The sequence below is a fragment of the Echeneis naucrates genome, chromosome 1 (assembly GCF_900963305.1).
Source record: "Echeneis naucrates chromosome 1, fEcheNa1.1, whole genome shotgun sequence".
NCBI classification, from domain to species: domain Eukaryota; kingdom Metazoa; phylum Chordata; class Actinopteri; order Carangiformes; family Echeneidae; genus Echeneis; species Echeneis naucrates.
Window position 1 is genome coordinate 22,669,669 of NC_042511.1, and position 576,716 is coordinate 23,246,384.

General features: G+C 40.2%; 14 protein-coding genes, 1 long non-coding RNA gene and 2 other non-coding genes across 31 annotated transcripts; 6 read left to right on the forward strand and 11 right to left on the reverse strand.

The window, feature by feature from the left end:
- Nucleotides 1-25,267: 25,267 nt before the first annotated feature.
- dctpp1 (dCTP pyrophosphatase 1) lies at nt 25,268-26,417 on the reverse strand. The gene has a single exon (XM_029510135.1). It carries the CDS (start codon nt 26,319-26,321, stop codon nt 25,815-25,817), a length of 507 nt encoding a protein of 168 aa, XP_029365995.1. The 5' UTR covers nt 26,322-26,417; the 3' UTR covers nt 25,268-25,814.
- A 176-nt stretch (nt 26,418-26,593) lies between these two features.
- Nucleotides 26,594-42,139, forward strand: gatb (glutamyl-tRNA(Gln) amidotransferase, subunit B). Of its 2 annotated transcripts, XM_029505372.1 has the most exons (14): nt 26,594-26,736; nt 28,553-28,706; nt 28,805-28,918; nt 30,916-30,972; nt 33,482-33,680; nt 34,184-34,306; nt 34,437-34,550; nt 35,617-35,701; nt 36,322-36,366; nt 36,737-36,929; nt 37,161-37,294; nt 41,365-41,443; nt 41,573-41,707; nt 41,792-42,139. In XM_029505372.1, exons 1-14 carry the CDS (start codon nt 26,630-26,632, stop codon nt 41,915-41,917), a joined length of 1,665 nt encoding a protein of 554 aa, XP_029361232.1. In that variant the 5' UTR covers nt 26,594-26,629; the 3' UTR covers nt 41,918-42,139. The 2 variants fall into 2 exon arrangements, with proteins under 2 accessions (XP_029361232.1, XP_029361241.1); XM_029505381.1 differs by lacking the exons at nt 28,553-28,706; nt 28,805-28,918; nt 30,916-30,972.
- Nucleotides 42,140-43,107: 968 nt separating this feature from the next.
- Nucleotides 43,108-67,664, reverse strand: fhip1aa (FHF complex subunit HOOK interacting protein 1Aa). Its single transcript, XM_029505348.1, has 13 exons — nt 67,435-67,664; nt 57,951-58,011; nt 55,892-56,112; nt 51,994-52,674; nt 50,610-50,768; nt 50,389-50,475; nt 49,412-49,579; nt 48,885-48,964; nt 48,482-48,684; nt 46,620-47,624; nt 46,369-46,547; nt 45,914-46,034; nt 43,108-45,578 (listed from the first exon to the last, which is right to left on the reverse strand). Exons 3-13 carry the CDS (start codon nt 56,015-56,017, stop codon nt 45,388-45,390), a joined length of 3,000 nt encoding a protein of 999 aa, XP_029361208.1. The 5' UTR covers nt 56,018-56,112; nt 57,951-58,011; nt 67,435-67,664; the 3' UTR covers nt 43,108-45,387.
- A 4,212-nt stretch (nt 67,665-71,876) lies between these two features.
- sh3d19 (SH3 domain containing 19) lies at nt 71,877-82,036 on the forward strand. Its single transcript, XM_029501104.1, has 21 exons — nt 71,877-72,018; nt 73,666-73,705; nt 74,729-74,769; nt 75,039-75,078; nt 75,213-75,336; nt 75,563-75,740; nt 75,837-76,829; nt 77,279-77,392; nt 77,515-77,627; nt 77,859-77,899; nt 77,996-78,209; nt 78,297-78,365; nt 78,487-78,624; nt 78,731-78,785; nt 79,460-79,590; nt 79,704-79,753; nt 79,846-80,075; nt 80,689-80,738; nt 80,814-81,000; nt 81,441-81,526; nt 81,612-82,036. Exons 1-21 carry the CDS (start codon nt 71,877-71,879, stop codon nt 81,723-81,725), a joined length of 3,150 nt encoding a protein of 1,049 aa, XP_029356964.1. The 3' UTR covers nt 81,726-82,036.
- Nucleotides 82,037-82,053: 17 nt separating this feature from the next.
- Nucleotides 82,054-85,333, reverse strand: rps3a (ribosomal protein S3A). The gene is made up of 6 exons (XM_029505539.1): nt 85,235-85,333; nt 84,509-84,612; nt 83,997-84,184; nt 82,865-83,073; nt 82,531-82,640; nt 82,054-82,221 (listed from the first exon to the last, which is right to left on the reverse strand). The coding sequence occupies exons 1-6, from the start codon at nt 85,294-85,296 to the stop codon at nt 82,094-82,096; spliced, it is 801 nt and encodes a 266-aa protein (XP_029361399.1). The 5' UTR covers nt 85,297-85,333; the 3' UTR covers nt 82,054-82,093.
- On the reverse strand, nt 82,390-82,460 carry LOC115050306 (small nucleolar RNA SNORD73). The gene has a single exon (XR_003841192.1). It is a non-coding gene; the product is annotated as a small nucleolar RNA SNORD73 (small nucleolar RNA).
- LOC115050293 (small nucleolar RNA SNORD73) lies at nt 84,275-84,342 on the reverse strand. The gene has a single exon (XR_003841190.1). It is a non-coding gene; the product is annotated as a small nucleolar RNA SNORD73 (small nucleolar RNA).
- Nucleotides 85,334-87,922: 2,589 nt separating the features above from the next.
- Nucleotides 87,923-254,299, forward strand: lrba (LPS-responsive vesicle trafficking, beach and anchor containing). Its single transcript, XM_029509480.1, has 56 exons — nt 87,923-88,778; nt 110,372-110,603; nt 111,706-111,806; nt 112,738-112,833; nt 114,317-114,438; nt 115,021-115,147; nt 116,097-116,216; nt 117,046-117,192; nt 117,336-117,533; nt 118,710-118,843; nt 119,553-119,661; nt 120,072-120,224; nt 120,613-120,781; nt 121,063-121,142; nt 121,738-121,800; nt 122,369-122,466; nt 122,820-122,912; nt 123,947-124,055; nt 124,422-124,503; nt 126,612-126,735; nt 126,865-127,057; nt 132,692-134,074; nt 134,267-134,466; nt 134,799-134,952; nt 135,482-135,662; nt 137,280-137,413; nt 137,940-138,047; nt 138,140-138,281; nt 138,642-138,999; nt 143,835-144,007; nt 145,714-145,798; nt 146,064-146,197; nt 146,951-147,012; nt 156,797-156,861; nt 158,912-159,020; nt 167,763-167,929; nt 181,981-182,105; nt 186,710-186,853; nt 188,524-188,660; nt 207,386-207,503; nt 207,658-207,760; nt 209,490-209,605; nt 209,686-209,798; nt 215,019-215,159; nt 216,484-216,603; nt 219,279-219,431; nt 231,824-231,991; nt 237,245-237,334; nt 239,029-239,206; nt 240,506-240,571; nt 242,202-242,357; nt 244,298-244,465; nt 248,245-248,346; nt 248,482-248,678; nt 252,219-252,370; nt 252,896-254,299. The coding sequence occupies exons 1-56, from the start codon at nt 88,593-88,595 to the stop codon at nt 252,984-252,986; spliced, it is 8,829 nt and encodes a 2,942-aa protein (XP_029365340.1). The 5' UTR covers nt 87,923-88,592; the 3' UTR covers nt 252,987-254,299.
- mab21l2 (mab-21-like 2) lies at nt 189,490-191,814 on the reverse strand. The gene has a single exon (XM_029509469.1). It carries the CDS (start codon nt 191,334-191,336, stop codon nt 190,257-190,259), a length of 1,080 nt encoding a protein of 359 aa, XP_029365329.1. The 5' UTR covers nt 191,337-191,814; the 3' UTR covers nt 189,490-190,256.
- A 1,300-nt stretch (nt 254,300-255,599) lies between the features above and the next one.
- dclk2a (doublecortin-like kinase 2a) lies at nt 255,600-286,991 on the reverse strand. 4 transcript variants are annotated; one of them, XR_003840712.1, is made up of 18 exons: nt 286,165-286,991; nt 281,811-282,148; nt 269,396-269,498; nt 267,936-268,034; nt 267,403-267,453; nt 266,157-266,251; nt 264,966-265,053; nt 264,486-264,594; nt 263,392-263,449; nt 262,860-262,979; nt 262,622-262,768; nt 262,406-262,539; nt 262,014-262,091; nt 261,596-261,692; nt 260,602-260,682; nt 259,868-259,910; nt 259,066-259,332; nt 256,967-257,101 (listed from the first exon to the last, which is right to left on the reverse strand). XR_003840712.1 is itself a non-coding variant. In XM_029501167.1 (17 exons), the coding sequence occupies exons 1-17, from the start codon at nt 286,571-286,573 to the stop codon at nt 256,349-256,351; spliced, it is 2,874 nt and encodes a 957-aa protein (XP_029357027.1). In that variant the 5' UTR covers nt 286,574-286,991; the 3' UTR covers nt 255,600-256,348. The 4 variants fall into 4 exon arrangements, 3 of the variants coding, with proteins under 3 accessions (XP_029357027.1, XP_029357046.1, XP_029357037.1); XM_029501167.1 differs by lacking the exon at nt 259,066-259,332 and having other exon boundaries at nt 255,600-257,101; nt 259,797-259,910; XM_029501186.1 differs by lacking the exons at nt 259,066-259,332; nt 286,165-286,991 and adding an exon at nt 282,270-282,389 and having other exon boundaries at nt 255,600-257,101; nt 259,797-259,910.
- A 35,978-nt stretch (nt 286,992-322,969) lies between these two features.
- Nucleotides 322,970-389,531, forward strand: nr3c2 (nuclear receptor subfamily 3, group C, member 2). 5 transcript variants are annotated; one of them, XM_029498570.1, is made up of 10 exons: nt 322,970-323,309; nt 325,062-326,867; nt 361,753-361,880; nt 370,177-370,293; nt 375,553-375,633; nt 375,664-375,897; nt 378,473-378,617; nt 382,013-382,143; nt 388,046-388,203; nt 389,376-389,531. In XM_029498570.1, exons 2-10 carry the CDS (start codon nt 325,081-325,083, stop codon nt 389,529-389,531), a joined length of 2,937 nt encoding a protein of 978 aa, XP_029354430.1. In that variant the 5' UTR covers nt 322,970-323,309; nt 325,062-325,080. The 5 variants fall into 5 exon arrangements, 4 of the variants coding, with proteins under 4 accessions (XP_029354430.1, XP_029354413.1, XP_029354422.1 ...); XM_029498562.1 differs by lacking the exon at nt 322,970-323,309 and adding an exon at nt 363,964-363,972 and having other exon boundaries at nt 325,081-326,867; nt 375,553-375,897; XM_029498553.1 differs by lacking the exon at nt 389,376-389,531 and having other exon boundaries at nt 375,553-375,897; nt 388,046-389,330.
- On the forward strand, nt 337,480-340,170 carry LOC115041244 (uncharacterized). The gene is made up of 2 exons (XR_003840595.1): nt 337,480-337,732; nt 339,344-340,170. It is a non-coding gene; the product is annotated as an uncharacterized LOC115041244 (long non-coding RNA).
- A 7,062-nt stretch (nt 389,532-396,593) lies between the features above and the next one.
- On the reverse strand, nt 396,594-437,981 carry arhgap10 (Rho GTPase activating protein 10). 2 transcript variants are annotated; one of them, XM_029506793.1, is made up of 23 exons: nt 437,405-437,981; nt 425,945-426,040; nt 425,615-425,676; nt 424,294-424,365; nt 423,977-424,078; nt 422,366-422,476; nt 422,075-422,179; nt 421,499-421,628; nt 420,798-420,904; nt 420,543-420,637; nt 419,835-419,916; nt 419,596-419,638; nt 419,429-419,497; nt 418,762-418,836; nt 416,089-416,173; nt 414,957-415,015; nt 413,361-413,466; nt 411,699-411,858; nt 409,013-409,154; nt 406,698-406,863; nt 401,497-401,586; nt 400,077-400,168; nt 396,594-398,091 (listed from the first exon to the last, which is right to left on the reverse strand). In XM_029506793.1, the coding sequence occupies exons 1-23, from the start codon at nt 437,556-437,558 to the stop codon at nt 398,003-398,005; spliced, it is 2,292 nt and encodes a 763-aa protein (XP_029362653.1). In that variant the 5' UTR covers nt 437,559-437,981; the 3' UTR covers nt 396,594-398,002. The 2 variants fall into 2 exon arrangements, with proteins under 2 accessions (XP_029362653.1, XP_029362644.1); XM_029506784.1 differs by having other exon boundaries at nt 396,594-400,168.
- A 912-nt stretch (nt 437,982-438,893) lies between these two features.
- Nucleotides 438,894-451,660, forward strand: prmt9 (protein arginine methyltransferase 9). Of its 3 annotated transcripts, none has more exons than XM_029501748.1 (15): nt 438,894-439,057; nt 439,195-439,220; nt 439,859-440,058; nt 440,504-440,652; nt 440,760-440,996; nt 441,157-441,324; nt 441,447-441,549; nt 441,884-441,993; nt 442,101-442,293; nt 443,406-443,589; nt 444,976-445,020; nt 445,304-446,000; nt 446,119-446,272; nt 450,355-450,477; nt 450,854-451,660. In XM_029501748.1, exons 3-15 carry the CDS (start codon nt 439,861-439,863, stop codon nt 451,094-451,096), a joined length of 2,604 nt encoding a protein of 867 aa, XP_029357608.1. In that variant the 5' UTR covers nt 438,894-439,057; nt 439,195-439,220; nt 439,859-439,860; the 3' UTR covers nt 451,097-451,660. The 3 variants fall into 3 exon arrangements, with proteins under 3 accessions (XP_029357608.1, XP_029357599.1, XP_029357618.1); XM_029501739.1 differs by having other exon boundaries at nt 439,199-439,220; XM_029501758.1 differs by lacking the exon at nt 444,976-445,020 and having other exon boundaries at nt 439,199-439,220.
- tmem184c (transmembrane protein 184C) lies at nt 451,544-456,807 on the reverse strand. Its single transcript, XM_029501772.1, has 10 exons — nt 456,194-456,807; nt 455,750-455,880; nt 455,626-455,662; nt 455,289-455,494; nt 454,347-454,421; nt 454,148-454,241; nt 453,935-454,047; nt 453,736-453,835; nt 453,473-453,644; nt 451,544-453,387 (listed from the first exon to the last, which is right to left on the reverse strand). Exons 1-10 carry the CDS (start codon nt 456,308-456,310, stop codon nt 453,080-453,082), a joined length of 1,353 nt encoding a protein of 450 aa, XP_029357632.1. The 5' UTR covers nt 456,311-456,807; the 3' UTR covers nt 451,544-453,079.
- A 3,936-nt stretch (nt 456,808-460,743) lies between these two features.
- Nucleotides 460,744-475,522, reverse strand: ednraa (endothelin receptor type Aa). 2 transcript variants are annotated; one of them, XM_029500658.1, is made up of 8 exons: nt 475,389-475,522; nt 468,807-469,349; nt 467,115-467,242; nt 465,698-465,896; nt 464,270-464,422; nt 463,957-464,090; nt 463,580-463,688; nt 460,744-462,952 (listed from the first exon to the last, which is right to left on the reverse strand). In XM_029500658.1, exons 2-8 carry the CDS (start codon nt 469,290-469,292, stop codon nt 462,815-462,817), a joined length of 1,347 nt encoding a protein of 448 aa, XP_029356518.1. In that variant the 5' UTR covers nt 469,293-469,349; nt 475,389-475,522; the 3' UTR covers nt 460,744-462,814. The 2 variants fall into 2 exon arrangements, with proteins under 2 accessions (XP_029356518.1, XP_029356508.1); XM_029500648.1 differs by lacking the exon at nt 475,389-475,522 and adding an exon at nt 470,360-470,595.
- Nucleotides 475,523-552,174: 76,652 nt separating this feature from the next.
- On the reverse strand, nt 552,175-553,639 carry pou4f2 (POU class 4 homeobox 2). 3 transcript variants are annotated; one of them, XM_029509540.1, is made up of 3 exons: nt 553,563-553,633; nt 553,414-553,469; nt 552,175-553,130 (listed from the first exon to the last, which is right to left on the reverse strand). In XM_029509540.1, the coding sequence occupies exons 1-3, from the start codon at nt 553,631-553,633 to the stop codon at nt 552,175-552,177; spliced, it is 1,083 nt and encodes a 360-aa protein (XP_029365400.1). The 3 variants fall into 3 exon arrangements, with proteins under 3 accessions (XP_029365400.1, XP_029365407.1, XP_029365391.1); XM_029509547.1 differs by having other exon boundaries at nt 553,414-553,463; nt 553,560-553,633; XM_029509531.1 differs by having other exon boundaries at nt 552,175-553,101; nt 553,418-553,639.
- Nucleotides 553,640-576,716: the final 23,077 nt, after the last annotated feature.

The following is a 576,716-nucleotide window of genomic DNA, read 5'->3' on the forward strand; positions in this document are numbered from 1 at the left end:
TAATAATATAGAAAAGACAGACACAGGGAGTTGCACATAGGGATTCAGGCCCACACACGGCATATAAGCAAAGAGAGATGGCAATACAGCACGACTTGACAGTGGAGTTGTCCTCCTGGGGACACTCCCTGCTGCACTAGTTGAGCACAACAACACAGAACGCATAGCACACAATAGCTAACATGCAGCGAGGATTGCCAACAATCTAACAGAGGGAATGAGCTGAGGATAAAGACCCTCCGGGGTGCAACGGCACAGAGGAAAATCAAAAGGTAGATGCTGCAGAAGAAGGAGGCATTGAACAAAATGTGTCATTGTTCACCGTCTGTCTGAGGAGGAAAGCTGTTGAAGAGCAACGGTGAGTAAATCATTTCATTTACATCTTCAGTCAGGGTCACAACATTCATATATAATGTACACGATCAACATAAAAAGGTGGAGTTTGGCAAAACAGTACAGATATAATAGATATAATTAACACCAACTTGAGTCTGACCTGACCATATTTATGAAGCATTACAAGTTCAGAACCCAAAGTAAATGAATAAAGTACTTTTTTCATCAAATGGATTTTCCAATATAACTGAGACCTGAAGCCTAGCAGAGTAACAAACCAGCCAGTATGACAGTGACAGTCAATGAATACATGAAAACATGGAGACGCCCAAGAGGGTCTGTTGCTGTTTCGATCGAACATCACGTAATTTTGATTGATTGGACTGAGGAGAATGGTCAAACTGATGCGAACAGAGTGAAAGGTGACGCTAACTCAAGTAGCCACAAACAGCAGATCAAGCCTAGAAGCAAAGGGCGAATTATTCACGTTTAATTTGGTTGCAGAAATTTTCGAGCCTCTGGTGGTGGTGGTGGATAGGCTCAGAAAAGTCGAAGTAAGTCCAATGATTAACATATTAATCATCAAGTTACCCTTACATCTTTAAGTGTGGGAAGGGGAAAAGAAATGAGAACATTTTTATAAATTATATAGCATCAATGGGTCAACTCTACTTCATATTTGCTATATTGTCATAGTTTTCAGGAACTGGACACTCAGAAACGTCGCTCCGTCTTCTCCGGCTCTGTGTAACCCGTTACATCAGCAGTTCCCCCAGCTAACAGCAGTGGCTCCCCTAATGATCAGCTTTAGATTTAACTTGGGCTGATTGCATTAGCATTAGTCCGTGCTTTACTTCACTCCGTTTTCATTTGACTACACCGTAGATGCCGCTGTGAGCCCCACGAGCACTGATGAATGATGCCTACACACTGTGTCCCCTACCACTGCCTGTCAGCAGGACCTCCAAATCCTCACAAAAAAGAAACTAAAAATATAGATTTCTAATGCAGTTGTTTTTGCTCAGTGTGAGTCTCCATAGTGTTTTGTTGTCACTCACGGTTGTGTTTCTCTTTTCTCCTTTGACTTCTATTGCACTTTGTGTGTGCGTTTGTGTCTTCGCCTCTCTCCATACACACAGAGCAGAGACAGCTTGACAATTTATGTCATGTTATGTGGCTTGTGTATCATTCCAAGTCTTATAAATCCAGATAACACCAAAGATGGACAAACACTGACAGACAAACAGCTGAAAGTCAGACTAAACAGGCATTCGGCCTATCAACAGCGGTGAGGTGGTGGCAGGAAAGCTAGTCCTGACAGCACTAGCAGCTCAAATGAGCCATTAATATTGACCAAACATCTGGGAACTGAAGTTTATTTTTGTCTGCTCACCTCTTTAAACAGATGTCAGTCTCTGCCCCGAAGCTTTAGGGTGTCCCCATCTATAAACTTAGTTCTTGAGTTCGAGGTTTAATCAATCAGTCTTTATTTGCATACCACTTTTCATACAGCAGTGTAATGCAATGTGTTTTACAGATTACGGTGACAAAAAGCAACTCCACCCCCTCTCACTCACACGCACACACAGCCAGATCCAATTTACACAAAAAGCATGAAGTCACAAAAGGAACTGAGGATAACTTCCACAATAGTAGGCAATGTGTGATTATATTTTTTTAGGCCATCTAAGAATGTGTTTAAATGTTTAGACAAACATTTTTGCATTTTTTCAACAAAACTACAGAGTAATTATTCTAAATGAGATTAGTTTAGAAAATGAATTAAAAAAATGAAAAAAGTAAAGCAAATGCTATAGCTAAATTACAGTGGCAGCATGTGAACCCTTTAGAGTTTGGTTTTCTGAATTGATCATGAAATTTGATTTGGACTTGATCTTGATCAAAGTCAATAATATTTTAAAGAGGAAGGGAGTGATAATAATAATAATACCACCCAATCAGTGATAATCTTTCATGTCTTAATTAATAACACAAAGACATTCAAAAAGGTGGTGTAAAAAACAACCAACACCTCTGACTTAGTAACTGGTTGAACCTCCTTTGGCAGCAAAGCCAAGGGCATCAAGCATTTTTGCAATTACACCTGCACAATGTTCAGGGGGGATTTTTGACCATTCTCCTTCACAGGACCGCTTCAACTTGGCTATATTTCTTTGGGTTGGGTACAGCTCTCTGTTTCCACGGAGTTAAGGTCGGGCTCTGAATGAGCCATCCCCCAAAGGAATTTTATTTTTCTTTTTTTAAGCCATTCTCTTGTGGGTTTACTTGAATGTTTAGGTTCATTGTCCTGCTGCATCGCTCAGCTTCCGCTGAGTTTTAATTAGTCAACAGTCAACCTGATTTTATCCTGTTAGGTTAATTGATAAATTTGGGAAATTCATCGTTCCCTTAATGATGATGATCGTGATGAGCTGTCCAGGCCTGGAGGCTGGAATTCACCATTGGGATGATGTTTACATGCTTTGTATATATTGCCCTTTTTACACCATGCATTATGTAATTCTGCGTGTTCTTCCCGAATAATTCCAATTTAGCTTCGTTAGCCCACAAACCATTTTCCCAGTAGTGTTGTGTAGTCTCAAAGTACCCGTTGGTGCACTTGAATGTTTTTTTGAAGCAGCAGCAGCTTCCACCATTCTGTCCTGCCTGTTCACTGGCTTGGATTTAATAGAGTAACAGAGATGTTACTGAGGTGCACCTCCAGACTGATGCATATCAAAACTCCAGATTATTTTTCAATACTCTCTGGCTTTACATAAACAGTTCTGCATTTTACGTCTTCTGAGAGCTCTTTTTTGGTTCGCATCAGCAGATGCATCTTGTGAACAGCAACCTCCAAATGTTCATATGAAGGTAGCAAAGCAAATTTAGAACTTGACATGTAAAAAAAATAAATAAATCTTTGGAAACTTATGGAATATGGGGATGTTTGTGGATTAAAATAAGATTCTATATACAAAAGCAAGCTCTAAATAACCTTCAATGTGAAGAAATGACTAGTGTGAGGAATGAGCAAGGACATGTATACATAAAATTAAAGACCCCCCAAACCAAGAAAATACATTATAAATTGGAAAATATAAAAAACTCATTTGAAACATGCAACACAAAGCTATACACTTAACCCCTGAGTCGGCAGTTGTACAGTATCACATTTTTCAAACTTCTTTAAGTTTACCATCTGTCAGCACAAAGCAGAATAATGAGCAACCCCTGAGAAAACAGAAGAAGAAATAAACAATGATACATCAAGATTTAAATCAAAGCAATGTCAGCAGGAAATGGCTATACCTCAGTATGATATAAAACCAATAAAATAAATGTTTTTAAATTGTGACTTTTATTATTTGGTTTTGCAATCTGTTCCATGTTCTAGTTGCTAATTAGTACATTTGTTTTAAAACCTGACTGTGCCCTACTTATAACATATTATGTTTTGTCTGCCAACATAGACTTGAGAAATTTGGGATACATAAAAGCACGTATTTGCCACACACTGTATCTTTACACTGACTAAGATCTCAATGACACCAACACATTAAGGTTTGTAGATGTCATGCTGAGCGAGCGACACAAAGACTCGTGTGAAGAAGTGTTAGGAGTGCGTGAGTTTGGCCTGCCACCTGCCAGGCCTCTAAGTCTTTGAGAGAGAAACTGGGAAGGAGAAGAAAGGAAGGGTGTACTAGATACCCAACCACATACATAAAAATTTTTATATTCAGCTAGAAGAATAATTATTTAACCAGAACAATCCCCATGTACCAAGGAAAATACAGTATATTTTCTTTGTTTAATAAAACCAAAACTGCTGAATACTAACTGTTATTGAGGCAGGATGTTGCATCAAATTTATGACACAAAACCCAATTCACAGATATACAAAAGGAAGAAGTATTTAGCTCCTTTAATTTAGCAAAAGTGACTATACATCAAAGTAAAAATACTCCATCATGTTTAAAAGTCCAGCATGAGAAATACTAGATAAGTAAAATTACACAAAAATATTAAAAGCAAATAAAGCAAAAATGTGAAACTAAAAGTGTCATATTGCTATCTATGACACCATATTTGGCATATGTGTGTAAGCAGCATGTTACTGCTGGAGCTGCTGGAGTCAGAGCTACATTGAACCACAAAGTTCTCAGGTACAAAGCCTTCTAATCTTTGATTTCTGGTGAGACGTTGGATCTTTTGAACATTTGACATGAAACCTTATGAAAGGTTTAGAGGTAGAAGTAGAGCAGTAAACAACTGATCTGAAATGCCGGAAAACATCAAAAGTAAATGGGAACTAAATCGGTCAAAGTACAGCAGTAGGAGGTATATGGTCTTCCTTTGAAATGTGGCGAAGTGGAATCATCAAGTAGTGAAAGTAATGAAATGGTAACACTTCAACATCAAAACTATACTATACTATCAACCATAAGAATACTTAATACTAAAGAAACATATTCTATCCTCTAGTCCTGTAAACACTTTTCTGGCCATTGACTGTGGTTTCTTGCTGGGAGCAGGAGGTGGTGATGCTCGCTTGCCAAGAGTTTCAGCCATCAGTCATAGGAACATATCACGTAAAAGTTAGACTTTTTCTTTATATCTGTAAAATGGCAGGATAGCTGTCAGTAAGCTTGCATGTGTCTCTGATATAAATTAGGCAGTAGGATCAGTGCCACTTCTATGAAAGGTCCATATGGTGGAGAGCTCAGCTGAAAACCTGCCTCCACTCTTTAATGGCGTTCTAAAACCAGGGCCAAGGGGCATGCACATAGAGTAAGTGTGTGTGTGTGTGTGTGTGTGTGTGTGTGTTCACATTTTCTCTAAAATCCCACTATATAACAACTTTTGCAACATACATCAATGAAACTCTTAAAGCCAGCAGAAGGTGATTTCAGAATCTTTGGTCCTAATGTGAATCTGGGAAGAAAAGCCAGTAGTTATGGTGATGAATGCTAAAAGCAGAATGGGGGGGCAAGGGGGGCTGGGGGCGGGGTCGATCTCTGGATCAATGTGTTGCCAGCCCCCCCCAAAAAAAGGGAAGAAGAAGAAGCAGCGAAAGAGAAAAAGGTGTCTGCCATATGCAGCTTGTCAACACCACTGTGATATGGAGAAGAAAGTATTGGCTAAACTGTGAACTTCATGGTGATAGCACAAAAACACAAGGTCTTCTTCATAGACTAATGCTGTCTACTGGAAATTACATTCATTATGAATATGCAACAGCAATGTTTTTATTAAGTAATTAAAATGGAAGAAATGGCTGTATAGTTATTCATTTGTGTAACCAAATAGTGAATAACAAGTTGCCTCCTAGTCTCAGGAAACTTGGCAGAAGGAGTTTTCAACATGACAATGTCCCAAGGACACTGCAGAAACACTGAAAACAAACAGTTTTTAAGGATAGAAAGGTGAAAGCTATGACCTGGCCCAGTCTGGCCCCCAACTTCAATCCAATGGGTAAACCTTTGGAGTATTTTAAAGCAGAAGGTAGAAAAACAAACAACCCTCGAGCAAAGAGCGGCTGAAAAAAAAAGAACATCTTTTCACATATTTGGTGCAAGGCTAGTGACACCTCTCCCCGGGAGCATTGAATCTGTCATCCATATTAAATGAAAGCAATTATGGAATGAGTGGTGCACTGATTTTCTTGCTGTTTGTCCCTTAAACATAGATTCTTCATTGTTGTTAATCATTTGTGGTTTAAAGTTAAATAGCTTCATTCTACTTGGGCTTTGCCTAACAACAAGTAAAATGGATAAGATTTGTAATTACTCATCATATCAGTGATTCTGATTCTATGGTATTCTGAATGACAGTTCATTTTAAGTAAATATTGAGTCCATGTGAAAAAACGTAATGCATAATAGCTAAGTTGGATCACTTTGCAGAGAAAAATATAGATTTTACACAATGACTCATTATATGAATTATATTGAATGCTGTGTCAATGAATGTCATTGACATCATTTGGTTTAACCCCCCCCCCCAAAAAAAAAAAAAAAAAACAAACAAAGAAAACTAAACAAGCTGAAAAAAACTGACCCAAAAGTTATTGGGGACTTTTAAGGTCATTAGACAGATAACTTGAAAACTTAATAGGGGACAACACAATAAGGACACACACATTCAATGACTCATAAAAAAAAAAAAAATCTGTCTGGTAGCTCAATAACATCTTTAGAGCTGTTGTCCACTTCTCATCTCTCCCTGCTGCTGTCATCTATTCTTCCCATTTCAGTGAGTCCTGTCGGAAAACATGAGTCCCAGCATGAGATCTTAAACAATGACAGTCAGTATCAGAGCACAAGTCCAGTCCCTCATAACGGCTGACCTACAGCATGGAGGTCCACACCATCGCCTGCCTCTCATCATAAACCAGCCAAGGTCAAGCTCCTCCTACCTCTGCTAAATTGACATGTTACGGCTCATTTAGTAATGGCAGCTCTCAGGCAATCTCCAACAGCAGAAAGCATCCACTCATGCTTTAGCAATGCTGTAGTGTCATACTTAACCTAAGGGAGGAAAATTCTTTGGAGAGAGCGTAACATAGGACACCCCATCACACGGGCAAACACAGTCCCCCACACATTCAAAAACACTCGCAGAGCTAACGAGCTCAAGTGAAACGTAGCGCAAGTTCACATTTCACCTTAATCACAAACAAGATACTTTAAGATGACTGAAAGTTAACCTAAACAAGACACCTCATACATAAATATTTCTGCCAAACAGCCCCAATTAGTTTCATCTTTAATGTCAGAACAGAGCAAACATCGAAAGCCTGAGCAAACAGAGGTCAATGCACTGGACAAAAGGTTCACTTATTTGAGATGCCTTCATACTGCAAAGATTTTCTGCTGGTGTGCCAAAAGAGAAATTCTGACATCACCCAAAACAGTTTGCTTTGTTAACTTCCTTTGAAATGTGCACAGAAAAAGGCACATACATGTTTTCTTGTGTGCATTCATGGCAACACAGAAGATGAAAGCAGAGGAGAGTTGAGGTGAGAGAGACTTTCATTTTTATTTCATCATTCAGCAGATATGTTTCTCTGTGTAGAGGTCTGTACTGCCAAAGTGAGTCTGAAGCCTCTAAGGGACATTATTAAAGAAAAGTTTGATGAGGCATTTGGCATCCTTGAAGAGTAATGAATTTACCAATGTGGAAAAATATCTATAACAGAACAATTCCTTCCTTATTTCTATTCACCATCATTTAATTAGCGGACATTGTTCTAACACTTTCCATTTTGCTGTCAGTGAAATCTTCTAAATTTATTGGATAGAGAATTTCACTCACTGAAGGGGGAAGAGTACGCCTTTATTTCCCAGGTGCCAACACAAGCTGGGCACAGACTGGAACAGACTCAGACCAACACAGTCTCTCAACATTTTTCTTCATGTCTGTATTTCACTTCCACAAAGGCTAAAATAAAATCCCAACAGTTCACAGACAGTACGGTTTTCTACAGAACTCTCCTTTTACATTTGACATAAGAGCCCCTAAAGGACACGAATTTACAAGACAGAGGCTGAGTTTATCATTATGTAACAGAATAAGAATTATAATATGACAGGAAAAAAAAGTTATTTAGGGTGTGAGTGGGACAGAGGTCTGCTGCTTGCATTCTTCCTCATTGTATGATACAGGACATTTAAAGTTCATCTGTTCAGACAACATTTACCAAAAACTCAAGAAAAGTATGTGGAACTTTCAGAAATCACTCAAGTGTCCTGGGGAGTTTTTGAACAGTATGTAACTATTGGGGAAAAACATATTTGGCCCCATGGAGTTCAAAAATGATTTCTGTGAAATTGCAGCTTCACTTCAACATCACCTCACCACTTTGACAGACTGACAGGACAAACTAAACTCCACGCGACTCAGCGTTCCCTCACATTCCCAGCTCTCTCCTACTTATGTAGTTTCTTCTTTTCTTAAACAAGTCCTCTCTGTTCCTGCTTTCAACTGCTTTGTCCACTTCACTCAATTTCAGTTGTATATGAATTTGTTCATTCCTTAGTGAGTAACAGGAAATGAGAGGGCTAGATAGGTTAGACCTTTCTGTTTATCCAAGTATATGTATATTTATCCAGATATGTCAATGCCACAGAAAGGGCTTGTCAATGCTTCTCTTCATTAAAGACATGTTGAAATATGTTAATTTGACCAAGGGCCAGTAAATACACCCAAGTCTGGTACATCTCAAGAGAGCCACTTCTATATGTCTTTGCAATAACCACTATATGCATGACCCTTACTGGCCTGCAGGAATGAGCAGTCAAGAGAAAAATATCACTGAGTAAAGTGGGAAGGCCAATAAAATCAGCAGGGCCTATGTATCGAGCAGTATCAGCCTAATACAGATAGAGTGGCATGAGTGCACTGTAAATGGAACACGAAATGCCACTCCATGCAGTGAAATATCAACAAAATAAAATCTAAAGTTAGGTTTCAGGTCATTTAAAGTGTTGCTATTCCTAAAATACAGCAAAAGCATCTTTGGAAAACACAACTCAGATCAAGTTAAATCATTTTTGCTTTTTTCAGCATGACAGTAGTGACTCTCACTGTATTTGTTTTCTCTCTCTCTCTCTGTGAATAGAATAGAATTTCCTTTATTGTCATCATACTTGGTGCATGATGAAACTGTAGCAGCTCCCACAGCTCAGTGCATAATCAAGTAAAAAAGTAGGTAAAATCCATACAAAATTAAGTAGTATGAAAGAGTGTGTGTGTGTGTGTGTGTGTGTGTGTGTGTGTGTCCTCAAGTTAAGGCTACTATGGATGAAGCTGTTTTGCCATTCCCTATTCCTTTTGGATGATATACCACCCATCTGATACATCAGCGGAAAAGTCACATATTGGTATCAGCCTGAAAAATTGAAAACTCCTTGAGCAAACCAAAAATATGTACCAAAAGTGTGAACATCCACAGCAGAGGTTTGGTGGTAAATTATTGGAGAAATAACCATGTACAGTAGTTATCTGCCTACTGCTGTAAGAACGGCCTCTTGAAAACACTGTTTTCCAAAAGGTGTTGGACAAGCAGCCATGGTGACAATTCAAACAAGAGCCTGTAATAGAGGAAAGTGAACAGAGAGCAACGAGAGAGCGAACGAAGGAACGAAGGCACTCGTGTTCTGGAGGGCAGTTTCTTTTCAGGGAGAGAAAAGACCCCTCTCTTCTGCCTCAGTGGTGCCCCTGGCTGTGCCTGTGTTTAGCTGTGGGAACAGACCACTTGGTGGCACATCCTGAATAGGGGGCCTTCGCCCCTCGAGCTCTCTAAGTGGTCCTGCCAGCAAACAGGCTTTGGACCATCTCACTCTGCTTTTCACTCTCATCTCATCATTTTATTCATTCAGACACTTAACACAGCACTTCTATGACTACCTTCATACGCCTTTTTCTCCCCTAAATTTTCCTCTGTTTTCCTCTCAGTGAAGGGAAGAAGAATCATCAGACGACAACACAGAACACAAGACAGACCTCGATGTGTAGATGCCTGCGTAATAATTAGTCATCTCTTCAGAAGCTCTCCAGAGAGGCTGTCCCGGAGGCTGGGATCTCTACTTCGGATTTCTGGACTCGGCCATTTAAAGCTGGCCTGACAGGCTGGACCAGATTCCTCCGTCTATTTCTCAGTGGGCTGACTACTGACCCCAGTGGTCCAAAAGTCCATTAAACTATGGTGATTTAAAGGGTATAATGAGGGCTGATTTATCCCCACCTATAGAGATGTGGGGCCCTTTGCTTTCGCCAACATACCGCCCCCTCCCATAAGGACATTGAGTAGCGTTAAGATGGCAGGAGGAGGGCAGGGGGCGGGTCTTAAACAGCAGCCATCAATGGACAATAGACCTTGCCATACACATGGATTGGGCATAAACTTATTTATGTGTCTGTGACAGAAAAAGAGTCTACTGACGGGTAACAAAGGAAATATCTGAATAAATGAGTGGAGAAAGACAACAAATGCAGATTCCCAAACAGGTGCACTGCAAGGTCAATTACACAGTTTATGTTCAGCCATGAAAGTGATAAGCAGGCCAAATTGATTCTAATTTTGTTTCAAGGTGGCAAGAGGAAATGATATTAGTGACTTTGAAAGCATGCTCATTCATTGTTGCAGCAGGGACTTCCGTCACAGAGATGCTCAGCAGTGAGTAAAAGTGACACCTGCATTTAGATTCATGGGAAAGACGTCAGTTAACAGGCTGGGAAATTGTGGTGGACAGCTCATACTGATGATTAAGATGCTCATCCAGTATTGCACTGTGTCCTCTTCCTGCTCAATATGAAATGTGCTCACACTGTGTCAGGAAGAACACACTCTCAACAATTATAGAGCGGGATATTATGGTAGGATTGCAGTTACAAAACCCCTCATTACTAATGTGGGGTCAGATGAGTCATCCTTCACCATATTTTCCACAAGTGGGTGGTGCGTATGTGTGGTACACAAAGAGAACACCACAGGCCTGAAAACTTGATCGTTCCACTGGGGAGATGCTGGGGCTCTATTTGTGCTTTGAAGAAGCATTTTGCTTGTATGGTTTGTGTTCACATGTTCCTTCAGAAGAAAAAGTCACTGCACATCAACACAAAGTTGTTCTGGGTGGTCATGTTTGCCCTATGATGATACCATCCTATCCCAATGGGAGAGATCTCACAAAATCACAACGGCCCAATCCATCTCACTGAACCTTGTGTCCTGAATCATTCATCACACCTCAGTCCAACAGTCCCCTATGGAAGATTTTAGACAGCGATATAGTCAACATTATCATCAAAAGACAGTAGACTCAAGAGACGCGTAGAACCAATAATAAAAATTATTTTTTGCTTCAATAACTTAAAACTTCTTAGCGTTAAACAAGAACTCAACAATGAGCCATACAGTTCACAGAATAATTAGGAAGTGAACAAACAGTTTTGAAGGTGCAGGTAATCAATCAGAGTTCATAATCTGTTAAAAACAAGGGCAGCTAACCATTTATGTCAGACTAAAAAGCCAAAAGTTGAGTAAATCAGTGGTGATTTAGAGCGGAGATAATTACGATATCATTAAATCCTTGTGCCTTGTGTACATGTCGTGATTTGCTTTATAATCTCTTCAACATCATGATTTTGCTAAATATATCCTCCATCAGCTCCTGTAATTCATCCACTCTACACAGCAGGGGGCACGACATGCTGCAGATACCCACCGGTATCAGATATCCACAGGTTTAATCATAACATGTATGTCGCAGTTTCTCACTTGATGGGTTTGACTTTTGCCTCGCCATGATCAGTGAGAAGAGATGGACTAATACCTCATGAACCATGTTGCCATGTTTGAATAAGGACAAACGCTTTGACTTTCTCTGATGCGCTTCAAGACTCCAGTGCCATCACTTCAAAACAACCAAGTGACAAATCAGTTTAATATCTGGTTACTGAATGACTTACTGATCGCCTCATTTTGTAAAATAATACAAAATGATAAACAGCAAGAAGTTTGCATCTTTAAGGAATCCTTTCTGGTTATGGTCTCCAAGTTCCATTTGATCATTTACACACTCTGACACCAGTGGAGAATTTGTTTTCTTCACCATGCAAGTTATTTTCACTCATCCCCAAGACATTTTCTACTCAGTCTTGCAGCTGCTTTGCTTTGATATAAATCTGCTTTTTTACCCAACTGTTGATTTTGCCAAACTGATTTTGATATCTAATAGAATTTTCCTTTTTGTATCATCTTTTTCACTTGTATGGTCACATCTTCTCTCCTTACACTGACAGACAACTCCACCTCAATTTAAATGATCGCTCAACCCATGGTTTCATGTTTGAAAGACACAGCTGCTCAAAGACCATTTAACAGCCTATTTCTTTTGAACTTTCTCAGTTGAGTAAAATGTGTTGAAAGGGCTATATGCTCTAAAAGGGTATTTCAATATATACATAACGTGAGGCAAATTGAAGCTCTTCAATGTTTTTGATTCCATTTTTTTATCTGAATTTGTGGAAGTTCAAAGCTCAAAGACTAAAGAACAAAAAAAAAAAAATTCTAGCTCATGCTTGATAACACCAGCTAACCTTAGCCAGTAACTACACTTGGTCATTTTGTTGCAGTACAACTCAACGTCGAGCTATTGCTAATAAGTCTAATGTCACATATTGCATTAGATACTTTTTCATACATTTAAATGCACATTTGTTTTGCCGTTTATACAGAATGAAATTACTTATAAAGAGCCATCTTTAATCTGCTCGCTGTAAATCTTTGTCTTTTTCTGTAAACCTCTGCTTATGCACCACTTTTTTATGGAGGTGTTTAAAAAAAAAGTTACCACACAAAGGGAGTAACAATGCTAACTTCGTCCTGGAAGAGCTTATATACACTTGTGGGTGATAAGCGAGCTGGCACTCGACTCTGGAGTACGGTACAACTGAGCCAGTCATAACAGATTTTTATAGTCCCTCTCCAAGCACAATATTGTTTGGTAGCATTACCATGTTCCAGTCATCTCAAGTGAGCAGGCTCTATTTAAAGTTCATTGTTCCAATACAACCTCTAGTGGGATTTTTTGTGTGCATAGTGTGGGCTATTGTGTTTGCGGGAAGTATTAGTTGTCTTTTTTTCCTCCCGTGGTGGTGCTGAGTGATAGCCTGCCAGTAGAAACACCGGGGAAGAGCTGATGACCCCTGTTAAAGGCCAAAGCAAGGAAGCTCCTCGAGGGTTAGACAAGTAGGAGGGCAAGAGGAGAGGGAACTGGGGGACAACAGATAGAAGGGGGAGTAACTGGAGGAGTGTTCGGAGCAAAAGAGGCAACTGTGTAATGACCACGAAAGAAAACAAGAGAAAGCAGTCTGAAAGACAAATGGAGCCAGAGACTGAACACCCATAGCTGGGGTGGCTTTTACGACAGGGGAGCACACATTACTGCCAGGGAACTAATGGGAGGGGGGGGTCTACACAGGACTCATCTGTATTCTGACCCTGTTCAGTGAAACACACACGGGTGGTATTCATACAAAGCATCAGCCCACAGCTGCTGGTCCAAGAATAATCACGAATTCACACACCCTCACAGCAGGGGCTAACTGCAAACTCTACTACTGACTGAAACAAGGCGGAAAGGAAGGGGTAAAAAAAACAAAACATCTTCAAAGCAGAATATTCATATTAAATTTTCCAAACAAGCTCGGAAGTTTTGATCTCAATTTGGGACAAAGCAAGGGCAGCTGATGATGGGGAATTGCATCCATGAATGGTCGGAAATATTCTTATTGGCTGGTTTGTCAAGTCGACGGGCAGCAGGGTGTCAGGGAAATCAGGTTTGAACATTTTCTCTTAATCCCACATGGAGAGTGGAGGATTGCCTTGATGATACTGCTTTCATCTGGACGACTACAGCTTGCACAGCTGCACACTGGCCTCACTTTGGTCAAACTGCCTCAGGTAGGCACTCTGGGATGCTGAATGTGTCCTTGTATGCCTGATCTCTGAGTACAACAGAAGAGTCAAAGTGCAATGCCAGGCTGTTCTCAGCACGTTTGCAGATGAGGTCATTCTCTGGTCTCTATGGAGGGCTCAAAACACCTGCCTCATTATGTGATATGCACTTTCTTGTCCTTCTTATTCGTATTTTGAATGTGGTGAAGGTTGAGGCATCTAGGCATAGACGAACCAATGCATTTATTATTTGAGGTACAATAAGCAATTTTACAAGGCAAGCCACTCACTAATCTTTTCCCTTTCTGAAATTAATGTAAAATTTATTCCAATCCAAAATCTCCTTCTGGCTTCACAAAACTAGAATTGTATTCTAATTATGAGTGGCATATTCATTTTAAAGAGAAACACATTGTTGTAAAGTATGTTCCTTACAACATAAGTAATTTTATGAAGTATGTCTATATAAATTGCACTTGTATAAAATTAGCTGATCAATTTATTCCATTCCATGCTTGTATCACAGAAAGAATGCTTAAGAGCTAAAAGTAATTCTTTTTGGGCAATGATAGCAATGGTGTAGAAAGGTGTAGGAAAAAGTAGGAAAAGCACATAACCATAACTACTGAAGCAAGGTTCCTGCTAAGCAAGACAGATATACTTGCTATCACAGTGGTGTTCTACAGCCTGTGTCCATACAGAGAGGGTAAAATAAAGTGTTGCTCAAGATAAAGCACAGCGTAATACAAACATTTTTAAGGTAGTTGGATGATTAATTCCTGTACTGCGCATGCACTTCAGTGATTTCTACATATCCTTTACAAGCATTCATTTACTTATTACAGAAGCCATAAGATTGATATAATTATCACAATAAAACAGCAACAGAAAGAAAACTTAGAAACCATTATCTCTTACTGATTCCATCAGACATGACTTACAATCACTGTTACCAATACATCCCACCTCTCTGGTTTTAAAGAGAAATATTATTTCAATCATATTTCGCTTTAATGTGAAAAGACCATGTCGATCAAGCACATTACAGTAACTCTCCTGTTACATTTAACACTGTAAATCTTCTTAAACATTACACTCCCAGTAAATTTTAATATGGTGCAATGCTGCAACTGCACTGGATATGGAAACAGTTTGACAGCACAGGCTGTTAACCTGCCATCAAGCAGTTAGTTTAGAAAATGAAAAATAAATAACAATAATAAACAATTTGTGTTGTGAGCATTTCTGACACATCGCATGCAATATCTCAGTAACTACACAATGATCCACAGCAATAAGGTATAACATCAGTAGTTACTGGAGCACACTTCTATGAAGATCATGCATGCTTCGAGACTTTCCACAGCTCTATGATTTGATAAACTGTGGGATGTGAGCTGCTGCACTAATGAAAACTTCTATAGTTTGATCACTTAGTTTCCTGCTTTCTTAGTCTGAGTGACTCACTGTTTTATTTTTATCGTCGTGAACACTGAACAAGGGATCAACCCCCAGGTTGAACTCCTCAGGAAACATCACATAGGAAGCAGAGAGAAAGGGCTCCTCCCTGTGGCTAGGCTACATGTGTCCATCACACTGAGATGGTAAAAGACTTCTCCATAGCAACAGTCCTACATAGCAACAGTCTCTTTGAATAAAGATAGCCTTGGATGCCATTCAGAAAGAATCTTGTATCGCCAGTCCCTTGAAACAGAAGACATTGTTAGAGTGTATTTCATAATTTTGGGAGACTTGCCTAACATATATTCAGGGGCCTCTTTTGCTTCATATCTGGTTTATACAAATGACTGCATACCATTATATTCTCCAAGTATGAGACTCACTTCAACTAAACTCTTTGAAAAAGAAAAAGCCTGCTGCTGATTTCTAACTCATGCAAGGCAGGAAAAAAAGAAAAACCGAAGGACAAAAACTGGGAAATCTACTTAGAACAAAAACAGACAGCGTGAAGTGTACACAGACTTAAGATCTGCATTTGAACAACACCACCTCTGAGCCTCCACCAGTGGAAACATCTCAACCAAGAATTTTTCACTGTCTATTTGAACTTTTCTCTCATCATTTCCACACTCCATATTATGAATCATTCAAAACACTGAGCTCGAAATGAGACCAGACAGGACTGTAACTTGCCTTGTATTGAGCCTTGTATTGAGCTTGCCACAAGTTTGAACCCAAGTCCAATTTCAGTCCAACAATGTAGTGCTTTGATCAGTTTCCATGGCTGATTTAGGATGTCAGTACTATCTATCACTCCTACACAGCCCCTCCAGGAGCAGTAGAACTTAGCATGCAGGGGTTGGGATACGCCAGGGAATCAGAAATAGTGTGACACTGGATGTTGGTCGACTTCTAGGTCAAGAGATGCATGTCATGCTAAATCTGTCCTGTCCAGTACTATTGTCAAACATATAGTTGCACATGAAGTGATATTGTACATTTTCCTTATTGTTTAGATCAACTTTGTGTTGACCTTACAGAAAGTCAGAATGTCAACTGGTTAGAAAATAAATTGCCCCAAAGCTGAGAGAAGCATTTCAAAGTAATACAAAGAAGTTTCCGTTTTCTTTCAGGTGCAAAAGGCAGAAGGTGTTGGGGTTAACTTCAGCTCCCTTGTGTGATTAAATGAAAATCTCATAACGTGTCAATAAATATGTTTCTGCTTCAAAATAAGACCTTAAAAGTGTATATAACACTTTGCACACATGGCTGTACTGTTGATTTGGCCTACAAGCACGGGACACCACAACACCTTTGAAAAACTTATACTTCAAATATCCTTTATACTGAATATGACTATGTCCATTACTCAGCATGAAATACTGAACACCTTTATCTGTGTATCACTTCAGTGTGAATCATTTTAAGGCTGCACAGTTTAAAAGACAATCATCCTGCCTCTGTCACATATTAGCTTTGTTGCTCTTGGTTCCCTGTGGCCATTATGTGAATGGGGCCAGTGCCTGTTCTGTCACACTTTGATCATTCCTGCTATTAACCATTTGCCAAATACATCTGTCACATGTGTTTCACTGTTGTGGTCTCATACAACTCAGCTCCTGCTGCAAATCTAATGTCAAATATGCAGTACCAGCAACACCCCTGCAATCAAATGCAATGTACTGTTGTAGCTCTGCAATGCATTAAAATCTTTTTGAAGGTAAGATTTCCACTTCCGTAAAGGTTGTCAAAGAAGAGCTGAAGGACTGAAACAATAATTTCATTTAAATAAAATTACTCACAACATTGTTTAAGTATTTAATTTTTTTAATTCAATATTTTGAATGAATATATTTATATGACCTTTTTAGGTGATCTCTATCTTTCTGTTTCACTGGTATGTCTATATTTTGTATTTTCCCCTTTGGGATTTCTTGTTTTGGTGAACATTTATGTATCTTTATATAGTACATTTAACATGTGTTCCGAGTGCTTATTTTAAATACCCGTTTTGCTTACTTTTATCCATTTCAATTGTTTTTTGGTTTTTTTTATAACTCAGTGATATCTTTAAATATGCTATACAAATGAAGTTGGCTTGAAATGACTAGGGATTCATTCATTGGTAAAGGCAGCTTTCATTAAAAGATGACAATGTGCTGCTTTTCTTGAAGTGAAATAAGGGTTTTGTTCAGAATTTGATGACAACACCTCATGCTACAGGCGACTCCAAGAGACTGTTATTCAGCATTGTACTTTTTAACTACAGAGCAATTAATCAATTAACTGAGAAAATGCTATGCAGATTAATCAATGAAAAATAATGACTGAACATTTAATTAAAATGACCATTAGCTGCATCTCTGAAGTGTGTGGTTGTAGTTTAATGCAATCTTACTAATTCATCATCTTCTTTTAAATCATTTGTGTAATTTTCATGAAACATCCAATTAAAACTACACATTTCTGATTTTTTAAGTCTGCTTCCTCCTCCTGTTTTAATTTGTTGCATTTTAGTGTCATCAAAAAAAAAAAACTACTTTCTTACATTGTACAACCAAACTATTTTAGTACTGTTTACTATTGTTTGTGTATACATTATATCACACTTCTTTTCTGCTAGTGCAGTCTTACATCAGCTTCTTTTAATGTGGGCAATTGTGCTGCTGTTTGCAATATGCAGTAAGATGCCAAGCTGTGTTTTTTTGTCATAGAATTCACAGCTTCTACCTTGATGATAAGTAAAGTCTGTCTTTGTATCACATCAAGAACCCCAACGAAAAAAAAAAATCCACTCTGTCGAGAGCCTCAACCTCATACATTAGGCATGGTGTTGGTTTGTTTTGTTTCTTTTTTTTTTTTTTTCAAACAACTGTCAACTCCATGTCGAGAGCATTCAAATGAGCTTCTCCACTATCCTTCATTATACCAGGCCTTTTCACTATGTAACTATGGGAACATTTACTAGAAAACAGAGAAATGAGGAAGTGGGCTATAGGTAATATCAATCCTCTGCTGTTGAGAAATGTCAAACAACTTGTCAAACCGCACTTTTCCTGGTTCACAATGGCCCATTAGGCTGTTAAAGCAGCATGTTGGCAGCACTGCGTTTCACAATTTTCACATACAAGTTTGTATAATCACACGTTGAAATCATCAGCATTAGTCCTTGAGCTTCATGCTTCAGTAGCTGTCCCATTTTCCTAGTTTTGCTACACTCAAATCAAATAGCAGCAGTCTTTCAAAGACCCTCCCTAAACAAGTCCACCATCTCTGAAGGGGTTCGAACCTAATTTTCAGCTATTTCTCACTGCTAGAGGGAGCAATACAGTGCAGGATGTTCCCAATGTCATATTTAAAGAAAACACAATACCACAATATGGTGCAAAGGCAAAAAGAAAATATTAAGTCAATGATTGTTCAGAATGTACTTAACACTCATTTATTACATTTTTTCAGCTGACTTCAGTTCATTTTCAGTGTTATTTGTCCCAAGAAGGCCATTTGTTTGCATAAAAGTGGGCATGAAGTGGACAGAACAATAGATGTTAGAAAACAATAGGTAAGAGCATGAAAAAAAAGTGTATAAAAAAAACAATCAATCAATCCATTAAAGAGACTCATGTGAATTTAAATGGATGAAATGGAGTCGACTTGGAAAAAAAAAAAAAGCAACTTCTACTGCACTAATGCAGACTAATGTACTAGCAAATTGCAAACAAGCGAAATCAGCTAACTTCTCAATTGAAGGACAGCGTTGTTCTAATGGATACAGAGTAATACACAGCATGTGGAGTCTAGAGACTGACCTCTATCCCTCTCTGCAAGCAAACACAAAGCACAGTACGGACAATGATAAACGCCTCCCCACAAAAATCGCAGATGGATGCTGGGGTTGAGATGGTGCTCATGAAATACTGGGTCAACAGCAGCAGTGTTGAGAAAATACAGGCAGCAACTTATGGGCTTTCTCTAACAATGACCCCGGACCTCAATGTGACAAAGCCAACTAGTGATCCAAGACTATTGCACACAGCAACTGATCACTTGAAAAGGCCAGAGAGATCTCAGTATTAAGAGTTTGTAAGGCTGGGAGCTGTGTTAGGTGGCAGTAGTGTGAGCCACCAAATAGATATATTCAATTTGTATATAAATGTAAAAGAAAGCTCCACAATGCGTAATGCCTTTGAGCTCAAATATTCCTCTAAAGCTTTACATATGAAGAAAAAAAGTTAAAGTGACTGCAAATCCTATGGACAATAGTCATGTTGAGTTTACAGCCGTTATTGCATGAAAATGGGCCGTGCACTCATGTCAGCATTTCTAAAGCCATTATGCAATAAATTGTATCATATCAAGCCATTATAAAATAACACAATTCATTTGAGACGTAATTTGCAGTGAGCCAAAATGGCAACTTCACAAAAGCAGCAACAACAACTTGGGGGGGTACTCTAATATTGAAATATACTGCACATCATAGATGGCAGCAGCATGAGAGCATAAATTAGCAGCCATCAGAAGCATTAAACATAACATCTGTGAAATAGCCATAAATTGCCAGCTGTAACACAATCAATATTTTCAGGCATGCAACAGCTTTACATAGCCCGGTCCATGTTTATGCCTACCCCTACATTTGAGTCACAGTCCAAGCATCCAATTTTCTTGAAATAACTAAAATAAATAGCAGTTGAATTTTATTAAGCAGCAGCAAGTTGCTTTTCTCCGCAGGCAGAGATTAGATGAGTTTCTAGCTGCAAAGATTGGTCACTTATCAGCTAATCAATGAAAAACAAATCAGCATTATTTTCCAATAATCATTGTAGTTACTTTATATATCACTTTAGGAATCTCTTTCTTTCTTTATTTCTTTTTTTTTTTTGTCTCACATGGTCAGGAACTTTTGGAAATAATGGAATAAACCCAAGAGTGAGAGCAAACCTGGACAACATACACAACCAGGAACACTGGCAGGACATTAGAGGTCAGCTGTGTTTAATTGATGAAGCAGCAGGTGGCAGCAGAAATCAATTAGTGACGTCACATATTTCAGTTTTGGCTCAAATCAAGTGATCCGGTGTTCCGGTGTTCACGGGCGTTGGATAATAAGCACCTTCAATGGCTATGGCGAATTACTTACAACATACAACAACAAAAAATGAACAATAGTAATAATATTAATAATGCTAATCAACCTGTCCAGGGTGCTCCCCACCTTTGACCCCAGTGTCTCCTGGGATATACTCCACCACCCCATAATAATCCCAAAATGAGATGAGACTGAGTTTGGTTTTGGGGATCGTCGATGTCACGAGATAATGCTGTGTTTGAGGTGGTTTGTGATGTCATCCAAGGGGATTCCGCTTCCGGGTGTGTGGTGTGGTGTGCTGCTGGTACCACCTATATGCCACTTGGGTACTGCACATGCCTGTCTATCTGCGCAACATGGTCAAGTTGAGGATTATCACTCCATTGTCTGACATGTATGGAGGGTCAAAGAGACAGAATAAAATAAATAAATAAATCTTTAAATAATTACAGAGTTGAATGACGTATAATGTAGAATGAGCTGATGGTTATAGAGAAATAATCCCAGGTAGGATGAAATTATACATTGCGTCCGTATTATTACCTGGAACATGCACACGTCTTGCATTCAGTTGACCACACATTAGCTTGTAGCCAGTGTTTGGATCTCTTCTGTGGACATCACTTACAACACAGTCCAACTCCCGATCACTCACAGCAGAAAACAGGTCTGTCTGACAGGTCTGGCTCGGTACTTGGACCAATCCTCGTCACTCTATATCTGCTTCCTTTAGGCAACATCATCAGGAAGGAATTCCCACTGCTACGCAGATGACACTCAGCTGTACTTATCAATGAAGCCAAATGCAGTTAGTCAGATAGTCAGACTGCAGACATGTCTTGAAGACATAAAAGTCTGGATGACCCATAATTATTTACTTCTAAATGGCAAAACAACTGAAGCTGAAACTGAAGTTATTGTACTCGGCCCTAAGCAGAGCCCTCAGATAAACGCTATCTAAGCATCTAATCAGTCTGGACGCCACTGTAAGAAACCTTGGAGTAACTTTTGACCAGGACATGTGAGTAGGGTAGCTTTCTTCCACCTGAGGAACATCCTCACTCAAGAGGATACATTAAAACTAGTCCATGCATTCGTAACTTCTAGGCTGGACTACTGTAACTCATTACTATCTGGATGTCCAAACAAATCTCTGAAAGGCCTTCAGTTGATTCAGAACGCTGCTGCATAAATATTAACAGGAACTAGGAGAAGAGATCACATCTCTCCTGTGTTAGCTGCTCTTCATTGGCTGCCGGTAAAATACAGAATAGAATTTAAAATCCTTCTGTTAACATATAAAGAAGTGACATTCTTTATATGTGACGTTCAGCTTTCTAATTGATCTTTTGTGTGCTTTTCTTGTTGCAACATCTCAAAATACCTGTCATTGGTACTGAAAAAATCCACAGCTTGGTTTGGAATAAGGCACATAAAAGCTACAATGTCAAGCTTCAGTTAGAGGTGATCAAAAACTATAGGTGGCAAAGTTGTGAGGTGTATATTTATTTTTCATGTAAAGGTTTGGTTTATTTGGCCTATTCCATCAGTGTGTTGGTTGCAAACCATGGAGACATTCATATCAGTGTTAAAATTGTTGGCAGGGAAGTTGACTTGTTATCTGAGCTGTGGGGTTCATGAACATTGCCAAGTAGTTCATGTTAACAGTGGATCAGATTGAGGTATTCGAGATGTGACTGTCTGTGGCAGAACAACATAACTGGGATGAAATTGCGCCTTGCCATTAGGAGTGATCCTGAATAGGGGGAAAAGGAGCCTGTGATGTTGTGTGTGCTTCTGTGTGCATGTATACGTGTATGTGCGGGATGGGATGTGAAACCTGCTGCTTGGTAACCCCACTGTTTGAGATCTGACAGCTCCCACTGGTGCCTCAATGACAGCTATAAAAGAGTGTCTATGTGTAAGAGATTCAGATGGTACAAAGAAGGAAGTGGTCACAAAGAAAGTGAAAAAACCAAAGCTGTTTCACACAAAAATAAATACACTCACAAGTTATCCATGTGAATGAGAAAAAACTTGAATCCTTTTGAAATCCACATTAACAGCCCTGATCTGCATGGCATCCTCAGACAAATAAGGGTACCATGGGAACAGTGCGATGTGTTTCTGAAAACATAAGGAGAAACTTCCTCAGTCACTTTGGGCTAATACTGTTCATAAGTATAGGCCTGTGCTTCAAGATACATATCCATTCATTTCCCATCATTTTCCCATTCCCATTTCAAATGAACAAATGCAAAATATTTACAACCATAAGAGATGCACTTTGCAGTTCTAGGTGCTTCTTTTATTGTTTGGTTGGAAGCTGTCTAACGTAACAGCTCTACCAGCAAACTGACGATTTACCCTGAAATTTGTGAGATGGTTCCTGGTCTCAGAGAATGTTGTTGTATTTTGGTATTTTCGAGCCATCTGTCCCAGCCAGCTATAAAAAAGAATTGCAGTGAAAGTGCCAGGGGAGTTTTCATGAAAGTCACTTAGCAATGATTTGAAATTTCCATTACATATTCAGTTTTTCAGTGTTTTAAGTACAAGGCTCAAGGACTGCAATTTTTTCTGCAAATATCCCCATTATTGTTGCCTTGAAGAACATGAGGACAGGTTTTATCAATGAAAAATAATTTCCCCACATGAAACAATGCATGCTAAGTATTTATTTTACAGAATTAAATTATTGTTCATATACAAAACCCTGCTACATAAGATTCATCAGTGAAATGCACTGCTCAGACTCCATATGATAAGTGCCTGATCAAACCCAGATTAAACCCCTGAGTAAACATGAGCAGGTTCATTTTTTATTGTTAATTAATTTAACTTGGCATTTGTAAGAGATCTGTCCAGGGTGTACCCTGCCCTTACCCAATGTCAGTTGGAGTTGGCCTCAACCCCCTGGAACCAGCCATCCATCTTCTACCGCTTTTCTGTTTCTGGGTCGCAGGGGTGCTGGAGCCAATCCCAGCTCACTTTGGGCAAGGGCGGGGTGCACCCTGGACAGGTGGCCAGCCCCCTGGAACCCTGTCAGGTAAATGGCACAGATAATGAATGGGTGGATTTTTAAAGGGGGGAGTGTATCGCTTCTTTCCAAGTTTACTTTTACTTCGACTAATGTCACTTCAAGTGGGAAAATGGCAAATGTGAGAATCCCAGCACCATAAAACAACAAATGTGGAATGCAAGTTATACTAAGTCACTTAGTTTAGAGTTGGGTTCAGCAAAATCTTCAGTCTCACTTGTTTGAATATCCACTAACTATTGTCTAACCAATTAGCGTGCATTACTTCATGTCAGGAAGTAATTGTTCATTGATAGAACTGCTCAAGGGCAGCACGGTGGCATAGTGGTTAGTGCTGTCGCAGGTTCGGTTCTCCCTGTGCCTGCGTGGGTTTCCTCCCATCGTCCAAAGACTTCATGTTTGGGTTGATTGCTGACCCTAAATTTCAAGTGAGTGTGAGTGTTTGCTTGTCTCTGTCTGCCTCTGTGTGTTGGCCCTGTTGTTGTACCCTGCCCTCGCCCAGAGCAAGCTGGGATTGGCTGGAAACGAAAAGTGTAAGAAGATGAATGGATGGATGGAAAACCTCTCAATGTTTTTCAAGGTAGCATTTTGAGGCTAAATTGTAATATACAATATACATTATTTTATTTTCCAACCTTAAAAATTGCATGAAGGGTCTTCAGAATAAATACTTCTTACTAAATCTTTTATTTTCTCAGAGAAGAGTTGCAAAAAACTGCTAAATGAACTGCAGGCTGATGTCTGAAAGCTGGAATGGGAATCCGGTACCTGGCTGGCACACATCTACGCAGTGAACATTAAGGAAGCATCTAGAAAATCTCCCATTAAAAGTAACGTATAATGTTTTGTGATTATGTTTACTGTGCAGATTGTAGGAGAGGAAGGGCTGTTGATTTCAATGAATAGCCAGAATTACAAAGTATGTGGGGGGTGATGTTGGAGCTGAAGTTTTAGAATTCTGACAAACAATTTGAAGGAGCTGCTGTGTTTGTTCTACTTTATTTGATTAAGTTAGAAAAAAACTTGGCCTTTCTTTATGCTATAAATCTTCATTCCAAAGGGCTCAAAATTAAAATGATGGATATACACATTACAGAGCCAGAGGAGTAGGGGGAGATTGCACATTCAGGTTTTTGGATACGCATCAGGAAAAGTTGACAATTGCTCATTCTTAATGCGACATGCTATGTCACATCTGCTGAAGTAAAAAGCAGTTTACTTTGAGGTGCTTCTGAACTTGCACACAGAGCAACATTTCAGTGATACATGACTGTTTTCAGTTGGAGCCTTTGGCTGAAGGTTGATAGTTAAATGAATTCCAAGATGCAAACTGAAAACTGAGAAGTTTCTCTCAAAAGAACTTTAAAATTAAATTAAAAAAATAAATTTCAATTTCTAAATCTTACTGCTGCTGTCTCTCACCCTCCCATACACACCCATGTTTTAATTTCAAATATTTGTTGAAAGACTTGTCTAAAGGTAAGTAGGACATGAGAGACACATACACACTCAGGGTGCACTTAGGCTGCGACTGAAATTTTAGTTGAGATTGTTACATTTCATTTGCCCTAAAATATGGCTTACTTTAAATCTGCAGAACAGTCTTCAGGCTGGGATGCCACTGTAGCACAATGCTCATGGTTATATCAATACAGAACATTGCGACAAATTTGATCTTTCCCTACAAATTAGAGCTCTAGGCCATATTTGGATTTTGGTTGTATTTGAAATAATTGCACAGGGCTAACACACCCCTCTAATGAACTTGCAGGTGAATGGGGCATAAACAGCCCTCACCAGTACCAACGCCTCATACCAAGATGATAAATGAGTGAAAAATACACAGGTAAGATTTCAAGAAATGTTTACTTTACCCAGAAAAAAAAAACATGACAGTTGTGATGTGAATGAGCTAATAATAGCAAACTCTGATTGGACATTGCAATAAAACAATAAGTCAAACAATATTTTCTTTTTTTCTCCATGCCAGGGATAATCATGTACTTAAGTTTCCATTATCCAACTTTGTAATACAGGAGCCAGGGTAAAAATCCTCTAAAGTATCTTCTCTGTAGTAAGTGGCACTGCTCTGCACTGTAATATTTTCTCTACAGCTGGTATGGCATGCCGTTAAGGGGCAAGCTTACAACGGGATTTTAAAAGTTGAGTTCAATAAAAGCCAGCATTTCTCTAAAGTGCCTTGCCTGCTGAATGTGGCTTTGCATGTGCAGGCAACTAGGCCGACAAATGTGCATTTAAAAAAAAAAACCCTCTCACAAACGTTAAGAGCATGTACATAGAATTAAGTCAACCCAGAAAACAAAAACCAAGCGACAAAAAGGTTCAGTACTGGGCCATGGACACACTGCAGAAAGTTACTGGTGAAGATGACAGCACCAGTCACCATCTCCTCTCCTCGTCCACATTCAGTCCTTGTATTCGGTGTACTTTTTGGCCGATCCCTGCACCTTGCTGGCGGGGTACTTCAGTCTGTTCAGGGCCATTTTCCGGAGCACCGCCTGGGGAAGGTCGACGTGACACTTCTCTGCGAGCTCCACCAGGTAGATCAGCACGTCGCTGAGTTCGTGCGCCAGCTGCTCCCGCTCCGACTCGGTCCAGTCAGGCAGACCCTCGGCGACCTCGCCCCGCCACTGGAAGAGCTCGGCCACCTCGCCCACCTCCCCGACCATGGCCAGGAATAGGTTGCGGGGCTGGTGGAACTGGTTCCAGTCCCGCTCGTCCGTGAACTGGGCCTGCATCCTCCTGACATCCTCAAAGGAGGGCTCCGGGCTGAAGGTGAACCCGCCTCGGTGGACTGTCCCTCCGTTCTGCAGCTTCGGTCCGGCCGTTGCCTCCTCGGCTGGCCCGTCTGCAGACACTGACGACACGTCCCCGTACAGTCCACAGTCGTCTTTCCCGTTTGTCGCCATCATGTTGTCTTTCTTCACCCAGCGGCGCCGCGAAAAAACACGTTTTCAGAGTTAGAGTTAGTCAACAACCCGCTGCTCAGGAACCATGTGAATAATCCCGCCAGTTCTCCCACATGCAGGAAATGACACAGATTATATGGGAAACCGGAAACCCGGCGGTGCTGGGTGTTGTAGTTCTACCTTAGAGATGGCCACAGACGCGCCTAGTAAACGTCAAAAAACAAGACTACAGCTCCCGCTGCGTGTTTACGTGATACGTCACAGTCAACATGGCGCCCCCCTTTAACGTCGCGAGTGAGCTGCTACACAACATGAATAAACAAATATCGGTATTGTGTCCGAAGGCTTTGTGTGTCATCGGACGAATCTGTACAACAAGTTCACGATGGCACAGTCAACAACACTCCAGACTGAAAAGGTAAGCGGCTGCTGCCGAGCAAGAAGTTATGTCATTGATCTGACTTACTCACTTGTATGAAGCAGTTGTCAAAATGTTATCTTTTTTGCATAAGGTTTCTTTTTTGTCTTTTCCTGCCCTGTAATGTTGTATATAATCATGTTAAAGGTCTGCTAAGTTTCAAAACCAAAGAACAGTTAAAGGGAATTGTTAACAAATCTCCTGAAGTTCGTCTTTTTCACCCCATGTTTTTTTTTTTTTTTTGTCACTTACCTACGTCATCATGTAACACCTCAGAATAACGTCAGCCTACCGGAGAGTTTGACACCAAGTGGTAAACCTGGATTAAATGGAATTAAACACCAGGCCCTCCACTTCATTAAATGACCATTAAAAAGGGCTCTCCTTTGTTTAACGGAGCTGGGTAACAGCTTTTTGTCAGAGCCTCCATCCTTATTTCAACATGTGTTTGTTATGATAAGGGAGATGTCCTCAGGGATCTTTATCATGAACACTGAGCTATCCAGCTCCCTTTGGGCTCAGCTCAGAAGATGGTTGCTGTAGGATCAGATTAAAACCTATGAACAGCCAGTAAACGGACATAAGAAGAGCATCAGATATATTTATTGACAAGTAGAAATACTTCGCTGTTCCAGGCTTTCTTTTCTTTCTCTTCCTCACTCTGGTGTTCCCTTATAATAATTCTTATAGCTCCTTTTATTATAGCCATATCCTGTATTTTAATATTTGGATGTATACATTTTCTACAGCTTCTTATATTCTAGTAATGTGCTCGTTCAACTTACAATTTGCTAACTTAAACATTGTAGTTCCATTTCCTGCTATAATAAATGCTTTCATTGCTATGCACAGTATTCATGGGCCTGACAGTAACACTTAACACTGACAACACTGCGTCTCTTAAGGACATATAAGGACATGACAAGTCCTCCTGTAACTTTCTTTTCTATAACTTAGCTGTTGGCGTCTTTTTTCCTTGCAGTTATGACTTTCAGTTTTAAGTTTTCAGAATCTAAAGTCACAAAATCCCCAAATCCCCAGCAACACTGGCTGTAGTCTGATGGGAGGAAGTTACCCCAGTCTTATGAAAGTGTTCCTTGGGTTCAAAACCAACAGAGCGCTTTAAGTGTTTTTCCCAGAAACTCAAACCATGAAAACGAAATCAAGACCATTCAAAAGCTGTCTTCGCTTACATTTTTTTCATTTTCCCAAGCACATTAATGCCTCACTTAAGCAGGGTTTTGCAGCAAATACTCTACCATAGGGTCTTCCCACAAGTTTTATCTGCCTGCTTGAGATGACCATGACTCTGATATTGAAAGTGTTAGTTTGTCAGACAGTTCCCTCCAATTAATCTTCATGTGCAAATAAGTTGGTACCCGACTCTATTCTGAAGCCAGATATTATATATATATTGTATATTATTATAATATCAGCCTATATCCATATATCTATATATACAAACACATACATACACACACACACACACACACCATTGGAAAATGTTTCAAGAAAGTACTTATCTCCTATTTCCACTTTGTATGGCGTTCGCGATTAATTAAAAGCACAGTGTAAAGCCAAGGTTTTTTTTGGTCTGCATATCTTGTACAGTAGCATGAGCACACTACATGCTGTTGAGAATTGATTTTCATAGGAGATCAACACAAAGTTCATTTTAATATAGACCTGTCAGCCAGACAGAAGCAAAGAAATACATTTTTCTTGCCAGGTGCACAGCTGCTTTTCCAATTTGTTTTATTTTCCTCAGATTCCATGTATAGTACAAGGTTTTTTATGTTGCTCCTCTCTGCCTTAGTGCTCCCCAGCAGCTGGTTGGGGTGGTCGGCTTGGAGATCCATGCCCAGATTAACTCGAACACCAAACTGTTTTCTGGCTCACCAGTTAATTTCTCTGCGCCTCCAAACTCCCTGGTGTCCTTCTTTGATGGATCCTTACCTGGCACATTACCTGTAAGTGATGTTTAGTTAAATGCAGACACAGATAAACTTTTGCCTTTTTTGATCCCCTTTTTGGCAGGTGATCAGTTAATGTCCATCTGTGTCTCTAGGTCCTCAACAGACGATGTGTTGAGGCAGCAGTGATGACAGGACTGGCACTGAACTGCACTATAAACAGGAAGTCCTTTTTTGACAGGAAGCATTACTTCTACGCTGATCTCCCTGTGAGTTTTTTACTCCCTGACCTCTGTTGTTGCTTCCTCTGCATCATCAAGGGACCTTATTCGACAAGCAGCAGAGTACAGAGGCTAATGCCTTATGAATCCTACAGCATTATTCATTTTAGGTTGACATAAGTTATCCTCATATGCCTCCAGCTTCGACGCTCCCAGGCACAAGCTTTTATTTAAGTGGCAAGCAAGTTCTGTTGAATCAGCAAAAATGCTATTTCCCATACATCCAGAGTGATACTGAAAGCTATGAAAGAAAATTACCAGAGTTTTTTTTTTTTTAACTCACCAGCTCATTTCCTCATATCCCTGTCCATGCCTTTGCTGGTAATTTGGGGATAGCTTTCATTTATTCATAGTTCACATAATTTAATCATTATTGGAGTCCTGACAACTGTTAATTGGTGTTAACTCAACACACGATTGTTTATGTTTCTAGATTGATTGCTTTTTTAAAAATCTAATTAGGAAACATGAAAACTAATTAGTAAACTAGAATTAATCGTCAAGATGACTCTGGTCTTTAGTAGTTACCATTGATATTGTTTTAGCATTGATTTGAGTCTTGTTCGTGTCCACCTGATGAATGAAAGTCTAATGCTTTCTCTCCTTTAAGATTTGTTTTCATTTCCACCTTCTCCTGTGGGAAATTTCTGGCTCTTTAGCTGCTAATGCTTGATTACATCCCCCAGCTTGCTGCTGACTTTGTCCAGTGTCTAAAAACCCATTGTACACTAGCTGCTCAGCACCAAAGAGACGAGACAAAATTACAGACTATATGGTGAACGCAATGGAGCCTTAAGCTGCTATATTTCCTTCAGGAGTAGCAGGAGAGAAATTGAGTAAAAAGCAAACAAATATTGGACTTCAATTCATCGAATGGCTGAAAACTGCTCTAAATAAACAATAATCTTTCTGTGTAACTGCTGGACATGCAAGTAACCAACTTTTTACTAAGACATTTGTCATACTAACTTAAAAAACTAATTTGTTAACAACACTTCTCCCCAGTAAATTCCTCTCTGCTGTTAAAAAGTCATGGTTGTAGATCGGTCAATTTTGGATATTTGAGAGGTTACATAGCAATCCAGTGGTCACGACATGGGCATGTGGTGTTAAATGTCTGAAACACCATGGCACACCATATAAGCTGAAAAGCAGTCCAATGGGGTGGTGACAGAGATATCCAAAACCCCTCTCTTCAACTTTGATATTTCCATTTAACAGTCTTGAGCAAGTGATGTTCGTTTTTCTCTGTGTAATGAAGTTTTTGCATGGCAAGGTTCCACTAACCCTCAGAGCCCCAGGGTGATTTTACTGCCATTATTAGTGACATTTTAAGGGTTAGATGGAAAAGGCAAAATGTCATGGGAACTCTACAGTGACATGCCCTACAGAGACCTTTTGTAATGAATCCACAACTTCTCAGAACAAAGGTGTACGAGAATTTTACATTTAAAATTTTCAGTCTGTCTCGGCCTTGTGAAATATTACATTAACAGAGCTACATAGGCAAGGTAATCGGGATGCAATTATGGACTGAACAACTCAGGAGACATCTTTTCCTTCCCTTTGGTTTTATTTTATTGAGGCCTCACAAGTGTCAGTAACATATTGAATAAGAGCTTCAACTATTATTTTTATTACAGAATTTTCTCTTATTGTGTTAAAGTCAAATAAATTCTATCTTTGATATTTCTGCTTAATTTCTAAGATTACTTGAGCCCATTGTGAAAATGTTACTGATAAGGCTTGGCACACAGCCATTTTCTGTAGAACTTGATAAATATTAGATGACAGATACTTTCTTTTCCCATGTAATATTTCGCCAGCTTCCTGGTTATCACAAAGTGGCAGCAGCATAGAATCACCTTGGTAGGGATACATTATCTCCCTAGAAATTTCTTCGTATCATGAAAATTCACTAAAATCCCCTCCAGAAAGCACAAAGATTACCGTTCAGTTCGTCTTGCTCTCTTGTGTGTTTACAGAAGATTGCATCACCTCTTTTGGATTCATTCTCAACAGTAGACACACACAGTGGGACGGTAATACCCGATTACAGTCTTTGTTTTGATGTTAAATTTCACACACAACCCCTGTCAGCAGCTTGAGCCTGAAACCTTTACTTGTGTTTTAAATTCACTGTGCATAATACCTGCTGCCAGTTGTGCTCCTGGCTCATGAGCCGTCTCAAAAGAGTGATGTGTGAAATGGCTTGATAAGCTGAAGTCAAAGTTGCTTTAATTATGCAGATAATGGGATATTTTTCACATTCAATCTAAAGTTTGAGTGTAATCTATGCTCGTAAAACCAAACCAAGAGCAGGACTGGGGGAGAAATTATGCCGCACTTGAAAAATACTTTTATAAATTGCATTTTACATTATTGATATTTTCCAGTAGAAATCCCTGATTGCATTTTGTAAAACACCACAGTTGCTCATTAAATGATTAATGCTGCTGTCCAAACAGCATTCATTCTTTGAAATTAAATGACAGACAAGGCACATATATAACAGCCCTTTAATAACATGCCGCAGTAGCCCCACACTAATCTACCAACAAAAACAAATAATTAATTAATTAATAAATCATTCATTTCCTTGAGATATTAAGTTCGTAAATAAACAGAAATGGCTTCTTGACTGTTTAAGCCTTGACATGTTTTTAATGAGTGCAGTAAATGTGTGTGTGTGACGTGGTTAGCTCAGGAGAACTTCAGTGGGCAGACGCAAGGAGCAACACGACAGAGAGGCTTGTTTGTTTGGTGACTTTGAAATGAGTCAGGAAATGACTCAGCAGCTCACAGCACAGAAATGGATTTGTGCATATGAAGTGTGTGCATGTGTGTCTGCCATATGTGTAGTGGGAGAGTGGACATGCATCTGTTGCTGAATATAAAAAGGTGTTCTGCTCATTAGAGCTCATCCTGCAGTCAGGGTGTAAATGGGGAAACCTAATGTGTCTACAAGGATCTTATTAACAGCAGAGTAGCCTTTGCCATCCTTCATTATGTAGCTGATTTATTATGCAGGAAATGCAAGCCATCTTAACTTAAACATTCTGCTGAATATACACGATGAAATGTTCATGCTTCAGCTGGCTGAGAATCGAATTTTCAACGGCAGGCACAAAACTCTTGAAAAGATTAAGTAAGAAATAGGCGATTTCCAATAAGCTGCAGCAATGTTCACAAAATCCAGCAGATTTAAAGATTGAATCCACCAAGAAGAGCAGAAATTGAAAAAGAAAATCCCTGGCACTTTCATTTTTTTTTTTCTCCCATTTGTTTTAAAAGGAGGAGGTGTGGATGTGATTGATTATGTTGATCAAGCACCCCATACAGAAAGCCAGTGACTAAAAGCCCCCCAATCTCTGCTCTCACATCCTCACTCTCTTTAGCATAAGTATGATTAATGTTTAGTTCCTGTGATGTGGTTGCCATAGTAACGTGGGCAATTAATACTCTGGGCAGCAGATTCTTCTAGGAATAGAGAGGCAGATAAAATATTTATCCTTATGCTTTTGTGAGAAAAATCCGTGAGTGAAATGGCAGCACTCTCTCTGCATTATAATGACGGCTCAGCCAATTAGCCCGTGTGGGGTTTAATTGATGCTGCCTGCTTCACCTTCTTGTGGACCCGCGACACCAACAGCAGGCTCATCGTCAGCGTTATTTTGCTCCAATGCTGGGATTTAACAGAACAATTGCAGGAGATATAATTTGAAGCATTTCAATCTAAAAAGAATGTGTTGGTTGCACAAGATGAAGCATTATTCCATTCTGCCATGTCAAATAAGCAATTAAATCCGGGTAATAAACTGAATGAATGTAGTTTAAGATATTAACAATCTTACTGACCTATTAACTGGTGACATCAAAGAGAAGTTTAACTGAGAAATTAGACAACTGCGCTGTATGCCAACATTGTATTTAGCATGTTAATGTAGCAAGAGCCAATGTTTAAACGGAAATGCAGAAAACATTGCTGTGCACATCTGATGTACAATAAAGATCATGAAGCATATAACATATGATAGTGTTGATTTGCTTTAACAGTTATTGATGTACCAATCTAGAAAGAAATGTTGCAAGTTCAGCATCTAAACCTAATTTCTCTGCTCACTCAGACCAGTCCCCAGCAGTGGAAGCAATACCACTATTAGCTATCTATCTTAGTTCGAAGACATAGTGCCACTCAGCCAATATTGTCAAGTGACCATAACCACCACCCCCTGCTTGCCACTTTAATTCAGAATTGAAAATGTGTACTGGTTGGGACTTTCAGTTTCTACCACAGCATCATGTTACTGTTACTAAGTGATGGGTCTGTTTTCTTTCCTAGTTTGATGGGGAGTAAAATTAAGTAAACAGTGGCAAATTTGTGTTCCTATACCAACACAATCAGACAGTAAGGTGCACTCAGTAAAAGGTTCAATTTCTTACTGAGAAACAGTTAGAGAGACCAACCAGATGTTTTTCAGTTTTGGATCTTCTCTTTACTACACTGCCTTGCCGGACAGACTTTCATTGTGCTGTATTTTCTCCCATCAGGCTGGATACCAGATTACTCAGCACCGGCAGCCCATTGCTGTGGAGGGCATACTGACTTACAGCCTCCTTGGTGGAAAAAAGATGAGCCAAGTGATCAGAAAAAGTGTTCACATCAAACAAATTCAGTTGGAGCAAGACAGTGGCAAGAGTCTCCACGATGACACCCACAGCCAAACACTCATAGACCTCAACAGAGCAGGTAACATCAGCTACTGTGTCTGAAGATTAAACAATGCTGCTGCTGTTATTTTATGTTGGCAACAAATCCCATGAGAAGACTAAAAGCAATCATAAAATCATTGTTCTAGTGTGGATTGTCTCTGTTGCTAAAATCTGATGTAGCTCATTCCGTTGTGCCTTAGATAGCCACTATTCTCAGAAAATCACATAAATAAGTTTCAGCCTCGCACTGCATGACACACCGTTTCTATGAGCACAGCCACTGTTTTTTCATTGGTTTTCAGTCAACAATAAGTCATTCTGCAGCCAGAAATGCTCAATTCAAAGGAGAAAATAGTCCTTAACAAATGCAATATTTACTTTAGTTTGAGTAAATGGTCTAAAACCTTCTATGACATTGTTAAACCTCAAACTGTATATTTTTTCATTTTAAAATAAAAAAAAAAAGTCAGACAATGTCACAAAGCTTCATGGCATGGATACCCTAGAGTTGTAAAACACAGCTGTCTTCATATCTATCAGGTGTAGGTCTAATGGAGCTGGTGATGGAGCCAGACATGAGCTGTGGAGAGGAGGCTGCTGCTGCTGTGAGAGAGCTTCAGCTCATCCTGCAGGCCCTGGGCACCTGTCAAGGCAACATGTCTGGTATGGAAATCACTCTCTGTTCCCGTTTCTCTGTTTCTCTCTCGTTCTCTCTGTTTCTAAGCTCCTTCAACTCCAAACACACTGTCTTTCCATCCCAGAGTACATCTTCTTCTTACCTCTGTCTCCTCAGAGGGCCAGCTGAGAGTAGATGCTAACGTGTCTGTCCACAGACCAGGTGAGCCTTTCGGTGTCAGAACCGAGGTGAAGAACATCAACAGCATCCGCTATGTGGCCAGGGCTATAGGTAGGTAAAAAGTTAGTAGGGGTGGCATATAGTCGAGCTTAACTTGTTGCACGTTTTGCTCACACAGGTAGAGACTTGATGATTGATGTTTGATTGGATGTTTGCACTTTGTCACATGTAAAAAATGACCAAAGTTGATTGCGTGAGATTATTTGTTTCCTGCGTGTCAAGCTTGTAGTAAAAGGCAACAAACACTCTGTGCTTAAATAAACCTAACAATAATTAATGCCGCTGGGACCGGTAACTACATTGCTAGTCAGATAACTTAAAACAGCATGCTATTTTACTTTAGTTGATTATTTCCTTTTATTCAATGCCATAGATTTACACTTGTACTACAATTCAGAGGAAAATATTATTATTTTTATGCTATTACATTTATTTATTTAGTTTTGCAAAAAAGGCAATGTGGAAGATGTGCATAGGTTTTTCACACATTTTGAATGTAATGTGTCACAGAAATTAAATGTGAAGTTAAAATTCATATATTAAAATAAAATAAAAATTTTGTTGAAATGAAAAGAAGATAGCTGAATTTCTGAATAAAACGATGATAGGAAGCATAGTGAATACTGACAGTGGCATGTGAAGCATAAACTCGAGACTGACAACCATTCATAAACAATTAGCTGTGTGATAGCAGCATGTGATGGTGAATTGGCTTCCCGCAGCTGTTCACTTAAGAAAACATAGATTTTATGTCAACTCCAACTTCACTGGCTGTTGATTGATCTTCAGTTAAAAAGTCATCAAAAAGCCTCAGCCAGAATTTTTTTTTCACGTTGATATGCAGGTGTTTAAGCCATATTTAACAGACCAGTGTGCTCTGTTTGAGTAATTTATCAATAAAGTAAAATCATATTTACTTTGCTGCTGAATTGGTATTTAAAAGTCATGCAGAAAAACATAATTTATCACAGTTATAACGCGACAGCGCTCAGAGACCCGAGAACTGAGAGTATACAGGAGCAGATGTTTGGCTTTTTCTACAAAATTGTCTTTGTGTGTTCGATTGTTTTTGAATTAAGTTGTGTGTTTATGTCCATGTTGTCTCTTATATCATCAGACTATGAGATTCAGAGACAGATCAGTGTCCTGCAGAGAGGGGGGATGGTACAAAATGAGACCCGGGCATACGATTCCAAATCAGGGTAAGAGGATGAAAGCACAGGGCTGTGGTGCCAGATTTGAGCCATTCTAAAACCCTCTGACTGGGATCTCTGCCTGGTTCATTAGTCTCGATCTTTGCTAAGAAGCAACCATCATGGTAATGATGATAGATAGAGCCATTTGGATGCTGCCGTCGTCCTGCGTTATCCATGAGCAATGTGGTAGTTACAGGCTTATGAGTTCACAGAATGAGCTAGCTCCCCCACAGCTGAGGCCTTGATCATCCTCTGGTGCTGTGCCTCCCTCCCATGAGGCCTTGCATGTCCGAGATACATGGTGAAGCGTGCTAAATAGTGTGTGTTGGCTGATGGATTGGCTTTTTTTCCTAGCTCCTGTGAACCTGGCCTCAGATCTGAGTGCACTGAGTTTGCAGGCACCTGAGCAGACTGAAAGATATCAGTTTACAGATATGTTCCCCCTTTTATTGTCCTTTTCTTAATGGTGAAGGTTTCACACCCAATTATTTTCTCAGTTCATTTATGAAATATCCTGAAAAATGCCTTGTATTTCCTGTCGTGCCAGTTAGTAACTGTTTCAGTTTTATGCCCAAATATTGCCAATTTTAATTGATAATCTGGCATGTTGGCATGTCTTCTCCTAGGGAGACCATGCCCATGAGGGACAAAGAGGGTCTCCAGGACTACAGGTGAGTATGAGTTTGTGGTCTGTTTTACCAGCATTAATGTCCCAGGAGGTTGTTTTTATTGACTGACAAAGTTATGGTGTCAAAGGACAATCTTGTCCTCCATGGGGACTGAATGAAGATGAGTGACGGATATGGCTCAAGATTTGAAACGTGTTGGTGTGTGTGTTTGCTAGCTTGCTTGCATTCACAAGTGATTGATGAACAGGCTTGAGGCTGATGGAGTCAAATGATTAGAGGTACAAGGGAAATGTGACAAGTGTGGTATCAAAAGGCTATTAGTATCTAATCACAAGGGAACCTTTTCTTCTCTTGCCCTATCTGTGTTGCTGATAAAGCATTCTCCCCCCAATCCTTCCTTCCCTCCCTTCAGATTCATGCCAGAGCCCAACCTGCCCCCTCTGATTGTGTATGAGGACGATGCATCGCTGCCCACTGGCATTGATGCGTGCCAGGCCGTGGTGGTGCAGAAGATAAGAGAAGAGCTGCCAGAACTACCCAGTGTCAAAAGAGACAGGCTGGTTCAAACATACGGGATCCTGCCTGAGCACAGCTTCACTCTGGTGGTGAGTTTATAAGTGGCTGCGTGCAACCAGTGAGAGAGGAGCTGATTCCCTTACTGAATCTGTTTTTCCTCCACACTTCTTTTAATTTCCATCTGATCAAGCCTAAGCAGAGTCAGCGTGGATGCAGATCTGCTTAAATCCAGGAGGCAGCTGAACGCCGATAGCCTCTGTTGGGCTTATTTGATCCTAATTAGATAGTGTGCATGTGATATTCCTGGCGTGTTGTTTCAGAATGAAGAAGGGCTGGTGGAGTATTTTGAGGCGGTGATGAAGGCAACCAAGAAGGAGCCAAGAAAAGTGATTGGCTGGGTGACAAATGAGCTACTGGGTCAACTCAAACAACAAGACATGAGTGTGAGCCAAAGGTGAGGCAAATCCTTTCATGTTGCTTTTATAATGTCAATATCGTGTGTATTGTTTATCTAGCTTGTTAGATTTTTTTTGCCGATGCAGCTTATGAATGTAGTTCTATTCTGTTGCCAATGCTCAGGTCTTAGATGCCAGAGCCCCAGGCACATGACCCCTTCTCTTGGAGTTCCTTATGACTGACTCTCTCACTTTGTATGGTTGTGCTTAAAAGTCAGTGATTTTTGAGCTGTGAGGAGGAGTAGTAGAACAAGTAGAATTAATAGTACACATGGGAAGTGGGCTTTATTGTAGCTGCTTTCAACTTTATAGTCAAGAGGTCATCTGATATTTTCCTCTGAACTTACTCAAACATATGCTTTTTTGTCTCGTGAGATACTTAGAATAGTTTCCAGCCTTAACGCTTCTACTGTGATAAGTAATACAACTGTTCAAGGTTAAGATGGATATCATGAACTGCAATATAGCTGGTCCAGTTCTTGCTTGGGGACCTTATTGTTTGTCTTTCTCTCTCAATTCATTCATTTACCTCTTCACTGTCTGTAATGGAGGCCCGGAATAACTTTTCAAGGAAAACTGTTCACTCTACAGATGCAGTATGTCTCACCATCTATTGCTTCCAAGGGATTAATTCAAAGGAGAAATTTAGAGCTCACGTCAAAATTATCTGCCATCTACAAGCGATTATGTGCATCTGGTGTCAGTAGGTCAGTGCCATACCTTGTAGTTCATGGCTAAACTTAAATCTGAGACACTTTGGGCCCATTTATAGCAGATTGTTGTAGAGGTAGAGTTTGTGTAAGAAGAACGCTCTCTAGGGGAGTTCACCAAAAAATTCCAGCAGCAAGAAGGGTCAAATCAGTAAGTTTAATCACTAATATCAAACATTTAGTACGTACAGAGAAGACTGCAGTGGTGGGGGAAGCTCTGGCTGCAGCGTGGTGTATCAGCAGAGTGAAATTGTCAGACATTTAAATAAATAAAAATTCACTTATAATGGGGTGTGACTGTGTGGGTGTTACACTTGCAAACATGAACTGCAGGAGCAAAGCTAACTACAGCCACAATGCTGAAGTCCACGCAGATGTACGTGTAAATAAGTTCAGGTTTTACTGAACTCTATCACTGACCTTTCTCTCATCCTTCTTCTCTCCCGCTTGTATTTGCTCTGCATTTATGAAAAAAAAAAAGAGTACAAGATGTAACGACTTGGACATACACCCACATGAATGAGTGAGCTGGTTATTGTGAAGAAAGCAGCTGATGAGAGTTACTGTTAACATCTGTTTCAATATTATATCCATTGTAGCTGTTATTGTATTACATCACCAGGGGTTCTCCATTGCACTATGGAAGTAGGGGCAACAAGAGCCATAATAAGAAACTCACATAAAATGTAAAAAAAATAAAGAAATAAATTTAGTAGCATCTCCTACTGAGCCAAGAACAGTGTTAGTGAACCAATTCCCTTCTCTATTGCTCAAAAAGAAGGTTTACTTTGAATTACTGAGCATTTGCCTCAAAAGAAAAACTTTTGTGCTGCCTAGTGTTCATAATGATGTCGTTATATTTGGGGTACGGGTTCTGAATTAAAAATGATAGCACATCAACCTCCGTTAGATAAAATAATTCAATTTTTCTTCCATCGAGCATTCCACCGATTTGCCGTTGATTGACATTAAAGATTATTAGATTGTTAGTCTTCACAGATACTGCTTAGACCATCACATACCATGAAACAGCTATATAAATCATCTGATATTCCCTAATCCGTCATGTCTGTCAATGACAAAGCACCTGCGATGGTCCTGACAGCCCATCCAAGAAAAATCTGTGTGGACAAATCCAATTACATCAGTGCATTCACTATTTTTGGGAAAGTGTTATTTGAACCTCTCTTTGGCGAAGGCCTGTTAGCTGGAACATGTTGGATTTTGTAAATGTTCCAAAACATTTGAACAGTCTTCGTTCCTTTTCTTTTCTTTTTTGTCAGGCAAAGATAGCGCCGTGGTTAAAAATAGATTAAGATGCCTATCTTTCTATGAAAGCTATGAAAAAAATAAAACATGTTTCCTCGTAGTCTAATGCTAAATATCACACTCAATACTCATTCATGGTGGACAAAGTACACAGCTCCAGTACTTGAGTCAGAGATCTATGTCCAATAAAAGTGAAAGTAGCAAAGTTAAACGATAACTTGAGTAAAAGGGCAGGAGTACTTCATTGCAGCGCAGGGTGTCCATTCACTACATTCAAAGAATCTGACTCTAAGATAATGCAGTGAATGAATTGATTTGAAATGAATTGAAATTTTGAAAAAGAAGCAAATTCTATAGAAACAAACTTAAAATGACAAAAAGACCAACATTGCAATTATATTGTTTTTTATTAAAAGAAAACCACCCCTTCAAAATAAAAATGCCAGATAAAATAAGGTAGAATAAACTTCTTGGCTCAGTGATAAAATCTAAACTTAAACATTGCCTGCCGAAGACATGACTTGCAGTGCACAGCTGTAGCTGATCACTTTCACTTTCCCACTTGAATGTTACCTGCGAGTTCAACGGGGACAGCTACAGCAACACTGCTTGAACACAAGAGATGCGCATGAATGGAGTTTATGGAATTCTCTAATTCATAGATATACAGTGGCGTCAAAGTACGATATTTCCCTTTCCGATGGAGTGGAGTAAAAGTACAAAGTTTCCAAAATAAAGTGGGGGGAAAAAACAGTCACTCAAGTAAAATACAGATCCTCTAAAAGTGTACTTAAGTAAATTTACTTTGTTGACGTCTACCACTGATTTCAATGGAGGACATTAAAATTCATTTCATTTTAGCAATTTTCCTGAAATGGCAGCGAAAGAGAGACTGCAGTGTTAGTGGTCAGATACACCTGAGGTGATTCGTATCTGTACTCAAATCGAAAGTCATTCCAACTTTAGAAACTTCACATCGGTGAAGTCTTAAGTCTGACTTTGATTAGTAATGTAATTCTATTAAAAACTTCTTATTAATTAAACTTAATTAAAGGAGTAAGTCAATGCAAACTAAATGACACTGAAAAAATAATGGGCTGGCATCAGCACAGATGCTGGAAGCTTCACTTTATCTGCTGCTCACAGACAGATGTGAAACATTTGTGTTTGAGTGAACCGCAAAGAAGCTGGTGTTTATTTTTGCATAATGTTGCGTTTGCTGCAGTTTAAATGAGGAGAGTGAAAGAAAAACAAAGAGCGGCCAGCAGGGCTGTGAAAAGCTGCAGGCGGGGTAGACAACACAGGCGCAAACTCACTCACAGAAGTACTTAGAGAAACATTTGGAGCGATTGGAGCAGTAAGGAAGAACCTGGCAGTTTTGGTATCAAGAAAAAATACAAAAGACAAATATCACTTTTGAGCTTTTTTGGGCCTTTCTACTACCTGAGAATTGTCCTTACATATGTAGAAAAGTTTCTGGTAACAAGATGATGAAGAATGCAGTAGTTCTCTTGGTCTATATAAATACCACGCACATTTGAAAACACTAGTGCACTCTTTTTTTGTTTGTTTGTTTTATTTTGTTTTATCTAGCACAAGTCCACACCCAATCTAGTGTTCATACTTTCCATTTCATTTGTTTCATCATCAATAGTTTTAGCTACGTAGCTAGCTTTGACTATTTTTAATATTTTTACTAGTTCTTTTGAAGATTAGGATCAACCCCATATATAACCCTATAATTCATTGTTTACCCTGAAGAAATGACCATTTCTAGTAAAATTAATAGATCTTTCCACGTTCAACCTTTCCCCCGGAAACTGTAGGAGTATCCGCTGGAGTCATCTGTTTTACACAAACACGACCGGTCAAACTCAGTTGTGTTTGTAAAGATGGATAGTTCTCATCTTTTTTTCCACAGTGTCTCCGCCATGTCCAGAGATTTAGTGGAGATGGACTGTCTGTCCAGAAGTGTACTGAAAACACATTACAGTCAAATCACAAATGTTGATCGACTATTGCCTCCATTTATATCATTAATTCTCCTGTTCATTAGAATGTAAATAAATTGGCCCTTCATCTGATTTCAGCCCAATCTCTCCGCCTGCCTTGGCCGAGCTGCTGGACCTCCAGGAAGCAGGACACATTTCCTCCTCGGCTGCCAAGCAGGTCAGTCAACTGCACAGACCGTGCAATTATCCTCTTCTATCTGTCACTCACTACACACAACTCCGGCCAGCATTCATTTGTTTTCAAGATATCACCTGCGTCTAGTTCCTGGTTTCTCCCCACTCGCAGGTGTTCCAGGAGATGTGGAGGTCATCAAGCAAGACGGCCCTGCAGATCATCCAGGAGCAGGACTTGGGGCTTGTTAGTGACACTGCACAGCTGCACAGCATCTGCCAGAAGGTGGTGGACTCGCATCCTGATGAGGCGAGGGCTCACATGTGATTTCTCACTCACAATTATATTGTTTGTTTGTTTGAGATGCTCACTGTCTTCTGTGCCTCTCCATAGGTTCAAGCTATCAAAAATGGGAACAAGAAAGTTCTGAACAAACTCATGGGCATGGTTCAGAAGGAGACAAAAGGGAGAGCTGATCCTGTTCTGGTGAGGACAATTTTACAGGAGAAGACTTCATGAAGCCACATTATGCACTGAAGGTGTAGCTCTATATGGCAACACGCAGTACATGCAAATTATAAAAGTATCAACAGTCAAGCAGGAGATGAACCCCCAGTTCCTGTAAGGATGATATTATGTAAATATTGTACAATATTTTCACCAAGCAGCAGCCTGTATTTTCTGTATTTATGTGTCTGAAAATAATAAATCTTTTGAGACGAGACGTTCAACCGCTATTTGGTTGATTTAAAAAAAAAAAAACAGGATAAATTCATTCTAATATGGGGTATCTACATATGTTTTGATAAGATGACCAGAAGGATTTTATGAAACTATCACTCAACTTAATTAACAACAAACAAGACAATATGAAAATAAATGAAATTGTCCTGACCCAAAGAAAAGAAGGGTGACAATCCTGAATCATGCAAATCCATACAAACCTTTCAACACAGGACAATGTACCAAACGGAGGCTCACACAGGCATCAGATGAAACTGCTGACATATCAGATGGTCTCTTATCAAGAAGTAGCAGAGACCCTGCCCATCCCAAATATCCAGGCATGAGAATGATCAGGGAGCTCCCTCTTGTGGCCGAGCTCATGTTATTTTTCCTGTTATGCTTCCGGTACTTCTCCCTGACAGCAAGGTGCAGATCCTTTGTAGTTTATATTTGCCTCAGTGTTTAAAGATCCTTAAACCCCTCTAGCTCCTCTTCACTGGATTTCTTCTCCTCTGCAACTGTTATATATTTAACATTATCTAAAATAATTAATTAATAAAGTTTATCATCTGGCTGTTTGTAAAATCATCATACATCAACTGCAGTTTTCGTCATATGATTAGTTTCACAAGTGAAGCAGGCTCACACTGCGGGAGTCATATGGCGCCGGGAGCTGGTTGTGTTCCCTGGGTTTTAATGACTGTGCCCCCCTGCCCCTGTCCAAAATGAAGCTTTTTTTTTTTTTTGACCCACTTAAAAACATGTTTGTGTGCATAAAACGGTGCAATTTGGTGAGATGCTCTTCAAAAGGTTCTCCAGCACAGTTTACCTCGTCTCTGCAGTAATGCAGCCATTGCATGTAAATGGAGGCCGTAAGCTCCTCTGAGAACAAGAGCTCATTTTGAACGAAATCTCTCTGAAGGAAGGGCTGTTCATGAATTAAAGATCTTTAATCTGAATTAAAGAAGACATCGATAGCTACAGAATAAACTGACCCCCTCTGGCAAAAAGAAAATAATATATTGATGGGGATAGGCAAAACCTTTCAGGCAAAGCAGCTGGAGTTTTGCTTTGAAAACACTGCCTTTTTGTTGAAAGAGAGGGGGGAATGGTCAACACATGAGGTGCATTCAGTTTCATTGAGCAGAAGTTGCCTTTATTGAGAGATGCTTGTCTTTGTGTGTCAGCAACAAACAGCAACCTGATCACAACTGCTGACAGAACTAAGGCCAAACAGTATCAGAGAGGATGAATCTTTGGAACCTACTGAGAGAGATACTGGTCTATAACCTCGGTTATGATACCCGTTTTCATGCCACAATGCTGCCAAACACAGCGGCTGTACTGCAGCGCCACGTGTAACACAGCTGAACCTGTGCTGGTTGAAGGGCAGCGTGTCGGCAACGCAAAGTGACATCACATTGAAGGCTGATAAAGTGCTCTGCAACATTCATTTACCACAGAGAAAGACTTCTTCACCAGTTCAGAAAATGGTTTTGAAAGATTCAAATAGACATTTAAGTATGATTAAAAAAATAAAATCACACAGAGATCTGACTGCGTTGGTCGCTGCCTGCATAGCATGAAATCGAACCTGGATTTCAAAAGAACCAAAAATATACAATCCAGAGTTAAAACTTAACTAAAACTCTTTGGGGTGATGACATTGGTCAAATGAATGTAAATCACAACCCAACAATTAGTTTCTACAAATTATTTCCTCTGTTGTGTCAAATTTAATTGGATCTACACAGGGTCTGGATCCACGAGAAAAAATACCAGAATTAATCAATGTGAATTATCAGTCATATATTTCCGTCTTCATTATAGGATTTACTGTAGGCAGCTCCACAAGGCCAAAAGAGATGTCAGAAAAAATGTTTTTAAATGTCCACATTCAAAAACAGCTGCGCCTTCACATCAAGTTGTGTATGCACAGGGATGGTGTTTGATTTTTCGTTTGCTGACAGAAAATATTTATTCTCCAAACCATGTAAAAGCACTATATTGTATGAACACCATTAGTCCCTAAGGCTTTTCCTTGCAGCTTCAAGTTTCTCTATTTAAAAAAATGCATAATTTTAAATCAGGTAGTAATATGAACCAACATCACAATTTAAGTACCAATTTGAAATTATTCTAGTCCTGGTAAATTAATTTAATAGAGAAAGGCTTTGTAACAAAATACATCCCATTTTAATAACCATTTGAAACAGGTTCCTCTCAGGAGCTGTTATATCTGAGATGATTTTAAGTATATCAAAATTCTCCTCACAACTAAAAACAACAATCCCTACACAAAAAAAGTGGATACAAACCATAACTAAGAAGCCTCTTGTGCAATCTCGTTGAAAAAAATATGGCAATAGAAACCCGGAAAAACATCTTAAATACCCCATCCCATTGTGAAAATATCCCAAACTTAATTATACCCAAAATATCCTCAATTTGCATAGTGTTTTCTAACAATATGTACATTATAAAGCATCACTAAAGTAAGGCAAATTAAATATAACAAGAACAATCCTGGTTTTGGTGCTGTGGTGTGGAGAAGGTGGAACCCATTAATGTGAGAAATTAGTGCATCGTGGGAAAACAAAGACTTTTTAAGAACTGCGAAGAGACTCCTGAGGTACCATCACGACTCAACTGAAAAACAGCAAAGCAAACGTCCACCGAGGAAACAGTTGAAGCCATGTAACAGAGAAATCTGGATGCATTTCCTCGATGCCGCCAGTTACTTAAATTATAGTGTGACGCTGCTAATTCAGAGATGTGCAATGTTATAAATGAGTCACGCTCCACAGAGTAAGAAAACTGAGCAGCTGACATCAGGCACCTGCAGCTGGTCGAACAAGACATTCACAAGGAGTTCATATAAAGGCAGACGACTGATTGAACGAAAAAAATAAAGAGAGAAATGCTGGTTTTGTGTTTCTATGGTCTTTGGTTGGTGGACTTGGAGTTTGCCTTTATAAATATTATCAGCTGGTGCTGGTCAAATTTCCAGGCCACAGTTTGAACCTTCTCCTCCGCTGCTCAACACCTTACAGAACTAAAAAGAAGATATTAAAAAGCACGAGAGTGATTGTCTTTGCTCAGAAAATAAATACTCTACCATTTCTTAAAATAGTTGTATAAACTGAATCCAAGATTCTTTATCAAGTAGTGCCTGCAGAAAAATATATAGAAACCACCACAAAAGAGTCTTTTTAAATCGCTCAGTTATGTGAGACTTATCACGGAGACACACCGGGACACTGTTACTCTTCCATAGGAATGTAAGATAAGATGGAGTGCTCTTGTGCAATCGCAGCCAGTTCTTTGAGGAACTCTGTGAAGAGGACGGTAGCAAAGACTTCGGTCCGATCCAGAGAGATGGCTTTGGGTTTTGGTGGCGGTGAGCTCTTCAACATGCCCCCCCCCTCACCAGGCGTGGAGCTGCTGTTTTTGTCTGAGAGAAAAAGGATTAAATTAAGTTACAACGACAAAATGTCAGGTAGACTTTATTGCACATATCAGGTTAATTTGAGACTTGAAATAAACATAATGTTCCTGTTAATGAATTATTAATTCTTCAACCTAAAAAATCTGATTGTAAACAAAGTGAACATGGACAAGAAAGTCGATAAACTAAAGTCCCAGCAACAGGGTCCTACATTGCTTCCTGTTATTGCTTGTTTACAATGTATTAAATGTGATAATATAATAATCTGGGCAGAGCTGGCACAGAAATGGAAAAAAATAAATAAATAACACAAGGAAAAAAAATCCTGAATGTTTTGTCACCTGCTGCCATGAATAAAGTCTCTCGGGCCAGCAGCCAGTGCTGGGCAGCAGTTATCATCTCTGGAAAGTCCCTTCTGGTAGCAGCCAGCTCTTCGATCTGGTTCTTCACTGTGGCAAGTACCTGAGGAAGACCCAGAGAACTGCTTTCAGGTCTGTAGTATTTCCAGCTGTGTAATTAAAACAAAACCCAAACCCTTGCAAACAAACCTTGAAATCTCACTTCTAAAGCTGGATTGTCTAAATCACGGATCTCTTGTTTAGTCAGACGTGGAATAAAAACAGATGTTTTCAATTAATCTTAGTCGCAGGCTCAGACTATAAACCCTTCTTTATATTCCGATTTGATTCTTGTGGCGTTTAAACATCATTTAATGATGATAAAGAACCCAGCTCTGTAGCCTCGGGGGGGAAAAAGCACACACTGCCCACACACGCAAACACACATGCTTTTCTACCTGATAGAGAGAACGAACAGTCGGTTGAAAGACCAAGTTGGTGTTGAGCAGGAAAGAGCGCAGGAGAGGCTGAGGGTAGGCCGCCAGCTGAGCCAGGATCCCCGTCAACAACAGGTTGACATAAATGGAGTTGGAGAGCATGTTCTCCAAACGAGACAACAACACACTGACAAATGGACCTGCAGAGAGAATTGTTATTAATAATGCTGTCCAAATGTGACTCTTGTGAGCTTAACCGTCCCTCGGCTCACCTGTAAAAGGCACTGAATAGCTTCTGTTTGCACTTCTGCTAAGAAAGGTGCTCCCAAACGGTGAATTCATTTTCTCTGGTTCGGGTGTTTCAGCAGAAAAGGAAGTGAAATCTATCTCCTCCTCCTCCTCCTCCTCCTCCTCCAGAGGTGAAACAGGCTTCTTCAGCTCTCCATCAGCTTTAACTGGCTTCACACCTGCTTGTGTGTCCAGCGTACGAATGAGTTCCTCATACTGAGCCAAAAGGTCGTCACCCAGCTCAGCAGCAGTTCTGTTTTGGACGTTTGAATTACAATCTGTTTGGACTTTGGCTTTTGCGTCCAAGCTTTTATTAGTTTTATTGCCTTTATCAGCCGTCACAGTGGATGGAAGCGTCATACTTAGTCTATTTTTCAAGGGAACTGAGTCTGGGGACGTTTCTTCCGGTTTTGACCGGTTTGGTTTGTGCCTACAGCGCTCAACGTCCTGAGCGTCTTTCTTGGCAACAAGATCATACACCATGACGTCATCCTGGAACTCGTTTTCCTCAATGTATGAGCCTTTAGCCAGCATGATGGCCGTCCTTCTCATGTCATTGATATGGCGAGGAGGCTCGGCTGGAGGAAGCTGTGCAGGCTTACTCTCCACTGGGGTCTCTGCAGTCTGGACCGGGCATGCGTCGTAGCTATCGTCCCACTCCAGCTCCAGCTGGGTGACGGAGGGTGGCTCTGTGCTCGGCGGTGGGCGGGGTTGAGGGTGTGGTGCCAGAAGCTGGGGAACTCTCCTGATTCCCACCTGGGCTTGACGACTCTTTACACCATGCTCCTCCAGGACGCCAGGCTGGTATTTCTCAGGAGGGGGTTCCTCTCCGTCGTACGGGGCCGACCAAACCTGGCAGGCCTGAAGGCAGCTACGAATGCTCCGACGGGCTTCATCGAGGTAATGAAGGTAACTGACATCAAGGTAAATTTCTGACCCAATAGTGCAAGAATTATCATCAGCCATTTCTGCCAAGCTCCCTCTGTCCTCTGGGAAAAACAGAGAGGAAATGTTGATAAAAGCTGTCAGTCGATGCTTCACTGCAGCACTCTCACAGAGCAAAACTAATCACTTTGACAAGTAACTGCAGGGGGCAAAGTGATGTAATACAGCAAAACAACAGGAGATCTCAGGATCTGATGAATCATCAATCCTGTTAAAAGTTTGTCCCACTTATACACAGATCAACACTCCATTGTGCTTTGCATTCAAAACCATAAATCTCCATATATTTTGGAAACATTATGATAAAAAAATTTGACTTTTTATGATAATTATTTTGTTTATCCCTTATAACAGCCACAGTGAAATGGCTTTCCATTTTCCATTCCAAGTTTCTTTTGACTGCACACCATCATTACTGAGCTTCAAAGATCCACTCATTCATCTGAGTATTATGAAAAAGGAACATTTTCTGGATGATTTCACCTTTGAGTTGATTTGAAAGCAGCTAAAAAAAAAAAAAAAAACCCTAAAACAAAATCCATAAAAGCTGATTACAAGTATAGCTGAAATGCATCCATTTATTTTGACTAATTTGTGACAGATCGAGAACAAGAAATTTGAAAATAATTCAGGCTTCTCAAGAGGCATTACTAGAACTTCCATGCTCCAGCTGGGGGGCCTTTCAATGTGTGTGATAATTAGCTGTACCATTTACTCATGGGAGGGTAATTCTTGTTTATTCCAACTTGGACTGTGTTTGTGTTTCATGCCTGTCTGTAAAACATATCATCGTGCTAAATAATTAAGTGCTGAGATTAGTGAACGCAGCAGCATCACAAACATTTCAGATAGACCTCACTGGAATAAACTACGTGTGTTTTTCATGGCCTGTCCAGTTCACCTGTGGTGTCTGTGCTGTTGGCTGTCTCCCCACCCTTGGAAAACAGGATGGAGTCAAGTTGTCGGAGGGGCGGGGGGCTGTGATCAGGGGAGCAGCAGGATGGTGTTAAAGCCAGGATCTTGGCCGCTGAGACAGAGTAGTAGTCCCTCTCTCTCACCACCCACCTCTGACTCAACATCATGTGATTACAGGGGATCAGGTACCTGGGGAGACAGATGTGAGTGAATCCTGTTAGGAAAACCAACGGGGGGTCGTAGGAAGGAGAGGAAGCAGGGGGCGGTGAGGAGACAGATGGTAAAATAAACTCTGTGTGGTGGGAGGGAGGGACTAAAATCTCATCATATCATAAACCAATTCGACAAAGCAAGCTTTATAACTGCGATGAGGTGTGTGAGCCCCTCACCTCAGTACGAGCTGCAGCATCACATCTTCACAGTAAAGGCCAATCAGAGTGCGGAAGAGTGCGAGCGACACAGTGCCCAGCTGATGGAAGGACACAAAGAAACACATTACAACACAACTACTGACTTTTTGCATATGATTTGTGGAACTTCACTTGGCTTAATCTCCTAAATGTGAAAAGCAAACGTGCAGCTGTTGGAGAGAAGTCCTTGAGCCACTTACACAGTCAAACATCAATGTAAAGACATTTTTCATGTTAGTGATTCTGTTCTACCAAAACATTTGTAAAAGACATCCCGACTTATTGGACTATTTCAAAATGCAGATATCAGTGGCCTTTGCTGTGGGAACCTCTTGCAACTGAGCGTCACCGTGGAAACAATTTCTTAGCTTTGGACTGACATCTAACTTTTGCACATTCTCATTTCACAGTTGAAGAAAACCATCAAACATGATTCCTGCTCTAGCTAAGTGCAATAGGAGCATCTTCTAAAGAGAACTCATCAGTCTATTTTCCTGCGACGTCACCTGAAAAGGGGTGTTGATGCGGCTGACCAGAGTATCTAAGATGTGGACGCTCTCGTGTTGGTGGAGGAGGATGAAGGAGAGGAAAGTCTTAAGCAGTGCCGGCTCAGAAACACTCCTCAGAAAGAGGTCAAGGTACGCTGTTGTGGTCATCACCTCCTCCAGAGTGAGCTGCACAGAGACAAGGAATCATTAGTGAGGAATGAGTGTGAGCGTGTGTGTGGTGTTGACTTCCAGAGCAAATATAACCACCATAGAAGAATCTTCCAGTTTGTTTACAGTTTATTTCCTGATCTTGGCATGTTTGCGTACTCTACACTGTTTAACATGCCTTATTAATCTGTATTGTCCAATTCTTCAGCTCTGCACAGATAAAAGCAAACGGAGCAACGCTGAGTGTTGAACTACTGAGCTGACTTAAATGTTTTGACAGGATTTATTTCTCATCGGCCAGTGCTGATTTAAATTCTGCATGCTCTGGTTGGTGAGTTTAGATTTGCAGCAGTTGGACATTTTGCCCTCAAATGAGATTCTTTACATAGAATATGAAGAAGGCATCTATCTTAGCTCTGCAAAAAGACCAGAAACAACACACGGGGGATACCGGAAGCTTAGCTAATTACATTAGCGCGCTGTATCCCATTTGTTTACCAAGGTTTATTTCTACAGATTGTCAAATTATTTTCGTATTTGCAATCAGAGCTCATACATTTTTCTTTCCATAACAGAGTATGAATTATTTTCCAAATATATTGCTGCCCATTTGACATCTCTTCCATAACACACACTGTATTATGATATTTGTCATTTTCCATCAGTGCGGCCATCTCTTTTTACAAGGGTTAGGGTTAAGTAAGTTAAGTTGATCAAATTAAAATCGTATCACGATCTCCTCCCCTGAAATATCCTCTAGTACTCCAATACTGTATCTGTCCAGCATCAAAAGGAGCTCAAAGGGAAAACAAAGAATGAGTGCCAACCTTGTGGAGAGCTGGCGCAAGGACAGGCACGAGGAATCCATTGTAGATGTAACCAAGCAGCTGGTTTCTTATATCAGGGTGAGCCACCTGGGAACAGTCAGTTTTAAGCCAAATGTCAGTCAGGAATGCTCTGGAGCAGAGGGATGCACCCATGAACCATGTGTGAATGCATTTCAGACATGGAGGTGCCGCGTGCAGGAAATCTCTTCCAGTGTGTTCACCTGAATGACGGCATTGCAGAACTCCAGCGAATTAAGAAACTGGACGAGGGACGGCACCCGAAGCCAGTCGTCTCTGCGGAGGCAGTGCCACTCTTCATTGGGAACCTCCAGTTTGGTGGGAAGAGACGAGTACAGACCACTGAGCCCCGTGGCCAGAACCTGAGCGGAGAGAGGCATCAGTATCAAATGTTAGATTAATCAAGATTAGGTCACACACAGAGGTGTGCTACTTTTCATTACTATTGTTGATTGTAAATATTGTTGTATTGATACCTAAATGAGGTAATTTTACAGACAAGACATCAGAATTGTTTGTAATCGTTTTCATTTCTTTATAATACTATTGGATGTTCATCTGAACAACAAAACTGCACTGGCTTCCTGTAAAAGGTTTTGCCCATTTTTAGGAAGAGATTGTACTTTATATATGTGGTCTAAAGCAGAGTGAGCTACTGTAACGCAATTATATAAAGAACATTTTGTCTGTTGTCAGTTGTACCTTTGGCTTCACAGCAGGGTTTTATTACTCACTACGAAGAAACATACAATTGTAAATAATTCCTTCATTGCCATGTTTTGATAGCATTATGCCCTTGTAAGCACAGCGCTGCACCAGCCTCGCACAGCACAGCAGCACGCGCAAGGATTTATGCCTTTGTAAGGTCATCGCCAAGAGTGCTATAAATATTTGAACAGCAAAGTGTTTTACCGCCTATAATACTCCTAAAATATTAACTACGGTATGGTAATGAGGTCACTAATTAATGCATTAATGTCAACATCCTCTCCAGATTGCAAATATATAAGGAGGATTCTGCCTTTCCCTTCTGCAGATGGTGGGATTTCTAACAACAGCGGAGCCTATAGCAGCTCAGGCCAATTGAGCTGTAAAATGAGTGCATCATTAGTGTTGCACTGATGTATACCTCCTCTATAGGATTATCCTTGTGGCCTGCCAGTGGAACCAATTAAATATAGACTCCTGTTATTCAGCTGGCAGCACATCAAAAGCCAGTTTTAACTGCACCATACAGCTGTGGATAAGTGGCATTATTTTCCCAGGATTAGCTCACAACTGTGTTATAATCTTATGAATGCCAGACATTTGTAACAGCCATTGCCAGAGGTGTTCTTAACCTTGTTTTGAGTGGGTCTTTGAATTCATCTGCATATTTTGGCCAGTCTTTGATGCTCAGGGACGAGGAATAATAGCGGTGATACCGACTTGCTGACATGGATTATTAAAAGATAGAACAATTCCTCTTTTGAAAAGGGCTTGTTTTATATCAAAAAGGGAGTTAGTGAGTCTGGGGAGGGAGTTATTACCACCTAATGATTGAGAGCTAAAGAAAGAAGGGAACCTAATTAGTCACTCACGACTGACCGGGCAGAAGTAGGTGTTCTCTGCAATGTGTTTGGCCACTCGCTCGTTTTCAGCAGACAGTGACATAATGAGCAGCAGAGCATCTCTGGCCTGCTGCCCCACAGTGCCCTCCCTGTGGATGAAGGGGATGAGGAGGGAGAAGATGAGGAAGTTGGTGGCTCCCTGATCCTCGCTGGTGTGGAAAAAAAGCTCTAGAATTGAAGGGTCCTTCGCCAGAACGCAACACAGTTGGTTGAGCAGCAGCACCAGCTCAGTCTCGACCGCAGGCGCCGCCGTGCCTGAACAAGATGACAGCAGCATCATGAGCGGCCGCAGGATGGGCTTGTGATGCAGCAGAGGCTGGTGCGCCTGCCCCACCAGCATCTCATACATCTTCAGCTGCTCCAGTTTCATATCGTCCGTGAACTCCCTGCGTAGGCTCCATACAAAGAGTCGTTCCATCACATTCTCCATCACTACAAACTCCAGGATGGGGCCCATAGCGCCGGCCTGGCCAGTTTCTTCCTCCATCAGCAGGAAGAGCATGTGCTCCACATAGTTCTGCACGGCACTCGCCTCATCTCCGGGGATGGGGCCAAAACGAGTGCTGCCAGAAGCACCAGGACTGAGGTTGATCACACTCAGGGTGGGAAGGGCCGAATTGCTGCGCAGGGGATCATGCTTTTCTAGAATCTTCACCACCTGCAGCAGACACAATCACTACTTTAACAACAACCATACAATTTATTTTTACGCATGAACAGTTATCATGGTTTTTCCAAATCACAACTACATCCAAATATAAAGACTCAGAGCATTTTATTTAGACTTTCAAAGAAGTTTGGAGAAAAGTTTTCAGAGGATTCTTGGCCACACTTCCTTCAATGCATCAGATGCTGCAATGAGGATATTTTAAAAAGGAAAGTCATTTTTACAGTTCGTGTTGCTGCATTTGAATGTAATATCTGATTCTTTTTACTGCATTTCAAAGAAATGTACAAATTGATTGATCTTCATTAATAGGTCGCACAAAGCCTTGTATTTGAGAAACACTTATGCACATTCTTGATAGCACACTGACTGATATTAGCAAGAGCAGGTATAGCCGTCTCTTCAGAGACCCATTCTGTATCAAATATGAAAAGAAATTGTGAGTCCAGCCATATACCTGTTTAAATGGCCATTTTATATTTATATAATAATTCATATTTAAATTACTGATTGCTATTGAAATAGGTTCCTTGTTTCAGAGTGGTTAAGTATGAACAAATATGAAGAGTAAATAAACCAGCAGCACGGATAAAGTCAGTTTGGTTGGAGAGAGTGAAAAAGCCCTTTGTGTATCCAATCCCTCCCTTGTGTGTCTGCTGCATAGAAACCAGAGTCACAATAATGAAGCCAGTGTCCCCAACCTGCTGCTGCTGCCATGACAATAACTGGCTGTGCACAAGAGAACTGGGCATGGCTGATGGAAACATGAGAACAGGCTTTGTAATCCCGGCCCAAGCCCGATGGGGCCTGACCCAGAGACCTGAGCCGCAGGGATCCATCCACTTCAGAAACCTCCAGAAATGACTGAAGTGACAGGCAAGGGTCAGGTCTGACAACCAGTGAAGGATTTTACTATACGAACATATGGATTGAGGTCTTGGGCTGTGTACCGGCATAAAGCTGAAGGTCATCTGTACACACAGTTCAAGTTTATGAAGCTCTAATGCATACAGAGAATGTGTATCATTTGCACAGCAGCTGCTGCTGAGAGCGAATGTTTACTTTAGTTCAGTACAGATCTGGCAGTGCTGACAGGTCAGTCGATAGTCTGCATCATTACTCAGAATACGGGTCGTGGAGGAAATGTCAGCAGGCTTTAGCTTTGAAAAGTGTTCTGGGTTCAGGCTGGATAAACATCAAAAGGTCCAAGCTCAATTTTTTTTTTTTAAACCAGAACCAGCTATACAAAAGGCAGCAAGCAGGGTGAATAACGTGTGTGGACACAACAGTAAGGTGAGTTACAGGAGGCTGGTCAGATAGTAAATGTGACTCTGGACCAATTGAGAAGTTAGCTCCATAATGTTGCGCTGGTGCAGCACAGAGATAATATACTTCAGTAGCTATATATTGGATTATTTCATCCCTCAAGCTCAAGATTTATGGCAGCCATTGTGATTTAATTTTCTATTTTATTCTGTGCTTTTTAAATTGCTGTTTGAAGTTTGTTGGATTTCCTCTGATATGGTTCCCAGTTACAACGTTGTCAAACATCAGATCACTGAGTATTAAAGCTGACTAGATGGCAGCGTGTCTTGGACATTAGAAAGAGTAACCTGATCTTGCCTGCTGAAACATGGCACCACGAGGACAGCACGGACATCGGGGTTGATGGCTATACAGTCCTCAGGTCAGACCGCGATAAAATGGCACATCCATCAGTGGACTGAGTATCCTATTAGACACTACATGGGCCACTAAACTCAAAGTGCACCAAAAGGTGTGCAGGAGAGACTATGACCCGCTGTCGTTATCTTTCAGATCATTTCACTCAACTGAAACAAAATCAAGTGGATTCCTATCAGGCTACAGATTAACTAAGCATGGAAATAGACTCTGCAGGAGTGGAACTATGCTTCCAGTTTGCCTGAAAAAAAAAAAAAAAAGCTTTAATCGGCACCAGGGAGTTCTCATTTTTCTGCTCACAAACTGGAACTAGCCTGCCTCTTATTTTTTCATTACAACTGTCCTGATACATCACCCAGCCTGTTAAAATTCTTCGAGTTATAACTATTCCTTCGCCCTCTGAGAAAAATCCACAATCAATGAGTAGAAAATATTCACAACATCTGATTCATAAAATATTCAGTAATAATCAACCCCTTCAAATTTCAACATCAGACTTTGTTACTCACTGTTTAATAGACTGTGTTGCTGCCACAAATGCTTGTCGACTTCATGTTAAACTGATTTAAGGTGAGTGCAGAGAAACTTTCCCTCTTCAGCAGCTGAATGTGAAAACAGCTTTCCAGTGTCACACACATCAGTCTGGACAGTGAAGCTCAGACAGCCAAATAAAACACATGTTTTCTTGAGATTTCAGGGTAAAGCTCAACAAAGGCTTGTAGTTAAGTCTGCGCATGTGGATTAAACCTCACAGCTTCTGACCAAATAACACAGCTAATCTCAACAAACCTGTCATGTGTTGAATGTAATAACACTGTGGAATTCCTTTTAATTTAGCTGTTTTCACCACAAGGGGGTCAGACCTCACACTGACAGCCGACAGTTACCAACAAACATTTCTATCGCCTCATTGCCTGGACCGTGTCGCTCTTAAAGTATGTCAGAAAGCAGGACGTTTGTTCATCTCAGTGTGGGAGGAGTAAGACAAGCAGGCTGCCAGGTCCCACAGGGGCGTTAACAGGGACAAACGCTGCTGCAAAGAGCCAAGAATCCAAGACGAGCAGTTTGCGCTGCCAAGATTCCACCGGCCGTGACCACACTGAAGTTTATTCAGACTGCAGTTGGACAGTCGGCTCCTACTGTCAGAATTTGCAGTAGACATGAACAATCTTGCACTCAGTTTTTATAGCTGAATGTTTTTAAAACTCTGTTGTTCACAAGCTGAACTCCCTGAAGTGGTTGCAAGTATTAAAGTAAATATAATAAGTAAGTAATAATTTGAGGATCATCTGGATATAAAAAGATGAAATTAAGATACACAAGTGCTATTTTACAGGCTTTCCCTAATCATTGCTGAGTCATTGTTTATTACTATAGTTATAGCAGAAAGGTTTCGCTTATTAACGTGGTGCATCTCCTGTGCACCTTAAAATGTATGTAAAAATGACATTTGTACTTTTCTTATTTGCTCTTGATAAACGTTGTTCATCAGCGCTACAGGTTAAGTGCTGGTGCTCGGGTTTACCTGGGCCCAGTGGTTCTTGAATACGATCATGCAGGTCTCTGGATCCACCCCTTGCAAGGCCAGAGACTGTCCGTCTCGGTTTCCGTTGGCAACCATGGAGGCCATCTTGGTGACCGGATCATACATGAGATAAACCTTGTCATAGGCAGGAGAAGGAAGACATTCCCAACCACTTACTGAGTGCAACCACAATCACGGGAGGAGGAATAATCACAGATAACCTGGGGAGCCAGAAAAAGATATCATCATGCACAGAAACATACACAGCGTCTTCATAAAACAGCACATACGCAATGTTATGACTGGTGATTGCAGTGCACCCCCGCCCCCTTCCCTCTCTGGATGGCTAGACAGCAGCTATGACAGGCATGCAGGAAAGAGAACAATAACAGGCAAAGTCAGATGACTCAGTCGAGGAGAGACAGAGACATCTTGCCTGATTTCGGCTTGGAGGGTTGCCTGCTGCACTCTGGACTTCGGACAGAGCTGTCAAATTACTGCTGGAATACTTCAGACACCTGGAGAAGGCCTCCTGACATCGCCCTCATTACAGCTACATTTCAGAAGGCAAGCAGCAACTGGGTGTGAGCTTTATTGATAGTTGTGTTTATCACAAGTGATTTTGGTATGTGCTGCTCTCGTTTCTGGCTCAACCGTGTTACATTAAAAATGTATCCAAGAAAGCGAAGTCGGCAGCACACACCCTGTTTGGTTTAATGGGAAGTACATATATTATTTTGGGTGAAGATAACTTGCAGGCAGCTTTAGAGATCAGCTCCAAGATTTACACTGGCAGTATGGAAATTTGGAAAATGCCCACTTTTTCCCACAGAAAGGAACTAATTTGTTGTTTCCCTTGGAGAAGACTTCACTGGAGGACTGTTTGAACAAGACAAACTCTTTTTGTCAGAGCACTGGTGAGGGAGGCAGTGTAGTTCTTTTTAAACAGATAATATGAGATGACGTGGACCAAAAATAAATAAATCAAAAAGTCTGGCATAATCCAGTTCTCTGCCACAGCATGTTCAGGTACTCTGCTGCGCTTGGTGAGGAAGCATGTTGGGATGTGAAACCATGTTTCCTCTGCTCCCATAGTGATTATTGGTAACAAATATGGCAACAGTTTCAAAAAGCATTGTATATTAAAATAATCACGTTCATCTTATACTTTTGGTAACAGTTCATAGGAACAGTAGACAACAACACTACAGTCTCTGTTGGATTGTATGAACAATCAAATTAAAGAGAAAAACAGGCTGTAATTACTGTGAACTAATCAAACAAAGTACTTTGAATTGGAGAAACCATTTTCTTAAGTCACTAAAGCTGTAGAGTCCAACAGTCCGATCCTCTGAACACACAAATACCAGCATCAAAGTAAGCTTATTATTTTGAGTTGATATTTAACACGTTTACAATTTCTAATATTTTATTTGTGCATGTTAACACTGTTAGCATGCAAACATTTCCTAATTAGCACTAAACACAAAGCAGGCTAATTCTGAGGCTGATGTGAGAAGCACTCATTCGTGATGACGGTGCCTCAGAGAAAATCTGGATCACCCAAATCTTTTTAATTCCGGACCAACGGAAACCTCATGATGGTGCCAGAGGAAGAGCGTTGTCTGGATTCACTAAAGCCAGAAGGTTTCATCCTCTGGAGACAGTGAATGATGAGCTCACAGCCATAATCTTAGCATGGCCAGATGCAAACTTCCAAGCAACCCAACACAAAGTCAAACCATCAACTCATAACACAACGTCAAGAAGAAGTTTAACGCTCATACTACAGGATGGTATGGTCTCTCATCACAGGGGGGTTTAACTGTGGAACACACCGCAGCGTCTAACCCCAACCAATCACAGCAGCCCTCCCTTATTTTGAATAACTTTTCCCCAGCACCACAGAAACATCCACACCGACCACAGAGTTTAGGCAGAACAGTCAAACTTTCACCATCTGCTTTCAGTTAGCAGAGCACCGGCTGGTCGGATTCTTATGAAGAAATGTGAAAGCAGCATGGAGAGTGTCTCACACCGTGTGTGTGTGATATCTTACCTTCGCTGAACCATCTTTAACAGGGACGGGTTGCTAAGCAGACAAACACCTCATTCTTGTCCTGCCATCACAAAAAAAAAAAAAAAGAAAGATATATGACGAGACGTTGAGAGAGCAGCAGGAAGTGAGCGTCTGTGTGAGAGGCAAGGCATGGTGGGAAGTGACTGGACATGAGTAAGCTGCTCCAAACACCACTTGGAAGGAGATTTATGGGAGGAGGGAGTGAGGGACGGGAGAACAGTAGGGGGAGGGAATAAAAAAAAAAAGAAAAAGAAAAACAGGGTGAGAGAAAGTCAACGGAAAAGGACGTTCAGGAAAAGTGACAGCAAGACTGGCTGCATGTATAAAAAGTAAAGAATATTCCAAATCAGACACCAGCTCAATATTTTCAACATCAATATCACGTCCTCATGATGTCTCTCCCACAGCATAATAAAACTATTGTCTCTTCCAATTAGTGCTGCGATGGCGTCGGTATCCTTCTCAGCTTTGTGAGGCCCATTACTACCCAACATCACAACAGCCCCCCCGAATAAATCTGAACAATCGTGGGAATCATGTCACATGACAAAGCTGCCTCAAAACTCATAACTTAGCTTTTAATCACAAGCACAATGTTAAACACTGACCACATGCACAGCTGTTCAACCTGTGTGTAAAAAGTCAAACCTGCTGCTTTCTTCATCATCAGCGGATGATGAGGCGCAAAGTAGAAGGAGATTATGTGTGTGGGTGTGTGTGCTAAAGTCATCCAGTCATTCCTAGCTGGTTTCGTGCCCCGCGGAGAAAACTTCTCCCCGGCTGCACACAGGAAACACTGCATGGCTTTGGTGGACAACTTTGTTATCGTTTTGGTTTTTTTGGACATGCATTAGGACAATCATGAGTTCAGGACAAAACAGCACAGACAGCAGGAGCTCAGAATTTCCAGAACCAACTTTGTGATTAACAAACAACCTGCTCCACCAACTGAGTTACAGCTGCTGCTCAGCTTGGACTTACTTTCCTATTTAAAGGCCTACAGCGGGTTTTAAAAACGCAAACAGGCATCATCTGCTCAGCACTAAAGCTGACAGAACGGTTGACATGATGGATTCATTTATAGCTGGATTGATCATTTGTGATCAAACCCCGCCCCCGATGTCAGCAGCGAAAAACTGATATCAGGAACAATTCATTTAAAAGCATGCACCACTGTCTGCACCACTGTTTCCACCTCTCACGTAGAAATGACTTAATTATACCACTCAGCTTTAGTCAAAGGATCTGGGTTTCTTTAACCAACTCAACCCAACAGCAGCTGACAGTGTGGAAGGGCCAAACATGTTTTAGGTAATCATGCCATTTGATAGGATGCCCAGACAGCTGACATCTTTATTTTTCTGGTGTACAGTAAAGGTCTTTGCTCACTACATGTATCGATTCCCGTTTTGAAATATTAGTAAGCTTCATCAGAAAAAGCTAGTTTCTGTTTTGTCCTCATATTTTAAAGAGAGCCCTGTGTAAATGCTTTGCACTTTTTAGACATTTAGATTTTTATTGATCATGCATGAGTCATAAAGAACGACCTTCAGAAAGAAGTGGCGTAAGGAGTCCTGCAACAGACGGTCTGGGTTTCACAAAAACCTGAATTCAACATCGTGGAGTCAGTTTGGGAGCACACAAAGAGACGTAAAATACAGAAGACACGGGGGAACTTCTCTAAGACGCTTGGATCAACCTACTTGCAAAGCATTTTAGGGGCAAAGGGTCGTTACAACAAATGATTGACTGGATTCTCACTTGGAACGAGATTCAGATTTACTTTGAAAGCACCATACTTCTAACGTTTATACATTTTGGACAACAATCAGATAATTTCAAAAGTTCATTATTATTTGTTATGTTATTACTATTATATTAATAGTTAATAGTTAATTAAAAGATTACTAAATTAATATTCTTCTACCAAACAGGATTTTCCTCGAGGGCTAAATAAACTATTACCTCATTTACCTAAGACGTTACTTGGTGACATAATAGGAGGGAAAACATTTAACAGCTCCTTTTCTGACCTGGAGATACAGCAGACTATGAAATCCTGAACAGTTTTTTTTCATTTTAAAGAACCCATTAAATGCATGACCTTTTTCTGTCATTGACTGATTTACTGAATTGAAATTTCACAGCCCATCTGCCTTTATCTGTAATGCACTCACTTTTTTAATCTGCCACCATCCATTTTTTTATCATTGCTTTGATGCTTGCTTTAATTTTCTTTCACTTCAGAAGTTTCATGGTCACCCATTCTAATGTGGTATGGTCAAAAACTTTAAATTATTGGTTGTTATTATTTAGTTTGGTTTTCAGGTGGTTAGGATTAGGGTTAGTAGGATTAGGGTTATTATTATCCCTCTCAGACAGCAACACACTGTCAACAACTTTCCTCAAACATTCCTTCACTTTGTATATTTCTGTCTTGAATTACAGTCAAGACTTGGTTTGAGTGAATCAATATAACACAACTGAGACTGCCCACCAGCACCATTTAATACTCTTAACAATCTCAAGCAAAACAAAGAAAGCCACTTGTTTGTGTAGAATATAATGTTCTTCTCCAACTAATCTAGCAAAGACCTACTAATGAAAGTCATGACCTACATTGCGTTCTCATTTACAGTACCTGCTATCATGTTGTCAGCCAGCGGGAGAGCCAGCAGTTACCGAGAAGACTTTGCTCTACTTGCCCAAAATAACCTGACTTACAGTAGAGCTAAAGAGCAGAGCCAAAATAAAGGTTGTAGAAAATACATTGTTTGTGTGTGTGAATCAGAGTTGGTTCTGAAATAGTTTGTTTTAACGAGATAATATGAGAATGCAGTTCTGTGTTTACGTTTTGTTTGTTTACATTCTCAAACTGCAGGCATATGCAAGCCTGAATGGATTCCCCTGATGCAATCATTTCCAACTATCCAATTAAGGCACTTTGATAAGTATACGTATTCGGTGCCTCCTCGTCGCCATGGCCAGAAACACGATCAGCCAAAGTAGAGAAAAAGAGTCTGAAATGTTCCCTCAGTAAAGATATTGTTAGCTGCACCAATGGACCTGTCATTCACTTTATTTTTCAATAGTTCTTTCTTTACTCCGTGTTGCTCCAAAGGGATTCATTTCTATGTGTTTCTTCCAAATGTCCATAAACCTACAGAAACTGATGGGGAAATTGTTTACCAGGTTGAGTTTCGGCATTTTGTAAGTGCAGCTGATTGGCTGGGGGAAGAAGTATCAATACAGATCACGTCAGGGAGAAAGAAACTTGATTCCAGCGCACCATGAGCTAAGTTATATTACATGCTACAACGCACACTTTATTTAACGGACCAATAAGCTTTGATGTACTTTCATTCTTCTGTTCCACTCCTTGTTGCATTTTCTTTAACTCTTTCATTTATTCCTTGATATTGGGACAGGATTACAAGCAAAGTGCTCAGTCACACCAGCAACACTAATACCTGCAGGATTCTGCAACAGTCCAGCAATAAATCCTTCCATGACAAAGGTTACAGTGATCTGGTTCTTGTTCAGTTACTGTCTGAGGTGGTGACAGACGTTTATGTTTATCTCATTGAAACTGACATTCGTGCTCTGAGAGAGCTTCATTCTTGTGAGCTTTATGAAACTGACAGTTGACACAAGGACTGCAGATTAATCTTGCATCAGTGACGTTTGCCAGGTGTAAGACACCCTTTCCAGTCAGGACTGATCAGCTTGTGAGTTAATGATTGATCCACATTCATCTTGAATCTCACTGCACCTCTGATGGTTTCTTCCCTTGAGGTTTGTGGCTGAAGGAATGGCCTCGGCCAATTTGAATCACCAGCCGACCAAGCCGTGATAGCTGGAAAGATCTTGTGATTTTTCTCCTCTCTAGCATGACCATGACCTGACAGTCAGCTTAAGAAATTCTCCCCGCTGTCTGTTCAATGGTGTGGTTTTACTGGTGGCATTGAATGAAGAGGAACAGCCACTTGTCCCCTCCCTCCCAGGGTAAATTTGACAACAACATGAGAACATGGGGTTGTGTCTGTTTTTATCTAAAGTTTTTTAGCTTGTGTTTTTTATCTGATCTTGGTTCTGGTGACATCAGCTTTTTTTCATCCCGGAGTTTGTTAGACAGATGGGTGTGGTCTGGGCAAATAGCTCAGAGGTAAGACCCACCCTTCACCAAGAGTTAAGATCATCTTTCTTGCTAAACAGGAGTTTTAAATATCAGGTGCACATGCGGTTTTGAGCAACATTGAGCATCAAGGACACAATATTTCATTGTTTCTTTCTAAAATTACCTTGTATTTTCAAATATGAGGGGATTTTGGCTGCTAAAAGTTTCAGTTCTCTTAAAGCAGCTTCACAGCCTGTTTCACTCTGTCGAAGGCAACGCTCACAGGGGACAAATTTCCAGCGGCGTGGTGGCAGCCATGGTAACCCAGAGACAGATAGGCCCATTAAAGTCATAGCAGCTGCTGAAATATTCAGTGATGCAGGTAAGGCCATCGAAGAGCCAGATAACGCCAGGACTGAATATTTATAGCGGTCACCATCCCCATCCAATCAACAACACAGCAAGATGAAAAACCACTCATTTTCTAATCGCTGTCTATTATTCCCTTCAGCCTGCCGGGCGGTGACCACCGTGTTGGACCATAGAACTTCAGGAGTCAGACTCTACTTGTGTTCTCGGCTGATTATAAGGATGAAACAGACATGAAGATATTGGAAATGATTTGACAACCTCCAGCTCTCCACTTTTCACTGTTAAATGTTTACTGCAGAAATGTCACAGCAGCGTTAATTAAGAAGGAATGAAAATTAGCAGTGTAAAATATCTACCTGATATTTCACACGTTTCATTGATTGCTCACCAATATGTCAGTAATTTGGCAGCATTTCATTTGGGTTATTTGTACCTCTGGTCAGTGTAAAAGCTCTAAGTGACGGAGAGGTTCTCTGAACATTGACGTTACTTAGTTAAACCTGCTATAATCCCCAATCAAGGGAATTTAAACTGACATGGTGAACAAACAGCAGCCAATTTAGAAGAATTGAATCGATAAAATAATGAATTTTGTAGCTTGATCGTTAAAATAAGCCTGAAATAGACATCATAGTATCATAGATGGAGGAGGTGTTTCTATTTCTCCTTCCCACTTTTTCTATAAGACAGGAGAAAACGCACACACCAGGTGCTGGATAAAGATTGCACCCATCTTGTTAAATAATGCTGTGATTATGTAAGCAGATAGTGTTGCTCCATGCAGCACAACAGTGGATTTTCACATGCACACAAAAGCTACCAGGATGTTGGCAACCAGAAACTGGTTTCGGGGTTCGGGCTGTTTCAACCATCCTCCTCGGTGTGTACGAGATCACATTCATTAACATTGCCAAACAAACAGGTGCTCAGCTTAGCTCGGAGGGAGGAAGAGGAGTAAAGTCACAACTCAAAAAAGCTCAAAAAGCTTAGCAGCGGTACCATAGACCCTGAAAGGAAAAATACACCTTTCTGTATACTGGGCTCCAGATAAAGTAGATAAAAAGGCCAAACAGAGAACATGGGAGGCTCACACTGCGGTGAAGATCAAGGCTCGGTATAGTTTTCTACTTCACACAGGGACAGATGAGATATTGTCCAACTTCCTTCCACTGACATTGGTGAAAGGTGACGTCATCCTTCACCTCTGTATGAATGAGCCTCTGCAATTACAGTTCATACACTATCTGTATTGATTTTTCCACAATTCCTCCAACCTAAACAATCATATAGGATATTTGTTCCTACCAGACCCACATGAGCGTCTCCTGAAAAAGCCCTAATCCTTTACAGCAGCAGCCACGGTGGAACCTACTTGGCATTACATTAATAAATACACAGTTTTGTTTGTGGAACAATCACAGTGAAGGAAACAAACAGTGGTTTCTCATATCAAAGTTGTGTGCTTCGTCAACCCTCCATACATATGCCCTTTCAACAGACAACCTAGAGGGTTGTCTTTTAGCAACGACAGCCACGAATCAACTCCAAAAAACTTGGATATTTTGACAATCCAATGGCCCGCTAGGAAAACATATATACAGATGAAATCCAGAGACTGTCAATCTCATTGAAACACTTGAATTATGGTAATGACTTGAATCAAAACAGTTTCTGTACCACCTTTCATGTCAACACTCACAATAGCTGTGGGCCTCCTGACTGATCAGTTAATCAAACTGATAAACTCTTGAGCAACACCAATAACTATATTAGGATCAGCCTTAAAAAAAAAAAAGCTGTGTAGCTATGTCGTGCGAACTCTTCTTGGTATCATTACAATGGCATTTAAATTTCCAAACACCAAAAACCTCAGCATGATACTCCACCCTGAAACTTCAATCCACAGCTCAGCTACTCTTTTTCTCTCCCTCCTGTTTTCCACTGACCCTCGCAGGCTAAATTACCTCATTGTCAGTGCACAATGTAGCGCTAGTGACATCAGTCCCACTTTCATGTTGGTATGAGGAGCCTGTCCTCCTCTCCACAATAGGCTTCTGTCAGCGATAAGAACGTGTTTAGCGCAGCCATATCCTATCTCTGCTCCTGTCGCTTCCTCTTAAGCTCATTTGCATCACGTCTCAGTTGCTGATAAAAAAAAAGTCAAATTTGTATGTGGAGTGGGGGTGTTGGAAGAGCATAGAGCTCGTCTATGAAGTTCAGAGATCTTTATCAGAGAGATGAGAGCAAGCTGCAAAGCTGCACTGGTGCAGTTAGCCAGTTGGATGAAAAGAAAAGCTATGATATTCCGCTAACTAAAAACTTAAGACTTTGCTTTTTAAAGGGAAAACAGTTCTTACTAAAATGCCTTGTGGGCTCAACTTTATCAAATATTTGCCTGGGTGTGGATTAGCGTGTGCTTTCTCTCTCTCTCTGTCTCTACTATTCTGCTTTCACCCTTTTAAAACAAAATGTTCTTTGCATTTAAATTTTAGCTGAGGAAAAGAACATGTTTATTTCATATCAGCGATTTCTCCCTGCTGAGTTTTTCTCCTCATCATTTTTGAAATCAAACTCGTGTTCACACTGTTGTTGACCTGCAGTAAACACTGGCCTGTCCACCTGCACCATATTTCTCCACGTCAAAATTTCCAATGACAAACTGCAGGGTCCATAAAAACAGTTTACACCGTCATTCCAGGTCATTTAAAAGCTGCTTAACTATCTTTAGTTACAATCTTGCATCTTGTCACAGCACTTTAAGGCAAGTTTTCACGTTGGAATACAACCGAGTTAACAAATAGGCTTAAGATGCTCACAATGATAAACCGCCAGAAATTTGTACTTTTTAGGAAAGCACCGTTGGATGAGGATTTTAAAGCCGCTCTCCACAGAAGCTCAAGGTTGTTGTTTTCACTTTGCGACGAACCATCATTTTAATGCAAAGGTGTTATTTTAATTTGTGCTGAGCCTTTTAGAAACATGTTCAGGCTGCGTGTTATTCTCAGAGTTGGTGTCAGGGTGCACGAGGAGGGTGGGGCTAACCCCAAACACAGGACAAAACTGAGTGGGACTGTGGGAATAAGGCAAACATGTTAACATGCACAACCACCTGTCAACAAAGAGATCACAATGTTTTTGAGTGACACAGGAACTAATGGTTGTGTTTCCTTTTGTCATATCATCATGGACCTGCCACTTCAGATTTAAGGTCATCACATTTTCTGAATAAAAAACCTCTAATCTACATCTTAATCTAAATCGTATTTTATCCCATCAGTGTGTTAACATAGGTTTAACATAGGCCACCCCAATCACAAACTTGTGACCTGAACAAATACATCTAATCACATTAGTATGACGACTGATCACAGTCCAGGGACTGTGTGTGTGAATACTTCAGTTTTGGATCAGTTTACCAAACAGCCTTTTCAATGCACAAGATCTGAGTCTCATCGCTGGTACCTATAAATTTAACTGCAAAGCCACGCATTCCTCTCATTCCTCCTTAATGCATCATGAAGTTTTACATTCCTGCAGCATGTCAGCACTAACTCATTTATCTTCAGCCTACTTATATTTAGGGCACTGATATGAGAAGCTGCAAAAACAGCTGGGATTGCCATCTCTTCAAATCTATATGCAGAAAGGGATTATGAGGCAGAGCCCACGCTGCCTGTCACCAATTACATACAGCAGATAACTCTGTGTAAATTTAGATGACACAAGCTGAGATGTCGCTATAAAACTTTCCTGAATAAGTGAAAAACAAGTGCAACTGTGTTTAAAAAATGTAAAAATACAGAGAACTATTCTGTAATCCTCAAAACTTCATATGTGTTATTGATGTGTGTAGTAAAAACACTGCGGAGGATTTATGTGCCATCCTCTCAGAGCAGCCCATCTTTGAGCAGAGTGCAAGAGAGAGACAGCCACTGCTTGTGAGCTAATGAGCTTTAAGCAGAATCCGCATGAAGGAAACTTTTAGGAGCTGCTCAGTGACCGCAGCAGCCACATCTGATAATGGCATGTTTGTTTGATGCACTTGTGGAGGAGGAGACACTTGTTGTCAGCTTGATAGAGGAGGAGACGAGGCAATTTAGCAGCAGTCACATGTCCTTAGTATGAAACATTAGTCACGTGATAACACGTGGCTGTGAGGTGGTGTGTGTGTGTGTGTGTGTGAAAGCAATAGTGAGCAAAATGCAATACAGGCCACATGACAACAACTGGACCAAACTTCATTTGGAGGCCATGAGATCTGTTTAGGAGTGAGACTGACATGTATTCCAATCTTCCTTCTACTATCAGGCAAAAGATCCATCAAAACACACTAAGGAATCATGGGATACATGAGCCAGGTTTTTCTTTACCTGTTTCATTCATGTAAGGTCAAGAGTTCAAGAGGAAACTGCTGCTTAAAGACTTTTGTTAAATGATTGGAGTTAAAACACCTAGTCAGAGGTTTAGATGATGTGGCCACTGATTATCTACTCTATTACCATAAAATGAAGCTATTTTGATAATAATATAGCTCAAAAGTTAGATGTTTCACAATTTATATAAAGGTTAGCTTCTTCATTCACGTATTAGTTTAAAGAAATGTCTGTTGCAATGCTAAAATAAAAACAAACATCTGTTTAAAATATCCAGCTGACTCACAAACAAACAGGGTGGAGAACATAATCAGAGAGTGGCAGAACAAGTCATGAAAACTCAGGAGGATGAGCCAACTCCTCTGGCATTTTCCTCTGCAGAGAGGAGCTGAGCGGAAAGCCTCTCAGGCCAGACGACCGTGGGGGACATTGATTTAGCAGGTGGAAGGGGACAGGTAACTTTACACCACATCACGAAGGGGGAGGGGTCAGGACTGGACAGGTGGCTGGGTCCACCATGTGTCCACGGAGAAGACAGACAGAGACAGAGACCTCCTTAGCTGTAACTTTAGAAGCAGCGTTTCAGGTTGGAGACACCCACCTGTCAATCACCGAGCACAAACTGAAGAGGAATCCAGACACACCCGACGGTTCAACAGCGTATTTTCACTGACAAGCTCCGTGCTGAGTTTGGCTTCCTTCGCCTCTTACCGTCCGATCCGCCAACACACAGTAATCCAAAATAAAAAGTCTGAATAAAAGCCAGCAGGTCTCAGCTCGATCACCAACACCGTACCTGTGCTGCTGTGTGAAGCCTTCTCCTCATGTGGAGGCTCCTCCTTCTGAAGAGGAGTGTTTTCAGCTCTGACACAACCAAGAAGGCTGGCTGTAGTTCCCTCACAACTTCTTCTGTCTCATAAAAGTTTAATCCCGCTGCTTTCCTCCTGTCATTTCATCTGGCCTGATCCAGACTGTGGAGGAAAAAAGAATTAGATATGACATCTGCTGGACATGTCAGTTTGTGTTGGCGTTAAAGGGCAACTGCAACCCCTATAATTTACATGTTTCATATGTGGTTTATAGTTTTAGATTTCGTTTTCTCTGAATGTTTTCGTTCAACAAATCCACAGAAAGGTCGTGATCACCGAGGTGAGAGGTGGAAGAAAAACCTGCTGGACATCAGTTCATGAATGTCATGTTGTGTTTCAGGTCTGTGCTGACACCCAGAGGACACACTGATGAATGGCACCTGAGAAAGTGTCTGGTCAGTTGTCCTGTTGTCATCCCTTTAACAGTAGTGTGGATTTTGAGGATGAATTTAAAGCTTCAGATTGGGGAAATAAAATCACATCATCGGAGCACAACAGTTATACTGCCTGGTGTGTCAGCGCTGGGAAATGTCACGGTTTGTATATTTGTCTGCTGTGTGTTGTAGTGGAAAGTGTGTGGAGTCCACCCAGTGCAGCCAAAGAGAGAGAGAGAGAAAGAGAGAGAGAGACAGAGAGAAAGAGAGAGAGAGAGAGAAAGAGGGACAGAGAGAGAGAGAGAGAGAGAGAGAGAGAGAGAGAGAGAGAAAGAGGGACAGAGAGAGAGAGAGAGAGAGAGAGAAAGAGGGACAGAGAGAGAGAGAGAGAGAGAGAGAGAGAGAGAAAGAGAGAGCGAGAGAGAGAAAGAGGGACAGAGAGAGAGAGAGAGAGAGAGAGAGAGAGAGAAAGAGGCACAGAGAGAGAGAGAGAGAGAGAGAGAGAGAAAGAGGGACAGAGAGAGAGAGAGAGAAAGAGGCACAGAGAGAGAGAGAGAGAGAGAGAGAGAGAAAGAGGGACAGAGAGCGAGAGAGAGAAAGAGGGACAGAGAGAGAGAGAGAGAAAGAGGCACAGAGAGAGAGAGAGAGAGAGAGAGAGAGAAAGAGGGACAGAGAGAGAGAGAGAGAAAGAGGCACAGAAAGAGAGAGAGACAGAGAGAGAGAGAGAGAAAGAGGGACAGAGAGAGAGAGAGAGAGAGAGAGAGAGAGAGAGAGAGAAAGAGGCACAGAGAGAGAGAGAGAAAGGCACAGAGAGAGAGAGAGAGAGAAAGAGGGACAGAGAGAGAGACAGAGAGAGAAAGAGGCACAGAGAGAGAGAGAGACAGAGAGAGAGAGAGACAGAGAGAAACAGAGAGAGAGAGAGAAACAGAGAGAGCTGCTGGCAAAAAAACTGTGTTCAGTATTTCATGTCACTGACCGAGCAGACGGATGGAAGAGCGTTTTTAAAGGGTGTATCTGTATCTGTGCATTTCTTCTTATTTTCCACGCTGTTTGACTTCATGGAGGATGAGGCGGAGCTGCGCACCAGAAGCCGGCCAGCAGGACAGAGACCTAACGGTGTGTGATATGTGTGTGGAGTTCAGGTTAACAAAACTAAGTCTTGTTTTTGTGTTTTTTAAATGATAAAAAAAATAGACCACAGTTGAGATGAAATGTTGTCAGGAACATTATGAAGATGTTGAGATATGACTCATGTGCAGATTGAAGTGAGTGTGTTTCTGCATTCCTTTGGCTGACAATGTGAAGTCCCAGACATTGTAGTTAGTGAAGTAAAGCACCAGGAAAGGCCTGTCAACAACTTTCTTACAGTACAATCACAAGACGTGGAAGCCTGACATGAGTCTATTCAGCATCTTAAAACTCAGAAACTCTGAGTTGATCCTCTCACCCCGATCAGTGAGCTGACATCAGAATGAGCTAACTTCTGTTGACATGAAACACAAAACTGTTCACTTACTGTTTGCTACCAGACATGATGCTGACTCACAGTTTCCAGTCTCCTGGATGAAGGTGATGATTAATCCCAGAGAATTTTAATCATATTATAAGAGAGGAAAGGTAGATGATTACTGTTTTGAGTCAATTTCAATTGTGGGAAGAGTGCAGCGTGCACCTTCTATCATTGATACACAACAACCTGATCACTCTCTGCTGTTTTGACATTAATGTGCTGAAAAGTTCTCGGTGCCTCACGATGTGAACGTATCATTAACCAGTGGTCTGATTCTCATCATCACACACTGCTGATGAAACTCAGACAGTGTGAGTACTAACCATTTGATTTAATCAACAAATATTAGCGCTTGTTTTTGCTCATTTGCTTCACGTACAAGCATTAAGGTGCTCTTCCATTTTCCTCCGTGAAGGAACGAAGGGCTTCTCATCAGTGTAGCTCACTTTTCTTTGCTCCTTGTTTTTCTCAGCAACACCTGCTGTGAAAAAACTAATTCGTCAATCCCTCCTGTGCCCTGCCTTATTTTTTACCATTGGGCTAGATCTACTACCCAACCCACTCAGTATCCTCCACACCCCAGCTCCACCTGCTGTCTCAATCCAAATTCCTGTCAGTCTGTCTGTGTCGAGCGGCTGCTGTGTCATGAGCCAGCTGTTGTTTCTACTTGATGCAGTTTTTTCCCCACCCATTCAAAGATAATGTTATGATATGATGCATTCTGTTGTCATTGGTTTGTATCGGCCATATTTCGGGTAATTTCCACTGTGATTCTTTCATCTGCACTGACACCATCTAATTTTCCCCTGATAAAGGATCCACAACTGCTGATATTGTGTTAGAGACGTGACAGTACAGTCCATCAGCCTGGCTTGGTCTTGTTTTTCAAGCGAGGGCAAATCAATTCTAACTACTCATTTTTGAGCAACATTCACTTCTGGATACTAACTCCAGTGATGATTTGTAGATGACATTTTGGTTTTTCCCTCTGAAACCCCTAAATTCAAAATATCACTCTAAATACAAAGCACTATGATTAGCTTAGTCAGCAAACTTGTCTGTGCACGTTCCAGAAAAAAGCCAAAGTTGGAACCAGACCTAAGTTCAACCTTTGGTCAGACTTTATGTGACTGTGACCAGGATCTGCTCGCTCACTAGTGTCGGCTGGTGTAGTATGACACACAGAGGCAGATTGTTGTTTTTTCCCTGTCTTTTGTTGCCAGCCATTTCACCAGCTGCTCTGTGACTGCTGCTGCTGTGCTGAGTAATGTCAGCATGTGTTCGAGTGAGAGCACGGCTGTGAAGGGAAAGCAGTCCTGCTGCCTTCAGCAGCTTTATCGTGCATTTTCTGGGTGGTTTTAAGTGTCGGCGGCTAACAAACGCTGATTTGGAGTCTAATTCAGAACCAAAGTAGAGGGTTTGTCAAGTAACCTGAAAGTATTTTCCATCACCTCAAACATTCAACAAGAGTTTTAGTGTCAAATAATATATCATTGTAAGACCACCTAATTAGTGCCAGAGTATTATAAATATGTTTTCAGAAGCTGTCCGTCCACTGGACATCCACATGATAGGATAGCCAATGCTGGCATTAGCATTAAGCTATAAACTGCCAGCAGCAGAAGCTAAAAAATGTAAATCACTCTATAAAACAGTGACATTTCCTGATTTTTCTTCAGATGTGATGATCTCTGAATGCTTTTAATGGATGAAACACTCAACTAAGAGAAGTCTGTTTTAAGTGTCTAGCAATGTTTAAGCTGTTAAATTCATTCCAAGGATGACTCACATACTTTATTTCTTGTCCTTTCCTGGCTAATGTGAAACTTCCTTACATTGACTTTCAGTCATCTTGACAAATCTGACACAACCTGTCATCTCTGATTTTCCTACAGGTGATATTGTGACTGTGCATATTGCCCTTTAATCTGAAAACCATCGTACCTTCCACCATAACTTTTTCTTTTTTTCTTTTTTTTTTTGGGTTTACCAGATTTTATTTTCTTTGCTTACCTTTCTGATACCTTTTGTGAAATAAATATAAATTGATTTATACTTTTTCATCACCCACAAATAGACTTTGACTTCCTGGTATTAAAAACGTACAACATAATTGTAGAGATGACTTTTGGTATTGTGAAGGACTAGACTCACGTCAGTTACCAAAGGCACATAAAGCTGTCAGCACGTAGGAAAAATAAATAAGCCATGGCTCAGTGTCGTGTGGCACACATTTCCCTTCCTGATTGACCACATTCCAGCTCATCAGATTGGCCAAATAAACACAGACATGCTGGAATATTATAGGTCCCTCCTTCTCCTTCCTGTTGCCTGTGGGTGTGTGATTACAAGCTTCAAGATCACAAACACACACAGGCACTCGGTGAACCAGGAGGGAATATCCAAAGATCTTGTATTTAATTCATCAAAAGGTAGGAGTCTCACTGTATGGTAAAGAGAAAGAGGAGTCTTATTCAGGATTAAAAATCACATTTTCCTGACTAGCATACACAAATCTACAAGGAAGTGATGATCTTTTATTTAACAAACCTGAGGTTAAAACTTTGTCTGCTTTAGTAGTTTAAAAGATGTCTCTCTCATGAGGTGAAAGCACCAAAGCTCTTTTCTCACATACTGTGCAGCTGTAACCTTAAGCACAACAGATAACAAGTACCAGGTGTGACAGGTGTATCTCGACTCCTCGCGAGGTCATAGTTTCAGCCACAGCCAGTAGTATCCAACAATAACGCTGAAACCTGCCACTGCTGCCAATATTTCTTCCTTAGGACTCTTCAAACAAGCAGACTGACCTGTCGTCCATTTTCACCTATATGAAAATGACTTCTATGGTGATTAGATAATCTGCATTACTGATATTACCTCTTAGCTTACATGCTAGCTAATGTGCTGTTTCCCATTCACCACTTGTCATTTGTTAATGCATGAACTGTGGAGTGTGTTGAAAGCTCATTTTACCTGAGTATTTTGTTAGTGAGTTCCCTTTAAACCACTTACATTGCATGTTCTTGACAGCAGAACTTTCTCAGCCTGAAGCACATTGCTGTTCCAAAATCACATGGACAGTATCTCCTGTTCTTAGTCAGCTTTCAGTTTCAGGAATATTATTTTGTGTACATTATCTGTTGTTGTTGCTCTCCGTAGCTCTTCCAGCTACACATAACTTTATTTTATCTATTGACTGTTTATGGGACAAAAAAAAAATGTAAATAACATGCACTGTAATAATTGATATGAAAGGTTCGTCGGCATATTTCTTGTCCATAAATGTATTTGCTCATTTAGATTATAGACAAACTGGTCCTGCAGGTTAGGGTTTGGTTCTTGTATTTCTAGTTAATACAGTCTGGTTGGGAGGTACGAGCAATTAGTGTTAGGTGAAAATAAAATGATGGCGATGACTAAAAGTTAGATGGACCTTTTCAAAGAAGAACAAACACATTGTCTGGCTTACAAATGTAGGATGATTTGAACTCATAAGCAAAATGCACCCATCTGCTCCGTCTTGGTTATGGCTTGACTACCAGCTATCAGTAGATGTTGCTGTGTAGCTAATGTTGTTTGCTGTCTCTCTGCTGCTTCTCTCACGTGTCTCTGCAGTGTTTGTAAAAGTTTTGGTGTTTACAAATGATAAACATCTGAGTCTGCACAGGTGAAATAAATATTCGCCCACTTTTTGAAGCCCAAAATTTCTATGACTTAAGCTAATTTAGTTTTATGAAATATTTGGTTGCAGTTCCTTTTTGTAACAAACTTTTTTTTGTTTGCTTTAGAACCCAAACACAAAAGAAGTTTGATTTCATGCTACAATGACAACATCTACTCATTTACTCCTTTTCACATGGACAGGAGCCACAGAAAACGCCCTCAAAAAAATTACTGTTTGGCCTTCAGGACATTCCTGTTTGCTCAATCTTTTGGCTGAACAGATTTTCAGTTAGAGGTTCTATAAACTTCAAGCTCTGCGATTTATATTAATATCACAGGAAAATGTTTTTTATCTTGTTTTGCCACACATTATTTATGAAACAAGTTCTTCTCCTGTTTTTTTTCCCCTCCAGATCATCTTGAAAGAACCAAGCCAGAGCATTTACACTCCAGGTTAGTAGTTAATTCTATAAGTGAGGTTCTATAATATTTGGAGCTGCAGCAGGAAACGGGTCCCTTCCCCTTTAACAGCCAGAGTCAGATCTGCTGATGATGAGCCTTTGAATGAACCAAACAATGAACTGATCTGTCCCGTTGAATGCCATCCAACATGTTTTAGTTGTTCCCAGACATTATAAGCTGAGGTCAGGCAGTGCAGTTTAGAGAGGGCATTTCTGGCCTGAGATATGTATGTGTTTGTGCTTATAACTTCACTAATCAGTTTAATGAACCGTGTGGAACCAAGAGGAGGGTGAGGATTTTCAGTCTGCCCCCCAGATAGTTTATAGCACCCCCGTACACTCAATGGTTAATGAGCAGGATGTGTTTTAATGGTTAGCCGCCCTCCTGTGTTGACTGTTTTGGTGAGGAGGCTGCTGGCACAGATCAGAGCATCTGATCAGGGAAGCAGAGAAAAGACAGGACATCTTAATAAGATAATCATGCTGAAATGAACTGACAGTGTTGAGGGATTGTAGAAATTAATAAAGCTACACCTTTTGGAGGAAAACAGCTGAAGCATAACAAAGAAGAGATCAGTTACCGTGTGGAGGAAATGATGTGGTAGCATTTACTGACACCCTGGTTCTGGGAGTTTGGTTAAGTTTTCATGAATTCTCTTATGTACAGCTGTCACATTCGATTGACTAGTAAGTGAGCAAATATTTTCCTGACTTTGCGCTTAAAATCTCAATAATAAAGTCATTTCTGTTCTACTCTACCCATCTCTATACTCCTCTCACTGTTTTTACTGCCTTATGTTATGTGTGATTTTTAAACGTGCTTACATAAGCAAATTTAAAATGAAAATTTAGAGTAAAGCAGCTGCATGGAAAGAGTAGACTGTGTGAGAATTGTCTGGGGTCAGGAGAAAAAATTACTTTTTACTAGCTGAGTCATCACAAAGGTGTGAGCCACTCCAGACCGGCTCCCACACCTCAGTGATAAATGTGTTTCCTGTTTTGATCTGCTTTTCAGCCAAGGACCTCTGTCTTCAATACGAGCTGCCATCAAACGAAGTAAGTTTGCCAAAACGTACTTCATTTTAGTGCCACAAAATCGACAAAATAAAGGATGTTCCTAAAAGCGTCAGATTGAAAAGGGAGTCATATTGAATTAGCTTCAGGTGCTTCTCATTTTGGTCAATATTTTATTAAAATGAACATTCTCCTCTATAACTCTGGTGATAACACTATAGCATCACAGTGGTGTCTATATATTATCAAATGGGCATGCAGAAAAGCAATAAGGCAGTGTTTTATTGGGACCTTTTCCCCTTTTTATTCAGCAAGATCCAGCGTTCAGTGTGAACATACCAGAGAGAGAAGGTAATGTAAAGTTTGTTCATGCTTTCCTCTTCACTATATTATTATATACAATCACAATGATGAGAATAAGAAAAAAACAAGTGGATGTGAAGGTGGATTGTCTCTCAGGTCTTTATAGTGTCTCGATCTTTCAGGCGACCAGAGATCACCATTGTCTCAGCAGAACCTCTGGCCAGTAACAGCTGCTTCCCAGGATCCTCTGTGGTGTTCCCTCCTCCTCAGGCGGGCTGGCCTGCAGGCATCCAGGCCATCTCAGAGGTAGACTACATTTTACTCACCATGTTGATATTATTTTCATAACAGCTTAATTTAGATGTCAAGAGTATAAAGATCATGAAATAGGCCATAAAATGTGCTGACAATGTGCAAACTCCCTCCAGCTAAATAAACCCGATAAATAGTAAGGTGTTTCTAAAACATTCGTATAGTATCATCAGTGGATATATGTGAAAACAATGTGTGTCCGTGTGTGAACACCTTTCAGCCCCCACCCTCCTATGACCAGGTGATTCAAGAGAAGACCCAGGAGGAGAACATTTTCAAGCCCACTGCAGCTCCCCGGCGGATCAGCTGCTCTCCCTCGAGTGCAACACAGACTGACTCTGTGAGGGAAGATACTTCCACCAACACTGTCCCTTCCACGGCTGTGAAAAGATCTGCTGGTGAGGCATGAAGTGATTTTTATCAGCAGTGGTGTGACTTTGTCCAATTTCCCTGTTTCAAATCCAAAAATGATATTTCTTTACATTTGGTTCCAGGTAAAACACCACAAAAACCGCCAAGGCCAACCCCACCAAAGCCAGTGGACAGAAAGCTCACTGAAACTGTCACACCTAATAGGAACGTGGGAATAAACAATGTAGCAGCAAACCAAAGTGGCTCTAAATCTGATGTAGCAAAACAAAACCCAGCAGATCCCACTCATACATGCACCAGATCTGTTACTGTACACTGGGATATTCCTCCAAACCTCCCCTCTGTCCCTGCTGAAACTAGTCCCTCTTCTACAAACTCAGAACCCAGTCAACATCCTGTTCCACTTCCTCGTACAAAATCCAGAAAACAGTCAACTCCAGAGGAGGTCAAAGTTCAGTCCCTGGTCCATATCACTGACAACTGTGATAGTATCCATCTTGATGCAGCAGAGGTGTCCTCAAATAAGTATTTGAAAGAATTATTAGAGGTTTTCAGTCCAGAAGATCAGTGCGAAGAAAAAGGTGACATCACAACCAAATCACACGAAGCATCTCAAGGTGAAGATGCTGTTAGCGAGATGAGCAATAGTCATCGTGATATCCGGTCCAAGATCCAGGCCTTTGAGAACCAGGCCAAGGCCGAGGAGGGAAGTGTTACTGAACCAGGCAAACCAGAACCTCGACCAAGAAAGCCCACCATCAAACCTCCAGTGGCTGCGAAACCATCTGTGGCTGTTAAACCTCAGTCTAACCCCAGTGCAGAAGATCTGTATCAAAATGTCTCAACCTCCAACATGCCACCAAACCATACACCAGCCCAGAAACCTCAGCCCCCCGAAAAGCTTATGGGACTGTCTATCAAAGGGGAGTTGGAAATCTTACACAGCAAGGCAGCCAACCCAGACAGACCACGTCCCGTGCTGACCCGAGCTCAGAACATCAATGAGGAGGAATCTTTAACAGCTCCTGCTGTACCGCCAACAAAGCCTTTGAAGGAGCCTCTTAAACCTAACCTAAACTTAAACAACCACAACTCAGCCTCCATCATCAGTGAGAGTGAGTATGTGAACAGTCAGTCACATAAGTCTGTGGTCTAATTTAAAATGAATTAGTTTTATTTAAAGAGTGCATTTCAAAATAAACGAGTCGTTATCAATCAGAGAACTGAACAAAAAATTTTACTCTAACTAATATTCTGGATAAAATCCAGTCGGCTTTGTCTCGAAATCAGAAAAAAAAGAAGAAATAAATGAGTTGATTGGCTTATTATCTAAACCCAGTCTCTGTCTAACTAAGAGTAAAAGTAAAACCACTTGCAAATCAAATCTTTGAAACGATGATTTGATTTCTCCTCAGCAGACAGGATGGAGTGGTCGATGCCACTACAATGTTTGTGCAGTCAAGCATGAGGAAACGGAGACAGACTAGCTTTTACTCTGAGATGCCCAGATCGCTGTATTCAACTATTAAAGCACTGTTATGGAGTCAAGTGTGTCTTTTTACAGACCACTTCCCAGTCAAACCCCAGGGTAATGTGGACAGCAATGGAGGCTCCTTCCCAAAGCAAAGTGTAGCAAGGAGACCAACAACCATCAGAGTGCCCAGCAAGACTGGTTCATGTGAGTCCAGCAAAACTTTCCATTCATTGAAATTGTGTCTAATTTCTTGCTGTATGTTCATATGTTATTGATGACACACTTAATATTTCAGTACATTATGATAACGGCAGATCTCTTCTCAGCGGCAGATAATGTTCCAGACGGTCCTCCGCCTCTTCCAGTCCACAAGCCTGTTGGCTCCCTGAACACCTCAGTCTTCCGAAAACAAAACTCAACACCCGCCCTCCCCTTACAGGTAAGACCTCCATCACAGTCTCACAACTTCACAAACACAACCTCAACATTAACTTTGTATATAAATTATTTCAGCGTTTATACAAACATGCTTTTGTGTCCATGCGCGTCAACTGAGGACCTTAACCCCCCCGCCCCTCCTGCTACATTAATTTTTGTATCCCTTTCAACACACTGCCTTAATCTCTTTTACTGTTGAATCTATCTTGGTACTAATAAAAATCTTCTGCAGGACTCTCTCCAATCCTGGTCTGAGCCATCGCTGCCACCTCGGTGAGTGATTGGGGATTATAAAAATAAAATACTCAAGTTGTAAAATGTCTGTAAAGATGTTACTTTACTTATTTTGATGACGATGTTGCACTTCAGGAGGCAAAGTACCATGAAAGTCCTCCCACCTCGCCCACCTCCAGCCAAAGCAGGCCCAGGACGACCTCCTCCACCCAGCCTCAAGATCTCAGGCCGATCCCAGTCAGCACCATGGGACTCTTCACCCAAACCCCAAGCAAAGAGGCCCCCCCACAAAGGCCCTGTCTTACCTCCAAGGCCTAACCCAGGCCACCGTCTCTACAACAAATACATTGTAAGAAGAGTGATCCCACTTCACATCTGTGTGCAACAATTATGTGGCAGATGCAGAATATTACATTTCATTTATTTCTTCCACAAGCTGGAACTTCCCCATGGAATTGCAGCCTTGGACTATCATGGGAACGGTACAGGAGAGCTGTCATTTCAGGTGACTCAACTAATTTAATGACGACGTTGCCTCTACATGAACGTGGTTCCCATTGCTCTTAGAAGTACAACTTTGGTGTTACGGACTGGAATCTAAAACCTTTCTTGGGTTTTGATAATAGAAAAATGAAGTTCTTCTGCTGCTAAAGGAAATCGATAAGAACACTTTTGAGTGTCAAGTTGGAGACAGAAGAGGCCAAGTCCACAAGTCACGCATGAAGATTATAATGCCTCTCACCTCAGACAAGTCCGAACTACAGGTAACTCTTCCTTCTTTCATGAGTTATTTCACAAGACTTGAGCCTCACTTGTTCCTTCGTGTCCAGTGAGCTCCGAAGCCCCATCATTTTTATTCTCTTTCCACAGTTTTCTGAACCAAGTTATGGGCTGAAGGTGCAGACTGTACATGATTTCATCGCAGGTGACACCTCCATTTATTGTTCTCGCACTGACAGCAATTGTGCAATAACACTGAAATTAAAGGTTATATTAAAAGAACCATTTGGAATTAGGGGAAATGCCACTTTATTGCTTCTTGGATTGAATTAGATGAGAGGAAATATGCCACCGTCATGGCTGTACATCAAGTACAGAAATTGAGCCATGAGGCTTTTGGTGCAGAATACAGTCCAAGATATTATGAGCGCAATAGTAAACCTTAAAAGCGTTTTTCAGATATATTTTTGAACTAATAGAATCTTTCAATCAGCTTAGTTTTTCCAGACATGATGCTGAAAGGGTTAGAGTTTAGGGTTACACAACACATCAATGGAAACTGTGCTGTAATTTCAAAAGCACACATAGCTACTCCTCTAAGTATCACTTTGAATTCTAACACACAAAAGAATATTTGTTGAGTTTCATGTCTTTGGGAGAAGTCATGCTTTCCCTGCCTTCCCAACTTTGTGCTAGGCTAGGCTAACAACTTCCTCACTACATATGTCCCACCTCCCGTGTGACATTGAAGTTAATGCAGTCAATTTCTAAAAACAATCCAAATCAGCGTAGCAGTATCCAATGATTTGGAGGTTTTTATATATTTGTGGATAATTTTGATGCCAACAGAGAACTGATGTGTGTTTTTCTTTGAAAAAGAGGGCAGAGGAGAATTGAGTCTGAGAGCAGGAGATGTTGTGACAATGGTGGAGAAGGTGGACAGTGACTGGTACAGAGGCACTTGCAGAGGATCAACTGGTTTCTTTCCCATTAGTTATGTTAAAGTCCTGGTAAGTTTCAACAACTGACTCTCTGAGAAAGCACTCAGAAGGCAGTTTATTTGTAAAGGTATGTGATGAGTAAGGACCCCTTGAAATAAAGAAATTGTCAATTCTCTATATAGTCAGATTCTCCGAAAATCCTCCCCAAAAGGAAACCATCTCCAACAGTCAGGTAACTTTTCTATACCTTGAAATGTTGTAAATACTTTAACAGCCTAAACTTAACTCACCTGATGTTCTCAAATGTTGCTGTGTCCTGTGAAGTGGCCCGCACTGTGTGGCGAGATTTGACTTTGAGGGGGAGCACAGTGATGAGCTGTCATTCTCTGAGGGAGATGTGATCCTGCTGAAGGAGTATATTGGACAGGAATGGGCTCGGGGACAGCTCGGTGTCTCAGTCGGAATCTTCCCTCTTAACTTTGTGGAGGTGATAGAAGATCTACCTCCACCTGAGCAGCAGGTGCAGACCCAGCCCAGCAGAATTGCACTGCCTGGTACGACACTATTATTCTCTTCTTTTTGTGCCGATCTGGTCACAGAAAGCATGGGTGCTAAATTGTACTTGCATTTGTGTATGTCTTCAATGAGAATATTTACGTTATCCTTCTTGCTCTTCGAATGAACCAATAACCAACATGACCCAGTTGGCTGGGTGTTTCTTCTTTCTCTCAACAATGAAGTCAAGACCATGACACTCAAGTAACCACGTCTGTAGCCAGTTCAAAAATACAGCTTAGATTTCACGATTTGAAGGCCTCCTTGCTTCCTCTAAAATGATTCATTTCATTCATGTTGATAGGTGTTTACTTTAGAAATCAAGTGTTTATAAAATTAATTCGTCTTGTTTTCTCTATAAGGTCCCTCTAATTAGTGCCAGATTACAAATCTTATTTAAACTTGTCTAAAAATAGTCTAATTTCAATCTAATGAACTTCAGGATTGTTGATTGTAACTTTTTATACATTTATGTGTAGGGGACTTTTGCTTGCGTCATTAGCAGTGGCTATTACGCAGACTTTATAAACAACATTAAAGGTGAACCAAACACTCTTTTTCATTCTGCCTCTAATGGGATTTTGTATGCTGTCCATCTCCTCACCCACACAGGCATGGTGGCTTCTCCAAGTGCAAATGCTGAGGTGTCCAACCCCACTCAGGTAAACAATATTTTTATAAGTAGTGAAATTGACAGAAAAGCTTTCAGATATAACGTTCCCTTGCTCACTTTGCAGGGAACCCAGTCCAAAGAGGACTGGGCTGTGGCTCTCTACGACTATGCTGGAAATTCAGAAGGCGACCTGTCCTTTCAGCAGGGCGACTCCATCCTGATCACCCGGCATATTAATGATGAATGGAGCAGTGGCAGGCTCAATGGCAGAGAGGGCCTCTTCCCCAGTGTGTTTGTTGAGAGCACCACAGGTATCATTTTCTCCAAATGTCACTTTTTGGTATTATGAAGCAAGTGTCTCCTACAAAGACCAGGCTGCCACAGGACTGCCTGTTGGGTGGTGATGAAGACAAGTATTGTCAATGTGTAGCAGCTGTTTTTCACCTGTCATTAGTGTTACAGTAAACTACATAATCATTAATCCCTTTTATTGGCATTGTAGCAGCAACAGGCAGGTTTTATTCCGGATGCATCTGTGGACTTTTGATCATTTTGCCTGTAATATGGTATTTTATTCAATGGTCCTCCATTTTCATTGTTTCATAAGAAAAACATCTGAATTACTAACAGAACATGGGAATGAGTTTTGTCCAGCATCTGTGAACTAAACAATTGGTAGCTGTATTGTTCATGCTGCCTCATTATTGTTCTTGGTGTTCCTCTGTGACTTACTGTTTGGCTCCCTCAGCAGGTCAGCAGTCCCAGGCTGTTGGTGGTCACATAGCCAGAGCTCTATATAGTTTCACATCAGACTGTGATGAGGAGCTCTCGCTGCAGGTACTCATTGATTTGTTTGAAATAGTTCACATTTTCAGAGGGAAACACCACTATCCTCACAACCTGGTTTCTTCCTCTTCCACAGACTGGGGATACTATCACTAATCTGGAGTCCATTGATGAGGAGTGGTTCTTGGGTGATTTGAGGGGGAAACGGGGACTCGTCCCTAAAAGCTACGTACAAGTAGTGGCACAATAACATTCAGGACAAAAAGGGGAAACTACTGTATGGAAGTCCTACATAAACAGCCTTTAACTGGAATGTGGTATTGTCATCTCCAAGCAGTGCACAATTTTATAATCTACAGCAGTGTTAAAGCTGACTGACAACTAAGAACCAAACACCTTGTCTTTTGGTCTTCTCCTTACCATCGGCACCATCTAGTGGTTTGTCTTGTTTTTCTACATGCACAGCATCCCACTATATGTACAAAATGTCAATTTTGTCAATTAAATCTACTTATTAAATGGAAATGTAATTTCTTGATTTGATTCTTTTCTGTCTGCATTAAAAACAACACATTTAGTTGTCATTTACATTTTTTATTAAATCTGTCAGGGTGTTTTTTAGACTGTCTCCTGGATGGGGGGCTCATAGCCGTCAGCCCTCTCCACCTTGGCTCCAGTGTCGTCACCAGATGCCTTTGCTGCACTGCCGGCACCGCCCTCACCATGAAGCTCCATCAGCTTGCCCACTGCAATTGAAGACAAAAGGCTTTAAACTCAGACCAAGCATAAGAGCTAAGGTCACTGGGAACCAGGAAGCTAAATGAAAAAGCTAAAGGAAAAAAGCAATACTGAAGCCAACCTGAAAACCATTCATCTTAAGAGATAACTACAACTACAGTCTTATCACGAGAGGGAACTTCAGCTGATCTCAAATGATAGTAATCACGTGATCATATGGGACCGAAACAGTTTGTCATCATGTGTTCCCAAAGGTAGAAATAAAATAATAATAAAGGGCAGAAAACCCAAAATATTGCTATGAAAAAGCTACTTACACTCAAACTTGGGCTTCTTAAGCATCTTGACCTTGCGGACATAGACGTCGTGGAGAGGGTAGATGGACTGGCAGGCCTTCTCAATGTCCTTGCCAACGCTGTCAGGGATCCTGTAAAAGGAGAATACACAACACATCAATGGAAAAGCTTTTTTTCTTTCCCCCCCAAAGAGACAAGTTTCTAGGGCCTAGCGTTTTTTTTTTTTTATGCGCCAATCTCCACAGTACATTTATAGCCAACAACCAGAAGTAATGATTTGTAGCATTTGATGCTTTCCTCCAACATGCAATAAAAAATTACTCATTCAGGGACAAAAGAATTGTACATGACTTACAGCTTGTTGACAACTTCCTTCAGGTCATTGGTCTGAACCTCACGGGTCATGATCTCCATCATCTTCTTACGAATCTGACGGACCTGCTGGTGCTGGGCGTAGGAAGTCTTTCTGATCTGGTTGGTGCGCTTCTTTGTGAAACCCACGCAGAACAGACGCAGAAGGTATCCATCGGTGGTCTTCACGTCCACATGAGCTTCAATCATGGTCTGAACAGAAAGAAGACAGCCATTACAGTTAGGCTTCAAACTAAATCAAAAATATTTAAGCCTGCAATGATTTTCATTTGTAGTCACCATTTTAAACAACTATAGCAAACCATTGTTAGTAGTGCCCACTTTGTTCCAACCTGCTTTTTAATGTTCATAATTGGTAAAAACTATATTTTCGCCCTTTGGATGAAACCTTAGACATTATTTGAGCTAAAAAAGTATTTTCTATCCTTACTGTTCATCCATGTTCATTGACTATGCCAGGATTAGAAAAAGCCCAAACTCCAACAAATCCTTTGGCTATACATTTGATTAACCTGACCAGTTGATGCATGATGAAGAATGGAAATGCAGCACATCTATTCTACAGCATTGCTGAACACAGGGCCACAAAATGGGTTTTAACCAAAACACTTCAAATTTGGGTCTCAGGACCGTACATGAAACCTTGAAGTTTGTGTTTCCAAAAGATTGTTTTACTACAAGATAGAGCAATTCTACTCTAGTTCTTGAGACTCAAACAAGTCGTATTCTAAATTCCACTTCACACACTAGGAACAATGATTTATAATCCATGCTCTTTCCAAGCACTGTCCAAAAAGTTGCATTTAGAATTAAATTGGTCGCCATTGCACACTACAAGAAGGTACATTAGACCTTTAAACCAGATGTTCCCACACAGTGCAAAAATCCAAACCACTGAACTAGTCATAATACCACTATAATTGTGCAAACATTACTGTTGTCACATCGTGAATATTGCAACTGCCCCCCCGTGGATATTTCATGGTGGCTAAAGCAAACTGCAAGCAGTACTTGCTACCAAAAATGTTCAAACTAACATGATGATTTGGTAAACTCATTGAACAAAGTGACCACTGTAAAATATTCTCAGGGCTATCACTGATCACGATCATTACCTGCCACTTCTTGACCATTGAGCACATCTTGTCACGGGTCAGGTCCATGCCGTGGAAGTTGGTGAGGCAGTTCTTGCCCTGAACGTCCTCGGTGATGAGCTTGAATTTACGGAAGGCAACCTCATCGTTCTGCAGGTCAGCAAGGCTCACCTCAAACACACGTCCCTTAAGACCATCTGAGGCGATTCCTGGATGTTTGTAAAACAGAGTGGATAAGCACAAACAAAAGCAGACTGATGCTAATGGTAATCTGGCCCCAGTGGAAATGTGTTCATGGGAAAATCAGCTGATCTCATAAGTAATCAGTAACATCATTTGGGACCGAAACAGTTTGTCATCATTTATTCCCATGTAATCACTGCAAGTATACAGCAACACACAAAACATTAGATCATATAAAGTGTATCTGTTAATACAGATCGTCTTCACTTTGCTCAAAGACGGTCTGAATTACGTTAGACATCTGTTATCGTACACGGTCCAATATAAGCCTTTACACAATCGAAACTTACTTGTTCCCTGAGTCCTGGTGACCAAGGTCTTGCCAAGATTGCGGATATTGAACATAGCCGGTGCCTTGACATCATACCAGTCCTTCTTGGAGAAAGGGTCCACACTGCGGAACAGTGAAAAGCAAATCCAGTCAGCGGCCCGTCCGTAAGTGGGACGGTGGTGTGCAGGTCCGTCAGCTAAAATCTGAAGCAGCTACACGGTTCACCATGCTAACGATTTAGGCGAGCAGAGCATGGACGGTCTTTATTCTGCTACACCATAAAGCTTCATGCAGCCATTTCCTGAATGAATTTATCATGGGTTTTGGATAATTGTTTGTAGTATCACGTATCTCTTGCCCAAGTGGATAGTGACTTCCATGTTAATGGGCAAGATTAGCTAAATTCATGCTAACGCTAAGATAATAACGTTTCTTTTACTTTGCTGAGAGGCCAAAGTCTCACCGTTCTTGGAAACGTATTTGACCTCCCTCATAATATTTCAGACTAAACACACCAGTCTGCCCAAATCTGTATACTTCTGCCACATTTGAGACGGAGCGGTGGGTACACGGCATGGTACGGTCTGTCTGCCCGGCGCCACAGAGGCCGTCGGTGACGAGCCTAGCACCAGCCTGTAACATCCATCCATTATCAGCTTCATCCTTCACATTTCCTACACCAAAGTCACACAGGTGACAGACGCAAACCTTTTTTTGTGTAGCCACGTGTGAATTTTCTACTTACATCTTCTTTTTGGCACCTTTTTTGCCGCCTTTGGTCAGCCTCTTATTCTTGCCGACTGCCATGTTGGCTACAGGGAGTGAAAGAGGAGGAAATAGAAAATCGCGCGAGAATTAAAGAGACAGACCGAGTTCGTGAGATTTGTTTTATCTCGCGAGTCCTTGCTTTTTTTTTTTCTTTTTTTTTTTTTGCTGCCACCTGCTGGGAAAAAATACAATTATGATAATATCATATGCCTCTGTTTACTGTTTATATAGTAAATAAACAGTATTTGTTGTGTTGTGGAAACAAATAAATTCTATAATGGGTTTAATTATTTTATAAACAACTCAGTGCCCGTTTCTACATTTGTCCCAACTGAATGCATTGAATTTCGATAACACTGAATTATAAAGCACTTATTTATAAAAGTATGTGCAAATAGCACCGCTTGAACAGAGGAGATTCAAACACTAACATCCATAGCAGTAACAGTAATAATGTCAAATCTGACGTAGGAAAGGGAAAAAAATAACTTGTCATTCTATGAAAACAATAATTAAATGACATACTGGGAATTTCAAAGAGTTTAAATTTATAACATATATCATTCAATTGTGATTAAATCTGACAAGTACAGCAGGTACTCAGTTCAGCCTCATATTCAAATTGTTGCAGTTTTCTTTGGTCATGCTAACACACCCCACATATAGGCCTATGTTGTGATCAACTTGTTATTTACAATAAACTTTTTTAAATGTAAAATAACTGATATGTGTGCAATGTTATGCTTTGATTATAAGTGAAAACACACATTATCCTACCAAACACATCAGGACAAACCAGTCTGTAGGTGAGGTCAGTTGTCATATGGGTGTGGCTTTTATCATCCACCCATAGTGTTACTGTAACAAAAGGAGGAATTTTGTCTGTTGGTAGAATACAGGCAGATGGCAGTTTATTGCACTGATTGTACTGATGCAACAACAGTGCTTTCAATCCTCCTTCATCAAAGTTGTAATATTCAGATTTTGTTGGTTCAGGAGGATCCTGATGGAAAACATTATAAAAAGACCTGTTGATTGGACAGTTGCTAAAACAAACACATTCAATCTGCTCAAGAAACAAAAGTCTGATAGAGTCAATGTCTAACCCTAACCCTAACCCTATTTATATAAAACTCAAATAACATTTAAAAAATCTAGATTTAAAAGGTGAACTCTTAGTAGCTATTCAACAAACTCAGTGACATCTCATTTAAATCGCTGATGTGTTTGCAGCAAACAAACAAACAAAAAAAAAACAACCCAAACAAACAAACAAAAAAAAAAGACAAATTCTTCTGTTTTCAATTACAGACATTTTTTTTACTTTTTTTTTTTTGTCTTTTCAGTTCAGTGTCTCTTAAATTATTATTGGGGTTGGCAAGCTTCAGTCACCCCTTCTGAAAGTAAACATTCTGCAATTCCCAGTTTTTTCTGACAAAACTTATTCCCAAATACCCAAATTTTGCTTTGATGGTAAGACGTTTAAACAGATGACAGAAAGAGAACAAAAAATGATTGCAATGTGACTTTGACAGTGACTGGTGTCTCATTTTGTACGGCCTGTTTAGTAAAAAATTAAGGCAAGCTTTGTGTTCAGTTTAAATGTCAGTAAAAAAAGATGTATTTAAAGAAGCCTAGCTTTGGGGTGAGTGACCAATCTGCTCATTTCAAGTCATTACATCAGAGACACGACCTTCGTCTCATGAGTGATGCTGTTGGCTTCCATGACTCCCAAGGTCCCTACGGACTCAACTAAACTATATTGGGAGGTCACTGGTAATGGTGATGCCAGCTGCTTCGATGGCAACACTCATAGTTGCTGAGAAACCCTGCACAGCATGTATGAAGTCAGTAAAGGACGACAAAGGATAAGACAAATACGTTAAGATGTGGACATTATTTAATATATATCAGATGTAAATGACATTTCAGGTCTTATTTAATCTAGAATTTCCTCTGGTATTAGAAAAAATGGATGGCACTGCGGCCCATCATTCATTCAGCAAAGTGAATATCTCACTGGTTACTGGTGAATTGAAAAGGCAAGCAGTGCAGAGCTGTCACTTTGGTTTAATGTTTGGTTTCCAATGCTGCGGCAGGCAGAAATCTGTCAATGCCTGGGTGTGTTTCAGAAAACCAAGTTCTACATACATTTCAAACCCTTCCTTCTTGTTTTCACATAGCATGAAGTTGTTTGTTGTTTGACAGCTGTTCTTCACGCACATTACCTCAGGGAAAAGATACAACTTTCCCTTTGGGTGTTAATGATATGGTACAGTAATCAATTTGTATTTTGTTGTTTTTATGGTGTTTTCAAAATTTCTATTATCATTGTTGTATTCTGTTTGCATATAAGTAGTCATAGTGAAATTACACAAGGGTTATCTGTAAAAATTAAAGATATCACATAAAAAATTGTCATTGTGATCTGTGGGCTACTTGATGGGGACTTGGAGGTCACAGGGGCCCGCAGCGCATTTTGCCCCCGGGGCAGGGCGACGAGTCATTCCGGCTGTGCTGACTGACTGACTCAGTTGGTCGTCCATGTTTGTTGTCAGTGAATCCCGGAGTGTCGCGTTAGAGAGCCACCTGAGCGGCACACCTGCCCCCGAGCCGAATAAACACAGCCTCTCACTGCGCATGCGCCGCTCACTCCAGAGCTACACTGTCATGGCGGTGGAGAGCTGAGGCTGCCGGGGTGAATCAGGAAGAGAAAGCGGCGTAGCTCGGTCAACAGAGACGGTTGACTAAGTCTGCTGAGTTTGCTGGTGGGGGGGACCGAGCGGACCCGCGTCCTTGAACGACTTATCCGGGGCCTGCCGGCGGACTTGCCCCGCTGTTTTTTGTGAGTTTTTCTTTATTTTTTGCTCCTGCCAAGCGCGTTACCTGTCAAGTGTCAGTGACAATAGCAACTTCCCGGCTGTGCGGAGATATTAAAGTCCGTCTGAGGAGAAACCGGGGACGGAGAGCTCTGCTCCACCTGCCTGCCTTCCAGATACCTGCAGTTCACTTCCCGTCGGCTTTTCACGGCATTAATCCGTCCGTCTGATATCAAGTTACAGAGGAGCAGCTCGCAGTGACATTTCCAGGCGTTTGGACGACTGTTACATTTACAATTCGCGCTTTTTCGTTTGCACACTTTGGTGGCTTATTCGCCGAACATTTTTTTTGGATGGGGGAGGAAACGGATTGCTTGTTTGCCTGCAGACTGTCAACAACTCAACTGAAGGGGACATAGATTACTCTTTATCCGACATCGGCTGCCCTGTCGCCGTTGGAGGTGAACAGGTGCCTTACCTGTGAACGCCACCTGTCCCGTCCCCGCTTCCGTAGCCATGGCTAGCGAAGAGGCAGCGGGCGCCGCGCAGCCCGGTGATGGGAAGGGCGGGCGGCCGGGCGCCATGGCGTTAAACCCCGGAGTGCCTATCAGGGGGATAAGGATGAAATTCGCCGTCCTGGCCGGCCTGGTGGAAGTTGGAGAAGTTTCCAATCGAGACATTGTGGAGACTGTGTTCAACCTGGTAAGCTGATTACGGCAGCTCAGAATAGGCCTCGGATGGCACTGTCACGGTGTAGGACTGTCATGTAAAGGTTTGGACAAATCTGACATCATTCACATCTGCATGGAAAAGTGCTGGGGAAAAACACCAGTTTTAGGCCTGTTCTATATTAACTTAAAGGTGAAAGGCCCACATTGGAAACTGTGATGTCTATTAATCTCTGGTTCCCCTTATTATCCTCACAGGGCGCACTATTTTCTTTATTCATTGCTTACCCTGCAGAAATGTGCCACAGGATCTGTGCTGCTCAGATGAACCTGAAGTGCAGAAACTTTTTTTTCTCCACACAGTTTCTCATTTGGCACATTTCTTATTTCTGACTCACTACACCCAGGATAAGACACATTTTCTCAATTTTACATTGGATGAGCAGTAATGACCAATGTAAAGCTCATCATGGCAGCTACTGCTTTTTGGTCAGCAAAAGTGTCTGTGTTTCGGTCTGATTGCCTTCTCTGTCTACTACCTGTTGGCCTACCTATAACTTATCCAGCCTTGTATGTCACTGTAGCTGTTTGACTGTCACAGAAGTGAAATGATTGTGCTGCAAGTGAATGAATGAAAGTACTCGAACAAGGAAGTTTAGCCCGAAGAAGAGAGCATGCTCAGCTAGAGTTTGGCTGGTTGGGTGAGAGGGAGTCAGAGGAGGAGATGTAAGGGTGAAACCTGCAAAACTGCTTTGTCACACTGGCAACACAATGGTTTGTCCTTAGAGAGGGAGGCTCTCTCTCCATGTCAGTAGTTTAAATTAACTAGAACACAGCCCCCACAGTGGAGGGAGGTGAATACTGGTAGACACTTCACCTCTTGCTGTGAAATTGTAGCATTACTCTTAGATATAAAGCTGTTCTATTGTCCAATCAGTGTGATAGCTACTACACAAAGCTACAAAAAAGAAAACACAGGTGTAGATTTGAACTAGAGCTTCCACATCATATTCTTTTGTTTTAAAATCAAATATCTGTTTTTAATGTGGCAAACAGCAGATGTAGGTTTGCAACTAACAGTCCTATGTAATCATTTGGTTTATGAAATATTTAAAAATGTTAAATTATCAATCAAAATTTTGTTTCAGGGTTTCTTTTAAGTCCCACACGCTGAACCAAAGACATTGCGCTTATTAGCATTAGCATTTATTAGAAATTTTGTTTATTTTTACTTTTTTACAAAAATGTTTGACTGCTTTAATTTGATATCAGGATAGCTGTCTATTAATCTCCAGTCAAGTAACTATGTGATTATTAATTTCAGAGATGTTTCATAGTGACCTGGTTCCTCAGTAGTTTATTGCATAGTACTGAGCAAAATGGGTTTAATTAGAGAGTTTAATTATAGGTTTGTCCCTGGCTGCAGAGCAGTTTTATCTGTCTGTTGTTATAAATGAGCAAAACATGTGACTTACATAGCATAGGGTCAAATGATAAAAGAAATGTCACAGGGAAGTATTGTTTTCAGAGAGCTACCAGTCACTGCATGTTTCATTGCAGTTTTTTTACTCTTGAGAAAGTAATTAATATTTCACTGAAATGAGCTGGAGTGACAGGCAAGCACAGGTTTTGACAGAAATATCAAGAGTGCAGCTCTGCGTTTGTCCCTGGGATGCCCATGTTTAGCCTGGTCAGCGTCATTTTAGGCCTGTAAAAGATGGCACTGTGGCTTTCATTATGCTTAGCACGCAGAACATACATTCTGTCATGCCCTTCACATCTTCTGCTAGCCCTTCACTTGGGGGATAATCTCGTTTCTAGTGAAGGCCAGATTCTTCTCATTTACGGGCTCATAGCATGAGTCCCTTACTGTCCTGCAACATTGTTTTATCTGATTAATAAATTAATAAAAAATAGTAGGTGTGATGGCTTTTGACTCAGGCAGGGCTTATACATGCAAGATAAAATTTTTTGAATTCATTAATAAAGATATTTTCTTTTGTACCTGGAGTCAGGAAGTTATTCAAGAATGAAGAAAGGTGATCTCATATAGTCAAAGAAGTATTTTAGTTGACAATTGTTTTTTTTTTTAAGTTTGTAAACAGCAGTGAACAATACATTTTACATTCAATTGATGGACTGAAAATGCTGACAATGAGCACCCCACTACTCAGCCATAATTCACTTGCTATCACTCCTGCTATTCAGTTTGTGGCAGCAAAACAGAACAAACCCCAAAAACAACTCCAAAACCTATAGGTTCAGATAAAACACTTGGCAGCAGCTCCTAGCCCACAAACCTACGATGGGATATGCTTCTGGCTTGGCACATTAGGACTGGTGAAGAAAAGATACAGACCTATTTCTGGCTACTTGACAATTGCTAAGTCCAATGGTCGCTGGTCTTTTGGCCCTAGAGAGGTGTGCCAGCTAGTATTCAGTTATAGTTCTGGTAAATGTTTTACTTGATTCCCCAGTGGCTTGTTTACATCATCTTTTTAAGACAGGTTGCATACAGCTGGTATGTGCCAGTCTCTGTGCTCTAAGTGTTTGCCCACAGTGTTACAGGAAGCAGCATTGTTTTGGTTTTCTTGCTCTGCCTAACCTAAACAATATGCTTAAAACTGCAAGGAGCTAGAACGTGGGTTGTTATTTTTTAGTTGGCTTCTCTGCAACAAACGCGACTGACTGATGATACTCCACAGAACAGTAAGCAGGCATGACATGAAACCGCTTGTGTTTGCAAAGTTAATTTGCAGATTTCAAACACACAATTACATTTACATGCAATACAAATTGCTGAGATGGAAAAACACTACTTCTTCAGTTTATGATCCTTTTTTTTTTTTTTTAGGACTCCTTAGAGAGCAATATCACTGTTAAACATGGCCACTTGGTTAAGAAACAAACAGATATCACTATGTGACTTAAAGGTCACTTATGGGACCAGAAAAGTCTGACTTAATGGACCCTACAATATTATAGGCCCAGCTCAGATCTGTTTCTGTGTATTTGTGCAATATAGGCTTCAGAAACAATTAAGCCATCTTGTACTGATGTATCTAACAAACCAATATGGTCTCCATGAAATAGATTGTACAATTGAACCCCTCTTTCCATAGAGTGCAGCACAGGCTTTTCTTGAGCTTTGTAAATGAATGGAAAGGTCTATGAAGAAGTAGTGGTCTAAACCTGGTCAACAGTTAAGTGACAGAAGATGGATGTGATGTGGTTGTTAGCTTTGTGGACAGCAGTGGAAAACATTTGGTGCACAAGGTTGTTGATGTTATGCTTGATTTTTTTTGACATGTTTGAAATTATAGGTCAAGGTACTCTGACTTGGTTTCCTTATGATGTCAACTGTAAGGAGTACCAGAGACAGAGAATGTGGCTAAAGGCAACCATGACTTTAACTTAGTGATATGTATTTTGTTAGGATCTCTCTCCATTGTGGATAGTAACAATTCACTAGTCCTCCTCATAGTACACAGAACAAAGTGATTCTGCTCTTGTTCAAGTCTTTTGGATGAAGAAGTCATATAATTATTTTAAATGTAAATAATCATGGAAATTCAATCCCTGAAATAATTTAGTAAGAACATCATCATATTTTTAATTGTAAAACGCCTAAACTTGGAAAGCATCTCTTGGTATTCTATTTGTATTTATTTTTTTTCCGCTGATTTTTTTGGGCACTAATGCCCGCCTTAAGAAAATGTATTACTATATTAGCTTCCAGCTCTGATTTGAAGTACCACTTTTTCAACATTTCATGTTATGCCTATGTGGGTCAGAGTGCTTTACAAAGTTAACAAAGATTAAAATGTATTTAGTTTTCTTTGGATGACAAAGTTGCAGAAAAAGTTGACAACTTGTTTTCTTCTGTTTTTTCTTTCGCTTGCCATAGTTCTATTTTTGTCAATGAGAAAATTTATTTGAATTCTTTTTGTTCAGTTTTATTTTAAGATGTCATACTTTGTCTTTGTGTGTCTGAACATCCTCAGCATCTATTTGATGGCACGTTGTTGCCCACTTTATCATTTGTTGTACTGGATTTGACACACAGAATCCTCCTGTGAGAGCGGCTGTCATGAGTGAATTAATTGTTCTAAGCTGAATCTTCACCATCTTTAGAAAAAATAAATTTAATAAAAATAGTTTGTATTTTCACTTCCCTCGCTGCTGCAGGCAGGAGTCATTGCCTTGACTAAGATTTAAGGTTGGCTACAAATTATGAGCTCATTTATAAACCTGGAGCCATGGGATATGGGTTAATGCAGCCATGTTTTGGAAAATCATACAGGTCATATTTTCCACAAAAAATTTTGCATTAACCTTTAAATCTTTCATCAATGCTGTACATTTCCTGCATCCATTCTTCTACAAAAATAAAGCAGAAAAGAGAACCAGTTCAAATGTGGTGCATTTCCTGAGCGTGAAGCTCAACATGTCAGCTTTAATTCCTAGCTTTATTATTTTTGTTTTTATTTACTATAACGTAAGTAGGAATGCAGGAAACGTAAAACTCCCCTTTCAGTTGTACACGTTCTACCATGGATGCCGGGGGAGAGAGGGTCCGATCCTTGTCCTCACTCCAGGCATGCTTTACCCTCTCTGGCAGTAACAAAGAGCCCTCTAATCTGTCATATGAATGAAACTTTATCTGTTTTTCTGTGGTATCTGTCGCATCAGCCAATTCCATGGTCACACCTTTTTCTTCCTTCTCCACCGTGGTTAAAAGCAATTTGAAACACTTGAGGGCTGATGTCTATATAAGCGTGACTGGGCTCTGTTTATAGTCCTGGGTGAAGGTATTATTTACCTTTCTCCATCACCCTCGTGGCTTTATTTCCCTAAACAAAAGAGGGTTTTTGTGGATTATGCTCTATTCTGGCCGTGCCATGTTGTTCACGGTTGTAGCGGTGAAATTGACATAATGACCATCTTGAGGCTGAGCAAACATGTTTGACCAGCAAACATGTTTATGATTCTGAAATATCAACTGCGATGTCTGTTTTTTGTTCATCCATCTAGTCTCATTATTAGCCCCATAGCAATGCAGCAATCATACCTCATTTCCTGCTTCCTGCTGATCAACTGTCCTTTTAATTCAGTGGTGTTCAATGAGATACTTGCATTAAAATACCATGAGTGTTACTGTAATGTACTGTGATGTCGTTGAAAATTAAAATATCTCATGGACAGAGTTTTCCTTGTTCAATTAAAAATGTTGATGTGATTTCTTAGCCTAAGCTGCTGGGTAAACTTCTTCCATATGACAATTCAATGCACACATTGAATGCACACATATGGACAGCTCAGTTAATGTTGGTTTGAGGTTATTTTTTGCTGACTGTCAAATCAATTACTGACATTGTTTACACATGTTTCAGCTGAGTGAGCATGATTGTAATTGTAAATTCTCTAGAATTTTGAGAACTTATTTTTAGACTAATTAGTTTTTGTATCCAGTTATTAAATGTGAATAGAAAACATTTTCCATCAGAGGTGATGCTTATATGGGTCCTGTTAGTTGTTGGTAGATGCTGGAATAAATCCCGTTATTCTCAGAGCATTTACTTTGAGAGACATTATTTTCTCATTGTTTTGTAGCTGATGAGGAGTTTTTTAGAACTCTTCATAAGCTTTTGAATAAAGCGTTGAAAGCTTTAAGTCTTTGAGTGGAAACTACTCTCCATTCAAGCCAGTAAACTTCAAGTTTACTTTTAAACGTGGTTAAATAATGAGAGTTTAGTCACATATTAACCAACTTTTTCCCTATCCATCAACAATTGCTGCATACCACTTTTAGGAAGCAAAATCATTATGTAGTATGCTTTTGGCTCACTTCTCTACCGTTATTGAGTCTTCTATAAACAATTCCAGCTCTCAAAGGCATTTTAACAGAATGCTGCTGTTGGGAGGAAATTGGGAACAGGAACTGTTGGTTGGAGACCGTCAAAGACCAAAAGCCTGATAATTAAACTCTGCCCCCAATTCATGGCCGTAAAGAAAACCTGCATTTCCCTGTCTGTTCTGGATGAGAATCAGTGGCGTGCAAGGACTTACTGAGCTGCACGCTTCACTATGCTATCTAAATCTTTAACCTTGATTTATAGAAAGGAAAAGATATTCATATGAAAATTGAATTGAAAGGTTTGTGTTTTAAGTTACATGACTACCTGTATGTGGTAAATTTATGTAATCCAAAAAAAAAAACCCAAAAACATAATTCTTAATTTTTACTCATGGTGGCCAAAACGATTAATATGGCAACTTAGAATATGAGTTCTGATGATCACATTCTAATTTGGTCTTTTGGCCCTTAAAAGTAGTTGTGTAATGTTGAAGTACAGTCTCCAGGCATGTGTTCATGTACATGTGAACAATATCATAACTGATCTCAGAACAATGGAAGCTGATTCAATGGCAGCTGAATAAGCACACTTGAAAGATACCATGATTGTCGACAATGTTCCTGCGTCAATCTCCAAAAAATGCAGCTTAATTGGCTGCTTGACAAGCCGCAGACTTTGTCAAGCTTTAAAAATGAAAGGAAATGGTAAATGTAATGGCAGGGGTTGTCACCATGGCTCCTGCCGACAACAGCCTGGTTTGGCTACAAAAGGGCAGTACATTAACAGTCCTGTCCTAAGATACAAGGGGAGATGCGGGAACTATTGCTTCCAGTTCACTCTAGTTTTAATTGTCTGTTTTTAGCTTTAACTGATCCATCACTGTCGAGATTACTGTACCATTCAGGGAATACGGTCAGATCACCAAAGTAATTGAAAATATATCTCAGCAACCCATAACCTGGACACCTGGGAAAATACAATTAAAACATTGTGGGCAGTAATATACTATTATTACTCATTATAATGGTATTTTCTGCTTCCTGTTATCTTCCATGAAATACGTTTGGAAAAAAGTATGTATAGGTGGTCCTTGACACAAAATCAATTTTTGACTGCACTGAAAAGATGTCCATTGTTGGCATCACAATAGTCAGTAAGAGCTCCATTTCTTGCTCTTGCTGGCTGTTGGTAGACGGGCTGGGGGGGAGTCATTTGGGGCTCTTTTTTGTTTTTAGTGCTATCTTATTGAATACTGTTTTTACATTTGGATTTTTCACCTGCTTTGTACTGAGAAAAAACGAAATATTGTGTTAAGCTGGATGACCTTCATAGATTGAATGTTCTTTTCTGCAGCAGCTCTTTTTCTCTTTTAGCTTTGAATGAATCTTGTTCCGCTTTAGTTGTTACTTACACAAATTTGAGGAAAGTACACTTAAAAAAACAAAACAAAACAAAACAAAAAAAAAACAAAAAACTTTTAGGTGATCCCCGTAACCTTATCCGGAAGGTGATTGTTATTGCTGCAGTTGTCTGCATTGAGTTGATTTCAGATGCAACGTAAAACGCAGACTTGCTGGTTATACACGCGCACACACACGCACACGTAGTCATAGTGTTGACATTGAGACATTACAGCAGAGTGTGCGGCTAAAAAGGAAGTGGTATTAACCTCCTGCCCCACTGTATTTTCTTCACAGTAGGGGGTGTAATGATGTGCTAATACAGCTTACCTCTGAGCCAGGTTTCAGAGGTAGATGCTTAAAAATATGTGTGGTTATTAAAACACCATTAAATATGCTGCTTCTTTTGTGAAAGAAATATCATGTCGAAGCCTTTAAGCTGTTGCTCCACTTTCATCCCTGTCGTGGATATTTCTCAAGGGGAAAATACAAAGTGCCAACAATCCCAACACATGCTTTTTCTCTTCTGTGTTTTGTAGCACCATATGCTGCTTCTCTTTTGATTTTATGCTGATTTTTTTTTTTTTTATTAGTGTTTAAAGTTTATTAGTTTATTAATCTTGTTGTGTCACATAAGGGGGCAGCATGGTGGCGTAGTGGTTAGCACTGTTGCCCCACAATAAGAAGGTGGCAAGTCCAGGTCCAGGTCCAGGTCCAGGTCCAGATTCAGGTTCAGTTCCCGGCCTGGGTCCTTTCTGTGCGGAGTTTGCATGTTGTCCCCGTGTCTGTGTGGATTTCCTCCCACCACCAAAGACATGCATGTATAGATTAACATTAAATTGCCCAATCAATTGAGCGCAAGGGTGGGGTGGGGTACACCTAGAACAGGGCAGAGCCAACAAACAGAGAAAGACAGAGACCAACAACCACCAATGAACCTAAACATGATGTCTTTGGACCGTGGGAGGAAAACCACACAGGTACGGGGAGAACATGCAAACTCCACACAAAAAGGCCTGGGAACCAAATGTGCGACCTTCTTGTTGTGGGGCCACAGCACTAACCAACATGCTCCCTTTTTAGATGTCTTGTGAGGATTACATTTTTATTTTATAGCTTTTAGGTGACTTGCAAACAGCATTATCATTCATTGTTCCTGAATACTGACACAATGGTGACCATTGACACATTTTTTTTTTTTTCCCCCTCATCTTTCCGCTTGTAACCAAATGCTGTAGTTGCAACCCTGCCTGTAGCATATTCCTCTGGATTAGTCATGGGATAGACTGCATGATTTTGCACTTCTTAAGGAATCATCTGCTTTCCCCCAGCCTGAGTTCTTTGGCTATTCTGTTTGTCAGAAAATTTGGCTTTCATATTACTTGCCTATGTTTGTGCAGTAGAAGTAGCGTGGTCTTTTGAAGTGAACCCACTTTGGCAAAGAAACTGAACCTTTTTTAATTTTTTTGATGTTGGATGTCTTTAATAGGCAGTGTGTGCGTCTAAGACCATAAAGACATGAAGTTTTTTGCAGAAACTGGAATTTTAGAAATGTGACTGCCCGGGTTTCCAGGAGTGTCAATTTTAAGGACAATACTGAGCCCATTGAATGATCCCTTTAATTAGAGGTTTGCTGATAGAGGACCATGGGAAAAATCAGGCCCTTTAACCAAAGTGTTTGGCTTCTTTGTATCTGAAAAAACCTTTCAGATGTTTTTTCAGAAAACCATTGGGGTATTACTTTAATACAAACATGGTTTAATCTCTGAATTTTCAAAGATAGCATCTCTATATCACTATTACAAATAATGAAAACATTTTATTGTTTCATAACAACAATTTTACTTTGAAAGACACAAGTATTCTTCAGATGAAGAACTGTCCACACAATTTTTTATGGTTTGCCCTGATGTCTTTTATACGGAGCTGCTGGCAATCTAAACTGGTTGCTTAGCTTAACTGAAAACAGTAGACCTAACCTGAAATACTTCACGGACCCACTTTGGCACTGATACTCAGGCATGAAGAATTGTAATTTTTTAACACCTTTTCAAATGGAACATTATTGCCAAAAAATAAAGTTTTAAAATAATATTTAAACATAGAGGCCTGGATTCCCTTTGCATTTCCAAATCTGTGTTGGCTCTCCAGTGAGCAAAGCTGACAGAGCTGGCCCTTGGCCCAACCTGACTGCCGACCCCTAGATGGTTCATCTACCCTTGACCTGTTTTCACACTCTCTGCATTAGCAACTCATCTGTTGCCAAGGTCTGGCATGCATCCCCAATGGAATATAAGGAAACATACATAAGAAATGCAGCCCATAAACAACAGCTGCAAAATCAATTGTAACACAGAATTTACAATTCAAATTTTTAGTAAAAGTTACGTGGTAGTCTCCTGCTCCTCTTTGTTAAATTATGTAGTATTTTTATTTCTGTGGTCATAGCTGTTTGAGAGCTTTCATCTAAAACATCACTGCTTGAAGGCATTTAGGTTTTCATTGTTAAGATTGTTAAGATTACACATTTACATGTGTACAATGATCTGAGTATATTTCATATACAAATAGAAATATGGTTCAGTAATATTTTCTTCGAGTACAGCTCTACGTCATGAGCAGGGGGAAGATAAGAAAATGTTGTGGAGCACAAAGTAATTAACTTGTGCAACCCACACCCAGATATTGTACTAAACAGGCAGGGAATTGCAGACAGGAATGTTTCAAAATGTGTTTATCTAATATGTGTGGGATTTAAGGTATGCTCTTGAGTTAGAAAAAAGTATTATGTCAGTTTGTGGTATAAAAAAAAGTTGATTTACATTCAGTAAATATAGAGCTGAGGATAATTGGCTTTCTTCACGATTACTCTACTTTGTCTATTTCCTTTTTAACTTTATCTATGTCTAATAGGTTTTTTTGGGGGGAAATAATTGTTTATAGCACTATACAGTAGTACTGTGTCAGCTTGGTTTAATTGTATGATGTTATATTGATGTTAAGATCAAACATGAAATTGTTATCTTGGCACTTACCAGTATGGCAGATTATGTTGAAACCTTTTTTCAAAGTGTTAGTTTGTTCTGATCTTTCTCTTTAATGTTCTTGCTGAGTAATTTTTAGTCGTATGTTCTTGCATTGTGCAGTAGGCAGCGACGTAGCTTATCTTCGGTGCGCTGATCTGTGAGTAATTTGTAGGGTAAGGAACAGCTGTCTGTTTCTGATTAAAAGCACAATTTTCCCCACAGAGGTTTCCTCAAGGCCATTTGCATTTAACTCAACTTTTTTAATCACATCTAGCGATCAATGTCTAAGACACTAGAAACTGATATGGATCAGACAGTATTTAATATGACAAAAGAGATTTCCTTAAGTAATCAGTCATTAAAAATAAATGTATTAATTTTGTCATATTGCAGTTATTTTCTTTGAGTTGTCTCAATAAATTATGTATCATTTATGGATAAAATATTAAGAAGTATAACAAACATCCATTGCAATCCACAACCAGAAGCTTTTTATTTTAAAGACAGATTTACTCAACTATAGTCTGTATGAAATAGCCAACCACTAGCATCCTAATACACAAGGATTGGATGTGTGTATTTCTGCCATAATCTACGTCAAAAATATATCCAGGAGTGCTTTTGAGATGTCAAAATAATGATGCAGTAACCCATAAATGACAACTGTTGGAAAATCTGGCCATGCCATCAAACGTCTACAACACCATCAGACTGGCAGAACCTGGTCACAAGTCACTCAAAGTCAATGTTAAAAGGTCAGAGATGTTCATGTTGTTCATGGTGGTAAATCACTTAAGTTATTAAGTTGGCATCTCACATCATGAATGTTTCATTGAATTACACAGAAGTCACCGAGGCTCAACAGTTACTTTTGATGTCTCAGAGGACTCTTTCTCTCTATAGTAAACATCCTACATCACAGCCATGGCTTTGTTTCCTGCTTCTTTTTAAAATGATCTACAAAGCATACTATACAGTGTATACACTGTGTGGTACACTGCCGTGTAGCAGTGTATACTTGTGTACGTGTTCTCATTCAGAGCTGTGGCTATCAAGAACTGCCTTCGTTGACCTCTATTTTTGGATGGACTGAGAGGGCTGTGTTACAGTCAGCCAAAGGAAGCAGAGAGAAGTGGACCTACTGTGATGGGATATGATGCGTACAGTTTCCTGGTTCTCCACTCAGGGTTTCCCTCAGGAAATAGTTTTAGTTGGTGTACCAAACCAAAGACATCCTGAAAATGTTTGCAAAAACTGGCTTAGACAAGCTTCCCTTGGTATATGTGTGTTGTATGAAAAAGTCAAATTATCCCTGAAGTTCTAAATATTTCATGATCACACTGAAAGTAGTTCAGACTGTTAGAAACCATGTCACCTCTTCGGTGAACTCATGAGTTCATGAAAGTTTATTATCTTGCCTTGTTGCCTTTGTTATTTTCATACACCTCGACATATGAGCATCTTACATATCCTGTCCTGAACCTTCATTATCCTTGTCTTACTATCATCATAACATAGTGTACAGGTGTCTATATATATATATATATATATATATATATATATATATATATATATATATATATATATATATATATATATATATATATATATATATATATGTAACAACAGGTCACATTAAGGAACTTTTCCTGTTGACTATCAGCTTGATTTATCTTTTTTATCAATCAATATCAATCAATCAATCAATCAGTCGATCAGACTTTATTTGTATAGCACTTTTCATGCCAGTGGCAGCTCATGGTGCCTTACAAGATTAAAAAAAAAAAAAAAAGAACAAAGGATCCATAGTAGACAAATATACATTCACATACTCATTCACACAAGAATTTTAAAGCATTGGAAATCAGAGGCATTGGGGAAATGCTATCTTGCACTCAGTTGTTTGCAGTGGGGGAAAACACTAGAGCAAGTAGAAGTAAGTAAATTAAATAAGAAAGAGTTGGTTAAAAGTAGGTAAAATTGATAAATGCAGTAAAATAGAGCAAGGAGTAGTTAGTTAAAAGAGTTAAAATAAAATAAATAAAAAAAAAAAGCAAAATAGATTAAGAATAATAAGATTTTGCTAAAGAGATAGGTCTTCAGTTTGCATTTTCTTTTTAGCACTCTGATTTGGCTTACAATAAGGGTTTGCGGTTATCAGGATCATGTAGACTAACTAAAATGCCCTGACCACATCTGAAGCACTAGAGCTATGCTTTGATTAACTGGTTCCCCATGTTGCTTGATATATTTTGCATTCCGGTAGTATAAAGATGCATATGCATGTAGTGCAGGGACAAATGGTTTTGGGGTTTGAATGCTGAATTTTGTTACAAGTTACTGAATGTGCTCACAATTTGTTTTCATTGAAGGTTTCACAGGGTACCACTGTGTGTAAGAGGCAAAGGGAGGGTGGGTCCTTCATTTCAAAATAAGAATTTCACTCCCTCATTGATCAAGGAAGGATGAAATTCCTGACTGTTTATCTCCTTTCCTTTCACCTCCCTGATCTAGCCACTATTTTTAACATGTTGCAGCTGAGCCAACCTTCCCATTTACTGCATGCAGTAAATTGAACAATAAAGTTATTTGTTTGCCCCCACTATCACATCACTCCCTGTATTTCTATATTTCTCTGGAACCTCAAAGTAACAGAGAAAACATATTCTTCAAATAATTTTGTTAATGGTGAATAACTAATTCCACACAGATGGCCCATAAAGATTTTTTTCTCATGATGTCAATAGATCATATTGGAGTATTATGTTAATTTTGAACATTTCATTCTGAGAGCAAACCGCTTTAGCGACTCAAAAGTTCTGAAAAACTAAAATATTTCCCTAAAGACTGAGCTCTGAAGTCTAATGAGGATAATTTCCTGTCAAGCCTTTTCCTTCTGTTAAGAATAGCAGCCACTCTGCAGCCTTAGCAAGATTGGCAGATAGACGGTGCATGTCTTAGTGAGCTTTATGATGCTCCTCCATATGTACTGGGTTTGCAGCAGTTTATTTGCTCAGTGTGTTGTAGTTAGGCCCTTTTACCCCTTATTATGGTTCTATATGTCCACTCACGTCTGGTGAATATTTCACACTGTTGAAATTGTGGAAAACAATTTTATAAATGATATAAATTATTTCTCCCACATTCACAATAATTCAGGATAAATGATATTACCAGTGCATGAGAGAAGTCACCTGCTAGTTAAATCCACTTGTTTCATGTACGTTTTTTCCAAACCTGTCTCGTTCTTAGCCAACAAATGGACTAGCAAGGGAAATTATGTGCTGAGCAGACTGCTGCATAAGAGTCATTACGTTTAATGTAGTGTAAAAATGACTGCCAGCCAAAGTTAAAAAAAAAGCACCATAGCTGATCTTTCTGAAGATATTCTTAGAAATACAGCTATTTAAAGCTCTCTCCAACCACTGTACCTCTCTGTCATGGTCTCACATTGTCAACACGCCAACATTGTGACACTGCTGAGAGAATATCGACTCAGGAGTGTCAAATGATTAATGTTTGAATTTAAAACTTTGTAATTTAACAATGTGTAAAAAATCCAAGAACAATGAGACAAAGAGTTGAATAAACTTCAATCGTTCATTAATCCCCCTCACTGCCCCGCAAGAGTATGTGGTTGCACCATGAAACATTCGTAATTTGGATTTGCAATAGCAACTTGTTATATCTGAAGTGAGTGAGTTGAAAAGGTTCTTGTGAGCTGTGATCACTGACCCAGTGTTTTCCATGGCCACTTCATGCATAATTGTCACCACTTTACCTTCCACTCCCACTTAGATAAATGTGGAGTGGCAGGCTTGTCCAGGATATAGGTAGGCTGTTCTCGGAATATGATATACAATGGCTTATTTTACTGAAAAAATACAGCAAAATAAAATATAGTTGACCAAAAAAACAAACAAACAAGAAAAACCCATGAAAAACACATGATGTCAGGAATATGTATGTCCAATGTTTTATAGCTAACCTCTGATTGCAGACTTTCTTTAGTCTTTAAAAGAAAAAAAAAAAAAGGTACTTCTCGCATTTGTTTGAAGGCTCCTCTGATCTCATGAGGTATCACAAATTAAAATATTTCCCACTGTCACTGTAACATGTACTGTTGGTGGGAGATGGTTTTATTTCTTAGTTTGACTCTTCTTATTTAAAAGCTAACCCTAACCCACTTTCAGGTAATCTAGTTTAAATATGTTGAGAAAGATGTTATTCATGTTTGTGAAGTCTTCTGACAACCTGATCTTTTCACGGTTCAGAATTCTCCACCGAGTTAGATAAATTATCTTTCATTTGACAGAGATAAAAATAGAAAATGCCTTAAACCGTGGTGCTTTGAAATTAATTTGTACAAAACTGGTTGCACAATTGGTCCTTCATATCATTAAACAGAAATGATTTCTCTTGCTTATTAATTTTAACAACATATTAGTTGAACTCTCCACAGTGTGAATTGGCATTATATATTTTGCCAAACGAAGACATAGTTTCGATGATGTCTTTCCACCATTTGCTTTTCCGGTTTTACTCAGCTTGTCTTGTTGTACCCGTGTTGAATCAACTTACTGTTTATTTTGGTTTAAAGTTGCTGCTGCTGAGGTTTCTTCTTTGAGTTTTAGGCACTCTTCGTTAGAATGGATGAATGAATTAATATTTTTATTGTCATGCAAACAGTTGTAAACCCAGTCAATATGGGCTAACACCAAACAATCCAAAAATCCAGTATCAGTTCAATACATGACCATATTAAATGTGGTGATTAAATAAATTACAAATGGCCTAAATTACACAGCAGAATTCTTGAGACAAAATGGAAAATGATTTGTTAAAATGAATTTAAAACACTAAGCAAATCTAAGCACACTCATTGACCATCACTGCCAATACATTTAGACAGATATCCAATCATTTGATGTCTCTCTTGTTTTATACATGTATCAGAATCAAATATAAATCTGTAAAATGTATACATATTTTATAGCGCTAAAAATAAGCTCACTGTGAGCCCCTTCAACTGAAGTCCCTCATTTGCACTACAAAGTCTCGCCTCACCATTTCGCCTCATCTTCTCCATCAGAAGCTCATTCCTCCATGCTGCTAGCACTGGAGGGATTTGAGTGGGACTGACTATTTGGTTGACCGCCCTATGTGCTTGAGCCACTGCATCTCGCGTCAGCTGTTGAAAAAGTGAGTGTTCATCAGGAGTGAGAAGCGAAGGATTAAAAATGTTGTCATATCACGATTCATGTTTTGAGCTGCAGTGATGGATGTATCAGTTTGGATGTTGTGAGGAGAAAGGGGGAAAAATAAGCTAATCTGCTTTGGTTTAACAAGATAGCTTGTTAAAAGAGATCCAGTTGAAAGAGCTGTTGAAAAAGTAGGCCAGTGATGTGTGTTGAAAGCATGGTTACCCTGACAGCCTGTTTATGGAATATTTTGCTGCCTTGATTTATATTGGGTTGGATTGAAAAGCCGAGTCAAGCTGGGTTGTTATTACACACAAATTGGTATTTAGAGTCCTTTTGTAGGCAAATTGATCCAAGCCTTGCAAATGGCATTTATTTCAACCCTGAATTATAGCAGCGCACCATTTTATTCTCAAGCTGAAACTGAAGACAGTTTAGAGCTATCTGAACTGCCCCCATGTCTTCTACATCCAAACTGAGAGATTATATTCAATGATATATCTAATTTATCCCCACTGTTTAAAAAATTCAAGCTCTGATACAAGCCTTCTGACAAACTAGAGACATGCTAAAAATGGGCACAGATTTGTCTTTCGCTATTGTTGCTCTCTGCTCAAGTCTCATTCAGGCAAATGACTTTGTATTTAAATCGTTTCCCATTCAATTAATTGCAGCTTCATTAGGGTGAGAACTGATGAACTTCAATGTAGATATGTATGCTCACACAATGGACAGACAGGCACGCCACCTTGTAGCCATGGCTTGACAGCATCAGTGTTTCAGCCTATTAATTTTAGCAGAGTAATTTCCTCCCCCTTGGTACAAAATGACCATAATTTGTTGCTTTCACTCATCTCCAGAATCACATGGCTGGCTGTAATGCTTTAGAGGGCAGCTTACTCAGTCCTCAAATAGCTCTGCTCTTTTAGTAAATCTTTCTTTTGCTCTATTCTCTGTTTCACTTCCATGCTTACTGTCAGAAAATGTAATCTCTGCAGTTTGTAATAAGAGAAGAGATATTTTAAAATAAAAAAATAAAAATGTAGTTAGGACATCACAAAAGCAAAAATTCATATAGCAGTTGTCAAGATATTTCACTCAAATCCACAAATACCAACTTGCTTGTGGCAGTTTTCAGAAGTCAAGAGTTCCCCAAAGTCAAAAGGCTTTATCCTCCATGGACCAATGATTTGTGTTCAAAATTTTTTAGCAAGCTGTTTTAGAAAACATCTTTGTGCTGTCTTTTCAGCATACCAACTTTTCCTCAAGCATAAAACATTAATATTCCATTTTGTGTTTAATATTTTGAATCTCCTCTCCAAATCAGTTAAACATGTGCATAGCAATGGATTACATTGCTTGTGACGTGGCTCCATCATGCAGCCCATGCATGTTTGGCACTTTTGGTTCTTATTAGGGTGGATTTGGTAGAAATAGTAAAGTCATGTCAGTTGTTGTCATCGTTGACATTGTTGGGTTTCATGTCTCAGTTTTCCCAGAATCCATAAAGTAAACTGAAATACAAGCTTAACACAGGCAGCAGATTTGAATACTGTTTTTGGCATACTACGTAGCCCTGCTATCCCCACATGTTTTTCTCCATTGAGACCATAGAAGCCTTTTTGACTTTGTGTTATGGCCCAGTGGCTGCTCAGCTGCTTGGCCATGATTAATTCACGCAGCCCTCAGGGGAGAACGGCCAGGCTGGGTTTCCCCACCAGGGATCTGGTGTCTAGCTGCCATAAAGACCGATGCTGAGGCTGAGGCTGGAGCTGGCAGTCCTCTACGTCTGTTCCAAAAATCGAGCAATGTAAATAGTTGAATTGAACAATTTAAGAAAAATGAAATATTGTACATCTGTTTTCTGTGCACCGATAGACACATCAAACATTCTGACACGGTTATGAAAAACTGTGTTGGTTCATTCTTATTTTAAAGGTACAACTATCCCATATGATTAATTGCAGCATTAATCAATGCCATCAATTATTACCATATTTTGTACTTTCATACCAAATGTTGTGGTTTGCTTAAATTCAGTTGGCACAATTAGTGAACGTGACAGTCCTACATTGTTCCAGGCTCACAACAGTGTCTTGCCAAGAGATAAAGTGCATTTGAATATGACATTTCATTTTTAATGCCACCAAGTGTTTTCCTATTGTAAAATACACCACTGAAAAAACTAGCAGAAGAAATCATACTGTAGATCGGTGTCTTGGCTATCTGCATTCTACCTTTTTAAATATAGCTGTCAGTTGCAGCATTCACCTCTGGGGATGAATTTACAAAAAATCATTGTTAGCCATTACAAACGGACTCTTTTCGATGCAGAATGGTTAGAATGTTCTCCTTGTATAGGTCATAATACCTGATAAGACATTTGTATATCCTGTTAGACTTCATAGATGTCATAAACTTCAGAACAAGGAATATTGCCCATCAATATTTCCTGCAGGTTAAAATCAGTTTGACCAATCACGAAACTCAGCAAATCACCAAATTTTACTTTTTAAGATGTTGGAGCCATGTATGTCAGAGAAAAGTACAAAGTTGAAATCTTACACCTCTATTCACACATAATGTCTAAATTCATTCATTAATCTCCCGTCTACCACTCATCCGTTTCTGGATCGTGGGGGGCGCTGGAGCCAATCCCAGCTCACACTGGGCGAGGGTGGGGTACACCCTGGACAGGTCAGCAGTCCATCACAGGGCCAACACACAGAGACAGACAGGGACCAACAACCACTCACACTCAGACCTACAGACAATTTAGAGTCACCAATTAACCCAAACATGATGTCTTTGGACAGTGGGAGGAAACCGGGGTACCTGGGGGAAACCCACGCAGGCACAGAGAGAACACGCAAACTCCATCCAGAAAGGGCCCAGGCCCGGGAACTGAACCCACAACCTTCTTATTGTGGCGCAACAGCACTAACCTCTATGCTGCTGTGCTGCCTTTAATGTCAAAATTAAGAACTTTAATTTTCCATCTCACTGCCCTACATTTTTAATCATTAATGCTTGCAGCTAATCATTTGTTCCAAGAGCCATCTGTAATTTTCAAACTGCTGTATCTTATGTTTTTTATTTTATATTTTGATCAGTTCCAATAATAAGGTCCAATTTCAAGGACGCCAAGTGAAAAGCTTGAGATTATGTAATTACCTATTTTTATAACTAGATTTTAAAACTACCCTGTATTATTCGTGAATGCAAGTGACTCATAATTTGGCTTATAAACATGTGTATGTTTATTTTAGACCTCACAGGAGGACAAATCAGGTCCAGTATCAGCGCTTTTATCCTTGTATGTGTGTGTCGTCATGGTGTGGTACTCTGTCTCCATCCTCATCTTTGTTCTCGGCCCCCCTGTTCCACTCACTGATGGATGGATGGCTCCTGTACGATGTCAGCCTCATAAATCAGCTGTTACTTTTGTAAAATGACATCCAATATCCATTAATGGCAGACCCGGCCACAGTCCACAGCGTCCACTCCGAAGTTAGTCCTTCACTCTGTAAGCCGCTGTCTGATTTGTCACTGACACTGAAAGAGACAGAAAGCAAAGGAGACAGCTTGCCAGTGGGGGATTAACAACATGCATGTTATCACAGATATTTTAATTGAATACTGGCTTGTATCACCGCTTGATAGGTGACTACAGGTTATTGTAACTGAAACTATCTCCCTCATGGAAATCCTTTGCATTTGGTTGACCCATAATTCACTCTTTTTGCTGCATAAATCAGCTATCATGACCTCCCAATGACAATAATACCCCTATTGTTTTAACTTCCTGATCTCACAAATGCCAACAGTTTTATTTTAAATTCAAGGTTTGAGGTATCTGTATCACAGTTTTCTGTCCTCTCTCCCCCAGTACAACAACATGCTTTTTGTGCTAATCATAGCAGCAAAAGCACTCATTGGAACTACTTTCTGCTAAATAAATCCATTGTGTGGATTAGCCAGGAGATTGTTTTTGGTAACATAATGCTCTTGAATTTCTGTTGAAATGCAGTTTTGATGGGATATGAGCACCAGAGCACTACATTTAGAAATTCCCAACAACTCCATTGTTGAGGGATGGCCCCAGTAACAGCAGATAAGGATTTCTCAAAACATCCATGTGAAAGAAAAACTGTTTACATGGCAAGACAGCAGTGGGTTGAGAGAGGAAATATGTTTACTTAACTTAAGCCAACCCACTAAATCATTTCTAATCAAGTAAATAAGTTTATTTTTTCTAAATCTTTCTAAAACAAGAGAAGTGTTAACCAACTTGTTGTCGGTGCAAAAATGGTAAAATAATCATTTATTGAGTAAAAATAGCCAATCACGTTCCTTTGTCATGGCTTCTCTTCTCTGAGTAATTTTCTCTTTCCTTGTTAAAGAAATATCTTTTGGCACTGGAGTTATTGGGCTGTCATAGAGTTAAGTTTGGCTCTGGGCATTAATTTTTCCCATTGTTAAATGTGTAGACAAAACATTCATTGCATTTATTGAAATAATAAGAGAGTAATACATAAATTAAGTTCCTGAGTTAACAGCTGACACAGAGACGGAACAATAGGTGAATATGACAAATGAATAAATCGTGCCCTTTACAAGGACAATAGTGTAATCTATGAAATATTTTTCTATTGCAACTTAAATCATAAGCTTTACATTGATGAAGGATAAAGGAAATGAGACTTCTGTGTTTTGTGATTTTTACTTTTTTTTTTTTGTGGACATGATAAATAACATCATTACTCTAACGCTGATATTGGACATGAAAGAATAAATAGATACCTGTGAGATGAGGGTGAAGGGACAATAGATGAGGGATATGTCAGTGTTATTGTCACTTTATCCCCTGTCTTAAAGGATGTTGTGGCAGCAATGTGACTCCAGTGCCCCCCTCCTTTCCTATCTTGTACCCAGCATTCACACACCCAGTTAATCCCATCTCACTCATTTTAATGGGACAGTTTCCATTCCATGGACCAAATCGTATTGTTTTCACACGTAGCCTGTCTGTGGGCCAAGTATGGCTATCATGCTTTCATTTTTTCTTCTCTAGTCACACGTCCTTGATTCTAAACATGACAGTCTTACTCACAATATTAATTTGACATCAGCATTGTTATTTTCCTTATCTTTTTCTATTAGGCAGGGTTCAATAATAAAAATGTCATCACAACTATTAAGATGTGACAAATTATGACATTTATGGCTCGTACAATTTATTTTCACACACAAACAACATTCGTCCTCACTGCCCCCCCAACCCCCTCCCTGAACAAGCCTAAACTGAAGATCATTGCTAAGGCTCACTAACATAGTGGGATGCATTTCTTTCTTTTTGTTTGTGGCAATAAATAGAAATTTGTGGCTTAGATGCAAAATACAGGTTTGTGTCTGTGGCTGGAAAGGAAAAGTGTTGATTCCTCTCCCACAACATATAGTGACACACATCCATTAGTAAATATGATGCAAATAAAATGGAAAAACAGTACTTGGGTTTAAAACTGTGCCTGCTGGTAGCCGTAGATATTGAATAGGGATTTACGTCACTCTATCTGTATAACTGTATGCTCTGATAACTGAAAATTTATTTCAGCCTCTGACTATGGCTGCCAGGCTCACATGCTGTCAGTATTTCAGGGCGTCCTGCAGGAACAAAAGACCTCTGAATGCACTTGTCAGCGTTTGTGTTTGTCTCCATCTCTAGCTTGGTTTCACTGATGTGGCTACTTGTTTGATATTTTCTTTTGATTTTTTTTTTTTTAAACACAATGTCCTCAGGCTCACTGTAAAAAGCACAGTGAACTGACAGACATACAGATAGACTGACAGCGGCCCGCGTTTCTCCGCTGACCTTTAATCCACTTGGCCAGCAGTCAGTCTGATGCATGATTAATCATCTGGTGTACAAACAAAATAATGCACTGTGCATATATATATGGCCTTGGATATTTTTTGCTGGTGATAAGAGGCAAATTCATTGCTCTGCTGAGGGTTTTTAGTCTTTTATTGCTCAGATCTATCTACATGATGGGTTATGGCTGACTAACTGCTGAATATTTTCCATCCATTTATACCCCCCACTTCTCTCTTCTTTTTCCTCTTCTTTGTATCTCTTCTCCAGCTGGTTGGTGGCCAGTTTGACCTGGAGATGAACTTTATCATTCAGGAACCAGAGAGCATCGTGTGCATGGTTGAGCTGCTGGACAAGTGTGAGCCCACCTGTCAAGCTGAGGTCTGGAGCATCTTCACTGCTATACTCAAGAAAAGTGTCCGCAACCTGCAAGCATGCACTGATGTAGAGCTCATCAAGCTGGTGCTGCAGCGTATATCTACCACTGACAGCATGATTGCAGGTACTGACAAGCACACACTTATTTAAATGTCTTTTTTAAAACATTTAATTTTCATTTGTGCCGTGGAGTAAACTGCATTTTTTTTCACGACAGAAAGTACTACTTAATTTTGCTTGACAAAGACAAGCCATTGAATCCCTATCACCTTTTGATATTTCACGTGATTTGCTACTTCATGGATCAGTGTAGTTTAACAAGTAACATAAGTTTTCCTTTTGATGCTTCACTCTTCTTTTCATAGCAATAACATTATGGTTCATTCTCCAGTGTTGCATACACTGATGTATTGCACTGAGTGAGGACAGAATCATCCCATACAGTCTCCCCTGAGTCTCAGTCTAGTCCATCACCCATCTGCAAATTACTACAAATTAATTCAACAGTGTTTGGCTCAGTGAACTTTTGCCAGGCAGAACAGTGTTGGCCTAGGGGGTTTGAGCAGTCAAGCAAGGATGATATAGCCCAGCAGTAACGAGGCAGCTGAAAGTAATGGTTACATTAATGTTCACCATGTTTCCCCACAGTTTTAAGCCATGATCGAGTTGGTGCCCATTAACTTGTCTATATAGTCTTTTATAAGGACCTTCTTTTTATTGACGTAAACAGGCCAAGATACTTCATACATGACCATTTTCTACTAGTTAGGATGAATGATTTCCTGAGTTTTAATAAATCCAAAGGCTCCTGTTACATAGAACTGTCATGTATCCATATATTTGGAGGATTAAGTCAGGAGTAGTGCATGCACACTCAAGTTGCAGATCTGTCCTTCTAAGCCTTACCATTAGTTAGTAATAACTCATGAAAGAAAGTTCACAGTAGCTGGACTCCCAGGGTGTCCACTCTATAAGTCCTGTTTTGTTTTTTTTTTTTTTAAGCTTGGGCCCTGCTCACCCTACTTTTCTTTTAAATCCAGAGAAATGCTAACTAAGATCAGGCACCACCTAATCCCTAAAGTTTGGCTAGTTCCATCCTTTCTGAAGCTTTCACTTTCCTTCACTTCCTTTCACCACAGTAGAGATAATTGTAATCATCTCAGCCTGTTAAACCCTGTATCTGCCTGTGTTTAATCCATGCCCCCTGCTATGTGTCTATTTTACAGATCTCCTTGTGGACATGCTAGGTGTGCTTGCCAGCTACAGCATCACAGTAAAAGAGCTAAAGCTTTTCTTCAGCAAGCTGCAAGGGGAGGAAGGCCAGTGGGTGAGACAGAGTTAAGCCATTGTGATCTGTCTTTGTCATTTGGGACATGCATGAGGAATGTGCTAGCAACACTTCAACTGCTGCCATCCTGCAGGCCAATGCCCTTCATCGTAGACAAGAAAAATGACATGAAACCAGACTTTTACCCTCCAGTGGTTGTGCATCCTCCCAGGCAGCAGTACATTACTGATGTGAGGTGGTTTACGACATAACATATCAGTTCTAAATTTACATCAGTTTTTGACATTATATTAGTGTGAGCCAAAAGGCTTAGAATTTACACAATCATTAAAGCATTAAAGTATCCTTCCTAAGCTGAACGCTGCTATTGGAGGTTAGCCAACAGGAACTTAAGATGTATGATACCTTAACAGAAAATAAGTTACTATATCCAGGCCCAACCAGTGGCACAGAAGCAGAGATGGATGATGTGAGAAAGAGAAAGGAGAGTAGCCCATTGATCACTGACACTAATCAAGTTGTCAGGGAAGTAGGCCAAGTTGATTTTATGCTGCAGAAATTCACCTTACCCTCCCACTTTCAAGCAGCTCTTGCCACTATTATGCGTTTCGTGTTTGTGAAATATCAGGCAAGACGAGATGGATGTGATGGGTGAAAAACTTAAAAGATTTTTTTCAGTGATTCCCATAGTTTATCATTCACATGGATCTGACTTCAGTTATCTAAATTCTAGGTGTACTTTGCAGTACACAGTGCCTGCATGTGAACATAGACTATGAATAGTGCTTAAACGTCTTTGGATATCTGAGAGGTAAATTTAACACAAGCAGAAACAAATTACAGCTGCTTTTAATCATTTGTGGCTGCATGTTTGAACAGATTGTGTAACCATGGTTTGACTGTGAGTGTATATGTTTGGACATTAATACCTACCTAATATGATCGCTTCCTGTCTGTGTTTCCTCCTCAGCCTCATCATGCAGTGAAGCTTCTGTCAGTGTTGAAGTACATGGCTCACAGAAGTGGTCCTGACTCCTTTTTCAGCTTTCCTGGGAAAAACGCAGCCGTGAGTAGAGTACCACAATGAATGGCTCTTTTTTTTTTCAGTGTTTTCACAACGTGGCAAGAAAAATTTTTTCTTTCTTCCTATAACAGATATTTTGTTTAGAAATACCAGTTGGGGAGAATGACAGGACCTCTGTTCCTGCATGGTGATTTCTCCTGAATCCCTTTCATAATAGGTGCTTCTTAGCTGCTGTCCACTGAGCCAGCCATTCACTGACCCATATACTGTGTCATTGATAATCCTTACACATTCTCTTAGTTATTTTCTAGTATGCAATTCTAAATCAGACCCTCTTCACTCCTCAAAGGCTTTTGCCATCTTTGTGAAGTCTTGTGACGTATGTAGAAATGGAGCTGTTTCAAACTGCATGCTTTCTGATGGAACTATGTGCTCTTTACGTTTGCATAGTTAATGTGAGTTTGACTAAATGACTCCTGGTGGGCAGTTCAGCTATGGACTATTGAAATCATGCTTTGAATGACTTTGGCTGCACCTTCCCTTTTGATTAATTCATTCAAAACCACTGCCGCCTTCTTTTTTGCTTGTCATAAATATCATGATGAATTTGGCTGTACTTTTTGTTTTCTTTTCGTTTTATAGGTGCACAAAATATTCACCACATGACCTTTTTCTTTGTATTTTACTTTACACCTTACCAAAAACAGACTCATTACAGAATAAGAATTTATTTGAATAATTTTCAAAGCTCAAAAACAAGCTTGAATTACAATTTTATGCTTCTTTGGAACTAACTCTTATTTCTTAGTTTTAGTGTTTGGACTAAAACTTTTCAAAAGCATTTTGCTCATGCATGCATGATTTACCACATTTGTACTTGCTTTTCCCATTCCTGCCACAAAGCATGGTGTAGCATGCCATTATGTTAATATCTGGAACATTTATACGACAACTAGGATCAGTCGTTAATTCGACACAGTACCTTAATAAAAAACAAATTGCAATTGGACAATTTTTACATTAAGATGATGGAAATTTTTAATACATCAAGCGTGCATCTGACAGGAAGTTTCTCCCTCTAAATAAATATGCCACATTTCATGTTCCACTAGGTGTTTATGTTATTGTGTGCTAGTTTCTGTGTGTAGCCCTCTGTTGTTGTGATGACAGTGTTTTTGTGATTGCAGAAATATATTTTGTAGGTTTGGATCTAGTTCTGTACATATGAACTCTACTAGTACTTGCCTCTGTTTGTCAAGATAGTGTATATGCATCTTTCTCTTCCTGTGTTTTCCAGCTGATGAGATGGAAAGGACGTATATATACACATACAAACCCACATAAATGTTATTTACAGCGGTGGTTTTCTAACTTGTACTCAGTGGCTATGTTTGCTTCATAATTATTTGCTTAAAACCGTGTTATGAGCTGTGGCCTTACTGTGACTGACTTGTTACTAGTTAATTGGTGAAAGAGGCACATCTTTGTGATAGACTTTTTTCTTCTGTCACCTTTTTCTGAACAGGCAATAGCTCTTCCTCCTATAGCAAAATGGCCCTACCAGAATGGATTTACATTCCACACGTGGGTCCGCATGGATCCACTCAACAACATCAATGTAGACAAAGACAAGCCTTACCTGTACTGGTAGGTAAAATAACAGCACTTGTTTATGTTTTTTTTTTTTTTTTTTTTTTTAAATGTTACATTTATTTTAACATGCTTTATATGTAAGAAAATGCTCGAGGAGTGCACTTTATGTAAAAAAAACCCACAAAACCAAACTCTTGTCCTTCCCCCCTCTGTCTTTCCTGTCTCCTTATCCTCTGCCTCCTCTCTGAGGAGTAAGTAAATTGAGTCTTCTGTCTATTTTACTTTATTTTATTTTGTTTGGGTTTCTGTGAAGACAATAACCGAGACAAGTAGCCAACGGGCTGCTTGAAAGAATCTGGAATAAAAGCTCCTCTGCCTCTTTAAAAAGAGATTAATTCACTAAATCACATTCAGAGACCTCTCTAGGATACAGGGAATGATGGGAAGTGTCTGTGAAGTTGAGAAATTATTGTTTGCTACATTTATCCTTTTGAGACCCCTTTTAATGTGTTTACATGATATATTAAAGACTATAACCCATGTTGCCCTTCGCTGCAGTCTGCATGAAAGTGAGCAGTCTCAAGCAGATACTAAAGCTTTGTGTTTTGTTGTTTCCCTTCATTTCCTTCTTTCCAGTTTCCGCACCAGCAAAGGCCTAGGTTACTCTGCACACTTCGTGGGTGGGTGTTTGATAGTGACCTCATTAAAAACCAAGGGAAAAGGATTCCAGCACTGTGTAAAGTACGACTTCAAACCACAGAAGGTAAAAAGAACGAAAATGAAAATGAAGAAGAATGCAGCATATACTAACTGGTTTGGTAACCTGGGCAAACCAAAGATTCATGGTCATAAGGCAACGTCTCTAAATAGATCACTGAAATCATGGATCAGTACGCTCATAATCAGTCTGACACACATGCACACAAATGCATGTGCAGTAAATCTAGACCTTGTTCTGTGAAACAACCGTCATATCTCACATGACTCTCAGGAAAAGCAAAATAAGAAGATGCAGGAATGAGGGCACTGGTAGAGTGGGATTATCCAGCACTCTCAGCCCATTCACAGTACGCAGGGACAACCATTGCAGTCAGCAAGAGCCTTTGCCTGTGGACAATTTGGAACTTTCTCTTTCCCCCGGGCATAAAGGCACCATCTTACCTCAACAACCCTCATGAGGACCCAGAGAACTCCTTTCAGGAGATTTTTTTCACTCTATTTTTAAGGCTTATTCCGCCATGACCGGAGGTAACCATAATAACCCATTTCACTGTGGTGGCAGTAGTCTTATGTGATTAGAAAACTAGAAACCAAAGTGGGTGGGATTGTAGCTTGAGGGCACAGAATCTTAAAATGTGCTGGAATGTGGCTCATTGAACAGCCTATGACTGAATGATAATAATAACAATAACAATAATGTTACATTTTATTTATAAGCGCCTTTCAAGACACTCAAAGGCCACAACAATGAATAAAGGCAACAGTAAATACAATCAACATACATAAAATAAACAATGGAGAGCAATAGAAGTTAAAGTCATTGAACAATCTTAAACAGGTGAGTTTTGAGTTTGGAATTGAAGATGGGGAGAGAGTCAGATAACTTCCAGAGGTGCGACTTATTGACAAATTGATTTGTGTTTGTGATTGATACTCCATGATTACTGTTCCAGTTTCAAATGTAAGAGTTTTTTTTTTTTTGTTTGTTTCAGTGGCACATGGTGACTCTTGTCCATGTCTACAACCGCTGGAAAAACAGTGAAATTAGCTGTTATGTGAACGGAGAACTGGCTTCCTTTGGAGACATTGCCTGGTTTGTCAACACCAGCGACGTGAGTAACAGCAATGTGAACTGTTCCATAATTCTGCTGAAAACAATAAGTTGAGCCTCTACAAGTTAATGTTATTTTTTTATTGGTAAACAAAGTCTAATTGAAAAATTGTGACTCTACACTGGGGTTAGAGGTTGTCATGTATCAATTTCGAAATTACACATTGTTGCAGGAATGATAGCAAAACTTCAGTTTCATGCCCTTCTTATCTAATCTCAGCCTCTGCTGTTGGAGGGCTTGGGGGTGAATCCATTCTCTCCATCTTTGAATATGGAGGGCACAGTGGAAAATTACTATGTATACAGCCACACAGAAAATAAGTTACTATATTCATTTGAACTCTTTCACTGTCCTCAGGATTGCTTTCTGCCATGTTGTGATATGAGGGTTCTTAAATCACATTTTCTTCTGGAAGGAAAATCCTCCACAGTGTGCTATAATCCTCTAGAGGTGTCAGTATGTTAGAAAGCAAATTAGCCACTTCATCGAGATGTGGCCTCATCACTCTCAAAACATGTGCTGTGACCATGACATGGGGAAGATGGGATGTTATCATGTTAGCCACAGTAAGCTCATAGTTTGAGGCTGTTGCCATTTATAGCAAGTGTAAATATGAATGTTCCTTTTCCTTCTGTTCTTTCTTGCTATTTTTGTCCTTTTTCTTCCTACGTTCCTTTCTTACTCTTACTTACTCTTACTCTTATTTCTTTCCTTGCTTCTGCCCTCTCCTCTCCTTCCATCTTTTCATCTATATTTGTGCTGTTTTTTCCTTTTATTTCGTTCTTAAATCCTACCTCCGACCTCCGCCCCTCTGTTGTTTGTATTGCAGACATTTGACAAATGTTTCCTGGGATCGTCAGAGACAGCAGATGCCAATCGCGTGTTTTGTGGACAGATGGGGGCAGTTTACCTGTTTGGAGAAGCACTCAGTGCTGCTCAGATTCTGGCCATCTATCAGTTGGGTCCAGGCTACCAGGTGCTATGCAATAGCATAATTTAACAGATACATTAACTCTTCATATTAGCAGATTAAATAACGTCTGTGGTGGCTGATGAAGTATTAATTGTGTGCTCTCTTCCACTCATTATTTCTCTCCTCTTTCATGTCCTCCTACCCAGGGCACATTCAAGTACAAGGCTGAGAGTGACCTGCTGTTCGCGGAGCATCACAAGACCTTACTGTATGATGGCAAGTTGTCCTCCAGCATTGCTTTCACGTACAACCCTCGTGCCACAGATGCTCAGCTCTGCCTCGAATCCTCCCCCAAAGACAACGCATCCATATTTGTCCATTCACCCCATGCGCTAATGCTGCAGGTAAGACACCTTTAATGCAATATTCTGCTTGTACAGCAGATGACAGCCACTCTCACTGGAGTTGATATCCCTGGATTTGCCTTTAGCGAACTTTAAGATGAAATCACACTGCCACACCGACATTAAAGCAATGTCAGTGCAGATTCATTCACCACCTGCATGTCTCCTCCTTCCGTCCCACCGTGCCGTTTGAACAACTCTTCACTCTTTCTTTCTTCCTGCATGATAATGAAAGTGGCCCAGTTGGAATCTTTTCATTTTAATCGCCTCATGAGGGCAGAGGTGCAAATGTGTTGAGCGAGCGAGACTGCTGCAGCTGCTAAAACATACCATCTTGCTGCTCTAATTACTGGGATAGCTATTTAGTTTGAAATGGTGTACAACTAGTTGCACATTTTTCTTGTAATAAGTAGGTGGTGAACTTTATGGAAATTACATACACCCAATCTGCACAATAGTGTTCACTCACTTTCAGTGTTCTCAAGCACTAATTGAGTTTTCTCTCATGCCCTCACATCAAAGATGCTGCTTTGTTTCCTTTGTGAAAGGAGCTTTACTGCCACACAAACATATGTCCTCTCCACTACACCAACACACACATGCAATGTGAAATATGAATGACTGTGTGACCTATATTTTCGGCTTTGCTATGCCATGCTCTAACATTCCAGTCCTATAGAAAAAGAAAAGTTTTGCTAAGCCGCTTTTGGTGTTGGAATGCACAGCACTGACCCCAACTCAGTACCACTCATCAAAAGAAAATATTTTCCTCATCTTCAGTATTTTTCACATTTTTAAAATCATTGCACAATAAAAGAGACAAAAGTAAAGCAACACCAAAGCTTAGAGGCTTGGGTTTTAGACCCTGATTTTATAATGAAAGCTACAAACATATTTTTCCAATGGAGAACCTGGAATGTCAGAAAGGTTCAATTAGAAATGAACATTCATGGAGCCAAAGGGAAAGTTACAGTTTGTATCTGACAAAAGCACACTGTAAGGTCTCAATATTTTGTTTGCTTCTGACTATGTAGTAATGCACCTGCTTTACAAGTCTCTCTAGACTTACTACTAATTTAACATGCATCACTGTAGCTGTTAGAGCAAATAACTTTATGACCTACATACAAATGCTGAGCATGCACACATGAAATATGGCCACGTCTGTTTCTGTAGGATGTGAAAGCTGTGGTCACTCACTCAGTCCAGAGTGGAATACACTCTATTGGAGGTGTGCAGGTCCTCTTCCCTCTGTTTGCACAGCTAGATTATTGCCAGCCTTCCAGCCATGAACTGGACACATCTGTATGGTAACTATACACACACACACACACACACACACACACACACACACACACACACACACACACACGCGCATGCTCTTACACAAAATAATCTGCAATTCTGGATTGTGTCCCATTTTTTATTCTTTAGCCACTGTATTTAAAGGCAAGACAAATAGTCTCATGAATAGAAATGGCTATATGATGCAAGCCTTTTTAATAAAATGCAGAAATGCAGAAAATGTAACAATTTGATGCTGTTAATTAATTATTTTTGCTTCAAATTGTAAATAACACCGGGCCTAGCAGCACTGTATGTACAGGTAAGTTATTTGGCTGATCATAATGGTGAACTAACATGGTTGTGATATAAAGGAAGCTATGTACCATGAAGATAAACTAAAGATTCTTGACATGGGTCGTGCTCGAACAACCTTCACAATTTGTCATTGAAAAAAAAAATTCAGTTGACTGTTGGGGCTTCACAGATTTAATGATGCGGAGTGCTAACGCTGTGAGGCCATCTTACTTGTATCCTGCAATGTTGTTGTGTTTGTTCCCCTCAAGGTGATGCTAGAATCTGTTCTCCCAGCACAGTGAGGACATGACACCCTCATTCAATCACATTTCATGTAGGATATGCCCTTCACAGTCAGGGCATTGTCAGCATCTTACGTAGATTATTGTCACTGTCTAACTCTGTCTCATTTTCTCTTTGTCTCTGTCTATCTGTCAGCTGCACTTTGCTGTCCTTTGTGATGGAGCTCTTGAAGAACTCTGTGGCTATGCAAGAGCAGGTTCTGGCCTGCAAAGGCTTTCTTGTAATTGGCTACACTTTAGAGAAGGTAAGGTAAACACTAATTGGCTCAGCTGATAAAGAAATACACAAGAGAGCCATCCTCCCCTTGCCGGTAGCGGCATTCATAATGAACTGAGTGCAGCAATAAGGCTGATCTTGAATCCCTCAACTCAGCAGACACTAAGACAGGCACACACCAACACTTAATATGAGACAGACTTTGTTTTCCATCAGCTGTATTTGGAGGTCACAGCTGGCTTGTGTGCTTGTTAGGCAGAAGGAGAGCACCACCATGTCTCTCTCTGCATGTGTCCTTTTCCTCCCTGTTTTATGTGATACCACATTCACCACTTAGTTTTTTTTTCTGCACATTGACTTCTTTCTCTGGCACATTAGCACTGCACTTTTCTCACTTCATATTGTGGCTCTTTGTCTGTCTCCCTGCCTGTGCTCCAGTCTTCCAAGGTGCATGTGACACGACCCGTCCTGGACATTGTGCTGGCCTTTTCCAGATACCTTAGCAACCTGCAGAATGGCATTTTGCTGCTGAAGCAGCTTTGTGACCACATTCTGTTTAACCCTGCCATCTGGATCCACGCCCCAGCAAAGGTAAGAGTAAAATACACACACAAACAGTAGCATATTATTTTACATTTAGTTACATCTGTAAAAATTTAGGTAAACAACATATATACACGTAGATAGAGCACACAGGTCAGTTGGTTAATGAAAACATAAACACTCACATAGACCTGCACAGTTATAATTACAAATTTCTGTCTGTGTTTCTGCCCTAGTTTTTCTTTTCAGTGTTTAGAGTTCAAGGTTATCCCTTCATCTTTGACTAAGTGACTATTTAAATGAGAGTGGCTTGTCTATGTCTATGGGCCTCCACTTTTCCTCTCCAAGGAGTTAAAAGCTAGGGCACACTGAAACTGGAAAATTCCACTCAAACTATCACATTTGTGTGTTGATGGGCACTCTCTATCTTTTACAGGTGCAGCTGGCACTCTACACTTACCTGGCGACAGAGTTCATCAGCACAGTGACCATCTACAACGCTATTCGCAGGGTGGGCACTGTGCTTCAGATCATGCACACGCTGAAATTCTACTACTGGGTTGTAAACCCACTGGACCGCAGTGGGGTCAACCCCAAAGGCCTTGGTGAGATTGCACACACAATGCAAAAATAAAAATGAAATATAGTAATGACACTCCACTAATGCAGGGTATTACTACTCATCTTGCAATGTACTTCAATTTAAATGAATTCACACATAGAAACACAGACTACACTAATATTCAGTTTTCTCTGAACAAAGAATAGATTGACCCTGCATGGATTTTTTATTTTTATTTTTAACATAATTTATGAAATTAAAAGTAAGTTTTCTTTTACCTTTGGGTCATTGTAAACAGCTATTGTTTGCGGTTTTGTTTTTCAGATGGTCCAAGGCCAAACCAGAAGGAGATCTTGTCTTTACGAGCCTTTCTGCTGTTGTTTGTCAAACAGCTTATAATGAAAGTAAGTTAAGGTCCAACAAAGGCCAAACACCCCCTCTGATAATTTTAGAGGAACATTTTGATCACTTCTTGAGGCTGAACTGGATACCTATTAAACCTACTTTATTTTGTATCAAGTTTTATCAAAAAGTCAATTGCGACATATTTTTACAGTAAATCTTAAAACTTGTAATAGGTTAACCTCAAAATTCTAAAAATGCTCATTTTTTTCCCTTGAAAAATGTTTTTCCCTTATGAGGGCAATATAAGTTTAAAGGTTTAGGCTGGATATATTAATGGCATTTCTATGCTTTAAATTGATTTTTAACTGAAGGGCTGCTTGCGGATTGTTTGATACTGTCATGCCTCGATTCCTCATTTTAGAGAAAAATGTGCAGTTAATGTGTGTTCCTCTTCGATCATCATCATTGATGTTACTTGGGATTTTTTTGTTTGTCTAGATATCTGGGCATTACTTCATTAATTTCAATTTACTGTTAGTCTGTTGTTACTCTGTGTGTGTGTGACACACAAACACACTGTGGGCAGAGTATGTAGAAGGTTAAACATAGCTGTCACTGTGAAACAATTGTGAAACAACCTGTCATCTGTGCCAGGATCATGGAGTCAAAGAGGACGAGCTACAGAGCATCCTCAACTACCTCCTGACCATGCATGAGGTAGGCATGCACACAGTTCTTCATGTAGCAGGTGTCTTACCACCAGATGGCAACATGACGCCACAGTACTGATCTCCGTCTCTCCGCCATCTGATGTGCAGATCAAGAGCGAGCAGTTCCTCTTGCAAAAGGCAGCATTTCTGTTCCTTGTTATTTTTCCCTGCCTGCCAGTTAGATGTCCTGACAGAGGTGGTTTTGTTTTCAGTGGAGTGATGCATAACAAATGAATCAGTCAGATCAGTCAGTAACACAGTGAACCTTGTAAGAATAAAGGGTGATTACAACATGGCCTGAAAAAGCCAGCCACATGAAGCAGCTCTGGAGTTTACTGCGCACGCTGTAATTCTCATCCTGGTATTATGCTACGACAATATTCTAACTCAACTTCTACTGCCCTCTCATTACTGCTGCTATTTCCAAAATATACAAATATGTCAATTAGTAACTACACATATATTCACCTTTTTATCTTTTACTGACAAATTCAGCTGACTGGGTTCCTTATTTAAGCTGTCTGACTTCAGCAATGGTAGATGCAGTAATTGTCCCGTGGCTCTCCACCCCACAGGATGACAATCTCATGGATGTGCTGCAGTTGTTGGTGGCTGTGATGTCTGAACATCCTGGGTCACTGGTCCAAGCCTTTGACCAGCGCAATGGGATTCGGTAATGATCATTGTTTTAACTGTCTGCAAATGTGCTATGTCAGTATATTTTTGTTCAAATTAAAAAATGTGTCACAGATGGAACAAATTTTCTTTTTCGTTTTTCGAGTCTTTTGTCAAATGTTAGCTTTTGAATGTTGAATGGGCTCATTGTCCTTTGTTTAATTTAAAACGCAATTCTGTTTTTAACAAAAGAAATATGTTTGGCTGAAAATTATGGATTCAACATTACTATCTGGGAGGCATTGATGCATCCAATACTACTGTGTGTTAGATGTTTGTTATTTACTTCAAATGTCACATTTTAATGTGTTTTCAATGTATTTAATACAGTTATTTTTTTCTTTTTCACAGCGTGATTTACAAACTGTTGGCCTCTAAAAGTGAAGGAATAAGAGTGCAGGCTCTCAAAGTGATGGGCTACTTTCTGAAACACTTGTCACCAAAGTAAGTTAAATTTAAGCTAAAATGCTCAAAGGCTCCATGACTATATAGGTTGTAGGTAAGATGTCTGTTATTCAGTAATTGCCAGTTATGTAAAATATACATGAATGCATTTAAATGAAGAAATAACATGACCGAAAACTGAGTGAGACTGTAGATCCCGTAGTGTTCATTGATTTGGCGGCTTATTTTTATGTAGTTTGTGTAACCTTTATATGAAATTCCATTTCCAAATGATAATGATGTTGTTGTCATTACTTAGAGAAATATTCACATCATTGTATTATAATGAGGAATGTAATTATACAGCTAATTTTCAACAAAATTGTTCGTCTAAATTTTTTTTTTTTTTAGCTGCAGACATTAGTGCCAAAGTAATCCAACAAATGAAGGACAATGCAATTCAGTTTTTTTTTTTTTTTTTTTATGTTTTAATTTGAACATCCTTTTCAAACAGACATGCCAATTTGAACTATTTTCAGTGGAAATGGGAAATGCTTGATGAACTTCTGGCCATATTGCGAGTTGTTCCTTTTGATCCCACATTACTGTAAATTGTAGTGTTTGCAGGCTGTGCTGAAATAGGATCAGAAGCAGCTCTTGGCCAGTCTTGGTTATAGTTCTTAATGCTAGTGATCCAGATCCGAGATCTATTTTAAGGTTATCTGAAAAAAATCTTTTTTTTTTTTTTTTTTTTTTGTTTCAATGCCAAAAGTGGAAATAATCAGTGAGGAAAGATGAAAGCAACGAGGCACTTGTCTCATGTGTTCAGCAAGGGTTCTCTTTTTCATTTCCTCCATGTCCAATGGAGCTGGTGCTCAGCTGATAGATACTCCAGATCTCAACTGCTATAATTATTTGACTTATCAGAGCAGGACATTTGTAATATGACTAAAATCTACATTGTAAATAAAAATAGCAGTTTTTGTACAGGACATCATGCTACAGCCAAAATGAATCTGCATTATTTTCTGAAGAACAATTTGGAAAATAAAGTTGTTTTCTGACTGACATTGACCTCTTAATGTCTTAATCAGGAGGAAATCTGAGGTCATGATGAGTCATGGCCTCTTCTCCCTGCTCACCGAGCGCCTGATGCTCCATGAGCGCCAGTTCACCATGACAACCTACAATGTGCTCTTTGAGGTTAGTGCAGTTCACTCTCCAGGCCTGTTTGGTAGACAACAATAAAATACAGTTCTAAGCTCTGTGTTCAAGGATTTGCCAAAATTAATGTTTTCAACATATTTAGTTCAACAGTGCAACACTGTTAAATTTGTGCCCCACTTTCTAACCTTTTATTCAATTTTGCTGCTTATGAAGATAACTATATATAACTATATGAAACAATAAATAGTACAGCTAATCACATGCAATTATTCAGCAATATACTGCGTGACGGTGAAACATGTACTAGTAGCAATGTGTATCCAATGTAAGGTTTGTTTCTCTGTTATTGCTAGGACCATTGTAGATATTTATGACTTCAATCCGCTCTTTGTCCTGTGGTAGATCCTTACAGAGCAAATCTGTACTCAAGTGATCCATAAACAGCATCCGGACCCTGACTCCACTGTGAAGATTCTCAACCCACGTAAGTGCCTCCTCTGCGCCACACTACTCTCCTAAATCATCCTCTGCAGTGTACCCTCTACAAACCTATTGTTCCATACTGCACTGGAAGGATATTCCCCGTGGAGCTGTGCAATCTCTATATTCAGTCAAACAAATGAAAGATATAAATTTCACACCTGGAGATTGTTTTCATACAAGTGAATCCAGCATGAAGACTGTGCAAATGCTTTGTGTGACGAGTGTATACACATCTCTTGGTATTATTTGAAGCTGGTATAATGAATTATCAGCATTAATTTACACATAAAAGGAATAGTAAATGTGATGAAATTATGATGGAACTTCATTCAGTGTCTGAGAAATGTTATTTTGGTGAATACATCGAATTCAGTTTATTAAGTTTATAGCTTTGCTACATTTGCTTAACTCATAACCCTGATAAAGTATTTGCATCTACTTTTTGAAGAAAATATTTTGTTGCAAAATTAATATGTAGTTTTTTTTTTTATATACTTTACTGTCAAACGTAGTTTATCAGTTCATGTTTTATGTTGTATCTTAGAGAAGCTGATGTCAAGATTTAAATGAATTTAATTTGGTCATTTAAAATAGAACTGAAAGATTTTTTATAATAAAACTGAATCAAGTAAAATATGACTCATTGTAGAAAAACAGAATATTGAAATTGACCTATACTATGTGTGTGTATATATATTTCTGTATATCAATCCAAGAAAAGGAAAAAATGTTCATTGTATTTATTCATTTTTTGCCCGTGCATCACTTCTAGACACTGAGCTGGATGGAACTCCTTGTTTAGATCGTTGTTCCCATCCCATATTTTCAGGCCGTTACTCACCTCCACTTTCATGTCAGCTCACAAAATATTTTTCTATAGTGCGCTCGTGAGTATTCATTTCAGCTGAAAAAAGAAAACATCCCCCTGTCTCTTATAATGGTGCTCCTACACATACCACTGTACCTCCATGCACACGCTTGCAGAACAGCTTTAATCAGTTTGAAATCCAAGCACTTGGTGTAATCACAACCAAGGTTTACTTCCAACTAGCCTTAATCTGACAAGGTCCTGCTGCAGTCACACATTGATTATCTTAAGCCTTTATTGTGTTAAAAACTCTCCTACCCAACCGTCCTAGACAGGCGATATATATCATAGAAACCTTGTATGGGTTTGTACATGTGAGCACATTCTATGGAACGTAGAGCGGTGGTCTGTTTCTCCTTTGCCGTGCATTCTCTTGATTTAATCTGCGACAAACTCCCAAAATGGCCCCCTGATTGCAGTCTTTAGTAACGTCAGAGCCAATCAAACAAACCGAGGAAGTACCGTTTCCCTCAAATTAACTCAAGGGAAGGGAACCAAGAGCAAATGGAAAAAAGAAGGGAATACGCCATCCCTCCATCCTCATTCCCGGTACATGCTGGGGTAATTTTCTGGCGGTAAAGGTTCAGCGACTCATAATTTGAGTGACTAAGGCGTAGAAACAACACAACTGTCTGCTAGGGCAAAGGGGGCATAGGTTAGCGCCAAGGTCTGAAGAGACAAGTGAAATCCAAGCCCTGCCGTCTCTCCACTCAAAGCAAATGGACACTGACATTGTCTAGATAATTCATCTAAACAGTCAGTCTCTTTGGTTTAACTGAAGCCAAGTCTTCCAGAAGGGCCTATGCCTCTGTGGCTCTGTTTGAAATGATACCAAAACCATTACAGTATAATAAAGATCAATGGCCCTGACTTTTTTACTCTCCGCCCTGTTTTTCTTAGCCAAGGCTCAGATTTTTAGGTGTGTACAACTGAAATTTCAGATAGTTTGTGACACGATGATTTGCACATGCTGCCACCAATGTATGATTTAGTTGTTGATTTGCAGTGTTTTCTGTTCTGCCTTCAAACAGAAGGTGAAGGCTGAATGTTTCCAAATCCAAATATTTTTATCATTATCCTTGAAAGTAAAGCATGCCGTAATGTATTACATTACCAAATGCACAAAGCAGACGTGCATTATAACAGATAAAGATGTATCAGGATATTTTCAGGCTTTATTATTCAGCTCAATAAACATTTTTCATTCAACCAAAATTGTTTTCTGTCTGTTAATATTCTAGAGATTCTGAAGGTAATAGCTGCCCTGCTGAAGAACTCTCCAGTGACCCCTGAGAGCATGGAGGTGCGCAGGGTTTTTCTGTCAGACATGATCAAACTGTTCAATAACAGCCGAGAGAACCGCAGGTAAGAATTCAACCACCTCACGGGATAGAGAACTGCTACACACACACACACACAGACCACTCCACGCTGTGTTTATGTGTCAGTGGGATTCACATTCTGCTTTTCACAGCCGTGCATTGTTCGTTTCAGGAGCCTGCTGCAGTGCTCGGTGTGGCAGGAGTGGATGCTCTCTCTGTGCTTCATCAACCCGCAAAACAATGAGGAGCAGAAAGTCACGGAGATGGTGTACGCCATCTTTCGCATCTTGCTCTACCACGCTATCAAATATGAGTGGGGTGGCTGGCGTGTCTGGGTGGACACCCTGTCCATCACCCACTCCAAGGTCAGAGCCCTCATTAAATCTTTGCATAAGTCTCTCACACACACACACACACACACAGACAAACGTGGTTTAGACGCAGCTTTGTTTGTTTTCTCTTAATAGTTTTCTTTCTCTACACCCCCCCCTCCCTTTTTTTTTTTTGTCCGGTTAATGCTCATTTTAAATCACACACTTTTTATCTCTCTGTCATAAACACAAGAAATACACTCATGTGCACATACTTTAAAATGATCAGTCTAAATCTTCCCACCAGACAGCAGTACACAGTCAAAACCATCAACTCTGTTACCCATTTGTTTAGTTTGACCGTAATAACGCAATTGACCAAGTCAGAAATTAGAGAGCATTTTCGTCTTGCAGGGCAGACTGGCATAGTAATTGACCTTTGCCTCTCAGTGCCCATCAGATTAAACTTATGGAAGCTGTCCAGTGATTATAATTTTAAAAGCTAGTTACAGTGTAAACCAATGGGAATGAATCCACCGGTCCCTCCACTCTTTATTTATGTATGAGTCTCTTTCTTTCACATTGTACAGATAAAAATAAACTTCTGGCACTTCTTATTTCCAAAAGCTCAATTCAAAATACTGCTTTAGAAATTCAGTGTTGATATCACATTACGCTACTTGGTTCCAAAGCAGTGAAGTAATTGAGGTTGGTGTCAGATTGTGGTCTGGGGGGTTTTTAAGCCTGGCAGATTGAAGGTTGAGTTAAGGAAGTGCTTGTGATATGAGACGCTTCACTGTGCTGTTTCGTGCTGTGAGTGCTGGTGGCCAGTAGGGGGCACAGACAGACTGCATGGGGAGAGGATCAACATGAAGACAGTAGTTAGCTTGATGTATGTTGTTGTGTGCTGGATACCCTGAACTCCCAATGTCAAAAACTAACTTCCAGATATAAGAAAAAAAATGCACAGTTTATTTGTGTAAGTTGAAGGAAATTTCCTTACCCGGAGGTCAAGCTTAGTACTCGGTATAGAGGATGTTATGAAGATCAGGGCAAACAAGGTCTACATGCATCACTAGATTGTAGTAATTTTACATGAACTTTGATATAAATAAAATTAGGTTTTACTAAAAAAATTACTGTAGTAAAAATGATTACCTGATATCACGAAGGATGATATTTTGGCTGTTTATGAATACGTATTACTATGAATTCACCAGAGCATGAAACTGCTGTGTTTTATTTTGCTACACAGCATTGTGGTGTTGTGCAGAAAGTGTTTGTTCTTTTCTGCAAGTGGCAGCCAGTAATCGCCTCTATGCCCATAATTGCAGAAGATTAATGCTGTTGCTTCTTGACTCAAGTAACAATACTCATACTCAACACTCACAACAGAATTTCACATGTACACTGTGAAAAAAACATGCACTTGTAAGATGTGAGACAAACCAATACACACACACACACACAGTGCCTGTGAATCGGATAGTTGCAGTGGGTGCTAGCCACCAAGATACATGCATCTGCTATAAAAAAGCTAAAGAAACTCAATTGCAATTTTATTGTGCCGTTTGATAGATTTCCTGCCACCTTTGTAGCACCAAAGCTGTTTGTCACTGTTGCTCTCTCCTCCCACCGCTGCAGGGCTGTGTGTGCGTCTGTGTGTATGTGTATATACATGTGTGTCTGTATCTCTGTTTGTGTGAATGTGAGTTAGCAGGCACATATTCTCTTTGCCCTCCTTCTCTCCTGGGCTGTAGTAAGCCCTTCTCTCAGATCCCATTGAATATTCATCGGAACCATGCAAGAACAATCAGAGAAACAAGGCCTCATAAATACAACCAGCCCACTGGGAGCTGCTTGATAAGTGCATATATGCATTCACATATACACACACTTCACTTCATCTGCACATGGGCTGTATGGTTTGTTTTGCCTTCTGGCAGCCATGGTAACTGACTAATTGAAGGTTTTGGCAAGTACAGAGATAATATGTCTAATGCAGAATGACCATTTGAACTTCTTTGCTGGATTGGTGATTATTTATTTTAGTTTCTCATCTATTTTGGCTCTCTTGCTCCTTTTTGTGGGTTGGTTTATTTGAGAAATCACGCACCATTAAGGTTTAGTCCTAACCACAGCAGCCCAGGTTCAAGTCCAACAGCTCTTTGTTGCATATAATCCCCATATTTTCTGTCTTTTACTCACTGCAGCTATGATAAAGGCATAACAAGCACAAAAAAACAAAAACAAAAAAACCCCACAAAACACACATTTTAATATTTTTTTGGGCGTTCATGCCAATCTGTAGGTGTTGTGTGTGTTCAGTTATCCAGGGGAACTGTATAGAAGCTTTATTTATCTGGTGAAATCATGATGTATGATTGAGATGGTTTACTGATCACGCTGAGGTTCTTTTGTTTTATTGTGTTGTCATCTGGCAAAGCATGGGCAAGGTATTAACAACCTGGTTGTGATAAACTGGTTTTGTTTAATTTTAATTTTTTTTAAAGGCTCTATTGTGTTTGTTGGCATACAAAATATCCTTTCATGTCAGTCATCAGCAAGTAAACATATCTGCATATGCATCTCTCTGAATAGACAGATGTTCCTGCAGGTGGGCACGCTGACACAACAGCCCTCCCACTATCAACCCACACCCCCACCCAAGGTGCCCCTCGTCCATCTCTGCACACAAATCAGTTTGAGGACATGGAGATCTCCAAAAGAAAGAAATTGGGGCATGAAGGTCCCTCCGTCCTTCAGACTCCCACTGACAGCAAACTTCATTACACCTGTCAGACATTTTATCATAAAAATAAATATGAGGAGAAATTTGCAAACATGGCTCCACCAAAATATAATATACATTATTATAAGTATAAATACATTATTTTAAAAAGTGTGATGTTTGTCTGTTCAGCCTTTTTCAGTTCATGGTGACATTTAAAACATTGGACTTAAATAGTTTAGTTCACCTTTATTGAGACATTAGACGCTAAAGGCTCAAGCTATTGTTCTTTGTAAATAGTTTCAGATAGCCCCATTGACATGTGGACAAACAAAGGAAAAAGTGAATACACTGAAAAGCCAAGATGGGTTCGATAGATTCACAAGTACGAGTACTGCTAGTGCATTTCATCTGTCTTGTAATTAGTAAGTAAATATAAAAAATGTCATTGCATTACAACAAAATGATTTAGTTCTTGTGAATTTCTTTGTTTGCTTTAAACAACTTTAGAGTACACAATCTTTGCACAAGTGTTACTTCTAATAGACAGTACGGAAATGACAGATACAGTAAATACTACAGGCGTGTCACTGAACCGGCTCAGAAGGAGAAAACTAAGAAGACAAAATGTTTGAACAAGAAGTGAGAAAGGAAGATATTGTGAACAAGAGCAAAGCTGCACGGCAGCTACAGATGACATTGATTTTGGAGGAGGAATTACATTTAGCTAATCGGATTACAGCCACGCTGCCCTCCCCATTTCCCCTTTGTTTTGTGGTCGCTTGCTATCTATTGATCTAAATGTGGACTCCCATGCTCCCACTGTGGGGTCTCCCAAGAGTAGTGTTTTGCCACCCTGACCCTCACGTAACAGGTTGTGGTGTGGGGCCTCTGGATCAGCAATGATCTACGAAACTGCAAAAATTTCAGAATAGTTCTGTCTTGTTCGGATAGTATGAGTGCAGGTATTGTTTGACTGTGGGGGGCTTTTTGTGATTTGTTTGTGTTGTTTAAAATATGGTGTGATGTGAACCAACAGAGACTTGCCCTGTTGAAAGACTGTAGTGTCCTTTTTGTTTATGATCATGTATCTTGTTTCTAGAGCATTTGAAATCTTGAGTATGATCTGCCTCTGCTGTGCCTAGTTAATACCATGTTACCTGTCACATTAGAAAAGCCCACCATGTTTTTGTACATTACCATAACATTTTTCCATACCCCACTGAGGCCAGACCGAGTCATGGAGTAGAATGAAATTAGATTAGATCAGCGCTGATGTCTTAGCCACCCAGGGCAGTTTCTATATATTGTACCAAGGCTAAATGCTGTTTTAAAAACCACAGAGACATATTCTACCTCTGTCTAATGGTAACTGGATCTGTTGCAGAGCCGCATTTAAGGCCAACATACATCATCTTAATGTACAGACTGCATCCTGAATCTATGACGTTATATGCTGCACTGCTCTCCTGCATGATCTCCATAGCAGTGCACTCTGAATGCTGCCTTTTAATTGCTAAAAATGCTAAATGTCAAATTAAGCTCAAACTAATGGGGTACAAGGTCTTGCTGTGTGATCAGTGGGAAAGAGGGAAGAAGAGAGAAAGAGACAGACTACTGGTGCATTTAGAACAGGCTGTGCACTCTGAAAACAGCTATGGATTACCAATCACTGCTTCCCTCTACAGAAGATTAATGAGCACCCTTGTAGCAGGCTAATTTAGAACAATAACGCCTAATTAATTACAAATAATCAGCTTCTTTCTCTCCCTTCCCTTTCTTCCACTCTCAATGACTCACTTTCTTCCTCTTCCTCTTCTGCAATTTCTTTTCCCCTCTTTCTTTTGATCCCCTGCTTTCTCATTTTCTTTGTTTCTCTCTCTCCTTCTGTCCAAATAGCCTCAGGTGGAAAAGCTGCAAAGTGGGTCTAACCCCCCCACTCCACACACACACACACACACACACACACACACACACACACACACACACACACACACATACACACACCAACCCACCAACCCATCTTTGACTTTCTGTCCTCCAAGCTCAGTGATTAATGTAGGGTCTTAAATTAGGCGTGGGAGGATTTGCCAATGCTGGACACGCACTCAGCACAGCTTGCAGACACACACTAATAGTATCTACTGCTAATCTATGACTGCTTACATGGATGGGCTCTTCCTCAAATGCCACTGCAGACCATTGTTGTTATAGACTAGCAGTCTAGTCTACCCATATCAGATGGTAAGAAGACTGAAAGGGGTTAATAGGCCATGGGCAAGTGCACATGTGGGAGGGAACATCTTAAATGTGCCACAGTTTGGTTAGATTTGGTAATAAGCTACTTTTATTGACAGAGTGAACATGTAAAGCAATGGATATTTGTTAAAGAGGAAAGAGGTGCTGCCAACGAATTGCTTTTGGCACAAGAAGAAGCCCCAGCAAGTCTACTGATTAATACACTTATGACATGTATTATTATCAAGTTCATGTTTATTTTCGTTTCACTGTGATCCTTAAGTGTCCTATCAGAACATTTCAAGAAATAATTTCTACGCTATTATCAGTAGGATTTTGATGTTTTTTAAATACATTTTCAACAACCTTACAGGAACTATGCCTAAAAAATATTTCCAGTTTTATTACAATTTGTGTCTTCCTTTTATTGTTTTTTTTTTCGTAATTGTATTGGTTGTCATAAAAAATTTCCACTTACTCATCTAGTTTTCCTCTTACTTTCAGTTTTATTCTGATAAATAATGGGAGCTATTGCATTTTCTTGTCGTCAGACTTTTATTGTAGTAAAGACAATGTTTTCTAATCTTTCAGAGTGCCTTGGGAAATAAGTGATAACAATAAAACCTAAGTTAAAATTAAATTGAAATTTGTTTGAATAAAAGTTTGAAGCTAGCTGGTATTTTTAATCTATTTGTATATCTATTCTTTTGTGTTTGAAGGTCACCTTTGAGCAGCACAAGGAGAATCTGTCCCGCATGTTTCGTCAGTACCAGCAACAGGAGTCTGCAGCTCCTCTCAGCAAAATCCGAACCATCTCTGGTGTTAGCCGAAGCTCTGAAACCACAGAATGTGTTAATGGGCATCCTGCAGACGAGGCGGCCCCTTCCACTGTCATTGAGCTTTCAGTGGACGAACAGTCCCAGAAGCCCTCTGGCTCACTATCTAGTTCCACCATCACCCCCAGCCCGCTGGAGACTGTTGATGAAAGGGGACAAACATCCATCACTGTGGCCAACATCCTGGCACGGCCTGAGGAAGAAGAGCAGAGGTTGTTTCAGGGACCTTCCAAAGATGGCTCCAAAGATGGCTCCAGTAATGGAAAAGAGACTGAGGACACAGTTAAACAAAAAACACACACAGAGGGACAGACGGACAAGCAGGAAGCTTCCACTGACAATGATAATCTTCAAGTGAATGCAAGCAATCCAGCTGAAACAGCTGACACAAAGCCAGAGCAAGTGGTTACTGACTCTGCCACAACATTTGCCAGTGATGACACACAAACACCAACAGATGATGAAAACTGTGAGCGTGAATGCAACAAAGATGAATCATCAACCTGTATGACAAAAGACTCTTTAAATGAAGCAGACACAGAAGCGGCTTCAGAGCAAGAAGGTAAGACTGACCAAACATCCCCTGAGACTGCAGCCTATCTGGAGAACAGCGTGCTGGGTGGAGCGTCCGGCTTCAACGAGGACCTGGTTGACGTGTCGTCTGTTAGTGACCAGATTCACCCTAGCGATGCTGACGATAGCCAAGAGGAGTCCTCTTACGCCTCTGCTGCCGGAGAGGAAGGGGAAGTATTAAAGAAGGAGGAGGATAAACATGAAGATGATGAAGGCAATAAAAATGATCAGGAGGGGCAGGAAGAAGAAAGAGATGAGAAGCAGGAGGTTAGCAGGCATGAAAAAACCAGAGAGAGTGAAACTGAGGAGAAACAGGTGTCTAATTTGGAGGGTCAGACTGCTCCAACGGAAACACCTGAACAGAATGTGACAGAAGTGCCCAAAGAAAAAGTTAAAGATGAACAGCCCCCCACAGTCGAAACTACTACTTCAGAGCAGCAGTCCTCAGACTCCACACTACCCTCTACAGCCCAGGAGGATGCAGCAGCATCAGCCGCCACCTCATCCAGCCAGCCGTCAGAGGCCAGTGGCACCAGTGGAGAGGAAACCCTGCCCACCACTGCCTCCAGCTCTGACACGCAAAAAAGTGCAGACTCAGCCAGTAAGACCAAAGAGATTAAAATCGCCAGACTGGATGTTTCCAATGTGGCTCTAGACACAGAGAGACTTGAGCTGAAGGAGACTTCTGCAACAGTACGCATCTGTTTTTATCCCCGATAATTTCTCTTCTGTTTGACCTTTTTAGATGAACTGTAAAAAACTGAACTGTATATTTTGCACCAAATTAAAAGGCGAAATTTATTGTTGTATGCTCCAAACCCTGTCACTGTTTTCTGATCCAGCTCCTTTTAAGGCTTATTGTGTGTTGCTTATACCTCTCTGTAGGAAACAAACCAAGGCCAGCCAGCAGCGGCAACAGAAGCAGGAGGAGGAGGAAGTTCGTCAGGCCAGCCAAAAGAAAGTGGCACCTCGGCCCCTCGTTCCACCATGTTCCGCATCCCAGAGTTCCGCTGGTCCTACATGCACCAACGCCTCCTCACTGACCTGCTCTTTTCCATCGAGACAGACGTGCAGATGTGGAGAAGGTGGGGCAGCTCTGCCTTGCTAAAAATAACTTTGTCAGTTGATTATTGGAAAAAAGATTTATTGAGATCCCATGGCTCTGAGGACTCAAGAAGTACATTAGATTACATTAAACAAAAAATTAAATCTCCGGTGCAGTAAAATTTGTTGTTTATTGACAGATTGGAGATTACATTCTCCCATGGAGATGGAAACTGGGACATTTAAACATGCTCTCATTTTCTTATTTTGAGCTTGTCTTCATGCTGCAGTTATTGAATGTTTTTATATGACTTCTTATTCTACCTTGCATTGAATTAACAAAACCAACTTTTTTTCTCCTGCTGTATGTCAGTCATTCCACAAAGACAATTCTGGACTTTGTGAACAGCAGTGAGAACGTGGTGTTTGTCCACAACAGTATACACCTCATCTCCCAGGTGGTAGACAACCTCATCATGGCATGCGGTGGCATTTTGCCTCTCCTCTCTGCTGCTACCTCGTCCACTGTGAGTCTCCTAAAGTGTGGGTGTGTTTGTGTGTGTGCATGTGCTTGTCTTTGGTCTGAGGCTGTTCATGCAGCTGATGGACCAAGCACAGGAAGTTATCCATCCTCAGTGACCTTTCTCTATTGCATTAGTTAGCTGCCTCCTAACATTGTTAGTTAGTGTTATTGTTTTGTTGTCTGACCTCACTGACTGTGGCTCTTTTGTATGAGTCTTTGCCAGTGACCTAACCAGCTTGTCAATGAAACAGCTTGATGTTCAATTTTAATTCACTTGCATTCAGTTTAGTGTGGTCTGTAACTAAATTAAAAATGAACGTCCAAGATTACAACTAAAGAAGTCTGGATTTGTTTGTTTGACATAAAGCAACCCAAAATAAAAATGAAATGTCAGAGCAGTGCATTGAAATAACATATTTAACATAAATAAAGTTAATGTTGTTTGTATTATTTTTTGCTCATTCATCTGCTACTTATTGTAGCTATTTCTATGTTTAAATATCTATTATTTCTGTTATTTTCATCTCTGCAAGCATGAACTGGAGAACATTGAGCCCTCCCAAGGCCTTGCAGTGGAGGCTTCAGTCACCTTCTTACAACGTCTTGTCAACCTTGTGGATGTTCTCATCTTTGCCAGCTCCCTCAACTTTACAGAGATAGAAGCAGAGAAAAACATGTCCCCAGGAGGCATCCTTCGACAATGCCTTCGCCTTGGTATCATATCCGTTCCTCCTTTTGTTTGTCCCCCCCTCTTTTTTTTTAATTTTTTTTTTTTATAAACTGTCTTTTCTTCAAAGTTTCAGTTTCCAGATGTTTGGCTGTCTACTCATCTGTGTCCAGTCACCAAACTTTCTCCTTTTATCTCCTCCCCTCTGTCTTCCTCTGTTCATTGATCCAACCCGTATCAGCCAGCAGCAACCGCTGGTATAAGCACCAGTCATAGCTCCCTGTAGCCTTTTTGACCCTCCACTCTGTATTCTCCTTTTCCTCTCCACCGTCTTCCTCCTCCTCTCCTGCTGCAGTTCTCATTCCCTCGCCTTTTTCACTCCGCTCATATCAGCACTTTCTTATCTTGTTATTATAACCCCTCTGCATGGCAACACTCTAAAATGGTTGCTATCATGATGTAGTGAGTTCTCCATAATGGCCTTGGCTGTACTGTACTGCAGTGTAGCCCGAGGCCTTTCTCTGCCTCCTGTTCCAGGCTATTAAAGTTTCCTCTGACAGCATCAAAAGCTGAGCCTAGCTCGAGCTGAATAAAAGATATTGAAATTCGTACATTATTAATTTTCTATGGTGAACCTTTTCAGCAAACACAGATCAATGCAGGATACACGTACTTGCTTGGAAATATTGCAATTCTTTCTGCGCTGATTTAAATAATTTCTTCATGTTTTGCTACATGTATGTAATGGTACATATGCAGGTATCCATATTTGCTTTTAAATAATCATTAAAGGGAAGGTGTCTTACAAACAGGCTGTCAAAATGTAAATAGGGCACTTATTCTCTTTGACATTTTCCTACTTCTGGTGGGTTTTTGCATGAAAACGATGCCATCCAACCACAGGTCTAGTTTTAGAAAGCAGCCGTTATGAAATGAATATTTGATGAGGTATGCGCGCCCCATTGCTGGCACCTAATCTGATTTTGGAAGACTGTAACAAGGTTTTAGCGTCTCCACCCCTCCATCCTCCCTCTTTTTATAAATGGTCGTATGAAAGAGTAGTCTTAATGGAAAAAGCAAGCGCATTTCCAGACAGAATAATTCCCTCCTTCGTAATCTAAATGGCTCAGAGTTAACATTTGTCAGTTGTCAAGTATAACAACAGTGGGGGGTTGGGAGGGGCTAAAACAGGAGAGCAGTATATTAGATTAGTAAATGGTAAGTGTGCCAGTTTTGAACCTGCCTAAAAAAAAAAAAAAGTACACTATTTTTTGCGGTGAAGGACATATCTTGCTGCCTACTCAGCATGTGCACCTCAGTAGTGTCATTTGTTATGGGAGCTGCACAGTAGATGTGATTCAAGAGCACACCCTTGCACTATGACCTTGGGAGGAGAGGTGGAGCAGGGAAGAGTGAATGATGCTGCCAGAGTTGGCGGAGGACTGACCTTGTTGTGGCCCTACTTTTTCTCCTTTGTTTTTGCCTCTCTCAGCTGCTCCTCGTGCGGCTTTCTCAGTTTATCAGCTTAATTTTTATATTCCCATTCTTGTTTTTCTTTATGCATTTGCTTTGTTTGTCATGCATCTCTTTGTCAGCATAATTTTGCCAAATAATATATCTGAAAGTGACTTTATTTATGTTCCATCATATCTATCTCTCCCCAGTCTGTGCAATGGCAGTGAGAAACTGCCTGGAGTGTCAGCAAGCCCAGTTTAAGCATGGCACAGACAGCTCAGTCCCCAACTACACAGCCATGCCCAGCACTGTGCTTGGAACAGCCAAGTCTGCTTCTGCACAGGCGAGTAATCCTCCACAACCCCTCAAAATGAGAGATAACATTGTAAATATCAATAATCTGCACTCACTTTTGTGCTAATGTTTTGTTTATAATGGAAAAGGGTCACACTCTCCCTCACTAGTAAACCAGGAGGACCCTTGTCCTCCTCGACCACAGCAGCCTAGTCTTATTGCATTAGCTTATGTCTTATTGTATTACCACACTGGTTGCTATTTGTTACACTACACTAGGTTTTTGTCATTGCCCCCTTGATTTGATACATTGACTTCCAGTAAAGTCATGTTATTCTTCCCTGAACTGGGTGTTAAAGCACATTTATAATGCAGTGGCTCTATAGAAAAGCCATTATGTTAAGGACATGATCCCAGGAGGAAAGGCTTCCCTAAGCTGTGAAACCTTAACCTACTCCATGAAGTGTACATGAATTACTAAACATCTCGACAGATACAAAAGTGCATGAGCTTTTTGGTCTTCACTTGTACATAATGACGTGAGGCAATTCTTTGATTTTCATCCACACATGCAGAGTCCTGTTGATGCAGTGACAGGTGGATTGTCTCCAGTCAGAGACCTGGACCGTCTGCTTCAGGACATGGACATTAACCGCCTTAGGGCTGTCGTCTTTAGAGATATTGTGAGACTCCCATCAACCACATTTTATGCACAACACCTATGTAATAAGCTATCATTGCTTTCAGATTGTTTAGTGTATGTTGTTTGTTCCAGGAGGACAGTAAGCAGGCTCAGTTTTTGGCTCTTGCAGTAGTGTACTTCATCTCAGTCCTCATGGTGTCCAAGTACCGCGACATCCTGGAGCCCCACAATGACAAGAAAAACCCCCAACGATCCCAGTCTGCCAGGAGCACAGGTATGCAAATAAAAGGTTTCATCCGAAATAATAATCTATGTAGAAAAATTGCACTGGAAGCTCTAATGCAATGATTTCCAGCATTCGTTTTGATTGTGACCCCTTTTTCACTCTTTTTGTTTATGTTTTTATGTGGTGCATTTTAATTGTATAATCAAATAATACAGCATGAAGTTGCACACAAATTGTGCGAGATTTTTGGGGAAAAAAATAGACTTAATTTTAGACAGAAAATAGACTGTTGATTTTCTTGCAACACTTAATATCCTACTTCCCAAATTGGGAACCATTGTTGTCAGAGTCTCATATGATTTTTCCTTTATTGCTCACATTTCTTCATTATTCTTTGTGCCTTCTTAGATAGTGGTGCCATATCAGCTGGGTTGGAAGTAGAGAATGGTGTCTCTCTCCGGCGGTATGACTCTGGCATCGGTGATGACCACACCTCAGCTGCAGCAAGCGAGGCAGACTTGTCATCTTCTAGTGTGACCCATGGTCCAGATGCCATTTCTGAGGCCTTGTCCACACTTTCATCTGAGGTCAGACCTGCTCTACCTGCTGATTCAAAGGGCAAAAATGTGAAAGACATTTTGCGCAGCCTTGTGAGTGCGCCACATGATGATATCATGGTGGATCCCAGTCTGCTGCCGCCAGCGTTTCTAGGAGCTGTGGGTGACGCGGCTATAGAATCATCCCTGCAGATCAGCTCTTTTGATAGGTAAGGGCTCGGGTTTAAGCATGGCTTGACATACACTGCTACACCATTTCTACTGTGCATAGTGGTGATTGCAGGAAAAAAATTTGGGATGGAAATTCTCTTGTTGTTGACATTGATGTAATTCTGACAGTTTAATCGGTTTCTTAAGACCAAAAACGGAATGCTGGAGTTATTCAAGGTTCACAATTTACAGTTTCATGCCATTTATCAAAACATTACTGCAGGGTTCCTTTCAAAGTCAGACCTCGAAGATGTCTTAGGTTGATATCCTCCGAGGAAGCTTTGTTGCATCTTGAAAAACATTCAGTAACAAAAAATATTTTCAGTTGGGCAATCTTAGTCTCAGACTCTTTCCCTCTGTTCCCATTGTTCTTCGTCATTGTCCTTTAGCTGTAGGTGCAAGTCTCTATCCCAAGCAAATGGCCTCACAAAGAACCTGTCTTTGTAAACGGGAGTCATGTCTGGGATGGAGACATGAAGCTGCCAGGAAACTTTCTTTTCACCCTTGTCACTGATATTTAATGACTTTCTTTTTCATTTCCCACTGCTCATCTCTCCCTGTCTAACATTCAAAATGGATCCCCCTTTTTTTTTTTGGCATAAAAGCTGTATAATTTGCATTATCCCTGAAGGTGCGGGGGGTTCAAAAGCAGAGCAGGGTACTGAAGGCACAGACGGGCCCAGGTGAGAGAGGATGGTCACTGGTCTGGTTTGCATTTGGAGCGTTGATTCTGAGACAAATGGCAGAAGGAGGGGGAGGGTGGAGAGAGATGGGAGAGAAAGAATTCTCCATGGGGGTGATGTCAAGTCAAGGTTCTCATGTATTGTAGACAACATTTCTGTTTCTCTCGTACACACACTCGTATCCATTCACACACACACACACACGCACAAACAGTCAGTCTGCCTGCCCCCAACTGTGGGAATTCTACGGCATCTCTGTGATCGCGTGTCTTTATCTGAGGAATGCTTTGTCAGGTCTCAGGGCACTCCTCATATCAGGGGGATTAGACTGGCTCCTGTCCGCTGAGCACACTCAGTAGGAAGAGAGGACGTCAGGAGAGCTGGAGAACATAGACTAACAGCTTGCTTGCTGCCTGTAGGAGCTTTTTATGAAAGGAATACAGCCCAGGCACAGACAGCAAACCGCACCCCAGTAAACTTCATCAAAAGCTTCTGTCTGGGTGTTCACACGTGAATATCTTGCAGTGTGGCAAATATTATTTTTTTTTGTTAAAGGATATGGCTGGCAGTATTCCATGTTTTAGCTATTGTTAACAAATCCCTTGAAAAATGTGAAAACCAATAGATTTGGGGCAAGAATGGAGGAGCGCTGAATAAGAGAATAATAATGGTCTTGTCATGGGATTTGTTGAGAATAAGGAAATACAGAGCTTCACTGTTCTTATCCTTGAGCCATTTATTCAGTTAATCCTTGAGTCAGTAAAGTGTCCAAACATAGTGAAAAATTACTATCACAATGTCTCTTGGTCAAAATTATACAACTATCTATCTTGGTCACTGTCTTTAATAATTTCAATCTCCTCAGTTTGCAATTCTTTATCGGCCTTCAGCATCTAGTCAACACCCCTATCACTTCTACCACCACATTTATAGCTATGTTTGAACAGCTTTTTTTTTTTTTTCAGTCTTATTGTAATGACTCCATCACTGCGCAGCGTCTCCCACTAACCAGTAAGTTTCCCATTCATACCAATGCAGGCCAGAGCTGACATTGTAGACTGACATCTCTTGCCAAAACCTGGCAACTTTCTGTGTGCCCTGAGGACTGGATTTATGAGACGAAAGCACGTAAAAAGCAGGGATCTCCTAGATAAAAACTGGGGGTGGGTCATAGGGTGAAGTATCCGTCCTGATTTATTTACTAGTGGAGACCTGCTGGATTTCTCCCATCCATTTCTCAGCCATACCCCTGTTATGACAGCCAGTCTGCAAATATTTGCTGACACTAACCAGAACTAAACAGTGTCATTGTACAAGGCAGTGATTTAGACTGCATGGTTCAACAGAATATCTCCAGTTAGACACTGGGATATACATGGTGTAGTTGTTTGCATTCCTGGCAGCAGACTCTGTATGCATGTGAGAGTTGATGTACACATGAGTTATGTTGATGATGAAGTGTTGTTAATGTGCTGCTTCGGAAGAGTGCAAGCATGTCAGACACAAACACTACATAAACAGGGAAGATCTCTCTTTTATAAATGTATGAATAGTGAGCCTGTGTGAAATGAATAGTTCAACACTACGGACACAAACAGATTCACCTGCTGTGATTTACTGAGAGTGAACCCAGTAGTAATCCTATATCTACCTGCAGCTCTTCTGTAGATTAATGTCATTGACTGTAAAAATCCCTGGGCTGGAAGTTAAATTGTTATTGAACAATTACTCCACCATTAAAACCAAATACAGCTGAGATGTTGAAAACTCACATGATAAATTAGGTTGAAATTGATTAACAAAATTTTGTTTTGATCGTTTTCTACCTTATCCTGAATAAATAACATCCACTTTGTTTTTGACACACAAGTATACCTTGAATAGTTCCCCACGCACTGTAATATCCTTGCACATACACACACAAACACACATAGGAGCTTTTAAGTTTGGACTTTTCTCATCATCATTTTCTCATTTTCTGACACCTCAGGTTGCAGTTGCTTTACTCATAAAATGCAGGTAATGTCCTTCCCACAGCAGCCATCATCATCCAATCAAAGCTTAACAGAATGTCAAACACAATGAACTTCATTAGGGTTAGGGTTAGTGAACAAGTGAACTTACAAATGTGTTTGTGTGGTCAATAAACAGCATTTTGAATATTTGGCACAAAGAGGGAAGAGATACAAGCTCTTCTGTAGTTAATACTCCCTGGCCTCACATAAGCTGCTTCTGAGTTTAATACTCCAGAGAAGGGTATTTTTACACACAGACCTATCCCTGACACTTCCTTACTCATGCTTACTCTTTTTTAAAAACCTGAAATAGTGGAGATTACTGGTATCACAGCGCTTACTGCACTTATCCATTGTAGGTTAAAGCCTTTAAATAATTCAACCTCAGCCTGGCGAACACGTATGCAAACACATCCACTGCCCTGAGCTCCTGTTTGTGGGTTGAGTGGGGCCGCTGACGGCTGATTAATCGACTGGGGCGTCCCACTCATGATAAGTGTGGCTAATGACCTGCTGAATAATTCACTGGGCCTTTGCTGGGGAACAGATGGAAGGCCAAACATATACTCATACATGTTCGCTGGTGTATGCTGTTGTGCACTCGTGCATTTATTTGTACATTCATATGCATATATTCAAATATTTGTGGAAATACACACACACACACACACACACTCACTCCAGGCTGTACACACCAGGGCTCCTCTCTGCGTCTCCTGCTGTTGACACCTGGGATGCCTCACGTCTGCACCGCCCTGCTTCCCTGATACCACCATCCAGCTTTCTCGCTATCTAAACAGTAGAAAAGTTTCCAGATAATTTTATCTCCAACCTTGCTGGCTATCAAAACAGGTTTCATTTGCTTCGGTCACTGCTTGAGTTTTTATGCATCACTCTGGACCTTCTCAGTATGTCTTTTTGTTTTAAACACAACTGTCAAACCACCAGGATCCGTATGCAACTCTGTTACTCTCAAATCATAGATCACTTGAAGCAAAGGTCAACTGTCAGGGTTTAACATTCACTGTAACTTTAATAGATCTGATCAGCTGCCTTAAATCAGCCAAGAACAGCCTTTGATACGGCAGCCAGTTACTTGTACTCACCACAGGGAGCCAGACTCAACTATTCCCCTTATGTACATAAAAGCATACACACTCTGGAATATGCAGGCATGCATGCTAGTCCTGTCATCTGTATGCTCCTAGTCTTTTCTTTCCATATTTAAATTGTGTGCATTTGATGCATGGTTGCATATCTTGATAAGCCTGGATTGGTTTGTGTTTCTGAGAGGGAGCAGTAGCCAGTGATTAGACCCTGCTTCCCCTATGTCAGCACTGATAAGCAGGACCAGGCTCTCTTTGATATGGCCAGTGGTCTGTCAGAGCCCTGGTTTACACTGACAGCTTATCTGCATGCTGCTCTCCTCCCATCTGCTGTTTGCCGGATGCGACTTGAACTCCACTCAGTTGTACCACATCATTCCGTGGAACATTTCCTGTTACTTTACACGAGGGGCAATGGAGCAGCATTACAACCCAGATAACTGTGTTTAAGAATGTAATGAACCTGCTGGCGATTTGTTATTATTTTTAATAAGGTTTGATCAGTACATTATATACATTATTTGAAATGTTTCACTAACTATCAAGATTAGTGACAATAATTTTACTGCACATGGAGCTTATTTTTAAGTTATCTGCATGTGCAGTAAATCTTTTAAGTTCTAAATACTTTTATGTACCAATGGGGATGTTTTTGTTACAATGATCTTGGTCAACAACTACTACTACTTATTTTTTCACTGTGCATGTAAAATTAATTTTGGATTCATTTTTAAGAGAACTGTCTGTTTTCGTTTAATTGTTAATTGTTTTGTCCCCAGAAGACAACAGCATATTGGTACAAATGAGAGACGACTGCATGTTGTCCTTTGGTTTGTTTCAAGATGACAAAATATTTAGTGTCAGAAAAGGGATTGTAATCACTCTTCCAGTTTAATGGAGAAATGACAGAGTTGGTGTTCGTCTGGTCTTGAGGACATGAAACTCCTATGAAAGTTGTGAACAGGCATCGTCAGCACAGAAAAAAGTTTTGTGAAGGTGATAACTAAATCAATAATTTGTCTCCTCACAGAAGTGTTGTCGTCGGCCCAAAGAGAACCGGCATGGTGCCACCATCTTCTGCCACGTCCACTCCTGTCCCAGCAGCCACTGCAGCCTCTGTGTCTGCCGGGACACCAATTGACAGTGTTGCTGTGGTATCTTCTGGTGACGCCTCCCAGAGTACCTCAGCAGACTCTACAGCTAGTGAGTGTAAACACAAGCACACACACACACGCACGTATTGAGGAGGCATGAGTACTTCGAGGGCAGCTAAGCCTTGATGAGGCTGCTCTGAAAAAGTCAGTATTTATTCAGACCTTCTGTTTGTGTATCTGACAGAAAAGCTGCTGTGTTTGCATAATGTAATCCAGTTACCAAAGGCTGGAGAGGATAACAGGAAACAAAGTTAAAATGAAATAATAAATAAATGAAAATGGGTGAATATTTTAAATAAGTTAAAAGTTTTCAATGTCTATATTTTGAGTAAAAAGAATTTTATGTAACAGTGATCTGGTTCAAGGAAGAATCCAGTTGAATGAATAAAATTATTATATATAAGTCTCCTTAAACTGTCCTATGTTTGAATATTCAGCAGTGGCAATACATAATGGTGGAAATTTTTGTTTATCAATTTTCTGGATGTGCGAATTTCTGCACTACCTTTTCCTGAGGAATGTGCGTTTTTAAGAAAGGAGGGAGTGACTTTAGAGAAGGGAGTGTGGCTTTTAACAATACTGCACTGACTGCAGAATCACAGAATGAGGCTTGTGTGTGTGTTTGCATCAGTTTCTTGGTGTCAGTGAGCAGTGTTTGAGCCATTATGGTCTATATATATGTGTGTGTGTGTGTGTCTATATGTTTTAGTGGAGGAGTGGGAGGACTAATGGAGACGTTCATGATCATTCACTTTTTTTTTTTTTTTTTTTTCTTTTGGTTTGAAGGAGCTATTTCAGCTTGAGAGGGACACACTTACCAGGCCCACATGGCGCTGTTTAACACCTTACACACACACACACACACACACACGTGCATTCCAGCACTCATTGCACTGTCTGTCATTCCTTAAGAGTTATCCCTGCTTGGAGACTGTCCTGGCTGGAAAAACAAGTCTGCTGAAACACCAGAGGAATCCCCCTCCTCCATATTCAGCTGGGCATTAGCTTATTTATGAGCCATAGGGAAGCAAATTTACTGCCAGATCAATCAAACATGGACTTTGTACCTTGTGTGCCTCTGTCTCCAGAATGAAGTCGTAAAGCACCTTTTAGTTGTACAATGAAACAGTCAAAAAGACAGTCCAGAGGGGTAAATTAGTATGTAATTACTTTATAAGAAAAAAAACAAAAAAGAAAACCCAATCAAAAAAAAATACATACAGTTTTTCTCCTCTCACATTCCAACACAGGTGTAACACTTGAATATTACTGTCACAGTATTTTATAAATACTTTCAACAGATATACATATTGCACATGTGTTTTATATAAGATTGAAATAAAAAAAACAAACAAACAAAAAAAAAACTGATATGATCACACTATTTAAAGGATGGCTACAGCTGACAGTGAAACCTTATCAGCCTTTCAGTACGCAGCGTAACGGTTTCCTTCAGGAAAACCTCATGGTGGACATATTGTGCTGGAAGTACATCATCCACTATCTGACCATAAAATTATACTTGTACCCCAACTGTCTCTGTTTGTCCATAAATCGACTTTTCCTATACTTTTGAATGGAGACCATTGTATTATTTCATAAGAGGCATGTTTCCTTACAGTTTTATGTGCTAGCCTGGTCGTATAATGAATTGCTCTGTGTGAGTGTGTGTTTGTGTGTGCGCACACATGCACAGCATCCTATTCTTGTCCAACATCCAGACTAATAACAGAGTTCTTTGGTTTCGCCCTGTAGCAGGCGGCCAGGTTCCAGCCAGTGCTAGCCTGCCATCTGTCCGACCACTCTCCCCTGTGACCCAGAACACAGCCCCCAATATGAGGTGATTCATCTTCTTTTCTCCTTCTCGTTTTCTCTCTCGTATGCACACACACACCATCTCCTATTTATCCATATGAGCACACACAATCAGTTATTTGTGCCCATTCATTGTCACTTTGTGTTAATTTCAGTTTTTTTCCTCATATGAAAAAGACATTTTGCAATTATTATTATTATTATTTTTTTTTTTTACATTTTGATGTATTCCAGGTTTAACTGTTCATGTTCTGTGTATGTTTATATGCTGTTCCTCCCCTCATTTTTAGCATCTCAGAGCGTCTAGAGCATGCTCTGGAAAAGGCGGCTCCTCTGCTGAGAGAGATCTTTGTGGACTTTGCCCCTTTTCTCTCTCGGACCCTGCTGGGCAGCCACGGACAGGAGCTCCTCATTGAGGGCACAAGTAAGTTGGACATCATAAAGACACAGTTGGGATACACGTGGGCTGGCTGCAAAGATTGGCACAACCTGTACATCTCTTAATTTAAATGCACTTGCATCTCCAGATTGTTGTTAATCCAATACTTTGAATGTACGTTGAGCCAAGAGCTGATGGCTGTGTTGAAGGTTTCTTGGGGGCCAGGTCAGAGGGCAGGCCACTAATAGCAGTGTTTGGGATGTCTGCTGCCACCAAACAAAATGGAAAGTTGATTGATAGCTGCAAGGGGGCCTGAAAAGAAGGTGGGGCGAGAGTGTGCATGTGTGTTTGCTCGTGCATACATTTGTGTTTGTCTGCATGCGTGATGGTTCATGTGCATCCATGTCATATGAAGAGCGACTGAAAGATCCAAAGGCCACTCTGCCTTTTTACCGTCTGTGTCTCTACGGCAGACTTTGGACACTCTAGTGGCCCCCTGCCCCCTAAAAGCCTAGAGATTGCCATTAGGGATCAATGGGACATATGCTGGCCAAGTCAGGCCTGTAATACAAGGCCCAAATATGTATTAGTTTACAGTAACATCATGTCAGCTCATTAGGCCCATCAATACTATTTGCTCCCTTGCAGATGGCACAATGTTAGGTCATCCCATTCTGCTTGTGCATTTGTATTATGTACATTTATGTTTCCATGATTAGCCAATAATATTTAAAATAATGTAAAAAAAAAAAGAAAAAAGTCGTTTATGACCTGACTTCCTTTGTTTGGTATTTCCAGGCCTGGTGTGCATGAAGTCCAGCAGCTCAGTCGTGGAGCTCGTCATGCTTCTGTGTTCACAGGCAAGTCTGGCATCTTTATCTTCTCTTATCTGCGTCTTCCACTTTCTCCTCAGTCCTGATGCATCAGGCTCACCTTGAGTGCAGTAAATCCACACCTTGCACTGGACAGTGAGTCATCCAGAGTCTTATCTTTCCCCCACACCACACCTTGTCTACCTTTCCACATTTATGCTATCACTGAGTGAGGGCAGAGAAACTGGAGAGAAGGCATCTTTGGCTACAAATATTGGTTTGAGGGTCAAGGGTGACCGACCTGTCCATGTCACCTTTGACCTGAGTATTGGCCCTTGTGGCCTCAGCCAAACTGATGAGGAGGGATAATGTAGATTTGATGGTGCTTTGCATTGATTATCCTTCTCTTCTCTGTTGTATTGTGGGTGTTTTGTTGCCAAGTTTATTTAGCTGCTGCTGGATTCATGAATACTAATTCAGGGATCATAAGCAGGCGTGGGCAGATCAATGATCACAGATGTCGATAGATCACTCCAGGATGGCTGATTAGCATTAAGATAGGTAAAGCTACTGATTGCTGTTTGGGTTAGGGTGGGTGTGGACCTAAATATAGCAGTGTAACTCACACAAACAATTGCCCTCATAGTGCGTATCATGACAAGGACAACAGATAATACACTTCTCTCTAGCCCTGTTTGGTTGTGCCATACCATTTAAAACAACTCACGAAAAACAAGATGCTCAATAACACAAAAACACACCTGATTAATCACACACCTCTCCTGGCAACACTCTGTTTTTTTTTATCAGCTTTATTTTCTAAAGAAATAGTGCCTGTCACCTGGCATTTTTTTGCCTCCTCTTAACCCCAATGCCCTGTTTGGTTCCCATTATTCACTTCATTTCTTTTCTAAAAAGGCAGTGCAGTCAGAATATACATCTGTTTCGATGTCATTGGCTGTGCATGGATTTGGGAAAATGGGACACATGAAGGGAATGGGAACCCCAAAATGCCCAGAGACGAAGGAATAGCAGGAGCGAGAGCTAGATAGAAAAGCAAAGAGAGAAGAATGACAGGCTCTAATGCACCTATTTGTCATATCTGTCAGTGTGTTGTTTAATGCTAATCTAATCAAAGGCAGAATCTTGGTGATTGCTCCGCTGCACAGCTCATGCCTCGCTTCCCCCTTTGGTCCCCAGCCCAAGCGATTTCTTCCTGTCTCTAAGCTCCAAGCTACCCCACCCAATCACTACAACACACACACACACACACACACACACACAGTCTCTCTGTGAGAGGACCAGGGATTGGCCAGTGTAGTGTTGATTGCTTCAATAAATCATCCAACCAAATTCTCTCACAGCTAATGCAAATGTAATTTTATTGTTGTGCAAAGGTTGAAAGTGGGTGGGGCAAGTGGGAGGGGGGGTATTTAGATTCTCACTGGGGAAAAGAGGAAAACAGGGACAGGCTTTCCTTTGGGCTAAATTACAAATGTATAATTATTTGTGTGCTGGTTCTCGTTGCGGGGCAGTGAGAGTGAGCCAGTGCTGTGATTGATGACATTATTTAGTGAAATTTGTTGGGCCCTCTGGCACCGGAAGTGCTCAATCTCTCACAGGAAGTGTCTCTATGGCTATCTTCTATCTCCTTCCTGCCTTCAAGACAACCAGTGGAGGGGCTTGATGGAGATGATTTTAATAGATTTTTTTTCTTTAACACCCCACCACCCCCACACCTTCATCTGAGATGTGATGAGATACTATCTCGGTGAAATTTTAATTAATTTCCAGAGCTTTGAGATGGAGTGGAGCCAGGGTGAGGGGTCAGGAGGCTAGGGACTCCAGAGCAGTTTTTAATCAGGGATCCTATGAAAGTTGCATCGGTTGCCACATCAGTATGGCATTGAGGGGGAGATTGTAAACCGCTGTTTGATAGTGCTCCATTTCTAAACAACTACAAGAGCGCTCCCAATTAAAGGATCATTTTGATCAGACATTAACTGTTGGAGTGGCATGCTGCCTTGTTCTCTGCTGTAATATTGATTCTGAATACACAAAGTGAGGATTAATGATCCTAAACTGTCACAGTGCTTCTCAAAAAAGGCAGTAAAAGAGCTTACTGTATTTGGAGTTAACATTGTTCGTTGTTTAAGCTGTAAAACATTTAGCATTTTCACCAAAATTTCATTTTTATTTTTATTTGTGATTATCTAGCCAATTAGTTTCTCAATTAATCACTTTGCCTATAAAATATCAGAAGAGATGCCCACTACAATTTTCCAGACCATAAGCTGACATATTAAAACTGTTTGCTGTTTTGGTTAACTTTCAAAGAGACAAAGCAAAAATATAAAATACTCACATATCGCAGAAGCCTAAACCAGCTCTGACTTTTTTTATTTATTTATTTAAGAACAGGAATAATTCATTTGCAACTAAAATTTATGAAAATAAATAAATACATTTTATTCTGCCGTTTTAGCTCTACTCAGTTTTTAAATTGCAACAGTGACTCTACAAGAGAGAATGTTATTTAGGTACATGTAGGATGTTATGTCATTATTTGCTTTAATTGTTAGCACACACACACACTTGAAGTGAACAATGGTTTATTTCTTCCCTTCTTAAACTCAATGTACCAACAAAACTTAGGTGCTACTTAGATGATTTCACGTAAATTGCCAAATAAAGAGATTTTTATGATGTAAGCATGAAGACAGCGTAATCCTTCTCAGTTATTGAATGTGATGCCTTCTTGAAAGGTCCTGCATATTGCATGAGTAGCATTACAGTTCTCAAGTGAACTACGTTTGCTTGAGGCTCTTGGATGTAAAGAGCAACTCTTTCCCCTCTTCCCATGCCCCTGATTCACTTTGACAGTTTCACTCTCCCTCTCACACTTGTTTTCTCCCGTCTTTGTCATATTTACAGCCAGCTTGTTGTTTCCTGGGTGCACTTCTTGAAGTGGCTTCCACCCAAAACACCTGATAAATAAATAATTTGCTGGGACAAGAGAGAGAGCATTCCCTTGTGCTACCTGCTGTCCGTTCAGGGCTTTGAGAAATCATCTCATCGGATACTGGACAGTCCACCGTGAGGAGAGGCCCATAAATCTCTTCAGTAGCTGCATTTGTGTCCTGTAGATCAGCCATTATTGTCCGGCCCCTCTGTCAGCCCATCCATCCTTCTGCCATTTATCAGAGATGCATCCTGTACATGGAGTGGAAGGAAGGAAATGAGTGAGAATTGCATAGTGGGGGAGCGCTGGTTTCATGGCGGTCAACCCCATATAAAAAGGACTGCGCTTCTCAACAAGCCAATAAAAACACAAAACCGGTGACCGGCACGTTTTTGGACTGGGTGGATATTGAGTGTAGTGTTATTGCACATGTTCCTAGATATCCAATTCTGTGTGATGCTTACAGTAAGCTCCCACTAAAATTTAAGTGAAATGATTTCCATCATACAACAGAAATAAGATTTTTTTTTTTTTTTTGGAGTGACAAGTATATTAAACATGGCTGTCTGGGATTTCACGTTTATTGTGAAATTCTCAACGATGAACTTATTATTTTGTCATTTATAAAACCCCTGTGGTTAACTCTTATACTGTTTTTTTTATCTATACAAATAGCAGTTTGTTGTGACTGTTGATGCAGAAAATCCTTTAATAGTAATTCAATAACATCGATGTTAACTTGCTAATCCAATGACTACACATTATTGTACATTCCCAGTCCATCTCACTAAAGGTAACCTGTTTAACAGATGGCCACCTCTCTCTCAGTCAGCAGGGAGAGAGACATTGACCTCCCCAAACACTTGGCTCCTTCTGACCCTTGATCCTCTGACCTGTAGGTTAGGAGTAGAGAGTGGTGGAGACCTGGAAGTTGAAACCCCTGCAGTCAGGCAACAGGGTGGGAGCAGCATGGCCACCATGCTACTAAGGGAACCCGTTGCAAACTTAATGTGTCTGAAAAAAAAAAAAATTGGAATATATGCACAGTTTCTTTTGTTTGTTATCTTAAGTATTCCCCCATTGATATCCCAGTTGCTTATTTTGAATGAAAGATAGGGTCTGATGTTTGAAATGCTAAATATTAATTTATATCTGTCAGTGGACATATTTCTTCTTCTCCCCACTAAGTGAGGCTTTGATGGATCAAGAGCAGACCATGTTGTATGAACCACTTGGGGAGCTGAGAGAAGTGAGAGAAGTGGAGAGGAATGTGATGAAGCCAAGGGACAAAAATACTTTCCCCATCATTTTCCTCACAGTCAGACCCACACCCCACAGTGCAGTTAAAGAGGCACACAAGGTTCAAGAGCAGTGCAAATCAAAGTGTTATTTCTCGATCCCTCCCTGCTCACACTCACCCTGTGATCTGCTCCAGTGCTCCTTTACAGGCTTGCCACGCGGCTCAGAGTTCCTGCCATCACTCTCCAGTTCAGAGGATAATATCATGCTGTATATTCTTTGAAAAGGTGCTCTCCTGCGAGATGTAGAGAAAACACAGTAACACCAACTGGCACTTAATTCTGTAGGCTCCCCATCATTGCCAACTATGCAGGCAACAAGGGGGGAAAGGGGGTGTGTTGTGTTGGAGGAGCTGGAGGTCAAGGGGGGCTTCCTGACAGGAAGTGAAGTCTAGCTGAGAGGGGAGAATCGGACGGGAGACTCCTAAAAAAATGAGTAGCTTTTAATTTGGCTCCCAGCCGGTTTCGCTGTGAGCTGGCTTCATGTGACTCAGGACCGGAGGGCCTCAAGTGGCACGAACGGTTCGTTATTTATCCACAACATGCAATCGTGCTTCAAATGAATACATTTTCCTGACAGACACTGTTAATGTAATGTTTTTGTTCGTGACGGGTCCCAAGTTATGAGACCTTGGAATGTATTCTTATGTTTCTCCCCCTGCTATCCTCTCTCGGCCATCCTGCTGATAAAATCATATCCTGACTTCTTAGCTCAGACCTGCACTTTTGATCTAGTCAAAGAAATATTCACATCTTGGACATGATTTACTTTTGAAGTAGGAAATTACGAACCTGTTATTCAGTTGTGCTTCCAAATCCAGGCTTGTTGCACAGAGTCATTTTGACATGCGTTGTACGGTTTTTCAGATGTTTTGATTTGGCTGTCGACGATGATCAGTTGGTGATGCACAGATTCGTACAGGTTTGTAGGCATTTCCCTGTGAAACACATTTGTAGGTTTGGTCTAAAACAAGTATGAATAAAAGGCTCAGTTGACTGAGGACTATTGAACAGATGGCTTCTTCTAGTGAATATACTTTGGGTTACACTGTTTATGTTAGATGAGCCCTGCTTCCAGCTGTATCTGTGTCATTAATAATGTGTTACTTGAGCAATCAATGACTTTCACAGTATTTTTTATCTTTGCGATAAGGGATTGTAAGATTTAAAATATTAGTCAAAGATGTGAGGGGAAATAACCTTTGGAAAAGACCCACAAAACATCTTGAACTTGTCACACCACACCGTGCTGTCTGTTTTAACCCTTTTGTGTCACAGCCACAATGAAGAGATGCAGATTTTAAACGATTTCTTGTCATCCACTGAGATTCTTCAATCTTGATTCTAATTATTGCCAACGAAATAAGCAAGTGAACAAGTAAAAACACATGTACTGTAGCTTGGGTTTTTTCACATACAGTGTGTGCTACAACAACTTTGAACCAAATTATTTGAGTCTTAAATTTACTATGATGACGCCAAATGTGATTGTGATATGGTCATTAGTATTTGTTTTCCAATGAGTTGACTGGAAATTGAGACTGCCAGCTAAAAGCTAAGGACTCGCTATATTTAGAAATTACTGTGCTGCTGCCTCAGTTTTTGTGTAGTAGATACTCCTTATAGTTATCTATAGTTCTAGTAAACATAAATGTAAATTTCAGCAAACAAATAAAAGAGAACCAAGAAAAATGTTGTTGGGTTAGGTGTTGGTTTCATGCCTCGTGTACAGCTGAACACCTGGTCCACTTGGAGCTGAAACATCTGAAGGGTGTTAAATTATTGGGATTTCTACATCATTAAGTCTATTGACATTGAACTGAATTAACCAAATAGCAGTGTCCAGCATTAGTTAAAAATATATATTTTTATACCGCATAGTCGTAACTCATAAAATGTACTGGTTATATTTAATATGAACAGCTAATTTTATGAGCCAGTATTCCATTCAAACATACTTTGTGTTCACAGCCAAGTGCTCGAATATGTCTTTGGTTTGTCTGTTTGAAGTGTTCAGAGGTTCGCTTCCTGTTTTTTTACTCTTTGTGTTAGTGTTGCCTTGAAAGTGTGAGTCCATGAAGCTCTTGGAGACCCTGCAACATAAATATTTGCTGCAGCATAAATATTTGGACATAAGTAAATATCCTCTCAGTTGTGAATTTGATCATGCAAACACCAATATGAGTGTCCCCAGAAACCACATGAACAAGCACACGTGGGCTGTTGAGGGCGAGCGTCGACACACCGGTGTTATTCAATGCTGCCTGTATCTCAGACTCTGCAACATGAATAAGCAACAAACTACTCCAGTCCTGCATGAATCACTAAGAAGGGCGATGAATAAGATATTTCATAGTTTATGTTAATGTTAATTTTATGTCTTACTCATCTGCACAGATGGATGTTTTTTTTTTTTCCCTTTTGTAATTCTTGATATCAGATCACTGGTCATAAACATCTGGCTCACACAGTTACAATAAACTATTTCCATGTCTGCTCCATTTTGTGGTCATCAGTGCAAGAAGGTTTAATCCAAAATGTCAAGATTTGTCGCCAGCTCTTACATTGCAGCAGTCACTGACAGATTTATTTGAAGATGAGCAGTTTGCTCTTATTTGTTAGGTGTACACTAACGTCCAGCTGTTAGCATCCACATTTTCTGGTCTTTGAAAAAGAAGAAAATCAGTAGCTTTCAGCCCTTCATTTTGCTTCTGCTGCACTGCCACATTTGACATGAGGATTTATGCTTTTGCTGTCTCATCTGAAGTTCTGTTCCCACAGCCTCTCAAACCAACAAATACTTGTGATTATGAGTGATGCCACTGAAAAATGCAACTGACTTATTTATTATTTCAGGAGAGCTGAGACGTTTCTTTCTTCTTTGTTGGAAAATGTTTTCCTTGTGTTGTAGCAAGCCTGATGTTTGGAAGGTGATTTTTTGCTCAGGAGGTCTGTGTTTTCTCACTAGTGGTAGTGGTATATTTAGATGTTGATTATGGATAATCAGCTGTAATGACGGAAGTGCATGGCATGTGTGTTTAGACTCAATGCCACCATCATGGAACACAGACCAAACTCAGCTGTCTTATTGACTTCAGATTGTGAAAAGCATTTCCACGAATAGTCAAACCTTCATTCATACGAACGCAAAAAAAAAAAGGGAGGGGGGGCAACAAAATGGAGTCCCTACCAGCTAGATTTAATATTGGCAAAATGTCTGTTGACTAGTTGGCAATCAGGATCAAGGGACGGCTCTCTTTCTCGTCCTATCATCTGTTAGGAGGTCAGGTTAAAGGTGAGAGGTCACAAATGGCTGCTTGTATCCTCTCATCAGGAGTGCTGTGGTCATGGCCCCTATCGCAGCCATAAAAGCTGTGACACCACTGACCAGGGCAGCTAAAATCCAATATTCTATCACTGACCTGTCTCTGTTTCCTTTTTGTCACTAAGAGATGTCCCACTGATCAGGGTCATTGCTTTTTTTAATTCAACTAGAAGAGCCATTTCTTAGCCCATAATGACACTATTAGTCTTGCTATCACCTTTGTCTGTGTTGACCAAATGCCAATGGCCTCCAGATTGTTCATCAAACCCAATTTAGAGCTGACGCCTCTCTGAATGATGATCTATTTCTGCCGGAGAAGCATTTAGTGTTTTTGGACTCTAACATTAGAGTCCCAACAATTTTGAAATAAAATTGAAATGAAAAGAAATTCTTTGTTACCTTTTTTTCTGTGTCCCCCAGAGAGTGCGGCTCTATTTTCAGCCCTACTTCATACGGTGTTTATTTGAAATGCAGCTAGCACACTCTGTCCTGGTCTGGACTAGCCCTGGCTAGGCACTCATGGTTAATGTCCTTCAACTATATGCTTATGCTTCATCTAGAATGCCCCAAGGCTACTCTTACACACTTCCTCAGAAGAAAGCCCGAGACACAAAGTTCTCTGCCAGTGCTTGAGTCCAAAACACTGCTTCCACTCCCAGGTCCAGACTTTTATTCCCTCTGTGCCTTCTTTATTTTGAATGTATTGTAAACATGGTCAATGCCAATATGGTCCTTGAGGACAAAAAGCAGTTTTGAATTGAGGTTAAGTAATAGGTTGTTTTCCGAATTACGTGCAGTTGGTGACTAAGCAACGTAAGAAGAACAGTTTCTTTTGACTTAGAGTGTGATTGGTTGTGATGGGTTCACATTTGTTGTGCTGAAAGGGCAGAACTGTATAGTTTTAAAGTCATCACATATATACAAATGTGTTTGCATCCGCATTTGAAATTGTTGTAAATTGATCTTTCCTTCCTCCTTGTAGTACTGATATCTTTGTCCCTGCAGGCTCTCCAGCTTTACTGAAAGGCCAGTCTCTACATAAACACACAGTTTCCTCTATCAGCTCAAGAGATGATGACAGCAGAGTTGAAAAAAATTTTACACTTCGATATACATACGCACGATGTTCTTCTCACTTTTTAAACTAATTTTAACTTTTAACTCATTAAAATGAGCTGTCGACATGAGAATCCAGTAGAATCTCTATCATGTTTTTTGCTGTCACTAATGTAATAACTGGTAGTCATATCAATAAAAATATACTTAATTAAAAATTACACAGTGAGTTCAAACTGTGATGAAGCGTTTTTTGTTTTTTTTAAGTGTAGTTTGGTAGTTTCGGTCTTTTGTGCATATTTCTTGGTCTCCCCGGAGAGGAAGAGGGGGGAAAAGCACTGTGAGGCTCAGACAGGCCCCATGACCTTGTTGCTTTATTATTCTTTTGACGGTTGTGTTGAAGGTGTTGAAATATTGAACAGAACATGAGAGACGATGACCGCTGCGTTTCCCTTCTCTCGTTGTCCGTTCCAAGTTGAGGATTTAAAGTCGCACACGGCTGTGGTTGGATTGTTTAGACTGACACCTCCAACCATAACGTTAGTCAAAGAGTGGAGGAAATTTGTGTATTCGCTTGTGATAAATGCACTCTCAACACAGCTCTCTCACTCCTTTGTACCAGTTTGCCAGCTGTTTATGTCGCCTGTGCTGACTCAAGCAACTCCCTCTTTAGATTTAGTTTTATTCGATATTAGTAGTATTGGTAGTGACAGAAAAGCATGTAGAGAAATAACATTAAGTCAACACGATGTTCCCAAGGGTCTACTACCAAGGGAATATGAATAAATAATTAAAAATTCCTAAAAGATTAAATATGAGCTGAAAAAGTTAACAGTTATCAACTTCTCTCTGTCTTATTTAATTGCAAAGAACATATGTTTGGACTTTAAACAAACATAAGCAATTGACAAAAAGATGGTCTGGCTGATGGAATTCATTCAGTTTTCAAACATTTTGTAGACAAAATGATTGATGGATGAATGGAAAATGGGGGGGAAAGGTAGACTTTAGACTTTTTCACTATGTTACCATCACCCATTAAGCCTAATCTGCTCCCACCTTTGAGGCTGGTGAGGTGTTAAGGTACATATTCTTATATCTGTGTGATAATAGACTAGACCATGAGTTAAATTGTATGTAACTTGATTTTTATTCAGTGCTGTTGTTTATATTATGTGTGTTTTCTTGCAGGAATGGCAGAACTCCATCCAGAAGAACGCAGGTCTCGCCTTTATTGAGCTGGTCAATGAAGGCAGGTGGGTAACTGTGACCTGCTAAGCACTACTCTTTCCAGAGCATGTCTTCATTGTCCGTCCAACCTCCAACCCAACGACTACTTTCCTATTCCACCTTCATCCCTGGATCGCATCCCAGCCCCTCAGGCCCTCAGGGTCCCCTAGGCCCTTGTGATGGGGTGGTTATTCAAGATTGTAGACAACAGTCAATGACTGGTGGTGTAGAGAGGTTTGGAGAGTGAGGATGGAGGACTCTTGAGTTCAAAGCTCTATTCAATACCTGCTCATCCCAGAGGGATTTGTGGAAAGTAGACGGGCGAGGTGGAAGGTGACAAGGGCTCTGATCACTGGTTTCTCTTTGGCACTTGGGAAATCTTTCGTGATTTCCCGCTGACTGTCAATTTAAGTCTTTCTGCTTGGGCTTTTATCTGGCTTTTTGTGTTTTGTTTTGTTTTTTTTATTCTTTCTCAGTTATGCAGGGCCATGAGCCTTCCCAATATGACTCTGATTTCTAAATCAGCTCCTCTTAGTCTTAAATATCTCATCCGTTTCAGATTTAGAGTGCCCTCTCTTCCAGTATTGATCCCTAGCTTTTAGAGATGGCAGAGGCTAATCCTCGGTAATGCTGATTACACTAACAATGTAGTTCTCTGACTCTGCGGCCGATCGGATCTGTAGTTCACTTTAATGAGGTTGCTGTTGTGTAACCAAAAGTAAAAGTGTTCTGATGTATCATGTACATCTGTAAGCACACATGTGCACACTGATGCATGTCTTTAGGGAATTAAATAGACCATTCAAATAGATAATGGTCTTGTCAAAAGCTAAAATCTGAAACAGAAACACAGCATTCATGATGATCAAGATATTAGCCATAAATTTTATTTGTTGATTATAAATCCAGATATTGGATATTGGAATGATATAAAAATAATACAAAAGAAAAATCTAATCAAAACCATTACCATTACTGTTAGTTTTTATGCATTTACTATATATGTCGTGCTTTTTGTTTTTAAAAAATACTTTCAAATTAGCTTTTTTTTTTTACAAATTTATAGAATAAGCGAAAATGTAATAACTCATCTGCAATCTCACCTGATACTATAGTATGTCCGATTTAAAAAAAAAAAAACAAAAAACAAAAAAAAAAACAACAATATTTTATAATATTTGTGATTAATTTCCTTCCTATTTCTGTGAGTGTAATGTGATCAGCTTCGTATATCATCATTTTACAGCCGTATTAGGATTTGAGTTCATGTAGAAAAATTCTTACATCAGAAATGCCATAAGTCAGTTTTGCTGCAGAGCTCCATAAAGAAGGGCAGTGGGTGGGTTATTGATAGCCTCGCCTGGACAGGGCCATAGAGGCTACAGAGGCCCCAGCACCTCCGCTCCCCTGCTACCATGGGCTGAAACAGAAGGTTTAGGTTACAGTCATCCCCTGACCCCTAAACCCCCACCCCTCAATCAGTCCCAACCTGGGCCTCCTCGTCCCTCCGCTCAGGCCCCCTTTCTGTTATTGTTCCACTTTGCACAGTTCTGACCTTTAGGGGTGTAGAGAGGTTTCTTCGACCTGTGCACACATGTGCACACACACACACACACACACACACACAAATAACATGGATGTTTCTTTAACGCTGATAAGAAGAAAGGGTGAGGCAGCCTACACATGTAGCAACATGAGCAAAGATCCCCCCTCCTGTCAGATGCATATCATTAACCAATCAATTAGCACCTGCACCTGAGTTTAAATATATATCTGGTTTGGTTTTGTTTCTGAATTAGATTTTCTGCTGATTTTTCACGGTTCCTTTTCAGCATTTTATGGCTGTTACATGGCTGTTCTTTCTCTGGGTCATCACAGTACTATACAGATGTTTTGAATACTCAGAAACTCAAGATTTTATGATATGTCTAAGCATTCATTTTGCATTTTTTGTCTTATACTGAATTAGGTACTTTATTATTCACGCACCATGTTTTAAAAGGTCACAACAACAACACATGCTATCAAGTGTAACAGTATTTCACTCCAGTGGGCTGATGTCTCTCTTCTCCTCAGACTGCTGAGTCACACCATGAAGGACCACCTGGTCCGTGTGGCTAATGAAGCTGAGTTTATCCTCAGCCGACAGAGGGCTGAAGACATCCACAAACATGCGGAGTTTGAGGTAAGATGCTGCACAGCTCAGACAACCCATTACCTCTTGGCGTAGGGAAATATTAAAATCAATACAAAATGTATACAGATTTTTACAATCTGGTGTTTCAAATGTTGAGGCGACTAGAAATAGTAACCTGAAACTTTTCAAACCATTAATTATAGGTTTTTCGCTTAATCTCATTGAGGTGATACACAAATGTGTCATCTGCTAACCAGGCAGTGAGAATGCATAAAAGTGGATTTGCTGAGGTGAATAAGTTGGACGGACAGACATGTGCAAAGATCAGCATTTCTCAGCAGAGGTGTGTTTTCGATGCTATTTACCCAAACTCTATATAAAGCAGGACATAAAGACATCTATCTGTCAGGTAAAGGTATTAATAAATGAAATTTGACAAATGTTGTCTATATTTAATTTCCTCAAAAGAATTATCTAATGAAGATTGACAGTATAGAAAACCAGGCTTAATAAATCTGTCATGTATCCTCTTTAATGAACTTTTAGAAACTTGTTATGACACTTTCCATGTTTGGACACTAAAGTCCATTTGTGGCTTCAGGGCAATTTGTTTAAGACTCCTCTAATAGAAATGTTTCATCCTTTTCATACCCCCATCTTCTGTCAGAAAAGTATATGATGAAGTAACACTCAGTGGGAGCACAGAGCTGCTCCAGTGACAACTTCAGACTAGTCCATCAAGTTTCAGGTTCTGTCACAACAAACTTTCAGGATAAATGTTTACTTTTCAAACACAGCCCTCTGCTAATCATGAACATACACAAAAACACACACACTGAAGTATTCTGAGGCTAGAGATCACGCTTGGCACATATCGCTAACCAAACACTGTAGTGTTAATGTATCCCTGTGCCTCTCAGTCTAACTGCAGGCTTACCCCTGAGACATAACTTCTCTCTCCTCTTCCAACCAGCTCCCAGCACAAATGTTGCTTTTCACGTGTAGCTGCTGCCCATGGGCACCCTTTCTTGCCCCTGTCCCAGTCCAGCCACAGCCCCCTCCTCGGCTTTCTAGATCTCACCAAAATCATTTCCTGACCTACTGAGATCCTGTCCATTATACTCCCGCTGGGGGTGTATTTTGCCAGTGACAGGAATATGGCATCCTCCCTTCCCTTCCATCCTTCCCGCCCTCATTTCTCAGGAACCTGCCATCACTAAAAGCTGCAGACAGTCCTGAGAGGTGCTGGCCTGAAGGGCTGACTGAGTATAAACCCACCGACTCCACCTCCACCTCCAACCCTCGGCCCCCACTGCAGTAAAATGTGCTGCTTTTTTAAAGGTTCAAGGAAGGGTCTCTCTTACATTTGGCTAAAATAAATTCCCTCAACAGTGTTGAAAGTCAGTCAGAGTGCTAGGGGCACACCTCTTGCACATCAAGGTTTTGTCTGTGATTTCTATGTTTTGCTCTCTTCCCAGTATGGACTGCTTTCTGTGTGATTGGCATCCTGCTCTGGCGAACCTTTTCTACCTTTTTCAACCTTCTCTTCTTCACTCTGCTTCAAGTGTCAGTGATTTGCTCAGTATTATCTGACGTGAGCTGACCTTATAATGATCAACAGAGTTAAAGAAAGATGTAGTTCTACTAAGTTGATACAGATTTTTTTTTCTTCATAAAAAAAAAACAAAAAAAACACACACATTGCGTTTGCGCTGCTGCTAAAGGGCATGTGTAGTATGTGAGGTTAGGTAGATGTCTTCATCTGACACAAGAACAGCACAAGTAGAAAAAAAATATATATTAAAGAGGCTTGGAGTATGAGACGGAGTTGGCAGCCAGTCAGCAGCACGACATGCCTCGTCCTCATGCTGTGGCTGCCGGCCACATGCTCTGTGTTACCTTGTCTGTATCACATCTCCATTCCACAAACACTGGCATCAGTCTGTGATTCCTAACCTCACTAATTGTAGTTTGGCTCAACATTGAAGGTTGCAGATACTGTTATGTTTTCTGTTTTTGTGTCTTTTGGGAGGAATTATGTTTGTTTTCTCTCACTACTCTGAACTGAATCTTCTGTACAAAGGTTAGTAGAAACCTTTGTGCTCTTAATATTTGCACTAAATAAAGAGTTGGACATAAAAATAAGCAATTTAAATGACGTAATTCACGTCCTACTCTTTCATAAACCTTTATGTGTCTCATTACTTGCATGCATGTAAACATGACATGAATAGTCTTTGATGGATATTGGGAACAGACAACCAAGGCCAAGGCACCTCCTGCTCTGTTATTTGGTTTTTGTACTTATGACTCTGCCAGATTTCCTTATCCACTCTGCTTTCACCAGTCATATTTATGCTGTATAAATATTAACATCTGTATTTTCAAGACATTGACATTAGAGCAGTAGTGTGTGTAGTCTAAAAGAGCGAGGGTTTGTTATGTTTCTCAATGAAGCAGCACTATCAGCTCCAGGAAATATGACTCAATTGAGAGCAAAAATGCAACTAATGGAAAGATATAACTTTCCATTAGTTGTATATTTTGTTGTCATTTGAAACTTGTTCTTTGTTTGCAATCTTCCAGGGGTCCTTAATCAAGATACCCATCATAACACGTCCCAAACTATGTTTCACAATTGAATTCCCCACTTAAATGCAGTTGTTCCTCAGTGACCTCTGAGAAGAAGTGACCCCCTGATAAGTCTTGCTCTGATATTGCTGTATTGATTTTTGCCTCCATACAAGCTCTGCTTGAGCCTGCTCTAGCCAACGGTTTCATTTTGCACTGCCACAATAAAACTAACAGGCCAATGAAACATCCCCCACGAGGGTGGGGGTGGAGGGTTTTGAAATAATTTTCAGCTATGTCCCAGTTTTTTAAGTGTTGTTCTTCTGTATTGTGCTGTGGTGACACTATAGGTTGGTTATTGTTATGTGAGAAATGGGCTAACGTAGGCCGGTGAAATGACTCATTTTGGCTGTCTTTGCATCCACTGGGAGTGAGCTGGTACGTCATCCAGCACCAATTGCCAGAACATGACCTGTATCCTCCTTGGCTACATTTTAATGCACTTGGGAAGTTTTGTTTTCACCGAATTTCAGCCATAGGACCAGAGAAGAAAATAATTCAATAGATGAAAACAAATTTACGTTTGCTCTTTGTCAGACCTCATATCCGAGAGGAGGCATCTTTTGATTTAGATGCCCATTTGCCTTAGAAACATAACATATGCTTTCTCTCTCTCTCTCACTGTCTCTCTCCCTGACTCGCTCACACTCTCTCTTGGTCTCTGTGGGACAGAATTGAGTTATCTTTGGGCCGGATAGTAAGTTATTACAGTGGGCTGAGGGTGAAACAGAGATGAAGATAACTAGGGGGAAATCCAATTACCTTTTAGGGTTCTCTATCTAATAGGATCCTTAATGTGAAGGAGATCTGCAGATCGGATGCTGCTACCCAGCACTGCAAATGATAGACTCTGATATCTTCCAAAGGAGCTGGAAGGGACTGGGAGCCCCAGAGATAGAAAGGAGGCGAGAGCAATCGAACTCCCTCTTTTTATGGGGCTGTTCATTATGAATGAAATGTGGTGGGCTCAGGGCACAAGGGCAGATAGATGGTCCAGATAGGGAAGAGTGAGCAAGACCCAAGTCGTTTCTATTCTTTCTTACCCTTCCCTTCTGCTCTGTTTTATACACCCCCTCAACTCATCCTCTGCTGTTATGTGGAGTAATTGAATTGACTGTCTGAGAGATTCTGTGAAAGCCAGACGATAGTAGCTAATTAGTGCTCGGCGTCATTGTCTTCTCTCTGCTGAGCTTGTAAAATGATCCGGCCTCTCTCCCCACGTTAATGACATTAACATTGAGTTGATGCTTATTATGTTCTATTATCATAGCACAGGTCTCTGGAAACTTGTGCATCACGGAGAGAGTCCCGGCAGGGAGGTTGGGCCAGCTTTGAAATTTAGACTTAACCAGCAGAGACATGTATTCCCTGATATCACCAAAAAGCTCCTTAAGACAAATTTGTTGTTAAAGTAAATATAACCCACTGAATAATACACGACTGTTCAGCCACATTGTTCCCAGCACTCACTCGGACTGATGGCTGCCACCAGCTATAGCTTGGTGCCACGTAGTTTTTGCAGCCGTAATACAGTTTTTCTGCGGGAATGGATGCTCAGGCATCTCATTATGGACAAATCCGATTTCAAGAGTGGGATTAAAAAGAATGTCTAAAAAAGATGTCTATGTTTGTGATGGCTTTGGGGCACAGGCACCAGGATAGGGCATATTGTCCACCTTTCACATGGTGATGGACAATACTAGGACTTTCTAGCCATTTTTAGTACGTTTCTTTCTTTTTTTTTCTTTTTTCTGTACATCATAGCTTGTTTCAAAAAAGACTCAGGAGAAAGAAATTGAGAGGTGGGGTACAAGGAGGGTTGGTAAGCAGGAAGCTCAGTCCTGCTGTCCTGTCAATGTAATGAAGTCCCCAGGTACCTCCTCTGCAGCTCCCATCATTATGTGTGACCAACTTACACTGAAATACGACTTTACTCCACAGTTTTCCTTTGTTTCAGTCTGCAAGTCTTTTTAGTCACCAGAAGGATGTTCTCCTTTTTTTTTTTTTTATCTTTTTATTCAGTATGTGCTGCTGAAGTTCAGCTTACGTTTCTGATTAAAAAAATTCTATATATTCTTGCTTAAAAAAAATCACAGATAACCCATTTAGTCGTATTACGTGGCCTCTTGTACTTTATTTTTAATGTCAAAATTTTACAGTTTTCTCCTCAAATTTCTCTGTGATTTGTCTGTGATTTCACATTCAGTCTGGGTCCTTGGCCACCTTCCCGCATTTATGATTTCAGGCAACAACCAATCCAGAGGACAAGTGTTTTTCATCTAGTCACGTCCTTGTTTCATTTGACTATTTTTCACCCGTAGACGACAGTTGAACACGTATGATTTTTCACATGGCATGACCTTGAAGCGCAGCCAGAGTCATTGTGCAAACATGGCAGCAACGCAGACTGATGTGGCAAGAAGAGGGTGCGGTTTTGCAGAGACAAGAGGTTTCTTGGTGGAAGAGATGAAGAGGCTGCCATTTGAACATGGTGACCAGTCCATTAAAGATCAGCCACAGACAGTATGAGGGGAGGAGCCGGGGGGAGTAGGAGGAGGAGGAGAGATACTTTGATAAGTGCTGCGCCTGCGTTAACCTTGATGGCCACAAGCAATGGGCTGATGCCAGCAGGAGGGATCTGTTTCAACTGAATTAGATTTTTTTTTTTTTTTTTTTTTTTTCCCCTCCGGCGCTCGAAGAGCAGAAAAAAAAAAAAATCAATACTTGGGAGCACAGCATGACAGGAGCATCATTTCAGAATTGAAGTGGCTGTCAGGCATTGTCATTTGGTGACTTTTGTTCGCCATTGTACTTTTAAGCCCTCATTTTTCTCCCCCTCCTCTTCCTTTCACTCTTTCCAAGCCCATTGTCTGAATTCCCCTGGTGACATTTTATGTTGCAATTTGAAAACTTGAGGGCAAGAGATCAAGTGCAAGAGAATCTCTTTGAAACCAATTGGTGGACTGGTTTGGCATCTACTTTTGTTTGGTGACCCCCATCCTCCTTTCTCATTTCATTCTCTTGTCTCCCTAGACCTCCAATGTGCTCCAGGAGGAATTTATTTGTAGTATATTTGCATTCTTTGATACCAGACAAGGACAAGTCTGATGTCTCGCCTTCCTCTGGACAGTTTTTCTGCCCGTTCGTAAATGAAAACCTCAGGGAGAGCTTTTCAACGGATGTGAGAAATTGCAGATTCTTTCAGAGCGATAGCCCAGCCTTGGAGAGGGTGCAGCCCTTGATGTGCCACCAGTGTCAAGAGATTGCAAATCAAGCACTTTAATAACATCTCTGCTGGTTTTGTTTTTGCCTCCCGTTCTCCGGCTGAACCATGAGAGCCCAGTTTTGTCAGTCAGCGCATTGAAGGCTCGCTGTGGTGCGGCAACACCGCCAGACCTTTCACTGTCACTCTAATTGATAAACACAGGGCTGATTTCTTGTAATGAGCCTCCATTTTCCAGCCTATTATACTGGTTAACCCTCTAAACCCACAGAGAGGGAGGAGAGGAGCCAAAGCGTCATTTGACAACTACGGCATTTAGATAAGAATGACATTGGTACAACACCACTATGAAGCCCCTCCTCCTTGTACCTATTCTCTGGTCCAAAGTAAGGTTTAGCACTGTGAGGAAAATACACATTTGAACACTGCAGTCCATGAGTGTGTGTTGCCATTTCTGTCATGGTGCGTGCGTGTGTGTGTGTTTTCAAAAGATGATTACTTTTCTTTGCACAGCCCATCTCCACCTGAAACTCCAACGCACATCTATATTTATTTATCTGAACTCTGGATGAATTGCTGGAGACACGACTCAGTGTAATTGACTCGATTAATGCCAGCCATTATCATTTCGTCTTCAGCGAGCTGTCTCCCCTGGCAGAGCAGGCACCCACGCTGGCCGACCCTGTCAGCCAGGCCATGTAATGGAAGGTGGTGCCCATGATTACAGTGTCGCAAGTCATAATGCTCCCACGGCCAGAGAGTTGGGCCCTGGTTGCTGTCTGGATAGGAAGCTCTGCCATATCTTTTTCTCAGCTGCACTTGTTTAACTTCGAAAGAGCTTAGATTTGAACATGTCTTTTTATGGTTGTTTTCTTGTCAAAATATGCACAACTGACTGTTTCAGTCTCTGCAAAGAGGCTTGTTCTTATTTGTGAAAAGGAACAGATACTTTTAATTGACTTCTTATGTTTCAGTATTTTAACAGTATTTTGAAATGAATGAAAGAGCAGTTTGTTTGAAAATAACCTAAATGCCCCTTTTTAGTTTCTATCCTTTATCCTGTCAATGAACGTGGATGGAAGAGAATGCAGCATTGTGCCAAGCAGGGAGATTTAGTTATTCGCTTTAACCTTCATACTAACATAGCATAATAAGTACTTCATAATACTGGAGCATAGTCTCTGACTTCACATCAGTGGAATGACCCCCAGAATTAACAGTGACTTGTCTTTTCCACTTACAAGCCAACCCACCTCTAGGTTTTAATGGCTCTACTTATGTGTTCAGCTTTTTTGGTTGTTATTTTAGGGGTGAGTCTGTGAATTTGGCCTTTTCTCCCAAAGTCAACTTTGGCACTGGATATGAGCAAAGCTCATTACAACATGGAGGGTTTGGGTGTTTGGGCAGGCTCAACACACAGGTGATGAAGTGTTTGTTTATGGTTATGAGTGTGAACCCAGCACTGTTGATTAGTCCTACAGACTTCACATGTCTTAATCAGGGAGAAATGGAAATTGACTCTTTATAGGCCTTTATCTGTTTAGAAGATAGAAATCCACATAAGCATTTATTTTGAGGAAATGGATAAATGTTATTATGATGTTAAATATTTCTGGAGGAAAGTGCTCTTTCTGCTAATATATCATATTTATATTTTCTTTCTTGTGCAATTTTTTAGTATTGAGTACAACTAGAATAGTTGTATGCTGTTCTCTGAGTCACTTCCTTTGGTTCAGCTTTCCTCTATGTCCCATTCCTACTTGCCTTTACCGTTGCTGATCAAGATTAATGGGCATGCAACACACACACACACACACACACACACACACACAGTGAAGCCAAGCCTTCTCTGGTTTAAAATCTGAAACACTTACCCAGCGATCCCTCTTCCATACTCCCTTTACTTGGCCATTTCCCAGGTCATTGTGCTGGAAGGTCAAGGCCCAATTTAATGCCACACAAAGAGACACAGATTGATAATTAAGGTCCAGCAGCCTGCAGAAAAAGCCCCTCTAATGTGATTTATACCTATAGATTTTCTGTCAGATATGAAATGTTGTCGTTCAAATTGAAGAGGAGGACCCATTATAAAGCGTTTTACTGCTAACTTTGGAAAAACAGGTTGCATTTGTTCAGACATGCATCTGGGTTAATACGGTGTGTGTGTGTGTGTTTGACTGTTATACCAAGAGCTTAGATTAAAGTTAATTTGATAAGGACAGAAATGTACCATTAATAATTGAATGTGTTTCATTCTTAATATTGCCATTTGCTTTAGTAGCTGTACTTGGAGAACACAGAGGAAAATATAAGTGCGTTGTTGCACATTTGAGGTGTATGTCTTGATGCTCTGTAGGTAGCCTGTGTTTTTTATCTCCTTTTTATCCTCTTTCCTTCTGCTCACTTTCAATACAAATATCACTTTCAACACTGTTATTTCAAAGGACGCCATAAATGCAACACAAGTTAGCAATTGAAATTATTTGTAAAATAAAGATTGGAAATCAGAACGCTTTTACAAATTATAGTTGCCATTTTCAGAAGGTGTTTTACTTTCGCCGTCGCTGCAGAGTTCAAAGGCTCATTCTGATAACAAATTCCGACAGAGAAAAATGTTCTCCCCGTGCATTGTGGGTATCGTGTTATTTGGTGTGCTGGAGGGCATTAGTAAATACATGTCCACTGTTATTAATCAACGTGACAAGAGGACAGAAATGACCCTATGCTTTTCATTTGGTTCTACTCAGAGTAGAGTTTCTATATATGAAAACACTGTATGCTAATGTCTCTACTTTTTTGGCCCTATATATCAGTTGCAAGATATTAATACATTTATACGCTATGTAATTCAGTTGCTTGACATGTTTGGATAATCTTTTGCAATGATATCTTCTGTTTGCAGGTTGTATAATGCATGCTTTCTCTCTTCTGTTTAGTCTAACTGTGCCCAGTATGCAGCAGAGAAGCGAGATGAGGAGAAAATGTGCGATCACCTCATTCGAGCAGCCAAGTACCGTGACCATGTGACGGCCACACAGCTCGTCCAGAAGATAGTCAACATCCTGACTGACAAACATGGAGCCTGGGGAAACTCTGCTATAAGGTAATGTCGAAACTGTATCGTCAAATATCTTTTGACATGTGGGAGGAAACGAAGTCTGTGTTACTGATGAGGGCTTTCTTTGCTCAGTCACACTGCCTCACACAAATACACATAATACATTTTGGATTATAGTATGCATGCAATCTATTTTAGAATTTTCCTGTATGTAAAGAAAACCCTTTTAATCAAGGAGTTACACCTGCTCTGTTTTTTTAGAAACAGTATAATTTTCTCTGCCTTGAAAATTATTCATATTAATTTAATGGTTCTAATCTCGTCATAATCTTTCTCATCCCCCAATACTCATGACTTTGATTAAATTAGATTTGCAAAGGTGAAAATGTCAGCTGTGGGTTGGATGATGCATTGACTTGGGAGCAAGATGAAAGCCATTTAAACAGCTCTGCTCCCATTAGGAAGAGAGGGAACCTTATCCTCTGTGTTTGTTTCACCAAATAGGCAGCAGAATTCAATGCAGCTATTCCCTAATGATGGCTGTTTGTGCAGGTAGTGTGTAATAGTGAGCCAGAGAGACGGCCGCTGGCTCACGCTTGTTAGACTGAGCCAACTCTCTGGAGACTCGTCTGGCAAGGGTTAGTTTGTTATTGGATCAGGAGTCTATCTCTGGTTGCTTTTGTTTTCTTTAGCTATTTTGTTCTCTTAATAGCAGGACGTGGTGCATTATTTGTCATATTTTTCTTTCCTTGATCTCATCTCCTCCGCCTTCTCCTACTTCCACCCCTTTCTTTCTATTAGTCTTCATGTGTATTCACACAAGGCTGTGCTGTTTACTATGGAGATTGTGTTCTATGAGCTCTGGCCAGAAAAGTCCCCCATTACTGGTGCTTTGCACTGTTGTGCTATTGATGGTTTTTCTAATGGCAGCCGATGGGCGCAGGGAGCTGTTGGCACTGGGCCTTGGAGTGCAGCGCTCTTTTAATAAATCACAATCAGTCCTGTGCCATTACATCAATATTTTTTGTCAATTACTGTGAAGGTCAGGTGGTGCAGCTTCACACCACCGCCCATGGTATGTGGGCATAAGAGAAACATCTGGTGCTGCAAATCCCAGAAAGAGAGCAATTAGAAGGAAAAGATGGACAAAAAAACACACACACACGAGCACACCTGCATACCTGCAGGCATACCACAATAAGAGCTGTTCTTTCCCAAATTCCGCTCATACACAACATGTGTGCTGAGCAACATCCCTGCCTGTAAATAAGGAGGGGAGGGGAAGAACAGATACACAATGAACCCCACAACCATTTTCCAGCTGTTAAAATGAAATCCAGGAGCACAAAGACAATACAAAGCTATGATTACGACCTTTTGTTGCAAGGGTATAAAATCCAAGCTTGCCTGCTCACACGCCATAAAAACGTATTCCCTGAAGTTTCCATTCAATAAAGAGTCTGAAAATGAAAATATTATTTTCTCACAAGCTGATGGGAATTGTTGTTTCCTCACGGCAGGCATCTAATATCTTCTGACATATTGTGACCTGCCTGAATGCAATTTGTGTCTTAATATCCAGCTTACAGCGGCCTTGGCCTCTGGAGGAAAGAGGTGTTAGGTGATTTTCTCTTTTCCATTCCTGGGCTTTGTCTTTTTTTGTTTCTCTCCCCTCACTCTCTCTCTCTCGCTCGCTTCATCACAACACAGTTTCTTTTCTCCTTCTCCCTCACTCTGCGTCCTTTGCTCTTTCTTGTTTTACTATCTGCTTCAGTTGTAACGCTGCGTGTCCAGGGGGGATTTCTTCCACCAGACAAAGGTAGCATTCATCTGTCATCTGATGTCAGGACATAGACAGATCCATAGACAGGACGACTACCTGTCCATTCATATTTTTTATTTTTTTTCACAATGCCTTGAGCCTCAGGTGTACAACATGCCCGCCTGCTGTCTTTTTAAGAGAAGGGGAAAAGGTAAATGAACAGGTAGCAAGATGGCCACAAATGAAACAACTGGCAGGTGTCATTTTTTTTTTCTCCCCCCACATCTCTTTGCTCCCCACCCCTTTCCTTTGAGCTTGGGTCCGCTGAGCATCCAGACTGCTGTGGTGTTTATTTGGGTCAGGAATCATCTCTCATGTATATGACACCTAGACAAAGTCGACGGACAGAGAGGGGAGATGAGGGCGGATGATGGAGAACGCCAGCTTGCCGTCTCTGGGGACATGCACTACTCTTCTCTTTTTCCCCTCTCATACCTTCTCTTTATTGCATTCTAATAGGCTGACTAATGTACCATGGAAATTCACTCTGAATGCAGGAAGCGGGGAAAGTAAAAGGAAGGTGACTGCAGCTGAAAGAGGTTGGAGTGTGATGTAGAAGCAGTGTGCACACTTTTTCACGGCCTTTTTTCACGGCTGTTGTTGACAATCTCCCAATGTAGCCAGTCTGTTTGAGGCAAACTGAGGCATTATTCAAAGTGCAGAGGTTTAGGTTTTTACGACCTGAAATTCGTTCCTCTCATACTTAGTCTTTTCTTTTCTTATAAAGCTGCATCAGTTTCCTTTTTATCCCCAGTTTACACTAACAAACCTCACCTACAGCTAGCCCCCCAAAACATTCACACTCCGGGCACTGACTCCTCTCCCACTGCTCCTCCTCCCTCATATAAGCAGCTCATTTTCTCCAGCACCACTGCTCTAATGGACGCCCTTAGGCTAGAGGCTTCCCAGCCAAGGGACATCCATCTTTTGGCATGTCAAACTCCTGCCCGGCAAAAAATCTTTGTGATGTGCACTCCAATTTTTCTTCAGTAAATCAAATCTTCCTTCCTTCAGAAAGACGAATGCTTCAGGGTTGGAGTGTTATAGAGAAAATCAATGCCAGCAAAATTGAAACAGTATGCCCCCGTATTGATCGGCCTTGTGAGATCGAAAACGAACAGCTTTGTAACTGTTCCTCTGGACAGTTAGCTGACCTGTAATGGACAAACTATTGATATTAGCATTACTATTTTATCCTGTGCTATGTCATTTCACCAGTGCGCTATTGAGGGAAAGAAGCCGAAGCAGAACAGGATTTTTCCTCTTATCCACAAATGATGTAGCAGAGGACATTTTGTGGCACAAAAAAATAAGCACAATTTGGTCTTCCAATGTGATTGGATATTTATTATTGTTGTTTTTTTTTTTTTTTTTTTTTTTTTTTCGAAACAATACATCTTCAGGCAACAGGAAAGTGTATAAAATGCTCAATTCATTTTGACAGAGCCAGACATACGTTCAGTTTACATTTCTAGAAAACAAAAAACTGTAAATCCCCATGTTTAAAAATATGTCATTATTTTTAAGGATGCAAACAATTTTCATCCACTCACCCACTCTTTACTCCTTGTCCTTTATTTTAAAGTGACATGAAAGAAGTTCACAAAACTTGGAAAGAGAAATAAGTCATCAATTTTCAGATTAGTTGTGTTTCAATTTTTTTTTCATTTACATACAGCAATTATACATTTGTGAATAAATAAAGCAGGGTTAATTAAAGCTTGGTTTGAAAACATTTTGGTATTACTTACTCCGAGTTTTAAACTCAAAATGTCAAGGGGTGTAATGGGATTTTCTTAGCATTAGCATATCGCTGGCAACACAAATAAGTATCCAAAACTGGCAGCAAATGCAAATATGGCTAAATACTGACTGATGCTCAGACATGACTTCATATTATGACAATATCTAGTTTCTTCAAAACTACTTAGAAGATCATGCAAATACAGGCCTATATCAATTGAAACCACCAATTCAGTTTTATTTCTGCTTCAGTATTCATGTTCATAGAAGACACCATTACATAAATTGAGAAATTGATTTGACAAAATAGGTTTTTCCATTAAAATGTCTCCTGTTGAATGGTCAAATGAAATTGCAGCATTGTGACCAGTTCTGTAGTCATCATAGGCCTTTTTAGCTTTATGTCTCTTATTGAGCCTCCTGTTCAATTAATAATTCTCTGAACGCTGAGCTAGGCCACACTGAGGACATTCGTGTACACATAGTACTTTCTTTCAGTAAGTGGTTGCATGAGAAGCTGCAGAAACCAGATTCTTTTCTACTTGTATACGTTCATTCCAGACCTAAATCACAATTATGATACATAATACTGAATGTAATGCATGTGTAAAAGCTGAGGTCTGCACAGTGTCTATGCTGCATTGCGTGCATGTTTTATGGACACACCGTACATTACAGCTGTGCCGGTGGTGTGCACCTAGAGCTGAAAAAGGAAATGGGACTCCAGCACGTCAGTGGAGAATATAACCATAGGAAACAAGGACATAACTGTTTAGAGTACACTGGCTCTCGGAAATGCATGACACGAAAGGGGCAGGAAGACACAGAAACAGTGAGGCCAATGGAAGGAACATGGAGATGAGAGAGATATTTGTTTCTGAAGCATCGAAAGCTCAGATGGAGACAAAGACAAGATGGGGACATTGTCCCCTCGACGCCCTCTCCTATAGCGATAGTATACACTGAGCCATACTGATGAGTGATTACGAAAATCTGTACGTCACGGGCTGAGAGTGTGTCTTGTTTGCTGCATGGAAAACTCCACAGCTGCAGACTTATCTGACCATCCGATTGACTTTGTTGTACTGTGGAATGAAGTAAACACAGTAGATCCCAGGTTGTTATTCTGATGTGCAATGAGGAACACAAGCACTTTTTCACTCCTCCTCTAAACATTTTTACAGAAGTGGAAAGTTTGAGTTAATCCTTTTGTTTCAGAAACAATTATTAGTAAGATTTTACAAAAAAAATTAAGTCAGGTTTGCAAAATCTACAGTAGATAATGTTTGGAAGAATTCCTTCTTTACATTGAAAAAGACCCATTACATTGTACAGTACTTAACTGGCCATTTTTAACTGGTAATGGCTTCTGGTTTGCTTATAAATACTTGCAGTCTAAACACAAACATGACCCGATGTGCTGAGCAGTGGCAGCTGCAGCAGTCTACAGCTCCTGTCTCATCTGAGGCACAGACAGTTGTTTCCTTTAGGTCTGTATCCTGACTACTTCAAAACCAATTAACCAGGAACTCCAGTTGTGGTCATCCATCTGCCTCGATACTGTCATAAACATATAGCATAAACATACTGTATGAAGAAATGCGAGCCTGCCTTCAGTTATGTTTATCTTTGTAAACGAGACTCTCCGTATCATGCCGGGATCTCCAGCAACAGAGTCCTTAAACGGGTTTAATGCGAAACCCTCCACCTCATTAATCATGCGCAGTGACATGTGTCTGGGACAGAAAAGTGGTGACAGGGACAAAAGGATGTTCCTTAAATCTCTGGGGAGACTGTTCGAGTTTGACCGACATGCGTTCCATCAATTCCATAAAATAACGTGCCACAAAGGCCCTACCGTGCAGTCTCGCTCATGGATATGAATAAGAATATAACCTTAATGATAACATTTACTTCAACTGTATATACAGTACAGTGGCTGGGGCTGTAAGGAATAGTAACAAAGTGTCATGGTGGAACATATTAACAGCTGATGATGTCCATATGTTAGCATGGTTAAGTGTTGCCGTATAGGCTGAGACTCAAAAAAATTACGATCAGTGGGGCTTTTAAAATGACAAAAAAGGAAAGTGGTGAAGTGAGAACTGTTATTGTGGTAATGTTTTGGTTTTTTTTTCTAAAGCGTTCAGTGCTTACCAGCCCTTATCATATGAACTCGCATATCCCTTTGTTGATGCAACGCCACATGTTCCAAATTAATTACTGAAGTTATTCATCGCAATTAATTATAAAATATATATGCAAATACAAGAAACTGATCTTTGATTTTTTTTTTAATTATTTATTTATGTTTTGCTAATTATTTTAATGAAAGTTCACGTCATATTTCTTGATATTTCTTTTTTTTTTTCTCTAAATAAATAATCACATTTTTTAAACAGGAAGAGCTACTTTGCAAACTTTCCATGAAGCAATAGCAGTACCCATTTTGAAATGCCTTTTAAGATGCAAATGATACTTTGCACCTTAGAGTCACGGCGTTAATGTACCAACTATATAACCTATACATGTTGCTATAGTGTGGCACTTTACGTGGGGAGGAAAATTGATAAGAGGTTTTCAGTTTTCCCAATTTATGTTACCCATTTATGCCTTTTCGTTACTTGTCTCAGTTTTTACTGCATCAGTATTGTCTGTTCTCTTCCCAGCAGCTCAGAAATGTAATGGAATCCTTGTTTTGAAGTATGAATGAAGGCGGCCATCCCAGAAAGACCAATTACACTATCCTGCCTCGCTGCTCACAGCTCTGTGTGAGTCTGTAGCAACTCTCAGATTTATGAGTTTCATATACCCTTAAGAAAGTATATGGCCTTGGTGGAGCAAGGTCATGATAAAAAAGGGTACTGATCAATATCTGAATGAAAAGCCATTTGGGAAGTTTTTAGGGCTTTTTTTCCTCCTTTCTCCCTGGATGCAATATCTGCAGAGTATCGATTGTCCAGGGCCAGTAGTTAGTCAAAGGCTATCTCCTTTGACTAACCCCTTTGCAGCGTGTCAGCCCCCCCTCCCGCTTCCTTGTGATAGATTGGTATGCTTCTAGCCACTGTAATTACACCATAGGACCAGCAGGCCATTTATTTTGCTATTTTTGCCATTTGCCAAAAAACGCTTTTATCTTTAGAATCCAGCACTTTCTTGTGCAACAAAAGCAAGAAAAAGAAAACATAAAACACTGATGATCCCCAGTAAAGAGTGGGGAACACTGGGCATCATCCTTTGCTCATAGATCTTCAGTTTTTTCTCTCCCTGTAGATTTCTTTTCACCCCCATTGTTGTGGCCGAGTTCAAGTTCAGCACCGCCCTTAGAGGGAAAAGACCCGGCAAGCTTGATCATCGAAGCTCCGTGTACTAAAACATTGCTATTGATCATAGACAGAGGGAAATTGTTAAATTCTGTTATAGAGACTCACAATTTCAGTCAAGGATGAGTGGTACCATTGATTCTATCTTTAAGAAGTTTGTCATATTTGTTTACATTATTGAAAATCTCTACAGGTATAGGCATGCTTCAAAGCCTCTGGCAGAATATTCAGCACCCCTCTGAACATAAGGAGTACGGTACAACTGTATTTACTATGACCTTGGTGCCAAAGTACATTATTGAGCTTATGCACCTGTGATACAAAAAATAAAAACCTTCAAATTTCTGTCATTGTAAAAGTAGAGTTCTGGCTAAACATTTGTGTTTGATAGCATTAGACTGTACAGATGTACCTAATAGTGTATATAGTATGGGCTATTTTTCCAAAAAGTCAAATTCTTCTACAAACGTTAGAAGATTCCCACATGGAGTCCAGAAGCATTAAAAATGGAATAATAATAGAATAGAATAAGGATCACAAAATAGAATAGAAATAACAATAGTAAAATAGAAGTTATGAAACAGTTATTAACAAAAGCAGTATTGAAACAGTATTAACAAGCTGCAATTTTAACAAGAAGACTCAGACCTTTATCTGTGTGGATGGTCTTGTTGTAATTGTTTTGCTATTGATTTAGGTATTTTTTTTGGTAATGATGCAAATGAAGCTATAATTACATGGCCATTATAGTTAGCCAGATTTCTGTTTACATGATGATCTCAATCACCTTGCAGTGGAATTGCCGCACTTGACACAGACACGCATGCATTGCGGTGTAAGTGTGGTATAATGGCCACAGCGGTATGATGGAGAGGGAGGAGGAGGTGCTCCTAAACAGCAGACAGCTTTGCTAGATGAGATTTCCGAGCCCTGCAGTCCTGAATCACACTGAGGCAGGACACACTAACAGACAAGCACAACTCATTTGTTTAATAAAGTAGTAGAACAAAAACAACAAAGACTTGTTTAATTTTCTGAATTTTGAGTGATTTCCGAAATCACAGTGAAATATATAATGGCCGGCTTTATTTATTTTTTTTTTAATTTCAAAATCTGTGCTCTCTTTCTCCTGTTTTTATTTCTTTTTTTTTTTCTTTAAAAAATCATTTCAACATTTTTTAGTATTTGAGGTGTAAGGCTTATTTATTAAATTTTTCATTAAAAATGAAAAAATGTAATAAATGTGGACTCTGACTGAAAAAAAATCCTAGACCTGACCTTGAGCTTAAGCATTGTGTTTTTCTTTTTGGGTTGTGTAGGAAATGTGGGAACAAGTTCAGATTTGTCATACCATTCAAGATCAGCTCTGAAAGCTAGAGGTCAGAAGATTATTACAATGGGCCAGTAATGGCAGAATTATGCAACTCTGGTCCAGTGGATGCCCTCATTACCTTGCAGTAGTGGTGATAAATGGCCTTAAATGCATGTTGTCAAAATCACAGGAAAAATGCGGCTCTTCATCAAAAATACAGATGGTACCACTTCAGTGCTGTAGCAGTGGAAGTCTGTATATACTATTTATTATGTCTTTGATGCTTAGATAATATTCATGAAGAAAACACTGAAGCTATTTTAACGTTAAAGAATGAAAACGTTTGTCTCGGACTGGGAATGGCTTTTCACAGTCTGTTAAACATTCCAGTCCTTTGGTCAATATTTACCACCTTACCAAGCAACACTTTTACCTCCCATCAAATCTGAGATAACCAGTGTGTAATGTTCTGTTTTTTTGTTGCTGAATTTACACTGAGTGTAATTGCTGCTAATTGGAAGCTTCACACTAAGCTGCCCGTAATTAGAGCTCGATTTGCATTATTTCATTTGGCTGCACTGCATTGTGGGGAGTCGGAAGCCTTTTGCCTCCCACCCATGGGAGCACTTTGATCCTCACAAGCCGGCGATGTTGCAGAGCTGCAGTATCACTCCCTCTATTTTTCAGATCGCTTTTTGAGAGCTCTTGGATAAATTGGAGTTAATTGGGAGGAGTGGTAGGTGCTTATTCTGTCTTGCTAATGAGAGAACAAGCAATTCTGCGTGTTAGCAGCAAACAGTCAAAGGAAGTTAGCAAGAGAAGGAAAAAACCCAAAGATCTAAATGTACATGGGCTTTGTGTGAGTGTGAGTGAGTGTTTTAGCAAGATTTAAAAATTTATTTCAAACATATACTCTTTGAATTAAGAATGTTCATAAACATTTTCACTGTACATCTGATTCATTGCACAACGTTTAAATTTATGTAAAAATAGACAAATTAAATAACCTTAAATTAAATGATCCTGAGATTAATAATCAGGGTGCTCGAAATTACACAAGGAATGTCATTTCAGAGCATGAGATGGAAATGTTGGTTGGTCTGTGACCCTAACGTTACCTTTGGTAAATCTTGTAAACAACATTAGCTGAGGTAAATTAACATACACACGTCCTCTGTATACCTCGTTGAAGAGCGGAGGATAAGCATTAATGCACATATAGAAAATCACTTCTGCACTTCTGACTTAATCATGCCAAACGCTTTCAGTGGGAATGTATTTGGTCCTGTTTCATTTTAATTTGAGTCTGGAGATGCCGGCGGAGCGATCGCTGCCACAGTTTGACAAAGAGCCCATGCTCCAGCAACCAGTCTACAACATGACAAATTCTCAATCTATTCCTGCTCTCCCGTTTCTTCTAAACACATGGTTTATGCAAATCAAAGCAAAATGATCCTGGGGATAGCAGCAATGTTTGAGCAATTTGAGGACTGCCAATAGGAACTGGTATTAATATAAAATAAGCAAGGGCTGAAATCTGTTCTGCATATGCAGGTCTCATTGACTGTACCCAAATTAATTTAGCAGAAGGTTATGAATGACTGTTTGTGCCAAAGTGCAGTCGCTTGTAGTGATATATGAACGCATATTCACTCCACATGTCCTGCTTTCAATGATAAAAGTCATCCTATCATCTACATAATATCAAATGCTTTGAGGATAAACCCATACAAAATGGTAGCATTTTCTTTACCTCTTCATGTGCACCAGAAGCCGTTTCTGGCTGTCCCAAAATGGAAGCATATAAAATAATCATAAAAGGAAAATTTGGCATTTTTAAAATAATATTTCTAATATCAAACACACTGCTGGTTTAAAATCATAAAGAAACTTTTAAAGACTGAAAACGGTGAGTAAGGTGTGATGCATTTGTCTGCGGACAACCCTGTCTGATTGGATTTTGATGGATCACAATCATTTGTCCTTGTCAGCAAATGAACAATCGTTACCATTCCAACAGCAGTGCTATCAAGCCTGCAGAGACAATCTATTAACATGTTTAAAGCAGCCGTTTGATAATGATGAGCAGCAATCATATCATACCCTGGTACTAAGAAAACTACTAATCTCATAATAATAATACTACTAATAATTACTAATAATAATAGTAATATGTAGTGATTAAAAGAGGTGACTTGGGCTGCCATTGTTTTCTTTAAGGGCGTTAGTGATATTTTTAGGACAGAATTAAACCTTAATGCACTGACGGCAAATGCAGTTGGTGTTGCATACAACTGTAATGTGGAACAAATGAAACAGAAACTAGTAAGCAAAGCAAATGACAAATAACCAATTCCTTTATGAAAAGAAAAGAAAATTTATTACATCTGTTTCAAATGTTTTGAATTGAATAGCATCTTAGTTAACAATCAGCACCACCAATGTATGTCAGCTGGTGATTTAATAAGAATACACTCACATGGACACATTCACGTAAATGGATGAGCTTCTTGCTTGTTTCTGGTAGCTTTAGATAAACAGCAGCAGTATGTCAGGAAGAGTGTATTCTGCAGGGCATGGTCGGTCAATGTGTCTCACTTGGCCTCCCTCTTTTCTAAATGCTGCTCACTCCAAATAAGCGTTTCATTAATCCTGAACATGCTCTCATACGGAACGCTCAGCAGAATTTGTTTTGCATGTTGCCAAAGATCTACTTGGACCCTGCTCTGTTTTGATGTAAATGGACAATTTGGTAACACAGTTGAAATCTTCAAGAACACACCAGTTAAAAATCTTCTCTCAGCGTGTTGATGGTTTATGTTCAGTTTATTAGATTGAACGCATAACTATTTTGTTAACTGATTAGGGAGTAAGAGTATAAAGGCCGCATAAAAGCAGAAACTTAAGCTCCCCCATTCAAACTCAGTGTTGGTAAACTTCCTCAAATTTACAACTCCAGAGTCCTGAAAAGCATCCAAAAGATGTTTAAAGAAAAGAAAGAAAGGAGGGAGGGGGCAAAAAGTAATTATTCTTTACTACCTCACATAAAACTCTTCTGGGCCGTGTTTCTTCAGTAGCCGGTATGGTCCACATTATAAAGGCTTGGTATGGCTCAACATTTTCTTCTCCACATCCAAACTCGGGGCCTCATGGAAAGCTCGCAGACAGTGATTCAAGCATCACGAACGTTTTTCAGGAGCACACACTCTTCCCTCTGGCAGTTTCTGGGTGTTTGTCTCTCCCTCGCTTTCATCATCAGACAGCAGTCACTTCAGGCTTAACGAGCAGGCCTTTCCAGACACCTTTTATGACCAAACTAATTACTAATTACACAAGTGGTTGGCGTGAGCCACAGCACAACGCTGGCCCTTTGTTATTTTAATTGTTGTTATTTTGAAGAATGGTGCTTCAGTAAATTCTGCCAAGGATGCCCGAGGAGGATGGATGAGCTCTGAATAATTTATCATCTTTGTGGAACACACTCAGCGTACGGTATGGGGGGTTGCATAGCGCTGTACATCTCCATTCTTGTTATGGCGGTGCTCCTCATCAGGGATTGATGACGAGGTATCTTTCATCATCCGACCACCTCTTCCAGCACCCCATCATTAGGATTTCCATTGTTGCTTGTTCAGGGTGTGCTGGATAAATATGACTGGCAGAGGTGGTCCCCCCGCCTCCTCCACCACAACCATGCTGTGACTAATTACTCCAGCCAATGGTTCCCCTCCTGATGGATTAATGTGTATTGTGTGAATGGGACAGAACCCTCCCCACACACACAACCACATCCTCTCCTGAGATGAGAGACGAGTGCATCCTGATTCGGAGCACTGCGCCATGCACAACCTTGATAATTATTTTCATAGATGAATACCATTGCAGGCAGGATGATGAAGTGGCCATTTGCGTTCAGAGCCTATCACATGCAAACATGGAGCGGGGTCTTTGTCAGTGGTGCGAAATCTAGTCCTGCACAGACCCGCGTCCCTTGTGTCTCTCCAACTTGCATTCTGCACAGATACAGACTCTTTATTTCTTGTTCTCAATATGCAAAATCTATATTCATCTTTCCAGTGTTTTTTTTTTTTTCCCCGCCGAGCTTTATTTTGTGAAACATTATTATAGTAGTTTATATTCTGGGGCTGTCCTCTATGCACCAAAGTAAATGCATTCACCAAACTGCTTTACATCCACATTTGAGATATGAGTAGCAACAGCCACTCTCCACTCATCATCTGGCCTTTAGAGACCGATCCCCCCCCACCCCACCCTTTTTTTGTGTCCAAATACATCATTTAATCAATGGTTTTCATTAGGCAGGACATACAAGGTTTTAAAGGGCCCACTTGGAAATTGTATTTGTTTTCTTGTGTAAAGCTCTTTTCCCTTTTAGGGGCCCCTGTGTGATCATTGGTCGTGGACTGAAGATTTGTGAGGAGCCCCCAGCCAGAGCAGCATTCAAGAGTAGAAGACATAAAATATGCTGGGGTTCGCCCGTCATAGCTTATGCCACTGAAACCATAAACTGTGTCTTCCTACACCTTCACAGGATACACTGTGCACTGCAACCACTTAGGAGCAACCTGGTCATGATTTTTAGATCTTGCTGCAGAAACACTGAAGCCCCTTCTTCTTTTTTTAAAAACTGTATTTGCTTTCAAAGCTCAGCATGCCCAGATGTTAGTCTAGTCTTGTTCAAACAAACAAACAACAACAATGGTTGACCAAGCTTTTTTTTAGGTAATACATTGATATAAAACTAGTTAATGCGTGCTTAATAAAGTCACAAAGCCTGCTGATCAATTGATTTTCATACTCATAATTACAGATATTTACTGTATTTCCCAAACCACTGTTAACTGTTGCAGAGGGCGTAAAACACATATATAAACACGACCACAGCACAACCTCAGGCGCAACCTCAGGAGAAGCATAGACTGGGATTTTTCCTCAAGAGAACATTTAGTTTAAGTGAAACCACCATTTGACTTGAGTCCAATTGTCAGGAGTTTGCCTCACAGAAGATCCGAGTGCATGATCTGATTTTAACATTCTGACAAACAGCTTTGTTGCAAAATACAGTTTAAGTAATAAGAATTTTAACTCTTAAAATTAAAGAGGAGAAATTTGTTTCATCTCAAAGTAATCATTTTGCTTTGCTATAGGTAATTAGGTGAATATTTTAGATTATATTAAAATTGATTCACTTTTGTAAAATGGTAGTGCTGTTCCATCATACACAGGTACACAGTACGCAGGCGCAATGGTATGTGCAGCGACTCCTCATTAAAACTTAACACTTTCTTTTCCTTGAGAACCAAATAATTTACCGACTGGGACCAGGAAAGGGAGATGGATTTTTTTATTTATTTATTTTTTTTTTTTTAAGGTATATTGATATGGACATAATTCTCGCTACCCCTCTTCTGTGTTTGTAATGGCCTTCTCTTTATCCTGCTAGCTATGAGTCTTGACAAGAGGTATCCTGCTGGGCTCGAAATGAGTGCAGAATAGAAGCACGTGCCACAGAAGTGTGTGGAAAATGATCATGCTGTCAAACACTCATTCCTCTGTGATGGTACCCAGTGTTTAGTTCACCTTCCTAAAAAGAGAAAGGGAGGAAAAAGAATGCAAATAAAGGGAAAAAATCTCAGCCCCTGAGAAGCACATACCGTCAGTGTCAAAGGCAGGGATAGAGTGATTTTGGGTCTAAGGTTCCATATATGTGAATGTTTTTAAAGAGTAATTTCAAGGGTTAAAAAAAAAAAAAAAAAAAGCACCAAACACAATGTCGGCTTTATGTATGCTTGCTCGGACTGAGTGCTAATGTTGGGCTGCTATACCATGCTGGCTGGTAATTGCTAACACATGTGCTACTTCTGTCTCGTTGCAGCCGGCCGAGGGAGTTCTGGCGCCTGGACTACTGGGAGGACGATTTAAGGCGGCGACGTCGCTTCATCAGGAACCCTTTTGGATCCACTCACTCAGAGGCTACGCTCAAAGCAGCAGCCGAACACGGTCAGTCCCATCCACCACGTGCCCCTCATCCCTGCCTGTTGTTCACACTCCCTGTTTTGCTAACTTGGAGGTAGCACCAAGTACAAGGCAATAAAAATTAGCCCTCCCATTGCAATAAAAGATTTACTGCACCACAAGACACAGTAAAATAGGACTCTCATTTGAATTTCACACAGGTGATTTCATACCATGCCTCCAATTATGCAAAGTTGGACTAATAACCAGTGTTAGCAAGCTTTACTAAGAAATTCAGTCCTGAAGTGAGTGGCTGTGAATAATAAGCTATATGAAATGTTGTCATTCTTTTTTCTACACTGCACCACAGTGGCTGATATCAGTGGTAAGTAACAATTGTATTCCCGCTTTCTTCTGTTTGTCCTCATTGAAATGTTTAAGTTCCAGTGAGGGGTCATTAAAGGATTTATGTAGTTTATTTGCAACATAAATGTCTATGTTGTATATGTTTGTGCTTTATTGCCTCAGACATATTAAATTTATTTTGAGTGGTATTGTGATGGTTCATTTATTGATAATAATGTTGGACAGTAAGAGTTATATTGGCCCTTCAGGTTAAATGATCTACTCGAGAAACGCAAATTGTCTACCAAACATTTTTGTTGAAGAAAGCACCCATGTTTTAGTTTCAACTTCTTAAAGATTAAATGCGGTTTGGAAAAACATGATCAATACTCTTACACAGAGTAAAGAGTTGTCATTAAAAGCAATAGGATTGATTTCTTTTTCCTTTGGACTAGGAAAAGATCCCATTAGTTCTTTCCTTTCTCCATTGTTTCTGTTAAGGTCTCCTTGAAGACAGGTGCAGATTTTCAATAAATGTTGTCAGAGAACAACTTGAAATTTCCCAGCTCATGGCCACAATGTATAAACGGCACATGCATTAACACTAGGAGTTGCTTTTCTCTTTGAGTGCATGTAATCCACTATTTCTGCAAAAAATCCAGCACACACCAGGGTTTGCAATCATCATCATGCTGGACCCACCTTTGCCAGTTAAATCAATTACTCCCTCCAACAAATGGCCTTTTCTGCAGCAAAATGTCCTCAATGTGTCACCCGCAAAAGTCCTGTTAAATGTGACGCTATTCCCAAAGACAAACGGCAGGTGTGACAGGAGTCAATATGAATGCGATCTAAAAGCAATAAGTGTTGAGGATCTCAGGACCCTGGGAGAGTTCTGGTCTGCAGTAATGGCTGCAGAGTGCAGGCAGCTGGAGGCTGAGGCCACAGCCCAGCTGGTCGCTGTTCCACTGCTGCAAGATTTTGAGTTTTACTTTCTTTCTTTAATAGTCCTTCTTTTCCCCTCAGTTACATCATGACAGATAGCAGATAAAGCACAAAATGTATAAGTCTTTTAGAAACACTATTGAAGGCATTCACTGAGTTGGTTTTATTTGGTCTGGTATTCAATTTTATTCAAAAATGTCGGCTTATATATAACATATATTCATCGGGGGGGCAGCAAACTCCTGCAAACAATGTTGGATTTCAAAGTCAAGTCTGTGTAAAAATAGCCAGCAGACAGTTGTGGCAAGGGGTATGCTACCTCCAGAGAATAGACCTCTTGGCTGAAATATGGGAATATATCATTAAAATAACTCTTTGACATTGAAGCCTGACGGCATCCATTTTCTGATGTAACCTTTCGTCTTGTTTTAGTCGACCCGACATTTGTTAAGGAAGTCCAGCTCAAGATGAGAATGCAGGACTGAGTTTTCAAACAGAGCACAAAGGTCATATCTGGCTGTAATTATATTCATCAGATGCAGAGGGGGAAAATGCAGTCTCACTCCCAAAGAAAATATTTAGCATAGATAAAGCTTGAATTTACCCAAATTTTTGTAGCTACTTGTGGCAGCACTGTTCAAATATCATCCATGATCAGATAATTACCCACATCGAAAAAAATTTACTTATTTACCTGTTGATCTATAATAGCAACTTTTTATTTCTTGTGTATATTTGTGTAAATGCATATTTTGCTCAATACATGAACAAAAATGTGCATTTCTGGATTAAGGGTATAGACAACTGTTATCATTCATACTGTGCCAAGATGATTTCCACAGGAGTGCGTGGCTGCCAGTAGGCCTGAGTAGGCTGTTATGTATTTATGGCTGGAAAGAACCATCTTTTCTGGGGATTGATTCGGTCTGGTCTGGGGCACGTGTACCAGAGGTGGCAGAGTAAATACCTGAAGACTAATGTCTCTGTTCTGGTAATCAATACTCGCCTCATGACCACACTCCTGGCTACGCTCCCGTTAAAAACAAATTTGTTAATTTTGACAATTTAATTGCTGCAACCATGCATGCCTGGAGTTGTATAAGCAGGTAGTTGAACCCCTCGGTCGGGAAATGGGGTCTTGGAAAAAACGTAACCTGTTGGGATGTATGCACATTTCTGTTCCTTGTGTGATGAGTGATGAAGCTGAAGTACCGTGCTAGATGCTTTTGTTAATGTGACATGAGTGTGCTTTGCACTGATTGTTCAACGTTTTGATGTTTTTAATTTGCACACTAACTTTAATGATTGATGCTGGATTTTAAAAAGAAAAGTTGATGTTTTTTTTTTTTTACACTTTCAAAATACATGGGATAAATACTATGAGAATTATTTTTAATAGTTTTCCACAACATTAGTTAATTTCTTATTTTATAGTGACACATTAAAATTAAATAGCCTAGTCAATGTACTCCAAGTTGAACAACAATTTCATGACTTTGCATATTCTGCATAAATCCTCAGCCACACATACATGTGCAAGCAAACACAACACCAGTAAAACCTCAAAGTTGTCAAATTAGAAGAAGGAGAAAAAATAAATAAACAGGATCTACATGAGGAACAGGATGATGGGGGAGTTAGCGCGTAGCCTGTCACTTATGTGCACATGGCTGGTGATAAGTGGCATAATTCTGGTTGAAATAGCTTCTCTTGCTGCTCCAGTAGACTCAGTGAAGCAATATGCTGACCGGTCATTGTTTTAGTTGCAGTCATTTCAGCATGTATTATGCTGAGGTGCTATTAATAACTTGCCTTTGGAGGTAGGCAGGCCAGTCTCGAGGTGTAGTTGCATCAGACAGTGTATTGGGGAGGCTGGATGTTGTACGTTAGCACAATCTGTGCACTGAGGTGAGAGTTTTTGAACGTAATTGTAGTTAAATACAAAGATGTATAACGACATATCTGTTTTTAAGCTCATCTGACAAGTCCCCTGTCCACTCGTTTGGTGTGAATGCAATGGCATGTGGTACATATTAGGGGAGCTGGTAGTAATTTCAGTGCTGCTAACTAAAGAATCCTCCAGGGAGGGTTAATTACAGGAAGACCATTCTAAATATCAGCGAGCTGCATATTTTCCATGACAAGAGATTTTTTTTTAGCTCAGTTCTGCTAGTAGTTTCAAAATGTATAGCCACATGACGCAGCTGCATTTTGAGGATGTGTAATGGATCTTGCCTCAGGTGATTAAAAAAAAAAAAAAAAATCCACTTACCTGCTGTGCTCACTCATTCACTGGATTAAAACTGTTCTTTTTACCTGGATGGTGGATAAGAAAACCAAACATGTACAGAATGAAGGGAAGCTCTCATTATAGTGCCAGCCCTGTTCACAGGCAGGGAAGACTCACCAGTCAGTTGTTGAATTGTAGACTTGTGTGTATGCAGATCTGCATCCTTCCACCACCTGGGGGAAACTCTGTAAATGTTTGTAGATTACCATTTCTCTTAAATAATCCATTTGGAACCTCAAGTCCTGATCAGTTCAAATCAAATGAGCTGTGTACATCTCTCATTTTGTTAAAATGGAATTTGTGTGCAGTCGTGTTTGTTTTAATGTATGATATAAAGTGCTAAATGCTTTTATGGGTGAGGATTATGTCAGTCTCTTGTCTCGTTTTGTTCAGTTTGTAATTGCATGGCTGAAAACACACTGCATGTAAGCATTCCTTTTAACTTCTGAATCAGATACAAACAGCTTGCCTTTATCAGTTATATTTTAGGGTAAAACTTTTTCTTTATAGCACCTATCTTTGGTTTTATGTCTGCTTTTTGAAGATGGCAGAAATTTATTAAAAATTAATTATCTCAAATGCGTGTATAGCAATTAATGAAAATAATTCTGGGATGTATTTGTATTATATATTATATATTTGTATATAGATTCTATTAGTTTATGTGAAGTTGCTTGGAGGACATTTTCACTCAAACTGTAGGTTAAACCAAAACTATATAAAAAAAACAAAACCTTCTGGTAGTTCTTATAACACATTTCAGTTTTTTAAAATCAAATCTGAAAAGTACGACATTTCACTTGCCATGTTTTCTCATTCTGGTTTTTCATAATTGCTGTTTGTTTAAAAGGAAAAAATATCTGGGCTGGCTGGCTGGTTTCAGTTCAAAGTAAAATTCACTCAAACATGTAATCATTAAATCTCTGATTGTCATCGTACTTTGCAGTGAAATCTAGCAGCCCAAGTTTTTTGTGTTAATTTAAAATAAAAAATATGAAACTAATTGATTGTGTGTATAATTGCTTAAATGTATTAAAGGTAGCCTAAAAAAGCCTGTTTTCTCTTGTAGTGTCTGAGGAGGATATTCTCAAAGGCAAGCAATCCATCAGGAGTCAGGCTCTGGGAAATCAGAACTCGGAGAGTGAGGCGTTACTGGACGGAGACGATGACACTCTGTCCAGCTTGGAAGAAAAGGATTTGGAGAACCTAACAGGTAAAGCTCGTTCTCATACTCTCCACCTCTCATATCTACTCCTGGGTAATGCTCCCCTACAGACACAAACATACACCTCTGCACTACGTTGTATTTGTCCTGCAGCCCAGACAGAATAAATAAGGTCACTGTAACTTTCATAGTTAAATCTTCCACTTATGTGAGTTTGTGGTTTTACTGTACTGAGCAATAGACTCTGGGTGAAATGGCATTGTCCATTTCACCCAGTTGTTGTTGGGTTGTGAAATTGTGGTGCTCTTCTTCTTTTTTTTTTTTTTTTTCCTCTTTTTTTTTACTTCTACTTCTTCTTCCTTTTTTTTCCCCAATATTTGCTGTTGGACTCCCTCTGAAGAAGGAAATTGTCCCTTTAATGAATGTGCATCTTTCCCAGTAAACAACATTATATGTCTGGACAACACCTTCAATATGGCAGCAGTGTCCTCTGAGAGCGCTGCTGAAAACACAGTATCTTCAGTTTTCTGTCTCAGCCACCGGAGGTCTGCTTCACAAACATACACACAGGCCTGGGTAGCAACTCTGTAAACATTTTTTTTATCCTGCAGTAGCAGAGTTTATCCCAGGGTGCTGCTCACTCTTCAGGAAAAGCAAGTCAACCCTCCAAACTCCAGTATTATCCTGATCAAACTACCACAAGACCCTCAAATTAAATGTTATCCTCCTCAGAATGTTGTGAAGCATTTTGTGTCTTTTGATGTGCCTATTATTTGAATAATCTTAATGAAATATCATATAGTGCGCTAATCGGATTGCAGTGTAATCCGCATTTTTCTGTGCAATGACAGCACTAAACTGCTTTAATGGGACTCAGAGTGCTGTTAAAATAACGCAAACGGATGACAATAGGATTAAAGGTTGAATCCTGTTTAATAAGGTGACGTGTCGGCGGAGGTCTTAAGCAGCTGTCTGCTTCAGGTGTAATTGAATGTCTGTGAGTGAATGGAAGCAAAAATGTTATTTCAGCTCGCGGATAACGTGTCAGGAGGCTACTCCCGGAGTGATCAACCTATATATGTATCTGTTTATTCCATCCCTCCGCAAGACTGTGAGGGTGCTCAGGGAAATCAAGCCGGCTCTCCTCAGAGCACATCTGCAAATACAATGGCTCATATGTGCAGAGCCGGGCAGAGCTTCCACCCACAGCTCCCCTGAGCCGGGCTCTCATTGTCATACTGGCATAAATTAAGATTGATGAAAGATTAAACAGAGCTTCCCCCCGCAGCCCGCAATCTACTGATTCTGAGGCACTGTCCACTTCTGACAGCAGCTCCTGAAGTTTTACGCTCTTTATTATCTACTGCACTGATAACTTTCCTTCAGGATCTGTCAGGATGTGCCACTGTTCAACTGCACATTACACATTAAAACAGCGTCTGAAGCAGCCGAAGCAAAACTAATGTCAACTGCAGGGACGACAGACTTAACTTTAAAAATAAACACAAACTGTAGTTGTGTTTGGCTCGTTTATCCTGCACCGACCGGCCCCCCGCTTTGTGAAGGCCCGCTGTGTGTTTGCAGACTAAAAGCCATCCGTTGATAGTTGATAGATAGCCTTACTTTTACAGTGGATGAGCTAGTTAAAAAGAATAAGTCAGCATATGAGCTCAGACACCCTGCTCGTGTTCTCACCGGCTCCTGTGTGTGTCCTCCAGGCCCAGTAAACCTGAGCGCCAGCGCTCAGCTGGTGGCTCCGGCCGTCGTGGTGAAAGGCACCCTGTCCATCACCGCGTCCGAGCTCTACTTCGAGGTGGACGAGGACGAGCCGGGCTTCAAGGCCATCGATCCAAAGGTAAGAGACCGGAGCTCCATTGATCCAGTCTCCCAGTGTCACTTATCGAAGCTTTGCTCCAGTTTCCCACAGTGCCGGCTGCACTTTTCAATACAACACTAACAGACACTCCTATCTCCGGAGGTCCGTCTGCCAAATAATCACTTAAAATTAGCAGGAATCGTACTGCTGGTGTGTTTCCAACTTTCCAACATGTAAAAATGTTGGTTTATTAATAAGAGATTCGGTGTCTTATCTGTCTGATGTTTAAAATTACAGTGCGACTACATTTGAATGTCACTTGGGCGTGATGTAAAAAATAAAAATAATATATATATATATATATATATATATATATATATATATATATATTAATCTATCCTATCAGCGCATTTTGATAAAATTTAAATGTATTCATTTTCTTAGTTAATATTTTATAAAGTAAATTTAACATCACGGAAAAGTCGCATATTGTTTACAAAAAAAATGTAATTTAAAAAAATATACATTTTCGTCTTTATGAGAAAGTCAAATCAGAAAGAGAATCAGGCGTGTAACTTTTTTTTTTAAACAGCAAGCAGATCTCAAAAATTTAAATTAGATCTGTCTAAAGTGTTCTGCTTAAAAGATTACACATTCTTGTACTTCACACTAACGACACTGCTGACTTACACTCGGTTGTGTTTGTTCAATATAATCATCTGTGAAGTCCTGTATTTAATTAGACATATTTGAGTTGCGCCAGAATTTATTTGAATGGGATTTAATCATCAGAATTCGTTACATTTAACTTGACAGTGGAGGTGTCCCATAGGCTTCGGTGCATTATCTGAATGTAACTGCATTAATCAGGTGGAGGCTTCAGTTCAGCTTCAGGCCCTGAGCTGCTCTTAGAGCAGAGATGCTCCCAGGCCTATATATTAACATGAGTCCGTTGATTTACATTCATTCAAAAATCCTTTTGAGCCTGTGACGCGCTGTAAAAATAACATATGGCCTGAAGTCGGCTGTGCACATTCCTTCTTTAAAATTAGGAAAATGTCTATTTTTTTTCCCTTTTTACAGTCGACAGCAAGTTCCGGTTTCTCTCATGAACAAAGAGACTAATTTAACGACTTTTCTCCTTCAGACAATGATAAAAAATAAAATCCAACAGGTTTGCCTGCCATCTGGGCTGTCAAAACACGTCAAGACACGAGGCCAAGTTGTAATTTAATTTGCAACATTTTTATTAGCATTTCTGTTTGAGTCACATAATGAAAAAATTTAACTTGGCACGCTACATTTTATTCTTTCACTTAACGATTTTGTGCATATATTTAAATAAAAGTTTCTTCACTTTGTGAAAACATTTAAAGAAGACAATTAAAAGTTCTTACACTTATCTGAAAATGTACCTTCATTTTCTCTCTGGCAGTGGCCCAATTGCTCCATTTAAAAAAAAAAAAAAAAAAAGATTTTTTTTTGTGTGTGTGGTTTCCTTGCTGCATTATTTAGTTTCTGGTTTATTTATTTTCTTTCACATTGCTTGGAGAATCAGTTGGACGAGAATCGTCTTTGTCCTTCTCTTTAAGTTTTATCCCAAAATGTCTCTCGGCTCTTGCCTCCACAGTCTCTTCATAATTTGTCCAAACTTTTAGCATTGGTGAGGATTTCCCTCGCTAGTCTCCATGTCTGCTTAGCAGCAGCCTCCAGGGCTGAGTGAGGCTTTCCCTGAAACAAGTCCAAGTTTGGCAAGAAGTAGTGGGGACATCTGCGGCACTGCAGGCAGGATATGAGCTGCAGCAGGATGCCGTTCAGTCGGTCTCCGAGGCAAGACTCGTCCCAGTCGGTCTCTCTCGGGTGTTTCTCACACTCGTACAGCAACAGGGTCTTCATGTGGTAGTTGTTGAGGGGCTGTCCCGGTAGCTCCAGGTGCCGGTCCCTCAGAGTCTTCAGGATGGACAGACACTTCTTCCTGCAGCCGGCCATCAGCAGCCTGTTCTCGGCCTCGCTGAACTGCAGGACCCAGGCGTCGCTCTCCGCGGAACTCTGCTTCCCCGTCAACGAGTAGCACTCTTTGGAGAGGAGGTTAAAGCCCTCAGCTTTGACTTCTGCCACCCGGTTTGGACCGGGCCAGGGGATGTGGGGCATGGGCCACTGAGCTGCGCTTCTAGGCCAAATCCCAGTGCATTTGAAGGCGGGGGTGATCTGGACCACGTACCTCTCCCTGATCCGTAGTTTGACCTCGCTGGTGTCCGCCACCATCTTCACCACGTCGCGGTAGCTGCATTTGTCCACGGCCTGCGCCACCAGAGTCTGAAACCTGGAGCGGATCTTTCTGGCTGACAGGTACCCCGAGGCGGTGATGAACTCGACCCACAGCGACATGCTCCTTTTACGGCCATCGCTCAGCTTCAGCACCGCGCAGCCAGGCAGGGAGCCGTCGTCCACGAAGTTGAACACCCCCATCTGGTTGAGGTAAAGCACCACCTCAAACTCATTGGGGGAGATGACCTCCATGCCCTCATAGCGTGCGTCTATTTCACTGAGGGAGCTGATAAACCGGGGCTCCTGCACCTCCACCTCCTTCAGCACGTCCGACACCACTTTACAAACCTCCCTTATAGTCTTCGCAATGGCCGCTTTGCGAGCTTGGCATCTCTCGTTGTAATATTTGTTGAGCTGGTAAACCAGCTTTGCCTGCGTCGCTATCATGTTTGGGCAGAGGTCCGGGCTGTACACCGGAGAGTCGCAGTAAGTTGACGGATCCAATGCTTACCGGTAAAGCCAGAGGCAAATGCTTCCCGTGCAGGAAAAATGTGTAATCAAAGTTTAGTTGTTTTTTTTTTCCTCTCTCTCTCTCTCTCTCTCTCTCTCTCTCTCTCTTTTTTTTTTTTTTTTTTTTTTGCTTTTGCAGCGGATGGACGTCAGTGTGAGGAGGAGGAAACGGATAGGGATGCAACGCAATAGCCTGCTAAATATCAGTCCAACTGGGCGCTCCCAGCACGGTTAGGCAGATTCATATTCAGGTATTCAGGTTGTGGGTCAGCATCCGAGTCCTGGGCTGCAGGCTGCTAAAGGCTAAAGCACCGCCTGTGAACACTCATCTCCTCGCTGTTATTGCTCTGCTCTGCGGCCCCGCTCACTTTTTCGTCCACACTCAGCTGGGAGCTGGACTTGTGTAGTTTATGAATGGTTCCTCTCGGAAGAGTGAAGGGGGTCGGGCTTCTCCTCCTGCAATCATGTGCGGAGCTGTCAGTGCGGCCAGCCAATCAGACCTCCAGTCCGCCTCAGCAGCATCTGGACTGAAACACAAACCTTTTTCAGGTTTCCACGGCCAAAATCACAGCGTACACGCTCCAGAGCCGGCAGTAAAGCACAACTTTTCCTCCCCACTGAGACAAAGTGCTGCAATTTGAGGACACGTTTTGAGTGACAGTCTGGTGTCATTCAGATAAGTCTCTTGCTCTCTGACTATCTCCTTAAAAAAACAAAAACAAAAAAAACCAAAAAGAATATTTTTCTACTTTTCCAAAATGCTCTAGTTATGTTGGATTTTTCTTTTCCATTTGACGGTATGTTTTGTTTATTCTTATCAGCATGTCCTCCTTTTCATGTAAAACTCCAGAGACCTTGATCGACTTCACGCTGCAGAATTTGTCTCTCTTACGTTTTAAAGTGTGCTCCCCCCCCTCTTTAATTCAACACTTAACACTAGTGACCAAACGATCCCGTTTATTTTGAAAGTAAATTTAAAGCGCGGGGAAAAATAAAGCCGTAGCTAATTTATGGCATTCGTTTTATTTCCTTTTTGCTTTTTAGATCGATCAGATTTCTCCTTTGTTCCCTCTTAGCAGAGTGCGTTTTACACGTTCAAAGGAAATAATATTTTTATGAGACATGAATATTTTATTCCGTTAAGAATTGTTATGAAGGTTGCATTTAAAACAGTAAATGCCCGGAGTACACCTGCAGCTGGGGCTCAGGAAAGCTCGCCGCAGACCGATCCCAACTACGAATTTACTTTTAATCCACCTGATACGCTTTTAAACCCATCGGCTGATTGGAAATTTATCGATAATTCCCGCAGTTTGTATTCCGTACTGACCCAAACAGCTGGCAGCAGATGTGCCCCCTCGGCTTCACACACACACACACACACACACACACGTTAACTTGCCGGTGGCTTGATTGCAGTGAACTGTCTGAATAATTAAAGCAGAGGTCTGAATGAGATCCGGATTCAGATCCGGTCTTGCAACAGGAGGGGTCCAGACCGGGTCCAGACCGGGTCCAGACCGGGTCCAGACCGGGTCCAGACCTGTACGGTGGTGGGGAAAAAACTAAGTAGTGCACTGAACTGGAGATGAAGTGTTTAGTCTGTCTGCTGTCTGCAGTCCCGTCACGTCTGTCCGCTGGTCCAGGTAATGAGGTCACGGTCATTAGTTTGGACATTTGACTTCATTATACGTTTTTCCCGTCTTTTGACTTTCACGTCTCACCACTTTAAAGGCGTTTTGGCCAAATCATCTCCCTGCTCCTATATCCGCCGTTACAGCCGTTCAATACCGAGACGACTGTTAACTGCACTTCAGTCATTCCCGCAAAAAGAGAATATAAATTATACTAATAATCCAACATCATCATCTGTCTCCTCTGTTGCACCTTGAAGGTTTTGTGTAAATGGAAATGTTGATCAGAGACAACGAGGCCTCGTGTAATCTGCTTAAACGTGAAGTGGAAAATGTCGGTCTTACGTTGTCTCTGCAGTCTGCCTTAAACTGTGCATTTCCCATGTTGCTGTATAACTTAGAGTATAAAATGTCGGCTATTCTTCAGTTTTGTGCAAAAATAATCTAAAGGCAAAGCTCAAAATATAAGTCTTTATGATATTGGCCATAAAAATAATTATCACGATGACAGTGCATAGAATCTGTAATGATTTCCAGAATCCTCTTTGCTGATATGAAGTAGCCAACTATGCAGTGGATTCTGAAATAAACTAAAAACATATCAGAAAAGGCAAAGATTAATGAGCAGCCTTCACAGTTGCATCATTCTGGACTTTATCATGTAGCTTTTTCCACTTCTGGATGAGTCTTTAGGGAGTGTAAAGCAACTTGTGATTAAAGCATTCAGGCCTTGGTATTTGAACTCATGTCACTGTAGCAACCAACACATCTGCATTCAAAAGCTAAATTGGATAAGTTTGCTTTAGTTGTTGTCAAGTCAGTTGTCCATAAACCAGATATTATTTCTTTCAGTTATATAATTCACGGTTCATTATGGTTTTCATTAATTACACTTTAGACGGAGCTGTTTGCTCACCTAGGCTGGTTAAATTAACTTTGGCCACCCTGGGGACGTTCAGTGCCAAATGAGTTCATCCCCACAAAGAACAAACACAGAGAGGAAAACATTCGAGCTGCATCTGCTGAGGTGTGATATTTGAATTAAATTTGATGCACATGCTGCTAAATGAACGCACAGTAGTCTTCTGAGACCCACCAGAGTGCTTTGAGAAACTATGGCATGAGCAGCAACAGTTGATATTGATTTAAAAGATATGTTTAAGTGTGATCGTACATGTAACGTGATAGTCCTCCTAATGGGGCTTTGGAATTTAGAGAAAGATACAAATGGAGAGAAGTAAATGGGGGGAAAAAAAAAAAAGTCTGGCTGATGATTTCAGTATGACTGTTTATTATCAAGCTCACAGCTTCAGAGAGATTAATCGACACTACTTGGAGAGCAAGTGTCCAAATATTATGAAGGACATTCTAACTGCAGCAGTCCAGCTTCTTATGAAGACATTATGAATTCATCCTGGCCCACTTATCAAACCACTTGGTTCTGAGCAACTGTGTTCATTTTTTACCACTGTGAAAAACAGTATATAGAATTTTATAAAATCGTTTTATTTTGGCAGTTGATGTGGTAAAGCTCAGCCATATCCCAGTATATGAGCATTTATATAACGTGTTTGTGCATTTTGTGCACATATAACTACATATCACTGTCCCATCGCAGAAAACGCACTGCTGGAGCAATAAGCAACAACTGTGGGAAGCTAGATTTTAGTATTTTAGTTTTGTCTCATAAACTTTTACTTCCATTTTCCCAGTGTTGTAAGTATAATGTATAATATTATTAATAGACACTTTGGGGCCTAAAAGTCTGAGAGCACCTCCTCGCTAAGCTGTCTTTGCCTTTAGCAGCCGACTGTATGTACCTCGTATAAATCTCATGACGATGGCCAAATGACTGTCACTCACTCGCTCATCTGTTCCTGCTACTTCTGTGAACCCCTCGTGTCCCGAGAACCTCTGAAACGATCTGAGGTTCCTAAAGAGTTCCCCCTGGTTTATATTGGCCGGAGAAAAGCTCAGGAGCCTGTCAGAAGGCTCTTTGATCTGAGCCTGTGTGACGACTTCACAGTGATCCCATCACAAGCACAAAACAGTGTCCATGCCTGTGCAAATCTCTGCCAGCTGATGAGTAATCGCACTGCTTCTCATCTTTTTCTCTTCTCAGCTCTCTTACTCTTCTTCCTTTGTGCTCTTCCCAGACGGCGGTGGCTATATTTCTGACAAAGTTTAGACTGATCCGACAGACCAACCTCTGCATAATACATAATTTATCTTTTAAATATATTTTCCCTTGTATAAGGAGATTTTAATTAATGTTTGTTCTAAAAGTGAATGTCAGTAATCAATTTAAACTTTTTTTTTTTTTTTTGGCAATCGGTTTTATCTACTTGAATATTCAACCTAAATTTACACTCTGCGTAAACAGTGCAGAGCAAAGTAAAAGTAATTTACAGAGGCACGCAGTCACACTTGCAATATATCTCTAAAGGTTGTTGCTACATTCTTTTTCATAGTGTGACATTAGGTATTTGAAGAAAATGTTCGAGAAAAAATTGCTTTGCAAGAAAATATGCAAAAGTTTCTTGCTCGCGTCTCTGAGTTATTGTGCTTTGTACTTGTAAGTGAGTGATAAGGGAGGGGGGATGTCGGGGCTTGGCATTTTTAGGTAGTGTGCTTTTCCCTTTCCTTTTTCTGGAAACATGATAGCTGCAGGAAAAGTGGCTCACTGCTTCACAACCCACACCAATATGCACATGTGCACAAGGACCAACAGCAGCACACGTGTAAGAGGCTACATTTTTCGTGCTCTTGTTCACACGTTTTCTTTCTGTCTTACAAACCCGGATGGACCCAGCTGCTCCCTCCATCGAGGGCTCAAAGAAAATCATCGCAGGCAACTAATTGCCTGGCAGGCCCCTGCATCTGCTCGGCAGATACCAGAACTGACAAAGTCGTGGAGCAGATGTGTGTGTGTGTGTGTGTGTGTTTTGGAGAACCCTTTCTGTTTAGGCACAAGTCATCAATATTGCATGTGGAGTTATTGTTGCAGAGCCTCTCCTGGAGACTACTAATATTGCATGAATGAGGAAGTAAAATTCTCTCTACCTTCTGCTGATTGGTTAAAGGGAATATCAGCAAAAACCTGATTGGATAGTATTGCTAACTGCCTTATATATCAAAGTCACATTCTGAGCTGAATTATTCCCATAGCATAATAGGAAACACTTCAATAGTTGTGGTTGCAGTTTGACTATGTTGTATTTTAACAGTGTAAAAATAACAAATATCCTGGCATTCACATTCAAATTTGGAATTTTGATGGAGCCAGTTCACTATTTGTGGGGAATGGGGATGAAAGCTACTGTCACCAGCAGTGGTGTGACAGCTGCAGGAAGAGTTGGGAAAACAGAAATTGTGCAGTACATCTAAAACACACAATTTTAAAATCTAATCTGTATTTCCCTCTCTCTCTACCTTCTATCTAGCTATCTGGCTATCTAGCCAGATAGCTAGAATTTCTCCTTCAAGCCATAGAAAATCTGCACACAGCTCAGAAAATAATTAGATTTTTCTACTACTCTTTTGAGTAGTAAAGCACACTAAAATGACTGCACTTCATGCCATATCCATGTGCTACAGTGATATACATTACAATTTACAAAATGAGTACATTCAACCTAAGTATAACACATTATGTGAAATCGAAGAACCTCACTTTAAATAGCATGTTAAATTTGCCTCCTCACTTCCCCTGTTTGCATGGAAACATTCATGATAACACAAAACACATGCCTGTTAAGCTTTTAGTTCACAAAGACAATGCCGGTTGAACTTTGCTGTTGTTGCTGAATCCTGTGGATATCCAAAGTATGCTTCCAAAAAAGACCAAAAAGAGACCAAAGAGAAACGTGTTTTGAAAAGAATACTAGTAAATTTCTGCTAAAGGTCAGTGTCCAGCCTCGGACTATGCAATGATAAAACCCCCACTGCGAAGACATTGGTAACTCTAATTAGTGGGGTGGCGACGGCTACCCGGGGTTAGCAGAAGTGGATGAATGGATGGTCACTCACTCAAAGAAACCCACCCTGGTGTTATGTAGGGACCAGTCTCATATTGTTAAGCTCTCCCTAAAGTGTCAAACTGCTGGGACTGCATCCCCTCCTTCCCCCTGCTCACTCGGCGAAACTCTCATGGTCGCCAGGGACGACCTTCAGCTGCACCTGCCAATCACAAAGAGCCATGGCAGCAAGAGGTCTCTGAGAGAGGAGCCTATTGATTTTCCAGTTAGAGCCTAAGTAGTGTGTGCTATAGGACTAACGGACAGCCCAAGCAGGTATGTCATTATCAATGAGCCCAAGGAAACAGATTCCCTCACTCTCACTCGTTCATATTGGCCTTCTTCTCCTCCCTAATCCCCTTCCTCCATCTCTCCTTCATACTGTTCCACTATCCGGTCCCTCCGCTCTGACAGAGTACATCCTGCGATGGTCAATAAATTGCTCAGCCACAGAACGACACAGACTGCCAGAGTGATGGGTTGGAATGACCTCCTTTCTTTCTCACCGTCCTCTTTCTTCACTGTCCGACCCCGTCTGCATCAACCACGTACAGTAATTATAGCACCTAGAGGACGTGTCTTCTTATGAGACGCAGTTCTTAGCATCGCAGCCGTTATGTTCTGTTAGATTTTCCTGCCGCAAAGTTAGTTTAATCTTAAACACCATTCCCTCAAGGCCCACTTTGGCTCATCCAGTCATCAGTAAGCCCAATTATTATATTGCTCTGCAAACCTTGCCTCACTGATCTCCTGGCTTGACATGAGGTAGCTTTGTAAGCCGCTGAACTTGAGAGCTAACTGTTTAATGGATTTCCATTTCAATCCACTTCACTCAGGATGAAAAGGAGAACTTTACAGATCCTTAACTTTTTATGTAGCACCATTATAAGGTCAAATTTGGAATTTGCACAATACTTAGGAGAAAAAAAATCTACCAAACTAACAACATACCTGATGATTAGCAAATGTATGTCCTGCATTTTGTTCTATTCATTTTGTTTGCAGTTCTAATTAGACAGTTTAAACCCAGTTCAATGTTTGTTTGTTTGTTTTTTTTAAACCCTTGAATAGATTTAAACCACTGAGACTTCTGCAAAGCAGTCTGATGAATGAGTTGTAACCAGGTAGGACATGTTGAGGAAAGACTATTGCCACATTGGTAACCACATAAAAAACCATTAGAGACAGTGTCATCTGATGCCTAATGATGACTAATGTCTCTCTTCCAATTGCTCTTCTTTCACACACACCCTTGTACACAAGCAGCTAAATCATCACAAATAAATATGCTCAGCCTTTCTCTAGCCCCCTGTTTGTGACCTGCCTTTGGACCTTAACACAACCACAGACCACTGTGGCCGAGACCTGGCTCACACTTAACCAAGCACCTCCAGACAAAGAGCTGCCACCCCCCTCTTTGCACCTGAGCCTAGCCCCTCCATCATGCTCCATCTCTGGGCTTGACTGGGCCAGTCAGGGGGCAGTAGCTTCCCCTCCCTCTCTTTGATTGATCCCCTCTCTCCATCATTTATTCCCTTCGTCTGCCTCTGACACACGTGTCAAAAGCAACACACCAGTCTGATGGATAGGCCTGTTTATGGATGCCAGTCTGCCTGGTAGGCTACTGATATTACAATCAGCACCTGTGTACCTGCTGTTCACACAAGCCTCTGTTTTTCAGCTGAGGTCAGAGAGACACTTGGCTCTGATTGAACGATCGATGCCCAGCACAGCTTATTGGAAATTGGAAATGTAAATGTGGCCTTGTTTTGTCAGATAGGTCTGTGCTGCATTTCAGATGATAAGACTAGTTCTGTGTCATAGAATATATATGTATATAAATACTTGAACTTTAATTTATCAAAAATAAAAGGTGCCAAATGTCTTCTCTGGAACATTTTATTCATTATAGCTACTATAAAATAAAGAGGAAGTCTCAACAACTGTATTTGTTTTTAAAAGGTAAGCTGAAAGCATTGATGTGTACTCTGTAAAGACATCTCATGTACTGGAGGCCAGAATGTTACATCGATGAATTCGGGTGCCTCCATTGCCATTATGGTTAATGACCCATCCAGTCTGGCTGAAATGGCACATCTATAGGGACAATCTGCAGATTACTTACCCATCCAAGACTAATATCTGGTAGACATCAGCACAACAAAGGTTTACTCCTGCTCTATAGTAGGAGTACTGTAGTGAGCCAGTAGCATAAACACAAAAATATTTTTATTTTATTTATTTATTTTTTTTTAAATGAAATTAGAGGATATCTAGTTGTTATGGCTTTGTTTCGTGTTGATGACCTTTCCCAGCGACTGGCTATCCATCCTCCATACTCTGCACATTCTTTTCTTGCATCATAGATTTTCATTTCCATCCATATAATGGGTCGAATAAAATTTCTTTCACTCCAGCAATTACACTCATATTCTTTCTGTGTAATGACGACGTGCTGAGGTCTAGTAAGATTAGATAGTAAAATGTCTGAACCTCGATTGATAATTATTACTCTAAAGTTACATTTAAGTTTTGAACAAATGGTCACTTGATCAGCCCAAATTTGTAATTAGTAAGCCTTAGTAAGGATTAGTAATTAGTAAGGATTTCAGCATCTTTCAGATCATTGTTTTGGTTTTGCAGCTCGCAGTATTCTGTTTGGGTTCAGCCTTCCCGCTGCGATTAGCAGCTTTTCCTGTCTCAGCATGCAGCTTTTACTTAAAAAAGCTTCTACTGTAGGCTACCTGCCCAGCAATAAAGTGCTGACGGAATTGGACATTAACTGGTAAACATAATGTAACATTTAACATCTTGAGAGCTAGGCATTTCCCTTTAGGATTTTAGAGCACGAAAAATAAGCTACAAGCAGAGTGAATATTGGACTCAGATTTGTTTATTGGCTGGAGCCCCAATCCAAATGGATGATAATGTCACTCTGTGTTAGCTGAATGTGCAAATAAACACAATATTTAACAAATATATGAGCTTATTAACATTGCTTTTACAGCCTTTACTTAGCGAGTCAATGAGTAAGTCCTTTACATTTATAAACCTCAATCTGCTTTTTAGTCTGCATATGACACCCTCTGTCCTTAGATCCCTAACTGGGTGAATTTCCAAAAGAAATCTGTCAACAAAAGTAAACATGCACAGTTTAGTTTGAAAATTCAAACACCTTTCACACACAAGTTTGAACAGTTTTCCATGAAGATAAGCATTTTACAAGTGGGATAGAAAAAAACGTGTCTGTTAAAATACTAAAATGAAATGAGATCTCAGATTCATAGTTTTCTACAGCTTATTACATTTTTGAGGAGCAACTCCTTAATAACCTGCAGTGCCTTTCCTTTTAGTTTGTCAAAGATGTGAATCTAATCATTTCTTACTCATCACTTAACTGCCTCAAAAGTATCTTGAATGTGTATTTTTTTCAACACACTCTTACAGTTGTAACTCTGAAAATGCCTCGTCACTGATAAACCTGTAGCTCCAATTGAGTCACCTTCAAAAATGTTAGTCTCCACAACCTTTCCTTTATAAGTGTGCTATTCTTTCCCTCTTCTTTCACTTCCAACAACCGACCACAAATTCCCCAAGAGGGGTGTACTTTTCACCCCACACCCACTTAAGCTGGTGACAATAGCTGGATTAGGAAAGAATTTACTTCAGCGAAGCCTCGCACCAACCCCAAAAAAGCCTATCCATCACTAAATAGCAAAATGGGAGAATGAAGGAGACCGGGGAGAATGCGATAGGAGCCGGTCAGCAATCTTAACCTGTCTGATGTTTGCCATGGCAGCTTACAGGGAGTGGAGGGCCAATCACATCGAGTCTTAAACGACTCCCGTGCCCCATTGGTAGTGCTGGGCTGTCTCTTTGATTTTCTAAATATTGGTGAAAAGCATACATGTTCTCTTTCACATTTTCATGATGTGCAAATGTTTACTGATAAATGAAGGAATATATTTAAAGTCTTTCTATCTAGTCTCAAAGGTCATTTAGAAAGATCATTTGAGTTCTTATATCAGGCTGCTGCTACCCGAGATGCTTGTGTACAACATATCCACATCCAAAACTGACCATTATGGCTTATATTTGTTGCTTGGCTATTGTAGTCCAGCTTATTAGCTCACTCTGTGACTTTATAGAATGGAGATCCTGTAAGATTCAAACTTAACGTTAGCGTTAAAATGAAGAAGATTTGAAATGTGCATTGTGATAATGCAAGGACAGCAGACAGGATCTTCTCAATTTGTGAATGTCTGCTGCTTTTCAGATCCTTCTTCCCCTTACTTGTGTAGTCTTATCCCTCCTTTGTTCCTCACCACCTTTGAGCTATCATCTCTGGCCTTTGTGGCTCCATCCTAAGCTGCGATGAGATAAAAAAATAAATCCCTGATCTTGAATATTTAAGAGGAAAAAAACTACTTTGTATTCCATGTTTATGTATTAGTGTTTCATTCGGCCACTTTGGCATCTTTTTATATCCCAAGGTCCTTCTAAGGCTATCGTCCTTGCAAGGTTATGCCTGAAGGCTGAATGTCTAATGAATTAATGCCCTGAAGTCTTCACTTCTCTACCAATTAACCCCAAGACCAGTGCTGCAGTTCCCTAAATCCACACAAGATATTTTTTTTGTTCCCACTTCAAAAAGGCTAAGCAGCAAATAAAAGGAAGGGAGAAAAGGCTAACCAGTTAGCAAACATTGAAAAGAGTCAGAAAGGAGTTTAATCCTTATTAGGCTAAATTCAGACTAAATGGCCCCAAAGATCCTTTCAAAGGAGACTTTCTTCAGGGAGTGCAAACTCTCACTGGGTGATGTTTAGGACTGAATGCTTTGAGCCTTTTAGCCTTCATAACCTTACACTCGCTGCAAGCTGGGCTTATTTATTTTGCTTTAATTCTCAGCTTCTTAGTTGTGTTTATTTCCCTTTTTTGACCTTGTAGTTTGTTTTACTTCCCCTGAGGTAAATACGGCTTTATGTGTAACCAGTGATTACATCTTGAATTAATTACATGATGGTAGAATAAGTGTGACCATCACTTATAGGGAATAACAAATGGTTTTGACTTCTGATTCTGAATTATATTCACAATGCATGACAGATGCTCTTTTTATAAAGCTCTATTTTACTCTATTCTGTTCCCTCTTTTGCATTGACTGTACATAAAACCCAGATATATTGCCCCTGAAGAGAGGGTAATGTATGTTGGCTGCTTATTCAGTTACATTTGTCAATATTTGCCAAAAGTGGTATGTTAAAGGTGTAGTTTAACATTGGAAACACACCTTTTTCATGTTCTTGCTGAGAAGGCGATATGGCAATCAATACTTCCACTGTGTGCATCTGTTCGGTGTGGAGCTACAACCAGTAGCTTGTTAGCTTAGCTTATTTTAGCCTAAAAAGTGAAAAGAAGGGGAAACCACTTGCCTGCCACTCTCCAGTGAATACCTCAAATGAGAAACGGCATTTGCACTGGAACATTATTTAATTAAGCAGTAGGAAATCTTGGTTGGGCAGCTGCTATTTGAAATCTTATCAACCACTGGAGACTCCAGAGAGATCATCTTACTTGGCTCTGATTTCACACAGTCTATTTTATATATTTTTGTGTTTGCACTGCTTTCCCACCGCCACTGCTCCAATATCCAACAGCCGCACACATGGCTGGTTTCATAAAACCATAGTCACAAAGGCTTGAAGATAACAACTGAAGTGTGAAAGTAGAGTCATGTGGCTGCACTGTCTTAAGGTCATAAGTTTTCAGGTTCTTATGATTAGAGAGCGTTGTTTTCCTCTTGCATGGCTGAATTATTTTATTAATAAAGCAAGCTACCAATGCTCTGTTGATTGAACTACATACCCCTGACTGAAAACATGCTGGTGCATTTGTTTTTATTTCGCTCCAGCACCTCCAGTGTCCTCTGTTCTTATGGCTCTCTCTTTCTATATGTTTTTTTTTTTTCAAGCTATCACTCAATCTCAAAAGCAAAATCTGTCTTAATTGGCTCCAGAGGGCTCGGGGAGGCTTTGTGTCAGCAGTGATGGGGGTCCTGATTGGTCCAGAGACACAGGCAGCCAACAGATCCTTGTTAGTGTGTTGGGGCCCTTTGCCTGCTCGTTAGTCCGATGAACTCATTTACTGATGGGGGGTGACAAGGCCTCGTTTACCAGTGAGGAACAGAGGGTAGGGGGTGGCACAAAGGGGGAGGAGGAAAACAAGAATATTGATATGGAAAGGGGACAGTGTTGGATAATAACAGGTCTAATATTTAGGACGCACCAGATGAAAGTGTCAAAAAGCTCTTAAATGTCAGGTTGGGTTTGTCTGCGCTTTGTTTTTCATTTGCTGCTGCAGTAAAAGTGCATCTGGTGTCTCGGTCCACTGAAATTCTCTTTATTGTAGATGGCTTGTTTCTGTGGTCAGCCAAGTGAGGGGAAAATGACAAACAGCATGTCACTGATGTAAATATATGCAGCGGTTTACTTTGTGTATGCAACTTTTGAATGAAAAAAAGGGAAATCTCATTTAAGTAATAAAAGCCTGTTTCCTCTGCCCATTGTTTACATATGAAAGTTGTTTTGTGACGAGTGTTTCAGCGTGGAGCTGCGTGTTGAAGAGTGGGTGGCTGTTGGGAAACGAAAAGCAATAAGCAACTCCACACGCTGATAAGTCCACAGGTTTTTTTTTTTTTTTTTATGAATTCTATCAAGTTCTCCCAATACCGCTTGTCCCTCGTCTCTGTTTTGATGTTGATGGATCACCTCTCTTCCTCCCGCTCATTAATTTCATCACCTTATCTCCCACACCACTTCATTTGACCAAAAGGTAATAATAAATCCCTCATCCATTATCCTTTAACTGAGGCAGCCATGCGGAAATACTTAATAACAGGCAACAAATTGAACTTCAATCACCTCATTTTCCTACAAGGATGCACGGCACATTACACTGAACCAGGGAATATGAATGTAGCACTTACATCACACTTTACATATAATTTCAAATACTTTTTAAACAACAAAAAAAAGATCAGTTCTTCAATTAGACTTCTTTTTCACATTCTATGAGAGATATAAGTTTACTTATTTCAGTGCCAGCAGTAGATTCTGTCCTCTTAAACTCAAGAGTCTTATCAGTCCCAACCCTCTCACACATACACACACACACACACACTCTCTCTCTCTCACACTCAGCCTAACCAAAAGCGAAAGCAGTTGAAAGCCTCATCTATCTTGAACCTTGCTGCTGATAGCTGGTTTGTTGCTCTCTTAACTCTTTCCTTAATTCAGCGCAGTTTCAATTAAATTTCATCTGTATCTCTGTGTTCCTCCAGCTAGTAAAAGCGACATGGCTTGCAAAGGAAAGCATGATGAGAAGAAGTGAAATTGTGCATGTTTGTTTGTGTGTGTGTGTGTGTCTGGTCACACACCATAGCCACAGTCACTCGTTCCCTCTTCGTGTGTCCCTCTTCATTCTCCTGTCTTTTGGGCATCTGACAAAGACAAACGACAGAGCTTCAGAAATGAGCAGCAGCCCGGCACACAAACAGGTTGAAAGTGGAGGAGGGAGAGATGTGAAGAGGCAGGCAGGGAGAAAAAGAATTGCAATCAAGGCCAGTTCCTTTGTTTTTTGTTTGGCTGTGTCCTCTCGCGTGACGCTTTGAAATTGATCTTGGTACACGCCAGACTTGAATCTGTGGATATTGTTCCATTTGAAATAAAACGTGTAAAACTATGCTGTATAATCATGTTGCAAGAGAAGCTCTTGATCCAAATGATATTTCCATATTTTATCTTATTTCATTTTTGTTTTTCTAATTTCTAAACACAACAACCTTCGTAGTTTCCTCTTTTCTGTTATGTAGTATTGGTGTCTCTTTGAGCCTGACTGATCTGGTTCCACCATTACTATTTATCACAGAGGAGTCCAGTGAAGCCATAACTCCAGCCCAGACAATAACCTCCACACAATTGTAATTTGTCCAGACGTGGTCAGAACAGCAAGAGCATTACAGCACGGACAGTTTGTCACACTCCTTGTCATCCACTCAGCTATTTCATCTGCAAGGGAAAGGGCACTGCCGGTAGGGACAATGATCTTGGGAACACAGAGAGCTATTTACAGCGTTCCAGGAGATTCATCGGTCCAGGGGAAAATATGATATCTGGCTGCCTCCGCTACTGTCAGGTCTATCTGTGGAATCAAGCACTGCAACTTCATCAGTTCAGCCCCAGGCATCTTCTTGACATCCATCGCAGGGACTGAGAGTGCTCTTGGGGATGAAACGAGTCAACCACTCCCTTTCGGAGGTGAAAGGTTACAAACCAAACGTTCACTCATCATACACACTAAGAAGGGGATTTCATTTTTGATCAGCTTATAGGACACCATAGTTTTCATTTTTTGGGGGATAAAAAGGAATAAGAAAAGACAAAGCTGCTTGAAAGTACAGTACAGGCCAAAGGTTTGGACACACTTTCCTATTCATTTGAATGGGAAGTTGTGTCCGAACCTTTGGCCTGTCCTGTATATTTGGTTGAGGATGATGTGCTGGGTTTTCAGGCTCACAGAGCTACTGATATGTTGGTCTTAATAGCTATCATGTCTGTCAGTAAAGAAAACAAATCCGGTGTGCTAGCCTGTTGTTCATCAAATAATGCTTCATTATGTCCCCAAACAGTGTGTTTATATAGAATATCATACAGCGGATCTTCTGTTATACCAGTCGGTGTTTGACCCAAACATAGAAATTATCTCATGCTGCTTAAGATGCCAGTGAAGTCTGTATAAAGCCTTGAAGCTGATGAGTAGGTGTGTTCAAACAGCAAACAAATGCTGTCTATCAGCACGTCTGAAGCTCACGTTAAGATTGTTTCAACGCCTCAACAAATGTAAGTTTAAAAAAAAAAAAAAAACAGACAGACAGACCAGCAGTTTCTGTTTGAAATGAATAAGAAGCTCCCACCAGTAATATATAGCTAATATAACTTTATGCAAATGTTGCAGAGTGAGAGTGATTTCAATCTTCACATTGATCTCGCTGCAAGAAGAAATGTTGAAATGTTGCTTTCTATTGCCGTTTTCTGTGCTTCTTAAAATGATGAATAAGAATGTATTAGTTTGTCTCATAAAACACTTCCTTGATGATAAACAGTTGTGTTGTTGGTTCCTGTGACTGCTGCACCATCTATGTGATGGGGTTGGTTACTGCTGTAGTCCTCTCAAGTCCCTGTTAAGGAAGATAGGAGTCTGGCAGTTTCAGCTTCAGTCTGCTTCTCCTGCCCGCTAATCCACATTTAATTGAACTCCAGAGACTTTGAAGTGAGTCTGTGATGCAGGCAGGTTTTATTCCTAAGAGAACCAGCGAATGGGATGCTGTCCCCAGCTAAAGGCCTCAGCTGGTCTGCTCTGCTGTCCCCTGGCTTTAATGAGCTCCTTTAACTTAACACTCGGCCTGGGTTAGTGGCTCGCATCTCAGTATTTTTGATTAATAACGCACAAATCTGAACCATGCTGTGACAGCTTTAAGTGTCCCGTTTACCTTTCTACCAGATCCCTTTACGCCTGCTGTCAGCAGACACCTTTGAAACTACATGCAGAGGGGGAAACAGATGCCTAGTTAACAAAGCAGTGTTAAGTAGGTTAGCAGCAAATCTAAATGCTGGATTAGTAGGAGCGTGAATCACATGGGGAGAGCCAAGCAACTGGGTCTGTCACTGTGATAGCCATCAGAACAAGTTATTCTTACAGCCACCATCATCTCCACAGGGACGGATTAAGCACAGTTCATCGAAGCATTTTCTAATCTGCAGCCGGCTAACATAATATTGCTTGACCTCTGTCACAGTTTCCTCTGTGGGAAAGAGAAAACACTGTACAACACACTCATCTGATTTTTAGCATAAATAAACTTATTGTGTCACACCAGAGCGTTTCTGTAAATTGGAGCCATTTGTTTTTGTTGCTTATATTTGTTGTAACTTTCTGATATTTATCTTCACCTACGTGCTGTAATATGGATTATCCTTTAGTGAACTCAACGTTTCCTTCACTCCCTCTCGTTGAATGGCCTTCATTCTCTCACTAAAGGGATCTCTTTTTCATTGAGGCTGATCAATATAAGACATTAATCGTGCTGCTCAGGCCGTCATGCCATCACTGTGTGAAAAATGAACTAACCTCGCATTCTGTCTGCTCTTCTTGTCCTCCTACTCTTTTCGCTCATCTCTTGCATCGTTTTCCCTTTTTTAAAAATGTTCTTATTTCTTATGTTAATTATTCAGTTTGAATCTTTTGCTCACCTTCATGCTTTCCTCATTCTGACTTCCAGATTCTGGCATACACGGAAGGTCTTCATGGAAAATGGCTGTTCACAGAGATCCGTGCTGTCTTTTCCAGACGCTACCTACTGCAAAATACTGCTCTGGAAATTTTCATGGCCAACAGAAGTAAGGCAGCACCCTTATTACCTCTATATAACTGCTTCATCTTGTTATTGTAACCTTGATGGCTATACCAATGTATCCAGCAGACGTGTATTGCAGGAGCAGAGTGGGCGTTTGATGCATTTATAACGATAATGACACCTGTGCCTCCGTACAGCTGCAGTCATGTTCAACTTCCCAGACACCGCCACCGTAAAGAAGGTGGTCCACAGTCTTCCTCGTGTTGGGGTGGGCACGAACTTTGGCCTTCCACAAACCAGGTAGGTTGTGCAGACATACGCATTCAGAAGTCTCTTAACACTGCAGGCTTGTATTCACACATATGTATATACACAGATTCTTATCTCAGACTAGAATGTGAAAGTGATGGGAAAAATATAGAGAAGCAGAGGAAGTTAAATCAGACTAAACAACATAAATGCCTTTGTTGCATCTCCAAATGCTGCGGTGAATTTTCTCCCTCCTGCTCCTCCTGCCACATGCACACGTTGCTCGGTCACAGATTTATTTATTTTTTTTCCAATCCTTCCCACTCTCTCCTCACCTCCCAAACATAATTGGCTTCACACAAACATAGTCCAGTTCATTTATTTATTCCCATTCGTGTGAAGCAAATAGTTGCTTGTACGCCTTCAGGGCACATCCCCCCTGTTCCCCCAGACCTGCCTGCCTCACATCCTCCTGAGTCTGGGCAGCGCAAAAGCCAAGCACAAGCTAAATGCTGGCATATGTCTTGTGAAAATCATGAAAAATAAAGGTAGTTGCCAGGAAGTCTGGGGGTGTATTTGAATTATGTGATAGATTATATGATGGTGCAATATTGACTCAATTATTTTTGTAAAATGGGGATCACGGTATGCCTATTTGCCAAACTTACAAATTTAGCCTAGAGTAGCAAACTATAAAAATGCACAGAACAAAGAACAAATTCAAAGAGATGGTAAAATGTAAAAATCTCAGCTTCATTGTGAATTGTGAAATTTTTGTTATCGTAAATTAAAGTTCGGATGGCTGTTGGGATTTGTGAATGTTTCAGGGAAGTAAAGTGTTTGTGGCTGGAAGAGTCGGGGTCAATGGGAAATGGTTTCTCAACACTAAGAAACACAAAACAATACGTGCAGCAACACAATGGTTGGGCTATGCAATCAGACTGAGGAAAAATATAGTGCATCCAGTATGTAGTCAAGAGTGTGTGTATACTGTATAACACATGCACAGAGTTGCAGTGTGTGTGTGTGTGTGTGTGTGTGTGTGGAGCTCATTAATCAGGCTAGTTTGCAGGCCAGGCACACCTTGCCTCTTTGACCTAAGGACAGCTGTACAGGCCAGTGCAGTGTACACATACACACACATTAGCTTCTACAGCCAGTACCACACAAATGAATCCAGCAATAATAATCACACAATTTCATTTTATTCTACTTAATATTTTTTCTCCTTTCTACTCTTCCTTTGTAAATATTGTGATGTAATCAATTGAAGATTAGAACAAAAATAAATATATATAAAGTGAATTCATATACATTATTGCCTGATGGCAATAAAGAATCTAAGAAAGAGTGTGGCATTTCATACACTTGCATTTTCACCTTTAAGAGTCCTAATGAGTATAATCTTACACCATGACAGTGATTAATTCCATCATTTTCTTTTGTTTTAATTGGACTGGGGGTCATTCGTTTTTGTCCTACAACTTACATCATGTTCTGCAGTCTTGTTTGTGTGTGTGCACGTGCACACAAATATGTGCATATGACCCAATTTATTGCATATTTGTCTTCTTAATTAGAAGTAGTGAAACATAAGTAGATTTTTCATTTAATGACATTTGTATTGCTAAGGTCTAATAAAGCCTGAGGCTTTTTTCAGCCTAAGCAGTGCTGTGATGTTGAGTGATTTTGTCCATACTGTGTCTACACCATACTCGTACAGTGTAATCCAAAACTCACCAGTGCAAACGTGTTTATGTTTGTGTGTTTGTCTCTATAGGCGAATCTCTCTGGCCACACCAAAACAGCTATTCAAAGCATCCAACATGACCCAGCGCTGGCAACGGCGGGAAATCTCCAACTTTGAATACCTTATCTTTCTCAACACCATCTCCGGTGAGGACAACACCAACCACCAGTCACCAGAGGACACGTTTACAGTCACAAAAGTCTCATTTTTTTTTTCCTTCCACTAGGTCGGACTTTTAATGACCTAAACCAGTACCCAGTCTTCCCATGGGTTATCACCAACTACGACTCAGAAGTACTTGACCTCACGCTGCCCAGCAACTTTAGAGATCTGTCCAAGGTAAAATGCCAAAGACACATCCTCTTCTCTTAAGCTTCTTCATTCTAAAGAGAGAGAAGATGTGTGTGTGTGTGTGTGTGTGTCAGTTGAGTTGCCGTGTAATTGCCATTGATCATAGTTTAGTGAACTAGCTTAATCACTGATTGCTATCTTTACACTGGTGTCGCTATGTCTTTCTAACCCTTTCTGATTCATTACTCTTAAAATAAAATGCTCAATGTTAATACAAAGTTTAAAAGCAGAATTACTGAGATGTTTTTTTTTTTTTTTTTTTTTTTTAGAAAGTTCAACTATTTATTGTTCTATCATCATCAACCCTAATCTCTTGCGATAATTGTATTTTATCCTCTATATGCAAATATAATGAGCACATTCTGAGTGGTCTACCTAATGGATACACTGCATGAGTAGTTGCAGAATTTGTTTGTCGAGACAGACTTGTTCTGTTGCATTTAAAGCAGGTTTCAAATCAAATCAGCTTTATTTGTATAGTGCCAAATCATAACAGGTTTAATGTCCTCATATTTTCTTTCTGTAACATTCATTTATTGCTTTAGGTATTATTTTCTATTTATAATGGATAGTTTGTTGTCTTTCAAGTTTGACCTACAACACCCCAGGAAGTGAAGTAATGCACTCTGGTAGCTCCAGGCATCAAGTGATTGGGTTTACAACAATGAAACCTGCCCTAAGATTCTCCCTGGCACATAAATATGCACACTTTTAAAATAGCTTGAAAGAGTCTCCCCCATATTGTAAGTAGACATGCAATTATTTACTTGCATGAACTTTCTCCCTTACACATGCAGAAAAGAAGTTGAAAAAAAAAAAAAAAAAACCTCTAAAGATTTCCAGCTGCCCTTGTTGGACTGAAGATCAGTTGTGTGCAACAGTGTCCAGTGGTGGGAGGACAGAGGATTAGTTTTAGCGTGAGATGATTGAGCAACTGTCAAGCTGCTGGAACCAAAATGGCTGAATAAATCAGCCACGGAAACAAAAAGGCATGTGTTAATGGACAGGGGATACATTGGAGGAAATGTATTTTCGAGTTACACTTGAGGGCATTTGTTCAGGTCCTGGGGTCATCCATGCTTACGCAGGGCAAGGGAGGGGTGGAGGTCCTCATCTCCTAAGACGAATGGCAGCAAATAACTTTTAGGCTGGAATTAGATTAAAAAGTAAGGAGCTGGAGCATTTTGGTTGTGTTGGTACCAGAATTTGTAAACTGGTGCTGCTATGTTGAATTTTCAATTATCTCTTCCCTCGTCCACTTATTCTGTCTCACTTACAAAAGATAAAGACAGCGTAACTGCGAATTCACTGTTCGCTAGTTCACAATCTGCACAGCCCTGAAAAAATGGCCCATAATAATAGCCATTTTACAATGTGACCTGCAAGAAACTTGTTCTTGCATGTATTTGATTGATGTTCCAGTATGATGTTGCTAGGTTGTACCAGCTTTAATTTTTTTAAGATGATGCTGGAGCCTGGAATGTTGGGAGCCTATCAGTAATCATTAATCCATAGAAACTGAGGAACCCTAACCCTGTTGAACACAATCATGCATTAATCATCCACTCACAGGTTCAGAATTTCACACTGTGCTGTCATAGAGATTCAAAAACCCCCAACAGTCAGCTTCTTGTCCCTTAGGTTCTCCTTAGTCCTGCTTTCACTTTCAGTCTGCTCCTCTGAGTCTCCATCCTCTGCTTTTATCCCTCCCTGTGTAGTTTTCTCCACAGTATGAAGGTGCATAATTTCTCTGTTTATCTGGGTTCATGTTGCCCAGTAGGTTGAGGTGTGACAGTTGTATTTTCTTCACTAACACACACACAGGCTCACACGAACATGCAACTCTTCTTCTGTTTTTTCGCCTGTTTCTGCCTTCTACTCTTTTCCTTTGCACTGCCTTGGAGTTTAGACAGCTCAGCCTTTGTGTTCAGTCAACCCTCGCCGCCCCAGGGACTGACTGAATCAAGGGGAGATGGGTAAAAGGATGAGAAACAGAAAGACAATCAGAGAGCAAAAGAAAGAGGAGGACAGTGTGTAAGAGAGGAACAGCAGCATCGTTTGCCGTCCTTGTTCTCCTTTCTCCTCAGAGAGCAGAATAGCAGCTGAGAGAGGAGGAAGGCTGGTCGTGAGCCAGTCTTTATTATATCTGTTTTATTCATGTTGTTGACACGTGTGTTAAATCAGCGTATGGCCATTGGACCATGGCAGACTGCAGTGTCTGGAAAAGGGCAAAAAGCGCTGTGCAGACCCTCAGATCAACCCCCACCCACCAATTCTGCACTCAAAATTATTTGTATTGTATTGATTAATGTACTACGTTTCTTTTCTTTGCGAGATAATGTTTTCTGATGTTTTCTCTTTATTGTTTCAGCTTTCTTCTCTGTTTGCCCCGCACTCTTTCACTCTTTCTCGCCCTCCACATATCTCTTATCCCCCTCCTATGTCACATTGGTGGTTGTCTCTTACAGAAACAGGTCATCTGAGAAGCCTCCAGTGACGTTGAGAAGCCAAATTGCCATGAGTGTGTGTGTGTGTCACACACTGTCATCATCCCCAGCACAACAGAGGCCACACAGAATTTATGTTCCCTGCTGCCAGAGCCATTCTGACCCCAGGGACTTTCTTATCATAAACTCTAACCTCAACCTGACATCAAATGACGACCCCCGAGATAACATTGTAGTCACGATAAGCATACACTAGAACAGACTGCAAGTGTTGTAACTCTGCTGGTTTTTCATCGTTCTACCCTTTCACACCGTCCCACATTTCCCCACCAAATACCCTTTGAATGTAGGATGAACATTGTCGGTTAATTAAGTCTTTCACTTCAACGTGAGGCAAGAAGCATCTTCATTCTTATTGTTGTGCAGCTTTTAATGAAGACCAGCAAACAATTAAAAGAATTATTAACCTCTGAACCATACATTAGATAGTCTGCATTTACTTGGTGATAGAAATAGCGAGGATTTATTGAGTGTTCCTTGTACCTTTGTTATAACCTCCTACCCACAGCCAGATCAGCTAATGGTGTATTGATTTCACCATACGGGCCCCATATGTTTATCCCCCTGGCCCTCCACACTATTTTCACTGTTTAAATGGGACATTATACATAAACACTCCTTTCAAAAGACTCTTTAGATTTATGACTCAAAGCCCCAGTGATGCTCAGATCGTTGGTAAGCTATTATACTTCATCATCAGTGACCCATTATTGTTTTAAAAGCAAAGTAACACTTGGTAATGTTCTTATAATAGTCCTCAGGAAGATCCTATTTGGTCCTTCAGGCAGTGTTTCTGTGTGGATGTACACAACATTGTGTTCTCAGAGGGAGGTTAATTTAGAGACAACAAAGTTAGCTTATTAAACAAATTCCCTACTGAAACATTTCAGTTTGGTTGAAACATATGCAGTGTTATGTGGTCCAAAATCCCGATGATCAGTTTAATGTTTCTGTGATACACCATTTGGGTCATGAAGCAGACTTAACTTTGTAGATAAAGGGAGTAATGACTCCACATTTTGGTTTGGAGTGTGCAGCATTTGTTGAATTGTGAAGGAATACGCACAACTTTATTACCTGCCCTTTAGTTTTATTCTCTGTAGCTTTAAATTTGCTCCGTAACACCGTCCACTGTAGATGAAGAAGTGATGCGGACTAATCCAGCATTAATTCACTGATGTTTACCCCCTTAAAGTGGCAGCACAATTTCACTTTGTAGCTTACACTCTGATCTAATTAAGACTCTAAGATTGGTTCATTTATCTGAGAGCTCATCAGACCGCTATTCTTTGCCAGGACATATTAGGCCAATCTCTGGTGGGGCAGAAACAGGCGTTCCATCAACTCGCTGCCAGGCACTCAGCTCTGATGTACGGCGCCGTCACCACTGCGCTGTTGTCGCTACTGTAAGCTAAGAGCGCCAGCCTCACAGTAATTTACAGCAGTAAACAATGCTGGGCACGTGCAAACCAACAGTTCCCACATGCACTCACACACAATTCTCTCTTTCCCCCATTTTTTCTTTCTCTCTCTTTCTCTCTCAGTGTCATTGTGGCACTTTCAGCCTTTTTTTTTTTTATATGCCTCCTCTCCCTCTTCTTTTTTTAATGAGCCGACTGTTATTAGGGCTATAAATCAGAACAATGGGTGTGATGTATAATTCACTGTGTGTACTCACCCACCCCCAGTGGCCCTGAGGAAGCCCACAGTGTATCACTGTCAGCACAGAGCTGCACAGTGTGGTGGCAAGAGGTGTTTTGCTGTGTAAATCCACACACTCTCAGGAAGACTATTTACAAAATAAGATCAAATATGCACACGCCAAACCATAAAAGCAACCAGTTTTGTAAGACTCTTTTCTGGATCACTCCCCCTGAACACAAATACGTGTACATCAGCATGCCCCATTGCACCAATACAAAACAGTAACCATATCACAGATCAATATCAATGCCAGCCCTGGATGAGCCTTGTTGTGACATGCTCCCTATGAAATGAAAGAGATCCAATTGATCCACATCCTACCAGGCCCTCGTCCTCAAAAGGCCATCATTCCATTACCATTGATCTGTTCTGTGTGTGTGAGTGAGAGAGAGGTGATGGGGGGCTTTAGAGAATGAGGCACAGCCAGCAGAAGACTAATAAAATTGAACCACCCTGAAAGTGATTTCTATAAATGAGTATTTAAATAATAGCCGAGTAGCACAGGGTTATTGGTTTTTGGAGAGTGATGGAAAATTAATGCAACTTAACCATTTTTCTAGACTATAAATAGGGCTGGTGACCAGTGTATTAGTTACACATTAATAAAAGTAGAAATTAAAGGAATCTGCAGCTTTGCTATTGATATTACTAGTGGGCACTCTTTCATTGGAGAACATTAGTTTTCTCTGACAGATTACAGCTGCAGGGGCTCTGTTTCAAAGCCTATAAAAAGCACTCTGTGGGAAAAGATTGATCTCTGTCTGAAGGGAAACATCATCTAATATTCATTTGAGATTGCACAAAGGTTACTACCTTCATTTGCCTTGCAACTGTTATGCTGCTAATAGTGCTCCATGAATATATTCACAGTACAATGCACCACTCCTTGCCCGTGTTTGTCTTTATCATTGCTTTCATCGTGAGCAGCAGTAAAAAAAAAAAAAAAACAACAACAATATATTAATAAAATATGTTCTATGTTTCTGTTTGTCCATAGCCTGTTGGTGCTTTGAATCCCAAGAGGGCGGCCTTCTTTTCAGATCGATATGAGTCCTGGGAGGATGAGCAAGTGCCAAAGTTCCACTATGGCACCCACTATTCCACCTCCAGCTTCACACTGATGTGGTTGCTACGTATTGTAAGTGCAACGTTTATTGATAGGTTTTAAAATGACTGGTAATTCAATATATTTTGCAACATTCTTAGTTGATACTTGCATCACACTTTCATATAATCAAAAACAAAATCACATGTAGTCTACCAGAAAACACAGGTGAATCACTGGATTTACAAAGCCCTCATTTACACTGATTTCTTGATTTGCCAGAGGGCACAGCAGTAAGCACATTGACGTTATTAAATCAAAGCAAAATATATATACATCTTGCTTTGAAAAAAAAAAAATCAAAGCTATATGATTTTTTTTTTTTTTACAGAATTTCTATGAAATTGGGAGAATGTCACATGCATATCGTTCACAACACTGTATACTGTATGTTCTTTCATTGTAATGATACAACAACACAGACAATGCAAATGATCAAGATTCACAAGTATTTTATGTGATTTGCTGGGTTTTTGAGGAGCATGTGCAGCATATGCACTAGAGTACTCTCTGACGGTACCTTTGAATGGACGCCATCAATCTTTCCATACTGCACTCAAGGGAAAGGGAGGTTACTAAGTTTCTCCAATGTGCAGTTTTCTGCTGTTATTGTCCCAGTAGCTCACTGTCTCAGAAACTCCCAGTAGAGTTACCTCATTGATCCCTGCACATCATTAGAAGGCTTATTCCAAAGCCACTTTACCAGAAACCCTCGCTGACAACTCTCACTCAAAGATTAAACTTAACATCAGAGAGGAACTAAAAACTGTTTGTATACTCATAGTTGCTCGCTCTGTGTATTGTTGTGGAATTTTACAGCACACGGAATCCTTTTCCTCTTTTTCAAAGGAACAATGCAGCACATTGTGGTTAACTTCTTGGTTATTTTTTGTTGCAAATGAACCTTACGTCATTCCAGGCTGAACTTAATTAGCTATATACAACATTAGTGTGTAGCTGTGGCCTAGCATATTATGTCCAAGTCACTTGGGGGCTACTGCATCAGAGAGACAGCTATTGATCTGTTCTAACAAGATTATACATGATTAGAAATGCATCAGTAACACAAGTGTATTGGCTTTGGTAGCTCACTGGGATCATTGTTATTTCACTTGTTCATTTTTGGCTTTCGGTTTGCTAGAGGGTGTGTAAAAAGAGTAGATTTGGTTCACATCTGTCAACATAGTGTTTTGTTGAACACAAAGCAAAACATTCTTCCTCTCCTTTTTTTTTTTTTTTTATTGCTCAACAAAGCAGCAATTTTTGCCATTACAATAGATGTTGTCAGCTGCAGCAGCACAAGGCTGAGCCGAAATTTAGAGTATGTTTTTTGTTTGTTTGTTTGTTTTTTCAACAGGAACCCTTCACTACATTTTTCCTCAACTTCCAAGGAGGAAAGTTTGACCATGCTGACCGCACCTTCTCATCAGTGTCCCGGGCCTGGAGGAACTGCCAGAGAGACACATCTGATGTAAAGGTATTGTGCAAACACACACACACACACAGACATACCCACAAACTGACAATAGGTCAGAAAAACGTCCTTTTAAGATGCTTGACTCATAAGATGGTTCGAAGTTAGAGGACATAGAGGACTGAGCATCGCAGGAGAATAAATCCCCATCCAGAATCCTTACAGACAAAGAAGAAAAGCTTTAAAAAAGTCTAGTCACTACCAATCATTGTCCCTTTGCAATGAAAGCTTCCTGGTCTTCTGATCAAAGCGTTAAACTAATCCTCATTTGTCCCAGCCGTCTGTCTCAGATTCAGCCAGCTATAACCTGGACTTGAATCCGTACCCATTGGGCCCCCAAACTGAGCTATTGGAGCTGTTGGATGTGCCCTGCAACAGTGCAGGTCATTCTCATACTGAAGGCCTTCGAACTCCCACTGCACACTTTAACTGCTCTCCTAAAACATTTACGACTACAGTCAGACATTCTCTGTCAAAGCAGGGTTTCGCTTGGTCTCCTGGCACTCGGTCACTGGATGGGGGTAACTGTGGTGGTGTTGGGGGTTTTGACGCTTGATTGCGTTTACCACCCCCCTCACATCCCTCCGATAAAACATATGGATTGTGTTACTGTGTAGCTGGCCAATGCTTGATTGCGAAAGCCCAACAAGAGCCCTCGTTTGCTCTCTCAGTCTAGACCTGTCATTGTGGATCAAACTGTGAGAACTCAACTTCAGATCAAAACAAAGGCAAAATCTGGCCCACATAACTTTATATCCGTGAATTTTTAGCATATTTTGAGTGGAATCCATCGACCTTATCCAGTTGGACGCACACATTCATGTTCTAGCAAAAGAGGAATTAGGGACTAGATGTATCAATTTAGTATGCTAAGTGCACCATTTAGCTTTAGTACTGGAGTCATTGATAGCAACTATGTCTCTGCCAGAGGGCAAAACCCCCAGTGTTTTCATACCCCACTGGTAAAGTCTGGGTGATAATAGGTTACAACACCCAGATTCAATGTGTCTCTAGCCGAGGTGACGCTAGCATGACCTCCATTCCCCAATCCCCTGACCCCCAGCTTCAGCCCAAAGGCATCACAGAGGGCCAGAGTAGAGAAGAGGGTTTAGAAGTAGCAACAGTGGAAGTGTAGTAGGTGAGCCCAGGGGCCAGAGCCCCTTCCAGTGACCCATGACAGGACAGGATTGGGGATCAGAGGGGCTGGCCTCTGACCAGGCCAGAGCAAAGGGGCCACTGCACATAATGGCTCATGCAAGGCAGGCTTGAGTGTCGGGGAGCAAAGCCCTCAACGATTATGTGTGTGTGTGTGTGTGTGTGTGTGTGTGTGTCTGTGTGTGTGTGTCTGTGTGTCTGTGTGTGCGTCTGTGTGTGCGTCTGTGTGTGTCCTGCCACCTCCTGGTCAAATTTACAGCTGGCAGCAGCCAGTGAACCTGGGTGAGCTGGAGGCCTCGTTAAGAGATTGACCTTTAGCTTGAGGTCAGGTTTTGTGGAGTGAAAAGATTTCAGAAGTGAGGAAGTGCAATGTTGTTTTAAACTTGTGTGTTTGCTTGCTCATTTGATTGGATATTTTCTCCACATTGATGAGAGGCAGAGGCAGACATATTGTCCAGGTGATCTCGTAAGAGAGACTTGTATTTGTTTGTTCAACTAGTATTTTTCAAGGTAATGTTGCATCTGCTTTAAAAAATAGCTAAAAACTGCTACTTAGTCTCAAGTGGGGTGTTTACATACTGCCATGCTGTCAGCAGTGTTGCTGGTCTGACAGGCAAAGGCATGTCAGCTTGATGTTGATGTTGGTTTGCTCATCTCTGATGTCAGACTGTCAGGATATTTGTATCTCTTTGTCCCTCTTGAGAGGACCAGTCAGCACATGCAGTCACACAGGCTTTGTTCACAGATAGCAAGACAACAATCATATCCCTCCAAATTATACTTAACATTTCACAATGTAGTCATGAAACTACAGTGTCTGTCCAATCATACCAGGGAATCAGTATTACAATTCTATTAGACTGAAAATTATTGCATAGTCGTATTTATTTAGCTTCCTCTGTTCCTTTTGCCATTTATATCAGAATCAGTTAAGAGTTGAGCTCACAGCATCATCCCAGTGCTTTTAGAAAGTCATACCCAAAACAATAACAGCTCTGTTTATGCCTGGAGTACAGTAAGGATTCATATACATATCTTTAAGCTCAAACTCTGTCTTAATGTTTACACTCATTGTGGCAAGTTATGCTTAGTTAAGAATGTTGAATGGCTAAACATATTGGGTTGCGACTCCTGTCACAATAACATTTTCTCTTTCCTCTTGTGTGATTTGAAAATATGTTGCCATTCAAGACAACCAAATAAAATTACCATAGTTAGGAAAGAATTGGGTGGACTGTTGGACTTTTTTTTTCTCTTTTGTTGTGGATGATTGGCAGGGATAGGGCTGCTTACATACAAAGAAAATTGGTGTATTGCAATGGAGGAAAACCACAGCCAAGAGCACACTGAGTTTTGTGACATGTTTTAGTGGCTAAACACAGAAGCAGACAAGCAGTTACTCTGTGCTCTTACCAACAGCAAGTCTGTGTCAGCTCTTTTGACGATGTTTGAATTTTCACAGATGTTTAAAAATATCAATAAGCCAGAGTTTTTGTTTAAGTATGTTTCTATTGCCCATGCAGGAGCTGATCCCAGAGTTCTACTACCTCCCCGAAATGTTTGTGAATGCCAACAGTTACAACCTGGGAGTGATGGAAGATGGCACTGTAGTCTCTGATGTGGAACTGCCACCCTGGGCAAAGAGCCCAGAAGAGTTTGTTCGAATCAATCGGCTGGTAAGAACCATCACACATGCTAGTGCCACGAGCTAGTGGATGATCCAGGTTCAATGAACTGTACATCTCTGAGAAAATGTCTTTGTTCAAAACATTGGGCCCTTAGGAGCCCCAAAAGGATACTCTACACGCATTAATTCAGTCTTAAATTGCCATTATTAATGAATTAAAAACATTATTCCATCATTATTCACGTAACTTGAAAAATGTTTATATTGTCTATAACTTGATGAACCATGAACACATCTGTCTCTGCCTTATAAATCACAGAACTGAGACTAACCTAAGTCTTGTCAGAGGTTTCTGCCTCACCTCTACCAGCTCAGCTGGAAAACCTAATTCAAAGAGACAGTGTTATTTCCTGACTGTCTGATAGTTCTTCCTGTTGCCTGAGCCTCCCACCTCTCTGACATACCCCAGCTCTCAGGTTGCTGTGTTGACCAAGTGATGGAACATCACCTCACCTTCTAACCTTCTAACCTTCTAACCCTTTCTCTCTGCTCTCACTCTGTCCACACGCATCTGGCACATGATCATATGTGTGATTGCAAATGTGCTTGTGTGCAGAGAAATTATTCAGTATCCTGTTTCTGATTTCTCTTTCCTGCCCACTCAGCCCAAAGCAGAAACATTCTGTGTATATGCGTGCCGGATGTTGCCAGACTTGCTGCCTTAGTTTCATTGTAGACATACTCTCATAAACAGTTACACACACACTCGTATGAGAAGGGAAACTGAGGTAACTCCTGGCGTCAGATTACTTTAGAACGTCAAAAACACGTAGGTTTCCTGCATTGCTGTCTGTTTGAAATAACTTATCAGTACTTTCAACCCTTCAACTTAAAATACTTACATAATGCGTGAGGAGTTTAAAAACCAGATGTTATACAATTTACTATACACCATTTCACTGATACTCAAAATCCAGTTTGACCTTTAAATGAAATTTTGTTCCTAAGAATGTTACACGCAACCTGCTTCCTGTGTGATATGTGCCCACAGTAGTAATGGGTGCTGATGAGGCTGGGTGTGCTCTGTGACCTGTGCAGTCTTGTGGTGGGCTCTGTTAACCAGCCTGCTGATATGACCAAGCCCCTATCATTAATCACACACTTCTCTCTCTTTGGCTGTCAGCATAGTCTAGGCCGAGGTGGATGCATTGGGGTTGGGCGGGAGGCTTTTCGCTGTTCTGGCATGCTGCCTGTTAGTTTACTAAAGCCCTGTGTTAATTTTTATCACAGAGTGAACATTTTTTTTTTTTTAGCATTATAATACAAAGAAACATGGAGACAAGTCTGCAGTCATTGAGCACTGAAGTAGTTGGCTGATTTTTTTTTTTTTTTTTTTTTTATAATTTTTTTTATTAATTATCATTTGTTGTGTACATCTTCTGAATACATCATCTCTGCTGTGTCTGGTGTAATAACATTGATGAGTGATGGACATTTGGGCATCTAAGAGACTTAAATGATCAATTGCTTAGCATGGGAAAATTGACGACTGTTAGTTGTTGAATAATTGAAAGAAGCAGCTGTATTCCTTCTCTTTTTTTTTTTATGTAGTAATAGGTATGATTTCCATTTTTAATACTGCTCTCCTGAGTAAGTTTAGTTTGAAACGCAGAGGTGGAACACACCCACTTAAAAAATACAACTTATTTGGATAATATTATTGTATAGACTAAAGATCCGTCAGATGGGAATATATGAATTAATGTGCTTTGTGCTCCTGCGGCCTTTCATTACTAGTTTAACTGCAGCAGTCTCATCTACCTCTGCTCGTTCAATTTCCTTCGGCCCTTTCCTTTGTGTCCAATTTAGTACTGCAGGGGCAATTTGGACTTATCCAAACAGTCGGTAGTCTGCACAGCTGCCTGCTAGTAACTGTATTCAGTGTGTGGTTTCTTTCTCTTCTGTGTGCGGATTGCTGTATTGATCCAGCATTGTGGCTGAGCCCAGCAGGCAGGTGTAGGTGCACAGAAACATAACAAGCAGCTTCTTTAAGCTTCACAAGAGGACCGAATATGTGAGTGTCTGCTTCATCTGCTTCACCCATTTAGACTCAGGCTTTTGACAATTTCTGACAGTGTTTGGCCATGATCTCCTATCCTCTGGTCTTCTCAGTGATTCTGTTACATGGCAGATTGATCCATTCCTCAATAGAAAATGACGACTACTCCATTTTGCTCTATTTTTAATATGTAATGTTTATTTGATTTGGAATATGTTTTATACCGGTTTACATGATTTCTGCAATTTTCATGTGTACATCTTAATCCATTAACTGTTTCAGTAATTTTTTTCATGCAAAATAGTTAATAAGCTTAATAATAAAAATTAATAAAGTATCTATAGACTTTGAGATGCTGGTTACACGTGAATGCATCAACTTGGGCTGCGTAAAAACTGCACTTCACCACTTCAAGAGACCCAGTCTTAAAGTGCTGCTGGTCATATCAAGATGGGAATGGGAATGGGAATGATGGGGTGAGGGAGGTTGGACAGTAAAAATAAAAGAGAGAATAGGTCGAGAACAAGGTAGAGGCAGGGAAGTGTGGGTGGACAGGTCTCTGGTTATGACAGATAGCTGGCATTAGAGGGTGTCAGCTGGCAACTGTGGTACTATTGGGAGAGAGATGAGCAAACTGGAGAGGAGAGAGGAAGAGTGAACGAGTTAATGGGCTGTTTGGCTCTCTTTAGCTTGTCTACTGCTAATGGCCTCGCAACACAAGGATAGACAGCAGGAGAGAACACGCAGACACACGCAGATGCACACATGGTACAAACACACACACACGCCTGCTGTCTCCACTCTGGTTATGAGCCCTAGATGATTAACAGCTAATTAGGGCCCAATCTGGAAAGGCCATTAAAAGCCTTTCACAGTAAAGGATTGCGCTGCTGTGCAAAACGGCAGCTTGTTTTTGTTGTTAGGAGTGAGGGTTATTAAAAAAAGAGAGAGAGGAAGAAGAAGAAGAATCTCGGAGTTGATGTAAACATTACATCAAACTGTAGCCTGGCTTGTGTTGTTCTGCCTTTGGAAGTGTCATAGTTCATCACCAGTGTTTAGTAAAAACTGTGTTGCATGGCAGGAGATCGACTGCAAGTTTTTGCCTGAACAGATTGTTGTTTAACCTCCGCCTTACCCAACACTAAAGGTTCATAGACTCCAATTTAAAATGATGTGTTTGCTGGAGAATGGTTGTATTTTAAACAGACTCACTTATGACTAAGCATCTCAGTGCCTTCAGCCAAGCATGCACCTTCACCACACTGGAGTGTCTACAGTATACTTAAACGCTTGCTTGTAAAGGCACACTCCCTTTCTCTTTGTCCATCACATCCCCATACACACACACACACACACACACACATACAAGCTGAGGCGCTGGGGTCTTGAGGCAGCATGCCACAGAGATCAGGGACTGCATGTTGTTTTTATCAGGGGGTCGAAGGAGAGGTTAAGAACTTGATCCCTCCTCCACCAGATAACTACATGTCTCTGGGCACTGTCAGCCTCTCTGACATTCCACTATATATGATCACATCTTACTTCTCTGCTCTGCTAGCCATTAGCACCATAGCAGGTGATGATGATGATGATGTGTGTATTTTTGGATATTTGTGTGCACAGTGTGGTTTACCTGTGCTGCCATGCGTCCAGCCTTCACTGGAGATCCTGACATAGAGCAGTCTAAACCACAGTCTTCCGTAGTAGATAATTCACACTGTTAGTAGACTCAGCTAACAAATATAGATATCAGAGGCTGGCATTTCCACATTACCTTAACCTGTTTGTGCATGGTTAGCTGTCTACATTCTAATAAAAACAATAATGGAGTTATCCAACTTTTTTCTCTCTCAGATGTGCAGTATGATCACCATCTGACATGCTTGAGCTCTGCAGGGCATTCATTACTGCTCCATGTTCACATGTTCAGGTTCCTTTTAGTCATCTGTGCTCTTGGAGCGCTGTTGACAGACCTGCAAACCACACAAATGGGACAGATGGGCAGCACATTACTTTTGGCCTTTTCCCCTGATAAAGCATCTACTCGCTCAAAGCAGTGACAGAGACATCAGCTAAACTGCCCTCACAGAAGGAAAGAGAGACTTTCCTTGTGTTGAATGGGAAAACCCAGCTGAGTGATGGATCAGAAGTTGAGACAGTGGCCCACAGATCACATATTGGAAACCATCAATCCATGTTCTTTAGACATCTCCTCTCAACAGACATGAGACTCTAAAGTTATCTGTTATGAGTCTGTAAAACCAAATGATGGGACAGTGAGATTATAAACCTGTTTATTGGTGCATTCATCCCATTGGTGAGCCTTTCTTGCGTTTGGTTTCTGAAAGTGTCGTCTTTACTATGAATTACCTTATATTTATCTCACATGGTTTACGCTCGGTTTCTGAATTAATATACTCTGCTGCCACTATACTTTAATTGGTCATAACACGTTTGTGTTGTGACCAGCATTAACTAGTATCATAGTTTATGCCCGTGTCTTTTTGAATTCTTTTTGTCTGCCCTCTGGTGGTCAGACATTTTCGGATGCAGCTTTAATTAAAATAGAAGCTGTTTTCTGAATTAAGCCAATGATTTCTGGTTTTCACTATGGTGATGATCTGTTTCATAGAGCCTCACATTTGTTCTCACAGCTGTTGTCTTTGTAATCACCACAGTCATCTCGCCTGCAGAGGTAAACATCCACATGGCTGCTCTGTGCTAACAGACAAATGTCATATTAATATGAGCCAAATCACCTTTACCCCCCAGACCTTCTATACTCATAGTTTTGCCCTCTTTGAAAGTCCTTCTCTGAGGTTTGTCACTTTTATATGTTGACAGCTCTTCACACTTAGAAAACTTATGACATCATGGCAGGCATATCCATCATCATATCAGGCTATAATCAAGTAAGGGTCTAACATTATTTTTTCCATCTAATAAGATATTTTACAAGATTGAGTATTGTGGTCAATGCTGAAAACATTTAAAGATATTTTGTGTCATTATGCAGTGATATCCAGGGGCTCTTTGTCTGAAATGTGAAGCAGCACTGGGTGCAGAAGATGAAAGCATGTCTCACATTTTTTCCCACAAGACACATACCCAGACATGATAGCTCCCCAGCTCAGACCACCAGCTACACTAAGTCAAAGATCATCGCTGTTTACATTCACCTCTCATCCGCACCACGCTCTCTGATCAGACACCAGCTGGGACACACGTAATGCCGTTCCCAGCAGTGCAGCTCCACGTTGTACTCTCCCAGGAACCTCACAGGAATTCATGTGTGAGCTGAGGTAAACCACGGCAAGGTCCAGTCACTAACCACTAGGATACACTTACGCACTTGTGAATGACAGAGTGAGTGAAAACCTTAATGTTGTCTGGCCCAGCGTGGCCTCACATAACAGAACAGAGTTAACCATGTTAGCCTAGTGCTAATCTATCCCCCCAGTGTCTCCACTGAAAGCCTTGTTGTTGGATGGGAACTAGCGTGTGGGGTAAGGGGGTTCTCTGGCTAATGTCAGGCAGCGCTCACTGTAGGAGTATTGTCATGCATGAGGGTAGACATGTTTACTGTGTTCTCAGTGTTTTACGAGCTAATCCCCCCTTCTTCTCCTCCCCCTCTTCCCTGTCCATCTTCCTCTCCTCTTCTTCGTCCTCCTCTTCAATGATGTAATGGAGGAGGCCGATGAGTGCCTGAGAAATGGGATGATCTACTGCTGCTGACATACTCACTCACTAATGTTGTCTTTCTCCCTTTTCCTGCACTCCTCCATGCTCTCATTTTTAAGTCTGCCAAGGCCTGCTGAGATGTTTTGGGTTTTTTTTTTTGTTTGTTTTGTTTTGCTGCATAGACTGTTTTCACACTCTGTTGCTGCAGCACTTTGTCTGTTTTCCCTCCAAAACACCAGCACTTCCGTTGTTATCTTGGCTTCCCTTGAAAGAACAGTTGTCCTTCACCCCGCCTCATCCCAAGCTAATGTGTCCACAAAGACTGTGGGGAAAATATGTATTTTTGAATTTTTTTAAATTTCTGTAAACTGTCATTCCTGTAATTACTGTATCAACATTTTGAGTGAGTATTTTCACAGAGAGAAAATGGTTCTCAATTTTTTATTTGAACAAGGGGAATTTAGGTATTAAAAAAAAATAAGTAGTAGCATAAAATTGGAAATTAATTTGGCATTAAAATAAAAATTTTGCTTTGTCTTTCCAGAGATCAAGACTCCCCCACCCCCCACCCCCCACCCACACACACACACACACACACACACACACACACACACACACAGACACACATTACAAGCGGTAGTTCTACATAACCCAACACCCTAATAACCTCTCCTAGAGGACTAACTAACTACACTCCTGCTGATCAGTTGAGTCATTCATCCTAATCATCTCCACTCTGTGCTGAAAGCTTCTACACCTTCAGACGGGCAGAGAGACCATTCAATCCTCCATCCAACTCTGTAATCATCTGAGACAACAATGCTCCTCTCAACAGCTATCCAAATATTCCCCTGTGCAGCAGGCCTCTCAATGGTCTTGTGTTTAATCAGCTCTGACTGTTGACTTAGCTTGTACTCCTATTGTGGCGGCAGTGATCTATTTTCTAGCTTGTTAGCCTTTTTAGAAATGAGATTAGCTGCAGAAGCTTGTTAACAATCGTTGAGATAAGAACAGAAAGTTGTTAAGTTGTCATTTTCTTCTTTTAGTTGTTTCACTTGAAATAGTATTTGAAGAAGTATTTTAATCTTAAAATGATTTCAACATTTCTGAACTCCCTGTAACCAGATGACCACTTTTCCAGATAATCATTTATTTTGCTGCAGCATAATATTTTGTAATCAACCTTCAAAAGGGAGAGGGCGACAGCTACATCTTTCTCTTTCCTTTTCGAATCAGAATTGTTTACTCCATTGTCATCGCCAACATTGGACCACTGAGTGCATTCTCACAGTCTACCCTGTAACATTTGCTCAAACCAACAATCCACCATTGCATGTTTGTTTTGGGGAGATGCTTTCCCAATCATTGCTCATTCTGCTTGTTTTCACTTCATAGCATGATATTGTTGATTTCCAAGTGAGCGAGGGATAATAAAGAAGATAGGAGAGAGTGGGAGAGAGCTGCAGTTAGAGTTTCAGGTTCCACTTGCCAGCGAGCATCTCCATTGACCCATAGCCAGAACTCTCACGCTTGTGACCTGTCTAATTAGTCAAGCAGGAAGGCGGGGGGGCAAAATTACACACAACCCATCTGGGGTTCTCTTGGTGTGTGTGAATATGAGAATAAAGGAAATGGTTTGTTAGGTGTGCGGCTGCTCTAAGGCTCTCATTCCTTACATCACCCATCGCTTTTTTCTCTTTCCCCGTCCACGTTTGGGGCCCCCTTTCTCCTGGCTGACTACAGGCTTCCTCTGCCTGCTTCAAAATGACACTCGGCTTCTCATTTACAGCGAGCTAATAAGCCCTTTAATCAGAGTGCTTGTCAACCTCGGGGCAAGTGACTCCAGAGGAGTTGATCCAAAGGATCAGATGACTGGAAGAAAGAACAGAAGGGAAAAAACGGAGCAGCGCTAAGAGTAAGAGGGAAAATAAAAGGGGGCTGGAACTTAGAAGAGGACTAGAGTCAAACCCAAAGGGATGATAATAGAATTGCTTTTTCTGAGGATGATGAGGTTTTGTGGAAGTGGAAACATGGAGATGTGATTGGGTTTAATAATGTGATGTAATAAATTGTGCTATTACAATGTAATCCCTCCAAACAAAACTTGATTCAACTACTGCTCCAGAATAATTTTTTCCCACGCGTGATGTTTGGCTGCCATGTATTCTGGATGTGGTTTTTAGGATGTTTTGATCAGCTCGTTCTTAAACAGTCGTCGTACTATATACAGACCTGACAAGTGTTTGCTTTATTCATCTGTAATCGATGCAAAAGAAAACAGCCTGCTGACAACACTCTGCATACAACATGTGCATTGGATTACACATCCACATCGTCAGTGACACGTGCACAAGCACATACACATACATGGAGGCTTGCTTCACTGTTTGCATGCAAATGATTGGATTGATTTGTTAAGTGACATTTTAACTTCCTTACAGACAGCTCGCCATAAGTCCTTAAAAGGGTTTTTTAGGGCCAGTGAGGGTTGGAGGAGAGTGTTCAGTGTCACCTCGTTAAGGCCGAAGTGAAATCCAGCTCAATCCAGACCATAAAACTAACCGCAAACCACAGCGAGGCGCACAAATGTCACTGATAGGCCTAGTTGTGGAATGGACAGGCACTTTTACTTAGCCAGTGAGGCGTGATCAGACATTGTTTCTTTTTTTTTTTCTCCTGAGAACTCAGAGTAAGCCTTGTTTAATGTCCCCCAGCCGGTTAATTGCAATCACTTTGTGTCTCCAGTTTGAAGTCTCAAACATGGATAGCATGTTTTTAAGTCCTCAAGAGCATGTGACTTTCAAGAGCAACAAATTGACAGACACATAGTCACTCTGTCATTCTTTCACACTTTGGCCACAGACGTTTCAAAGAGATGGTGAATTTAAGAATTCAGAGTCATCTGAAATTTGAATGCAGGCAAGTTGTGTTTATTATGATGCCTTTTCATTTCATATCATATCACAGCCCCAGAAGACTGGCACGAAGGCAAAGCATGCAATACGGAAAGAGAAAAGGATATATGTTTGAATACTTGGAGGCTTTGATCGGGGGGAAACTGATTGTGGTGAATAATTGCATTTTTGTACATAGGAGAATATTCTGAATTATTGTTGCCATTGGAAACAAGTAACACTACACAACAAAGGGGGGACCCCTGCTTCAAAGGTGTACTTTGTCAAATCTGTAACAATGGAAATGTGGGATTCCAATGACTTCGACCCCCTATCAGCATTTACATAAAGGCATGCTAAATTATTCATTAATTATCAGAGAGTCCCCTGTGGATGGGGATGACACACACACTGGCTGCTAATTGGCCCATCAATAATCCTGCCTGGTTCTCCTGAAGTAGCACCAGATCCCACCTCAGGAATCTGCTATCTGCCCCAACCTTCTGCTCAAGCATTTCCACAGTGTGGCACTACATGAGGAGACATTTCCACACCTGCTCAACTGGCAAAATGTTGACAGGTTATGAGGAAAAAAAAAAAGCTATTCTCTGGACTTGATTACATTTCTTGTTCAACAAGTAGCTTATATTTTTCACATTATCTACTTCATAGAAAAAGGAAATTTATTCTTACTATTGATTTCATCACAACATTCAGCCTGATGTTATTGTGATATGTTTGAAAAAATATTATATCAAAGAATATTGTTTACGAAAACAGCTTGCCATTGTAGTTTTTAGCATGCAGGACTCAAATAGGAGTAAATTCTGTATTTGTTGGGGATGATTATCAGCTGCAAATTTGTCTTAGTATTTACAGCAGCAGGATCTTGATAAACCTTTTTTCTTTTATATATAATATATAAATATAATATAAATATAAATATAATAAACAAAGCAATAGGTGTGCAATAGGTGTGTGCTACAGAGGAGTAAGTCATTTTAAGATTTTGTTCTTTAAGCAATACCTGATAAGACAGAAGAATTTGAATTCCACTGGTTGGATGTGTTGAGACTGAGCAGCCTGAGGAACGACTGAGTAGCACTAGCACTAGCACTACCTTTCATTCCTGTGCAAGCAGTTATTTTCTTTAGACGACTTGATTGCCAGAATTTCCTTCTAATGAGGGAACTTTGAGATGAAGCCCCCAGTCTAGACCAAAGTTGACAATAAAGCAGTTTTTTTTATTATATTATATACTAATCTAACTTTTGACAGAGAAGCAACATTCTGCAGCTTTTTTAAGAGCTCCGAAGAGACGTGATCAAGGCAGTTTTCTACATTCCCACAGGAAGAGGAAGATATTCTTTTGAATCTTTGAGGATTAATTCACTGAGGTTAAATTCTAACTGCTGAGCCTTTTGTCAGAGGGTGACAGACCAAACAAATGCAATAACACACAGCTATGTACACTGGCTTCAGACTTAATTTGAATCCCTGCACCTTTTCCACATTTTATTGTGTTGTGGATTTTATTTGAAATGGCAGAAATAGCCCTTTTTGCACACCATTCTACACTTAATACCCCACATCGATGAGGTGACAACATGGTTTTCCTATAGTTTACAAGTTTATTAAGAATCTAAAATGATACTACTTCCATTGGCAACCTCACACACATGTACACTCACTTTTTTCATCTCACCCCTTCTCCAAAGTGATTTCCATAAAAGCTGGCCTCTGGAGAGGGAGCAGCAATAACATCGTCTTTGTTTTCCCATGCTGATTGACAGTAGATTGCAGTGCACATTAAATGCCCATCAGGCCCAGCTTTAGTTTTAGAAACAGCGGAGCAGGGCTTGTCAAAGGTCAGTCCTAGCACGTAATGAACTGATGTCTCTTACTCACTCACACACAACTGAGCCCCAGTCTGCCCACTGTTAAAGTGGGAGTTTGAATAAAGAAGGTTTCCTTGGTTCATAATGTAACATTAATAAAAAGGATCGCCCAATGAAACAAGCCTTTAAAGACATTAACATTCTCTGAATATACTGCTACCAGTGGGACAGACAGACATAAAGTCTAGACCATCTTACATTTTAGGGGTGTTCTGTTTTATCTTAATATTTGTTGCTTTATTTGACTGGAATGAATGGAAAATGTTGTGAAGTAATTCACACGAACAGACAAATCTCTCTCCATCTGCTAATTTTCTTCAGTCTACGGCTCTCAGAACAGTGCTTGCATTTAAGTGGGGCATTGTCCAAAATACCAATGTGTGTAATAACCATAAACCTACACTATATGTGGATTCCTTTTATATTTATGGCAAGAAATCTTTTCAGCTGACTGTCCTGTTAACAGCAGGCCCAGGGAATGTTCGCGCTATTTTGATAATTATGCCATTACTGTAGCCAAGACAGCGTAGACACTCACTGTGGTACTTACCCTCTTTTGAGAAATATCAACAGAGCCTTTAAAATGTTGGTTAAACACAATGAGTTCCTTAAATAGAAATATGGGAAACATTAAATTAAAATCAAGCGCAGTTTAATTAAAGAATTGTTAAAACACACACTCAATCTTCGAAGCTCAACTTGTTTTGATGTTTCACTTCATGTTATTCTTGGTTTGGACAGGTCAGAGTATGGAGGAACAAAAGGTTACAATAAGCTTATGCAGTCTGATCAGCTCCATGTCGACATGTTAGGCTACCACTCCAACCTGCCTCGGGGCAATAAATCTTGCTCACGAATAGTGGTAATACAGAGACAATAACACATCATATATACCGTAGCAAGTATCAGGTTTCCAAACTGCATATACATGGTGCAATATAGATGGTAACAAAACGTCATGATGTGGGATGCTCCAAATTAATGCTTCCCCTTTTTGTACCTTTAGCTACAAAGGGGGGGAATGTATTCATCGGTTCCAATCGTAGAATTTGTGACTGCATAAAAGATTCCCTCAGTGCTCAAGTTGCAGTGAAAACATCGTCTTAACACACAGTCTCCTCTTTAAACCCGTGCAATCCCCCCGCCTCCCTCCTGCCACCCCTGATTGAAAGTTGTAATTAAGAGAAAGGGGAGGAATTTAATGCAGAATGAGCTGTCAGGAAGTCACATTTAAATGAAGGATGCTCTGGTCTCTGCAGTAAAAATTTAAATTATATAAATTGCCATTTAAGTGTAGCACAGGCTAATGTTTTGTCACAAATTAATGTGACACAAGGCAGCAATGACAATCAAGGGCTGCCTCATTCTAATTTGGTCGTGTTTAGAGGGCTTTTGTGAGCGGACAGCTTTACACAAATTAACACAATTGCCTGTTTTTATGAGGAAACCATAAATGTTTTTTCCCTCCTTTGCCGGCTAATGAGGAGAGAAAACGGATTGTACCTCAGCATTATGGCAATGTGGAGACGTCTGCACAAGAGCAACATGGTACTTTTATCCGCCCACAATCAACAGAGAAAAGAACAAAGACAAAAGCTGATATGGCTCCCTAATGAACTACAAGAGTCTTCTAATGTTTTGATGCTCCCGTATGATCAGATATGGATTTACTGTGCTTTTTGCTCATTATAGAAATCATTGGCAGATTGTGTCACAGGAACAATTAGGGGTAAAGTCTGCTTTCTCTGAGGAGTTCATCTTTGAGAGACATTAGTGATGAATGCCGTTCAGTAATGGGAAAAGGAATATGCTAGGGGAGTAGCATTTGGTTGGAGCATGGTGTGTAAATGGCATACATCTGTTGACATTGACAATACTCCTAATTCTCTCTCCTCTTCCCCATTTACAGGCTCTGGAGAGTGAGTTTGTGTCCTGCCAGCTGCACCAATGGATCGATCTGATCTTTGGCTACAAGCAGCAAGGCCCTGAAGCCACCAGAGCCCTGAATGTGTTCTACTATCTGACTTATGAAGGTGCAGTCAATCTCAGCTCCATCAACGACCCCATGCTCAGAGAGGTGAGGCTGCTACATGATACAGTTCACACTTATACACACATTTTAATACACATTTATAGCCTGCCTGGCTGATTTAACTCACTTGGGAGTTTATGCTGAGTAAGGAGAAAATGCCATATTACAATAAGTATACTTGAGTATTAGCACTCTCAAATGGATGCTTAATCTTATTATATTATAAAAGCATCTGTCCATTCTCTGCATCTGTATTTCATGGTGATTTTTGATGCCATTAGCCACGTTAAATTGTTTGTAGAATGACACGGGAGAGCTAAGCTAACAATCTGCTGGCAGGTATTGCTGATCCAGGTCTTTCCCCTGTGTGATACCTCTGAAAGCACTCCACCAAGTGTTCCACTTTAACGCCTTAAAACCTCCTCCTTGGCTTTCATTCATTATTCATCCCCCTCACTTTGAACTGCTGCACACGAGCCGCACTGGCCTGGCTGACAGCAAACACACAAAGAACAAGGCTGAAAAAAAAAAAAAAGAAAAACACAGCTAGTTTGCCCACAGCCAAAGACCAGGCTGACAACTTCACCAATTCGCTGTAAAAGGCAGCTCGCCAGCAGCAGACCAGTTCTTGTGGTGGCTTAAAATGGCAAATATCCTATATTTCTTGTCAGCACATACTCAGGGCATTGCAGAAGCTATTCAGTTAAGTAATATTGGATTTTTACAGTCACTTGTAAAGCTGCTCTGATTTGGAAGCATCATTACAACCAAGTCTCACAAGGAAGATGTAAAAGTGGTCACACCGAATATCAAATACTGAAGGAGTTTAGTAGTATTATTAGGAAAATAAATAATAAATGATAAAGAAAATAATAAAAAAATGTGAAATCAACAAAACAGGCAGGACATAGCTGAAATACTTAAACCACTATACACAACTGCTGTCATCACATTATAACTGTCCTGCCTTGTGTCAAAAAGTGGCTTTTAAAGCATGCTTGATGTTGCACCTTTTTGCCTCCTGCCCCATTTGACTTTGTAAAAAAAAAAAAAAATCTGCATTCCCTGATTGGTAATTAATATTGTTAGTAAATTATTATTGTGCCAATAGAGAAAATCAGCGAGGCACATGTTGTAATAAATCAGAATTACCCTTTAAGCAAAGGTCCCCATACCATTGAGGTGTAAATGGAAATGAGATGAGTGTCTATCAAAAGGCTGAAATGCACACTGTTCTGCTGCCCTTCATGCTCGGTGACTGGAGCATCACGGGCACTGGGGGTAGTACCTTGATTTATCACCTCATTCGCCCTAATTCCCATCCAGATGTGCTTTGGCCTTAAACTACCCACCCTCACACACATGCAGATTCATTACAAGGGTGCACCGGTCATTTCCACACTCAGTCTGAGCCCATTACCCACTCTATTGGTCAACACACTCACACACACACACACACACACACACACACACACACACACACACACACAGCACACAACAGCGCACAAGCCAGATCACTGGCACAATATACATGCATACAGGACGCAATCAGAGACAGGTGGGTGCACCTCCCTCTGTGCTTATGATTGCAGGATCATTTTCAGTAGTTTTAGTTTTGGTCTTGTGTGTTGCATTTTCATTGACTAAAGCCATGTTTGACATTTCTACCCATCTTTACACTCTGTCCTACAGAAAAAAATAGCTCCAGGTTTCTTGCAAATTAAACAATGTATTTATAGGTTTCAGGGTTTATGGACAATATAGTTTCTAAGGACTTAATGTGACATCAGGGTTTTAAATTTACCACTACTTAATGTGACGTTATAGCTTTTCCTTTTTTTCCTTCAATATTTGTTTCACTTCCTGAAGACTGAGAAAGGGAGAGTTTGTTGTCTTTCTTGTCCCCCTCCCCCTTTGATGCTCTAAATCCAATCTGTGGGATTTCACCTTGGAAAACACCATCAGTCTGAACACTTTAATTAGTTAAATAAACCAAAGCAGTATTATCCCCGTGTGCTGAGGCAAGGCTCTCCTTCAACTGTGTTTGTGCGGAAGGAAGCATGCCCTGTCTGTGCAGAAGGTGGAAACAGTTCCAGGTCTGGGTCTCATCATAGCCAGGAGCAAGGGGTGGTTTAGGGCTGGAGGAGCTTTGGGTTTGAAAGTGTCCCCAGAGTCTGCCATTAGTGAGTGACAACTCTTTCAGTCTGAGCTGTGGTCAGGACCAAGCTGGGCCACATTAGGACAGGCCTCGGGCCTGTTCAATGTCAAGGGGATGGGTGACAGACGTCTGTGCTTGTGTGGGTATATTTGGGCAGAAAAAGGTAGTAGGTTGGGACGGCGAGTTCTGTATTCCTGCTACGCTCTTTGGCAACCACTTCATGATGACTCAGCGACTCCAGAGATTTGTATGGATCATACCTTGATATGTTTGTACGTAGACATTGTATGTATACATGCATTCAGTGGTATGTGTATACCTTTGTATGTTTATATGTGCTCATCAGCATAAATGCACATGACTGTGTGTTTATGTGCGCATTTCTGCTCTGGGAGAGAGTTTGGAATATTTCAGCACAGATTAGGGAATGCTGTGGAGACCACTGCTGTGTTTTTCAAAACCATGATTACTTCCTGTCCTGCCTCCGCCGCAAGTCAAGAGAGCTGTATGTGTGTGTAGATGCATTTGTGTGTCCATGTGTGCAACCTTGTGCATGCATGCGTGGACATCTGTGTTGCCTCTCAGTGTATAAAGAGAAACACACCCTGTGTTGCCTTTTCTTCGCTGTACAGGGCTTCCCCTCTTTCACATGTGATTATGGAAAATCCCACAGTCTCTAACACCAGTAACAAAACACAGAGCCCCGTCTGAATTGCATGGTGTGTGCGTAATTCGGCAGAAGACGGGAAATATACCCACGCGAGTGAACCTGCTTTGACACTCAGCCAGAGTCACTCAGCAAACACAAGGCCCAGTGGTTTATTTTCCTTGGAAAATATGTCCTTCACTGCATTTCCTTTTTTTTTCTTAAGACTGGACATCTAAAGCTGAAGATGCTGAAAATGCCACTATGCTGTTTGTCAGAAATACTCTTTTAACTCTCACATAGCCAATGATTCTAGATCGATTTACATAACAACAGCATGTTTTACATGGAGATCTATCTTGTCAAGAGGCTGAGTAAATCAAAGGGCAGGCTGGGACATCTGAGCCGAGGGTGTCTCAGCCATTTAAATGTATAGACTATAGAAAACCCTCATCAGATATGGGCCAACGCCCCCAAAAGAGATTGGCCTTGTGGATGGCCCATCATATAATCACCTGAGCACTGCATTGGCATATAGGGAGAGGACATGCTGACCTAGACTGAGCCACTTTCCAACGTTCCACAACCTCATAAATGTCAGAGCTAAACTTAATGAAGATAGGTTGAGTGGCTTTGAGGAGCCTCTTCTACACATTAGCTTAAGCAAAATGCCCTGCTCTGCAGGCGGAGGAGAGGGGAGGCCCGTTGACCTTGAATGATTCACTGATGTCATTTTACTAACAGACCAACTGTGGATGAGATGGAAAATGCTCCAGTGGTCTGTCATGGTCAGTGACAGGGATCACGTGCTGTTTTGATTATTGATGTTATTGTGTTTAAAAAAGGGTCTTTAATCTAAATTAAATCCAGTCTTGGTAAGCAAACCTAAACAAACAAGTAAGTCTGAATTTACACTCTCCCGTACAGTCTGGAATATCATCTTAATGCTCTTCACAAAAAGTTTAATGAAGATAATGCAGAAGTTGCAGAGTGAAAGAAACATTCAGTCAAGAAGACTACAGGAGGCAAATATGATCTGCTTGGTTTTCACTGACATATGTACGATTTTAGTGTACAGATTTGACAATACCTCGTAATGGACAGTTGAGAGATCTCCTTCTGTACGCCCCTCGGGTCTCTGCTTAGTTTCAGACAATGGCTATGAGCAGACAAACTTCCCAACCTTTTTTCTCATGGAAATACCATATGCAGGCCTCAAGTATGAGCTCATTCTCACAGCCCTCGCCAAGATAGGCTCAAACGTCTCAGCCTACACACACAAGCTGTCACTCCCACACAGCCAGTCACAGTGCACACCAACATACTGACAGGTCCACCATAATTTGTGTTAGCCCTTTTCTCTCTGCAGTTTAACCTCGCTATACAAAGTTCTGTTGGCATATGTTCAGTTGTTTTTGCTTTTTTTTTTTTCTTTATATATTTTTTAAACTTGAATATATCTTTGCACCTGCATATGTTAACATTTTTATGTATAAATAATATTGAATGATGCTTTGTATTCTCTGCCAAGCATTAGTCGGATTTGGAAATTAATTTTGAAGAAATCCTTACAAAATCACATTTAATTAATGTAGAGGAAAGAATCCAACCATGATAGTCAATAATGTTAGTATTGCTGTAATAAATCCTTAAGTTAAAGGAATATGTCCATGTAAAACCTTTTATTTCCATTCATCAAAAAAAAGAAAAAAATCATTTTCCAGTTCCATTTTGTGAAACAAGGGGATTTGCTTCGTTTTGCTTTTTGTTTTCTCTCATTGCTGAACCTATTGCTTTCTTATAGACAAATCAGTGTTTTCTACCAGTTATGTTTTATAGGTGAACTTTATGTTTATATCAAAAACTGTAAAGAAATAAGTCTATGTTGATAGTTTTTTTTTTTTTTGGGGGGGCGGTTGCGTTTGTTTTGTTTCATTGTGACAGCACGGCAGCGTAAAGTAGTGGGATGTATTACCATGGGCTCGTACATCCATACACTGCTGTGGGTGTGTTCCATCCTGTGCTAGTTGGCCTGACAGTGAGCTGTGTGATGATGTCCAGAAGCTGCTCGGCCGGCGTCTGCTTTGACATTTATGGTCCTATACCTCTTCATTAACACCACCTAACCAGCCAACAAGCCTGCCTGTCCCAGCCTCCCTCTGATTCTGTGTGTGGCTGTGGAGGATAAATTGGTCCGTGAGGGTGTGTGCGTTTGTGTTCGTGTATCGTAACAGTAAAAATAAAGTATGTTTACATGTATGAGTGTATCTGTGTTTTTTTTCCCCCTCTTCATTGTCCTTTACGTTTATCTCTCTCTGCTTTCTTTTTGGACAAGCACAATATCGTTTTATTTTTTTAATTGATAATTTATCAGGTAATGATGTGATTTCAGGGAAGATGATGGAATAGTATATAACGTGTTGTGGTTTGTTTTTGATTTGTTTTTTTATTTTATTTGACTGAAGAGCAATCAAAAATCTCTTTATTCCCTCAGGCTGTGGAGTCTCAAATTCGGAGTTTTGGACAGACCCCCTGCCAGTTACTCATTGAGCCACACCCACCCAGAAGCTCCGCCATGCAAGTGGTGAGTGAGGCACACGCATACATGCAATTAGATTATCTTATAAACACACACACCCCTGTGCTTTTAATGCTTTAGTCTGAAAATACTATGATGGATCAGTAGCCACCAAAGCTAAAGTATTGGCTCTTGTGCTGCCTGTTTCATGCCATCTCTGGTTCCTAGGCTGTCGTGGTGTTGGCACCCTGCTCTCCATAAGTCTAAAATTTTTGGCTCATTCTTTTCATCTCTCATGTAGCTCCCATCTTCTCTTTCCCCATCTCCAATTGTGGGAAAATAAAGTCTTGGGTTTGAAAGCATCTCCTCTCTCATCGTTAGTGAGGTGTGTGTGAAAGGGAAAGATCAGAAGCATTTGTGTGCATGTGTGTTTAGTAAAAGGTTTGCGGGAAAAGTATAGCTCTTGGCAGGAAACCTGGGTCTGAGCCAGATTTTCAACCTGAGCTGAAAGCAGAGGAGATCAGCAAAGCAGAGCAACGAGCAGCAGTCTTGAAGGCATTGCTTTTTAAGGGCCAGGAGTGCAGCCAGTGTGCCTGCTTGTGATGGACCAAGGCCCCATGAGTCCCTATTAGTGTGGTGTCCCTGTGGTGCTGACAGCTGGTTGTAGACCACCACCCAGTGCACACGTCTACACACAGACACAAACTCAGGCTGGTGCTTTGAATCCACCTGACTTACTGTACAGGAAAATTCCAATGAAATGTTTTTTATTTTCTGACATAATATTGGGGACAATATCATTCAGACACTTTCTGAGCCACTGCCACCGCTCCATATTCCTCCAGAACACGCTGATCTCTCTTCTCTTTCACGTGTTCTCGCGCTTTACTTTCTCTCCATCCTCTCACATGTGAGTGTGTTGTCAGAGTGTCGGCATCTGCCCATGCTGGTGGTAATGATACTGTCAGCATGTCTGGTTAGCTGTCAGACACACCGGATTTACTCAGGTCTGTTCTTGATGTTGAACACCGATGTTCCTCTTCTTCACACGCAAGGAGGACAATGGCTCCATGTTAGAGCTCCTTAGTACAAGGACTGTGTAAATAGCTCTATGTAAGCCTCTGTCGAACCAGAGGAAACTGAAAGGTCTGAAAGGTCACTGACAGTCAATTATTATTATTTTTTAAATGAAGTATTGAGTATCAACTTTTTCCGTACAATTTAAAACCTAAGAGCTTAGACATGAACTAGTCTGTGGTCCACAACGATTTTAACAATCTGTTAATCTTGAAAGGTATTTCGTTTTCGGCACAAAAAGACAACTTTGTTGGAATTTAATTCTCTATTTCACTAATTTGAACATCTAGGTTTTTTTTATTAAAAAATACACCTTGAATTCTTCAGTATTGATAAATATGATAGATGGATTGTAAAAATAATAAAAATGATAGATACTGAATGTTATTAGAATGCATAATTGTTAATTAAATTTAATAGCTGGAGCCATTTATTCTTGCTGCTTCTCCTCCTAGCTTATCTGTGCTGCTGAAATGCTGCTTGTATCTGTTTTGCTCAAGCTTCCTAACTTTCTGTCTTTCCTTCTCTTTTCTCCCACATCCCTCTCTTCTTCCCCTCACTAACACCAACTTGGGCTGCGTCCCTCATCTTTTCCTTCATATTCTCTTTTTTTCACCACTTCGTACCTCTTCCCTACGTCCCATTGTCCATCCTGGGGGCCTGAACAGTATCTTCTCCTGCAGACTCCACTGATGTTTACGGAGCAGATGCAGCAGGATGTTATCATGGTGTTGAAATTCCCATCAAACTCTCCTGTGACCCATGTAGCAGCCAACACCCAACCAGGTCTTGCGTCACCGGCCATCATCACTGTCACCGCCAACCGCCTCTTTGCCGTCAACAAATGGCACGGCTTGACAGGTGAGAGATTTCTGTCCATGTGCTCATACAGTATATTTAAGGGGTCTCTGTGCTTTTCAAAGACGTGTTATTATAGGTAAAATATTTCGTCCTCTGAGTTTTCTGCATCACATTTGCCTCAGATGTATTTTACTGAAGTGAAGGTAATCGGTTGCGATCACACTTTCGATGTTCACCCCCCTTCTCTGTATTTAGTCGTGTCTAATTAATCTGAGGATTGACCCATCTCATCTCTATAGGATGGGTTGATTTGGGAGACAGTTGACTGTGTCTACTGGATAGCAGTATCAAATGTGACACATGTAGCAGCCAGCATTAGGTCTCACGTCCACCTCCATACATCAGCCACTCACTTCAGCAAACCCTCTTTACTCAGCATCCATCCTACCCCTGGAAGAAACATGAAATTTGATATCTGTGAATTTATTTGGATGAAGACTGATTCGTTTTCAGTCGAGCACAACCTCATCCATGTCTACCACAGACCAGATGGATTAATCTAAATTGTTTAGTGAGCCGTTGCTGTTGCTGCAGACTGTGGGACACGGAAGCACGTCGATGATTTAAAAAAAACAAGGCAAGAAAGATTCAAAGTTTTAACAGTTAAAGTAATGCCTTTTAGCGTTCCATTAAATGATGCTGTGGTTTCTTAATCATTAAACCAACACGAAAGCAATCAATCAATAACAGGAAAAAATTTACATTAGTTACAACAACAGTTTTGGTTTAAAAAAAAAAAAAAAGATGTTTTGGTCCGCTTTGCAAATGTAACAATTACCTTCTAACATAATTATATTTTTATTAAGTCAATGTGGGTTCAGGTTTTGGGTTCACTCCAATTAGCTAATCAGGAAAATAACTGTCAGAATATTTCATATATGTTTAAACAGTTAGATTTAATCAAATACCAATTAGTTGGATGGTTTTAGAGAAATGCATTACTACTTTGATAAGCTTGCAATATGAAAATATTCATCTGAATTGAACTGTGATTATTATTACTTAGTTTATACTTTTATTATTTTCAACTATTTTCAGACATTTTTTAATCTGAACAATACGTTTGTTTAGCCAAAAAAGAGAAAATTTCAGGACTTAAGTCCCTTTGGACCTGAGAACTCTGTATTTTTGTTAACACGAGGAATCATTATCTTTATGGCCTTGGGAACTTTTTGACATAATTAATGTCTAATTCATCGGTGACAAGTTTCAGTGTGTTGGACTGAACTGAAACACAGTGTTTACTTCACAAGGCCGCATGATTGCAATATTAATCCAGTCTGTCTTCTTCTCTGTCAGGTCATCAGAGCTCAACGGTGCAGGACCAGCAGTACCAACTTCCTGTGGAAATTGACCCGCTGATAGGTATGATGTAAAAGAACCTACCCACATATTCTTTACACAGAGCGAGCTTATATATGCATGGAATTATTTTTTTGCGTGGATTTATGTGTGATTCCTGATGGCACTTTGGTGACTCATGGCGGTCTGCAATGTTGTGTCCCTGGACAGTAGATTAGAGTTGTTTCTCAGCCTCTGCCCCAGTTCACTCTTCATGATATAGCCCCTGCCCTCACGCTAAACCATTTGCATGCAAATTGGAATGCAATGAGCTGTAGCCACGGCCGGCATTTCATCATCAACTCCCCCTCTTTCTGCCTCTCCATCGTCCCCTCCCTCCCTCCCTTTCTGCATCCTCTTTGGTTTAATTTGAGTGGAGGGAAAGGACGCGTGTCAGTGGAAATGAATATGAATGTGGTAATAATGTGTGATTGAGAATGCACAGCGGACGGCTGTCAGGACAATATGGGCGCCTCTCATCCTTCACGACTTGTTGATGAGCAGAAGAAGAGTGCCGGGCTGCAGTGATGTATGGGATGTACGAGTGAAGCAGGGAGAGATCAGCCACTTCTATCTGCCCCTGCTTATGCCTCTGTCGCTTCCCTGAAGCTTCTGGCGGTCTCACGTGCATCTGCGAAAGGGGCTGTGCTTCTTCTGTGAATGTTGTGGTCTCAACAGACCCTTTCTGCACATGTTGTTTCTTCACTTGATTACTGACAGTAACCAGGCTTTATTCTCACATATTCTTGATTTTTAGATACATTCCTCCACTCCGTTGTATACATGCTAAAATCCTTATCTGTGCAGCTGTATTTATACATTCAGTGCATATAGAGCCATTACAAAATGAATGGCTCATTTTATCCTTAAGTTTTTAATATATATGTTTGTTTGTTTTGTTTTTTTTTTTATCTTCACTTTTTTTTTCTTTATTCACATTGTTGTTTTCACCCACTTCCATTTTGAATCATGATCATAGATAATATATTTTTGTTTTAGTAAGTTAGTTAGTGTTTTGGAGGCGGTTGAGGAGATTTTGTGCTTGTCAGTAATACATTTACGTTGTTTGCATTCCTGGAGGAATCTGGCCTAAACACAGTAAATTGAAGATGAGTGCTCAGCCAACTGTGGCTTTGGGGAATGTTAAAAATGAGATGAAATATCAGTTATAGCAGGTATACTGGACTTTATCAGATCCAATACTAAACAGGCTTCGTCAACACCTGTTCTCCAGAGCTTTTGACCCCACCATATAAGAAATACTTCACAAAAGACGTAACACTCCAGAAAATACAAAATAGCACTTAGTAAAGAAAGATTTTCAATGAATTTGATTTCTAACTAACCGATGGCAAAATTACACGAGCAGAGTAAATTTGCTGACTTCAGTGGAACATATTACATATTTTGTCAAGACGTGTTTTCATGACATGATTTCTCTGACTCTTGGAGAAGATGTAAAGTCCTTTACATTTTTCATCAAATAATTAAGGAAAAAAATTGCAATTCCTTTCAGTGTAAAAGCAAAGTGAAAAGGAGATGCGTGAGGTTTGAACCCGTCGGAAATAGAATAACAGTAAATTATGTGTTGGATTGCAGATTTGATGATTTTTCCAGCACCATTTCATTCTCAGCCCTCTTCTTTCCTCTGCAGCCAGTAACATGGGCAGTCATCGTCGTCAGATCTCAGACCTGCTGGACCAGAGCATTCAGATCAGCTCGCAGTGTTTCGTTATCACAGCAGACAACCGCTTCATCCTTCTGTGTGGCTTCTGGGACAAGAGTTTCCGGGTGTACTCCACTGACTCGGGTACTGTATATCCCAGCAAACATCTTTGTCTGAAACGTGCATTTAGCTTATTTGCATTCTGCAAATTTGTTCCCATCATTTTCTTATTTCTCCTCTATTTGCCACGAAACGCTCATTGCAACACAGGTTTTTGTGTCTCAACAAAACAATGCAAAGTTTTTGCTAAAAATATAATTTGCCTGTGATTCTTAATTTTTAGCTTCATACATCTCATGACTCATGAATTTTGCGACAAATTTAATTTTGTTACTGGTATCATTTGGTCATTCATTCACTGACATGAATCCACAAGCTTTGATTTTTGCGGTAATATGAAGCTGCGTTGTGCCATTAAACAGATTTTTCCTTCCTGCTGCCTGTCTTGTGAAATTTTGATCTCAGGCCATGATGTCAGCTGTGAACAGCAGAGTTTCATAAGCTCAGAAGGAGATTACTCTGGAATTTGAGGATGGCATTAAAGGAATTAACCTTTTTAATAACTAATGAATATCTGTGGGCTTTCCTCTAGCACCCTCCTCAGGAGACACGCTGTGTCTTCTTCTGAGCTTCACAAGTCAGATTTTAAGGCAAACCAAAAAAATAAAATCAGTATGTATGTCCAGCACGGTAGTATTATGTCAAGTAATGAATATTACAGCTGTTAGTATTCTTTAGAATTTAAGTATTTCAAATCCTTAGTTCCGTAAACAAAATAGCTTGATGAACTCTGCAGTAGTATAATGTGCTATAATCCCAACATGCCGGATTTTATCTCGGAATAATGTTTACCTTGATGTTCATGCAATTTGAATAGTCTCTGGTATTGTGTGTCAGATACTCACACACGCACACACACACACACACACACACACACACACACACACACACAGTTCCCATCAGGTCAGGGGTCCTAAATGAATCTGTCTGAAGCTTCATCTCTGTACCCTGCTCCTAAACTCTACCCAGTCCCATTCAGACTCCTACTATACAACAAAATGCAATTCAATTTCTGCAGGCCAAGCCCTTGCTGTCTTTTAATGGAGGAGGGAGGGAAGGAGGGATGGGAGCACAGAGATAGCTCTATTGTGTGACTGCCACCGGGGTGTACAACTGGAACGTGAACACAGTTTAATCGCACAAGCTCAACAGCTGCCACCAAGGTCCCTAAAGCCCCCCGGTTAAAGAACTGAGGGATTTTATCAATTACAAAGCTTGATTGGTACACACACACAGAACACATAGCCTCATACAGATGCATGCACACACATTCAATTTCATGTGTCTCTGTGCATGCAAGTGTGTGCGTGTAATGTGAGGTCCATGGTAACCATTATTGCTGCAGATATCATTACTTATTTTCAGTGTTTATAGAGATGTCAAACATTTTACGTCTTTGATGTCTCTGTTCTTCTTTGGAAGTGTAATCCGTGATCCACCCAGGTTCATCACAATCCTCATCTTTCCGGTGATATATGACTCAATTATCCAATGGACAGTGATTTTGACTCCCAGACAGAAATGTCATGTGTTGCAAACTATTCACTGTTTGACTGTAGAGGTCACACAACGAGGAGTGTAATGACTATTAGACAGCTAGACAGTGCAGTTGTGGTCTGGAAATCTGACAGCAATTAGCCTCTTTACATATACACATGGAGCACACTGCATGTCAATGGACATGTACACACACTCGTACACACAGAGTTGGAGCAAATATTTATTCTTGTCTGGGAATTAGTAGAGGTATGATCTTGTAGTACAACTAGCCAAGCAGACAGATGAAACAAACACATGGTGTGGAGCTCCAATGAATGCCATCACACACACAAACACCTGTGTGTGCGTGTGTATGTATGCATATATCTATATACGCATTTATGCATGCATGTATTGTGTATTGTAATGCGTGCATGTATTTGCAAGAGGCAAATATTGATAATTGTAAATGTGTGCTTTTTCAGGCAAGCTGACTCAGATTGTGTTTGGGCATCGTGACGTGGTGACATGTCTGGCTCGCTCTGAGTCGTACATTGGAGGAGACTGCTACGTCCTTTCAGGCTCTAGAGATGCCACCCTGCTGCTGTGGTACTGGAACGGAAAGAACAGCAGCATTGGGGAGGGCCCAAGCAGTGAGTACAAGTACACTGGCAAACCTTCCTGATATGTGAACACACACACACACGGGTATTCTGAGTGTGCTCACCCTCACACAGACAGTTTGATGGTGTGATTTACAGCCTCCCTCTGTAAAGTAACAGCTAGTTTCATCTGAACAAGCCAGGCCTCCTACATACAGATTGGATTTCGCAGCACTGTCACACTAGGAACAGTTTTCAATAATATGTTTGAGATTGTGTGTGTGTGTGTGTGTGTGTGTGTGTGTGAGTGTGTGAGAGACAGAGAGAGAAAGCGAGTGAGGTAAAAAGAATCTGTCTTTAATGTGAGTGAAAGTGAGAGCCACTTAGAGGCTTTAAATGTGATGTTGGGGGTCGTCGGCCAGCACGTGAAAGTTCACCACCATCTGAGGGCCACGGGGTCATGCTAGTCGATAAAAGTGAAAAATGTCACGGGCCTCCCTTGCGTTACCATAACATATGGCATTATCCATGATCAAAGCATCGCACACACATTGCTCAGTACTTAGCCTCCTCTGCGCTAATTTGGTCAGCTCAGATCAACGTACATGTTGTGAAGTGATCCATTACAAATGGGCTGAAATTTATGACAAATTGTGATTTGGTTAATAAGCCACACTGGTTTTTGATTTGGGGGACGGAACATAAATTATTGTTTGTCACTTAACTCATGTACGCTGTTGTGGGATGTTGGAATCCAGAAAAAAGTTTGTCCACACTTTTTCAAAAGAAAGAATAAATATATAACAGAGTTTAACTTAAACCATATTCACATCCTCTGCTCTCATTTTTTCTTCATTTCTCTTCTTTTTGAACACTTCATTTTACTCAACAGAGAGCATAACAAAATAACAACTCGATAAAAAGTAGGAGCACTTTTGAATGAAGGATAAGCCACAGATGATATTTTATTAGCTGTTTCAGCAACACTGTGCCGATTTCAGAGCTGTCCCTTTCGCAGCCTACAAGCTGTTTACTAAATAAGACTCAACAATGTAAGTTTACAATTAAGTTCAGATTAACTGGCTCAAATAATGACATCATTCTGTACTCTACATCTTGAATACGTAAATTGAACTATGTTTTTGTTTACATATTTAACAACAGGGTTGATTTATGGAATTATTGTATAGATCTGTGCACATGTGCATGTGTGTGTTGACCTAAACTCCATTGGCTCAGTGCAGTTACCACCCTGTAGCTAGAGGACCAGACAAAGCGGCTGTCATACCAACCCCTCACTGCCACAATGTGATGCTCCATTGCCCCAAACCGCAGGACACTGTTCCAGACATGAGACTGTAGAAAGTGTAGAAACATACACACTCTCACACACTCACCCTCACATGTATTCCAAAAATACATAGAGACGGCAGACTTTTCTTTATTCCTCTTCCAAAAAATGAAATACTTTCAATCTTAAGTCTCCACATGAACTAGCATAGGAGCACACACACACACACACACACACACACACACATACATGCGTTCCTTTTCATGCATAATCCTCTGAATATCCCGCACACTTCATAAGCTTGACACAAATGTCTCATAGATTCTGATGTGCACATGCACACACTCACCTACACACTTTTCATAGACACCACTGCCATCTGCTGGCTGCTGTCAAGGTGACGCTGAGTAGTGATATCGGTTATCTTTGTTGTTCTAAATGAACTGAAAACTCAAGCAACGATGAACATTTTAGGTCTTAACACGGCGGCATTCTTATATATGTATAATTTCCTTCCATCAGAAATGTTGTAAATAAAACATGTGCCATTGGACAAAGTTTACACACTATAGAGTATTTTTTTCTAATTCTCCAGTATACAAACACACTCATTTACTTCAAGTTTGGGGTTCATAACACAATACAGATGAGCTAATTGAGGTTAGGGCTATTGAAGATTGACAGCAACAAAGATCATAAAAGATGTAACATTTATTGATGAATCATCCAAAATTGTTGTGGCTTTTGATTGCAACCCTACACACACGCACACACACACACACACACACACACACACACACACAAGGTATATACAGATATAATGCTGCAATCAGATGCGGCCCTAATTCAAAACAAATGGCAGGTAGAGGCTCAGAAGGTTAAGTGATACAGCAATATATCAAATTTATTGATCCTCTCTGAACAAAGTGCAACATCATTCTTAAATTCACAGGCTTGTTGGGCCTAACTTTTCTTTGACAACCTGGTTTGCCCAATGTTTGTGCTGATAGTGTTTATTTCTAAAGCTGATACCACACATACCGCATGGGGAGTTTAAAAGGCTCCACTGGCATGAAAACACAATAATTAATACACAGTTTGCTTTTTAGTTTCATTTGTTTGTTTGTTTTTATAAATTTTATTAATCCTTTCAATTTCAGAACATGCTTCAGCTTCTATTACTAGTAGTTGTATTAAATTAAGAATCCACTCGGGTTTTGTTATTTAATTCATTTTAAACACTGACAGTCTTTATATATGACAGGAGTTAAACTTGCCCTCTAGTTTGCCTTTTTACAAGGGTTCAGTGAGCAGTATGTTGTGTAGTCTTTCTGCTAAATCTAATTAGGGTTTAACAGTAGCTATGGGCTTTGTGAAAAAGTATCTGCCTTATTAGCAAACCCGTATTGAATTTTATGTCATATAATTAGATTAAAGTGAGAAACTACATCAACAAACTCTCAATCATTGTTGAAACTACAATACAGTACAGAAAATTTATGAAATAAAATTTTGTTTACTGTTACTAAAGTTGTTGGGCGTGTTTTAATGGAAAAATAATCATCTGGCACTCAAACACGACTCGTGGACTGAGTGTCATCACTTTTTTTCAGCTGAACTTGACCTTCAGCAGAAGTAGATGGGATTATTAAAGGCAAGGGCTCCTTCCTGAGCAATAAACCCCTGGTGAACTCCAAGCTCCAGTTCAGGGATGCTGCTTCACTACAGACCACAAAACTACCACTCGTCACCCCAACCGACACACACACACACACACACACACACACACACACACACACACACACACACACACACACACTGCTGACCTCAATTTCTCTGTTTTCACACTAAAGAGGAAAATTTTAAAAATGCCATTTGTTGGCCTAGATCCATCCACATTTGTTTAAAAAGAGTTGTAGCAATGGCAGAAAAGTCTCCACACAAATATGCATTTGTATTTAACTGTGTCTACATGTGCTTACAGACAGAGAAGTAGAGGCCGATTTTGTTTTGTCGCTCGCCCTGACAGCTCAAACAAAAACAGAATCACACAAGCTTCATGACTTGGACCATAATGTACTCTCGCTCCCTCTGGCTCTGCTTCTCTGTCTAAACATCTGGATCCAGTGAAGGCTGTCATGGGGAGAAGGTTTTAAAGATAGAGAGAGGCGGTGGGTGACAAGTGCTGGAAAAGAAGAGTGAATGAGGGGAGAAATGTGTTTGCAGGATAACAGACTCAAAATCAATGCAATAAGCATCAATACAGATGCCTCCATGAAAGAAATCTAATACAAAACAAACACTTTCTGACCTCAATAACTTAATGACCTTTTGGTTTTCATGTTTAGCTTTATACGTCATTGTGTCTGTGTTTTCACAGGGTTGTAAATAGTAATTTTTTTCATGTTGGTTCTGCAGTTGCACTGTGTTAGTTCTCCACAGATCAAAGAACATGTTTTGCTTTGTACTCCCTCTAGTGACCAAACGTGATTATGCACTTTTTGTGATATACACACCTGTTTTGTTTTTGCTTCCCCAGCAGGGTTTACCACACCGAGGGCCATTTTAACAGGCCACGACTGTGAGGTGACATGTGCAAGTGTGTGTGCTGAGCTGGGTCTTGTCATCAGTGGCTGTAAAGGTAGAATAGTTTGTTTGTCTAAGTAAATACATGAACAATATAATAAATATGTGCATTCTGGTCACTGGGTGACAAAAGGTAGCGCAAGCTAAGCCTTTCTAACTTCTATTATTGTGCTGTCTCATCTATCTGCAGAGGGTCCTTGTCTCATCCATTCCATGAATGGGGACCTGCTGCGGACCCTGGAGGTGCCAGAGGGCTTCAAGCGGCCACGTCTCATCCAGTCCTCCACAGAGGGCCACTGTGTGATCTATTACGATAAGGGACAGTTTTGTCTCTTCAGTGTCAACGGCAAGCTGCTCGGACACATGGAAATAGAAGACAGCATCAAGGTGAGGAATCAAAATTCTGCGTGAGCCGTATGTGAAAGTGCCTGTGCACATGTGTGTCTGCACCACATCCTTGTAAAAAGTGCTCTCACTGATTAATGCCTTTCTTATGTTTAGAGATCTGAGTAGGTAAAGGTTGGCCTGCCTCGGGGCCAACTATGGTTTCACATCTCTTTTATTCTCTTTCATAAGCATACACCAGAGGAAATGACCCTTTTGATCCCAAACCCTGTTGTCAGGTCAAATTGCGTCGGGAGCAGTGGTAGAGAGCATTCCAAAGAAGCGGTCAGCTCTGGACACCAGCACCATTAACTACCCTCCAGCACAGGACGATACATACCCCATTTCCCACATTTCCTCCCTCGTGGCTAGAATGACACAAGATAGCGGCTACTGCCTTTGGTTTCCCGACCCGTTGTTTCCGGTTTGGCCTGGGAATTGTAAGCTAGCTCTGACAGACAGCCGCACACCTGTTTCCTATTAAGAAAGCTCTCTTGTGCTCGGGCCTCTAGCCTACAAACCAGCCTACTTCGACATTAAGCCACACGTACAATGTGATGTAGTATAAATACAATGTAACTTGAATAGGACGTGAATAATGAACACGAATAGATAAACACCGATTGAATGTACTGTGATTAGTTTGTAAGCTTCAGAGCACTAAATTGATCCTCTAAGAGAAATTAATAATGTTCTTGATGCTTGCTGGGATTCATATTTTTTTTCCCAGAATTCCTTCCAAAGATGCGAGGTTGTGACTTGGGAGCAGTACAGGCCACTGCTGGTCTTGTCATCTCTCCTCTGCTGTTGTAAATTCCAGCCATGTCAAATGGCATTAGGGAAATCCAAACATCTTCGAGTGAGGCTGTTAGAGTCTCAGCCCCCTCCTGCCTCAACCCCCTTTCTCCAGACCCCCCCGGTCTGAACCTCCAGCAGTATTTAGTGCACTTACATACATACCAGAATCAATCTTCTTGGCCCTTGGAGCCACAGCACAGTATGACTCCTCGATAAATAAGTGTTTGTCCTGGCCTGCAGTATCCACTTAGAAAGAGACAGTAAAACTGAGAATGAGAGAATGTACGCACTGTGAATTTATGAGGATGTGGAGTCAGGGGTTAGATGACAGGCTAACAGTCGGCATCCTAGTCTAATAGCAGAATCAAGTGACAGGAGCCATACTGAATGGATTACAGTCTTTTAAGTACTAGTATAACTCAGGCAGTGTAACCATTCCAGCATTTTTCCCCTGCCTGTGTCCATGTTACAGGGGGATTAACAGCTCCATAAATTAAACTTTTTACCTTCCTGGGTCTGAGAATCCGCCCACTGTTCCCTGAAAAAAAACTAGGAAATATGGGCTTCAAAAGTGCATGTGTTTCTACAGCAGTCATTTTTTAGTCATCTGAGCCCGGGTAGCCATCTTAGCTCCCACAGAGCCAACGGCCATCTTGTTTGGCCGCCCAGTGGCAAAGGGCTGATTTATAATGTCTGTCTGCAGCCTCCTACCTGGCCAGGCCGACATGTCTGCCAGCTCTCTGGCCTCCCGCTGGGCTGCAGTAAGGTCATGGACTCTGTTAGTAGATACACAGAGTACATTAATACAACATAGTAACTGTTAAATAGTTCTCACAGTTATTGTGCAATATTGCATCTGTTTGGGCAGGAAGTTGCCAAGAAACAACAAGCTGGAGTGTAAAAATGAATGAGATAATTTGTTGTGACAAGGCAACAAAGAATTATCGTCCAGTTCGGCTCTACAGAGTGTCTCAGAGTCTTTGGGCTCATTGTTTTGGCTTTATGGTCTGCAACATTGTTTTGGTTCAACTTCTTTTTCTAGCCACATTAGGCAGTTTCCAGTCTTAACATCTCAGCTGTAAAACCATTGTACGCTATCTGGCCATACTCAGGCAGCAGACCAATTTAGAGTAACCAAGGAACATATGTGAACATTGAATAGATACAGATTCTTCCATGAGGCGTTTTGAGGCCAAGATGAACGAAAGGAGAATGGATATTAGAATTCCGTTCATCAGGCGGGCAAAATATTGTTATGTTGGTCGTGGTTATACACCTAAACAGTATACCACTGATAGAAATGTTTTTGACTTCTTCTGCCGGTCCCAGGTCACCGAAAATCCAATCACAGCTGCTTTAACTTCACTTTTTCAACAATATGTAGCCACTTAATTGTAGGTACAATGGATCAAAAATTTTCCCATGTCCTTGTATACACTACACTTCAGTCTGAGTGCATTGATCCTGATTGGCTGAATTGAACATTATCTTTATCGTTGTTGTCAGATTAACTCTTAATGTTGATACACAAGACAATCACTGTGCACACAGAGCAGACCCACACGACACAAATCAAAACAGCGCTGCACTCAGTCACGCTCCATTCCCAGCCATCTTGGATGATGATCTAACGTGGCAATTAGGCTAGATTGATTCTCGAGTCCTCTTGCCAGAGACTGCATCATTGTGTGCTCATTTTGTATGTGCCTGTCTGTGTGTGAACACTTTCACAAGCACGTTTGTACCTATCATGAGTGCGTGCACCATGAAAATGAGAAACAGAGCTCGTTTCCTTCAGTGCGGTAGGAAATTCCACAAAAGTGTTTTTTATACAAAACATTTGCCTAATTTAGGCTGCAGTTTTTTTGTGTCCAATCCTGTGTGTACAGTTCTTGAAGGATTATTTATGTTTTCCTTAGTCAAGTTCCTGAAAATGACTTGTTCCAGCTTCAGAAGTGAAGTTGAAGTTTCATTTTCCCATTTAATATGAGCTTGATTCAACACACATGCTGCTGATGATTGAAGTGTCTCTAGCTGAATCACTGCAAAGCGGCTGGAGCTGAAAGACGGCCGAGTTTGGTGTCGTAAAACCACAAACGAGAAAAGCTCTAAATTAGCGTCATTTGCTGCTTTTAGAACTCACATTCTGCCTCGTCATTTCATCAGCTACAGTTACTCGCTGATTGATGCTCCTGACTGTTTAAGTTTCGGCTTCCACCATGCACTGTGCACATAATAGACTCCAACACACGACTTGATTTGTGTACGTCTGATTCTCATGGGAGCCGTTCAGCTGTTACAGTTTGCAGGAAAAGCAGATGAGACGAGTAAATCTCAGTGCCTCACTGTGGGGAGCCATCTTTGTTGCAAGTCACTGTCTGTGTACAGAAAGCCCCTTAAGGATCGCACTACTGACCTGTGATATTTTGGTGGATCACATGACCTCTCAGCGTGAGCTTTCTTTTTGACAGGAGATAAACTGGTCCCAGATCACCAGTCCTATTCTGGGACGATTTATGCTTGTGGTTGCAAATTGAATAGCTTTTCTGCTTTTTCAGTTGTTTTTTGTTTTTTTTTCTATTGAAGGGCCATTAACAGATGATCAAACCAGTCAATGGATTCACTAGGGCCCCCACCGCAATGAAGAGTATAATCTACCACTGGAAAACCAGCGGAAATTCACAACTCTTATATGATGCCAGAATCAAATATGAAATGGAATTATTTTCTGCCTCCCTTTGGCAGGCCATGCTTCTCAGTCGTGATGGCCAGTATCTGCTGACGGGTGGAGACGGAGGTGTGGTATCCGTCTGGCAGGTCCACAACCTCAAGCAGCTCTTCACATACCCCGGCTGTGATGCAGGAATCCGCTCCATGGCCATGTCACACGACCAAAGGTATGACGAGTTGCATACACTGAGAGTTCAAAAGGCTGTGAACAGTGTTGCAATAAGTACTCGGAGCTTTCATCAGGGTCAATGTGGCAACAATGCCACAATGTAGAAAAGTCTGAGTCTAGAAAGATTGTTGCGCTTAAAGCAGGACTATTTACGGTAACATTTGAAACATGGAACAAGTAATAAAATGCAGCCAATTCAATATGTCTGCTTTATGCTACAGCTTCAGTTGGCCATATTATGTGTCCTTTATTACCAGAATAATAAAAATGTTGCTCCTGCATGGATATATAAGGTTGATAATTGAACTTTTTAAGGTGATTCAGATTTAAATTTATATACACAATGTCTTAACCAGTTTTCTGTAATATATTGTGTGTCTGTTGTGAAATTAGTTAATACTAAATTTTACAGCTGCTGCCCCTGAAGTGCAAACATCTTCATTAAATTCAAAATCTCAGCTCAATAAAATCAGAAGGCACAATGAAAGCAAATGTAATGATGTTCCCTCCTCACTCCTCCAAGGTGCATCATAACTGGCATGGCATCTGGAAGTATCGTGCTCTTCTACAACGACTTCAACAGATGGCACCACGAGTACCAGACCAGGTACTGAGCTGGCAATAACAACAGCAATGAGACTGACAAAGTTTGACAGTGCTGAAGAACTCTTATCAAAGGCACTATTCTGTCTATCCTGATATCCTGAATGTATCTTGCAGAATAAAGAAAAGAAATCTGTCCTGCTACAGTAGAAGAACTGAACTATTTTTAAAAGAAAGGGGCATTGCTATATTTTGTAGATCAGATAGAAAATTTTCATATAAATCATAGGGTGTGGGTTATGTTACTGTACGGTTAAAAACAAATCTATTTTTAGCTGTAAGAGTCTATTTTCATCTCCTCCAGAAAAGAAAAGAGGGATTTAAGGGGAGCTAGTGAAAAACTTTTCTCTTGACTTAAAAATCCAAATATTTGTGTACCTTAGGGTGAGTGGGGTTTTTCTTGTTTTGTTTTTTGTTTTTCCCTGTAGGTGTGTATGTGGGGAATTAATAAACAACTATAGTTCAATTTTAACATTTTGCTATTTTGGCAACACAACCATTGGATATGAAATGTTTGAATAAATAATGTATTGGACAGAAGGATAAATGATGAGGGAATATACATATATATAAATGTCTGTCTCTATACATCTATATCTATATAAATATATAGATGTATAGACAGTTTAAATGTAGTCTTTCATATTTAAAATTTCCATTCCGTCTGTACCTCTGTGTTTGCTAAGAGATTGCTTTTTTGTGCATGGTTCACTACTCATAAATCATCAGCACAAGTTTAATACTTTAAACATCCAACACACAAAACATCCCACAATTGTAATGATGAAACTGAGCTTTACATCGAGGGGGTGAGGAAATGTTGAAGATTGTTTCTTGTTCACATTTACATTTCTCTCCTAAATGACTGAAAAAGCGAATGGTAATCCCCCCCCCCAAAAAAAAAACAAAACAGATTGATAATGATTATGATGATTAAAATCTGTGAGAGTGAGTTCAAAATTTCTGTCCTGTCTCAGGAGCAGCTAATGATAAAGAGAAATGTGCAATGAACGGAAGGACTTGCTTCATTTCAGTCTGAGGTTCTATCTCCTTTCCCCTCCATCACAGCAGATGTTAAGATGTGAATAAGCACTAAAACGGAAATGACGCCTCTTCCTTTGATCCTCAGTAAAATTTACATCCACTTATATCTCTGATTTGGAGGAAACATTCCTTTTAAGTTTGAGCTTTGGTGTGGTTTGAATTTCCAGTTATGACAACTACTGTAATCTATCAACCTTTATTTTTGTTTTTTTGTTTTGGCAATCATATTGGAGTGTTGTGTGCTGAGTTCTGACAATAAAATGGAATTTTATAACTTGAATTGTGCTTGGTGTTAGACGTACTGTATTTTTCAATGGGATTCACAAAGACCATGCACCGCCCTCTAGTGGTCCACTTCAGGTAAGACAAACACACCAAGGCATTTATTTCAAGTTTTTATTGCTTTTTTTTTTTGTTATCTGCTGTTCCAAAATAGTAGTACATTAAAAGCAGCCACTCTATTTCTATGAAAAACCAGTTTGAAATACGGTTCATCTACCTGTTTTAAAACTGTCTTCATACAAATTCTCCTTTACAAACTGCTATGACACTAAACTGTAACTACATAAGAGAAGCTAAATGACCAACTTGACCATGTTTTTGTGTGTTTGTGTGGGAGGGGATTGTCTTACACAGAGGCAGTAAAAGGGAGATGTGAGTATTCATGCAGCTGAAGCCCTCAGGAGGTAAAGCGAGTTAGCTATAACAGCACCAGCTGTGATAAATGCTGTGGAGTTTCTCACAGGTACAAAACGAGACACTTTCATTTAAAGATGCACATTCTTAAGATCCCATTTTTTCAAGCCAAGGTAGTTTCAATAAAGGCATGAATTAATTATGAGCTGTTAACCCGTGGTGAGGCACAAACCTGTCGCCTTGACAACACATTATTCTTAGTGTGTAGATCTCATATCATTAAAAAAAACAAAAACATTGAAGTTTTCACACGGCCCAAAGGGAAACAGTGTAACTGGTGCTCCACTTAAACCAGAACAAGCATCTTGTCTGCGCAGTTTTAAAGTCGTAGCAATAAACATCCAGACAGTACATCAGAAATAGGTCTGCAGTACGCTACGCTCTATGTTTGCTGGAACTACTGTATTTTTTTTTCTATGGTTCATCTCTACACTTATGACTTCTATGGTTGTGGCTGCTCAGGCAAAAACAAACCTTAAAGTTTGAGGTGGACAGCTAAGGTATTTCACACTATGTACAGCTAGATTTCACACCAAACAACAAATGTAGTCAGTGTGTCTGTCAGGTACAGAAGGTGTACAAATGAATCTACCAAATTATCCTCCTCGGATAACCCCCCCAGCCTGCTGTAACACCAAGAAGAATGAGTTATTACAGAAACAAAATTCAAAATGTCCACGGCTTCAACACTGAGCGCTACAAACTAAATTCTCCATATTGCATAACAACTGCAAATGAAGCTAAAACTGCCTGCATGGCGAGATACCTTTAGAACAGGGGCTCCCAACTTGGGGGTCAAGACCCCCGAAGGGACACAAGATCGATCAGATCACTAACATGTAGAACTCATTACTGCAACAGCAATGACTGAATAATTTTTTTAGATATCTGTTAGAATTAGTTGTTTTTTTTTTTTTTTTTTTTTTACAGCTTCGAGCCCATAATATTGGTATCCTTTTGAGTTTGATACAGCTGCGCAGTTCTTTGGTAGATAACATTTTCTTTGTCCAACTTTTGTGCATTATATTGTGTAATAGATCTTGACAGGAGTAGATCTGTGGTTATCAGCAGAATTTCTTTTGCCATAGTGCTTATTCTTAGCTCAGTGAGATATAATTGTACCAAGGTAGCTACAGTAGGCCAGCAAGTTCAGATACCTGATAGGCTGGAATAGTTCCCCTACCGAGAAACTGTCTCTGCTGAAGCCGTAGGACGCCGCGCTGGGATGTTTGTGTGTAACGGATAACTATTTACAAAAGAGCCACACAGTCAAAATGGGATAATAAATAAAGGGAACAAATTCACATTAATGTGATACAGTGATTTATGACTTTCAAAGGTGACCACTCAGACAGTGATATCTACATCCTCCAAAAATAAATATAAGCCTATATACACACACACGCACACACACAATGGACAAACTCTTAGGAAACGCCTTTTGTCCTCCATCTTGGAAAATGAGTGAGCTAAGAATATAAGCGATGTGGATTCAGCAGTCACTGGCTCAGATTATGGCTACTGTCAACGCTAAGAAGTGGAAGCTTATTCTCCTCGCTCCATGTCTAATGATACAGATGTGAATGAGGGGAGGAGCAGAGGGTTACAGTGGTGACATCTACAGAGTTGAACTTTAAACCTTTTCCATCAGCTCCTCAGCAGGCAGAGGCCTGGGAGCAGAAAGGCCAGCTGGAGAGGGAGGGGTTATGGATCTGGGAGGTGTCGTGGGGGGCGACGGAAATAGGGTCGTGTGTTTGGGAGAAGGGGAGGAAGCTTCTTTTTTGCTTGAGGAAGAGAGAGGGAGGAATGCAGAAGGTTTAAAAGGAGCAGTGGAGGAAGGTGAAGAATCTTTGGTAGGTGACGATGGAGAAAGACAAAGTGGTCCGGGCGGAGATGTTGGGGAAGGACAGGAGACGGAAGGAGAGGGAGTTGTGCAGGTGAAAAGACCAAGAGGGCCTGAGAGTGAAGGAGCTGCTAGAGATAAGGAAGGCGTGGCAGAGGGTGATGTGGGTGATGCTCTTATTTCAGGGGGGGATGCCACTGGCAGAGAGCTGATGGGAAACATTTCAGTGGGGGGGGATGGAGAGAACTGAAAGGAACTTACAGGAGCAGAGGGGGGGAGATGAAGCTCAGCAGTAAATGGCTCATTTTTGTTCTGGGGCTGAAAGCGGGGGGGATTAGAGGTGGATGCAGCTGTGGTCTCTGTTGTCTCGGGGGGTTTCGACACTTTGGTGCTTGACACTTGTTTGGTTGGAGAAGCTGGTCCTGACTTTGTTGTTGAGGCTGGTTTGACTGTGAGGGCAGACAGGACTTTGTTGGAAGCTGTTTGGGGGCCTGGACGGTGGTGGGTGCTGAGCTGAAGGGTCTCCTTATCTAGAGCTGTGTTCTGGAAAGAGACAGACAATGGTGAGTTGGATTCTCTGGGTCTGAAGTTCAAACCACACACACACAGGACAAACAAAGAGATGCTCTGGGTCAGTCTGTACTGACAACAAAACTAAATTTAGCCCAAAGTTGTTTGCAGATATCAGAAAACTCTTCAATCATTAACTAACGAGCCGGTTTTAACAATTACTTTGATTTATATGACTAAACAGCACAATGTCTCGTGGAAATGGACATGAATAACTGAAAGATGATCAAATAGGAAGACAGTATGGTTTGCACAGCCAACTCACCCCACAAGAAGGTAAATCAGATCATGAAGTGCTACTCTAGGTGCAGAGGAAGGGCAAAGGAGAAAGTAAATGTGTATTTTTTTCATTCAGAACATGCCAAAGTGAGGCGTTTGTCCTGAGCAGAGCCAATGATGTGTGGAAAGGAATAACTGCGATGTTCCTCATTTGCCCTTGTGCTGAATCTCAGCGGCTGGATAGACGAGGCAGAGCGTTCAGTGTTAGTACATACCATTGCCTTGGAGCTAATTCAGAGGGACGTAACGCAGGGAGAGGGGAGAAGCAAAAAGGGACAGAGACTAGTCTTACTCACAGCTTCACCAAATGAAGTCAACACAACAAGCATGGCAGTAAGTGGACAGTTGTTCCACCTCAGTGCTCAACTGTTTTTCAACATTTAAAGATTTTCCAAATCTAGACCCAAAAGTGTTTAGGACAACTAAGATGGAACAAACTGCAGGACTTTCTATAAGTGACTATTAAGGACAGAGACATGTCAATGAGTGTTGAGGTGTCTTCAGATAGCTGTCAACAAAATGCAATGGTAACAGAAGTAAATGTGCTAGTTCTTAAAGATAAGGCTGGTGTTATCCTACATCTTTCTATCAACAAATCCCATTATACAACAAAATGTTGCCCTTTAGCCTACATTTCCATTGCTTTTGGAAAAGCACTAAAACTACTCTAACTTCATCTCCACGAGGAGACGCACTGGAGTTTAAGTTCACGTGCACCATCGTGCTGCCGTAAATACTCAATGGTGCCCCAAATGCATGTTTACCCACAGCTGAAAATAGACCCAGGCACATGCAATGTTTGCCAAAAACTGGAGTACCCACATTATCATTGTGACAGTAGCAAGGTTTTATTAAATACAAAAATATAATCGGCTTTTGAATTCATTTTCAGCAGGAACAAGTGGGCATGGTGCCGAGTGTCACGACAGTTAACTTACAAACGATTTTGATGTTTTCTATGGAATTTGTTGACAGTGACATGCTGCCTTCCTCATCCTTTCAGATGCTGGGGAGTCCTGTGTCCAAGGCAATAAAGCCACACTGATTTGCCTCCTTCTCTGCTAATTTTCATTACAGAATGCTTCAAGTATAGTTCTTGACTTTGTCCACAAGGAGGTGCCAGAGTACCATTAACAAGTTACCTGCACTGTAGGAAGTTTACTTTGAGGATCTTTGTTTGAATGAGGTCACACAAGTAAAAAAGGCAGAGAGGGAGGCAAATGACACCGCTCTTGCACTAGCTTGCATTGGCTGTCACTGTAAGCATGCTAAACCACCTCAATGACAACGTGACTAAACAAACATTCTTCAAAACGGACCATTATTTCACATCCTGTTAGAGCAGAAGTTTGTGATCGGTACAAACAGAACGAAATGTGAGTGAAGGCACCGAATGAGGATTATGAAAAGGGGTCACTGGGGTAAATCCAAGACAGAGAACATGTTGGGAGAGAGTTAGAAAGGTCCATGTCAGTTGGTTATTGTTCCTGCAGCTGGTGGCGGAAGTGTGGGGGGGGGTGGGGGGGGTGGCACTGAAAAAGACACAGGAAGGAAGGGAAGGGAGGATGGGTGAGTAGCAGAGGGGTGGGAGCTGTTTCACAGTGGGGGAGAGGGTGATGGGAAGGGTGATGGCTGGAGAGGAAGGGAGGGGGGTGTACCCTGCTTTCAGCTCCAGGCGTCCCCTGTGGTCCTGGGTTGAGTGAGGGAGGGGTGAGGAAGAGGGAGGAGGAAGTGGATGCAGAGGAGGCGGGGCTGAGGCCGGGGCCCGGGTTTACACCTCAAACTGTCAAATGAAATTTACAACAAAATGAGGCTCTTTGCAGTAAAGAGGGGGATCAAATTAAATTTCTAATCAAAGAAACTTCCCCTCCCTGGTTCAGACAGACAGACTGAAGAATGGGCACTCTGCTGATGTGTGGCGTGATCTAATGGCATGAGGAGTGGAGGAAGTCAAGCTGTACAACAGGAAGTGATGCAAATGGACTTTGAAACAGACAGAAATGAAGGATGTGAATGGCACAGGAATGGCTTCTTCACTGTTCTGTTTATCTCTAAAATCCTGTCTAATAAGATCCCAGCAGCATAAGTTGCTTAGAACTGGTACTCAGTGTTGTCTTCGATGCTGATTGAGGCCAACTACTACAGCCTGAGGATTAAATGGGTGCAAAATTCACAAAAAGTGAATTAGAGGAAGCTCAGTCTTGTTTATATGGGTCAAATGATTGGTTTGGAAAAAGGCCCGACCTGTTCAAGCTGCTGTATGACCCCGTTCGGAAAAACTAAACCCACGCCTGAACATCAATATGTATGAAAGTTAACATGTCATGCTGTACAGTACATCTCAGCAGATGGGGAAAAAGATTAGTTGGGAATGTTTTCGGATGCTTACCATGATGACCGCCACACCAGCAGTGGTGGTGTTGTGCTTTGGCGCAGTGTTAAAGTGCATCTGCAGTTTACCTGTCACCTCCATCTTCATGTTGTTCTCTCTGACTGCATCGTCCTACATACACACAGTTGCAGAGTGTACAGTGGTCTCCTACACACAAAGCAATGAGTGAACCAAACATTTAGCCGCACATACAGCACTGTGCGGAAGTTTCAGACAGTGAGGATGCTTTTATAATAGTAGCTCAGGACACTTTAAAGGGTGCTCCAACCATCTGAGGAACTTGACGTAATTCTTCCCTTCCTATAAGATCCCATGATGCTCAGATCAGGCCTCTGTGCAGCCAAAACGGTCTGTTACAGGACTCCTTGATGAGCTAGCTATGAATCTTTTAGTGTAGGTTAAAGCAAAAAAGACGACTGACAGACAGCCTTATCTCACCATCACACAAGGATCCGACTCTCCACTATTATCCAGTCATTTTACAGACTTTCCAATTATCCACCGCCTGAGCTGAAGGACATCTGAGCCACCTGACCCTCTGAGGTCTGTTCTGCTTACAACTTCACCCCTCCCCTTTAGACAAAGTGTCGTCCTCCAAAAGGGATCACAGATCAGCAGCTGTTCATTAGGTTCTAACTCAGCCGGACCGGAGCCTCTGAGGGTCCTTCTCAGATTGAATCTGGACCCATCAGACCTCCCTGATGGCTTGGTGTGACAGATTTGAATCTACACGCATCTTAAAGTGCCCAAGACTTTTGCACAGTGTTGTACATGCAAACAGACAAACAGTGCAACACAGTACCGTGACCCATGGGTGGGAAAGAACGTCTTGTGCCGTGTATCGAGCCTCAACGTTGACCTGCAGCATCTTTCCGATCAGCTCCTGAAACACACCACACACACTTTAGGACGCTCTCTGTGGTTGGCCTCATTTTGACATACACACACAATGATGTCGCAATTGGCCATAAATCATTAACAGTTAGTTTTGGAGGCGAACACAAATTATCATTTTATACTGCTCGTTACAAAATTCTGTCATTCTAGTTAACTTTTTCAAGCAAACCTCTGCTGTAAATAATCTGCTTTGTGTTGGTCGGTTAATGACTGGCTGACTGCATCAGCTGGTTTTTCTGTTGTTTTGCTGAGAGCAGCAGATAATCATTCTACACAACAGCGTAGTTGTGGGTCATAAACCAAAACAATGAGCTCAAAACTGTGCAGCAAGGGAAACTGTTGCGTCAAGTGATAACAGACTAAACCCTTTCAGCTTGCACGTAGTTTTTGTACATCGTTGACGCACACACACAAAAACCAAAACAAATTAGTGCAGTTTTACAGATTTATGTCAAAGACATTAATATTGTGTCCATCTCCATGATACTATGTGCTAACACCTCACTGAGGATAAGTGTCCTCTCCTAATTTTTCACCTTCACAGCTGCAGAAGTGAAGACTGTTTCATGCTGTGATGTCTATAACTGCACGTCTGCAGTGGCAGGCTGCTGTAATTGCAGTGGGTTTAATTAGCAGTTTGGTCTGGCATGCTGCGCGTGGGCTGTCACATTAATACATGACATTAATTTAGCGGGTTGGAGGGGTGTCTGTCCTTCAGCAGACAATAGTCATTAAGTCAGTCGGTTCACACAGTGTCTGTGTTTTTACTGATGCTGCATTCAGTCTGAGCTAAAATTGTGCCAGTCCTCACTGGAGATCATGCTCACTGTTGTGGTGAAGACAAGCATTCCAATAAATGAGTAGAAGTGAACACGTGCTTGTGTGTCAGTGGTCCTGACCTTGGCTGAGTCAGTGACGTTGTCCCAGTAAGGACTGGGAAAGTCCAAACGCCCCAGAAGGATTTGGTCAAACAGGTCCTCTTGCATATTGCGCTCACTACATGGAACAGCACACAAAAACACTTGTATTCTTGTATAACACTCGTGCCATACATCTACGCTGACCACATAATAAGAAACGGCCTCACCTGTAGCCTCATTTTTATTGTAACAACCATGAAGTGTTACTGATCACACACAGTATAACTGAAGTTAATCTTTCTACTTCACTGCTGCTGCTGGGTGACGAAGATTTATTTCAACAGCAGGCACGAAAAACAAATTCCCAAATATTGTGACTGAACTCCTGCAAACATGACCTATAACTGACACTTTTGCTCAATATCAGGATTAAGTTTGAGCTGGATGAAGTGATTACCTTCTGAACGGAGGGAAACCACACAGAAGGATGTAGGTGATAACACCTGCAGCCCAGATATCCACCTTCAGACCATAACTGTGAAGGGAGACGACAGGCAGCAAGACAAAATGTCAAAAATAAGCATTTCCATCCAACGTCTCATCTCAGGGTAGTAATAAAATAAAGCACTGAAGAAGCAAGCTTTTTTTACTTGATTGTAATGAAAAAATCTACCAGGCACAGGGTTTCTTTTGCTTTATTCACCAATTCTTTTTTATTTTTTTTCCCCCACACGGATGAATTTAACAACATCCAGTCTGCGGCCTCACATTTCCACGCTGCTATGGAGAACAGATGTTCAAGCACCTTCCCCGGTGGAAAACCAAAACAAACAAAAACCTCTAGCTTACCCAGACTCTACAATGATTTCTGGGGCCACGTATGTAGGAGTTCCACACACAGTATACAAGGGTCCCTCCACTACTGTGGCCAGGCCAAAGTCCCCAAGCTTCAACGACTTGGTGCCATCTGGACACTCAAAAACCTAAAAGAAGGGCAACAGGTTCAGCTGAAGCATGTTTCAAAAGGAACAGTTGAATTCACAGATCACGAATGTTAATATATACCAGCAGGTTCTCTGGTTTAATATCTCTGTGGACGATGTTCAGACTGTGCAAGTACTTCAGAGCTCCGGCGAGGTTGAACACCATGATGCTGGCGTCTCTCTCTGTGTATTTGGCCGATGAAGTGATTGCATCGAATAAATCCCCTCCCTGCGCCAACAACAAACACACTGCTTACACACAAAAACCCCCAAAGGAATGTATACACTTGATGCTGACGCAGCGTTAAGCTGTGCCTCACCTTAACCAGCTCCATGACCAGGTACAGTTCAGAGGGCGTGTCCACCTCTTCGATCAGCATGATGATGTTGGGGTGTTTCACTTTCCGCAGCACGGCCACCTCATTCGCGATGAGATGCTCCTGGAAACACACGGCCCACACAGTTAATCCCGGCCAGTCTGTTAGAGCACACAGGATTTACGCTGAGTCATTGTGCTTATGAAACACAAGGTGCTTTGTTGATTCAATTTGAATTGGTGTCAAGGGTGTGTAATTCACAGTGTGTCATGGAGTGCATGTGAAAGTGTGAAGATAATTTCGAGTTAATGATAAATAAAACATCACCAACCTAATCTGACTGTGAGGGATAAGAGGATCAGAGACACGGCTGATACGCTGCATGTGTGCTGTATGTGGGGTTAATAATGCAGAGAGGAGCACTAACATATGACCGCTTCCTTACATCTGTGTGACTGTGTGACTGTGTGCAGGCAAAAAAGAGAAAGAAGGGAGGAAGTAGGAGCTGCTGAGAGTAAAAAGGACGGAGAGAAACCTTTCCACTGCACTTGGCCTTGTCGATGATCTTCAGTGCAAACTCTTTCCCCGTCGACCTGAGAAGAGACAGAACAATTGATGCTAAGAATAAAAACACTAAAATCCACACTACAGACACTCAGATACAGCGTGCAGGAGTACTGACACCGAGCTATCGGAGAGGAATGTTCGCTGCACCAGCCAAGTTTATACAAGAGGCTGAGATGCAGCACAGACACTGGCCAACTCCACCACAATCTGAGAAGAGTCATTTAACACGGAGGCTGAAGATCAGTGTCTCACGGCCATCTCAGGTTGAAAGTCTCAAGTTTGTTCCACCTCAGACGCCACTCACTGTTATTGCTGGATCAAACGTGTCCTTTCCCACCCTCACAGCCTGTGATACTGCAGTGGACTGACAGCCTGAAGAGTCCACATCACTGCAGCTACTTATCAATTTAAACCTCTGGAAGCAACAAAAATAAGGCTTTTGCTTACTTGCTAGCTTCTTCTTGCAAAATTTACATTACAGAGGCTGCTATTTGAGGAGCAGGTGCCTGAATTCTACGCTGTCGTGTGTCACGATGTTAAACCAAGCAATGCAGCAGGACAGGACAGGACAGAAAGGCAGAGGACTGATCTGTCTGACCTTATGTCTGAGGAGGGAAGGTCAAGGCAGTCACATGTAACTCAAAGAAAAAAGGTAAAGTTTACTTCTGAACTTAGATTGTTGTGGTGGCTCTGAGAAAAATACATTTTAGGAGGAATGTGGGCCTCACAGAGCTTCTGTCAGCACTTTCCAGGAAGGTGAATCAGACTATGAGAGCACACATTGACAGGCATCCTCATCTTCTTCATCATCATCATCATTTCCCCTGTCTGTCTGTCTGCAGTCTGTTGACTCGGAGATTAAAAGGCTAATGAAGTGAATTCACTGCTGTGTTTAATCCACGGGATATTTCTGTCTCCACAATGCCTGTCATCAGGATTTAAACACTCTGATGGAGCAGTTGCTACACGTGATGTACATCTCATTAAGCTGTGCTGTCACTGCAGCCAGCTGCCAAATGTGAATTTAAACACCTCCAGTCTGATTCCATGTGTTTAACATACCTCTCCATGCACTCCTTCACCACAGCAAAGTTGCCATCTCCAATCACTTTCCCCACTTTGTATTTTTCCAAAATGGTGGAGGCAGGCGCGCAGCGGTTACCATTAACTGCTAACAAGAGATGAAGGTTAGAAAAGGGACAAGACCGGCCTGTTGTTCCACAGAAACAAAGGAGCTTTGGCACAAACTCAACCTGATCAGACTGATTAAAGAGACCACATGCTGTTTCACAAAATAACACACTATCATGATCTCTGCTCATCCTTCTGCAGCAGTTTAAGTACCGAGCACAGCTGTTAAATCATTAAGTTCAGTATATTTCACTTTTATCATGAACACGTGGTTAATCTGCCACTTTTGTTGTTGAAGCAAATTTCGTAATCTGCTGCAAGGAGGCGAGATGAGAATCATTTAAATGTTTCTCAAAGTCAGGGGAGGGAAGAGGAGGAGGAGGAGAGACAGGAGAGGAGAAAAAAATGTACCTTCTGGACTCAGTCGATTGTTTTGCTCTTGGTGGGAGTTCAATGAGCCATTCACATTTGGAGAGGAGATGTGATGTGATGGAGGTATCTGCAAAAAGGAAAAAAAAAAAAAAAATAGAATGACAGCCTGACAAGGCGAAGCAGAACAAATAAAACAACCCAAAAAATACACTGAAAATCTGTGGAAAAATAGCCGGTTCACCATTACTGTGTGATTTCTCTTAGTGGCTATGACTTAATACTTCTTTAAATGCTTCAGATTGAGCAAAAAGAGGCTGCTAAATAAACCTCATACTAAGAACTTGAAAGATACAGAAGTTTATGTCTAATCATTATTTACTTATTGATAAAAAGATACTTCGACATGCAGCAAAATCAGCCAGTATAACAATCTTAGAGTTGAAATATGATTAAAATAGTGATAGTGAGCTGGGACAAAGAAAACTTGACCTTCAAAAGGTCAGAGCTGCTGGAATAGATCTCCATACTCACTTTTCACTGCACATGAAACCATTACAGATCTAAATAATTGAATGAATTCTTGTACAGCATTAGCAGTTTTTACATTTTAAGGCTATATTTTCAAAATTAGCTGCTGCTACCTGACTGCACCATAATGTACATTACCTTAAAGCAAGTATCTATTATTTAGGCTAAAAGTGCAGTCTTCTGGGCCAAAGTAGAAAGTGTAAGAGTTTCAGGATGTCTTTTAGAACTGGGGACATCAAAAAGCTTTTTCCTCTGATAAATAACTTCTCTGTGTGGCTTCAGTTAACTGAAGCACCTCCACATGAAGGTGAGGGTGAATGAGAGGGGGGGTGCTGTGTCGCTGACATGTCGACATGACGTGTACTGACCTTCTTTACCAGGGAATTTTAAAGCTGTCAGTAAATCATAAAAATCTAATATCCTGCCAAATTAATATGGACGGATAAGTGTTTGACTGGGCTCAGAGAGGTGGAGGCTCTGCCAGCTGGATGCAGCATCTACACACTGTAGTTTAGGACTAACGCTTCTTACAGAAGAGTGAATCAGATTAGTATCTAAGACTTAACTAAAGATACATCATAGAGCTGCAACACGAGTTACGTGTCAGTCAGTGACTTCTTGACTGGACAGAGATTTATTCTCATGATAGATTCCTGCTGTTGGTGGTTACCACATGTGGCATGATGTGATATATTGTCTTACCTTAAAGCCTGGGAAAGTTCGGGGGCTGGTGGGAGATGGAGTGGAGGATTTGTTGGACTTTGGAGTTGAGATTTGGCTACTTGAGACACCATTAACTGTGTGGAGAAAAACAGAGGGAGGAGATTTACGAGAGGAGAGAGAGAGAGAGAGAGAGAGAGAGAGAGTGTTAATGATCGTGATACTGTGTCTGTTTTAATAAGTGTGACACCTCAAGTCAATTTAGATGCTGTAATAAAATTAAGTTACAAGGGTTGAAATTATGTGATAAAGTAAATGCAATTTAAATCATTTCAAACAAAATCAATCGAATGTCTAGTTGCAATTGAAATATTGAATTTTTTTTGTCATAAGATTTATTTTTATCAAGGTTTTGTTGTTTTTTTTTAAGTTTGATAAAACTGATTGCCAGCCAGCTACAGTTTGGGTGACTCATTCTTTCCAGAATACACTTTTAGTGCTTCCCTCTCTCTGGGTTTCTGGGACAAACAGAGACATAATGCGTCAAACTTAAACTCGTAGTCTCACTTCATCTGCATAAACCCGGCTGAGCTGAGGAAGATCATTTCATGGCGCCTCTAGGCTCTGTCTTTGTACTGCTGTTTCAGAGTTACCTGGGTCATAAATTCTTTTGTCTTTTGGCTATTAAAAATGGATGCTAAATCAATATTTGTGGATATAAATAAAGCAGAGGCCATTTACCATTTTATATTTCTCAAGTATAATCACGTGGAGCACCTGAGCTGTTATTGATAAAGAGCCAAGTGATGTAACTGTTCAGTGAGGGCATGATTTCATTGGCAGTGTTGAAGAGTGAGTCTAACCATCAGGTCATGCTTTTCAATCAGCAGATTCTGCAGCAGCTCTCAGATTAGTCAGATTAGATAGATGTGTTGACTTTATAGCAGCTCCAGGGCTTAGTCACAGCAACAGAGGGAGAGAAGGTCAAAAGAAAAGGGAGGTCTCCAGTTTAAACAGCTGCAATAAATAAATCAGCATGTTTTGTTTGGAATGATTAACATGAACAGAAAGCATTTGGCCTGTCAGAGTGTTTAACATGAGGTCAGGTCACAGTGAGGTTATGGTGTAAATTATGGAAGCCTGAGCAAGAAATAATTCACAAGAGGACCCGAAAAATGTGACGAGCTCATTTTACTCGATTGCCATACTGTAATTAGCAGAGTAAACGATATGGCAGGAGTGTGAGAGGCTCAACGGCGTAACTGTATGACAAGATCACAGGCCTCACCTGGAGATTTGATCGGAGACTGAGCGGTGGAGTAGTGAACAGGTCGCCTTCCTGCAGTGTGAAAAGCAAGAAAGAAATGTAAAAAAAAAAAAAAAAAAAAAAAAAAAAAAACACTTCAAGCAGAGCCTCTTACAATCAGGAACCTCTCCAATGCGTCTCCTTCAGACTTGCCTAACAGCTTGTAGAACACAAATTACTCAGCATAATGTCACCATCTCTCAATGCAGCACAGAAATTGCTTAGTCACTCATCACAGCTGTGGAGGGTTTAGGATGAGGACATAAAATAAGAAGCTATTACTGTCAACCACTAAACTACTCACACTGTCACGCTGGCATTAGATAAGTGGGATTTATTTCAGAAAGGTGAAACATGTTTTTTTCACATATGATGTAAAAATTTGTGAGACAGCAAGATGAGGGCAGAGTTCCAGCTCCAGCTTTTCTTACAGTACACAGGAATGTTTATTTATTTAACAGGGCTTGCTCAGTCCGACATGTATCTAGCGTGTGTTTGTGTGTCAGGTGTCCGACCTGCACCGGGGGACTTGCTGCGTCGTGAAGGTCCAGGGCTCTTGGCTGTTCGATTCGGAGTAGCAGAGCGGCTGTACGATGACTTCAGCACTCTGCATTCTGGAGAGACGAGACGTTCAGGGTCAATACAGAATATATTAACCTTCCTCTGTCCACAAACCTTTCTTCACCAAACGGAGTTAATGTAGGGCTATTTTTCACAACAAGCTGCTGGATGCGGCGCATGGACCTGCCAGGTGGGATGACTTCATGAGCGCTGGTCACACTTATTATGGAGACAGTGCAGCAACAAACAACAGAGGAAAACATTGTTTAGTCAAAACCAAGAAAACAGAAAAAGCAGGGGGGAATGATATGATATGAAGCTCCAGTCAGGCCTGAGCTATGTCAATATTTTAAGACTATAAATTTCAATCTATAAAGATCTGACTTGAAAGCAGTAAACGAGTCCCAAATCTGAGTCAACTTGAGTGAACTGATTATGCAAATTATAGCTCTCATTTGTGGCTGAACATCCCATCTAGTGGAGTAGGAATATTTATGGTTTAGCCAGAGTCCCAACTATCCTCTTCCCTGAAAATCTGCAGAATAGGACACAAACTCATTCTGATCAAAGTGACATGACAATAAATTGTCTTTCTGCATGATCTTTTACACAAACTGTTGCTATATTTTTATTCGTTCCATGTTTTTAGGGTAAAGTGTGTTCTGGATCTGCTGCTGAACCTGCAGCAGAGAGGAGACTGTTCCTTTTTTGTTCTTTTTGAAGACCTAATTTTTTTAAAGTGGAGCATAAGAGTGTAAGTGGGACGAAATCTCCAAACTCCTTCTGATTGCGTCCCATCAACCTGAGCAGCAGCTACCACAGCTGTTGGGATATTTCTTCCTGCTGTTAGCTCAGCAGACAAACATACAGACGGAACAGGATGTCATTACTTTGGACTGTTACTAAATTAAACTCCTTTTCCTTCCTGTGAGGTTGTCCAGTTTAAGCTGAAGGACCCCAGAGCAGTGACAGTGAGCAGATTCTCTGGTTTAAAGAGGTCAGGTCCGGTCTGTGTGCGCTCAGACTTTCACCTTTTGAGACCGAACAGAGGCATTGGATAATATAATGAAATGTACACAACGTGTATATTACATAACATTAACAAAACTGTGGCTTTTATGTGAACGCATGAATGAAATTTCACCTGAAATCAAAATGCTACCACTTTTCTCTTACATCTCCTCTGCAATTCAAAAAGCTAAATTTCACACGCTAACCCTAACCCTTTACACACGCACGGCTCTCATATCCTGTGTGTTCACTTCCAAAAGGAAAAGAGAGTTACTAGTGTTTGCAAGAGAAGAATTGTAAGGAAGTACGCACGTGCACACGCGCACACACACACACACACACACGGATACGGATGTTTAGTGTTAGCCAAGCACACCAGTCATAAAAGCTGTGGAAGCCTTACCGCTGTGATCCAACACAAAGTCATCCTGGGCATAGCGGTACTTCTCTGGGCCGCATGCTATAAACACATCATCCTCCCCAAAGAAGTCCTGCAGGCAAGTTATCTAGAGGAGGAACCGGAAGGAGAAAGGAGAGGTCAATTGATTGCAGATACGGCAGAGAAACCTTTACAACAAAATAAAAAGGTCTAATGTTTTAAACATATTTTATATCTTTGTCTCTGAGCAGTACTGTAACTTAACTTCAGCCATGGACTAAATGCGATACAACAAAAAGTCCAATATAGATATCTTGCACAAATTCAATATGATCAAGTAAAATGTAATTGCAAGTTATTCATTTCACATGTAAGGCGTGGATGATTGAGTTAGCTCACGTTGATCATTCATCATCATCATCAAGGCATTTCAAGGACATGTTTCCGCTGAACACGAGTAACCGCAGTATTTACCTGAAACCAGTTAAGATAAGTTTGGGTGATGCATGTGTTACATGAGAGACACAGAATAAGCTGCAGAATCAACGCAGAATCATCGGGGGGAAACTGTACAGTTAGCGTTGGTGCCACAGGGTCATTTGTCTCGCTTTTTCTGCCCTGTCTCAGTCTGTAATCGTCATTTTCACCGTAGCTCCCAGCACTTTTTCCCTTTACACCCACCACCCACTGCTGGAGATGGAAAGAGAAGGTACTTTTATACTACAATAAGTTCTGCCCACCCACACACAGATTATCCTTCTGTTGCTGTAGGTGGACATGTAGGAAGACGGAGAAGGAAAAGATCCGGTCATTATCCCACCCCCCATCACATGCAAGGGCACCCACACATTGGCAGACATCTCTTATGTGCACGCACACACACACACACACACACACACACACACACACGGACCTGCAATAAGAGGGGAAGTACAGTATGGCTGAAGATTATGGGCAGATGGATCCTCTGGGGGAGATTGAGGCCTGACACAGTGGGGGCGAGTGTGTGTGTGTGTGTGTGTGTGTGTGTGTGTGTGTGTGTGTGTGTGTGTGTGTGTGTGTGTGTGTGCAGGGTGGGTTATACAGTAACTAGTAGTCCAGAAAAGCTAAACGGCTACTAAACAACACAAATAACCTGCCAGGAGAACAGTACAGAAGTAGTATGTGTGTGTGAGACGATAAATATGAATGGTTTGACATCTATGGAGTGAATGTCTTTCTTTAGATGAGTGCTCACTCTGGATTTTTGGCAGCTCCTTCTAACGCCATACTGTCAGGGCACGGATATTAGAATCACCATGGCAACAGCCCACAGCGAACAGTCTGATGTAAGTTATGTCAGTGAGTGGCTGTTATATACGGATATCAGATAATAATGCTGATTTCTCTGATGTGATATTTTTCATTGGACGGAGCTCTCTGGACATTTGATTAAGGGCAACGTGAGACAGCAACACGGTGAACACTGTCCCCCAGCGGGGACATCAATAACTGTGACGACATCAGCCGTCATAGGCTCCTTGGAGACATCGTAAAAGATAACATCCAACATTTTGGGAGATGTGTTTATTTGCATGATGGATGTGAGGAAGAAGTAATGTGACATATCTGAGATGTTTTAAATCCTTTTCGCAAGGAAAAAAAACAAAAAAAACAAACAAGATCTAATGTGCTTCTTGGTAAATGTTTTATTGCTAACAGAGCCGTTTCCTGGCTAGAAAACACCTCAAGACAAAGACATCAGGCCCAGTGAGTTGTGCTGACATTTTTTTTGTTATCTTAACAGCGATATAATAATGGCTAATGTTAACTTGTTCAGACTAACATATGCATATCAGTCGGCCATCATCTGGCAGGATTTCAGGATTTTTCTACCAAAATAGTTGCCTGTCGCTGCTGAAACACACACAATGAGTGCAGTGACAGCGAACGACAACAGTTGCGTTGTGGGTCGGACATCTGAACACTGAGCTGAAACTGTTCAGCTGTGAGTGCAGGGGAGAGCTGCAGATGAGAGGGGAACATTTTCTCAGGGTTCATCGCCAACAGTGGCACACGACAGCAGTGACAAATTTGGCTTTTGCCGTCTTCTGGTGATGTTTGCAGTGATGTATTAGAGCAATGCAGAGTGTCTGCCCCTTTGTTGTACTTGTAACCACTGTGTGGTTTTAAGTTGAACTAAATTATACACTTCTGACCACGCACGTGTTGAAATAACAGGAAAGTCCTGCACATGCTGGCTTTGAGTACTTACACTGACATTATCCAACCACCAGTCACATTCAGTGATATTCATGAAGATGAGGTGGTTATTATATTCTGCCCTCGGTTACAATGTCACCAGTGTCGGTTATGATTAGATTTTTCCAGCTGCTGTAGCTAAAGCAGATTGATTTCACCCCCCCATCCTCCCCACCCCTCCACCCCTTCCTCCATCTCCTCTGTGTCCTGCAGTTCTAGAGTCTCAGTGCCAAACTAAAACATCCACTTATCTTGCACATCAATTAAATTTGTCTTGTTGGGGATCTTTTAACGAAAAGCAGTAAAAGGCAAATCTATGTGTTTGAAAGGTTTTGCTAATACTGGTGTTTTTTTTTTAAACACAGGCCAGAAAGCTTGTGCAACATGCAGAATACATAAAACACGGTGCAAACATGGATTCAATCTCTACAGAATATTGTTTGGCCCAGACTAAAAGAGTGTATGAATGTCAGACTGCATTGCCCGTGTCTCTCTCTGCTCGTGTCACCACTTGCCAGGATGAACAGCCAATGGCCCTCCATTGTCAGCACTGTCCTGCTAGGGCCTGTCGCAGCCAATCAGTGAAGTGAACTGTTGTGCGGGGCTTTGTATTGGCTGGGTGATGTGTCTTGAGGGTAAACTGAAGTTTGTCCTCCCTGATGCGACCCCCCCTCCTCCTCAGATGTCTGACTTTTTCTTGCTCTCGCCATCCGTCTGTGCCCTTCATCTCGCCTGCTGTCCTTTCTGCCCCGCTTAGCTTGGCAACAGAGAAAATACAGGCCAAGGGCTTAAAGTGTACTAACATATCAAGGAAAGGAGTCTGTTTCCAAACCTTTACCTTTGCTCAAAATCAGCACAGGAAGTGTAGTATGAAAAACAAGCCGGTTTGAACATGTGCAATAAGACAAGTTGACATTCAAGGCCTGGAAACAAACCCAGAACATATACTGAGAAAATATACTCAATCACTGCATGTAGGTCTTACGGGTGAAACAGCCATCACTTTGCTTAAATCGAGGCTTTGTTCTAAATACAATTGCCACACAACGGCAGACAGGAGCTGAGTATTCAGGGCAGTGGAGAAAAACGGCAAATGGCTGGAGAAGAGACAGAATGGCTGACAGAATGATCACAGTAATCATTAGATATAATCAGCTGCATGCAGCTCATCACCCTGAGCCAGATAAGGTGGGTGGAGTCCTCGGGGAAAGAAGAAAATAAGAGATCTAACCTCTGAACCTTTGGTGTTGGGGAAAGTCGGTCTACACACTGCTCCTGTCATACAGTAACAGCGACACATGCATTCTTTACACAACCTTTGACACCTAGAACTGTCTTGTGTAGTTAGATGCCTATTAAGTTTTTCAGGGTAATTCTTAAACTCGAGCCAACCAGGTTATTAAGTCACAGATAGAGGTTCCTTCCTGAGATGTTTGGTTCCTCTGGATTGGATTGGATTCAGTAAATCGGAGGGACGTGTAACAACTAAGACAAGGTGGCAGCAGAGGCCCAGCCACGAAAGCACAGAGAAATCCCAGCATGTCATTAACTCGTCCTGTGGATTCACTAAATTAGCCACACTGGCTTTCGCTTTTATTCAAGTTTCTTTAAATCCCTAAAACATTCAGCAGCAACCATACAGATGTAAAATGACCAAGAAACTATTGTCTGAAGAAGGTACAGATGCCATTAATATATGAAGGATATTTTATCAGGAGACAGTGACGGCACCACAGAACAAAACTGGGCCTCAGACCGAAGGAAGCGTGGTGAACTCTTCTTCACATCAGCTTGTGGCGGGTTGGCCTATCACACATTACACAGCTGTCTGCCTCTCTCTCTCCTTCTCTTCCAAGTCACAGTCACACTCAGAGACAGAAACGTTACAGCACACAACCTCAGGGAGTCTGAATGTACATGAGTGCTGAGCATTTTATATTTGAACTGTAAAGGAGGAATGAACAGAGTGGGAGTAAAGGCAAAACATGCACACACAACCTTTCTCCAAAATGAGCCTCAGTAGATCAACTTACTTATTTAGAAAGGGAGACTTGTAGAATTGCTGAGGCTTAACCAGATCCACAAGAGATGCATAGAATGTTTGTTTTTGTTTCCAATTAACATAAAGTTTAGGGGTCCAATTTCCAATTAAAAACTTACAAAGCACTTGACTTACAAGAGCCACTAGGCAATAAACACTGAAAATACAATATTGCAGCTCCAGCAAAAGTCCCCAAACGTCTGCACTAATGTCTCTTAGTGTATCTAGTTTCTCAAGGTTGTGTTACATTCAAATTAAAAGAAAATTACAAACTGTCTCAATCAAAGCTGACAAACCAAGAGTTACACCTCGAGACAACAAAGAGAGGAGATGTCCAAAGGAAGCTTCCATGTCAACATCAGATACACACTACGGTTGTTAAGATAATTTAAATAAATATCACAGGCCGCCCTGTATAAAAATATTCCTTGCATTATTATGCCAAATATTGCTGAGGCTAATGGGGTTTGCTTGGATGATTAAACTCAAGCAGACAAACAATGGTGTGTGGGCTCAAGTGCAGCCTAGCCATATCATGATGTCAACTGTCCTGCTGGGAGAGTGAAAGGCCTGCTGCAAAGAATGGAGGAGAGCCAGCCGTGGACAAACAAAACTAAACAAAACAGAGCAAGCGCTTGAGATCACACAGCACACAATGGACGCCCTCCCCTTTCTGTAGCCTCCACACGCTCTGCACAGCAGACAGCCCCGTGCCCCCCTAACACCCCCGGCTCTCTGTCGTCTGCCGCCTTTTTGTTTTCCTGTCTGTCAGTGCAGGGCTCATGCCAGCACTTGTGAAAACAGACGTGTGTGCTTTATAGATAGAATGAAGTACGTCTGATTTTTTCACCTTGGCTAATAGAAAGCATCGGTGCGGTTTGCCTGAATGGTTGTGAGTAAAAGCCATCTGCTGGGGCAAGAAAGAGGGGCTCTGGATTTGCAGGCCCATTCTTCTAAAGGCCAAAATGCCTTGGTGTAATTTGCCGTAATGCCAAGGCGGTTCTTGCCAGATGTTCCTGATCTTTTTTGACTTTCTCTGATTCCATATCTGACTGCCAGGCTTTTATTGCGAAAGTCAAGTCACGTTTATTCATGTCAAAGTTAAAAATGAAGCATTTATATTTTCACTCTCCAGATACTGATCTTTACAACACAAGGCACCCCAATTTTACCCTCAATTTTGATCAGCAAACAGAGGAAAGGCTGCTCCTACAGTATATGTGGAGAACAGACATGTTATTGATAGTGAAAACTGTATAATACACTGCATATGCAGAAAATAAACAAAAGCATATCACTGGACGTGACTGTGAATAATGCTGGATGGTCGGGGCACTGGCGTCAGATGGCGCTCTATGTTAATGACAGTCACAACAATAGGTGGGCATGCAAATTTCATGGTTGTTGACCTAAATGGCTGTGTTTAATCCAGACTTGGCCCTGAAAACGGCTCAAGCCTGACAATCACATGGAGCCGTTGTGCGGCCTCACCCCTAGCTAGTCAAGAGAGGGAGACAGTGGTACCAATCTGGGTATTACTTCCGGCAGGCCTCACCGTCCTTCCAGATAGGCTACGCAAATAATGCCATCACCTTCAACAAGATACCAAGGCTAGAAGAACTTGTTAAGAAATGGAAACCCTTTATGTGAGAGCAGCACGGCTGTGCTGACACATGGCCTGCCCTGCGTGGGCTGGTAATGGGGCCATCATCATTAGGAGTATGTCATTTGAGGTGGTGCCATGACACATCAGTGTCACGCAACCCAACACCCACCTCCGATTTACACTGCCCCCAAAAGTCAGCAACATTCTCTTTTTTAATATTCATCACTTTTCTAAGCGCCTCTACTGTATGTGGTGCTGAAGTCTCCAGTTTCCTTTAATAATCGTTTACACAAACATGCAAAGGACAACTTTAACGAAATGTCTTTCAATCGTTATGAAGCGCATCATAGGCAATGGAAGGGCACTGCCTGAGCTGGTAACAGCCATGATACTACAGTTTCATTTCTGCATCGGTCTTTGTCTTTATTTGGTATTAATACATTTTTAATTATCTAAAAAATGTGTTGGGTTGTTTTTTAGTAAATAAGAGTTACTCATGTGGTTTATTCTAAGTGAATAGCTAGAGCAGATGACTCAGCAATCAGTGCTTGGTCACACAGGAGGAATGTCACACGTGCACATGACTGTACCGCCTGTTCTCCAGTCCAAACTACAGAAAATAGGTATTTTAAGAGCATTTTTAGATGCAGTCTTCAGTTTTAAGTCAGAGTTTTGCCCAGTGCCACTCCCTGCTGCTGACTCACATCATGGTGTCACATTCTTTGAGAGTGCATGAAACTGCTGCGTTACTCAGACCTGTATGTGACCTTCATCTGTTGTTGAACTCACTGAATCCAATTTAAAACCTCTCTTTCACTCACTTAATAAAAGATTGGGAACGAGAAAAAAAGAAAAAAATCTAATTAAATTCATCAAATTAAAATTAATTCCTTCTTAAACTAGCATTGCGTAGATATGAAGAACTGTCTCTTCAATTTATTACTGAAGATACAATACATCCAATTAACCACTCGAAAGATGTACATAAACAAGAGAAGCTTAAATTGCCTCTGGCTCCCGTTCATCTGCTTGTTTTGTGTACTCGAAAAGATTTTGAAAGATTCTCAGAGAGACGAGCCTTCAGCCCTTACAGCTCAGCAGTCTGAACGGCACAGGTCTGTTTCCAGCCCCCAGTTAATGGGCAGACTGGCTGTCATCCTGATAACATCACTGAGTGAAAAGGATTGTGAAAGGCAAATGAAGTTGAGGACTTTTGTGGGGGGGGGGGGTTCCCCCCATACACACTGGTATACATGTTGCTTCCAGTGCAGCACAGTTTTTCCATCTAATACATTTCCACTGCTGTTGGAAATGTATTGTATTATATGTATTCTAACACGGAAGAGATCCTCAGAAAATGTCCCCAGCAGCAGTATCTCCTAAGGAAACGCAATTCGTTTGGAGTCAGCAAAAACATCCTGCTCACTTTCTATTACTCCTTCATGAGGAGCATCTCCACATTCTCCATAATTTTCTGGTTCCGCTCCATCAGCCTCCAGAAGTGAAACCGCCTGGAGAGTTTGACTCCCCTCAGGATGCCCCCCCCCCCCCCCCCCCCCCCCCCCCCACCTTAGACTTTTAAGAGTCAGCTCTGGACAGTTTTATATCTATTGCACATACCTGTGTTTATTGTGTATTTCTCTTGCAAGTAACACTTGTATTTTTGCACTAATCTTGCCCTGTGTATTACACTACTGTGTATTCCCTTCAATTGCCCCCTGGGGACAAATCAAGTTGTTTTTTTTGTTTTTTTTATTTGAATGTATGACAGGCAGAACTATGGTTATGTGGTCAAAAGTCCTTATGTTACAATGATTTGAATTTGTAGGACTGAGACGTAGCAAGGAAACAAATTTATACTTAGTGCTTATCTCAGCAGTTATACGCAGACCTCAGAAAATTAAAACTGCTAAATGTTTGCTCAGGAGGCCTACATCCGTTAATCTGCTACTAAATAATAGAGTTAAGTCTAAATGGCAGAGTTTCCAAGACTGGGGGGCTTTCAAGAACAATCTCACCACGATTAAAACATTTTTGAATCAACAAGTTTCTTTTTGCACTTAAATACAGTTAATACATTATGAATTTGCAATGTTTGTATCAAAGATGGAAAGTTAGATTTTTCCCTCAGCCGTTGTCAATGTCAAATGATATGTGCAGGCTTCAAGGACCGATCACTCACTCACCCTACCCACTGAGTAAGTATCCATGGAAAAATGGGATATTCAGTTATTGCTGTGTGCCATATTGATCACTAATGTTTTAATAGCTGGCTGTCACCTATTATGTATCACATTGCCAGGGGGCTGATGGCTCTGTGGAGGCAAAGGCAGGAAAAAGCCCGGACTGGATTTAGTTTCTCCCCCAAATTGCTTTGGTGTGACAGGAAAGGCGACTACACAGTAATTCATCCTCCGTCTGTTCACTGAATCTATGTTTTCTTGAGTAGGTCATCTACAGCATGTTCCCTTAATATATTTTCCAAGTTTGTGTGGATTATTTAATTAAAGTCAACAGCTCATTTGTTCGTATAGTTGCCTTTCTCTCTTCACTACACAATTATTGACACTTCTCACAGGGGCGACCGAGTGCAACACTATATCTGTGCCAATATCATCAAACACAACACCCTCCCCTTAATGTCAGCCAGCTACTCATTTTGAATTCAACAAAAACCAAGGCTGCATAAATGGCACAATGTGGCCATCTCAGTGCTGTAGTAATTTAGGAAATGTGTAAAATACATAGAAAATGCTGTAGATTCAAATTTTCATTTTAAATAAATACATTTTGTCAGCTGCTCAAATATAGTATCTAAAACCAATTCACTGCTTACACTGGGTTTCTTTTGAAACAACCAGGCCTCCACTCTTTGTCTTTTGTATCAGTCCTGAATATGTTCTACATAAAGAAAGGGAATCTAGCAAGTACTGGACTCCTAACCGTGTGCCAAAAGAATGAATACTCCGATTAAACAATGAAAAATGGGGAGATGTTATTTTCCGCCTGCCCAGACAGCTTTGAGATGTAAAATAGGGATTTTCTCCCAAAAGCAGCAGCTGATTCTGCTGGCCCTGATAACTGAGGTCTACAATTAAGATTCAGACAGAGGAGCAGCTTTGAACTGAGGAAGGAGAGTGGACAGAGATGTTCTGTGTAAAGACGCTCACTCACACATCAACATCTATGAACACATTCACGAGCAAACAAGCTCACACCTGACAGCTGCACTTTAACCCTCCCTTCCAGTTTATAAGTCTAATTATCTGGTGGTGGTCAGGGCTCCAGTGGGGGGGCATCTGTGTGCATGCGCATCAGCAGGAGGGGGGCAAGATCACAAACCGGGTAGCTGAGACCCTGTGATTTGATTTTGGAGGAGCAGATGGTATGCTGCTGCTGGAAGGCATTTGGACTGTAGGTGCGAGTGTGTGTGTGTGTGTGTGTGGAGAGCTTAAAAAAAAAAAAAAAGGCTTTTTATAGACTGTGCTGGTTTGTTCAAACTGGTTAAAATGACAGTCAGTAACACAAAGACAATATAGACCATTATGCACTAGCACCTAAAAAAAGATTTATGACTTTATTTTTTACTACTTACAAGATGGACTTAATAAACTGCCAAGTGAGTGTGCAAGCATTTAATGATGAATAACTTTGTTATGTGGTCTTCTTCATTGCCACATAGCGCCTTAACTGTTTATTCATGGGCAAAACTGAAATGTAGGCGGGAATATATGACTTTAATTCATGAAACACAACTCCCAAATGAAGAGTTGCTTCTGTACAGCTTTGGTTAGCACACTCAAACACAAATTTCCACACACACAAATGACCTTTTCAAGGCTCGTTTGTGGGGTCAAATAATAGCTTACCAATATTTAGAATGGGTTTTAACAAAAAAGCAGCGGTGTGGTTTGTGTGACATTGACACTCAGACACTCCTCTGTAACAACTGTGCGGCTTTCAGTTTTGGTTTCACTCCCTTCAAAAAGTCCATGCCGGACTCCAGCCAACTGTGGATGCCTGAGTGTGTGTGCCGTCACACTTTAACGTTGTGACAGCCTCCTCTCTCTTCAAATGACTGGTAAAAGCATCACTTGTCAACATCAGTAAGTACACAGATAGTTTGTAAGGCAGAGTGGGTCAGCACATTGTGGATGCGGTCCACAGAATCTAATACTGCGTGTAACAACGCCTGCGTGGCTCACGTCCATTGAACCTCCCCAGAGCTCAGCATCACACTATCAGAGCAGAGGATTGAACTAAATTCATGCGTGAAGCATTAATACGTGCAGCTGTGAATGATGCATTATTCCTTCTCAGCACCAACTTTTTGAACATTTCCAACCCTGACATCCTGAGTATATGAAGCCACAGCTAACCCTTCCAACCCTGCTAGTTCTAATCTCCAGCTTTTTTGGGTTCATACTTCAAATCACCTCACTTTGGCCACACCCCATTCAGCTACTTCCCAGCTGGTGTTTCATTTATGACAACTGATGGAAACACCTGCTGTGACATACTGATTGGCATTTAGCCACAAAGACATTCTTCACAAGTTTCAACAGAGGGAGAGCAGTTGTATTCTGCCCCGTTGATTCACTGTTTAAAGCCAGACTGGAGTGTATTAATAATTTTTACACAAAGCTACAGAGTGCCAAAATGAAGGCATTGCTTGGCTGGGAACTTTTTGCACCACCCTCACAGTCTCACAGGCACACAGCAAGGCTTTACAAAGCCATTACAACACACAAAGGATTCTGGGCTGGCTCTGTCAGAGGTGATAAGGATCACTATTCTCATGAGTCATTTGTCTGGACTGTCCGGTCCAGAATGTCTGCTCAAACATCAGCTGCTTTGGTTTTCACTTTTAACTGTCACTCTCTAAGCTCCATGTAAATTGTAACTATCACTGAGGAGATGCAGTTTTTTATTTTTATTTTTTTTATGTCTCTGGACTAATCTCTCTCCCAGCACTTCCATGCTGATTATATAATCTTGGACATAACCATCAAATAACATTAATTTATTAATAATTAGCACCTTTATATCAGGGGAGGTGTCCCTTTAAATATACGAAGGTTACTGCCAATAGAAATTAAAGAGTGTTGGCGCTCTGAAGTAAAAGCAACAATGCTATAGTCAAGGATACAAAAGTTCTTTCCAGTCAACTGCTATTTCTGGATTTTATGAGTAAATACATTATTTGATCAGTCACAGCTGTGTTTGTCGTGAGGCATAGCAAAATACATTACCATCAAATAAACCACAGAAGTAACCAAAAGACATAAACAGTTGATTTCAGTCTCCGACAGTTTAGACTCCAGTGAAAGCACAATTCAGTGGCCACATCATTGCCATTTGTCATTACCATAAACGCTGTTTTCACTGCTGCACTGGCAGTGCACAAGACAATCTGTCAATCAGACCCTGCAAGTCCAGTGAAGTCCTAAATGAGGCGATTATTAAACTAAAATTAAATTGAAATTATCGGTAATGATTTTCTTAATATGTTTCAGTTGTTCCAGAATTGATTATAACCAAGATTACCAGGCTATGTGGGACCAATTTATAATTCTTACTTTAGATTTAAAAAGTCATTCAGGCATTTGATAGGCAGTTGCCAAACATAATCAATGTCAACTTAAACCTCGGTCTGTCAGTAACCAGAACTCTCTTTTAGAATTTTTGTTAGACTTTTCAAAGTGGTGAAAATAACATTAGTGTATTTATCTCTGCTCTCAAACCTTCACCTTACCTTGTAAGATTTTAAAATTGGACTGTAGACAAAAAATGAGTTTCTGTGTTTGCACAGACTTATAACCACCATTCAACTCTAAAGATACTCCAGATATAATGTGGCCAAACCTTCTCATTCAGACTCTTGTTGGGCTTCCAATTTGTTCATTACATTTTATATTGTGTTCACTTGCATTTTCCTGACATTTTATAGATTTTTAAATTAGATTACTTCTAAGATGCTTTATTCTCTATATCTGTCATAAGATGTAGTGCCATTCCCTTTAATTCGACTCACCCGTTCGAATTTATTAATTCTGCGAGGTGACTTAAATTATGTAATTAATAATTATCATGGAAGGCTTCTCCCAGATGAGGTAACAATATAAATCTTTTCAATGAGGAGCACCATGTGTTCAGTCCAACCTCCCAGTGAGGCTCATTGAGAGTTTCAAATGGGAACGTTACAATGGTATATGTGTCCCACATGGATGGGATTATAGCAACAACCATCTGAAATGACTTAACAGTGGTGGCTGAAGAGGGGAGGAGTCTGTACAGATGGATATGGCATAAGGCCTGAACTCTAAAGTGTATTTGTTAGTGCCTTGTTGAAATTATTGTGGCGTGTTATTAAGCATGGATGATTAAAGGGGGTGTAATTAGCTACACTGCTGACAGAGCTGAAGCCCATCAATCACAGCAGTTTGGGAGATAAAACCATCGGCTGAAAAGCTCAGCTTTGCAGTGCCATCTGGTTTTCATATGCACGTTGTCCATGAAGTTAACGCCCTCCAACTGGTGAACGGACTCACCTGTTTGCCTTCCAAAGTGTACAGTCTCCTGACAGCTCCAGAGTCCAACTTGATAGCATCCGTGATGTCAGTAAGCACCTGCTCAAAGGAGTGCGCTGTCTTCTTGTTGAGCAGTATCCGGACCGCCTTGCGAGGTTTGACTCCACTGCGGATGACTGTGACCAGCTTTGGTTTGATGAAGTCCTTCACTTCCCGCTGCAGCTCGCTCTTCAGGGGGATGAGAGAGGAGAGGGAGCGCGATGTGCCGGTCTTGATGCCCACTGACCAGTTGGGGTTAATGTTCTTGGTGTAGTCCACACGTCGGAAGGGCTCATTGGAGGCACAGACGTAACTCTCACCTGCAGCAGAAAATTAGTCAGGGGAGAGGAAAATCAAGACAAGTGGAATATCTCAGAAACCATTTCCACATTTTAATAAGAAATACATTTGAAGTGAAATATGAAAGGCCTCTGTATCCACCTCGCATGTATGATATGAACCATTAAATGCTGCTTCTATGATCCATTAACATGAACAAGAAAGAGTTAACATTCCTCAGCTGAGACAAAAAGGCACATTGAGAGGCCAGGCCAGCATATAAAAAGTCCTCTCTCCCTTTTAGCTGTTGAGCTGCTGCACTGGCTTCCCTCCAAAACAAAGCATTTTGTTTTATCTGCCAGCATTCCATTCAAACTGTTAACATGCAAACGTTTCCCCTAAAGAACTGAGTCATGTGACAAGTACACGAGCTTGGCCGAGCAATGAAAACCACGGCAGGAATGTCTGGCGATTGTTTTGAAGGCTTTTGTGTTGGATGAGAAACTTTTGTTTCTCAATCTCGTTCTGTTCCACTCCGAGTAAGAGCGAGAGAGTGAGGAAATGTTTTCCCCTCACATACAGTCAACCCTTTCTCAATGAGGAGTCCACACACGGAGAATTAAAGCTTTCTGCAAAAAGAAACTTGTTATCATGATAAAAAAAAAAACAAAACAAAACAGGCATGATAGTTTAAAGGCACCATGTAATATAATCCTATAACCCTGCACAATAAAAATACTTGTAATCAGAACATATTCACTGTGTTTGGCTAAGTTAATTTGAGTAATACAAAATAAATAAATAAAATAAAATCCAAAAAAACAGTCTCTGAAGTTTTTGGTTGCTGGATATGTGTCAAGCCAAAAGAATCAAACCACCGTGTAAGAAAGCCATATGAGACAGCGAGTCCCACGATACCTGGCTTTATTAAGCCTGCAATTAACCAAAGGCTAATTAAAAGGCTAGGACACAGCTGAAGGGACTGAGCTATGGCTGACAACTAACACAAAACATAACTGGGCCGTATTCAGTCATTTTCAAAAATGACTGAACACCAAGATGCCCTCAGATGATGACTGGTGACAAGTGTATTCCCTGGAGTGCAGGGATCTCAGGTGCAACCTCTCTTTTGATGTGAAGGATATTTCAGCCACCCTCCATCGGCTGTCGTCCTCATGTGGACACCAGATGAGGTCAGTCTTAACAGATCTGTCTAACCAGTCCACCAGCTTTAACAGCGCCAATCACACAGCTGCCATCAGCACAAAACCAAACCAACGTTAGTAAATGGACAAAGTGGCTCCATGATCCGTTGATATTTTTAGATTTTTATTTTGGGGTTGACTCGTATGATCAGCCCAGTGCAAATTTCTCTGCAGACAAACAGTTCACATCACATCACTAAGCAACAATTTCAAATTGTCAATATTTTACTTGTTCATCTATCCACGAGACTCCATTTATTGTGTTTTACAGATCACAGAGAAATTATAAAACATCAAGGTCTAGCACTACAGTGATGCACAGGACCACAGCCTTATTTATCCACCAAGAATCACTTGGAAACGCATCATAGTTTTAGCCTGGAGCAACGTCAAATTAGACATTTAAAAATATTCATAAGTTAGTAGTCAAAGATAATTAAAAACACCATGGGTTAAACTGTCTTTAGGCAAAGATGACAAAATCTTAACTGGAATGAAAAAAACTAAACAAAACAAAACACCACCAGTGTTTTCATAAAGACAATTAAAAATTCATTTACCTAATATTTTGGTTAGTTTAAATCTAAATCAGGGGCACATCAGGGAACTGTCTTAGTGTTCTGTTGCCAGGTACAATAATACTACTGCTGGGACAAAGATTATGGTAATATTGGTTAGCTTGTAGCTTTTCTGCAGCACTCTGAATGAAGATTTTACATGCCGTGTATTATTCTAAATGGCTGTAATGAATTGGAGGAAGCCATTGTTTTCTTACACTTCTCTTGACTGCAGAACTGCAAGAATTCAGCATGAGTTTATATTTGCAGCATTTTCTTGTTGATGAACTTTATGAACAATGACTCACATTGGAGGAACATAGAGGGTTTCCTCAATTAGTGCCGTGTGCTTCATGACAGGATATTGTCACATTGTTGCCACATTGTTGATAATTACAACAAGATGTCAGAGCGAATATAAAATACTAATTGTTAATGCTTGAGTGTCTTATTTATTCAGCCAATTTGAATATGCTCGTCTGAAAGTTTAACTCTACCAACTAATGTAAAGAAACCATTTGACTTGCAAAGCTTTCCAACTAAAGTTCCTCTCCTGTTTTCAAGTACAAAGATTCAGTATCTACCAACTCTCAGTGTTGTTTTCCACCAGCACAGCAGTTCAGGTTGACTGGTTGGCCCAGTAATCCCATCAGCCATAAGGGGCACACATGTGAAGGTGTTTCATTGGCTTTGTACACAAAAGAGACCCAGCAGGCCTCAATCAATGAAGGCAGACTGCTGAGCTGTGCAGTAATGTTCATTTGCTCTTTGGATGTGTAAGTAGACAAGGAAAAGAAACTGGTGGGCAGCCCACCCGCACTCTGGTCTCAAGCTTAGAGGCTTTGGTGAAAACTAGATGTACAGAGACTGACTGACGGAGGACAATCAAATCATAAACCAACATTTTCTCACTTAGCTATGTCAGCATCTAACCATGCAAATCCTCAGGGCATCCCATCAACTGTTTTTAATGAAATTATAGTTGCAAACTCTTTTAAATAATGAAAACTATAAACAGTAGAGCAAAAACAATCGAATGTGCAACATAAATGGCTTACATTTATACATAACTACAGAAAGCAAGTCCAAGAACTTCTATGAGATTTGGGTGAACTGACCCTTTAAAGGTTTTCAGACGAAATGATCTGTTGCAGTATCAGTCAGCTCCAGGCCAAGTCAATGCACCAAAAATTAAAAAAAGAAACTTTTGCTCAGTTTGCCAAATGCTACAGAATTCAGATCAGACACTGGCCTAAATCTTCCACACACTCTCAGGGGATGGGTCATAGGAAATGAGTGGAGTACAGAGACTAAAGGTTTGGAGGGATGGGAGATAAAAATAGATGAGTATAGAAGAACAAAGACTGCATCGGGAGGTCAGTGGATCCTGAGTATGTGTGACCAAGCAGTAACCCCCCCCCCATGCTGAAAGAGGATTGCAGGCAGGTGACAGTGCAGACAGACACTGACTGGATTGAACATGAAGATTAACTTTCTGCGACGTCATCGTCCCTACTGGGAGAACAACACAGCAGGAAAGTGAAAGGGTCACTTACGGTTCTCCATTTGTGTCTACAGTGCGTAAATGCCTCTGACAATGTTTTAAAACCAAATTTGTTTCGGCTCTCAGTCCTCCAGCACCTCAGAATAAATGAGCTAATTAAGAAGATAGTTAAAACTTAATTCCCAAACTTTAAATCACATTTCCCAGTAAGATCAGTTAATTCACCGCTATACTGCAACCAAATAAACTGTGAAACAAATAAATAGTGGATTTAGGAGGGACAATTTCAAGTGCCAAGGGAGAGATCAAGATGATTTTAACAGCCAGCAGACTCAACAACACCACACACACAAACATGTGGAAGAAACCGAGCTCACAAAGAGAAAGCTCTGACCGCTCTGCAGTGGGGGGGGGGGTCTGCTGGTCTCCATTCATGGCACTGGGTTAGAAGAGTTATGTCAGTAATTTCAATTATGTGACTGCAGCAATTCTCCTCCGGTGTTCTTCAGACATAAATGGGTGGACTTCTATAGACCTGCAGCCCAAAGTAAACTTTTATATCTGACAGTGAATCAAATCTCAATAGTCATCATATTTAACCAATGTGAATATGATCTGAGTGGCATTTTAAACTTCTGGGGGTATAGTGAATATCTGCATAGGCAATTAGTCCAACATTCAAAGCAAAATGGAAGTTTAAAGCAATCTATTGTACACATGCACATTAGTTACTGATTACTATCATGATGTGGTGCCATGAAAAGGTTATCAGCTCCATCATCAGGTCTTACCCTCCACTAACTCATCCAGGCCGGTGACCTTCCTGCCTCCATCCAGAGTGTATAAAGTCCGGACCCCCTGAGGAAGATTGACGTTGTCCGACAGCGACCGTGTGAGCTCCATGAGCAGAGCATCCAGGGACCGGAACCGGTCGTTGGACACTGCGTACACCAAGCCTTTAAAATATTTGTCTCCATTGCGGTAGAATCGCACCTTTCTGGCCTTTTTCTCGGATGTGAGGGACTGCAGGGTCCGTGTGCGGTAGAAGCTGCAGTGCGCGCTGTGCGCCGGGCTGGGCACCAGACCGTTCCCCCTGGAGCCGCCGGACTGGGACCCGGACACGGAGCTGGTCCTCGGTGCCCGGTGCGGTTTGTCTCGTTCCTCAAAGTGCTCAAACTCAATACTTCTGCTCAGCGACATGTCGTCTGTCTGGCTGTCTTCGCGTTTCAAGTGAAACCCAAATCAGGAGAAAAAAAAAAAAACAAAAAAACTTTTCTCCAGCAGGCGCTGCAGGCTGGACGGCTGAGGAGGGAGGATACACGTGTGCGTCTCCAGCCTCCAACAGTCCACCCACCGTCGGATACTAGCTGATGCTGTCTACAACAGAACAGTCCACAGAAGCTGGACCCAGCTGGACCGGACCTCTCTGCCTACAAAGACGCGCAGCGGGAACAGTAATCCAGACGCCATCTGAGGATCAGCCGGTGGAGAACGGAGCAGCTGTAATTATCAGACATTGCAGTCAACTTGCTGCTAGTTTCCAAACAAGCAGGAGATCTTATTTTATTTTATTTTTTCAAACAAAACTTTGGCAAACAGCAGGCCGCCTCCCTCTCGCCTTCACATCCCGGACTGTCTGTCCGCTGCTCGGCTGTCAAATCAGCGGATAATGAGGAGCAGGCCGCCCTGCCCCAGGGTCCTAATGCCCCCTGCACCTGAGAAATAGACACCTCAGAGTGAGCTGAAGGGTGTTCACACTGTAAAAATACCTAAATGCTGAACTGAAGAAGGCTCATAGATCTTTTCTATCTCTCTCACTGCCATACAAAAAATAAAAAAAGCGCATTTGTCCACCCTCTCTCTGCATGTAGGTGACAATATACATCTACTGTGAGATGTTAACAGTTATGGGACGTGTTTTTGTTTTGTTTTGTTTTTTTGTAACGCCTATAAATGGGATAGGCTACAGTGAGGAACTTACTGGATTGTCAAAAGTAGTATCGGTGCAGCAAAAGTCCAGATTGGAAATACAAGAAAGTAATTAATCTGGCTAGCTTTCACAGTCCACAAGTGCAAAAAAAAAAAAAAAAAGAAGCAAAAAACCCACAACAGTGAGCCAAAGTAATTTGATTTGATTTGAAATGTTGCATTCACTGCTGGTCATCTGAACATCATCAACAATCCCACAAGAGAAACTAGGACTTACTAAATAACTGAATGTGACAATGTCCATTATTGTTGGGACCAGAACTGCACAACTGCAACAGCTGGGCGTGGAATATCTGCACTACTCAACAACAACAACAACAACAACAACAAAGAAACAGGGCAAACTGAGTAATGGATGGATTGGAGATAAGCTAACCGACTTATCAAATACAGCAGCCTAACCCCTGAAGCAAGCACGACAGAAACTCAGCCCGTCTCAAATGACCAGCTTGTAAATGCAGATAAGTAATTTTCAGATAGTTTCAAATACAACATAATGAAAAATAAACAATGCAGTGCAATGATTGTTTCACTAGGTCTTTTATTTGGGTTCATTTTATTTTGTTGTTGAGTCTCTTTGGTTTTACATCGTCACTGATAATGACGCAAACAGGATTTCAATTGATTAGAAACAAAATAAAGTTAGTGACCTTATTTTCTCTTGTTGTTCTTCTTCTTCTTCCATTTCATTAAAATCTTTACATCTGCAAATGTCCATCCTGAAACATCTGAGGAATTCTCTAAATCAAATGCCAGCTGTTTTGGAAGCATTGTTTGAGCCGCCTTTGGTGGAGGAAGCCATTGAGCAGAAACCTAAAATGAATATTCTTCCCCAGGCAGAGGGAAATCCTGTACAGGATGACAGAGCAGAAAATCCCTCAATGACAAGAGCCCCCTTTCTAAAATAAAACAAACAATCAGGTTGCCTGTTGAGCTTAAGCCTCCCATCACCATTTCTTCTGGTACTTTTGGTAAGCTGCTAATATAATGCCCGTTATGAGGGATTTGGGGAATAATTGTCCTCCGGCATTTGTATGAAAATCATTTAGCAGAACAATCCCAAGCTGTGCTCACTTGCAAAGCTGTGCTGGTTTCAGGATGAAATCTTAGGTATTTATTTTCCTTATTTGGAGAAATACAAAGTTAAATTTCAGAATTATTGGTAGCATATATATCTTTAAATGACTTGCTGTTACATATATAGGCCAATCAGTCACAGCAGTGTGTGTACTTGCATTATTTTTATGAGATAAACCAGTTCAGTAAACACGGTGATATAGTTTTGGGGTTGAAGATTAAAAGAGAGGAAGTGGAGCTGAAGGGATGTCAGCAGCACACAGCTCCAATATAAGGGTTGTGTGGGTTGTGACACTGAGTGCTTTTGATTTGTTTGATTGTACATTTTGAAGGTGAGAAAGAGTCGTGATTCGAGCAAAATCTCAACACACAGTCAGTGCTGTCCTGCAACTAGCCTGGACCACTAATGAGAGTTAAAATTCAAGATTGATTGTTTTGTTTTCAAAAGGTCAGGGTCAGAATATTCTTTAGGGAAATTAAAATGTGTGGTGAAATATTACACCGCCCCCTAGTGTTCACCAACAAATGATAAATAAAGTGTTTCGTTTTCATCATGATACAGTTGAGTACAATATGCATGATAATAAAATATGTAATAGACCAGATGTGGCTGGTGAGGCTACAGTCTTAGAGTATTTTTATTCCACTTTAATTAATATTCTGACTAACTGAGGGGGTTTTGTCCTGAACAGAACTGGTGACAAGGGATAACTTTACAGAGCTAAATATCAGTCGCACAGCACATATTTCACATCAAGACCACTTGGAGACATGGGCCACAACACAACTCTTTGTTGAATGGGCAAACAACAATAATCCAAAATTGTGGGTTTGGCAGTTAGCGTATCCACAACAACAACGTGACCAAGTGGGATTCCCAGGACCTAGCTCTCCCTCGGCCCCACAGGGAACCTTCCTCTGTGAATGTGTCACTCGTCAGAGTACTGAAGTCCCTGAAGAGTGCAGCTCTGGAGCCCCTTAACGGCAACCTCCCAGCCTCGCCTACCAAAGTGGCTTTTTTTCTATAAACATGATTGTTCTCACAACCTGCTCCCAGATGAGGGGATGTTAATAAGGTGACTCCTCCCCTTTCATAGAGTGGAAATAAACAGGGCAATAAACAGCGCTTAATCATACCAGGAGAATTGCTTTATATCTAAGTTTAAGGGAAAAAAAAAAGCATTACAAATCATTAAAACCCTTCAGTGAAGTGTAATTAACACTGATGTCAGTGTGAAGTCATCCTTCAGGTTTGACCTTTAACTTCTCTCACTCTCCCATACCAGTAAAACTACATTTCTATTAGGCGTCATTTCTGTCTAATTCTTGTTGCGAGTTTGGAAAGTTTGGGCATTTTATGCATTGATGGATGAATGATCCCACCACCTCTGCATGACCCTTCACGTCTTAGAATATCAATGATTTATCAGAAGTTATGCTGGAAAATAATGAAAGAAACATGCACAGTAGTTAATGACCAAAGCCACATGAATACTCTATTGTTGTATTGAAAATATTTCTTAGTTAGAATGTGGGGAGTGTAAAATAAATGGACGTTTCTCTGACTCTGAATGAGAATGCAAAGAAATTCTGCATAAACCTTGAGACCAAAGGAATGTACACCTAAATGTGCCACAGCTATAAACTGAACTGAAAATCACCCTCAGCCATGACTCACAGCAACGTTTACTAGGATAATAAAAGGGAAAGTCACACACTGCCATGGTAATTTTATGAAATCGAGCTCCTGCGATGGGCGAGGTAAATGTTCTGCAGAAAGAAATGACTAGGAAAAGCTGTCACTTTATTATTTACCTGGTATCTTGTCCAAAGTAAAAAGAGTATACATGGACAGAGGAGGGGTTAAGAAGACCGGGCACGAGCAATGATGAGGGCACTGTAGGCCCTTGTGACTATGTGGGCCAACTACGTCTCAGTTAGAAACCTTATGAAATGAATCGAGCACTCTTTGTGCCACCAAGACAAATTGAATTATAGAAGGTCACTTGAGCTTTTACGCAGTTTGGCAGCAGTGACTTTCCCACAATGACCCAATTCTCTCACACTGTGTTAAAGGTAGAACAGCCGGTGTTGCTGCCAGGTCAACAAGCATGATTCTGCAAGTACGCAGAGGCTGCAAGGTCTCAGATGTCAAGAAGCTTCTGATTAGGAAGGAAAAATTCCCTGTTCCCATAAAGAATGATACACATTGAGATCAAACTGATTTAATGCAGTCACTGATGATATGTAGCAGGCAGCAGTGATGGCAGAATGAAGGAAAAACAGAAGGACAGAAGGAAAGACAAAAAACCAGACATAGAAAACTAATGTGAAATAGCTAAAGAACACAATCAAGGATACAAGATTTTGGAGCTACATTACATCAGAAAATAACTAAGCACATTGTCAAGGCTCTTCTTCCACAGAATTTTTTTATGTGACCAGATTTTTCATAGCTGATTTTAAAATAAAAGAAAAAACGAAGAGGGCAGTGGCACGTTGCCGCACAAGTAAACAGTAAGATGCAACAATCATCACAATTATATGCTGTTGTTTTACCAAAAAAATATTTAATATAGATTTGACAAGGAATGTAAACGTTGAGGCAGAAATTTCCATGATTGCTTTTCTGAATATTCGCCAAATGTTTGCAGTTCATCATATGCAATCAAATTTTCTGTAGTCTCAAAATTCTCATTACAGATCTAAATGAATGCGTGCAAAGTTGTTTGTCATTAGGAAAGAAAATACAGTACATCACAAATGATGTACAAAATCGCACATCAAAACAAATGTATTTAAAAACATATGTAAAAAAAATACAAGGTATTGAAGGTCTCTTTCAGAGATCACTTTCCAAGTTTGACCAGAAGATGGAGATCTTACACTTCCCTTACACTGGAGCTGCTCAGTCCAAATGTGGTGACTTGTTTTTCAGCTGAAACTCTGATGTATTTTTTATATTTCAGGGAAAGAAACACGTATTTATCTTGTGGTACTTAAATTTATGTACTAAGGTTGACTTTACAAGGTTGCATCAGCACCATTATCCCCGAATCTTACATCACTTTTCCTTTCTACAACTCGTAGTCATTCGACTCAGACCTCCAAAGCGATGGGAATAGAGAGGAAATTGGCAAAGGAGACATACAAAGAATTTTATTAGGTGAAAGGGAGAAAGAGATATGATTCAGTGAGGCAAGGACAATGTGAGGTATTCACTGACAAGGTGAGTTTTCAGACTCCAAAGTAAAATGGGAAACAAGTAGAGAGAAGAAAAAGAAAGCTTTTACCAACAGAGAAGCGAGCAGGGAGGAGAACAGTTCAATCTGCGTGGTGCAATGTCCAGACTGGAGGGCAGAGCTGGTGAAAAGCTGAAGATGAACAAACTTTCTTTTAATTAGGTCTTGAAGTATTTTAATAATGGTAATGTACTTGCTGAGCATATCCGCAGACACATAAATTCTACCAAACCACCATTTGCCCTTATGTGCCACGACACAGTTTCTCCTTGACCCAACATGAAACAAACTTCTCTCATTGAGGAGCTGCAGCTGTAGAAGGACACATCTCTGATCAATTGCATACTCTGTGCAGGGGAAAAAAGCATCTCGACATGAATGGCAACTGTTGATCTCTCAGAGCTGATACAGTACTAGCAGATTACAGTTGGAGAACTCCTCGCATTGAAAAGTCAAAACTAACTGAGTCTGACACATGTCAGAGCGAGGCATTGCTTGTGCCTGATCTCATCCAAGGCATTCTGTACCCCCCCCCAGAGAAATCACTGGCCCTGTGGCCTCACTGTTATGAGAAGTTGCATGTACCAGTCCATCAGAGGCATAAGTACGGCACACATTGGCAGTGACTGGTGCTGTCATAAGATGTTGGTTTGTTGGAAAGCATTATTGTGCTCCACGATGGTGCCAAAGTGGCAAGAAATTTGATAAACTCGTGATATTTGTCTGTTCATTGGAACTATGGAAAAAATTAAATAATTCATACAGGGTTTATAATGAGGCTTTTTACAGTAAGTAAATAACTTGAAGTGACAAATCAGGAGCAAATTTTGGCTCTTTAGATTGTAAAAAGGGTTTAATACTGGGTGATTATTCCTGCTTTTTGATTGCAATGTTGCTACACATACTGCTAATCCAATAATAATATAGGATAGGAAAAAAAAACATATATGATATAATGGCAAGTGAATAAATATTTTTGACCCGTATTAGTGAAATGAAATCACTTGAACAGCAAAAAAAAAAAAGAGCTAATACCTCATTCATGAGGTAGTAATAAATGAGTCATTCACCATTAATAAAGTTATAAATCGTTAATAAAGAATGAGTACACAACATTTATCATCTCTCAACGTGCCACTTTGTCATACTTACTTTAGATTAGTCACCATTTAAAAACCAACTGGGTAATAAGAAAATGTCTCACCATGAAACACAGCTCATGAAAGATTGTTTGAGAATTTAACAGAAGTATGAGATATAACTTGTCCTTTTAATTGCGTTTAGGGTACTGTGTCTGTAGGAGCCGTGAATGAATTATCACTATAATGCCTTTTTCTACTGATGACTCTGTTGCAAATATTATCAGCACTATAACCACCTTCCCTCCAACGATTCCCCAGTGTGAACTATGATGCACAGTTACACTGGTTGCTGTATGTCACCACAGATCTGCCACAGAATTCAGAGAGATGTGTCAGAAATTAGCATTGTGAGCAGTTGGACATTGACAGTTGTCTTTCACTGTGAATATAAACCACCGTGCTGGTGCATAAGTCCTTTCTCATCTAATGTTGTCACGAACTCCCACAGAACACGCTGACGTCTCAGCATGCAAGTTCGTGCTACCACACGAGTGTGTCTGACGTTAAACATACAGCTGCTGGACTGAAACAATCCGTGTAAACCTCAGGATACAGCAGATAGTATATGTTGATGAATGATTTATCACAGTGATAATTCACTCATTTGTTTTAAAAGTGAATTGTATATTGACACATTCTCAGTGGCCATCTGGTTTTAAAGGGAGATTTAACTTGTCTTATTATCACACAAAAAAAAAGTATTTATATAATTTTTGTATTAGTAAATTTTCTGTATGTAACAGACTTGAGATGCTGCGTTTTCAAGGTCATGATAGACTGGAAACTCAAAATCCACATCTGATGTGGGGTCAGTTGTGGTCGGTCCAGGTCCAGGTTTTTGAAAGGTCTGCTATTGACTGGGGTTCCTCCATGTATCCTGACATGTGTAACCTATAGCACAATCAATAGCAAGAGAGCACCATCAAAAATAAATAGATAGATAAATAAAATAAAAATACACTAACCCTTTTACACAGGCATAGTGTAATACTTACATAACAGCAGGCAACCAGAAGAAGAAGCTGAGTGTAAACTTGTAATAGGTGATAATATGGTAAGATGTAAAATTTAATTTTCCTGGGCGAGGTTATTGTACATTGTGATGAATATTGTACAAAAACACTACAAAAATTCCTATATCTTAATATAACTACCCCACAGTGTGTTATACACTATTTATTAAATGTTTATACAGTACCTACAGTATTAGTGCTAAATAGAGGTATGCAAGCAAAGTAAGTAAATACGTATTTCTTAAAATGTTAGAAAGCATATATGGGACTGTAAAATAAATATAAAAGGGAAAAAAAAAAAATCCTTTCCAAGTCCCTGAGAAGATAATTCTAATGGTTATAGGATCCTCACTGCAAAAAGAAAATATTACATTCTACATTCACCAGGTCTGAAAACGGCATTTAATTCAGACATTAAAAAGAAAAAGAAAAAAACAACTAGTAGAAGAAATGGTAAAACAGCGCCCTCATAAAGCAAAAAAAAAAAAAATCTATGCAATAAATAACGTATAGCACTAAAAGACGAAGACAGTTCTTCTTTTCCAGATTCATTCTCACATCTGGATGAACGGGATTTTTTCTATACTCAAGCTACTCCAAAAGCCAAAGTTCTTCTTATTCAGAGAGAGCCGAGGACTATGCATAGGAGGTAAAATATGCAGGGAGACATACGTATAGAATGTCTAAAGGAATAAAAAAGTTCCCGTTAAACCTTTGCTGCATTTACAACGTGGGAGCTCAGGAAATCGAATCAATAGATGGCACTGTTTCCCAGGCCTTCACCCTTCCACCTCACTTGGTACTACTTCACATCTCTCCTGCTCCCTCCCTCACTCACACTCTCTGCTTTCCCTCCTTTCTCTCGTGGGAGCTTATAGTTGTTCTGTCTAGAACCCACTTCACTAAAATGTTGAATAGACTCTTGGCCCGAGTATATCTGGAGCCATTTCAAGCAGAATCCTCTGCGGAGTCAAACATCATTGCACTTATTGTATCAAAAATAACTGAGGTTGCGATCACTGATGGATGAGACACATGGAGGTGGCCACAAAATAAAAAATGTATACACCGTTAAAGGCAGATATATATATTATTAGGACATTAGCTGTACGTGTACACAGGTTTCTGCATGAGCATATTCTGGCTGGACACAGTTGAAATATACTGATTTATTCTTTATATACTGTCTGCAGTATCTGCAATGTCACCTTCACCTATGGCTAGGTATGGCATATACAGCTGCAATCCAGAATAAAAATGTTTTTTCTCTTGTGCAGTGAAAGTCACGTGCAGCATACACGCCATCATATTCAAGGACGTCACTGCCAGGTTCATGGATTTATTTTCCACTTATGATTAAATGAAGAGGTGAAAACTAGGGCACAACAATAATATTGGCCCTGATTTCTTAATCACCTGTTTACTGAACACACCATTGTATGACAAGCCACAAAAGTTTGTTTCACCAGAGAGAGAGAGAGAGAGAGAGAGTGGTTGGAACTGAGAAAAGGTACGTTTCAAAGTTTCCAGCTGGTAGCAATCTCACGAGTTTCATGACAGTTGCGGGGTAGTTTGTTGCTAGCCAGGCTGCTGTCAGTGGTATTTAAACCACACCCTGCACAATCTTACCAAACAGATGAGCTTTGTTTTTTGACTCTTCAACTCTCATAAATAATTCTTAAGAATGCTTTTTTTAAGCATTCTCAGGTTTTTAAGCATTTTTTTTTGCCTGCAACAAAGTGACACTCAGATTTATGGTTTAGAGATATAATATAATTTAAAAAATGTAACTTTAAATTGTACACTAAGCTCAGTAGGAAACAAGGATGAATCACTTAACTGATTACCTGTGAACCATTTTTGCCAGTCTGCCTTGACTTTTAGGTGCAATTCCACTGATGTAATCCAACAAACTGCAGGATGTGTACTGAGATACAATAGGCATTATTTCCACTGCTGCTCCTGAAGATGATCTACATGCATGCAGGGCTGTAGCTTCTGCTGCAAAGATGTCCGGCTTGAAACTTACAGTGAGAGGTGGGCTTAATTAGAGTGCTTGTGTGGTGCTTTTTGATTCATTGTAACATTGATTGCTGAATGAAAACATGTTAAAAAGGGAGACATGAGGAGTGAAGCTTGATTGATGAGTCACTGTGATACAAGGAAAAAGTGCTTGAGCTCACGGTATTCTCTTTTAAACCCAGAAGCTTATTGGTTGCTTCTTTTTTTTTCCCTTTGCCTTAAGTGCACAAACACAATGTGCATTCATTGCCGCGCTCTTGAAATACAGGAATAACAGGGTTTCAAATAACGTAGCACCCACTTGGTTCACATGGGGCTAGCTCCTTCGCGGAAGTTACACCTGGAGCATGAGACAATCACAGCGGTTGCTAGGTAACGGTCTCCTCGTGGTCCCTGCCGTGAGCTTCCAGAGAACCGAGCTTTGCTCTGTGAATCATTTCCTACGCTTGGTGCAGCAGCAAGCATGGCGATGATGGAACTGTAGATTTCCAGGGCATGTGTGTTGTATTATGGATACATTTATGTGTCAGTGCTCACAATACACAGCCACTTTTCACAGTCGCCAACAATAAAAATAATGATGATAGTAATGATAATAAGAATAAGAATAAGGACGACAATGATGATGATGATGGGACATTTGAATCAAACCAAATCATTGTTACCTCTGCAGGTGACACCTGTGCTCCTACTGCTTTCATGGGTCAGATTATTGCATTACTCATAATAAATAATACGTCTGTAAAGGGAAACCGGTTAGCAGACAGTTTCTTGTTTATACAGCCCTCTAAATGCTGCCAAGTGTTTAACTGCGGTCACATGACAGTTAATAACTTTCGGGTCACTAATGTGGCTGGAATTACATTAATGAGAGGCCTAAATCCAAAATAATACGACGGAAGAGCTCAAAATTGACCAAAGAGCTGAGAGGAACTGCAAAGCCAGGTGGCAATTCGTCGATACTGTCGAGTTGACACTTTTCAAATTACATTATCTTTTGCATTATTGTACACATTGAATTATTGATTAAATCATTTACTGGTAAAGATAGAGGATGTTACTTAAATCTTTCAGGAAATGAATGCAGTCATTGGAAATGCTTAATGTCTGTGATGTGAGAATGTGTGTGTGGAAGGGCATATAATCTGCAGTAAATCTCTCTGTGATGAACAGATATTGGCCCTCGTTTTGGGGAGTGCTCTGCTTTGACTAGTCAAATGAATGGTTTATTATGATGGAGACGATAGGACTCAAATCTGCCTGAATGCCTCCCCGGCTCTACCCAGTAGTGTCATTTTCCACTGCTCATCAATTCAAGCCATCTGTTGCTCATTTCATATCTGTCCATTCTAGTTTTGCCCTGGAAACCTGCATGTTTTGAAACATTGGTTCGGTGTTAGAAATGCTCCTTTTATCCATTTCAAATGCGGTTTGCCATGATCACGCAATTTTAAGGCAATGCCATGATTTCATAAAGAAGAATTAAACATAGCACAAATGGCACACATATGAAGACGAGAACAAGAGCGTTACCTCCTCCCAAAAGAAAGAAAAACATTTCCCATCTTGTTGTGGAGTAGTCACAGAGATAGTTTTGGCTTCACTTGCCCTGCTTTTGACACATTGATTTCTCAGACTTCTGACCTGACGTGATTTCATTGTAATTGGCATAGTGACAATGAATGGTAGTTCATTCATTGTATTTGCAACATTGAATAATTTTATTCAGTAACAAATTCCTTTGCTGTATCTCTTTGTATGAGGAGTCACCTTGGATAATCTTTGGCTTTCGCAAAGATCTCCCCACAGGTATTTCCAGACATTTTAGATCAAAATATTCAACTTCCAAGTGATTCAACATAACACACTCTTTCTGGCCTTGTGTGTGGATGAGCCATTCTTGCTTTTTATTTCTTGATAGACTTTGTCATTGTTCCAGGTTTTCATGATGGAGCGGAAATTGGCAACTCAAACTTTTTTATTGGTTCCATATTTTTCATAAACCTTTGCGCTTTATTTGAAATACACCTTATTCATTATTCATGCAATTATCCAATCAGCCTCACGGGACGTGCAGTGGAAAGCATGAAAGTCATGCAAATGCAGGTCTACAGTTTACTCCGAATGATGTGAGGAACATGGAAAAATATTTCCAGTGATCTGCAGTTGTGCAGATTGGAAACACTTGATGAGAAGGGTCACATTGTATTGGATGTATTGAATGGATAGAGTTGAGTGCAATGTTAACACACACACACACACACACACACACACACAAAAACAAACCTATTCTTTACAACTGTGGTCGAGCAAAAGGCATCTCAGAAAGTACACGTTGAACTTTGTATAAACCTCAGCTACAGCGGGCACAAGTTCACCACAACTGGTGAGAATTTGGCATTGACTGCATGAATTCATGGACCCAACCTGCCTTGAGTCACTAGTCTGGGTTGGTGGTTTACTGTTTTGGAGGAGTGTTTTCTTGACAACCTTTGAACCCTTCAATACCAATCAATCATGGTCTGACCCTTGTGCTACCCTCTATGGCCACCATCTTTGAATGGCTGTCTTTGGCATGACAATCCACCAAGTCACAAAGAAAAAAAACCATGAAACTGGTTTCTCAAATCCCCAGATCTGAGTCCAGTAGGACACAGTTGGGATGCAGTAGAACAGGAGATTGGCAGCATGGACGTGCAGCTGACAAATCTGCAGAAATCATGCGATGCAGTCATGTCAACATGGAGCAGACTCTCAAAGGGATACTTGTGATATCTTTCAGAAAAACTGAGACGTTTCTGAGAGCAAAGGCAGAATCTATTCAGTATTAGCTGTTCTCAATAGTAGGTGTATATTTTCAGTCGACCTGTAACAATGGCATTGTGATACTCCATATGATATTTTTTCTATTGTAATTCCAGTTTATTCTGTTTATATGTCGTGGGTGAGGTGCTGTTGCTCCATTAAATCTCTTTGAGTCCCATTCCAGGATCTAAGGGTCACAAGCGTTGCATGCTTCGCGAATGGTTAAGCCCTTTGAAATACATTTGTAATTTGGGCTGTGTAAATAAAACTGGATTTGAGCAAGCAAAGAAATTTGTTGTTTTATAATTTGGGGGAACTGACCCTTTAAGTGTTTACTCATGACATCCTGTGATGTAACTGATTCCTTATGTGATGTCCAGCAGATATTTCTTGCCAGTTGCACAGTAGTTGGGGATTAAATGAGGCACATAAGGTGATCTGGAGGACTACTGCTGATTTATCTTGGATTGGGACACTGGTGTGCTACTACGGTTTGGCACAGCTGCTCCTGTAAAATGTTTTGATATCCCCAATAAGAATTCAGTGTTTTACTGTGATTAAATCCCCCAGGCCTGTTTGCAGTAAAATGTCTTTCCCTTTCTCCCCCTCCCACACCCTCACTGTTTGCCTCGTTGCCTCTCTCATCATTCTCATTCTCTCCCACTCTTTACCTCTAGTGACCTACACACAGCGAGATATAGGTCACTGAGTTCGAGGCTTTGCAGTCAGTGCAGAAGCCTGATTAAAACACTTGTAACTATCTCTGACGGAAATCGCACTAAATAATTATGAACTTTAAAAAAACAAAAAACAAAAAACGAAACACTTTCTATTTTATCTCAAATGTCATGCCTGCATTCAATCTGAGTGAGCAGATTAGCAAAGACTTCTTCAGTCTATCAAATTAACAAATGAATGTGAGTCCACTCTCGACCAACAACCCCAACAAAAGCCAGTGTATGTCTTGACTGGCACACACCTTTAGCTGTACGAGCGTTGTGTTCCCACCACGACAAAGTGTCATGATTTTGGTAACCTTGTTCTTTTTTCTTAACGCCACCATCAGGACATGCACTGACTTTACAGGGGTAACAATTTAATCTCTGTAAACAGTACAATTCAGACTCTGCAAGCGTTGGTTAACTGAGGAGACCGCTCACAGTGTTTTCTTCCTACAAGGCTTGCTTGTTTCAAACTATTTAAAAATGCGATCGCAACAAAAGGCAAGAGGGCAGCCCTACAGGCGGATGCACAAATCCGAGCAGAAATCAGATGTGGCTCATTACCTGTTTAATTTATCCAATTTCCTTGTAGTCAGAATGGCGCACATGTGGATCAAGATCTCTATATCATCGCCACTGGGCTGGTTCTGTGCAGAAACATAACTCATGAACTCAAAAAAACAACAACAACAAAAAAAAACCAAACTCAGCGTGATGCGGCCTTTGGCAGGAGAGCTGGCATCTGTCACACATGTCAGGATAATGCGGACGAGACTGGCAGTCTAAAAATGCTACCTGCTAACCCATAGCCGCCATTTTTCACAGCAGGTGAGTTGAGACAGATTCAAATTAAACTGGAACTACGATTCTGCCTACCAACAGGCCAACCATTACTGCAATAACATACTCTTCATCAGATGCACATTAAGATGGAACGGCCCTTCAAAAAATCCCTCAGCTCCCACCGTCCTTTACATTTAAGGACACGCCATATACATGCCACGACTTACAAATACATTCTTTCGTTTTATTTATTTTTGCTTGAATCTTAATGAGCCAGCAACATTAAAAAGTCACAAGGATTCCCAGAGGACCACGGGCATATTCTAAGTAGTGCATGTTTAAGGAAAAATTAATAGACAGACACGAGCAGTGGCTTGAATATTTCAAAACAGAGAGGCTGCACAGTGTGACTGAGCCCAGGCCTGTGTGCTGCGATTAGTGCTGTGCTCTCCAATACAACCACCCCCAGGGCACCGGCACCAAGTGAAGTACAGTATCGTCTTGGCAATCTCTGGAGCTAGTGTTTCCTCGCTGCCAGCTGACTTTCCAAGGGTCATATTACTGTGGGCAGAGTCGAAACCAAATTTTGAGAGGCTTGGTTTCAATCGCCTCAGTGTCACTCTCCATCTGATTATATTCACCTCCCTTTCTACACTCTGTTGTTGCTCTCTGTAGGCAGGCAAACAGGCAAACACTGTGTCTAAGGAATGTCTAGATTTGGAGGCGTGGTGGTTGTTTAACCAAAGGACAAGTTTGTCTTCGACTGTAGATTAGGGTTACTGTAGATTCAGAGCAGACTGGTATCATGCTTTTCAGCAGTAGCTGGTAGAATCGATGTAAGACAAGGTCACCAATGAGGTCCAGGTGACTAGCCTTGACAGTAAACTGGCACCACTGCTCATGTGCTGAAGCAGATTTGATTAACATGTGCTTAAGCTTTGGCTTTTAACAATAAGCTATGGAGCTGCATTACACAGTTTATGGGTAGTTCTTCACAAGCAAGTTGAAAATCGTACACTTGACTGTTATACAGTTAATACATTTGCAATAAGGACCTGTAGCATTAGCATTCATTTGGATTTTGGATCAATAATTTTTTTTTGCTTTAGGTTTGCTTCAGAGAAGATGGATTTGCAGACCTGCAGATTCCTGGAAACTTTCAAAACATTTCATTCTTTTTCAGATTGAATTATTTATATTTATATTTACATTCAATTTTAACTTTTATGATGGCTCACCCAAACTTCAGAAACATCACAATCAGAAAACCAATACTGACAGTAAGCTGAATGTGGTTAGGTGGTTCAATCCAAAACTACTACTGAATGCGCCAGCAGTGGCCTTTCTTATATGAAAATCTCCTTTGCTTATAACCGATAATGACCATTTAACTCCACGGCGGAGGCATCACCTGGGAAACATCACCGGTAAGCCCAAAAGATATCACTTTACTCGTCTGACTAATGTCCGTGCAAATTCACTTTACATTTCATTTAGTATTCAGAGCTTTTCTGCTTTTTGTGATTTATAAAAGATATATTCACATCTATCTAAGGATCAGAGTACTGCATGCATACACCTGAACTTTACTACCATCTTGTTTCTTGGGGAGGTTCGGGCAAACACTGAACTGTGGATGAAATGCATAGCCAACTGCATACAACGACCATAACTCTCAGGGCATATAAAGTTACATCCATACATACAAATGGTACAGTACAGGCCAAAAGTTTGGACACACCTTTGCTTTCAAATGAATAGGAAAGTGCGTCCAAACTTTTGGCCTGTACTGTATATTAGACTGAGAAAAACTGTAGTTGCGCTGTTTGTTTTTGTCACATTTCAGGTATTTCTTCTGTAAGGAAGAACAAATAATAAAACATTTCTGTTAACCATAAACTTTTATAACTTTAGATCCACCTAATATTTCAAGTTTAAGTCATTTTTTGACACTGCATTTGCCACTTCTCTGGTCTGGTAATTTATCCTGCTTGATAATTAAGACTTTGAATTTGGAAGGTGTCTCAGTGTGAACAGTAATTGTGATTTTTTGCAAATATTTTTTTTTTCGCACAAGACTCATTTCGAAAGTGTCAGGCAATGTCAAGAAAAGATGCCTGTGGCACTGGGCCCTGCAAAATGCCCTCCCCCCACCCCCCACAAAAAAAAAGGAGGACAATTATTCGCTGGGAAAGCACAAGAAAGCATTTTCTTTCTCTGCCTCTTGATCAGTGTGTGACATTACATGGCTCATTATCTATAATGTGGTTTCTATATCAGTCCAGAAAGATGCAGACAGTGACATGATCAAAACACGCAAAACAGAGAATCCTGATGTTACTAACATCATTAGTGAGAAACTTAAATTAGGGTTTTCCGAGAAGCACAATGTGTTCAGTGGCATTTCTAACAGTATATGGCACAATAACACATGACAAAAACTAGTTTCTGGTTCTTCTGTGATGTGCTGCAGCCAATTTGTTTTTTTTTTTTTACTTCTTTATCTTTAAAATAACACACAAAGACATATGCAATTTGACATCATGAATGCTGAAGACATACCGCCATCAAAAGAGAGATGAATGACTGATTTTTCCTTCTTAGATTGTGCTGTGCTTGTAATAGACAATCCATTCCCCCTTGGAGCTGACGCTAGCAAACACAGGAGGTGAAACAATAGTCACTCAGGACCACACAGCTCCAGAAATGAAAAGTTTTGCTCTAACAGGAGGCTTGGTGAATGTGGGCGATAGTAAAAACTCCTCTGGTAACCAAAGTATGACTTGGGGTCACGGGAAGCTCATTAACACTGCAAATCCCCTTGATCTTTTCCAATCAACTGTCCAAGCCAGGACGATGTGAGACATGCAATTAACAAAGGCCAGTGGCTGACTCACCCCTTATCCCCATGTTTCACTACTGGCAAGCCTCGTATCTGAGTCAGATTCAACAGCTGACATATGTGCTTTAACAATCTGAGGGCTGTGAGTTTGATGCATAGCAGGTCTTCTTTCTCTGTACTGTAATTATGGCGGTGGCCTCCTGTTATTGGTGGAGTGGGTTCAAGGTCTAACACAGACGGTGAGCGGTACCATGCGAGAGTCAATCATGAACCCAGGGGGATAATCAAAGACCTGTGTAACACTTTGGATTCATGTATTGCTCTTTGAAGCTTATTGGTGTTTAACCAAACCTTACGACGGTATAACTTGGCTGGGCTGATTTCAATTTTATATGGTTTGAAAATCAATTTAATGTTGTCATTTGGTTTCCAAAGCTGTAGCCTATATGTTTACTCTCTTTCTGTGAGAGGAGACAGAAAATCTGCCGCAATATTAATACATTGGCAGCCAAAGATTTCCGTCAAACAGTCCCTGCTAACTTAGGTCTGGCTACATAATTTAAATATAATGAACTACGGCTGCAGTGTAATTATTAATTTGATCAGCTGCAGGCCCATTCAGACAGGATAGCCTTGATTTGATTTCCTTCTAAAGATATTCATTCAAATGTTAAACACAATATATACGAAACGATGTCTTAGCTGAATACAGTATCGAAGGAATATAATAAAAGTATCCATTTCTTGATACCCATCCCTTGAAATATCATTTATTTTTCTGAAATGCTTAAGTGCGAATTGTCCGTACAAATTTTGCAACCTTTAAGTAAGTAGTTAATCAAGTTTACATTATCTGGATGAAAACATTTTGTTTTCGCCTTTTCCTGCAGACTCAATTTAAAATGACAACATTGTAAAATAAATATCCACATGAAGGTCGTTTATTATTCTGTGAAGAGACTGAATGCCGAGCTGCATGAACAGGCAATAACTCATGTAAAATCAATAAGAAAACAGTGCTGCTCTTTTTTTGCAGTGCAAAGACATTTGGGCCAGGTATTTTAAGTATGTTAAGGAAAGGTCTCCCCTCTTGAGCTGTACTGGGAACTTTTGCTGATCCCACTGATATCCATTAATTCAGTTAAGCTAAGCTAAACTCACTGCATGACGCAGCTTTGAACTACAAGTAGGGAAGAGAGGCTCTTCTGAAGATGGAAGGAGAAGACAGATGAAGGCGCACAGAGGGAAGAAGAATCCTTAACAAGAGCAGTTGAATCCTTTATACCTCTTTCCTCCTTTTGCATTTGAAGATTCAGACTGATTTATATTATCCACGGTGCATAGATTAATAGATAACATTCTTTATTGACATTGCACATTCCTGTGCAGCAAAATTTCTTTTCGTGATCATTCCTTTTCTACAGCACCATGTAAATATGATTAAGTAAAAAATGTGGATAAGTAGTAAAATATAAATATTGTAACACAAATAAATATTATAACTAACCATAGTATCTGACACAAAGGGAAGTATGACTGAAAAAATTACCGTGTGTGAATTCATCCAGTCTATCATTTTGTTGAGTGTTCCAGGTTATTGAAAAAAAAAAATCTCTTTCTCAGTCTAGTCTTTGGGGAGGAAGTGAGATTGCACATGTGACTGCGCCATTTTGGCACTGATGACATAATTAATGGCGAAAAGCACAACTTAAAGGATATTCAGAGGAGCTTAACGTCTCTTTGAAGATAAAATTTGTATGTGCTGTCAAGTGATCATGTTAGTGGGCACGCAGACTTTCTGGCTTCAAATGTGGAATTTGCCGCCCACCACCACAGATGAATACAGTACACACACCAGCCAGGACGAACAGTACGTGCATGCACACGCACACACACGATCTGAACTGGCATACTTGCGAGGACAGTGTTTTGACTTACATTATATTCCTGTTAGCTTTCCCCAGTCTGAACCTTGTTTACTTGAAAGCAAAGTCTTGAATCCAACAGAAATGTAAAGATATATCAAAAAAAGAAATGTGAAAATTTCCTCAAAATGTTTTTGTTGTGAATTTTCTTTCACTGCGAGATATATATATTACACATACATAAATATATATATATTATCTTAGTAGGTCTTCTTTTATAAAATACACATATCTTTGTCTGACCTCCCCAATCTATGTAGCTGCCTGTTCCCCTGTGTGGCTGTGTTTGTGTTTGCATCTGATACTGTATTTTTTAGTATGTGTGGGCTGCTGGGATTCTGGTCCTGGTAAGCTGGGCTCAAACTTCTGGTACTGCAAGCATCTTCGCATTTACATTTTATGTAAAAAGCCACTGATATAATATTCATCATCACATTACTTTTGCATTCATGTTAATTCTCTTAAGAGCACGGCAGCATGACAACAGGTTTGTTTTTGAAAGAAAACTATTCTGGTGATCCTGATAATGTTAGCAGTTCACTACTTGTGCATATCTGCAGAATAAACACTGTCATGTCACGCTTCTTTCAGCTAAAGTGACAGCCAGCTAGTGATTAATCTGTGATTCCTTGTATGTATTTATGATATTTATGATATGTTGTATACTATTAAAATGTTAAAGGCAAATACAAAGCCATAAAATTCAAAGCATCAAAACAAATTTAGGCCAATTTTTGAGTAAAAACCTGTGCACATCAGGGCTAAAACTGAGTGAGAGAAATCGATGATCGAGCAACTGAAATTATGAGGCATTTTATAGGAATGTTCACAATCTTTCTTTTTGTCAAAAAAACAAATTATACTTTCAAATTTTCATCGACGGATTACACTTGAAGTTCTCAACTTTATTTGTTTGCAGGCTGAGAGCTAATTGGTGACATATTAGCTTTTGTAAGGTGTAACCGTTCACACTGGCTGCAGAAAAAGTCTCGAGCATATGTAAGCAGCACCTCAGGAATCAGTAAAATGCAGCACATAATGAAAAAGCTCTGCCACCTGCCTGCCTCTTCAGTCAATCCTAACCCTAACCCTAACCCTAACATCTCAACATGATGAGTCTAAATATTAACTGGACGTTTGGTCTCAGTTACATATCAGTTTTATTCACTGTGCATCCTCATTGCAGCGCTTTTCATAAAATATTAATGACAAATCATATTAGATGCGGTGACTGGACAAAATGTTGAAAGCAGTAAACGTAAAAGACTTTAAAGATATTAAATCCCAATCACCAAGCCAGAAACCCTGATATGTCATTTTAAGAGGAAAGTCAATTAGTGTTGTGGGTCAGTTTTAAAAGAGGTCTGATGATTGGCACTTTTATGGGACTTTTCAAAGCTACATGAAGCAGCTAATGGCGTTCCAAAGTGTCAAAGTGTTGGTGGTTAAATTGTAGGCACACCAATTACAAGAACTTCAAGTATTTAAAGCAGCAAGGGTCTCAATTATCAAATGACAAACTGCACTGGTGAAGAATAACAGTTATTACGTGTAAAGCTTCACAACCAGGCAGAAATGAACACAACAACATGGCATTATAACAGAGTTCATTTCAGTTCATTTCAATTGTGGCTTTTCTTTTCTTTTTTATGCTTTATGTTTTAGATACATGTGATGTACTTTCCATTGCAATGTCAGTTGGTCCAGCTGCTCAGATGGTACATCGCTTTGGGCCAGATTCAAATATTTACAATAGCACAGTCACCATTGGACCTTAAAATTTACATTCATGGTCTCCAGAGGCTCCATCCTGGTCACTTTTGGTGATCCTCTGATTTTTAGCCACCGTGTTTTCAACACTTCTGACTTTAAGGATAATGTGTTGGCAATGACTGGTTTGATTGCTCCCAAACTTTGTACAGACATTAATATCTCCTTCGGGATACAATGTCATAAACTTTTTAAAAGCTTTTCCTCCAATACCAATCATAGGTCAACTTTTAGCTCAAATCTTTTTTCTTTTTTTTTTTTTTTTTTACCAAACACCTTCAAAACATTAAATGTGTGATGATGTGTGCAGTGCTAACTGGCAGATGCGGCCATGATAACATTTAAAACTAAAATGTAATCATTTTGCTGCTGTGTCAAAGAACACCCTCATGGATTTAGCCTGAGCTTTCACTCAAGATCTCATATTGCTCTCCGGACTGATTTACTGAGCTTCAAATGCAAAAAAAAAAAACAAAAAACCCAAATATTTCAGGTAGCTATGAGACAAAAGAATGGACTTTGAGGTCTGTCTGTTTTAGTTACTACAGTCAAACGGCATACAAACCAAAGCTGACTTGGAGAAAATATGGACATTTTAATATCTGTAATTCTATGAAAAATGGGCCAATTCCATCTGCTGATGAAAATTATATGTTATGATTGAAAGTACTCGGCCAACTACGAAAAGGTCCTGCTGCTGGAAGGTTAAGCACCAACTTTGAACATCAATTTCCAATATTGCTCTCCTTCAAAAACTCCCTGAATCAAAAACAAAACTTTTTATAATTACAAAAGTCAGTCAGATGAATGAAATGAATGATAACAGAGAGTCTCTTAAGTTTTACGCTACTGTGGGCTTTGCGGCTTGAAAAGTCTTATTAACCTAGGTGCCATTCATTAACATCACATTAATCATATGCATTCCTATATTTGACTCGCTGCATTTCCAATCCTACAACAATTACACAGTTATCAAGGATTAAGGGATCCTATATTTAGGAGCAGTTACAGAGAGATAAGCTATTATTTTCAAGACTGAACAAATTTATGAAGAGTTGCTCTTCTCAAGCTTTTCTTGTAATGAAGGTTTAATTCTATTTCATTAGAGTGACAGCAGAACAGTGAAATAGTGGAAATGTTACAAAAAAAAAAAGGACCTTGAACCACAACTTGCTCATCGTGCTAACAGATAAGACCATATGACCATATTAAAGACCATGATGCTGACGCAGAATGATTAACTTGTGCTAAATACACAATATCTAATTATGCTTAGAAAAATGTTGACCGCACTGGGCTTTGGATACTGGGCCACCTCCCAGTGTTATGTTTAAGATGAAATGAGCTGTTTCCATAACAGGGCAAAGAGGCATGGGCAGTGAGTTCCCTCTTCCTGAAATAGCCTGCAAAATTGTTTAAACCGATAACTGGGAATCTGGCTGCTGGCCAGGAGCGTGCCCCGATGCCTCATGGGATATTAATGGCAGCCCAAGCTGAGACAGGTCTGCACAGAGGGAATAGATCCTTGAACCAGCACGGTGCAGCTCCTTTAATCAGTGCTTTAAAATCAGCTGTGCTTTTGCTAATTGGCTTCATTTCAATCTCAGGATGTTTCCATTTGCTATTAAATTAGAGCAGTGAGGGGCTGCTGTGAGGCATGTTGTAAGAATACATGTTTCTGAGCTGAAATCACACTTAGGAACAGATCTTCTGTCCACACTGCGTTTGCCCGTAGCCACTAATTTGTACAGTGTATGCAGGAGATTTTCAATGGCAGCTCTCAGTGCAGAAGTGACCACTATTCTGTGGCTTTTGCTCACTACTCAACTCCCCATCCTCGCTTCTCTCCTCCTGTGTCCTGGCTAGCGGGCTTCTGGTGGATAAATATCAGCTCTTTTGGCAGCAGTCTCCATGTACATTTCCCCAGTGAGCCTGTGGGCCCCTTGATGAAAGCCATCCGTCACTGCTATGGGATGACCTGTCTGTGCTGACCACGGAACACCTCCACTCTGTCCGCTAGACTGTGAAGGGGATGTCTCCATGAGCACCCTCACACACCACCAAATCATGATTTAATGCCTTTAATTTATACTGTCTCCAGGGCTTATCAAAAGGTTAGCACAGGAACACAGAGACAAGTTTGCAAAGGCCTTGCAGGGACACGGCTATATAGGACTTTTGTAAGTGAAACCAAATTTTTGATTGGTGCAATACGCTTCTATTTAGTGCTGTAGCTATGTCATATTTTGGTGGTGCATCCCAAAAGACGAGACAAGAGAGAAGGACGTGAAGATGAGTGTGATTAATATGTGGTAAATTGAACATGTGCTGGGATGACAGTGACGATGAGGAAGGATGCCTCAACGGGAGATGGAGAGTGACAGGCTCAAAACAACATGATAGAGTGCAGGATGCTGCCATGAACGTTCCTCCCCAATGTTTCAGAGAAGCAACTCGCAGTAGACGCAGGATAAATCAATGATGGCAGCATTCAACGCAGTTTTATGTAATATTTGTTCACCGAAGTCACATAGCAGTGGTATAATTGAAAGTGCTGATATGTTATTTACGAAAGCTTTGGTTGGCAAGCAGTGTGCAAAACAAATCCAATGCAGGTTTTGTCTGTTGTGGGCCATCAGGACCAATTTATGAGTGTCATCATCATGACTTCAAGTAATGTCATTGGAGGGCATATGGAACACTAAATCCTGTTCCCAGGTTCCTCGTTACTGTAAATGTTCCTCCTACACAGGCAATCGAATTGATAATTCATGTAGCAATATGGCCCTGTAGGTCAGGATGGGAGTGAGGATGCACAAAACACTGCAGAAGAGGAGGTTTTAAAGAATGAAAGGAAAATACTATCAATCAGATATAAACATGTAACTTATTATTACTTTGAAGTGAAAGCTTCTTCATTCTAGTGAATTCTAGATTTGCCGTAAAGTGTTTGCCCTACTTTTGGACCTACAGCATGTTTTACATCTCCACAAAAGCCAAGTGCTGCAATGATATGTATATATGTGTGTGTGTGTGTGTGTGTGTGTGTGTGTGTGTGTGATTTAAAAGAAAGCAAGAAAAATCCACCAAGTGTTGTATCTAGCCATGGATAGTTTTGTCATCCAAGCAGTTTTCACATATTCATCTCTGAGATTTCTGCCATTCAACAGAACCGTCTGTTTCTGAGACAGTAACTATTTTTGTTGGAGAAAAATGTTGACGTTGAGGTCTGTGGATTATCCCGAATACCTGGGACACACAAAGTTTTGGGTTTTTTTTACATGTTTTTTTTTTTTTTTTTGTGTGTGTGTGTGTGCTCCTCTGCCACAAAATTGCTTTTCATTCAACTGTATTGGGATATAAACAGAAACCTTTGAAAAAAAAACTTAAAACCTGGACAAATAAATAAAACTATCTGCATGGCTTGCTACAACTAGCAGAAATGTGGAAAACACTTGGGGTCTGAAATAGATCATGTCCAATGAACTTAAAAGTACAATTTAGACTTTGCTAACCCATTCAGTAGCTAACTGAGAAGACTGTTTATGCTTGTTTAAGTATTGTATGTGGAAGATAAGCACAGAAAATCTCTGGTAGGTGGAACAGTGGATTAGTGGTTGGCGCTGCACAACAAGAGGTTTGTGGGTTCGATTCCCAGGCCTGGGGACTTTCTGTGCGGAGTTTGCATGTTCTCCCTCCATCGCCCGATGTGAGCTGGGATTGGCTCTACATAGATACAACACATTAACACTGGACAGTGCTATAAGTCAGTTCATACAGTTTCTGCTGATCTTCAGCTGCAAGTGAAAACAGTTACAGTTAACAGAACCAACAAAGGACTTATATCGCTATATAACCAAGCAAAGGAACAAACTCGCTAACTAACATACAACTGAGCAGCTCTTTCACCTGGTCCATTTGTTGCTACAAAATGATTATCAGACGTTTAATAGATTGTTATCGTCTGCCTGATTGGTTGACACTGATGGAAATAACATGCACAGCATGGAGATCCCCTGCATGGAATCATTTCAGGCAAACCGACCATTTGACTTGAGACTTACAGTAGAAGCTATACTGTAGATACTCTATACTCTAGGCTAAGGAAAAACAGTACTTCTGGTAGAGTGCTGAGTTACACCGATGAGTCTGTTACTTTCCCTCCAGCCAACCGGCTCCACAAATCAGGACAAGTGTTCCCTGCTGGGGAGACTTTGAGCCCAGCCATGTGAATTATGTTTGTTAATAGATGCCCACGGTACAGTTTTTCGTCTTCCTTAGAGTCCCTGCCTTCTTTATTTTATGATGTCCGCCATCATAACTCAAACACACTCTCTTGAAATAGATGCACAGCTTCCACCAAAGGAGGAAGGCAACTTTTAAAACTATTTCACATTAGTATTCCTTAGGGTTCAAAAAGTCTTGTTCACCACACATAATAGTTGCTCAATATCAGCAGTGACACCCAAACCAAGTCCTCAGTGGATTTTACCCACCTGGCGATCAAAATAAAAGGGAAATTTCCATCCCCTTCCCAGTCTGCCAGTGCGGTTAGTAAAGCTGGGAAAAGGAAAGGGTGAAGGTTTTCTTTTATTCCCGGGACCTTTCTGCTTTGTTCTTTATGACACACATTTAAATGACTGCCTGATCAAACAAACCTGGCAAGCTGTTCTGGGGCTTGGAAAAAACAACTAAATAATAAAAGTGGAGATGCCAGCGTTGCTGCTTTTCTAATCCTCAGATAACATATTTTTAAGCATGTTCAGGCCATACACAGTTACCATTTGGATGAAAGGCGGGTATCTTTAAAAAGAGGAAGAGAATTTGTGAGTCATCATAAAGTCCTATATCTATCCACAGAGGTAAACATTGTAAACATTAGGGAATCTGAAGTTGTGTTTGCTTTGCAGCAGTCCATTGTTAGCTGAGTTCACAGCATAAATGTACATGAGGCATGAATATTTCCAGTTGGGAAAATCTGCTAAATGGGTTAGGGTTAGGGGTAAAAAGCATTAAAAACATTTTTGGTTACAAATGTGGGAAACATGTTGAAAGCTGAAAGCTTCTGTAAAAACAAATAAGTGGGCCATAAGTTGGGGTTAATTTGTGAATACATTATAAACAAAGGGGGAAGAATTCCTTTTTTAGGCTTAAGTCAGCAAAACGCAGTTTAAGTTTCATTATGAATGGGATCGATATTCGGTGAAAATAAGATTCACACACTTTCGGTGTGTATTAAATTAAATACAGTCAACAGTGTAAGCAGACTGAAGTTATTGAACTTATTTTTTTACAGTACAGTCAGCAAGGCTTTTTATTTTCCACAAAACACCAACAGACTGACAGCATTGCTAATAACGGTATTGCTTTGTGTTGAAGGAAATGCATTTTACAGATAGCCCAATTTAATCATATTTGATATTCACACTATGAGAACATAACATATATTCCTTAATTACCATCTACATTCCACTTTTATTTCATTTTCTTCGAAACAAACAGACACATAAACATTTTTTTTTTTTACTTTGTACTAAATAATTCTCCTTTTACTTTGTCTTAATTCTAATCTTCAAAATAAATGAAATTCCTCTGAGATGCTGGAACCATATCTGCAGCCCTTCACAAACACGGAGACCGAGATAATGAGGGTGCTAAAGAAACTGAAAATTAAAAAAGAAAGAAATGTTAGTTTGTAAGAGGAGATTCCTCTCAGGCAGTCAAAGCTGGTGTAGCAGAGCGGGCTTGTTTGTGCAGGAGGGTGTGCATGCTGATGGCCATCGATCGAAGCAGAAGGTGTTGTCTGGCACTTCAGGCCATTCACACAGACTCCTGGCTTTGAGTGCAGAGTTATATTAACAAGTTTGCCAGTTTGTAATTAATATGAATCTGCTGTTAAGCTTGACGTGCCCTGTTTTTTTTTTTTTCTTTTTGAGCCATTTTAACATGCTGTAGAAAAATTATCTGCCGAAGGTAAAAGAACTAATAAAGACAGCCACCTTTTAAAAAACCGAACAAACATTTTCAGATGTTTCAACATAAATGACCAGACACTCTAACTATAAATCACTGATCGTTAGGTTTGTTGTTGTGTATGTCTGTAATGTGTTCGTGTTTGCCAGAATATGCATGTGTTTGTGTGTCTCTCTGAGGTCACAGAGGCATAGTTGAAACTACTAGATGATTGATGACTCAAGCAAAATTTATCTGACAACTACTTTGACCCATGAATTAATCATTAAGTCACATTTCATGCAAAAGTATAAAATATTAGCTTGTTCTTTGTATTTGAAGATCTACAGCATTCTACATTTTGTGTAGTTTATGTGTATATCATCATAAACTTAAAATCTAAAGATGACATTCTGAGCTTTAGGAAAATAGGGAAATTTTGGCTTTTTGTTTTTTCTGGCATTTAACAATAAACAAAACCAAACAAACAAACAAGCAAAAAAAGTAAAAGTTTTTCTCAGGTTTGATGAAAAAACAAATTACATTTCCTGCCTGAATCCTTAATTGTGCTCAAGTCCATGTTCAATAAAAACCACATTAGTTTGACTTTGGACTGAACTTTGGGTTTTAACTCACTGAAAGTTCCTTTTAGTGAAATCATTTCCTCAGATATCGTGAAATGTGTGACGGTCAAATAGTCTAAATTATGATCTCTGCTCAGTTCGGTTTAAGATCTGTGTGGTTCAGAGGATATTATTTCTCCGGATTCCCACTCTCCTCTTTGCGTTTACTCTTCAACAGGCACTTACCGAGGCTCCTTAAAAACTTGTGTTCACAACCTGAAAAGTTTCTAAGTCTTGTAACAACTTTAACCCTTCCCCATTGGCAAACGTGAGCCCGTGAAGAAAATGATCATCAAAGCCAGACAAATTTACACCTTAGCCAAGTATCATGAGTCCTGCAATTTCACACAGACCCAGTTTTCCTCCACAGCAACACCAGGAAAACAGCCAAGTTTGCCACTTTCCAGATGGAGGCTAGGCTTTTGAATAATGACTGGCTCTAAAAGTTGCATTTGAATGTCTGCGCTACAGTGCTTACAAAAGTGCTGATCTCCACAGTGGTGCTAGAGTCACTGTACATTGATGCATACAGCACACATTATCCTAAAGGATATTTAAATTAAACCCAGTCTAGATCTAGGCCTGCATCAACTATTTTTGTATTTTGTGTGATGCTGAATTAAGCCAAATTATTTCTAATATCCATCACATGTAGTAGTTTGAATACACCTGACTTGAACAAACACCATTGTGTTGAGTTTACGGTGATGTCTGTTGATACACTGTAGGCGGACAGGAGAAAAATGCAGGACTGAATTTATTTTTTTTTTCCACAAGCTTGTTTACACAGCTCACAGATGAGCCCTCTTTCCCTTCATTTCTATCAAGGCATTCCTCCCTTCTCACATACACACGCACATGCATTCATGCACACATACACACCTACACACACACACAGACTCACAGCAGCTTCTTCCTCAAATAGAAAATGTGCACTAAAACATGACAGCACTGGCGGCTAGTCTCCGAGAGCAGCCCCGCTCTCTCTGGCCTAGATTCTTTCAAATCCGCTCTGGAAGTGCCTTCGTCCTCAGCTGCACTGCCAGCCCGCCAGAGAGTGAGTGAGCAAGCCATCTGGCTGCACAGCACATCAAATCCCAATCTGTGTTAATTTCAGTGTTATGGCCCATTGTTTATTTTGGAAAAAAAAAAAAAAAAAAACAGGAAGAGAAACTCAAACAGGATTAATAACCCTTTTGTAGTTAATTCTGTGCAAAGTTTTTTCAAAGTTTTTGCAGCCGTGTAGCTTGCCAGGCACTGCAGGTCACTACTGAAAATTAGATGTGTCTAACATGGCAAAATAAAGATTTAATATAGCTACAAGACAACAATACTTTGTGGATTCAATCGAAAAGAAGCCTGTGCATAAATAGAATATTTTTTATAAATAAAGCAGACCACTACGTGTGCCAGTAATCATACTGCACAGATAAAAGTAATTTGTGTTGCGTTTGTTTGCACCACCTGGTGAAAACATTTGGACTGCCATGGGCTTTCATTCATGTTTATGGCTTTTTCTTCAGACCCCTTTTAACAGTCGGAATCACAGCTAGTCTTCCACAGGTTTTTAGTCACACAAATGACACTTAGAGCTTAGAAACAGGGAATTACAGTCAGATTGTAGCTTGCTATATATAGATTGTATATTATGTGTACACATATATATAGTATTTCTTTATGTATGCTCCGTGTTGATTGGGTTGCAGTATAACAACACTTCTAAGTCAGTAAAAGACAACTGTAGGACTTGAAAACTCCTTGTTGGTTTACTTAAACTAAAGAAGTAGTTGAAGCCGTGTCTGTTTTTCTTTGTCTCTTTACCCTTCTACTCCTTTTCTTTCACTTACACACACACACAAACACAGACACAGACACACACATGCCACCCACCCTGACACATGGTGTGTTATGCAATGGGTGATGCCTAATTACCACTGACATCGCGGAGACTGTTCACTGCGAAATTAATCATGACACACGCGTCAGCTTTTGATATTTTTTCGCCAAGTGCTCTGAGTTCGAACCAGGCGATGCAATTAATAAACCAAATGCACACAAATACTGATAAGACACTGACACTGATGTCTTAATAACAACCAGGCACCTTAAAATGCCATACCACATGTCACACAGCAGCGATAAGAGGAGGAAAGAAAGTGCAGGGGAAGAAAAGAGAAATTGGAGCTAATTATTTCCTAAGTATTATGAGGTTATTTAGGGTTTTCACTTTGAGATGCTGTAAACTGTCCTAAATTATGACTTTATGTGTGATCAGCATGTATGAATGTACTGTATATCTATACAAATTCTCAGCAGCTGGGGATCCACAGTAGCTGCAGTCCTATTTTTAAATTGCAGCCTTGTACTGTATCCACTATATCCAGCCATGCATAACATATACAGTTGCCTTCAGTTGGCAGAAGATCTTGCTGTTACTTTATTATTACAAATAGATGAAGTGAGACTCCAGAAACACAGCCCACCCGTTTCTAGCATAATTAATGTGACATGCAGCTCATCAGTGCACAAAGCTCTACAAGAGCCGGTTGTTCGTTTCTTTTTTGTTGTTTTTTTGTTTTTTTACTTTTTTTATTACCTCAGTGGCAAATGATCACAAGCCAAGCAGTTTGGGACAATATGTGTGCTAACTGATTTGACATATCGCTCTTTGTTAAAATCAGCTTCAGATATTGTTTACCTCTTGTGAAGCCATATTTTTCCCCAGCACACAGCTGGGATCAGCTTTGATCTTCCACAGGCTTCAAAGTGGTGTATCAAATCTATTCATTTGTAAAACACGAAGAAAATTTACTATATATTTCAGGTCTTCAAGTACTTTTTAATTGGTACAGATACGCTAAATATTTTGATTGCAGAGTGTACTATTAATCTATTTCTATTATATTCTATTATCTATTTCTATTTCTATTATCTCTCATTACAGTATGTACAATATATCCTTTCAGGCTATTTCAACTTTTGCACTTTGGCTTCAGCTGTTCTCCAAAGCCAAACCTTATATTGGCACTCAGGCTGAGGTGGGTCACTGAGTGCACCTGGAAAAGGAGGGCGCAGAGAAGACAAAGACGACCAGGAAAGGGACTGATCATAGTTTTCTACTTGAACATGTCCTTTACCTTTTATTTTTCAAAGCATTTCTCAAGCGTGAAAAGGTCTCCAGCCAAACACAAACCAGATAAATTGTGATTACATATAATCAGAATGCCATTACACAGCTCCCCTCACGGCCCCTGTAAAGGTGGATGTGAAGTCAACACATTGTGATAATAGTGATCATTACTGGCTTTTTAGGTTGTGGTGATTTTTTATTTATTTATTTAGTTTTATCTTTAAATTGATGAGTTGTCTACTGTATCTACACAAAATATTATTGGAAATTTTCTGTATTTTCGGAAATTATAAAAACGAAAAGGATAAAAAAAAAAATGCAGAGAGACAAGAAAAAACTTTGGAAAAGCCTAGATAATCCTGTAAACACTATTATCAGTCTGTCTGACCAAAGATCACAATGCAAAATTGAGCAAAAGAAAAGAATTTGAAAATAGGCTAGAAAATATTTTCAGTAACCATCAGCACAGTTCACTCACTCATCTGCATCTGCTTTATCTGTATCTGGGTCGCGGGGCTGCTGGAGCCAATCCCAGCTCACATTGGGCGAGGGGCGGGGTCACCCTGGACAGGTCGCAAGTCCATCGCAGGGCCAACACACAGAGACCAACAACCACTCACGCTCGCATTCACACCTACGGTCAATTTAACGTCGCCAGTTCACCTATACATGCATGTCTTTGGTGGGAGGAAACCCACGCAGACACGGGGAGAACATGCAAACTCCACACAGAAAGGACCCAGGCAAGGAACCAAACCCGCGACCTTCTTATTGTGGGGCAACAGCGCTAAGCACCGTGCTGCCCGCATCAAAGGTCATGAGAGACCCACTGTTTCATACCACACGTTAGGTCGATGCTTAAAACTAAATCAAAGTTTCAGATGGGATTCATACTCCTTTCTTGTCTATATTTGTTCCTTTTTTATTTTTAATATCTCCTTTTAAAATTAGAAGCATGCAGAAGTGGTTGTGTGCACCATATGTGACAGAGGAGCAGAAGGTAACCTTTATAAATGACACACAAACAGACAGTGCGTCAGCGTAGAGGTTGCTTTTCTAATCCTCCCCCCTCCTGTCGTGTGCTCTCCCTCGTCTACTGTATCGCTACATTACATCCCAGTCAGTGGCACAGTGAGCTGGGCCATGCCTTTGGACACTGTTCTGACATTCTGTTTGTCTTGTGCTTTATGCGCCTCATTCCCTTATTTCAAGTCAGCAGCAACAAGGTACACTACATGGGAGGATCTCCACTGTAATATATGCCAGAACTGGAGTGTTTTTGACCTTTTTCTTAAACTGCTCTAATCAAGAGTTTCATATTCATGGATCAAACAAGAATGCCTAGTGTGAAAGAAATGTTTTTAGTGACAAAATCTCCAGAGAATAATATTTCAGCTGAGAAGTTTCTTTCGTGCCTATCAAGTGTTTATTTTTTTAATGGCTCAAAATGTCGCTGCTTTGATTGAGTCTACTGTCATTTGCCAGTGTTGAGCAGCTACTTCCTGCTCAGCACCAAACAGATGGACAAAGTTAGCAACTAGCTGGTGAATATAGCATTTCACAGCATCTCACAGCAAAATATGACTGATGCTCAGTTAGTGGAAACAAAAACGGTGCTAAGACTAAATTTTAACTCTTTTTGTCAAAGCAGCAGAAACGGGACTCCGAATGCACACTAATGTTCCTGTGTTTGCTGACATGTGCAACTAAAAAAAGTTTATCTTAGAGATGCAATATGGAAATCAAAAAATTAAGAATATTCAGGGCCTGGTTTTGTTAGCCCAGAGTAGCTGCCAGAGGACATTGTAAAGATTGCACCCAGCGGCCAAAAAGGATTTTGAGTTCAGTTGCTTAATTTACTTGTATTTGAACTTCTATGGTACTTGAGGCTTCACAAGATTTCAGAACCAGATCTTCTTATTTTCTCCATTTCTACTATTTATTGGTTGAGTTAATTAAATGAATTAACTGGGAATAAATGCACAAAGAGGTTGTTTATGTTGAAATCAATTGCTTACCTGAATTAACATCTATCATCGAACATCTGAAATGATTCTACAATTTTAAGATTAGCCCTGAAAACGAAAATAACAAAATACCCAATAACACAACTTACAACTGGCTACTTTTCGCACCATTTTGATTGGAAGCATACACAAGCTGCCAGCTCTGATGCCATTTGAGCTAAGCACATTGACAAAGGTTAATTTACACAGATTTCAAGTATAACCTGCAGCAAATTCATATACGTGTTCTGTCAAAGCCGTCCAACTTTCCTGCATGTCAAAATCAAGCACAGTCATTTCAACATCAGAACATAAAATGCAACTGGACCGTGTTCATCTAAGCCCCCACCACCTTGGCATCTAAATGGTGCAGGATGGGGCGAATGTTTTCAAACAGACTCCAGGAATATCAATTCATAATGTACTTGACACAGTTTTGTTGAACAACACATTATTTAGTGATAATTCTCTGCATGTTAATAATCTGATCTGAAGTCAGGCTGTAGCCAATACGCAGTGTTCCCACTGAATATGTATTTCTGACTGCACAGAGGGTAAACATGTTATTTAATCATCGACATGTTTTCAGTTGTCATTGCTTAAATAGGATGAACAAACCCCAGGTGGTGTAAACATAGTACAAGAAAGTTTGTGCAGGGGGGCAGGCTGAATGCATGTCATTCAGCATTTAATCGATCCGTGCCGTCCCTGTAGTAGGGCAACTTAAGGTGAACTGCTATCTGTGTCAAGAGTGGGACCGGATGGTGGGCTTATTTACGTTATCAGAGTCTCACGAGAGACTCACACAGATTTTGCATAATATGCTGTTTATTTTCTATCTAGCTTTGAATTTTTTTATTTAAATTACGCACGCATTTAAATAATGCATGAAGATCCAAGACATTATCCACCCATCTATGATAATACAGTTAATAAATCTATTTCCTGATTTGCAATCAGTTAAATGTGCATATTTGAAACGACGTAAAGCAGAAATTTTCATACAGATACAGTCACACTCCCTCTGTAAATGTACCTAAGGGTTAGTTAATTAAAATCATGCAAGCTTGTTGTGTAACCTTTCAACTCAGGTGCTTTGACTGCTTTCATAGCAGCAATACAATTTCTATTTTATTAGATGTAATAATAATTGCTTAACTTGGCTTAACTGTGAGAATGCAATCAAATTTTTTCACCAGGGTGAATATTTAATTAGGTATAAAAATGAAAGGATGGAATATGAATCTTTAAAAACAATTATCTAACAATAGCAAGAGATTTTGTTTCTATATATATAACCTGCATGCCATCTCTGCTCTCTCAGTTGGCTGAGAGTCTCTGAGTGAAGATTGAAGAAAAACATACATTTTCATTAATGCCTAGCCGACATAGCTTCTTTTCTGCAATCAGCCTACACTGACCATATCTGTCAAGTTTCAAATTTAAAAACATGATGGTTCCCATAGCAACTCTGGTTAAAATTCAATAGTATCTCATGTCTGACCTTCATAGGCACGAGTCTTATGATCCAACTGTGAGGTTATGCAGTCTGTTTGCCAGATATGCTAACAGATGCAGCCGTACGAAAATCTGCCTCAGACACACAGAACAAGACGAGGTTTCTTATCACAGAATGTGTGCTAGCTAGAAACGTCTTTACCGTGGCAAACGGGCACATTTAATGAAAACAGAACCTGTGATGCTTGCACAGATGGGCTCATGGCTGCCGCATATAAGGGAAGAGACAGGAAACGTGCCGCTTGCAAAAAGTGATGGCCTGAATACCAAGGCGTTGGCGATGATGCACATATCTGAATCTCACGACGGCAATACACTGACAATTAACAGCTACGTTTTTACCTAAAACACACACCTAAAACAAAGATAATCATCCAGCTCATTGTTTGGGTTTCAATGATTTTACCTTTGTTTTTGTCCCCTCTCTGTTAGCAGGTTAAGCAGCCGATTCCAGAAAAACATTATCCATCCACAATGAAATGGCACACAGAGTTAGTGTCTAATTGGTAAACATGATTAGGAAGTAAAACAAAAAAACAAAAAAACAAAAAAAAAAAAACAACAGGTATTTCCCTAAGCAGCTGGTTGAGACCAAAAGAGAGCTGAAAAGAGATATGAGCAAGTACACATGTTGCCATGTATCTGCTGAATGTGTGCAGTTTACTAACAAAATTTTATCAATTTTGTTTAGATTTTTTATACCTCCTAGGCACCAAAAAAAAAAAAGCCCTCAAAACCCCCCAAAACAAGCCTTTTTGGAAACTGTTCTTGCATCTGATGTTCAGAATTAAGTACTTAGAACCTGGAACAAAAAAGTTGGACGTGATGAAAAATATATTTTCAGAATTATTTTTTTGATACGAAGTCAACACTAAATCATTGAAATAGTAAAATAAAAGTTGAAACAAAGAAGAGGAAATGGCATTTAAGTTAACTACTTCTTGGATAGCTACAGAGAAAAAAATAACTGCTAAACTGGAGGCTTAGAATTAAGCACTGGTGACTTTTTGACTGATTAAAACTACCTCTCTAATTACCACACATGATGGGGAGAGGATCTTCTGCTGTGCTGACTTGTGTTTTCTTTCAGAGTTAACATGCTCCAATTCACCTGTCCCCATGCGATGCAGCCAACAGCTCTCTGTTATGCCTTTGACCCTTTCGGCTGCTGGAGTTGTCTGCCGTGTGTCTAAACTGTAGTGGAAGCCTGCTCCTAATCATAGAAATTGCTCATCTAAAAGTGTGTGCCCCGGCCCCACAGCTATTTTTAGATCCTATGCAAGTACAGTGTTTTCAGACCAGTGTGATTGTCATTGATTTGACTAAAATGATGGCGCTTGAAAGCTCGGTGAGAGTCGCTGGATCCGCCCTCGATTTTTCTCCAGAGGTAGCCAGTTATAGTTGATTTCATATCAGTTGTCTTCTGCTGTCATTCTGCAAATTATTATGACTCTGTCACTGATGGGGGAAAAAATATGTGATGTGCAGCTAAATTAGATTTGCTCATGATGTGTTTGACTGGCACCCATTATGTGCAATGGACAAGTGGGAGCTGCATGAATGAGGGTGGGAAACGTTGGTTATATCTCAATTCTCCCTTTTTCTGAAGTAGGTGATTAACAGGCAGATCAGGGAGGTGGGCAGTGTTGCTTGGTTGGCTTTGACTAATCTAACTGCTGCTGCCTCACTTGGTTAATGGCTACAGGCTGGCTTAGAGAACTCAGAAAAGCAATGAAGAGAAACATTCAAACCACTGGGCAGCCTTTCACTCACAAAACCAAAAGCCTACCCGCTCACTTTTACACAGCCGCATGAAATGCAACAGAATCTGACTCGACTGTCTGGCAACTCCAGAGATTAAACTGACTACCAGAGTGAAACCAGAGTGAAACCAGAATGAAAGCAAATGCTGCACTCCTATCAAGGCCATGACCTACTGACAGTGAAATCTAAATCGCAGTTTAAACCAACTTATAGTCACAACCATCGTTTTTTCGTTGATGCTGATGTCACAGATACACGCAGATACAGGCTCATTTTAGTTTTCTCACAAGTGCATCAAAGAACATTATCACAGAGCTACACCAATCTTATCTTACTGGTGTTAAAGCACACTCGGCTGATTGTATGTGATAGTCTGAACAAAGTGGCTGTGCATTATCTATTCGTTTTGGGGTTGTTCATTTTCAAACTAATTATTTGTTGGTGCTTCTCACTTTCATGAGTTGGCAACACCAGACGGTGTTTTCTGTCAAATTTTTAAAAACATGATGCAACAATGACCATGAGGGATCACCCTCTTCAGGTGAAATGATCGGTCATAAAATTTTTACGGTTGGCTAATAAATAAGGAAAATAAATCCAGTTGGATTAGAGTTCCATTCGTAGTTCTCTTCCTTTGTTGGCTTCATACAAAGCATTTTATCACAGGGTGACATGGACTGGACGAAGTGGCATCTTGACCACTCAGTAGACTGGCCTTTTCTTTAACAGCAATAGAAATATCACTCCACCTAGTGGATGCAGACGTTAGAGTGTTACAGGCAAACATCCTGACTTGATTTCTCCCTCACAGTAGAAACACTCCTCTGTATTTGTAGTGTTTGCTAGGCTCCGTGCATTATTCCTGTTTCAAAGTGAGATCCCCATCTGATCCGAACTGGTTCCGTTGGGGGAAACCTTTTCGTAGATGTTGTTGGCTCTCTTTAACAGGTCCATAGAGAGTTTGGTGTAGACCTGCCCTGTGTGCAAAGTGCCTTGATGTGACTTTGTTGTGATTTGGCGCTATGTAAAAAAATGAGATGAGATGAGATTTGACTTGATGGATGGGAATAAAGGAACGGAGAAGAGGACAGACTAACTGAGATGATTTCAGACCCCTGTGCACTGAACACGGTGCCCTATTTCCAGACTACCTGCGCTCCCCGCCCCTCCTCCCTGCCCTCCCTCTCTGCCTCACCCTCCTCCCTCTCTGCCCCCCCCCTCCCCCCTCCCCATCACACTTTGTGTTGCACTCGTTGCAGTGGGAGGGTCCATGTCCACAGGATGACGTCGCTGTGACCGCAACTCCGACAGACTCCTCCGTTTGTTTTTATTACTGTTGTGTTTCTTTTTTTTATTATTTGTTTGTTTGTTGTTTTTTGTTTGTTCTTGTGTTGTGTTTGTTTTTTGTTTTTTTTTTGGCCGAGGCTCCCTGAAAGAGACGGTGATCATCCGTGAAACGCCGGCCATAATGTGAGCTCACCTGCCGCCGCTGGTAGTCCGTCCGTCCTGAGAGGAGCAGCGCCTCTGAGGATTATTACTACTGATCATACGCAGCAGACTTCTCCAGCGTGTGTAGCTGTCAAACTGAGAACTATGTATCGGAGAGACCAGGCAAGGCGCATTTGTTCACATTTAATGACTTTGCTTTGTGTGTCTGTCTTTTATTTTGCATATATTTATTATTTTTAAATGTGTGCGTGCGTGTGTGTCCTCGGGATTATCGCTGCCCAGCAACAACAGCCACCTGATAACTCTGAATGCCGTCCTTAAGGTAAGGAAGCGAGCCGGAGCTGTTTTAATTTGGACTCTGGGTCTCTGAGAAGGAAAGCAAACTGTCCTCCACCGCCTGCCTGCCTGCCTGCCTGCCTGCCTGCCTGGCTGGCTGCATCTCCCGGTCGGTCGGTGTGCAGCGTTAGAGGGACCTGATAACTTTCACCCGGGACCGTTAGCTCCGAGTCGGCTCTAGAATAAAAGTCGGCCAGAAGTTTATGCAGCCTACTTTAGGTATTTAAAAGAAAAAGACAGACAAAAGAAAAAGCCAAATCAGCCTCATCATTTCGTCTGAAAGTGAGATCGGATTAGATATTTTTGTACGCACCTGTACTGAGGGAAATCGCGTGCTGCCAGTTTTCTCCCTTTCCCTTTCTGCCTAAAATGTGAATTAAATAGCTTAAAATGTCGTTCCTGCTGCGCTTTACTTATCTCTGTGGATTAAACAAAATAAAAAAAGCTTCAAAAGCGACGACTTTGACACGGAGGAGAAAAGTTCCGCGCCGACATAAGAAAAATAACTAAAATCTTTTTTTAGTATTTACTCTGCGCAAACGCAAGATGGAGAGAAACGCGGCGAGCTGCGTGTCCTGCCAGAGGATAGGACGATGACAGCCGGACTGTGGGGCCAAGTGGCCGAGATCACATCTCTGTCTTTCTCCTCGGATATTTCACCGTATATATAACATTGTGTGTCCGGGATATTTCGCAGTCACCCTGCGTAACTTTGACTCAACATATCTCGGCTGCAGGAGAGCAGAGCCGAGCGAAGAAATAAATACCGAGCCCCAAAGTAAAGTATCATCATAGCAACTGTTCATATCTTCGATTCTATGCGTGTTCTTTTATTACTGTTATTGATTTTATACTTGTCACGGCCGCCACAGCCACTAAAACAACATTTCAAGTTGTGTCGCAGCTCTGTTGTGGCTGCAAGAGCAGTAACTATTGAGTGACAGGCTCCGGGCCAATCCGTGAGCGGCCTGGTGGAGCCGGAGGGGGGTTCTGGCTCAGCCGACCAATAGGAGCGCAGCGGAGGCGGGCTCTTCAGCTCAGGCTCAGCTGACGTCACGCAGACACATTAACCCTTGCAGTGCGTCTTTCTCCTCCAAGTTATCACTGTACATCCCCTGTAGTGCAGCGATAAGGAGCTTTATCTGTCAGACAGGAAATACTGTACAGACTGGCGTTGGACTTTTTCAGATTTCACATATTCTTTACACTTTTTGTCACGGTCTCTTAAAAGGTAGGCAATTACCATACTTACGTAAGTGAAATCTATCTATCTATCTATATATATATCATTAAGAATCATTATTATTGTTAGTATTTCTATTAACCTTTCTCGCTTTTCTCAGTAGATTTTGATCCACTGGATGAGAAGTTACCGCTTTGCCAAGACTCAAAGTGTCAAAGTGTTGACAGAAAATATATGTTCCTTGATATAATCTATATATTTGGTTTCATGTGAGACCACAATTGCTGGCTTGTGGCAACAAAAACAAAGCAAAACAACTCTAAGAAACTTGAAACAACAGTATTCTGAACTTACTCTGTGATTTTTTTTTTTTTCTGTCTTTCTTTTTTTTCCAGGTGAATCAATGAACCAGCAATGGAGACCAAAAGATACCAAAGTTTCTTAGATGGAAGCGATACAGAGAACAGATGGTCTCAGGTTCCTAGCACCATGGAGTACTGCTGCAGTACAGAGGATTCAAGTCTGACTAGCAGTGATATCTTGATGGACATAGTCAATGTCAGCTGCCCTGCTGGAAGCCCGGCCACCGACTGCAAAGAAGACAATACAAAGAAGCAGGAGCAGCCAATGCTTCGGCTCAGCCAGAACCAGCCATTTGTTCTCCCACACTTCAACAACTCTCTCCACAGTCATAAGCAGGAAATGGACTCCAAGGAGCTTTCCAAGACTGTGGCTGAGTCCATGGGTCTGTACATGAATGCTGCCAGGGAGGCAGACTTTGCCTTTAGCCAGCATGGGGGCAGCACCAGCCCTGGGAAGATGTATCCAGCGTGTGGACGGCCCCTAGAGGAGACCCAGGGTGGTTCTAAAAAGAGCCCAAAGTTAAAGACATTTACTTTCCAGCAGTCAAGTACCACTCCCAGAGAATGCAGCACTGGGACTCCAGTTAGCTCCATGTTGGCGTCATCTCTGTCCTGCAGTCCCCAGACCTCCAGCTCCATCTCCAGCCCTGGGGGCAGCAACAATATGGTATCATCAACCACCAGTCCTCCTACGTGCTTTGGACCAGTGTGCTCCTCCGTCAGCAGTCCTGTCAGCCAGACGTCTTGCGTTGCAACCCTGGCCAACATAAAGCGCAGGAATTCAGCCACATGTAGCCCTGTAGAGTCCACCACAGTGGGCTCACCACCTCTCACCAGCCCACTCAATGTCATGAGGTCTCCCATGTCCAGCCCACAGAGTATGAGCAGTGTGAGATCACCTCCGTCCTGCAGCACTACGTGTAACATTCGGTCATCTGTGTCAAGCCCCACAGGTGGCAGCTGCACCAGCACTGCCAACAACTGCAACGCAGTAAGGCCCTCTATCTCCAGCCCAGCCACAGGGAGCTCTCGGGCTGTCGGCAGCCCACAGAACCCGTCCTCTGCTGGGTTTCCTGTTTCCAGTCCTGCTGGGGGGCTGGGTTTGGTACAGAACGACACCAAAAGCCCAGAAGCAACAGGTCCGACCAGAGACACAGACTTCAAAAACTTTGAGTTTCCTAAAGTCGAGATGGTCGACGGGGAGGTGTTCAACGTCGGCTTAGACCAGATGGGCATGGTAAAGTACATTAAAAACGAGCCTGGAACTGACTTCAGGAGCATGTGTTTAGGTCACTCCAAATGTAGTGTGAGCAGCACACCATTTATAACCCAGATTAAGAATGAGCCAAACAAGAATGAGGGATGTATGACTCAACAACCCTACGGTGAGCAGTCACCTTCTCTTGGTCTCTTCCCTGCATCTGAGACCACCTATCTGTCCCTGAGGAATAACATTGATGAATACAGTCTTTCTGGTATCTTAGGACCCCCTGTCTCCTCTATGAATGGGAACTATGAGTCTGATGTGTTCTCCAACAATGTCCTGTCTAAAGGGGTTAAGCGGGAGTCCAGTGATGGCAGCTATTACCAAGAGAATAACAGCATGCCCACATCGGCCATTGTTGGAGTTAATTCTGGTGGACACTCATTCCATTACCAGATTGGAGCCCAAGGAACAATGTCTTTCACGCGGCACGATGTGAGGGACCAGTCCAACCCTTTGTTGAATCTAATTTCGCCCGTAACGGCGTTAATGGAGTCGTGGAAATCTCGGCCAGGCATGTCAGCGAGAGGTGAAGGATACCCAGGTCAGAACTGCATCACGGACGGCATGTCCAGGTAAGGAAGACAAAAGTATGTCTACGCATTCCGAGCGAATGCTTCTCAGCGTATCTGTCGGACCTCTCTCTCTTGCTTTTTTTTAAGTACAATTTTCCAAGTTGCGCGAAGCATTCCAGCTTCTCTTTGCAGAGAGTAATACAGTAGTTACTTGGGTTTATTTATTTATTTTTTTTTTTATGATGTTGCTTTTGTGACTGTACGTTTCTGATAGCCAATAGCCAGAAAAGAGGATCAGATAAATGGGTGGCCAGTTTGTTACAGTTACACTCAGACTGCACATGGGATTTAGGGCATTTGCTTTGAGAAGTGCTAAATAATAACAACAGCAGGGCTTGGGAAAGACAGCGGGATGCTGGCTGGAGGAACAGGAATTAAAGGACGAGGTCCAGGTCATTGTTATAGAAGCATGTGATCATAATATCGTCTCTGCTCGCACTGCCCTGTGCTTACTGTAACAGAGGCAAAGTTTAACTCTTATCAGGGTCTATCTGTATGAACAGCAACAAAATTTATTGGACTGTTATTGGGAGGTCCAGCTAAGACCTTGTGTAGTGCAAATATCTGTTTTTATGGGCTCTGCGCCATTGGCAGCATCATAAATTATGAATGATTGATCACATGCTTTTGTTGCCAAACTGATGAAATAACCAGTTGCTTTTGTGAGGGTGTGGGCTGAAACAAAACAAACAGGACAATGGAAAAAATATCTATTACAACCGGCAATCTGGCAAAGTGCAACTTTGACACAGTTGTTGTGCTTCCAATGTACCCGAGTGTCCTAATTGCATGTGAAGTTGAGGGAAGCAAAAAATCATCAGTATGAGACAATTTCCAAGCCATAATCTACACACAGCATCCGTATAGATATGAATTTAACAGCAACAGATGTGGCTGTTTTATCCCCGTAAATGAAAAGGAAAGTGTGTTATCCTGTAATTTCGGTGTGATGTAATTTTGTGTTTTTTAAATAACAGTGACTGTCTATCGATTTTCATATAAAACACATTGCTATCATATAAGTAAGCAGGGGATGTCATAAATTCCCAGTTTTCATGAGCTGGAGCAAAGAGGCACTCAACACAATTCTAAATGACTCCTTGCTTACTTGGCTTGGATAAGACTCAGACACTCACGGTCAGAAAGGTACAGCTCGATCTGACATTGGTGGGACATCTCTGGACATAGCTCCACTTTGTTTGACTGCGTCTTGACCCTGACAAGCGCAGTCTTGAGTTTTGGCAGTGACGTTGCGCAGAATCTCAAAATGGAGATTTATTAGATTGAAAAATTTCCTGATTAAATTTGTAGAAGGCAACTTTGCACTAATGCAGTGCCATTTTCGGTTGTCTGTTTTCATTTTTGTCAGCTCACTCGTTGTTATTCAGATGGCAAGGACGAGTCCAGAGGACAGAACAGGGGAAAAAGTTTGTTTAAATACAGTTTTAAATTACTTTGCAATTTATGCATATATTGTAATTACAATTGCACATAAAAATACTTTCATCTTTTATCATTAGATATGTCTTCTGACTTGTTCATGCTGGTTTATACAATTCATTACGTTTTGCTTAAGACCAGATGATTCTAAAATAGTATTTATTGCTCATTAAAAGTACATCAATGACTGTCCCGTAATTTTTATTTATTTATTTATTTTTTTACTTCTTATAGAAAGGTAGAGGAAGGAAACTGTGCTACGTTTAAATCTATGTGTGTCTGTGTTATTCTGCATATTACCCATAGATCGATAGAGATAGACGCAACTATCTTATCATCAGTATTTCATTCTATCTTTTCTGTGTATCATGTTTATTCAGGTTTACATGTAAGGTGCACGCTCGTCTGGGGAGTAGATACTCGTCTGTGTGTGGATGTGGATGCGTATGTGTGTGTGTGTGCGTGCTATAACAAGGCTTGCAGCTCTGAGGAGACTGATACAGCCCGTTACCTTGGAGGCGACCCATATGGCAAGAGCCAAAGCGATGTTGACGGGATCACTGCCACCTTGGTCCTAATGAGATCCAGCTTAGCCCTAATGTCAGACAGGATGACAGTAAGAGATGGGCCACATGGCAGCCAGCCAGGCCGGCAGAGAGGCAGACAGCATCAAATACACATATACATACATACAAATCATGCATACACACACACACACACACACACACACACACACACACACACACATGCAGAAGGGATTGTCTTAGGTAGAATGCAAGAATCTATTATTTTTGGAGCCTGCTGCCTACTTACACTGTCCTGCTGCCCCAGTAGTATTTTATTGATTGACAGCTATATTCAGACATAAACAGAGACTGATTGTATTTTGCCTAATATCTCAAAGTGCTCTGCAGGAAATCTGTGATATTGTTGAGCTTTGGACTGACTGCATGGTGCCCAGGCCCAGTATCTCATCGGCAAAAATATTATATAACCATTAAAAAGCACAACTAAAACTCTTTGATCTACTGAAGCCTTGGATGACAGAGTGTAAAATCCCTTGGCTCTTTTTTTCCTCACTTTGGTTTCCTCTGTAAATGGTTTTAATTAAAAATGGCTGCTCATCTGAGCAGTCTGGATTACTTTGCAAAAACGCTTTTACTCAGATTCACAAGAGAGGAAAATGGGTGGGTGGGGGTGCACTGATGTATTTATGTGATGTTTATTTAAACATGTTACTTGGACAAACCATTCTTATTTTTTTAAGTTTAAAAAAATCCTGTGTTTATTGTATTTAAAAATGCTAAAAACTATTCAATATAATTAAATTTTGTATGAATTCGTAGAATTTGTTGAAAAACACAAATTATGATAAAATGACCTACATTAGTGCAGTGGATTATGTTGCTTAACACCTAAATCTCCAAATCTCTTTTCACCCTCTTTAGGACAATTTTATGCTGGTTCTCAAAGTAATGCTTCACAAATAGAATTAGTCCATAACTTTTCAGTCCAATGACCTAGTAATTTCATAATCTGACAAATGCTAAAGAGTCAAAATAGTTACCAACAAGGGATTTTTTTAAATAGTGTGTAGCACCTTTCTGTAGCCTAATTTTCCTCGCTTTAAGCTTACAGACAGGCTCTATAGATTGACAGAATGCCCATCACGAGCCGGCACCAGATTGAAGAGGGGAGAATGCTTTGCACTGGACTCTGGCCAACTCTCAATGTTCTGTAGAGGGATGAAAAGGCATACTCCTGAGAGCACACTAATAAGGCTGTAATTGTATGTTCCTCCACTAAATTAATGGATGGAAATGATTTGATTAATTCAGACACTGCTGGATACTAATATCCAATTAAATCCCAACACCAGGCATGCACAAAGGCAACTAGTGCATTATGAGTTCCTGACTATAAACTGGGGATCTGTTTTTTTGACTTGTGAAAAGCATGCTACAGGTGAAGGTGTCAGGGAATGGTTGTGTGTCTCATCTGTCTGTGCATCGATTAGGACATTCTTCTGTGTGCCGTGAAATATGCCATGTACAGTGGTAATTAAGAATATGGTAAGTGAATTCTGCTAAATTCTGTCTTAAGGACTTAAACCAACAAACCTAAAGTAACAGGTTCATTAGTGTCAGCTGGCCGTCATGTGCTCAGTATTTCTGAAAGCTAAAAAAAATAAAGCTTGTGAAGAAAATAAAACAAAAAACAGCTTCATTTATACATATGTGTTTCACAAAACATTTTTAAATATACTATGAGGCAGTTTGAGAGGGCTTTGGTTTAATGGACACATATTTCAGTAGGATTGAAACTTTGTAAGATAATTAATAGGCCTGCAAAGGAGGCTGGGAATTGGTGATCTCAGAAAGTTACGATAAATGGTTAATTCAATGAACAGCCCAGAAAAAAAAAACCCTGGAACTACTACATAGGATAAAATTGTGATATTAGAAAATTTTAATTGGGAAGACTGTGTCAGACACATCAGAATTTGACAGGACATACAGCAGAATGTCCTGTAAAGCTCCATAAATGTTAACAGGCAGGTGAAATAATACTACACTTCTATATGTACTAGTTCATGTTCAAAGTATCAAAGTGTAACATTATTCAGCTTATACATATTTAATGTGCAGTGAAATATACTGGAAATGTCTTCGTCTTTGGAACAAGCACATGAATAAACCACTGTCTGTGTACAGGTTTCTTTGGCAGTTCAAAACCTCCATTTCAGAGCAGCTGAGAATGATGAAAATGAGCTTGTTCCCTCAAGCATAATTTTGTCTTTTTTTCTCAATTTTTTTTAATTCAAATAATAATTGAGACTAAGATTTATATTTTTAACCTTCAATCAAGAAAGTAGTGTCATGCAACCTGAATAACCAGCTGAGCAATATGACTATGGGAAAAAAAAAAAAAAAAACGAATAAAACAAACAAAATGAATAAAACACCTGAATGAAAGAAATTTTAATACACGCAGCCTGAGAGTATCCAGTTGAGTTTTTTTTTTTCTTTTTCCTCTGGGCAGGATCACTTCTTGGTGTGGGTGGATTGGAGTCTGCGTAAAGCAGAGTGGGAATTCAGTATTCCGGGTATAAGTAGTAAGAATTGGTGCTACTGGTGAAATCTTTCTCCCAATTGTTCTTAAAATATAAAGACCTTCGATTTAAATCTCATCACTTCATCAATTTAACCTATAAGACATTTGTGTGATATCAGTTCAAAATTAGCATATGAATTATTGAATTGTTATATATCATAATGTTTTATTAGGTCACATTAACTTTCCCTTTCGACTACCAAAATTTTATCAAATCCAAAGGAACGTTTGTGACAAATTAGAAGATTTCCCAGAAACTGTTCCTGAACCATCACAGTTCATGAGAATGGGTCAGACTGAAGATGCCTCCTGCCGTAATTGTCACTGGTACAGAGGCATAAAAATGTAAAAAAAGCAAACGAAAACTTGAAATACCTTAGAGATGGAAGCACATCTGGTCGAAATGTCCAACAATGTTATCTTAAAAGGTCTAGTCATCGGGGAACATGAATGGATGTTTTTTACCTTCTGCTACTACAGCGTAGGAGAAAACGCAGACAGCGGCTGTAATCTTTTTAAAAGAACCGAGACAATACAGTGTGGCACAATGATCGGATGCTGTAGTTGCACAGTAGAGAAACCAATGTTAAAAGTCTTCACTTTGCCTCTCCCACGCAGAGCTGTGCACGTACAACACATGCAAACACACACACGCGCACAATTCCACCGTCACAACAGCAACAAAAGTATACAATCTAGGCCAGACTTGACACCCCAATAAAAGTGTGGTTACTGCTTGCTGGGGCTTCTGGGATTTGAATCTTTGTCTTGTCCTCATTTGAACTTCTCCCCTGAAACACAGTCTGGTGACAGAGGGCCAGATTTCCACTAGGTTAGGCCTGTAGTCGGAGATCGACTCTCAATTATCTACAACTGACATTCCCTTCTGTTGCTGAGGTCATTAACAAACTGCATAAAGGATGTGGAAACTGAATACCAGGACTGCAACAAAGCATAGTGCATGCTTCTGTGTTATGATGAATGCCACGATTTTTATAGTGTGCCGCTTTGTGAAATACTGTAGCTGAGTGGCAGTCTTCTGTGTACCAAGCACTTTGTGTACCTAGCACGCAAGATATCTTAAGGATCACTCACAAGTGGTCTTAAAAAAATCCTGAGTCATGGGATTTGTATGGAGGAGAATGTGAATGAAATGCAACGCCATCTGAGAGGAGAGTGATTGCAGAGAAACATGTACATAATAAATCAGAAAATTACCAAGATGAAGTGGTCATAAGAACGCCGCTGACATACTCACCAGTGACATAAATAAAAAAGACCAGTTTATTGAGCTAAATGCAGGCAAATGGTCAATGCAGTGAGTGAACATTATTCATTCAGAGCTATAAAAGAAAGTAATGAGATCTAGATTTCACTCCTGGTGAAGAGGATCTAGAGAGAACGTATCACAACTCACTTCATATCCAGATATACTTGACGGTGCAAACAGGGCATTCAAGGTTAATCAGAGTTAGCCCAAAAGTTGATGCCCAACTGCCTACGTTGAAATCCAGTGTTTGTCTTGTCAGTTCCTCCATGGGAAAGATGCCATAAAGGAAGACACTTGGCAAAAAAAATGTTAATTTTTCAGCTTGAAAGGTTCTCAAAGTAGGTCATGCATAGTTGGCTCGAATAAAGTGAAGGGTGTATTTGTGTGTTGGTAGGGGGGTTACTCCAGGCTCTTTTACATAATATTTCTATTCTCTCTACAAACACACACACACACACACAGGAACATCAGCTGAACCCAGAATTTCATTAAGATCTGGAATAAATGTTTAAGACCAGTAAATAACTTGAACTGCCCATGAAAAAAACAGGAAACAGGCCTTTTCGTAAATATAGGGGAAAACGGGATAACTTCCTGCAGCAATGACAGTTAATAAAAGTCTTGACAGTTGATTGTTAGTGTGTCGAACATACCAAAACATGTCAAACTGTGCTCTTATACCAATGTATTACAAGAACAGCACCATACTGCAGGAAATAGAACTATATTTTGTTATTAGAATGTGGAGAAAAAGGTGGTTGGACTATTTGGTGAAAGTTTCATCCAACAACAAGGTAATGACCCACAACATTAGAAGAAAAGAACTGGACTGTGGTTTCACATGATGAAAGACTAGCACATTCTCCAGACTTAAGCCTCATGGAGCTGAATTGGGTTTAGAATGAACGAGGCAGAAGGTGGGGACGCAAAGGAGGCAAAGAAGTAAAAAAAAAAAAAAATTAGTTTAGGACTAAGACTAAGATGGAATGCCTGTCCATGCATGCATGTAGCACCATGACACTGACCCAGCAGGTAAAATCAGGCCCCCAACAATCATGGGGCAGGTTGAAAGTAAACTATAATACATCCCATGAATCTGAAAACATTTCATTGCCTGAAACTCTGAAAGGACAAACAGGCAGGAAGTGTAATATGATTTCTGCCTTCAGTGGATAATAATTGGAAGGATATTAAAGGGCCAGCTTTCTAAAAGCGTGCGCACACACACACACACACACACACGCGTTGTGTAAGGACTATAACCCAAATCTAAGCATAAAATCCAGCCTTACCGCATGGACACAACCACACAGACACACATTTTCTAGTTCATATAAAACCTGTTGGCAGCATCTTCTTCAAATTCCATTCACCTGAGGAGTGGCAGTAGAAATTTAAAACAGAGAAAGACAGATTACCTACATGAAGACCTTTTAGGCAGAAGTGTGTCTGCATGCTGTAACTTGTGAAAAGTTTTTTATTAAAGCAGATGTCTTGTGTGGCCATTTGTGTAAAAATTCTATTTAGCATTTAATAAAATTCAATTTATTTGTAAAAAGAAAAAATATCTACACCCCAGAGAGAGCCAAGTTAAGATAAAGTGGATAGCTAGCTAAGCAAAAATGTTGTTTTGTTTGTTTATTTGTGTACTTTTTGGGGGGAGGGGCATCCCTTTTTATTTGTACACCATGTCCCATAAACAAGATTTCAGGACAGTTTAATTCTATAGATGTAGAGAGTTATAGATATTTTGTTGGATGTTGGGTCTTACTTGTTTCAGCTCATAGTGAGTTGTGTGTTTGGGAATTTGACCTTTCTATAAATAAACCTGTCAGTTTCAACATGCACACACACACACAGACTGCGACCTGTGGAGTTTACTGCACCATACCTGGAATAAGCAAACATTCTCCTGCTCAGTGTTTGCTTTTTGTTTGACTGGCCTTCCTCTGATTCCAGCTGCCTGCTTCACTCTGCTCTGAAAGAGCTCGTACCAGCAATAGCTGTGGCTGGAGGCATCATGTTTTCTGTCTGAAGGAAAATTTTCAGGAACACCCTGAAGGAATTTCTTCAAATTTGTTTTAAATATTCATTTGGACTCAAGGATGACCCGATTAGGATTTGTTAGTAAAAGGTCAAGGTTACTGAGATTTTCCAGGCAAGTTTCATTCCTCTAAATGCCTTGAGGGTAACGTCATTACATAAGATACAAATATCCACTTGGATTCACAAATTAATTTTGTTGGTCCAAAGGTCAAAGGCCACTGTGACCTCACAAACTATGTTTTTGACTGTAACACATGCGTTCATAAACTGAGATAAGATTTCATACAGATTTCTAATAGTGTAAAATTGTGAACTATTTATATTTTGTACAAAAATGAGTCAAAGGTTATCGTCACAGTGAAATCATAGTATTCTTCGAAAACACTTTTTACCACGATGCTTCTCTGTACCTCAGGAACAGAAGGAGAGTTTGTGATTAACTTGACCGCTTGGTGGTTTGTTGGTGATAATTAGAGTTTGGGTATGAGCTTTCTGTTATTCATGATCTTCCTCAGCTGGCAGACCTTGGGGAAAATGAAAAGAACCTGATGCAGCATTATTTTGTCACACTGGAGTTGGAGTAAGTGTGTGGAAGAGCACAGTCATACCCTGATTATGTTGTCTGTCTTATCACACACAGGCACATTTGCATTGCTTTCTTTAGGATAATATGCGACGTTAGTTTGCTGTTCCCACTCAGTTATCTTTATTTTCCAACTAACATTATTAAAGTAACTCAATTATGAATGAATGCTTGCTTCGACTAATTCAACGCTGAAGGTATTACAATTTTACACTTTTCTGCTTAACTTTACTAAAAGGACAGGTGTCTTTTTTCAAGTCAACTTAAACCAATACTCATTTTCTAAAGTTTATTTGAAGCTCATGAGGCTTTTTTTGTCTTAGTTACCCAAATGAAGTTGGCGCCTTTATCCTGGCATCGCTGTGTGTATGATTATTTCTGTTTTGTTTCCCATAACAAACTTACTGTACATACAACTACCAGAATGTACTGGTCTTCTGGGGATTAGCAAGGAAACACTGGCTGAGGGAACACCAAGAACGGATTTCATATGAAAAATACTTTCAGTGTGGAAGATAACCATTTGATCAGACAGCTCCAACCTCAGTTTAGTTTTGCCTGACTTAAAAATACATGTTTTTTAGCGTTTGTTCTGAACTTTCATGTATTATGAAGGTATAACTTCACAACCAGTAGGGTAGAAGGAACCATTACAGTTTTTAACAAAACCTTTGAAAATGCATTATAACAGTCTTTATAGCAGTATCTAAAGCTATCCCTAAAAGTGTAATAATAGTTGTCATCTCCCCAGTTGGAACACTAAAACGCCTCTTCGTGACCATTTGCTACTCTCCTATTCAATGCTAATGTCTAGTGTAGTCACACAGCATTGTTACTTATAAGTAACTTGTTCTTCAACATCACAGGCTACTCATTTGATAGCTGCTTTCCAAGGGCCAATTGTGGAAACATTTGCTCTTCCTGAGCTGAATTCCTGCTTTATTAAACAGCCACATTAACATAGACCACAGCATGGTTTACCTTGATGCTTGCGTGCCAGTGATGGTGAAAAGGTTTATCCACCACCTCAAGGGCACCGCTGTCATTATACAGTATCTCCACTATCTTGGATCTGTCCTGATCTACCTCTGATTCTCGAAACTCGACATCTGGTTGGTGTTGCTGCAGCTGAAAAGCTGCATATGCCAGCAGGCCAAGAAAACTCTGGTCTTCCGCAACCTGATTTTCTTGTTTTCTCAGAGGGCGATGGATTTGGGGACTTGCACCAAGACTTCTATTTGATGATGAATTTTTAACCACGATTTAAACCACTGACCTGAAGCAATGTCCTTGTCTGCAGCTGCTATAGTCAGCTATTCACTGCTTTTCAGAAAGAGGACCATAATTTGCCGTAATAACCCCAGTTCATGTGTGTGTGGCTTACTTTGCCAAATTTTTTTTTTTTTGAAACTTGGTTTTTGAAGTTCTGTTTTTACAACTGAAGAGGAGAAGCACTTTCTTTTGGGTTGATGGTGGAGGAGGATGTTATCCAGCCTGTTGTGAATGTAACTGACTGACATGCCTTTAGATCTCCCTTCATTCCAGTATGATTACACCCACACGCTCCAGTGTCAGTGACATATTCGCCTTGTGGTATTTCTGGCTCACCAGGAGGAAGCATCTTATTCACGTGTGATTCTGAAACTGCCGTTGCAATTACATGTTTGACAGCTTAAGTGGATGGGTTGATATACAGCAACTAATTGGAATATGCTTGAGTTTGATAGTGCCATAGTAACATAACTGCTGAGGAATAAAGGTGCAGAAACTGAGGAAAGCGATGACCTACTTTTGCAGTATTTCCCCTACCAATGCCTTGGGGGTGGGCACAAGACCTCCAGCCCCCTCAAGAAACCAAGACGCACAAAAAAGATTCATATGTTATTCATGTTATTTTCCCCAATTTACGCATGTTCCATTTCAGCTCAGTGTGAGAGTCTGTGTTTTTGCTGTTCTTCCTAGTTGAGTTTTTCCACTCTGTTTCACCATGTGGGGAGGGGCTACGACATGCACACACACACACACACACACACACACGGCAGAGTAAAGCACAGGCAGGACAACTTAGACACCTGTTATGTTAAATACAATAAAAGCTTCCTAACAGGTGTTATGAATTCCTCTAATACCAAATATTGAACTTGCCAACCCCACCAAGGCTGTCACCCTGGGGGAAATCGGTTAGCTCTGGTCATTGGTGATGTACACTGAGTTTATTATTGCCTGGTGCATGTGAAGACCCCATATCACCTCAATGCCTCTGTGTAAAAATCCTATTTTTAACCATATCAACATATTTCTAGGAGTTTCTACATCCTTAGTGTTTCAAATTGCTTTTCTGCCTTTAGGAGGGGGAATTTGCTACCTTCAATACAGTGAAGAAAAACAACCATCACATGTTTCAAATCACAAGTAAGTATACAAATATGATTAAATTATAGTACATGGAAGAAAATAGATTATCATCATTCATCAGAAACAGTTTCCACCTCCAAATGAATCTTAGAATACATCTTATGAGACATGTGTCATAGGCACCTGGGGCAGTGGTTACTCTAAAACAAGCCACGTGAGTTTGCGCCCTGTATTCTTCCTCATGCAATATCGCAACCTTTAAATGTGCCTGTAATTCTACATAATAACAACTAATTACTAATTGCAGTGTCATAAAAAAAAAGGAAAATAAAAAAAATAAAAAAATGCTGCAGTGCCCGTCACTCCTGTCTCTAGCCCTGAAAGAACAAGCCCAGTGCTGACATCACTGAATGCAGGGTTAGGGTTAGGCTTAGGGAAGATCAGTGCTGGAGGAAGTAAACAGATTTATGTTCCAATGTAAAATTATTCCATTACAAGCCCTTGAAATTCAATTGAAATAAAAAAATCTTTTCAACTTTAAGCATTAGATGCGTTATAGTGTGCGTTGTATGTTTAGAACCTTTTTATCCTGTAGCCTACCTTTCGTAACATTCATATTTAAAATATAACTTGTGGCTAAAGCTCTTGAATCTTAAATGTAATGAAGTAGAAAGTAGAATTTGTCGTGAAATCATCAGGGGAGATTGGCATAAATGAGATAGAGCCTACAACTTACAACAAAGGCCAAAATAAATTGTCAAACGTAAAGAGTTAGCCCCACAAGTACAAGCATTATAATAAGTTAGGCTAGAGCATTTTAATACACCTAATAGTGGTCAATTATTAATAGTAATTGCACAGAATAAACACTCAATGATTTATTATTTAGAAGCAGAAAAGAGAACACAGCAGACAACAAAATGCAATATCAAGGGGGGTTGAAGAATAGTGACGAGGTCGCTGCCCCTTATATAAAATATTTCATGTCACACGTTCACTTAGTGTCTCTATCCAAAAATACCTGTCAGATCAGGGAGAGGTCCCATTTTATTGTCAGTTTAGTGTCTCTGCCCTGGCAGTAGTTATTAGAGCGCCCATCTGTGGGTTGTATTAGACAAGCTCTACTGACAGCATGACTACCCCCCCTCTCTGTGAACAAAGTTGCATGCTCATTTCATGCAATATGAATTAAGGGCCAAACACTCACAAGTGTTTCAAGGGGTGATTTCCCCTTAGTGGTTACACTGGAGAGATGCCAGAAACTGAACAGGAGAAAATTATCATACTGCGTGGAGAGAGCGAGAGAAAGCTGTGTAAAAGTATCACACTTGTGACTGTGTGTATTTGAACATGTACATTATGTATGCGTGTTTACTCAAGGCTCAGGAGGGACAGTACAGCAGAGAGACAGAGAGAGAGGGGGAGATAGGAAGTGGACTTTGCATTTACAAAATTTAACACAAATGAGAACTCTCCTTGTCTTTTTTTTTTTTTTTACTAAGCGATAATGGCATGTTTGATTGGGAAGGAAGCCTGCAGGGCCTGATCAGTGTTTTAGTTTGGGCCAATATTCGTTTAGTGAAATAATTGCACTTGTTGAAGCTTTCCTACACGTGCCACTGTTTTCACACTTGACGACATGTTTTGTTTTTGTTTTGTTTTTTTCAGGCTTGGTTCAACTTGTTCATCAGGTTAACTAATCATGATTCATTCAAATGGCAGCCTTGAGAAATCAAGGGAATTTCCACTCAATTCCAAAATCCTGTACTACACAGCGGCTGCTTTTCAATAGACGTAGCATAGGCTTGCTTTAGGCTTATAGTAGTATAATTATTATATAATAATCAGTTTGACCTCCAACACCTTGTGTGACATATCAGTGTTGTAAGAGAAACAGAGCAGGCTATGCTCTGGTCCACTGGTAGAATGAGGTCCAACATACTGTACAGTCTCTACTTTCCGCCTTCACATGTCACGTGACGACACACACCATTTACGCAGCCCCTGGATGAAAGACAAGACAAAATGCTGAGTCAAAAGCTCAGTCTGTTGAATCACATCTCAAGCCCCACTACCATCACACACACACAGACCACACCCTGCCCGAGCTCGGCATTAATGGTGTTGAAAATGCTCACACGTCACGTGCCAATGCAATGAGAGAGGCAGCAGTGTCAGCAGAGCTAGCGCAAAGGCTCGGCAACTGTACAAGCTGCTGTACGTACAACCTCATCATGACTCACTTTCCTGCAGTTAATTGATTGAATAATTATAGATTAGTGGTTGAAACTCACGGCAAAAGATTTTTTATGGAGATTGATAGTCGTAAGCAGACATCATCAAAGACACCAGCCTTTGTGCAACTGAAAAACTGAAATTAGCACTTTGAATCTTCTGACTTCTGAAGTTCTTCTCATAAAAAGATTCTTTAAAGGAGCCACAGTTTGAAAAAAAAAAAAAAAACACAAAAAACTAAACAAAACAAAACAAAAAAACCCAAGTTAAATAAATTGATTTCAGTTTGTAATCCTTTATCTACTGTGGGCTACTTCATACCAAACTTTTCTCCACAACAGCCATGAGAGCTAGTATGCCAAATGTTTCATTATGGTGTTTGTGAAAGGCTTATAGTCCTCCTGCTGTCGAGTTTACATTTGATAGTGCTACATGCAATCTGACATGGATTCAAAGATTTAGATCCACATTTGTCTAATGCATGCTCACCAATGGTCAGACAGAATTTCACAAATACCACATCCACACAACAATCTGACAGTTTTGGTCCCATCTTTTCTGTCTCACTGTGGTATTTAACAAACATCTGCGGGCTGCGTGATTTAGTTATTCCCCCTCAGTGGGCTCCCTTTGGTTTCAGTCCCCTCGTGGCTCCCTTTGGGGTATACACAAACAGACACACATACGTGCATGATCGTAAACAACCACAGCTGCTTTGTGGACATGTTGATATTTCAATCTGGCTTCTCATTTTTGACTGTATTTTGCAGGATTGTAAGATAATTTTTACAGTTTGTTGATTTAACCACCATTTTTAAATAATGAATAGTCAGTTTTATGACACTATTGATGCAACTTAGTTTTTGTTTTTTTTTCCATGCAGTGTTTGCAAGATATACATTTAACATGAATAATAAGTAAATACGACTGGTCAATATCACTTTTAAACTTTTAAGTAATCACTAATCTTGTCCATTAATCATGTCAAATGAAGGTAAAATGTCGAGAAATATTTGACAATAAATGTCAGTAATTACGTCTTTAGAGACATTTTTTTTTTCTCATACTTTGTATATCTGTCCTTATTTTTGAAGACAGATTAGATCCTTAGAGATGACACCAATCTTGTCAAGTTTTTGTCTTTTTTGAAAATTGGGGTCATTCCCATGTTAGGAAACCCTCAAATCAACTCAAATCAAATCAGATTTATTTATCTAGCTACAACTCGTAACACAGTTACATCAGGGCACTCTGCATATAGAACAGTTCCCGACCAAACTCTTGATAAAATTCTCTTCCTGCACTGCGATGATTGGGAGTCATCTTTTCATTTCATTTAGTATTTGGGTGTGGGTATGTCACCGCAGTAGACCGGGCCAGGTCCACACCACACATGCTGGCCCTTATCCACACCGTTATTTTGTTTGGTTATTTTGGTTGCATCTGAACTGCCTAAATTCACAAAGTCACGTTGTGTGTAGTTTTGCGGCGGTTTTCTTTTGGAATGTTGACCTTGGAGCAACAATAATAACTTATGTTGCATTAAGATTGCACCTTGGAGCCTGTAATTTCTGAATGTGTTAGGATCTGCATCTGGTGATTATATCAGAAGAAACATGGAAGGGAAATGTCTGAAAGTAGGAGTGTCGAGACAAAATCATGAATAAAATCTACGACTTCCTCTGCTGTTGGACCAAGGTCTCAGAGCTCCACCAAGCGCAGTGAATGCATGACAACAGATTTCTTTTTTTAGATTGCTTCGATCTATTTTGAGAGATGGGTAATGATACAGGACAGACACTGAAGGACATTCAAACCTGTCAACTCCTCTTGCTTCACACCCCATTGGTCAAAGGGAAGATGGCATTGATGAAAGGTCATGGTAATGCTGATTAAAACTGAATATATTCTAATCTAAAGGCAGTGTGTGGTAGTTTCTATTTGCTGTCTATCGATAGATCAGGTAATTGATCCGAGCTGTCCTCACAGAGTAGAGCTCGCTCTGCCTCTAGCATCTGTTAACCCTGCTGTGTATTATCAGGCTCTTGTGCACAAAGGGAGGGTCGTAGTATCTTAAAGTGTACCAACACACCGCTGCACTACAATATCAGGAGGAGAAAAGTCTACACATTAAGACTATTGTTTTGCTTTAGTGCATCTCTTAAAACAAAAAAGCCTTTTAACAACAATTTAATAACGTCAGTATTTCATTTTCATATCACAATGACCACTTTAGAAGCACAATGGAAAACACAGCTGAAAGAGCAGTTCTATCTTACGTTTTATATTAGTTTTTGACCACCATGATTGCCTCTGTCTCTTGGAAATAAGTTATACAACAACTAAATCAATCTGCTAATGTTTTTACACCCCTATAAAGTGACATAACAATCTGTGTGACTGAGAAAAGGGAGGTGTAAAAGCTTGCAGAAAGTGTTGCTTTACAGTATAACATCACGGTGCAAACCTCTGACAGTTTATGTGCCACCAACCTTGAAATCCTTAGTTACAAAAGGCTCAAGCAGAATTTACATGTTAAAGCAATGTTACACTTATGTTTGTGAAGGATGGAGGTGCTGCATTTCTACTACTTCTCTGTGTGTACAGACTTTACGAGCACCAGTACGAATTCAAGTGGAAATTAAACTCACTGAAAATGTTTAATAAGCCCACATTTCTCATTTATTCAGAGGCCACATAAAAGTGAAGCACCAAAATAACTAGCTATCTAATTTGCTTTATGTCAGTGTCCTTCTGAGAATCTTAAATTTACAGTAAGAAGAAAATCGAGAGGGAAAGAGGCATGAGAGGCAGAAACGGATAAAGAGCTGCACAGGGAGGAGAGATGGACGGAGAGGAGGAGAAGATGATCAGAGATAAGCAGAAAGAGGAACAAAAGGGCAGAGGGAAAGGGCATGTCTAAACCCTCTTTCAATTTATTCCATATTGTTCATTGCAGATGAAAGATTTCAGACTGGAAACTCTCAATAAAGTACCACATGAACATAATTAATCCCCACACATCAACCCACACCCCACTGAACTGAATCCTCTTCTTTTTAATTATACAAAAATGGCTTTATCCAGCAAACGAATCGTGCTCTGTGATAATCAAAGCATAATGTTTGAAAGAGGGAACATGGACATTGCTCTGCACCATACACCATACAATGATTACAGTTGCTTTAATGAGATGTGGGTCAATTTATAGAATCTGAAGGAATTGCTAGTTTCTTTTCAGTGCACGTGCTGAACAAATAAAAAAAGAAGCCATATACAGTATAGTCATATATATATATATATATATATAGTATAGTCTCTCAAACAACAAGCAGAAATACTCTCTACAGTAGATGCCTGGAGGAAGTGAGGAATGTAAGGCGAACAGTGTCTTGTCCTTCCTGTTATCTTTTCTTATAGCTCATAGTCAGTGACTGTGGAGACATTGCCACTGGCTGCATCTGACTGGGATTTCAAACATTACCAAAGTCTGTTTCTCTGCTGCTCCAGCTTTGGTATTGAAGGTCAAAAAATTTGAGATATCTCAATTAAACTTAATTTTAAGAGCAAATTTGACCGGCCCCTCATATCAAAAAAGAGCACACTGCACATTGAACAAAGAGCTCAGAAGAAGTGACTACTGCCTGGAAAGGAAGAATGAGTAGATAGACCAGACAAACTTGGCAGGAAGACTGAGCTCACACAAGAATGTAGACGTTTGGTCCAAAATCAATCCAGCCTACTAATATTTGATTCTCCAAAAATTGAGGCTTCCATTGGCAGAGACGCAACACACACCAACTGGAAGTGCTGTTATATAGATAGCAACAGTGTGAGCATAGAAATGCCTTCCAAATGAATTCGCTCAAACTCAGCTAGAATTTGTACATGTAAAATGTACAAGTGAACCTATTGATTGACGAGAAAAAAGCTTCAGCTCAACTTGGACAAGAAATAGTCAAACAGTTCGGACTTCATGCTCACTATAATACCTGTGTGCCCAGAAGTGCTGCTGTCAGCTGCAGTTTGCTGTCACAATAATGCATTTTAGTTTCTGCGGTACAATGCATTACTGATGACCCCCACATTTACAGAAAAGATCACAACAGACTCTCTTCATTTGCCTTTCAAAATAAAAACAGTGATAACAAGTTGAACTATAGGTTTTGTATTCTGTATGATGAAATGAGGTCTGACATTTTACAGCTGAATGGACAAACCTCCTCTCTGAAACTGCATTAAGCTGAATTTCCTGTCCCATACTTCCCTTGTCAAGTCATATCTACTGTCTCTGTATTGCACATTTCTGACGAAAAAAAAAGACCTTTGCTTATATAGTGGGCAATAACTGTTTACAGATGGGGCTGGTTTTAATGAAATGGGACCGAAGCCACACTTTCACATGTTTGGCAAATCCTGGCAGTGGTCTCCAATGAGTGTGTTAGTTCTCCTCGATCCAGAGCAACACGATGATTGTTGATTTCTAAACTGCACGAATTCTGCTATATAGGGTGGACGAGTGTTTTATCTGCAGCTCAATAAATAAATAAATAGCAGCAATAATAAAAGAATCAGGGTTCATTTCCTGTTTATTTTTGCTTTTAGTTTTACTGCCTTAGCCCACTCACATATGCACTACATCTCCGGTTTAATTTTTAGCTCCAAGTTTGAACAAAGATGGGTAAATGCTTCTTTATGTGGTGGGAAGTGGGACAAATGGAGAGAAATCACACCTGAACCAAAACATACAAACACAATAACCACAAACATGCTCAATCTTGTATTGGGTGTTCCCATGACACTGACTGATGTTCGACAAGTCATTAAATGTAGGTGTATGTGTGAAAAATGTTTTTCAATATTATAAAACAACAACCCCAAAACAAAATGAATGATCAAAAACACACTCCCTGCTTACAAATACACTGGAACATTTTTAGAGGGTCTTAAGTATTTACTACTTCTATTCAAACTGACGTTTACAGAGAATGTAAACCTTAATTTAACAGTTATCTTAAATGGTGTTATTTTAGTGATACCACTGCTTTGATCTGATAAAAAAGTTCATTAACTAATGCACTGCATTGGCTGATAGACTGGTTTGTGGTAAGCATGCACTCATTGAACTGTCATTCAAACATGCCCTCAATTATGCTTCAAGTACTAGTTAAATTTAAACAGTGAGATATATATTAAAAAAAAATGTGACCTAACTATACTGAAGAAGAAAATGATCTGTAGAGTCCAAACTGTTTATTTCTGCTGTAAAGTTATGCATTTTAATATGGGAGTCAATGGGCTTTGACTGGCACTTACAGCAGGCCTCAAGTGGCCATTTAAAGAACTGCCATTTCTGGCACTTCCAAGTTGGCCTAATTTTTCAGCCTTGCAGGCTGTCGATTGGTGGAAACTTAAATTACCAGCACATGGCATTATAACACAAATAATATGAGCTTACTATAGCAAAGATGAACAGGCCTGTTTCTCTGCTTACCTTTAAGCCAGTACTGATAAAAGAACTCTCCCAGCAGCATTTGTGCTATTTTCAATCTAAATTCTCGTACTGTTCAAGATGCGTGAGTCACACAATAATTTGAAACTACTTAAGTGAGTTTTACTGGATGGACCGAGCTCTTGCAGACTTCCTCTTGGAAACTATTCAAGTTATATACTAGAAACAAAATATTGTTAAATCTCCTAAATTCTGCAGGAAGGTAGAATATATTTGGCTGTCTGTCTGCAGCATGTTATAGTCAATGAGCCACAAAAAACGATCAGAAATTATTGCTTTTGAGGTTCCTTGAGACTGCCTTCATTACAGCTAATTGGATTGAATGGTGCCCACTCATTGGCCTACATTTATACATTTACATCGTATTTAAGGCGCTTAATCTGAATTGCACTGATATCATGAGACTGACATTTAAGCTCTTAAATCCGGAGGATGTTATAAGGGTTTTAGAAGGAGGGAGGAAGAGTGAGGGGGAGGAAGGGAGAGAGACAGAGAGAGAGAGGGAAGAAACAGAAGAAAGAAACCAGTGAGAGGGTCTCAGTGACTGTGTGCTCAGAGAGACAGTAAAGCAGAATGACAGTGCAGGGCTTTTGTTCGAAAGACTGCCAGCATGTCAGTTCCGATGTAACATTTTTATCGACACCCTCCTCGCCACAACCTGACAGGCGGGCAGGAGCTCAACTTTTACGTTCCACACCAGAAGTTCAGGGTTATTGAAACAGGTTCCCTTGGCAAACTTTGGAGAAAATCTGTCTTTTTTCCCCTGTTGTCTGCTGCTTAGGGAAGTATGCAAGACTGGCAATGTTTATTCACTTGACCTAGAAAAAGCTCTTGGTTTAACCGTGCACATCTTTTGAATTCGCAAGTCATTTTTGATTTTATAGTGGAACTGTATACAGTGTGTGGAAGCGCAGTGTAGGCTATTTACTGCATGATTTGTTGTTGTTTCAGAGAATCTCAGAGGGAAAATGGTTTGGGTTTTTTGGGACTTGCAGGTTTCTGCATTAGGCATTGCACTGAAATAGAGATAGTTTCAAACTGTGACTAGATAAAAAAAAAAAAAAAAAAGCTCCGCTGTGCATGACAATAATCTTTTAACCAACCAAGTATTACCTTCAATGTACTGGTATTTGAGCCAAGTACCGACCTGTTTGTCAGGAAATTTTGATTTGAAACAATTAAGTACTAAATCAATGAGTAAGAACATAAAATAACTGATGCAAAAATGGCAAAAAAAAAAGAAGAAGAAGAAGAAGAAGAAGAAGAAGAAGAAGAAGAATTTGCCCCACCTTCTTAAATGTGACCAAACCACTACGTGAAAAATGCATCCACACCTCCTGGTTTTTGGTTAACTGCTAACAGACTCACCAGCTAGCAGCAAAGTAGCACTAGTCATTCACACAAGCTCCATTTGTCTCCATTTGTTTTCAGTTTATTGGGCAATTTACTCTATCTGGCATTTTGTTCTCTGGATTGTACATCATTTCACTCAATAAAAGGTTATTTAAGGAGAACAAAACGCACTGTGATAACAGAGTCTCTTTGCGCACTAACAGGACAATAAAATGAACGTTAATTCAAATGTTCATTCATTCAACTCCAGTTTAAGAATCCACAAAATATTCTTCTTTTGTGTACCAATTCGACAGTAGAGCATTAAATAAAAGTGGTTGTTGCAGCAAAGCTAATAAGCTACAGTGGTTTCCTCCAGTCGGTCTATTTGTTCCCTCAAAGGTCAGCACTGTCAAGACAGTTTGCTATATGTCAGTGAATCAGAGTTCAACTCAAATGAATTTAGACCTTCCGTGAGAGAAAAGGAAAACCCTCATCAAATAATCTTTAGTTTAAACCTCACAGCTAATTTCACCGCAAGATAACATCACTTTCCCATTTACTCGCACTCTGCATTTAAACCAAGCCGCTGCTATATTTACCCAATTTTTAGCGATACCTGGCCGTAGACAGGAAGCACAGCCGATTCCTGCACAACTGTCCATCTGGACACTAATACATAATAGAAACCCAAAGCTATTTCACTGTCCATAGACAGACGGTGTTGGGTGTTGTTCACTGCAGGATCTCAGTTTAAGCCTGGCAACATATATTCATCCAGCAAATCTGTGTGCAGGAAAGGTTCCGTTGATGTCTAATAAGCAAATATTGACATCTCACAAAACTCGCTAATACTGAACAGCAAGTTATCTGACATCTTAATTCACTGTTAGTATTTTGATTGCTTCTGACCACCTCAAATGATGCAAGCATTCCATATCGATCCTGCGCTTTGTGTCTTATGTTTGTTTGCCGATTGCTCAATAATCCAATTATTGCAGCACAGCTTTCTCTGAGTGCTTGTGATGTGTAGAGACGCTTCCATAGTATGCAGAGAGGAGCGAGAAAAGAGGGGAAGGGAGGACGCAAAGTGGGAGAAAACTCAGAGAGGGAGACAGGCAGCACGAGGGAGCCCGTGTGGGGGTGAGAGGGAGAAAGGGAGGGTGAACGAGCGGAGAAAGAAATCACCGAGGGACTCTGTGACTGTGTGTGTTCATGTGAGAGAAAGAAAAAGACGAGGGAGGGGAGGGGGGAGTGAAAATGGGACTGAAAGTCACAAGCACAAGCACAAGTTACCTTTTTAAATGCACTGACCTTGTGCTCTTCACATTAACCTCGCTCTCTAGGAGAATTAGTCTGTATCGTTCACACTCTGCTTTTGCTAACTGCGCCAATTGATTTCAGTGGACCAGAAAAGGGTAAATTGAATCTCTTGTTACCCTGGACAAAGACCAAGGGAATACATGGTAATGCTGCACAGAAAGACCTGAAAAAACAGCCTATGCCCACTGTTAGTCCACTGCTGTCTCTCTGGATAGATCTGGTGAGACTAGAATGGCTCTCCCTCACTCCTGTTTAGTGTGCATCAGGTTTCAATTGTAGGGAAGGAGAGAGAGGACAAAAGAATACTGAATTGGCACAGTGAACAAATATTTTTCAGTGAGTGACATGTAGCATTATAGCATTGTACTGCAGCCATTCTAACCCTATTAAATCAGCAGTGAGTGTATTACTTCTGATTGATGGCCGAGGGCGAGGAGCTCAGACAGATTCATTTACGCGGCATTTGCTCCTCGTTAATAACAACTGATGCTATCACAACAAAAACAAGTTTTCAAATAGTCCTTTGTACATTCAACCCCAGCACTAAAGGCTTTGGGGTGCAATGAGTTTAAAGAGACAGTTCGACTGAACATGTATGGATTTTTTTAAATGCCTCCAGTATACAAAGGAAGATGTGAGTCTCCAGCATGAGGCTAATGTCGATGTTTGGTTCCACGATGGAACACTTTGCCTTCTGCAACAAATGGCTTTAATCCACATAAATTAGAAAAAGTTGCTCAGCAGGAGGCAAAGATTACAGGGATAATGCACGCAGTGTGTGTCTGTTTGTGTTCTGGAAAAGAGGGACGACATGAAGGAATAGGGAGGCTGCAACGAAATGGCTGAGGAAGCAAGAGTGTTTGCAGAGGCACGGTGAAAGAGCAGCAGCTGGGGTAAGAACCTTTCAGCAGCATGCCAGAGCTGGCCCGCTACAACAACAAAAAAAGGTGACACAGGAGGAACGTTGAATCAAATCAGCAGGAGCAAAATCTCTGGAGGAGGACAAACTGTGCGACAAATTGTAAACAGCTTTTGTCATTTGATATTGTTTCGCTATTGTTCTAAATAATATAATTTTGTCAACTTGTTGGCCAGGAAATTACCTTCTTATGTAGAAAGACAAACAAATAAAAACCAGACTTAATGTTTTTTGGACATTCAGTGGGAAAGTTTCTGGCTCATTCAGTAGTGTATAATAGAGAAATTGGAAAGGTGATGTATCCACAGCACAGACCGTATTATCTGGACCTTTTTGGATGAATTAAACTTCATTATGTTCTGCAATAAATAAGCAAAGCATCATTCTTTTGTGTGACTAAAACTATAAACTATAACCTGTATGAACTGGGGACAATATGGTAAATGTAAATTCTGACCACGTTTCCTGGGGGGATTTGGTGGTGACAGATCTATCAGAACAGACTGGCACTTCTTGGGAATTTACAGTAACCAGAGTGTGTATGCTTTGGCCATGGATCCCAGTGAAGTGGGCATGCTTCACACACTAACATGGCTGTTATGACAGGCGCTCTCCTATAAAGCCTCTGTGGACAGACAGGCCCTGAGGGCAGAGTACATAAAGAGGAGTCAGTGGCACATTGAGAGGCCATCAATGTGCTACACAGTACATGGTGTCAGAAATGTGGATGTAGTGTGCCAGTCAGGGTTTGGGCGAGAAACTATATGCTTGATGGGAAATTGACAGACGTCTGTCCCGATTCCACCATTTGCATCGCTCAGAAATACTAATTACGCTCTATTTCCTCTTACAAGGCTACTCATTAGCGCTGACAGGTTTCGCAACATGAAGCGGAACAGTGAATAGACAGAAAATGTGGAGCTACAAGCTGCTTTCTGGCTGCACAAAACCTGCGTTTCGATAGGGAATCTTTTGTTCACAGCATAAATCTCCATGGGCTAAAGTCCTGTTCCTGATTCAATCTCCATGGGCTCAAAGTAATGAAAATACTTTTTAAAAATTCACTCTGGTTGCACCATGAGTAGTCTCCTTTAAGCAAGGCATCCAGAAACCAGGTTTAATTTTAATTCTTTATTTTCACTCATCATAATAGCCAAAGTAACGCTCTTATGCACCTTTAAAATAAGACATTGTTCATGCACTCACCCCCTTCTCCACCTGAGACCTCGCTCCCATTCTTAAATATTTATACAATGAGCTGTAGATGTCATGTATTTACCCTAATCTTCAGAGTTTCATACACCTCAAACAATGAGATGTAGTGTGTACACAAGGCAGCATGGGAGAGATGGAGAGGAAGTAGAGAAACCTCTGAACCGATAGTATTTCCTTCAGATGGAAAATGTGGGAGATATTCTGAGCCCCATGAGTATTTGGTTGGGCGAATGTTTTATTTGAACAGGGAGTCTTAGTGGCAAAGCCTGATGTCATGATTTATTAAAAGTGCAGCGTGAAGGGAATTATAACATGGTGGGAAGTAGTGCATGTGTGTATGTGCTTGTAAATCTATGTTGACGCATATGTTTGTGCACATCTGACAGCATCGCTGGAGATGGAGAGAGGGAACAAGGACAGTATTGTCATGTGACTGCATTCTAAGATGTACCTGACAATGATTTCTTGGTAGATGCTGCAGGACTTCTTTCAATATGGGAAAGCAGTTAGCATCTATGGATGCACAGATATGTGGAGGAAAGGCTACACAACATGGTTGTTATGGTGAGAATATGATCTACGGCTGGAGGGAAAACTGAAACAAAGAGTCAATAAGACATTTAGGGCGTTTGAGCTCATGGGGTACGCACCCTAACGAGCCCTAAAGCCAATAAGAAACTACACTACACTAAGTCATTTTTCATGCGGGGAGCACGGCGTCGTAGTGGTTAGCGCTGTTGCCCCACAATTCTGTGGACTTTGCATGTTTTCCCCGTGCCTGCGTGGGCTTCCTCTGGTTTACTCCCACCGGCCAAAGACATCATGTTTAGGTTAACAGGTGACATTAACATGTTGGCGACCTGTCCAGGGTGCACCCCGCCCTCGCCCAGAGGGAGCTGGGATCGCCTCCAGCACCCAGAAACGGATAAGCGGTAGAAGATGAATGAATGAATGTATGAAATGGCAGAAATAATCTAGTTCTAGCTGTGCTCAACTGTGACAAAAACGAAATATCTTTGTCATTTGGGTTGTTCTTGAATTAATTTTGTAATTGAATTAAATTGAATAAAAAAATTTAAAAAATTTAAAAAATATTTGAGGAAATTGTGATGGGCTTTTTATGATGGACAAGTAATCAATAAATCAGTTGATTAAGAAAATTATTCTAAATAATTCAATAAAAAAAAAAATCTATCACAAGTTCCCAGAACCAAAGGCATGATTTTTCCACTAAATTTTGTATTTTGTGAAATTTAGAATGATTTTTACTGTATCTTATGCCTTTATTTGAAGGTTTTCAGTTGAGAGGCTGATAGCATACATCAGGAGAGAGAAGTGTGTGTCAAAAAACAGAAGTCCCTGAATGCAGCCCAGTGCAAATGAACATCAGTTTAATTATTTGTGTGTGACATTTGTATGTGTATCTGCCAGAACTGAGCCCGGGATACTGCAGCTACATCATGTGCATCTTAATCACAAAGCCACCAGGAAGCTGTTCAATTCTTTATTTTGTCGGAGATGAATTAAAAGCCCTACAGGGATTTAGATTATAATATGAGATGGAGAAAAATTACAAATTTGTTCTTGAAGAAGTTAGAACATACGAATGTTGACATGAATAATGTAAAACATTTAATCCGTTATTATCGTTGTTGGTAAATGTTATGTTTATGGAAAAATTTATCATCAATTTCTTTAGCATTAATATGATTGTCTGAATTAATGATACAGAGATTTTTATTTTTCATGCATGACAGTGAAGCCCGGCCAGCAAATGAGTCAGTATCTATTCTCTGTGTTCCTGCAGAGCTCTCATCCCTGGAAGTGCCCCACCCAAAAGGTGACTTGGGTGCCTTCTCTGTCAGGGCAGCTGCATGCATCACTGCATATCCTTCACCCCATTAAATATACATCAATTGTCAGCCATACCTGTGAGGCAGCTCTCACCTGGGCCGGGGTTATGGTGACTGATGTTATTTTTAACCTTGTGTTTTGTGGCTACAATATGTGTCACGTGTAAGTGCGTGATGATGAGAGGGATGAGTGAGAAGTGAACAGATGATAAAAAGAGCCTTTCTCTCTTGATGTTTATGCTCTCGACTCTCCCACACTGCCCCTCTTCCTCTTGGTTCTCTTTCCACACAGCCGACACATCTCTTTGTGTAACATAAAAAAAAAAAAAAGTTGGTGGAAAAGCAAGTCTGGGCATTGTGTAGAAATGGTCAAGGGCTGATACATGTGACCTCCTTCTCACTGTGGCTCTTGATTCGTAGACAAAAATATCTGCTCCCTGTTTTATTAAGGCCACTGTCTGTCAATCTTTGTCTGAAATGAACAAATTGAGAAATGTTAATCTAGTTTTTTGGCTCACACCTCCAATACAACTGCAGTCTGAAGGTAAAAGATACAAATGTTTTTTTACAATGAGACATCTAAATAAAATGTAAATATTAATATCCACAGTGTCCTGTGAGGAAAGAGACTGATTGAAGATATGGTTTAGAGTCAAAGGTTGGATTTAACATTTGTTGTGGTTAGAGTTATTTATTTTGTCAGCACATACTGCACATAATTGTCCCCTTGATAGTTCATTGTGTAGACTGAGATTTTCCTTTTTGCACTAGTATTTTTTTATGGGAACCTAATTGCACTATGTCCCTCAGCAGGTGTTGCATTGTTCATCCAGTGGCCATCTGGGCCTGTAATCCTTTGGAGGTGAACACACTGAATTTGAAAAAGGTCATTGCACAGACACATCACTTTGGCCCATTGTGTGTGTGTGTGTGTGTGTGTGTGTGTGTTTGTACTGCTCGTCTTTGCCCTCTAACCTTCTTTCTCTTTTGCATTTTGTGCTGCCTGTATGGGACATTTTGTACTTGTGAGGTCAGAATCTTAAACTTGACCTTTTAGGAAAATAATGTCAAGCTTTTACAATAAGAAACCCTGAAGCCACTGAACAAACTATATTCATAATCCTCTTGAACCTGTCATTTGTGCTGGCTGGCCAATTTTGAAACAAATAAGGTTCTTTTTTTTTTAAGAGAATGCAGAACTACAGCTTGTCATGATCCCCAAATGAACCTGCCACGAGGGCTTTTTGTCTAAAGATACCATTTAGAAAACTTCTAATGATCCATATTTCTGGAGCTGTATAGCTTATATAGTATCAGCATGTTTTTGGTTCATTACTTGATTGGCTCCTGATAGATGCTGTCAGCAGCACTTTGGGCTAAGTGGGTGAGTGGAGGCAGGTCTTCTCGCCGGGTATATGACTGCTCTTCTGCTGTTGAACCTGTCAAATACTATTGAGAGGCTGACTGAAGAGCAGCTCTCAGCACTTCTGGAGCTAACATGCAGAATGTGCTGCCATGGTGCTAACCACCTGGATTGCAGCCAGCCATAGACTTGGCTTTGGCTCCTCTGCACAGCCCGCTTCTTGAGGTTGTGGTTTCATACCCTGTGACTTCAATGAACCACTTGACTATTAACTGTATACACAATAAACAGCCAGGGCAGGTCTGCTTGGCAGCCCCATGGCTAACTTTAGCCCTCCACATGTATATTACTATGTGTGTTTGGAGCGCTTCCCCTGAGCTCACACTGGACTTGCTGCCTGCTCTTCCTTCATGGATGCCCCAGCAGAATTGTAAATGACTGGTGGGTGGTGAGGATAATCTTATGTGACAGCTAATGCGTAGGGTTGCTGGCAACATGTGTCAGTGCCAGTGCCAGTGTACATTAACCTACATTCAGATTAAGGCCTTTTGGAATCCCATGAGAAAAGAAGAGGTCGCCTTTTGAATAAGATGTTTTTGGCACGTTTAATTTCTTTGATCTCACAAGCTGAAATTATTTTGTTTTTAAGGGATTTAGCAATTAAATGTCCACCTCCTGTACACTTTAATCTGATTGACCAAACCTTTTTTTTTACTCAAAAATGTAGCTGTAAACAGGAGTTGGATGTGTACTAACTGTTGCTAGAAAGTGGAGAACAGAGGTAAAGAGTGTGGGGCATGGAGGTGGCTCAGGTCAGGGCTGATCCCTTAAAGATAATCTCCCTCTCCAGGGATTTGTTTTTCTCTCTGTCCTAGGCCCTCTAAGCTGAGTCTGGAGGTCACCTGCTACACAGACAAACAGACACATTTGTAAGGAGCCAGGTATTACATGAAAGTACTGGGAGAAAGCAAAGTAAGCAGTAAATAGAGCTGAAACATGAATAGAAGAGGAACCCTGGTGGAGAGTTCACCCAGAGCACTAAAATCAAAGGATTTGCATCTAAAATAAAACCAGTTTTAGCAGTACAGCTTTGAAGTGGTCCATTTGTGTTTATATTCGTGGCAGGAAACTAGATTTGAGTAAATTCTGAGCCACGTTTCACAAAGGTGGTAAAACAGTCTCACTTTTGTGTATTTAGTTAGATTTGAGCCAACTACGGTGCTTATTTTTATTGTCATCATGCACATTTATGTTTAGGAGAAAAATGTGATTTAAGTCACTGAAGTGGTATTCTGTGTTCCTTCATGTGTTGAACATTTTGGGTGTAACTCCAGCCTTTTGTTTGCATGGTTTCTCTCCTTCCCATGCCTGGAAATCAACCTGATGCCCAACAACGCATTTCTCAACACATCAGCTGAACTGTGGTCTCAGCTGTTGTTTTGGCTGTTCCTGTTTTTAGCAAAAGATCTTGGAAATTTCATGCTAAAACGGGAGACTTCTGTGATCAGTAACAAATCAGTGTGAAGAACACGTGAAAAGTTAAGTTCTTAGAGGCAATAAAGGCACTTTTGTGCAGTCTATCAAGCCAGTACTGTAGGACGTGACCAGAGGATTTGATAATGTTTCTGCAGAAGTGCAGAAAAGGAGCATTGTTTTGTTGGTATCATTTAAAAATAGTTCTGTTGTTGCTTTTTAATGTGATCAACTACAATATAATTTTTCACAAGGCTGTTATATTTCACTACATTTGCCAGGTGTGTGACATCTGTACATCTCTTGTGGCGTATGAAAACTTGCAGCTCTGGAAAATGTCTCTGTGCGGAGAAAGTTTTGGAGGTAACCACGCTAATGAGTTGGATTTACACCAAGTTTTTGTGCAGATGTGCTATTCCCAAAGAGTTCCTTGAGGTATTGGCGATCATTGACCTGGTTCATGCTTTGTGTGTAAATAAACTTTGTGGGCTACATGTGGTCAGAAATGAACGAGTGGGTGTGTTGACCTCATAAACCGTTTAAGAGCTGTTTCTTTTTCTTACTGTGGCATTATGCAAAGAGCTGAGTTTTAATATTGCTGCAATAAATTTTTGGAGTTCTACATATAAAGTGTGCGAAGCATGTGCAACAGCATTTATTTAATAATTGCTTTCACATAGAGTCAGACTATATACTGTGCTGCAAAGGAGCCATGAATGAAGCTTTGGGCATGAAGTGGCCTAATTTTATTCTGCATGGATGTGATCAGTCCCTCGTTGCCCTCGGCAGGCATGAATTACAGGAGTTTTGAGTCACAATAATCTTCCCAGGAGATAATAACACCCTGCCACATCATCCTGAGATTGATGTCTACACTCAACAAGGCCAAAATATCTCAGGTGTTTTGTTTGATTCACTATGTAAAGCAGTGAGTGATTTAGATTTTTAAAGTGGTCAAACAGCAGTGGCGAGTCGTAAGCAGCTGAGTTCCACTCCTGCGGCCCTAAAGGCATCTACTGTCTTCATTTCTTCAAAAAGCCCCTGGGCCTTTCAGCTGCTGTTGCATACAGAAGAAAAGGTGAAGGTTCAGTGATGATGTTTATAGTTGTTTGTGGAATTTAGAGACAAGTACAGCTTCAGACATGTTGAGTGCAAACTAGGTACTAAAGGACCTAAATCATACTGCAGTAAGACGCAGCCTCTAGCAGCTCCCTCAAGACTACAACTTACTTAGACATGTATGAATGAATATGTGTTGGTTTCTTAACTTGTCTCATTTCTTTGTTAACTCAAAACAGTGGATTTATATAAAGATAATCACGATTTGCTGTCATGGAGAAGGTCACTTGAAGTTTGTCGGCACAAGCCTTGGAGGGGAGACAACACAACAGCTTGGAATTTCAAACAAGGAATGCAATCACAGCTGGGATACCAGACTCCATAACACAGCAAGTTCGCCATTTCTGTGGTGAAATACATTTCATTTGATGTTGAAAATGCCTCATTTGCACTGTGCGTGAAGTCTATCTGTTGCATTATGGAGAAAGTAAATATGATAAAAAAAAATCAAACCAACAAACAACTTTTCTTTTTTGGGACATATGAAACACCAAATTGATTAAGCATATACACTTTTCTTAATTTTATAAGACAGCCAGTCAGAGTAGATTATACTGTAACCTTAACACAAGTGTAACACAAAACTGCCAAAGAGGAAATCTCATATTTCTGTATGCTCAGTTACTCTGTCCAATGCCAGGGTCACCTTCACCGGAAAAATAAATCCCTGGTGGCTCTCTAACACTACCCATAAGACCTCTCTCCCTTTGAGAGGCAGTGAGTGGGTGTCAACCTAATGTTTATACTGTTTGCTCATGGTTATGTAAGGCATTTTGTCCTTTTCCTCTTTCTCTCTCTCACCATTCCTCAGCTTGTTTAAACTAATCTACCTTTACCTTTCCAAAAACGCAAACTTGTGTGTTAATAAATATTCTTTCAGCTGGTCAAGCTCAAGATTTTTCAGAATGCAAAGGTGTGTATTAAATAAATATTGTAGACCAGACTGTAGAGAGACTGTACTGTAGATGCTGTGTGTTTTTTTTCTTTTACTCTTCTCAGAGTCAAGGATGCTTCTCTTTCATGAAGGGCAGGGTTAGGAGGCTGTGGTGCTTGTCTGAACTATCCCTGTGATAACAGCCTCTAGAATGAACGAATGAGTGTGTCTGCTCAAACACACACACACACACACACACACATACAAATGGCTCTTTGCAGTGGGCAGCTCTGCAGCAGCGTAAATACAGTACAGTACGGGGCACAGATCTGTGGTGTGCATGGCCAACAGTGTTACATGCATGATGAGGACATTGTTTTTCAATACAACAAAACTCTCTCTTGTGGTTCAGCTGCTTGCTTACTGTCATACGAATGTACTTTGTGCAGGTCACAGGGTTCAGTCTTACCACGTGTGCCCTGCTGTCCTCCATCATACAGCCATTCTCATGGCCCATTATTCACCCATAATGATGTTATCTTGATAACCTCAGAATAACTATGGCTCCTTTGACTTCCTTTATATCTCTAATTTGTCAGTTTTCTTCAACTTCATGCTCCGTTTCTATGGCAACTAATTGCTCTAATTATGCCACGCTCAGCTGACTTCTGACCTTTTCTTGTGACCCATAATGACCTGTTTATGGTTAATGGATTAAGAGAGAGATAAAGAAGAGAGAGAGAGAGCAACTTCAGTTGACAGCAATGGTCGTAAAGTACAGCGTTTCCAGTTTCTGATGAAACTTTGGCTTGAATAAGCATCCTTTCTGGTTGTATTGCTCATTAATTTAGCATTCTTTCCACAGCTGAGTGAGGGTGGAGATATTTGAACCATTTGGAGAATGCTCACAGTGCGACATCCAAATTACATGTAGAAAAGCATGAAGCCAATTTGAGCCCAAACATCTGTACTGTGGTTTGTCCTCACACATTTTAGTGGGCATAGACTTCATCCTGCTTCAAACTTTCACATTTCCTTTGCTTTTGTCATTTCATTAATACTTTCCCTCAGCAGCATGCCAGTCTGAGAAGCTCTAGAGGGGGCAGCGAGCGTTAGGAGTTACAAATTTCTGCTTGTACATTTTGGTGGGAAGAAACAGCCAGCATGTACTCATACTCATCTGTATCCTCATGGGAAATAAACAGCAACTAAATCAGTTGTTAGCTTTGTGTGTTATCTTTAAAGATGAAAGGACACAGAAAACAATGAAACTGCTGCCCTGGGGTTTCTGTAGGAAGGGAAAAAAGCAACAACTGGAGCGAAGAATGAAACCTTTGATCTGTGCAGTCAGCCCCATTGAGCTGGTCTGAGACTATACCCAAAAATAGGGAAGACAGGGGTCAAGAAAAAAGTTATAGACCCAGTTCACAGAAGAAGCCTGTTCCCTACTGCAGCACTTTTTGGGGGAACTGTTAGACAGTTAGTTACTGCTGAGGATATTCTATTATTTCTTGCAAAAATAAAAGATGTCTTCTATTCAAGGATTAAGTAGAACAATATTTTTATATGGAATATAGCATACAGTGTATAGTACACCTTCTTCTCAAAAAATTAAATGTAAAAAAAACATCTGTAGTCAGTCAGTATTATCTCTCCTACTTTCTGGCCCTTATCAGAATTTGATGTTAGGTGACACAAGGTGCTGCAGTCAGGTATTAACTGTGGGAGCTGCGGGCATTAACAAGATGTTACTTTGAGTAGTACATTATCATTTAAGCCTTCATTGCAACAGACATAAATTGCAACCTCTGAATATTTCAAGCTGTTGAAATGACAAGCAAAACAAAAAAAGAAATTTAGCTGGCATGTCCTTGTGGCCTGGCAGTCAAAAATGCTGCACTACTTAACCGATGTCCCACTTTTCATGTGATTGCATGTCATTTACTTGCTCTTCCGAGCTCCTTAAAACTTCCTCTCATTATTATTCTTGCACATACCTTATGCTGACAAGCAGTAGGTTAATATCTCTGCCGAAACAGCCTGATTTGGGAATGTCTGTTCTCATGTGTTTAGTTTTGGGCTACTGGCAGCCATCGGTGCACAGTCAGTGCAGCCTGGCCCGTCTACTCCGGTTTCATAAGCATAGAGAGTGAATGACCTATATACTTACAAGAGGGAGGGGAAGTCACCTTGTTGGTGGACCAACAGTCAGGCATGTTGGCGCACAGCAACAGTGTGTTAAGGTGCGGGACGATTAAACCCTTACCCAATGTCCTGATGTTAAAAGCATAATTTTGAGGGACGTCTCATATTTGTCCTGTATTTCTCATAGCCTTAATAACTTGTGGGGTTGCTTTTCTTGGCATGGGCTGTCTTTCTTTTTTAACCCTGTTTTGTGACGGTGCGAAAATGCCAATGTATGGTGGAATATTATTTCAATTAACATGCTGAGAAACACACCTTGATAAGGATTTGCACATACACACATACGCACACTCGCATTAGCTGAAAGCATGAGGCTGGGTGCCAGAAAGATCTAGTCAGACAAACACCTCACCAGAGACTCCTCTAAGTGTCCTAACAAATTGAATGTGTGTGTAGATGGACAAGGGGGAATTAGATCAGTGGTCCTGATTGTATCTGAGTGTGCTGTTGCTGTACCCCTTTCCAGCAAGACCCCCTGGAGGAAATGTGCGTGCGTGCAGGAACAACCAGGGCAGAGAAACGAAGGGAGAATAAGAGAGGGGGAGCTTGGCAGCTGGTTTGATGAAGGATGTAAGGAGAATGTTAACCAGACAATCACCTTGCATGTTATTGATTGAGATGGGAGAAAGGTAATTAGCACAGAAAAGACAGGGAAGCTGAGGCCACTTTTAATGTTTTGATACAAGGTGTTCTCTCTTTGTACCCATCCACAAGTTGTTGTGTTCTTTGTGTTTTTCTGCGTTTATGTGCATGAAGGGAAATTTAACAAATATAGCCCACATCCAAATTTTATTTAATCTGACGTGCGTCCACCTCACCTTAGATGCGACTTTGAATCCACTCAAAATGTAAATGTACACATCCATCCATTATTTTTATTAGATGTGAGAGCCACCTGATTCAGTGTCATTCAGTTAACAAGTAGCAGAAATAAGTAGCCTACCCTAATAAAACGAGCCTATTACAATTTTATTCACACCATTAAGCTACATGTCACGTGCCCTCCTGCACGGCGCAAACCTGGTCAGGAAAATGATGAAACATGTCAGGTCTCATACTTAAATGTATTTAGTGTCATTCTGTGCTTTTAAATTTTACTTTTTTTTTTCCTCTCACTCCATCTTTTGACTTGCATCTCCATTAACTTCAGTTTGGTTTGAAAAATAGATACAGGCTTTATGTCCTAAGGTGTGCACTGGATACAGGACGAGTTTAGAATGGATCCTTCATATAATATTCTGTCTACAGCCCAAGCTGATTTAGATTTTTGAAGCCGATACTGATTTAAAAATTTAAATCTAATTTCTTTTCCTTTTTACATGAATTGAAGCAAACCCTTTTGATGATGAGCCATTAATTTTGGTTATTACATTTTATAGCTCAACAGCTATAAAATGATGTGGCCCTGTTTCTAAATGACATGAAAACTCTTTGGCATTTCAGTACTGCAGTTTCATGCTATCTGTCAGCCAGCACACACTCATGTAAGTCATATAAAGCACGCTTACAAAATTATTTATGACAAAAAACTCCTGATAACCCTGCACGTTGTAGTCACTGAATTAAAATAATGCCTCAACTAATCTATCTAAAAGCAAGAATATTTAAGATTTGTAACCAATTAATTTATCAGTGAAACTAACCAACCAAGTTAACCAAATATATCACAAACGTTAAAATGACAGAAAACAGATGTCATATGATATGAAAAAGTTGTATTTATTGTATTTATTTGTATTGCATTGTATTGTATTTATTTGTATTTATGTATTTAATTTAATGAATTTATTTCATTAAATTCAAGGTTTAGGTTACTCTCGTGATGGAGAGTTTAGATCCCTGTGGGGTCTCTTTGTCGTTGTCAGACATAGTAGTGTTCCTTTTGGTAACTGTTTTCATAGTAGATGAGCCTGAAACAGAAATTGTCCGTTGGTTTCTATTTAAACTTGTTGGAATAGGTAAATTGGATCTGCTTGTCTAATTTAGCACAGTAGTAGCAAGAACATACTGAACATCCTGAGCTGTATTGGTCACGCCATTGTAGAAGTCAGTCAATAGTGAAAGCAGTAAACAAGGCCAAAGTAAACAATTCTGAGGATCAGGCAGAAGAGGAGCAGGCTGTTATCAGTTCTGTTGCCTGTTGGTTGTGGATTAGCGTAAATAATGAAAACATGATGCCATACTTAGAATTACAGCTAACATCAGTGCTGAAGCTCACCTTTGAACTTTGTTGCACAATTTACACCATTTACACCACCGTTTCAGTGAGATGTGGTTTCTGATACTTCAGTCCACCATTCAACTTTTTCAAGACAAGGGAGGCAAGTGTTTAGGATCCCACAAAACACTGACATTCTGCTCTATGTGTCTGCACTCATAGAATTTAAATAGCCTTGTCTATAATTCTGTCGTTGTCATCGCTGTTATTTCTGTCATCTCAGTTGAGCCCAAGGCCCTCCTCTCTCTGTTGGCACTCATCTGAATGGCCATCCACATTGTGCTGCTACTGCTACTGTGTATTACACTAATGTGTATTACATTGTTATACAGGGAGAACGCAGGCATTCTGCGCTGGCTTTGTTGGCCTTTGGAAATTCTTTGTTTGATTTGTGCCTGGTCAGAAAAAAAACTGTGTTTGTGTGTGTGTCTTTCAGCTCACCATTGAGACAGCCATCCTCCACAGTCAAAGTGTGCCTGGTTTGTGGAGACGAGGCGTCAGGATGCCACTACGGAGTCGTGACATGTGGAAGCTGCAAAGTCTTCTTCAAAAGAGCAGTAGAAGGTATGGCTTTAACCCCTGTTCAAACAAAACAACTATATTCAGGGCTTTCCTATAGCGGCTGAGTAGGAATAATGCACTGCAATCTCCAGCATCTTCACCACTTTAAGAAGAACGATGTAAATCCCAGCAAGAGGCATATCTGCCAAATCAACGGGAAGAAGTCAGCATGAGAATACAGAGAGGCACTGAAAACACATAAAACACAACAAAACAATGACTTAGCAAAATATTTCCATTAATATCATAAATCATTTAATATTTGTTAAAGCTAGAATAAAAATAGTAGTGGTCAACACAGCCTTTACAAACAGTGTCATCCAGAAACCATAGAGAACGCATTGTATTTTCTGAAATTGCAACACGTTTCTGCAGATTAGTCCTCAGATTTGTGAGTCTGTTGCTTTTTTACCTTTTGTCCTATTAACATGCAGTGTTGTCTTTTATGAATGTGATGTGAATGTGGTCAACGTGTGCTTTTCCACTTGCACATGTTCTAGTTTGTTGCTCTCATACAATTTTTTATTTTTTTCTTCTGAGAAAAGTGTTGGGAGTTGCTTAAACTCTTTTCTAATAAGTCCCTCTCGGCAGGAGACAGCCACTGTGCCAGTATTACGCTGTTATTCAGCAAGTTTCACTCATATTGCATTTCGCCAAAATTAATACCCACGTTTGGTTCAGTAAATATCAAATAATTTCAAACAATATCATCTTAACTCACACCTGCAGCCTTCAGAATTATTGGCAGGTGTTCAGCTCATTTCATTAACAGTGGTTTGTAGAGACTACCTTGTGCCAAGTAAGTCTAAATTTGTGGTACAAGCTTATGGCTATTTCAACTGTATCCGTATCAATGAAAAATATGTGTGAAAATACAATAACTTCTCTCAATTTTCACATAATCACTTTTGTCTTGATAGAATAATGTCTGACAAGTTCAGTTAAACAAGTTCAGAGTGGAAAGGAGTGAGGCAGCTTGTTGCTTTCAGTACTGATCATTATTTATCAATAACTGAGTCTAGTGTTATTTTTACTACACTGCTTTATGCAACAAGCTGTTTTACCTCAGTAGCCCTTCCATATATTTTATTTCCAAAACATCAGTACAATTACCAAAAGCAGACTTTATATTTATAGCCTGTGACCAAGCTGAGTGGCACATCGGGGGAGAGAGAGAGAGAGAAAAAAAAAACAACATAAAAAAACATTCAGTTATTCTCCTATGGCAGCCCTTTATTTTATATTTAGCTTGGGGAAAATCAGCAGCACCATAATGTGCTTTTCATTTTGTGCCTGTTGCCGGAGGCGTTGGCCTAACTCATTTAGATGAGAGTTTGAATGCAAAACACACTTTTACAGACCCAGAGTAGGAGAAAAAGAAAGGAAAAAACAGAAACAAAAACAAATGAGCAAACAAGTCTGCCAGCCAGCCATTAGGACCTCTAGGTGTTTGGCCATTTGAGAAATTACTTTCATTTCCAATCAAATCATGCTTTAATTTAATATTATTTACACACTGTCAGTCTGTACACTGGAAACCAGATTATATGTCTGGGATTATCAAATCAGGCGTGACACTGTTCTTGATTGCATGGCCAGCAAAGAGCCAATGACGGATGCTAAAGATCTGACACTGTGTGAGTCCCAGTCAGGTGAGACTCTGGAAAGCTCAGACCTCTAGATGGCTCAACCACTGAACTCATGGTCTCATGCTTGATTTGTGATTAGAATTACAGTTAAAACAGTTAAAATCGTCCTCATACGCCTTCAGGAGCATTTCTTGTCAAACAACTGCAACTGCACACTACGAAAGGCTAACAAGGACAATGTCAGATTCATTAAGACTGCACGAGTCCTTCAGAGGGGCAAAGCGAGCCATTAACTTACTTGACCCCTCCACAGCTGCTCCTAAGATCGAAAGAGAGGCATAAGGTGTAGAATGAAAGGATGAAAATAGTGAGGGAGGGATTTTGCAAGTGAAGAGGACAGTGAAAGAGATACAGCAAGGGAAGGGCGGGCGGAGGACAAAGAAAAAGTCCGATGCAGACAGAGAGATAAAGAGAGAAGGAGCAAGAGAGTGGGAGAGGGATGGAAAGTGATGCGTCAGCAATGAGCGCCAGAGAGGTGTAAGTCAGGACGTGTTACTCCTCCTCCTTCTCCTCCTTTTTCCTCTCAAAGTTAAAAACTTTGACTCCATATGATGAGATATAAAAGGAGACTGCAGAGAGTGGGCATCTGTACAAGGGGAATAATCCAGCCCATGCTTAATTTCTTTTGCACCGCCTGCCTCGGGGGACACAACTTTTCAGTCGGCTGTAGCTCATTAGACAACTGGCTCACAGCCCTTTACTACAGAGCTAGTTAGCATTCTGGAGTCATCAACAGATCACGTGAAATCCTCTGACTGTGGAGGGTCTGGTTTCCCCTTTATTCGGACAAGTGTTGTGTCAGGTAGCTTTATTTTACATGGACAAAGCTTGGCACAGGTATTATTCGGATTCTACATTTAAGGTTTATATAGACCATCTGTTTTGAATATCTACTGGCCACATGAGAATTTTACTTTCCAAATCTGTGCACTCACAGTCCTCCTCAAGAGAGCCAATATTCATTCCACTTAATTTTTGTCATATCTACCAGAAGGCACAGCCAACTGTACACTATAAAGTTTATTACTGTGGCTCCAGGAAATATATAGAAATATCAAATTAAGTACTGAGTATACTCTGGCTGTGAGCTTTTCAAATGCCATCAATTCAGTCTTTAAGCATTCACAAATATTACATTTGCACAGTCACTTATTTTTCATGAAAGAAACATTCACCCACCTGCTCTCCCATTCACTACAAGTCATATGTTTATCTTACACAGTATGGCAGCTCTAGTGTTATTTCCATTTTATTTACTGTCACATTTGAGATGTACTTATATCGTAAACAAACAGAATAAGGGCAGTAACTTTTATGAATCTCTCAAACTTTGCAACTGTATCGCTACTGTTGACTCAACTGTCAAGTGCAAACATGCAGCAAATGTATGTGCTCTATTGAAATGAGTGAATTCTCCAGTATGAATGTTTGTTCTGTGCCGCAGAAAATGCCCTCTGACAAGCAAGTTCATAAATATGTCTTATCATCGCTAATGAAATGTGGAAACTAGAAATAGCTGAACGCATTCATATGTGCTTCCCTCCTGAATACACTCTACTAAGGACTAGTTTGTTGATACAAGGCAGCTGCACTCAATAAACGACTCCATGTGGAGTGCATTTGAAGAGTTGAACGCCAGATTATTATTCACATGTCATCTCGGTGGTTTGGCATGTCTTCTCTCTGTAATAATACTAGGCACTGCCTTTAGCTCACTAGCTGTTTTTGCTGGTGTCTTCTATTGAAATGAGAGCTTTACAAAGACATTAGTCAACCTTGTTACGGCCTCCCTGTGTCTCCAGTGTAACTGGGTCGTGGTTTCCATGGAGCTAGTGTCAATCTGAAAACCTGTTCCTCAGTACTGCCTCTGTTGGAACGGTCATCCGAGGACACGTCTTGCATTGCTTCAGCTTTGACGGGCAACTCTGGCATCCAATAACATCTTTCTTAGATCGGGATGGAAGAATAAAGGCCTCCTCCTTGCAGCACTGGAATGAACGCTTCAGGTTTTGTGTACAAGAGGCTCATGTAACGACTGCTGAAGAGAAGCCATTAAGCAGTGATGTTCTCATACCAGGTCCTCACATAAGACGCTCCTTGATGAAACATTGTGATAAGCACGCACATGTATGGGCACACACTTGCTCGTAAGTCGAGGAATCCAGGTGTACTGCATTACATAAAAATTACATCTGCCAAGCTTACTGTAAGCAGTCGGTGTGACCCACATTGTTAATGAGCATTTAAGTTGGAGAATGAAGGGTCTCTCTAATGAAGCCTCGATGCAGTTACAGCATGTGTGTGCATTTTATATCACTACTGCTTTAAAAATAGAAAGAAGCGCACACAACATAGAAGCACTGCATCTAAAGTTCACTTTTACATAACAAAATATCTATAATTAGATATATAAGAGGAGACATTTGTCAAGGGTTAGGGTTCCACAAGCTTCCACAAAGACCTATATTCCTGTTTAGCCAGCAAAATATGCATTTTGCCACTTTTTTTTTTGTCACTTGTGCCAAATGATTAAGAAGTTCAATAATTTCAGAACTATAATAGCCAGGACACACACCGCATTGTGTACATATCTTTTGGTGCATGTGCAGGATTATATAACTCACTTGTATGTACACAATACTTCCTCCATGGCCTCAGTTCCCCTGGCCCTGGGCTGACCTACAGGGCTGACCGCTCTCCGCTGGATACAATCTAACCTCCATCTCTTCCTTCTCCCTGGTGATACCTTTGTTCTTTGACATCAATGCAAAAAGTATCCAGTGCAGATAATGGATGATACCTTTTGTCTTCAACCAAATAAAGAGAGCATATCTGATAGGCTCTATCGGTGTCTCCTCCGATGATTGGTTTGTTACAGACACCGGACTAACAGTGTTGATGCAAGGCGAAAAATCTTTTTTTTTTTTTTTTAGTGGTGGCAAATAAGAAACTCCACACATTGTTATTTTTTATTTATTTATTTTTACATTCTGAATTTGAGGTAACCAAGATTTGACTCAATATAACTTTGATGAGAAAGAAGGTACTGGGGCGTGGGCACACTTCTACAATCAGCCCTTTCTGATTCAACAAAATGTGATGTAGTTCTCTCTCCTAGTTTAAATGCATATTTGAGTCTTTGAGTAAAGACTTATTATACTCTCGCTCACATTAAAGTTGTCACTGTAAATGTTAGTTATGGAGTACTGTAAAAGAGACTGATTATCAAAAACATTGCAATAACTGGCTTTTTTTTTTTCTTCACTTATAAATACCATATTGAGGCCTACATAAAGACTAAATGCTTTGTGTATAGTACGCAGAAAGCAGATGGGGAATATCTTTGTGAAAAGAAAATGCAATGGACAACTACTTGAGTTATAGCACACTATTATATGACAAGAGACATGAGTAAACAAAATAACAGCTTCTATTTACATCTTATTTTAACTTGTGCAGCCTCTCTCTCTTTAAAATTATCCAGACAGGGAAACTTAATTGTGTAGAGCCCTATCCAACACAGCTGGTTGTGTGTTGTCCAAAAAGTTGGAGTAGCAGAGCTATTGCAAGGCAATGATTTGCATATTGCTAGCCCAGTGGTAACAACAATTACATCTTTGAGAAGCCCGTCTTGTGGTTGTTTGGTAGTTAAACTATGCAATTTAGGTTGCTTAAATACCGATGAATGACGATCACAGAATTGACCAAAAGCTTTGCAAGTGGATATTATAATGGCGTTAATCCACGAGACTCAGATATTTCAGCATATCCTATAGTTATTTTCTATCTTATGTCTACAGTGCTGGCTTGCAAGTAAGACATTTGCTTCTTCTGCCAAATGTCATTCAGTCAGTCACACTAGCGTTATTGACATGGATCTGCTACTGTATCTGAGAGGCTATTTCCACAATCTTAGAAATGTGCACTGGCCATTTAAATGTGTCACACACACTAAGGGCTGAATTTTAGGAAAGGCCTAAAGCCCATCTGTGTTTTGTTTGGAAAGCAGATGTACTCTATCTGCGCCGGTGGCAGGATGACTGCAGGGCAGACTGCTCTTGTTCAAGTGGGGTCCCCACAGGAAAGAGTATTTCTCTCTCAGAAGAGCTTCCTTATAACTGATGTATGCTGAAGAAAGACAACATAAACTACTCAGTGGGTTGTTTCCAGATTGTGTGATCATTCACTATATGTACATCTGAGTGAACTTCATTAACCCTTTGGCAAAGAAGATTGCTATTGTCCACCAGGACTTTTTGCTAATTTTAACCATAAAATCGCCAGAAAGTGTCCTGTGAGTAAAGTGCTTTTGCCAATTTTTACAGAGCACTTAGGACCTTAGATATCCAGCAGTTTACTGTATGTCGAAAGAATGTATTAACAGTTAACAACAAAGGAACGGATTCAACTTCAACTTCTGAAAACAGCGCGAGTGGAATTGCTATAATGACCCTATATTGGCTGTGCAGCACAACTTCTCAGTTTTCAGGAACTGCTGGAATTTCTCAGTATAGAGCAAACATTCGCGAACTTATGGTAATTCAAAGTGCCATTGTGCAAATGTGTCGCTCAATTTAACAGGGTTAAAGAGCTCAGAGGATGGTTGATGCGAACAAGGACTGCATCATATTAACTTTAATAGAGTACAATAAATGCAAAACAAAATCTGATGGATCTTTATCTTTTAAATAGAGCATAGTTTGAAAATTACTAAGATATTTTGACATTTACCATTGTTATAGTTAAGACAAGACTAACAGAGGTTTTAGTTAAGAAGCACAAGGAAAACGGAATGCATGTTGACAAATTAAGCATTTTTAGATGTGAAAAATAATAAATTTTTTGTGCAAAATTTCCTCCATTTTTGAGGTAACACTTAAAATTTACATTAATCAAAGAGCATGCTACACGCACATATTCAGAGGTAAAAATGCAGCGTGAGTGCATTTGAGTGCATGCACCCACAGTGCATAAATAAACAACTTCTGTCCCTTTCAGATACACACACAGTCGTGGGCACACACACCACCGACTTCAGCTGTCTCATATAGTGTATTTCGTTACACAATTATTAACAAGATTCACAGGAATGAACAAAACAGTTGACAGGAAAGCTCCAGAGTTTTTAAGAATTGCCATTTGATCTGGCCTGTCCAAGTGAGAATGTGGGTATATGCTAGTATGTGTGTGTGTGTGCGTGCGTGCACACAAGGGGGTGGGGAAGGGGATGGCTGTGTTGTATTTCCTGTGTCGCAGTTTACTGTTTTTTAGAGCAAGAAAAATGGGCTTATGTAACGGTCATGTGATTTAGCCAGAAATAGTGGTGGGGCTACAGCTGCTGCCTCTCCTCCTGCAGCTTGGTTCCTTGGCTTTTGGCAGCAGCCAGACAGACACACTGCGCACTACTCCCGCTAGCTCAGAAAACAACTTCTGCTCATTCCTACACAAATACAAATACTGTACTCTCGATGAAACAAAGGCAGTGCACAGAATGTACATGTTTGAGCAAACTGCATGTAAATTGAACACACAATCTTTCTTGCAACAACACTGCAGTCTATGCCAGAAATCTCGGATGCTCCTAAAGAATCAAATCGCACAGGAAGAACATGTAGAAAAATACAGAGCGATATGTCCTGACCATATACAGAGTTTAAGTGGATGTGGACAAACTCTTAGCATTAACCTGAATAAAGGTAATTCATATACTGGGGTCACTGAGGTCATTATACGACACGATGCCATTCTATCTTGGTTGTGTCATGATTTCTGTGTTTGTGTCCGTTTTTTGTGAAAGTATGTGCAGTTTTTGTAGTTCTTTTTTTTTTTTTGTAATTGTCAAGGGGACTAGCTTTCTGTATGAGTATGTGTATGTGTGTGTGTTTGTGTGTGTGTGTGTGTTTCCATGCACACGTGTGTACAGGAGCAAGAGTGAATGACTGTGCGCGCGAGCATGAGCCCGTCTGTGTGTGGGCGTATGGCGCTCTGAGGCTGGCGGACGTGAGGAAAAAGGGAAAAAGGAGGGATGGAGATGCAGGCGTAAAGAAAGAGAAGAGTGGAGGAGGAGAGGAGCTGTACAGTGAAGAGCTAGTGGAGCGGAAGGAAGCACTCTGAATTGGGAGATCATTGGGTTTAGCTAACAGCTAGGCAGGAGGCAGGAGAGATTCTCGCCATGTTAACATCACTGTCAGGAATAGTCTAACTGCAGCCAGTGTCCTGGTTCCAGTGATTCCTAATACCCTCATGCCATATACTGTAAAATACACCATTAGTCATGCATTGTAGAGTGTGAGAGCAGAATACATACAATTTCAATAATTTTTACAGTGCTAATTATGAAATGCAGATCTGTGATATAGCCAGACATTTCATGGGTTTCGGTGTTGACCTACATTACAACAGATTCAACAGCAGAATCAAATGTTCATTGCTTTTCATCATAATGTAATCAAATGGACTGTATACTTTCTGCAATATGATCAAAGCTACTACCCTCATTCCATGACAAACCACCCTCAATCACCCTCCTTTCTTGCTCGCTTTTTATTTTTTCCTAACTACACATCCATTCGAAGGTATCGCTTCTGTTCTTTGTCAAGCTGCACGTATAGTTCACCATTGAACTGACATTGTGTCTTGTCTTTCTGTAGGTCAGCACAACTACCTGTGTGCTGGGAGAAATGACTGTATCATTGACAAGATCCGAAGGAAAAACTGTCCAGCGTGTCGCGTACGGAAGTGTCTGCAGGCTGGGATGAACCTTGGAGGTGAGGAGTCAGACCCTCATTACAGCTTTGCCCAGTCACGTGTCTTCATATGTGGCATTTGACTCAGCCTTGTTATGGGTGTGCGAAACGCTAGATAAAACAAACAAACAACAACAACAAAAAAAACCCTGCTGTGGTCATAAGACATTTGTGTGTGCAATTTAATTATACATGTATTATCCATATGCATACAGTAGGTGTAGATCTTCACTATTCTATATGCTGGCAGCTGAGAAAGACAAAGCCTGCAGACTTGGCACAGTATTGTGAGAAAAAACAACACTAACGCAGAGAGTGGAGAATTCAGAAGTGAAGAGAGATTTTTTTTTTTATATGCATATATATTTGTTTATTGCCTGTGGCTTATTCCACTTTAGGGTTACAGTGGCATTGCAGGGAGGAAAGCTAACTTCATAGGTTTGCAGTCCATTTGAAAGATTGAAATGACATATCTTCTTTTCAATTTTATCCTCTCAAAGATAAGAAAATTTAAACATGAATTATATACATAGAACTATTTTAGTGGAACGATGTGATCATACAATAGAATAATACTGTCACCCTGTTCCTGAACTTTACAGGTCCTCTAAATTGAAATCTTTATAAATTGAAATTCTATTTACAATGGGAAGAATAATTAATTGAAGCCTATGGAGAGCCAGTTAATCAAAGTCATTTCTTAGTTAGTTATTGCTAAAGTATATTTAAAAACACTTTCTTTGACAAAAGTGCTATACCAGCCATGCAATAAATAAAATGTACAACTTCATATAGAAATTATCATAAAAAAATCTCAATAGTAATTTCCAACTAAGGTTCCTGGATTTGATGTTTAAAAAAAAGAAGCCCAAACAAAACAAACAAAAACAAACAAGCCACCATTAATGTGAATGACTTTGACATTCTTAATGTTCATTTAGCTATCATCCTAAAATACTTTCCATGTTGGACCTTTCAGTGACGTCATAGATTTGGAATGGGGTGACAATGTTAGCACAGTTACGATTTAACACTCTAAAAACGTAGTGATAGTTCATCTAATTTTTAATAGATAGGTTATGGGCCCTTTCTGAACTATGTTCTTTTATTTGTTAGGAGTTGTAGAGCTTCGGTTGGCTACTGTCAAAATAAAATTGATGAGACCTTTTACAGAGTCTGAGTACAAAATAGTAATGCTTAGAATACTTTCTTAAATAGTACATTTAACGCAAGAGGGAAAACTTCTATTTATTCTGCTGTCCTCAAACCAACCCTGATAGCACAATATAAAATAAAAAACTGGATAGTGATTGGGTCAAAACAATTCCAGTAAAGCACTTGAAATCATTCATTCACTCATTCATCTTATACCGCTTTTGTTTTACCAGGTTGTGTTGTAGCCAGCCTCAGCTGGTGTCTCAGACAAGGGCATGATACACTCTGGACAGGTCGCCAGTCCATCAAAGGGCCAAGACATAGAGACAGACAGAGAAATTTAGCCACCAATTAACCTAAACATGATGTCTTTGGACGATGGGAGGAAAGCGTGAAACAAACCCACACAGGTACGGAGAGAACATGCAAACACAGAAAGGCCCCAGGCCTGGGAATCAAACCCATAAGCTTCTTTTTGTGGGGCAACAGCGCTAACCACTATGCTGCTGTGCTGCCCGCACAGTATAGTTTGAATATATGGATGCCTCAAAAGTTTGTGATTTAGTTCAGACAGCAAAAGAATATTATTATTATCACAATATTGGCTAGATGTCTTGTTGAATGAGGTGGGTACTGAGAGTGCAATTTTTTGACACCATAATCCTCTGCAAACACAGAGGGTTCTTGCACAGGGAAGACTGGCTGTGGGAGTTATAGGGTCCCCCACGGCAACAAAAGCTTATATGGAGGATGCTGGAGTGAAAGTGGGTCTTGTGAAATACAGTATCAGCAGCAGCAATGTTGAAGTGTATGGAGCAATTTGGAGCTGTTAAAGAAGATTTTCAGCCACTGCATACAAGAGGGTATATATATATACATTTCATGTGATGCCACAGAGCCATTATCAGGAATGGTGAAAAAAAAAAAAAAAAGCTATGCCTTATAATTCCTTAAGATTCCCTTCAAATGGTTGACTGCTTTCTCCTTTTGTGGCCCTTCAATATGGAATGAGGTGCAAGACATTGGAAGCTCTCCCTAACGTAAAGGCCTTTCAAAGTATTTTGCAATCAGAGATCAAGGTGACATGCAGCTGTTTCGACCTGATTTAAAATACTGAAGTGGCCATGACCAATATGCCTCTTTCTTCCTAATGTCTCTTTTATTGTTTTTGTGTTAAGTTTATATATGTCATGTATTTATTGGGGCAGCATGGCAGCAAAGTCGTTATCGTTGTCGCCCCTAACAAGTCGGTGGCGGGCTCGGTTCCCGGCCTGGGCCCTTTCTGTGTGAAGTTTGCATGTTCTCCCTGTGCCTGCGTGGGTTTCCTCTGGGTACTCCAGTTTCCTCCCACCATCCAAAGACATGGATGTCTCAGTTAACTGTTGACTCTGAATTGTCCGTAGGTCTGAATGCGAGCGTGAGTGGTTGTTCGTCTGTCTCTGTATGTTGGCTCTGTGATGGACTGGCAACATGTCCGGCGTGTGCAGTGCCCTTGCCCAAGACACAAGCTGGGACTGGCTACAACTCCCCTCACAACCTGAGGATGGCTAATCGGTAGACGATGAATGAATGAATGAATCTATTTTTTTTGGTTGATTTTATGTATGTCACATTTGGGTGCCGTCTCAGCCAGGACTCTCTAGAAGACAGGATGGGACATTTAAGTATTTAAAAAAGTAATAAATAAAATACACCAATTGACGAAGGAATGAATAAAAGAAAGATTTTTGTCACGTTGTTTCTCCCTCTCAACGTCTTTAGAGCCTAAAAGTCGAAATGTTAACCCAGCAGTGTTATTAATCATGTGTAGTTACGACAGCTTATACAGAAATCCTAATTTAAGCATATTAAAACCATCAAAACATTTAAAGGCGGAAACCCATCTCCATCAAATTAAATGTTACATGGTTTTAAAAACAGCTGATAACTTTCATTTTCAATTAAAAGCCTAAGGATTCAATGAGTAGACCTGCATGTCTGAGTAACAGCAGTGTAAATCTTTGAATGGGAAAAAAACAAACAACAAATTGTCCAATGTGCTACCTAATTCTACCCAAATGTTAAATGCTGCTGTGATAAGTTAACCCTGCAGACAATTGTTCAAGCAAAATAAATTCATGAAATCAGCTGTGAAAAGTATAAAGTTATGATTCCCAATACCAGCATCATCTGGGTAAACTACTCCACCTATCTGAGTATCAAAACATTTATCCTTTAAATTATATATTTTTTATCATAAATTAAAACCCTACATAGATGAAGGCAAACATATTAGTTCCCTAAGCTAGTAGCTAGCCAGCTAACTAGCTAGAGGAGACGGTTAGTCGACGAAGTCGACGAAGACATTTTGCAACCAAAGGGGCCACGACCAGTGAGCTGTGAAACTGACGTAAGTCTGAGAAAAAGTTACAAAACAAGCAAACAAACAAAGCGGAAACACAACTAAGAAAAGAGCAACAACAGCCACATTAACCCACACATCATACTGAATGTGTTTCAGCGTGTTAGCTAACACCACCTGTTTTAGCATTAGCATTGACTTACCTTGGATGGGAAACCTTATCTGGAGGATCAAAAGGGACAGAATGAAATATATAAACAAATCTTTAAATAATCACTTAAATGTGTCATTAATTCATCAACATACCTGCTCATTTAATGTAAAAATATATATAATTATTTCACTATTTAATGAACTATTTTATTAATTTATTTTATCTGTCAAACTCATCCATCAAAGTCAGTGGGCGGGGCTAACGCGAATCGAGTCTAATCGATGGTCTGAAGCCTGGAAGTCTTTGAAAACATGGCGACCACCAGGATGAGCTTCAGCTCTCTCTGCAGCTGGTGACACACACTTTAGATTTGGCAAAACGTGTGAAAGCGGGACCCGCTGACCCAGAGCAGAGGTTTGATGGGTGAGTTTGACATGTCTCAGCAGGAGCCAGCATTAGCTAAATAATAATCATAGTACAAAAAATGGCTGACGTTTATAAAACGGCAAGCTTGTTAATGAGCTCTATTAATGCCGGGTAAAGCATCCTTCTGCACGGACGTTTTATTTATTTGTCTAATCCCCCAACCCCCTTTTTTGGCTTTTTCTTTATTTTCTTTTTAATAATTTGAGTTAGCATAATTAAGATGGACTCCATACCAGTCGGTGGTGGTAATGCACCGTAACGTTGTTTGCCAACCGCCTTGAAACACCAAGAAGAAGGAGGCTTCCGCACGATCGTTCAGCTAAAACTGAACTGCAGAGGGATTATTTGATGTTTACACTGAACACAGCTGAGTTTAATACCTGATCAGGCTGACTGGCTCATATGAATGTGAATGAACATGCTCCTTTTGTTAAAAGTCTTGTTCTCTGAAGGATACAGTGCTCAGAATATATTCTGTTGCTTCATTTTAATTTGTCTTTTCTGAGTTTTTTAGTTTTATGTTGCAGATAACTTGTGAGCTAGTAGGACTACTAAATAGTTTACTGTATTTATATCAACGAGGACAGGATAGATGGCAGAAATGAATGCAAACTGCATCGTAAAGCTCTCAAACATTACAGTAAACTCCATGCTTCATGATTTACTGCAGGTTGGATGAACCGTCAACTGAGTTCATGGATTTATTTGTTTATCTTTCCTCAATCTCTGACACTGTGTAAGGAAGAGTAAGATGGTTAAAGTATTATTTTCTCCAGGTTTACTGAGTTACAAACAAGATGGACACCACAGTTTCTTTTACAGTTTTTAAGCCACAGCCTCAAAACATAAAAAAATAAATGGCAACACCACCAACCTTATCTATGTATGAAGACATAAAAAAGAAATTCCCTAAATTTAACAGCTGAAATCTAATTATCACTGGTTTAACATTGAGGTGTAAAACAAGAAATTACACCGGTCACACCTGGCTTAAAGTTAAATATTTAATGTGGTAGAAATCAGTATTGTTCACATTTGCAACGGACATTTAACTTCATTATTATAAATGTGCATTCCCATACTAATTAAAAAAAAAAACTATATCCCCAGAATTTGGTCACTTTGCAATTTTAAACTCAGACTGTGAATGTGAAGGATGCCACAATCAACAGTGTGTTTATAAGGACTGCCATGTTCCCCACAGCACGCAAGTCCAAAAAGTTAGGAAAGCTGAAGGGAGTCAGCGAGGACCTGCAGGGCTCGAAGGACGGCCAAACAGCAACAGGTGGTGTTGGAGGCGGGTACCTGTCTTCAGAGAAGGATCTGAATGCCAGTGCTGCCAGTGCCCTGGTGCCCCATGGGCCTGGGTTGGTCACACCTTTTCTGCCGCCCTCCATCTGCAGCGTGTTGGAGCTGATTGAGCCTGAAGAGGTGTACTCCGGCTATGACAACACGCAGCCTGACACCACTGACCACCTGCTGTCCAGTCTCAACCGCCTGGCTGGAAAGCAGATGGTCCGCATGGTGAAGTGGGCCAAAGTACTTCCAGGTTAGTGATCAGTCGAGCGATGGGCTGAGGCCTAAATGCTCCTTGTGAGTGTCTTTAAACCACATTTGGAAAGGAGTTGAAAAAGAATCCGAAAAAGTACAAGGAAAACTGTTGCAGTAATGTGCTAATGTTTCAATTTATTCTTAAGCAATTGACATGCAGTCATTTATCTATTATTAGACAAATAAACAGGGTGGGGGGGGGGGCTCTACCAGTGGTGGACAAAGCTCCAGTACTTGAGTCAAAGATCTTCAGATCTTGCTGGTCAAATTTTACTCCAATAAAAGTGAAAGTAGCAAAGTTAAACTATGACTTGAGTAAAAGTACAGGAGTACTTGCTTTTAAAAATACTTAAGTATTTCAAGTACTTTTCGTCGCAGCACAAGGTGTCCATTCACTACATTCAAAGAATCTGACTCTAAGATAATGCAGTGAATTAATTGATTTGAACTGAACTGAAATATTGAATAAGAAGTAAATCCTATAGAAACAAACTTAAACTGACAGAAAGACCAACACTGTAATTATTTTGTTGTTTTCGTTAAAAGAAAACCACCCCTTTGAAAAAAGAAAAAAAAAACAATACAACTTAGATTTTAAGCTAAAATAAAGTTTAATTTGGAGCAGCAATCCAAAAAGGGCATTTTTTTTCCTCTGCATTTCCTTCCTCGTTCTTCCCCTCCTCCACTCCACTCCTTTCCCCCTCTGCCATCTCCTCCTTCTAGTCTTCTGCTCAAACTGGAAGAAGTTCTAGTTCAGCTTTAGCAGACGCTTGTTTCCAATGTTCTGCAAAGTAATTCTTCCCCGTCTTGGAGTGAAGATTAACCCAGCTGCACTAAAAAGCCTTTCACAGGCAGCAGAGGCAGGCCGGGCTGTGTTTAGCTTGAGAGACAGGTTGGACACAGCTGGGAATGAAGCCAACATGCCAAATCCAAATTTAACAAGTAACAAGAATTATTCTTTAGCTCGTTGAGTTCAAACATGGAGTTCAGGTATGGCCACGGATGATCAGAGAGAGCAGGAACAGCTTCGTCTCCATTGCCTGCCAAAGCCATGACTTGCAGAGCACAGCTGCAGTGGATCACCTTTCCTTTCCTGCTTGAATGTTACCTGCAAACTCACCACCCTAGCTGGTTGGCGCATGTGCAAGGGACAGCTACAGCAACACCACTTGAACACAAGCGTTGCGCATGAAGCGTTGCGCATGAATGGAGTTTATGATATTCTCTAATGCAAATGTAATGAGTACTTCATAGAAATGTAGTCGTGGAGTCAAAAAAAGTGCATAGTTTCCAAAAATAAGTCACTCAAGGAAAGTACAGATCCTCAAAAACTTTTCTTAAGTACAGTACTTACAGTACTTAAATTTAATTTGTTACTGTCCACCACTGGGTATTTTACACAGTAATTATTGACTAGTTTCAATAAAGGCAGCATGTCATCTCAACATTTTGTTGGTTTTGAGAGTGCACCCGGCATACAAATTTGAATTTGAAATATTAGGTCAGCAAATAATTCTGTAAAGCTTCAACAAGATTAGCGTTGAATCCAATTTAACCGTTAAATAGAATCAAGATTAAGATTTCCAAACAGAACTCATTTCCATCATATTGTGCAGAAAATCTAATGTCTATTTCATTCATCTTTGCCTATAAGCCACAGCACTGGGAAAAAGCAACAGCAAAAAACCCAATGTTTGACAAGGGGTGAACAAGTTTCCCTAAAATGCCAGTCAGTGGGAGACATATTGAAAGATGCCTCACAGGTAGCTCTTTGAGGCTGTTTAATTTGCTGTATTGCAAATATTTGATACCTCCACGGTGTCTGCTTGCCATATCCGGACGTATAAATAGAAGAGGAGCCAGACAGAAGGGTCAAAATGAGTACCTTTGACTTTCAGATATGCTGCCGCCTGCATTCAGCTTACATCTGGATGTGGCAAGGCTCAACAATTTGTCAGTGCCAACAGTGTGTTCAAGGAAAATGTGGGGCTCAACGAGAGGAATCTGATCATAACTCATATCTTGTTACCTTCAAAGTATCATAGCAATTTTTTTTTTTTATCAACTCTCATAGTTGATGTATACATTTGTAAATGATTGTTTTCACCAGATTGACATACTTAAAGCCTGAAATAGTCCATAAGCCTTGATAAGTCACTTGTGTGCCCTCACTTGGCCTGTGATTTTTAAGAGGAGTTTCTTGCAAGAGTTTGATTTAGAGTTTGGCAAGTTTCCCCATTGTAATCTATTTCTGGTGCTCAATAGACAATATGCCAATAATGGGAGGCCTTGTGGAATTTGCATAAAAGAAGAATGGGTGACTCTTTCTCAGTGGTGATTATGTCTAAACAAATATTAAAAATACAGCGTAACAAAGACAGCATGTATTGTGCGTGTACGCAAACGCCCAGCTAAATATGTAACTATCAAGTTGGTTCTTAAGTTCCAATGCATTAGGTGCCTGAGTATTTCTAGTTTGTTGTCAGTACATGAAAACACAAAGCTTTCTTCTCATCTGCTGCTTCACCTGTGTATGCTATCTGCGTGTGTGTGTGTGTCTTTGTGTGTGTTAGGTTTCCGGGGCCTGCCCATTGAGGACCAAATCACCCTGATCCAGTACTCATGGATGTGTCTGTCCTCCTTTTGCCTCAGCTGGCGCTCCTACAAACACACCAATGGACAGATGCTCTACTTTGCCCCTGACTTAATCTTTAACGAGTAGGCATACACTTTCATATTTGCAGAATACTGGATGCAGGTCTGATGATTTTAACATCTACTGATGGCCCACATATTCTTTAGATTTTGATTTACACTGGTTTTATGTAAATCCCCTTGTGTTCATGTTCAAAATGCCAAAAAGCCAAGTATCAATTCACCTATCCTTATAGTTCAAAGCACTAAAATTTCAGCAGACATATATTGTTGTCAGATGCCCTTTGGGATCTCCAACACACAAACATTACTGTTACGAAGTGAGAATAAAAAAAAAAATAGTTTTTTAGATGAGTAGCAGATACAGTAATTGGTCAGGCTTTGCCTATAAATCCTTAGTAGCTTTTGCTCTTTTCAGCTGCTCATCAGATGCAAATTTTATGCATAAACATCAATTTTTGCAAGTGGACTTTAGAGAGTAAGGAGTGGATTTTCCTAAATCACTATTTTAAAGGCTCTGTTAACAAGCCCGAGAACTACAGACAGGGCCAAACAGAATTCTTGTCCTGATCTCATTGCATTGTGTACTTTAAACAAGGTCATAATCATGAACCTGATTTCTGGCACCTGACAAGAAAATACTTTGAGAATTTTTCTTGCTTCATTAATTGTGTCAGGCGCAAGTGATCAAGAGCCAAGCGGTATCCCACTTAATCTGTGTTAATACATTTGACCAGGAGAGCAAGTAGAGAGGAATTGTATGTGGTCTTGTTCCCGTTGGAGCTGCAGTGGATGGCTGTTAATGAACTGAATGTTATAGAATTAATCAAAGACGAGAATAGCAGCCTCTGTAGGCAGCCTGCTGTAAAGGAGCAGTTTCATGCGGGAACAGGTTTAAAAGCTCCAACTAATAGCTTGTGTAAGTCAATGTCAGTGCGTCAGTTTGTCCCAAATCTAAATGATTTAATTAAATATAAAACCCCCAAAAAACAGCACGAATGCTATTGTGCGACGCAGTTACTGCCTCTAGGTCTGTGTGCAGTTGAGCACTGTGAGTTTTACACAGCGGCTGAAAGAATTAGTTTGACACAACAGTGATCTGATCCTCTAATCTATTTCGTGGCAACTGGATCACAGTTTTTTGAGAAAACTTAATTTTGTGATTGAGACTTAATAGTGTGTGTTATTTGGCAAGACCAGTTTGGAGTAAGTTAATAACACAGGAAAAAAAAGTTGAATTGCACACACATTTATAGCATATTAAGTGAATGTGAGGTTGTTGTTTTTGTTTAGTGGTTTTTTTTTTTTTTCTCTTTTTTCTCCAAGGAGAGATTTTTCATTTTGGAGAATTTGGCTATCGCTGTAAATGATATACAGCATAATCCACGGACAGATTTGGTTTGGCATCAAGTTAACGATGGTCTGGATGTTAAGCACATGCAGCCTGTTTGGATATCACTGCCATCCCCCACTGTTGTGTGTGTTGGTGGTTTAATGTTAACATGCACTAGATTATATGTTGTATAGTTCACTTATAATTCAGTTATAATGGGGACAAAATTGCACCATTACTTCTTTAGGTTAGTGGACAGTGGACACCTGTTTCCATAGCTACTTAGTTTCCATAGCTACGGGACATTAAGCCATGTATTGAGTAGACTGTCCACTCTCTCAGCTGTAAGAGTGAAATCTGTCACTGATGTAGAATAAATGCTCCGAGAACAAATGTGCATTTTACATCAAAGACAAAGTAAGTCTAATCAGAGTCATTCAGACTTTTTCGTGTGCTAAAAGAATGCACCATATAAACAAAGCTATAACCCATTTCCACAAATGCTATTCAACTATGATTCAATTATTGAACATTTTGGACAGACAGAATTTATCCAAAATATGTAAAGGTGGAAATGAAATGCAGCATCTATAAGCAGTACTCCCTAGATTGTCTACATAAAACTTTATATTTTGGGGTTCCAAGGCAGCAGCACTCCCAGTCTGTGTGCTCCAGTCAGTGCACTGTTGGTGTCTTGTCCTGATTTATCTACGAAAGCCTTTTTCCCATTTCACTACTTAAATTATCACAATAAAATTTATAATGACTTTGACCTGATATTGTACTGTGAAAAGGAGCGGCTGGATGTGATTTCAATTAGATGTTAAGTGATTTGTTTGGACACACAGCGGTGAATCGGAACTTTCCTTTTCTCAGCTCTATGCTTCTTCCTGAATCTTTTACCATAGAAACAGCAAAAGGTGTGCGAGAAAACCAGAGTGAGAGCGAGACGGAGATATAGATAGAGAGAGGGAGAGACTGCTGCCAGTTATTTTCTCTTCCTCTTCTTTCCTCCCCAAACCGGCAGCTCATTTTGGGCAGTGATTCAGCAAAATTGATTTCAGGAAGAGAGTGCGAGAGAGAGTGCGTGAGAGAGAGAGTGAGAGAAACGTGTGGAGACTTTAGAAACTCCTGCCCAAAGTTGTAGGTATTAAATGATGTTATGCTGCACAAATACAGAGTGTCGCTCAGCAGGGAAACAAGTCTGCTCAGGCATTGTCACAGTTTATCAGTTATTCAGTCTGGTCCACAGACCCAGCTGTGGAGTAAATACTGTAAAGCGTCATGTTGTCTGGAAACATTTATGCACTCACTTCAGATAGGCTGCTTCTGGCCACCTCTAAAAATGTTTACTTCTTTAGTTCTAGTTTATTTCTAATAATACAATGTTCAAAGTTCTGTTGGTAAAACACTGACTTCTCTCAAGTCAAGCCACACCACTAGCATTTAATTTCTGTAGTCTCAAAGGGATGGTGATTTATAGCAGCGAGAAGTGGCATCTGTAAAGACAGATTCCCTTGAATCTGGGCTTCTGCAGAGCACATTCCTGATGGGCTCATACTGTACATCCCAGCTAATGTTTCTTTCCTGTTTTTGTGAACCCTGTGATGTAACCAAGATGATTTTTTTTTTTTTTTTGATGAAATGTGCGTGAAAAACGATGCGAGCGAGACAACGTGAGGCGTGATGGTTATTTTCAACATGCCGATTCACAAAGCAAACATGTAGATCTGAGCACAGTTAACACATGTTTATTTCTGTCAACAAAAATATGTTTGAAAATGTATATCTTTTGTAAAATGGTTTCTATGGTGACTAGAGGGGTCTTTAGTCTGGCACAGTCTTAGAGAAGTGGTGCATCTGTGCTGTGATACTGTACGCAGCACTCAGCAATCTGGAGGGATTTGGTATTCTGCTCTTAGCCCAGACAAGTAGGATCCTCCTCTGCACTGTATAGAAATGTTGTTTCACAAGGCTGAGCTAGTATGATAGGAATGAAGTGAGGAAGCCAATGAGTAAAAAAAAAATACAGATACAATATAGTGCAGGAGTTCTGAAAGAAATTCAACTTTTTCTTTTGTTATCATGTTCCCTTTCCTCCTTCATCTCTCATGTCTTTCATCAGGGAGCGCATGCAGCAGTCAGCCATGTACGACCTGTGTGTGGGCATGAGGCAGGTAGGCCAGGAGTTTGTACGTCTGCAGCTGACCTACGACGAGTTCCTCTCCATGAAGGTCCTTCTCCTTCTCAGCACAGGTAAGCAGTGAGCTACAGAACCTAAGTGATTCATGCCACCCTCAATAAAATGTCACTTGACAAACGTTAATTTAAAAAAAAAAAGCAAAAACCAGCCAACATGGGGTCAACATCAATCCCAGAGAAAATGATCAAAATTTCCTGTTATAAGAAGCTAAATCGCAAATACTACTATGAATGCTGTTATTTATCTGGCTAGAAACAAATAAACTTTACACTGGTAAAGCAGAGACTGCTATTCAGCTCTACTTCAGACCATCTCACCAGACAACAGCTGCTACATTTCATTTGAGTGCCTCAACAGGGGACCTGCAGTGTCCCAGTTAAAGCTGACCATCACACTTCACTGCTTTAACTAACCACTCAAGGTTGATGAATTGATGTTCCTTGTCTTCAGACTTCATTCAAATTAAGGCGGTGCTGATTATTTCTTCCATTTGAGTAGCCAATGGTCACGGCCATCGCCAGATTCTTTCCTCAGAGATTTCCGGACAGCTGTCTTTGCAACAGGAAGCTCACTCTACTCAAAAGTAGCAGCCGCTTGTTCGAACATGGTGCCTAATGGGATAGTTAACAGGTGTGCTCTGGCATCAAGATGTCCGTCTGCAAGTACTTAGATCCCTTTCAGTCCACTGGCACGCACGGGTTATTGTGAACAGGAGAAGAGTGAGTTTGAGTTACAATGCCAAATTGTGTTTTCCCAGAGTAGCACTTTAGTGGTGATGGCAACAGCCACACTGGGGCCTGTTAAGGTTTGAGCCACCCCACAATCTTCCTTCACCAAAAAGACATCCTCCGATTAGAAAATGCATCGAGATATTTGGGTGTTTTTGTTCGGTCCACACACACCTTTTAAGACAGCGCTGGCAATGCTCGTACTCACCTTCCTGGCACCTACGATCATGTTAGATCACACTTAAAGCTCATTTTCAGTAATGCATTAATATGCATAACAGGTGTGGAAAAAGACATGATGTTTCATGCACCTGCTTTTGTGGTAACAGTTGCATACAGTAAATAAAATTTGGAAGGGGGGGTGCTGTGTCTCTTCTGCGTGAAGGCAAATTAGTTTATTTTCTAATTGCCCTCATGTAAACAGGGTATTTTTATCTTTCATTACGAAAGGCTTCGCAGCACTCCAACTATCATCCAAACTTCTCCCACAGGCACTGCAGCCTCACAGACAGGATGTGTTGGACCGAGTTGCTCAGCTGGAAACAGAAAGCAGTGGTTTTTCCACCACCTCAACACGCTGTGAACTGCTGCTGTCAGTTCAATAGTAACAGTTAAAGATTTCCATGATGGCAGCTGTGTCATGCCTTCACCGTCCAAACCCACACATTCAGCAATTTAATAGATAACCGCAACACTTGTGCGTACACTCGAGCGCATGAGACCTGCAGCAGTGCTGTTTTCATGCATACGTCTACATGAGGCCTTGTGTGTGACTGTGTTAAAAAATGTGCAAAGACAGAGAGGTGAGAATAAGGGGGATGAGTGAGAGTTATGGTGAGGTATTCGAAGAGTTTGGCCAGACTTCAGACTCTTTGAACTTCAGCACCATGTGTCAATCAGTGAAAATATTCATTGGCTCAGTGTTTGTTTTTCCATTACTGAGGCCCCAGAAAGTGCTGCATTAATCCTGGACTCAGATGGGCAACCTTGGAAAAATTTCCTTCATTGTACCATGAGAAGTTTAGCCAATTTACATAAGTTGACTTCATTATTCAAAATGAAGAATTAGAATGAATACAAGAATAACAGAATTGCATTGTTCTGTATTGGGGTCAAAATAGTTCATGCCATAGTCCATCTTGAAAATCGACTTCATCTTTCAGGACTTGTGGTGGCCATTGAGGTCTTGGAAGTACCTGTCCTCTGACTGACTGGCGTCAAACTTTGGGCAGTGACTCCTAAATGAAAGACGGTGTGCCCCTTGTGCTTGTGTTATAGTAATACATACACAGGAAAGTAAATGTACTGAGCAGGAGACACTGATAGACTCACTATTCCCCAGACCGATGGTATGAGGTTGGTTTGCATTGTAGTACTGTGAAATGCGGAAGAGAAGGTTTGAAAGCATTTCCCATATAAAATCAGCACTGTTGAGTCATCTGGAAGCAGGAGAGCTCCGGCTGGAGTTCAGCTCCTACTGAATGTTGGGAGAGATAAGGAAGAGAGGAGAGAGATGAGGGGAAAGGCGATGAGAATCCGATGGGAAAAAGAGAGATTTAAAGAGTGAAATCAGACAAATGTTGACAGTGAGAGCTTGTGTTGGTGGGAAAGAGACAGGTGCATAGCTGTAGGGAGAAAGAAAGAGAAGACAAAGGGGGTGCGGTGGAGGGGTGGCAGAGCCCGTCCTTCTGTTGCGGTGGCCTCCCTCTCCTCCTCTGGAGGTTTTCCAGAGAGCCCTGCTGTACTTAATAAAGGCCAGTCAGGCACCAGGCAGTTCTCCAAGACCTGCTTTTTCCCCCCACTTCCTTTAAACCTAAGCTGGAATTTTGAAGGGGAGGATAAAAGAAGCAGGTATATAGAATCGAAACGAGAAAATTAAGGTGCTTGAACTGGCTGTTGGATTTAGCCAAAATATGCAGGGCAAAATAGAGTAAAAGGAGAAGAAGAGGAGAATCATCCAGCGCTTCATTTCTAATGCAAGGTGGAGAAATTTCCTTACCTGCCCATTCCAGGGCCTACATGGAGGGATTTTACTGTATGGAAGCTCTGCAAAAAAACCTTCACTTGTGAATAATAAAACAAGCAGCCCGTCTTTGAGGCGCAGCAGGAAGCTCGCTTAGTTACAGTCATTCAGAGATAATGTTAGGCCCTCGTGGAAGGAGTAGCTGCAGAAATGTTTACAGAGGAGTTGTCAGAACTTGTCAGCTGAGCAAGTACTACGGAGTCACTGAGTGTGTGTGTGCCTTTGGGCTGGCTTGAAAAATTGTGTTTGTGTGTGTGCAGCACGTATGTGTATTAAATCGAGAGAGGGTGAACAAGCGAAAGAGGGAAAAAGAAGGAAGGATGAAGAGGAAAGAGAGAAGGGCTGTTTTTCCTCTCTGACCTTGGCTAAGGTTTCACTGAGCCTGCGGCGTATCATGACCCTGTTAGGATTTTGCGCAGGAGCAGTGGCCTGCTCAAACCAGCCGCACTCCTCACTTCTACATAGAGGAAGACACCATTGGCAGATTATATCCTTCATTTGTTGTGTCTGTTGAGTTTCATTCCAGATGGTGAAGCGTGTTTATCACTTCAGTGGGTGTATATCATGTGACACCTTGTGTAGTTAATTACATGAAAGCGTGATACAGTAATTGCTTTACACTATTTAAAGCCTTGTTACAATTGTGACGGTAACCACTGATCTTCCTTTTTGCATGATGTTTTAAATTTCCTGTTTGACAACACCCCAAAGATGCACTCATCATGCACTCATCACGTTTTAGATCGAAAATAAAAACCAACCTGCCAGTCAGGTATGCACCAGCAACCCAGAGCAGGAAGCTGCATGTCCTTTAACAGGACGTATGCGAATGCCATCTCCTGGGTGCAAGAGCTGCGTTTGCCTCTTACTTTCTGTGCATTAGAAAAAAAAGCTTCCCTGTTCTTTCAGTGCAGATTAAAATTCAGCTGCTGTCCACATAAAATAATATGGCCTAGTTGAAAAGGCTCCATACCTGCAGCAAAAAATCAGTTTGACACCAATTGCTGCCGTATAAATGCCCTATTTTGGGGCCAGTCATGGTAATGCCCCTGAATGTCAGGTCAGTTTCTAATCAGGGCGTATGTGGGTCAGTGTGAGAGAAACAAAAGGTCCAAATGGGTGCCTGAATTTGATCACATTCTCACCATGTCAGCAGAAATAAAACAACAAACGGCACCAATCTGTTTTCACATGTCGTCTTCACGTTAATGGATGTCCTGCTAAAATGTGCTCGTGTATGAAACGACAGTGAATGTCTTCGACGAATGACAATAACAGACAGAACAAGTTACTGAGGTGGAAGGAAACAAACACACAAATGCAAATTCTCAGAGTTGTTGACCTATGAGAGCTCTGTTTTGAGAAGGATGAAATTCAAACTGACAAGAAGTTTGCTCTTGCCCGTGGTTATTCATTCAGCAGAACTAAAACAGGTTCTGTCAATTGCTGATTTATACTCATGTTGTGACACATCGTTTAAGTTCATCTGTGGCCCTAATGTGACTCTAAATTACTGAAGAAAGTACAACATTAACTTTTGAAAGGGAAATTGTTGAGAACCGTGCAGAGTATTTTTGTAAGGTTTTAAAAACACAAAAACTTTGCAGGGTGTAAATGCCATCGTATTTCCTCAATGTGTTTATCCATGCTGTGAATGCAGAGGCAGCCGTTAGTTGTATAAAGCTGTTACATGTCATCAGGAGCGTCTTTGGCCTTTCTGAGGAAACATGAGTAACCGCGAGTGTTGTTTTGTTTTGGGTTTTTTGTTTTTTGCTTTTTTTTTTTCCCCAGAGGTGGCCCGAACCACAGAATAACACTGTTTTTCACTCAGTCTTCAGCTGCCTTGAGTTTTAGCTTAATATTTTTCTGTCTAAAAGGTTAATTAAAAAATTATCAACAGATTAACCAGTATTTAAATAATGAGCAATATTTGAGTAGTTATTTAAAAGCTTTACCTTTTTAATCAGTGTATGTTGATGGACTGATGGATGGACGGATGGATAAAAATGGTTCACAAACTTCTCACTGTAGTTATCATCAAGTCTTGGCTGAAGTAGAACTGAAAGTGTTCACACAAATTGATACTGATTTGATGTGTGCTCTCTGAGAGGTGAGGTGTTTAATCTGGTAGCCGGTGGCTGAAAGCCATTTAGGAGTGTTGGCAGACTTCCATATCAGTGACTTTGTTATGCACAGGGAAGGAGAAAGACTGAGAGAAAGGGATATTGTAGACATTTTGATGAATCTACATGGGGCCGTTACTGTATCTCATTCTTTACATCCGTCTGAAAGCCTCCCATTACACAATCTTTTTAGATGCTACCATCGAAATCATCATAATACTGATGAAGGTTGTCATCATTTAACATCCCTGGTCATTGAACAAACTTCTTGGTTTATTTGACAAAATGACTAAGCTCTGCAGCTCCCCTTTTCTTCTAACGTTATTGCTGAGATAACTTTTAATCAAGGTCTTCCAGTATATCAGCCGTCTTTCATGAATCAGTGGCGGCACATGAAAACTAATTACCGCTTTAAACGGTGAAAGTGGTTGTAATGAGTTGCTAAATAGGTCTAGGTCGTCAACATGTGAAAAACGTCCAAAAAAGGAGAGAGTACGCAATTCACTGTGCACCTCTAATTACACATTTCTACATTAAAGGGACATACAAGTGGGTCTGCATGGCTGAGACCATTAGCTGCCAATCCTGTTAAACGTGCTTTTGTCGCTAAAGCATGACATATATTTGAGTACTTACTTGAGTCATTCCATGTGGCCATTAGTTTCTATTCTTTCCAGTAGCATGGGAAAACAGGTTTGAGATAAACAGCTAGATCAGCACAATTAAGTAGACACAATTATGTTCACTTTGTTTTTTATACTGCGTGCTGACTAACAGACATGAAGTATAACCATGTTTAAAATCTCATCAAAAGTGGTTGATTGTGGTCTTTGTGGAACCGAAGAGCAATCAGTTTCTATAAACACTTCAGAAAACTTTCAGCTGTTGCATGAGCTGTTAAAAATATAGCCAGAACTACCGTTTTAGTCATTTCATACAAATCGCCAACAATCCCGACACAACAAGTAATTTTTAGTAATTTAAAAAACAAATCAAAAAAAACTCTGTGCGTCAGGTCGAAACAGCATCATCGCTCTGTTGTTTAGTCTTTCTGATTTCAGGGTGTTTGTCTGTCTCCCAGTTCCAAAAGAGGGTCTAAAGAGCCAGGCGGCGTTCGAAGAGATGAGGGTTAATTACATTAAGGAGCTCCGGCGATCAGTGGGAAAAGCAACAAACAACTCTGGCCAAACCTGGCAGCGCTTCTTCCAGCTCACCAAGCTGCTGGATGCCATGCATGATGTAAGTACCCTCGTCCTGTCTTGCTCTCGTGTGCCAAGCGCCTACAGTACAGCACAGGCTTCTCTTGGCAGTCTCTTGGTATGCCATGCCATCGCACACGGACCGAGGTGTCCAGTGGCACTTTGGGGGTTTTAGTATCACTGGAAATGTTTGGCGTAAAACGGCAGCACTGTGGATTTGGGCAATGCATTTGCTTAGCGGTTCAATGCTGCTGTGGCTTGGAATAAGGATTACCGTATCTGAATCCCTCCCTGAAGGGGAGGTTATTTTGGAAGAGGCGGTGACCAGGCTGTATTGGTGAATGGAAAAGAAGGGGATCGATGCCAGTTGAGAGTTTATTGGCTCAGAGTACACAGTGGTAACTGTGGCAAATGTACTAAATCCCTGTTATTTATTTATGCACAGGTCAACTGGAATATAGCATAATAACAATGTAAGCAAAGGGCCAAAAGGTGAGTCATCTGGTGAGAAGTCCCAGAGGTAAAAGGCCAGGATTCCGCGACTGAGTGAACGGGCTTAGTGCTGAACAGATGACCTTTCTGCAAAGGAAGTTTGGTTTGAAAAAAATCAGTGGTGCCCCCCAGTGGTGAGCTGATGGGATAATGTAAAGGAGTCTGTGCCCTGATGGCATTTAAAGAGTCTACACTGGCTGCGTGCCTCATACTGTGTAGGTCCCTTTTCCTACAAAACAGCTGCGACTTTGGAGGTCTGGACTCCTCTAGACCTCTGAAGCAGAGCTGTGGGATCTGGACCGAGACATTGGCAGCAGATCCGTTAAGGGCACAAAGGTATGAGGTAGAGCCTCCATGGATCTGGATTTGGTGGTCCAGCACATCCCACAGATGCTGGACTGGACTGAGATCTGGGGAATGTGGAAACAAGTCACCCCCTTTAACTGGTTGTTGTTCCTCAAACCTGCTCAACGGTTGTTGCGGTGAGTGAGGGAGCTTTATCCTGAAAGAGAATTTGGCAATATGGGTCACAATGTTCTGGCTGATCGGTGTACGAGTGTAATTAAATGCTCAGATGGAGCCTTTAAATATATATATTTTTTTTGTTTGTTTTTTCCTGAGAGTTATAAAAAAAAAAAAAAAACAGCAACTTTTAAACAGCCCTAAAACAAGAAAGAAAAAAAAAATCATGTCTCATAAATTTTTGTCTGTGTTGTCCAGCTGGTGGGAAACTTGTTGGACTTCTGTTTCTACACCTTTCGTGAGTCCCAGGCCTTGAAGGTGGAGTTCCCCGAAATGTTGGTGGAGATCATCAGTGACCAGATACCAAAGGTGGAGTCGGGCCTCACTCACCCAATCTACTTCCACAGGAAGTGACTCACTGGACAATTGGGACGAAAGCAGCACTAAGAACTGGAGGAGGAGAAGAGAAAGTGTGCAAGGAAGGCCTGAGCAGTTGGCCTGCACCCTGTCGCCCTCTATGCCAGCATCCTCGTCATAGAAAGCTGAGTGACGTGGTGGCAGAAGTCAAAAGGGGAGAAGGACTTTGTCCCTGCGGTCACTATGAGCAGGTCCGAGCTGTGAATAGTCATGGACCCAGCGTGACACGCTGAGAAGGACTTGTGACAAATGTGACAAAGCATCCCGAAGTACCCTCCGTGCCCCTGCCCCAAAGATGATAACAGTATTTTCTATGGAGATAAAGCCATACATTTCCTAGGATGCGCTAGATACCTTCACTAAGCACGCAGGCGCACACACACACAGACATAAACACACATGTAGAGGGAAATTGATACACATGCTGTCCACATGCCTTCACACGAACGCACAGATGCACTCCACATGCACTAAAATCTGATTCCCTTACAAATCTAGAGAAAAGGTTTTTGCAAATATTAACTGTGGCTTATGCAGTTTCACAAATAACAGCACTATGAAAAAATAAAAAAAATAAAAAAATAAAATAAAGCCAGTACTTAGATTTTGCTTTGCAGTGTAGCGACATACTGCAAGACTACAGGGCAAAGGACTCAATGAGGAGGCACAGAAATCAGACTGGAAGGCGAAAGGTCTATTTGAATATATTCAAGGGCTATACAAGCGTCATCATAAGCTGAACAATTACATTAAATCTAAGAAGTCCAAGTTTGAATCTCAATCAGTGTCAAAACAGCCATCATTAACATTCTCATACTGAGCTTTTAATTCCAATATGTAGTCAAACAATCAAAAACTAATATGCAAAAGTCCAAAGCTCAATCTGTTATGAAATAAAAATGTCTCTCTTGTGTAAAAGAAAGCTTGCACGTGAAGCTCCTATGTCATAAAGTCACTATTGTAGGCATTGTGGTGTAGAATCGAGACAGTATTGATGAGCAATTTTACCTTTGTGCAAAAATGGTCAGGAGTGCTGCAGGGTGGGAAAACATCATGCATTGAAGGAAATGTTTTCAGTCGAGTCCACTGGAAATGGATTTGACTGAGGTGCATCCATAGTAATTGCTGTCATTTGTGTTATCTCCAGAGCAGCTGTCCGAATGTCTGTTTTTACTCACAATGAAGCAAAACCAGCCCTTTGTGAATCAACACTTATCTACTCTTCCCAGAAATAATAAAAAGCATTTTATAAACGTGTGTTGCAAAGGTTTAGTTTTTGACAAGCCAGTCATTTTACATTAAGGTGCTTCATTTCTACAAAGCCAGGCAAAACATAACATGTACAGTAGTCGTCCATACAATACACTAAATGGACACAGATTAAACACACATACTCTGTAAAGTTGATATAATACAAAATGGAGCATTACTCTGCAGTGCTTATTGCAAATGGCTAATGTATCAAAACCAGGCAAATGTGTACAGGTATTAACAACTTCTTATTCAGTTGTTGTACAGAAGATGTTTTGACGTACGTGTTGACGAATGCTTGATGGAAAACTGTCGGTATAGTCTCCTAATTTAGTTAAATTCCTCTCTCTTTTGTTTGGGCCAAGTACTACTTTTTTTTCTTTAGGTATGGCGGGCCCGGGGATCTGGACCATTAACTTGTCTCACTTTCTGGGTGGTTGTGGAACACTACAATGATGCTACTGAAAAGCGATAGAGCCACTGGGGAAGAAAAACAGTGGGGGCGTGTGATTTTCTTTTTTTTTTTTCTCCCCAACATTTTTTGCGCCCTCTGAGTGTGTATTTACATGGGAGTATGAAGCAAGTATGGCTTAAGTTTGTGTGTGTGTGTGTGTGTGTTTGTTTTTTTTCCTGGCAAGCATGTGCATAGTTGATCTGCTCTTTCAGCGTGGGTATAATGCATTTATGTTATAGGATTAGCCATATCCTATTTCCACATTTAGATTTGCACAGAGGAGATACAATGTGAAATGAGGCATTAGTGCAGCTAGCAGGGATGATCTGTTCTGATAAGCAACTGTGATGTTGTGTGGGACAAGACTTTCTGCATGGTCAACCAGCCCAAGTTAGACATCGTGACATCATTAGCACATCAGGGTGGTTGCGTTTTGTATTTTTGGCCTCAGAGTTGGTAATGATGCCACTGTGCTAAACTATGAGGTCGTTTCTGTGGCGGCAAATGTGTGAAGATTGGCGCACAAGGAGATGGAGGTGCCAGCATCACCACTGTCCTTAGGGACTGTATGAATATTATCAGGTGGGAGGAGGGGGGTCAGAAAAAGGCGTGGGCTAGTGTGCATTTTTAATTTTTGCCAAAGGGGGAATATTCAGTCCATATTCAGCAGAAGAAAACAATAATGTGCTTCAATGTTTTTCCTCTTCCCAACTTCACAGAATTTCATTTCTCTCTGGGATCAATTCAAAATTATTAATTAAATATTATTATTATCCTTAGAATATGTTAGTATTACTTCTTCTAATTAAGAAACTTGCTTTATTTGCTTTTTTGGGGGGTTTTGTAAACATTATTTTTTACAATATTTGTGAGATGTATTGCAGTGTTTTCTCCAGCTGTTCTGCCTTCACCGCCGCAATAATATTCATACAGTCCCTTCTCAGAGAGGCCTCATTTCAATCCATCAATCTGTCTTTGTTGTGCATTACTGTTTAAGTTGTGAAGGACCCTTAACCTAATATTTCACTGTTTCTTTATTTTGCCCCTTTTTTGTTGTTTTTAAGGAATAAAAGAAAAACTGTCAAAAGGTTCATAGGATGAATGGGAAAGTATTTTTGAGAGAATTATATTTTGCTGGAAAACAATATTTAAGTACTTTGTCTAAAAATGATATCCTTTTTGTAAAATGAAATGTTAATGCATGCTTTTTGATGAGATGTTTACATTGTATTTAAAAAAGGGAAACCTGTGCCTTTTTATCTCACCTGATTTACAATTTTACAGTATATATTGTAAATAATACAGCAAGTCCTTATGTTGAGTATAGTATAAAGCATTTCTACTTTAACCATCTTGTTGGAGTAAAAATATGTCTTTCCCATTCGCCATGTTCTGTGTTGAATCACAGAAGAATTTACGGTAAGGTTTGGTGGCAGAAAGGGCCAAATAGAGAAATGAATGTATTGTACATTGTGAGAGACTTATGGAACTTACTACCTGAATGTTAGAGAGAGTAAAAAATAAAAATAAAGAAATAAAAAATAACAATAATCCAAAAGTATTTCTTATTTTGTAACAAGATGTAAGTAATGAGCTGTTGCTGTTGAAATGATTTCCTAATCCATGACGGTATTGTTGATGAGCACCACAATAAAATCAAGACGTCACAAACTATTGAAGCTTGAAGACGTGAAAGAAAGTTCTTGACTTTTCAGCTGGAAAATAGGAACTTCATGGAAGCGCAGAGTGAAACAAAAGATGATGTCACGACTGTCAGACGTGTGAGGATGGTCAACTCAAATTTGAATGAATTTTCTTTTGCTAGTTATTAACTGCCCTGATTTCACTAACTAACTAAAATCTGTTAAAATCGCAAAATTGTCTCAAAGGAGGGAAACAAAAAAACAAAAATAAAACTACAATCAAACATTTAATTTCTGATAATGAAAAAATCAGCCAAGATGCTATCAAGCGCCTGTACATTCTCAGCTTTGACCGTTGGGCTATATAAAAGAAGTTCAATATTTTGGGAAATACATCTCTTTATCTTAGATGATGGACACGACTCTGTTTGTGTGTGTGTGTGTGTGTGTGTGTGTGCGCATGCATGCTGAAGCTGAATCTAGAGCCTGTTAAGGTGCTAAATCTCAAAGACCTGGGGCAGCAGCTGGGGGCTGCTGAAGTCTGATAGGTGCCTTGAAAAATGTCACTTTGAGTCAATGTTTGATGATGAAGTAAAAAAACAAAACAGAAAAACAGATAAAAAACAATACAAATCTGTGGACGCGGAGAAAGCAAACTTACCCAAACTCTGTCGTCCACCCCTCTCTGCCAAATGCTCCATTAGCCACCACTAACATAACAGAAGAACACGTCAGACTGAACTGTTTGTGGTTGAGTTGCATGGTTGTTAAAATGGCCGTGTGGAATAGACATCCACAGATATTAAAGGTATCAACACTGTGATTTGGCAAAAAGCTAATTTCCCAAAATGCTGAATGAACCATTTAGATGAACCAACTGTTATTTTAATGGTCGGCTGTCACTTCCTGATTGCAAACCAGAAATAAAAACCTTTTCTCTACTTAAGGGAGCAATGTCACCTTCAAAGCCGTCCCCTTCTAAATGAGCTCCCCTTTTAGACGTGAATGACTCAGAATGTGTCCTAACCTGGCTTCATAGTAATGATCACATCACTGCCATTCCCATTTCCTGTTCACTGCAATGAATCGGGTGTAAACAGACTAAGCCATATCTCCACAGCCATAGCAGCGCATTTCTTATAAATATATAAATATAGTCAAACCCCCGCCTCATTCCAAAAGTGACTTTTTACTCTGCTTTGTACAATATTTCTCAGCAGCTCTACAGCAGACATGCAGTAAACATCCTTCAACATTAAACCAGTGAAACATCTTTGAAAACAGCTACTACTGTATATCTTGATGCACATATTGCCATACTTTGTGTTTGCAAAACTATTGCAAGATTCTAATAAAAGTGTTGAACAAATAATTTGACATGGTGCAATTTATGTGTGTGTGCGTGTGTTTTTGCATGTATGAAGTGAAATGCTAATGATCCTATATGAGCCAGAAGCTGGTGGTGAAAGGTGCTTCAAAATACAAAATACAAAAAAAAAAAAAAAAATTAATTAAATAAAATAAAAATTGGGCTGTTTGATCTGGATGAATTCAAAACAGCTGCATAAGATGGCTGGGGAGAATAATGAGCCAAAAGGAACCAAAACAAAACACAAGCGCTAGGCTGGAAAGGCAGAGATGATGTGGAGCAGCAGCAGGTAGAGCAGTCACAGGGAGAGGGGACGAAGAGCACAAAGAGAAATGGAAAGTGAAGCGAGTGAAAATGGCAGCAATAAAACATGTGAGGATGAGACTTACAGTAAAACTGTGCCTGTGGAGAAAAATCACCATTAACCTTGTTAAAGACGATCTGAAAACACGCCTGCTTTGCCAGACTGTAGAGCAGACAGTATTACTTTTTTGCTTTTTTTTTTTTTTTTTCTTTCCTCGCTCTGAATCCACAGTCCTCTCCAAATCTCTCCCAGATTTCCAATTGCTTTCACTTGTAGTCGTGCCAGATAAACAGAATCTATTGGATCAGGCTGATTTCACGGCTGCGCCCGCGCACATGGCGGCTTCTGTGGCCCACTTTCTGAGCCGATGCCCCCACCCCCCTTCCCTTCCCTTCCCCTCCCCAACCCGCTCTCCTTTATGTTTGAAATTCACTTTTCTCCAAATTCCCACTCAGTTTTCTGCCCCAATAATAGATCAAGTGTTATTCTGATTTTATTTCAGAAGATTCGCACTCTGAAGGAAACAGAGAAAAGACAAAGGGAAATATTAAGTTAGTGTGATCTCCAGCATTGTGGAGCAAGCTGGGGAAATTCAGCCATATTTGTGACACTTAATTTTGTCAGTATCTCACCGTTATGTTGCTGAAGGGCACTGATCTAAGCTGAGTCATGGCGTGGGTCTATGTTTTGGGCGGTGAAGGACACTGTCATGAGAGGTAGAGGACAGCAGGTGCACGACGAGGATTTGGGGAAACGAGAAATGAACACATCTGTCTGAGCTTTTATTGAAACATACCTAGATCAAGTCTAAACGGATGCGACACTGATGTGTCTATCAGCCCAGTCTGATATACGCTGATGAATAATGCATGCAGGGACACAGGAAGCACCATGGGTAACGCAACCTCAATTTCAAGGCCTAAAATGTGAGCCTGACCCACCCAGATTACCGCCGTTGTTTGTTGCATCGCTTTCACGAGCTTAGGAGGAAAGACAAAATGCAAAGAGCTTAACTGATTTCATAAACAAATTACTATTAGAGCAGCAGAAAAGTGGAGCACTGACTAATGAGCGCGAGAGGAGGAATAGGAAAAGGAAGGAAGGCGAGGAGGAGGGGACGGACAGAGGAGTTTTAAATAATGCTGAGAGACAGGCCGTCCAAAGCGGAGTGAGAGGCAGTCAGGGTGGATGTCTCTGTGATTCAGCAGTATTTTGGCAGAGGGGAGATGATGAAGGGCTCCGGGGGCGGGTGGAGGGAGTGACAGTGGGGGAATATTTTTGCCCATCTCATTAGCTCTGCCTCATTTCATTATGTAATCACCGGGGTCTGTGGTTACTTCAGGGGGTGGTGGTGGACATATGTGTTACACTGAGACTCGCAGCTTCAAAACCTATTTGTCTTTTTTTTTTAAGCGTGTTTCCTTCTGAACTGCACTCATAGTGGTCCTGATTATGTAACTGAGGCCAGAGCTCTGGGTCGAGAGGCCATTTGGTGTATTAATTACACAGATGTAGTCTAAGAATTAACATGCGTGAAGCAGAGACGTTAACGGATCAGGGAGGTGGAGGTGGATTAGAGCATGTTTTCTTCTGTGAAAGATTATCATCTATTTTTAATCCCCTTTTGGAAAGTTATCTTGGAAGTAGCTTTTAGTCAGATGGGCTGTTGCAAGTCAATATAGAGAGGAAGGATTACATTACAGTGCACAGCTCACTGTGGCAACACTGGCTGCACAATGAAGCCTCATTTCAATAGTAATTCTCAGACTCTGAGGGAAATTGTGGGCCTTTTTTGTGACTCAACCCAAAACATGCACAAAGCACATTTCCACAAATGTAAATCTAAACTCCACATGATCACCTCTCTGTCATCAGAACACAGCCAGTGCTTTTCTTAATATTCTGTAGTACACAATTATAATTTGTATTTATTTTGGAAAATGCAGTTGTAAGTTTGGGATAATCACAGGATCTCTATCTTGAAAAGTTGAAGTTATCATTTATCCCATCAATTTCGCAGCAAGAAGACACAATTGAATGAAGAACAAAAAAACCTTTATTTGTTTAACATTGATCAAAAGAATACCCAAAGGTATAAAAATGAAAGATGTCAAGGCCCTTTACAAACATCATAAATCAAAAGTCTTTAAATTATTGAAACTGCAACTGAAAATAAACAAATGTGCAGAACCGAATCGCTCAGAGAAATTAAAGTGTCTTGTTGAACAGCCAAGGGATGAAATGCAACATGCATACAAACTAACAATCAGTCCGATGAAAACTTAAAACCTGTCCAACACTTAACAGAGATTTGCATAATAAACTTGGCAGTCATAACTCTTTGAGGCTATATACAGTGAATGGATACTGATCGCTTATTCCTCTCAAGTTGAAGATAAAATGACGATAAAATTAAAACTGAAATTCTAACTTTTTTTGGAGTGTCTCATTTCTCTGCTCATAGGAGCATGAGCAACGTTAAAAGCAGGTTTAAAAAAAAAAAAATCTATATATATAAACAAAAAACATCATTTGACAAGGAAAGAACTTGGTTTCAATCACTCCCATATTCAGAAATATACCTCAGTTGAATCTGTCTCATGCTAGTGTTAAACACAAGAGGGTTCGTTGGGCGTCAAAGAGGCGTTTTTTCTACCGAAGAGTGTACTGAGAACGTAAGTACAGAGTACAGAGTGCACTTAAAAGTCATGCAATCATCCTGCCAATTAAATAAAATAAAACTACAATCGCAGTGTGTCTTGTTTTGATTATCTCAATCATCTTAAAATGGCGTAAAATACATCGTTTCATAGGTGAAAGTGGAAACACTCCAGTTCAGGTTCATGCTTTTCCACTGGGTGCTGAGGTTAGGGCACAGGGGTATGGCTTATCTTTCAACAGCTGAAACCTAATTTGTGTGCATCATTGTCACGATGGTGGAAAGCCACAGTGGTTTGAGCGCTGACATTTTACTTGGAGTTTCTGAGGATCATTCTTTGACTTGGCAGCTCATGGATACCATGTATAACAGGGCAGAGGAGAGATTGAGCTCTTTGACAGGCAGGTGCTCAGTCTCTGCTGCTGCTGCTAGTTACCCCAACGTTTAGAGGCTTTAGCATCTTTGTGTACAGCAAAACAGTGTAACAGTGCAAACCCCTTTTTGGAATTGGAGTGCTGAAATCGCTGTGCATATTCGACCGAAGTAAATTCAAAGAAAGGAACATGCCTTCACGTGTGTCACAAAAATCTACATGTCAGCCAAGAAATGCATATAGGTACGTTTCAAGAGCAGTCCGTCGCTAATAACGTATAGCACTTGGTTGAGAGAATTCATGGAGTTTTGGATAAACAAGGCTCGACTGTGAATTTCGAAGTTAAGACACGTGCATCTCTGCATACATTTCCCAGTGAAGGTGATGATCTGTCCATAAATATTTCCACCTGGTGCTACAGCAGCTCCACGTAGTTTTCAGGGATGAGGCCCCTCTTTCCCTCCAGCTCCCCCTCCAGCCAGCCCGGCTCTCTCGACTGGGTCACTGCATGAGAGGGGACAGCGTCACCAGGGGAACAACACCGAAGGAGGGGCAGGTGGGGGGGTTGTGGGGGACGAGGACAGACAGAGGACACAGAGCATCCAGCGATATATATATATATGCACATGTGTCAGAGTGAAGGAAGGAAAGGTTTGAAGGCGGGCGAGGCAATTATGCAGTTACACAAAACTACGCTGTGACTCATTTTATCTGAACTGTAAATCTCCACTCTGTTTATGGATCCCACTTTTCTTGAGTTTCACCAGCAGCTGCAAAACGGAGCTCTCACAAATTGTTAAGTATGACAGATGTGTCATACTTGTGTGAACATTTTTGTGCCATGCCTTTTCAAAATCCTCTCTGGATTCTTGATTTGTCAACAAAATGAGCCAATTTAGAATTGTGAGTGCACCTCCAAGTCAGCAGATGCATGGATAAAAAGTCAGTCAGAAGTTTTAAGGTCACAGACAATACACCACCTAACTGAATACATAGTTTTCTACCAACAAAGTCCACCGTCCTTTCTCTGTCACTTGGACTTAACCCTGAGCGTACGAGTGACTTTAAAGCATAGTGAAAGAAAAGGAGCGACCTCAGAGAAAATTGAGAGCAAAATATTTGAACATAAAACCAATATGAAGTTGACTGACAGATCGATTGAAAATAGCAATGATATCTGTTATAAATACTTTCTCATGTTATTAAATGATGTTTAATATAAACTATATTTTTCCCAATTAAGAATAATAACAAATACATGAGAATACATCTTGAATAAAACATGAAACAACTAAAAAACAAAACTCTATCAGGTCCGTGAAGGCACCTTAAATCACAGTTTGATATAGATTGAGAATTTGAGAATGTATATATGAAAGGCAAAGCTGCTGCCTCAATGTAAAGGGTGAGAAAAACAAATGAAGAATTCAATGTCTCAGAAAAATTTTCAGACCTTTTGTCTCTTTGCTCATCTGTTATGCACAAAGTTCAGTTGAAAAAGCATAAATACATTTGGAAAGAATGGAATTGTGGAGCAAAATGTGTAAAACGTCAAGGGTCTCTGAGATACTGTAGATGCTTTGTTACTGAGAAACCCATCATGTAGCATTTATTTGACATGTCAGTCACTTCATCTGAGCCTGACTAAGAAAGAATATAAACAAAACTATATTTAAACTCCCCAAAATTAGCATGAAGGTAACTGGAGAATTAGTCTAGAATAATGAAATTTGCTTTATGATAATGTGACACTTTTTTTTTGTCTTAGTTTTTTTATTTTTCAGATAATATTAGTCTACAGTGATATACTTGAACTCCACTGTGTATTTAAATAATGTTTTCCTCAATCATCATTAAATTATCTATCCTGACATGAACTCCTCCATCCAACATTGAATAAAGAGGCATCAAAAAAATTGGTCACATTCAGAAAAACGTGACCAAAGTCATGTGTGAGTAATGTAATCTAATATATATATATACATATTTGGTGACAGCTGTCAGATCTTGGATATTTAAACTATAAATTGGGTTAAGTCTGCGGGGGGAGCTGACGAAATTCAAGAGAAATACAAGATGGGCAGAAAAACAAGTCAGATAATTACTAATAACATGATGATAGACCATAACAGCAAATAAAATACAATGTATTGTGGGATCTTACCAAAGAAGTCCCTACTTATCCCCTGTGAAGGCTACAGAATATCTACAGTGTCTGTGTCTCACAAGAGGGTTTTGACAAAAAGCGGGAACTACAAAATCCTCATTTCCTCTGAGAGTGATTAAAGCTCAGTTGAGCCTCTTCCCAGACACAGTGAAGAGCAAATCTGTGTCTACTGCACCCACCATCCCCACCGCTCCCTGTTCTGCCTCTCCTCGTCTCCTCTCTCTGTTCGATTGAAGATCAGATTGGGTGTTCGGTTTTCCTCCAAATCCAATATGCCAAGTTTGGTTCTGAGTGAGCGACTGGTGTAGGCGATAACACTTACCAGCGGTGAATATTGCACCGACCTGGAAGGAGAGCTCAGAGTCGTGCTCAGCCTCACATGGGTACACTGCCTTGGCTTTCCTGCTGGTGACACTGAAAAATGAAGGCAATCAGTGAGCTGGCGGAGCTTTGAGGAGGATTACTGTATAGTTCAATCTGGACCCGAGGCCTGCTTGTTCATTCACTCACTAGCCTGAAACAGCCGAAATGGGCCAAACTGGAAAATAAGTAAAAGTGCAAAGAGAGGAGCCGGACTGCTACACACAGTTGTCTTGCCCTATCTCCAGTCTGGATGGACTTGCGAGCAAGTCAATACACACTGACACGTGCCTGTGTGCATGCACCAACACAATAAGACGCAGCACTGTTTGTAGCCATTTCTGTACGGCCAAAAGAAAGGCAGGGGCACATTGGGTTCGCGCTATCTACGGTGGTGGGGGGGCTCTAAAGTAGGTTTGGGCACAGACGGGTTGAATAGAAATCTCCCTTCACTGTGCTTCAGGTTTAAAATTCACATTTGTGAGTTTAGAAGCAGCATTTTAAATAGTTTGATGTAAAAGAGTGCTGCCAAAGAAACCATATTCACTGCTCTGCAAAGGTTAGTAAAAAGCTATATTTATGCCACTTTGCTCCCGAAAACATAAAAAACTGTTTCCACAAAAAAGGTTGTTTTGCCCAGCATTGCAAACCGTTATCTCGAACACCAGCAACATTACCATGTAGGATTTGTGCCTTCAACACATGATGCCCTGATAAATATTTCATATTCTTTCTGCAGAGCAACAACAATGTAGGATGAGAGAGGAGAAAGAAGATATACAAACTGGGAAAAAAAAAGTCTGTGGTCACAGAGTTGTCAATTCTGCAATGTTCAGCCGGGTTCTTGAATTCAGAATTTTGGAAGAATGCAGTCCCATGGAACTGCATTTGGAAAAAATGGGGATTTGTATTTACATGAAAATATTAATAGACTGCAAATGAATGGCCGAGCTTTTTGCAATTACTTCTGCAACTTCTGAGAGCATAGAAAATGAATTAATCATTTATTCTGGATGAAGCAGAGGAACTGCTTAGTATAATGGACAAACTCTTTACACAGCACCATTCAGTTCACCTCCATAGTCATGTGTGTATCTGGTGTTTGACAAAAAAAGAGAGAGAGAGAGAGAGAAGCCTGCTGCTTCAGCTAATGCCAAAAGTTGTATTGTGCCAAAATCCCTCTTATGTAAACTAAATCATTGGATGGGCGAATTTAGTCTGAAAAGGGAGGGAAAATTTGGAGGTGCAGGACTCCATGTAGATTTGAGATGAGTAAGGGAATTAGTGAAAAGACAAAAGTTAAAGAATGTAGAGATTGAGATTAGAGTGCGACATTTTCCTAATGAGAGCAAAGAGAAAACAAAGAAAGGACCCCATCTTACTTCTCTGATGGCTTTTCTTTATCTGAAGTGGTGGCAGCCGGTTGAGTCTCTCCTGAAGCTCCAGGAGTGGACCACAAAGCTCCTGCAGGTCTGTAGAGGAAGAAACAGACACTGGGCTCTCATTCACCATTCAGGATTAACAGAAATTACACAATGTTGGAAGCAAAGCAACAAGTGAGATAAATCTGTTGTCATGGAGACAACGTGAGAGACATTTCTACACCAGTCTGGTGCATCGTAATGGTGTGTAAGTTAAACATTAGGGTGTAGGTTTATCAATAAAAGATTGAAATGCAGCCAAATGAAGAATAAGAGTACATCATCACACTGGAGTCACCTTGAGGAAGAACAAATTCTCAGTCTTTTTTTAGCACAACCACACTGCAGCTTACTCCTTTTTATCAGGATAAAATCTACAGCCTGCACACATTGAGAATTAAAAAAGGAGTAACAGACTTTCACAGATTCAATCAGCTCGTCTACTCCGTCTGCCAAAAGAACGGACATTGGCCACAACAACCTGCAAGATTAACTTAAAGTGCAGCTTTCATATATTTTCCACAGAATTTTACTCCAATTTCTGACTAATAAATTTCAGTCCAAAATCATTGACTGACTTTATCTGCAAAAGGTGGATGCCGTGGATTCAAATAGAGGGATGCAAATGGTCATGAATTAAACATGATGTTTGAATTCAGGAAGAATATTCACACAGAGGCAGATGTTTGTCCTTCTTTTCAGAGAACAGCCCAAAATAATATTGTAATTTAATAACCATCACTAAGAATCATACAGGAGGAATGAAGGCCAGTTAAACTTGAATATATTAAAAACCACACTGAGGGACAATCAGTACCATCAGTGCATAACCATTTAGCACAACCCAAACATCTATCTAAATGAACCACAGATCTATTGACATTCAGATAACATAAAAGGTCATTTGAGGATTTAGCATAAAAATTGTTTCATACTTGAAAAATAAGTAATTATTAACTATTGTTTGTGGAAGAATAAAGTGCTCGTGTTTCATAGCTGTGTAGAATCTGTGTGAAGGATTTCTGAAGCTTTTCTAGCTTTCCTTTACTTTCCTGCCCATGGAGTAATGCATATAGTTTGTGTTTGTGTAAAGCCAGAGAATAACACACCAACACTTTGACCATAACCTTTAACTGTTACAGTTGTAGCTTTGATTTACACTTGCTGTTGTCAGTGCCAACAAGTCTATGGGCGACCTACAGGATGGAGGTGGGGGTCCTGGTAAAGGCAGAGTGGTGCACAGGAGAGCACGAGTCGAAGCCAGGCATCCCTCTGTGTTTCATGCCTGCCCCAGGGCCAGTGCTAATACAGCACATAATGAGCAAATTGCTCCTAGCTGCCGCTCCCATAGAGACGTTAATAAAGGCAATTAGAGGGAGCAGCTGGGGAGGGGCTGGAGGTTGATAGGATGTTGTGAATAGTGGTTACGGTGGCACTGGTGAGGGAGAGCAAGATAGGGACTACCTTAAGGGAAGACATGGTAGGGGATCTTCTGTGGACATAGGTGGAGGTGAGCACACAGTTTCCCCTCTGCATTGCCTCTTCAACTAATTTCTTCCCCTGCCTCCCTATCCGAGCGCTTGTCCATCCCCAGCGGTGGCTGCTCCGTTTGGGCCTGGCCTGACTGTAGGTGATTTATAGCTCTGCAGCAGTCTGGGGCCACTGTGGTGCTCAGCTGCTCCACATCAGCATGGGGGGACAGTGCGCTGCAGTGCAGCAAATCCACTCATTAACCTGGGCCCAGGCACAACCACTGTCTGCCTGGGTCTCAGCCAAGAGGAGGGAGAGCAGAGAAGCACATTGCCCACCTGCAGGTGAACACACGCCCATCCTCACAAAACCACTGAATGAAATAACATTTAAAAACGAACACACAGACACACAAACACATACATATGTATACGCATTTAAGAAAAGTTATGAATACATCCATCTAACTGTTTATTTCAGCTGGAGGAGGATTACACAGATCCTTGAAGATTTCTTAAATAAACAAGATATCTAAATAATTATAGAATAAACAGTTAGAGGAAATCAGTGCATGCCACATGGCTGCCCTAGAAACTTGGTAAATGTACCAGAGGTAAATGGATTCATCCCAAAATTGCTCTAACAATTACAGCTAAGCCAAACCGAGGGAAATCGTTTGCCATTTCTCTTTAACAAAAATAGCATCAAGCTTTGAATTGCTCATCCGTTGTTTTTACACATCATAGACCTAGCTAAGCCTCTTCTGTAAACATGATTAAATACAGTAAATGGGGACTCAAGTGAAATGCACTGTATGTGAGGACTACAAAAAAAAAAAAAAAAAAGTGTTGGTAATATTTTTTTAAGCTTTTTAAGCTATATTAAGTTTGAAGTTCTGAGGAAATATTATCATCTTAATATAACAATATTGAGAGGAAGTAAAAAGCACAATATCTAATATTATATAACTCCAAAGTGAACTATAACGGTAGGTTTTTTGGTGTATCATTTTAGGAACCAGAGTTATTGCACAGCCAAGTTAGTAGCAGGGAGAAATTCATCAAGAAAAGTGGACTGCTGCTTCTCATTATTGTAGGAATTTTACCCACCAGCATCCAGGCCTCGTTGATCCTGGCAGGGAGCTAACACGAGGATGTGCAGGGCTATCAGCTGCCTTTCTACTGAAGGAAAAGGGGCAGTGGTGGGATTTAGCAGTGTTTCTCGTAGAAGGTACGATCAAAAGCTACAGCCAAGCTTCCTGCCCAGCCACAGCCAGTTTGGGTGGGCAGGAAATAAGGTCTGATCCACCATTTTATGATCCACAGCTGTCTGCTAGGAAAGGCATCGAGGGCTAGAGTTGGGGCAGTGAAGAGGATGGAAAAAAGCCCCCGTCCCTCGAAAAATAAATAAATAAAATAAAATAAAAAAAATTCCACCTTCATTGGACAGCACTTGGGGAAACAGTACCAATAGGAGTGGCTGTGACTGAATTCAGGGAGAAGCAGAGTAATGAAGCAAGACATTGAAGATGACAGAGATGATAAATCACAACACAGTCCACAACGAGTTATTGCATGATATAGTGACTCAGGATGCATTTGTGGATGACCAGGCAGATTCTGCTGCAGCAGGAAAATTAGTAAAATGTGCTGTTTTCCAGGTGTACTTTTGAGCACACCACAGTGCAGATAACACATTCCTGAGAGGGGCTGGAAATAATCTAGGAAAAGCCACCCCTACTGATCTTTTTGGCTCGGGATGGACCCGAATCCCTGGGTTCCAGGCCAGAGAGGTGCTGTGCTAACAGGTCTTCAGCATCTCACATGCTAAGATTTATGAGTGAACAAAGCCAGGGCGACACCCTGTGACATATGGCGCAAGTCTTCATAAAGGGACAGGGGCTGCAGCTATAAGGGTAAACAAGATAAATATCTCCCCAATGTCAATACGATTTACACGGCCAACGCACGGCCACCTGTCTCCCAAACAAATAAGAGCTGAGATTTACGACCTCCTCCTGGTTACTCCTTCCGTCCTCCAACATGAAGCCACATATGTGGGAAAACAGAGCAAAAAATGCCCACAGGGGTAAAAAAAAAAAAAAAAGGAGTTGGTTACGTAAGTAACGTAGAGCCTTGAATGTCTAATCATACAACTTTGACACTGCTTGTATCAAAAGCTTGATACAAACAGGCCCACACACACACACACACACACACAGAGGTCAGTATGAGACAATCACATTGTCCTCTGTCGGGTTGTGAGGTAGATTTGTTTTTATTTTACAGGTCTTTTCAGCGGATAGCGAAGGGGAAGGGGACACTAAATGAGAAAAAGTCCATTTCAAGGTGAATGTGTAGACATGACACAGCAGAGAGTCTAACATCTGCAGCATAGCCCAATAATTTATCTCTCACATCAGCATTCAAGACAAGTCATAGGCTGGAAACAACAAAATGGACCAAGGACTTAGTAGAAAAATTGAGGACAGAGAGGAGTAGCACAGCAGGCATCAAACTCCCGAATCATTTTCTGTCCAGTATTGGTGCCAAGACAGGGAGGGGGGTGAAAACAACAGTTGACATTTGACTGACAGTGTAGGGACTGATGCTAAACATCCCTTTTACTTCACTTTTTCAAGTCTATCAATAAAGATTTATATGTTTTCTTTGCCATTCCGCTCGAAACAAATCAATATTCTTGTTCATGATTACAAATAGTTTCTTGCTTCTTTTTTTTAAAGAAGACAGAATACAAATAATAGCAGAACTGGGCTCGAACCTTAAAGGTTATGAAAGTTTCGCTGCCACCTATGATGCAACATAGGAGTAAAACTGAATTGTGTTTGGATGCATCAATGGGGGAGAAGAACTATCACTAAACTGTCAGAGTTTTAGCCTCCATTTACCGACTCTATTGGAGTGTACTGCAAACTGACAGGAGGATTCACGCATGGTTTTATTCTGCAACATGAAACAACAATTGACAGTGAAGCTAAGTTGTTGTCTATTAGGAACATTAAAAAAGAGGGCAGAGAAAGTGTGCAGAAATATGCATTGTTATTTTTTTTTTTCTTGAGGAAGAGTAGGTCAGGAGGATCATGATCGGCCTGAGACAAATATTAACAATTAATGAAACAATAATAATTCCAAAAAAGAAAAATATCTTCATACCTTAAAACATCTTAGCCAGGAACTTACTTTGACATGAATCTTGACACCAACAAACAAAATATATCTGTTCCGTAGAGTCTCACTTTAATAATGTTAATAAAAATAACACAAATGCTTATAAACTGTGTCTGTTTGTGTTTTGTGAATGTGGAATAATTGATGTGATGGTTCAGTGAATGGACTTTAAGAATAGGCACATATCCTATTGATTACAGAAGAAAACAGAACCAAATCATTCAAAAGTTGTACGATCCAGAATCAGTATGTATGTTAGAATGTAATTATCAACCCTGAGGCTAGCCTGTAGGACACAAACAAAGAAGTCTTGTACGCAATACATAATTTAAGATCCCAAGGTTGAGAATCCCTGAATTTCTGTTCTAGTTCTGATCCTTTCAGTGTACATTTTCCCACTTTTGAATGTAAACCCTGTATTTCTCATTCGTGACTTGTTTACAGTGGACCAGGCAGCACCTACACTTTGAGTAGTGCAGTCATGTATTGATCTGAGGTACTCACCTGGAGCTGCTGCCTGAGCTGAGGCTGGAGTTAAGTGGGGCATCGTCACTCTTCTCGGGAGGCGTCTCTGAGGCTGAGGCTGACGATGACTGGGATGATACAGACTCATTGCTGCCCATTGACGTCTCATCTGCAGTCAGGCTGGAACAGTTTGCCCCGGATGACACTAAGGGGAGGGAGTTTTTATTTTTTTTTCCAATTGTCTATTGTACTTTAAAAGATTCACAGGCATATTTCAGTTCAGTGATTATAGCCTGATAAAACTGCCGGATAATCTATCAATAGATAAGCTAATGCTGCAACGAGACTTTATAAATCCAACTGCAGTTAAAACAACTGAGATTCACAACCAAGTTTTTATTGTTTATAATAATTCTTCCGCACTCATAGGCAGGCACCTAAAAAACACAAGGGAGATCAAAGCTCTTTTGGTTCAATTTCACTGTCAACCACAAATCTTGCTTTGGGGAGAAGCAAACAAGGAACTGTTGCTGAAAAAAAAAAAAAAAAAAAAAAAAAAAAAAAAAGAAGAAAGAGGGTGATTTGCTTGGATCATTTCTTCTCTATTTCCCAGATGAACACTTATCAAAGAAAGCATTTAAACCAAGTCCATATTTAATTAAGACTGAATTGGTGCTAGCCTTATAATGATTTAAGAATTATATCATATGTATGTGTATTTTCAGCCTGAAGATAGAGAAAGTGTCAAAACTAGTAATACACCTATGGGTAGACAATTAGTGCATAGAACGTTTAATTAAAATCTTTAAACATTTAACACATATTTACAAACAAACCATGTGGTGAGACAGATGTAATGTAGCTGTCCTGATATGTTCTGACTGATTAGATCTCATATTGGACACAGGTGGATCCATACTTGAAATTATACAAGGTCAACAATTATAAGATAATCAAGATGCATTTATCCCATCACGAAAGGTGTAGCAGTAGCACATAACACTCCACACTATTTGGCAGTATCAAAAGTAATAAGCTCAATATTTAAGCACATTTCAAATTTTAAAGCAGCTATATTTTTAGGATAACAATGTATCAAATGACAATGTGAAAACAATGTGAGAATGTGACAACTGCTTGCTAACAAATCTACAGAGAATTATCAGCTGAAGCTGCAGCTCTACTCAGCTCTAAAGAGCTTATTAAGAGGTGTAGCTGTTCACCCTGTAACTTTGTTGTCTTGGTTCACTGTCACCCACATTTATGGTGCAGGTTTTACAGCAAATATCCTCTAAGGCTCAATTATACTTTTTCAGCCAAGCAACAAACAGGAGAGACATAGCAACCAATGAACTGGTTAGGCTGATGGCGACCAAAAACAGAGCTAAAAGTGCTAAAAATGTTGGACTAAGTTCCCAGAAACACAATTCCAAATGGATGGATACAAATTCTTTCTGTACCAACGGAATGTGTAACCTTCAATTGATTCACCTTATTAACATAAACAGTGTGATGTCAGTGCATAAGAAGAACTGTGCAACAAATGAACAACTAATTTGTAATTATATCCTCAAAAACAAGATTTACCTGCACTGAAAAGCTTTCTGATGGAAAGAATGATGAATTCAGTTCCAAATGAAATCTATAGTTTTCTAGACTTGTATGCATGTGACAGGAGTCACATCCAAAATACTCAAACTCATGTGTTTTCTATTGCATCATCCTGGAATTTGCTTTTATCCTGTGAATGCTGAAACAACTTGTTTTAAATCCATTATGGGGGACCCATATAAAAAACACAAAGGTTAAAAAAGGATTATACCTTTCATCCCTAATATTTAAATACCCCATGATAAAAAGCTGGTGGGAGGGAGGCAAAGAGAGACAATCTGGTAAGCAGATTTAGACTCCCTTGGTATTGTGGAGAGGAAGGGATTTGACTGGTCCTGGATCAGAACATGTGTGGAGTTAGATTTGTTTGGGTCATCAGGTCAGGTGATCAGCTCTCCTGATGCATATATATATATATATATATATATATTTTATTCCCCCTGACTTATTGAACTCGTTAACTAGCAATCCCTTTTGATACTCTAAAAGTTACCTTTAGGCACACAATCAATGATATAAGGCAGTCCAGCAGCAAAGGCCATGATAGTGACAATATAAAAGAGCCCATCATTTTTTTTAAAGCTCATATGATTTTAGAACGATTGCAATACCTGCACCTCCCACTACTGCGCTCTTGGCCGCAAGTTGGGAACCAATGCTGAATAGTCTTTTCTTGACTCAGTTTTTTTACAGTATATTCAAAGGTTTGAAAATACATAGAACCACATGTGTACATGTCTTACCATTTTGAATGTCTAAGGCCTGTGGATTGTAAACAGCCAGAGGCCGATTCTGTCGGCTCAGCTTCTTGGACTGCCTTGTGGGAGCGGAGGATGCTGGGGCAGCAGGTGAAGGAGGGCATGACTCCGGAGCATCTGTAAAGATCTGAATACAGAGTGAAAGCGTAAGTCTCTACCAAGAAATCAAGTACGAGGTAAAGAGTGTTGAGGAGTAGCAACATAGTGTCCTCAGCTGACCTCACTTAAGTGAACAGGATTTGAAACTCACAAGCTTTATGTAGTGGTACATGAATGGAAAAAAGCCATTTGCAGCCACAGCATGTGCTCCTAGGGAAAGCCAAGCAGCTCATTGATTGGACCCTGAAAACTGCATGTGAGAGGATTTTGTTTGTGCCAAAATAAGCAAGAGTGGCTCCACATGTAATGCAATCACATCACATCCAGAAATCTGGGTCTAAGCAAAGGTGACACTTCTCCTAAGAGAAATTGACCTACTCTCTAAAAGAGTGGTGAGTAAAATAAACAGAGTTTGGAATAAAGGAGGCCTGGCCAACTGGCGCAGCCTGTTTACACCGGGCCGTGTTTACATATAAACTTCAGATGTGTAGTTAAAAGAGAATAGAGCTGCAGAGGAGAGGAAGTCTCAGCAGAGCCTCAGAAAGGATCACAGACGAAGAGGGTATGGAGGCAGGGAAGGAGAGAGAGCAAGTGAGGAAGTGAGGGAGAGAGCGAGAGAGAGAGAAAGAAAGTGGCAGAGTAAGTGAGACAGAGTGTGAACAGGAGAGGCAGACACAGAGGAGGAGGCATGAGAGAGCGAGAGAGAGAGAGAGAGAGAGAGAGAGAGAGAGAGAGAGAGAGAGAGAGAGAGAGAGAGAGAGAGAAAGTTTGCAGGAGAAAGGCAGATAGAAAAAGTGAGAAATCTGATATGGCTGAGAGTTTCTGCTGCTTCACTCTCCCTCTCCCTCTCGCCTTTCTCCACAGATGGAGGTGAATGTAAAACAGAGTCTACTGTGGGTATCTGGGGGTATCAACAGTCTGGAGTGGGACTCAGCTGTGAAAAAAGTTAATGCCTGTCTGTCTGTCTGTCTGTCTGCTCAACTTTTCCCCTCCTCTAACACGCTGTACTTTCCAAAATGCTCTTGCTGCATTCTAACACTACATCCTTTATCACCTGGACGGTGTTGGATACCCCTGGGTAGTCTCAGAGACAAGCAGTATACACTGTGCTGCTGGTGTTGTTTTAACACATTTGTATACCCTGTAGGTTTGCACTCGGCCTCTTTAGTCTCTCACACCACATTTTATATTTGTAAGCTTGGGTGGAGATATTATTCACAACACAAATCATCTCCCATTAATGAAACTGGATAAAAAAAAATAATACAAAATAAAAATAAAAATAAAAATCACTAAAAGCTCCTGGTTTCATCTGATTCTACACAGTGCACAGTGCAGTGCTGCTCCAAACAGATTAGAAAACTAATCTCAAACCTTTTTCTCTTTTGACACGGGGAATTATCTGCCTTTGAGGATTGATACTGATTAATGACATTCTGGGGAGATTACATGATCCCATGAACTACATATTATGAAATAACTCATAACCAAAACAAATGTATTAAGGCAGGCAAAGGACCTTCCAAAAATTAGAAAATGTACATGACAATCTACGTACTGATCAACCAAAATGAAGAGAATATAATGTGTTTAACGCCGGTGTAAGCACTTAGGGCTCCCCCTATTGGCCAGATAAAAAAAAACAAAACTCTAGCGCACAAAACTGCTGTCTAACTCCACTGTACCTACCTATAGGATATCCAAGTTTATAACTCATTATTTTGTACAGCAGGAAATAAATACTATATGCATATTCCAAAACAGACCACAAAGTCCCCACTGTATAATATGACATATTTTCATAGCTGGAACATTTGTTTAAAGCAGCTGACTTGAAGGTTGATATGGTATGATTTATATGTGAATATAACTGCCTCAACAAACAGAATCCACAGAAGGGAAGAGCATCACATCCACCCTAATTGAGACTCTTACTCTGCCCAAATGAAATTCTGGTGTCAGGTACAGCACAGTGTGTGCACTTCTCCGCCAACAGAATCTGCCAAATCGAAACTTAGGAACAAAATACAAAACTTCAAAAACAATAGTGCAATAGAGAGAAAGTATTCTTTGCCAGGAAAGCAGGATTTACAAATATTAAATTATAAGCTTTGCTTGCAGATTTATTATCCATCACTATCAAGTAATTATATGCTACCAAGGTTGGTAAATGTAAAAGTGTTGGTCATGCCATTTAATTCAGATTTTATTTCAAACTATCACTGTACCTTCTGTAGCTTTGTGTGTTTAACATTTAGTAAATAGCTGTGGCTGGCAAGTGAATATACAACTGTACATAGAACACTGCAAAGCAGAGTGAATTATGCAAATGAAGACAAACAATAATGATTTGACCTGACATTTGGGGAAAAAATAAAGTTTACCGGTAATAATATAAAAATAATTTCTTTTTTTTTCTGTTCCCACAGTCATGGGACTGATTACCTCCGCTGGAAAATAAAGTGCCGTGAGCTGACACTACTGTTCAGGGGGTGTTTAGTTTCAAGTGTATTACTTTTGTATTGTACAATCAATACTGCACAGCATCTTTGTTAGATCACAGTCCTGTTACCTTTTCATGGTGTTCAATGAGGATTTCCACCACAATGTTCTGGAACTTGAGATCCATGATGGCAGCGACGGTCTCCTCCTGTGGCCTCATTAATGTGGGGCCAAACACCACACCAAGGTTGGCCACGGTCATCAAGTTCTGTTTGCTGTGGGCTGCCACGCTGAAGAGGACAACAAACATGATACATGATAATCATTTTATTATTTTACTCTAACTTACTAACTCCACTTCGCCACTTCACTCACTTTTTAAAGCAAAGCAACAAAACATGGCAAAACTCCTGTTTTATACAAGCTGTAAGCCGCCTAGATCTTGAAAAAGCTAATGTTGTGTTTAATATAGTTAGTAGAAAGGCCTAAACAATTTCCACTCTGAAGACATTTGGCATATAAAGTGATATTAGTTGAAATTATTAATCTTTGTTTGATGGCATTTTTAATCTACTTATAATTACATATATTTTTCAAAAATGTATTTCTCTTAAAAGTTTCACAGACCCACCCCGCTTTGAATCACATATCTCAAACACCATGATGAATTAGCCTGGCATATCAACGATGGTGAAATACAAACAGGTCAGGGACAGTCTATTTCACTGGCTGATATTTAAACTGAGGAAGGATCAGTGTTTTATTAAATGTCTTCTCCAACCGTCTCGATATTGGGACAACTTCAGTAGATAGACTTTTATATTAAGAGGTCAAAAAAACTGTAGAAAAACCTATATTTGGGGAAAAGGTTTTCTGGACAGGTAAAGAAATTTCACACTTAAAATATGATGATATGCAGCGCATCTGCAGAGAGACGGTTCAAATAGCTTCAAAGGATGCCTTTGAAGACAAAAACATTGGTGACAACTCACATTTATAACATCTCTCAAACCATTTCAGATAGGAGTGTGAAATTCTGGCTTTGCTTCCTTCCCCTGCAGGACATGCACACACACCAGCTTCAGAAGAATATTCGAGTCTCTCCAGTCTGGAGAATTTCACGCTGGATAATCCAAATTCAATTTCAATAGTGCTGCCTTTTTACCAGAGCCTGATTCTGCAGTGGGTTTCTATGAAATAAGATCCACCAGACTTTCACTGCCTCAGGGAAGAGGGATTATTTACTTATCTTCAATTTGCTCATATTTAGTTTATAAAAAGCTTGCTGAGGTAAAACCTTGTAATGTTAGCTCACATTATTTAAATCTTTCCTCCTATCTAATCTCACAAATGGAGTGATGCACAATAGTGATCCATCCAAGGGTGTATAGAGTAATCTCAAGAGAGGGCTTAATTTGAGTGGTCCATTTCATTTCCCCTCACCGGTGGGCTGTAGAACTGCATGCTGAACAGGTACGGAAAGCTACACAATCCTCCTCCAGCAAATTTAAATTTACACCAAATGACCCAAGATGAGGCAAAAAAAAAAAAAGATGCAATGCTAGTGGCATCAATTTTCTTACCCAGCAGTCACTGAGTAGACAGAGAAGAGATGGAGTGACAGCAGGGAAGGGGGAGTGAAGAGAGTGGGAGTGAAGGAGAGAGAGAGAGAGAGAAAAAGCATGTGGAGTGAGAATGAGGAGACAGACAGGAAGAGCTGAAAGAGAGAACTCAAAGGGAGCGAGGGGGTGGAGATTGGATGAACTATGACCAAGGAACTATGAACACTCACTTGGCCAGATGCTTCATAAGCAGCCCGAGGACTTGTCGATTCCTCTCCGGGAGTTTGTGGACCAGGCAGTGGACGGCTTGGATGCGAGACTCTGGACTACCACCCTCTGTTGAAACCCAGAAGCAGCCATACTCTCAAATTAATCTGCAAGGAATTCTCTATGCTCCTCAGGTGGCAGAGAGCCAGCAGAGCTGAGACCAAATACTGTACAATATTATCAAACAGCAAATTCAAAGAGATGATGATACAGTATTTAAACTGCATGAGCAGTTTAAGGGACAGAAACACAAAATAATCAAACCCTCTGTTAATTCAAAAGCCATAAAAAAATATTTTGAGGCATTCTGGAAAAATGTAGTGTTGAGCAAAGGTTAGTGGACCTAGTGTTCAGGGGCAATCACCCTAAAGCATAAGGGGTTAAGCATTAGAGGATGATACATTCCAGTTTAAATAAGTGAAGAGGTGTGATAGTGATGTATGGTTTGAAGCCTCCCAGAATTTGGCAGCAAGGACCGCTATGCTGGCAGAGGAGATAGCTTTACATTACCGTCGCTACCATATAAAGGGGTTGTGTTAAACCCCCCCGCCCAAGATCATCGCTTAAACATTTACTCACACATGGGCATCTGACCGCCCACACACACACACACACACACACACCCAGACACACAGAATATCATTACTATGGGAACGACAAGGATTTAAACATGGAAAAAGCTTCTTATGGATGCTGTCACCCATCAAAAAATATTCATTGCTAATCCACTTTTTCCCCCTCGTTATGAGGGCATTGCGAGCGCCTGATAAAAATGTCAACCTGATCCAATTAAAGCACTTGTTGTAATAAGATTCAAGTTTGGCTTGCTTTGAAAACATTTCAGGCAGGAATGATGTTATGTGGGGGAGTTTAAGAAAAAAAAAAGTGTCTTTTGCTGTTCAAGGTCACTGGACCATTTGAGGGCATGCAAATTACAGCATATTTGCCACTTTAAACCTTTTATCCCTCACTTTTAATGGCTTTTCTGGCTACATATATTTTAGCAGCACTTAAAAACAGGTAGAAATGACAAGAATATGGGCAGTAAGCTCACACAGGCTTCTTGAATACCTAATAAATGTCAGAAACAGTGTTGTAAAATAGTCAGAAGTGGCAAAAAACTGTATGCCTAAGCCAAAATCAACTGAAAGGCTCTTTGGTAAACTACAACTTTATTCTGTGCAAATTATTGAAACCAAGTACGAAGTCATGAAGTATAGCATAAAACCTTGGGCTTTTTCAGAGATCACTGCCATCTGAAGACAATTGTGGATAAATCCAATTAACATTCAACATGCAATCCACCAGACAAATGCTTTCAGAGTAAGCATATTTGAAATGGTTGCCCAGTATTACCCATAATACCTTAAAAGATTGATTAAAAAAAGTCAAATTTCTTTTCGCTTCATTGCATGTTTACAATAATTCACTGAAGAAGAAAAGGCCATCGAATTCCAGAACTTAAACAGATGAAATGCCCATTTAGGATGATACCACACACAAATACAGTGTTTTCTGCTTATGATGTGCTGTGTTGTGCTATGAAAGCTCAAACTTACTTGCAGGGCTGATGAACTCTTTGTAAAGTCCATAGGTCATCAATGGCTCAGGAAGGCTCCTTCAGAGGAGAAAGAGAGGAGGTTGGGGTGGGTTGGAAGGAGAAAGAGAGTTGATGTGAGCAAGGGGGGACAGAAATAGCCGTCTCACTGTTTTATAGGGTCTGCACACAGCAATGATTAATGTGGCCTAGCCAGGGGATGGAATTAGATGGTGCACATGTTGAGATAACCAAGTTCATCTGAAGGTAGTTTCACACTCCAGCTGGCCAGTGGCCAGAGGTACTTAGCCTCAGAAGAAACTAAGGAGATTGACCCTGCTTTATTCCAGTTGGCCATAAAGTGAAAGACAAAACATAATATAACAATGTCAATACACCATGTTAGTTTCACTGGAGTTTAGAATTTGTCAAATGAATAAAAAATGGAAAGTGTCAAAATGTATATTTATAAAATGGTAAATAACAGCACAATCTAGTTTTAATTAATAAATCATTAAACAGAAAAGACACAGAAGCAACGAATAATGAGTAGCTATGTAACAGCTATATTACTTCCACTTAATGCTTGTCAGTATCAGTAGAGTGAATATTCTCTCAGAGCTATTCAAGTCATGTTACACTCCATTTGGACACATTAATATGATGAGAAATTCCAAAATTTACAACCCTTACATCTCAAAATATGTTCAGGGAAAATAAACAAGTTCAACCTAAAAGTTTTCTTACGACTGAGCATTAAAATTATCAAAAGACACTGCAAGTAATTGCAGAGGTTTGAGATACGTTTGGAAATTTACCATCATCATTACCGACTCATTGGAAATTGATGTTTTGGAGATCTGATCTACGGATATTTTCATTATTTAACAATCTACAGTTTACTTTTTTTCTTCATATTGTGTTATGATTCAGACCATTAATATGACTAGAAATCAAGTGATAATTTCAAACAATCAAGTTGCGTGTTACAAAAGACAGACCTAAAGAATTTCTGTTTACAAAATCTACTATCTGCAAATGAACTTTCTTTCAAACAAGAAGTTGATTATTTGACCAATGCAGCTTTAGGTGGCTCACATTTTTTCAAGTGTTTGTGTGTGTGAGTCTGTGTCTTTCACCATACTGATCCTTACCTGAGATAAAGCTTCAGTGCACTTGTTATCGTTTTAATGTCCCAGTCCATACTGGTAGACAGATCCACTTCATTGTTCTTCTCATCTGAACGAATTGCAATTAAAATTGCATTAAAACAAAATTCACAGTTAAAGACTCTAATACAACAAATATTTTTTTCCCTATACAGAATAGCCAAGGAACTTGTGGGCAGCTGAGAAAGTCTAAATATATAATATAAATATGTAACTTGCAATTAGCCATTTGAGGATAAAAGTATTGCTAGGAGCTACAGGGGTCGAGTTTGGCCCCAGAGGACATGGAAGGAAGTTACAGCTTCTGCAGAGGGCTGCTTGTTCTATACTCATTACAAGTTTAATTAATCTCTTTCTACTTCAGTCGCTCCACAGGGACTCCAGAGCTGTGTTGTGCTGAAAACTCTTGGTGCTTCACTCACACCTTAAGTAACATCTGATGAATTACGGAAAATTTGGAGATGCAATGTGCCACTGAGGTGTTTTTTAGGCAGACACGTGCAGTGCACAGAGCCTGGGTCACCACACAGACTTCATCTTCATGGGTGGTAAGTAGTCTGTTGCTGAGAAATGTATTTTATTTTTCATTTGATTTGTGCACTGCAGTCAGTAGCACTGCGTTTCTCTGGTTGCTACGTCAACAAACTGGCCTGTCCAATATCAACTTCTGAAAGTAAATGTTTTTGTGCAGTGTTTGTAGCCACAGGTGTGCCTCTGTGTGTGAGACTGATGAAGCCTACACAGGCTCTGTAGTCTGCTTCAGCACAAAGAAGCCTGCCTTGGTTAGGTCTGGGATGCAAAAACATACGTCCAACTGCTGGATTGGCATTGATTGTGAAATTCCTAAGCACAATGTCGCAGCAAGTTCAAAGGTGTACATTTTTTGTTAGTTTACCTTTGTTATCTTTGTTCAAGCCATTTATAATTTGGTTAAATTTATAATTTAAACTTATCCCACATAAATAATTGGCTGTGGACATTTACAATGAAACTGATGTGTTATGCATGGACTGCAGCGGTATGGATGTTAGTTTTTTGTTTTTACCTTTTTATCATTTTAGTCAGTTTCATCACCCCTTTGTCCTCCCCTATCTAGGAATCGTTGGCAGGCTAATAAGCTGAGCCAAATCATCGTTTGTCCCTCCCTAATCACACATTTGAACCTGAACTCCAACAGGCAAGCACACAGTAAGAAAATCATTTGCCTGTACTCAACTTTTGAAGTGATGAAGAGCTATTTCATAATATTGTTCTCAACTAATATCGTATTACATTAGTAGGGAGCAACATATATCCTTTCATAATCTGGTGAGCTCTCTGAAATGAACGGACCAGTGTGTTTGAAAACATTATTCAGTGTTTAATACAGTCATAGTCATTTTTGATCAAAATGTTTAATTTGCCTCAATCTGTAATTATATTTAATTAATGTACACCTCTAATTCAGAAACTATCATAGCCAAACTCTCACCAATACTACACATACGTTCCCTTGCAACATGCTGTACAGACAGGTAAGAGCTCACTGTTACAGACTTCTTGCTGTTATACTGTTGTCTGACATTCAATAGGTGCTGCTCTCTTTGTTTGTACTGTAATATGACGGTAGATTCATTTTCTATCACTCTGTCCTCTCTGATTGGACCCTGGCCATGTCAGAGGGTGAGAGATGAAACGGAGGAGGAGTGGGTTGGAATCCGAACTCTTTCTTCAGGGTTTGAAAGCTGCTTCACCCACACACGGTGAAGTGTTTTATTCATGAAATGTTTGTGAACGTGCTCATTTATGTAGAACTAGTACTACCTCTGCCACACATTAGTCCTTTCAAGGATAAAAGAAAATGCTACTTTCTGGGTAGTTTAATGAAAATATCCCATGTATTCTATGTAGTCAATCAGTAATCCAAAAATTTCAAAGTAAGAACTGTATTTTTCTAAGAAGCAATCAAACTTTAAAGAAACTTTGTAGAGTGCTGCCGCAGAGTGTTAATGGTGGCTACAGCATGAGTCAGCAGGTTCTGTGGCTGGAAGGTTTTGGAGCGGAAGTTGAGACAAGCTGGCGGCTGCCTGAGTTTGTTGTCATTCTGAACACAGAGCTGAAAGTGAGCTGGTGTCTGCTGGGGACGGCAGGAAACCAAAGAGCAGGCAGGGAGCAATGGAAAGGACAGAGGACAAGATCTATAGAAAAGGAGTTGAGTAAAGGTGTTACAAGACAAGTGAGAGGCTTAAAGGAAATTGAGAAAGCTGAATGACAGACTGAGTAAGCCTCCAGAATGCAAGAAGCAACCTTAGTGGTTTGTTAATGAAGTGCAAGTCAAAAGGTCCAAAGATGCGAATGAGAGACACTGTGGGCTACTCTGTGGGATACAAAACTGGATGGAAGTGAGAAAATGGTACACCCAAGCACTTGTTGCACTTTAGAGAGACATGGTAGTGATAGACTGAGTAATGTCTGATTGCTAGCCACTATCTTTTTAATATCGCCGCAACAGACACATCCATTACATCGGCAAATTCAAACTAACTGGGGGTAGCCCACTATCAGATAGTGCAGCAGCATATAAATTAAAATTTGAACTTTATTCAGCTTATACCAGAAACTTTTTACGTGTGGGAATACATTTTTTGAGAAGAAAGGGAAGATTAGACTTTAACTTACCTATCATTAATGAGAGGAGCTTTTGAACCTTGGAGCTCACCCCAACAACTCTGTACAGGCCTTGGTCATTAATACCTGATAAGTAATAATAGTAAGAATACTTTGTTTATACAAATTTTTCACTGGAGTTTGAAAATGCTTTGTAGAGGAAATAACACTCAAATCACACATTGAAAGCAATGGCATAGAAGAAAAAATAATGAAATCATAAAGAACAAAGACAAAATATATGCAACATTAATCTAAAAAATATTCGCATTTTCAACATTGAATGTAAAAGATGTGCTGCAGGAATATGTCAATGCAATTCAAACCAAGTCTAGTGTCATAAAAGACCATTTCTGTAAAGAAAGATTTGTTGAAATGTCTAAAGAAACTAGACACCAATGACTTTTGCATTCAAAGAAGTCAGATAAGTGAGTGAAGCAAATTAATAGGAAGTATTGCTATGCAATGAAAGACATTCATCCATTCCATTCTCTCTGCAGTATTTGTCAGTTAGTCTTTTGTTTCAATATTAGAGCATGTCTGCCACCTGCTGTATATATGATTATACTGCAATTGTGTGACCACTTATTATCCACAATCTCTGATTTCAACTTTTTCCATATAAATTGCCAAAGAATTCTCAACTGAGCTTTTCAATATATAAATATCTGGAGCTCACCTCTGGTCTCTATGGCAGTTATGGAGTTTTTCGCAAAACTCAAACCAACATCATCCAGCTGGGCATCAACTGCAGGTGGAAGAAGAGAAAACTGTTTAAGCATCGTGCCATTGAAACATAAATGATATTCTTTCAGGGAACAAAGACTGGCAGAGTTTTAGCCTTACTTCCTCTTTCTTTTGAGCAAGTCCTCTCAAGGTAGTGTCCAATCTGTGAAAAACAACATTTTGTTGTAAAAGTTAAACAAACGTGTGGTGATAAAGTATATGGCAGATATGGGGAAGCATCTGAAACAAACAAAAAAATTGAATGTTTTTGCTAAATTGTGCTTTAACAGAATAGACTGAGGCTAAATGTGTGTGTGTATGTGTGGTAGATGATGACATAGCAGAGGCAGCTGACTCACAGGTTCCTTCCCACCCATGGCCTGCATCCAGAACTTATGGTCATCCTCCGACAGGGCCTGTACTGTTAGCACCGTACCTGGCCTGGGAGAGATTTGGAAAAGGCATAGTCTTAGGAGAATGGCACTGAATTGTCAATATAGACCATTCTTTGAAAAAGAAGAAGTCCCCCCCCCCAAAAAAAAAAAAAAATATATATATCACTCTCTGCTAAAGGCAGACATGCACCTTGGATTTTCAGTAAGTACTGATATGAACCCAATAGTCATCTCTGCCAGTTTATGAGAGCTACAATCATGTGGGACCAGATGGATATTAAGTTACTCATCATAGTCAGACTGGATGTGTGGTCTCAAAATTCCATCCTAAATCTGGGGGTATTGCTTTTCTATTAATACTACAGAAAAGGGGTAGGGCAGAGTGAGGTTATGTGACAAAATGAGATATCTGTTTCAGGAGAGAACAGCAGGGTGTGACAAATCCAAACAAGTGTGTGACGGCAGCATCTCAAGGCAGTGCTGCTATCCTGCCCTCTACCATCCAACACAGAAAGCATTAAACACTAAGCGTGCGCTAAGATCTCCGGAGCTCTGTTATTGTGGAATATCAAAGCAGATAATCTGCGTGTCCTCACAATGGACACACACTTTTGTGCCTGCAAAACACCATAACACCATTAAAAAGAGAACCAGCATGAGGTAATGATTTACCGATCAGTTATGTCGAGGTCCAGGCAGAACCTCCTGTCCAACACGTCAGTTGTTTTGCGGACGCAGGACTTGAGTGTTACAGACTCTGTCTCACCCTTGAAAAAAAAAAGAAAAGATAAATACATGTATGTACTTTACAATTTAGAATGGTGGGCTTATTTTAAAAAAGAAATATAAAGAAACAATGCAGTATAAGCATGGTTGAAATAATAATAATAATAAATAAAATAATAACTGTGTTCAATGGCTACTCACAATTTTCCCCCCAGATCTGTGGTCAAAGGTCACCATGTGCAGGATCTTCTGCTCTTTAACAAATGTACAGTAGCGCTTCACCCAGCTGGAACCAAAGGGAGGAGGCCCTAAAAAAAACAAGACACACACGTGACACAGGCATTCAGCAATATTCAATCATAACAATAACTTTTGCTTATCCAGGAAAAGGAAGGATTTCCCAGTTTGACATAAACAGTATTCCTGTTTATGATGTGAGTGAACAGCAAGAAAGAAGCCCGCATACATCAGTCAGCAGTTTAACTGAGGATCAGCGATTGAGCCCAAAAAACAAACAAACAAACGAAAACAAAAAATAAATAAAATTGCTTGTAGTTTCACATAATTTGCAGAAAGAAAGCTCTTCCAAACCTTTCCTGCTATTTCCTGCTTTCATGAAAAATTATGAAATGTCACTGACAAATAAGAAATAACAAGAAATGGATAAAATGCTGAATAAAATTTTGTAAATATTAGGGCATAAAAAGTCAGTAACACATTTTTAAAGCAGCTAAAGGAAAACAAGATCCATTCTGTCTAGTACAGTAGACAGTGTATATTTGCAGGTATTGTCATGATGCAACTTGCATCAACCATGTACCCTCACATATTATGACACGTTATGACTGGGTATACCATGAAAGCCTTTCGTAAAAGGTGTTTCAACCAGACAAAGGTCTTACGTTTTTCCTGCACATAGAGGTATCCTTCACAGCTGATAGGGCTGGTCTGTCTGTAATCTTGGGGTGCCTCCCTGATCCTCTTCATTAGCTCATACACCTCCGACCGTGTACCTTCGAATCGATTCCTTGTCTGGGAGGAAAAAGAAGAAAATACATATTACGGTGAGTCACTTCTGATGACCCTCCTAAAAAGAGGTTTGGACAAAATTTTCTCTGATGAGCATCAAAAATCCCTTTATCATATTTATGATACGAGCTTCATATGGTTAGTTTTAATCTAAAATTATAACTGAATCGGCTATGACAGGGAATTGGAAAAGAAACCGAATTGGAGGACCTGTAAAGTCACCAAGCTGAGGAAAAAAACAAAAGGACAAATAAATATTGGACACAGGACTCCAATGGCCATGCTGTGTTTATCATTAATAGGAATGTTGTTTAGGAAATTAATTATTTATTATTGAGAAGACTTCCTGGAGCTTTGTGGCCAATATGTTTTAATTTTCAATTCTGTCATGTTTAAAATCATTATCATCCAAATGATTAATATAATAAGAAAATATGAACATTTCTTACATTCTGAATATTTATCTGAAGGGCTCTTTTATAGTGATCAAAGTCCTTGGCAAGCTCAAAGCCCTGGTGATAAAAAGTGAAAACAGTCTGGAAGAACGCCAACATCTAAGAGAAGAAAAGGACAAAATGTATTAATTTAAAATTTTAGAAGCTGACAAAGAAACTCATAATAAAACCACAAGGGACAATCATATTGTTTATTCTCTTAAGACATGTAGGACAGAAACTAATACAATATATTCTATGTCCAGCCTTGTTGCTGCCCACATGCCACTGAGGTCAGTCACTCACCGGCTCCACGCACTCAAATTTCTTTCGCTCTTGGATCTCCTGCAGTTTGCACACATAGTCCAGGGACTCCTCCTGAAAGTGCTGCCTCATGGTCTCTACCTGGATGTCTGCCTGAAAAGGCAGAGAACACACATCATGATGATTATAATGAAAGACAAATTCATTGAAACAAAGAAAATAATAAAATAAATAAACAGTGATCTTTGTCAAACAGTATAATTTGGGAATCAATAGTTTTTTGTATGGTATTAAAATCGTAAAGGCAGTACACTGGAGTCAATAAACCAAAATCTAATGAGCTCATTAATATAGTTTCCAAATACCAAGTTGGTCTAAAAAGGTTCCAAGAGACCTTCTAACCTTTGACTCTCAGTTCTGAGTGTCAAAGCCACAACCAGCAAATCTGCAGTGGCTATGGCTCAGGAGGTACCTTTGCACAAGATACTGAACCATGACATGCCTTCAATGTATCATTTGTGTGTGTGTGTGTGTGTGTGTGTGTGTGATAGAAAAAAAAAGCAGTATGCTTAGATAATGCGCCACACAAATGCATGACTGAATGGGGTGTTGTAGTCTTAAATGCTTTGAGTGGTAGATTGGACTAAAGCATTATACTGTATGAGTGAAGTCCATTTCCCATGACTAAAAAAATATAAACATGTAAATGTTTGCACACCTCTCCTCGTGGGACCTGCCATTGATGTATCAGCAACATTTTGATCCCACATTTGGTTTCATTGTTATTACAGGGCTTACATGTATAGACAGAGGACTCACTTCTTCCACACAGAGAAAAGCCCCACTCGGCTCTTTCTTGCTGAGAGGGTGCAGCAGAGACCATTATTTGCAACTATTGAAAATGTTTGTAACTCAGAATGACACTATACCACCACAATGCACAACCATGAGTGAATTTCATTTATGTCAGATGACCAAATGTGTAGCTTACAGCAAATAGACTTTTATTAAAAATCTTTATGTGAAAAGAAATATTATACATCTTCAAAGTTCATAAACTGCCTTTCATAACATGTTACTGAATGAACAACTGATGCAGTGTTGATGAAGTTCACGACTCTTGTGGCAATGAGCAAATCAGTGGGCCTATTTATTCAGGTCTGGCAGCAATTTACCACAGACCCTTGTGTCACAAGAGTCACAGAGAACAGACTGAGCAGCCTGCATTCATAATGTCAACAAGTTTCGAGGGCCTTCTCTATTTGGTATATACAATGGTAAGCCTTACATGGCTACATGGAACATAAGAAGAAGAACAGAAAAATATTTTGGAAAAAGTTTCCTCAGGTTCTTCACAGTTAAAAATGTTCATCTCATGCTTTTGCAGCATCGGTTTTATACAAACTACAGCAACCAAGAGTTGACCTTGGTAGTACAGTACAAGTGAGCACACATTTCCTCTCTAAACCTGCCAGGAAAAGTGTTGCTCCAAGGCACGTCATTGGAAACTCACATGGTCCAACACGCTTTTCAGTGAGGCTCTTCCCTGTGGCACCAAAGGCAAAAACCAAAACAGGGATTCTCAAACTAAACATAATATCCGTTTCCTTTTTTTTCTCCCCTCTGTCAAAGAGTTCAGATGAGACTAAATACCTCTTGTAGTTGTGGCTCTTTCTTCTTTGCTGACATATTAAGAAGCTTTTCCAGAGAACTGTAGTACTTCTCTGTCTCCTTCTCATACCTCTTTCTTTCCGCCTTGAGAAAATACAGTGATGGGAGGAAAAGCATATAAGGAGAACAAGATTATTCATGGGGACAAAGCTGTGTGTGCATGTGTGTAGTTCAGCTCATATACTAGTAGCAGCGGCCTGTAAAATATTTCATTTTCAACACTAATTAAAAGCAAACAAACATATAAAGTAAGCGCTACACTACATATTGAGGGAATGGAATAAGGCATAATACATTACCCTTACTGTACCAAGATGCTCTTTTCTGAACTTCTCAAGGGGTTTCATTAAAGTTTCTGTGATGTTTCTCATCTAGGCAGAAGCAGAAATTGCAACATGTGTAATATTGCTCAACTCAATGACAGAGACTATTAATATCTCATACGACATTTCCACATTCAAGTATGTTATTTCCTGCCACTGCATACAGTTTCTTGGAGGCTTCTTTTTATCCTTTCTTTCTTTTTTTTAAAAAGTCTCTGAGTCTTTATATACTAAATTATATAAGTTGAGTAAAGAACTAACAAAGTAAATGTAGTTTTCTTCATTCCTCAAGTGTTTCTGCTGTGCTGACTGCAGGACATGTCTGTGCCTGTATGCTTACCCTACTTTTCCCTACTTCACGCTGTGAGGTCATCCCACTATGCTGAGTAGCGTCTTCTCTATTATGGTCTGAATTCTGTGTTAAAACAGTCATCTAATGATGCCCACTCCCTAACCTCAGACACTATAGACAGACATTACAAGAGAAATTCAAGCACTGTAAAATGTTCATCCTTGTCCAAAGAGAAATAATGTTTAGATATATTTCTTTTGAAATTATTCTAACAAACTCTCACAGGCCACGATGAACTTTGATATGTATTCATCTGTGTCAACAACATTTTCGGAGGTCACAGTTAAACTGTAGGACCTGACAGTGATTGAATGCCATCGTGTAGCAGGTAGTGTAATACTTTATAACCTTGGGGTAACAGATTATAACACAGAGCTACAATTACCATAGGGTGACCTTTATTAACTGTTATAATTTACATCAAATTCAAATTCTGTGCATGATTTATGGACAAAAACTGGTTTGGTGGTGGTATATCAAAATTTACCCGTTGCAGACAGTAACTTATGCAACCTATCCTGGAACTTCAAGCTTAGGTGTTGTAATTAAGTCTTCTTTCAGGTAATAGCCACACCCAGGCAGGTCTTGTGACACTGACCCTTAGACAGCCACTAGGGGAGGAACTCAAACAACAAACGCTAATGAAACTCCTAATGAACTGGTTTGGGCTTCCTTCTCGATACTGTGTCTGTATGCTACACTGGAGGAAATTCTATTACGTGTGCCTGTCCGGATCTCTGGTGGATGACAGAGTCAGACATTAATAGATGCAAGTACCAAATATGGGCAGTAATAGGTGTAGGCTGGTTGGAAATAAGCACAGCACACATAAGTGCAATACACCACATGGGGGCAAGCAAGCAAGCACGGACGCTCGCACGCGCTCGCACGCGCACACACACATTTTCCGTGGCTTTTAAGCAGGTTTTAACTGGTTTATCTCACCATCAACTCCCTTTGGTCTTCTAGGTTTTTGAGGAATATGGAGAACTCTCGCAAAGACTCATCTGTGAGAAAAAAATAAATAAAAAATCAAACGTAATAAATCCAATTCCCCTGTTTTAATCTTTCTCAGACAAACACACGCGCACACACGCACACAGGCAGATACACACATGATTATCAGCTGTTCCCACAACAGATGCATGCCACAAACTGCTCTTAATTTGCTGGTTGAGGAAGAACTGTAAACAAACATTTACAGTGCATGTTTGGTTAGTAGCAGCAAAACTAGTGGTTAGTTTCCATCACAAGAGCAGAAAAACCCCAACTTACCAATACATTTCTCATCATCTGTCTTTGCATCTCCAATGTACTCGAACTGAAATTCTCCCAGGCACTGAGCAAACTTTCTCTGTGCCATCCCAAGCTCTGAAAGAAGATTTGTTTTTTTAGATTTGTTTTAAGCAGTGAATGCAAAAGAAGGCAGAATGCTTATCATGTTCATAATGAATGCTTCCTGGATCTAATTTAGGTAGGCTACACAGACTATAATTACATCATTGCATTACATCAATTCTAGTAAATTTATCAATATATCTACATGTCATCTTCATTATAAAAAATGCATGTCTTGAAAGGACATTAACTGCACGGCACACAGTTAACAACTTTTGCAAACATCCTGTGTCTACAGTCTATAATATCCTGTTGAAAACCAAACCCCACTCAACCAGATGGGCAGGTGGGACAAATTAAGATGTGTGAAATATGACTGCAAATAGTTTAATTATCTGTTTGCATACATCTATTTCTTTATTTTCAATATATACAGACAGAGTGATGAAATTAAATGTGATGCAGAGCATTCCTCTGCAAAATAACTAATATTACATTAGCAGCTGGATTGATGTTTTTTGGATTTTTGTGAAAATAAAGGCCAATGACAACTGGTTTATACCACTAATTCTATGTTACTCTCACTGTGGCATTTTATCAATACCACAAAATTAAATGTAGTTTGTAAATATCAAAACAGAAAATCCCCAAACCTACTAGAGAGAACAGGAAATAAACTAAGATTCATTTCATATTATTACTGTTAACCTCTTAAAAATGTGCAGACTACTTGGATGTAAAGACTTAGCCTAACCTACAAGTTAGGCCATTGACTAGATGTGCCCTGAGAGAGCATGAAAACTAAACTGACTGAATACAAAAGCCAAATTAAGACAAATTAAGATATTAATTTTGATAAATGTAGCATTAATCTAACCTCCAGTTCAATCCCTCCCATTATTCAAAACCCAGGAAACCGAATCTATTTCCAAATATTGAGAGGATTCCCTGAGGTGGGATCTCTGACCCATGGCCATCCCCTAAGGAAACATGACAGAATGCAGCAGGGGTATTTTAAGGCTGCAGCTATGAGCAGTATACTGAGGGGCAGATTCACTAACTTGGGCAGATAACTGGGACTCTATAGGGAACAATAAACTCAGCTCTAGGACTGTACTGAGAATCTGTTCCTGCAACAAGATGGCGAAGTACAACTATGGGCTACAGCTAATGCCATTTTCATTAATGAGTGATCTCAGTTTTTCTGTTTGCAAACAAAGAAATTTTTTTATATTATAGCTGGGAAAAAATTTGGCATTCCGCCAAATAAGGTTTTGCCGATATTAGGTGCCATACTGATTATGCATACTGTTTCTGAAACTTACTTACTTACTGGCCAGTTGTTCATATTATTAGTAGCATCTGGACCTTTCCTGCTACAGCAAATTCAAAAAGGTCTTTTATGCTTTTAGCACTATCATGAGTATTATCCTATTTCTCCTACAACAAAAATCATAAACAAGGGAAAATATTCTGTTACTGCAGTTATTTCATTTTGGTTGCAGTAAATTTTTGATAATGCGCAGTGGAAGCAGACAGAAAAAAGGGAGGGGGGGGGGTATGCCACAAAGATCTCTGACAAGACACATGTAACAGTAACACGATATGCATCTTAGTCCGCATGGCTACAGTATCCATGGCCCCAAAAATAGGTTGCATTATTGCTGACTCAGTGTGTGGTAAAGACAGCAAAAGCCACACAATATACTCCAAAGGAAAAATTGTGGATGTCCAGAGGTTTCCAAGTTATCAAGAACTTTGCAAGGATATAACATTTGTTGAATAGATATAGTATACTGAATTGATAAAAGAAAAAAACAATTCAATAATATTGCTTTTTAAATGCACTAATTTGAACCATTTGGTTATCTCTAATCATAACTATTCTGCTGGTTACACACCCTTCGCTCACTGAAGAGAGTGTCAACATGCTATGGATTAAAGCTGCAGTCAGGTCAAAAGCCCAAACACGTGAGAGGTGTTGGACAATGTCAGCCTGAGTCTGGAACAAAGATGGCTTCAACTTCAATTGTTTATTTCAAACTGTTTAAAATCCACTGCAGCCTGCTCTTCAGCTGAGCCTTAAATCTATACAATGCCAAAGCAAACAAGGAAATATGGGTAAAACAAAACACCTGTGGCCGATTTCTTTGGCCAATTTATCTAAGTTATTGAACTACGTGGACCACAGGAAGCTGAGAGATTCACGCCACACAATGAGCTTGTGTATTAGAGTATTTACCATTGTTTGTTCTTTGAGGTAGGTCTGTATATAGCTCCAGGAGGAAATGTTCTTTCTTTTCTTCTGGGTAATGTAATTGTTGTTATTGAAAAATCAAGTACATAAACAAGTTGTCTCACTCGAAAAATTATAATTCACAATTTCTTGTCCACCTGCAGGAATTTTGCAAATATGTTCTAATGACAGTAAGCTAAACAAAAGGACTAATAGCTAATTTCTTGGCTCTTGGACCTCTGCAAGATGCAGCAGAGACTTAAGTTTAGATCATTCATCAAAACAAGTGTCAGTCTATGTTTGTTCTCTACTCTGACATCAGGAAATGTTTTTTTTTTTTTTTTAGCCACTACATGAGGACCATTGAGAGGTAAAACAACAATAGTGGCGTGTCAAATCCTCTGACTCAGACTCTTTAAAGATAATGTTTGAATGAACATGAAGAAGGAACACGGGAGACAACTATTGTGCGATGTTTTAGAATTGTCAGCTCATAATCACCTGGATAAATTTATTAGACAAGGGTAGAGTAGAAAACCTATTCCATAAACGTGTGTCAACCAGAGCAAATAAATTTGAAGCTCTTATACCATTACATCACTAACACACTAAAGGCTTTTCACTTTTTGATAAAACATTTTGGTGTATATGATGAAATGTTAAATAAAGCTTCCAAGTAATGTCTTCTCAAAATAAAGGTATGGCAAATATAAGCCTGTCTAGCCATTATTTGGGGTGCAAACACTCTAAAGCTGAACATAGCAATTTTCTGTGTTCAACTATAAATTTAGAGGGCATTGAAACCAAACAGAGAGCTAGAATCCAGACCAGGATGTGCAGCTTCATGAAAGGGGAGCTGTAATCCTGGTCAAGCCAATAGTCCTCAAATTGTAGCGCCTGAAGTGACTGCAGACAACACAAAAAAATCCAATATTGGTGCGCTCTAGAATAAACCCTGTAATTTTACTCTATTAAGACTTGCAGTCCAGTTTGGAGGATCAGGACAAGACACAAAAAAAGACTAGATTTTATGAGATCCAAAATCTTTTACCTCGAACAGTGAGAATATGGTTAGTAGTTTCCATTAATGATCTGAGAATATATATGTGTGTATATATTTTTTTGGGGGGTTTGCTCCTGTCCAATGCTCTGATGATAGCACCCTTGGTGGAGGCCTATTGTTTGGTAATTGTTTATATATATATATTTATGCCTTTTGATTGTGGCTCTGCCCTGAGCTTGTTCTTGGGCCTCTTACTGTTGTCCATCACTGTACCTCCTCTCAGTGAAATAATTTGAAAAATACAATATGTGCTTTAATTGGCATAACCCAATAGTCCCTTCTTGAGTTCCTTAGAGCCAGGCTTGAAACTAAGACTGACCAGGATTCTGTATTCAGAGCCTCTATGCTTTGAAACTTTCTGCCAGAGGAACATCGTGAGGATGAATCTGTTGTTTTTTAATATCCCTGCTTAAACCCTTTTATAGAAAAGCAGTTTTACAGGTTGCACATAGTTTATTTAATTCCCACAGAGTGCCTCTATTACTCACATCTAATGTTTTTGGCTATACTATTGTTTGGTTTTGCTAGCACTGTTCTCCTTGCTTTTAAATTTTTTGCCTTAGCAAGTCAAGATTGTGGAAGAATGAGGCACAAGCTCCACTATTTGTTTTGGGATGATCTGTTGTTATTGTCAGTAATAGTAAAGGTAGTATCATGAAGCATCAAAAATGTCAATCTTCACGGAGCCAGTTGGCTAATGAGTGACCCTTATGGAGTAAATGTTGGTCAACTGCAAATGATCCCAACACAAACGTAGAGTGGAAAGTTCAGCTGCTCCCCCACATTGTAAAAACATATTTTGACATTACACTAAAACCTGACACACCTTTACAAAGCCTCAATACACTACATTGTCCAACATACGGCCAGGCAGTATCCATTTCATTGTATTGTAAAAGATAATGAAAAGCTGATGCCAGTGTGACAAAAATCAATGCTATTCAAGCATTCCTCAAGGTTCACAGAACCTATGGAAATATTTTCCTTTGCGTTGTTTCGCTAAAGTAAAATGCTGTTATTGTGAAGACAGATTTGGTTCTTTTGCATTTTGCTATTGTACTTGTGTATAAACCATATTTTTTTCTTTTGCAAAGACAAGATCAAGGGCCAGGGTGCTGTGAACAATTAGTGTATTCTCCAAGAACAGTGATGTCAATGGATAGATTTGCAGTGTCTTTATTAGAGTCATATGTGAGCACAGAGCACTAATCACACTCATCCACAATCTGATTACACAGGCTGCTTGCATGTTGAACTCACTGCAGGGTGGACAGTAAATATGAGAATATACGAGGCCAAGCTGTGTGGACGTCATTACATAAGACATGAAGAATGAATGTTATCCGGTTACATGAAGTCCCAGTATTAATCGACGTCAGACAACATTGGGACATGTGGAAAAAAAAAAGAAAAAAAAATAAGAAGCGGTGTTGGTGTCCCAGCACTGTGTCAGTTCAAGTCTTAACAGCATAATTCAGCGGGATATAATCAGTAGTGCAATAAACAAAGGTGCTAGATCAGAGGTCTGCAGAACAGCCTGAAAGATAGCTGGTGTCCTGAAGGAAAGAACTATCACAAGCTAAGAATACCACACAGGCTGGGGCACATAAAAGTCCACAGCAAAGGCTTCTCATGCTTTTTGCCTTTTAAAGAAAGGCATTTGAGAGTAAACCTGGGAACTGTCAACCTTGGCTAGTTTCACTGGAGAAAGTCAGAGGGTCCAGTCTACTGGATTTTGACTCTGACTTGTACAGACCTCGCCTTATATCTATCTGATACAACAGATTAGGTTTTCCTGCAGCAGGAAAAAAATAAATAAATAAAAAAGGCAGAACTTTGTGACATAAACATCAGTGCCCCTGTTCAGAGGAGGTGGCAAGAAAAACAAAGACGACACAGTGGGGAGGTTACTGAATCACAGGATGGGTTACTGCAGAGCACCATAGAAATAAAAGTACTTAAAGCACATTGTGATGAAACTTGTGCATATTGCAAAATTATATTTACAGATGCATCTGTGAATTTTTTACATTTTATCCTTAAGTTATTTAGAGGATAAAATGCAAACAATTATCAGAAATTTCAAATCATAAGTGACCAAATATTTCAATATGATATAAATAAAATGTATTTCACTGTGCTTTTATTTAAGCAAAAGATGTTTCATTTAACAACATAAACCGGTTAAAAATAAGTAACCATCTTATTTAAGAGGCTGTGACGAACAAATACTAGAAATACTTAGAAAACTGTAATTGGAAATTGTGTGAATTGATTTTCCTCTAATCAGCAAGCGTACACACACACACACACACACACACACACACACACACACACACACACACATATATATGCAAACCAACATATGCTGCTTACACGAGTGTGTGTGCAATAGGAGCCCAATAATTCATACACGGACAAACTGCAAGATAAACTTGTCTCACTCAACTGATGGAAAAGTCACTTACTTACTTGGCAAAGACAAGAGGAACATAACAAAAGTGGCAGGAATGAAACAAACAAAACAAACGCTTCCAAAAGTTCACAGTAACTTGATTGATACAGTGCAGAATAAATCATTATATGACTATAACCACCTGTGCATGGAATTTGGTGTGCAGTGTTCAAAGTGTAGCTGATTCCACACTGCAATGTTTGTTTGGTCATTGTTTGTGTACATAAATGAAAGGAAAACAAATGTCTTTGGTCCATTTCCTTGAAAAGCAATCATCAAATTTAACATGTAATGCTTATAACTTAAGAAAAACTGAAGTACAAATGATTTTGTTGCAAGAACAATTCATTCACTTTGGCTTAATTTGGGTGTGGCCTGTGCTTCAGATGTCGTGATTATTTTTTAAAAACAAATGTAGGCACAAATTCTATTTTCCTGCACAAACAATACAGAAATGAACTTGTATGGTTTTTGCCAATAGTCTGGTCATATATTGTGCCAACTTCAAAAAGGTGCAGACTCAGACTGAACAGGTGCAACTTTGTGCTGAACACTAATCTTGCCTAGTCTGAAAGAACAGCTCATTAAGTTTATATAATAACAGCATTCTTTGTTGATAGTGGGCTGTTGAGGTATTATATTCTTCACTATTATTACAGCTATCTGGCCCTCCAGAGTCCTCAAAGATGTGCACACAACAGCACTTTTGTTTTAGACAAGAATTGCACTCACTGTCTGTATCACTATCTTTTCCACGGCAGATCCAACATGGCAGTCAGGCAGGGCAGTCTGTCAGGCACCCTGAGGTGAATTTTCTATATTTTGTTAATATATATATATATATATTTTTTATTTTTTTTTTTTAAACTGTATTTTCTATGCTCACAAATCTCCTGCAACATTGTACATATTTTCATTCTCTTCCAAAATCATCAGTGTTTATTAAACAAGTAAATTAAAATTTAAAGGCAGCAGACTCGGGTGTATTTCATTTACTGAACGTTTAAAAGCTGGATCTTCAACACTGGGAGTTCTCGCTACAAGTGCAAAAGTTTCCCCAAAACAACCCATGAATGGTATGTATATGTCAAAGTTGAGCTGACGGAGATGTCCACAGTGTATTCATTGGCATCTGTTGGAGTGTTGTTTGTTATGATTTCTACAGTTTCATCAAATGTGCCACTTAGGTCAGAGCTTGCACAGTCTAGGTCCTCAAAGAGCAGCCAGGTTTTACATACTGTGCCTTTCCACAGTCCTTCCTGTTCCACTCTCCCATCTTTTCCAGTCTGAATCCCTGCTCTACGCTCAGCTCCCACCTTTGCCCTCAGCACAGCCTGCCCACCAATCCCCTCCCACAACCTCCCTCTCCATAGCTCCCTGCCCTCAAAACAAGCATTACTTCATTCATGACCTCCTGATCCTCAAAACAATACTGTAGGGTGAAGCTGCCCTGAGCAATATCCTGTCAATAACAGCCCAAACTGAGCACAGATTTGTATTGGGGCATTATTTTGACAGTGATGCACTGAAAGGTAAAACTTAACATTTGCTAGCACCAAAAAAAAAAAAAAGAAAAAGAAGTGCCCAAAAGTACTTTTGTTTCATCGCGCAATAATGCACTAGCACTTTTATAGCAGACATTTTGCTTTGTGGAGTGAGACATAAAAAGCGTTCCTCCCACTTGACTTCATGTCTTGTTCTAATGCGATTTTAATGAAAGATTGCGATGTGGCTCTCTGGCAGAATCCCTAATGTGATTACAGAGAGCAACAGTGAGCCAAAGCACACCATGGCAGACTATTCTTAAACTTGTCTGCCAATGACTAAAGGACCATGGCTGGGTGTTCAAACTGAAAGTAAAAGGGGGTAAAAGAAAATAAAAGAAAGTATTTTGTTTTTATGGGCAAACTGGACAGCTCAGAGGATGGCCAGCTGTTGAGGTGACTTTGAGTGACCCCAATGGAGCTCAGTGTGTTTTCAACAAAACATACAAGCAGTGTCAAACTAATGAAAATAGCTGACAGACAATGACACATTTGCATACAAACAATGAGCTCTTCAGAAATAGAGAATCCATATGATCTGCTACAAAGCAAAAATCAATACATTTGCTGAGGACAACAGTGACGGGTGGTTAAGAGGGTACAGACAGGACACAGTTCCTGTGGAGGAAGCGCTCTGAAACAGAAGCACATCTGCATGTTGCTCCTCTAGTGGGCACTTCCATGTCATGGCTCTCAGGCCCAGGGCCCTGCTTTTAAGTTTCCTCTCCGAATCAAGGACTTTCCGTGGAGGAACATCCTCCCAGCCCTAGAACTGGAGGGAGTTACTGAAAGGCGGAGAGTGGACTGGGATTTGGAGATAAACAATGGTCCTCACAACACACCAGATCCCTATGAACTCTTGAATCCTATTCAGTGGATGTTGTAAACAAAACCAAATCTGTCAGTGTTTGTATCATACTGCAGGACCGACCAATTTACAGCATTTCTTGAACATTGGATCTTATTGTGAAGGCTATTATGATTATACAGCTTAGTCTTCTCAAATCAACTCCATTCAATAGTCTGAGCTCATAAGTTCATCTAGAGAGATGACCATATCAACTTCATAGCTGCAAACCACACGCAGTGTAAATGCAAAAGAAAATAAGTGGCTGTTTTCTATGACCTCAGTGACGACGAGAACAGTCACATTCCCTGGAGGCACAGATGATCAGAAAGTAAAAGTGTTCAGCTATGATTTAGAGTTCAAACATGAATGTAAATTAACACGAGCTGACACTGATAATTTGTAACTTACTTATACTTCTACATAGTCAAAACTACAATATACTTAATGATAGCACTGTGGTTCGGTTTAAGCCTGGGAAAAGGGTGACACGCTGCAGAAAAGACCGTTCTGTGGCATGATCTTTGTTTAAAAATGGGATAATTTGAAGAAAGAATCAGAGTTAAATTCATGTTTATAAATACAGAGTTCAATCCCAATAAAAACTGGTTAAATTGTAATTAAAATCCAATTTGGAAAATGTCCTCACTGGGAAGGATGCAACAATAGAAAAATGGGTTTCTCTTTCATGGTTGATTCTGGACCACACATCTATGAGTACAGCTGCAACTAACACTCAATTTTCATTAAATGTGAAATTAAATTCCCATCACTCATAAAACATTAGAGTAAAGAAGCAATGGATCAGAGGAGTTTATTTGTCTTTTATCCTTGAACAACGGCATTAAAAATATTTACAATTTATGCTAGTTAACTTACTTTTAAATCGCGAACCTCCTATTTTGAAGACTAAAAGCTGACCAACTGCCTTGCCCTAAGTTAAATAGGAAACACCCTTGGTAAAGAACCTTTTTTTTTTTAATCATGGGGTAACATACAATGGGAATGACATTAAACCGTGTAAACACCACATGATTACTATGAATGTGTCTCAAAACACTTACTTGAAACTGGTAGATGAGACAGGCACAGGTTGAGCAAATCAGGCTTTGTTCATATCAGTGTGATCATCAGTTCCTTCCGCAAACATCGACTAATTCTGCAATCCCAATGGGTGTGCACAACAGACAAGGGTTCCCTTGTCACAAGTGAAAGGCTAATGAAGAGCTAACAGGATTTTACAAACCACATACTGTACAGGTCCTTAGGTTGGGCACACTTACATAAGACTTCACCATGTCACTCACAAATGGTCATTTTATAATGATATATTTAGAAATCCTCCCCCTTGAAAGATTGGAATCTGAAAATTTTGCATTCCTTCAATACTTGTACAAAAAAATAACTGAAATGAATGTCTAAGGACTGTCAAAATAATTGGTGATTATTTTCCTATCTACTGACAAATGGTTAGTCTTTTAATAAAATACAAGAAAGAGCATAAAGACGGAGCTCTTATTAAGTAATTAATTAGAAGTTAGAAATAAAATTAGGGGCAGAGTAGACAGAGTTTATCAAGAGGATGCGACAAAGAAAAGGCAACAAGTCAACTGCAGTGCTGGGTGAACAATCACCTTGTCCAGAGAGGTTAGAGGACAATGGCTGGACCTGCTCAAAGTAACAGGTACAACAGACCACAAGTATGCAAATAACAGCTCAGTGCAACAATAATGTGCTGTGCAGGAGGATAGAAGCTTGAAGCACACACATGGTTTCACTCATGTCAGCAGAGCTACACTAAATCTGCAGATGGGCTGACTGAAGGAGAGAAAAATGACACCTCCACTGAAAAATCTTGTTTGATGGGGGGGGGTGTAACGGTGCAAAGACACAGGGACAGATTTTAAATACGGCTAATGAATCATCTGAATGAAACAAAATATCTGAAGGTTGCTTCCAAGCAGGTGAATCCCTTCAGGACTTTCTGAATCTGTGTCAAGTGTCTAGATGCAGCCAAATCACATAGAATCCTGCTGTTTCACAGCATTCATCAGGACTAAGGCCAGAGCTGAAACAAACTGTCTAATCTAATATATCATGCACATAGACCTAGCAATCAGGATCGATAGCTAAGTGACATCACACTTAAAATTAATAAACCCAAACCTGCCAATACCTTACATAATAGGTTTTAATCTAAATCCAAAGAAGATGATATTAAGGCTGCAACAAAACAGCCATGTGTATTCTTCAGATTACTTGATTAACCAACTAAGATGAACAACATTACAATTTTGTCCAACCAGACCTAAATGAAAGGATTTGTGTAATCACAGAGGCCAATATGATTGTCTCTTCGTTACACAGTAGTAAGTTGGAATATTAAACCATTCCCTGGCCCTAAGTATGCCACTAAAACTCTGCTGAAGCTGCCTGACAGTGCAGCCAACATGAACAAAGTTCAGCAACACCTTGCTGAGTCTCTGCTTTACAGAATATAGGTTGTGTCAAAGGCAGATCTAAACGTCTTCAACCATGTGGAGCGGAAAGTGGGCGAGATCAAAGCCGTCTGCAGGGTTTACAGTACAAAAAACATGTTGTGTGACAAAACACTGTTGCAGTGGAAGGCCTGAAGCTGCCTGTCAACTGTATTGGTAATGATACAGTTCAAACATAGCATTCACATAAGACTGAAAATGAAAAAGAAATCATATTTCCAAGCCTGAGTTCAGTTAGATAGATTTCTTGGGATTTCCCAGCAAGGCTAATGAAAGCAATGCATTTGACTGTGGGCTAGTGTAAAGAGAGTTAGGGGTAATCACCCAGCAAACCCAGCAGAAAGCCCAGCCCACAAGAGTAGAGTACAAAGCGATAACAATCAAGTCATTTTAACTCACTTGAGGTGTGTGACTGTGAGCAAATAGTGCAGTAGGAGGTTATTAAAAAGAAACTCCGGGAGACGTTTTCTCAAAGTGCCTGCCTTAAAACACGACTGGGTGTCCCCATAAATCAAAACAAAAGAAAGCACTTTCCAAATACATTAAAAACAGAAGACGCCTCGTTCTGGTCATGACAGTCTGATATATTATTAGAGTTTCATTTTCTTTGCTGTTCATAATGTAACCACATATGATAGAGTAATGATGTGCTCATTCAGAGCAAGCATCAACAGCCCAAACGTCTGCCTTGGGGCATTGAATGGGTGTCGATCAGTAGCATTATAAAGGTTTAAAATCACCGCAGTCCACTTACGTTTTGTTGCGCTGATAAGGTTCTTCCCATCCTTGTAGAGTTCTTTGATAAACCTGTTAGTTTTGTCCAGCTCTGCTTCGTGTGCCTTTATTTTGTCCCTGAAGCTGGGACTGTCCAGATAGCATTCACTGAACTCCAGCGGGTGTAGTCCCATTTTTATGACAGCTTTGCAACTTCGTGTTCAAGCACGGGAGGTTTAAAAAAAAAAAAAAACTTGGCCAAAAAAGGCGGCTTATTTACTAAAACAACAACAAACTGACAGCTACAGTGAAATTATGGCTCTTTTTTTCTGGTCTGTTCAAGTCAAGCACAGCAAACATAGCTACGTGAGGTAGCAGCAGCTAATGGAGGTTAGCATGGTAACTTCTGTAGTGGCTGTTGATAAATAACAGCGGCTAACGGTTATAACGATTAAAAAAAAAAAATTTGAAAAGTCACGGCGCTAAGCTAACGGACTAACCCTAACCCTAACGTCGGAGTCGTCAGTAAATCATGGTGGTTATATCCAGGTTCCCTTCCCTTCATCTGGAGCACTCCACCTAGAAAGTGACAGATTGAGAAACTCTGCTGACATCGGCGTGCGTGTGGCAAAACTTCTGCCGAGGTTCCCCTGCCGCTGCAAGATGGGTGACGCGCACTGACTTCCGGCTTCGCTGGTCGCTCAAAAGACATCAAATAGCGATGTCATGTTATGACTAATGAGGTGGGACAGACTCACAGACCTTTAGTGAGGATATGGTATAAACACAACTATTATAATCTGTTAATTAATCACATGAGTGCTTAAACATAAGGTGGTTTGTATTAAAAATGTGAACTATAATAATAAGGCATGGTGCCTTATTTTATTTTACTTTATTTTATTTTATTATCAGTAGTAGTAGTAGTTTATTTGTTCGCATTTTTTGGCTTTGTCACAACAATAGATTTGAAAAAGACAAAAAAAAAAAAAAAAATGTCATTGGGATGCAAGATGGGTAATGAGCTAATAGCTAATATCGTATGACTTTTAGTGGCCAACAAAACCTTTCTTTGGTAACCAAAAGGGAATGGGGCTCATTTAAATCCTCACAACATAAATCTGAGCAGACAGCGGGACTTCAAACAGTTATTTATACGAAGCCAAATACAATTTCATTGATCCTTAATGTTTTGTTTTGTTTTGTTGTTGTTGTTTTTTTTTTAACGATTGACGTGTGCTCTTTGTAGGAACTAACAGCTCCAGCAGACAGAATTAATAACAGAATTACAGAACAGAACAGAATTATGAAGGGAACAAATTTCAACAGGATGTAATAGTTTGTATCTTAGTATAGATTCCTGCCTGCAAGTAGTACCCGGAGGAAACCAACAGCGTCTCAGGGAATCGAACACAAAACACAAAAGTTATTATTCCCGATTAAGCAATGTTTCCACCAAAGCCCGAGCTTCATATGCGGAACTTTGCTTCCTGACACGTTTTTGCTCGGAGTCATTTGGCGCACGGACATGTTTGTGGCTGCGTGGTAGCTAGTGCAGGATTTGTAGCCGAAATGTGTTTTAGTGGCTAAATTAAACTACCTGCGGGTATAACACGAATATAAAAAAATATGTGGTCATATTGTTTTGACATGAAGCGAAGCTGAGCCGTCAGCTTTTCCCATGCTAGCTACTGTGAGTCTGACGACCTCATGAGGCAGATCCGTAACGTTAACATCTCTGTGTTTGCAACATTATCGACACTGTTCTCATGAGATGAGGTTAAATTAAAACAAATAATCTCCATTAATTATTTCTGACTTGCATCCCAGCCAGCCTGTGACTTTAACACCTCACAGTAAGTCTCCGTTAAACGAATGAAAATCACCCTTCCTGATGTTTTTATTCACTTGAAAACTAATATATGTTTATTGTGACCTTATAACAATAAGCGTGATAACAGTTTTACATTATATGATGTTTAGAAGCTAAATTTTAAGAATAAATAACTATGATACGTATTAAATTGAAAATCATCAAATAAGTTTGTTTGTAATTCGACGTTACAAAACAATACATAATTTACTGTTTGATAGTTCTGACTAAGTCAAAGTTTGGACCTATTGGCTTAAAATTGTGAGTCAGGTGCAAAGTTTTTCCTGATTATTTTCTCAAGCAATTAATTGTTGGCTCCATAAAACGTGACTTCTAGTGTCTTGTTTCTTTGTCCAACCGAAATTGAATTTACGATAATGGTATGACAGACAGAAACAGCAGTCACTTCTCATATTGGAGAAGCTGGAACTATTAAATGTTTTATATTTGTCCTTAAAAAGATGAATTAAAATCATCCCATTATCAAAAGTCTTCATTTTACAGATGTTTCTGCTAACTGCCTGTTGTCCTATTGAAATCTGCTTTAATTTCTATTCATGATATTGCCATCATCATTCACTACCCAATTTGTACATTTATCCATGTATTTGCTCTTGCAAGGGATGCCTAATGCCAGTGCGAGGCCAAAGCATAGTAGGAGGACCCGAAGGCGCCGCAGAGAAGACCCTGCCAGAAATGAGCTGGTCTCTAGTTCCCTAGAAAGTGCCCAGCAGTGTCTGTTCAACCAAGATTATGGAACTGCATTTGTGCACTACCTTCTGGTCCTTAACCTCGCACCTGTGTTTAAGGACTTTGCAAGGGTAATGACTGTTTACACTACTCCAGAAACCAGTCTGTGAACTGCCAAATATTTTGCACACATAACAAAATCACGCAATCATGGGCTGTGTGCAAAATCGACCCATGTTCACTCTGCAAATACACACACAGTCATGAGCTATCAACTTGCATTTTGGACACCATTTTGCATACTGACTAGCAAGTCTTGTCAGTCAGTCAGTGTAAATTTCTGTAAAAAGCAAATAATTACATTGTAGGAATGATTTCACAAAAAGGATGTGCTGTTTTTTTTTTTTTTTTTTTTTTTTTTTTTTTTTAAGGGTTCTATATTGTGTATACATTTCTACACTTGGACAACTAAATTAAACACAAGGGCAGAAAATGTGCTCTACAAAATAAGCGCTGATTTCATCACAAAAGTATATGGAAATCTTGAAACACAAGGTTGTCACATTTCTTTTTCAGGAGTCCTTCAGGTTCACTCTCTTTAAATGGGCAGAGGAGCTGGACTCAGTGGGCCGTATTCAGGACCTCTTTAGCTGTTACGAACAAGCACTAGAACTTTTCCCTGCTGATGAAGTCATCCTAAACAGCATGGGGGAACACCTCTTCAGGTATATATCAACATCGAAACCAAATGCTATTGTTGCACACATACATAACAGGCACGCACTCTTACAGAGAATAGTATAATGTGTTTGGTTCTCATTTTACAATCTAGGATGGGATTTAGAGATGAAGCTGCTGGTCATTTCCATAAAGCCTTGAAGCTGAGACCAGACTACCCAGAGGCCAGGGAGAACTTCTACCGTGTGGCCAACTGGCTGGTGGAGCGTTGGCATTTCCTAATGCTCAACGACCGTGGGAGGAACCAGAAATACCAGCAAGCCATTCAGAAGGCTGTTCAGAGCGGCTGCAACACTGTACTTGACATAGGTACTGGCACTGGGATCCTTGGGTGAGATTTGAATTTTTTTTTTTTTTTTTTGTGTGTGTTATGGTAAATTTCCAATTTGTAATTTCGGGCTTTTTTTCCCCAAATGGTTGCATACAAAGTTTATATCTGACTACAGCTAGAGTATGCAAATACTTGTGCTGATTTTGTGTTCTCTGTGAAGTATGTGTGCTAAGAAGGCAGGAGCTGCTGAGGTGTATGCCTGCGAGCTGTCAAAGACAATGTATGAACTGGCCTGTGAGGTAGTGACTGCTAATGGAATGGAAGGCAGCATCAAAATTCTCCATATGAAATCTCTGGAGATGGAAGTGCCAAAGGACATTCCACACAGGTACAATTTACACTTAAACCTTTAACACTGAGCCTGCAGGCACAATACCGTCATGAGTTTTGAAGACGCTAAGAGCTTAGAAGTTATTCTTTGACATGCTTCTGATGTTTTGATTTGCTTAGGGTGTCTTTGGTGGTAACAGAGACGGTAGATGCAGGATTGTTCGGAGAGGGAATCATAGAGAGTCTTGTTCATGCCTGGCACCACCTTCTGCTCCCTCCACAGGTAACTTCAATTATTAAGCAAAAGCACAGGACTGGGAACAGAACTTTATCCTTAAGTAGCAATGGTACTTTAAGATTAACATTAATTACTAGTGTGCAATTAAAATCTATTGCTGCTTGCTTTTAAATTTGTAAAATCAAATGATAAAATAAATTGCACAGAATGAAATCTTTTAGAGAAAAACCCCACAGATGTATGAATAATGATACAATAGCTGTGTCACAGTACAGGGTGTTTGTAGTCAATATGTCAATATAATGAATGAAAGTGAAATGTGTCTAGTTTTGTTTTAGTGGCTTAATGTGTAGTGTTAATAACCTCTCTTGGTCTAAAGAGAGGTGAGAATGAATTCAGCGAACAGTCTGCAACTGGACGGGTCATCCCTGCAGGAGCCACAGTGTTTGGTATGGCCGTTGAGTGCGTCGAGATCCGCCGGCATCACAGGTAGGCCTGACTGTATCCTGCAACTAGAAAGACTGCACTTCAGTTGTTTTGAAGCATCATTACAAGATGTTTAAATGCTATATTTAAATGGCTTTTTTCTTGTCCAGGCTGTGTGTGTCAGAGGTGGGTGGTCTGTCGATGGCCGCAACCGGGGAGCTCCGTAGTCCAGTGAGCTGCAGCTCTGAGCCAGATGACTCCATGGAGCCTTACACCACAGAGAGACTCAGCCGGCTGCCGGGAGGGTATAAACCTCTCACTGAGGCCTTCAAAGCCCTCAACATCGATTTTAATAACTTACAGGTTAGAAACATCTCTGACACCTGATGCCAATATCAGTAAATTCCACATTCAGAAATGATCACACAGACATTGAAATGTTTGCGTCTGCTCAACAAGCCGCTTCAGTCACTTCATACACTATTAATTTAATGTGTCATCCCGGAACCCATTTTTGCATCATCTTTATATCGGATCCAAATATTTAGTGTGCATTTGTTGCCTAGAGTGAAGCAGAAAAATCTAAATGAGAAAAATTATTTATTTACTTGACCATATGTCCATTGTCCCTCTGAGACTAACATACTGGCTAAACATGAGTGAGTGCTCATTATTTAGTCGTAACCCCTGCCGGGATTGCCGGTTTTATTGGCTGCCAGTACAGACCTAGCAAATTGGAAAGATTGCATTTGTACCTGTAGGATAATTTGTTGATACTTAAAGTTTGTTCTTACGTATGCAGTAAGGACTTGCAGGCAAACCTAAGCTGACGACAGAGCTGTGAAACAAACTCACTTTTGCAAAGGGAAAGAGAAAGAAGCCTTCCATGCAAACAAAACAAGATAACAAAACACAAGCCAGTTCTGCGTTCTGAGCAGGACTGACTAATGAGTACAAAATAAGCTTTTCCATATCAGAAGTTTTTTTGTTTCCCTGCAGTTATCCACTCACAGGGGTGAGATGTCAGAACAAAATACTATTAGTTTCATTGATGTCTTCAAGCAATAATTCAAGTTAGTTTTCCTTGTCAACCGGCAGATTGTTGTCTTTTCTTGCCACCAGTATTCACTTAAAAATGGCCCTTGGGTTACTTGTAAAGAGCTAGTTAGGGTGGGTTTAAAGTGTAGTAGATGGTATTGTTTTCGACTGTGTTGACATCCAGAGATATGTGTAAGTGTATCTGAACAATAACAAAGATGGTTATAGTTAATAACATGTTGGCTGGATTAAGCTGGACAGGAATATGAGGACTTGAGTGTCACATTGGGGTGTGAAAACTACAGGACTTGTCTCATACAAAACGTCTAGTTTTATACATGCACGTATTAAATCTGTTTTCCAGTATGCAAAACTTCACGTTAGGTTGTTTTTTGTTTTTTGTTTTTTTTTTTTTTCGTTTTGATGATGACCCGTAGGAGCTGGAGGGACTGAGCTCCAGGGAGGTTCAGCAGATCTGCCTGCCTATAATTCAGGAGGGGGAGCTGGATGCTTTGGCTGTGTGGTTCCAGCTCCACCTGGATGAGGAGAGCAGTCTGTCCACTGGTCCACAGGAGGACACCTGCTGGGAGCAGGCCATCTACCCTGTCCACACAGCTAAACGTAAGATACCAATAGAAACACAACAAACATGTTAATTTATGTGTATACAATTTTTATAAATGACTGATTTTTAATTCGGAGGTTTAATTTAAACAACATAATCAACCTCTGTCTCAAATTCTACTCAAAGCTTTTTTGGTTCAATTGGTTGTCTGCTTGCAATCTCTTCTCCTTTTGTCATGCATTTCCATGTTACATCAGATGAGGGCAGTGTACGTTATAGATTGGATTGTTTACACCTTTAATCTTTGAATAATACCATGAATACGAGGAGGATATGTTTTACTTGACAACTGTTTACTGTAATATGTAATAGCACATAAGGTTCTGGCTTTCTGCCACTATAGAATTTCAGTATATTTACTGGCTGCATAGAAGGGGTGTACGGCAGCTCATTAGCAATGATGATACTAGTTATTAATAAATAAGAATCAATAGTGATTACATTGGTCCAATTCACAAGCCATTTCCTATGGTTGGGTTGCTTATACAGCACAATGTCAGTGAAGACAAAGGACCTCTTGAACCTCACTGTTATGCAGATGAGACATTGGCTGCAGCTGTAGCTGCTTTTCTGTCCTGCCAGCAAGGGTGGTTGGTATATATGTACGTTGAATGTATCTCTCAACTCGACATGCTGCTGAACCAGAATTAAAGAAATATATTAAAGTAAAATTAATATTTGTTAAACGGTGTTTTTAAATTGCTTCTGTAGCATTGTATGTGCTTTTGCACATACAGTATAACTCAGCTTATCCAAGAAAAGCTTTGTACACTCCTGGCTTTGGTATCAGACCAAGGCCTCTGTGAACTTAATAGCCACTGACATAAGGTGACATGTTCCAGTTGGCATCACAGTACATCGTCTTTCAGACAGGATGCAGCAGCCTTTCACTGAACTGCTAATTGGCTCGGGCAGCGTCAAGGGAGCCGCCACCTTTCCCGGTGATCACCAACATCCGTTTCCCCTGTCGTGGTGACGTGTGTGCCGTGATCGCCTGTGACACTCTTTAGTGTTCATGAAATTCTTATAGGCAATAAATATGCATTTTTCCCAAATGCCTTTGACGAGCCAGTGACATGAAGACATGAACAGATGTTATTCCGGCTGGAATCCTTTCAGTGCCTCTCCCCCTCTCTCTTTGCCCAGTCCCCCTGAATCTCATTTCTCTTCAGGGTTTGCTCTCCCTGCCTCTCCTCTTTGCTTTCTGTATGTTGGTTTCTTTCTGTCCCTGTTCACTCTGTTTCTACAAGCATGTAAAATATGAGCAGTGGTATTTCTTTCATACCAGCTTAAAATTAGATTCAGCATTACATTATGAATATCAATTGCTATCATCTGTTTTTGTTTAAGTTATGTCTTTTTTCTTTTATTTTGTCTTGTAGAAACGCTACTTCCACATAGCTGGATATCATTTGAAGCTAGTGCTGGTAACATAATTCAGTATTGACACTAAAATATTGTGTATGTGATGATTTTATGATATTTTATATTCAGTAGTATGTATTAACAGGAACAGCTGATCACTTTCTGAGAATTACATGTTTATTTCAATTAGGAACTCCTTGCTTGAATAAGAAGTAAGCAAAAATGGCAACTCACATTTCACAATGTGAAATACATACTTGATGCCCTGGACACATTCAGTTTTTACTGCTTCAGTCTCATGTCCTACATAGCACCAATAAAATCAGTTTTCCCTTGTTGCTTTAGGTTTTGTGCTACAACCAGGAGACAAGTTGATCATTGAGATCTCCTGTCGGGATGCCTACCTGAGGCTCTGCAGCGTTGCCGTTCTGAGAGAAGGTCATGAAATCCGTCTGGACAGACATCCTGATGCACAGTCTTCTGGAAATGCCAGTAAAAATCCAAACCCAGAGGCTGAGCTCTGCAATGCACTGGCATGTCTTCAAACAGGCCAGAATCAAACCAAGGATTTCTGCATGCTGGAATGTTCAGAAATGGCGCTCCTAAACAATCTGGATTACCACCAGAGTTTTTGCAGCGCATTAGGAAAACTTGTCTCTAGGCTGAAAGTTAAATGTCAAAAACAAGAGCAAAGACCTGACCTCACTGACCCTGCCAGCTCCACAAACTGTACTGACCCGCTGTATGTGCTAGATGTCTCAGAGGGCTTTTCTCTGCTCTCCCTCATCGCTGCCAGTCAGGGTAATGTAAAAGCCTACAGCTCTGTGGAAAAGGACAAACAGCAGGAAGTGCTCAAGAGAATTGCTCGTTCCAATAACATCTCAGAACAGCATCTTGAGTTCTGGCTCAACCACATGGAGGATGAACAAGGGATGCTGAAGAGGCCATCTCAGGAGAAGTTGTGGAGTGCCATCATCCTGGACTGTGTAGAGACCTGTGGCCTGATACGACAGAAGCTGATGGAGAAAGCGTCACTGGCCAGGTAAGTGGAAGTGAAACCAGTCAAGGAAATTTTGGATAAAGTCTTAATTTTTAGCCATTTACTTTTAGATATTTGAGCGTAACATTTTTGCTTAAATTTATGAATGATATGAAACCAGGTGTCTGCTGGAGGAGGGAGGACACATTTTTCCAGAACGGATTGTGGTGCACGGTATGCTGGTGGAATCAGACATATTGCTGCTGGAGAGTGCTGTCCAGGGTCAGGAGCCTACATTGGGTTTCAATATTGCTCCCTTCATCAATCAATTCACTGTAAGTATACCAACCTGAGCTACCAGGTACCAGGTTTACTTACATGTGTTCTGTACGTTTAACAATCTTATGTCTCATTGTTTGGCTTTAGTGACAAATGGTTTTGACAGGGTTTGCTGCTCCAAGGCTACGGTTCTATTTATGCCTCAACACTATTGTCTGAGGCAAGAGAGGTCAAATCACATATTGTGCATGCTCATCTAATTTTACACAGTTGTGCTTTTGTGTTGGGCATCAGATGATGGTGTCACATCCTGCTGATCATGAAATGACGCTTGAACAGCAATAAGTGGTCAGTGGCAGGATAGCAGAAGATTTACACAATGTCATAATTTACATCACAAACTCTGACAGAAAATTGATTGGCCTATATATTAAGTGTTACAATTTCTGTTTTTCTAAAGCTGAGCTGCACTCAGACCAGTTGCAGCACAGTCATTGTCTAGTGGCTAAACAAGTATGTGATCAGGCAAACAGTGTTTCTGCTGACTTTTACTGCTACCTTTAGCTAACTCAATTTGCAGCTGAAGAAACCACGCTCTTTTGTGCAAATTCTGACCTGTTGATAAGTGATGAGTATCAAATTTGGTGTTGTAAGTTGCCCGAGACAAATTCCAGTTTGTGGCGAAATGGTTAGTCCACCAGAGATTTTTCACTGTATGTGAGAGCTGATTGATAATGAAAAATGCATTGTTGCTTCCATGGGGGCAGAAGTGGCCTCACTAGTCATGTCTATTATCATAACTTCATTATAATATGATTATTATGTAATATGGGACAATATTACATTGCCTTAAAGGATTAAATATAGTATATTTTGTAGATTCAAACTCTAACAAAATATTTAGTTTAGTGGTTATAATGGTTGTCATCTTATCTTTCTCTTATGTCTTATATATATTCTTCATCTCAAACAGCAATAAAATGAAAAACACTTACAATTTTTGTCCACTAGGGAGCGCTCACATTTATTTATTTTCCAAATGTATTAGGATCCTGGTCAAAAATGGTCTCTGGATCCAGACTGTAAATAGTGTGGATATGATTCATTCAGTCTGAACTAATTTTCATAAAAATGTATAATCTTAACATCAATACAAACACTTCTGATGTAATGTTGCTAATTAGATATCAATTAAATATTTAAATCATAAAATATCTGACAGTAAAAAGTTCTCTTGAATCATACCAAATACCAAAAGCCCAAAAGAAACCAAAAGAAATCACAGTGAAAAACATTTAAAGCACTTAAATTGTTGTGCTGAAACTTCTTCAGTCTTGATATCAGACTTTACGAACTCTTCCCCTTGTACATCTCAGGCCACTTCTATCTTGTATTCTGTCTCATCTTTCTGATGCAACCATCAATCTGGTGTTCCTGATGCAACCGGACAATATTGACACTTTTCACTTTGCTGTGTTTGTAAGCTTGCGTCATTCACATTCAGAGCTCACATATTAGGAGCAAATATATGCCTGGGGTGTTTGTTAAATATGATAAAAGTATAAGAGTAAATATCAAATAAATAGTTTCTTTGACAAAATAATAAAGCAGGCTGTTCATCCACTTCCGTTTTCAACTGTGGATTGGTTGTGTTTTGTTGAACGAGGCAATTCATGTGGAATACCAAGATCCAGGATTGTGTTTTCTGTGGTGCACTCTTCTTTGATGTGTGCTTCCCAGCTGCTTTAAAGAAGTTGCAAAATCCTTTTGAATTCTTTTCCTTTATTTGGTCTGGTAGTTATCCTCTTTTTTCTTTTTTTTCCTTCTTCTTCTTTTTTTCCCAGTATCATATTTGTGCTCTAATTTCACAGGTCCCTTGTGGGATGGTCGTTTGTTTTAACAGATGTTGTCTTTGAAGCCCTCAGTGGAGGGCACTTTCTAGCACAACTGTCACACAAGGCACAACACACAGCTTGGCCCAAGACATTCCTACCTGAATCCATCAGTACACATTACATCAAGCACATCAAACAGCCAGCTCTGAGGTCTGCACAACTGTGACAGGGAGGAGGAAAGATTCTTTTGTTCTGCCACGAAGGAAACAGTGACACTTTCTGTGCCGCCACTTTGGTTTCTCCCTGAGCTTTTAAGTCTGACACCCTGCAGCCACGTTCTGTTTGTCAAGTTGGAAAGAGTCTGAAAATTTGTTTCTGAGAATCAATCAGTGAATGAGAAAATATCAACTGACACCCACATATTACCAGCAGTACTTGTAATACACTAAAGTTTATACATACTTAAGACACACATATATATCTCTATATCTATATCTATATCTATATATATATATATATATACAGTTGTGTTCAAAATAATAGCAGTCTGTTTAAAAAATTGAGTAAAGCCCAAAATCCTTATAATGGTTTTAATTTCCATGCATTGGGGACACTGCACATTATATTCTAAATCAAAACATGAAGAAAAAAGCAGAAATTCTTTACTCACTTTACAGAAAATTAAGAAAAATGAACATTGGGCTGTTCAAAAAAATAGCAGTGTCTGCATTTTACTTTACAAACTCAAATATTTACTGTATAAACTGAAAAATATCCAGGATTCAGCATTCCTATGAATCACTAAAGTAATATTTAGTTGTATAGCCACTGTTTCTGAGAACCGCTTTACATCTGTGTTGCATGGAGTCGACCAACTTCTGGCATCTGTGAACAGGTATTCCAGCCCAGGATGATTTGACAACGTTCCATAATTCCTCTGCATTTCTTGGTTTTGCCTCAGAAACAGCATTTTTAATGTCACCCCACAAGTTTTCTATCGGATTAAGGTCCGGGGATTGGGCTGGCCACTCCATGACTTTAATTTTGTTGGTCTGGAACCAAGAAGCTGCTCGCTTACTGGTGTGTTTGGGGTCGTTGTCTTGTTGAAACACCCATTTCAAGGGCATTTCCTCTTCAGCATAAGGCAACATGACCTCTTCAAGTATTTTGATGTATCCAAACTGATCCATGATCCCTGGTATGCGATAAATAGGCCCGACACCATAGTAAGAGAAACATCCCCATATCATGATGCTTGCACCACCATGCTTCACTGTCTTCAGAGTGTACTGTGGCTTGAATTCAGTGTTTGGGGGTCGTCTGACAAACTGTCTGCGGCCCTTAGACCCAAAGAGAACAATCTTACTCTCATCCGTCCACAAAATGTTTCTCCATTTCTCTTTTGGCCAGCCAATGTGTTCTTTGGCAAATTGTATCCTCTTCAGCACATGTCTTTTTTTTAACAGTGGGACTTTGCGGGGGCTTCTTGCTGATAGATTAGCTTCACACAGGCGTCTTCTAATTGTCACAGTACTCACAGGTAACTTCAGACTGTCTTTGATCATCCTGGAGCTGATCATTGGCTGAGTTTTCACCATTCTGGCTATTCTTCGATCCATTCGAATGGTAGTCTTCCGTTTTCTTCCACGTCTCTCTGGTTTTGCTTTCCATTTTAAAGCATTGGAGATCATTTTAGCTGAGCAGCCCATCATTTTCTGCACTTCTTTGTATGTTTTCCCTTCATTAATCAACATTTTAATCAAAGTACGTTTTTCTTCTGAACAATGTCTGGAACGACCCATTTTTCTCAGGTTTCCAGAGAGAAATGCATGAGCAACATGTGCTGGCTTCATCCTTAAATAAGGGCCACCTGATTGACACCTGTTTTTTCACAGATTGAATGACTTCACTAATTGAACTCCACACTGCTATTTTTTTGAACACGCAACTTCAATTCATTATTCAATTACACAGACTGAGGAGCATACATATCATGAATGTTGGCTCTGTTGGTTTTCTATGACCCTACTACAGCAACTGGTAAATTATTTGCCATGCAGTAATATAATTTCTACCAAAAACAGGTTATTCATGTTGGACTGCTATTATTTTGAACACAACTGTATATATATATATTTGTCCAAATCTTTACTATGGGCAAAAATGAAATTTTCTTTTTTTCTCTTCTTCTTCTTTTTTTCCCTTATAAGACTATAAATAAGTAGTTTCATTCAATTTTTCATAACAGTTTTAATAACCTCAGTAGGGAGTCTAACATTGTGTTCATCTCTTGTGTATTAAAGGTACCAGTTCATGTGTTTTTGGACTTCTCCACATTGGAGTGTAGACATCTCAGCGAGCCTGTGGAGCTCTTTGTTCTTGATCTAATGGATGCCAACACAAACTACACCAACAGAGAAGTCAAGGTAAGGTAAAGAATGGACCAGTGAGTGCTGCCAACATGAATTGACTCTGCTTCTATATTTAAAAAATCTCTGAGCTACCTTCTGTACAAAGAAACTTGAAATGAGTCAAAACTCAGTGTTTGCAGTCCTGTATGAATTCAGCCAAAAACTCAGTATTTGAATTTTTTCAAATAAAAACTTTGTCTGTAGCAGTCAGTGTTTGGATTTTAAAAATGTTTGTAGTTTATAAAGAAATGTTAAAAGGTTTGTGTTTGGATCATAAGTTTTTAAACCAGCAAAGGCAAAATATGATGGATGATTACAAAATAAGGGACAGAGTATTTTTATATTAGAAGCTGATTTACCTTCCTTTGTTATGATCTGATGTCTGTTTCAGGTTCAGGCTACATCTGCAGGCAGAATAACTGCAGTTCCCTTCTGGTACCACATCTACCTGGATCAGGAGATCAGCGTCAGCACCCTCAGTCAGAACTCTCACTGGAAACAGGCAGCTGCCGTGCTGCAGCAGCCTCTAGAGGTCAGAGTTGGAGACTGGGTCCATCTCGCAGTGAGGCTTCACAAGAGCACCATCTCCATATCAGCCCATGTTGACTCTTCCCCCGTCCAAATGATGCAGTAACTCTTGTACCCAAGCTTTGCAAGAATATATTTAAAGTTAAAATTATATTATTGTCATATACGTTGTAGGGTATTTCTTAATACTGCAAAGGAATTTCCCCTCTCACTGTTAAAAATGTCATACTAGTCTTGAAATTCCAAACATACAGGGCTTCTGTTTGGAGATGAAGGTGAAAAAAGCATGAACCAACCTACTACGACAAAGTAGGTTTGTCGCAATCATGATAATTCTACCACTTAATGTCCATGTTTTTATTTGTACAACTTGCTGTATAGTCAGATGACCTTTATAATTTGTACTTATGTTTGTAAGTATGAAATGTAAATATTATAGGTGTCCTTTGATTGTGGGTGCAGTTGGTTTTGGTAAAGAAGTTTGTGGGTGTCAATAAAAATATGTCATCATACATTCCTCTAATAAACAAAAGAAAGAAGAAATCTGCAAAAATGTAGTTTATTTGATTTATTGAAGAGTCTGTCAGAGATGGATTTAAATAAAAATTTGAAGGATACATCAGCTCTGAGGAAATTCTGTCAGTTTCCTGTAATAAAATAAAATAAGGCAATGCAACATGTTTGGGCCCCACATGATTTCATCATTTATGTATTCACTGACACAAACCTATTATCCCACACTGCACATTAAACATGTTAATATCCCTGCACAAATCCATGTGATTCACAATGACAAGATCAGAAAACCTATGAGAAAAGAAATGTCTTAGGTGAAATGATTTCATTTTAAAAGGATGGAAAACACCATCAGTACTTGGACAATGTTTATCCCATCTGCTCAAACCCTTAGGAAATACGACGAGATGGTGGTGACCATCAATTAGGACACATTTTCAGCAGGTATTCTACTTATCACAGATTCATTTAGCCTTTTTTTTTTTTTACCCTTTCCCCAAAGAATACATATTTTCTGTTGATAAGGTCCCATCTAATGTGCTTGTCTCCTGAAATCACTATAAAGTAAGATACAAAAAAATGAAACTTCCTGAAGTATAATTGCTAAAATGACGTAGACTAGTTCCATGGCAGACAGAACAAGGCATCTGAGAAGAATACTGAATGCCTGTCTATGAACACTACAGACTCAGTTATATGCAGTAATGACTTATTAGGGCCTTAGTAGAATCTGCTGATTGTACAGTTTCAGACTGAATTGTGCAGCTTTTTTTAAGTACTTGAACAATATTAATACTATTTGCTTAAACCCATGGGAAATACAATGAGATGATGGTGACTGTCAATTAGGACACATTTTCAGCAGGTATTCTACTCATCACAGATTCACTTATCCACTTAGAAACTTTTGTCTTGACCGCACATCATTTTGCTTTTTCCTTCCCTAAAGAATACATATTTTCTCCTGATTAGGTCCAGTCTAATGTGCTTGTCTCCTGAAATTACTAGAAAGTAAAATACAATGTGAAGATACTATTTGTATTTTAAAAGTTGCATATATCTTTTTATCATGTCACATTTCAGATTGTGATGATGACTGACACACAATTGTGTAATAATTTCCTAAGCATACATCTTAATGCTTCCCTCAGACAATGACAAGGCTTCACATAGAGTCGTCATCATGAAAACTAGGGCTTCTTTGAAGAACGGTGTGCTCTTTGGGACGCCTGTTAAAACTGACCGTTCAAACCACAAACCCTTCTAACACAACGGACGACCTACATCATTCCCTACAACAAAGTAGCTGTATAAAATGCTTGTTATCCACATATCATTTAGTAGCCATAATTTCACTGAATTTCTTGGAGCTGTGATTGGCAGAGGTTCATCTTTTTTGTCTTTGTCAGTAAATGTCTACAATTACTTGGTGCATGTGCCCTTTTTCGGCAACAGTTTGGATTATTGTTGCGTCAGTAAAATAATGTTTGGGCGGGAAATGGCAAGGCTGTAATTGGGTCCTGCCCAACTTGGTCTGGTAAAGTTTATTGGTGATATCAGCCTTGGTGAAAGGCTAGGCAATCACAATGAGATCTGCCTCTGTTGGTTCTTTGGTTTGGTTGGTCCTTTCCTCTTGGGTTTCTTCAGGTCTGGCCTCGTAACCTTCATCCCATGGAGCTGCGCTGAACCCAGCAGGAGCTGATAAAGAATGTGGTGCGAGGGTTCTCCCCAGACCCTGGTATTGGCCATTGGGTGAAACTGGATTTGATGCTGCCTCTGTAATGGCATCTTGGGAGCCCGATGAGAGTAAGCCAGAACGCTCGCCATCATTCTGTGCCTCACCAAAGTAAGACTTCCTTGGACGACCCATTACTGTTCTTCCTGTAATTGAGAACAAAGAGCGTCTTTATAATCTATTTAGCACTGGGAAAGTGTGGGAGTCCACTAGTAACCAGGAGGCACTTACCAACATTACGGACTTGCTCGGAAATGTCTGCTCTGACATCAGAGATGTCCCACATTGCCATGAAAGAGTCAAAACACGAGCCCTCCTCAGCCTCCTGGATGTAAGGCTTGTAGGTGAAGCTGAAGTGATGGGCGATGGCTGCCAGAAACATCTCCACACATATGATGAAATCCTAAAAGAAGCAATTCAGTTTGATGGGGTAAAAAAAAGTAATTTACTTAGGTGCATTTCATAAGTGAATTGCAAAGAGAGCATCAGCTGACCTGTAAGCCGGTAGCAACCGCCTCCACGCTTTGCCAGTCCCACGTACGTTTCTCTGAGATAATTCCTACTTTCACCAGTAGCGCGATGAACACAGCCTGCCTGAGAAAGTCATTAAAAAAAAAAAAAAAAAAAAAAAACTTTACAGCCTGATGAATACAAAGAAGATATATGAAAGAAAGATGAGTTTGCAAGACTTACCAAAAGGACACAAACACCACCATTTTTACACACAGGAATTTGCCCACTGGTTTGATTGGACTCAGCTCCTCTCTCAGGGCCCGGTAGAAAAGCACCAGGCAATACATGGCAAACTAAAGAAAGAGAAATATTGCTCAAAATTGGCTGCTGCTGCTTGTAACACTGTGTGACAAATTATATTGAGGCCATTAGAAAAGAAAATGACATAGTTACCAGCTGTGACATATTGTTGAAGATGACCAGGTACGTCCATGCATTCGTTGAACTGAAATTTCCTTCATCATACACATGACACAGCTGACAGATTCTAGGAGCAACAAACAGTCACAACATCCACTGAAAAAATAGCGAGCAAAACAAAAAACACTTTGTCTCAAAGCCTAAAATCAGTAGAAGATTAAGCCTTACTTACAAGGCAATTACTGTTGTGACGGGTCTTACAACTGTGTACTGCAACACTCCCAGTTTACATCTGAGCAATAAAACCCTGCAGAGGAAATAGAGAAACATTGATTCAACAAAATCAAATATGTCTTCAGTAAAGATCTAGTGAATTCACAATCATGCATTTTGTGGTGGTAAGTATATGGTGAGCATGTCTTTGAGAGTGGAGACAACATAATTTTTCCCTAAAAGTACTCACTCGTGGTCTACGATATCTGACAAAATACAATGATAAAGTCAGTGGTTAAACAATTTAACAGGGCTTTATTATAAAAAACTAATTTACTTAATGAGACTAACACCATTGCCAACCATTAGGGGAAATGTCAATGAGTTCTCCTTCAGGAGAAACCTCTGGGCAAAAATTAACCACACACAGTGACTGATGTTGTCTGACTGGGGCTAATTTGAAGCTTGTGACTCATTGATTTGTTTGCTTCAGATAAAAAACACTTCCATTTCAGCACCTTGAAACTCAACTGAACTACTGCATGAACATAAAAGGAGCATGTTGTCTCTTATCTGAGCGTCACTTTAACTTTTTCTTTAAAATTTAACGCTGAAATCAATGTAAAAATCACTTAAACAAAAACACTGATAATAAAACTGACAAATCTACAGTACTGTTGGAAAATCAGTTAGATATAGAGTTGTGAGCAAACCAAAGAGATAGGAAGGAAACGTGACTGGGGCCAGTAGGGCCGACATGTTTGGGTTAAATTGCGGAGGAGAAATAATATTCATTTTATTGCACATTGATCAGTCATGGTTTTAGTTTGTAGGTTGCCCAATGTTAAGGTCAGCCTTTTAGAAAATTTTGGGAAATAGCAAATACAGCATAAAAGTAGTTCACTTGGATTTTATGGATACATGTTGTCAAAACCTCTGTATTATTCTAAAGGGAACTTACTCTCCCATTGGCCATGGCGGGCAGCAGCAGAGGGGAGGCAGGTGTTTCTGTTGCTCCTGAACCTCCAGCATTAACACCAGGCTAGGGTACTGATTTTCCAGATAGTTTAGCAGGAAGGTCATGAAGTTGTAGATCACATAGGCCTCATAGCACTCTCTGCATGTGTCCACATAAATTGCTATGCCGGGGTATTTTAGTGCAATCCACTGAGAAATGAAAGACACAATATATATATATATATATACACACATATATATCATTCAGGGTTGTTACTTAATGTAATGTCTTAAGGGAATTGTAACATAGCAATAAAAACTTCTACTTCACTTCTACTTACACTATCCAAACTGTAGATTGGGACCATCCATAATATTCTAAAAACAAATAAAAAATAGCTAAAGCATTTAGAAAAACAGTTTCAGACAAATGATCATGGGTGACATGACTGTTGACATCTTTACCTGATGATAGGTTTCTGTAGCTCTGGTTGAGTGTAATGCACCAAATGCTGGAGAATACCCCATAATGATATAGGAATGGTCATGAAGACAAATATCCCAGCGATAAACCATGCTTTATTATGCGTGCCAACCTGTCATTAAATGGAAAGAAACAGTCAACGCATTAATGGAAGACTTCAATCACCATTTTGGCTCATGTCTGTGTCTAATATAGTCAGTGTTGGCAGCAATATTCAGAGCCTTTAGTCAAGTTAATAACACAATAAAAAGCTGCTTTCCCCCTTGAAATACAGAAGAGTATTGGGATAAATTAGCATAAAAATGACTTATAACAAGGTTAGTCAAGGAAATGTCTGTATGTAAGGGCACCACTCCTGATCACTTCCAGGTCACTTGTTAAATGAACAGAGCTCCCAGAAATCAAATTCAACTGCAGGAACTGACCTCTGACTTCTGCAGTTCCCAGATGCAGAGGGGCAGGACGACTAAGAGCAACAAAATGTACAGCACAACGACCAGCGGCCGGATCCATCTTCTCCAGTTCCCACAGGAGCAAGGCATCTTGGCATGGAGACGCTGACAGGCCTCGGATGACGGCCGGCGGCTCAGCGACGAAACTGCTTATCAACCCGGCCAGAAAGCGGCGCTGACGCTCGACACATTTAAGCTCAGTGTCGCCTTGTTCCACTTTAAACGACTGACTGTGAGCTCACACAGGACCTGACCACTCCACTCATGTCTCTTTCACTAATGTTAGGTTTCATTCACGAGGAAGTTTGCTGTAGATAATTAACAGCTCCTGTGACTCGGTTTTTTTTTCTTGACCAAGCTAGGTTGCTACTGTTAGCTTATCAGCTGTTTTACAATGTAAACAAACAACGGTCATGATTCATGTCGCCTAAAGCTTTGAGATATTTTCACCATACATCACTGTGAAACAAATATATACTCAAAATCACCAATCGACCTCACAGATCCATGTTTGCTCGTTCGTATTTACGGAGCGATTTGCGTTTGGAAGTAAAAGTTTCCCAAAAAGTAACTGCAGTTGGGCTTGTTTTTCCTGTTACCGACGAGATAATCCCGCCCACTGCACATCTTGATTGGTGGTAGGGAGACAATCAACCAATAGCCGAAGAGTAATTGCGTAAGCCGTCATTTGACGTCATGTGCATATAGTTCGGTTGCCCTGCACCCTCATCCATCGGCCACAACCGTGTTGTTACCACCAGATGGCAATGTAAATGAACAATAACCAGGAAACCGGGCTTGAGATTTGCTGTGTGCCAGTTGTTTTAAAACAGCAGGCCCCTGTTTTATTTCCTGCAGTGTGTTCAGAAAAGGAGTAAGTTCAGGTGTACTGAAAAAGACCAATAACGGCTGCAGTCCTGGTGACTCACTGGGTAGTTTTCTATTAGAATTAGTTATACCTGTGCGATGAAAACTGGAATAAGGTCAGTTTTTGGTTTACAAGCAAATGTTTTTATTCACCTTTCCATTTACTGACGAACTAATCAACGAATCTGTTTCAAATTTGGCTTGAGGGGGGAAAAAAAAATCTATTTGAAAAAGATGTTTCACATCGAATTGAGCTTATGTTAAAATAATACAGACTTGTACTGAAACATTGCAACTCTGTGTGGAACATTTAAGTTTGATTTTTACATTTTTTAAATTCATTCATTTTATTGCTTATTTAATTTAACAGGTTAGATGTATTTAGGCCAACAGAGAGCTTTGTCCACCTTTAGCATGAACGCTGGAGGTATTTGTATATTTCTTTGCAGTTTTATTAGTTCAAGTATATACTTTTTGTGACTGGGCCTGTACATTGTTAGTTGCATGTACAGTGTGTCAATCAGTTGTCAGCATTTTTACAGCATTGTATCTGTACGAAACTGACAACTTTGAAACTTACAAACATTTGAACACTAATAAATATTCATTCAACAATTCAATTAGTGTAAGACCCTTCTAATCCTAAATCTTGTGTATCACATGTGATGTATGGCACACACACAGACACACACAAGGAGGTTTTAAATATGACGTCAAAGTAACCATGATACTATGACAATGAACATTTGTTTTGAGTAGATATTTATCTTTATCTCAATTTTCACAGTTTTCTGATTTCTGCTATATATTTTGGCAAGTGTACATTAATGGTGTCATTGAAAAAGTACTGTCTGTAGTGTGCGTGCGCGTACACGCATTAGTGTGTGTCTGCATGTGCAGTGTAAGTGTAGTTGTCTCACTCGTCCTTTGCGTCTACTGCCCCACAGTCACAGAAATCACTGGTTGTAGCAGGACAGCTTGTTCATGAATTTTAATCGATCTTTTTGGCTTTAATGAATTAGGAATAGTCTTTGCCACAAGTTGTGCAAGCTCGGAGGGATTGCCTTGCAAAGTGGCGTACAGGGTGCAGCCGTGTAAAGGCAGGGAAGATAAACATATGCTGTGTTTGATCAGATCCAAAATATATCTCAGAATAAAGGGCACATCTCACTAAATTACAGCCAATACTTTAGATTGAAGGAGTTTGAGTACTATTAGCCTTGCAGGTACCAGACGTAGCCAGGATAAGTGGGATGGATAGATCTGAGGAATAATAATAATCAATGCACAACAAGAGGAGACATACTGTCTGATTCCTGGGAGATAATGTATCAGCCAAAGTGCACCTCCTTTGAGTGAGGAATACACAAGCCTGCAATTGTTCAACAATGACTTATTAATCTTAATACGTCTGCCATAGGCCTTTTTGTCAGGAAATGTTCAGACTCACTGAGGGTGTTCACTTCAGTTCATCTGTTCCTGAACAACAACACAACTGAATTAGGAAGAAGTTTAAGAAGCACTTCAAATTTGGAACAAATTACTTTGCTTTATGCAAAGAAACCTTAAGGGTTTTAATTGGCAGTATTTCAAAAAAAAAATTTTACGATAAAGAAATGCCACAAAAACAGTGAGCCATGCTGTTTCACCGGGTGACAAGTTTCTTCAATGTGACACCTCTGACAATCCCTGTCAAAAAATGTATTCCACTTTTTTCATGAATTTGTTGTAAATGTATAGTTAGTTTGTTATTCAACACACCTGGGTGTCATCTCCAGTTTGTAAGAATATATTTTCATCTAAGTAAGCATATAGGCTACTTGTACATAGACACATATAAACACACACACAGACACACACACACACACACACACACACACACACATTTATATACCGCGTGAATATAACATACTATACAATCATCTTTACATATCAGTGTATCTGTGCCACAATTCAAAAGCCAAATTACAATAAAGCACTAAACAGAAATAGCGGAGGCCTCAAAATTTGATTTTCTAAAAGACCACCTTTAAATAAAATGTAGTCCTTTATCTCGTAAGTTATTGCAGTACTGTGCTTCAGTGCTGCAATTTCTTAAACAGAGTTTAAATGAAGTTCCTGGGGAACTAAATGGAGGCCCAGCCACTGGGGCGATGGGTCATGGAATGAAAATATTTAAGAAACCAACGCTGCTTTTTGACAGTTCAGAGAAAAAGGTATGTTTATCCCAGAATTTTTCTTCCAATTAAACCCATTTACCTTGCAATATGATGTTTAACAAAAAAGAAAACTTGAATCAGTAATTGGTTATTGGATTTTGATGCATGAAAGCAGTTAATAGGACTGTTACTTAAAATATTTAAAGTCTGTTTCCAAATGTGTAATGTAATATGATCTGAGATAATAAAATACTACCGCAAACAACATGCATTTTATCTCTAAGGGATTGCAAATAAAATCACACATAAGATGACAGAATTTAAAAGGAAATAGCATAAGAAAACATATATTGTTTACTTCAACGCTTTTTACTGTAAACATCAATGAATGACAACAAGAAAAAGTTCTAATTTATCTTTATTCAAACAGGAGCTCAGCAGGGCATCTTGCAACCACATCATCTTCAACATTTTTAGAGTATCAATAATCAAATCCGAAAAAGCTCTACACAGAGAGCTCTTTGGACCTAAGGGATCCTCTTTTATTTGTTTTGAGCTTTATTTAATTTACTCCTGGCAAGAAGCAAAGTTTCCACCAAATTCCACTTAAATAAAACGGTTTCTCACTCCCTCTGGTCCTCTTGCATACTCTCGTGATTTCTCACTTCAGTAGAGAGAGTAAATTATTCCCAATATTATTTGTCCTCATATTTGATTTAATTAAATTTTTTAAAATTCTAAGTCAATTAATTCGTTCTATCTGAGCAACGAGTGTTTTGAGCACTTCAGCGGTTCATCAGGGTTACTGGAGCCTGATTGTGATATGATTTCATATGTGAATAATGGAACAGTTTTATGACCAAGTTTATGACCTGGCTCGGCTTTATCGCCATCTAACTGAAACAAAAAACATACTGAAGTCTGATAAAGCCATGGTGGCTACAATGTGCTGTTGCTCTTGGGTGTTTTTCAGTTTTGTTTATGGAATTGCACGGCCTTGGACATTGTCTCTTTTTAAGATGGATGGTGTTAAAAGTGTAAAAAGGCGTAAGAGGCAGCATTTGAGGAAATGTGTTTACATTGAATTAAGTCCAGCTCTGCTTGCATTAGCACTGTTCCATTTTCAGCCATTTCTCAATATTGATGATCATAAAGACATTATATTTAAGCAAAACATACACAATGCTGCCACATCAAAGCACAGAGGGAATAAAATGTGGATAAATAGTGGTCAAAGGTTTCTTCCATCCTCTTTTGGCAACACATTTGAGAAGAGATTTAGATGTATCAAATTCCCACCATCCCGGCTGTTCACATCCTCTCAGCTGATGTGAGGAACCCTTGGGGCTCAGTTGCCAAACAGGTCACAGTGTTCTTCAAATCAATCCCAGACGCCCGTTTTCTCACAGACGCAAATGAAAACCAGAGGAGACCCCTGGACTTTTTGGAGAAACCAATATTAGTATGAAGGTGGAATAAACCCTTTTGCTCCTTACATTCGAGATGGAAATTGATTTATTGGTATATTCAGCAGCACTAACATGAGGTTAGCAAGTTAAATCAATGACACCAAATACACATAAATTCCATTTTCTACAAATTATACATTTATATACACCATATTAACTGCATTTGATGAGTAGTGGTAAAATAGCCATGTACAGATATCACTTGGTCTTTTGTACACAAGTCTGCAAAACACCCAAATTAAAGAATTGCAAGTTATTACAGACACAGGATACGCACGTGTTAAAACGCAACTCGGACACACATTCAGATGCACTCCGATTTATGCGTATTCACATATCAAAGGATAGAAGCTGAAATAGTGTCTTAAATGATTTTGGGAAATATTTGATTAATTACTTGCTAAGAGGTAACAGAAAAGGTCAATATTACTCCCATTGCTCTAAGTTAAATATAAAACTATAGCCAACAGCTGGTTAGCTTAGCTTTGGCTCACCCAGGTAGTCACAGCACCAAGCCAATAAATATTCCTGTATGTGACACGCACATTACAGTCTTTTTTGACCATCACTGTCATCGCTGTGATGTCCCAGGGTTCACATACCCCCCAGTTTCATCAATCTGGGTTAACTGGCGGCCAATGATAACAGGAAAGCAACTTTAAGTTGCATTCCCCTCCATATATGCCCAGCTGCTGCAGCAAACCAATGCCCCAGACCAAACCGATCATCCTTAACCATTAAAATCAGTATAAGTGAATAAGTGTTTTATCAAAGCAGGACTAAGATTAGGAACCAAATTGTACTTTTCAGTCTGTTACTGAAAAAAAAAAGTCTCTTTACTCTCTATGATAAGCCATGACAACTGGCTGCTGACAATAGTTTTTTTTTTTTTTTAACTCACACATAAGAGTGATATCTCTTCATTTTACTCTTGGCAAGAAAGCAAATGATCATATTTCCCAAAATGTGAAGCATTTCCTTGAACATTTGGGAGTGTACGACCAGAGTGAAAAACTCCTGTGCTTCTGCTAACGTGGTCTGAGTAGCATACTTATTACTGCAATACAACACTTTATAAAAGTGGATGCGATACATATATAGTATATTCCATGGGCTATACATGCATAACTATTGAGGATTATGTATGGTAAAATTCACAGTGTAATAGAAAAAAGGTCATTCCTGTCCAATTTTTGTGAATAGTGATAACAGACCTGTCATTATGTATTACTTTGTATTTATCATTTGTTATACTTATGCTATAAAAATACAGATACAGTTTACTTGAACTGCTCTAAAACCTGCAAACCTGTACTGCAATCTGTGCCAGCATATTTTGGCATATTTGGACATTGGAACACATCCAACCTGAACCTGAACCATACAGGTCATTTTTCCCTCTGACAAGATCCCATTTGAGCATCTTTAGCCCATAAAACCTTTTTCCTTTGTTCACAATAATAAACATGGACTTAAACTTATGAAATAGTCATGGTTTACGTAGGTTTAGGCACGAAAAGCTTAATAGTTACAAGTGATATAAGATATGATTTTGGCTTAGCCAGAGCAAGTACTTCATTAAGGTTTGACAACCTTCGTCCCTATGGTTACAATAATAAACATGTGGATTTCATTGTGGGATGATCACGGATAAAAGAAACAACGCTGGATGATCAGTTTCATATGAGGAAATGAGTGTCGGTCTCATGTGCTTTGTTGCTCCATTCTTCCAAAAAGTAACATAGCTGGAATTTGTAGTTATTTGTTAAGCTCCATCCTGTTAAAGAGTAATTCTCCTACTCATCCTGCTCGCCCCCGTCTCCACTCACAGCGCAGCATCATTGGCTGTGGGTGTGGGAATACAGGGAGTTTTTCCTAGTTTATCCTACTGGGAGGCCCAGGCAGCTTCAGAGTACTGTGCTTTAAATCCATTGCTTGTCCCTTTTCGCTCCAGTTCCTTAGTGCCAGGCCCATATTGCTTCAGTGGTCCACAGGATTTGCATTTATTGTGTGAAAAAAATACATTTGATGTACTGCATATGTGTTGGGCTGAGCGTAGGTTGAATTTAAAAGACTGTACAGAGTCCTCAGTGGTGCATTCAGTTGCTGTCTTTCCTAATGCTGCGGTCGGTGTACAGGTTGTTGGGCTCGGGGCTTTTACACTGGATGCTGGTACCATTCATGGGTCCGATGCTGCTCAGCTGGTTGTCAGAGTAGCACCAGCAGCACAAACATGACTTTAAGGAGAGAGAAGAGAGAGAAAGACAGAACATTGTAAAGGAACAAAAATCTACGTTCGAATGCAATTTTAGATGAAGTTAGATGAAGAGATGGATACAACCTATTTCATCTGTAGATTAAATAACATCATGTAGCAATGAATGAAATCAGAAAGATGCAAGATGTAAACAGATCCAACTAGCATACCTCTACATCTGACAAATTAAGAAATACAATAAATGTACAAGTCACCTAACTTGATACACAAAAACAAGTGAGTGTTTCGACATCAGTGTTTTCAGCTGAAGTAGCAGCAATAGATTTTTCCATGCATGCAGCTAGGCTGTGATCCTCATCCCCACCTCCCTCCAACAATTCCTTTAGCACGCAAACTTGAGACACGGTTTATCTCCAGTGCAGGTCTCTTTGGCAGATATTTGCAGTTGTGACCTTGGCCAAGTAAGTTTATACATAAATCAGCATGCTCCTTGTACATGTTGTTCATGGAACGTCATCACAGACTCATGATTCCTTTCCAAAGGCCTTAGTTCACTGTTTGCTTTACAGGCCAGACTAAATGAGAAGCTTATCGCATGAGTACGTTACATGCAGTCACGTCCATCTGTTGTAAGGAAGCAACATACCTTGAAGCAGTTTTTGAACTTCTTGCTGACAAAGTAAAGGATAATGGGGTTTATGCAGGAGTTGAATGTTGCAAGGTTGATACCGAGGTAATCCAGAACCAACAGGAAACTATGACACAAAGGAAAGGCGGATTATTATGATGCTACATCTGGCACAGTCTGTTTTTGTTGCCTTTTCTTGAATGAAGAAACACAACTTTATATTCAAATTAACCTGGATACCTGTGTAGATATATTAAAAATCTGAAATTTTGTCGGGATTCAGATACCTGAAAATCCAGAGATCCAATTATTCACTTCACTCACACTCTTTTACCTTTTGTCCTTTGATTAGCCTTTTTTCTATTTTTTTATTTTTTTTACACCAGTGCCCTTACCTGAGCAGCTCACAGCGCATTTTGTCATTCTGGTAATAAACCATCTTCTTCAGGATCCTGCTCAGGTGAAGCGGGAACCAGCAGAGGGCAAAGATAAGGACAAGGCAGAAGACGGCTTTAGCCACCTCCCTCCTCTGCAGGATTAGAGCACATATAATAAAGCTATTGTAACGGAAGATTATTGAATTAACATCGTTGATGGGCATTTTCATTTTACACATCACACACATCGACAGATGCAGCTTTGCGGGAATAAACACTTGACACTGTGCTAGAGTTAATGGCTTGTCAGTATTTAGAAGTATCATCCAACCTGTTTGAGGTGCTCGCTGAGAGCTATCCGAAGGCTGCCGTTCCTGTGGCTGAGCATCTCGCTGGTCATCAGAGTGTAGAAGAAGCAAGTGCAGGCCAGTGGGACACAGAAGTAGAAGCCAAACAGCCACCAGTCCTTTGCATCCTTGTAGAACTATAGAGACAAACACAGATGTGCACACTGAGATGCCATATTGACCTACCCCACTCCGCCTGGCCCTGTTTCACACCTTAAAACTTCCTCTGATCTAAAACAGCCTTTTCCTCAGTTTCTGTCTTTGCCAGTTTCCTTCCATTGGCTCATGTTGAATCTACATCTATTCTTAGATGAAATAAATCAGTTGCTCTTCTCTGGCCAGGTATAATCTTGCGATCTATGCTTTTCCAATCGAACCAGACCGTACTAAAACGGCTACCAGACTACCCGGGTACTCCAGAGGTCCGAGTGAATGTTTTGCATGAGTCTCCAGTGAGTTTAAAAGCAAACTGGTTTTAATTGCTCTGCACATAACAAGGCCATCTGGCTGTGTGGTTTGGGAAAATCAGAAAAAAAGTATGTTCATAATTCTCTACAAAATCACGCAAACTGGCTCACCCTTAGCACACATCTCACATGAAAAACAACTCCAAAGCCAGCTTCACAGAAGTGCTAAATACCAAAAACAATGGTCAAAACATCTTGTAGAGGAAACGTGTGCTATTTCATAGACATGAAATAATACTGTTCAGCTGCGTGTGTCTGCATGGTATAGCTGATACCATAAGGACAGGAGGATTCCCGCTTTGAGCATATGGAATAGATGAACACACATGGCTCAGCTTGAAGTGTCAGATGTCTGGCCTCAGTAATTGCACTTGGCCCACTATCAATTACCTGCTCCACGGATGTTAAAAAGGCCACAGTAAGTCAATGAGAATTAGTTGACCAGCTTTATCTTTTGAAACTTTTCAAATTTTCATCTCTTGGCTTGAAAATTGAATTTGGTTGGAGTGAAACAGCCTCGAACATCACCAGGTTCTCGTATTGCAAATTTCATATGTTTTCAATTATTTGCAGCCCAAGAAGGAAATATTGGAGATGATTGATTTGACTGTCATAAAATAAAAATTTATGCTCTTATAACCAAAACAGCACATGAGCGTGCCAGCCAGCCATTAAAACATTCCCTAGGTCTGAACAAACAACGCACTTCTAAGATGATGGAAATATGAGGCTGATCTTGCACTTTCGCTTTCAGTAGTTGTCTTTCAGGACAGGTGGGGTTTCTATCTGATTACTCCAGTAATGTTTTGGCTCTGCTACTGAAGGATTCAACAAGTCTTCTGTACATGTGCCTTGACACCGCGTACCACACAGCACCTTATTGCCTGAATACAAGCACTCCCAGATACTACATGAGAAAGTGATAAGAAAAGGATTACAGCGTACCTCCATCAACCGGGAAGTGGGTCTGAGCATGCATGTGCGTATGGTATCGTTTCTGTAGGTGAAGGTGACCATGTCAAAGCCAATAGCCTCTGGAACTGCCAGGATGAGTGACAGCACCCAGATGGACACAATCTCAATGACTGTGAGGAGGGGAATGCCCACTCCCTGCACTCTGCTCCAGGATGCCACTGCCCTGTACCTGTGACACAGGAAGACACAAAATGAACACCCAGCGTGCGTCTTAAGCGTTACACATATTGTATTGTATTAAGGGTCCGGAATTATTTTTATTAAGAACATATCGTCACTATGAATTATGAATTAGGCATGATTAAATAAATGTCAGTTTATTAATTGAAAGGCTTCCAGCAGTTCAGTTGTTTTCAGACATTTCTCTAACATTAAATATAAGTCAGTAAAATCATGATTTTCTTTGTCTCTCTTGACTGACAAAGCTTTCACAACATTTTGTGCAAGCATGGCAGCACACCAAGCCCAACAAACTGCTCAGTCAGCAAAGAATATCAAAATGTTAAGAATTAATGAAGAGAGATGATCAATTGTTTATTTTAAATATTTAATATTTATATTTTTGTGAAGCCTCCAAACAGACTGGCCCATGTTGGCAGAGAGGTCTGCCTGTTGGCTCTTGCTTCCCACACACTGAATTCTTGTTTGCTTGTTTGTTTCATTAATGGAAACCACTTGTCGAAATGTTTTAGTAAAATCCTGCATCAAGATTTTATGGCAAAAACAATATATTTTTCATGACACATTTGAATTTCTCTGTTGAACAACATGGCGGCATTTATATTTTACTAAGTGGTAATGTATCCACCTTTTTCTCTTCCTCCAACATTGAAAAGATACAAAAGAGACTCAAGTACTTCCACGATAGACACAGACAAAGATATGCTATACATTTCCTGGAAACAAACGGGGAGCATCTGTTCTTACACACCGCTGTGCAGCACCACAGCCCTCATTTTTCTTGCAAAAGAGGTCATTAGATATGTTTGCCTGGTTTAACCTTGACGCCCTTTCATAACCTACAAGGAAACCTCTTATCTCTCAAGTTGTGCCTCGTCGAAAGTGAAAAAACGCTGAGCTCCTGCAGTTCATGATCATTTCTATTCTATTAAAAAAGATCAATTGTAGTTTTTTCTGCCGTCCGCTATCCGCTATTTGCCATGCACTCAATACATTAAAGAACTGAAAATGGAAATGGAAAGCATACATTCTGTGAATAACATTTGAACACTGAGGCAAAGGATACATGAGAAAAACAAACAAAAGAACGACTTCCCATGGACAATTGGTAACGACCCTGGGAGTTTCCTAACAGTGTTTATATAGTTGCTATTTTTATTGTTGATTTTTTTTAGGTTAATTTCTTTAAGGTGATGCCAGCACGAACCTGTCCACGCTGAGGGCACACAGGTTGAGAACCGTGATGCCCACAGAGGCTTTCTGCAGGAAGGGCACCAGCTTGCACAGAAACAGGCCAAAAACGCTGTCATCGAATGGCCAGCGGGACAACAGGAGCTGGTGGGGAAAAAAATGATTTCCACATCAACAGAAATCTCAAAGGGATTATTACAACGTTTTATTCTCCTACACTGATCCCACTGTGCATGCACATGACTATAAAGTTTCATGAAATCACAGTTTGTGTAACTTCAGTACAAAGTAAATGTTTAATTAGGTAATAAGTCCTGCCACGTCTTTAGGGAGTTGACTAATCTGGGATTAATCTCACTTTCGTGAGTGAATTTCTGTCCACCATCATTACGATCTATGTAACGCAATGTTACTGCAGATCAAGACACATCAAAGACTTATGAACGTCATTTTGACGTCACTGAAAGTTTAGTGTGACACAGAACAGAAGGAGTTCATCAGCCTTAAAACCTCTTAAAACGTGTAATTAAACTTTAATGGTAAAAGTCACTATGCTGTCACCAGCATGGAGCCACTTCCACAACCTCTTTCGATATTACTTCCTTCAGTCTGACACATCAAGGCTGTGTCAGTGTAGAGCTTTGTTTGTTGGTCACTTTTCAGCCAATGGACACAACCTGCGACAAACACCCTTCTACATGAAAGGAAGAAGGTGTTTCCTGGTCTTCTTATGTTTGCTTTACTTATGCTTACTTGTAGTTTAAGTTTCACAGGATCTCAGAAGAGGAGCCCATGTCTTTGTTTTTAAAGTATAAGCAGCTGATTATTTTTGGAAACGCTGTGGTAGCCCTGAGGAAGTGAATGAGAGCGGGATGTGCGGGGGGTGGGGCTACAGAAGAATGCTCACATTGGAGATGTGGCTCTTTTCTTGTTTGTGCGTAAACTGTTCCCCCAGTAAGATTTTCGTTTCCTCTTTGCACATGTGTTGCTCAGACTACAAAGGCACTGTGAGCTCAAAGTCTCAAGTTAATTTTAACCAGGTGCTTTCTCATCCTCCTGTTGCGGAAAGCCATCCCACAATGCCCTCATAAGATTGTGTGTTTTGATTATACAAACAAAACTCTGTTTATTGATATAAATCAACCCAAGACAGGAACACAGAGTTATTCGTCACTATTACACATTTTATATTTCAAATCCTAAATCCTGTGTGAGTCATAACTGCTGTATTTGATTAAGTGCTGCATCTGCAGATACATTCCTTTTACTTGGTGGAAAAGTTACAGATTTGGCTGTAATCGACAGAGCTCATGTGATTTGACTATCACTAGTACTGGGCATATTTTTTGAGAATAAATCCTGAGTGATCGATGTCCTGGGTCAGCACTAGGCCGTTTGAATGTGATACTATAACTTGATTCCTGTGTTTATTTAAACCGGCCATATCCCTGCTCCTCTCATCACTAATCTGCCCACACAAGGAAGATAACAGCGTCTGACTGATTGCACTTTCCCGTCAATATGCACACTTGCTTAAACCCCTCACCACCCTTTTCCCGTCTGTGATTTTCCACTTTAACTCTCTGCATTATTTCCACTGTTGCTGCATTTTGTCACATCCACACAGAAACTACTCATTCAGCAGAATGGCAGTGAAAGTAAGATTTCAGCAAAAACACGCATTAATTTAACTGAATGAGAGCCGTACCTTGTATATAGTGATGGGTATATCAATGAAAATGTAGATGAGGTCACCCAGTGCCAGGCTGGCAATCAGGGCGTTGGGCCCGTTCCTCATGCACTTATTCCTGTATATAATCCTGAGGAGGGTGGCGTTGCCTATCAGTCCGACGGCAAACACAATGACAGAAATTGTGGTGTTGATGTACTTAAAGTAGTCCTTGATGGAAGTCATTTGTGAGCACATTGGAGGTGGCACAGGTCTCTTGACCACAGTCTCATTTGAAGAGCAAGCAGATCTCACAGCTTGTGCGTCGGCCCCGTGGCCCCCCAGGTGGAAGCCGGGCCCCGTACTCGGACTGACTGTGCTGTAGAACTCCGCAGACTGGAGGGTGGAGTGGACGAGAAAGCCTGGGAATGTATTCTTCTCTGCTTCAGCTCCGTTTATCTGGCACATTCCCTCGGCTGCCATGCAGGCCATTAGCACCAACATTCGCAGGGCTTGGGTTCCCATTATGGAAAATATTCGCTCCTTTGATTTCACTGATTGGAAGACTGCCCCGATATAACACTGATGGAAAAAAAAAAAAGGAAGGAAAGAAGAAAGAAAAGAACAAAAGGAAGGTTTGGTTATTTTTTCAGACAACACACTGGGAAGATATCCTTCAACCTCCACTCCATTTTGTCTCCACAGGTCTATCCAAAGTGAAATATTCAATGGCAGTTACAAGAAAGTTTAACAGTTTTACTTTCCCTTTTGTTGTGAGGACGCTGACGTCTTCAAGACTTCAAAAAAGGTTTTACTAAGGCAGCACAGATGGCAGATGCCAGGACTAGTTACAATCAGACAGTAAGGGCAAAGCATCAGAAGAGCACATTGGGCATCTCTTCTGCTTTCAGTTGTTCCTGGAAGAAGCAGCACTTGGCTTTTGTGTCAATAATGTTACAGCTAAACTGAAAGGCTTTATCTCTTGTGCTTGTGCTGTTTTGGAAATGAGTCCCGTCTGTTGTTTTGCAGCTATATGATTTAAATTCCCCCTCTGTTTCTAATTTTGAACAGTTTACACATGTGGCTACAAAGCAAAGAGCTTTTTTTTTTTTTTAATCCATTCAAGAAGTGCTGCGGGGCTGATTGTCAGTAAGAAACACAATCTAAATTGAGATTGCAATGAAAATCACCCAAAAGTTTAAAACATATAGTTACATGTCTGTTATATCTCCTCCTGGCTACTTTATAGATGCTTTCTCTTTTTAAAGCATCTTTACAGGAAAAACAAACAAACTTTCTGGACAATATCAGTGTAACTCAATCCACCGAACTCCTGCTAAAGAGCAGATAAAGTTTCAAACTGTCAGATTGATGCTAAAGCCCTTTTCATCATGTCACAGAACAGGCAACTCTTATAGCCCAGAGTTCTTCCTGTTCAAAGTCCCAGCTGTCACCAAGTACACAAAGAACTATTTAGCAGCCAGCCCTTCAAGTAGCATCACAGTTTAGCATCAGCATGACACTGCTGGGATCTGTGACAGCACACAAACTGATCTATCTATAAATAATAAATAGGTTTGGTTTTCACCTACCGCTTCTAAAATGTCTGCCTGGCCCCCTTGGAAACTGTCAGGCAAACTTTCGGCTGAAGCCCCCAGACATCTGTATCACATCACATGAGTAATTAACGCACTATCAAAGCCACACCATATCCCACTTGGTTTGAGCAATGCACCCGTCTGCTCTGAGGTGCCGTCGCATTATGGTTCAGAGTTTCCTGTTGAGAGTTTGCAGTACGTCTGAGTGTGTGTGTCTGCGTGAGGTTGTGTGTATCTCTACGTGTGTGAGTGTGCGAGCGCACCAGTGAGACACTTTGACTGGGTGGGATAGTAAATCTCCACCTCCCTTTGGTAACAGACTGGGCCCCCTTTGGAAACATCACCCGCCTCTCTCCTCTCTCACAGGCACCGCCTGCTGACAGTCATCTCTAAGGCACAGCAGCACACACACACACACACACACACACACACACACATCACTGAGGCAGGGGCATCTGGGAGCCCAACGCCCCTCCAATCTGCCCTTAAAGCCCTCTTGCCTTCCCTTTCAGCTCCTCTCCAACTCACATTAGGTCTTGTATTCACTATGCAACTGTTTCCTCACACAAAAGTCAGCAGAGATTAGATTGGAGGGAGGAAGGCAGGAGGCAGTTGGTGTCCATGTTGTGCTGCTATGTGTCTTGAGAGGGGGGAAATTGAAACAGGAAGTGGCAACCAAACATCAGCTGGCCTGTACTTTTAGGGACTGGCCACTGTGTGAGTGGTCAAACTACATCAAACTTTTTTGCTCACGTGAACTTCACTTGTCACGCTGCAGTCAAGCTTGAAATCAGCTGGAAAAGGTAGATGATCGCAGTGGATCAGAAGTGGTTCAGTCTAGATGACTGCTCCTTTTAATCACCAGCTTCTTATGATATATCAAATTCCAATTGCTTTCCCTTCCATGCAAACACAAGAAACATCAGAAACAACGCATGTCACACAAACAGTTCAGTGTTAGACAACTCAATGAAGGAAGAGGATAGATCAATGTCAGGAGAGAAGAGTGCTCCTACATCACTGTCCATTATGGATTCCAAAATGGACCATTTATTATGATGCACGCTAAGAGCAGGAAGAGGTCTATCAAAGTCGCCATGGCCTGTCATCCTGCTTGCCAAAGAGCTGACACAGCAGTTGTCTAAAGGGGAAATCCACTCAATTAAAAAATTCATATGCTATTCCATCTACACTTGGTAGAATTTAGCCCACATTTGTTAAAGACAACCAATGTTCCTCTGAATATGTTAAACGATTATAAATAAACCTCCTCCAGTGAAATTAAAATGGAAACAGAGAATTTATGGACTCAGCTAATTCTCATTGGGTCTTATTAAAGGCACCTATAACAGCAAAGTATCACAGTGCGGCGTACAAAAATAAAGCAAATACATGTAATTACTGTAATGTAAGACACCACCTATTGGTTATATAGACAGTAAATCGTAAATATGTAAAATGGGAATGTGGGTAAAAGAACATACAAGACAATATATGTATGTATTGTGTGTGTGTAAAAATTGAAACAATTTTTTTCGGGTTTACATAAACCTGGAAAAAACTGGATTTGGTTGTCTATTTCAAGCTGTGTAAGAAAATTGAAGAAAAAATTTCAAAGTATGTAATCTGTTGAAGGAACGATTTCTAGCAATTTACATAATTTCCCAGAAAACAAGCCATCCTGGTGATTTTTTTTTTTTTTTTTTATTCTCCCTTTGAAACTTTCTCCCTAAACTTGTCTTCGTGGTTCACTTGCAGATGCCTTTCCTACAGTCAAATATGACGTAATTGGGTAATGCCAATATTTACAGCCATCTAAAATTAAAGGGATCATGTTTTCTTTAATTGTAGTCATGAATATATTATGGCTTCTGAATTAGTCATGGTCAGCAGTGACGAATATTTAATTTATTGGAACGTGATTTGCTGACGGCAAGTGATTTTCTTAACCCTGTTTTTTTTTTTTTTTCAAAAGTCCTTTTATTGTTGGCAGCTTCTATGACATTTAACTTTTGAGGGGGTAGTAGAGCCTTTGTTAGTAAATCCATTAATATATAAATGATGAAACCTTTACCTGCTCCCAGTTGCTTCGGCTTTCATGTTGTTGTTGTGTTGTTGTTTGGATCGTAATCAGGTATTAATGCCATTCTGTCTGAACTCAAAGATGGCAGGCTGCCTGGTAATTCATATGCTTGTTCTCTGATGGCATCTGTCGAAGTGTGCTCTCTGCATATTGGTACATACCCTATGGGAAATTTCAATCCAGCCCCAGACTGAGTGGGATGTAAGCAATTTCTTAACTGGGACACTTGTGCAAAAACAGAAAGAACAGAGAGTGAAGGATATGGCGAGAAAGAGGAAGAGAGCAAGAAGGAGGGAGAAAATAAGTTTGAGGCCAATTCTACTGTGACAAGCAGCGACAGAGCGAAGAGGGCTCATCACACTGCCTGCTTTTATTAATTTGGGACATATGGTTCAAACAGACAAAAAAGTTATGGGGAAAAATAAATGTGAACATCAATGGTGGACTTTTCATAATAATGTGATGGCTGCTAGCACTTGACTTCATCTCCTATTAATCAATATAATATTACCAGACTACTTTAATTAGAAGGAGGGGCATGTTGTCAAATTCGTGATAATGATATCTGTTGAAAAGAGCCCGAGAAGGTGAAGAAGAAGAAGGTATGTGCTTAACAGTATTTGACACATCGGGTTATGTTGAAAGATTAAAAGTGTTATTGAAGTACAGAAACAGCTAATCTGGGTCCTTTGGAACGCTGAGCTGTTTATGTTTAGGACTGCGATCTCTTTAAAAATGCCTGTTATAACAAATTAAACATAGCAACACACAAATTATTTGCAGTTATGACTTCCTCTCTCTGTTTTTGCCTCACTAATAATCTTTGAGTTACGTAGATTCACATTTCATTCATGGCTGCAATAAACAACAACGCTGCTACTACTTCAACTTGATACTGCAGCAATATGTTCGACTTGGAAACTGGAAGCAGAACGGCACAGAAACAGAAGGAATGCGGCCATTAGGAGTCTTTTTTTACTCTGGATGGATGTCATATCTTCTCGGCTGTGTTCAGGCAACACCTTACAATTCCCAAACACAAACACTTCCAGAAGGATGACTCAGTCTTACCGGCATCAGCACACCAAACTGATAAGAGGGAGGAGTTAAGGCTGTGCATACATGGGAGGGATGTGAAAACAAGGAACATTTAAAGTGTAAAAGCTTTCTACAAAACAAAGCCCAAGGAGTGAAAATGAAAGTTTGCTTGAAGCTCGCTTACCAATTATTGATTAAGTAATTCAAAAGTGAAATGTGAAATGAAACATTAGAAGTGGTTTTAGGGATACAATCCCATCTAAAGTGTCTGGGATCTCTTATGGGCTACAGTGACAGCTGAGGGGTAGAGGCTTGTACAGGGGCTTTGTGCTTGAAGGTAAACACTATGGTTGAATGCAGCGAACCTCTTGGATCCCAGCTGTGGTGAACTGAAATGCGATCGGAAATAGCTTATGTTCGGAGTGTGTGATAACAGTCTGTGATATATGCTCATATCAGCTGGAAGGGCCATGCCAAGCCACAGTTATTTTAATTAGTCCCACATTTTTATCCACTATCGCTGGCCGTACCAAGTCAACCAAGGCTCAAATTTTGGATCTCAACCTTTTTCACTGATTAATGTTCACGTCTGTTTTACTGAAAAACCATTATATCTCCCTGCACAATTAAAAATTTAATTCATTTAAGCATTCAGTGTGATTTGTGTGTAAAATGAACATTAGCAGGCATTAATTTATATGAGAATTCAGTGTTTTGATTTGCTTCAACACAGATCTTCATATAGATCTGAATACACACAAACACTGGAAACAAACAGAGAACTTGATCTTTCAAAGCTGTTGTCAGGGTTATGATACCTGTTGCCACACTGTATCTTGTATACTTGTGGAAACAGAAATCAGAAATTGTGCTAATTAATAGTTCTCTTAATGGAGTTGTTCACCCTTGAGTAACAGGGCGGCCTAATGATGGCCTACATGATGAAAGCCAAATGACTCTAAATAACAAGACACAACAATGGAAGGTGCAGTTTTTCCTGTTTTGGTGGGCGATAGCGACTGTTTACCCAACGGCTCCATTTTTATCTAGGCTAGTTTTGTAGCTAACATCATTTGAAGACGTAACATAAAAGGCTCAACAGCATTCAACAAAGTGATGAGCATTTCTCATATACTGCATTAACTTAATAAGTGGAAGGTGAGAAGGTGCTGTCCAGCAGGACAGGTATTGTCAAAAATATTATTATTGCTATTGCTATACATTTTCAGAACCGTTACTATAACTATACACTGTTACCAACTGTAACTATATGCTGTGTGCAGTATTCATATGCTTAACACAGAGCTCTTAGATGACAGATTATCTGATGGCGGTGTCAGTTACAGCCAAGACGCATTCCAAGACGCATAATCTGGCTCTTGTCAGACGGACCCTAAATGTGCTGATAAACGCAGGACTCTAAGACCATCGAAGTTTGCGTTCCACTATCAGAAAGCCCATGAGAGCATTATCAAAATGTCTGGAACATAATTATAACTCCATGTCTGTCAGACCAGCACACAGGTTTGTTTGGAAGAATACAAAGCAGCCACTCAGCATTTTGACTTTGGTGTCTTTGAGAGGTAAATGTGTGTGTGTGTGTATTATGTATACACTTCCATGTAGTGTGAAGTTGTTGTGTTGGAATGCTCCTCAAAATATAAACTGCTACTGAGACTGAGGTCGACCCTTTCCAGCCTTTCCTTCATGTAAGGTAGGCTTGAAAAACATCTGTTTACAATTTGATGGCTCGTAAATACAGCTGTGTGGAGCAAGTGGACACAACTGAAGGTAACAAACCTGAGCAAAGAGAGACTGCTGGCTTTTCCAGATGCTGCTTGTTTTAAACTTGTTTCCCTGATAAACATCTGACATCAGACGACAATTCAAAATGTGTTTTACCTTATAAGTGCATCCGTTTTCTTTGGACGCGCTGAGCCTCAGAGACTGAAGGGGACTTTTCTTTCCTAACCCTAAGCAGTTGCAGACTACATATATGCACCGTGTGATGGCGATCTGTCTAGCGGCGCTCTCCTGTCTACCATCTCCCTGCATGCTTCCCAACTGTCCATCATATCTAGTTGCATTTTCAACTAAACCAAGCCCTCGCCTTGGCCCCCTCCTCCCCGCAGCACACTTAATCCCTCCACTTATTTCCCTTGATTGCTCGCCTTGTTGTTTTCTGTGTTGATGCAGGGCATTAGGCCCATTTGTATTCCTCTCTCAGGCTGTCTTATGGAAATACAAAGTAGGATGCTTCGGCCTCATATGAATTTCTCAATCTTTAGAGAGGTAATGAACTTGGATTTGTCAGTAAAAGGCATTGATACATGACACTGTACAGCCTTATGCCACTTTATTAGGTACAATCTAATGGAATTCACTTCTACTCAGTAATGTTCTGATTTTGTTGACATTGTTGGAAAATAGTGAATTCAATAACTGATCAAAACTGAACTTTGTGGCCATCATTATAGAGTTTAACGTAGAACAAATATTAAGGATAAACTAAACCGCACAGTTTTCCATGACAAAGGGGCTACTTCGTACAGGATACTGTCCTAAAGAAGCAAAATAAATCAAAACAGCTTAAATAACTTTTGCGACAGGCCCAAGGTTGTTGTGGGTGATGATAACGTGTTTGGGCTGATTTGTTATAAAGGCTGCATTAGTCAGTGAAATATAATGATGAGCCGATTGTTACTGCCAGAAATAGTGCCACCATTGACCTGCCAAACACAACACAGCAGGACAATCAAGCTTCTATTCTGGTATCGTGTTAGTTTATGAAAAACTAATGCCATTAAAACAACGTCTATTTTTGTCACATGAGCAAACATACACACATACATGCCTATCACATGTGTTGCCCCTTTCAGTCTGTATACACACTGTTGAGGTTATCCTGTAGATTTATAAGCATATTGTTATGCAAACAAGGCCATTATAATTATTTATGTATCCGTCAGATATTATATTCATATGTCAATATGTATATGTTCTGATATATTATAGTTCTGTTTGGTTATTTTCTTAATGTTTTGCATACATGACAAGTGCCATAAAATCAACACCTTAAGGTTTTTTTGAATCCACCAACCAGAAGAGTTGCAGGAAATATGGTCACAATTTCAGCATTGAATAATGGTCAGATATTTTTTAAAGTCGATCTTTGACCATTTGGATATGACATTTTATCCCATTAGATATTTGTATTAAATGGTTTCATAATTTGCTCATAAATTTATCAGTAATTGCCAAAAACATGTTTTGTGAGGTCACAGTGACATTGACTTTCAACCTTCGCTCACCAAGTTCTTATCAGTTTATTCTTGAGTTCAGATTGAACATTTGAGTCGAATTTGAAGGGACTCCCCTGACAGGATGTCCAAGAAATTGCGTCCACAAGGCCATTAGGTGAGGTCAAGTTGAACTTGGCCTTTGGCCACAAAAATTTGTTCACCCTTGTGTGAATGTTTGTGTCAAATTTGGATAAAATCCCTTGAGCTAAGAATAGGACAGATGGATGGATGGGTGGATGGACAAGCGGAGAACATAATGCATCTAGCCCATTTATTTGACTATGACGCCCCTTTTGCCTTAACATTCTGTTGTATCGCCCTCCATTGTCCAAAAACCATACCAGACCACACTGCTGCAGCGGGTGAACTGTTTTTCTTTTCAATGAGAATGAGCACGGTGGTTTCCTTAGACTCAGTCCCCACCGCACCATCCTGTTGCTGTAAATACCCAGAAGAGCATGTCAATCAGTGGCTAACAAATGTGTTACATAATGCTCACTCAGAAAAAACGGTTTTCTGTTAAAAAAGAAAACAATCTGAAACTATTTGATTTGTTGTTGTGATTGTGAATGTCACGAACGAAACATTGCCGGAATTTGTTCAGAAAAAGAAACACATATCATATTGTTACCTACGCACATTTTTAATGAGAAATGCATGTGACTGATTCAACATGTTTATTGCCTTTTCGTGTCACCACATTGTCAAACAGCTGAGGAGTTGCAAGCTGTGGTTGTAAGACTTTTTATGTTTGATGCGCGTCTTTCTCTGATTTAATTTTGTTTGTCCTCTGTGTTGATTAACAGTTTACAGGGAATTCCTGAGAACATCTGGCCCAATCATACTGTATGACCCTCTGGGTTTCATCCCTCCAGCACGCCGGGCAGCAGCTCCCCAGACCTTATCAGTCTTCCTTGTGTGGGTGAGTAAGAGACAGCGAGAGAGGCTGTGTGTCAAAGGTTAGAGGGGAGAAGACTGACACCATCTGGCAGTGATTGTGTCTCTGACAGGAGGCTGAGATGTCATTTGTGATGTGCCTTGAATGTGTATTTGTGTATTTTTTTTTGTCTTTATATCGACAGAAAACACAGTAATGTCATTATGTTTTATTCTAAAGACTTTATGAAACCCTGTTCGTCCAGAAATTGTGTTATTATATCAACTTGTTGCACGTTGACATGAACAAAGAAGCAATTACGGTTTTCTGACTATCCCTAAGGCCTGATAATACTAAACAGTTTATATAAAATCTGTGATGCTGGGAAAAAATAATGTCCTCATGTCTTCAAAAACATGGATAATCGCACTGATTAGCTCATGGGATATGGATATTTAAGCGCCACACAAATCAATTAGCCTCAAGCACTAACCTGACCTTTGACTTTCATAATGAGGCCCTCATTTGGCCCTGAGGGTCAGAGGATATTCTTCACAGGCCCACCTGTGTAGACAATCAAAACCAGAAAGCTTGTATTCAAATGGAAACACTTGAAAAACCATTCCAACACAGATACGCATATAGATGATAGAATATAAGATCAATAATATAAGATATATTTTTAGTGTCTTTTTAATTGATTGAGTTATAGGCCATTGAATCATTTATAATGATTTATGCAATAAGTGGATATAATACATGAATGAAAACTTTGTCATTATTAGGATGCTAGCTCCAATTTGGATGAAAGCCTCAGTTGGCTTCCAGCATCGGCTTTCACTCTCTGGAAAGCAGATGAATATTTATTACACAACAACCTGAATGCAAACTCAATAGCTGGTTGTGAATACTTTACAATCACATATCAAGCCTCCAGTTTGAAGTGTTAAAATGTGAACGGCACTGTTTCTTTTTGTTGTACACACAGAAGAACTGCAGCTGTAACTCAATATTTTTTGATCCATGGACGGATGTTTTTGCACATTTAACGAACTATCAATTAATATCATTTTGATGATGGAATAAGCAGTGAAGACATTTTTAACCATATAAAATTATTATGCTGCCAGCAGCTGCCCAACCTATCATGCAAATGTAGATAAATATTTGCATGATTTGTCTCTCTTTTTTTTTTGTTGTGTTTGTGACCTGAAAGAGGCAAGGCCAAACCAAAACAGCACAGCTACGGGCTGTCAAGCCAAAGCAATGATCTGCATCACACCATCATTTTTGAGTGCAAGCATACCCCCTATTATTACCAAAGCAGTCAAAGACGCTAAAGAGATGTCTTAATAATAATAGGTAACAGCAATGATAATGGTAAAATATCTTGATGGCGAACCACAAACTTGCAGAAGTACATACAATAGTTGAAATTATGAAACATGCCCTTTTCCATGCAGACCAGAAATTCTTGAGAACTTCCTCCCTTCTTGCCTTATCACTCATGAAATCAGGCTGAGTAATGCATCTCATAAACACTGATGTTTTCTGAGCTTCATGATCACAGCTGAGGAAATGGCACTACTAAGAAACTTACTGCAGATACGAGTCATTAGCAGCAGGCTCTGCTCTTTAAATGCTGCTAATGCTTTAAACTTTTATTGGGTGAGTTTGAGCTCAGGGAAATAAACACAGGAAAGTGTGTTTATCTTGGGAGAGAATAAAAGCCAAAGAGCAGAACCAAACCTACATCACCACCTTAAAATGTTACAGCTGCTCATTTATTCAAAGGTTTCATTGTTTTACTAGCATTTATAGGGAATTTAGATTACGGCTACGTTGTTTTCTTCCGACTACTACCTTCATTGTAAGCCAACATTTTGTAAAAACAGTCAAAAGTCCAGTTTACTTTCCAGACAGCCTGACTGTTTTTTTTTTTTTTTTTTTTGCTTGTTTGTTTTTTTTTTTTTACTTCCATGTATGACTCTTCACACAAACACTAAAACAGCCAGGCTTCCAGTTTGTCAATGCTAAAATAGAGATGAATTATGTTGATGTTTTACAGAAACTGGATGGAGTGTACATCATCATTATCATCATTTCCTGTGCTTGTTTACACTGAATGTTCTTCCAGGAGACAAGACTGCTGTGTGACATGTTGAAGAATAAAGATGCTGTGGTAAGACAAATTATTATTATCATTATTATTATTAGTAGTAGTAGTAGTAGTAGTAGTAGTAGTAGTAGTAGTGGTATTTTGATTTTAAATGTAGTGAGTAAATAAAAAAAGACAAGGAAGGAAACAGACAATAAAAATAAATAAATATGCAAATATTACCATTTGATGAGTGGGTTTTACATGAAAATCTCTGCACATTAAAAAACTGTTTAAAAACATAAAATACAAACAAGAATTTGGGAAACCTGCAACACAATCAGAGACTCTGCCCTCATCAGTGAACTCAGTTATTATCACCTACCATCTGAAACATGTGATAGCAGGTGAACATTTCGCTGTTTAATTTATGAATCAGATTTTAATTCATCTCACAGTTGTTCCCTTTGGTTTAATCACCTTTGAATGAGTGATTTAAACTTGAAAAGTGAAACGTATGCAGCCATCATTATATTCCTTCTGTGCTCACGCAAAGGACTAAATCATCAAATTGGTATTTAATACACTGGAAAAAGGCCCAAGAGAAACAATGAATTGCAACATTGAGAAAATTTGGACCAAGAAGACGTATAATAACTGTCCCTCTGAAGTAATTGTTGTCCATAAGTCTGGTTTAAAACTGAGATCACACATCTCAAAGCTACTCTTAACCTTATAAATCTCTCATGTTACACAGTCTCATTGAAGACAATTTGATTATATCTATTCTTGTTAAAGTAACAGCGTTAAAAAAATCCATACAGTGACTCTGGTCTCTCATCGTCTTTCATATGAACAAACAATGCAGACATCATAAAAACCTACAGGCCAAGGTGGATCGATACTTTGAACCACACAATAATTGCCATATAAAACATGATGTCACATATTTATTGGTGAAATTCAGGTGAAATGTGAAGTGTGCGTTAAGGCCATGAGGTGGAGATCAGTGGAGCAGCACGCGGGGTTTCCTGCAGTCAGGGACGCTCACAGGAGAGTGGATTACACGTTCAGAAGTCCTGGATCACAGTACAGCCTGCAGCCAAGCCTCCGCCTCCATCTGGTGTCATGGCCACCGCAGCTAAACTTATGAGCAGAGCCTGCTGGCTCTCTACTCCAAAGGACTTCTCATCAATATGTCTAACCTGAGGAGGGATTTGAAGCTTCATCGTAACAGAAGGTCCGCTGTTCTTCAAGTCCATTCACAAAGCATGTCTAACAAAAGGTGCCATTATAACTGGGTTTTATCGTGAATCTTTAAGCTGCAGTGTTTACTTCCAGCCTGTGTGTGCAACAACATTTAAAACATTTAAACGCTACATTTTCTAAACTGTTCATATATGGTTCTAACTAACAATCCTAATATGGATCCTCATCTGAAAGAGATAATTCCAATTATTAATGTATTAATGGTAAAATTTATCATTTATAATAAATGTAATTTAACAATGCATTACACACTAATTTCTATAATGAAGAGCATTTTTTGAATATATATTGGATATAAGTCTTCTGTTTGTTTGGAACTTGTTAGAAGCCTCTTTTCTCTTGGTGTTCCTAAGGAAATAGTTTAGGATCCTTGAGACAGACAGACAGACAGATAGATAGATAGATAGATAGATAGCATGGCAAATTTAAATTTACTTTAAGTTTACGTTAAAATTGACTGTAGTTAGTCTTTGAATTGACAAACTCAATACTGTCCATTAAGCTAAAACCTACCTTAGAAATCAATGTAAAGATTTCAATTATCAAAGTCTTGTAAAATCATACCCAGATTATATATACCATATCATAGTTTACTGTGTAATTCTTTGACATCTAGAGATTGATCTACGATTTCATTTGAATGTTTGTTTCTTTGTTTGTTTGCTCAGACGGTTGAAGCAGCATGTCATCACGCCACCGGTGGTTGTAGGCTGTATTACAACAGTGTCTGTTGTTTCAGGTGAACGTTCTCTGAAGGTAGCCTTTGTGGAGAGACTGAAAATCCCTGACTGAAAATTGTTCAGTGTTTTCAGAGAGAGTACGAAAACACTCCATTCATTTTTTATCAGTGCATTTTGTAGTTTTCTTCAAATATTCAGCTTGTCCTTATTTGTATGTCCATTTTCCATAGTCAGGAGTAACCTGAATGCCCCACCCTCCACCTGCTCCCCTTCTGATACGCACCAGGACTAAAAGGTACGCAAATTCAAGAGACCTTCTTATGCAAACCTCACTCTGTCCTGTGAATACATCTATTGAGATCTTTAATAAAACATAGACAGAGCGAACACGAGAAGACCTGAGATGACCTCCAGCATGTTGTGAAAGCTGGGCCACCCACTGGGAACCTCTTCAATCAAAGACTTATGTTGCTTATGGTGTTAAGGTGCAGGGCTGAGATGAGTCCGAGCTCAACAATAGCTCTGATGCCCAGAATCCAGATTTCATGGGCTGCACCTTTTTTTTTTTTTTCCTCCAAAGGATCTAATTCCCAGAGAGAACACATGCAGTCTCATGAAACATGTCCAAGGAAAACAGCCACCCCGTGACCTGCGGGGACTGTCAGTGTGGGCCCCTAAATCCTCAAGGGAGATCCCATGGGGCGCGCATGGGATGATTTAATTACACTGGCAAAGCACTGTGTGTGGATGTGTGCGTGTGAGTGTGTGTGTGTGTGTGTGTGTGTGTATACATATATAGGGGGCTGTATGTATAGCAATATTTCACCTCTCTCAGCTTAACTGTGCAGACCATGGCATGAGAGACCGACTGAACCACATGTTATTTCTTTACTTCATGCATCTCCTCATTTCCAAGTAGTCCAGAGGAATACATGAGTGGTGGGAACAGAAGGAGGTCTGGGGTGAATCTGTGAGAGTGCACGAGGGCACGAACAGGAAGAATATGTTTGAGCGTGTTTAACTGTTGTGTGTTCACAGGATGAATAACACCTATGTCTTAGTGATGGAAGACCAAGATGGTATCAGATGTTCTTTTCATCCAGTTAGGATGTCGTCTCTACTTCGAGTGCTGTGCTCCTTCTGTTTCTTCTTTTGATGGTCTTAATAACTCCCCATGACAGAGAGAAGCAAATAAACATTTGTAATCAGAGAGACTGTTTGTTTGTTCTGAAGTTTTATTGTTTTCTTGTTTTATATAAACAAGATAAAATAGAAAAAAGTATTTCTTCATTCCCAGTCACGTACTTGACATTCTTTCTTAATTGTTCTGACAAACAAAAATCTGCTCCGATAAATACAGTTTACTGCCTCTTCATTGCTTCATATGTTACATCCAAACATGTCCTCTAAGTCATACATTAGCTATCCACATATATAAAAACACACATATGAAGAGTTCATGATACCATATCATGAACTACCAAAGATTTTGAATGACTCCAGTTGGACACCGTTGTCTCATAACCACAATAGTTCAAATCATCCCATTCATCAAGGAACAAGAAAAAAAGGGGATGCAGACAAAAAGAAAAAGGTCTTGAAAGCAAAGTATAGTAAGTGGAGCAGACAGGGCTGAAAGAACATACATTGACCAGTCAAACAAGAAACAGAGTGATTCTGGTGACTTTTATGATTTATGCATATAGTGAGCCCCACATCTTATAAAAATAAAAGCATACTGCCACTGTGTCACTCTGGTGGAGTGCCGAGGCTGAGACACTGGTATTTTTGTCTGGGACGTTTCAGCCAGCAGATCTATGTCTGATCAACAAAACACAGAGGTTTCATCATTTAACCTTTTTTTCTGCATGAAACCCTTTTTCCCCCACCCAGGTTAAACAAATGCTTATGCCTTTGTGATTGCTTCTGTAGGGTATAATTGCAAACACATGACTGCTCCAACGCTACTTTCTACCCTGCATATGGTAGCACTTAATTGGTGAAAGCTTGAAAGCTGGAAGTGTTCTTTGGTCAAACAAAAAAGGATTAAAGACAAAAACGCAAATGGCAAGAGAAGAGTTAAACTCTGGGCTGAACTAAGGGAAATAAATACAAATAGACAAGTTTCTGTTTGCTTAACAGAGAAGTATTTACTTTGAAAGATTATTAAACCCGCTATCATATAAACATCTCCGCTGTACGTGGTGACCATGGGGAAGTTCCTGTCGTGACCCTCTCTGGCACTGCAAATATTTTATTTGGTAATAATTACTTTATTTTGTTATTTACAGATTAACCATTAATATTTGCAGTAGTGTAAATTAAAAGTTGATGACCTATGAAATGTAATTCAGCACGGTGAAGGAGTGATGACCCTGTCTGTGAAAATAAAGTTGCGTCAAAAGAGTTGAAAAAGAAAAGCACATGAGGGTTAAACAAAGCATCTGACAGAGATTTTCTGCCAAACAGCCTCCTCTGAGAAGAGGAGGAATACACGCTGTCAAATCCTAGTGCATATCATGTAGCAAATACCAAATGAAGACTGCATATGTTTGCATTTTTCTTATCGCTCCATAGATGCTGCAATCCATTAGCTGCCCCATTTGTAATGCAATCTTGATTTTAAAAAAGTCAAAGTAAGGTAACTGGGTCCAATTATGTAATGGTTCTGCCTCCAATGCACAGATTTGGCTGCCTAAAGCAGGCTATTTGTTATTTGAGCCTCCCCTTTGATGCCCCGAATCAGAGCAGAACAGCTGATGTATATAATCAGACTACGGGGCAGACAGGCACATAATCATGTTGCACATCGACCAGTTGTCTGTGTGTTAAAAGACAAAAATGTACGAGGTATAATCTGACTCATTTCTATCTTCGTGCTCATTTGTGCAGCATTTGTGTAAGTGTGCTCTGGTTAATCCTTCCAAGCCAAACCGTGCTGTCCTCTAGGACCTTGAACTCAGCAGAGCCACAGATATGCTGTGAGCACTTGGAAATGCCCTTCTGGTGCAATTTCTTATTGGCAATAAATTACTAAAGCACAGACTTTAAGTGAAAACCAAGCTTTGGGACTGGCTAAAGACATGCATGAGAAATGTCTAACCTTTCACAGAGTTCAGTGGGCTTTGGCTCGCTGCCTGGAATCTCATGTTTGGGGCTTTTCAATTTCTAAAGTATGAAAGGACACTTTCTATAAACAGTGAGAAAAAATAATTATAGAAATAGAGAAATCAAAGTGCTGTCATTGTACTTGCACCAGTCGCCCCTTCAAAAACGAAATGAACCTCAACCTAGAAATCACTTCACATTTTTAATCTGCCGTGAGTCAGAATATTGAGCAGTTTGTGAGAAAATAACGTGGATGAAAGAAATGACAAAGAAAAACAAACAGCAGCCATGTTTCTTCATCTCTCCTGTCTTGTATATCATGTTGCGACCCCTCAAATTGAACTTGTGACCCCTTGAATGGTGTCCTCAACCCCAGATTGGACACCACCGGTCTAATCATTAGATATGTGAGCTCAGATCACTTCTCACAAGCATGTGTCTTTACTGCATAGCTTTTTTTTAATCCTGAAAAAATTTGACTTCACTTTCACTACTTGTGAAATTGATATCCGACATTTATTTAGATTTTTGAGTTTTACTTCACTAAAGGGATATGTTGTTTTTTTTTAAGAGAACCTTTTGGGGCTTTTGCTTTGAGGGATAATAGCTTTGTAGCTCCAACATCTGAAATCTGACATGTTGTTTATGGGTGTATAGAGATTCCTGCAGCATGTTCCTGTAATACTGTGTTTTAAGGATGTGCCCACTAGATGTCATAGTTGTGTGGCTTTCATGAATATCCTGTGGGGTGCTAAATCTTCCATTTGCTGAAGAGAGCCTTGATCAAGACACAAGATTGTTTCCATAGACTATATTTTTGATAGCAAGCGTTGGAAAATAAAAAATACTTCCATTATTTGATTTATACCATTCAAGTTTATTATACTGATTTAGGGTTTATGTCAGTAGTTTTTATTTGCAGACAGATGATATAAATTGTCTCAACAGCAAATCGAATTCTTTTCAACTAATTGAACATTGCTTTGTTGATCCTTTCAGCGTCCCCTCATGTGTTTTTAATGTGTTTTGATAAAAAAAAAAAAAACTTAAATTGAAAACTATTTTTGATATTTGGGAGCATTTTTGATGGTTGAAATTGGCAGAATGTTTGACAGAAATGAACAAAAGGGACTCACTTGTGTCTTTATGGCAATAAATAAATGAATAAAAAAATCTTTAACATTGTACTTTCTTTCTTCACAGTATGAACTGAAAGGGGGGGTATCAGCCCCACTATGATATCGTCCCCCCCCCCTACACACACACATACACACTTTTATCCCATCCAGCTCCACTCTCTCTGTCTTGCTTTTTCAGTTTCTACTTTCTCAAAATTTCTCTCACTGTGCATCTCTCCATCTTTCCAATTCAAGTCAGACAGATGCCTCTCCGGAACTTCAGAGCTGTGGAGTGGAAGTGATGAAAGCCACAAGCCGGGTCCCACTGCAAGACCCCAGCTCCTCGTCTGCCAGCGCAAACTCCCTCATTTAGAAGCACATCCTGGAACTGGGGCTGCTTTTTAATTAAAGCCTTGGTGGATTGGGCGAGACCCAGTAGAGGTTGCGAGAGAAACTTTAAAGTTGCACTTGACAGGTATATTTAAGTTCACCAAGTTTGACCAGATGGAACATGTATATTGTATAAGTCTTTGAATATGGCGGTGGTGGGGTGGAAAGAAATATATCAAACAAGCAAAAAGAAAAAAAGAAAAAAATACGAAGGGGGAAAAAGGAAAAAAGGAAGAGTGGAAGGGTGGGTGCTAGTTGAGGGATACAGGCGTAAGGAGCCCAGAGCAACTCACATGGAGCAAGCAGAGCACAGCCTTCTGGGTAAATCTTAGATGTTTCAGCGAGGAGTATCTCAGGAATTAATTCACTAAGAGCGGCAGTCTTTATCTGGCGTCAGATGAAATAAGACATTTGAAAGACTTAATTGTTAATATTCATCAATATGGCTAATTATGCAGAGAAAGTGAAAAATGCATTATGGGTTTCTTCGCAGATGAACGGATGTGTCCCTCAGAGAAGACACTTCTAACGTCTTTTTATGATTCATTAATCTGTCTCCACTAATCAGTAGCATCACAACATTGGACAAACAAACACTGCTAAGTCCACGGATCAAAAACATCCCTGCATGCAGTATTGAGCTGCACTCACTTTGGGAGATCATCTTAGGGAGGCTCAGATATTCAGTGGCTGTGCTTCGGAGCAAACCTTGTTATCCCCACCCTACCATGTGCGAATGTTCTTCATCCAAAATGGAAAGTTTGGACATATTTGAAGATTGAAGATTGTGTTACAAGAGGAATGTAGTCTGATGACTTTCTACTATATACAGTTTAAAATTTAATAAATCTATTTTTCACTGTGCACACTTTTTACTGTATAAAGAAAACAATAATACGTGAAGGACCACAAACATTCGGCAGAGAGTTTTGTTCTTTTTTGTCTTCTGAGTTTGGAAACAACAAAGAGTTTTGTTTTTGCTCCCTCTAGTGAATAATTTGAGAAATGACAAAACTGCACACTTGCTCATAAAAAATGAAGAGGAAGAAGGCCAGACACGGCCTTGCGTCCATCGTCGCATCAGCATAGTGTTCGGTGATGTTATGCTATATGACACACTATCAAACTGTATTCTCTCTCTCTTTCTCTCTCTTGCTCTCTCTCTCTCTTTATATATATATATATATATATAAGTTACAACTTTCCAAAAGCCTTGAGCCAGTGAATATCTGAATTCCTCAGAGTTGGTCAGCTTGGCTATTTCCCACCACACAGCTCTTCTTACCCTTTGGCCAGTTCCCAGTGCTTGCACTTTGATTTCATCATCATCATACTGGACTGTTGAGGAAGTAATTTTTTTTACAGCTAATATAGACAGAATTTTCTAAAGACTGATGTGAGGCTATTATAACTCCATGCCACCTGTTTCTTAATAAAAAGTGTATGAATTGAAATCACCGGTTTATTATTAATTGGCAGAATCAAACACACATGTACCCACTGAAGGGCACATCCCATTCCCATAGATGGTACTTCAGTGAGCAGTTACGGTTTAAAAGAACTGGGCAGTTCTCTTTTGCTTCTGTGAATTAATAATCAAAGAAAAAGGGAAGAAGGAGTGAGGTCTTCAAAAATCAATGGACCCATCAACAAGCCTGGGTGTTGTGAGTGCCTTCCCTCACCTGGGTGGCTGAGTGTGTGCACATGCATGTGCACCCACATGCCAATGCCCATACACACATTATCACGCCAGCAACGGCAAAGCTTTTTCACTCAGACAAGTGATCAGTCCAGGGAGTTCTATGTCTAAATCTGCGGCAAACAGAGAGCTGAGTTAACTTGTGAAGAAATGAAGCAGTCTTTTTGCTTTGCTCCTTCTAAACACCGGTTGTCTCCTCCAATCAGTGTGGTCACGGCTGCATTATTGATACCGTGGGGGCCGGAGGGGCCTAGGCTCAGATGGTGCAGAGCCTCACAGTGTTCTCCTCTGTGTCTGGAGAGAGTCTGGTTCTTGGGAGAGCTCGGAGGTAAGCAAGGACAAAACTAAAATTAGACCTAAAGCTAAAAAACCTGAGCCAACTTGTTGTAGTTTACCTGAAAATAAATGGTAGCGAGCCTTCTCTTGGGAAGGCTGAAGGTCAGCGGATTGCACCAGCACCCTAGATAGCACACACAAGGGACCGAAAGAGAGGAAAAGGGAGCATTTGATCAAACGCATCAACAGGGGGCAATGTTGAAAGAGGGGGGGGCGATGATATTTTCATAGAATGTGGATTAATTTCGTTACCTTTTGGTTCATTTTTTCACAGAAAAAACTGTCCTTATCCCTTAATGACAGAAAGAGACATTTGCTCCAAATTAAAAGCAGGTAACTTGCTGGGTTGTAGAAATTAAGTGAACAGCCAAATATAATACTGAGATGTGAACAGAAAACTAATAAACTATTTTGATAATTGCTTAACATAAGATTTGGTTTCCGCTCCTCAAACAAGAGTATTGTTTTTGCTTGTTCATGCTTTTAATTAATTATTTTTATTATTTAATAATTATTTTAATATAACATTGCATACAACAATTTTTCAAAAACAATTGACTGATTATTTGACGGCGGACAACAAAAATAATTGCTTACTGCAGACAAACTACAGTAGTTACACTATGATCAGTGCTGTGAAAGGAAGCTTGTATAAGCTCTGAAGTCACACTTCACAAGACAAATAAGATTGTACAGTCTTTAATCCCCTTAGTTTTCAAACATAAGTTATTCACATTACTCTGGAATTTTTTTTTTTTTTCCTTTAATATTTGACCCCTGCGGAAACTGTACGAGAACTCTCTGCTGCATAACTTAGCAAGGATTGTGTTTAAAAAGTAAATGGATGGAATAAAAATGTTCAGCTCTTTCCAGGGCCTTCCAGCCTTCCACGGCTACAATTTAATTGGGGCACAGTTCTGTGAAACACACTACCAATTAGATGTAGCACATAAGTGATTGGTTAAATGTTCTGGGAGTTTGGCTTTTTGCTCTGGTGCAGAGCAAAGGACACTTTTAAAAAACATGTTGCACTGAGGCTTAATGTGATAGACCGTATCTGGCCCAAGTTGGATGTTCTGGATGAGATTATTTTCTTCTCTAGTTAACTAAATATAAATGTTCATTTCATTACACATTATGCAAGAAATTCTTTTGCTTGAAAACTAATCTGGAAAACATAAAATACGGCATCGTTGTCAATGATATGAGAAATATTGATTCAACGACATGCACAACTATAACAAAGAGGATTGTGTGTATGAGCTCCTACTTAAAATACAAATCGCAAATGCACAAATTTTTGGAGTTTAACAATCTTTTTCAATGAGCTGATAATCATAATAACTAATAATTGTACATTGATTATAAATTGACTGCATTATCTGAATTTATTGGAATAATTTATTTATTTATTTAGAATAAAGCAGCATTTAGTGTTTTAAGAATAAAGACCCAATCAAAGCCATTGTCAAAATATAAAGCAGTTCGTGATGACCATCAAACCATGTTAATGCATGCTAAGTTCAGGTTTTAATATTTTAGATTACAGGGCAATATTTATTCACATCTGTCATAAAGGAACTGGGAATGTGGTTTACCTTGATGTGTTTTGATTTATTCTGCAGGCCCTGAGGTTATACCCGTGAATTAGAGGGCATCAATAAGGAAAGCCCATCTCCCCTCTCCCAAAAGTGATAATTACCAACATCACTATTGATCTGACTATTGATGCATTGCTAATTGTTTCTTGCAGTTATATATTTAATTCCATCTCAGGCCATGTGAATGTGTTGACCTTGTGCAGCAGGAAATATAAGGCTTGTTCAGCTGAGGAAAAACACACATTAAGATTCCACTTAAAACCTTAAAACAGCGAAGACTTTTTCTTTTTTTCCCTCCAAAGGAGAGAACTTGGTTATGATCTGTTCATGAGGTTGAAAAGCACAGGCAGAATGACAATTTCAGTCGAGACTGCATCCGTTGATACTTTAGTTATCTCGTCAGCGCAGCCTTGAAGAGTGATGTACTCCGAAGTCTCCATGGGTACGGCTGAAGGTTCAAGATGGCATCATATTGATCAATTACAACCCTACATTATCTAAGATATAGAATAATAATGAAGATTATTCATCATTAAATGCGTATTGGATTTAGCACATTAAAAATGTAGTCGTATCTCTTAAATTAGTTTCGCTACAGCTTCTTCTAACAGAAAGTCAAGGTCTAACTTTGTGAGCTCGTAATTATACTTGGTATAAACACTCAGCGAGGATTTAGCATTAGTTTTAGAATTTAATACTTCTTAAAATCAAGTTTGTTTTACATTTGTATCAAATTTTACAATCGACTGTGTTACAATTGGGCCGTCTATACAGAAAATGTGATGTGGTATTGTGGCCACATTGTACACGTATGCAGTGACAAAGACTTTTTAGTGCCACTTTTGACTAACATGCCTTGATATGACCCAACGGTTCACAGATCGTCGCGCAAAACTGACTCTGGAACTGACGTGTACAAAAGTGCACCATAGGAAATGAAAATCTGAATTAGAAATAATTTTCACAATTCAGACAGCAGAATAAATATGAAATACAAGATGAAAATCCTGGATTGATTGGTAGCCCTTTCGTTTTCAGTAACTGGGCGTTGGTGTGATAGCAGAATGGACAGTACGCTCACTGCTTGCCAGATTGTAGGTGCTTCGGAACTCTCATTGCGTGGAGTTTACATCAGTGCCAAATGCAATGTGTGTGCTGTTTGTGTGTTTATGTGCATGGGCTCACTCATGACTGTGTGTGTGTGTGTGTGTGTGGAAAGTGGTCCTCCATGGAGACAGCTGGCCTTTGCCAGGACATCTGGTACCTGTCACAACACTTTGTGTGTGTGCGTGAACACTTCATTGGTGCGCCCTGCCCAGCTCTGCCCACCCATCAGGTAACTGTTTAGACCTTTAGTCAGAGCTGTAACACAACATCAGCAAGGGCCATGTAGGTGTCTAATGCACAGAGCGTGTCAGGCATGTGTCCCAGCATGGCAACAGGAAGTCCTTGAAAAGAGCTACAGTCGCTCCACTCGTCACACATTGAGGGTGTTTGGACTTCATCCAGGAATGAGGTGATGATGTGAGTAGAAATGACACCGCTGGCCTGAGGATGAGTTTTCCTGACTGGTGACCTCAGTACCATCATCGCACATAAGGGTGAAGCATCACGGCTTTTACAGGAATACACACACATACACACTGGCACATATTTACAATGGATGTCAGTGGTTGATGATTTGAAGATAATTACAGTGTATTTATTTTCTCCTGCTCTTCTCTCTGCCTCTCCCTTCAACTCCCGCTCCTCCAGATTGTGAAGCCGAGCCTCTAGCAGTGTAGTGCTGAAGGTGTGTTTGTGCTGTTATGCCCTCTGGCTTGGCTGCCAGCTTACTCCCACTGATCTGAGCCAGAAGGCAGACTGCCGAGGAATACCGATCACCTTGCCCAGACCGAATCCTTTGAGCTCTCTTTGGCATCTTTCCCCCTTCTGCCAGTTTCCTCCTCTGCTGCTCTCTTCCCCCTTCTGAAGTTGACAACAAAGACATCCTCAGGGTCCTCCTTGATGTGAGACCCACTCTTGATCTTTTTTCCTTATGTTTTTGTACCTTATAGTTGCACTACTTTCATATTCCACTAGCACAATATTTACACACCAGAAGACAAAGAAACAGAGGTCTTTTCATGTAAGAACCCCTGCCAACATGTTAATCACCTGAGGAATTGCAGTGGTCATGTTGCCCCAGCAGAGGCAGGACATTAGTGAGACATCAGACGCAGACGGCTCTGCATATCATCTGCTGCTTGACCAAAGCTGTGAGGCTTTCAGACATTTTGCTGATGCTACTATTGACAACATATTTCTATCTATCTATCTATCTATCTATTGATCAGTCAGTCTCTGATCCATGAAGCCATGATATCCAGTAAGAGTCCCTCCTACATGCACAGCCTTTTGCCTCCTCCCTCCTTACCCCACCCCGTCCCTCAAGCCCCCAACACTTCAGCACCAGGCCCCTGCCTCCGTGAAGAGAAATCTCTGAAGAGCTAATTAGTAGTGGAACGGAGTCCAGGAACAGCCAACGGAGCTGAAGAAGGGAGATTGGCGCCAGTGCTAGCTTTATCGGTCAGGGCCTGACAGAGGGGTGACAGTGAGTGGAGGCAAACCATCACCTCACAACTGACAGAGACAATAAAGTGAGCCTCTGAGCCAGAGAGAAAAAGGGTGACAGACAGGCAAGCGAGGTGAAAAAGCTGACTTCTCGGGGCTGCAACAGTCCCAGCCACAGTGGCAAGTTCGCCCTGTCTATACCTGCTGTTAATGTGTCATCCCATCCGAAGGTGCATTAAAGCATGGGTAAAGAGGTCAGGTAGAAGCAAAGCAGTTCATAATCTTGACACCTTTGAATTTTTAGTATTCATACGGCGAGAGTATATAGATACTGTGCTGAACAAACTTATGACTTGTATTCAACTAAAGTTTGTATATTTTTTACTTTGAAGCATCTGGATCTCTCTCGTCAATAATACTTGAAGTTTATAAATGTACATTATTATTTTTTGCTCCAAGATCTAAATATTGTATAAAGCTTAAACAAAAATTTGCAACTGTGATCGGACATTTAACCATAACCTATGAGCGGATATGTGTTGGTATGGACACAAATAATAATAGGTTTTATGGATGCAAGTATCATTAAAAATGATAACCTTTTTTTAAATGTATTTAATTCGAATGAAATCTATTGCCTGATCTAGTGGAGTGATAAATGTACCTATCTTTATTTTGCATATAGTTTCAGGCCTGGGTCAAATACAAATATGTTAGTCCTTAAAGGAGTGATAGGAAAACAGTCTGACCCCTCAACAAAAATGATTGATTCCCTGATAGCAGCTGAAGGAGTCTCCATTAAAACTATTTTCAGTTCTGCCAGAGATTATGAATACAAAGCTCATGTTAATCCTGATAATATGACCCTCATGTGAAGGCTAATTGAGCTGTGCACTGTGCCGAAAATTAAGTCAAACAAGCTTATGAGATAAATAACAGTTTAATCATTGAGCCTATTTTATTAAAACACATTTCCATCAACAACAGTATTTTCATCCAACCAACATGGAGGCATGTCTTTATTATTTACATAAAACCTCCTTATTACTTATTACAATGCAACACAGAACACACACTATGTTCTGTTTTGATCAGTGAGCATTTGTGGTTCGGTGTGTCTTGTTTCAAATGTAATTTCCTAAATAAATTTACTATAAACCCTGTATCAAGTACTTAATAATCATAAAATATCGAGAACCAAAAAAAAAAAAAAAAAAAAAAAAAGACAGCTTTTTTTAAAGTGAACTTTGAAAGACTGTGAAAATATTGCCATTCGCTTCAGGGGTTGAAAACTTGTGAAAACACACAAAAAGTAATTAGGTGTCCAGGCCGCCAAAATAAAACCATTTGCTGTTTTAATTAACATACATGTTTTAAAAATGAAGGTATTACCATGAAAGTGGCTGTTAAACAATCACCTGGTCCCGGCAGCTCCGGTGGAGATGTGATCATGAAATGAATTGTCGCAACGCCGTTAGTCGCCTTCAAAGCAGAGGCGCTTTTTGACCCCGAACGGCTTCCGTCAGAGAAAGCGCGTTTAATCAAGCCTATCGAGAAATCAGAGCTGAGCTTGAGAAGAAAGGTTCAGAGCTCTTTCTGTCCATATTTCTATTATTCCTTATCGGTCTGACTGGAGGTATTCCAGTTTTAGTCGGCTTTACCTCTGCACACGGTGTGAGTGAAATGTTTGGTTTGCTCGGCTGCAGACCGCCATGTTGTTACGTCATTAAGATTAGCTCACCTGTAAGCATTCATGGACATGTGGCTGTAATAATCTCTGTGTGAACTTTATATTTCTCCTCCACCACACTTTACAGGGTATATTACGTTTACCAGCACTAATGGCATCATTACTCCACCACGTTACTTTCTCAAATGAGTCATCTTTCATTTCCTGTCGATGATCTGCCACTAACTCTTGAAACGTGTTGACTTGGACAACATTTGTTTTTAATATAAATAGAAGCAACAAAAAATCTTTGAGTTCAGAAGTTAAACTAATCTATAGTCAATCTATAGTAAGAAAAGTTAGATATTTGATTCTTGGAGGGCAAAGATTGGTCATCTCTTTAATTAAAATTAATGAAACCATTAACGAAAAAAGTTAAATTTAACACAGACATTTATCATTTACAACTGCATATATATATATATATATATATATATATATATATGTATGTGTGTGTGTGTGTGTGTGTATGTGTATGTATGTATGTATGTATGTATGTATATATATATATATGTGTATATATATATATGTGTGTATATATATGTATATATGTATGTATATATATGTATGTAGTCTAAAGATGACAGGGACCACATTTCCTGCATCATGGGTATTTTTCACAGTGAGAAATGTTGCTTGCCAACTTTTAAATTTTAAGGTGCATTTTCGGATTGTGGATTTCCTCTTTTAGTTAACTAAAGGATATAAGTATCGCCCCATTGCTGTCTGACCCTGTATAAAATAGAACATTTGATTGCATTCCTAAGAGCAGTTTTTGTCATTGCATGACCAAGCAACGACAATGCAAAAAAGAAAAAGTAAACGTGTCATACATTGATGGATGTTATGATTTAAAAAAGGCTACAGTGATGTTTAAAAGGCCACTGTTTTGGTTTATCCTGTTAAAGGTGTGTGAGGCCTCTGCAGTGATGCTGTTGTTGTGTGGACGGAAGTATATAGTAAGTATAAAAATATGACTTCACACTTTTGTTTACTTTATTTACAGTGGATTCTTCTTTGGATCCAGATTTTGCCAAAATTGAGTGAAAGTTTGATTAAAAATACAAACAAATGTGTAAAGCACCTACTGTAAATAATGACATGGGGGTAAAGTAGATGCCGCACAGATGTCAATCCCTCGCTGATCAATGTATCTTGTTTGATTTTTGTTGCATCAGGTGGTCAGTAGATGGAAACTTGCTCTGCTTAGAAATCTGCTTAGCTTTCAGACTGAGTTTTTGTTGTTTATTGCGGCACAGTAGAGGACCCGAGGGATGTGTTGATGTGGGTGTTTTGTTAATTGTGCAGAAGAAGAATAAAAAGCTCTCCTTGGACCTTGGCAGGAATGGGTGCCATTTTTCTCCATCCCTCTGTTGAAACACCAGCCCACAACTCCTCATGGTGATCTTCCTTAAGTTTGTGAGTACTTTCAAAGTTTATTTGTCTGTTTATTGCTGTCAACGCTATTTGTCTTGGGCCTAAATGCCCTCAAGTAACAACAATTACTTTTTTCTCACCAGGCATTTTGATATGTCATAGTTGGAAAAGCATAAGTGTAAATAATATCCAAACAATTATTGATGAGTTCAATTGAAGTTAGCTGCCTCAGGCTCAGGCTCCTGGTATTGTACACCATCCTGTCTTTATACAGCAATTAACCAATCAATCATCAACATTGCTAGTAAAACCTGTGTTTTTTCTTTTTACAACCCAAAATGCCACTGGATGTTGAAATGGTATATTTCAGCAGTGCTCTGTCCTACACTGTGCCGTGGTGTGTGTGAATATTTGCAGGCTCCCAGACTAGTTCTGCTGTGGTGCGGCAAAACTTATGTACGAAATTTATCTCGGATGTTTCTTCCAACTGTTGACTGTAATCTGTGACAAAAAGGTTAACAAGAAGCATAAATATCAGAGGAACACACAAGATGTTCTCCATGGCAGGTATCAATAATGGTTTAAAAGTGAGAAAGTATCTAACATAAGAACAAAAGATTGTAACGATGTTTGCTCCACTATACCTTTGCCAACATGGTCTGAGTATGGGGAAAGGTCAGAGAGGTGGCATTATACTTTTATGATGATCATTTATTTATTTTGTCAAGTAAGTCCACAATCACAATGCCTGGGAGCTACCCAGATAGCAAACAGGTATAATTAGCATCACTGGGAGAGGTGGTCTCTCCTTGTACTCTGGCCTCTGCTTGCTTTTATCTGGAGAAGAGGTGAGGTGCTGGAGAAGCTAAATATTGATGGAGCTGCCCATACTCAGTGAAACTCAAACAGCACTGTCCAGTTTTGTGAGTCGCTTGGTTTCCATGCTGGACTTGCTTCACACATACACTAAGGATGACAAACTGCAATCATTTTTACTTCTATTTGTTTCTCTTGTGATAAACACTTGAATTGTGATTACTTGCAACCCAGAGGTTGCTCCATAGGTTTGCTTTTCTAATGCTGCTTTAAGTTATTGTAGTTTTGGTTCATTTTAAGTGCTGTGGCTGCCACTTGACCAGTATCAGTATAGAAATAATAAAGGGCAGATACTAATAAAGACTGGCCATAATGTGTTGTTAATTTATGGCTGCCAGACCTTGGTTTCTACATAAAATCTAAATTTGAAAACATTTTTTTTTTTTTTTTGAGATTGAGACGATTGTAGTACTACGATTACTAGATAGTACTAGATACTACGATTGTAGTAATGTTGACAATAAATGAACATGCGTTATTTCCTTAAACAATTCCATTTCTACTCCTCTGTTGGATTGTTTGTGAGCTAATTGGTTTTTGTGCACTTTTTATCCTAATTTTAATTTTAAGGCAAGAATATTACACAGTGTCTGCTCAGGTATACACCAGGGTTTTTTCAGACATTCCTTGTGTATTGAAATCCGTCACCTCTGGAATGTCTCCTCTGATTCAATCAGTACACACTAATTAATTTTTGTTTCTCACTGCCTGTACTGATAAGAAAAAAAAATACTGCAGGTAGAGAATTATGTCCAAATAATCCACCCTCAAGACATTTGTAATGGAACAAAAGACTGAAAGTTGTCAAAGCACTACAATTCAGCAACATTTGTTTGTTAGTTGTATTTTTTCCAGAAAGGCTAAGCTGAAACCATTGTTTTTGTGACTTTAAAGTTTTATTGGAGTCACAAATATGCTCCATTGCTCCTGAAATCACACCTAACAATGCAAACAAGGTTTACAGATCACACCGAAGTGCACCGCAGAAAAACATTATTCATATTGTGTTGCTCTCCTTTAAAAGGCTGTTGTAAGTGTATGCCACCCCCCCACCCCCCCCAACGACACCACACTTGAATCAACACCTCTCTCAAATACTCAAATTTTCATTGAAACGTTAAATAACCTCATGACAGTGGGATTCATTACAGGACTCTTGTATTAGACCTCACTTTGTTGCACTTTTCTGCAGGCTTCTCCATGCTGCTTTTTCCATTAGCTGTTTCCATTATAGTTGGGTAATTTTTGAGGCAAGACTGGTTGTATAAATTGTTGTAACTTGATTTATTGTTATTAGTTGCTCTGTGTGCAGTGATGCAGAGGTGGAAAAAAGTCTGCTGAGGCAACATAAGGGTTTGGATCAGGAGGAAGTTTGTAAATGATGCTATAGTACAGTACTGAATTAAATGAAAGCTGCACTGTGCAGAGGCCTAATGTGCTCTATGAAAAGTACCCATTGTAATGTATGTCCTCTCATTGTGTTGCAGTGTTCTCATAAATGCTAATCATAATGCCTATGAAGCCCTCTGGGCATTTTTGAAGGTACCCAGATGAGTGATATTGATTAGAGGTTGTCTCTTGAGTACTAGAGGTCAATGTAAATTTCAGAGGTCTGTCTACTACTTCTGTTTGTATTTTTACTGCTGGTACAAATGGACAAACCGTGGAACTGTGTCATCATCCAAACAGTGACTGATGGTTGTCCAAATTAGAACAACTGGCAAGTGAAATGCAGTCCTTCATTTTGTCTTCTGGGGAATTGTATTGTCCTGTTTTTTAACTTCTTTTTCCTTTTTTTGCTGAAGACATTCTGTGTATACCTTGGGGTATGCTGAATAATTAATAGTGCCCTAATGACAACATGGTCCCGGTTATAAGAATGACCTTAAAAACATTGATCTTTTTTGATGTTGCATAGTACTTTGAACTATAAATCTGTTTACCCTGTTGACCCTGGCAAACTGATCAAGAGCCAGCATTTGAATTGAAAAGTCGAACTCGTAGAACATTGTGTCACCGTTAAGCAGATAAGATTTTTTTCCTGTAGCTCCGAGTAATCTTCGTTAATCATTATTAATTTTTTTTTTATTTATGAAAGCTTCTGCATATAATTTGAAAAGTATCACGAGATAAACTAGTTTTGAATTTTGTTCCCTCATGTGGACCTATTTTGGGGGGTGGTTTAGTTTGTGTTGTTTTTTTGTTTTCTTTGCAGCATTCACATTAACTGTGGTTCAGCTACATAGTAAGTAATAAACATATTAGCTCAGTGATTGGTGAACTCTCCTTGATGAGGCCTTGATGACTAAGTGAGGTGTCAATCTTGCCTGGATAAATTAGTGATGACTTTTTTCCAATCCCGAGGATAGGAGCATGATCATGAGTGAAGAGTGTTAAAAAATGGGAGATGATTGTCTAGCAGAGGGCATTTTGAACATTCTGTTGGCTGTGGATAGAAATAAAATGGTTATTGGTATAACGCGAAATTGTGGTAGAAACGCCAGCTGGTAATGCATCACTGTTTAAATTTTAATTATCACTATAGTTGTAGGTGATTACAATAGTCAATTTAATCCACATCAGGTCGTGTCAGGCATCAAGTAGTAGCAGTCCCTAAGAGGCGGTATTTTTCAGCATCATTAATACCCTTTTTACGCCTTTTTTTTTTTTTTACACTAAAGGTAACAGGTATAGGTCGTGAATGCAAGCAAACCCATTAAAAAGGCAAGTTGCTCCTTTTACGTGTCACATGAGGAAGCTTTTCCTTACCATTACTGCCAAGTGCCTTCTAGAGGAGAGGTTTATTGGCTCTCTCTAACGAGTCTGGTTCAGACCTGCTCCATATGTACAGTGCCTTAAAGCAATTTTGTTATGATTTAGCGCTATATAAATAAATTGATCTGATATCCTTGTCCATTCAGAGCGAGGTAATAGGTTTTGGTCTGTAGTTGTCTGTTCTTGAAACCAACTTTGGGGCAACAGCTTACTGTGTCATACCATAGCACAGTGTTGCTGTGGTGTTTCTGTTTGAACAGCACAGTGCTGGATGAGGGACGGGTCCAGTTAAATTATCTGTGCTCTGAAAGAGATCAAGGCACATAGTAAAAAGAATAATAAAAAATGTATATAAGTATATTAGAGAATGTGCAGCACAACCACTGATGCTATTCACCCCTTGTCTTCATCTGCGACATTTATGTGCTGGCAGTTATGTTGATGCTATGATGATGTTTTTATTTATTTGATTCTCTGCCAAGTGTAAAGGAAAGGTTAACTGGAACGCCAGTTTGTACGCTCTCTCACACAGCTCTCTTTTTGATGCCATTGGGTTCCTTGCCTTTTTCCCATGCTGCCACAGACTCGTAATCACCTTGGGTGTGTATTTAATTTGTGTGTGTATACAACCAATAGCAGAAAACTTCAGACTTCTCTCTTTGTGATCTTTTGTCTCATGCGTAATGCATCATATTTTACCTGCCTACCAGCTGTGCTGTGTGTGTATATAGGATACATACAGTGTCTGTGAAAGGTTAGGAGGAAGCTACGGGGAGATGGCTGCACTGCCTGGCTCTAAGTAGAGGTGACAGCGTTCAAACATGGTGACCTTGTGAAGGGGACCAGTGACGCGCTTCCCTGTGACTGAAAGAACATTTCTGGAGGCGCCCTGCAAGGCTTTTTGGTTTTTGAGGGCCTATCATCAAGGGAGCCTGCATGCAGGCAATAAGAGTGGCTTTTTACTCTTTTTTTTTTTTTTTTTTTTTTTTAATTATTGTTATTCGTTTAGTTTACTTTACATGCTGTCAAGGGGGCACCGCATCAACAAGCTCACATCAGATGTACAATGCTGCAACTATCTTTGGCCAGACTTTGATTGGCTTGGGTGAATACCAGCTTGTGGAGGAAGTGTATATTGATATGACAAAACATATTTAATCCTGAAAGTGTACAGCGTATTGATTTCGAAAAGTTGTGCTACATAAAAGTAACATAAGATGTGTTAAAAGAAATATGAAAGCTTGCAGATGAGGTGATGCTTTAAGTTTGAGTGGGTTATTCATCCTTGGATCAGTGATTATTCACAAGATTATACACGGTCGATACTTCAAAAATGACTTCAAATTCATAAAATGCTAAATTTATACAGGTTGGGAAAAACATGTAGAGGACTGTCAAGGTTTTTAAAGGTTTACTTAGCAAAAGTAATGGATGAGATATGTCAGTTTCACAGTTTATAAGCCCTCTGTGTCCCTAGAGGATTGCCGTAGCCTCTGGCCATTCTCCCCTTACCTTAGGCATCATGTGGAAAAAAAACTGATGCTGCTAGTCATTCTGCATCCCTGCATCTGTCTAAAAATAATTGGTCAGGAACCTTCTCTCCAAAAAGAGGTCATAAAAGAGTAATAGCTCGCAGCAAAAACACATATGTCTGACAGATCACATTTGAAACTAAGAATGTATAGATTGACACTATGTACACTAGAAGCCTCATGTCTAGTTTAAACAAAGTTTCCTTTACTTCATATAAGTCTACGCAGTTGAACATTGCAGTGTAGGTTCCTAGAAAATTCAGATAACATCCGTCCATCCATCTTCACCTGCTTATCCAGGGTCAGCTCGTGGGCTTAAGACGACATGCGTGCATTAAAAAAGCTGGCATTCATACCAAAATGACAGATAGAAGTAAATATTAAAATTAAACAGAATTTTCAAATTCATCAAATTTTGCACGTTTCATTTTCTTTGCAGTGTCCGTAATGGCTTTGTTCCTGCAGGCGTTGAATCAGTTGCTGTAGCGCTCTGTTCCTCCTCCTCGGCTGTGTCTTGACCTTTTGAAGCTTCCTGTTGTGCAATAGATGGTGCAGGATTTTCTTTGCAAAGAGCCAAAAAGACTTGAATTTCCATTTGAATAACTGGTCAAAAAGACTCTTTCTATGTGGGAATATTCTGTATTTGAGTAAAAAATGCTCTTGCTCTTTCCAAGTCTACATTTAACCAAAGGCTTTTGGAAGACACTGTGGTCCAAATGACTGCTCTTCGCACATGGAAGTGAGAGTCTTTCTCTCCATCTCTGTGTTGTCCATTATTTCTGCAGCAGCAACAATCAATGTTTGATATTCTGCAACATCCTTATATGTATGGAAACGAAGGGGCAAAAAGGGACACTGTATTCTTTCACATTTCAAATGAAAAAGTATTAAAAGTGTAAAAAATACACTTTTATTTACTTGCATTGTAGTGTGGGGGGCATGAAATGCATTAAGTGGTTTGGGCATGAATCTTCAGTCTGTAGTTAAGCACTAATAACGGGGCACATCTACATTTGCCATTCTTTTTGGCCTTGTCTAATCTGGCAGAAGAAAGGCTCCTGTGCTTGAGCACTGGGGGGGAAAACAATACCACTGGGCTTTGCTCTACCTGTAAGCTCACAGATGAGACAGAAACAGAGAAAAATTAAGGGTAAAAAAATCATTATTCTCTGAATGAGATATCTTGGGTTTGATCAGAGTGTGAATCAAAGCCCTACTCTTAGACTACTTAAACATTCACTTTTAAAATTCCAACCTGATTGTACTTTTATGGAAATTTCCTGCCATCAGTGGCTGCATTCTCTCCTATCTCCAGGTCCTCTTGTATCCCTGTAGATATCCGTATCTGCCCTTCATTAGAATTCTCTTGGTAAGGGAGCAGGAGAAATGAGGAGAAGATGTAAATTCAGGCGAAAAGAAAAGGTTTAGATCTTTTCCTTTTTTGTCCAGGGAATAGACAAAAAAGAAAAAAAATCGTGGATACACCACATCATCAAGTCAAACCTGACACCAGGGCAGAGGAGTTAAGAATTTTCTTTAAAATTATGTTAGAATGCATCACAATCAATGTCATCACCACATGATGGAGAGTTTATTGTACCGCTGTTGTATTTTTTCATTATTACTGTGCAATGTTTCTATTTAACAATGGAAGAATACACACTGTCATTATGAGACAATTAGATAATAAATGGTTTCAATATTAAACATCACATCTTTCAATAAATTGCTATAATGCAAGGGCCCTTAGGTAGCATCCCGCGGAAACATAATAATAATAATAATAAATCAAAAATTATATTTAATCAGTAGACCAACCTGGGATGGGACTTGGTCAAGTCAGATTTAAGTGCGATACAAATCCTTTTGGCTGCTTTATATTTCCAGGCAGATATTCATGCAGATTGTCTCATGAAATTATAAAGTTGTCTACCTGACCACACTGGGTTTTCCAGCTGCTCTCATTTATTTATTTATTTTAGTATTTAAAAGTCTTGGTAAGTAACAAATAAATGCAAAATTATCAGTCATGATTGCTGCGACAGCACTCTGAGTCCAGAGCACAATCAGTGTAGTTTTGTGTGTAAATTCAGGCCGAAAATGTAAAGTGAGCTGCGCCTGTGAAAGTGTAGACACCCACCCTGAGCTTCTGTCTGTCAGCCAAGAAAGGACAACTGAAAGCTATAGTTTAAACACGTCTGGTCGAGATAATGTGTTAACTTTGCTTGCATTTAGATGGCAGCATCACCATTATGTATATATATATCAGAGGCACCAAAAATGATGCTGCTGCTCTTTTACTCTGTAAAGTATAAGATGTAATGCCATGACGTAATGGCAACAAGTGTGTTTATGAGTAACTTCTAGTCATATTCAGTTCTGAAAATGCTATATTGTTTTTTTTTCAGCTGTATTGTTACTTTAAGTGGCCCTTAATGTTTTCCTTTTTTTGTTTTTATGGACAGTAGAGCCAGCAGCACAACTCTTAAACGTATGTAATATTACTACACTCTACTTATCTACACTGGCATTGCTGTGGCTTTCTCCAGCTGGAGGACTGCATTAAAAACAAGGTGGCTCTTTCTGTCAGCTCTGCACCGAAGTGATTACGCTCTACGCAGAGAATTTTCACTCAGCCGATTTGGCTCAATGCTTTTGATTTATACATATACAAAATGTCACTTCACCGAATAGATACAGGCCTAAATGACACAATGTCCAGATATACTCGATCATACCGAATTTCATCGTCTAATCATCATGTGTGTATCATTTTAGTTCATTTATGGCATTCTCTAAATTTGTGTAAAAGCCAAATTGCAGAGAAAAAATGTTTGCAGTAACATTATTAGCATGTATCAGTATGTGCTTGTTATTTATTACATTTATACTTTCCGAAAATTAAAAAAAAAATAGATTTATTCAAAATTAAATCAGAACAACTTATTTTATCATATTGCTGTAAAATTAATATAAATACAGTTATAATGTTATTTCTGTTTATATGTGCACCTAATATAGTCACTATTTGCCTTGACGGCTAATATGTTGAATGCAATCTATATTTTACATTAGATTTATTGTCAAAGAATGTTTTTTTTTTTTTAATAATATTTTCAGAAGTACAAGGGAAGTAAAGTGCTATTCTTTATCTTTTCTTTGGATATGTGATGTTGAAATCAAGCTGTGGCCACACAGGAACATTCTCAAATCTGATGGGAGATGCAGTCACATCTCGATTCGAGTGACAAGATTGTTAGAAATTAAAAAAAACCTTTCAAGTAAAAAGCTCCTTGAATGACTGCCTGCCATGATGGACATAAGAAAAATGTAGACCATAATAATTCCTGACCAACCAGGGAGATGGAATCAAGGCAGATGTGAGTCACACGGCAACGAACCAGCACTTCTTCTCATTATTGAGAAGCAATTCAGTGACTCCCAGAAGCTAATCAGTCTCTGAGAGACCTCAGCGCTGTGTGGTTAGTACAGATTTACAGCTCTTCTCAGCCCGCCACTTTTATTAAAGATGATCCTTCACACAGAAGGAAGAGGGTGTTCTACGGAGAAATGTAAAAATGCAATGCAAAGTTTCAGGCATGAAAGGCAAAAACTGTAGGATTATTCCACAGCCATTCCAGGGAGGATGTAAAAGGAGGGAAGAATGTGGAACAAAAACATCAAAGTGAGGTAGAAGAAGGGTTAAAAAAATGAGAAAAGCTGTGAAATATTTAGAAAGGGTTCCCTACAGGTGGTCAAGAGTGTGATGCAAGGCTATGGTTTCATTACCATGAATAATGGATAATGCTCGTATTTAAGAGATTTACTAACTTGTTTTCTCCTAATTGGAAAAACAAAAGTAGTTCACATATATAACAGAAAAATACCAGCAGTAAATTAGATTGTTTTAAGATGTAATTAGATGAAAATGAATTAAACGCGTGCATATTAGTCTTGTAAAAACATCAAAAACCATTTAATTTCATACATTCTTCATGCATTTAAGTAAGGACCACAGAGTAATATATAAGTTTCATATTTTGCATAAACTAAGACCAAATTCTTGTTTGTTCATTGAACAGTCACACTTCAAAAGAATTCAGACATTTGAAACAGAACATTTGAAAATTGTTTCAATTGCTTACTCAAAAGGCTTAAAATGTCTATGAAGTAACATTTCTGCTGAATTAATTGATATTATGCAGACTGCACATAACAACTGGAAGACTGTACATCATGTTTTTACACTCTGTAAATGAGATTCAGTCAGAATAGTGTCTGAACAATCTGAATAAAAAAATGGACAATTTAATTGTTTAGTTTGTTTCAATGCAGTTGAGCTTGCTGCCATCTGTGTACAATACACTCAGGATTCAATACGATTTTTATTTTCATTACAGAATGTGCTTACAGGTACGTTTTGACTGAAAAAGATTATTATTCATTTGATGTAGGGTGTACCTGCAACTATGCAATGACTGAATATTTAAAAAAAGATATCAATTTAAATATATAAAAACTACAAAAACAAATTTCTTGAACAAATCAAAGAAAAAATGCTGCCATGCCTCCGATGTGAAAATGGTTGGTGCATCCTTGATTTCAAAACCAGCCACGACTGCCGCCATGTCTCCTGTTTTACCTGAACCAGTAGCTGTGGCAGTGATGTACAATGACAAACACGTATTAATGCATGATTTCAAACCACAGAGGTCAGAAGAATTCTCCCTCTGCTGTGTAAAACGTGCATCACGTGGGGCGCCGGTGGCGTAGTGGGTAGAGCACGTGACCTGCAAACAGCAGGCTACAAAGTCCTAGTCAGCGACACTGGTTTGGTTCTGCTCAGTATCATTTCCCCCACTTTCTTTGTCTGTGTCAGGACCTATATTTTATTTTGCATTCACTTCCTGTTTTATTTTGTAAGATGTGTGCTGTGATGTTGCTGTTAATTTCACTTCCTGTTTTGGCCCTCCTTTGTGATTGCTGTCTACACCCTGATGTATTTTACCTCGTCTCATGATCCAGTCATTGCCAGATTTGTCTTCATTACTCGTTCTGACAAGCTCTGTCATGTTTTTTCTGATTCCCTCTTGTGTTCAACCAGTTTTTGCACCTTTTTGACCTCAGATTTTTGCCTGCTCCGTTTCTGCTTTGTCGGCCTGATTCTGCCTGCGACAATTTGTTGCCGCCAGATTAAAGAGCTCGTTTTGTGGACATTTTACTTCTCCCTTGTTGCATCTGGGTCCTCGTTCAGCTGTCCTTCACACCCTCTCCCCCATTACCTGTCACCCTTCAATCTCACCTATCGAATAAAAAAAAAAAAAAAAAAAAAAAAAAAGAGGACATCACGTTTCATTTTTCATCCCAGCCGATTTGAGTTGTCACACTTTTGTATTGATTTTTTTCTTTTATTGCCACCTCCGACATGAATATGCACTGTTAATCACTAATGCAATTCTGAAGGGAAACATCCTCATATTATCTGTTAGAATCAGATTCCTCCTTCTTTGCCCTCTCTTTTTAAAAAATATCAGTTTCACATTCATCATCCAAAATCAAAGTAAAAGTATTTTGAAACCATAAACGTTTATTTGAGCTTCATCTAATAACATTTTTCACCATCAGATAACGTAAAGGATACTATTACGCTTTTGTAAATTAGACTTGAAATGAAGTTTCATCTGAAATTACAAATTTAGTGTGACCAGCAGTCATTGCACTTAATTTACAATAATGTATGAGCTTTTAGGGGTTTTGATGGTCTGTGTCTTATACTGTCACCTTTTTTACTTGATATATAGTATTTTCACCTTTACCTTTAAGGCTTTTTGCACTTGGTGAGTCAGACATGGCATCCCAACTGTCAGAGTTAAAACCACATGTTTACCATGAGAAATAGTAATCCTTTAAAAACCTGATGGCTCGTGTTGTGTTTGGGGCCATTCATCAGCATGTTCAAGTAGACTGAAGTTGTAACAAGCAAACACTTGCCACACTGTCTTCTAAAATTAGCATGGCTTATGGAGAAAACCTCGGGGCATCTCACTATTTGAAGCTGTCGTACTGAGTTCTTTCTCTTTCTCATCCTTCCTCATCTGCTGTGCTCGACTCTACATCGTAATATAGAACTGGATTGCCTTAACATCACTTCCTCCATGGTCTCTCATCCGCAGGTCATCTCATTGGTGGTTCAGTCCACCGTACCGCCTGTGCAGTATAAAATACTGTAAAGTTAGACTCAACATTTAATCTGTGTGAAACTAACAGTAAATTATAGACGACAAGTAACTGCAGCACATCAGTGATCTTTAAAGACGAGCCTTTTAAGTTTTGTCAGTCTTTCACAAGGGCAGATCTCCACAGATGAACCTTGTATCTCTAAGATTATTAATACAACCCTTAGGGAGAACAAACTGCAAGTCTAGCAACTACTTTATTAATCTCTCCTTAAATTAAGAAGCAGTGGTGGGCATCCTTTTCCTGTGGTTTTCCGTTTGCAGGTTTTACACACAGTAGAAGCCTGCATAGGTTCATAAACTCAAATGTCCCCTGGCGATTATTAGATGCACTAACGACAATGCAATTAAGACCCTTGCCTAACTAAAAACAACTGAGTATGCAAAAAAGTAAACTGTGCGGGAGTGTTTTTATTTGCCTTAATTCATAGACGGGTCCGTAGTCTGCCTTACAGGTAAGTTTGAATTTCATTTGGCTCTGCTCTCTTTTAACAAACGATGAAGAAAAGGGCTTAATTAACATATATTTACAAATTATACTATTCAAACTAATTTAGTTTCTGCAAGATGAATCTCAATTACAAAGGAAATTGAAATGGAGCATTAAAATGGATGAGTGTTGTTTTATTAGAGTCTTTTGCATCACTGATCTTTTATTAAAGTTATTCAGTATCCTTTTGCAGGATTTGAACAGTGCTTATAGAAGATCACACAACAGTGTTTCCAAATTATGTATGAATTCACACTCAGCATGCAGCATTCATGGAAAAAAAGCCACTGGGAAATTGTGAAAGGGGTTACTTTATGAGTGTGATCTTTTTTTTTTTTTTGACTAATTGTAAGTATGATATCCCACTAAATTAGCTACATGATAATAATTGATTTATTTCTATACAGAGCAGAGTTTCTCATGCCCTTGACTTTGATCAATAACTAAATGATCACCTTTTGATACTGAAATTGTTTCTTATTAATCCCCAAATTAATTTTTTTGCTGAAATGCAGAAAAATATGATTGCTATTAACATGTTAGATCACACACATTTTCTTTTATTTTCTGTTTCTATGACGTCAAAATGTTTTAACTTACTACACAATTACAAACACTTTAGAAGTATTCTGAGACAAAGTTTCAGCAACTTCACTCACATTTTGCAATTTAAAGTTTATTTAACACACACACTAACTTAAAACAACAACAACGTTACGAATAATACACCCAATAGCATTTTGAATTTCATGGTTAAACATATGAATGAAGGACCTCTAAGTTCCACCTTTCAGAGATGTACAGCTTTTTATTTGTATTTATTTATTTCAAAATATATTTTCCTTATTCCATCCATTCTCATTCTTCAACGTTACCAAATGACAACTCGAATGAATTCAATTAATTGATGATTAAAACCTTAAACTTCTTGTAAACCTTTGGTCATGTTCCTAGTTGCCATTTTGATCTATGTTGACATTTGTTTATGACTGGGACGTAAAAACTGCATTCAATGTTCATAGAGTATGAAAGCGATGTAGTTGATTCGGATGATTTTCAACAATATACAAAATTCTACATCTTTACAGTGAGCAGCCTCAGAGCGGCACAATTATGAAGCCGTCACAGCACATAGCAGCCTCGCAGTTATTTTTGTTCTACATATTTCTCCCACATTATTATTATTCATTTCAACAATGAATATACATATCATGATTTGATAATGTGGCAGTAAAGAAAGATTTTCTTTCCCAACCATAAAGCAAACCATTTGTTCGGGAGTTCCATTTTTTTGTTCCTTTGACTCTGTCATACACAATTTATTATTTATCCCAGTCTTCTGTATTACAAATGGTCTCAGGATTAGGACAAATCAGGTCTCTCCAAACTATCAGGAGGGAAATGGATTCCTGAACAATATGTGTCAACGGAGAAATTGGCAAAGGAGTGACAATGGCCCTGGAGAGGGGCCAAACAATGCCTGTATGTCGCAGGAGGAAATCGCAGTGTTCCACTTGAGACAAACACAATTTCATATTAATGAATAATTGAGAAAGTTTAGAACTGGGTTGGGATGTATCTATGTCACGGTATTACTCGGATTGTTTCCACCAGCGCAGCCGTATAGAGCAGGGTGTCTTTTGTGGGATTAAGTGAATTGATCACAGAGGGTCATGAAAAGACAGGTACTGGAAAATATTTTTTTCATAGTTTTCTCAAGAATACAGATTTAGAATTGTATTTCAGCTTCCAACTTTGAAAATTCGCACAACCTTGTAAGATTTGGTTTTATTTCAATCCAAATGATTCACACGAACTATCTTTGAAATTAATTTTGCTACAACAATCACTTGATTAAATTGGCTGTAACCTTCTGTGTTAGCCGACATTATCATATATGTATTTACAGCTCATCAGCATGAACTTCCTGTGCTGGTGCTTGTTAACCTGTTCCTCGGTAACAAGGCCAAAGCTCGTTTCTAACATGAGAGGAGGAGGAGGAGGAGAAAGGAGGGGGTGGTCGACTTAGAGCACAGTGCCTTGACTGGAGACGAGGACGCTCCATATTGCTCCCCCATCCATGCTAATGATCTGAGCTCTGCACATAATTAAAGCCTCAGCACCCCTCTCCTGTGAAACGTAACGGAGGATTCATGTACGTCTCCCAATGTAGCTAGAGGAGGTTTGGAAAACTTCTGAACATCTATGGTCCATTATGTATAATTTCAAAACATATCCCAAGTATGAGGAAAAGAAACTTTTCATTTTTAATGACAAAATCATGAATTATTCTATTTATTGTATACACTCAGTCTTTCAAAGGTAGCTGGTCCATGAAAGGTGAAACTAAAACAGGGGGAAAGTCTTTTTGCTGTTAAGTAGGACTTATGGTGGCAAATGACACCTGTTGAGCACCGTGGAGATGAGCAGAAGCTAAGTGAGTTCAACATGAAAGGGCTATCCTTAGTATTAACATTTTACTGCTTTTCTTTTGTCTTCTTGTCTTTCTTGTGATTCACTCCACTCCGTTATTTTCATCCAGAGAAGGTAACATGACACAAACAAAAAAACAAAACAAAAAAAAAAGTTCACCGGTGTGATTCCAACACTGCTCACTAAAATCTTGATTGTGGCATCCTTAAAAATTGAAAGGTGACTTAAGTAAATGAAATAAAAAGGCAGAACAAAACACAAGATCTCTACAGTTTCATCCAAAATACAAAAATCCATCGATGTGCTCCTTGGACATTTCAAAAAAGATGCTGCAGAGGTGTACAGCACTTGTGCGTTCCATGTGGAGATGTTGTTGTAGTTCTATGTTATTTAAAGTGTGAGAATTTCTGCCATGTTTCTAGTTTTAATTACAATATTACCAGTTGTTGCATATCCTGGGACTGAACTGTGTGCTTGTGGCTTGTGAGACGCGTGCGTTTATAAACCAATAATGATTATCTTTTATACATGATTCATTAGTATGTCCTAAGGAAGCACTGCCTTTTTATTCCTAACAGGCTGACTTCACTGCTCAGTGTGTGACTGCACCGTGTATTAAAAGTCGTAATTGTAGCCGCCCCACTGTTTTTGAGGAAAGAAGATAAGCCTATATCTGGCACTTTAATTGTTATCCATTATGTATGACAACTCTTGTTTGTTAACGTTAATGAACCACACAAATTAAAAGAGATGCATTCTTTATTGGTGGGACGTTTTAATCTGGTATGCATTCTCACACACACAGTGTAGTGTTAATGTTTAGCCAATAGGTGTCCCTGTAAACCATATAAACTTTACAGTTCTCCTGTCCTGCCTGCAGCATGGCAGCATCTGCAAACATGACAATCATCACCATCCCTTTGACGACTGTAGAACCAGAGGCCACAGTGACAGACATGCTGGTAATCTGAAAATAATTCGACTCTTCATATATATTTTTGATGTCTATTAACACACAAGAGTGTTTTCTCATGAGTTCTGCATAGATATATTTCGATTAAATGGTTTAATGATCAAATATACAACTGCAATACCTGAGCAGAATTGGATCATGTCTGTCAGATTTCCATAAAATGAAAATAAGAAGGATGAGAAATCTTGATACTCTCAAACTTGTTACTTTTCAGCTGAGAGAGTAGACTAAAAGTGTTTGTATTAAAGTTTATCATTGTTAAAAAAAAAATATAAAAAAAAAAAAACAAAAGCTGGTGGTGATGTCTGAGACTGACTTTACAGACAGACATTGGCTTAGTTCAGACACAAGCATAAATGTATAAAGAAAGTATGAGTACACAAAGTGATTTTCCTATACATTGATGATAAAACGGCTTCTGATAGTGTCATTTGATGACAGCAGAGATTAAATTACAAACCTAAGCATGTTACACATCTCATCTGTCAGGTATAATACCCAATTTGCCCGTCAGTTAACAGTCCCCAGAGCTAACGCCTCCATCAGGCTCTCCTCATTACAATTTATTCTTCCAAGCTACTGGAATGAGTTGCAAAGCAGTGCTGAAGTGGACATTTTTATGTCAACAACTCTGCTTTTACTGATGTTCCTGCTGATAATTGCTTTTTGCTTCCAAAGCCAGCAATAACCCAGCAATAACTGAAAACTGATGTTCCTCCATGTGCTGTCTCCTTTGTTCTGTGATAGCATTTAACAGTCTTTGTTCATTCTGTTTTTGTCTCTGCATCGGTACATTTGGGCTGTAATTATAGTCATGATTTCTTATTGTCTGATATAATGAGTAAAGTGTGGAGCGGCTCTGCTTGGTTCGAATGGAAGCTGGATTCCAGGGATTTGCTCCTTTTGTCATCAAATATTGTACATTGAACACATTCTCATGTATTTATATCCCATATTGAGGATTACGCCAAAGACTTTGTACATGATAACATTAAAGGCTTCAGTTCAAATTCAAAATTGCAGTTTTGTTGATCAACTAAGCGGTTGAAATAACTAGACAAAAGAAGGGGTTTCGAACAATGTCATTACGAATTACATTTTATCAAGTGCCAGTTGAGTGGCTCTATTGAGTCTAGTTAGTTTTAACGAAGTAAAATTTCACTTTACAAATAATAATTAAATATCCTTTACATGTTTAAAACATGTCCTGTCTATCTATGCTTCATAAGCAGCCTCGGTAACATCACATGACATTTTCATATTCCCACAGGTAGCCAGTGCACATGACACACAAACAAACACAAATTAGATAACAAGGTAGCCACAACACCACCTTTGTAGGTCTTTGATAGCAGAGCACTATCTACAGAGGATTCTAATAGGTTAGCCTTTTTTTCGCCTGTTGTTGATATACCATCTGGCCCATGCAACAGCTACATCCCTTTAGGCCTGCAAATAATGACTTGCCATATCCTTCCATCCAACCTGTGCATGGCTTATTGTGCTTTAGGGGAATATGTGACACTTCATGTCCCTCCCCTATCCTTTCCTCATCTTTACTACACCTCAACAGTTGATGCTTTTGACTAAGGAGAGAAGCAGACCTTCGCTTGCAGGATAAAAGGCAAGGGTAGTGCCCCTCAATCATTATACCCTCCAGGAGGCAAGAGGAACGAGGGATGAGAGGGATGGGGGGCCTAGCAGGGTGCAGAGATGTAAGACGCATTTAGAAACAGCTTTGGCTGGTGTAAAAAAAAAAAAAAAAAACTTGACTTTTTCCCTACTATCGTTCTTCTATCCTCTATTTTTGCCTTAAGGGACAAAAGGCATGCAAATATTGGAGCAGGACCACTGGTGAAAGCATATTTAAAATGTCAGGGCACTTTCTGAAAAAGTGAAACAGCTGGAAAGTGCATCTCCCACATGGTACCGTGAGTGTTGTGAATACTGCCACAGGTAGAACGCTCAGTCCATTTGCCAATCCGTGCAACAAATGTGTGTTTTGCATCCAAATATTGAAAATGAAAACGTCACTGTCATCTCATATCTGATATCAGCTGGGAAATAAGAGAGGTAGATGCATCTAAATAAACCTCTTTGCATGAGCCCCAGCTTCTGTTTCATCTTCCCACTATAGTTCATGATTTCATCAATTTGCAGAAACAACATCTGTATAGTCATGCTGGGAGTATTGGGGTAACGTGGAGAGCCATGTACTCAGAATCGTTACTCTGATCCAGGCGCAAGCCACCCCTAGGGAGGCTGCAGGGCCTGGGTCAGCCATATGGTGGCAGAAGCCCCTGGAGGAGCCAGCCTGAGAAGCTGGATCAGCTTCAGCACTTCCTTACCGAGGCTTGGGCCGAACCACCTCGCAGCTAAGTGAGGGGGGTGGTGGCAGCTATCCCTTAGCAGCAGGATCCACAGCAGCATCATTAAGGGCCCTGAGGGCAGAGAAATTAAAATGGTTTCATCCATGGCATCTGCAATGCTCAGGGAAATTAAAGTCATGGCTGCTAAACTCAAACTAAATCTGCTGAGCCTCTCTGAGAAAATACCGCCAGTGCTAACTTGTTGAATGCAGTGCAGTCAAGTCGCATCAGCTATGTTTAATTTTCTGCAGCTATGTCTGAGATGGATATCACCAAAAATGAAACACAAGGTTGTGGAAAATCTGCTTCTTAGTTTTGTTGATAATGCAAATATTAATGAAATAACCAATATCAAAAAATAAACATGCAGATGGTGTGTAGTGCAGGATACAGTGCATGGTCCACTGAACATTTTGCACTCAGCAATTTATTAATGTATTAATAATGCAATACATTTAGGTTATTTTCAAAGAGGAATATAGTAAATAGGCAATAAATGGATTGTTGATAATAATAGTAATTAAAAGAAAAAGACCAGCACATTTTTTACATGAAGAAACTGGTTTAGGTGTTCAGTAAAACACCCTAACCAGTAAGCACTCTGCATTTGTCTGCTTGCAGGTACAACACTCTCCACTACTGACAGAGTGGACCAGAAAGTTTCTGCTCCTGTAGTACAAAGACTAGAGGAGAGTGTGGTGTAGCAACACCCACACTTCATGGTGGTCTTTGACATGGAGCTGAAAACACAAAAGACTCTGGTGTTTAGTAGATAGATCAGCAGAGCGTAGCTTGTTTTGTTTTGAGAATATAATAGCATTTTCCCAAGGGTTCTATAGAAACTGAATGTGAATTGATCTGCACGGTAATCTATAGGATTAAGCGTTTTGCATTGTGGTATTTCTGTGGCTTGGAATATTATGCTGAGCAGCCACATCTCTTTCCAAATGTGCTTTCCCTTCAACATTCCTGACTGCAAGGCCTTCCTCCCTTTGCTGCGCTCTTGCACTTGTGTGCTTCTGAATTTTAACCAGTGGTGTCAGCTAAGAAAAATCACAGAACATGTGTAAAGCATCTTAACCACTCGTGTCTCAGACTCCAGCAGCACGAGCAGTGCCAGAAACATAGCAATGCTTCTCATGATAATGATAATCCGTAATAATGCAAATACAGATACATTTTTGCCCCGTGCAGCCCACTTTATAGACTGTTAAACACGACGGTATTGACCCTTTTTTTGTTATTATGTTATTATGTTGCTTGTAATATTCGACAATAAACATTATCTAGATTTTGGGAGTGTGTGTGTCTGTCTAACTTTTGCTATTCTAACAGAGCTAAAACTGTGCCAGGGGCCTATTTCAAAAAGACCGCACCCTAAACTGTGCCTATTCAGAAACATATTATTCTTTCAATAATGTGCCCTGAGAATAGCTGTGAAATACTGTTCCATTGACCTCAGACCAGGTTTCTGGTGGTCAATCGCAGAACCACTTTCTTGCTGTAAGATGTCAAGTCCCCAACAGTGTGCCTGGACGCCTCTCATTTTAGCACAAATACTGCCTTGGATGCTGGTGTATTTTACTTTTTACCATTGTGAGCAATGGATGGGAAAACAACATTTTCTGTCAGGCTGAAACTAACAAACGTTTGGTGTGAGATGGAGCTCCATGTACGGAAAAAGTGCTTTTAATAATTGCATATTAACATATTTGTCCACGATTTCTAGATTTCCCAGGATGCTTTACTTGCTTCACTTAATCTATGTATACCTTTGAATATTTTCTTGGTAGCTAGCTTTGCCCCCGATCTTTGATCCTCCATTTTACAGCCGCCAAGTTATGATGATAATCTACACTAAATAGTTCCTCTGCAAGTAAGATCCCTTTTGGGCACATATTTACATTTCATTCAAATTGACATTGCAATACATTGAAAATTGAGGGTGAATGTATTTCTGGTTTTACTGGATTGGTCAAATAAAAGGCTTTCCAAACTAATATGTTTGGTTGCGTGTTCAGAATAAAATAGAACCAAACAAAAAATGAAATGTGGCGTATTGAATATTAGATCATCCAAATACCTGTTAGTTAATGATCTGATCACTGATCATATTATGGATTTATGCTGTGTCACTGAAACATGGCTGTAGCAGAATGAGTATGTTAGTATAAATGAATCTCCACCACCTTGTACCATAGGTCAAGGAGGAGGGGATAGCCGCAATATTACATTCCAGTTTATTAATCAATCCCAGACCAAAACCTAGATTTAGATCTGTTGTTAAAGCCTTACTCTCAGTCTCTCCCATTAAAACCAGTTCTGCCAGTTACAGTTTATTGTCCACCTTGTCCTCACTCGAGAGTTTCTATCGACGTTCTGAGTTCCTTTCAGAAGTAAGACTTAAAGACTGCATTTAAGTTATTCCTGCACTCAGTTGGCTTTTCCCAGAGTGTGAATGAACCTACACACTGTTTCAATCACACCCTTGATCTGGTGTTAACATAAAGTATTGAAATTGACCGATTAATAATATTTCCCCACAACCTTCTGCTCTTCGGCACCTACTTATGCTGCCTTCACGTGGTATGGGAAAGGTGATCCTTCCATTTCTGAAGTGGAAATTACGAGTGCATTGTGTTCAAGTGCTTTCGTTGTTGCAGTGAAGTGAAACATGGCGGACCCACAGTTTATCCTGACCTGTTACTTGGGTAAAACTATTTTAGACTTCCTAACCTTAACCCTTCCATCTGCTCTTGGGAGGTAAAACCAAACAATACGGTATTTTAAAAAACAATGGCGATGTTATTAAAGTTCTGTATGCCACAGCATTATGTAGGCTACAAACTAACCAACTGACATCAGCAGAGAACTTTTTACTGAATGCAATGCTTACCATTCATGATGCTTTCCAGTAGAATTTATAACGTTCGGTTTTTGGTATTTACCATAATTACTATAGGACATGAAGGCAGCATTGATAAAGTTTGAGTTTACAATAAATGGCTGCAAAACATCTGGGAATAAATTTGGCTATAGCAGATGTTTATCTGAAAATGTTGTGGCCAAATTTAAGGACAATAATAATTTGCTAAACTGCCCTGTTGCCAAGTGCTTGCCCCTGGAGGGATATGTTGGGTCTCTTTAACAGCTCCATAAAGAGTTTGGTCCAGACCTGCTCTAAGTGCCTTGATATAACTTTATTATGATGTGGCGCTATATAAATAAACTACATTTTGATTTTGATTCATCCATATAATAATATGCAACCTGTTCTTAAAAATAAAACTGTTTCAGAATCCTTACATAATATACATGTAAATACTCTTGCACTTTACCTTTTACCTTACTTTCCAATTTTCAAATTTAAGCTGAATGTTAATGGCCACCCAGAAATTCTCAAGTTCCACAGTGCATGATCTCTCTTTTCGTTCACTAATTAAAATATCAAAATGATATTACAAGTCTGACACAATACAAGCCTCTCCTCCTCCCAGTGAAGAGTATAGATAGATTAGGTGCAATTTCTTGTCAGCATCTAAAGAGAGACAACGGCGTCCTCTGAGAAAAGCGTTGTTGAAAGTTTTCACTCAGCACCAAGTTTCTGAGCCGTAGCATGTCATTTTCATTTTGCTTGACACTTTTGAGGCGTCTGAAGGAGTTGGTGTGCACTTTAAGAGACATGTTATTGTCTGAGTGTCTTTTGGTCTTCATCACTAATAGGGAATGGCTTGGCTTTTGTATTTATAATGCATGCTCTCTTTGAGGCTGTTACAGGTGCCACTGAGAGACTACTTATCAGTCTCTCCTTGTTGATATTCACACCAACATAATTGTTTTGCCTTCTTGGCAATATATTCTGAGTGGTGTATGTAACATATTAGCTAATTATGGATTCTCTCAGCGGTGTGGCCTTACACAGCATCACCTGGTTTCTAGTTAATTAGCTATGTTTATGCTAGCCATTATAACCTTGACAGCTCGTTACCTTCATCCCAGGAAAGGGTTCTTTCATGACAAATTACTAGGCTGGATGTGTGACACCTCTCTGACGTGCCAGTGGTGTCCCGTGCTGGGGACAAAAGCCCAGATGACTTTAACTGAGCTGTGTCTTGAAGATATGAGCTATTCAAATGAGATGCTAACAGTGAGGAACTTTGTGAGGCTGAATATCTAATGTTAATGTTCTCATTTGAATATAAAAGAATCTTTGCCATTTTTTTTTTTTTTTGCCAGATCAAAAAGTGAGAGTAAGAGATGTGAATTTGAGTTCTTCAGGCATGACTGACAAGACAATGGGAAAGTTGTACCATGTGTGCTGCCTTTGTCAAACTGGTGTTCATCTAATGCGTAAACAGAAGAGGTCAATTAACACAGCATGGAAAAAAACAGACATTCACACACCCATCTAGAAAACACATATGCTCTGATTCTTTTTAATGAACCAATACTCTGTAGTTTGTGCAAGTTGCTGTTATGTGTGCTTTGCAGATGGATTTGATGGTCTTTGACTACACATCTTGTTGCTGAATTGCTCTTTCATTTGAAATAGCTGAAAACTGCATTTTAAGTGGGCTCCATAATTTGATCATGTCCAGTCAAACATGTAAGAATTGCTTGCATTTCTTCAACGTTTTAATTGTAAAGGCATAGACTTAGAAACCACGTTCAAAAGTTGTCCCTCTACAACTTGAATAGCACGAATAACAGAATGTGAAAACCTGTTTCTATATAATAGAATAATAGTATAATAGAATGTTTTATTCTGTCATAGAAGGTGGCAGCCTGGGTTATTGGTGATACTGATTTATTTTGGTGTGTTTCAGTTTTATGGTCTAAATACTCTTTTTGGCAAATTAATAATTGGATTGCAGTTGAATGGAAATGGAATGGAAAAGATGCAACAATTCCATAATGGCGTTGTGACTGGAGGGCACTGATACATTTTTCAGAGCTTTAAATAGACTCGTACTTGGTCACGAATTGAGACAAATACAGGATTTCATCAGCCCTTACTCAGCCCAGTGGCGTAGTGGTTAGCCCTGCTGCCCCACACCAAGAAGGTTGCCGGGTCGATCCCTGGACTTGGTTTCCATGTTCTCTCTGTGCCTGCGTGGGTTTCCCCCAGGTACCCCGGTTTCCTCCCACTGTCCAAAGACATCATGTTTGGGTTAATTGGTGACTCTAAATTGTCTGTAGGTCTGAGTGTGAGTGGTTGTTGGTCCCTGTCTGTCTCTGTGTGTTGGCCCTGTGATGGACTGCTGACCTGTCCAGGGTGTACCCCACCCTCGCCCAGTGTGAGCTGGGATTGGCTCCAGCACCCCCCACGACCTGGAAATGGAAAAGTCGTAGAAGATGAATGAATAAATGAAATCAGCCCTTCCTAGAAACAACCATGTTACATGTTCTTTATATATATCTATATATCTATATATATTAGACTGATGAATATGAATTCATACATGAAAAATTCTGTCTTGGTTTGCTTAATAATCGCAGTCACAGTTTGTCATTTCCTTTTTCCTCATCCTACTTATAGTCTGATTTGACAATGTTACTTAAAATATTTAAACTTTTCTGCATGTCCAAAGAAAGCAATTACAGCTTACTTAGACAAATAGGCCTACAATTGAAGGGCTCATGATTTCCCTGAACACAACAGAATGTCCTTCAGTGAGAGACAGATAATAATTCATGCTTAGGGGCTCTAGGAATGCCAACAGGTCTTATCAACTGCTCCTTATTCAACACCATTGTTCAATATACTGTATTGTCGAAGGCAAATTGAGGATGTATAATTCAATAAGCAATGTACTAAAGAATTAATATATTCATGTTAATTATGCCACCGTGTGAGGGAATAGTTGTACATCGGATTATCAAAATGATTTTTACTTTTGACCTTGGTCTCTGCGGATCAGCTTCATTATGAGGCTTTAGTTATAGCTTAACATTTTAAAACAATTGGCGTGAAGCGGCCCCTTTTATTTATAAGGATTGATGTCCTTTGTTTAAATAAAATATTTCTGAAAGGTGGGTGTGTAAATGAATCTCTTCAATGAGTGATTAGATGGGAAATTCATTTATTCATGTTTACGTTTGGCTTTGCTATTCTTAAGACAGCTGCTATGCAGAGGAAAACCTGCAGAGGAGATGGAAGGAAGTGGCTGGTGCAAAGTGTCGATAGAAGAACTAATGATATCTGAAGGTTTTAATGAGAAGTTCTGCTTCTCTCAACCTTCACAGTGCCAATATGTAAACCACCCTGCAGGTCCTGTACCTGCTCTGAGATGAACAACTTGTTTAGTGGAAAATGAGTGGCCTCATTGTGTATCCTCCCAACTTTGACAGCTAGGAGTCGCCTAAGGCTCATCCTGAAGCGACTACCTCAGTTTTTGAGAGCAGAGCTGCTGCAGAAAGGAAAAATTGTTTTTTTTTTTTTTTATAGCAGTCTTTCATTAATCGCAATGCAGTGTCAGTGACACTGGTTATCCTGAGACTGCATGCCTTTTGCAGTCCTGATTGACAATATCAATGTTTAAATGGACATGGCACTAAAGAAGAAAATCATTAGCTATTCCTCACAAGCCAATGGCAATGAATAATGATGATTTAACGAAAGAGAAAATGTTCTTGCAAAGGTGAGGTCTGATCGTCAACCTCAGAGGATCACGGCAACTTCTCTAAATTGCATTAACTTTTTACAACGTAGGCTAGGTTCTTTGTGTCTGCTAGCTCCACCTCATTAGGGTTTTTGCAATTATTATTCCTTTTCACTGTTTTACTACCGGGCAAAAATGCACACCCCTGACACAGTAAAATAATTAGCTACTCGCAATAATGCAGCGTTAAGTTTTGAGCAGTGAGTTCTCAGGGTTTGTTTTTTTTTTTTTTTTTTTTTTTTTTGGGGGGGGATCATGACACTGAATTACCTGAAGAATACCCGGAGCAATCTATGAACCTAATTAACTTCCCACAGAGATCAAATATACACATCATTTTATAATATATGGGAAATCAAAACGGGCCTTCGCCAGGATCGGCCATCCCTTTTCACGCTTCTCATTCCTTCAAATGGTACTTTCTCTGGAGTCCACTGCATGTGAGCAGAAGAATGACAGGGAGATGTGGTCGGAAGGACCCATTTATTCCATCAAGTAATCAATGTGAAGTTTGAATTCATTTTAATGCACTCAGTCATGCCCCTAATGTTGATGGCTCATGTGTGAGCATAAGTTATGCAGGAGTGTTATATAGCTTTGGTTTGGAGCCATTCCATCAAATATTTATGGGGTAAAAAAAAAGTGCATCAAAACAGGAGTGAACAGAATTACACTTAAGTTTCTCATGTGTTGAGAGCTCTGGACTTGTATTGTTTTGAGTACTGAGAGTTCTTTTGTCCAGGTTTCTTTGTTTTTTGGTTGTTTTTCTTTTTTTTTTTTGGGTTGTAGAGGGTGTTGGAGGAATCAGACATGTCATAAAACTTTCCCCCCCCTTTTGACTTTTTTTTTGCTTATTTACTTAGATGAACTCATCAAACCCTTACTTTCATGCCATAAAAGGCTCTTGTCTGCATGGACATATAGTACAAAAGCAAGTGATGCAAAAAGGTGAAATAGGGGTATAGCTCTCCAGCTGAATTGAGCCTGCCTTTTCTACTCACTCTTCATCAGCCTTGTCTGCCTCGCCTTTGTCTGGCAGTGTGTTTGGCTTTTAGATGTGATGTGAGCGTAGTATTCTCTCAGACCCAGGCAGTTGCTTTGTGAACAGCCACTGCTCGCACACTGATGGTATTTCACTGCTGCATCCCCCAAGTTATATTAAATTTGCAACTGGCCCTCTTTAAGCCTTTTTCATGAGATGTATGTTTTAAAGAGTGTGTCAATTCTTAAAGATGCCCCTGGCTTTTATCAGTCGTTTTTAAGAAAGCTTTCAATAAAGAGTGAGGCGAGAACTCGATGTGGCGCTGGCCCATTTTGCTTGCATAAACTGCATATAAAATCTTAAACCCAGATCTTAAAGGCTGATACGATTTGACTTAAACCCGTCTCAACAAAGCTGGGACTTCAATATTTATGAATTGAACTTAACATCATTTGAACAATGATTCAATGTTTGCTCTTTTCAGTTTAAGGCACGTTTCTTGCTTTTAAACTATAACTATGTATTCCTTTTTACACATAGCTTTGGCTGCTTGGTTCCAACTGCAATTAGATGTTTAAAGCCCCAACTTCTCCTCTGAAGGTTCCTCTTCAAGTCTTGTGAGAAATCAGCAATGCCTATTATTTCACGTTGGAGCCAATCTGCAAGGAAACTACGCACCGCAGTCATGTTTGTTTTTAACAATCTCTGTTTTCCAGCTGCTCTGCTGACCACTATTCCTCGTAGGGTGCCGGGGTTAAGCAAGGGTACAATTATTTCTCATTAGAGCTCTCACTTCTGATACACCTCTGCTAGGAGGAGCGAGCCATCAACTTTACACATGCTAAACCTCCTGTAGCAGGAGACAGGGGAGGCCAGCAAATGTGAGTTTACGTCTATGGTTGATATGATCGTGGAGTCAGTTAGTGTCAGTCGTGTCCTGCTGAGTTCCTGCACAGATCAGAGATCGCAGATCCACGGCGCTCACTCCTGGGACTCTGGCCTGCTGCAATATTTACCCCATACATGGGCTGCTCGACCTGTCATTCATAGACTGAAGCACATTACACACATTGCAGGCGCGAACACACAGTGGAAGGCAGGAATTATAGCATTTCTTAATTATGGCAATATCAGCTTGCACCAACTCAGGTCTTTTGACGGTCCTACATTAATAAATGATTAAGTGTTTACGCAGTAGCTTGAATTAATTGGCATTTCACTTGATTACTTGTTCTTGTGAAAATAAGATCTGAAAAACAAATGCGTTTAAGCACAAGGAAACTGTTAAACCATGTGTGTCTTAGCTTCTTTGGATAAGGAAGGACAATTGTTGCCGCCTGAGTTTTTGGAAACCTGCTGTCATCCTTCATGGAGTCCTGGTATATTACTCTCCAGAGGAGTGGCTTCAGACTGTATCAAAGAGTCTTTGAAGGAGAAAATCTGAATGACTCAAATTATAAATGGGACTACAAGATATTTTATTTTGAATATATTTATGTATGATATTTTTTTGCATAGGATTTTCTTATCTTTCAAGAAGTCAGGGGGATTTAGGTTAATTTCAACAAACTTTGAGGTGGCAATGGACACGAAGGTTTGAAATAACTGCTACTCTGACAGCACTGCACTTTTCATACCAGTTTCTGTAAAGAAAATTTAGGCCATAAAATTGTGAGTATATGACATAAAAAATTTCATTTTTATGGCCCCTCTACTTCATAAAGGTTTTTGTTACTCTACTGAAAAGCGGCTCTAGTAGAGTCAGGGGTTGCATTATTCAGCACTTGAAGGTCGTATACCAGTGCCGCCTTATTATTATTCATTTCTCATCACTTTGACAATGCTGGGTTTAAGTGCTGTTTATTCACACTGCACAAAAGAATATTGATCCCCTTTCATTTCATCGTAGAAGGGCTGAATTTCAACATAAAGTTGACCTGTACTTGACTTGTTACATTGATCTATGCACGGTCTATACTGACCAGAGGAGAGAGAGCCAAGGCTGTCGATACAAAATAGGGTCCCTGTTGACTTTATCATCAGCTAATTATGGCAACATTTTCATATTTTTTTTTTTTTTGTCTAATTGGTCTGTCACTGATCGATTTTAGCTGTTTTTCAAACCATGATTTTTCTATCCACGATCTGCACCTTGAAAAGTTGAGGTGAGTCAGGAGGAGAGATAAGAGGAAAACAAAACATAGAGATGGTCTCTAGGGGACAAAAATATAGATGTATGGTTAACTGGGATAGCACAATGGTATCTAATATGTTACAGTCCAATTCTTTAATCCAAATTTATTTCATCACCTGAGCAAAACGTTAAAAGATGAGTACAGGAGCAGTTGCTTTACAGACAAATATTAAAACAATAAAAAAAAAAAAAATCTCAATGTTATATGAGTTATCTTTATCTATTAGCACCAGCTCATTTTCAGATCTAGAATCTATACCAGTATACGGTGGCTGATTTAAGGTTCAGGGATCTGATTGCCTCAGGCAAGTTATTCTAAGAGCCCCCTGATGTCAGTGGGACTGCCTGGCAGAATAAAAGGCAAGGCAATAAACTGGGGGAAAAAGTAGCACACACGCATTGAAATGGGGGCCTCCCCGAGGCGATGGCCCAACTGGCCCGTGGTTAAATCCTCCACTGAAAGTGTAATAATCACACCAGAGCCCCACAGAGGGAAGGGAAGAGAAAGAGAGGGGGAAGACACAGAGGTACCAAAACAAAAGCGACCCCTCTCCATCCTGTTCTCTTTGTGCCTTCTATCTGAGAGGAAAAAAGACAGAAAATCTTGGCACTAAGAAAGGGAATTACAGGGGCTATGATGACGACTGATGGGGAAGCAGAACAAGATCAGAACCAGATCACAAGGGTTTATTGTAGCTATGGCAGTTATTCTGATGTGTTTGCAGATATAAGCATTAGTCCTGTACTCTAATCCTGTCCATAGGCTGTCACTGGCTTACCCTGACTGCAGATAAATGGTTAATAATGCTTTGAGTAAGCTAAGTAAAGAGCCTTAGACTGACTATATTCATGTACCTTTTTCTCTCCTTTGGTCAAAGCAAGTGTTTTTCATACTTCTCAAATATAAACAGCTAAAAAGAAGCACAAAAAAAAACCAAAATAGTAATATTAACTTGCCTCTCACTTCTTTCCCCTTTTAGATTCCCTATCATGAACTCCCACCATAAATCACATTTAGTACCTCTGACATGTTAGAAGAAGTGCGATAGCTGTCAGTGCTCTGATTGCCTTACCCTGCATTTTCTTGTCTTTGTGTTCCTGTCTTACGCTTCAGCACTTGCCTAACTTGAGTACTTTGTGTGAATTTTAGATCCTTGTCCGTGTTAAGAACTGTGAAAATGAAGGATGTGAGGCACAAACCAAAGAGTCATGTGTTGTTTGAAAACATCAATTAAGAGACTGTTTTCCATCGAAAAACACAGCTTGAACGCGAACCTCTTTTGTTCTTGCTGGTGCATTGTGGGAGGTTGACTGGGCGTCCTAATTATGACAGGAAAGGTCAAACTAATTAGTGCGCTCTTTCAACTTGCAATTGAAAGTTCCTTGTATCTCCTTGACAGAGGTCAAATCAGTCAAGGGTTGTCTTAATTAGGAAAAAAAAAAAATTCAACTTTCATGCAGAACTGCCTGTTTTAAATAGTTGTAGTGGCATTTGTGTGCATATTATGTATGTTAAGTGGCTTCTTTTTCTTATTCACATTACCGTGCTGTGGGAAGGTATTCTATTTAATAAATACAAATAATTTGGAACTGGATGCTTTTATTTGCAGAAGGTTTTGTAACAAGACATTCTCATGTGCAAATAGGCCCCTTTATCAAGTTGAAAGAGAACACTTTGTGCACCATTAAACCTGCACAATGCCGGAATCGTCTTTGTTTAGATATGTTAAATAAAGCATATCATTATGCTCTACTGGGTGCTAAGTGGTATTTTAAAGGTCCATAAATTCAATTAGACAATATTTAATGCTGCCCCTAGTCCACGTTAGTGTAGTGACACACGTGATCAGGGGGAGGATGGTGTCAACCATTTTTAAGAATTATTACTCAAGATTTACATTTATATTGTCATTTTAATAGTATAGCCCTCGTCAACCGATAGGGGCCTCAGATGCTTCCAGGGCCTCGGCTCATTCCCTCTCCCTCAGGATTGCATCCCATTTGTCATTATACATAGCTCGGAAAAAATATCTCCTCAGTCCCAGTCTGTCTTTAGAGCGGCCCCGTTAGCCTGGTGCTAATGCACAGTTTAGCAGCCACCGTGGAAAATGCTAAAGAGGTCCTGACAACTCCTGGGGGTCGGCTAAGTGTGGGCCAAGGGTTTCTGTGTGTGCGAGTGCACACTCGCATTAGTGTTTGAAGGGGGGTAGGAAGGGGTCCCAGTGGTTGTTTGCCTGTTTTCCATCAAGAGCCCTCATCTCCTTTATCCCCTTTGTGGCGGAGGCCCTCCTCGGGCAGTTCCCTCTGAGGGGGATCTAAAAAGAGCAGCTGCTGGGGAATGAGTGCCATTTCCTCCTGCTGTCACCAGCACACTGGCAACCCTTAGTCCTCCTGTCCCCCTCCTCCTGCAAGCCCCCTATTAATATGCATATGAACTTGTTTCTCTTAGTTCTGAACTCCAATGACAAAGTGGGAAAGCATATGTCTGAAATATTCATGATTGCACGCAGTAATTAAGCGGTGGAGATGGGAACTCTATGAGGGAGTCACTACCCCTCTGCTGGATTTAAAAATGGTCTTCCCCCCCCCCTCCACCAGTAAAAAGCATGTTATCCTCTGCTTTCTCAGTAATTCTTCGAAGCCTTCCTCTCATCATGTGTGCTGTTGTGCAAGAGCCATTTACTATCTAAGAATTAATGAGGCTTATAAGAAGTGCAGTTTTGTTTAGTGAGTTAACTCCAGTTGAGTGCCAGAGAGAAGCTGCAGTGTGACATCGTGACAGTTTTTCACTGCATCATGCCCATCGTTAACAATCTCTTGACGATTTTTTTCCAGTAAGCATATTAAGTCGAGTTATTCGATTATAATATTACCAAGAGCAATTATGTAAAAATCTGTTGAGCTAAAAGTGGGCTACAAGTTTATCATTCGCCTTTTAATAACCTGATATTTACACCATCAAAAATATTAGTGTTTTCATATCAATATTTGTACATGTGCATGTTTTTTTGGTCAGTTTTGTCAGAACCACTGAATGGCTGTTTTAACAATCCTTACTATCCATCTGTAGATGCTGCATTTAAAAATCCATTCTAATGCACATCCCATAAAATTTTGAAATTAATCAAATTTCTTCCTGGAACTAGTGCAATATCCTGAACCAGTGCAGATGTGGTAGCATTAATGATCAGTTTTAGTGAATTCATTTTGTATTTGATTATTAGACGGGTTAGGGTTAGAAAAGACCGAAACTTTTAAATCGGAGACTAAAGCATGCTGCTGACTATTCAGAGATTTAGCTGGAAGAATCAGAGGTCACAGTGGTGGACATCTCTGCACAGCCACCAGAGAGGTGGAAAGAAAGAGAGAGAAAAGGGGGGTTGGGGGGTAGTTAGTTATAGAAAGTGAGAGGGAGGAAGAGGGAAAGAGCTGTGAGATGGTTGCCAAGGTTTGACAGCCAGGTAGATTGTATCTGACATAAAGCCCAGAGATGAAAGGAGAGCGGACAGCTGGCCCTCTGCACACTCCATGCAGTTGTACTCACCTCGCCATGCCGCTCGCTGCCTGCCCTCCCTCCTCGTTCATCCCCCTTTTTTCCACTCTCATTCTCCTCATGTTCACGCTCCCATGACGGCTCCTCACGGGTGTGTCCACCACTTTCCACCAAGGGCTGATCTCTGCTCCCTGAGCCACGTCTGGCCCCCGTTGGCCCATCGGAGGAGCGGTGGTCCAGAGAGCTCAGCCTCCCTCTCCTTCCTCCTGCTCGCCGTCTCCTGTGCCGCCTCCACGCCTCTCCTTTTCACTCCGCTCCGTGCCTGTCATCTCACAGCCCACTCAGTGCCACACTGGCTTGTTTTGTCAATAACCATTTATTTGTTGCTGGAATGGCAGCAGCCATTACATCTGACCTCCCTGTTTCATCAATTATGGATAGATTATTGGATGTGAACATCTGCAAGAGCTTGCTGTTGGACTCACCTCCTGGCAGGGATTAGATAAAGTATTAAACTGTTGTTTATTGTCAGGCCAAAACTCTACTGGGAAGCAAGAGAATTTCTACAACCCCACAGCAAAAAATAACTCCCATCAACAAGGCACCTTAAATAGTTTAGCAGTGCTGCCGAGGCCCCCACATGGTAAGATATGGGCCATTTATTATTTACACTTATTACTGGTTGTTATAACACTCATGGTAAAAGCTCCTGGCAGATGGGGCTTAGTCATTGTTTGTCACCTTTGTAAATGTGTGAACCTGAGGACAAAGTCTCTCTGACACACACACACACACACACACACACACACACATTTGTCTTTAAAGCAACTTTCTACTGGGACAAATCTGTCTACACTGCTTATAGAAATGAAAACGGTTCAGCCCACTAATGATTGAAAGGACTAAAGCACACACACGGTCTCAGTGGTCAAAGAGATATTTTAAAAATCCTTTTATGTTATTTATTTTTAAAACACAGAATGAAATGAATTATCGATATTAATTGGGTATCATCTGGCTGAATATTCAACACCATGGCATCTTATGTAAGTAATTGACAGAAATGGGGGAAATAGGCAACTCTGGTGCTAAAAAAAGAATGGTGTGATGTTTTGTTCCAAAAATCTTTCAAGCACTCTCATGGATGGACTTCAATTTGCCTGTCAGTGGTAATGTCATATGGTAGTTTTACAGCTCTACTGCCCTTTTCTGTCTTTAATGATAAGTCCGATGTCCGAACCTGTCTGTTATTGTAGTTAAGGCTTTAATTTGGATTCTTTATTTCATTTAACTCAGTTAACAGGCACATCAGTACAGGCAGTTTATAGAGAAAAATCATACAGGTGAAGGAGTCTTTCTGTCATCAGTCAATAAATATCCAGAATGAATAAACATGGGTTATATAAATAATATGTATAAGATTGATCAGACATTTTTGTTCCTCAGTACTCTGTAACAATGTGATGGCAAATGAATATAAAGTCAACATTTCAGCTGACTGCTATTTTACTGAGAGAGAAACCCTTCAACACACCTTTTAATGACTAATTTATTTAGCCTTTAATCAGTATTAAGTGGGATCATTTATTTGGGTAATACAGCTTTGTGAAAGAACAATTCATCAATTCAGTCATTATAGCCTATTTATTCATCAAGTAGACATTTGAATTCACGCTTTTCAAACTTTGAGACATTGCAAACAGAACCTAAAATTCTTTGTGCACTGCATCCATAATGTTTTCTTTCAAAAACAAAATTTATTCTCAGACATTTTTATTTATACAGGTGACCTGAACTTAAGCTAACAAGCTTTTCCTGGCTGCCTGGCTACTGCAGTGTGGGGAAGATACAGTGTGCGCTTCCTTTTTAGTCCCCTGTCAAAGCCTCTCACATTTCACCTTCAAGGCATCTGCTCAGCTGTCAACACTAGTTGTCAAGCCGACACTTATTATTCGCATTGTTTCAGTGAAAATGAAGATATGTATTTCCACAGTGTATCCCCCCCCCCCCCCCCCCCCCCTCCCAAAACAACCCCCGCCCCCCCCCAAAAAAAAAAAAAAAACAAAACACAAAACAGCACATCGCCTCAGCATTTTTGTTAATGTCTTTAGGTGGTTTAGGCAGTGATGTAACCTCTGTCAAACAGGAAGTGTCTTTTTTTTTCCAGGCTTTGAACAAAGAGCGTGAAAACCTCCTGTGTGCTAGAGAGTAGCGGGGCACTGTGCATCAAAATATCAGTGCAGGTTGAAAGGCACAAAATAAGGTCAGTGTCACCGCACTGCATTATTAATACCCCACTGTTTATCTCCTTGCCCATTGAATCTGTGCAGAAGAAAATGCTGCCTTCTATGAAATATTGATGCAATTTCCTAGCTTTACATGTAGGAAAAGAAATCGAAAAACTAGGTGTTACACACTGGCAGCAGGTTGCTGAATGGCATGTCGCCTGGTAACATAAATTGTCAAACAGCAAAACACTGGTGAAACACTGGTAAAACAAGCCATCACACTACGCTGCAGGTCAGGTGTGCACATAGACATGTTTATTGAAGGGACTATTTCTATTTGAATACAGGAACCCTCTAGGAATAGCAATAAAATCTGTGAATATCATTTTTAAGGGTCAAAATAACTTTCTGTTACAATATAAATATAACAATGCTTAAAATCATAATGATCACACACATGATCAAGTGTGAAGCATAAAAAACGCATCCACTTTGAACATCTTCTGAAAGACTATGGAGAGTGTTTCTGCCCATGTTTGCAGTGCTGAACCGATCGTGTTAATTCGAGAGCAAAACTGTCAAATCTAATTTTATATGAACAGAGATCATATGAAATCACATTGGAGTCAAGTTTGATCTAACTGACATTGGATTGTAGTGTATTTTGTCTTCATAAAATAAACTGTCTTGGAACATCACTTTTGAATATTCCAGTAGTTTTGTGTTAATGTAGCACCTGCAATCGCATACAAGTATTAGTGGTACAGGCTGCAGCACCATAAAACCCAAACACCCTTTCTCCCTTTGTCTCTTTCATGCTAAAATCGCTTACTAATTAAGCCAAATGCCACCGCATCCAGAGTGCATGCTTCTACACACATGCACACACACACAAACACACGCACACAAAGGGAGGGAGGGAGAGAAAGGGAGAGGGAGAGCCTGCTAATGATCAACACACGCCAGTGTCTTTATTATCCCAGCCAGCTCGTGTCTCTATAGCCGGCTCGTGTGCTGTTTAAGTGATTGTAAATCATCCCACAGTAATGGCTGAGATTAGCATACTATCAAAAAGCTTTCTTCATGCATGATGTGGTAGCATCTCAGGGCCCTAAGTGTTTTATGGTGGCTGAGACGGCATCACCCACTGGCATTAACAATCTAGTGGTGGCCAGGCAGGCAGCTGTACTCGCCTGCTGCTGTTAGTGTTACCAGATGCGTGAGGAAGATGCAGGCTTGGACTGCAGCCCATTATGGGCGCTGCCTGTCAGGAGCCATTAGGCACATGCTTTTTGATTAATGCTGTAAGTGATGGTGTGAGTACTACTTAGAGACTAGCGTGAGGGGAAAGAGGGGAAAGAAAAGGTTATCGCCTCACTGAGGAATGCCTGAACAGGGGGCCTTAGTGTCAGTGATGATGATTGTGGATGTGGTCTGTCTTTTGCCAGAATTGTGGGTGAGTGTGAGAGAAGTGTTGTGATGCTTTTTTTTTGTTTGTTTGTTTGTTTTTTTGTTTTTTTCAGTACAGAGTGGTTTTAGGGGCCTTGATTTCTTCCTCCTGTTTTTGAGGGGCTCCGACTTACGGAGAGGATCTCAGGGTGTCCCTCCCCCCCAGCTCACACCGCCTGCTATTGTGACCCATGAATTATTGATTAACCTTGGTAATAGAAAAGATATAACTGTGGTATGCTTTGACCTGCCTCTTCTGTGGTGGATAAGTGTTAATACCAAATAAATATGCATATGCATACAGATAATTAAATAAAAAATCTAAAAAAAACAAAAACAGGATTCATGTTAGCACTTGTCTGTATGATTGTTGTCCGAATAGGGTAGACATTGAACAGATCCTTGTATAATTGATAAAAAGACATATTTTAATTTCCTCATATTTGACTACGGTGTCAATGCTCTGAGAACATGGGTATATATATTTTTATTGAGCATATATTATGACGAAATGCAGAATCACAGACTTCTTAGAAAAATGTGACGTGTTTATCTAATCGCCTCCATTTACGATCACATTTGAACCGCCATCCCCGTGTAACAAGTTATTCTCTGGAGCAACAAGACCCATGTGTTCTTGTGACATGTTCAAATGAATCCATCTGCTCAGGTCGTTTTCCTGTGATGATCTCACCTTCCACAGCGGATCAATAAACGAAACGCTATGTTTAAACTGAATCAAATTTTCCAGTCACAGGGTTTGGCTTTCATCCGCAACAAGCCAGCTACAGTCCTCACTCTTAGCTTTACCGTATATACAATTAAACGCCCCAGTAACCTGCACGTTTTCATTAGATTGGACCTGCAGGGATGGAGCCGCACGTTTACCCCCACTGCAGCCTAAAAGAGATGACCAGCCGCAGTAATTGCATGGCGCTGTGTTTACATTTATTCATGAAACGGAGGACTGCCTTTTCATCCCTGTTTCCACCTGTCACCCATTCCATTTGCCTCGTCACGAGAGGAACCCTCCCCACCCACACCCCATCGAACTTGGAGTTACAATCACTAATCAGTTCCTCCCCTTGCGAAGAGCCACTGCCTACTTGTTCCCTACCGATATTTGATTCCCCGCCAGCCTGAGCGAATGATTAAGTTTTCATGCATTTGGTTTCACCAAAATGTATGTGCACTCAGCCACATCCTTTATTGATTACTTCTAGTGCAAACAGTAGGCAGGGTGTGATATACATAATTGGACAGTTGTCAGGGGAGGTTGAGCTGTGATAACCAGCATTTTATTCCCCCTCCCTCGTGGTTATGGGACACACCTTGAAAGTGATCACTTACTTCTTATTTAGCAAAAAAAAAAAAAAGCAAACAAAGAACCCCCAAATATGTCTGATAGCAACGTAAAGCAACACGTGCACTGAGCTAATAATGGTAACAAAGCCTGATGTTGGTTTTATACCAGTTTTTGACTGATGTGAAAGTGATGTTAGAATCAGAGAGTAGCCGTATTCCTTTGAACTACAGTACAATAAGAAAATAAGCGAGTCTCCAGAGAGCAGACTGCATGAGGCATCTTAATATACACAACATGTGCTTGGCTAATTATTTTCCTGAATGCTTATAACCACAATAAAATGGCAACATACTGTTGGAACAAAAGCTGGCTTACCAAGCCAAAATAGTCTCAGCTTCGAAAATTACATTTTCAGAGGCACAGTAGAAATAATAACACTCTAATCATTGTAAGAGTAAACACTGTTCTGTTAAGAAAAACAAAAAGACATCTTTTAAGTTTGTATTTTAGTAATGAAAAGCAAACAGTTGCTGCTGCAATTGCCTGACCGGTGACACCGAGGTGATGAAATGTCCCAGCAGAATCTCAGCTTAGCCCTGTCTCTCTCGCGATAATGGATTCAGCTGCACAAATGGTAGAGGCACAGATATGTAATAACTCTATCAAACTCACGTCTCTGTGTTTTCACAAGGTTAGGTACACACAGAGACACCCACTGGAATTTCACATTTTACTCCTCTTCGCCCTTCATCCATTCCAAAGAATAATTCTGTGTGGTCAAGGTTACAACCACTGTTTGTGTTTGTTGGGTAATCATACAACATTTCTAAGGTAAGCCCCTCCTCCAGCCTGGAGCTTTCATATTACAAAAACATCCACTTACGTGGATTCATACATGGAGACATTGACACTGGTCGGGAGTTTGGCAGGAGCAGGGAAGGAACTGAAGTGGGACCCAAACAGAATCCATATTTAATAATGTGTTCCCACTTGGACATGTACTCTTTCAAGTCAGCATAAAAGCAGCTACAGAGACTTTGCTCTCTTTGACCAAGGCATTGTGGCATCAGAGATGAGCTTTCTCTTTTTTTTTCCTTTTTTTTTTATCAAAAAATGTAAATCTGCAATGGAATCCTACATATTACACACACACACACACACACACACACACAAACTGAGAGGTTGAAATGCAATGGTCACACAGATATGTCCGAACATGTCACTATACCTACAGAATACCACCATGCAGTTTTAGTTGAAATGACATGTTCAGTGATCTGAACTCATCCAAGCAGTCAATGATCACGTCTGGCACTGGTATTTACTGCCCACCTACAGCTGCCTTTGGGTTGATGTTGATTATGAAAAGATTGCTCAGGCTTAGTACAGGAAGCTAACGTGTTTATTGGCATTTTTCTTATTGCTAATGATGGCATTGTACTCAGAAAGTGAATTGACTGAACTGTAGCAGGATTGGTGAAAGGAAATTCATCTGGATAGACAATCATGCAAGTTTTAAACCAATGAAGAAAAATTTCACCTAAGCTTCTGCAAATGCCAATCAGAGGGACGACATGTCTGATTTAGCTTCCACCTGTTGAACTTGATTGTAGTTTTCTGGTGCACTAAGGTAATCCTGCCAACATTTAGAGTGCATTCACTTTTAGCTTTATATTCAGACTGGCATACTTACTTACTGCCTGATCTGGTCCAAAGGCAACGTTGGCGTGTGTCAGTGGAAGCCTCCACACCTTTCTCGTATTAGTTTTTAAAAAGCTGTGTTTGACCATATGGTCTTAAATAAAACACGCTTTGTAGTTAGTGGACAGGTGTGCAGAAGTGGGAAGTCAGCTTTTTGTGACAAAAAATAAATACCAGTATCATAAATCTCCATTAAGGCAATTGAATACAGAGACACATTTCAGGTGTCGCCACTCTGACTCCTCCTTATCGTTCACTTCTTGCTCTTTCAGACATCCCAAACCTTAGCTTTTAAACCGAGTGCAATGAAATGTTAACTAATAAAACCAGTGGCCAGCATTATGAAAAATCCTTGTAGCAATAATCCTTTAAGGCACCAGCTCAGCCACCTATATAATGGCCAACCTACCTAATTTAACTACTTAGCTTACTAATTTTTCAGTGATGTGATTGCAAAGCCGAGCGAAACAGATCTGCTACCCTACCAAGATGTTCACTCCCTGTTGTAGATTAATGCTCCGTCTGAATGTGTACAGCCATTCTTTTTCCATCATAGATTCAAACTTGTTTCATTTTTAATGTTATCCGCATGCCTTGATTCAAATCGTGTCTTTCTTTATTTGCAGCGCTAAGCTGATATGACCTGCCGATGTCTTAAAGGGCGTATGCAATTATTCAGCCATCAAAGTGAAGCTGCTGTGCCAATCAGCCTATCAAGGGGTTAAGGGGACACACTTGTCTGCAGTGGTGCCCTGCACACATCTCTGGCCCTGGCACATCTCAGCAGTCTTTGCTAATGACTTGTAGCCAACAAATTCCTAAGACTCTCAGGTGGCTTCCTCCAACCAGGCTCTGTGCGATGATGAAAAGCCTGAGATAAAATAAACTGACAGTTGCAACTCATTGCGAGGAGCAGCCAGCACCCTAGCAGCAGCTGAGACCCCAGGAGCCCAGCACTCCCTCTCTCTCTTTTTTTTTCATCCTCTCCTCCATAACCCCCTCCATTCTCCTCTGCCGTCCTCCTGTGTGTCTCAGTGTGTGCGTTTCTGAGGGTTTGCATGGGTGGTAGACTGTGAGCGTGTATGTTTTTTTGCATGTGTGAAAGCATTGCTGGTGTGAGTGTGTGAGTATCTGCATGGAAAAATAGCATGGGCAGCTGAGTGTGTCATGCAGAGGGGTGCAGGGTAACGACTGGGAGGGGCAACTTGATGCCCCTGCCACTGTTCCCTAATTAAAGCCCATTCCCACCTCTTTTATTTCAGTCCATTAAGCAAAAAACTGTGGCCACCCCTCTCCCGCTTCCACACATGACACATTCCAATCAATACACTCCTACTGGCTGCCTCACTGGGTGCCTCAAATGAATAGATTGCAGTGCAACATTATGTCTAATTGAATTTTGCAGAGAACCCCATGCAGTGTACTGTTGCAGGCTTTCCAGATTGTTTTTAAGGGTAAAACAAAAGGTTTAAAAAAAAAAAAATTAAATAAATCAAATGAATAGCTTTCAAAAGATATCCAGTATTCCACATATGGTTGTCAAATCAAACGAAGAAGAGCTTCAACCCCATAATGATACAGATAATTCGATATTATTCTTCAAAACCCTTATATACATCACCTTAATACAAAGATGAATTCATGTCTGTTTTACATGAACAGATTTCCTTCATCTTAGTAATAAAACAAAGCAAAGCTACAGGCACACTTCAACCACCAAGCCATCCACTTAGCTCAGCACCACAAAGGTTCACATTAGCACATCAGGCCCCGAGAGAGAGCCTGCTCCTGGCTGGTGGCTGCGGGGGGCTCAGCGAGGGATGGGGGTAGGCTGGCAGATGGTTCAGTGGTATGTCCGACTGACTGAATGACTGATGGATGGATGGTGCTGACTCTGTCATTATTCTGTTGGGTGTATGGTCACTGTCTCTAAAGAATTTTTCTATGACATTTACATGGACTGCCAGTTCTGTTTTGGCATGTTGTTATGCTCAGCTTCCCTGAAGCAACAATAAAGCAGAAAGAAGCATTTCATCTGGACTATTTGAAATTCAAACATGGCAAAACAAAAAGCCCAACCATAAATACAGACTAAATAATACTAATACTAATACTACAGACTGAGTTGGGTTTCACACGCAATTACATCTGTAAGTTTAAACACTAGTGATCTGTTTTGTCAACGTTACTCTATCTGTCAGGCCGTCATGCACCTTTGCATCATGGTTGCCAGTCAAAAATTGACTTTTATCCATGCACTTCTTTTACAACCATGTCATCTACAATTGTGTGTTTTAGCCATAAGAAGAGTTTTCATCAGATGGCTGACTATCAGACGGGAAATAAGTAAATGTTTGGTTTTTCTATCCCTTGAAGTGTCCTGTGTCCTCTGAGGAGCATCAGTAAATGATTATTCTGTGTTTCTGCTGGATTTCATCCCCTTGTTAGTTGTTTATGGAGAGGACACCTGTGAAAAATAAATTCCTTGTGACTGTCTGGATTTGGAAAAATTAAAAACAAAGATTAGGAGACTGGGGGCACGGCCTTTACTGTGCGTGTTTTTGTTGTAGTTTTGTTTTGTATTAAAGGTCTGATTGTTATTCACTTCCTAAGCCACCACAGAGAGGAGTTGCTGTAAAGCAAGGTGATATAGCAGGTTATGTTCTTAACGTTACCTGCAGCAAACTAGACAAAGGTTGGCAAGTACTAGTGAATTTCTTTGGATGTTACAGTTTCATCTGTAATTGATACGTTTGGCTCTGTCAGTGAGTTTCCAATGCAAACATCTCATTGTATGTCTTCGGTGTCCACTGCAGCTGTTCCCATGCCAATTAGTGCAGTGGCTCAAAGCAGGTGCCAAGGCAAATATTTAGCTAATTATCAATTTTTAATAGCACTGGCTCTTCTCCTAAGGTCCAGCAGATGCTATTAAATCTCACCCCATAGATACATAGTTATGACATGTAATAACTACTTGAGTATAAAAGAGATTAATAATTTAAAGTGAGCCAACAAATTAGGACCATCATTAAAAAAACTAGGCTTGAAACCATTTTGCATAAAACCAGCCCAGTTCAAGGTAATGCCAAGGCTCTCCTGATAAAGAATTACAGCATTAATTCAGCAAAGTGAACTTATTGCTCCTACTCCCTCTCAGAAATCCCTGGAGCATTCAGAGTAGAGGAATGAAATGATAGCATTCATGGGCACAGAGGCGCTTATTTCCATTTCCCCCATCAAACCTAGTGAGTTTTGAGCCTGTGTGTGTTGCTGGATGTGTGCACATGTGTTGTTGTGAAGGGGGAAGGATTGGTCCCTTTCTCCTTGTACAATTGCTGAGGCCTCCGTGAATGGTGTGCTTTTATACTGAAGGTTCCTTCCCAAGAGGGGCTGAGGTGGCCCGTCTCTACCAGAGATCTATTGTGTGTCTACACAAACAGAAAGCCGCACACAGACACACTGTGACCTCTCTGGGTCAATGCAGGAATAACAATGTCAATTAAATGCGATCAACAGGAGTTATCTGGTCTTGACCTTAAAGCTTCACATCTATTTTGCAACTCTAGCTCGACTGTCAGCCCATAATTGTGCTTTGTTTCAACAAAACACATATATACATATAACATAGCTGATATTCTTCCAACTATGACAGACACATAATGATGTTATCTTTTGTATTGTCTCGAAAATATATGCAATGAGAAGACATTGCAAGATTTTCAACATTAAAGTGTGTTTTCAGAATTCTTGTTCAATTCCCACCGAGGAAACGCTTTTTTTTTTGCAGAGAGCTACAGCAACTCGCGCTGCAGACTCTTTTAATGGAGCATGTTGCTGGAGGCGCTGCCGCTTGCTTGTGTGATATTACCATTTACCTGTTGTTTTGAATTTTATTTGAATTGGGATGAAAAGATTTAGGAGAAGGTGTGCAGACGTATCTTAACTCCAGTTTTTTTTTTTTTCTCCTTCCACATTCTAATTTCAGACATGCAAAATGACTTGACATAGTGTTTTATACTTCTGCTTGCCTTTTGGGATTTACCCATCTTTAGGGGAGGGAAGGAGTCTGAGGGAGAGCGTATACAGCATTTCCCCAAGGATATGCATGCAGAGGGCAGAAAACATCAATCGGCCAGCTGACGCCTTACACGTTTGGATCTTTGTTGATATGAAAAGGTCTTGTCAAATGTCTTGAATCGCTGAGAATTGAGTGACACAACGCATTCTCATGAAAATAACGGTTTACTTTTGATCAGATACTTTGATATTGCCAATATTCAAAGATGCATTTTTGGAGAAAAAGATGAGCTCAGAAAGAGAAGCGTGTATTTATGTTCAGCCTGTATATTTAGCATAAGAGCCGCTCAAAACCTAAAGTGTTGGCCCATTCATCTCTCAGACTGTCTGCTGGATAGGTGGTTCAGGAATGAACCAATATCTAAACAACTGCTTAATGCATAAGATTACATTTTGTACGGGTTATCTGGATTCCTACAGGATAAACTCCACCATCATTGACCTCCGATTACTCACTGGTTACTGGTCGTTTGCTCTCTAATTATAGGTGTCCAGAAGCATCTGTGCTGCAGATTTCTGAGGTGCAGTCATCTGCATAGACAGCTTAAACTATTATAACCTACCTGGTGCCAGTAGGTACTCTTCTGAGAGCCTGTAGTCGCTAAAGTCTACTTTCTATTTCATGGTTAAAAATTGTAACAGTAACAGTAGTAAACTCTTGGAGAAAATATTAAAACTGTGGCAGCAGAAGTCAGCTCCACAGACAAGAAAACATACTGAAAGAACTAAATGTGTTATATTTATCCACAAAACTTAGCAAGGCATTAAACCATCCATCCATCTTCATCCGCTTATCCGAGGTCAGGTCGCGTGGGGAGCAACTTCAGCATTAAACCAAAACCTAGAAAAGTTCTGCATCAGCTTTTTATTTCAACTTTGAGGTAAGCGATACCTACAAAGTTACACCAATTTCTTACATTTATGGATTTATCACTTTGGAGAAATTAACCATAAATAGGAGGCTTCTGACAAAAGTACAACAAGCAACAAGCAACAAGCCTGGCAAAAGGCAATGGAATGATCTTCTGACAACCCCCTCTTCTAGAAATCATGTTCATATCCAATGATTTACAAGTTTGGCGAGTAACAAATATGTTGAAACAAAACAGATCAGTGAGATGTTTAGACTATATTTTTTCGAAGAAAAATGTCCAGTCCTGCTGTGACTCCATTTGTGGTGACTACAACATTACTAAATTGCCATTACTTTATGCTTATGTTCAGACACAGATAAGCTGCACGAAAGGTTTTTTTTTTTTTTGATGCAACATAGAGAGCATTAGCATTTACAGCTTTCTGCAGGTAAAGCTGAAAAATCTAATTAATTCCCTTTCTTGCCTATAGCTGTCTTCAGAAGTGGAATACAAACTCATGTTTACCCTTGTTTTTCTTCAATCTCAATCACTGCTTCTATTGACGTTAGTATGCTGTCTTGCACCAACTCAGCTGGCTTGTCTCATTCATCACTTCCCCAAAGTCCTACATAAGAGGAGCTCAGAGAAGATATTCTAAGCTCTTGTCCTGTCGACACAACGATGGCTGAAACCAGACGACCACAACCCAAACATTAACCCACTGACATTAGCAAAGTCCTTATTTTGCTGACCCTGTTTTCATTTATTTAAAAATGAATAAATGGGCCGACATGATCTGCACAGCATTTATGTTGCCACCTCAACATTTTGAAGTTGTGGTGCAATTTGTAGGCACCATCACTGCAGACAGGGCTGTGGAATTGAACCCTGGATTATGAGGTGACACACATTGTGTTTTGTGTGCCTGCTCTCTTCCACCAACCACCTCCTCATGACCCCTCTGCTGCTAATGAATGAATGGTTTCATTCATCAAAAAAACTAAACAAAAAACACGTTCCCTCTGAACATGATCACACAGTGATTATGTTGCCACCACACTGTAATGGGGGGAAGTTGCGTATTTGCTTACAGATATCATTTCTGGGGGAGAGAGTTGTTCACAGCAGATTAGAACATCTCAAAACAAAGATTTAAAAGGTTATACTGCAAATGTTTCATAAAGATAACCTTCCAAAAGATACTAGTGTGTTCGATAAAAGTAGTTTGGTGCCCAGACTAATCTTACAAAACTATTTTTATGTTGTTTTTTTTTTTTTGTGTGTGTGACAATTACCAGTTTGGCAGTCCATTAGCACATTCTGTAGCAGCTTTGGTAGGATCACATTACAGACACTGTTATTCTTTGCTTACTATCAATCATCAGTCAACCAGAAAGAACTAGAAGTCTCTGTCTGAGAAGCTACTCTCTCAAAATTTCACAATCATATTGAAGTTTTCATCAGATTTTATTTATTTATTTTTTAATTATTTTTATTTTATTTTTTTTAGTGTTGTATTTTAAAAGTGAGTTAAAAGTTAAACTGCAGAGTGAAAGTTATAAGTATTCTTAAACACACAGATACAGGAGAATTGGGCATGTTTGTAATGGAATTTTACTTTTCAGGCTACTCAGATATCAGTGTTTGAACCTAAGGTGAATTTGCGGTCCTTGAACAGTAAATATTCCTGAAACATAAGGGCGTCAAAAAAAGACCTTCCCAAGGACAGACATCTACAGGTAAAAAGGTAAAAAAGCTGTTTTGAATTTAAGTATTAAAATTAACTGTGTGTGAGACCTTAATGAGAGAGAGGGGGAAAAAAATCACACAAGGTCGTCTTTCGTAAGAACAGAAATTCCATCCCTGTGGGGCAGAAAAGACAGAACTTTTTGTTTTAGCAAACTGCCCATCAAATAAGCATAATCACCATCAGAATTCATACGGTGTTCGGAGACTCCTGGAGGCAAGCGGCCCCACTCAAATTAGCAGCTCTGATAAATCACCATTAATTAGCTAATAAAAGCCAGCAGGTGGTTCAGAGCCGTAAGACATTCCCCGGTTGTCTGAATTATGTATATTACAGCAGTACACTGATAAAGTAAATGAGTTGGGGGAACAACAGATAGGAGTTCTGGAGGGCCCTCATGTTGGGATAATGCTCCAATCAAATCTCCTGCAATTCCACAATCCCACCCACAGGAATACAGGTGGCTCTGACCCCCGCTCAAATCACATATCACACAGGGCTGTGGTGTGAGGCATATTTATAAATGGATTATGCATGCAGAATACAAAGTTTGCCTTAGACCCCCCCTCCTCCCCCCCAAACAAATGAAGAGGTTGTAAAGATGTTATACTTTGATTATAGAAGCATAAGGCAAGGAGCAGCATGTTATCATCTACATCATCACACACACAAAATAAACTCTTTCAGGATTTCTATATGGGAGTGATTCATATTTTCTTACTATTCAAAAGCAAATCCAGCACACAACATGTAATTAGAAGGATATGTACAGTCTTTACATTATGAGAACAAACGTGTAGATAAAGTACTCATCAAGCATGTTTCACATATTTATAGTCGATATACAACTGTTATATTCATGCATTTAAGCACAATGACACCTTAAATTGGTTAAATAGCTAAAAGCAGGGGATATGACAGGCACTATTTGCTTGAGTTAATTAATCTGATTCCAGTCATTTGCATTTGCATTGATTATGTAAGAACAAAAACAAAACAAAGAAATCCTGCATTCCCTGTGACTGTTTCCTGTAAACAAACATGTTTATGTATGCTATTCTTGCATGCTAACAAATGTGAAGAAGGTGTATTTGGGAGGCCAGTTTTTTTAGAAAAATATATTAAAACTGCAACGCTTACATTTTATTTGCTTTCTTCTCTCCTGCTTTACCCTTTTTGCACGTAACTCCCACCAACTGTCAGTCAGTTAAATGGCATGAAGTGTAGTAAAGGAAAAGAAAAGGAATATTACTCTTTTGCTTTAATTGGTCAAAATCTCATAAGGGCACCTTTAATTTTGAAATGATCGACTAACTAGATTCCACAGAAAAATCCCATTTGCAAACATAAACATTGTGTGTGTGTGTGTGTGTGTGTGTGTGTGTGCGTATACATGAAATATGCATCATCAGTGTGTGGGCTCTCTTATTACTTATTCAAAGCAGCAGTCACATCACTTACCTTTGGAGTGTATGGAGCTGGAGTACCCTCTTCATATAATCCCTGTGAAGCATCATTAGCCTTAACAGGGGTTAATAGAGGTTAGAGCAACATGTATTAGCTGTTTGTATAACTGGGTGGCTGCAAGATCTTTGCCTTTTCATTTTCCTTTGTTTTGTTTTGTTTATAACAGAAGTCACTGCTTGGTGTGCAGTTGGGTGGACTGTTGTTTTGGTTTTTGTTTTTTTAAATGGCATATATAATATATTATACCCCATCTAACTCTAAGGAATGCTGCCACAACAAGTTTCCCTGTCAGCAAATGTGCTCAGAAATCTACTTTGCTTCTTTCCTCCTCGGGTAAATGAGCTCTTTTCTCTGGGTTAGATGTCCTGAGGCAGCCACTTGGCAGAGGGTGAAAGAAATGGCAAAAAGGCATCCACACAAGTGGGACATAGGAGCAGATGGGACACTGATTGCAGTGTTGTTTACAGCTGTTGAGGTCCTTCCACGCTGCTATATAGAGGTCAGAAACTATGTCTGTCTGCTACATTTCACAGCGCAGCCGCTGAGATGCACAGGCATCTCTCCGGCAAAGCTCACTGTCAATATTAGCAAGCGTAGAAAAGCATGTTGATGGCATATATTTTTTGGGGGGGTTGGTTGGAGGATGCGGTGGGAGGGGGGTTTCTACAACAAGATTAGTTCTTGGGGATGAGTCTTATTCTTTTGGTCGATATCAAATATATATATTTTTTTTCCTCAGACATTCTCACAGAAATAGACTTTAGTGATCCCAGAAAGTGTGAAGGAAATAAAAAGGACAGCAGAGAGTGAGGAAGAGAGAGTAACTGGAAGGAAAGCCATCCAACACAAAGGTCTTTGACGATCGTTAACATTTCTTTATGTTCGCATTGAATCACTTTATATGGTTTTACCAGGGACGTTGCCCATTCAGGATTGCTCCATCAGGGTTCTGACTATAGTCTGTATCTCAAGCAATAATAGCCTAGAGCGGCAGGAGAAATATATCCAAAGTAATCAACCTTTTTCAAAGGCACCTCGGAAGCACACATTTCAACAGCACAGTGTAATCTAATATAGTGGGTGGCATCAACTTGCGTTGCTGAGCCATTACTTCCAACAGAACATTTGCATGGCAAGATCATGTAACTTTTGTCACGGCCAGTAAAAATGCTATATACCTCTAATTTCCATTATAGTAAATGATGTGCTGAATGCCTGAGATGTCCTCTTGATGGTCAAGTAGAAATGTGCTCAGCTCCTCTGAGATGTTTTAGTACGTTGTCATTTTTACATATAGGCACTTTGTAATAATTTCGGCACAGCCATTCATCATTCAGTGCAAACTCTTTCTTTATGAAGCTCGTTGGTTTTTGGCACAAGTCCTTGGATCTGAATGTCTGCTTGAAAAAACTTCGGATGCCTAATTTCCGACATGATTGACGGCTAACAGCCTGTACTCGGGCTAAGGCGATAAAAGGCTGCCTTCAAATGCTGTCAACAATGCTGCAATTAAAGTTCAGCTACACACAAACAACCCAGTAAAGTCATTAATGTGAGAAACTGAAGTGGAGTGGATAAAATACTACTACTCTGTGGAGACTGTGTCACTGTTCAGAAGTGCATGGAAGTCATCGGTGCCTAAATGGAAATATTTTCTTCAAAATGTGCTATTGTCAATATTGCTAACATCTGAAAATCCACAGCATCAGGTTGACACGATGAGAGAAATATTTCTGCGTTTTTATATGGAGGCATCTGTCTTTGGTTCAGTTCAGTGGGGTTGTCTTATTGCAATACTGAATTTACAGTTTTTGTGTGTTAATGTGATAAAATACTTTTGTTGGAAAAGGCCGGAAAAAATTGAATTATTTTATGTACATTTCGCAGTTGAAGTTCCAGAAAATGTCCAAAACATGCATTAAATCAATATATCCAATTACTTGTACTAAGATGATTTTATCCAACCACCTGACAGGCTCCAACCTTCAGTGGAATTCGCACCAATGGATATGTTGCTTAGTCATGGTCGCCACATCAAATCCCACCCTTGTTTTTGGTTTTTATTTTGTTTTGTTTTTGTTTGTTTTTTTTTTTTTGTTTTTTTTCCACAAAGCATCATCTGTAGCTCACAACTGTTATCACTCATGATAGAAGATGCTTTGAACCCACAAGAGCCCAAAGAGGGAAAAAAAGAGGATGCAGTGAACATTTTCTGGAATTCCCCCAGAAACCCAGTAAAGGATTTATCTCATCACCAAAAGTTGGCTAATTTCTTCACGTCTCATGTTGTTAAATACAATGGCATTCTAGCAGTTAATGTATTTTTAATAATGCAAATATTTTAATTAGCCCAACCCCCTCGCCATGCATGTAATCTCAAGTGTATAGTGTTTAGTGTTGATGTTGGTGGGGTCTGCCTACACACACTACTCCTCTTATTCATCTAATATTATTCTAAACAATGCTATTCCTCTGAATAAATGAGAGTAATAGTGAAAGCCTCAGACTATGCCAGAATGAAATCAAGTATTGATCTTTTTTTTTTCCACATAAAAATTCCTATATTGCTGGATAGAGTGGTTGGATTGCTTGATAAACGATAGTCCATAACCTAAACGCACTTATCTATGGGGAGCATCAAAAGGCAGTCAATTAACACTGTTTCCAAGGCGGGCGTGACCAATGAATTACACTACTTAATACTTGCATATTGTTTTGATACGGTATAATGTGAATGCATTACATAATGCTTTATATTTAATCTGAACATAGAGTAGCCCCCTCCCCACCCCCCGTCTGTGTGTGTGTGTGTTGTGTGTGTCCTTATTGGTGCTTTCAGATGCATAGCCATTGAGGCCATAATTTAGTCCATTATGTCCTCTGGTTTGGAGTCGTAGCCCCAGGCCTCTGGCACTGAACGTTGTGTCATTTGCTACCAACTGGGTTTTTGATGAGAGTGTGTGACCTAGACGCCTCATCCCTCACCACTGTCTCATTCCCTTTATTTACATCTGTCTTTAGCATTCTAATTACTCTCTTTATTGCTTTAGCCTGGAGGAATCTGCTATACTGGAGGGGGAAAAAAAGAACTAAGGACACTGGAGTTTTAACCAATAATAAAGCAGCACAATTCCCATTACCCATGGGCAAAGATTGGGCCTGTGAGGGTCTCCTGTTATGGACTGTGGGCAAGACAACCATACAGAGACGACTGAGAGCACAGTTTATATGCAGGGGTCCGTTTGCTTTTCTGATGTGGGATTTTAAAAACAATTAGTTTTCCCTTCCATGTTAGTTCTTGGCAATAGAGAATTAGTCTTTGTGATAATAAGCAGTCGATGATGTAGGTGGTATGTTCATAAACAAATGTTGAATTCGACACCGCAATATCGATAGTTTTGCTAAAATTCATTCAGGTTTTGTGATTTAAAGCACATTTTTCCCCACTAAAATTGTGCATTTGTGTCTTTCAGTTTCTAAACATAAGTAAAACAAAACGATGCATTTAGACCACATTGTCTTTTTTTTTTTTTTTCTTTTTTTTTGGGGGGGGCACAATGTCAATGCAAAAAAACTTTTAAATGGTCTGTCCCTTCCCACAGAATTTTATGAAATGGCATCAAGAGCAGGCACAGCAGTCTTTAATGAGCTCTCAACTTTAAAGACTTGAAGGATATTAACAAGCTGCTTGACAAATGGTGCTTAGAAGCACATTAAAGACGCAGCTAATGGTGCGCATAATGACGGCTAATTTTCGATCAGATATAAATTAGAGCCCCCAACAGTTATTTGCCTTAAGGACTTTATGTAAATGATTCTGTTCTGTATAAACTGAAAACTGAGAGAGTGAGTGAGTGAAGGGGGGAGAGAGAGAGAGAGAGAGACTTGCACTCTTTGTGGGTATGATTAATAGATCTGCAACAGAGCACGGCTGTCAAAGCCCAGTGAACACACATCCACTAGACAGCTCTACCACCTTCTCATTAAAGTCCAATCTCTGCGAGGTCTACAATTTACTCATTTGGAACACCAAAACAGTCTTTGAGAAGTCTTACCACTCAATGGGAGCCAAAAGATCAGGTGAAGAGGAAATGCAAGGCAGACCTGGCTGTTTATAATCGTGTATACCCATCTGATGTTATTAAATATTTGATAGCTGAAGGTGCTTTGATGCCATCAATTTACACATTAGGCTATAATACATAACTGAGTAGACACAGTGAGCCTGAATTAAAAGATGAACACATTTAGTTAATAGCTTCTACATTCATACATATTATAAAGAGCCCACAACCAAATATCTGCCATTCTGCTGCCAAGTGAATGTTCTGTTATATCCAGAAGAAGAAATGCCACGTGACAGCGTTGCCATCCATACAATTAGGCTGAGGTGTTTTAAGTGTCTGCATTCAAACTCTTTTTATTTTTTGTGTTTTGAAACATTTCTAAGGTTGACACACACAACTTAGATTGCTTAGTGAATTTTACACTAAGCAGTTTATGAGGCAACTGTATGATTTGTGAAACACCATTAATTATCCATGCGCCCCTCTTACCTTATGTTGTTCATTAGTTTAAAGAAATCAAGCTTGAACGTGTTTCAGGTTGAAATATATATCTGCTATTGATGAGCAAATGATTGAGGAATGTTTAAAGTCAACTGTAATCACGTTAGTAAATCAGTCATTTATTTATTTTATTTATTTTATTTATTTATTTTAACCATAAAAATACGGTTATTCAGCTGTTGTTTCTGATATGTATGTTAGTTTGTTTTTTTATGCCGTTTCTGACAATGCCCCTATCTGTAAGAAGTAGTATTGCCGGGGATTATTAATATTTAACTATTGGGAGTGAGAGAGGTCGGTCTGATATATATATATTTTTTTTTTCCTACAATGTCCAGAAGTAATCTTCATTAAATAAATCTTTATTTACACCACAATGGGTGCCAGCCAATATGTGGATAACTTCTCTTATTTTGAACCCAATTATTAACTATCTCTACTAATGACCCCACAGTCTATGAAATTGCTAAAATTGCAGAACACATATCTGTCCTTCATAAAATCCTAAATCTTATGCACTCCATGGTGGATGTAGTTGTATTGCAACAGTTTAGGCAGGGTGCAGACAGTATTCCCCTCAAGCAAAAGCATTTAAATATTCAAAATATTAGACTCGTGTTCAAAAAATAAAATCCACTAAATGGCATCAACTGTATGGGAAGTACAGAAAAATCAACTCAACCAAAAATTCGATTCCTGAAATGAAACAAAACTTCATGTTCACATTAATGGCAAATATATGAAATTGACCAAAAAGCTCTGGGGAAAAAGTGGAAACTTGGTTTTGCATTCAAATCATTATTTTGGTGGCAGCCACATGTCAGGGGTGACTGAAGCCTCTTAGCACCCGCCCTCTAATCACGCCCCTGAGCTATTTTAGGATGAAGTCTGTGAACATTTCCAAAGGAATTAAATTAAAACAGATTATTATTATTATTATTTATGAAACGGTGACACTGGATATTTACAAACCTTTTGGTAGAGTTGAAAATTAAATGTGACTCTAGTTGTCCTCGTAAAAGAAACCATTCTTCGATTTTCTTCCTTTTGAAAAAAGTAAGCTGATTTAAAATAAAGGTGATATGTTTAAATACATCGGCGTAATGAATTTTTAATGACGAGCTCAAGTCTACGCATGTCTGGAGAGCTTCCCATGTTGTGCAGCACACACACAGTTACCGTTTTTAGATTTCAAAATAAAGGTTAAACATCGCAGGCCATTCCTGGGAAAAAAAAACCCAAAACAAACCAACAAGTCTATTTCTCACTTAAACGTATAAATAAATAACATCCGGGGCCTCTTTTTGTTGCCAGTAATTCATTTGACTTTTCACTGTCAGATTTCAGGAAATATCTCATTGCGCTGTCCAGCTACAGCAAAATTTGACATTTGTTAAAGTAAAGAGTGTCGATTTAAATCAAGGAAACTTTTATTTATATATATTTCTTACAGCTCAACTTTAGTTGCGTGGATTTCTCCTGTATTTTTTTTTAAACCCATCTCTTATTTTCACGTTTAACTAACGAGTCAATCTCCAATTGGAATAAATAGGGGATGATTTTAAAAATGTATTTCATTGGCCAAATCGAAGATAGCAAAAAAAAAATAAAAAAAAATACAGTCCATGCCCAAAAACTTCAACTCTTCTGTTTATGAGCGTGCGCGCCATTACGGCTAAATTAGAGAGAGCCAGAGAGAGAGAGAGAGGGAGCTATTTCATTGGCAGACACCGTGGCTCTCCCTCCTTTGCATGCTGTCCTAGATCAAAAAGTATCCCACCAACCAGCTCCTAGCCATCCAACCCTGCTCCATCGATTAGTTTCTGGAAAACACTTAACAAACTAATGACTATTGATGGCTGATTAATATTGCATCAACAACAACTGATTGGCGACAATATCAAATGGTGATTGCCGCCTCACATCGAGGCAGCCATGTGACGGGTGGTGCCCAGTCCTTCTGGATGCAACAGAGCCCAACAGATGAGAAATAAAGGCTTATATGGTGAGCAGCGCCTTTCACTTTACGGCTCACAGTTCGTCTAATTCAAGAGCAGTCGCGTCTTTGAAGGCAGACACTTTGGCGTAAATGTACAGTTAAAATATTCTACTCTCAGGTCCCCAGGCGGAGCTCCGACAGTCCCTGGCTTCATTAAATTTTCATCAGTATCCCTGTGAAAGGGGGGAAATGTTCAGGGAGGAGGAGGGGGGGAGAAAAATAAAACAGAGGGCGTAATTATAACAAAAGGAAACAGCGCTGCCCTTTTCGTTTTATAGCAGGCTCCCACAGTGTCTTTGTGCAATGTGCGTTTCAATGTATGGAGCTCAAGCAGCACGGCTATGGCTTTAAGGTAAACTCACACAGGCCTATTTATTATAGAAAAAATAGACCTTAGATTTTCTTCATTGTGTAGGGTCTTTTCCCTCCTATGTGTGGTGTGTATATATATATATATATATATATATTTTTTTTTTTTTTTTTGTGTGTGTGTGTGTGTGTGTGTGTGTTGCCTTTTTCTTTTCAGTGAAGGGCCGCGCTGATTCGCTATCAAAGAATCTAGATCGATTTTCTCCCAATAATGTGAAAGTGGATGCAGGCAGCAGTCTGGTCGAGAAGCTGTCTCTCTGCCTGTCTGTCTGCCTGTCTGCCTGTCTGTCTGTGCTTGTCAGGCAGCAGCGAGGCTCGCTGCATAAAGTTAATTTCAATTCCCGATGAGACACTCACTCGGCAGCCCTCCCTGACCAGCGGTAATTAACAGGGATGGCTAATGACTACTTAACTCGCTCTTCATAATTATCTGGTTTTCATAATTCGATGTGTAATTTAATAATTCGCTCTTATTAACGTATTAAGTGAATGGCTCATTTAGGGGAAATTAGAAGCACTCACCAGGAGCATCTTTTAATTGATGAACCATCATGGCTGTCTCATTAATAAGGCTCGTTTTGATACTCTTAATTTGTCACGAGGATGGCGGCTGAAGATGTTTGGTTCAGGATTAATGGAAATATAGTCGATGTTGTCAAGTTGGGAGTCGTTTTGTGTTGGGCAGATATTCAGTAAGAATATATATGATACATTTGAATTAATGAAGGTATTTGTAAATTAAGATAAAAATGTCTGTACACTTTTTATACAAATTAAAATGAAGTGTCATATGGCACTTGAACATGAGAAAACAACAACAAAAATCCCGGGGGGCATATTTGTAGTTTTAAAATGTAAAAAAACAAGTGGAACAGCATTTTTCTGGGCTAACACAATAATTTGTTCATTTTTGTGTATATATTTATATATATATATATATATATATATATATATATATATATATATATATATATATATATATATTCATTCTTTTTTTTTTTTTTTAAACAGACAGGCTAAATAAAAATCACATTGCTTTTTCTTGTTTAGTGTAAAATTTACTGTTTTAATCAATTAGAAATTACCCCAAACTAATCCCATGCAAATATATTCCAGGTGCTGTAGGTAATGAGTGTAAATGGGGGGGTGGGGTGGGGGGGGGGGCTGCTGCCTCAGGTATCTGTCCATGGTGCTGAAACGCTTGCTCAGCGCCCAACCAACCAACCAAGCAGTCAGCCCTGCAGCCCCAAAACACAAACTGCTATGGACATTACATTCAGAATGCTCCCCTCTTTTTCTGTTTTTTTTCATCCTCTTCCAAAATCTCACATCCAACCACAACTTCGAACCAAATCCTTTTGCTTCAAAGCCTGTGTGTGCCCGCATGCACGAACGAAGCATGTTTGAGTGTGTATTTAAATAGAGACGGGCACGTTGGCAGGCGAGCTGTTTTTCTGGCGGGCTGACATCTGGCAAGTCTGCGCTCCAGGGACCCATCCAGCTCTCCATAGACCCCCTGATTAGACTCTAATAGAATATTAGCATTTGCTCTCAGGTAAGGCAACAGTGAGCTGCATAAGCTGGCAGCTAGTCGGTGAAGAAAGCCACGTGTGTCTCGGAACAGTGATGGGACCCCTGTAAGGCCTGCTTTATGACGAGGCCTGGAGGAGCACGGTGTTACACAAGTTAAAGGCAAAAGAGAGAGAGAGGGAGAGAAAAGCAATTTCTAATTACGTCTTACATTTTAGTGATTCATCGCTTACCCAGCCAGTAAGAGGCCAGATCGGATAGGGGAGGGTTTTTGTTCGGGGTGGGGGGTATTTTGCTCATGACCACAGTGACTGTTTCTATAATCAAACCTGACACCTTTTGGTAACGGCAAAGTCACGTTACTTTTTTTTTTTATGGCGATATATACTGTGTATATATATATATATATATATATATATATATATATATATATATAAGCCTACCAACCCACAGAATATCTCCAACAAGCTGTGCAGCCCACAGCTAAACCATTCCCCTCCTCATCATCAATAAATAAATAGATGAATAAATAAAAGCATGTCAATACGTCTGGGTGAGCCACATTACACAATCATGTAAAACGTCCGATTAAATGTTAAAGTTTGTTCTTTAATGAAACACATATTGCAGTTCAATAATTAAATAAATTAAAATTACATGGATGTAATAAATTAATAGAATTATTTAACCAGGAACCTAAAGCAACATACATTACAGAAATAAGTTACCTCAGCTAAAACAGCAATACAGCAAAAACCTGTACGGATATATTTATGTGCATCGACTGGTTCCAATGAAATATTTACATTGTACACGTATACTTCCATGAAGCTGTTTCTTTTCTCTTCAAGAAAAAACATTACGTAAACAAGGTGATTTAACAAGCAACGACTTCATAATGATGCGCGCATATTTATACAAATAAATACCAGAAAACATACATAAAATAATTTAAAAAGAGAATACTATCTCATATATATCTCGATTGTACCATCTCAAACGTTAGAAATTGTTTGTTAAAATTTGTGACTGTATATTTCAGTCGTTTCCCTTTAAACCAGAACAACACGCTTAACTTGCTGTCAGAATTTGATTTTCTCAAGCAAAACGAGGAGAGGGGGAGGGGGAGAAGGAGTGGGGGGGGAATCCCAATAAATATATAATGAAGTAAACATGACCTCACTCAATAAATAGTTCATAAGATACAGGCCCATGCTGGATTGTAAACTTATTGCAGCCGGCAAGAAATCATATTTTTTTAATTGGGAAATTCTCCGATATCCCTACAAGTGAGTCCCTATTTCGTTATTTCCCAAACACGCTGAGGCCTAATAATAAACAGCACTACCTTAATCCAAATCCCAGGTATCTTGAAAATATATCCCTGACTTAGCTCACACATGGTAACAAAATAAGTGGCGTTAATTACACATTTAGACACAAAATGAAGTGTGCGACGAGTAAATTATTCATTTACAGAGGGTTATTTGGCAGTAATCTAATATTAGCTTTCAAGACCAAAGTCGTGTGTCGTTCTCTTAATCCCCTCATGGACCCTGAATAAACGTCAGACTGCATCGTCATGATCTCGGAGGGGGGGAAGAGGGGGGGGGGGGGGTTGGTGGGGGAATGTAGCTTATCTTATAAGCCCCAAAAAGATAAACAGCAATAGTCATCAACCAAGTGCTTTGAGTTAAACTAGTCCCGTTGTGTGTAAATACCAATGCTAGTTTCAATGGAGGGGGGGAGGAGGGAGGGAGGGGGGAAAAGGAGGGGGGGGGGGGGGGGGGGGGGGGGGGGGGCTAACGCAAACTGTAGTCCTCGTTTTAGAAATGAAACCATAAATAAAAATGAAAGCATAAAGTCCTGCAAGTCATACTGCGTTGGCATGAAAAAGGCGAAGCATAGTATGTGTGGAAACAGCGGTCTTACTTGCTCTGTCAAACGATGCTTTACTTCACTCCACATCTCCCTCTCAGCGAGTAAAGGATGTGACTGTCGGGGCGTTTTTTCGAGTTTTTGTTTTTGTCTTTTTCTTTCAGTCATTGTTCAGTTTTAAGGAATTTTTCGAAGTTCAAAGCACAAAGTCATCGATGATTGGAAAAAAGGTGTGAGATAGGAAATATGATACAAATCGTCTCTAAACTGTTCCAAGTCTTTTCGTGGGTGGGTTGGTTTAAAGCGTTTTTTGTTTGTTTTGTTTTGTTTTGTTTGTTTGTTTTGTTTTGTTTTTTTTTTTTTTCAGACGCATGCAGAGTATTTCATTCGTTTCTGTTTCTGCCGCTGGTTGCAAAACCAGACCCGCACCACGTTCTTTTTGAGGTCCAGCTTTTCTGCGATTGCTGCGATTTTCTCCGAGGAGGGACGAGGCTGAATGGCAAAATAGGCCTCCAGTGATCTCTTCTCTGGCGCGGCTATTGACGTGCGCTTCCTCTTTTTCTCTGCGCCGTTGAACAACTCGGGTTTATTAAGTTTCTCCCTGTGTGATTTCTCGGCTTCTTCTAGCCACGCTTGCAGGATGGGCTTTAAAGCAATCATGTTGTTATGAGAGAGCGTGAGGGACTCGAATCGGCAAATGGTGCTTTGGCTGAGGGAGCCCACCCCGGGAATCTTCAGGCTGGCTAACGCTGACCCTACATCCGCCTGGGTAACCCCGAGTTTGATCCGTCTCTGCTTAAACCTCTCCGCGAAGGCTTCCAAGTCCCTGGGATCGGCGTCCACGTCGTTCATGCCCATGTGCGGCGGTAGCCCGTGGGCATGAGCCATGTTGATGGCCGCCTGGTGCATGTGGTTCATGCCCGCCATGTGGGCAGGGTGCGCAGGCGTGGAAACCACCGAGCCATCCGGCCCAGCCATGGCTCCTAGTGCCAGTCCCGGGGTGATGTGGTCCAGCAGATCCCCCTCCAGTGCCTGGTGAGGCTGGTGGTGGTGGTGGTGGTGGTGATGGTGGTGACCGGCCAAGGCGGACGGATGAGAAATAGGCACCGAGGAGGAGGAGGACGACGAGGTGCAGGGGAGAGTGTTCATGGTGTGGTAGGTCGCGTCCGGCTTGAAGGGACTGTGATGTGGAGGGTGATGGTGGCTCTTGGTCTGCGAGACTATATCCACCGCCGCTAGAGCTTCAGCCCGGGCCAACAAACTCTCATCCAAGCCTCCGAATATATTGCTCTGCAATTGCAAATAGAATGCACACATAACTGTCAGCAGGGAATTCTCCCTCCACTCCTCGGTTTAAAACATTTCCAGAATGTGAAAAAAAGAAATAGCAAAAAAAGGAGCACACAAAACAAGACACATGCAACATCCCAGGTCATAAAAATTAATACGAAAGGCAAAGCCGACTGAATACATAAGTTGGGCAGAGGAGGAAAAAAAAATATGGAGGTGTTGGGTGATTTGCTGTGCAGACATGAAAAAAACATCAAGAAAAAAAAAGTGGGCTGTCAAAATGTGCCTTTAAGCAGTGATTATGCAGAATACGTACCGGTGGGGTTGGGAGACAGGCTCGGCGCATCGCCTCCGAGCTGCTGCTGCCGCTGCTGCTGATGATGGTGCTGCTGTGTCGGGAGGACGAGCAGGAGGAGGAAGGTGCATTGGAAGTCAGAGTGGATGATGAGGAGGAATGCAACGAGGAGTACTTGGGTTCGGGCAAGCTGGCGTGGGCCATGGCAAAAGGCTGCTTGCTGTTCAGAGACATCATCATCATATTTGCTGGCGTCCGAGCCTCAGCAAGTTCCTTTTAATAAGTTAAGACTCCGCCTCCTCGGCCGGGAGTTGAAGCCCAATTGCTTCGCAGGAAACTCAAGTCGCTGTCGAACAAAGTGTAGACAGAAGACGGTCGTCCAGCACCGAAGTTATCACATCTATTTATTAATAGTAGCGGAGGAGCGGTGGTGTCTCGTCTATCTGCCAAATGAGATGTCGCAGGCACCGAGCAGCCATGCAACTGAGATCAGCCGATGCCGTTTTCCTTTGTGGACTTGTGGCGCGATTGTTCAAAAATAACCTTTTCTCTTTTTTTCCTCTCCTTGCTTCAACTTGCCTCCACTTTGTATCATATGACTTTTTTGGTCTGTTTTTTTTTTTTTTTTTTTTTGCCTTGGATTTTTTTTTTTTTGTTTGTTTTTGTTTTTGGTGGCAGATCTCCTCATAGACGACCCCAGAAAGAAAAAAAAAAGTTTCTCTCCGTCTCTTAGGATTTCCAAAATACTTCAAATTTAAAACTGTTGCCGCTCTCGATGAACTGTTGGCGTTTTGTTTTTTTGTCAAAAGTTTCCGTCTTGAAATGACCGTAAGTGAGAAGTAACAGTGGTGACAGTCTCTGTATTGTGCCTCTTCGACTATGTTGAATGCTGCGGGGACCCGAACTGCCTCTGCTCTGAGGCGAAGGGCAGACTGAGTCTCTCTCCGCCTCTCTCTCTCTCTCCCTCTCTCTCTCTCTCTCACACACACACCCCCCACCTCTCTCTCTCTCTCTCTCTCTCTCTCTCTCTGTCTCTCTGCAGCTCACTCACCCTTTCACACAGCCTGCACACACTCTTTTTCAGCTGTACCTGAAAAACCCTTTCATGATTTATTATCCTTCATTTGCCACAGCACCACCACCTCCACCTCCGCCGCTGGGGACTCTGCGCATGGGCAGTCTGCGACAGGGCATTTATTTCAGATGACTTTATAGATATACTATATATATATATATTATATATATACTTCATATATATCCAACATCTCGTTACTAACACCGTCTCTTCTTTAGAAGTTCAGACACTTTTTTTTACATCGATTTCCGATTTATTTCTCCTGCAAATATTTCATTGTTAAATATTGTAAACAAAACTAAACTCGAGCTCCGACAGACAGTTCCGTCCCCAAAGGGAGCAGAGAGATACCATGGACAGCTCCGCCCCACCTGCCGAGGTCAACGTTAATCAAAGTTATCATCAGAAAGTAGAAAAATAAAAATACCCCTTTAAGATTTTTATTCAGACACCTAAAGTAAAAATAAAAATATACAAAAAAAAAAAAAATAATAAAACGCATTGCCATCCGTTGTATTTCTTTATAAATTTAAATTCTAGGAAAGGGTTCAAATTATCTCTTGCAGTTTTTTTGCCCTCTTTGCTGCGGTAACAAATTTTATTCATATTAATTAAAAAAAAAAAAACAACGTGTAAAATACCGGAAATAATTTTCAAATTTCGAAAATTGTAATCTTTGTTGTGTTATTTTATATAGTTTTAAGCGTGGAGTTGTTCAGTTAAAGCCACCTAATGAATGGCGATAAAAATTGATTTTTTTAAAAAATAATTAGCACTGTTTAATTGCAAATCTACATACTTGTCATAGCAGGCTATTATCTTATCTCCCCTCTAATTAAGCCACATCATCTCTAATGCAATTAAAACATTCAATCACGTTGTAATTAACAAGGGGGTGTCCAATTTGTGTAATTTGGTCACGTCTATAGGAAGATAGCTGTTATGCTGTAACGAGACTATCGGAGGTTAGAAAGTAAACTGTGACTCTTTAATTTTGTTTTGCTTTTCCTTTATGGCAATCATTTTCAAAACATCCAGCCCATTCTCCCCTCTCTCTCCTCTCTCTGTCGACACACACGCATACTCCCTCTCTCTCTCTCTCTCACACACACACACACACACACGGGATGTGACACCTCTTGTAGCAGGTGAGAAACGATGATCAGTTTGACAGCTTAGTGGAAAGTGCCCTTCAATCTCCTTATACATGTTAATAATATATAATATTGAGGAATCCACATCCCACCCACCCGTTTCGGTGGTGATTATTAAGTGTGGTCTTATTCTAATTATAGGCTGCCCGTGCTGGTATGTGGTCGCATCGCCTCAAAGTCATAAAGCATTTTAATCGAAGCTACAGATGTTCCAGCTGCGCTGAGGTCGCGAGAGACACGTGGCTTCTCCACAGCGGGTCTTTGTGAAGGACTTGATGTCAGATCCCGATTTTTTTTTTTTCTTTTTTTTGTTTGTTGTTGTTTTTTTTTTTTTTCGTGTGTGTGTTGTTTTGATGCACACAGATGTGTAGTGTGTCCCCACGGCTGAGACAAAAAAGCCTGTTTGCATTGCCACATAACAGTTTTACATTGCAAGAGAGGCACCAAGCTGCAGAAATGCGCCCCCCCCCCACGCAAACGGGACAGCAGGCGCTGCTGGAGCCACCTCCAGACATCAGGGGAGACAGAGATCAGGCTCAGGAGACATCAAGGAGCAATCAGTGTCTGCTCACATATCCCGATAGACTGATTTATGATGAAACTTTAAAGAAATCATTTATATTTCACCACCTCTAAATCGGTGTATGAAATTTTCATCCACAATGAAACACACAAAAACGTATATCTTAAGTCAAATAAATCAGCCAGAGCTGCTCCCGTGCAATTGACTTTGAAGTGCATTTTCAACACTTTCGTGAGTGTGTTCACGTACCCAAGACTTTCACCTCCTCTGCCAACAGCTTTCTCCCGTTTGAGGGAGGACAGTGTGTCAGGCTGTTTAACAGAATTACTTCTGAAGGGTCTGTCATGGCAAACAGAGACACAATTAAGGGGCGATAAGAGATATTTCAGTAGAGATCACAACCTCCCATGCCTATAAATTAACACCGTGAAGCACCATATAGTGGAGTTTTATTTTTGGAATATTTCATCTGTGTTTTTCAGCCACACACATGCTGGAGCAGCACAGACATATGCAATCATTTAGGATAATTTTATGTGAATAATTTATAAGTATAAATAAATAAATCTAACTCATAACAAGGCTTTATTGAGGCGAGCAAATACACTGATTGTAGAGGCTTTTCAGAATTATTTAACTATATAACAAGCATTTTAAAATATAATGAGAAAAATCTTCCACCCTTGAGATTTTGCTTGTTTTATTGTCACTTTTTTCAAAAATTTTTGCCATGTAGTCAGCTAAGTGCTCTTCCAGTTTTAAATATTTTTTGCCTCAATTCGTGTCATCACACTGATGCAGTAATTGGAGGGAGTGTTGCCTTCATAAAAACACTTGTCTCAACGCTGGAAGGTGCAGTCATACCGTGGCTTTTAAAAACATAAACCCCTCAGCGGGATTGTGCAAGAAAAGATTTTTCTCACTTCAAGGAGCTTTACTACATATAAATAAATCTGCACTGTCTAAAAATAAAAGTAACGCCAAAGTAAAATAGAGGAGCACACGCGGCGAGGCTTGATACAACTCAGGTGACTTGTTTGCTTTTTTCTCCTCCTCGCTCTCTTACTTACATCCGAATCAAGAAGCGCTGCAGAGGTGTCTGTGTGCTTTACACAAAGACATACTCTTCTCAGCCTCCCTCAGGAGCTCTTCACGTTAACAATCCCAATTACACCGAGACCACCAGAGACAGCTGTTTTTATTACAGAACCGCTCCTTTGTGCCGCCAACAAGGTATCTCCGCTCCCAGACTCGACACAGAGACGAAGCTACACTGAGACAGAGGGGAGAGGGAGAGGGAGCGAAGAGTGGAGTGAAGTGGATGAAGTCTCTCGGCTGCTCGCAGTGGTGATGCCTTTATTCACAGTTTCCCCCTTCCTTTTCTGATCTCGTGGAGCTCTTTACATGTCGGAGCAGAAGGTCAATGCTTGTTGGGAGAGGGCCTACAAAGAGATCAGGATCTAACTCAAGGCAACAGCAAATCACACAACGAGGGAGAGCACGAAGGGAGGGGGCTTTCAGCCACTAACACTGATGCTTTATTTATTCATCTTCTTTACCTGGGAAATGTGACAGCTTCCACAAGGAGCGTTCTGGCTTTAATTTGTTGTTTAAATGCATAAAACAAAAGGTAGAAACCTTTAGGATTCACTAAATGTCACACGCTTTACCGTAGCTCTTAGTAGGAACAAGTGGCTCACCGCTCGAGATAATGAAAGAGCTTTTTAAAGACTGCATTTGAAATGTAGCTCAGGTGCACTACCGTGTGTGTTGGTTTTCTACTTGATGTTTTCATGGGGTCAAATAAGAGCTGGATATTACTATTTACTTCCAGGGGCATCACTTGTACGTCTGTATTACCAGAGAAATAAATAATAAAAATAATAATAATAATAATAATGGGGCAATCATGAACTTGATTTAACGATGACCATTGTAGAAACTGTCTCTAAACTTCGATCTCAAACGGCTCATTGATAACCTGTACAACACGGGGATGAAGGTCAAGCTCATCACTGGAAAGTTAAGCAATGCTCAAAGAGCAGATTATAACCAAACACACTTTAGGTCACATTGTCCTTTCTAATCTGACCACCACTGTGTTTGATATTGTGCCTAAAACATCTGTTATTACTGGGAAGTACATATTATGTATTATGCATTGTGCTCCCCACATGACAAAGTTGAAAATAAAGATGTGCTTAGTTTGTTGAAGAGGCCTGCAGCTCAGCCCATCTTCACGAAGAATACTTTTCTGTTTGGCTAATCCTAACTCTCTGCTTTTGGCCACTTGGAGGCTTGGAGTATATCACTGACATATTTTCACATGTCCAAAGCGTTAGCATTCATTTGATGTTATGTTTGTGTCCAGGTCGTCACCAACCCTGGTGGAAAGTTTGGACTTCTTTGTGGCTAATGTCCCATCGTGTAGTTTATTTACACTTTATTTTATCATATCTTTCTTTAAACGTAACCACAGTGTTATTTCCATGTGCAGATGCTGTTACAAAATTATGTGTTCTACGTTTTTGCACAAATCATTAAAAAGCTCCTACGATAATCTGAAGTTTTGCAGAATTATTCCTGAATAGTTCTCTCTGACGATACATTTGATTATCTCAATTTTGTTGTGACTGACGGGATAGAAAAATGTCTTCATCTTCATCTGGTAAGTAAAAGCCAGGGCAGCTAACCTGGTCAAGTTGTGAAGTCGACCTCAGGCCATGACTGATTACAGGCCATGAGAGTGAGGTGTGCCACGAGGTCAGGAAAACAAATAACACCACCACCAATTTCCCTATTACGCACCACGTACCAACCTTTGGGGGGGAGGAATTAGATATAGAGTTGTGCCTATAGGCTGCAGGGCAGCAGATGATAAGGTCAATCCTCATAATGATGTCACATACCTTTAGGTATTTCAGATCAATATCGAGAGAGGCACGTTATACCTGACAGCCAGTCAAATAAAGCCTGTCTGGTAAAGGGGGAAAAAAATCTCACTGTGATTGTCTCTCCTGATAAAATGAGAGCCCCTCTCTCGTGTTGCTTTTGGCAAAGATCATATTGGCGGAAGAGTTTTGGATCTTTAAAATATCGTACAGTTTGGACCAGATTTGACTGATCAACCTTGAGGAATAAAACCAAAACCACAAAAGCGAAAATTCAACCACGAGTCAGTGTTAACAGCATTAATTTGAATTAGCATTGCTGCACGTGCTTCTGTAGGATAACGCTTGACACAACAGCATTTCCTTTTGAGTGAAATTTGACCTCATATGACAACAAATGTGATGGTGAAGGCAGGATATACGAGCAGCAACGCCTCAGAGCATGTGACTATAAAGAATGCGTATGTCAAGTGCTATACAAGTGATTAATGTAGCAGGATGACTGCAGAATTCTGTCCAACCTGGATGAACATTTCTGCTGTGCCTCTCATTAGTTTGACTGTCCCACGCTGTAATATATTGCTTGTCATTGGCTTGTCTAATGGTTGATGCTAATTGACCTCCTTTCCCCCTTTCTTCTGCACAAATGAAAAGATTTCCTCCGTCCTGTGATGGAGCATGTCACAATCTGATCCGACAAATTAAAAAGCTCTCTGCTGTCACACTGTCATCATTCGAAGCCCTTGCCTCATCAGCTATAATGATCATTTTTCTTCTCTGGCAAAACTGCGGTGCACTGCCAAGCACAATGCTTAAGGGGGCTTGCTGCTGCAGATGCGTGTGTGTGTGTGTGTGTGTGACATGTCTGATTGTCTGTCATCTGTGAAATCTTCAGTACTGTTAATCTTGAACTGTCCTTCAACCTATAGATTTTCTTCTGTCAAGATGGAAGTTTTATTTCACACTTAATGATTGGAATCCGCATTTTTTTTTTTTTGGTAAAATAAGACGTATAAGGAATGTGTGCATACATATTTCTATCCATATGTAGAAAATAAGCAACATTTATTATTAATAACAACTTTGTATTTACACGGGATTATATTTTATTTAATAGCTCAAAATCTCACCAGTGTAACCTCCTCTTTAGCAGCCTCAGATTATTTACGATTTGTCACATTTACCTGCCTCACACTGTCAAATTGTAAAATCATAGTTCACCCAATATATACACATAACAGTGACACTAGACTAATTTCCCACTCTCACAGAAATCCAAAATCCCACTGAGAAAAGACAAACCTCTTTTCCGGGGAGAATTTCTTCTTCCCTTTTGCTGTGCTTAAAACAAACACAGTGCCTTTCTGAGAAGCCATTGGCCGAACATGATAGCAACACGAGAGCTTGGCCACCTTGCATTATTGGCTGTAGAGTGATGATGATGCTCATTACTTGCAATCAGCTGCCCCATCCGTGGCCAAAACAGAAATTGAGTGTGACATTTTACCTGCTGACTTTGTGTGTATATCTTTATAATTTATGCAGTGTACCCATACTATTGACAAAAACGCAGCGGCGTGATCAAAGCGAGCCATTCAGGAGGTTGGACAGGGCCATGAAGACAGGTCCTGTAACACTAATGATCTTCAAACGCTCATCTATTTCACTGGGAGCTTTGCGCAACTCCCTAGCAAGTCCTCAGTCCTCCCCCTGGAGGTAATTGTGCCTGGCTGGTTAGGTGACAGGTGTCAAGTAGCCCCTCCTCAACCGATTCATCATGCTAAGCAGAGAGGAAAAGCCGATCGCAGTCTCTCCTTCTCTCTCCCTCTTCCTCAATCTGTCTTTGCATTTTTCTGCCCGTCTGTCTCTTTTTCTTGTATTCTCACATCACCACTTTATTATCTCAGCGTGCTCCCATCACATGTTTTCTGACATTAGTTAGTGTGCAATATGCAATCGGATCTTGCTACGCAACATAGTTCAAACTGTTTCATGACAAACTTCTCATGTTGTAGCATGAGCTTGTTGGGCACAAAGAAATGATCCTGAGTGAAAGATAGCCATTAAATAGTGATGTCTTCAGGTCTTTTTGTTTTGTCCATGCGACAGTCCAAACCTAAAAGGACCCTGAAAAGCTAATCTGCATTATTGATAATCTTGACCTAGACATTCGATTAATCAGCTTATTAAAATCTGTGGAACAACTAGTTCAACTTTGAAGGAGCCAAACTTCATGCTTAGAAATTTAGTCATATGCAACGCAAGGACTTCAGTGGATTATTTTTTATTATCAGGTAACCTGTCATACCTTTTTACTTTTAAAAAATGTGCCTTTAAATTAGAGAAAGCAACAGATTCTCACATTTGAGGTGCTGAAATAGTAACATTTACGTTAAGCCTACTTGATAAATGACCTAAATGAATCATTAGAAAATGTATTATTGAGATATTTTATTCATTATGAAATTGAATATTTAACGTGTTTGTTTTGGTGTTAACTACAACCAAAGCTGCTCTGAACCTGCAAATGTATTTTGGTGCAGAATTGCTGAGAGAACACAAAGAGCAGTGGAATCACAGTTAATGACAGGCAGGTTAGCACACTGGCCAAAAATGCTGCAGTCCAGATGTGAAGACGTGCAGGAAAAAAATTCATTCTACATTATTGTGTTTGTGTGTGTTGGGGTGTGGGTGAGACAGAGAGAGACCACACCCTCACCATGCCTGCCTGTCTAAGCAGAATCCCATAGGGACCTGCCATACGCACGCTCTCTCACACACACCCCAGTCATTAATTCCTGCTTTGCATCTCCACACCATGTAATATTTATGGGTCACCGCAGCTTTGTATTCACAAATGGAAACACCGAGAGAAAAAAGGGAGAAGACACGATGCCTCAATCAATCCTGTGAATAAGGTTCAGATTGTCACATCATGGCATTTTTCCCTCCACTAACCCAGTGCTTAGGCAGCATTCTTTGCTTTGACCTCTAAACAAGTGTTTTGTATAACGGATTGTCAGACACAACCTTTGAGATGGAGTCACATTTAACTCGCTCAGAGTTAAGAAAGCTCAAGGCGAAGGTATAACAACCGTGACTGAAATTTTCATTGAAATTTTGAAGAACAACAAAAGTGCATTTGTCAGTCAGAATGAACGCAGCTCTATACATCGTTTCCAGATATGACACTAAAGTAATAATGACCTATCAAGCTCTGCAGTACAAACATTCAGTGCTGCTCGGGATCTGCACACTAATCAAGGGAAGTCTTTGCTCCATTTTCCCCTTCTGTATCTGACAGATCATAATTGAGGGTCTTTTCTGCACTTCCTAAGTTGTTTCTGAAACCTGTGATGCAGCAGTGGGAGCCGTAGCCTCGCCGCCTTTCAAATCAACAGTGGTGTCAAAACAGAGCCCTGAGGAACCCCCAGTAGAGTGCAGCTCACCAGACCCCTGTAGAGATTTGAAGACCACTTTGGAACTCTAATCCACTCAAAATGTGCTGATAATTTTCCTTGCCAGGACACTCTCTGCCTGGTGTCACAAGAGTGGCCTCCCGGGAGCAGATCAGCCAATGATAACAAAGTAGCCAGATGTCTGGTGCTGGCAGAGTCCCAGAAGCCAGACAGCGGCACGCAGCAGCATCCGCTGTGGGCCACAGATCAAAGATACCTGAGAATTACTTATGGGCACAAAATATGCGTTGCTTACTCTACAGTTCCCATTAATAACAATCTGGGAGAATTTGTATTTCTAATTAACTCTTTTCTTTCGGCATGCAAAGTGCTGTAGGTTGTCTTCGGCTGCAGCAGCAATTTTTCCGTGGCAACTGCGAGTCGACAACAGGAAGTCGGATGCAGCACTGTCTGAAGGAGCCACATCAGCTTTAAATGCAGTTCTGAGGCTCAGAACACCCCCTGACTCGCCTCAATAAACAAACAAGCACCGTGAGAGTCAGCATATTTAGATTTTATCATGCAGCATTGTATTTCCTTAGACTGGCCCTTGATGCATACCTCGAAAGCTGTATGTGTTGACAATAAATGGATTCAACTGAGGTTTTTCTTTTCTTTTTTTTTTCCCCCCACATGGAACAGCGTGTCCAAAAAAAAAAAAAAAAAAACGTAGAAAACTGAGTTCGATCCATAAAGATCAGGCCAGTTGCACCAGCACATCCACTTCATTTCCAAATTGCAGCCAACAAGCATCTTAATTGTGATGATTTACATTTTCTACAAGAATTGCAGCTGTGGCATATTTTTTTACCAAGATGTTTTCTGTTAGACTGACATTAAGAAGCATTACAGTTCCATGTTGTTTTTCTCCTGCAGGCCTGCACTTCTCTTGGCGTACTCCATTTATTCCATCTTATGTGTTTAATACACAAATATTTAGAGGAGACCCCTGACTTTGAACTAAGAAGAATAGTTCAGCTTTCTCAGCCGAGGGAAGGCGTTTGTTGCTTTTTTTTTTTTTTTTTTTCCATCTTTGTAGGGGGAAGAGGCGTATTTCATCTTTCATCACACATTTGTGCATATTTTGTCAGACTCACTATGTTCCAGTGCACTTAAAAGTCATTGTTCAATGGATGGATGATATGCATCCAATGTGTGTGAGCCCAGTGTAATATTAATTATTAAGTATAGAAAGTGTTGCTTCATGTCCGTATATGATGGAGAACCCCCCCCACCCAATCATTCCCTACCACCCCTTCCCCAATTATGTATATTACCTTTGGTAGTGCATGGTTCATGCAAATTCTCATTTGCATTGCTCTTGTGAATGTGCTATCTGCTGGCTGGAATCCCTTTAAGGCGATAGTCAACACTGCCCTTCATCAGATCTTTGCTGCGACCTTTCCTCCTTTTATCTGTTATTCTACTATGACATGTTTGATGTGCAAAGATGAACAACTTTAAAAAAAAAAAAAAAAAAAAGACTTTTCTATACAGCCATGTAAAGGTTTCATTGTTTTTGACCCTTAACGTGGCCAATTATTTATTTTACGTTTTCACCTTTTTTACAGTTAAATTTACATTTTTGAGAACACTAAATTGCTCTCACATGAGCCCAACACTCCTTCATTGAAGCTTATTCTTTCTGTGGAGGCCCAAATATCCAGATATTTATAAAAAATATTCATCAGTTGTCATTAAATGACCCATTTCTGTTCATATTAAGCGCTTCGTGGAGAAGTTGTTCAACAGGCAGGCATCTTTTACGAGTGTATTTAAATTCCTGCACCGGCATCCAGTCCCTGTACCTCTCAGGGTTACTCCGAGTCATTTTTTTAATGTCGTTTACTTGAAAATGTAACTTTAAAACGAGGCGTAAAGCTGCCTTAGTGGGATCCTGTCTCCCAGCTCCGGCAGCTCATCACTCCTAAAACAGCCGCTCTCGTCCACCCCGGCCCCGACTGTTATTAATGTGCACTGAATAATTTAACAGGGTAAAATTACCATGCTCTTTTGAAAAGATTTTTGCCTACACAATTAAAGAGCATTATAGTGATTTTTAGTTGAGCAAGAATTATGACTGTTTTCTCTCCACACTTTCTGGCTTCGTTATTATGAGCAGTGGGCGAAGGAGTTGTAAAGGCCCGCTACTCTCTGCTTATGTCTGACTGCCAGGAGAGGTTGTGCCCCATCTTTGACCTGAACCACGATGAGAGGTTGATAGGTAATGGATGAAGTACCTATATGTTCAACTTCCGCTCAGAAGACCCCCATAATTGTCTACTGGCCCCACTGAAGATGAGCTATATTTGGGCTCGAACAGGCGCAGTCAAATGGTGTTAAAGACGCCTGGCTTGAAATTTTTGCTTCTGCTCATCTCACCTGGTCTCATGTACTGAGAAGTCAATTTCTTTAAGATGTGTCGAGTTTACCCCTTAAATTAGGGGAATAATCACATTTTCTGAAAGTTTTTCGACCCACAGCGCTTATTATATTGCTGTTATACAATATCAGCATCAGCAGGAGCGTTTGCCAGGCCTTCACTTTTATTCCATACGGACAACTGTCCACATCTCAACCACAGGCCAACAATTGGCAGTAATTGGCACATTGCCTTGGCTGTCCTGGGAGAGATCTGAGAGCGCACACGGCCACGGACAGGCTGCCCTTTCCACCAATTAGAGAGTTGTCTCCTTGTGGGGCGGGGGCTGGGGGAGGTCCATCTCACTGCTACCTTGTCTCTTGATCAAAATGATTTGTGAAGATCCTTTTTCACTTCACGCCTCTCTTCGTCTTGACTGCCTCTCTCTCTCGCTCTCGCTCTCTCTCGCCACTACTACTGTGTGAACTGCGAGTGAGAGTCTTCAGTCAAGGACCCCAACCAGCGACTGACAGCCTTACAGCAGCAGTCAGTGGGACATTCACATTAGAGGTGCTCTGACAGTCAGGCAGTGCTAGACAGGCCTCCAAATGAAAATGCTCCACACAGCTCTTTGCTGCTGGTTTCCTTATACATTACTTTTTTTCCCTTTAAGTGGATGTGACGGTGAATTGGGCAGAAGCTGAAGTTTCTACCAAATAGCTGAACTTGTTTTTTTTTTTTTTTACCCTCACTTTTGCTCTTGTTGCTGGTGTGTCTGTTTTTTGTTGTTGTGTCTCCAGGCATAAGCAGAGTGTTATAGCTGCATGGCTTTATTATGATGGCTTTGACGTAATGATAGCAGTGTCTCATGTGGTTGGAAATGTGCAGGCCACACACGGTACCAGGGGACCCCAGTGCAAAGGATCACAGGCCTCAGTGCATGCTGCGAACACTACCCAGTTTATGCCACAGGGAAGGCTGCGGAACCAACACCCCAACCCTGTTATTTTCTCCACTCTCTGTCTCTCTTGTCCTCAAAGCCTATGTCTCTCCGCATTTCACTTCAGTAAATATGAGGAGGCGAGGAGATGCTTCCTATACTCAGAAATATGTGTCAGGCTACTGGGTTATGTTGTGTGGCAATGTGAAAGTAGAAGGCAACAAAGCGAGCACGCACAGAGAGGGAGAGAAAGAAACAGTCTTAGTTATTCTCTTTAATCCGTTGTGAGATATTCAGAACTAGGTTAAGTTATACCTCACATTACCCAACACTTAGACGTAGCCTTTTGCAGCAAGTAACAAGATCACTATCTGCACATGTGGGGCTAGTACTGCTGTATTTTTTTTTTTTATTTTTTTTTTTCAGTCAACAATTAGCCCAGTTAAAACCTCCACTTTTGCCACAGGTTGACAGGCACACAGTAGAGCAGCTTCACGAGGGGAGCCTACCTAATATGCTGTCTGGCCCCTGGGCCTGTGGGAGCGTGCTTGGATTATTATGTTAATGCATGTGCCTCCTGCCCTCTCCTCAGTCCCAGCTGGCCTCCCTGTCGTTAGGAAGTGCTTTGCTCTGACAGAGGAGTAATATGCTCCGTGATTGAGGGGCCAAAAGATCGAGCTTTATAAGAGGGGGCCACCACTGATAAGCATATGATAAAAGTGCCATTGTACGCGAATGCCTCAGAGACATGGAAGATGACTTAGCAATTCCTATGGATTTCAGTGGGAGAGTGAATATGTATTAGAGCTGTGTGGTCCTTTTAATGTGGCAGGATTTAATTGCGCATAGCATTATAGTGTATCTCACGCTAGGTGTGTTATTGCACCTTTATTGCGCAGACTTTTTTTCATTATGGACACATGACACAAGCACATGTGAGCATACCGACTTCCGCTGAATGAGGGAGGAGCTGTGCTTTTAATCATCCTGTAGGAATCAATGTAAAACTAAGAGAAGGTTTTTAATGTGCCTCATAATATAAACAAGGCAATTAGACAAGTTCTCATTTTGTGAGCCTTCAAACCCATTTTGTATCAGAAATGCAACAGAGCAACCCAACGGTGTTGGTGTGTCGTTGCGGTGTACTAACAAATAAGCGTCTTAATGTTAATTGAGGGAGAGTTGGTTAAGTCAGTGTAACTCCATCAGAAAAAATGATGACACTGTTCTGCTAGATGGCACTACCCTGCAGATCTATGCTACACTCTCATTTAATCAACATGACATGAAAGTAGCAAGGGAGGTGATGGTTGTGGGGGGGCGGGGGGGCGGGGGGGCAACTAAACTTCTTGTGACTTGTCGAGAAGGAGAAATGCTGGGTGCATTGCTTTGGATCCAGCACATAATTGTGCAAATATGTCAGCCAAACAGAGGAAGATATCTCCTTTTAAACCCTTGCCTTTTTCATCTCACCTCCTCAGGAGTGCTCAGATAGCTACATACTAGCTATGTGTGGGCCCATTCACAAAGTGTGTGGAGTGTTTGTGTTTTGTCGGAGTTTTGTTTTGTTTGCTTTTTAATCAAATTCAATTTCGTCTCCATCAGTACAAGCTCTTTCCACACCCCTCTCTCTCACGTCTGCCCGGATTATAATGTGTCTCTTTTTGATGAGGAGCCTTCACTGCTACAGTTGTTTGTTCCCTTTTAAGGGGCCCCAGCTGTAACGAGAGGATGGATATCTGCGGGTAATTGGCGGGTAAATACTTTGCAGAAGAGTAGAGAGGTTGTAACACAAGCAGGTTGTTGTGCTGTAAAATAAAGAGTGTTAAGGCGTTAAATGGAGAGGCCGTCTAGGATATGTGTTCAGCTTGTTGTCCTTCACATCATCACAGAAAATATTCAGACTCTCTGTTTTTCACTCTTCTCTTACATTGACAAATGAAAGGGTTGAATTGTTTTCTAATTTTCTAACGCCATGCTCGATGATTCAAGCTAAGTCCTAAAATTTTACCTCCCAAATGCAAAGCTTTGTTGCCTTGTGTGGTCAAATCCACACAATTTTTGCACGCATTGAATTTATTTGTCTATTAAATGTGAAAAAAGCTGAGAAAAACCCAGAATCTACAAATTTGTTTTGTGTTTTGTTGGAAATTTTTATTTGTCATAGTGACCAAAAGACCAAAACTGGAGCCCCACTTTCTTTCGTTTTAGGTTTACTTTCTTGCCTACTTAATCAAATATTTTTTTTATGTATTCTGATAGACGCTTCAACACAATCTGGTTGATTGCACCTCGCTTAGCATTAATCTTTTCAACACATTCTAGAAGAAGGACCGTACGGGCAGTAACTACAAGCAAAAACTGAAAGGGCTGAAGCTTGAACATGTTCATGTGACATTATTCAGTCAGTATCGTGTCTTTACTCTTGATACTTTGCTGAATCCACTGAGGCACAATTATGTTGCCTTCACGTTCCACTTATATCCATTTTGCTGCCTTGTGGGATTCTCCAGTTGTCACATACAATGGCCTTTTTATAAGCTTGTGACTTTTCACTCAAGTGTGGTAAAAGTGGAACAAGGGCACTTTGATTGTTACCCTTTCCTTTGTTGTTTGTTAAAGGCCTCGTGCTTTGGCAGCCATTGTCTTTATAAACTCAAAGCTGTGTTAAATGCAGCCCCAGCCCAGCTAATGAGCGGGGAGCCTTCAAAACATCCGTGAGATGATGCTGTCAAATGGGTGACATAAAAACGTTGCCTGTAATCCCCCTGTGCAGACCCTGGGTGTAAATATGCCTGCTCCACCATTTTCACAGCGTTTACTCCCAGTTCAAACACCCCCACCCCACCCCTCGGAAACCCAGTGACAGCTCTGCAGTATTCTCCACCAGAATCCTTGGCTGGCTGCTTGCAACCAATAAAACAACCATGAACAGCTCTGATAATCTCCTTCATCCACATAGTGGGTAAGACACCCCTCTCTTTCTCTTTTTTTCTGTCGACTGCTCACACATTTTGCTCTGGGTGTGCTCAGAATCTGGGTGCGATGTTTGGAAATGAATGCAGCAATTTTTGAGTTATGAAATGTTGCTGTTTGTTTGCACTGTCTTGTGTGTGTATGTTCATATACAATATTATACACATAGCGTTGATTGAAAGGTGGAATCAAAAGAAGTTTAATATAATAATGTAATTAACCTGTTCGGGGTTTCATACAGCATCTCTTTAATGTCTACATTTTGGCATAAATTTAATAATGTGGTCATTTTACCTCTTTCTTTGCCTTCCTCCAACCAAGAAACATCCTGTCATGTATCTTTCCTGCTGGAGCTGGCTTCTTTCAATATGAACAATCAGGACAAACAGTGAACACTATGGAGTCAGAACAGTCTCATAATGAATCTTTTACATTTTCGTACTCGTATTTTGGACTTCACAAATGTAATTTTGAAGCACACTTGTAATATAAATTTACTGAGCATATGAATTACTGAATGTGCATTTGGTAATCTGTAGTAGTGTTGTGCAAGTCATGAACGAATCGTTCAATACTCGAGAATCACTTTACTGAGTCATGAAGCACGATTCTTGGTCCCCACTGACTCATTCACTCACTGCTCCCTGCTACCGCTAGTTAGAGGCACACCTAACCGAAGACACCAATCAGTATATCATTACAGTGTAACTGCTATTCTAACAGCACAGAAACATATCAAGCTAATCATTGTAATTGTGACAAAAGCAACAGTTCATGTTTTTTCACTGAACTCCCCATTTCCCCTGGTGAACCGTCACTATTTCCTTCCCTGCTATGAGCTGTGAACGAAGGAAAATCACTCGTTACAAAGCTGACGTCAACTTAGCTCCACTCAAAACACAAGACTGAGTAAGCTCACAGTACGCAGCGTCAGCACGCACAAGTTGCTCACTCACCCTTCCCTCCAATGAGCTACAAATGGCTGCAGCTCGGGAAATACTCGAGCCATAAAGATGAACGTCTCACTCACTGACACACCCCCTCCCTCCTTGCTAGCTGAATCACAGCAGCTTGCAGTATGCACCTACTAGGAACTGACTCTGTGACTCAAATGACTCAAAAACCCAATTCACTTTGGTGAGTGACTCATTTAAACTCGATTCAGTAAAAAGAATCACTAAGTTCAGTTTACCATCACTAATCTGTATGTTGAATTCGGAGACTGCCCTGATGTCGCAGGTAAACCAACGTCACCATTAGCTGATAAAGCTGTCAATCAATATGCCAATCGTATGGAGAGATTTGATCAACCTCAACCTGTCAGTAACATTTATCTGTCTATCCCCTCATTGTAAATCATGCAGTGTTACTGAATTAGCGGAAGCGTCCTGCTTAGCAAAGTCAAATGTTTGAAGGAACATAAACTATGTGACTGTATTTTACATGTCGCCGTGATGAGCCAAATGATTGGCTGAAAGCAAACACACCTGATTGGCTGATGAATCTGTCAAAGACACATTTGATTGACAGCTTTACCAGCCAATGGCGACGTTGGTTGACCTGCGACGTCAACGTACAGATTTCGTGATTGCACATTCAGCAATTCGTATGCTCCGTAAATATATATAGCAATAGTGTCTCAAAAGGACATTTGCGAAGTCTGAAATATGACTACGAAACTGTGAAACACGTCTATGAAATAGCGAAATACAACTACGAAACTGCAAAAGACGTTCTGCTCCACAGAACACAGTCAGTCTTCTCATGATCACCCTAATTGGGAAAAACTGTAAAATTTGGTATCCTTAATCAGATAAATATTTGTTGAAAGAGAAAAGCTTCTGGGACAGTTTGTGTCGAAATGAAGAGTTTAGTTTGCTGATGCTCACGTTCATGGTTCGAGGTGTAGACTTCATATTGTGAGCAGATCTAAAGATGCATCTGTATTTATTCCCTTACTGCCATCAGTTGTACATCATTGTGCTGACAGACAGTCGGTGGCGGTAATGTATGTAGCAGAGGGCCAACAAAAGATAAAGAAGAAGACTGCTCATGACTGTGGAAATAAAAAAGAATGCAGGTTTTAAAATAAAATCTGCTTGACAAATATTTTATGAGAAATATTGCATTCAACACGTTCGTTACGCCTCGTGGATATGCGAAAAACCGGTGAGCAGTTTTAGGACTAAACATAACTTTTGTTTTTGTATAAAAGCCAAATCTATAGAGCGTCACTGCGTTCAGGTACAAGATGAGAAGATTGTCACAGTTTAGGCTGGGAAAATACTAAATGTCTCGATTATATGAAACCACTGTTGAAACTTGGTAGAACCAATACTTTGGTTAAGGCTATTGATGGTGCAACCCACAACCCCGACCTCCTCCTGAAGACGTTTTGCAGGTTTGTAAAAATATAATGCTGCTCCAAGCTTTTGCTCATTAGAAATAAATTAAAATACTGTCATAAACTCAACAGGTTACTTGTCAATGTGGTGACAATGTCAATCATCCGGTGATATTAACACAGACCATTGTCCTGTTGCTGGTTATAGAGGCATGTCCCTAGCTGTGGCTGTATATTAGAAATGAATCTGCCTGTCAGATGATATTTAGTGGAGAAGGGTTACCATTTTTACAGTGGATTCAAATGGATTCAATTCTGAATAAGTGTTAATTAAACACTGTGCAGTCAAACAATCATCTTTGTGGATTACTGGGTGGTATACTGTTTCCTTCTTGAACACCAATCAAGCAAAGTGCACATACTTACCTTCAGACTATTTTACTGTCCTTGTCGACAAGACCCACACATGTTCCTCATCCATACCTTTTCCGTGTTTGGCTGCTCATCACTCAGTAATCCATACCGTGGCTTCTCATTTGCAGGCTCTGTGTTTTGTGTGGTCCCCTTTTTGCTTCCCATGGATCTCTCTGCGGGGAGTTGAGCTGACAGGCTTGTCTGATTGATGTAATGGGGATCGTCTCGTCAGCTATTGTTTTGCTCGCACGCGCACAGCGGCTTCACTCATCACCATTATCTGTCTCTCCTGTGTAGATACAGATATGTCAGATTCACTGTACTGCAAGGAGAAATCTGTCATATGTCGACCCTAAGAATTTCTATAATGAAGCTACATTTGCTTTTCTTTTATTTGACATTCAGATTATCAGAGTTAAATTGCAATGTGCAGGGAATTTGTTGGGTTGAGTTTCAGCTGTCGCACAACTTTGCCTCATGCAACTTTTCTTCAAGTGCCTTTCCCCATGTCCATATCAAAATAGTCGCCACTCCATGCAAGAGTTCTTGCCTTAAGACCACGAATAGGTTTCTCCTAGTTTGAGTGTGTACCTGAAAACTTTGCCACAGAACTTTCCTGGATGTCAGTGTCCGCTTCCTTGTCAACCACTGCACCCTTTGATAACCCTGGCCAAAACTCCTTAAATTCACAAAGGGATTCTTAAGAATTCTTGAAAAACTCCTCTCTGGCAGTAGATGTGTTGCTGCCCATCCACCCGGTGTGTGGTCCGAGGTAGAGGAGAAAACCAAGACAAGCGTGCAGCGCTGGTGAGGACTCGCACCCTCCCACATATCATCACAAACCAGGCCTAGACTTCCCCCAGTAATGAGCAGGGGCCCAGACTGTGGGGGTCAATTATTCATGGCCAGTCAGCTGGGAGAGATGGAGCGATAGAGGAGGGGTGTCGAAGCTTCATTGAGCCTACAATTCTACCACACTTTGCAGTGATTTTTTAGTTTTTTTCCCCCTTGCAGTGCTGCCCTCCAACCACACAACTAAATCTAAGCCCACGTCTGGATGGAGTGTAACTTTAAAAGGCATACATGAGTGGCCACTCACTCCAGTGGTCGTCCTGCAGCAGCAGCCAGGGCTACTCAGCCATTCTCTGGCTTCACAATTACTGTGTTGAAAGGACAGACATCGATCGTCAGCACGCTACAGCTGTTTCCAAGTACTGCCATTATGCATACAGTAGGCCATGTTGGGTCAATTATCAAAGAGAATAGTTCAATGTGGGGAACCTCAACGTCAAGTATTGGTCCTGTGCCTTTGTGGAACACATGGATTATCTTACTGAATCAGCATCGTAGACGCCTGTGTGTGTGTGTGTGTGTGTGTGTGTGTGTGTGTGTGTGTGTGTAGTATCTGCTGTAAATAATTTGGGAGGTCAGACACTAAAAGGAAATGCATCTTAATTCTCGAGCTATTTCTCAAGAGGAGAGGCATCAGGAGGGATTCTCTTTTTTTTTTTTTTTCAGAAACAAATCAGCGCTTGATCACTGGCAGCGCAGTGCTGAAAGGATCAAGCCTATTGAGATGCTCTCCTTCACTTCCATTTAAGACAGGATTGAAGACATTGATGGAGCTACTCATGGGACTGCGAATGACTCTTCCTTTCAAGGCCATTTTGCCGTGGCAGAAATTTCCATGTCTCCATGTTTAGTGGCAATATCTCTGACATCAGGGTAATCCATTTAGATGACAGATTGCTGAGCTTTTCACTCACAAGTTGTGTCTGCATTTTAATAGTTGACAAGCCCAAGGGGGGAAAATAAATCCAGTACTTACAGACAGTATCTACATAACATATCACATGTGCAGTGATATCGTGCTAAATGTGTTTTGATCATCAAATACTGAACTACGTGACTGTTTTTCACTAAAAAGAATAGATTTTGGATGGAATGTGATTTCAAACGAAGCCACAGTGGCAGTTTTTGTGGAACATCTGTGTGAAATTATATTATAACTGAGTCATAATTGCACATGAATATTTTATGCATAAAGGTCGAGTAGATAAGATTCTTGGTGCATTCATTTACAAATGCATAATAATGGCCCAAATCAAATCATGCTATAAAAGTAAACATTACGGTACCTCTCTATTAAAATAGGGTTCCCTTGCAACTTAATAGTATTGTATATCTCTCTGCTCATACTGGAGGGCATGCTGTGTACGTTCTGCGGCGAGTGACTTCGACTGTGGAGGGACATCTATCAAAATCCCATAATGGCCACCATCAGGATGCACTACGAAGTAAAAACACATGGAAAGACGATTCCCCTCTTTATTAGCTGTCATCATTCCCATGAATATATGTGCAAATAAATGGCTAGTATCACACAGGGAGCAAATGTGTCCCCCGGTGAAGCTTTGGATATGAGAGGGTGGAAGGAGGTGAGCGTGTGTGTGTGTGTGTACATATCTATATATGTACGTGTTTGTGTGTGTGTTTCAGAGCGTAAGAAAGAAACAGGATGGCGGGGGGTTCGGGATGAAAAATCATCACCAGTCCAAATGCAGATATTGTGGCGGTCTCACACTCCTGCCAGTGTCACCCTCCATTCGTCACTGTCCGCAAGCCTGCCTCTCATTAAGTGGCCCCGCTCTGGCGACAACTTAATTTCCTTAAGAGGACCAGACACCTGATTCAATTGTGCGCCCATTACAGATTTGTTTTCCCCGTCTAGGCCTTGCTGGGACCTGGTGGCTCTGAACAGAAATACTCTCTCACTATATTAAATGTTGTGGACATAATTCCCAGACATATGATTCATGTCTGCCTCCCAGTATCCATCCCTCACAATGCCCTTAGCTCGAATGGCGGCGTAGCTTCATTCAGCTGCGTCTGTTTGTGGCTGTAGATGTTATATCACTGCTGTTGACTTTCATTATATACGTTCCAATAGCGCTTTTGATCGTGCCATGTGGATTGAACGAACAGTTTATCCCACAGTGTCCTATAGTGAAGGCCTTCTAGTTTTCAGAATCAGAAACCCCCAGAGGGAAATTCTGTTCATTACAGATGGAAATAGAACTATTACAAGAGTATTTACAATATCCATCCAATTTAAAATTTTTCTTCAGACTACTCACATCAGATTTTTGTGCTTTGAATATAAATGCTAGAGATACTTTTTTCCTCACCTGATTATTAAGCTCACCAGTTTGTTATCACGTCATCACAAGACCCGGAGCTCTTCAATAATTCAGGACCACTTTTGAACGGTTTCAACATGACTGCTCCTCAGTCCTCTGTCTTTGAAGATCAGACAGCGTAAGATGTTTTTATCTGTACGTCAGTGCAGGTGAGACGTCCATTGTCCATTTGACTGCTGGTCTCCATAGCTTACCTCTCACCTACACCTGCCAGTCAAACGGCGCTTCCTCTTGTACAGGGTTTAACTGATTGTTGCTGTAATTTTTCTGTCATGGCTTTTATCCACAAGGTGTGAGTGTGTTTGATACCAGGTGCTCACCCAAAACCACACAAAAGCTTCACATATTCATTTATTTATGGTTCTGACTGTTTTCTTTTTTTTTGGCCCAAGTATCCTGTCAATTACCCAAAAAGTTTTCCTTTGAGGAGTCATTTTTGATCTCCCAGTCGTCCAAATAGGATGGCACATCTGTGTGCATTGTTTGGTATTGGTATTGCTCTGAATTTAAAACTAAAAGTAGAGACAAACACCCACCACCTCACCCCCTCCCCTCCTACCCCCCCCCCCCCATACACACTCACTCACAGAGAGGCAGGTGGAGGTTTTGCTTTATACATCTCTAAGAGATAAAACTGCTGAGTCTGTTTCCAACAGCCAATGAAACACAGAGAAAAAGTCAACATAATAGAAGGAATTCACCCCCCCCCCGCTCCTTTCCCATGATGCTTTTTTCTCTGATCCCTCAGTGTGTGTGTGTGTGTGTGTGTGTCCCTCGCTCTTATTGGCAGTATTGGCAGCTTTACCACAGCAACAACACCCTGTTGTATATTTCAAATATTGAATTGTGTTTTTAGTTGTGTACTTTAGAGCTGAATGGATTCTACTATTCTCTATTCAATTACGACTGTACAGATATTTTCTTACTGTCTGATTTCAGGGCTCCAGCATGAACAAATGCTGCTTGATTGTTGTTAAATATATGAATGAGCGTTTAAAATCAGTGTCTGCTTTTGGATGGTTGATTGGCCCCAAAAATACATTTCAAGCTTTTAATGTTGAAACAAATCAATCTAGAAGGAATATACTAGCGATATTTGCTTCATTAGTGTATCTGACAATAAGAAGAATATCAGAATTGACCTGACACCAAATTATAGATGTGCAAATCCAAATGAATCAGAGATGTATTACAAACACACCTACACCTGTGTACATAGTACGTACATAGGTGTAGTTATGTACACCCCCAGCCCGCTCCCAACACACACACATGCAATCTGGTCTGACTTTTTACTCTAGAGATAAATTTTCACAATTTCTGATAGATGAACTCAGAATATGTACGAATGCTGACAAGCAAGCAGTTTAATGTTCACCAACAATACCCTTTCTTTTCCTGCCACCCGTAGACCAAGGAAATACCAGCTGAATCTGTAAATTAATATTTTCCTATTCACTTTATTTCCTATATTTTTCCCCATATGGTCCAATAGAGCTCAGCAGCGTGTGTGGAGGAGTGTCTCCTGTTCCCCCCGTCCTCTCCCTCTCCAGGAGCATCAAAAGGAGGAGGACCCACGCAGGGTGTTTGAAGAGCCTACAGACACTCCCCTATGGGTGGTGAACTGGCAGATGCTCAAACCACATAACTCTATCTAGGCAGGAGGGGCATCCTTCTCATCTGCTTTTATACCTGCGCCATTGGTTTCATATGCAGCCATGAACTAGACATTAGTCAACCATATCGTTGTTTGTAGATTTGGAACCTAGCATGTAGCGTGCACATAATCAGTGCAATAATTCTTTCGCCCTCCGTCTTGGTGTTTTGACTGTTTGTCCTTGGTTTTGTTAATTAATTTGTTTATTCTCCTGTCCAGGCTTGCAGTTCAACTACTTTAACTTTAAAAGGTCAGTTCATCCCATTACAAGAAAACATCAAGTACTTTCTTCTCTTTTATCTTTACTGATATCTAGAGATGGGAGC

Bases quoted from the DNA above. Each gene is read 5' to 3' on its own strand.
- dctpp1 (XM_029510135.1), bottom strand. From the start codon at position 26,321: ATGATGGCGACAAACGGGAAAGACGACTGTGGACTGTACGGGGACGTG.
- gatb (XM_029505372.1), top strand. From the start codon at position 26,630: ATGAATAAACAAATATCGGTATTGTGTCCGAAGGCTTTGTGTGTCATC. The intron at 34,551-35,616 runs GTAGGTAAAAAG...TTATATCATCAG, and splicing joins CTATGTGGCCAGGGCTATAG to ACTATGAGATTCAGAGACAG. The intron at 35,702-36,321 runs GTAAGAGGATGA...GTCTTCTCCTAG, and splicing joins GCATACGATTCCAAATCAGG to GGAGACCATGCCCATGAGGG.
- fhip1aa (XM_029505348.1), bottom strand. From the start codon at position 56,017: ATGTATGATCCGGTCACCAAGATGGCCTCCATGGTTGCCAACGGAAAC. The intron at 50,476-50,609 runs GTGAACACACTG...GACTGTTCCCAG, and splicing joins TCTGCAATGCCGTCATTCAG to GTGGCTCACCCTGATATAAG. The intron at 48,685-48,884 runs GTGAGGGGCTCA...CTGTCTCCCCAG, and splicing joins ATGCTGCAGCTCGTACTGAG to GTACCTGATCCCCTGTAATC.
- sh3d19 (XM_029501104.1), top strand. From the start codon at position 71,877: ATGCTGGAATATTATAGGTCCCTCCTTCTCCTTCCTGTTGCCTGTGGG. The intron at 74,770-75,038 runs GTAAGTTTGCCA...CTTTTTATTCAG, and splicing joins ACGAGCTGCCATCAAACGAA to CAAGATCCAGCGTTCAGTGT. The intron at 78,366-78,486 runs GTGACTCAACTA...TTTTGATAATAG, and splicing joins CAGGAGAGCTGTCATTTCAG to AAAAATGAAGTTCTTCTGCT.
- rps3a (XM_029505539.1), bottom strand. From the start codon at position 85,296: ATGGCAGTCGGCAAGAATAAGAGGCTGACCAAAGGCGGCAAAAAAGGT. The intron at 84,613-85,234 runs GTAAGTAGAAAA...ACTGTTCCGCAG, and splicing joins AAAGGTGCCAAAAAGAAGAT to TGTGGACCCTTTCTCCAAGA. The intron at 84,185-84,508 runs GTAAGTTTCGAT...ACAAACATCCAG, and splicing joins CACCAGGACTCAGGGAACAA to GAATCGCCTCAGATGGTCTT.
- lrba (XM_029509480.1), top strand. From the start codon at position 88,593: ATGGCTAGCGAAGAGGCAGCGGGCGCCGCGCAGCCCGGTGATGGGAAG. The intron at 117,193-117,335 runs GTGCTATGCAAT...CCTCCTACCCAG, and splicing joins AGTTGGGTCCAGGCTACCAG to GGCACATTCAAGTACAAGGC. The intron at 147,013-156,796 runs GCAAGTCTGGCA...GTTTTCTTGCAG, and splicing joins TCATGCTTCTGTGTTCACAG to GAATGGCAGAACTCCATCCA.
- mab21l2 (XM_029509469.1), bottom strand. From the start codon at position 191,336: ATGATAGCGACGCAGGCAAAGCTGGTTTACCAGCTCAACAAATATTAC.
- dclk2a (XM_029501167.1), bottom strand. From the start codon at position 286,573: ATGTCGCTGAGCAGAAGTATTGAGTTTGAGCACTTTGAGGAACGAGAC. The intron at 264,595-264,965 runs GTACATTTTTTT...ATCTCTTGTTAG, and splicing joins CAATCGACTGAGTCCAGAAG to CAGTTAATGGTAACCGCTGC. The intron at 257,102-259,796 runs GTAAGCATCCGA...GTCTCTTTCCAG, and splicing joins CTGGTGTGGCGGTCATCATG to AACACAGCTCTAGATAAGGA.
- nr3c2 (XM_029498562.1), top strand. From the start codon at position 325,081: ATGGAGACCAAAAGATACCAAAGTTTCTTAGATGGAAGCGATACAGAG. The intron at 375,898-378,472 runs GTTAGTGATCAG...TGTGTGTGTTAG, and splicing joins GTGGGCCAAAGTACTTCCAG to GTTTCCGGGGCCTGCCCATT. The intron at 378,618-382,012 runs GTAGGCATACAC...GTCTTTCATCAG, and splicing joins CCTGACTTAATCTTTAACGA to GGAGCGCATGCAGCAGTCAG.
- arhgap10 (XM_029506784.1), bottom strand. From the start codon at position 437,558: ATGGGACTACACCCGCTGGAGTTCAGTGAATGCTATCTGGACAGTCCC. The intron at 422,477-423,976 runs GTATTTAGTCTC...CTGCCTTTTCAG, and splicing joins AAGAGCCACAACTACAAGAG to GCAGACATCCAGGTAGAGAC. The intron at 419,639-419,834 runs GTGAGTCAGCTG...TGTTTTTCACAG, and splicing joins CCATGGGTGGGAAGGAACCT to ATTGGACACTACCTTGAGAG.
- prmt9 (XM_029501739.1), top strand. The intron at 441,550-441,883 runs GTAACTTCAATT...CTTGGTCTAAAG, and splicing joins ACCTTCTGCTCCCTCCACAG to AGAGGTGAGAATGAATTCAG. The intron at 446,001-446,118 runs GTAAGTGGAAGT...ATATGAAACCAG, and splicing joins GAGAAAGCGTCACTGGCCAG to GTGTCTGCTGGAGGAGGGAG.
- tmem184c (XM_029501772.1), bottom strand. From the start codon at position 456,310: ATGCCTTGCTCCTGTGGGAACTGGAGAAGATGGATCCGGCCGCTGGTC. The intron at 454,048-454,147 runs GTAACTATGTCA...CTCTTTCTTTAG, and splicing joins TCAACAATATGTCACAGCTG to TTTGCCATGTATTGCCTGGT. The intron at 453,645-453,735 runs GTCAGCTGATGC...TGCTTCTTTTAG, and splicing joins CGGTTGCTACCGGCTTACAG to GATTTCATCATATGTGTGGA.
- ednraa (XM_029500658.1), bottom strand. From the start codon at position 469,292: ATGGGAACCCAAGCCCTGCGAATGTTGGTGCTAATGGCCTGCATGGCA. The intron at 467,243-468,806 runs GTACGGCTCTCA...TTTCCCCACCAG, and splicing joins TACCCATCACTATATACAAG to CTCCTGTTGTCCCGCTGGCC. The intron at 465,897-467,114 runs GTTCGTGCTGGC...CCTGTGTCACAG, and splicing joins TGTGCCCTCAGCGTGGACAG to GTACAGGGCAGTGGCATCCT.
- pou4f2 (XM_029509531.1), bottom strand. From the start codon at position 553,639: ATGATGATGATGTCTCTGAACAGCAAGCAGCCTTTTGCCATGGCCCAC. The intron at 553,102-553,417 runs GTACGTATTCTG...TTGCAATTGCAG, and splicing joins CCTGTCTCCCAACCCCACCG to AGCAATATATTCGGAGGCTT.